Here is a 548,009-nt window from a genome sequence, read left to right as displayed (position 1 = left end):
CTCTGCACTGACAGTGCAGAGCCTGCCTGAGATTCTCATTCTCTCTCTCTCTCTCTCTCTCTCTCTCTCTCTCTCTCTCCCTGCTGTAACACACCCTTTTATTTTTGCCACTTTTCTTTTATCAAAGCATCCGGTGCCATTTTCAAAGAAATAACTGTTCTTTTGCACTCTTAGCCATCGCATCATATTTAATTAAATTGTGGAATTACGGGGCGCCTGGATGGCTCAGCTGGTTAAGCGTCCGACTTCGGCTCAGGTCATGATCTTACGGTTCGTGAGTCTGAGCCCCACATCGGGCTTGTGCTGACAGCTCAGAGTCTGGAGCCTCCTTCGGATTCTGTGTCTCCCTCTCTTTCTGCCCCTCTCCTGCTCACACCCTGTCTCTCTCTGTCTCTCAAAAATTAATAAATGAAAAAAAAATTCATTAAAAAAATTTTTAAATAAATTATGGAATGACTATAAAAAGTACAACTGGCACAAACAAGTCTGGGAACAGTGACAATTGATTCGTTATAAACATGCAACTTGATTCGGTAGCAGCAAAAACATATGGGCATCACAGAGAGCAGCCCCTTATTAGCCTTCGGAACCCTGGGGACTGTGGGCACCTTCATGTTTTGCAGAGAAAATATACGGAATCCATTAACATGGCTAGTTGGTTAAGTGGAAGTCAAGTGAGAGCTTCCGTGTATAGGACAGCACACACCATGCACACTGAACCTTATGACCAATTTTCAGGGTGATTAAGGGATTTTCAAAGGTAATTTGGACTACGTATAACCTTTACCTTAATAAATGTGGACCCCCGCCCCCACATTAGATACAACTCCACTAATGAGGATGTTTGGGTAGAGGGTGATAATATGGAAGGCAGTCTACAAACTGGAGTCAGATTTGAAAGGAAGGCTTTGAACCACAAAAGGCATGTCCTCCCTGGTGGCATGTTTATTCTAGACCCAGGAGATGTCTCATTGTAATCTTTAATTCCAAAATTCTTCCTCATTCATTTCTTTTTTTTTTATGATTTTTTTTTCCTTTTTTTTTTAATGTTTATTTTTGAGAGAGACAGAGTGTGAGTGGGGAAGGGGCAGAGAGAGAGAGGGAGACACAGTATCTGAAGCAGGCTCCAGGCTCCGAGCTGTGAGCTGTCAGCACAGACATGGGGCTTGAACCCATGAGCCGGGAGATCATGACCTGACCCAAAGTCGGCCACTTAACCAACTGAGTCACCCAGGTGCCCCATTCCTCATTCATTTCTAATCCCAGACTAGCTTCTCCCCAACCATAGCTGGTGAGTGGGGAATTTGGCTGTCTCCAGCCCCATTATCAAAAACAATGCCTCCCCCCCAACCCCCGCTCAAAAAATGAGAGAGGCAAATCTGGTAAGAAGAAAGGAAGGAGGGGAAGGGAAGGTGTTTTCCAAAGCCAAGGAGACATGGTGTGAGGCCACATACTGGCTCAGATTATACATAGTTCTCCTTTCTCCTGAGAAAAGATCATCTCACCTGGAAAATGTCAGAACTCAGTGGAGTTTCTTTTCTTGAAGCTCCCAGAGTGACTAAATGGGAAAAGCACTTGGGTTGGGGAGGTTAGCTAAAGAGAGCACAGGGTTGGCAGACCTGGGTTCCCAGAAATTTCAGCTTAAACTTGAACTTGAGCTCAACATTTACCAGCTTCCACGACCTCATCCATGGACTTCTGCCTCTTCCAACATCAGACTCATCGAATGAAGTGTAGGGAAACGACCCTTCGGACAGAGGTGCTCTCCGGAGATGTCCCCCCCCCCGCCCCAGCCAGCCCCCTATCCCAACTTCTCTCTCCGGAACTCTCAGAGCTACAAGTTTTTCTTTCTTTTTTTTTTTTTTTTAATGTTTATTTATTTTTGAGAGACACAGAGACAGAATGAGAGTGGGTTAGGGGCAGAGAGAGAGGGAGACAGAATGGGAAGCAGGCTCCAGGCTCTGAGCTGTCAGCACAGAGCCTGACACGAGGCTTGAACCCACGAGCTGTGAGATCATGACCTGAGCCGAAGTCGGATGCTCAACCGACTGAGCCACCCAGGTGCCCCAGAGCTACAAGTTTTTCGACTTCCTGACCAGACTGACGACGAACTTTGGCAATGGGGCTTGGCTGCAGTCAACAGGTGCAGAATGCAGCTGATCTCTTTCTTCTCGGCATCCTAGTTTCTGGAAGGGAAGAAGGCACTGAAGCAGCAGGCTCCGGAGGCTATGGGTTGTGAAGGGTGTTCTGTTAAGGTGCGGTGCAGGAAGTTAAGGGGGAGATGAGACTCGGGTGGCCTGGGGAATCCGCTCTGGGTCGACTCCAGCACACCTAAGACGGGCTGCCCCCACCAGTACCTCATGGTTCCCAGCACCTACTGCACCCACCCTTCTCGAATGCCGGCCCCGATGGGCTCAAGGAAATCCAGGAGACCCTGTCACTTCCCACTAAGGGGCTGTTGGGGCTCAGAAGCCAAAAGTGACACAGGGATGGAAACAGAAATAGCTGGTGTTTGGCTCCCTCCCCTCCCAACATTGACCATCCAAGCCAACCAGGCTCTTTGGGTTGGGGTTTTATTGCCACTCAGGCAGAGCTTCAGCCAGGGCGGGGTGACCCCAGATGACACTGGGGTCAAAGCCCAAAGAACACCAGCCGTTGCCCTGGAGGGATGCAGTGACGCCCCCAGCTTGATCCCTCTGGAATCTGCTGCCCCGGAGCTGGGCTGCGTGGATATGGGCCCTGTCTAGTGCCAGCCCGACTCTGCACTGAACAGGAAGGTTCCTCCTCTTGACCTTCGTTACACATGGGGCTGCAGGGCTCTGGGGGTGGGCTGGCTGCACCTCCCCTCTGCTCCAACTGCCCTCAGCAGCATGGCTTTGAGGGGTTGGGAGCAGCTCCTATGGGGCCCAGATGCAGTGGCTGATGAACAGGGTCCTGCTTTACACCTATCGTCCCTGATGTGATTATTAGCAATGCTCCCTCTCGTTTTGTTTCTTTCTTTTTAATGTTTCTTTATTTTGACAGAGAGAGAGAGAGCAAGAATCCGAAGCAGGCTCCTCACTGTCAGTGCAGAGCCCCACGTGGGGCTCCGCCCCATGAACGGTGAGATCGTGACCTGAGCCAAAATCAAGAGTCAGACACTTAACCGACTTCCCTCTCACTTTGTTTCCTAATCATCTGGTCCCCGCACTCCTACTGATGAGTCATAACCTGACAGCCAGGCAGGGCCCAGCCTTCAGTCCCTCCTACACTTGGGGCCTTAGACCACCGTGCTGAAGGTCTGGGAGAATGGAAGGGAACATCTCCTGGACACGAGCCGTGATTGGGGACTGGGGGGTTGGCATGGAGGAACCAGTGAGTCCGGTTCCGTGACCACAGATTCAGAGGGAAGCTCTTCCCGCTTATTGCTGTCTCAGACTCAGTGTCCTGACACTTGAGGGTCTGTGCTGTCCTCAGTCCGGTCCTCCCTACCATGGGCTCTGGGACACACACATGTCTGCAGGACACTGCTCTGCCTGGACTGTTCTGATGGAGCAGTTGCCTGAAAGAACAAGAAACACATACTCCTCATATAGGGCCTTCCTTATACAAGGGAAGATCCTATACAAAGGATCTTCCCCTATACGGAGATCCTACCCCGTCTCAACTCTTACTCCCCCAGACTGACCAATAGTTCGTGATACTGGGTAGAAACTTGGGGGAAATCCGTGCCGGTTCTAGGTTGTCTTCAGGAATCTTGCCGGTCAGCATAGTTGATGTAGCAGAAAACCCAGGCCTTGGACATGGGAACAAAGGAAACTGGGTTCAAGTTAGGGTCGCCGGATAAAGCACAAACCAAAATTTGCACGGGATATGTTTATCCCACACCACATAATTTGTTGTGATCTGAACTTCAAAGTGAACTGGGCATCCTCTATTTTTATTTGCTGCCGCAAATCCTAACCCACACCAGATGTGGGTGCTCCTCCAAAACTTCTGGAACCTGGGTGTCCTTTTCGAGAAAATGGGGGATGCCGAAAGCGGCTCTGTACGCCTCCCCCCACCCCCACCGAAAGGTGTGTGGGTGTCAGAAGGGAGATTACATGAGGACTGAATTTGTAAACCGTAACACCGCTCGACACATGCAAGGGATTAGTCCTGCTATTGTCCAAGGATAAAGTGACACTTAGGTGGGATCCACTAAGAGCTTCTGGGTTCAGGCACAGTTCGGGCTCAATCCGTCCCGATTTCCAATCCCTTGATAAAAACGTGCTCTACCTGCCTCAGGACTCATCCTAGCTGGAAATCGCATCAGTAGAAAACTTCTGAATCGTAGAGATTTGGTGGGGGTGGAGGGGTCATCCCGGGCCCTTCAGAGCCTGTCATTCACCCTGGAAAACACTCAGATTAGGACCCGTTGAGCAAAGTTTTGTAGGGTTGTGGTAAAGTGCTGAAGAGCTACAAGGAACACCACAGGACCCAAAGCGAAGAGCAGCCATGACCACCCGAGGCCTGAACGGGCAAGAGGAGAGGAGGAAGTTACTGGAACCCGCAGAGAAGGCTGGATGGAGAGGGAGATGTCACACGGGGCCAGTCGGGAGTCAGAGAAGCACCATCTCCCACACCGGGCCTGGCTCGCCTTCCGTCCTCGGGTCCCCTGTCTGGGCTCCTGATGGTCCAGATTCAGCGGGAAGTCAGAGGGCACCGGGGTGCAGCCCATGAGGGCCAACCTCCCCCGGGGGCCAGGAAGGTCACGTGGGTGCCGGCAGGCCCACAGCAGTGCTTACGTGTGTGTCTTCTGATGTTGACGTCCCCATAGAGTTCCACTCTTACTCTCTTCTGGATGTTGATAGAGTGAAATTAGGCCCCGAGAGGCTCGCTGGGAGCCTCCACCAGAATAGGTGGGATTTTCTGGTGTATTCGAGAATTTGAAAGGTCTTTGACTTTCTGTTGCCTGCAATCTCCTGTGCCATCTAGAGCCGCAGGACAATGACAGCAGCTGACCTTTGTTGTCGACCACATACCACACCCAGCACTGTGCGGAAGGCCTTTGCTGCACCTAGTCAATCCTCAGGGCGGCCCGTGATCAGGAATTTCACCTCCTCCCATTTACCAGAGAAGGACTCATAGACACAGAAAGGTGAGGGGACCTGCGGGGTAAGTGCCAGAGCCAGAAGTGGACCCCAGGCCTGCCTGGCCTCACTGCCCCCCCTTCCCTTTTAACCACCAAGCAACCTGCTGGAGTTCAGATAATGCTGGGTGTCTGGGGAGGCCTCCACATTCTGGGCGGGCGCAGGCCAGGCGAGAAACATTGTTTCCGGATAACAGTGGCCGCAGGGGTGGACGAACGTTTTCCCTAAAGGGCCAGATGGTAAATATTTCGGGCTTTTCGGGGTACATGGAGCCTGTTCTAGTAAGGAAGCGGCCCAAGATGATACATGAATGAATGTGAGGCTGTGTTCCAATCAAGTTTTCTTTATGGACACTGAAATTTGAATTTTATAAATTTTTTAAATTTATTTTTGAGAGAGAGAGACAGCGAGACAGAGTGCGAGTTGGGGGAGGATAATAGAGAGAGAGGGAGACACAGAATCCGAAGCGGGATCGAGGCTCTGAGCTGTCAGCACAGAGCCCAACGTGGGGCTTGAATGCATGAACTGCGAGATCATGACCTGAGACGAAGTCGGATGGCCAATCGACTGAGCCACCCAGGCGCCCCTGAAATTCAAATTTTATATAATTTTCACATGTAATGTGATATCATTCTGGTTTTTAGTCTTTCTGAATCATTTAAATATGTAAAAATCCGGGGCGCCTGGGTGGCTCAGTCTAACTTCATGAGTTTGAGCCCCGCGTCGGGCTCTTGGCTTCTGTGTCTCCCTCTCTCTCTCTGCCCCTCCCCCTCCCTCTCAAAAATAAATAAACACACCTGGAGCCTCAGAATGTAACCTTATTTGGAAGTAGGGTCTTTGCAGATATAATTAGTTAAGATGAGGTCATACTGGAATAGGGCGGGCCCTAAACCCAATGACTGATGTCCTTTAAGAAGAGGAGAGGACACGGGGAGACACAGAGAGAGAAGACCATGTGAACACAGACGCAGAGTTCAGAGTGGTGCATCTGTTAGCCAAGGGACACCACGGACTACAGGGGCCACCAGAAGCTGAAAGAGGGAAGGAACGAGCCTCCCCTAGAGCCTTCAGAGGGAGTGTGGTCCTGCGACACGTTGATTTTGGACTTCCAGCCACCAGAACGGGAGAGAATTAAATTTTGTTGGTCTCTGCCACCCAGTCTGCTGCAGTCTGTTATGACAGCCCTGGGGAACGAATAATAAGCCCTCCTGGGAGCTCCAGTGTGTGTGTGTGTGTGTGTGTGTGTGTGTGTGTGTTAATTTTTTTAAGGTTTATTTATTATTGAGAGAGAGAGAGACAGAGCATGAGCATGGGACGGGCAGAGACAGGAGGAGATGCAGAATCCAAAGCAGGCTCCAGGCTCTGAGCTGTCAGCACACAGCCCGACGCAAGGCTCGAACTCACCAACTGCAAGATCATGACCTGAGCTGAGTTTGGACGCTCCACCGACTGAACCGCCCAGGCGCCCTCCAGTGTGTGTGTTTTATCTTGGAGGGTTTAGATTGAGTAGACTCGCACAGGCTGACAGTGTCCCAGGACCAGGCACCTCCAGGACCTCGGGCCTCCCTTCTGCTGCCGCCCCCAGCTGCCTTAGCTTTCTGCAGAAAAGTGCCAGCCAGCCCCGAATTAAATTGGCAACCCTGGGATGCTCGTTTTCCTGTTTCTCCCCAACCTCCCCACTTCTTAAATTGTTTCCACCTCTCAGTAAGAGCCAAATAACAGTCATTCCCTGAGGTCAGGAAAAACCCTCACCCGCCACCAACCTGCAAGATATTAATCACGGATGCCGATGACCAGTACTCCGGGGGCCTCTTACCCTCTGGCCATTGCTGGGTAAGGGCAGAGGGAGCGGCAGGACCTGCCTGCTTTTTGGGGCCTGGCACGGTGCCTGGTATGTAGGGAGACCGCACACCCTCACAAGGCAAGGCGCCACTGTCCCCAACTTCTGCTGGGACACAGCAGTACATCCCTAGATGGAAGAAACCCACACGCAGTCAGGGACACGGGTACATATGAAAGACAGTTCACACTTAGCCCAACACTTTCCCAGGCGCTTTGCATAAATTAACAAATTCTTACAAAGGCAGGAGCTGAAACATAGAGAGGCCAGGTAACCTGCCCAAAGTGACAGGGCCGGGGCCCCCAGTGGTATCCCCAATGCCTAGGACTGCACCAGCCAAAACACCATGTGCTCCAGCATGAAGAGAGCTCCTCGGGGTGAAGGGAGCTGCCCACACTCCTGCATGAGACCCAGAGCTGGAGCCTGTTCCCCGACTCCCAGGCCTGGACGACTTCCATTCCACTGGCTCTTCCTCAGAGAAAATGATTGCTCTGGTTCAAGGCTCCTGGGATGACACTGAAATACAGCTGGCAACCTTGTCATTGTTTACTCTAGTGGCATGTATTGTAAAGGGATTTGGTCAATAGCAGGGAAGATCCGGAAGGCTCTAGAAAAAGGATGGAAATGGTAGGAAGTCAGAGAAGCCACCTCAGAAGTAGCCCCCGGTTGTCATTTCTTGGAAGGAAACCGGTGGGGGCGGGGCCGACGGAAAGTGACCACATCTGTTTGCGGTTTTCCAGCTCGCCTCTCTCCACCTCTCCTCACCCAGCCCTCTGTAATCAGCCAGCTGTCTGTGCTTGTTCGGCCTCATCCTCCTGCCTAGACCCGTCCTGCAGACACCGGGCCCTGAATCACAGGCGGGCTCCTTTCTGTGGCCTCTTGTCAGCTCTTGGGGTGAGGAGTGAGTGGAGTTGTTTCTCTCATGACGCCATGACTTCACCTGGGGGTAGGGGGAGTTGCTGGGGTCCTGCCCCAGGGAGCTTCCTCTGCACTGCCTGGACTTGGGGGAGGGGGAGGGAACACCCTCGGCGGCCCCGGGAGCGGGTAGCAAGGACATTCAGGAGAGAAGCAGGCTGAGTGTTAAGGGACACACAACTATGCACAGTGACAAGATGACAACTGACACTCGACCTCTGAGGAGAGAGACTCAGGAAGTGGGTCAGCTCAGAGTCTGCTGCCTCCCAAAAGGGGCAGCTCTCCCTGACTGCTACGACTGGACTGGAAAGGGGTGAGGTGGGGAGAGAGACCTGTACTCCAGGCTCTTTGGATTCTTCAAGAACCAGAAATCCCAATTTTATGTGAATCTCCTTATGCTTAAATACTCTAGATATAGTAAGCGTCGTTGTGGTGTTGTGGCCAGTCATACCTTCCCAAAATGATTGCAACAGAGCTCCCATCTCACGCACTCCCCTTATAATGTAACTTCGGCATCCCTCCACCAACGGTGGAGCCAGTGTTCCCTCCCCTTAATCCTGGGTGGGAAGGAAATGTGATTCTAGCAGAAGGGAGGCAAAGTGACTTTCAAGATCATTGTTACAGGATGAACCGCGCCACCCCAAAAGATATCCCCAGGGCCTACCCTCCAGGACCTGTGGATATGACCTTTAAAAAATAGAGTCTTCACAGATGATCAGGTTAAGATGACGTGGGTTCTAATCCAAGATGATCGGCATCCTTATAAAAGGGGGAAACGGACAGATGTGCATGGAAGGAACATGGCGTAGAGATGTAGGAAGAGGGCCAGGGAAAGACAGAGGATTAGGGTGATGGATCTACAAGCCGAGGGATGCCCGAGTCCACCAGAAGCTAAGAGACAACATGGAACAGCTTCTCCCTTACAGCCTCAGAAGGAACCAGCCCTGCTGATGGCTTGATTTTGAAATTCTAGCCTCCAGAAATATGAGAGTGAATTTCTATTAAGTCATCACTCTGCAGTAGTTTGTTATGACAGCCCTCGGAGACCAATACAGTCATAAAAGATCATATGGTTTCTGTCTGGTTCTCTTGGGATCCATGATCTTGGCACTTGGCCGCCATCTTGTGAGGAAGCCCAAACCATCCCACGTGGAGAAGCCATACATAGGTGCTCTCGCTGATAGCCAGCATTAACCACCAGGGTGAAGGTGGTCCAGTCTGATGCCAGCCCCCAGCCACTGAGTCACACCGCCCATACCCCCTTCCTACCCTGCCTTCAATCTTCCCAGCTTCGACCTCTTACATCATGAAACAGAAACTAGCCATTCCTTCTGTGCTGGTTCTAAATTCTCGAGACCCACAGAATCCAGAAGCATAACGAATGGCTGCTTACAAGGACTCTGTTTTGCAGTAGAAGGAACTGGAACAGCTGTGCATGCCAAACAGAATATATCTTCAGGCTGCATCCAACCCACAGGCCACCAGGTTGCCTTTGGATAAGATCACAAGGCTGCCTGTGGGCTCTGCGAGGCCAACAAGCTGCCTAACCTGGAGCCATGCCTTCTCCACACCCTTGGGGAAAGGGGCAGTGACACGACATGAAAAGGGTAGGAAAGAATGGGGATGAGCTGGGCTGCTGGGACAGTACCACTCAGGCAGGGATGGGGTATGTGTGCAAGAAGTCACCCTCCACTAGCAAAGATCCCGCATCAAGATCCCAGGTTCCAAGACACACTGCTTGTCAGAATGTGTAGACAAGAGATCTCTGGGAAATGCCTGCAGCCCCACAGATGTATAGTCTTATAGGGCTTTCTGGAGATCCAACGAGTTAATATATGCAAACCCCCCGGAAGGAGTGCCTGGAATCTTACAGAAACTGACCCGTCCTGAGGTCTACCTGTCGTTATGATTGCTGGTGTAATTTTTCAGTATCCTGAAGCCTCAAGCAGTAGAGCAGGTGGGGCGCTGGGAGGCTCATCCCACTTCAAGTTCAGTAGGACCACCCTGATCTGCTTTGTATCTTGCCCGGTTTCACTTGAGGGGTAGAGAGGAGACTTCCTGCTTACAAAAAATAACATCGTTGAAAACCACCCAAGCAGCAAAACCAGCGCTGGCCCGGTTCTGGTAGTAGCAAGCTGTGTGACCTTGGAAAATCACTCCACCTCTCTGGATTTTATTTCCCGCCCTGTAAAGTGAGTGGCCTGGGTGACGGCCAACATCCTGTCATCCGCCCTAAAGCAGCCAAACCACGTGCTCAGGCAGAAAGGGAAAATACTCTCTTGTGCAAATTTCCACGCGATTAATTTATTTAATTACAAGGCCCGTATGCCTTCTCACGCAGCTCTTTCTTTTACCCTCTGATGGCCTTGCCGGAGCGAAGTTTGCTTGGCCGGAGGAATCCCTGGATGTCGCTCAGCCAGGATTTCATTTGCTACCCAGAAACGCCTCTGGTCCAGGCCTGGGGCAGCCTGCTGCCTGAAGCCGAGTCCCCACTGCTGGCTTACCCTAACAGGTTCCACTGTCTTCAACCACAACTGGCTTGTGAAGGTGACAGAGGGCTTGGGGAGAGGAGAAAGCTAGCGTCCTGCATCATCAAGCCATCAAGCTGGGAAGTGTAAATTAGCCTTGACATCGGGCTGGGACGAATTACTGTTATGACTCGAAGGCTTTGCCGACCCGAGGAAGGACACACACGTGCACGCCCACACGGACACACGTGCACGCGGACATGACAACACTTACGGGAAACAATACTCTGGAGAAAACCAACGCTGTGGCCACAGCGAGGGGCTTTGATAATTACAGTGTGCCATAAACACGTTTTCTGGCACCTCTGCCTCGTTCTCCCCACAAGGAGAAGAGACGCAGTGATTCCAGACCCTTTTCCACTCTTGCCAGCTCCTTGGCAGCCATTGGCCCAAGACACAATCACACTGGCTTGAATGTGGGGACAGATTCAAGAGGGCAAGACAGAGGTCCCTTAAAGCCTGTTTCTTCCAGAGGATCTTCCTTCTGTGTGTCCTGGGCCGGTGGGCGCGGGGGTGGGGGGAGGGCGGCTAGGAGAGTGTAGGGAAAGCCTGGAGTCAGACAGAAGTACACAAGCATCAGGTCAACCCAGGGACCTGGGATCTGGGGGGCTCAGTGCAGAGGGAGGGAAGGAAGTAGAGTGCTCCAATGAAAGGTACAGGCACAAGGACCTCCTGCTTTGAGGGAGCTGTCCCTTTAAGGGCTTCGAACATGTGGGGTGATGTGTCACATCACATTGGGTCAGTGAGGATCTAAGTGATGCCTTCGGCTCTCGTCATCTTTTCTTCAGCCCTGGGCCAGGCACTGAGCTCCAGGAAGGGATTTAATTGGGGTCTTTGGTGTGGATGTGGGCTGGTGGTGACAGAAAAGGCGGATACAGCTGGGGCCTCCCAAGAACTGTCTTGAGTCAGTCCTTGAGACAAGGAAGAACCTTCCGGGGGGGGGGGGGAGAAGGAGCGTGCCTCCTTGGTGAACATGGCACCCATTCCCCTTCCCTTGCCTGCTGTGGCCAAGTGCAGTCAGCGAGCTCACTCACACTTCGGCTGGAATCTGCTTCCTTTCCTGCTGTCTTGTGGTTTTGCGGCTGGAACCGTGGGTTTCAGAGCTCGACTGCTTGGGGTCCTTTTCAGTCTAGGATCTGGACTCACTAGCAATGGAATCTCGGGCCGGTTACTTAGCCTTCTCTGATTTTAATCTCGAAAATGGAAGTACGGGCAGCCACTTCTTGGACCGAGATCTAGAATTCTTAACTCAGAGTAAAGTACTCAACAGGTGACAGCGACCTTGCCTTTTCTAAGGGCCTCTTTTAGGCCACATTTGCCTCTGATTTGGGCTGTTGGGGAGCAGACAAGCCTTTTCTGAGCGCAGACGAAAGCTCTTTTCTCACCCCAGTTGCTTTTCTTTCCATCTTTTCAGGGGCGCAGGAGGGTTTCTGGTTATCAGGGGCTGCCCTCCAGCAGAGCTGGGTCTCTGCCCACCCCTCCCCAGAGAGGATGACAGAGAGCCCTGGGCGAACCCCTCCGCCCCCACCCAAGCCTGAGAGACTCCTTTATCAGAAGTCTAGGACTGCCTCTTGCAGATAATGCTAATTCTTTTTTTTTTTTCTTTCTTTCTTTTTTTTCTGTTAGCTCAATTCTGGGAAACACTAACAAGAATGGGCCCACTCTGTGCCCAAGGGGGGGGGACGCTCAGGAACAGACTTGTTCCACAAAGTCTAACTCGAGCCCTTTATTTTGAGACCGGCCAGCGTCCACATCATGGGCCCTTGTGTGGCCCCAGCCTGACGGTGAACTCTGGCTTGAAGTTTCTACCAGCCTCACGCTAACTCCTTGAGGTGGGTCACCACGTGCCTCCACTTACAGATGAGCAAACTGAGCCCAAGTGACTTCTTTCCGGTCATACAGTGACAGTGGGGATCTGAACCCCGATAGTCTGGCCTCAGGGATCTGCGTTCCCAATCCGGACCTGCAGGGCCTTACAGCACCAAGAGGAGGCCTCTGCGGACAGGCAAGGCTGGGCTTTCTTGCCCGTCCTGGGGGTCACTGGTAGTCGAAGCTCTGGACTTCAGAAATCTGGGGACCACACAAAACATTCTTTCCAGGGTCCCCGCTTCTGAGACTCGCTATCTTTAGCTGAAGTCTATGCTGATTTTCTGAGGAACCCAGAACCCTGACTGTATCTTTCTTGCCCATCCTTTTCTCCCTCCCAGATAAACAAGATATTCAGTATCATCAACCCCCTTCATGGAAATGTTCCAGCTCAGTGGTCAGGGGAAGTGTGTTAATAACACGATGATGCACAGTGACAGACAGGACCCCTAAGTGGGGTGGGGCAGGGGGGCCTGTGCTGTCTTTTTCCCTGGCAGAAGGATAGAGGAGGGGACCACGGTACCCAGAAGCCTAAAGTCTGATTTAGCAACAATAATAGAAACCAGGGTCCCTTACGTTGGACTTGACAGTTCACAAAGCAAGGTCACATGTTTGTCTCCTGATTGTTACCGTGCCCTCCCTACAGATGGGACTCAAAGAGACTAAGTGACCCCTCCGAGGTCACACAACCCAGATGTTCTGACCCCACATCTGGGCTCATTTCCAGTAAATTCCATGGCCCCTCTGCTCTGTCTCCACCCCTTGACCCACCTCATCACCTTCTTCAGGTCCAGCTCAACCCTGCTGTCGCCTCCTGCTTCTGGGCTCACCTAGCCTGGTGAGCAGTACATCTCCCTCGCCAAGGAAGGCCAGGGCGCCTCTGAGACACAGCGTCTCCCTCAGCCCCTGAGCCCTGGGAACTACTGTCCTGGGAGGACGCCTGACCCTGTGGATGGCCCAGCAAGGGCCCACTGAGGGGCTCACCGAACAGAGCTCGGTTTGAGGCTGGGGTTGCAAGCGGGGGAAGGGAGGGGTACAGGGCTCTGGACTCTCTTCATTCATTCATGGCCAGTGTACTGCATGCCAACCCACACGGGACAACCACCACCAGTCGGACACCAGCCCGCCCCCAGGAGCCTGCGGGAATGAACTGCTGTTTTACTCTCTGGGATTCCTGGCTGCTCCAAAGCCCTGATGTGGGTTAAATCCCTCAGAAGGGGGTTCATGCACCTGGAGCCTGGGGCAAAAGAGCCCCCACCCCAAAGGCAGACTTTTCCCCACAGTGGTAGAGGGCCTGACCCTGACTGCAGGCTCTCTGCCAATAGCCTGGTATCCTGGAGATTTTCCCAGGCTGCACAGCAGAGGTTCCCCGGGGCCCTGTGAAAGGGCTCCAGGTGGTTCCCTAGAGCAGGGAACCAAGGCAAGAAAGAGCCCCTGCCTAGCAGGGTGGGCATGAATAGCCAAGGGTGGGCAGGGCCTCAGATCACCAAGGCTCCATCCCAAGCTGTACTGACATCAGGCCCTGGTGACACCCAGAGGTGCCCACCCGGACCATCTTGGCTAACCTCAGTGGGGGGAAAATGATGAGGGGACTCAGGATAGAGCTGGGAAACCATCGATCATTCTGGAAAGTTAAATGACCGGCCCAGAGTCATACTTTATGGCAAAGCTGACTAGGTGACCTCTCTACAAGGAACTAGGATTAACCCACCTAATGTAACGAACCCTCAAGGCCGGGGCAAAATAATATGAACTAAGATGCCCAGAGCCCAGCGTCAACAAAGCAGGGAGGTGTGAGTTTGGGATGGGTAGGCACACTGGGGAGCAGGGGTAGGGCAGGCCCACGCAGCTTAAGGATCACGTATGCCCAACCCCCAGGGCAGGCCCCAGCAGTTCCCACAGGCAGAAACACGCGCCTGGGGCCTAAAGGCTTATAGGTCAAGTTATACCAAAGGTGCAGTTAAGACCTCAAATCCCTCTCCAAAGTCAGGGGCTTAGAGCTCGCCAGAAATGTCAAGGTAGATGTTCAAGCTTCAAGTTTCTCATTTTGCTAATTTCCTCTGGTTATCCATAGGCCGCCATAGTCTGAAAGGTTAGAGCAAAACTTAGCCTCAGTAGATACTTAGGAGGTAAAGGTCCCTAGAAATTCACAGGGAAAATTAACACTGTCTTTCAGTCAAGCCTCCCCACCAGGTAGGGTTCTAGCAAGGCAATTGAGATCACAGTCTAGAAGCACTCAGCTCCTTCCAGGGACCGCCTACATCCGCTGTGGGCATCCTGAAGGCAGGGTTGGGTTTTACATATCTTTGCCCCCAAGGCAAACCGCTGGATTGTTCAAAGTTCGAGGAAAGAGCCTCCCTTGCAGAGCACTGAATTTGGATAAGGAGGGGCAGAATTACAAAAGGGTGAGGACTTTGTCCTAGAGGTATGCTTAATTGATGTGTAATCTAACTGGGAAGGCCAAACCCCCAGACACCTGTAAAAAGGAGAACGAATTACTAAACAGCTAGCCCTAAAAGACAAAATAATGTGTTAAAATTGCAGGGAAGAAGGGGGCAGGGTGCTGGGACTCAGCGAACCAGGTTAAGTTTTCTCTGGACAGATAAGGTTAAACTGTGGTTTACATCACCTTTGCCTGACTCGCTTTAATTTTTCTATCTTTACTTTTTTTCTTTTCTTTAAGATTTTTATTTGTAAGTAATCTCTTCACCCACCTTGGGTCTCAAACTTACAACCCCGAGATCAAGAGTGGCAGGTTCCACCGAATGAGCCAGCCAGGCGCCCCTCGCCTGACTTCCTTTAAAACCCAGGGAGCTGCTAACAGCAAGGGAATTCTCAGTTTGTGCCCCGTCCCCTTTCCTGTGGAATATCTCACCATTGGCGTTTATTACTTTGGTAAGGATCATTTACAAACGGAAGCCGTTTCTCAAAGAAGGAGCCCAAGGCCTGCTTCTCTGGGACTCAGGAGTTGGTCGTCCTCGAGGTCCGTCTGCAGCAGAACTTAGCCTCCGCGGATACCCGGGAGGCAAAGGGCACAAACCTTGGGAAAGCGAGCCGATCGAAGCCAGGTCACCCCGCCCAAACCCCTCTGACACCCTCTACGGGGCTGGCGGGCCGCCTCCTTCCCGCCCCTCTCGTTTCCAGTTAGGGTCGGGGACGAATCCACGGCCCGGGGGACGCAGACCCCGGGTTCCCTTCTCCCGTCGGGGCCGGGCCCGGAAGGTTGGGGGCGGGGTGGGGGTGGGTACTGGTTCCTGGTCACCACTGGGGCCCTCGGGACCCCACCGGCCCGGGCCGCCCCACCTGGAGGAGCCCCGACAGCCTCAGACTCGCAGATTTGAACCGAGGAGGCCGAGCGGCCGGGCGAGAGTTCCCAGCCGCCATTGGTTGAGGCGGCGCCGTGACTTCAGCGCCGAGGGCGCGGGAGGGAGGGCGCGGGAGGAGCCTGGAAGGGGAGTGTCCGAGCGGCTCGCCGCCCAGCGAGCCCGAGGGCCGGAGGGAAACGGACGCCGGCGCTGACATGGGCCTCCAGCCCCGGCGCCGCGCAGAACCCACGGAGGGGACAGCGCAGCCGCGCCGGTCCGGCGCTCGCGTCTGTGGGGACCCAGGTAGGCGACCAGCAGCCCGCGCCCTGCGAGGCCTGGGTGGGTTCGGTCTGGGGGCGGGGGGTGGCTCGAGGCCCCCGGTGGGGGCGGAGAGCGTGGAAGACGCCGCGACAGGGGGCCGAGGGGCGGGGAGGAGGGCTCAGAGACCCCCACTCCTGCGCCCGGCCCCGGGTGGAAGGGCCGGGCCGGGGCGCGCGCGGGGCGGCCCGGGTGCTTGGGACCCGGAGCCGCGCACCCCGTGTCCGAGCCGAGCGGGCTTTGGGGAGGAGGGGGTGGCCGAGAGCCGGGAAAACCGCGTTCGGCCTCGATTTTCTCTCTCCAGACCGGGATTCGGCGTCCGGGCCAGGGCGCTGCTGGGGCGGGTGGGACCGGGGCGGGGGTCGTCCCCGTCTTTAAAGGTCCACCCGCTGGCCCGGGAATAGGGCGTGCGCCGGGATGGGCAGGGGCACAACAATCGCGGCGAGCCGCCCGCCGTCTCCGCGAGGGGGGCGTGTGTGCGCACGGAGTTCTCCGTGAATAGAAACCGAATTCTTCGCGTGTAGTGGCGGAGGCGTGCACACACGCGCTCGCTCTCGTACACACGCTGCAGCACACGCCACCCAGTGTCACCCGGCGAGGGAGGAAAGAAGGAAGGAGCTGCCTGGAAGGGAACGGCCGAGGAAACAAATACAACCTCCTTCCAGCCGCCGCCGCCCCCCCCCCCCCCCCCAAAGCCGGGCTCCGGCCCCGCCCGCCTCCTCGGGAGACCTGGAGGCAGAGGCGGGAGAGGCCGAGGCGGGAGCGGACGCGGTGCCTCCCGGCGGGGTGGGGCGCAGCAGCCGAGCTGGCGGCCCTGGGAGGGGGCCACGCGCGGGATCGGCGCGCCGGGTGCGCCTGGGGCAGAGCGCTCCTGGCGTGGCCGCCGGCCGCGAGCGGTCGGTTAATGATTTAATCGCCCGCTTGGGGCGGTGGAGCTGCGGTCGGCCGTCTCTGGCTCCGCCCCCTCCCTGGAGCGCCCCCAGCCGGGGGTACAAAACTGCCCCTGCCCCGGGTGCGTCCTCCACCAGCTGTCCTGCGGGCCGGGCCGCCGCCGGTGAGTGTCCGACGGGGAGAGCCGGATGGGAACCGGGAGCCGGGGCTGGAGGGCTGCGGCTGGGCGGGCTTCCTGGGAGAGGACTGAGCCGTGTGTGTGTGTGTGTGTGTGTGTGTGTGTGTGTGTGTGTGTGTGTGTGTGTCTGTCTGGGGGAGGGGTGCTCTCTGTTAACTCAAACCAGATTCCTGGTGTTTCCCGTAGAGATACTGCAGCCTGGGCTTTGGAAGTTTTCTTTCTCTCCCTGAGAGAATGGAGGGGAAATACAATGCTTTTTCTTTTCTGTTCACCCTTTGCAATCTGACTGGCTCCCACGCCCTCAGCTGCATCCTCGGCGCCTATTCTTTGCTCGTGTGTATCCGAGCAGTTGAATGGGGACAGGGTCCCCTAGCTGCTGAAGCCTGCTGGCTCTTCTCTAGAGGGTGCGTGGTGCTGGAGGGATGATCTCCGTCTTCCTTACCCCAGCAGCCATCTGGACCAGAGAAAGCTTTCCCCGTGCAGCCGGCGTAAACAATGAGGGGCCCAGTTACAGGAGGGCCTCCTGCAATGCAACTTCTTCGAACAGTCTGGGTTTCTAATAACTCCCCGCCGCCTCCGCCCCCTTTCTGAGGCTGGGGTGGAGGAGGGGACCACCAGCAGGATGGACTGAATTTTAAGAGAACAAAGGGCACAAAGGAAGGGGGAACTGAGCTGTGGATTTTCCCCAGGAATGGGGAGTTTTCTGGACCCAGGCTGGGCCCATCCAGGCCTCTAGGTGGCTCCAAGGCTCCCAGAGCAATAATGGGGTGTCCTGGGGAGTGTGGTGAGGCTCCGGCCCTGTGTGGTAGCTAGGAGCCTGCCAGGAGTGGGGGGGTGCCATGTGGGCTCCACCTTTTATCAGCTGCCCTGTGTGAGCTGCCCATGTGACTACTGATTAGTGTGGTTCATCTCCTCCAAATGTGGACTTTGGCCCACCACTCCTGGAGGACAGCTGCTCCTTCCCACAATTGGGGCTTCAGTGAACCTTGGGAGATATCCCAGTGGGTTCTGGTCTTCCCAGGGGTTCTGGTGACCCACACAGGGACAGGGAGAGGGCTGGTGTGATCAAGGGAGTCTGCACCCAAGACGTGATGGTTTGGGGTGAATCTCAACCCCTCTGATGTCCCCCTGAGCTCACAGACCCCCGTTAAACTGCTTCGCTCAGGCCTCTACTTGGAACATTCCGTCCTTTATTGGGGTCCTTTATCTGCCTTTTCCTCTCTCGACCCTTCTTTTTTTCCCTTCCTTTCTCCCTTACACATGCCCACCCACTGATGCTTATCCCAAGTGGATGTGCAAACCCGGATCTACTTCTGTCCTCCTGCCTCTTGGAGACTGAATGTCCAGCCCTCACAAGACGGGAGCCCAGGGAGCCCCAAGCAAATGAGAGCCTTATCTACAAAAGTGGGGTGGGAGGATTTCTCCGCCCCAACAGATGTCGTCCTGGGAGAGGAATCTTAGACCCTTCTTGACAAGTCAGGCGCTTTCCCAGCAGGGCCTCAGATTGGCTCTGGTTCAGGGATTCCAACCCCCTCCGCCTTTGGAGTGGTTGATTGATTTCTGTGGCCAGGACAGGCCGTGCCCAGGTGTGGCCAGCAAGGTGTTTGATATTGGCCAGGCTTGCTTGTTTTCTGTCTCCTCTCTTTCCCTCTCTCTCCCTCTCACCCCCTCTCTCGCCCTCTCACCCCGTCTCTCGCCCTCTCACCCCCTCTCTCGCAGTCACTCTCCCCTTCTCTGGGGTGGGAATAGAGAGCTGAGAATTTCTGCCTGTCTCCAGCTTCCTTTGCCCTAGGTGGGGAGGGTGGAGTCTGTCCCTTGGAGGAACAGGATCCGGGTTGATGCCAGAGATAAGGCTTGGGGGCGGAGGAACAGGGGTTGTGCAATCTTGCCCTGGAAGCTGAGAGAGGGCTGACCCCAGCTTAGGTCTTCTGACCTAAGTACTGAAGGCTTTTCCTCAACCTTGGGAAAAGGAACCAAACCTTGGAGCCAGCTGGCAGAGGGTCCTGCAGGGCTTGCTCTGGGGAGACTTCTGGGATGTTCCGCAGGAGACAGACCCATGCCAGCCCTCTCTGGAGGAACTGGATGGTCACACCTGGAGGGACGTGTGGGTGTGTGTGGGTGCGGGTGTGTGGCTGGATGTGGTCCTTCCTCGCTCGCTCGCAGAGTATCGCGAAGGAAGTCTAAGCTATTAGTTTCCCACATTCCCACTCAGTGTGTCCTCGAAGCTCCGGCTGAAAATACGCCTCTTGTGGAGCCTTGGGCTTCCTTCCAGAAACGTACATCAGAGTCTCCCCCAGGCACTGCCGGCTTGCAGCTCGGGGCTCCATGCCAGGGTGGCAAGCACTGGCATCCAGACCCCTCCTTTTCCAGGAACAGGGGCACCGGAAGTCTCCACTCCGCCTCCCGAGCTGGGGAAGGGTCTCCCTTCGGGGTCAGGCAAGGGCAGTGTGGGGCACATTCGTGAAGGAAGGCTTCCACAGAGACTGAGCTGCCCTGCTGGCATTTCCCCCTCTTTCCTTCAGCCCAGGAGCGGGGGCCTCTGAAAGGCAGCAGTTCCAGGGCAAGAAACACCCCTGAGTGTATACTCAGGGACAGCGTCTCGCGCGGCCAGGTCTGCTCAGAACCATGCCATTTTTGCAGTGGCCAAATGTGGGCTGCAGACCCCAGCTTCCAGATCTTCCCAGGGTGACCACGGAAGCTCTGTGTCCCGGCTTCTGTTCCCTGCCCCTCCTTTGTCTGTTCCCCCAGGGGCCCACTCCCTGCAAGCCTTCTTTATGCCTTAGAATATCGCCCTTGAGCATCAAAGGGGGACTAGCGCCCCTGGCTGGGAGAACACAAAAGGAGGCTTCTCTGGGCTCCACTATAGCTTCTATACCTTAGTGAGAGTTGGATTAGGTCCGGAGAACCAGGGAGCATTTTATTGGGGGGTGGAGCGTGTGGAGGTTTTGTGCATTATTTGTCGCTGGCACCCACAGTGCCCCAGATTCCTCAGTTATCCGGCCCTCATCCTAGAGAGGAGCGGCAGGCGTTTCTTTTATCCCACCTTCGCCTCACACCCCCACCCCCGTATCAGGCTGAAATCAGCAAGAGTTTAAGTCTGGTCCCAGAGAAGCCAGACTCTTCATCCTGGATCGTGAAAGGTCAGGAAGGGAGGAAGCCAGAGGGCGAGCGGAGCCAAGTCTTGGATGGCTCGATCCACGGCCTGTGGGGACTGCAGTCTATCTCTGGGCTTCAGAAGCTGGGAGGACCCCTCCCCCTGCAACACTTCATCCTGGGGACCCCCCCCCCCCCCGCCAAGGACTTGAAAAGGGTCAGCTCTGGAGCCTTTTGGATTGGGTATCATCAGGTGGCTCCGGAGGTGGATGTCTTTGAACTTGGCCAGAGTGTCACTGGGGATGCTGGAATTTTCCTGCTACCTTTCGAGGCGTGGGCATAGGGCATCCACTGAGAGAGCACATTACAGCATCTTCACAGCAAATACGTGAGTGCTCGCCTCTTGTTGCGCTGAGGGCCTTGCTTACACGAGCTTATTTAATCCTTATGGCAATGCTAGGAAGTACATAATGGCACCAATCCCTTTGAAAGCGTGCGGGGAAACTGAGGCACGTGTAACGTGCCCGGTGTGGCCGGGCTGCGGTGGGGAGTCTGGCTCCAGGGTCCGTGCTCTCCGCCTCCACCCTGCGTGCTCCAGCAGGGCCAAGACGGAGATTTGCCAGCTCGCTCTGGAGTGAGTCCAGATCCACCCTCTGGAGAGCCTCGAGTGTCTTTCGATCCCCACTCCTCGGCTGAGCAGTGGACTCTCAGGAGAAGGGAAGTGAAACCAAACAGGGCCTGGCAGATCTGATTTCAAGCCCAGCCGCTTCTTTGTGAGGCGCCTGGGCTGGAGGGCGGAGCATTAGGGCCGCTCCCAGGTTCGGGGAGACCTGCCCTGGGTGCTCAGGCAGAGGGGGTCCCCACCAGGCACCTCTTCCTTCTCTCCTGGCTCTTCCCCCTGTGATGGCAGCCGCTGCTTGTGTCCCGAGGCAGGCTGGGGGGAAACACAAGCTTCCAGGAAGAGTCCCGTAAACAAGCAAAGTTGCTGATATCCTGGAGTCACTGGCTCTTGACTCCTTCAACTCCTGAGCGGCTTTGCAGCTTCCTGGCTTCCCGTCGTCGTCGTTGGGTCACAGGGCACGCCTTCCCTTTCTTACCCCGGAGCTGTTTTCACCCCCAGGTTGGGGGCGGGTGGGGGGGCCTTCTCCTTCCTCCTCCCACTTGCCTTCGCTGCCTCCCTCTCCTGGCCCAGAGCACACGGTTCTGGGATCGGGAAGGAGGTGGATGCAGAGACCAAGGTGAAGGAGCCCGGTGGAGAGGATGGCCGGTTGCCCCTGTATTTCCCAGGATTTATCTGTACTTGTCGCTGGGGTGGTGGAGAATGGAGTGGCCAGGCTGGGAATATTTTAACCTGGAATTCTATGTAAAACTGTGTATCCTGTGCGTGTGCATGCATCCAGAACCTTCAGATCTCAGAGGCCGGGGCCCCAGCAATACTTAGGACCCTCCCCTGCACACCTTACGGTGGAGTGGGAAGAACCACAGTGGGAAGAACCTCAGAACCAGGCGGATCCTGAGACTCTTCTCTCAGCCCTGTTCTTCGCAAGTACGTGACTTGGTGGAGCATTGGTGTCTCTTAGCCTCAGCTTTCTTATCTGTAAGATGGGGATGATAAGTCCCTTGGATGGTGGGAAAGAACACAGGACAGTGGTAGTACTTGTTTTGTTGTTAAAAAAAAAAAAAAACAGGGGCGCCTGGGTGGCTCAGTCAGTTAAATGTCCAACTTCAGCTGAGGTCATGATCTCACGGCTCGTGAGTTCAAGCACCGCGTCCTGCTCTGTGCTGACAGCTCAGAGCCTGAAGCCTGTCTTCGGATTCTGTGTCTCCCTCTCTCTCTGCCCCTTCCCTGCTCGCACTCTCTTTCTCTCAAAAATAAAGAAAACATTTAAAAAAGTGGGGGGAAAAAAGCAGTTTAGCCAAGATAGAGCAGCTGCTTGGTGCAGAGGAAGAGCTCAGTGAATGTGAGTTCCCTTTCTCATACTTCCGGTGACACGTGGGCCACCTGAGATCCACAGGTGGGAGCTGGGATAGCACTTCCCAGAGTGGGGTCCTCAGCCCCAGCCTTAGAGCCCAGGCTCTGCTACAGTTCTGTCACAAGCCTAGACAGCTGCTTCTGTGTTTTCCAGCAGTCAAAGGGTAGATTTTCTAAGCTATAGTGTGTTTTCCCTACTGCACCTTCACCTGGCTAAGTTACTGGCTTCATTTTCTTATAAACTGTAAGAAACTATCAGTTCTCTGAAATGAACGAGAATGTCTGAATCCAGTGGTGAGCCTAATGCATGATCAGTGGAGATCCCTCTAGATCAGCACTGCCAATAGAGAGAGGTACCGTGCCAGCCACATACGTAATTTTCAGTTTTCCAGTAGGCACAGTTTAAAAAACTAAAGACAGGCATCTGGGTGGCTCAATCGGTTAAGCGTCCGACTTCAGCTCAAGGCATGATCTCATGGTTCGAGGGGTTCAAGCCCCGCATCAGGCTCTGTGCTGACAGCTCAGAGCCTGGAGCCTGCTTCGGATTCTGTGTCTCCCTCTCTCTCTGCTCCTGTCCCACTCATGCTCTATCTCTGTCTCCCAAAAAATAAATAAATGTTAAAAAAAATTTTTTTTTTACTAAAGACAGGTGGAATTAATTTTAATGTTTTGTTTAACCTGAGTGTACACATCAAAAAGATATCATTTCACCACATAATCATAAAAAATTAAGACATTTTGCATTACTTAATCACACAAAGTCTTTGAAATCCAGTGTGTTTTTAACACCTATGGCACATCTTTATTTGGATGCGAAATTGTAGAAATTCTTCATTCGAATTTGAATTTCCTACAACTTAGGGTTGAAAAGGTGGGTTTGTATATAGTCAAGTGTGTTTAGCAGCGTGGACATTAAATATATATAAATTAAAAAAGAAAAGACTAGCGTCCCCATTTAGCAGCTATAATAGTCAGAAAATACAGCTAGGTAAAGGGGGGAGGAGCATAATCCACTCACAATGACAAGAGGGCACAGAATGACCTGGGATAAACACCACAAGGAATGTGTATGACTTAGAACATTTAATAAAGGAGATTATCCAAAAGATTTGAATAAATGGCTATGAAGCTTTGATGTTGTGATAAAGTCCATTCTTCCCAAGTTCATTTCTTCTGTCCTTTCAATTCCAACATAATCCCAGTAGGATTTCTTTTGGGACTTACCATTTTTAAAGTCCATCTGGAAGAGGAACAACGTTAGGAACAAAAAATGCAAGGAAATTTTAGGGAAAAAATTAAAGTAGGGATATTCCCCTATTAGATGCTCAAAATGTTTTACAAAGTGGCAGTGTAGACCTGTTTAGAAATCAGCAGACCAGCAAACAAAAAGGGGAGTCCCGGGGCACCTGGGTGGCTCAGTCGGTTAAGCGTCCGACTTCGGCTCAGGTCATGATCTCGCGGTCCGTGAGTTCGAGCCCCGCGTCGGGCTCTGTGCTGATGGCTCAGAGCCTGGGGCCTGTTTCAGATTCTGTGTCTCCCTCTCTCTCTGACCCTCACCCATTCATGCTCTGTCTCTCTCTGTCTCAAAAATAAATAAACGTTAAAAAAGTTAAAAAAAAAAAAAAAAAGACAAAAAGGGGAGTCCCAAGATAGATTCATGAGTGGAAGGGTATCTGTAAATAAAGAATTTAATATCTGGTGAAGGTAACTTTTAATGCCTTACCCACATTTTATAACAATCCTATAAGGAATCAGTAACGTGCATACAACATTGTTGTATTTTAATCGTTTTTCTATTTTAAACAACCCACAATTTTATAAGCCACAGGCAGCTTTACTTTGTTGTATTTCCTTCCAGTATTTTTCTCTCTGAGTAGTTGCTCATTATTATACTACCTGGTGTTGTAGAGGAAGTGGATATTTTCATAAACTGAAAAGTGGAGAAGGTCTTTGCTTCATAGTGTTAAAGCCAAAAACCACGCAACAAATTTGACTATATAAAAATGAATGAGCACTCTGTGGAAAAGAAGACAAAATCACCCAGCTGCAAACGGGTGCGTGATAAACTTACAGAAATATGTAGGATGGTAAGAACATTTTAACTGCTTTAATATTTTAAAAAGTCCTACAAATCCATTGAAAAGGTGAAGCCCCTTCCCCGGAGAATTGGGCGAAAGGCTTCGACAAGCAATTCCCAAGAGAAAGATACAGAGGCCGATGATGCACTTTTTAAATGCTCATCCTCCCTTATAATTAAGGAGATACAAATGACAAGTTTGTGAGTGTGCTGATTGTCTTGTTTTTGTTGTTTCCAACTAAAGACACAGAACCTGGTCTCAGACACTATATTCCTGTGTTGCTGGAACTGCAACTTGGTGTGTAGAACCTTCTGGAGAACGAGTTCACAACAAGACACAGAAGTAATTTAACTTACTTTTCGACCGGAAATAAAGATTGGCGCAAACTTAGCCAGAGGATTTTTGTTACAGAGTTGGGATAAAATGGAAACAACCTAGCATTCGTTAGCGGCCCACTGGATGTAAAATTTTGGAATTTAGTACTTAAATTAAAATAACGCAGACGTTATTTATGAACATGTAAATATTTTCCCCCAAAGGTGAACAGTGGTTGGCTTTATTTATCTACCTACAGTGGAAGGTACTGCCCTTGTCCTAAAGGGAAAATGCCTCAATCAGCACTAGCCAGTAGGAACGGTTTGCGAGTTTCAGATTTCATTTCCATTTTGAATAACTGTATTTTATTATCTTTTTATTTTTTTTTAATGTTTGTTTTTGAGACAGAGCATGAGCAGGGGAGGGGCAGAGAGAGGGGGAGACACAGAATCCGAAGCAGGCTCCAGGCTCTGAGCTGTCAGCACAGAGTCCGATGCGGGGCTGGAACCCACAAACCCTGAGATCATGACCTGAGCCACCGTTGGGGACGCTTAACCCACTGAGCCACCCAGGTGCCCCAATAACTATATTTTAAAAAGTGAAAAGAGATAGGTGATATTAATGTATTATTTAACCCAATATATTCAGAATAGTCTCGTTTTAACATGTAACCAATAGAAAAATAGGATGAGCTATTTTGCATCTTGAAGTCCATTGTCTGTTTTACCCCTTAGCACGTGTGAATTCGGACTCCCCGCGTTTCAGGTGCTCTGTAGCCACGTGAGGCTGGTGCTGCCACACCGAACGGTATAGCTGTAAATAATTTAATAGCCCTAGAGAGGCAGCAGAAGGCAGGAGTCACTGAGAAGTTCTGGTGTGGAGTACGTGGGGTTCGCCTTGTGAGCCCTGCTCCGGCCGAGAGCCTCGCATCCTCATTAGCTGGGCTGGGCTCACCCAGCAGGGAAAGCTGGGAAAGTGCACAGGTAACTTGCATCTCTGGGAAGCAGGTATTGAAACTGGGCCCTTGTTCACTTTCCCTTTCTTCTAGGAAGCAGGAAGTGGGATCTGCCCACATGGGGCTGGGCAGTGGCATCCATGGGCCAGTGAGCCTGGTCTGGATGGGCAGGCAGGCAGGGGTGATGGAGCAAATACAGGGCCCCAGCCTGGGAGGTTTTAGGAAGGGAGCTTGGTTCTGGTCTTCCTTCTTGGCAGCTGGGACTACCAGGAGACACGAGGGGGACTAGAGCGGAGCGGGAGGGAGGGACGTTGGAGGCGGGGCCTTGTGCTGAGCTGCTAAACACGCCAGGGGAGTCCTGGCTCGGGCTTCAGGTTGGTCTCTTCCCCCACCCACCCCTTCCCAGGGAATCAGAACACGGGGAGGTTCCTCTGAGCAGGGAGCAGGAATGAGATCCTGAGTAGGGAAGACCGCATCTGAGCCAGCCCTGAGAGCAGATCTCTGACAGAGAGTCCGTCCCAATGAGTCTTGGTTCCAAGGGTCTTGGATAAGCAGCCTCCCGATGCCGTCCTACCCACCCACCCCTGTCTTCCACGGGCACATTCTCAGCTGGGAACATCTGAATAGGCCAGGAGGCATCACCTCGTACAGAAAACCATGGGTCCAACGCCCATCAGAAGTGGGCTGAAGTCACCATTTAAGTAGATGTGAGAGTGACCTGTTGGGTGAGGCTCACGCCGTCTGAGCCTCAGTTTCCCTTTCTGTAAAACGGGGGGCAATCTTGATACCCTCCTTGCAGGGCGAGGGGCACAAGTGGCCCATGGTTTAGGACAATGCCTGGCATGCGTCAGACACCAGACTCTGTCATTTAGACAGTGTTGCTGTTTCCACACGTGGCTTGGTGGTCCACCGTTTGGGGGGGAGCACTGGGGTGCTGGTTGCCCGGTGTGACCCCAGCCTTTTCTCTGCTCCCGTGCAGCCACCGGAAGAGCTGAGCTTAGGGCTGTAGGAGCAGCAGAAGCAGAACTTTCACCTGCCCCGGGCATCTCGGATAGTGTCCCACTGTGGGATCACCTGTGTGGGAGGCTGGCCTCCAACTTGGAGCTTTAGTGACACTGGAAATTGGCCAGTCTCCGGTGACGGTGATGGTGGGGGGGTGGCGATTGTTACCTTTCATCTCCTGCTCAGTTGAAGAGGCTCAGGCATCAGGAAGCAGCTGTTGGGGAGCGAGCTCTTTCGGGGGAGTCCTAATCTCCGTGTCTCCCCTGACACCGGGCTGCTGGAGGTCGCCCACTTTCTCCTCCATGACTTTGAATACAATCTGTCTAGCTTGGGGGAGGGGGAGGAGGAAAAAAGAACAGACATCCGCGGGGGATTTTGGCGCAGAGAGAGTGGACCCGAGACCCACCTCACCCAGCCCCAGCTCGGTGCCTTGTATTGGGCCCTGAGAACCAGACAGTTTTAAGCTGGTTTTGAAGTTGTCTTTTCCTTAATCAGCCATTGATGCTTTGGGATTTTTATGACTATTATTTTTTCTTACCTTTTTTTTGTTTGTTTATTTTTCACAGACAGAGAGAGACAGAGACAGAGCATGGGCACGGGAGGGGCGGAGAGAGGGAGACGCAGAATCCAAAGCAGGCTCCAGGCTCCGAGCTGTCAGCACAGAGCCTGATGCGGGGTTCGAACTCACGAGCCTTGAGATCATGACCTGAGCCCAGGACGGAAGCTCAACCAACTGAGCCATCCAGGCGCCCCTATTATTATTATTATTATTATTATTATTATTATTATTAAAACAGCATACCACATCAAAGAAAGCAAAAAAAATTGCCTGTTTTCCACTCAAGCCTAACTTAATTCCTCAGTTTCCCTGTGTGCCCTTTAAGCCTTTCTCCGTGTAGACGTGTGAATGCTGTGTATGAACAAGCCTGAGCTCTGCCTGCTTTCTCCTTCCCCTTAATGCCGTTTGGGAAGCAGCTGCCCGTGTGGCAGCGTGGTTTTCGCAGGTTAATCGTTTGAGTTAATAGGACCTACTCCTCACACCCCTTTCCTTATTCCTGGCCGTTAGGTTGTTTCCAGCCTTTCGTGATTCTAAATAAGGCTTCTATGCATATCTGCGTGTGTGGTTTTTTTTCCTGCTTTGAAATCGTTCCACAGGGCAGTTGCTAAATCATAATCATTTTATTTTTTTAATTTTTTTTTAAATTTTTTTTAATGTTTATTTATTTTTGAGACAGAGAGAGACACAGCATGAATGGGGGAGGGGCAGAGAGAGAGGGAGACACAGAAGCGGAAGCAGGCTCCAGGCTCTGAGCCATCAGCCCAGAGCCCGACGCGGGGCTCGAACTCGCGGACCGCGAGATCGTGACCTGAGCTGAAGTCGGACGCTTAACCGACTGAGCCACCCAGGCGCCCCAGTCATAATCATTTTAGAGCCATTATTTAAAGAAACTGCCATAGTTGCCCCTGCCCCAAGACCACACTTGGGGGCAGTCCCTTCATGTGTCCTTTCATGTGTCCCTTAAGTCCCTTAATGTGGCTTCACCATCTCTGAGAGTATGGTCACTCCATACCCAGGGATTTTAAGGAGATATTTGACACGGATAGGCAAGTGGTACAGGAGTGGGTAACGGTGGTATTTCACGTTTCCATCCCGGGCTTTTTTTTTTTTTGGTCGCTGTTCAGGCCCAGATTATTTTAAGACCGTGCTTCTTCATTTCCTGGTGCAAACAGCACACTTACAAATACGAGGGCTTTTCGCAGTGCGCGTGAAGCAGGTAAAAGATTCCAAATAGTACTAGAGTCGGCTAAAATAACAACATCGCCCCCACCGCCGTTCCTCCTGCATTATGTAAGAATGTGGATCAAAGCGTCCACGGTTCTGTTCATTCACCGAGCAGCCCGTCAGCCCCGTCCCACTGTTGGGAGTTAAACCGTCTCGTGCCTTCGCTGGGATTCCTTATCTTTGCAGGAGAAGGCTGCCGAATGTTCCAGAGGGCACCGAGTCTCTCTCTGGCCTCAAAAGCCAGAGCCTCTAGCCTCTCAGGGAGGGAGAGGAGTGGCCCGTGTTACGAGGAACTTGCACAAGGCCCTTCCATGTGTTGCTCCGGCTGGCAGGGGCTGTGTGGCAGAAGGCCTCCCCTGTTCGGGCAAAGTTAAGTTCTTCCTAGTGGTGGAGTGTTGGCTGCACCCTGGGAGAAAGGTCCGCAGCCCAGCAGGTGAGACCTGCCGGGGGAAAAGGCCTCTGGGGCTTGGCCGGGGCCTGGAGTCTTTGATTCTGCCCTTCCTCTCTTCCCCCATCTGGGCCCTCAGCGACTCCTGGTGTCACTGCCTCCAAACCCTGCCCCGCTTATGCCCTCCTCCGTCTGTCTCCGTAGCCGCATCCGTCTCCTGGCCCCCATCCTCTGCCCCGGGCTCTGCAGCGCCGGCCGTCTTGTGCACCAACCATGTGCTGCTTGGGAACTGCCATCTGTTTCCTTTCCTACCAAGAATGCCATCCAGACTCCTACCTGGTCCTCAGGGGGCTGGGCCTGTGTGACCTGGCCCTTGGCCCCTGGGTTTCCGTTCCGTTCCTCAAGCTCCGCAAGCTTCTTCCCACCCCTGGGGATGTGCTCGTGCTGTTCCCTCCCTGGATTGCTCTTGACCTGCCTGTGTCCTTTCCACCATTCAGTTCTCAGCTCACAGAGCCCCTTCCTCAGAGGGGCCTCCCCCAGGCCCGTGACACCCACACTTGCTCCCCTTTCTTGACGCCAAGCACTTGAGAGACTGTCTTACTTGCGTGTATACAGCGCTGTTCCCCACCCATCCATATTCACTACAGACTTGCCCCTGGGAAGGCGGGGCCTTATCCACCTTGAGATTTCCACTGTCCCGTCTTCGGAGCCTAGACAGGTATGGGAAAATGGGTGGATATGAATGAATGAATGAATGAATGAATGAATGAATGAATGAAATGAACACAGCCTCCTGTCGCCATCCCAAGCCATGACTGAGGTTGTCTTTCACCAAATATCCCCTTGCTTTCCACCGTGATGCTTGGGGCTGGCCCCAGATGGGCGTTAGAACAACTCAGGGGAGTTGATGGAGAGGCGCCTCCGGTGGCAATGGCAGTACGGTGGGCGTAGAAGCATGCGTGCCGTGAAGCAGGGTGAGCTGCGGGTCAGCTGCGAGAGTGGGAGGCCAGCCTTGCCGCCCCAGGAGAACTTGGGTCTCTCGCCTGCCTTGGCCCGGCTGCCAGGAGCCAGCCACCGCTTGGGTGTTTGGAGCGCACTGGTCCAGCCTGTCCTTCTGTCTGTCTGGTTGCTGCTTGACTGGCTGATCTGGGAGGCCAGTGCTCTGTGTGCAACATGCCAGGAAGGATGGGTGAGGGGTCCAGGCAGGCGCTGTCCTCCGGGGTCCCAGAAGAAGAGCTGAGCTGGGAGCGTGATTGGTGTAAACCAACCAGGGGCCTGGCTTTCCAGGGAGGGTCCGTTGCTCCTGCCTTGAAGGAATGTTCTGGGGATGGTGGGGCCAAAGGGTAGAGGCATCTAGATCCATCAGAGGCTGGGGAGAGTGAGGGACAGCCGTGAGTCCCTGCTCCCTTTTCCTTTGCTCTGGCAGGAGAGTGGAATTGTGGCTTCGGGCCAGGGTGGTGGTGCCCCGCCCCGGGCAGGCAGGCTGTGGGGAGTGGCCGCCTTGTCATCAGGCAGCCTATTTAGCCACATCCCCAGAGCTGAGTCATGGCACTTAGCAACACCCCCTGCCAAAGGCACAGCTCTCTTTGGCAGGATCCCCTTCCGGGTGGGAGCGCAGGCCTCCTGACCTGCCGCCCCCAGGACTGGCCCAGGCCACCTGCTTGCCCCTAACCTCAGTGTTCCATCTCCTCACCCCCGCATCGCTCTCTGTTCAGAGCTTAGGGTTCTCACCAGCCCTGAAGCCTGGCCCATCGAGTCTGAGCTCTAGGATCCCAGAGACCCAGACCTTGGCCCCGTCCCAGGATTGCTAGGCAGTGGGATGGCAGGTGACTCCACAGAGACCCCAGCTGTCTCCAGACTCTTTCATGCTGGGTACTGGAGGGATGGTTTGGTGTTTTATAAGACGGAAAGCCTCATTCCCACCCCCAGGGAGCGCGGCTATGAGTAGCACACAGCACCGGCCAGACTTACTTTCTTTCTGGGGGTGTAGGGCCCAGCAGGATGCTGGGGCCCCGGGCCTGGCCTGTGGATTTCCCCGCTGGCCGCTCTTACCTGTTTTTTTTGTTTTACCCTCCAGGATAGAAGGGGGGCTGATGGCATGATGGGACCCTCCTGTCCTGTAGTCTTGGTGGCCAGAATGCCAGATCCCTGTGAGTGGCCACCAGCCACTCCACGGGTTCTGCTGAGCCCTTGGCGGTTGAGTGTGTGGTTCCCCTTTCTCTGTCAGGAGCACTTCCCATCGGGAAACCACAGCGCTTAAAGTTGCCTACTGGGTCTGGGGATTCCTACTGTTACAATGAAACCCTGAACTCTGGAAGTGCGTGTCTTGTGTTCCCACAGTTCTGACCCTTTGTGCCCCCTATCCTGTCTCCCACCCGCCCACCCCCCCTTTTTTTGTTGTTGTTGTTTATCTGGTAAGTAGTATAAGCTTTAGTTTCCTAGCTGTATTCTCAACCTGGGGCATTTTTGCACCCCCCCAGGGGACACTTGGTATGTCCGGAGACATTTTGGTTGTCACACCTGGGGAGGGATGCTGCTGGGATTTAGTGGGTAGAGGCAAGGGTGCTGTGAAACATCCTACCATGTGCAGGATGGCCCCCACCACAAAGAATTATCTGGTTCAAAGTGTTGACACTCTCGGATCGTTCAGGAACTTTCTTGAGGAAGCAGCTAGGCTCCTCCTTTTTCTGGACTCTCCTGGCCCAGACGCAAGGAGAGGTGTCCAATTGGTAAAGGTAGCTGGTGAAGGATGCTACCCACCAAAGGCCAGAGAAAGGTCTGGAGCAGAGCACTGGACCAGGAGGCCAGCTTCTCGCCCAGCTCTGCCGTTTGGGGCAGAAACCTGGATGAGTGACTTTGCTTCAGTGACACCTGTTTTCTGGAGCTGCTCTGGGTGTCCCTTCCCTCCCAGCTCTTTGAGATCCCAAGATTCTGTGACTAGAGGCAGGAGTTCGAATGCAGGCCGTTTGAACACGTGAGCCTTTCCCATTGTTGCCTCAGTGTCCTGGGGGCAGCAGAAGCTCAGGGATTCTCTGGTACCAAGCGTTCATTAGAAACCTGGTTTGATTTCCTTCTGTTCCTAACACGTCTGAGACCAACCCCAGCCTCCCTTTGTCTTTTTTAGCCAAAGAGAGCTTTTCCCCCAAAGGTTTGCCTGGGAGCCCATGGCAGACCCAGAAGGTCACATATGCTGACACTCTCCTGGGCAGTGTGGCGAGGGGATAACCCTGAGGCCAGTGCTTCTCATGTAGTTGGAGTCAGAAAACCGGGGCCCATGGGCCAAATCTGGCCCACAACTTGTCTTTATATATAAAGTTTTATTGGGACACAGCCATACCCTTTGCTTCCATGCAGTATGTTGCTGCTCTCCTACTGGAAAGACAGTATCTTCCCCAAAGCCAGAGATCTTTAGTCTGTGGTCCTTTATAGAAAATGCTGGCCAATCCTTGGCCTCGCTGGTCCGTGTCTGATTGTTTAGAGGTTAGGTCCCAGGGCGTGGGCAGGAGAAGAGGGTTCAGGTTAGGGATGGGGAGAGCTAACTCGCCTGAGGGTTGGTGGGAAGAAGGGGCAGGAAGAGGGAGAGCTGACTGGCGGTAGTGAGAGTCCTCACCTGGCTCTGAGCCCAGCCCAGGTCACCTGTGCCCCGGTGCCTGGCTCCTGCCTCCCGTCCTAGAGAACTTTGTTTGCTGGAGTGACAGTCGCATGACTGCCTGGGGCGGGGTTTGGGGGGTGGCACTTGATGGTTGGGGAGCCGTCAGACTGGGCGTCAGCAGCTGGACAAAGACTGAGAATGCTGTGGGGGGTGTTTGGAGGACACAGGGGTCAGGCCGGCCGGGAACCCTGGAGCCGGCTAGAGGCTGAAGGGAAGCCAGCGCGGCCCCTGGACTGGGAAGCAGAAAGGGAGATGGGGGAGGGCAGGACGGAGGTGTTGCCTTTCAACAGGTCTTTGAAGACCCATTGCTAGATGGGATTCAGTGGTGAGTCGGCCCCGTCGGAACCCTCTGGAAGCTCAGGGTCCAGTGGGCACATTACAGCCCAGCTGGCAGGAATAGAACGATGTAGCCGGTGCCTGCGGGGAGAGGGGACATCCAGAGTGCCGGGAGGCCGGAGGCGAGGTGGCCGAGAGGGTTCACCCTGGCTAAGGACGGTTTCCCGGAAGAAGCGACGTCTCAGCCGGGCCCGGAAGGACGTTGAGTGAGCCAGGTGATAGGGTGTGCCAGCAGGGACCTGCATGTGTCCAGTCCTGGAGTCCAGGAGGCAGAAGCTGAGAGAGGGCTAGGACAGAGAGCAAAGGTAGGGGAGCGGCAAGCAGTGGCGTGGAGGAAGGAGGGAGGCAGGGACGGGTCGCCAGATCGAGGGGTCTGCACCGGTGAGTCCTGGATGGCTTTTGTTTTAGAGAAAAGGTGAAGAATGGTCTGGAGAGGGACAGAAGGGGAAACAGGGATCTGCTGGGCTGGCGTCGGGGGCCAGGTGGGATGTGGCGGCCTAGCTGGGGGTGAGGAAGAAACCGGCGGGACACCCACGGGTCGCGCTTCGCAGTGGGAAGAGTGGTCCCGCCATGAAGTCTTGTTGGCAAGACTACGGCCACCATCACCCCTTACCCACCCGCCTTGTCGGATCCCGTCCGTCTTCCGGCCCTGCTCAGCCCTGCATTGCTGGGTTTAGCCTTTGGGGCAGGTCCCTCCAGAGGGAAAAGGACTGGTTTGTCTCCAACAGTCGACCTCAACTTGGTGCTTGCCAGGAGCTATATGGGTGGTACCTGGAGCTTTCAGATGCCCCAGGCTCTCCGGGGCCCCCCTCGCTGATCTTCAGTTCCGGTTAACTGTCCCCCCGGGGTCGGCAGATCTCGGGGGCCGGGCCGTCTAGTCCCTGCCCTCCTCCTGCACCCTTAATGATTCAAGAGACCAGAATTTTCTAGTCTTCATCCCTAGGAGACACAGGGTGAGTGTCCAGCAAAGAGCTTGGCCCCACGGTGGAGAGGTCGCAGGCGGGGTCCTCGTTTGTGGGACACCCAGTAAGGACTGGAAGGCTGGAGAGCTGGTTTTGTGGGTCCCAGCGGCCCCGCCCCAGTTCTGATTCAGAAAGCGAGTCTGGCCGCCCACAGACGTGGAGGTGCCGGGCAGCGTCTCTCCGGAGCCCATCCTGTTCTCTCCCTCGTCAGAGGACCATGACTCAGGTTGAGGTGTCCACTGCCTCCACGGGGACTGAGGTCAGACCGCAGGAAGAACCTAGAGCGTGTCTCCAGCCCGGCTGTCCGCGGGAGTCCTGTCCTGGACCCAGGCTCTTTCCCAGAATGCCACACGGAACCGCCTGTGCATCTCTACCGCCTTAAACGTGGTTGTGTTCACGCTGGTGGCATCCTGGTCGGGGGACATGCTGTCCTTCAAAAGAAGGATCGTCCTTCTCTCTGGTTCAGGGAAAGCGTGTCTGTGGCTACCTGAACTCTACACGGCTACCTAACCCGAGTGCCTGCGCGTGAAGAATCAGGCAGGCTTAGGCCACCCACCGGTGGCTTCTTTCACAGGATTTCATTCTGGTGGGAGAGCTGAGGTTTGGGCAGCAGCCCCTCCCTGCGGCCAGCCCGGGTTAACCCTTTGCCTGCTGTTCTCTTCTTGCAGCCCTATGATCTCCCCCTTGGCACCTATGCCCGCCGGACTTCACATCTGACCCCCGACCCGCCTGCCGCCTTGGGAGGCCCGCCCCCCCCGCCCCCCTCCCCCCACCGGCAAGATGCCCATCCTCAAGCAGCTGGTGTCGAGCTCGGTTCACTCCAAGCGCCGCTCCCGCGTGGACCTCACGGCCGAGATGATCAGCGCCCCCCTGGGCGACTTCCGGCACACCATGCACGTGGGCCGGGCGGGGGACGCCTTCGGGGACACGTCCTTCCTCAATAGCAAGGCCGGCGAGCTGGACGGCGAGTCCCTGGAGGAGCAGGCCGCCTCCTCGTCCTCCAAACGCGGCCTCCTGTCCCGGAAGTTCCGGGGCAGCAAGCGGTCGCAGTCGGTGACCAGGGGGGACCGGGAGCAGAGGGACATGCTGGGCTCCCTGCGGGACTCGGCTCTGTTCGTCAAGAACGCCATGTCCCTGCCGCAGCTGAACGAGAAGGAGGCCGCCGAGAAGGGCTCCGGCAAGCTGCCCAAGAGCCTGTCGTCCAGCCCCGTGAAGAAGGCGAGCGCCGGGGAGGGCGGCCAGGAGGAGGCGGGCGAGGGGGAGCTGGCGCCCCGGCGGAACGGGGCCACCGCGCCCCACTCCCCCGACCCCCTCCTCGACGAGCAGGCCTTCGGGGACCTGACGGAGCTGCCCGTGGTGCCCAAGGCCAGCCTGGGGCTCAAGCACGCCGAGTCGGTCATGTCGTTCCACATTGACCTGGGCCCCTCCATGCTGGGCGACGTCCTCAGCATCATGGACAAGGAGGAGTGGGACCCCGAGGAGGAGGGCGGCGGTTACCGTGACGGGGACCCCACAGGCAGCACCCTCCGGGCTCCCCCGGCCCTGGCATCGGCGGCCCCTCCACAGGCAAGGCAGCAAGAAGGCGCGTCGGGCCGGGACCTGCCCCAGGACGAGGGCTGGGCGGCGGCCCCCAGCCCCGGCTCGGCCCGCAGCGAGGGCAGCCACACCACGAGGGACAGCAGCTCCCTGTCCAGCTGCACCTCGGGCATCCTGGAGGAGCGCAGCCCCGCCTCGCGGGGGCCCGACAGGGCCCGGGCTGCGCTGCCCCGGCAGCAGGACAAGGAGTTCTCCTTCATGGACGAGGAGGAGGAGGATGAGATCCGGGTGTGAGGGGCACCAGGCGGGAGGGGGGCTCCGTCTCCTCCCTGCCCCCTCCCCCCATCCAGACCACCACCCCCTTCCCTTCCCTGTCCCGTCCCATCCTGTGCAAGGCAGCCGGGAGCCTGGCTTCCACCGCAGACCCTGGACGTCTCCCGTCCTGGACGTGGGGCGCTGGCGAGGCCGGGGCCCCAATGGGGACACAGGGAGGTGGCGTGGGCACCCAGCTGCCTGGCGCACCCAGCCCTCCCGTGTGCTGCGGGCTGGACCGGGTGCTTGCGGCAGGAACCGGTTCTCCCTTCCCTCCAGCCCGGCTTCAGACGGTGACGCATGTCAGCCAAGTCCCCGCCTCGTGGGGCAGCAGCGGCGGGTCAGTCCGGGAGCGGCCCCGGTGCCTCGGCCAAGGACGCTCGGCTCGCCTTTCCTCTCCTGGTGTTTCTGCTGTGACTGGTGGCCGTGTGGCAGGAGGAAAGGTGGTCCCACGCCCCGGCCCCCCGCTCCCGGCTCCTGCACCGCGAGCCTGGAGCCCCTTGGAGCAAAGCCGGACCGAATGTGTGCACTAACGCGGCCCCTTCCAGGGGGGAGAACAGGATGGGGAACGAAAGAAAGGAGGCCCCAGGCTTCCTGAATTTTCTAAAAGGGGCCTTTCCAGGATGACACTAGGAACAGGCTGGGCACTCGCTCGGCCCCTATCGATCTGTTTGTTCTCCTGTCCTGTTTAAATCCTTCCAGAGCATATCTGGAACAGTGTTAACAGCTCTGCTACCAGATGGAAGATCAAATCCTTTTAGAAAACCTTTATACTAAGTGCTTCCAGACTTTATTTAGAACTGTATGGGGTGGGTGTCCGTGCGTGTGTGTCCTTCCCCTCCCGCCCCACTCCATGGCTATTAACAGTTGCAGGCAGCCAGTGTAGAAATTTTCTGGAAAAGGATTTTTTAAAAAATTAATATATCATTTCTTGGAGAGCTAGAAGCTTTTTTGACTGAGTTACTCCCCACCCCCATACACACACACACACACACACACACACACACTCACACACACTGACCACTTCCCCTTCCTTTAGGCCTTTTCTGCCAGCAGAACCCTCTCCCCCACTTCTGAGGCCCCTAAGGATAGAGGATTGCCAGATTTAGCAATAAAACAAAACAAAACCAGAACACGGAGATAAATTAGGATGTCAGGCATACAAAGGATAATTTTTGTAGTATAAGTATGCCCCACACCATGTTTGGGACATACTTATGCTAAAAAAACTATTTGTTGTTCTTCTGAGATTCCAGCGTTTCACTTTGGTCCTGTAACCCTGCCCAAGGAGGTCGAGTGGGAGCTTGGGCATGTGCCCCAGGGTGAACTGATGATTATTTTCCTGTCCTGGGAGCAAGCTGACCCACCTTCTCCTGTCCCCTCGTACGCGGCGGAGGGAGGGGACAGGCCAAGGTTAGCGGGCGTCACTGCTGCAGCCTCTCCCGCTTGTTGCCAGATCCTGATCCAGACAGTTCCTGATTCCGGTGCCCTGTTGGTACTGTTTCCAGTAGTGTGGCTCCCACATAGGGGAGGAGTCAGAAGGGGCCCTACAGCCCCCACCAGCTGCCCTTGAAACCCATGCGAACAGTGGTCAGTTCCAGATTCTAAACTGTATATATTTTTTCATGGCATTGTTAAAACAGTGAGGAAACATTAAAAAAAAAACCAAAAAACGCTGTGGCCCTCCCGGTGTCCGTCTCTGCTTCTGGGGAGGGTTATCGCAGGATGTGGGTGGGTACGGGTGCCGACTGGGGGCCCTGGGGCTGCCTGTGCCCCTGAGGCACTCGGGATCTGGGGTGGCTGCTCTCCCTGTCCTTTTGGGGCCCCTCCCCTCCTGCGCTGCTCTCCGGCCCCTGGAGGGACGAGGCTCGTGTGCCCATCTGCTGGGCAGGTCTTGGGGGCTCTGGGATTTTGGTGGCCCACCCGCCACTTGCCAGTTGGGGGCCTGTGGCCACTAAGTCACTTAGCTGCTCCGTGCCTCCTCCTGCTCCTCTGTGATACGGGAACCCTGCTGCTCTTACAGGGCCGGGTGCAGACACAGTCCCTAGAAAGGAGCCGCCCTCCTTTCTTTCCCGGCTTTTCCCCATCTGACCCGGAGAATGTTACAGGCGGCATGCCCTTCGTCCAGACTCACGGCCTGAGAGCCCGTAAGAAACGGGTCCAGAGGGGCGCCTGGGTGGCGCAGTCGGTTAAGCGTCTGACTTCAACCAGGTCACGATCTCGCGGTCCGTGAGTTCGAGCCCCGCGTCGGGCTCTGGGCTGATGGCTCGGAGCCTGGAGCCTGTTTCCGATTCTGTGTCTCCCTCTCTCTCTGCCCCTCCCCGTTCGTGCTCTGTCTCTCTCTGTCCCAAAAATAAAATTAAAAAAAAAAAAAAAAAAAACAAAAAACGTTGAAAAAAAAAAAAAAAAAAAAGAAACGGGTCCAGACGCCACCTGGCCACCTTCCCCAAGTCACTAAGCAGTAGACTCAGGACAACATGGACCTAAAGCCCTTTCTTTCACCTGGCTGCTCACGGCCTCCCGGGAGCTTCGTTCCTTCAGGAAGTGAGGTTGCGGGTGTGTCTGTCCTGGTTGGGGACCTGGAGACCCGTCCGCCCTGTCAGCCCAGGCAAGGCAGGGTTTGCTAGCTGAAGTCCCTCACACATCCTCCTTTCCACATGGGGGCCAGTGGGGCTGAGTTCCTGGAAACCCTGCCCCTCGCCTCGAGCATCCGCAGAGAAATTTGGACTTGAGCTCATCCTCCCTGGGAAGCAATTAGAAGCATAATAAAAATGTTGCACCGGCCCCTCTGTCCCTAGAGGGGCTCATTCTCAGCTAATGAGGGATGTGGCTGAGGCTGGGAGTGAGAAGCAGGGTGTGGTGGTCCCAAAAGAGGGAGGGGAGAAGACTCTCTCCCCTTTGGTCCCCGAGGCTCGCCTGAGAAGCCCACGGCCCCTGCAGGGCACATCTCGCCTTAACAGATGCCCTGTAGGGCCCCTTCTACCTCCAGCAACCCAAAGCAGGAGCCAGGGGCTGCATCTGGGCAGTAATGTAGTCATGCTAATTCAGGTCAAGGCCAACACTTAACAAAAATGTGCTGCAGAGCTTGCTGCTCCGGGCAGGGCTGTGGCTCTAGCCTAAAGATGCGCGTCAGCACCAGCCCGCCCCGGTCCAGCCTTCGTGTCCCGTCCGCGACCACCGCTGCAGGCCGGGGCTCTGCTCATGCTTCCCCGGGCACATGCTGTCCTGCACCATTACTGTGGTGAAGGCTGGGTGCCAGCCCTTAGGACCGCCATATGCCAGGCACTGCCCTTGGTGCTGGCCTCATTTATTGTCATGACAACTCTGTGAGGCCCTCGCTATTCATATTACCCCCATTCTACGGATGAGGACGCCACGGCAATGGAAGGCCAAGGAACCTGCCCAGCCACACACAGCTGGCAAATGGAGGAGCTGGGGCACGGACCCGGGCACGGCCTCCAAGGCCTTCCTCTCCACCGCTGTCCCAACCTGATGATTTATACTTCGGGACCGGCAGTGGCCAGCAGGGCCAGTGACCCGACTGAGCAGGCCAGTGCAGAGAGAGGCCAAGTTGGGTGGGGCGTTCCCAGCTCACCTGGGCTGTGCGCCCAAGGGGAAGGGGGTACTGCTCGCTGCCAGGCGAGGGGCTGGCGGCTGCTGATTCACGCCATCCAAAGGGCGTGCGAAGGCCCTTCTCGGGGTCACTCAGGGCTGGCCTCTGTCCCTGCCGGGTAGGCCCCTTGCTTGCCTCACAAGCCTGCAGCCTCGGGCCCGTGTTCCTGCTGGTGTCCAGGCTGGTCCCGCAAAGGGCTCGCCTCCGACTCCGTTCTGTCACGCACACAAGCCGTTCTCCCGCTTCACCACGTTCCCAGAAGAAAGTGGACAAAAGAAATAGAGGGGGTCAGGACACATGAAGGAGGGGTTCTTAGCATCTCCAAGTTTTAGGATCCGGTCCACCTCTCCCGGTCCCCCATTTTACAGATGGGCAGACAGAGGCTGGGGGAAGGAAGCCCTGGCCGGGTCGCGTGAGCAGAACAGAGCAGAGGAGACAGGCGGACTGGACTGGCTCTGGCTCCGGCCTGGTGGACGAGGGGCAAGCCCTGCCTGTGGGACGTGGGGGGCACGGGTGCTTGCTTGAGCTGGGAGTGTTAGTTGGGCTGACCGGTGGGGGGCGGGGTTGACCTTTCCAGGTGTATGTAGCTCCCCCTACCCACCCCTGGCTCACCCCCACCCTCACACAACAGCCTTCCAAAGGTCCCCGCCTCTGCATACAGGTCCCCACCCCACCCCACCCCCAACACCGCCCTGGCTGCAGTGACAGTCTACACAGCCTAACCCTGGAGGCCCCGACTGAAAATGTGGGCATGGCAACTTAGGAATAGCAAAGGGAGAGCTTGTCTAGCCCCTTGGCAGCTTGGCAGGAGCCAGATGGGAGACTGGAAAGAATGGGGGAGGGAGAGGTATTTGCAGGCAGATGGGTGTCGGTGGCTTTGCCTCTAAAACCTGTTGCTGCAATCCACGGAATTGCTGTTCTCCAAGAAGGGAGACTCCCAGGAGAGGACAGGAGGAGCCAAGGGTAGCTGCCTTCCCCCGGCAGGACTCTAGCCTTGAAATGACACTTGGCATGTTAAAAAATACCCGCCGAGGCCACGGGGCTCTGCTGAATCTTGTTTTGTTTTTATGGCCTGCTTCGTTGCCAAAGGATTGGAGGCAGCTTAACACACACACACACACACAAAAAGTAAACTACAATAGGATAAAAATAGATCAAAGCAAAAACAGGGCTGGAACACACAGTACAATGAACCAAGAGGTGGCACAGCAGAAATGTTCTCCGCGTGGGCCTCCGCAGTTCTCAAAGATGGGCTGCAACTTGGACTCTGAGCTTCCCGTTAGTTGAAGTGAAAAGGGAAATCCACCTGTTAGGAAACTCATGAAGTCCACAAGGTTAAAAGGATCCCAGAAGCAACTGTGCACGTTCTGAGGTCTGGGAGGGACTCTTGTGAGATCTTTGAAGGAGCCAGGGGTGGGGTCTCAGACAATGTCCTCAACCACAGTCTCCTAACAGAGCCACACAAACCCCATCTTTGCTCAATGTAAATCCAGGGCTCGATGCCAAAGTGCAGATCAATAAAATCAGGTCTATGGAAAAGGCCAGACCTAAGTGATCCAAGTCATTTACCCAAGACGTAGAATTTAGATTCTTCCAAAGCAGGGGTTCTCAACCTCAGCACTTTGACAAGTGGGCCCCCATCATTCTTTGTTATTGGGAACTGTTCTGGAGGAGGTTAAGCGACATCCCTGGTCTCTACCCACTAGATGCCAATAGCATCCCCCGCAACTGGCTAGGTCAATCCAAAACGTCCCCAGAAGGCATTGCCAGATGTCCCATCCGGGGCTGAAAACCACTGCTCCTGTTCTCCTGTTTCAGGAACACCATTTTCCTCCCTCAAACCCCGCCCCCCCATAAGGGCCAATTTAAGACAAAACGGTTTTCAAGTCACATGTTTTTTATTCAAAGCAAAAAAAAAAAAAAAAAAGGCTATGGAGTCCCGCGGGGGGAAATGTGTACATTTGCATCTTAAATTTTACCTACTTTACTGAGAAAGCTGGCACTTCTCTTTAGCCATCAGCATGTTTCTCTGAAGGTGTAATATGAGAAGCACCATAGAGACACAGATTTCTAGTCTCTGCCCCTGGAGCCACACTGAGGAATGCACTGAGAGGGTGGCTGGGGCCGGGCTGCCCTCCGCAGACCTAGGGTGGCGAGTGGACTGTGTCATTTCCCAGGTGACTTGGAAGATGCTGCTTCAGTATCGTGTCTCCCAACCAGGGCTCCCCCCCTGTCCCCGGCGAGTCAAATCATAGCCGCCTGCAAGTTTGAGGCTGTGTTCTCCGAAGACAGAAATGGGCAGCACAGACTCGTTCGTGTGTCCCCGGCAGGTGTTTATTAAGCATCTGCTGTGTGCCCGGCGCTGTGAGAGGCACAGGAACGGTGAGAGAATGTAAGAGAGTGGACAATCGGGCACTTTTTACCGCGTTAGGAAAAGGATGTGTGCTTTAATATTAAATATTAAAACGTTTTCTTTGGCCTAAACGCTCCCATATCGTCTTCTGATTTTAAGGAAATTAAAACATTTTCGTGGGCCTGCAAAAGTGCTGAGGGCCCGGCCCGGGCACTGCACCTGCTGGGCCTGATGGAGAAGCCTCACAGTGGGAACATGGGCTAGGGGTGAGGTGGGCTGGGGGAGCAAACAGAGCACCAGCAAGATAGGAAATATGTGAAACACTGGGCATGGCACTAAGGGCTTCTCAGGGATAAACTGGTGAGTGTTGGGACAGGAAATGACCTGGGTCTCACTTTAATTTTTTTTTTAATGTTTATTCATTTTGAGAGGGAGGGAGAGAGAAAGAGAGAGAGCAGGGGAGGGGCAGAGAGAGAGAGAGAGAGAGAGAGAGAGAGAATCCCAACCAGGCTCTGCACTGTCAGCACAAAGCCTGATGTGGAGCTCGAACTCACAAACCATGAGATCATGACCTGGCTGACATTAAGAGTCAGACGCTTAACCGACTGAGCCACCCAGGTGCCCCTGGGTCTTACTTTAGAGAAGGTAATAGGGAAATGTCCCTGAGAGAGGAGAGTTGGAATCAGACCCACGAATGAGAGAAATCTATGATGCGAAGAGCAGGACCGGCCCATTCGAGGAATCAAGGACATCCCTCGCTTTGGCCCGAGCATCTGGGGTGGTGACATTCCTGAGAGGAGATGGCAGGAGGCACCAACTTCAGGGGAGCTAGGGTGGGTCTCAGACATTTCAAGTAGATACGGCCAGAAGGCAGCTGTGTGGGAAGCGGGTGCCTCGGACTGGACGTCTGTGATCCCCTAAGTTAATACGTTGATGTCCTCCGTCCCTACCCACCCCCCTAGTGTGATGGTATTAGGAGGGGGCCTCACCTCGGGGAGGTGAACAGGTTTAGGTAAGTTCACAAACATGGGACCCCCACAATGGGATTAATGTCCTGTTGGGAGGAGGAAGAGAGACTGGAGGGTCTCTCTCCACCACGTGAGGACACAGCGAGACAGGAAGTGGACTCTCACAGGAACCGAATCTGCCGGCACCCTGATCTTGGACTCCCAGGCTCCAGAAACTGTGAGGAACTAAAACCTACTGTTCAAGCCCCCATCTGTGGTATTGTGTCCCGGCAGCCAGCACTGACTGAGACGGGGGGGGGCAACTCCCCATGTGTCTCTAGCTGCTCATCTCCCTGGAGTCATGGCCCAGAGATGCAATTCAAGCCAAGGAGTAAGACCAAGGACAGCTCCATGGCTGTGATAACCCTCCTCCCTCCCCCCACCCCCACCGCCGACCGGAGGGAAGGTCAGCATTGGTGAGCCTCTCCCCTCTAGCCCCACTAGCTCCCAGAAGCCTGCACATGCAGGCGGGATGGGTTGGGGGGTCGTCCAGGCTGGGAGCCAGGCAGGGCTGCCCTCTGCTTGTCGGCTTCTGCCACTCACACCCACTGGGCTTGGACACAAAATGGGCACAATTGACTTCCCATCAATAGTTGGGGCCTGGAGGGTTTTTCCATCCGTACTCTGTCTGTCCGCCTTGTGACCCGAGAATCATTTAGAAGTAACAGACTGGAGGGCAGTCTGCTGTGATGGAAATGGAGTTTTTCTTCCAGACTCAACTGACCCAAAGGCAGATCAAACTCGTGACCTTGGCCCCCAATCCATCAAAATGAGTGCCCCAGGCCGTGGCTGGGAGAATCAATCATCACACTGTCAACAGCCAGCTGGCGGTGCTGTGTCCTACAGAAACCTTCCGCCCCCCTCCTGCAAGTGGGAGGAAAGGGGTGCGTGTACCCCAGGAGGTGCACAAAGCCATCTCCTGGGATGCAGGAATAGATACAGATATGAGAACCCGGCTAATAATTACTGTGGATCCTGACATTGAATGTTTCTCTCCTTTACAAAGCATAGACAGCTTCAAGGCTGTAGGGAAGACGACCCCCTTTCCTGGGACTGCTGGATTCTGGCTAACGGGCTGCTCCAAGTCCCTCTGGGGGGGGCCTTCCTTGGAGAGCAGCCCCAGGGCTTTGCAGCCGCAGGTTCTTTCTAAAATGCAGGCCGGGGGCATCTGGCTGGCTCCCGTTGGTAGAGCATGAGACTCTGGTCTCCGGGTTGTGAGTTTCAAGGCCCACATTGGGAGTAGAGCTTACTGAATGAATGAATGAATGAATGAATGAATGAATATGAAGGCGTCAGCAAGTCTGCATTTCTTCTGGAGGTACTAGGGGAGAATCTTGCCTCCTCACTTTTTACAGCTCCCGGAGACCTCCTGCCTTCCTTGGCTTATGGCCCTTCCTCCATTTTCAAAACCAGCAGAGTAACGTCTTCAAACCTCTCTCTCTCTCTTCTTTCCTGCCTCCCTCTGGCTCTCCTGCCTCCCACTTTTAAGTCCCCTTGTGATGACATTGGGCCCACCCAGACAATCCAGGGTAACCTCCCCCATCTCAAGATCCTTAACCACACCCACAAAGTCCCCTTTGCCACGTAAGGTAACTTATTCACAGGTTTCAGAGATTAGGACGTGGGCATCTTTGGGGGCCAGTATTCTGCTCCCTAGAACACTGATAAAAGCTGCTTTGTTCGTTCTGTATCCTTCAGCATGAAGAGAAGTTCAACAGTATTTTTGAGTGAGTGCTGAGTGAATGAACGAAAGACTAGCTCCCTAGAGGCTGGGTGGGGGCAGAACCATCAAGGGGACGCCAGAAGGGCTCTGGATAAGGAGGAAGAAACCAGAGTGTCACCTGAGCTGGCCCCATCACGCCTCTTCTGCTAACTCATTTTTGCTGGCGGTCTGGGCCTGTGGCATCCCCCCCAGAGCTGCCGGTGGCAGGGCATAGGAACCCCAGGAGGCTCCAAGCAGCCTCTGCTCCCCCTGGAAGGGCTCTGGGCACAGAAGCTGAGGAGAGGACGGCCTGAGGACCAAGATGCACGGAGGTGGCAACAGTGGGGGAGAAAAGCTATCAGGACCCCCTGAGCCCCACAATGTCCTGTCTCCTTGACTCTCAGACCCAAAGTGCGTGTCACATGACCTCTCAGTGGCCTCAGCACGCTCTCGAGCCTGAGAGGTCAGGCTCCTGCAGACGGAGCCTATGGTCTTTGGGAAGCTCATCTAAGTGCGACACCTACTGGTTCAGGCAGCCCTTCTCACCTCTCAGCCCTGGTTTCTTTGTCTGCAAAATGGGTACGAGCAACTTGAACAGTTGCAAGTCAGGACAGGAGGAGGCCCAGATGAGAAGTGTGGGTGGCTCATTAGTGCCATTACTGAGCCCGCGCCCCTGGGGGAGACGGATGCCTTTCCTAGAGTAGACTTCCTAGAACCACCGGACTCCCAGAGACCAAGCTCTTGGGCAAAGGCAGAGCAGGCCCATCCCAGCTGCTGGACCTCCCTGCCCTGCACTCCAAGTGGCTATTGTGAGGCCAACAGCTGTCCCCGCCAAGTGGCATCTCTGGGGCACAGAGCAGTGGAGAGGGCAGGGCACACTGGCTCATTGTCCTTGGGGCTGAGCTGAACAGCAGCAGCTGTGGGTCACTGGGGGTTCCTCTGACCTCCACTCCATCCCAACACCATGGCTATCCAGCCACCGGGCCCGTCCCTGCTGGACTTAGAGCGGCCCCTCCAGCAGCGCCTGAACAGCATGGAGCCCCCTGTCTCCTAGGGGGGCCCCTGTCTCCTCCTTTATCAGGGGTCCTTAGGAACAGTAAGCTTGAGGAAGGTGGCACCTTGGGCCTGGGGGCAGGACACCGTTCCTCACTCCTTATGGCACATACCTTCTGGGAGGGATGGCTCCCACCCAGCTACTCCCTGATGTCAGGCACCCACATGCCCATATGTACTTCTCACACAGCACCCTGGGTATGGCCACGCCGTGGGTCCCATTTCACAGATGCAGAATCTGGGGTTCAGGGAGGTGATTAAATGACTGGCCCACAATCACGGGCTGGGGCCCCGCAGAGCCCGGATTTGAACCCTGGCCTGCCCAATGCCACAGTCTATACCCGTGGCATGAACTCAGGGTGCCCAAGGTGGGAGGTAGGCAGATAGATGCATAGACACCAGGGAGGAGGGCCTGGCCACACTCGGCCCGGAAAAGCACTGGCTGAGATTGATCCAAGGCCAGGGGGGACGGGCTCGAGGACCTCCCCCAGTTCCTGACAAGAGAATTCTAGAGCTCCCTGCACGCCTGGTTTTCAGAACAGTGCATCTATAGAGGGAAAGGGGCAGGGTGATGCTGATTCAGGAAATCTGCAGCCGGAGTTAAGTGGGTGCCTCATAATGATGGTGATTAAAAATTAACACCACTGTTTGCAGAACGATTTGGGTGTCCACTTTGCAGCCATGAATTAATTAATCGACGAAAACACCAGTGCTGGGGACAGGCTCCGGGGCACAGAGGGAGGACTATGAGGTTCCAGAGGGGGCACCCGGCTCCCCACTCCGGCGCCTTCTCTGGCCTGGGGCTTGCTTTGTGTCTCTGCACAATGGGGTTGCTGGTGCACTTGGGGAGCCTTGACGTGGTAGTATACACGGGGGGGGGGGGGGTGGGCAGCCTCCTGGTTTGAGTGACAAGAGTGCAAAAGGCTTTAGGAGGTGGGAGACCCAGACCTGCCCCCAGTTGACTCCAATTAGCTGTGGGACCTCGGTAGTCACCTACTTCCCTGTGTGTCTATTTGCTCATCTGTAAAAGGGGTGAGGTCTCCTGCAGCTGAATTTCCGAGCGGGCGGATGAATTAGTTTGCTGGGGCCACCATAACAAATTATCACAGAGGCGATGGCTTAAGACAACAGACATGTCCTCCCATCGCAGAGGCCACAGGTCCGAGAGGGCGGTGCAGGCAGGGCGGGCTCCTTGGGGAGAACCGTTGCTGCCTCCGTCGGGGTCTCTGGGGGTAGCCAGCCACCCTGGGTGCTCCCCGGCAGCCGCCAGAATCCCGTCTCCTCCTCCGTCTTCATAGGGCTCCTCTGCGTCTCTTCCGTCGCTGCGTGTCCCAAACTCTCCTCTTGTAAGGCCCCCAGCCATGGAGTTTAGGGCCCACACGAATTCCAGGAGGACCTCACTGAGATCCTTAGTTACATGTGCAAAGATCCAATTTCCAAATCAGGTCACATTCACAGGCACCAGGGGTTAGGACTGGGTCTCCCTCTTTGGGGGAGACCATTCAACCCACCCTAGAAGGCATTTGGGGTAAGCAAAGGCTGCGAATGCCAGCTGCTGTCATTCTGAGGCCAAATCAGTGACTGTGCTCTGGGAGTGGGGAAGTCATCTAGGCAGCATCCTGGGCACGCCCTCGGCCTGGCCAGGCACTCAGAGGTGCGACCGGGAGTCCGGGTCGTGGGCGGGGCCTTGACCGAAAGAGGAGGGGCCGCTGGGGTGGATGGAGGGAGGAGTCTGCACGGGGGCGGGCGGGGCGGGGGGGGGGGGGGGGGGGCTCCTCCAAGCTCGGCTCTTGCCAATGAACCCTTTCCGGCCACCACAGTGCAGGGAAGCATCCCTGGAGATATTTCCAGGCTCTAATTATTATTTTTATCATCCCTTAAATAGCTGCCTGTCCTCTCCTCCTCCATCTACTCTCCAGGGTGCCTACCCCTTCCGGGACGCTCCGCTGGCTTCATGATAGAAAACTAAGCTCTAAGAGACACTCGAGTTTCAAATGCCAATCTTGTCACCCCCACCCCTCTAACAGGAGGACTAACTAAACCCTGACCAACCCCCTCCCCACCACCATGTTGCTTAATTCTCTATGCCCTCATATGGCTGGCCTCCCTTCTGGAACATGCCCATCGCTACCAGACGCTCTTCGGCCGCCCCTCCCTGCCCGTGCTTAGCGCCCCCCCCCGCCCTTACCGTTCATACCCCTGTTAACCTCCCCCTGTTAGCCATTATCGTCCCCCGGGACCAGCGTGTACCTCCCCACTTGGCTGGGCTGTTCCTGGGGGCAGGAACGCAGCACTCTGTTTTGGGGCCCCAGTCCCTTGTACGTAGATGCTCTGTGGATGTTTATGGAAAGAAACCATCGAGAGATCAGGATTTGAATTCCGTGTCACCATCTTCCCAGCTGTGTGCCCTGGGCCTCGCTGAGTCGTGATGTCCTCATTTGCCTGCCTGCCTGCCCTGCCGGGTTGGTGTGTTGACAGATTAATGTGTTCTCGGGACTACTAATCAATGCACGGGAATAGGGTTCCTGCCCCAGGGGCGCCCCTGTGCCCCAGCCTCCCACAGGTCTCGGCTCGGCCCCCTGCCTCCCTGGGAATGAAGTCAGAGGGAGGCCCGGGCTTTTGGAAACTCTTGGATCCCTTCCCCGCCCCTCCCAGCCCCGCCTCAGCTCCAGGTGTCTCTCTCCCCAGCTATTTTCTTTTCTGATCCCGAGTTCAAAAGAACACCACCAAATCGAGGAGGAGCGCGGCGACAGCCACGGGAAAACAAAAGCCAGCAAGCAGGCTCCTTCTTGCAGGCCCGCTCGGGCCTGCAGGGCGCTGCCCACCTCTCCCCGCTCGCTCGGTCCAGGAAGGAGGGCGTCGGGGTTCTGCGGGCTCCAGTGCGACTCTGAAAACACCAGCTCCAGTTGGAGGGAAGGCCAGTTCAGGGCCAGGGCGTGGGGGGAGGGGGGAGCCTGCCCTAGTTAGAGCCCTAAAATGCTCCTTTGAAAGCACTTTCAGATGTCCCCAGCCCTGGGGGCAGGGGTGGTGTAATAATAATAAAACAACATTTGCATAGAGATTTCGTTTACAAAGCACTTTCTCAGGGGTGGGAGGCGCTGGGGTGGCCTGTGGAATCCTGGCTGGGAGGCCTCTGGTTGGTTCCACCCCCAGCCGAGCTCGCGATTGTGTGCGCGTAAACAAAGCGCTATTCATCCAACTATTTCCGATTCCTCTGGATTTCGTTCCTTTTTCCCTCTCCCATGAAGAGCACGCTCAGGGCTTGTCACTCAGGCCAGAAAAGGGATGTCAGGAGTCCCAGAGGGAGGGGTCGGCTGGGACCCGATTAGAGGGAAGCGGGGAGGCGGGGGGGAGGGGGCTCCCTCCCTGCCCCGCCCACCCCCTCACCCTTTGGCCCCCAAGCTCCTGGGAATCAGAACAGCCTCGCTGTGGTCGGTTTGTGCAACTCTGCTCAAGGCTAACCTGTGGCTTTGTCTTCATGTTGAATGAAAGACTGAGCACAGGTTTGGTAATGTCTGCGCATACGCCGTGCGTGCGTACGTGCGGCTTTGCTAATTCTTCCCCAGCGGCGCGCATTGTGAGCGGGGTGTTAGGTACACCGCGCGAGGGCGCGGGGCCCCGGGGCGTCTGCACCTGCACCAGGTGGGAGTAAGAAGACAGCTGTGCCTAGAGAGCAGCCCAGCTGTCACCTGGCCACTGGCATCCGGGGATGAGGGGGGCAGCACCAGACCCTGCCCCCTTAAGGGCCTCTGATGAGCTATATAGGGTGCGCCTGCAGGGGCTTGAGCAGGTTTGGGCGGCCCGGCAGGAGATGGAAGATGCAAGAGATCATTGCTGGGCTAGAGCAGTTCACCTTCACCTTCGAGAAGGATGTAGAGATGCAAAAGGGCACTGGACTCCTGCCTTTCCAGGGCATGGACAGTGAGTGAGGACAGGGTGTCAGCCGTCCCCCTGGGGGACCTCGCGCCGTTCTCTGGGCTTCTCCGCTCAGCCCCTTCACTGCGGCCCGCCAGGGGGACCGAGTTGGGGACTGGGGCCTGCCACCCGTGATTCTCAGCTCAGCACCCCCCTTCTCAGGGGCTGAGGGCTCCCCTCTTACATACTCTCCAGGATTCCAGGAGAATGGAGCTGACTTCCAGGCAGCCCATTTTCCAGACGGGGAAAGCAGAGAGATACAGAAAGGGAATGGTGAGAAGCCAGGAAAGTCCACATTGGCCTCCTGAGTTGCCTTGGGCCCCTCCATCACCTGTGTTTCAGAGTTGGGGGCTTAGGTGTTGAGGTCTTGAGGCTGGTTCTGGAGGCCAGCATCCAAAGAGGCAGGCCCTAGCCCCCAGGCCCAAGCTTTGGGGAGGTTCGGGGTTGCGGCGGTGGGTGGGGGTGGGTAGGGACTTCCTGAGGAGGAAAAACCCCCTGGCAGGTGCAGCCTCTGGTGAAGCTACCTTCTCTCTTTCCTTCTTCCCCTTCTAGAGTCGGGCTCAGCTGTGTGCAACTTTTTCACTAAAGGGCTCTGTGAGAAAGGTGGGTCAGCAGGGGAACCAGGGCGTGGGGGGCTGGGGCCGTCTACACATCTACGCCCTCTTGCAAAGAAATCCAAGTGCTCTGGTGGAAGGTCACACCCAAGCGAGTCATTGGCCGGGTGAGGGTAGGACTATTTACAAAGAACCCCTTCCCGGCAACCCTCACATTCTATCAGAGGGGTGGCCAAGCATGAGGCTGGTCCTGTTTAGGAACTTGGGAACTGGGGCATCCTTCCTGCTGATGGCAGTACCCCCGTAAGAAGGTAACAGAGTCACACAGGACATTTCTACTTCCTTCTAAGTTGTTAGTTACAAAGCCGGCTCTTAGGTCAGCACGTTAGGTCTCCGGGGTCAGGTAACACAACCTTTGAGGGGGGTTTCTGAGACCTGGTTTTAACAGGCCCTTAACAAGCACTATGTGCCAGGGGCCGTGCTGGGTGGGGGTCCCGGGCTGGAGCCACGGCTCTGCTCTCTGGTAGGAGCCCCACCCTGAGCCTGCAGGAGAGGGGGGCTGTGAGGCTGCTGGGAGCTGTCCTGACCCCCTGGGGCTTCCCGGGGTTTGAGAAGCACGAGGGCAGGCCAGGCAGAGAGGAAACTTTGGGCGAAGGTGTGGCAGTGCTAAGACGACAGCCCGTCCTCCGTGTGGCCTCCACCAGGGGTCAGGTGACGGGATGGACGAGGGGCACGCTCCTCGGGAATCCCAGGCAAGCAGGGGGTGGGGGTGCTCCCAGCTGGCTGCTCTGCTGTTCCCAGGGAAGCTCTGTCCTCTCCGGCACAACCGAGGGGAGAAGATGGTGGTGTGTAAGCACTGGCTGCGGGGACTGTGTAAGAAGGGCGACCAGTGCAATTTCTTGCACCAGTACGATGTCACCAGGATGCCCGAGTGCTACTTCTACTCCAAGTTCGGTAACGCCCCTTCCTGGCTCCAGCCCTTACCTAGGGGGATTGGCAGTGGGGACTGGGGAGACAGGAAGACGTGTGACAGGGAAGCCCAAAGGAGACTGTGTATGTCTCCGGTGGCCGACCGGGCCTCTCTGAGCCCCAGGCACCTGCTTTTCCAGCCCCCTGGGAACAGTGGAACTGTACTCTGGGATCCCTGTTTCACTGGCCCACAGGCTCGGGCACACGCGAGTAACCCCCACCCCCACCCCCACGGGAAGGGTGGGGTGAGGCTGGACTCAAAGGCTGAATTGTTTCCCTTTGCAGTCCTGGCTAATCACATACCCGGACCGACTGTCCGGAAATAAGCCTGGAATGGGCCGCGTCTCTGTCCCCGGGGTGGGTCCGGGCCAGCGTTTCCCAAACAGCAGGATTTGAAAGCCACTTTCACGATGCTTGCCAAACACAGAAAGCACCTGTGCCATTGACCTGTGTCACTGTCGATTCTTTCGACTGTCTTGTTTTACAGAGTGTTATTATAGAAGAAAACTTTGCACTGCTTCCGTAAGCGGAAAACTAGCATCTCTTATTGGCAGTGCAGGGTCACTGTAAACATACAGTCATGAGGTTCAGAAGCACAGCCTCTAAAATTATCTTGTGTGGTCGGGTTGGGACCAGTGTCCTCCTTCTCTCTGGCTTTCAGACCTCCTTTTGTCGTGCACAGGGCTGCCCGGGGCAGGAGGCCACAACCACTTGCCACCTCATTTAAGATTGAATCGGCAAGTGTGCCTCAGATCTTGTAAAATATCTTCCCAGTGAAATTCTACAGCTCAGTGCTTTCCAGAGCTGGAAGGAGCCTTAAGGATTATCTAGTCCAGTGCTTTTCAAACTGTGTTCCAAAAGAGTGACCTGGAGGGACAGAGAGCTGCCACAGTCTTCAGGGATGTCTCTGACTGGGGCAGCTTTGGGGTAAGCTGCCCTTAGTGCCAGTGGCGGGGGGGGGGCAGTGGGGGAGGTCCCAGCTATTTGGGAAGAAGGCGAAGCATCCCCAAAGAGCTCCTCCCAGGCCAAAATTCTGTGTCCTGCCTGCTGGGAGTTGAGGTCCCGCGGCCTGCATGTGTTCTTGGAAGGGAAGCACAGAGTTTACCTGAAGCCCAGCTTCCCTTGGTCAGCACCTAAACCTCTTTCATTTAAAAATGCCACTTACCATTAAGCAAAAAAAATTTATAACATTTATTTATTTTTGCTAGAAGGTGACAGAGCACCAGTGGGGGAGAGGCATAAAGTGGGGGGGGGGGCACAGAATCCGAAGCAGGCTCCAGGCTCTGAGCTGTCAACACAGAGCCTGATGCGGGGCTCGAACTCACGGAAACTGAGATCATGACCTGAGTGGAAGTCAGACGCTTAACCGACTGAGCCCCCCGGGCGCCCCAAAGTAATTATCTTTCTTATTGGAAGTAAACTGTTTTATGTAGAACATTATGTTGGGAGGTGTTGGAGTGGGAAGGGGCAGCTGAGGGGGCCCAGGGTCTTGGGCCCTGCAGCTGGCTGCGCTCTTCTAACAGCTACCTGGGGGACTCCGAAAAGGCTGACTGGAGGATGAGGTGCGGGTGCCACCTGCTGTCCGCCAGAGGAATGCAGCGAGGTACATCCAGGCCAGGACAGAAAGGCAGCATTGCACGGCAGGTGACTTCCCGCCACTGCCTCCTAGATCAAATGCTTGCCAGCCCTAGGGGAGGGATGTCACTTCCATTCCTCAAAAGGCGGGAGCCCAGAGGCTGCACTCTGCCCTGGGCTGCACATGGCAGTTCCCCTCTCTGAGCACTGCTGTCCTCGTTTGTGAGACGGGAAGGCCAGGAGGAACGGTGATTTCAAACTGTTCTTAGGCATCAGCGGTGAAACCTGCTTTGCAGAAGGGCGACCTTTAAGTAGATCTCTGGAGAAGTTTGAAAACCAATGGGGCGAACACCATCAAGTCCTTTTGGCTCTGAGAAGCACCGAGTTGTAGACTTTTTTTTTTTTTAACGTTTATTTATTATCGAGAGACAGACACAGAGCATGAGCAGGGGAGGGGCAGAGAGGGGAGGAGACACAGAATCCGAAGCAGGCTCCAGGCTCCGAGCCGGCAGCACAGAGCCCGACACAGGGCTCAAACCCACAGACTATGAGATCATGACCTGAGCCGAAGTCAGTCGCCCAACCGACTGAGCCACCCGGGCGCACCCGTGAGTTGTAGGCTTTTAAGGAGGATGGGATTGGAAGCATCCACCAAGTCTCTACTCACATGAGGTGAAAGATGAACTGACTCCTCCCCACGCTCCTTCAGAGCCCTGGGCTCCTGCAAGAAATCTAAGAGTGTTCTTACAACAATTCTCCAGTGGTCTGTCCCACGAGGCTGGCTCCTTCTAGAGGACCCGAGTCTTGGACTATTACCCACAGCTTATAGCACAGGCATCGTGCAACCACAGGGGTCCCTGTGTAGCATCTAGCATCAGACCACCGCCAGCTTTGGAGCTGGTCTTGTTGGCCTGTCCGCCAGAAAGGACTGTACCCTGGTTCTAGAAGCACCGTAGGTCTCCGTTGCAGAGACGAAGCACAGAGGGCCTTGATTGAAAAGCATCCACACTGTGTCCTCTTGGATCTTTAGGGGCTCGCTCTGGCTCTCCTCTCCCCGCCACTTCTTCGTTCCTTCCTCTCTGGTGGCCTCCAGATGCCTTCCGTTCCAGTCCCTCCCTCTGGATATCTGGCCCTGCCTCTGCTCTTCCAGATGTGTTTATTCTTACCCAAGTCCTACTTAGCAAGTAGTATTGGGATCCATTCTTCCTAGATTGCAAGAAGGATTAGAAAATCCTTGCTGTCTTCTAAAAGCTGCTGCTGATGGAAGGAAGGCAAGTGGAGGCTAGGCAAGGCGGTCAGTCCACTTTGGGGAGGGTGGAAATGAGCGTTAAGATGAGCCCGTTTTTTTTTTTTTTTTTAATTTTTTTTAACGTTTATTTATTTTTGAGACAGAGAGAGACAGAGCATGAACAGGGGAGGGGCAGGGAGAGAGGGAGACACAGAATCCAAAACAGGCTCCAGGCTCTGAGCTGTCAGCACAGGGCCCAATGCGGGGCTTGAACTCACGGACTGTGAGATCATGACCTGAGCTGAAGTCGGACGCTTAACCAACTGAGCCACCCAGGTGCCCCAAGATGAGCCCATTTTTAAAGAATGCTGGACTTTTCAGGTGATTGCAACAACAAGGAATGTCCCTTTCTCCACGTGAAGCCAGCTTTCAAGACCCGGGACTGTCCTTGGTACAACCAAGGTTTCTGCAAGGATGGTGAGGCCCCGATGGAAAGGGAGCACTAGGTGATCACGATGTGGGGGGTGTCCCCAGCAAGGGAAGGATGCATATTCCTGATAAGGCCCCGTGGGGGTGTGCCCCTGGGTTAAAATCCCAACGGAAGGCCTTTCCATAGTTCTCCCCCAGGCTCGCCCTGATGGAAAAGAGCCCTCTGTGTATGGTAACATTCAGCCTGGCATGGCTTCTCCCAGCAGGCTTACTTGGGTTCAGATCCCAGTGACTTCAGAATGTATCAGCTGCGTGACCTTGAACGAATTGCTGAACGCAGTTCCTCACTTATCGAAAGGGGAAACAGCTCCTTCATAGGGTTATTGAGCTGGCAGACACAGGACCTCACAGGAAGCCCTTGGCATCGGGTCTGGTCCAGGGGAGACCGACCACATGCATTCTCTTGTCTATTTCTTTTACCCACCTCGGGGGGGGGGGGTGCTGTCACATAAGCGTGCTCCACCTGCCCCATTAAGAGGCAGGGTCCCCCCAATGGAGTCCCTGTGCTCTGAGTACTGCGCCCTTTACTTTCACTGGTGTTCAGGTGCACTGTTCTGAGTCCTCGGCAGTGTTCCTTTGGGGGCATTTTAGGGGAGGATTAGTAAGCTGTGGTGGGGTTAGCCTTTCCCCAGCTGTAGCTTCTGGAGCTAAGTAAAGGTGACAAATGACAGTCTACGACCACGTAAATCCTCCAAGATGCAGTGTGTCAGGGATGCCTCCGACCCCGCTGCTCAGCACTGGCCAGCTGGCACCCACCCCAGCACATTCCGAGGTGGCCATTCCCCTCTCAGTCACGTGGCTAGGAAGCAGGTGCTTTGGGCAGGAAAGGACAACGTTTATATACCCTGTTAAGTGGAGAGCTATGACTGTCATACCCTCCCGGTGAGATTCGTCATGTGTTTCTGGCTGTTCTCTGCCCGGCAGGTCCCCTGTGCAAACACCGCCATGTCCGTAAGGTAATGTGCGCTAACTACTTCGTGGGCTTCTGCCCCGAGGGACCCAGGTGCCAATTTGCACAGTAAGTAGGACACCTGGATTAGCAACTCTAGTTCGGTGCCTGCTTTCTGGCTTCTGGATCTAGATCCTTCTATACCTTCACTGGTCCAAGGTGGAAAATGAAGTGTCTGGTGAGCATGCCCCCCTCCCCCCTGCAGTGATTTCCTTGCTAGCTCACCCTGCATTGCCTCCCCCCGACCCCCCCCCCCCCAAGGTGCTGTACCAAACTCTACCCCAGGCTGTTCACGTGTATTTGTGCAGGGCTGACAGGCATGTAGCTCTTCCCAAACTGTTCTAGAAATGAGCAGAAACACTTAAAACCCACCCCAACCCTCTGCAGTTCTCCGTCATCCCCCCGCTGGGGCATGGGCTCCTTCCCCAGGGGGCTCAGAAACCGGAAATCTGCAGTAGGCTGGTGAGGAGCACGCTAATGAGCAGGTGATGGAGGGCTGGAGCCAGGCTGTAACTGTCTCTCTCTCTCTCTCTCTGTACTTCCCTCAGTCCCAAGATGAATCTTTTATTCAACCCGAGTTTCACGAAGGTGAGTGTGCAGGCAGGGAGGGGGCAGGGGTGTTTCGTTCCCTTTACCGCACGCGCTCCCTGGAGAGCACTTACTCTGGCACCGCACTACGCCCAGCTGCCCTCACCCTCGCACGATCCGCTCCAAGTACCCGTCCCGGGAGAAGCACCCGCCACGGCCCAGACCCCCTCCCACCTCTGCAGCCTCTGCGGCAGGTAGCGGCCCTGCTCAGCTCATCGGCCCTGGAATTCTCCTTAGTGGGCGGCATGTGTGTGTAAGCAACCTGTGGGGTTCCAACTCACGACCCTGAGATCATGAGTCGCATGTTCCTCCAACTTAGGACAGCCAGGCGCCCGACGTGTGTGGTTTTTTGATAAAGACCAAGGGGCCCAGCTCCGGGCTTGCATCGGGGCCATCCTGGTTGTGCCCGGTCCCTGCGGGAACACATACTCTTCCCACTGCTACCAAGCACTGACGAGCACCCGCATCAGGGGTCAGCAAACTACAGCCTGGGGGCCAGATCGGGCCACTGCCTATTTTTGTACAGCCCCGCACTTGCAGTGGGTTTTTTTTTTTTTTTTTTAAAGATCGTAGGGGAAAGAAACCAGAATATATTGTAACACGTGAAAATGAAAATGTCAGTGCTCGTAGTTTTATTGGAACCGGGCCACGCTCACGTACGCGTCATCTACAGCCGGTCTCGTGCTTAAGAGTGGCTGTGCCGGAGCCCAGACGGCCTGCAAGGCCGGAAATCTTTCCTCTCTGGTCTCCTACAGAAAGTCTTTGCTGACCCCTGGTCCGGAAGACTGAAAGTCGGAAGGCCAGTTAAGTCTGAAGGAGGTCAAAATAGGCGTGGGAACGGGGGGCGGGCGCTTAGCCCCTGTCAATCAGTGGCCCCACATCCGGTCCCTCAGCCAGAGGGAAGGCCGGCGCCGGCTCGGAAGGGCGCCCTCTGCCGCTTCCAGGGGGGAAGCCTCCTCAATGACTGCGGGCGATCCACAAGCCCAAGTCTAAGGCTCGTCGGGAGCCACGCGGTCGGCAATTAACGCCGCAGTAAAGCACCTTGAAACCTGCTTTGCATGTACACGCCTGGCCGGAGCCCCTGCCCTCAGTGCAAAGTCGCCACGTCTGCAGTGTTTTCTCCTGACTTTATCAGCAGCTTGTCAACTGGCCACGGGGTTCAGCCCCTCCTGCTCGTGCCTGGGAGCCTCGCAGGCCCCCTTCCCCGCCGGAGGGACCGCTTCTCCCCGCTCAGAGGCCCCAGCAGCACCTGGTCTCCTACCACCTGGGACTCAGGGCGCCGGAGTCCGGCCCGTGCTACAGGGTGAGTAGCTGCGGTGCGACTCCCTTCGGGTCAGGTAAGACCACCACACTGGGGTCTAGGGGTGTGAATGAGGGCAGTGAGCGGGCACTGGTAACCCCAATGTTACCCTAAGTCTCCACGACCTCATCTGACTTACCTCTCTGGCCAGACAAGACTTTCTTTAAAAGCTACTAAGTTAGACAGCTTTCATCACCTTCTTTGCTGCGTTACCAGTTCTGAGTTGATCTATAATGTCCTCAAGACTTAGGGGGCAGGATTTCCTAAGGGAATGTAGCACTTTGGTTTCCTTTTTTTCCCCCTGGTTTATCAAGAAGAAAAACATCATACATACCTTCACGAGACAAACTCTACGCTGTTCTGTGCTCTTTTTATTTTAGAGATTTTATTTGTAAGTAATCTCTACACCCAATGTGAAGCTCCAACTCCCCACCCTGCGATCAGGAGTCCCACGTTCCACCAACTGAGCCAGCCAGGCGCCCTGACTGTCCTGTGCTTCTGGCCGCTCTACACTGTTAAGAGCAACCTCCACCGGCAGAGGCCAGGGAACGGGGCCCTTGCCTTTCTCATACGTTTGATTTTGGGGGGCCTCTGAACATCCAGAGCCCTGTTCTCTGGGATAGTGATAATGGCTTGAATCTCAAGGTCTCTCAGGCCTGAAACGGAGCTTCATTTAAGATAAAATCCATCAAGGGTACCTGGGTGGCTCCGTCGGTTAAGCGTCCGACGCTTGGTTTCGGCTCGGGTGGGGATCTCCCGGCTTCATGGGTTCAAGCCCTGTCAGCCGTGCTGAGTGCGGAGCCTGCTTGGGAGTCTCTCTGCCCCTCCCCCACTTGTGCTGTCTCGGTTTCTCAAAATAAAGTTAAGAAAAAAAAAAGCTAGTTAGGCAGCTAACTAGCTTTTATGGTTCCTTAGACAGGTTAAGATGTTTCTACTGAGATTTGAATCTATGAAAAGTTACACCCTTAATCTTTTTCTTTTAGTGTCGAAAACCGGGCCATTATGCCAGCAAATGTAGTAAGACTCCAACAGGTAGGAGTTATCAAAAAATAACCCCTGGTCTGTGGGGTAACTGAAGACCTTCTAGTGAAGACACCCAGGGGCCACGCTGTGGGGTCCTCTCTGTTCCCAGTGAACCCTACTGTCCGCCTCAACAGGGTAGGAGATGCAGGAGTAGCGTGCTGCATTCGGGCTTATTTCCTCTCATTCTGTCCGTGAAAGAGCTGCTAGAAACACAACAGGACTGGAGGCACGCAACCTGTGGCAGGACGAGTTAGCCATAAAACGGGGGAGCAGAATGTACCTAAACCCCGAACCCAAGCTAGTGGGAACAGCCGCCCCCGTCTGCGCGTTTCCTGCACCCGCTACAAGACCAGCCTGGGCTGCACGGGGCAGTTCCCGTGCACGTGGCCTCACCTGCTGCTGCAAACTGGTGATTAAACTCAATGGTTTCCTTTGGCATGACAGCTGCTTCCCTGTTACGGCTTACTTAAATTTAAGGCTAGACCCTGTGCACGCCTGATGTGAGGAATTATGGGGAGGGAGACGGTACACACCAGTCTTATCCTGGGGGGGTAGGGGCGTGACCTGGACCATTTAATGCCATTCTATTTACGCGGATGCGGGAGTCAAGGGGGTCTGACCCACTGGGAGAGGAGCGGGGAGGTTAAAGCAGAGACTTTTGGAGACATGGAGAAAACAGTAGAAGGTGTGAGTAGGACGCACCCCCCCACCCCCACCCTCACCAGCCTGTGGCAGATGGAGACGGCCACCCGGCCGCCTGGAGCTAGAAGGTAAGGGGACAGGGTGATCGAAGAACGAGGCCCGCAGGTTCTGGGGGTCTGCACGGCAGCCCCGCGTGGGCTGCTGAGACAAATACCACACAGCCGTGTAGGCAAACTACTCAGCCTCGAGCCTCAGGCTCCTCAGTGTGACAAATAAGCGTAACGGCGCCAGCCTCCCAGGGTGGTCCTAAGGATGGGATGAGAGAATGCAGGTAAAGAACTCTGCACAGCACTTGGCTTTGACAGAGCAGGCCCCGGAGGGTAGCCACGTTTTAGCGGGGATCGTGGCGGGCTTGTTCTCGCTTGGTTCACATTTAGAATCTGAAGTAGCGTGAGGCCACAGGGGGTTCAGGAGAGCCGTTAGAATTTAATTCCTACCACACGTGGGCCCTTGCTGGAATTTACCGACGCAGGGCCTCTAATCCCACCAAGGCTCTGCAAAGTAGGTATAACTGTCCGCGCTTTACAGTCCAGACCTCCAAAGAGGCTCCAGGAAGTCAGACAACTCGCCCCAGGCCACAGCCACCCATCTCAAAGGTGAGGGTCTGGAAGAGGCAAATAACCAGGTGAGAGGAAAATTTTAAAACTACTGTTATGAAGAGTGGTGGAGGAACACAGGGAGCAGGGGAATTAGGATAATCTGCAAATCGGGGTAAAGGACTAAGAACAGCGGCAGCGAGGTTTCCCGGAACAAGTAAAACACCCTGTTGCTAATACACAAATGATTATGTTTAATAACTAAATACTCTGGTATGTATTAGAAGAAAGTACTTTCCCCAGTAAACTCCGTATTTCAGATACAGTCACTCAGGCTTCAATCCCAGGAGCTAAGACCAGGGATAACCCACCCTACACAGACCACGTGGGCACAGCCATGGCCTTTGGGCCTGCCCGGAAGTATTTCCAACCTTCTGGAACGGGACCCTCCCCTGAAGTCTTCTCAAAGGCGGATACGGATCACTCGTATGGATTCTCTGCACGCTGCTGAAGATTCGTTTGGGAATTCGTGCCACTGCCTTGGAAGCAGAACCTAACCAACACTGTTGCTCACCTGGGGGCGGGCTCATCTAGCGGGGCTCCTGCCCGTGCTGTGGGGGGTACGAGGCATCATTTTGGGAGACGACATCAAGGAGGCCGTTTAACACGGAACATCAGGTTAGGAGCATCCCTGGCTTCTTTTTCTCGGCTTTGTGATGAGCAGCTACTCCTGACTCAACGCCTGCAGGTAACAGGGCCTCACTCCTCTACGATCCCAGGTTTGAAAAGAATTTCTCCTCTTTCTGGGTGGAGCCCTGCATCTGCCAGGTCACAGACATGATTAGGATTGGCTGCGCAAATGAACTGATCTTGCAGGGATATTTGCAGATTTGAGCACTAAATGTAGCCTCACGAGCCAAGTTTACATTGCTACTGTAAGCGGAAACTGCTCCTTTGATCAAGCACTTTGTCTGGACCGGAATCTAGGACAAGAATCGACGGCTCTCTGCTGACCTCAACAACTCAGACTGTTTGGAACATTATGAGGAAATCGTTAAAAGACCTGATGAAAGGTCTTCAAGCACCCTCTCACCCCACATGGCAGAAATGCGAGTGGCCAGAAACCAAGGAACTCCAGCATCTGGAGATACTAACGGCTTCTTCAAAGTCTCCCGGACCATTTAAGAATCCACGCTCAGTACTGGGGAGCCTGGGTGGCTGGTTAAGTATCCGACTTCGGCTCAGGTCATGATGTCACAGTTTGTGAGTTCGAGCGCCGCGGTGGGCTGTGCTCATGGCTCAGGGCCTGGAACTTGCTTCAGATTCTGTAGCTCCCTCTCTCTGCCCCTCCCCCACTCGCACTCTCTCTCAAAAATAAACATTAAAAAAAAAAAAAAAAGGAATCCATGCTCAGTATCAAATCCAGAGGCATCAGTTAAGCCCTTTTCTTCTTTCCTACACATGGGTCAGGATTCTTGGTGCTGGCCATGTCAAACTAAAAAATCTTTTTAGTGCAGGATCCCACCTTCATCTTCAACTTGGTAAAATGAAGCAGCTAGCTGTCCCTCTAGGACGGCTGGTTCATTTAGTTTGCTCTTCACATTAAGGAACTTATTTTCAGGGATGTAAAATACCTACTGTGACATAAATTAAGTAGAATGTTTTCACTGTTCTAGCAGTCTGATTCTGACAAATGACACTCTCTTATTTACAGTAGTGGTAATAGGTCTTGGGGCTCCAGCCCCTGGGGACCACCACTGCACCTGTGTTTGGACAGCAGGGGGTGGCACCAGGGCACTAAGGCTCTAGGTCAAGAAAGGCTTCTACTGAAATGTTTCCTAACCCAAACTGTCTTAGAGCAGGGATCCCAAGTTGCCTTACACGTTCCAAACACTCCAAATGCAGGGGCTCGTGGCCTTACCTACTCCAAATGCGGGGGAGGGGGGCGGGAAGGGGGTCCCGCTCCCCCAGGGCAGGGTCAGCACACACTTCCAGCTTTGCAAACCACGTGGTCTCTGCTGTAACTACTCAGCTCTGCCACCAGAGCGGAAAAGCTGCCCCAGACCACGCTTAACAGAAGGAGCAGGGCTGTGCTCCAGGAAGACTTTATTTACAAAACAGGGAGTGGGCTGGATCAGGCCACCACGCAGCTGCTTGAGGGGTTTGGGGCAAGAGGGCGTCACTGGCAGGCAGCATTCTCTTCTACCTTGACTCCCTGACAGTTCCCGACCTGGACTAAGGACAAAGAGGGAAGTGCAGGGAGCATCCCCCACCCAAGTGTCTCCCTTAAAGCACATTTGCAAAGAATGGCCACAAAGCCCTTTCGAAAGGAAAGATCCTGTTTTTGAAATTCCAGTGAAGTCCTCAGTAATACAAATGCTCTTCTCAACCCTGAATTTTTTCCTTTTGGGGAATTCTAGTGTACCTTTTCCCCAACCAGGAGAAACTGATGCGGGATTAAATTACTCCCACTGGGGATAATTAGAAGGGGAGAGAGACAGGGGACCGGGAGGAGAAAAGGCAGATAAAGCAGAAGATAGAGCCAGAATCCAAGTTTTGAGAAGAGAGAAAGAAGAGACGTGCAAATAAATAAATGCTGGCCTCGGAACAGCACACTGCTTTTTCTGTAGTTTTGAAAGAGCTGGGATAAAAGAGACTCACCTCCTGTATTTGGCATGCGAACATCCCAAGCAAAGCTAAAATATACGTGTGTGTGTGTGTGTGTGTGTGTGTGTGTGTGTGTGTAAAACAAACAAGTAGATATAAACACGTCTATGATATATAATCAACCCCCATGTTGGAAAAGGGATTGGAGAAACAGCTCTCTGTACAATCTGGATTACGTTTCCTCTAAGCCTTTTCTATCTGTCAGTAACCAAGTGAGGAAGCCACCAAAGCAGAAGTCACAAACTTAGAAAGACACTGAATATTCTGATGGGGGAAGAGACCCGGAAAACCCAACAACCCTGACAAAGTAAAAGGAACGTCCGGGTGTTTCACTGAAGTTCTCAGGAAGGGATGGGGCGGGATTCTGAAGTTTCCAGGAAGAGATGATAAACAGAAACCATTTGCTGTTATACTCAAGATGTATAAAAAGTGCTTCAACAATTCTGTTTAGTGTGCGATTTCATTTTCATCAGCTTAGATATATTTAAGGATTTTCCACAGACTCACTCTGTATCCCCCTTACTTTGCTTTTATGTTTCTCACACCCGCCAAGGTGTCAAGGACCCCAAAAGGCCTGATGGGAGGCAGAGTTCCTGCCACTTCAGATACTAACCTGTATCAGGGCGTATGTAGCCTGGTATCTCGTAGAGAACAACTGTAAAATGCCAAAGCTTAGAGAATACTTTTAGGGAGAAAGATCTAAAAGTGAGATACTATTGACTGCAAATTAAGAAATAACTCTTTAAAAATTTCAGTGATGACCTCTGTCATCTTCCTGCCTCCCTGACCACCATCAGCCTTAAGGGGCCAACAGACCGAAGGCTTTCAGGAATTCTGTCACTCTGGAGAGCCAGCCGAAGACATGGCCACACAGACGCAGGGCTGTGCACGGTGAAGGGACGGGCTTCCTAATATCATGGTTTCAGAATCCAGTAACTTTATTCTTTTCACGCCCTCTCCCTGCCCCAAATACCAGTCTAAACCGCTCGATCCGCACCGCAGTGGTCTTCGCCGTGCTTCCCGAGTCTCAGAGCTTTCTTACGTGGTGTCCGGGTCACTACTTACGCCAGCGCTGCAGCTCTTTGGATAAACAGAGAGAAGCCGTAAGAAGCCAGGAGGCCACTCCCGAGGACAGTTTCTGTCTCTTGCCTGTGCAGATCACTCCACACATTTAGAAATAAAGTCTTAGGCGCCATCGGGAGCTTCTGCTCCGCTTTCTTCAGAGATCTGAAAAACCACCTCGGGTATCAACCAACTGAGCCCTTTCAGACAGGTAAACCTTTCCGGGGAGGCCTTTTCCCTGGGAAAGCAGCTGAGGGCTGGGGGGGGGTCTCCGCATGCGCAGGGCTGACCAGGAGGAACCTCCTCTTCCCTGTGTGTGACACCCCACCTACCAGCCCCCTACCAGCCCCCCCACCAGCGGGCAGGCGTCCGGCTGCCGCTTGACCTGCTCTCCGGCCTCCTAGGCACTGACTGCGTGAAAACCTCCAATGAGAGTCAAGTGCTGGTATTTTAGAAGTCCTACCGACCATTTGTGAATGCTACTGGGGTTCACGGTCATCTTGTACTTTTACACCCCAAGTTTTCAGAAAGGGTCTGGGCTCTTTTTTAATTGTGGAAAACTGCTGGGCTCTTTGGATATCCTCCTATATAGAATGTCTTTAAAAAGTTTTTACTTATAAAAATGTATTTTTATAAAGCAGTACTGTAAAAAAAAATGAGAGAAGTTAACCTGAACTGAAAAGAGAGGTGGAGTTCAGACGCTGTCCTCCTGGTGAAGGCCTGAGGCAGGCTGAAATCAACTAGAAGGATGCTTGTGTTCTCAATGCGGAAAGTAACGTTAACTAAGACTCCTGTGACCCGCACACACCAGACTGACCGCCGTATTGTTTCTCCTTCTCTCTTGGGGTATAAACTGTTTGGTTTCAATGCTGAAAGGCAGTTCTCAGGTGGGAATTAAGAAGGGCGCCGATCTGGCAGGCAAACAGCTTTAAGGACAAAGCACAAGACCAGCAGATCTCCAGGGAGAACCTAACACGGGAGCACAGGAGCAATCATGTAAAGTCTAGTCCAATCTTATAAAGGTCATTATAACTAAAACCCATAATAAAAAAACCCCCAGAGCCTCAGGCAGTGGCTCAGTCACTGGGCCGTGTCAGATAACGCAAAACTGTAAAACAAAAACAAAAACAAAGTAATTCGGAGAATCCCCCGGAGGTCCCGGTAATGGGACGAGGCCTGTGATTTTAGGCTCAAAGTATCAAAAAGCTTACTCAGATGCCTGAAACTCCAGCTGCACCAGAGGACGAAGTACCCCGCGAAGAGCATGGTGACGCCCCCAGCTCCACTCCTCACGGTGGTGCTGCACCTGACCCAGCCTGTGTGGAGAGAAACACGTCTGGTTGCCATGGTGAACTGGAACTAGGGGGCCGCGACCTGCCGGATATTCAAGTTATCCCAGTCGGCCTGGGCCATGGGATTGAAGTCACAGAATCCTCGCCAACACCACACGGGTATTTTTTTTTAAACAGACGAAAAGGCCCAAAGGTGGAAGACCTCAATTTTAACAAGTTGAGTTACTCTTGTTTTGGGAGTTTGGTCGGAATCTCCAGTGGGCAGGTTAACACGCCCGGTGAACTTGAGGTGTTGAGCCCTCCTGGCTTTGGGACGATCCAGGCGAGCGGGGGAGAAATGGCGGGGGGGGGTGGCCAGGGGAGACATCACAAACAGGAAAGCTGGCCCGTAATGGCAGCCGCTCTCCTACTGGCTTTGACGTCAGACTCCACGGTGAAAACAGACCGACCAAGGGAAGGGGGCCTACACGTTTGTCTCTTTTTCTCTTTTCCTTAGCCTTGCTGTAACCATCAGGGCTAAAGTAAGAGAAACTTCTCCAAATGCTTGGAACCAGCAACAAAACCCAACAGTCAATGACTCCAGCTCACCTTTCTGGACAGCTCCCAAGAGCCTCATCAGAGACAAGCTGGAGGGCGTAAGTCTGGTCGGGGGTCCCAAACTCCTGAGAGCAGTCGAGCTTCTTTCCAACAAAGGAACTACGGTTCCAAACAGAAGTCACTGTGACAGTTCATCTAGATTCGGTCTCTTTCCCGATCCTCAGTGCCCGGGGTTCCCAGGGCCAGGCTGAGGGGAGGGTCTCTAAACAGCCGGATTACTGTGTACGGGGCTGCAGCGAACTAAGTGCTGAAAGTCAAGGCGGTTTATTCCCCGAAAGAGGTTCTGCAAAAGGCTGAGGGAGCCCCTGGGGATCAGAATCTAGCTACATTTTTGGTCTGATGAATATACCCTGCAGCCCTTCCATGTGCATGTGCTTAATGAAATGAACTGTCTACGTTTTCTACCACTTGCAATGTTTTAGCAGAAGGCAGGACTTTCTACCATGATACTAACTATTGCTACTCCTCACTATATCTACTAGGGTCAACACGTGTGCTCTATCGCCCCACTGCTAACAGCAAACAGTTCTGTTCAACATGTGAATAACTCACGTAAAACCAGAAAGGAGGGTTTATGCTCTCCATTTACATCTTTCCTGCACCTGTTTTTCTGTTTAAAGATAGGCGGGGAATCTCTACTATTGCTGGTTCTCTGCTCTTGGGTTGGCTCAGTGGGAGAAAGGGTAAACAAGGGAATATTTACAACAAGTTTAGCAGATGTGGTAAAAGTTGCTGCGGAGGTAAACATACTAACCACATGATCATATTAAGTGAGACAAACCAGACTGGCTTTCAAGAAATTACCCAGAAAATTATTTCACAAGGTAAAGATTAGTCTTTTGAAAGAACAAAGCAGGACACAACCCATTCTTCTTGGAAAAAGTTTGAAAAGAGACGGGAAGAGGCAGTTCTGTGACAACTGCAATTGTAAAACCACTTCCCCTGCCGTGTCAGGAACGGGGCGGCCCCTCCACTCTGTCCCCTCTCCAGCCAGTAGCCCATTTCCTCCACTAAGGATTCGGTCAAACTTGTGTGAATGACATCAGTTCGGGCCCTGGGCTGGGATACAAAAGCAGCCCGAGGTCCAGGAGAGGCCAGCTCAGAACCCACGGAGGTGGTGAAGAGTTTCTTTAGTGTCGTCCTTCCCGTCGTCCAGGGGCCCCGGGTTCTGATCTATACCCCTCTTGGCCTGGCTCCACTGCCATCTCTAGACACTGTCCTGGACCCACTGCCAGTGTAGACATCCTTATTATCCCAAACCCAGTGACAGCGGTTCCACTCTCTAACATAAATGCTGGAACCATCCCTGGTACCTCTAACATTTCCTATCACCCCTCTGACCTGGCTGGAATTCCAGACCTGTGACCTGACTCCCCCCCGCCCCCTCCAGTCTCTGGCTGTTGTCACATGTCCCCTCACATGGCCGCCTCTGGCTATTAGAAGATCTAATCCTGACGTGTCATATTCCTGCTCTGCTCTGATCCTAACTATTCTGAGCCCCTTCGTCACATGTGTCCCATCTCAAACAGGTCACTCGGACACCCTATTGGTGGAAACACTGTTTAAAGATGAGAGAAGAGGCTTACGAAGTTGTTTCTGGGTCTCCGAAAACCCATGACCCTATCAGGTTTCCCTATATTACTTTCTGCTATCCCCACCGGCCAATTTCTAGGAACTGTTTTATTCAAACCTCCTCCTCCCTCCCCCACCATCTGTTTGCCAACACCCCCTACAGGGTCTGAGTGCCCCCCCTCCCCGCTGCCAGTGGCCTTCCCAACACCTGCAGTACTCTTAACTTTGGAAACGTTTGGAAATCTGATTCTTAGATCTGACTTCAGAATCAGTCTTTAGGGATGAGGTCTAAGAATCTTTAATCCTATATGGGATCATCAGGTTGTCGTGATTTGGGCCTAGAGCTCTTCAACTCTCAGTCCCAGAAGCCAAGGCACAGACATCTGGCCAGGGCTCAGCCAAGCACCCCAGTGAAGTGCTCACAAGGCTTTCCTTTGAACAAAGGAAACCAATTCCAGTTTCTTTGCTGAGGACTGTCAGCCACTTGTCCTTGCTCAGTCTCCCGAGATTTGAATCTTGAACTTCTAAAGTCTATTTTCTCTAATGCTGGGAAAACTACTTTTTTGGGGTAGTAAGTCCGTGAAAATCCTTCTCACTAAACCTCACAAGACGGCTCGGCATCTAATGCTGCCGAGCTCCATAAGTAAGCCTACTTCTCGTTCCTGACTTACAGAAACCCGACTCAGCCGCGTCCTCAGAGCCACCAGTCTGCCCAAGCTAGTGACGGTACTGTAGACCGGGACCAATACGAGGGAACAAAACAGCTCCTCACCACTCTTCTGGAGAAACTCTTGTTGACAAAAACCTTGTATTTTTTCCCCCATATTCAATCTCACAAGCAAGCCAGGTGGTCCGATTAGTCACTGTATGTAGCCCTTACCTTATTCTTATCACTATATTCTTGGGACCCACTAAAGTGAGCATGTCAACGGATAACTTACATCAAAACTGACACCGACCACTAACTGCCCCGAACAGTAAGCCCAGTGCACAGTACGAAGACCAGGGGTAGATAAGTCAGATGGATCCAGACTTGAATTCCGACCACCACTCACTGGATGAACATGGGCAAGTCACTTGAGATGTCTGGGGGTCATGGGGCGCCCGGGTGGCTCAGGCCATGATCTCATGGTCGTGAGCTGGAGCCCCACATCAGCCATGCTCAGCGCGGAGCCTGTTTGCGTTTCTCTCTCTCTTTCTCAACGTAATAGATAAATAAATAAAAGATGTCCGGGGCTCAGGTTCTTCGCCCATAAAAGATGGTGGGACGGGGACGTCACTGACAGTCACCTGAGTTGTCATGAGGGTTGAATGAGGTAGTCATGTACCTAGCAGAGGCTGATCCAGTCACCATCTGACCAATGTCAGTCTCCTCCCCTTTCCCTCTAAAATGAGAAGTGGGTGCACCAGAGACTCTCCTCAGCACTGTAAGAGACAGCACGGGAACTAGAGAAGTCCTACTTGCCAGAGAGATTTGCTATGGGCTGTGCGCGTGCCTACGTGATGCCAACCACAAGGCAGTAGAGACAGCTGACCGACCCCCGTGTTTCTGGTTCTGGTGCACTTTCTGCAACACGGTTTGGTGGAAAGGGTGAAACCTGGTCTGAAGAGACTGTGTTCTCCTGGCAGCTCTACCGTTTACAGCAACCTGACCTTGGACAAGTCACATGTTCTCTCTGTGTCTGTTTTATCACCTGCAAAGCAGAGATACAGATCACTGCCCACCTCTCAGAGTGGCGGGGCCATAGTAAGAAAATGGATGGAAGAGGCACTCTGAGATCAACAAACTCAGACGTTAATATCATTTCTGTATTAACATGGAAAAGGGGCTTGCGAGCACAGCTTTGGCCTCGAGACAAGACTACAACTTTGTAGGGAGCGCCTGATGTTAGGCGTGTTTGTACAGCGGGTGGAAGAAAATTGTAGCTTTAGCTAGCACTACGCTTCACTTGATACACTTCCGCTTTGAAACCTTTAGAAAGGAATAATGACCATACAAAAGAAAATGCTTTTTCACACCGGACAACCTGCGGTTTGGTGAATACGTAATAATTTACAAAATACACCAGAGAGGGAAAACACGTGTCTAGGAAGAGGTTACAGGATTTTCAGGTGCAAAGGTATTGACTTGCTACCCAACCTAAAAGCACCAATGAATACTACACACACACACACACACACACACACACACACACACACACACACCCCAGAGATGGATGCTACGTTAAACTAACTGTGCTGCCATGGGCGCCTGGGTGGCTCAATCAGTTGACCATCTGACTCTTGGTTTCGGCTCAGGTCATGATATGGTTTTTGAGTTCGAGCCTCACATCAGGCTTCGAATGGGTGGTGCGGAGCCTGCTTGGGATTCTCTCTCTCCGCCCCTCCCCCTCTCACTCTCTCTCTCTCAAAAACAAATCAACTTAAAAAAATTAAAATAAAAAAATGAACTATGCTTCTAGAAAACCTTGAAAGAAAAAAATCTAAAGCTCTCCGATAAGGAAAATGAAGAAACGTTACATATTGTAATTAGAGAGGCAGTCCAATAACTAAAAGTAAGGTTCTGCAGGAAGAAGTGAGGATCCCCGAAATGCCAGAATTTCCTGGCTCTGTGGGGCCACTTAACCCATTCCGGGCACGGGCAAGGAGCCTCTGGACAGCTTCTGGGGAGACCCCCTCACAGTCCTCTCTCCTTCCCTAACCTCTCACCCAGTCTCTCAAGACAGTTTGAATCCCTGCCCCATATCCACTGGCCATGCCCCCGCCCAGTGGGGAAACTCGAGTCATCAATGCCACCAGCCAGCCTGGCCTAGTCCAACCGTCAACTCTGGGTGCAGGGGAAGGGAGAGTGGTAAAGCACTCTGGAGCAAGAATGAGTGTTTTCAGAACCACGATTGAGTCTGGCATACTGGAACGCCTGGGTACCAGTCAGCTGAGAGAAAGCAGGAGTGTTCTGAACCTGATTAAGGCAAAAGGCACAGAGCTGTTCGGAGGGGCTGGAGGGTCCTTGAAAACGAGCACGCTTACCTTGTGAGAGTCTCTCCCCCTGGGGACTGATGAGCTGAGGCTTCTGGGCCACTGCATTCCAATACTGGGGCTTCCCTGGCAACACCCCCAGTCCAAGATAACCAGGATAGAGCTCTGGAAACCACTCCAGGCCCAGGGAGCTTGAGAGGCCCTCCCTGCCAGCAATGCCCACCTGACTGAAGGGGCTGTCAGAGGCGTGGAGCAGGACTGAATGTGAAGGCTGCTGGCACCCAGGTCGTGACGCCTGGGGCCCACAGCCCGGTCCGTGCGGCAGAGGAGCTCGCTCACTACGCTCTGTGAACACCTTCACATCAGGGACTCGGTGAGGACTGCAGGCTGCTGCTTTCTCTTCTTGAAAAAATCGGACAGCCAGAGAGGCCAGATTTTGATTATACGACTGTGATACAGAAAGTAGCTCACCGCAAGTCGTCTCCCTTGGAGTGAACGAATTTAAATTGGGACCTTCGTCTCGACATTTCTTCTCTGTGGCCGAATCACCACCACTGAAGTTCTTTGCCCGTTCCTGCGTGTCTGTCACAGATACACTTTTCTCTGCACTTCCTGTGCTCCCACGTGCCTCCACTCCAAGGTCAAGTCCTTCTCCTTGGTTCTCCCTGACGTGGATTTCACCTAATGGGCTAACTTTAAAATTTAAAAATTGTGATTCCATTCTCTTTTCTTGAATCTCAGGGTCTCTAACATCACTAGAGACTTCTGAGAGGTGGTCCCTGGCCTTCGACTCTGTCTCATTGCTTGACAAGGACGTTCTTACTCTTTCAATCCCATGATGGAGATTCATGGGAGAACTACGATAATCACCATTAGCTGTACCTACTAACTTTACTAGAAGCTTCTGTCTTGGGGGATCAATTTTGTCCAATCTTAAATCAGGAGAAGTGGTCTGTACATCACTGGGTAAGGCTGAAGGTTTTCGATCTTGATTTGATGAAGAAGGTTCTACTGGACCAAGAGGTAAAGATGCTTTGGTTTCTGAAAGCTTACTTCTACTCTCCCCTGATGGAGGCAAATCTTTGGGAAGTTCTTTGTTAGGAGTGGTATTTTGTGATGCATAAAACTGAGCCTTGGTTTCTCCCTGGAAAGCAACCTTTGGTTCAGTATCTTTTAGCATTTTGAGGGAGCACCGAACTTGATTCTTGAGGTATTCATCTGCCTTTGTGTTACTTGCTCTTTCTAAACCAACGGCCGGTAGTGGAAAAGACTTCACTGTCCGTTCTGGTTTGTCCTTTACCAACTTGGTATTTCTTTTTTCACTCCTGGTCTCTAACTCTCTCTCTATAGTGTTATTTAAATCTGTGATTGGTCTTTTCCTGCTTGTAGCATGTGGACGTGTAGCTAGCTTGGACTGACAAGCTTTGTGATCAGCGGGTACAGTCGGCCTTATCATCTTACAGTGTGGCAAGTGGGATTTTAATCGTTTAAATGGCTTCTTACAGTAAGGACACACTTCCATCCTGGCAGAGTATCACTCTCTTATTCCTGAAAAAGATAAACGGGAGATTATGAGGGGCACATAGTTTGTAAAGTAAATACTAATATTTCATTTACATGTGTACCTTTCATTTGGAAGAACCCAGGTCAAAGGAAATTGTTAAAAAAAATATGTTTTCGGGGAGCCTGGGTGGCTCAGTCGGTTAAGCGGCCGACTTCGGCTCAGGTCATGATCTCGTGGTCCGTGAGTTCGAGCCCCGCGTCGGGCTCTGTGCTGACAGCTCAGAGCCTGGAGCCTGTTTCAGATTCTGTGTCTCCCTCTCTCTGGCCCTCCCCCGTTCATGCTCTGTCTCTGTCTCAAAAATAAATAAACGTTTAAAAAAAAAAATGTTTTCATTTTCTTACAGAAATAGGAAACAGAAAACATAGTTGGTTTTAAGATAAATACTCCTGGCTCCATTTATGCTTGGCATTATACATCTCTTAAAGTCTTCTAGCAACCAATCATCAGTAAAAGACAATCAAAGAGGTTTTACATCCCTAACTAGTAGCTGAGAAAAGCTAAAAGACTTAAACCTAATAAATAACGGTTACTGGAAGAAAAAGTTGTCCAAACTAGCAGTCAGATTAAAATGTTTGCTATTTAAAGTTACAGCAAGTCAACTGGGTATTACACGAGTATAAAAAAATTGTTTGAAGCCCTTAAATATACCACTTAAGGAAAGAATGGTGAATTCAGGCCAAGATCTGAAGGCTGTTGACCAGAGTCATGTTTTCCAAGTGGTATATGGAAGATCCACAGAGGTGCAAGAAGAAAATATTAGAACTTCCAGGCTTTCAGCATGAGAAATGAAGCTGTACTAACACTTCCCATATTAGTAAAACACATGTACACCCATACACATATATATAAAAGTATGTGGGCGTGCCTGGTTCGCTCAGCCGGTTGAGCATCCTACTCTTGATTTCAGCTCAGGTCACGATCCCACGTTTGTGGGACTGAGCCCCATGCTGGGCTTCATGGTGAGCGTGGAGCCTGCTTAAGATTCTCTCTCTCACTCTCTCTGTCCCTCTCCTGCTCACACTCATGTGCACGCACTCTCTCAAAAAAAAGTGTGTGCGATGCACTAATATATAGGTGGAGGGAACATGGTCCCCAGTTTTTCATTCACGGTTTGTAGCGTATGGACTGCCAGCAAATTCATTTAGTTTGAAACCTTTGTGATATTCATACCAGGTGAGAACATGAAAAAGAAGTAATACCATGTATCATTTGTACCTCTTTGAGCACCGTGCTGGGCATATGGTATTTGTTGAATGAATTTTTTCTCTAAACGTCAACATGCAAACGCTATCATAAATCACTGTGACTGAATACCTTCTAACTACTACTTAAGTCAAAGAGTGACACTGAAACCATTTACAAGATAAACAGACATAATCCTGGCCATTTAAGATCCTATGTAAACTCAGGCAAAACAAAACTGTTTCTGATTACAGTAATCATTCTGACTTTGGAGGTACCCCTCTGACAATATAATCAAACTTTTGAGCCGTTGACTTACAAAAATAGCCACAACTGGAGCCAGTCCACGGGCCTTAGGCTAATAACTTCAGAAGAGGCTTGGGACCTCTTAGACGTGTCTGCCCCTACAGTCCTACTCAGTCCGCCACACTCAGTCCTACTGGGAAGATCCTGCACCCTCTCGTGGTAACGTCTTACCGTGGGTGCCTAAATACTTTCTTACAGGCGGTTCCCCAGAAGGATGCTAATTTTGTGGTTGTTTCTTTTGGATCTCCATGCCTCACGATCGCAGCTCCTGGGTCTGGCGAAAGAAACTCGATTTTAATTATCAGCCAGCGCAAGACACAATCGGAAAAGTAACTCGACAGCACACTCAGTGAATGAATGTGGTGCGGCACTGAACCGAGTACAGCCAACTCGCAGCGCAGGTCTCTCTCCGTGTTCCGGAAACCAGACAGTTAAAGTCGCGCACGCCGGTCGGGCGCAGGGCCGGTCGGACTTGTGCCAACCGCCCCCACCCCCACCCCACTCCACCCCTGAGCCGCGGTACCTGGCCCGCCCTCCTCCCAGCTCCGGCACTCTTTCCGGAAGCCGAGCCGCCGCTTCCCGCGGAGTGGGCGGGGGCCGTGGGGAAGCTAGCGGCTTCGGGCCGGCCTCCACTGCAGCCTCAGCCGGAGCCGCAGGGACGCGGAGGAGGTTCATCCTGAGGCCCCGGAAGCCCCCCCACGGCTGGCCCGCCACCCGATCGACTCCCCTCTCTCCTCGGGAAGCCCCCTCCCCTGACCCCCAGACACAGGGCGTGGGCACTAGGACAAAGCCCGACCCGCCGCAATTAGCCCAGAGCAGCGTCCTTACCTAACCAGGTGTGAAAGTCCCGGAAGCCCCCGCGACAAGCCCCCCAGCGCAGCCCTCCAGCAGCTTCCCAACTCCCTGTCGGGGACCCGCCGCAGGCCGTCTGCGCCACTGCCTGATGCTTCTCAGCTATGTTTCTACAAAACTGTTAGCTCATAGGTGCTTAACTTAAGTACCTGTATCGTATTATTATGAAATAATTTAAATTAATTTAAACCTGGCTTGACTTATATGCCGTCACTTTTCGGCTGCGAACAGGCGAAAGCTCGGGCCGCCTTCTCATGAGGTCCTCTCTCCCAGAAGCTCCTAGGCGCTCCTCCCCACTCGGAGCCCGCCTCTTCCCGTGGGCGGGGTTACCGGTCGGCGCGGCCGCCGTCGCGCCACTGCGCAGTCTCGAGAGGGCGGTACCACGGCGGCTGCGACATGGGGGGGCGCGGAGCAGACGCCGGAAGTAGAGGTGGTACGGGTCCCACCGAGGGGTACTCACCGCCGGCAGCGTCCACCCGCGCCGCGGCGAGAGCCAAGGCCCGAGGGGGTGGGCGTGGCGGCCGCCGGAACACAACACCCTCTGTTCCCTCAGCTCGCGGAGCGGCGCCGCGTCGCTCCCCTCCACCGGCTGCCATGAGCGAGCGCCTCCGCCCCAGGTGAGACCGCAGGGACCTCCTTCCTTCCCAGCCCCTCGCTGGGGGCTGAGGCCGAGGGAGCACGCGAAGCGGGGGTCCGAGCAAGCGTGGGCCCTGTGGGTCTCCATCTGGGCGCCCTACGGCCCCGGGGAGGGGAGTGAAGGATGCGCGAGTGGTCGGGTACCTGGTCTCTGAGGTGCTGGAGGAGTGACTCGCCAGGGTCCAAGTGTCCCCCCAACCCCGTCTTTTTCCCTCTTGTATTTCCCTACTTGGAATGCAGTCTGAACGGTCCCGGAAGAGAGACAGTGGCCCTGAAGCTTCCCTGTCCTAAATTTAGGAGGGTGGGGGGATGGGAGGAATGTCTGATCTTTGAGAGGGAGCCCCTAGGACGTCTTTGAGGGACCGAGGCTGGGAGCTGCCGTCTCCCCAAGGTCAGAAAGGATGGGGTTTAGCTCTGCAGTGGGGAAGGGTTGGGATAGATACTAGAATTTGTGCCCCGGACGGTTGTGAACATAGGAGGGCAGATGACCAAAGTGGCTTATAGCATAAACAGGCAGGATTCTAAACTGTTTGGACGCGGAGCCGTTTGACTCCGAAGGCGGGAGGTAGGATTATATGGCGATGCTCTACTTTCCACTGAACCTTGACCTCAGGACCTGGGTTTTGACCTAGGGGTGCTATGCTTGCTTGACGTGTACAGAATAGAGTCCCGATCAAACTGCAATTTCTTTGTCTTTCTTTCCTCCTTCTTACGCCCTGTAAGACAGTTGGGGAGGAGAAAGTTGGGATTGGGAACCCCAGATGAAGCGGAGCAGTTTTCCTTCAGATCAGAAAAACCCCTTTGTGGAAAACCTAGAGATCACCAAGTCCTACACTTTCATTTTTCTGATAAGGAAACCTTCAGGGAGCTCAGCAGGTTTACCCCAGTCTTTCCAGGTTTGCTGCTCTTTTCATTACTTCACAGTACTTTCAGTGAAGCTCTGCTGAGGCCAATAGGATTGCCTCGGTAGGTTATGCTGGATGTTTTCTCGTTCTGTATTTTCATTGGCTCTGATCGTACTGGGCAGTCTTTCCACGAGGATCCTGCTCTGGGGGATGGTCAGTTCAGGGATTAAGATTCTGGAAAGCATCTTGAGGTTGTTTGGTCTAATAGTGAGAATCTAGGGTCGCCCATACTTCTGCACTGGATTGTTGATTTGGGTACACAGTGAGTGGGGCACAAAGCCTGCTTGTATAGAGAACAAGAACGGTCTAAATTTGAAACTAGGGGCCCGATGACCAACTTGCTGTTGGAATTAGAAACATAGGCTCCTGTGATGTCTCATATCTGGAAAAGCCTCAGTATTTCCTGCAGAAAGATTCCCTTTATCCATTGTCGTATGCAGATTTAAATGTGCTTATACTGGTAGCCGATTTCTTTTACCTAGTACACAAATAATCTCAGCCCGTTTATACTGCTGGCTTCGTTGCCATAAAAGAAACCATTTGATTTGGACGGGGGTTTCTTACCTCCTTGTCACCCCATGTTTCATGTACCAATTCTGCCAGCTCCCGCTATCATAATATCTCCCAAGTCCAGTTTCTGGATGAAGCGTTGGTCTGAGATGGTGGTTTTTCAGACTGTTATAAAATACACTGGGATAGCCATTGAGGGTGGATGTAGGTCAAGAAAACCCCCACTTTAACCAAAACAGGTCCTTTGTCTCGTATATATTGAGGTATTTTTGCCAACAGAAAGAAAGGGTTCTGTTACTTAAAAAAAAAAAAAAAAGTTTGAAAAACACTAGTTTCCATACTCAAGATTCCTCCTCCTCCTCCTGCTGCTTCTTCTTTTTAAAGTTTGTTTGTTTATTTTGAGAGAGGGGGAAAGATAGAGAATCTCAAGCAGGCTCTGGACTAGCAGAGCAGAGCCTGAAGTGATGCAGGACTCAGACTCCCCAACTGTGAGATCATGACCTGAGCCGAAATCAAGCCTCAGGCACTTAACCGACTGAGCCACCCAGGCGCCCCTCTTGAGATTTCTTCTCTGCTCAGTCTCTAGGAGATGGCAGAAATGAGATTGGAAAGAAATGAGATGATGGACAGTGGTACAGTCGGCCGTCCTTAGAAGTAACAGATGCTAAACAACAATCTGTAGCTAGATGCCTGGGGAGAATATAATCAATTATATGGTAGCTGCTAAAATTATAACCTGGTCTGTGGCATTAATGTACAAAGCTATAATCTGACTGTGTGGCTAGGGCTGAACATGAAGCTATAATCTTGGCAATTATTAACGATTTTGTTGAAAGAAGACTGTTCCAAGGACGGAATCTGCATGGAGCCTAGAAAAAGGAGAATGAAAAACAGCAGGGCTCATTCTTAATCCAGTATCATCCAGGGGAGAGGGCCCCCGGCACGAGATCGTTCCGTTCTGGTACCTTGAGAAAGCAGCTGATCATGACGCAGGGATATTTTCATGCGACTTTCCCAGAGTTTAGTTGAAATCCGCAAAACCAGCCCATCCTCTTTGTTCCTACGCTCTTTTTGCTTTGCAACCTCCTTGACGTTCGTTTTCTTGTCCCTGGAAAGATACGGTCTGGATTATAAGTGAGGAAATGAGAAAGTTTGGGTCGGGCTCAGAAGTGCTTAGAGTGGCCCAGTCACCTGCTGGCACATTAATAAGAGTTTGGGGACCAGCATACTGTCATTTGGTGAGTTTCCCAGCGGTGTCAACTGGCCTTCCATCAGACCTTGCCCTGTAACTGTAGCTCTTTTCCAGAACAAATTCTCTGGTCATAGCAGGACAAAGATAGTAATTTCTTGGTTCAAATCTATGGTAATAGCACATCCATTTAAATTAGTTTTAAGCCTGCTTTTCACCTCGTTTTTAACCTGCGAATACTTCAAAGTAACATGCAGATAAGATCTAATGTCCTGAGAGAAAGTTAGGGAGCAGGAATGATGGTCTTAGAAGCAGTTGAGTCTGGGAATGAGGTAAATGGTGCAGCCCTTTGCTGGTTGGTTAATGCTTTATCAGCACCACACACTCACAGTTTATCATTCCACGCCTAGATCTGTATTTATTCATAAAGTTAGATGTATTCAGAGTACAGGAATTTTGCAGAATACGGGAACTTGAGCTCGGGGTGGTACCTTAAATTTTCTCCAATATCAAGACTTCAGCTCAAAACCTTAGGATTACGGACGGGCCTGCCATGGTTTGCCGCACTGCCCGCGTGGAAAATGTATGGCCGTACGAGATGCCACGTGCTCAAGTTCAGTACTTGCGCAAAAGCTGTTTTTCCCTCCAGCTATGGGAATGTGAATCTTTAAGAATTTTCATGATAATACATTGTGCCGTTTCGTATCAATGGCCTCTTGCCAACACTGTCCATTGGCATTTTCTGCGGTGATGGGAATGTCCTCTGTCTGTGCTGTCCAGTACAGTGACCGCTAGCTACCTGTGGCCTTTGAACACTGAGAATATAGCTAGTGTGACTAAGGAACTGGATAGTAAATTAAATTTAATTTAACTATATGTTATAATAACGTATAATCATAATATAACGATAGCTAGTGGCTCCTGTCCTGGACAGCACAATTCCAGGCAATTCGACTTAAAATAATACCTCCTTTAATTTATCTCTAACTTCTGCCTTCTAAACTGGGATTTAGAAGTCCTTCTAGAAGCACTTAATTCTTGCATAGAATACATACAAACTTTGTTGCACATCTGAGAACACTGGGGTAAAGGTGTGATTTTTTTCTTTAAACCTGAGAATTTTGAGCAGCCTGGGTTCCAGACTCAAAGTAACAATCTGGTGAAGTAACGTGTCATAATACTAGGGATGCTGTAGAGAGAATAATGGAGTTAATGTGTCCAAGAGCAGCCTTTCTAATGAATGTCGGGAAAAATGATCTAATACTTTAGAGGGCATTGAGCTTTTGTTTCATGTGATGATTGGGGGGATGTCAGGGATGAGAGAAAACTGCACATCAAAGGCTACATGAACCTTTAATGATCCTCCTGCGTAGCACCCCAGTTTTATTAGGATTTTAGGGGTATGTGGGCAACGACAGCCGCTCCTGTCTTCCATGTTGTCCTATGGGAGGAGTAGGATTAGGTAACTTGAAACTGTGATTTCAGGAAACGTCGAAGGACCATAACCTTGATTAGGTGGAATTTGGAAGCTTAGTCATTAGCATCACCCTACTTTTATTTATTCCCAGTAGGCATTTAAAGTTGCCAAACTTCTTTTTAGAAATCAGTTGTACTAATTTAAGCTCACCCCTGCTGCTGCTATTTTGTATTTTTACTCTTTGTGCCCAACGGTAGTGTACTTTCAACTTTTTACTTATTGGGGTAGCATGCGAATTCTGTTTTCTCAGGTGAGAGGGCAGATTTGTTGTGATTTACGATTTTAAGTGTCCAAAAGATCAACTGTCAGATTTTTTTTTTTTCTCATAACTTGATTTCAGGAAAAGGAGAAGGAATGGCAATGAAGAAGACCACCATCTTCCCCCCCAGACCAAAAGGAGTAGTAGAAACCCTGTCTTTCATGAGTCCTGGGACACAGAGGTAGGAAGTGTGGTCAGAGTGTCTGCCGTTTCCATTGCTTGAACAAAGTCTAAATAACCCAGTTTCTTTGTGTGATTAAAATTATTCTTTGAATAAATAAAAGTGATTTTATTTGAGTGTAGTGGTTTCAACTTTTTTTTTTTTTTTTTGAGTCACGGCCCCTTTGAGGAAACCGTGCACCCTTTCTCCGTTGAAGAGTATATATGCACATACTAATATGTTACACAGAGCACAAAATTTGTTACGAGTGTCATAGACCTTTGAAAATTCATCTTTGAGCTGTCTGGTTGATATTTGAGAAACCAACTATTTTCTAAGTTTCTAAGCCATTAATCATCCTTAAGGCAAGTATCTTGCTTTCATTCACATGAAATTCATGTTTAATTTTATTCATGAGAAACTATGTAAGCATTCAGAATATGCCATGTGTGTGTATGCAAAATACTATTTTTAAGTGTTACTACTTTTCTTTAAAGTTTATTTATTTATTTTGAGAGAGAGAAAGAGAGCGGGGAGGGGCAGAGAGAGAGGGGGAGAGAATCCCAAGCAGACTCCGCACTGTCAGCACAGAGCCCGATGCAGGGCTCACGCTCACAAACTGTGAGATCATGATCTGAGCCGAAATCAAGAGTCGGATGCTTAACCGACTGTGGACACTGTGCCACCCAGGCGCCCCTGAGTGTTATTCCTTTTTTATCGTGTTCTAAAAGGACTCCTGTGGGAGGCAGGGTGGTGGGGAGAGAGAGGCGTGAGGGGGAAAGAGCTCCCGAAGTTTTGGTTTCCCAACAAGAGAGCTCCATTCTGCATACCACAGGGAGCATTTTGGTGCAGTTGAAAGGCTGTTCTGCAGAGGGAAAGGAGGGCAGCTAGCATTTAAGTGACGCCTCTGTTAACTTACACACTGGAAAATTGTGACCCTTGAGTTGTCACCCTGACAAGAAGCTCCTCCCCAGCACAGATCCCTAAGCCTTAGCCTTATAACTTAAAGCAGAGCTCTGCATATCACAGTTTTTGTACCACCGAAATAATTTGTACTTTAAACAGTCCTTGATAATAGGATTTGACCTACATCCGGTCCTTACCAGAAATCCAAAGGAGCTCTCCCAAGGGGGGAAAGCCAGTTAACTCTCACATAGGTCCTACACGACTAGGAGCAGTTAGTTCATGAACAAGTGTGGGTGGGATCTTTGTGTATGGGGATGTGAGTTTCTGTGACTTCTCTCCCCCTTTTAAAAATCCTCTGCTATGCTTTCTTTCCTTTTTCTTATGTTTTTAAAAATGATTCGCAGAAAAATAATTGAGCTTTTGTGTAAGGCGATACCTGGAGGGGGCAAGTGAAGCAGAGCTTAGAGAGGCTGCCACGAGCATCCAGTGATGAAACTGTGACAGTTGACTTTCCATCATTCTTTTGGATTAGAAGTCTGTTAAAAGAGCACGCAGTGAATGCTTTCACTGTATCTATCCACTTCAGTGTTTCTTTCCTTGCGTCTGTGTGCACATCCTGCTGAGTGAGGTTTGTTAGCTCAAAGGTACAGTCGGTCTGACTGTATTGATCATTTGCCCTGTATTTACAGTCGTGATGCCTGAGAATAGGAATATAAGTTGTCATTAAAAACAAAAGGAAACGCTCTGATCTCCTATTTTCACTAAGACTCTTAGTATTTTTGTATTGCTTTGTTTTAATTGCTGTTCGTAGAAAATGATCTTTCTTCCCTTTCGAAAACCTGGGCATTGGTATCACGGAGGCAATGTGTTGTTACTCAACCTCTTGGTTCATGTGTCTTGTTCTTACTTGTTCAAAGACATGGAGTGGATAAACTACTCTGTAATCATTGGTCTGAAAGATGGACCAGCTTGCCTTTGTTATAATTAACAGTCAGTACAGGTACTTTTTATTTTTCACGGTAATCTAAGCTCCCTGGTAGACCTCGCATGGAGGGTTCTGACCATTCCTTCCAGCCCTGCCGACCCAGCAGTTACCGGCTCTCTGCGTGGGTGGCCGCTTGTGCTCTGTTTCTCGGGGGGGGGGGGGGGGGGGGGGGAGATTAACAAGTAATGAGGCTGAGTCAACCTAGGGAGGGCTAGAGAAGCAAAAAGCGGGGGGGGGGGGGGGACCTTTAAAATGGAAAGTTAAGCCGTAAATAATTGATTGGATCATCACCACTGGAACAGATTGTTATGTTTATAGCACAAGAATATCAAGTTTAGGGGCACTTGGCTGCTTTTTGACAATCGTGTATAAAAAGGAAAATAAAAAAATGATTCATTAGTGGATTATTTTTGTTATTTCATATAGTCATGTATTAATGAAAATGTTATCTTTTAATTCTAAGGTTGGGCCAGTGAGGTAAGTTTTCTTAAGACTAACTCAGTGAAGAGAAACCGTTTCTTGTGTTTTTCCTGAAATACTTAAGTAATTTTAGAGTTCTTTTTCTTGTGATTTGAAGAGCTTTTATATGGAAGGAGTTTACTTTTTTTTTTAATGTTTGTTTGTTTTGTGAAAGAGCACGAGAGCATGAGTGGGGGAGGGGGAGAGAGAGAGAGAGCGTGCGTGCGTGCATGAGTGAGAGAAAGAACCCAAAGCAGGCTCTACGCTGTCAGCTCAGAGCCTGACGCGAGGCCTGAACTCACGAACCATGAGATCATGACCTGAGCCAAACTCAAGAGTAGGATGCTCATTTAAAAAAAACAAAGAAGGGAAGGAGGAAGGGAGGAAGGGAGGAAGGGTGAGGGGAAAAGAAAAGAAAAAAACGGGCGCCTGGGTGGCTCAGTTGGTTAAGCATCTGACTTGGGCTCAGGTCATGATTTTGTGGTTTGTGGGTTCGAGCCCCATGTCGGGCTCTGTTGTCAGCACGGAGCCTGGAGCCTGCTTTGGATCCTTTGTCCCCCTCTCTCTGCCCACCCCCACCCCCCTTGCGCGTGTACGCTCGCTCGCTCTCTCTCTCTCTCTCTCTCTCTCTCACTCAAAAAAATGAACATTAAAAATATTTTTAAAAAGTCGGATGCTTAGCCAGCTGAGCCACCCAGGCACCTCGGAGTTTGCTTTAATTCTAAGAGAGAATTAAAGTTTTTTATAATTAATTTTCAGAAGTTCTGTTTTTCTCCTAATGTAATCATATTGCCCAGTACCGGGAAATAAGATGTGAGGTGTTTGAATTATGTATGCCAGAAGTAAATCACAGCTACTTCTGTAAAGTAAAGATAGTATACACCTCTCTTCCTAGATACTGTGAAGGTGAAGAATGTGGACTGACTTGCCTGATTAGTTCTGTAAAGAGAAACTTTTAGTCTACTTGTCCATTTTCTTCCTGTCATTTTTGTAGGTGCTCTCTCTGCTTCACAGGTGGGAAAATTGGGGCACAGAAAAAAGAAAGTGGTTTGCCCGGAGATACACAACTAGTAAGAGGCAGGGTCGATGATTCCAGAGCTTGGCTGGTGAGCTCCTTGCTCCTAACCATGGTACGTGCCGTGTCACAGAATACCGGACGGAAGTTCTGAGAGATTTTGCTAAATATATCCAGAGGCAGCTTAGGTCCTAGACTTCTCTCAAATCATAGGAACAAGAAGAATATTTTTCCTCCTCCTGTCTTTTAGCTGGAAAATACTTTTCCAGGTTAATGCTGTGATACAGTATTAGCGTGAAAGCAATTTTAGATCTCTAGTTAGAAAAAGCGAAGAACGGGAATCTACTCCCAAAACCAAGAGCACACTGTATGTTACCAACTTGATGATAAATTATATTAAAAAAGCTAGATCAGATGGACCTACATCATCAACCTGATAATAAATAGCTCTTTCAAAACCTAAAAAAATAAAAAAAAATACTAAAGAAAAAGTGAAGAAATTGGGGTCTAATAGTCTTTTCAAAATTCTAATTGGTGTTTGAAACAAAAACCTTAAATTTTAACTGCAGCGACTTAGATTTAATGACTTGTGGGCCTGAGGATACGATTAAAAAAATTTTTTTTTTTAATCTTTATATTATTTTTGAGAGAGAGCTAGAACGTGAATGGGGGAGGGACAGAGACAGAGGGAGACACAGAATCTGAAACAGGCTCCAGGCTCTGAGCTGTCAGCACAGAGCCCGACGCGGGGCTTAAACCCGCAAACTGTGAGATCATGACCTGAGCCGAAGTCAGAAGCTTAACCAACTGAGCCACCCAGGCGCCCCTTGAGGATACTATTTTAAAATTGATATATAGTTTACTGATATGGGAACAAATTTTTTTGTAACACCATGCTAGATGAATTGTTTTAGTTAATGTAGAAGTCAGGTTCATTTTTCTGTTCATGGAGTGAAAAGTGAAATCATTTGTCAATTTGTGTCTTCCTGTTGGGTCCCGTGGAAAGGCAGTGACATTCCCTGATCTTGGACAATTATTTGGATGGGTAAAAACTAGCTACATTTAAATTTGTTCTCTTAGGGGCTGGCCTTTTTGGTTTGAATTTTATCTTAATTTGTAGTAATGCTTTTTGGTTTCAGTCTCAATATCTTTATTTACAAATTACCTCAGACGTTTCCACATAAATCTGGCTTCGGTTACATAGGATATAAAAGGTGCTGCTACCTGAGTAAAGAGAAGCAGTACATCTTTTAAATGCAAAGACCTAGGTTTGTGGGTTTAAAAAAAAATTTTTCTTTCAATGGTTATCTGAGAGATGGAGAGAGACAGAGCACGAGCAGGGGAGGGGCAGAGAGAGAGGGAGACACAGAATCCGAAGCGGGCTCCGGGCTCTGAGCCGTCAGCACAGAGCCCGATGCGGGGCTCGAATTCACGAACAGTGGGTGAGATCATGACCTGAGCCGAAGTCAGACACCCAACCGAGCCACCCAGGTGCCTCAGTTTGTGGGGTTTTTAAAAAATATCTTTAACTTACCGAGATCCTTTTAATTTTTAGATCACTATAAAGTGTAACAAGCAGAGAGAAAATGTGGAAGAAAAACGAAGTGGCTTACTTTGAGCAGCCTCTGTCCTTTTGCGGGGGGGGTGGGGGGGGTGGGGTCTCTATTAGAAAGGGAAAGTTTTCATGTCATAACTCTAAAATCCCAGGGATGCTCTTGGAGTGCAGAGATGTGACAAAAAGTAACCAGGGGAACCCCTGTGTCATTACAATTAGGATTCTCTCAATCCATTTATCTGAACTGATAAGAATTAGTTGAATATTAGGTTATCTTTTTTAGTAGTGTGAAGTTAGAGGACAGTGGGATTCTTTAGTGTAATTTTTTAAAAAGTATCTGAAGTTTCTTAGTTTTGCCCATTCTCATCTTCAGTCTGTTGTAGGGTAGCAGGTGCACCCTTAGAGATGGAAGGGTTTGGGTGAAACTTAGGTGTGTGTGGTGTTTAAAATCCTGTAGCAAATGAACTCTGAAATGAACTTCTAAGACAGTCCATTTAAAATGGAGTAACAAGCCTTTCAAAAGTTAGTCTGATTTTTAGCATACATTTTAAGACACTTTGCCCCTGGTTTAAGTCCTTGGAGTGTTTGTAATACATCATGTCAGCTCACAGTACAAAAAGCTGCAGCAAGTGGTTTCTTACTGTCATTGAAGGCCAAGTTTGTTAAGTAATGAGACTACATACACACGTTTTTCTATAGGTCAGGATTATTTTTTGGCCTGTTTAAATTTAAACAAAATGAAGTGATAGATTAATGGAACATTTTAGTCAGGAAGGAACTTAAAACATCTGCTGTGGTCCAACTTCATTTTATAAAGGAAACTGAGACACAGAAAGGACATGCTACCTGTTGAGTGGCACAGAAGAGTGACCACCTGCATTTTCTTTCCTTGCATAGTTAGAAAGTGGTTTTAATTAGCCCGCTGAATTCATTTGGAATCTTATGGTCTCGCTGATAGTAGCAGACTTGGAGCTCTCTTAAAACATTGGGCACTTGGGAAACAGAAGTTTCCATTAGATGCTCTGATAGACTTGGCTAGGGTCCCTCCCTCCAGATTCTGCAGTGGAGTTAGAATGCACTCCATCATGACCCAGGAAGGGAGTGTGTGTGCAGTGAGCAGGAGTCCTTTGGTCTTTTGAGGCTCACATAAATGTAAAGGCAGCAGTGAATGGGGAGATGGAGGTGATGGGAAGCTGGGGGCTGAAAGAAAAAAAAAATATGTAGTTAGTCTGCTTTTCTAATTTAGAAGAGAAAGCAGGGTTCGCCTTGGTGGCTTAGTCGGTTAAGCGTCCAGCTTCGGCTTAGGTCATGATCTCCTAGTTTGTGGGTTCAAGCCCGGCAAGGGGCTCTGCACTAACAACGTGGAACCTGCTTGGGATTCTCCCCATCTCTACCCCTGCCCCACTCAAGCTTGCGTTGTCTTTCTCTCGAAAGAAAGAAAGAGAAAGCATGCAGCTCTAAATAATAGATAGGCACAAATATTCTGGTTCTCTCTTTATGAAGCAGAGAGGCTCAGTAATTAATATTCCTGCTGGAGGGCTTTCTAAAGATTATTAGCAGGAACAGTCTTCAGAGTTGTTTTGTTTCTACCATAGGTATACATGGGTGAGCTCTGAAACTGACTTCACCTGCTGGGAAGATGGAACCTAGGGGTAGGACGAGCTGAGGGGCCAAGAGTTCTTGACTCTCCGCTTTATCATTTGCGCCCCGGGGACTGAGAAAATGAGCTTAACATTCCTGTCCTGTGTCAGGATTTATACTCTTCCTTTCTGCAGAGGGAAGTGTCCCTCTGCCTTTCTGTGTCTGCTCTACCTCCTGAAAGCCACCCTCCCGCCCACTATGCCTCCCTTCTCTGCGTCTCTCTAGTGTCGTCTCACCCCCCGTCCTCTCATGAGCCCACGAAGGTGCCTTTCCTTGCAGATCTCCTCGCTGCCCGGCCCATACCCGTACCGCTTCCTTCCCTTTCCCAGCGGCTGTCTGGTACCTTCAGCCCAGCTGGTGCTGTCCCACCTGTCTTCCGTCCTCTTCCGATACAGAAGCTCTGTATCCCGGCTTCTTCCCCGACCCCCTGAAAGTTCTCTCAAGGCTTGCCCGTGCTCTTTCCATTCCACAGACACACACTGAGCACGGTATTTGCCAGCTTGGATGTCTCCTTCATTTCCTCCTTCCATCTCCCTTTGGGCTGTGACACACATTACCTTTCGTTTACATTGCCGCAGTTCTCCTGGGACCTGCTTTCCTGCTTGATGCAGAATCCTCACTCCTGAGGGTAGATCTGGGCAGAATTGGGTGCAGACCTCGGGGCACTGGATCCGCCAGCCATAACCTCTCATGGATGTCTTGTCTGACCGACTGCGCCCGCAGTGGCCCAGCCCCACCACACTATTAGCTTTGCTCCCCGAACACTCCTTCCTTCTCAGTTTGCTCTTACTGTGCTCCCAGTTCGTCACAGCTTGCTTACTAAAACTCTTCCTCCACCTTCCCGGCCCACTTCAGACACCGTTCATTTCAACGAGCCTCTCCTAATTCTTCACCTGCTGCAGGGTTCCCGTTGCCACAGGAGCATGACAGTAGGATCACTATCAGCGGCTGTAGGTGGTTTTCACTTTTTAGTATTACAAACAAGGCCAGGCCAGACATTTGTGTACCTGTCTTTATAAAGTTGGTATAAACCAGGGGCACCCGGTGGCTCAGTCGGTTAATCGTCCAACCTTGGCTCAGGTCATGATCTCACAGTTCGTGGGTTCAAGCCCTGCGTCGGGCTCTGTGCTGACAGCTCAGAGCCTGGAGCCTGCTTCGGATTCTCTGTCTCCCTCTCTCTGTCTGCCCCTCCCTTGCTCATGCTCTGTCTCTCCCTCAAAAATAAACATAAAAAAATAAAGTTGGTATAAACCATGTATTTACGCAAGAGTTTTAAAAGGGATGAGAAATCACAGGTATGTTTGTCTCCCTCACCCTTTTTCAGTATCTGATGTGACCCATTTTAAAGAGCTTTTACTTTTTTGCAGAATAGTGTCACCTTTGCTATTATAGTGTGAAATAAAATTTGAGATGGAAACTTGACTTACTACAAACTGATTCTAGTTCTTGCCTTAATTTTCAGACAGTACCTGTAACGAAAAACAGTAAAGAAAACAGACTAAGAGGAAACAAAGTGTTCTGCGCGGTGGGTTTCTTATCTAGTGTAGTAACTGACTTGTTAAATAGCCATGACCTTACCAGGTGCAGGAGAGCCGCACGTGTGGGCTGCTCCACTCTAGATTAGGAGGGGCCTTAATGTAAGAAAACAATTTTTGGTTTTGAATCGTATTTGACTTCTTAAGTCTTTTAAGTAAATTTAACCAGTGCTGTAGCTAACCGTACCATCTGACTCCATTCAGTCCATTTTATAATGCTTTCATGTTTGTGTTTTTTTGTAGACAGATAGCTCGTCTTCTACTATCTGTCGGCAGTGGGCTATTAACAGTGACCTGTTAAATAGCTCAAGATGACTTCTGGATCATGATGATTCTTGCTTTAAGTGTTATTAATAATGGATATCTTTCATGGACGTTGCATTCTTTGCTGTTCTCAGATATGTTTATGTACATACTGTTAGGTATAACTTTTGATCAAAAATGGATAAACTAGTCTAATTTTGAAAATCACTTTTCAAGTTCTGTCTGGAAACATTATTGAAACATTTATTTTTATAATGAAAATACACAATAACCACATTGCAAGAATGTGATAGTAAAGGGTAGGAAAAAAATAAGCAACTTCAATCCCTCCATCCTAATATAACTACCATGGCCAGTTTTTCTCTAGTCTTTTTTTCTGAGGTGCAGATTTTACATAGCTGTATGCAGACTTTTCAAAACCAAGGACTTTGTGTAAGGGAGCAGGAGTTAGATGTATCAAACGACTAAGAAAAAGCATACACTAGATCATTTTTACAACTCTGTCTTTCTCCTGCGTTGATTCTTTTCAGTACAGTATCGTATTGAGTTGTGAATGGAAGAAGGGTACTGCTAGTCATTTATTTGAAATGCAGTATTTAAATTGTCAAATATCAGAATTCTGAAATGGATTCTTACCATTGACTTCCCTTTTGAGAATCCTAGCTCTTAGGGATCTCTGACTAGCTTCTTCAAGACAAGTAAGACATCAGGTCATGTTCGCTACCTTAAAAAAAAAAGTAGGCACGCTTGTGCATGCTTGTGCACGTTTGCCCACACACATCTGGAGCTGCAGAAATGCTACTGTAACTTAGAAGAAGTATGTTGTAGTCTTTCAGGATGTGTGTTCTGCCTCCAGGGGATACCATTTTGTGTCCATGAGATGATAACCACGAAATTGTCCCAGATTTTTTGAGACTCGTGCCCAGAAGCCATTTTATTTGTTAATGACATCTGTCCCCTGTACCAGTGATTGATACTTTGCCTTGGAAGCTGAACACTTCCTCGTTTGATGATTGGACATTATCGGAATGAACGATAAAATTCGCAGGTAGAGAAGATGTGTAAAGGCACTCGGGTGTAGTGGAGAGGGTTTGCGGTCAGAGGCCTGCACTTGAATCCTGGACCCTGCCGCTTCTGGGAATGTGATGGGGATCTTGGCCCCACTCGGCCTCCCGTGGTGGTCGTGAGGATAGAACGAGGTCTCCTAGGTGACTGTGCTTTGTGAAGCTCTAAAGCCCGCGGTCTGTTTTGATGCTGGCGCTCCTCAAAGCAGATGGCAAGAATACTCTCAAATAGGGTGTTGGGAATGAAACCACGGTGAAGTTCCGAAGAAACAAAACAGCCTAACGGAGCTCCCGTTTCTTTTTCCTCCCAGTCTTCGAGCAGCGATAGCGGCGGCAGCAGCAGCAGCAGCATCAACAGCCCGGACAGGGCAAGCGGGCCGGAGAGCAGCTTGAACCACGTGGGCGCCGGGTCCGGCCCTAACACCCCTCAGCCTGTTCCTGAGCAGTCTGCACTGTGCCAAGGCCCTTACTTCCGCATCAACCAGACCCTGAAGGAGGCCCACTTCCACAGCCTACAGCACCGGGGACGGCCTCCGACATGATGTGCCGGCGGTTTCTTGCCTTCTGTGAAGGGACAGCGCTGTGCAGATTTGATATTTCAACTTACGATGTTTTAAAAAATTGCACAAAAATATGCCTGTTGGCTTTTCAGTCTATATTTGAAAGAGCAGGTTAACAGGCAGTTGTTTACTTGTGGTTTTGCTGCACTATTGCAATTTCAAAGGGGCTTCGAAGCAATTTTTTATAGGATTCTTTTGAGGGTGGGTATCACATCCATGTCGAGGTAACGGTATGAGGAAATCTCATCTGCGTGTTGAATCCATAGTTTGTCCAGTTCAGATTGGTTTCCAAATCTGTCAATTAGAAATTCTACTTCATGTAAAAAGGCCTTTTAACAATGCGGGATCTTCAATTTTTTAAATTCAATAAATCAGCAAAGAGTATCTAGTTTCCATGAAAAAAACCTAAGTTTTTTTTTCCAAAATTTAGAAAGCTTGATTCAGTCTTGCACTGAAATTAACTGCCATACTACCTCTTAGTATGTAGACATCCTGTTGAAAGTACGCTGTCCTTTCTAACAGGAGAACAATCAGATCCAAGTTAGACCGCGGAAGGGAAGCACCCTTGCTAATAACCATCTTCTCTCTTTGTTATATATTTGTATTTCCAGAGAGAATCTCTTTCAGACTTGTATACCCAGATAACTTCTGCTACCGTTACTCCTCCAAAGCCTACATCTCAGACTTAGTAGAAAACACTGCACAGATCTGACAGTCGAGAAGTACGTAACGAATGACCTTTGTCTTACTCACAGACTTGTTCTGCCAGCAGCTTCTGTGATCTCACTGGGAGTCCGCCTTGGGGGTCAAGAATTCAGGCGCTGCTGAACGCTGACCAAGCATAGGCTCTCTGAACTGCTGTCTGAAGTCACAAGTATCGTGAAACTGTCGGACAAGGATTCACTTTATGCTTAAAGCAAAACCCCCAACAGTAATTCGGGGGCCACATTCCACCGCTGAAACTGGAAAGACTGGTGTGGCTTAGAAATAAATGAGCAGAGGCACCGTTAGAAGAAGTGATGTAGTATTTATTTAGAGAGGGATGGCTATGTTCCCATGTTATTTAGTCATACTAGAGAGCCAACCTAGCTTGAATAACGAAGGCGTAGACGCGTCTTCTTCCTCACTGACCAGCTGTCTGAACAAGGAGCCAGGGTGCGTCGGGTCACCTGCTCGGGAGAGTGCCGGGGGGCCAACCTGCCACGCATGTAGAGGAAAGTGCCTTAGAGTCTACCCAGACCCTCCTGCCTGTTCACCCCCCGCCACTGCACTCGGAGTCCACACAGCACACACGAGCAGATCTGAGAAGCACGGAGAGCTCTAGGAAGGGGCCTTTGCTCTTTGTCAAGATTGGCAAAGGCCGTCGGGGACAAAAATGCGATTCTATTATGTGACACAACTAACGCTTCCAGGTGAGAACTTCCTGGGAAAAGGGTAAACATATGTACCTCCTTTCCCTGGTCGGTTCCTCTCCTACGGACAGGACTTACGGTCAGTTACTTGAAGAGACATTCCGAGTTCGGGGGGAAGTTCTGGCACAGGCCCATGCTCGTGGAGGGGATGGTCTGTGCAGGAACTCGTTCTCTTCACTACCATTTCCCACATTTAAAACCAGATGTTTGATGAGAATCTGGGTCTTAATGGGTTTGATGGCGGGGAAGATGGAAAGGATATGTTGCTAATATTTTGTCTCACAAGAAAGCAAACACAACTAAATGCTGAAAGAAGACAAGCTGTTTGGGCTCAAACGCGTGTACACAACACAACTCAGAAATACCCAGGAGGACTCTTGCGGGCTTAATGGATGGCAGTCAACTGAAACAAAACGTGCATTAACAAGAAAATGTCAAACTCAGAGCAAATTCCCTTTAATTTCCCACCCAACTGAAAGAAATGGAAGAGGAAACCACCACCAGAACAGAATGGTTTTTTCCCCCAAACAAGTACAGTCATCACGCTGGGTTAGCACTTAACTCTCTCACCCTACAAGAAATAATCTCCATCCTGTCCTGCCTCTTTTTTACAGCCTTGGCAGTCTGAGAGAACGTTCCTATTATGAGGCTACTTGACAGTGTAAATGGGCATCTTTTAAAACTTCTATCAGCTCGAGCTAGTGAAACCTTGTACTTCTCTATTGCGCCGCCATTAAAAGCAGCATTAGTGCATTTTGTCGTTCGGTTCTTTATCGGTTATTTAAGGGGGAGCTAATTGGGTGGTTTGGTGGGAGGTGGGGACAGGATCAACAGGGGTGAACTCCTCACTGTGCACTAACCTGGGTTTTTGTTTCGATGCTTCTGCTGGTTGATTTGGCCTTTCGGGTACTTGTCATGCTCAGCGGAAGAAGTCCGAACCTCCAAGACAAGGTGAAGGAATTTCAGGGGCATGAACAGGAAGCTTCGGGGCCCGGCTAAAACATCTTTAGAACCATTACCTGATCTGACTCGATGCCAGAGGCAGTATGTTATGGGGTTCTTGGGAGTTGAACGTGTTGCTCCTGGGCGTGAACTGATTCTCTGTACCAGTGACCAATCCAAACAGAACCTGACAGACGAGAAATGGAGCGCAGTAACACCCAAGTCTTTTACTGTCCAGTTGAAAAGAGAAAAACCCCTGGCTAGTAATCAAGCTCTACTTTGTTTCCGTCCAGCCTTTTGGGGAACGTTCTTTTGAGTGTGTTAATGCTTCAAGATTACCTTTTTCACTGCCCACGGGTCAGAACCTTAGAGTCACATGGCTCTTTTATTTCATTCTCTTCCGGAGGCCTTGACCTTGATAAAACCTTAATAATCCTTATCTGCGCCTCCAGGGGTCAGACCGTGGTTGCCTCAGCAGTGAGGTTTTATCTAATCCTCTTTTGGCCCTTACAACTAAACTGTGCAGTTTGGGTCCCGCCCCCCTCCCAGCACCACCTCCAGGGTATGAAGTGCAGAGGCAGGTTTGCGTGGTAACCTGAGCCCGCGTGCTTTCACACGGAGCACGTTTCCCACGTGACTTACAGAGGTTCGCTGCGCCAGCCGCGTGAGGTTGCTGTTGAGGTGTGGTGTGAAGACATCCAGGTCAAACGGGTCAATGAGTGTTTCCAGGGAGTCGGCCACTTTCTCAATTCTGAAAAAAGGATTCTGATTTCCTTTACCCCGTTTTCTAGCTCAGAAACCCCCCTTAGGGGCGATTCGATGCTAAAGAGACCCCGTATTTGGACGTAGTCGTAACTGCTGGCTCGGGACCACCTGTCACTGCCCGTGGTACTTAAGTGATCCCAAGAGCTTCCACCTGCTAAGTAAGATGTCTGAAGTCCATTCCTTCCTCACATTGTTAGGGTCAGCGCCACAGGCTCAAATTCTGCCCAAGAGCTGGTTGGCTGACTCAGAGGAGAGAGGAATGAGATTCCACCTACCACACTTGACCATGGCATTTACCCAGCAGGTGGCCATTCTTTATCTAGCTGGTAATATGAGCACTTCCTGTTTAAAACAAATACAACCAATGCACGACGAGAGGCTGCCTCTTGGGGGCTTTCTGGAACGGGCTGCGTGCACTTGGGAGAGCCGGTGGCGGGAGCCTACCTGGAGTCCTGCTTGCTGCGGCCACTCTTCACCTCCTCACCCCTGGCTGTCAGAATGATGCTGAGATAGCGCAGATCATAAAGCAGCTGCAGGGCCCGATTCTGGGTCATGGGGAACGCACCTTCTTTCTGTAAGTGAATATCCCACCCCCACCTGTTAAGGGAGACTTGTGATATGAGCCAAATAAACAGCTTCATGCTTTGGTTACATGCTTTGAGTTACAGCTTATTCCAGAAGCGGCCGCTTTTATATTCATGAGGGCAGTTCAGTCTCCCAACACCAACAAAAAGAACAGGTTATGTTCGAAAGGTTGTCTTAAACCAAACTAAAAACCTTAAAGGCCTTGGGGGCTGTAGACTGCCCTTTAAAAGGGGAAAAAGCTCCTTGTGTGAAGGAGAGGCATTCTGAGGCTGCTCAGGAGAGGCGACTTCCCTGAATTCTTCCCCAAATCAGGAGGTGGTCCTGTCTTTAAAAAAAAATTTTTTTAATCTTTATTTATTTTTGAGAGAGAGAGAGAGAGAGACAGAGTGCGAGCAGGGGAGGCTCAGAGAGAGAGGGAGACGCAGAAACTGAAGCAGGCTTCAGGCTCCAAGTTGTCAGCACAGAGCCCGATGTGGGGTGCAAACTCACGAACCCAGTGAGATCATGACCTGAGCTGAAGTCAGATGCTTAACTGACTGAGCCACCCAGGCGCCCCGGTGGTCCTGTCTTTAAAATGTCACTAATGAAACCGGGACATCAACCAAGGGCAGAGCGCTCCGGAGAAGGGGAGGGTGGGTGGAGGGCTGGGACACAGGAGCTCCCGGAAGCCGGTGCCTCTGCGTGCCACGTGCTGCGCTGGGCACGGTCCCCCTCCACCCCTCCCAAGCAGCTCTCTGAGTGACCGCACCTGACTCCGGAGAAACGGAGAAAGCGTCACAATTTGCCCAAAGCCGCAGCGTGTACTTGGCAGTGCTGGGGTCGGAAACCAGGCCTTTTTTCTTTCCCACCGAACTGCCTTTTAGTGAACACCTGCTTGATCCTTGAGAAGGGGTGTGATGAACTCGGCGCGGGAAGCCGCCACTGATTAGACAGCCTGCGCGGAGTGTAAACGCTTGGAATCCTTGATGGGAACTGCCCACGCCCCAGAAAAAGCTACGGTTTTTATTTCTGTTTTTAGCGGGGAAAAAATTCAAACACCAACCTTCACCTGTTTTTCTTCTGAAAGTTTCTCATACGCAGCCACCACCTGGACCATACAGCTTTTCAGCATCTCCTGCAGGGTCACTTTTGGCAAAGCGTGGCCTCCAACCCGGTTAATTTCCTGGCAGAGGCTAAACAGGAAGGACTGGACATACCAGGATGGCTAAAAGAACAAAGGAACGTCGAGTCACCAAGTTGCGCCAGTTGGTAAAAGTGGCTCCATTTATCCCTACTAGGCTCACGTGCCGGGACCTTGACCCTCCAGTCAGCCCCTCACAGCAGGCCCGGCAACAGATACAAGCGACAATCGCTGCCATCCCCACGGTGGCCGGGGGCTGGGCCCGGCAGGTGGCACTGTGCTTTACGCTGTTTTCACTTTAGGGTAAACAGCCGTCTAATGAGCAGAGCCTGGGACACACAAGGAAAGGATGTTAACTGACTGACTCCTCGGCCCTCGGTCCACTCTACCCCCATGATGGAAGTTATAAATACCACTTCCGGCTCTTCCTCAGAAGCTGTGTGCTGACTGATTTTCTCGTCTTTTCCCTCTCCGCAGAGTGGGCTGTTTGGCCCTGTCCAGGCCACAGGTGCTCCAATGGGGGCACCTGCTAACCTGTGTAGGGAGTCGGATTGTGGACATGATGCAGCTGCCAGACTCCGCTTCCTCCTGGATTTCTAGTTCATCCCAGCTGGTGGCTGTGGCCAGGATGGAGCCGGCATCGTCTAGAAGTAACGACTGGGTGAATCCGTGAGCCAAAACCTGGTAATAAAAGGCAAATGTCCAATAGGCCCCTTAGCTCCTCCACAGAGCGTTTCAAGCCACCAGGGTAATCTTGAGACCAGCTTCTGCTGCTTAGATCACGTGTGCCCTGCTGAGTGGAAACGTCACTCTTGGGCTGATTCCGTGCGGCAGTAATGGGAGTTTTGTTGTAACTACCCTACAGATGTCAGCGGCCACCCCTTAAGATGCCAGTGGAGACCCCAGAGAACATGATACTCAGGTTGAAGAGCGGGAAATGCAGACCCTTGCCCCGAGAGGTCTTTCTTTTATTCTTATCAGGGGGCAGGAGAAAAAACCGGTGTTTCTGTCTCTAAAACCTAGGCTAAAAATGTGAACGGAGAAATGTGTACGCGAGGGCCATCTCACTATCGCAGAGAAGTAAAAGTAACTGCGTGAAATAAGAATCATTATTCCCTTACCGCGGAAAGCCCTCGCTGAGGCTGGCCAGCCTGGAACGTGACAGGAGGGAGGCAAACGGGGGGTCGCCGCTGAGCACGGGAGGAACCCGCCGACGGGTCGGTCACTCACCTTCACAACCGCCGAGCTCCACACGCGGTAACCCATCACGCTCTGCTGCAGGAGCAGCTCCTTGACTTCCTGCCACTTGGCCTGCGAAGGAAGTACTTCCCGAGTGGTCCCCTTTCCCTGCTTTTTCAGAGCCTTAGGGTCCCTTGCTGGTTTCTCAGAGTTCCTGGACTTTCCTAAGACGCACTGCTTCAGATGGGGACACAGCTCTCCCAGCGACTGGCAGAGTCTGGCCATGAAAAGGACCGCGTGCAGCTGGACGCTGTCGAGGGCATCCCGCTGCCCCTTCACCACCTGCTCCGTGCCGTGCAGCTCTGCCCGGATGCAGGCCGTGATGCGCTCGATGCACGCCACGGACTGCGCCTGCAGCAGCTCCAGCACGGTGCCCGCATCCGCGTACCTGTCGAAGGCACAGCTCTTGGCTTGCACGGGGGAGACGTCCTTGGGCGGTGACGAGTCCGCAGAGGGAAGGTAGGCCAGGAGGTCGTCCAGCTGAACCTGCAGCTTAGCGTCCAGGGCAGAGCAGAAGTCCTGGACGCAGGGGCTGACCGCCTGCGCCTTCATGGAGAGCCCGCCGCCGGCACGCGGCCCCCGGTGCGCCACGCTGACCCAGGCGGCATCGGGAGGCAGGTCCTGGGGACTCTCGGACCAGAGGAAGAGAGACATGTTGTGCTCCAAGTGGATGTGCTTACTCGCAGCGCAGCTGCTGGTGCTGCTCTCGAGCTCCTGCAGGGCGGAAATGAGGAGCTCCTTGCAGCCGGTAGAGATGGAGTCGAAGCCTTCTCTTGTCAGGGTCTGAAAGAGAGCGAGAGGAGCGAGCGTTCCAGTCGTGACCCGTCAGGACATCTCAAAGCCACGGCACCAGCTGGCACGCCGTCCTCGCGCTCCGCACGTCCTCCGGCTCGCTCAGAGAGCTCACGTGGTGTCGGCCGAGAACGGGGTCGTTGCTGACGGCCCCGGACACGTTCCCGACCCCCCGACAGAGGCCGCGTCTCTTTCTGTACCACAGTCTAGATCTCTGCTCGTTTCTATGGTTCGTTACCCAGAAGAGCCACCCCTGAGTCAGTCGGCAGGCAGAGGACAGACTCAGGGAGTGACAGAAGGGACGGTCAAAAGATCACACGAGGACGGGCCGGAAGACAACCGGACCGAGTGATCTCACCTGTAACCGGTCAAGGAACAGCTGCCGCATCAAATCCTCCCAGAACAGGAGTGGCTTCTCCAGAAGCCGCTGACATATCACGTCCCAGCTGTGGTTGGTGGACTCGCTGGTAAGTAATTCCCACATGGCATCCCGGATCCCTGCGAGCCCTCTTATGCTCTTCACGTAAAGAAGCAGGTTGGTGATCCCGTTTTTAATGTCTTCATTGCACCTGCAACAAAGTCGTTTTTCTTGGGCTCTATTAGATTCGTGGTTTTCACACCTTTCTTAAGAAAAAGAGCAGGACTCCAATGGAAAACCTCTTACTCGGGTCCCAATATATAAACGTATATGTATCTCAGAGCATTTATCAATATGCACTAAAGACAGCGTTTCTGGCTAGACTGGGGGATGGGGCCCACCCTTGCCTCCCCGAGGTATCTACCTGGAAGGACGTCTACGGGCCACTAGAATGGCTTCAAAAACCGCCGCACTAAATAAAAGCTTAGGAGTGGCAGAACTCTTGCAATCCTGTAGGTAATATTTTGGAAGGTGAATTCCTTCTTGGTTCTCCTACAGCGGGGGCTGCCCACCCCCCCGAACCCCCCCGAGGGCAGTGACAGGTGGCAGAGTGAGTGACTGGCATGACCCAGAGGGCGGCATGCAGAGCATCACCTAGAAGGGCCGGCTTTCCCCTCATTCCTCAGTGGCCTCACCGGCCCCTCTTGTGGCTACGTGAGTGGGTCCTGCCAGCCTCGGGAAAGTCCTGGCTGCTTACATGGGGATCCATTTCCGCAGCGTGTCTTTCAGGTACTCCTGACTGATGGGCTGTGCCAAGGTTCGGAGAGCCGGCTGGAACTGGACGACGGATGCCGGCAGGTGTCTGGACCAGCTGCACAGTTTCACCTCCTCTTGCAGAACACCGGCGCCCTTCCCTAAGAGAAGGCCAAGTGACAGGTAATCGGGGCCATCCTTTGGAAGGCATATTACAACCTGGACCCAGAAGGAACTTCCAAAAAGCATCTCGCCTTCCTCTGGCCAGGTCAGGCCGCACCCCTGAAACAGGGGGGAAAGGGAAGTACAGAATAGACGTTCCTCAGGGAGCTGGCAGCTTCCCGCCAATATGGGCACCATATTGGTTGAGAAGGTGAAAGGCAGGGAGGAAAGGTGCGGGGTGGGGCAGGGGGAAGGAGCAGTACTGGAGTGCCCTCCGCGTCCTAGAGGCAGAACTTACGTTGTCACAAAATAAAAGGCGATCATTTCCCTTTCCTCACCATCCTCCGACCAACCTGGAAGAGCTAAGAACTGAAGACCACTCATCCTGATGAGTGGCTTGTAGCTCCTTAGAGGTGACCTTTCAAGAAGGACACCAGCATCCGCGGGGCAACTCTGGGAGGCAAACACCCTCCGGAGCTGGAAACACAGGGGTCCTTCTGAGGTCCCTTGTACTTGTTCTCCAAAGCCTTGACAAATTAGCCCATAGGCACCTTTCATGGGAGGGAAAAGGATGAGATGGAAGCACCTAGAGGGAAGCCAAGGCATAAGGAAGTGGCGCCCTAGCTGGAAGAGACTACGTAATACACGTTTCTCTGAAAATGACCAGATGGCTGTCCCCACTTTCTACTTGCTTCCCTCCTACCTTTGGCCGTGTCTCCTCTGCCTGACCTCTGAGTTCTGGAGTCCCCTGAGGCACAGTCCTCTGTCATCCTCTTCCTGTGATGATGTCACCTATCCCCAAGGCCTCAGCCACAGGCACAGATGTGTGTCTCCGGCCAGACCTTTTCCTGCTCTGTTCTGGACCTGTAGCCATCTGCCCAGTGCACACTCCCATTCCAAGGGCTCAACGGTCTCCAAAGCAGTATTTTCAAGAGTGAGCTCATCATCAGCCCTTTCAGACCAGCTCCTTTTCTAATAGACTCGGACACCTCCTTCCCACACCCTCCACAGCCAATCTACCAAATCCCCTGCTAAACAGACGTCCAAGTTGTCCAACTAGCCCCCATCGTCTGCCACTTAGGTCATGATGACAGCCTCCCAAGTGAGCTCTCCACATCCACTCCAGACCCCATGAAGAGCCACTGCCACATAAAAGCCAAATGAGTTTAATTCCAATTAGGATAAATGCGATCAAATAAAAGCACAGGACGTATGGGGACATATAACAGAAGGATGTACAAGCCTGGAAGGTCTTAGAAGGCTCTCCACTGTTCTCTGGATAAGGTCCAAACTCCCTAGCCTGGTCCACGCAGCTCTGCATCACCTGGTCACATCTGACAGACTGGCCACATCTCTTCCCATGCTGCTCTTGACCCTACCCCAAACCCTTAGCCTCACCTGCTTGCTTTTAGTCCCTCAAATATCCTAACATCTTCCTTGCCTCAGGACCTTTGCACATCCCATCCCCTTTGCCTGGAACTCTCTTCCTTGCCTCCCTCATTTGACTAACTCTTACTGAACTTTCAGATTTTAGTTTAAATACCATTCTCCAAGGAGAGCATCGTTGGTGAAGTCCCTCCCAAGTCAACTTGCGCTTGGCCTTTATGACAGTGGCCAATGTGGATATCCAACAGATGTGTGTGTATTTGTGAGTTCGGTATCTGCCTCTACCGCTAGACTGTGACCTCCACGAAGGTGGGGTCCGCATTGGTCCCACGCGCTGCCGTATCCCGAGCTCGGCACCGCAGCAGGCAGATGGCAGATGCTCAGTAGACAACAGGTGAATGACCAGAAAATGAGAAAGGCTGGCCAAGAGCTCACCGGTCGGATGCTGGCCCGTGATGGTCTCTAGAGTTGAGAAGAGCAAGCCGCATGGCAGGGACGGATCTGGCAGCTGGCCTTCTGGTAAAGTGTAGAAAAGAGCATGAGCCTGGTTCAGAGTGGTGGCCAGCAGCTCCACTAACGAGCAGACCTGAGTCTTGATGCCAGTACCTACAAGAAGAAACCACCCTCCTGTAAACAAGTTCCTGTGGTCAAATGGGAAACAGGGAACACCCCAGATGCTTCGGTCTCCCTGAGCTCATGCGTCTCCACTCCGTTGTTTAAGGACCACGTTTTGGAAAGAAGCCAAACCTACTGTGGTGCGGCTGGTTGAGCAGTTTCTGAATAGCTGCCTTTCTGGCCAACAGGAAGTCTGCTAGGGCCTGGCGAGGAGAACTCTCTTCTAAGAGCATTATCGAGCACAGGGCCTCGGCTACAGCCTGGTCAGACACGGCTTGGCATTTGAGCAGCAGCTTGCTTTCGTGCAGAATAGTTGACCTAGAAAGACGATGACAGAGGTCAATGGGGAATTTTTTCCATCTTGGGAAGAAGAACCTTGGTACATCAGGAGAGAAGACCTATTCCACGACCCGGTAGCGGTGGCGCGTGGCCGTGCCCGGAGCCGGTGCCACGCCGGGTCCACTTACCGGAAGTGGCTGGCCGCTGCGACCTGCCGGATGAGTATCGGGAATCGCAAGAGGACGGGGCTGTATCGGGAGCCAGAAGAATCCAGCTGGAGCAGGCTGTGGAGGTGGCAGCAGAGCAGGTACAGCTGTGTGGCATGGAGGTACTGAGAGGCCTCCATGGAGCTCCAGATCTTCTCAGGAATTTCCAAGAGTAGCTTGATCTGGGCAGCCATGCTGTAGAACTTCTCCTGGGATGGCTGCTGGGGCTGCAGGGAAAGGCACGGAAACCACGTCAGAAGAACAAACAGATGCAGGGTCAGCGTTTGGCAGGCTTGGGGGGAAGCGCGGGGGTATCGTAGGGCACAAGCTTTTGTTAAGGCTGATGCCGCTCGGCGAGGCATCAGAGTTTGGGGCAGAGAATCAGCAGAGACAGGAGTCCTGTCCAGCCACACTGGCTTTTCCTCCCGGTTGGGGGCACCTTTGCGCGGTCTCTTGGAGAGGTGGACTTGATCTGGTCCTCCTCTCGCAGTCTAGTGATCAGAGAGCCTCGAGAGGTCTCCACGGCACGGAGCCCTGCGGACCACCATTCGAGTGGGCTTTCTTCTTCCCTTTGCTGATGTTCCGCCTTCCCCCATTTGCTCCTGCTTCTCTGAGTGCTCAATAGATTTCTCTGCCAGCTGTTCTTTTTTTTTTTTTTTTTATTTTTTTTTTTTAATGTTTATTATTTTTGAGAGAGGGAAAGACAGAGACCAAGCAGGGAAGGGGCAGAGAGAGAGGGAGGCACAGAATCGGAAGCAGACTCCAGGCTCTGAGCTGTCAGCACAGAGCTCGATGAGGGGCTCGAACTCACAGACCACGAGATCATGACCTGAGCCGCAGTCGGCCGCCCAACCGACTGAGCCACCCAGGCGCCCCTCTGCCGGCTGTTCTTTACCGCCCCTCCGCGTGGCACAGTCCTCACGCCTCTGCCCACCTCAGTCCACGACCCTACTCCAGGACTCTCTGCCCTGAAGCATCACCTCTAAGCAGACCACCACTACTGCGTCTTTTTCAGCCCTCACCACTCTCCTGCGTCCCAAGGACGCCTCTTCTGCTGCCTGCCTGCTAAGTGTCACTGCCATTCCGTAATCAGTGTGTCCAAGACGAAATTCACTGCCCTCCCCAAAATCTCAGTCATCTGACCTCCAACCATATCTCAGCATACCACCACTCTGCTCCCACGTTCCCAGGAGATTCATGTCCTTCCGGTGGTTCTGCTGAGGTCTCCACTACTAGGTTCCAGGATTCTAATGCAGGTCCTTATCGTCTCCCACTCATTAATCCAAAAACATTTCGCTCGTGCTGCGTTCATTCTCTACCGCCTCCGATCTATCCTTTACCTTTGCCTTCAGATTAATCTCCTTCAAAGGGAGAGCCTTCTAAAAGGCTCCTCGCTGTTTAGTAACTTGGCCTGGTTGTCAAAGATTTCCTGTCCTTCCAAGTACCTTCTTCCAGGGACCCTTCAATCCGTTGGTTCTACTGTGGCGGGGAGGGGAGTGATTTCATCCTCTCAGGAAATATCTGGAAACATTTTCGACTTTCAGAAAGGAGAAGAGGGGTACTACTGGTGTCCAGTGGGTCAAGGCCAGGGATGCTTATAAATATCCCACAATGCACAGGACAGTCTCTAAAACAAAGAATGATCCAGCCCCAAATGTCAGCAGCACCAAGGTTGAGAACCCCTGCTTTAATCAAATTGATTACCGATTTTTAATTGTCTTTTCATACTCCAGATCCATATTCCAAATCTCATCCATCACAACGGCCCCTCCTTACTGAGAAAGACTCAACCCTGAAGTGACTTCCTTCGGAAATATTATGGTAAATGTTAGTAATTATTTTGGAATCAATCACACATTATCCTAAAATGTTTTCTATTGCTACTCTGAAGTATTTACATTTTTCTCATCAACTTTCCATGGACTTAATTCCTTGACTAGATTGGAAGCTCCATCAGAGCAGGAATGGCGGGGTGGGGGCAGGATTCTGTTTCTTTGTGCCTTCAACACAGAGGGCACGCAAATATTTGTGAGTCTGAGAATAAATCAGAAATAATAACTATAAAAAATAAATATATTTCTAAGGTCAGGCACGGTACAAGTTACCTTTTAATAAACCTGAAGCATAACTCCGTTATAGGAAAGGCTGGCCACTAAAAGGAAGCATATATAAATGAACAGAGGAGAGGGATGAGGTTTCTCCTTTCAAAAATTAGCAAAATATTTCTAATCTTCTATGGTTCCGTTGTGTGAGCCCTGGCTACTGACTTGGATTTTTCAAACAGGGTGTATTAAGAAGTTCCAAACTGGAGCTAAATTGTAGTTTTGCAACTTGTTCTAACATGTCGCTCTAAGGTTCCTTCTCCCCACGTCGTTAAGAACAAATTCCATGTTTACTCTTCTGACCCTCCCTACCCCTTCACTTGGTCATCCTTAAGTCAACATTCTTTAGGAACACAAAATGCTGCTCCGATATGAGGATGAATTTAGGGCTGAATCCTTCCACATCAGGCCTAATCATTAGCATTTTGGGGGGAAAACACTTAGGGTAACTTGATTAGAATAACCTTAGCTCCCTAAAATGAAAATGTGCCACTACTGAAAGATGAGAGCTTGATGGCTGGTACTGTCGTGCAACTCCAGCAAAGGGTAGAACAGGTGTTTGGGATCATGGAACTTACTCTTGGGAATGCGGTGGGCTCAAGACCGGGATGAGGAACGACATAAGGGGAAGGGACCAACGTAAGGGAGAGATGTGTTCTAAGAATAACGTCAGGAAACATTATACAGGGATGAGATGAACTGTCGAGCGAGAGACCCTGGCGTTTCATCTAAAGCTGGAAGGGAGAGCCCAGCGAACCCACGAGGGAGGTGAGAGAATCTGGGCCCGGAAGTCAGGGAAGGTTCCTGAGCGGAATGACGGATCAGCAACCAGCGAAGGCAGGACGGCCGTGTTCCCCCCCCCACCAAGAAGGGAGTCCAGAAATGCGGCTGCAGGCTCTTCCCTCGGCAGGTGAGGCTCGCGCGGGGGGGCGGGGACTGGCCCGTGGCCGCCCGAGGGCTGGGGGCGGGTCCGCGGGGGGCGGGACCGAGGGTGCGGGGCTGACCTGCGGGTCCCGCGGCGGCGGGGGGGCGGCCGAGCCGGCTTCGCGGAGACGGGCGCAGTACTGGTCGGTGGCCTTCACGGCGTCCACCAGTCCCTCGGCGCAGCGGCGCATCTGGCCGATGGTGTCGGCCGCCTCGATCAGGTCGCGGTACCGCTCTCCCACCATTTGCCGCAGCTCCTCTTTCTTGTGCTCGATCTCGGCCCGAACCTGGCGCTCCAGCCCGCGGATCTCCTCCGCTCCATGTGTCTCGAAGAGCGCCGCGGGGTCGCGTAGGTCCAGCCGCTTCAGCGCGGGAGAAGTGGCCGCGGCCGCCATGGTAGACGGGTCAGTCGGCCGACGGGTCACTTCCGTCCGGAGGCCCGCCCGGCGGCCATCTTGGATGGGGGCGGAAGCGCTTCCGCCCCGCTGCCCGCCATTCTTCCTAGGGGCTGCTCCGGCGGCCAAGGGGCGGGGCCGGGATGGGTGGTGACTTTTTTTAAAGGGCGACGCGGCGGGTGGGGTAGATCTCTAGGGCCGACCGTCAGTCGGCGCCCCGGCGCAGGTGCACCCTCAACGCGTCCGACCTCTGCACCTACAGCGCGTTTGTACTGTCTGCTCCGGACGCCCGAGCCCCTCGGAAAGCCGCAGCCGCCCGGGGTCCCGGCGCAACTCGACCACTTGGCTCCCTGCGCTGTCTGCGGGCACCGGGGCGTTATCTTATGGGGCCCTTGGCCGAATGCGACGCCCGGAGTGGAGGAGTTGGGATCCGTTTCTGTTCATCCTCGAAAGTAACTTCGCAGTTGTTTGGGACCGGCTCTTCTCTAAGGCGCGCGTCCGCTCGTTTGGCTTCGGTTTTTCTTTTGATGTCGATCAGTTCTTTGCGGCTTTGGTTTTTGTTTCAAGACGGTGTTTAACCACGAAGGATGCACTGGCACTCGCGTGGGGCCGAGGGTGGTGGGCAGAGAGGAAGGGGCGCGGTGCCTGAGAAACAGCGCCTGGCAGTGTGGGCTGGGGGTGCCTAACGCTGAATCGGCAGTGATGAGCTGGGGAGGGGGGGTGGCCTGTTTCTTCTGAGTACTTCCAAGACCCTTCACTTTTAAAAACATTTATTATGGAAGAGTTCATTTTCACACTGACGCAGAGAGGATGGTGTCATGTGCCCACCCGCCAGGTTTTCTGCCGCCTCTGTACCCCTATTCACTTCCTCTCCCACCCACGGCCTCTGTTACTTTAAGACAAATCCCAGACAGCAAAGATTTCAATCTGTAAATGAAACCATTGATCTTTATACCTTACAATAGCCCTACAACGTAGCAAATGTTCTCATTTTACAGATGGGTACCTTGGGACCCCCAGAAACAAATGGACTTACTCAGTAAGAGTCTAATTTTCAAAGCCTGTACACAAACCGAACTAGTTTGATACACACATCAGCCTTGCAAAATATGTAGGGATAACGTTTCTGTTCCATGCATAACCAGAAACCCGGAGAAGTTTATGTGCCCTCCTGCGTTGCACGGCTGATGAGGTATGGAATCTCATCTAGAGTTTTGAATTCCTGGCTTGTGCCTTTTCTGCTTTATTGTGCGCCTTTCCACAAACTCAGAACACTCAGTGATGGTGGGTCTGCAGTTGGCCATCACAGTCCGTTGTGCTCTGTAGGGGACATTTTCTTGACGTTGGCTGCCCAGCATCGGTGCAATGTCTTCTGTGTTGGGGGAAGTCACCTCTGTGGGGCAAGATCTTTTCCAGAGACCCCTTACAGCTGTGGTGAAAGCCTGTGGGCCTGGGATTGGCTCGTCAGACAACTAACTGCTGGGGACTTTAAATGGAGAGCCACTGATGTCAAGAGGCATCAGGGGCACTGGAGATTTCATTCTGGGGGCAGTGAAGGTACCTCTTGGCAACATCCACTCTCCAGGGGCAGCAGGGGCATTGAATCCAGCTGGGGCTCCCAGCTGCCCATGTAGCACTGGTCCTGTTGGCAGTGGTGGGCGACCCCAGTGAGGCCCCTCATCTGAATTGATTGCCTAGACATATGCTTTGATTGGGTTCTGAATGTTCTCGCTTCTCTTTATTCCTGTCTGTCCCCTGAGCCTGATTCTCTAGCTTTCCCGGAGGTTGTATGGGCTGTCCAGTATCTTACTGATAAATTTGATGGCTTTGAAAAATCAAAACCACTTTTGGTCGCTCGCCCTAGAGACCCTGACTGACACACTGTTCTGAGTTTCCAGCTCAGTAAGAGTGTGGCTGGTGTCTCTCTAACAGCAAGGGGGAGGCGTGTTGAGGCATCGGTTATGGTGGGGGACCTGGGGGTTTCTTTGGGCATACACCTGCCATCTCAAGTAGAGGAAAGGCCAGCTGGCCGCAGAAGTCTCCACTGTGGAGCGTGTTGTGAAAGCAGGTTACCCTCTGCTTCCCCGGCCAAGTTCATCTGGCCGTCCTGAAGATGCCACTGTTGCTCTTCTGCCTGCAGAGCTGAGCGCCTGACAGGCTGTTCCTGAACATTCGTGCTCTGGAAACTGGGCACTAGAAACACTCCCGGGGCTGGAGGTAATGTGTCCTTGACTCTTTACCTTCTTTGGTTCCTTTTCCTTTCCCCTCTATGTCAAGGTCCCCCCTCCCCTTCATCTTCTGCCTTTTTTTTTTTTTTTTCTTTTACCATCTTGCCTTCTCAAAATCAGGATGGGGGCCAAGAGCTCAGCTTCAGCAGCTGAACAAGGCAAATGCTGGGCACAGGGGCGGAGATGAAAAACTGGTCTCTTTTGTTTTGCTCAAGGAGGTACATGAGCAAAGGGCACTTCCGAGTTTTCGTGCCATCATTTTGTTTTGGTTACGGAAGTGTGTGTGTGTGGGGGGGGGGAGGGCAGGGGTGTGTTGGTGTCATTTTCTTCTTTTCAGCTTAAATCTTTAGGGGCAGGAAACATCCAGTGTTCCCATTCAAGAGATTACATTTAGATCACCCTGGGTCTCTGAGTTCAAACCCCAGCATTCTGCTAGTTACGAGAGCTGTGATTTTGAGCACCATCCAGACACTTTGCATATGTGATCTCTAATCCCAACAATAACCCTACAGCATTGGTGGCTTTCCACCCATTTGATAGATAAAGCCAGCTTCGGCAGAACCCAAGTAACCTGCCTGAGATTACGCAGCCTGTCTATATGTCCCTGGCAGCCTGACTCGAAAGTCCTTGATCTCCCTACTTTGTCACATTATTAGCTTCAAAGAAAATTTTAGAACATCAAGAGACAGATGGGTCAAACCACTCTGAGCAACATTCAGAGGGTGCCCACACTGCTTCCTGTCTGTTGCCCGGAGGTGGGTCTCTGCCATTGTCTGGCAGTTTGGGACTCGAGCTGGAGTGCTTCTCCGGTGATGTGGGGGCAGGCGGCAGGCGGCTGGTCAGGCCTGGTAGCCAAGTGTTGGTGCCGGAGAGCCCGCTTTCAAAGCTGGGACCACGTTCTGATACGTTTGCTTTCTCTGGACCCGTCGGTGTTCCTGTCTCACTCAGATGGTTGAGGGGGCAGGATCCTCCTTACTTTTTACTTATTTATCTATTTAATGTTTACTTATTTATTTCGAAAGAGAGAAGGAACGCACGTGGGGGAGGAGCAGAGAGAGAGGGAGAGAGAATCCTAGGCAGTCTCAGTGTTGTCAGCGAGGAGCCTGACGCGGCGCTCGATCCCCTGAACCATAAGATCATGACCTGAACTGAAATCAGGAGTCAGATGCTTAACCGACTGAGCCACCCAGGCACCCCGATCCTTACTTTTTAATAGAAATATGGAAAGCAAGGCAGCATCATGTTTAAATTGTAGGGTTCTTCACTGGTCTCCTTCCCTGATGCCACATGTGGTCTAGCATCCAGGAAAGGGGCCCAGAGACCTTGGCTCCCGGGCTAAACAATTGAATAAATATTTGCAAGATGAATGAATAGTGCCATGCACAGTGTCACAGAATCACAAAGTATCTGCTCACTGAATGCATTGGAAAAGGCAAAAGGACCTTCTACCATCAATTGCCTAAGACGGTTCTCACTCATCCCACACCCACCTCACCGACTTGTTTCAGGACCTCTCCTTTGATGAACGGTGCTGGGTGGCCGTGTGTCGGGCATGTCAGTGTTCAGCCTGAAGGGTGAACCTGCAGGATACTGTCCCGCTATGATGGTGTCAGAGAGAGGGCATCCTGTCCCAAGAGTTGGGGTGGGATGCGGGCCGGGCACCCCCGGAGGAGAAAGAACAGGTAGAAGATGGAAGCTTACGTGGGAACATGAAAGTGAGCTTAATTCTGGCTGAGCGAGAAGAGATGGAAAAGGAGAAGGAAAAAAGGAGAGGCACCCTCAGCAGATTAACAGAGAGGGGAGAAAAGCTAGGAGGATTTGATCTGGCGAAGGACACACCGTGTTGATAAAAGGAATGTCAGGGGCTTGGAAGGAAGGCTGGATTCCACACCTGAACCCTGGTGGGATTCAGACGTTTGGTGTTTGTTCTGGGCTGAGATGCCAGTCGGATGGAGAGAGCCTAATGCAGTCGTCCCGCCGGCTTATCTTTATAGCTGTGTTTATCTTTATAGCTGTGTCTGCTAGAGCTGACGTTTGCGGTGGAAGGGTTGGTTGTTTGACTCAACTGTTTGCAGATTCTGGAGACTCCGCCTTCAACAAATAGCCAGGCAGGCTATCACACCTGACGAAAGGAGCCTGGACATCCGGGGTGCACACGTTCTCAGTACCTTGATTAAAACATGGTGATAGGCGATGCAGAGTTCATGCTCCAAATGTTATGTCCTTGATTGGCGTGTAATTGAGTGATTACTGTGTTGTTTGTTTGCTTGTTTGTTCACTTATTTATTTATAGAGAGAGCATGAGTAGGGGAGAGGGGCAGAGGGAGAGAGCGAGAGAATCCCAAGCAGTCTCCGCGCTCAGTGAAGAGCCTGTCAAGGGGCTCAGTCTCACGACCCTGGGATCACGACCTGAGCCAAAATCAAGAGTTGGACACTCAACCGACTGAGCCACTCAGGCGCCCTGAGTGGCTGCTATGTTAACTAGCCCTGTGCTGGATGCTGGAGAGAAGACAAAAGGTATTTGACTAACAGTGACTCTAGGGGCACTGGGTGACTCAGTTGGTTGAGCGCCTGACTCTTGATTTCGGGGCAGGTCAAGATCTCACAGTGCGTGAGATCGAGCCCCAGGTCAGACTCCGAGGTGACAACACACAGCCTGTTTGGGAGTCTCTCTCTCCCCCTCTCTCTCTTCCCCTGCCCTGCTCACAGATGCACTCCCTCTCTCTCTCTCTCATTCTCTCTCTCAAAACAAATAAACGTAAAAATTCAGTGGCTTTGTAGCAAGCTCAAACTTTTCTTTTTTTAAAAAAAATTTTTAATGTTTATTTATTTCTGAGAGAGAGAGAGAGAGAGCAGGGGAGGGGCAGAGAGAGAGAGAGACAGAGAATCCGAAGCAGGCTCCAGGCTCCAAGCTGTCAGCCCAGAGCCCGATGCAGGGCTCGAACCCATAGACCGTGAGATCATGACCTGAGCTGAAGTTAGACGCTCAACTGACTGAGCCACCCAGGCTCCCCTTAGACTTCTTTTCAAGTCCCATACACAGGCTTTTCCCTTCCCCAACCGTTCCACAGCGGATGAGCCTTTCTTGTACGTATTGAGAAAATCAAAGTAATCAGACACGAATGTCCTCATGTTAAATCTGCTGTATCTACCAACCTGCCTGAATAGAAACTTAGACCTCCCACCTTCTCTCTTGTTACGAAGAACAAAGTGTTCCTGCTCCCTTGACCTCTCCACTTGGCCTCTGGATCTCACTCCCCACTTCTCAAAATCTTCACCTCCTTCTCTCTCCCATATAAGGAGAGAGGGTTCTGGATGGCTCAGGAGGATCCTTCCCATGACGGGCATCCTCTGCTTTTTGAAAGTTCGTGTAAGGCCCCTTCACTTTTAAGAAAGACCTCCCTTCATACCGTTTTCGCTAACCAAAAGAAACCCGAGGAGGAGTTTCACTTTTATGATAAACAGGCCGAAAGCGCGAATAGGCCCCTACAGAGGCAGCGCACCTTAGCGGGGATAGGGGTGTCCAGCCCCTTCCAGGGACCACATTCGGCATCCCCGCATCCGGCTGGCCGCCCCAGCTTTGGACTGTGCGAGCGTCCAGGCTGTTATCTGTGCTGGTTTTGTGTGTCCATTAGCAAGATGTGTCCGAAGGTATCAGAAAAGACTACGAGAGGTGACTTTTAGCATCAGTGGTAACTGCTTCCCTGCGCTGCCCCGTGTCGGCCAACGAAAGGCTCTGTAGGAATCTCCACTTTCAGATAGTGGGGCGGGGCGGGCGGGGAACCTGGATCTTAAAAATACCCTCTGGTGTCTCCCATCGTAAGCATCGTGCTCCTTTGCACGCCTTCTGGCAGCCCCCGTCTGCTTCTCGTCTCCTCGTCAGAAGGAGATGTCTCCAGTCACCTCCTGTTGTCCTGCTCCGCTCCACCCATCAGGGCTTCTCACGTCCCCCGCTCCATCCAGTGCAAGGCCCTTCCTGGCCATCTCGCCAGCTCCAGCAGCTTCTCTGTTCCTGGGCCTTTCAGCATAGCTGACCTGCGGCCTGTGGACACTGTTTCCTCTTGGCCTCTGCGACATGCCCCGGGGCCTTTCCTCCTACCGCACGAGGCACTTCTTCTCCATCATTTTTGCTGGCTCTTCTTCCTGTGCTTGACTTCAGGCGTCAGATGGGCCCAGGCTCGAGCCTTAGCACCGGTCCCTTCTTGCCCTGCATTCCCGGACCAAGTGACCTCCTCCTGGCCCTCAGGGTTAGACGGTCACTGTGGCAGGTCATGTGGAAATTGTGCCCGTGGTGGAAATAGAGGGCAGGGAACACGTGTCTGCAGGTGACGCCTGCGTGTGTGACTTCAGCCTGAGCTTTTGCAGGACCCCTCGCTGCCTCCTCAGAATCTCCACTTGGCTGCCTAAGAGACGTCTCAGACTTAACACATCCACACTGATAACTCTCTTCCCGCCCCCCCATCCTACACTCTCCTCCAGGGCACCCCCATCTCAGGAAATGGCACTGCCCAGCCAGGGCTAGAAACCCAGAATCACCCTCCACCCTCTCCTCTCACCATCCACACCCCATCCATTCACGAGCCCTGTGGATTCTTCCTCCAAGATAGGGGTCGATGAGCTTTTGCTAGAAAGAGCCAGCGTCAGTGGGCTTTGCCCGCTCCGTGGTCTCTATCACTATTCAACGAGGCCTCGGTAGCAGGGTTAGGAATAGAGAAGATGTGAATCGGTGGGCATGGCAGTGTTCCAATAGCACTTCAGTTACAAAAGCAGGCAGAGTGGCCACGTCTGGTCCGTGGATCGTGGCTCTCTGATCCCTGATCTACAATAGATTCCTGTCCTTCACCTCCACCCGTCCATCGTAATGCATCCTTTGCTTCAAACCTCCAGTGGCTTTCTGCCCCTGGAGGGCAGAAGGCAAACTCCCATCAAAGACCACCAAGTCCCTGCGGGCCTCACTGGTCCCAGCCCTCTATTCCTCCCTCACCAGCCTTCTGTTTCGTGAACAGGCTGTGGGCCCACTCCTCCCTAAGGACTTCCCTCTGGCCGTTTCTTTTACCAGATCTTCACAGGCTGGTTGCCTCCTCCGAGAAGCCTGCCTGGGCCGCCCTCATCTAAAGTAGGAAGAGTTAGGGGCACCTGGGTGGCTCAGTCCATTCAGCATCCGACTTCGGCCCAGGTCATGATCTCGCGGTCCGTGAGTTCGAGCCCCGCGTCAGGCTCTGTGCTGACAGCTTGGAGCCTGGAGCCTGCTTCGGGTTCTGTGTCTCCCACTCTGCCCCTCCCCATCATGTGGTCTGTGTGTCTCTCTCTCAAATATAAACAGACATTAAAAAAATTAAAAAAAATAAAGTGGGAAGGGTTAACCTTTATGAGGGGCTCACTGTATGCCAGCCACTGTTACGGACTCTGAATATGAACGAACTACCTTACTTCATTCTCCAAATTCATAAAACTCTCTGAACTGGATCCTGTTCTCATGTCTACCTTATTGAGGAGGAAATTGGGGCTGAGGGAGAGTCTATAATTTGCCCCCAATCATTTAGGAATTAGCAGAGCTGAGGCGCAAACCAGACTGTCTGGCTTCGGGGCCTGGGTGCTTAACCATCCTCTTGGCTGTCCGTGTATTTTCATCAGAGCGTCTGTCACTATATTGAGAGTTCACGGTCCTTTATTTGTTGAGTGTCTCCGCTGCAATAAGGAGGGGAGACTTGGTCTGCCTTTCATCTCACTGAATTCCTAGCTTCCAGAATAATGTCTGGCAACATAGTAGACGCTCACTATGTTTTTAGTGCACAGACAATAATTTAACTTTGTAATGATTTATTCGTATGCTGACGTATCGATAAATATTCAAAGTACACCTTACCTTAGAATTCCTACGAAAGAAAGAAGAGAAAGAAAATAATCAGATTTCCTTGAATTTCGGAAACGTAGAAGGAATTCACCTTCTGACCAGCCCTCCCCTCTCCCCGCAAGTTATGAGGTGAACTGTTTGCATTTTTGAACGTCCCTTGTGGAATTAGGAAACAAAAACAAAAACGCCTGTCCATTCTGACCATCTTGTTCTCTCATCTGCTTGGCCCCAGACTGGATTAGATGACAGTTGCTCGGTCTTGAGCCCCGAGGAAATGTGAAATTCGGGTACTTGCAAATGTAGTTGGGGAGCAAATGCAAACAAGTGGTTAAAGTGTACTGAATACCCTGCGTAGGTGGGGGGAGCAGAAGAGCACACTACTTGACGTTCGCATTTGGCAAGTTGTGCGGACGATTTGGTATCTTGCAGAGGGAGACCTTGACGTTGTATTCTGCAACGCGAGTGCCCCACGCAGAATTAAACCTTTGGGAGTTGGCCACCTTGAATACTATGTGGATGGAACTCGGACCCTGGACACCTTTGGCTGCATCGAAGCCATCCAGTGGTTATTTTCTGGAAATCCAGTTTATCCTCTTAGGAATTAGGGAGTGCTCCTAGGGTCCCCAGGGCCCCCTCCCCCCCAGCTGTGTCTGTGCCTAAGGTGGAAGTTTTACCGAACGCCCTTCAGCTATGCCGGTAGACCGTGGGCTGCTTGGAGAGGGCTGGGACCCCACACACTGGAGTGCTGCTGGTTCTCCACGTGCCTCCCACCTGCCATTCCGTCCGTTCTGTGCCCTTCTCTGCTCTGGGCACCGTGGAGGACCTCTGTGGACTGCCTCCCTTGGCTCTCTTGCCCTGTGGCTCTGGTGGAGCTCAGCCACGGGCCGAGATCAAAGGGGTCCACTCTGACCCTGACCCTGGCTGAGTTCCTGTGCAGCTACAGCTCCCGTTGAGTCCCACCTTCCCCCGTGGCTGTGCCTCTCACCGGGCTCTGGTAACAGCATCCCCTCCCTTGTCCCTTCAGCTTGAGGGCTGGTAAAGGCTTCCACCTGTATCTAGTGTCCCGGCGCCTCCTCTGTCCCTGGCTGATTCCCTTACTGCCCACGCCTCTCTGTACGCGGCTCATTCCTTACATTTGCGTCAAAACCCGTTTCCAGCTGGACACAGATGGTTACAGACCCCAGATCAATGGCGTGATCCTCTCCTTCTGGTTAGCACCAGACCCCAGGTGGACCATGGTCTCACCCTGGAGGGAAAACACAGAATTGACTCAGCCATTTGTAACATGCTGTGACCTGCTAAGTTTCTAGAATGTTTCAGTAATATGAGGCTCTGTTTAGGGAGGTGACAAGTTATATTCCTGGTCCGTTCTGAAGGAGACCAAAGTTTAGTTAGGCTTGACTGCCAAGCCTGCACTGCACTGGCAGGAAATCCCCCTCGCCAGAAAGGAACACCCCGTGTAGACAGAAAGCGTGTAGTGCCTTATCAGACAGACACATAATGCATTTACTTTTCTGCCCTGGACTGGCTTTCACCTTGCATCACATGCCCGGCTTTGTTAGTGCCAGCTAAGCTCTCCACTAATGGCAGGATTAGAAGCTATAGTTTAATATTAGCCAGTTTGGAAAATGGTCATTTGTTTAACAACCAAAACGTTTCTGGTCTTTTTTTTTTTTTTTTTTTTTTTTTTTTGCTGTGGTTGAAGGTGAGGGAAACCTAATGTGTACTGGGCACCTCTGTGCGCCTGATAATGTGATAAAGCATTTAAAATACTTGCTTTCATTCAGTCCCTTGCACAACTCTGTGCGGTCCGTGGCGTTATCCCTGCCCTGCAGACAAGGAAGCGTGGGCTCGGGGGTACCCGGCACTGGCTTGGAGGTCGCATATTTTGTTGGCCTGGTGCCGCGAGTTCGCTGTGCCTCAGTTTCCTTGTCTGTCGAGTGGGGGTAACGGTGGTACTCGTGGGGATTAGCTCCTGCGGGAACTGAATGAGACGATGTATACACAGCGCCTAGAACAGAGCTTGTACCTCATGAACACCGCAAACATTGGCTCGCTTTCTTTTCTGGTTTCAGCAGTCTGGTTTGTGGTCAAGACCCTGTTTTAAGCAGCTAGAAATATCCATCATGTTTTGATGTGGAGTAAATGAAAAGGCGATGGGAAGGTGACAAAAAGTTCTCTGACCTAATTTTAAAACACCCGCTATTTCCCTGTAATCACTTTTGCCATCTGCAAGACTTGCCGTGCCCTTACGGCATTTTTGGAGCACCCCCCTTCACCATCTGCTTTACCGTGACTTAAGCCATGCTCTTTAAACTCGGCCAGAATCCCGAAGACATCAGATCCGGTCATTAAGGATCAGTCTGTGGACCGAATGGGACTCGGCCGTGGTGGTCTGGTTTTAAATTTTGTTTTCCTTTTGCTACCGAGTGATTGCTAAGACATCTAGAAAACGTTTTGTAGGCTTTTCATTGGGTTTCGAGTTTTAAAAAAAATTCTGAAATTCTACACTCTCCAGTTCAGCGTTTCAGGAAACATGGAAAGTGCAGGTTATCTCGTGACCTGGGACTGTGGCCCATTTTCCTGAACACGTAGCGTCTTTTTCAGAGGTGGATGGGAGCAGAGGCGAGTTCACACAGGTGGCCTAATGAACAAACTTCAGTCTGAGTCCCGCCCATGGAGACTATGATTTCATGTGAAGGTAGTTTATAGAACAGAACACTTGCGAAGAAAAAAAGCAATACAGTTATTAAAAGCCACGTTTGCTTCTTGCTTTCCAGTATACACAATCAATTAGAACAGCAAAGACAGAGGTAAGTTTATCTGACATACAGAGACACATACAGACTCACAAAGTTAGTTAGAGCTTACTTGAAGGCCAAAGCAGTTTTAGCAAATTCATCTCAATACCGGACATGCAGGAATGACACGCTCACGAGAATAACCACATTCACGGTACCACAAGAATGATAAACATAGCTTGTTCGCATACCTAAGCTTGTCATATTAAAATCATCCATCACACCGTGTCACTGACATGGGTTTTGCAGTTGGACTCCCGAAGGCTTTTTTGGATGTCCCATGTTTCCTTGTGTCCAGAGCATGGAAGGAGAAAGAAAACTCCCATTAAGCCCTCACAGATGGGTAGGAGGGGGCCTGAAGGCTCGAATTCCATGACATCCACCACCTTCGGGAAACAACGATGTCAGCACCGCTCAGAAGAACAGAGGGGGTGAAACGCAGTGTGAGTGCCTGTGTATGAAGTGTGTTCAGTCTCCTCTGATAATGATTGATCCGCTGCTTGTAAAAACCTGCTGTCGTTTAATGGTGAGTGACGGACAGATTACGAAACAGAGAGTAAGTACGCTTTAGGAAACATACCATACATGTGAAACTGTTGTTGAACAATTGTCAAAGTCAACTCCATACCATTGACTGACTGTTTTTTCTTGCTGAGATGGTTCTCAGGCTGTTGGAAACTGGAATGGAGATTTTTTTTTTTTTTTTTTTTCCAGGAGAAAAGGCTTTCACATCATTTGGGAGAGCAGAATTGTCTACCTTTGCCCTGTATTATCATCAGATAGGGTGACCGTGGAGGCCGCTCATGGCATTTGGTTGTGTGGCTGGGCTGGCTGATTTCCTCCTCCAAACAGATGGGAAACCAGCCTTCATTGGCGGGTTGTGCTAAGTAGGAACTCTTTTCTCCTGTTCAGCCGTGTAGCAGACCGCTTCCGTCTGAGGCCATGCCATGACCGGAAGAGGGGAGAGATGGGGAAAGATTGAGGCCTGGCTCTGTACCATCCACCCATAGGATTAAATGCCTCTACTGACTCTTTCCTTCAGAGTCGGTTCTCATTTTCTCATTTTGTGAAAACTAAGGTCTTTCTATTGTTTAAAGGTGGACATTGGGCGAATGAGTGGCTCGGTCGGTTGAACACGTGACTTCAGCTCAGGTAGCGATCTCAGCTCAGGTAGTGAGTTCCAGCCCTGCCTCGGGCTCTACGCTGACAGTGCAGAGCCTGCTTGTGGTTCTCTCTCCCTCTCTCTCTGCCCCTCCCCTGCTCTCTCTCTCTCAAATAAGTAAATGAACTTAAAAAAAAAAAAACAAGGTGGGTATTGTGGAATTCTCAAGGCAGTTTTAAATTTTTCAATATATATACATTTCAATAAATATTAGAGAACACTGTTTTGAAAGACAGATGGAAGAAACAGGATTTCAAAGAGGTACCTGCACCCCCATGTTTATTGCAGCATTATTTATGGTCGCCAAGATGTGGAAACAACATGGGTGGACCTTGAGGGCATTATGCTAAGTGAAATAAGTCAAAGATAAATACTATATGATTTCACTTATATGTGGAACTTAAAACAAAAAACCACACACACACACACACACACACACACACACACAAACACAGCACACACAAAATAAACTAAAGAACAGGAACTCTGATGAGCTAGAAGTTTTAAATGTGAGACTCCCTGATCAAAGGCACCCCCCCCCCCCACTCCCAACGTCTTTCTTAATGCTACCAGAGTACCTGGACCTCGGCTGACCTTGGCATTCTTGAAGGTGAAGCCCAACTCTGACAACAGGCTTTGCTGTCCGCCCCTTCAGTGCCCCACTTTGGTTCTTCTCTGACGATTAGAGTTGACTTCACTGATCCCGGAGGCAGAAAGGAAGCCCTTGAAATTCCAGATCCCCCAAACACCCATTTTCACAATGACCCAACAGCCCAGAATGATGTTGCTGATGACAAACCGGATTTTGTATCTGCTCAGTTGGACTAGAAACGTTCTGTTTAACGGGTGAGGAGGGATGAGTTCCCTCGGCTGCAAAGACCACTCCCAGCAGAGGCCACGTGCTGCGGGGCTGAGAATACGACAAGCCCTGGGAGCTAGGAGAATGCAAAAGGTGGTCGTGTGAAGGCCCAGAGGAAAAGCGAACCATCTGGGATCTGTTGCCTCCTAGAGCAAGCTTGCGACACATACTACCATGCCCATCCACCTGGGAGTTTAGAAGTTTTAGGAGACTTTTAGTCTGCTAAAAAGCATTTAAGGTGAAGCCAAAGTGAGTCTTTATCCAGTCTTTGCTCCAGAAGCGTCTAGATTACAGGTGGGCGTCACAGCTCTCTTTCTCATCACATACTGGCCAGTACTTAACAAGTAAAGAGAAGGAGCTGATGTGGATCTCCCAAACCACGGGAGTGGACTGGAGTGGAACCATGGACAAGGGGAAGACTTCTTTGATATTGGAGAGCCTCTTTCTGGGGGTATGTTCATGCCTGAAGAAGAGACTGCAGTGCATTTTCTTGGTGGCCAAGCCTCTCCACTTCCCCCAAAGTGTTCAACCTGATTTTTATTAAGAAGCATGGGGGCACAAAGCTAGAGTCATCAAAACAGTCTGGTATTAGCATAAAGATAGACCCGTATATCAGTGGACCAGCATAGAGAGCCCACAGATAAACCCACATGTGTGTGGTCATTTAACCTATGACCAAGGAGCCAAGAGTACACAACGGGGGAGGGACAGTCTCTTCAATACATGATGGTGTGCTGGGAAAACTGGACAGCCACATGCAAAAGAATGTGTGTTCTTACAGCACACACAAAAATCAACTCAAAATGGATTATAGACCTAAAAGTAAGACCGGAAACCATAAAACTCCTGGAAGAGAGCATAGGCAGTAAGCTCCTTGACATTGGTCTTGACAATGATTTTTTGAAGTTGACACCCAAAGCAAAGGCAACAAAAGCAAAAATAGACAATTGGGACAATGTGAAGCTAAAAGACTTCTGCAGAGCAAAGGAAACCATCAACAAAACGAAACTTCCGGCAGCCTGCTGAATATGAGGAAACATTTGCAATCGTATATTTGATAAGGGGGTTAGTATCCAAAATATATAAAGAATTCCTACAACTTAATAACAGTAAAAATTTTTGATTAAAAAAATGGGCAGAGGATCTGAATATTTTTCCAAAGAAGACATACAGGGAGCCAGCAGGAACACAAAAAGGTGCCCAATATCACAAATCATCGGGGAAATGCAAATCAAAACCACAATGAGATATCACCTCACACTTGTCAGAATAGCTATTATCCAAAAGCCAAGAAAGGAATGTTTTAGGGAGGAAAGAGAACCCTTCTGCACTGTTGCTAGGAAATGTAGATTGGCACAGTCCCTATGGAAAACAGTATGGAGGTTCCTGAAAAAATTGAAAATAGAGGGCTCCTGGGTGGCTTAGTTGGTTAAGCGTCTGACTCTTGATTTCGGCTCAGGTCATGATCTCAGGGTTCATGAGTTTGAGCCCCACATCGGGCTCAGCACTGACAGAACGGAGCCTGCTTGGGATTCTCTCTCTTCCTCTCTGTCTGCCCTCCCCTGCTTGCTCTCTCAAAAAAAAAAAAAAAAAAAAAAAAATAGAGCTATGATCCAGCCATCTAACTTCTGAGTATCCATCCAAAGGAAATGAAAACAGGATTTCAAAGAGGTACATGTATCCCCATGTTCATTGCAGCATTATTTATGGTTGCCAAGAAACGGAAACAACATGGGTGGGCCTTGAGGGCATTATGCTAAGTGGAATAAATCAGAGAAAGATAAATACTATATGATTTCACTTACATGTGGAATCTAAAAAAAAAAAAAAAAAACCATACACACACAAAAATAAAAATAAGACCAAAAAACACAAAACCAAGCTCATGGATACAGACAACAGATTGGTGGTTGCCAGAGGCAGAAGATGGGGGGGGGGGGGGACGGTGGGGGAAATGAATGAAGGGGTTCAAAAGATACAGATTTCATTATAAATAAGTCAAGGGGATGTAAGGGACGGCATGGCCACTATAGTTAATAATGCTGTATTGCCTATCTGAAAGCTGCTGAGAGTGAATTTTGAAAGTTCTCATCACAAAAAAAAAAAAAAAAAATTCTGTAACTACATGTAGTGATGGATGCTTAGTAGACTCCCGTGGTGATCATTTCACAATATATGCAAATATCAAACCGTCACGTTATATATCTGGAACTATGGTGGTTACCCCTCAGTGAGAAAAAAATTTTTAAAAAGCAGCACGGGAGAAAGAAATATGTGTTAGAATGCTGTCCTCCGTGAGAACCCATTTGAAAATCATTTTGAGTGATTTTTCTGCACAGAGATGGTTATGTTTTTTCTTATGCAAGAGTATTGCTGTTAGCAGGACATGTGCTTTATGTTGTTTAACCAGTGGGGATGTGGTTTTGCTAACTCCTCTACCTTTTTTTGAAATTGATGTGACCATTATTTGCAGGGACAGCAGGCGGTCCTGGCTTGCACTCTATGATCTGGCATGGAGTTGTGTGCGTGAAACATTAGCTTATATGCAATCCTCCGGCCCCCCCCCCCCCCCGCCCCACCATAAAAAAAAAAAAAATGAGTGAATGTCTGTAGACTCCCAATGAGTTAGTCAAATTACAGTTCTCTCCCTCCATTGAAAGCCTCGGAGAATCTCTGCATCGGAAGTCTTGCCCACAAGATCCAGGAGGTGTACTGGGTGTGAGCATGTGTGCGTGCACCACGGTGTGCCTCACATGCATGTGCGTGTGTCCCTCACGCGTGGGACACACGTGTGCTGCATTGTGTTGCCCTGTGCGCTGCATCACAGGGGTACGTGTGTCCGAGGGCACAGAGCTCAGCGAGCCTTAGGAGGCTGTCCCTCTGCACTGAGAAGTAGGACATTAGTGAACGCTGACAAAACAACGAGACCTTGGTTATGTTGTGCAAGAAACAATTGGGTTTCTTGTTAAAAATAACACGCATGACGGGGTGCCTGGGTGGCTCAGTCTGTTAAGCATCGGACTTCGGCTCAGGTCATGATCTCACGGTTCGTGGGTTCCAGCCCCGCGTCGGGCTCTGTGCTGACAGCTCAGACCCTGGAGCCCGCTTCGGATTCTGTATCTCCCTCTCTCTCTGCCCCTCCCCTGCTCATGCTGTGTCTCTCTCACTCAAAAATTAATAAACATTTAAAAAATTAAAAAAAAATAACACCCCATGAGGAAAAATGTCTGCTCTCTCAGTAATGACCACAATCCCTTGCCTGGGCACTAGCCCTCAGTGAGGAAGAGGGAGCATGGCCCAGGAATGGCACTGCTGCACCTTTGAGGTCCCCAGTGGCGGGTCGACAGGTGGTCCAGTAGAGCTGACCGTGGGTCTTCCTCTTTTGAAACTAGGAATTTCCCGGCCATTTTGCGATCTAATCTTCATAAGGACCTAGGACAACTGTGTCTCCTGTGTGCAGGGCTGAGGCGGTCTGATTTGGTTCCACCTTTCCTTCTTTAGTGACTGCCCTTCAAAGGGACTTGCTCTATTGCTGGAGGAATTGGAGGCCCAGTCACTGAAGAACGGAGCAGGAGAGGCCATGGGACGCCACTTCAGAGCAGGCCTCTGTCACACTCCACGGGCTCTCCTACAAGGACAGGGCGATTTGATGTCTGGCCAGTCCTCACAGGCTAAGGGGCAAAGTGAGCCACCTCTCCTCACCAGACACCAGTCTCCTGGCAGAGAGGTCTTCTTCTGCCCTTCCTCTGTCCCTTCAGGAATGCCAGGAAAGAAGAGGGACGAAAAGCTAAAAGTGTCTCCCCTTCTCCACCCACCCGGAGGCTGAGTCTGCGTGATCGGTTCTCACACGGACAGTCTCTGTCCCCTGAACCCAGTGAGCAAGCCACGGCGTTTCATTTAATATTATACTCACTTTTAACCTGGGGAGAATCCATCGTATCCTAGTCGGCGTGGTTAAGTCTTGGTTAATATTGAACTGTGTCGTGTAGCACAGTCTGGGTGCACGCGGCCTCGAAGCGAGAAAACGGAGGCGATCGGCCTGTGTCCAGTCACTGCTGAGTTCACAGAAGCGGAGTGGGCAGCGGGGGCAGGAGGCATGAACACTTGCCCCGGAGTTGCTATTTCCAACCCTGACGGTCTGCCGACTGGAGTAACAGACCCACAGAAGCTTTTCAGCCATAAGTAGAATACAGTCCCTGGTGCCTCCTTTCCAGATGAGCTGCTAGAGGGAAGAATTTGAGACACTGCCTATGGGGATATTCCAAGAAATTCACACATTAGGAGCCGAACAACCACTTAGGTGAAGGTTTGCTCTGATGGGACGGACCTGTGATAGGAAATGTGGTGTTTCAGAATCTGGCAAAACTCGGGATCAGACAGGTGACTGATTACAAGTTGTTAGAAATCTCAAATGCTTGGCTTGCTCGCTGCCTGTGGTGATTTTTATGATGACACACATTCCAGAAACACTAATCGCACCTTCCCAACCGTCTGTGGAGACCTGATGATTCTCTTGCCATCATCCTTCAGCAAGGCCAAAGTTCATCTCTGCCTTCCATCGTAACTTAGCTGTCTTGATTGAACCGTCACATTTGGAGCTGATTAGCAACACGTATCTCGACAGTCACTTCCTTCCTACCTCTCTCAGTGACCACACTGTCCACTTTTCCAGCGAGGTGCTCCTATCTAGGGCAGCTGGGGCTGAAAGGGTCAGCCATCAACACTGGAGATTAAATCTGTGTAAGCAAATAGACTCCAGTTTACTGCCTGCTCTGGAAGCCCCGCCCACCAGCCCGCATTTTCTCCTCTGCATGCCATTTGCGGTAGATAAATAAATCCATGCAAAAATTTTTTTTAAAAGGTACAGTTTTAAGACGAGGCTATAGGAAAGGGAAAAGCTGTTACCCAAAAGTGCGTGCAGTAAAAATCCCATGCTATTGCTTAAGGAAAGGTCGGCTACAAGTTCCACTCAGGATTTCCTAGCAGTTCCAACTAAGGAAGAGTCATGATTTCTCCTCCCCCTCCCCCTTCTCCTCCTCCCACCTCTCCTCCTTCCAAAAACAAAGGAAGGAAATGGAGTGTCCTTCCATCACCCACTGTCCTTCTCCTTGGCCGCCTAGACTGTCCCAAGCTATGGCACGAAATCCACGAAATATTCGCTATTCCTCAACTCCGTGTTACTGAAACACAAGCTAACGTTGTCCAACACAGGCCACAATGTCCTGTTATCTCTCCTGATACCTCTCTCACCAGATCCACTTAGGTTTAACCAGCTCTTAACTACCCATGCGAATGGGTAGGTTAAATAGTAGCTTGCATAATCCAAATGATCAGATGCCCTAAAAATCACTGGAGTGCCTTAATTTTTGTTCTCTCCCAGCATCCAGCAGATTTATATTCATAATTAAATGCTGAGCTGAGGCTAAGCTGACATTTTGGAATTAAAATTATGTTAACATTTAAATTAAAACAGCTATTGATTCCCGCTTTTGGAAGAAAGAAAACCACCAGAGAGCAAGTTATCCTTGAAAGAGAGATTTTGAAAAATGGAGAATTCCTTTTCATCCAGTAGCAACCTGCCTGCTTATTTGGACAGAATTATAGCTTCAATCTTAGAATGATCGCCCTGCTGATGAGCACCGACTATATATCTGGATATGCATTTTGGGTCAAGACTTTAGGCGGCTGCTGTGGGTCCCAGCCCCCTTGGAGGAAGCGTCTGATTGCAGGGGCCTGAGTGCTACAGAGTTTGTCCGTCTTCCCTGAAATTATTTCCACTAATTCTTGGTCCCTTGGAATCGCTTCCCTAAGTAAAAACTCAGCCTTTATTCAAAGACCCGGGAACGTCTCATATTATTAGTATTGGTAAAGCCGGGTTTAAAGCATTTCCTTCCAAATCTTTGCTTGTTTTTATGGTGGAAGAGGAGGAAGACTCACCTTCTATCAGTTGTGGCTGCTAAGAAGTCCTGAGTGGAACTTATAGCCGACCTTTCCTTAAGTAAGAGTGTGGGATTTTACTGCGTGCACTTTTGGGTCACGGCTTTTCCTATAGTCTCATCTTATAATTGTGCCTGTTTTAGTTTTTGCGTGGATTTACTTATCTATCATAATATTACTGAGCACATTTTTCTAGGCCACAGTGAGTCCTTTCAGGAATGAGGTGGCATGAATAATATAGACAGAACGAAGGCGGCGCATTAACAGCAACGCTACAGGTGGGGTTCTTAGTCATTCTGTCAAATGGGCCTTGCTTAGGGAGCCAGAAGAGGAAGGCTCCTTTTTAAATATGGTAAAATCTATATGTGAGACACTCAGGGAGTGAGGCTTTCACAGAAACCCAGAGATGATGGCATCCTTACAAACACCCACGTGTTATATCTTCATACCCTGGAAATTTTGCTCAGTGAAATGGGCATCATCTCGTCTCTTACTGCTTTGTATGTGAGCCCATCTACCATTTCAGGCACAGAAAAATGTCACCGATGGTGTGGAGTGCCTGTCTGTGACCACGCTTGAGGACAGCTCAGAGTCTGTGGCGTTGAAGGTCGATGTTCAATTTGTGTATGGTGGGCGGGGAAGGTGGCACAGGCATACCTGTGAGGGATGGGACTCCCTCCACCACTCCTACCCAGGCACCCCCTACCTGCTACATTTTGGTTGGCTGGCTCCCGTGCCTATGTTTCAGGAATAGCATCCTTGGGTCTTTAGTGTGTCCTGTGGTTTTCTTAGTGCCTAGCTTTGTATCAACTCCTTAAAAAAAAAAAATCAAGGAGTTGTTAGATTATATTTCCATTTTCTTTCATTAGGAAGCCCTGTCTGCCTTTTTTTTAAAAGAAGAATTTCGTGGTTTCTCATCAAGGTGTAATCTTGTTTTATTCTTATTCATTTATTGTCATGGTGGGGGAGGATAAAATGGTTTCCCCACGAGAATTCCAGTCAACTATTTGCCTGTCATGTTGGTGATTTCCTCCACCCTCCCCTTCCATGGCTCCCTAAGAAAGACCAAAGCAAATTAAGAAAGAACAAATGCAATCTTACAACAAAGCGGGCTTTGTCTTGATAAATACAATAATCGACGACCCCCCCCCCCCCCCCCCCCCCCCGCCAAAGCATTTAAGTCCTTTTGGGTAAATGAATGATTCTTTGATTATATCTAAGGAGAGAAAACACATGAATTTATAGTCTGGGTCCTCAAATAACTCCTTTGCCTTTCTCACTCTGATCCAACTTGCTGGAAATTAAATAAAAGCAAATGCCCAGGGGGCAGAGGTGGGTTGGAGAGGCTGGAAGCTTTAAGGAGATGTCTTTAAGAAAAAGAATACAAAAATATCTTCCTTTTACGATTTTTTACGAAAACATGTGGTCATGTGAAAATACTGCCCAAGCATGTGAGATCCCTGAAGCTTAAACTTTATTGGCTTCATGGTAAGTCCACTTCTGTGGGTTCCATATTGTAACAAATGTCCACCTATACTATGCACACTTCAACTCGCTACTCGTGTACTTGAACACAGGGAACGTAGGAATGACTGTACAGGGACTAGAGAGGAATAGAATAGATAAGTATAAACGTTAAGACCACAAGATTACATATTAGGTTTTGACATGCAGACGTACTTTCCTATCTTTGTTGAGTGTCACCATTTCTACAGATCATACCCAGGCGTGATCTCTTCTTGTCCTGACTTGGAATTGTCTGCTTTAAGGGGGAGGTAATCAATTTAATACATTATCATTCACTCAGACAAGCAGACTCAAACACTGTTCTCTGATTGGACTCATGCTGAGCAATTCCCTATTCTAGAAGCCAGGTGTGATGGGCAAGAGGAAGGGAAGGCATGGGGGCAGGGAGCATATTGCCACTTGGCAGAGCTTGGCGTTTTATTCTATTTTTTATTTTTCAGGCAGTTCAGATACTGGTCTGGAGATCCCCATTGAGGAGGGTTCTCTGGGTCTCTGTGGTCTCATTCAGCCGGGATTTGTCCTGCTTACTGTCACTCCGTTCCCCGTCATCTGTGCCGCTCACCTTGACCAAGCAGAGGACATTCTGGAAGCTCTTCTTGAAGTTGTCAGACAAGAAGGCATACAGGATAGGGTTGGCACAGCTGTTAGCATAGGTGAGGACCACCACAAAGTCAAACATGCCTTTAAGCGCTGGGGTGGGATTGATGGCCACAGACACGGAGGAGACATTGAATATGTAGAAGGGGAGCCAGCAGAAAATGAAGACGGCCACCACTATGGACACCATCCGGGTGACCTTCTTCTCAGACTTTTTCCTCTTGGAGGAACCCACGCGGATCCCAGAGGACTTCACCTTGATGATAATGAACAGGTAGCAAAGACAAATGATGGTGAGGGGCACCAGGAACCCCAAGATGAAGGTGTAGATAATGAACCCTGTGTACCATGCCCCAGATTCACCTGGCCAGTTGATGGTACAGCTGCTTCTCCCCCACTGGTTGCTCCGAAGCCCAGCATAGATCATGATGGGCAAGATGACCAGCAGAGACACTCCCCACACAGCCACATTGACCATCTTGGCCGTTCGGGGTCTCCTCCACTTGGCCGACTTGATGGGGTGGACCACAGCCAGGTATCGATCGATGCTCATGACTGTCAAGCAGAAAATGCTGGTGAACTGATTGATGCCATCCACAGTCATGACCACCCGGCAGATGGCCTTGCCAAAGGGCCAATGGACCAGAGCCACCTGCATGGCCAGGAAGGGCAGACCCAGCATGAAGAGCTCGTCCGCGATGGCCAGGTTGAGGATGTAAATGTTGGTGATGGTCTTCATCTTGGCATAGCGGAGGATGACGTAAATGACAAGCGTATTGCCACACAATCCAATGATGCAGACTACAAAATATATGAACGTGAGGACTGCGTTGCTGGTCAGATCATAGTATGGCTCTGTCTGGTTGGAGCCATTGGCCGCCACCACAGAGCCATTGAGGTCAAAGGGAGGGGAAAGCCACGGGCGGCTCTCGTTGAGTAGCTCGTACTCCATGTCCATGGCTGCCTTACACTCCTCTAGGCCGGTTCCAGCCAGCCAGAGATCTTACTCTCACCTTAAGGTGTCCTGGGGGCAAAGGATCCACTGTGACATCTGCAAGGGAAAAAGGAAGACGGGTCCACCAGTCAGAGGCTTACACTCGCGCCAGCTTTCCGGGTCTCCGGTTTACCCTCTCAGACATGCCCTGCAGTCGAAAAGCGTGTTCTCTTTCTGCATCAGCGCTAGAGCTACTGACCCATTCTTATCAGTGTGCAGACTCTTTGAGTTGTTTTTCCACCGGGGGTGGGGGGGGAGTAGGGAGATGGGGGGAAGGGTTTGTTTGGGTCGGGTCATCATGGTTGACCTTGTCATCTTTGGTGACGCATGTGTGGGACATGGCTGAGGCTGCAAAAAAAAAAAAAAAAAGGACTTTGATTCCTAAGAAGTTGACTGGTCCAGACTGTAAAAAGGCAGAGCATGAAGTCCCGCCACTGACTCTGAGGGGTCTGACACGGGCATTCTTGGCCTTTTCCCTGTGAGGACATCTCCACGGACTTGCCGACTGCTTTGGAGTCTTTCCATTCTAAAAATCCCAAGTGGAAAAATCCCAGAGTTTAGAGGTAAAGCAGAAGGGTTCCACCATGAAGCCTGTGTGACCTCGTGCCACACGACCACTCTCACTCTCTCTCATTTGTGAAAATGGGGGCGTCATGGGGCACCTGGGCGGCTCAGTTAAGCGTCCAACTCTTGATTTCGGCTCAGGTCATGATCTCACGGTTTATGGGATTGAGCCCCACATGGGGCTCTGTGCTGACAGCATGGGACCTGCTTGGGATTCTCTCTCTCTCTCTCTCTCTCTCTCTCTCTCTCCCTCTCTCTCTCTGCCCCTCCCCTGCCTCTCTCAAAATATTTTTAAAAATGGGGGCATCATGGAGGTTAAGGGATGAAATGTATGTGGAAATGCCTGGCATTGTGCTGAGCTCATAATCAGAACTAAAAAAAAAAAAAAAATCTTCTTTCCCCCTTTTTTCCTCTGCCATCTGAGTTAGCTCTAATTTATTGAAATCTACTCACATAATGAATAAATTTATAGTCTTAAATATCAAAAATAAAAATCTGGCTTGCTTTTATATTTAAAATGCATGTTTTAGTTTAGTTTGTTTCTTCTGTTTTCGTTTCTCCAATACCCAGTGCTTGACCTTCGCATGCTTCACAGAGTCCCTGGGGGGGGAGGGTTACTCCCTGGGGGCGGGGGGGGGGGGGGCGGTTTACTGCTCCGGAATGCTCATCTTCTAACACTCCAGCGGATTTGCCTGGGATCCCCTGGTTAAGGAGGAAAACAGGAGCCAGGTGTGAGGGAGGCAGGCTCATTCACAGAAGTGCATTCCCAACACTACCTGGTTCATTCACGACTCTATCCCCTTGATCTTCACCATCCTATGAAGTGGGATAACTGTCCCCGTTTTACAGATGAGAAACCGAGGCTTAGGGAGTTGAAGTAATTTGCTCCCATTCCCTTGTATGTAACTGGTGGAGCTGGGATTTAAACACAAGACGCTCGACTCTCCTGCGTTTTTCACAGCATCATATCTGCTGCTAGGTGGACTGGAAAACTAGTGGCTGATAATTGGGCTTTGGTTTAAAACAGCTGACTCCTGTTTTACGTTAGCTCTCAGAGAATAATTGTAACTCTGCTGGCTTGGCCCAAGTCATAAAACAAAAGCCCATCACATAATTAGGTGATTTATCTACTGTCATGAAAAAAAAAAAAAAAAAACAGTGCTGGGGGGGTGGGTGGGCAGATTCTTTGTTCTGCACACCAGGGATATAGGAATGAACAGGGCATGTCTGGTGCCCTCTGGGAGGTGGTAATTTAGGAGGGGGGGCAGGCAAGGAAGCCAACTCCTATTGGGTGTGAATTGCATGGAGAAATGAACAAAGGGCTTAAGAATGCCTTCCTCTCCTGAAGGATTCAGAGGAGGCTTCATAAGAGGAATGCGTAGGCTGGGTCTTGAATATATGAAGAATAAAGCAGGAAGGGCAGGAAGGAGGTCATTCCAGGAAGAGAGAAGATGGTAAAAGGCCGGTGTGCTCAGCACACAGTGGGAATAATTCACTTGGTGGACACATCTCTCCCAAGCAGGGCACTTTCCCTGGTGCCTGAGTGAAGATTGGAGATCGCTCCTTTATGTTTGGAGAGACTGCTAGTGAGCTATAGGGGACTTAGCCACCAACAAGTTCTAGAGAATCCTTGCCCACCTTTGCCTCTGATTCATTCTGCACTGCCAGGCACAATTGTTTACCCTCTCTATGCTAATTTCCCTACCGGGCAACTATCTGTAAAGTGGGGTCTGGGCTCTGTGGCTGACCTTTCTGCAAAGTACTTTGGGGACCCAGGATTTAATGTCTTCGTTGGGTAAAAAGCATAAACTGGCAGCTCTTAGAAACCGAAATTATAAAGAAACCATTTTGGGTATCCCTGGATTAATTTGGGTTGTTTCCACTATTATTCTAACCGTCTTATTGGTCCTTTAATTCTACAGACCCAGAATCCTGTTGAAGCCGCCTGCACTGGGGTGTGTATTCATCACTAGCATTTCCAAGGTCCCGTCTACGTAACATGCAAGGTCACACTTCAGTGTCTGGGTGAGCCTGAACACCTCTGGGGGACAGAGCGCTGTCTAGAGCTTTGGAGATAGAGATGATGACGGTGGAGGACAGTGAGGGAGGGTCACATGCTGATCTCCAGCCCTAACTCTGCCTTTTTGGCTGGGGTCTCCCTCAGTGGGATGGAATTGCCTAAGGTGATTGTTTTTCTGAAATAGGCTGTGAAGCAGCAGCACATAGCGTTCAGGGCTTGGTGAGGGTGACAGAGGTGGTAAGCTGGCGAGCCAGTCCAGAGTGGGAGCCCTCTCCAAGGAAGAAATGAGTTTAAGTCACAGTGACTCTTATTATTTGGTCAACAATGAAGTCAGCTGCCTAAGGTCTCCGAGTGACCTTCTGCTTCATCTGGGTCCCGGGGTAAGTGGAGTCCCATGCCAGGCAATCAATGCCTGTTGGATTGGGGTTAAGTTAGACGCACAAGGAAGCTTGGCTAGAATTCTGCTTGCTTTATTTTTCCAGCCTAAGAGTTAGTCACTGGCAACGGCTAGTTTTTGATCTCCTCTGAGACTGAGTCTGGGCTATGTTGGAGAGGAGGGTGAGAATGGTCTGGGGTATCCCTTGCCCTTCCGGGAGCCTGTGAATCGAGTGTGGGCATTGGGACTGGGCATCAGGAGCGGTCCTAAATCCTGTTGGGCTCCAGCTTTTCCCTTCTTCCCAACATTCCACCCCAAGCCCCCCATTCATTCCTCACCACCACTTCCCCAGTGGCCAGCTAAACAAACCCAAGTGGGTCTCCGGCCAGCCATAGCTCAGCCCTGCTGGTGGAAGACACAATAGTCAGGTGCTAGCCACCGCGGCAATACAGCGTCTGAGGAAAGCCCAGGCCGCCTGGCCAAAGGGCATGGGGGAGAGGTGAGACTGGGGACAGTCCATTTGGTTCCCCAGGCTGGCACAGAAAATCCTCATCACTCAATTCCACGGCCCTCAGGTCCAAGGGTTTCTTAAAGAATCCTCTGCTATTTCCAGGAGGATGATGGGGGAGATTAAAGACTGTCGTGCCAGCACTCCCCGTCGCTAAACGCAGAGGTGGTGGCCGAGGCATCAGGGTGGCCCGGAGCTGTTAACAGCCGCTTGGGGGCTTGCCCGGGGGCTCCCGGGCGCGGGCCACCTCAGGGGTTGGGCCTTTCCAAACATAGGCGAACTGTCCTCTCCTCCCCGGTGCTGGGGAAGGAGTCCCTAGACCTCTCGGGATCTGTCTCCCAGGCGGGGAAAGGAAAAACAGAGGAGAAGCCACCCTTTTCCTCTGCTCCACCGCCTGCCCCTTACAGGCTTGGATCTCGAATGCACGCCCCGCAGGAGCCCCCAGCAGTGACACCCTCCACCCCCGTCCCAGCCGGCTTCGCTCTCCTCGCGTGGGGGCTCTTTTGCAGGCGGCCGGGAGAGAAGTTGTCCCCCGTCGCAGCTACCACCTGGACGAGCCGGCTGGGGGACGAGGACTGGACAAGGGCGCATGCCACGCACACCAGCCTGCGGTGGTGCGGACGCGTCCGATCCCGCATACACGATCCACAGCCCTCACTCACTCCAGGGCACCCGCCGTCGTTCCTTGCCACCAAAATCGCCGCCCAAAAGGCACAGGGGCGGAGAACCACGCTCCGGGACCTACTCTCGGGCACACCGAGGCGCGCACCACCATGCAGCGCAGATGCACCCAGGTGCCCAAGTGCGTCTCTCTGTCTCTCTCTCTCTCTCTCTCTCTCTCGCACACGCACACACGCCTCACCTTTGCTTTTCCGCTGCAATCGGCTAGCTCGGCTCGTCGGCACCCAGCGACCGTCCCCAACCCCGCCGGGCGCCCAGGCGCGCAGCAGCTTGGCCGGCGCCTGGCGCTCGGCGGCCCGCGCTGCCGGCTCCCGCTCGCCCCTCGCGCCGCCCGGAGCCCAAAGGGCCCGCAGACCCCCGGCGCCGAGCGCGGACTGAGGCTCGGGCGCGGGTGGCCGAGCGAGCGCGTGCGCGCGGGTGGCTGCGTCGCCGGGACTGGTCCCGCGGAGCCCGGGCCCCTCGGCACATTTCCCCACGCGCCTCCCCCCCCGCCCGGTTACGTCACGGCAGCTTCGCTCCGCCCGCTGGTCCGTAGGAGGACGGGGCTGAGCCGCGTGGAGAACCCGCCGGGGGCTGCGGGGCCGAGCTCACCGGGGCGGGGGCGTGAAGGGCCGAGCGATCCCGGCCTCCCGGACGCTCGTGGCGGCGACACGCGCTGCGTTCCGTCTTACCGCTTGCACAGGATCGGGTGTGTTTCGGCCAGCATATTCCGTGCGGCTGGAGTGGCGGCCCGGGGGACCCGGACCCGCGCCGGGACCTCCGCGCCGGGACCTCCGCCATCTCCCGTCAGACAAGTTTGCAGAGCCGGTCGTCCCGGGGCGCAGGGCCGCGGGGACAGCAGGGAGGAAATGGGTGTGGGGGAAAGCACTTCATGCAGTGGCCAGCACCCCTCCGGCCCAGCGTGTGAGCCGGCACATGGGTTCCAGAATTCAGCTCGAGGCTCAGCAGAGGACTCGTGCCCTCTCCCAGCTTTCCGTGCTCGGAGGTGCACAGGCATACAGCCAGTCGCCCGCCTGTAACCCTGTCCGACGGCACCTGTTGGCGGGACCCAGCTCCCGCTCCCCTCCTGCGAGCTGTGCGTGAGCAAGAGGGGACACACAGGAAATGGGAGCTGAATCCCCCGGGGAAAGCGTTTTCTTTTCTTTTCTTTTTTTACTGTTTATTTATTTTTGACAGGCAGAGAGACAGAGCACGAGCAGGGGAGGGGCAGAGAGAGGGAGGCACAGAATCCGAAGCAGGCTCCGGGCTCTGAGCTGTCAGCACAGAGTCCGACGCGGGGCTCGAACTCACAAACTGTGAGATCATGACCTGAGCCGAAGCCCGATGCTTAACCCACTGAGCCACCCAGGCACACACCCCCCCCCCCCCCCCCCGCCTCTTTTTTTTTTTTTTTTTTACAGCGTTTTCATTTTTGACTGTGATGACTCAGCTTCTGTTCCAATAGATTAATAAGTCATAATCGATCCTGCAGCCTCTCCTTATTCACCCTCCTCCAAGCGCAGTGGCAAACTTACCACCCTGGGTACAGTTTTAGAAGACGGGGAACAGAAAGCAAACACTAATTCCAGTTTTGTCTATGGGCTGACAAGTCCAGAGGCTGCGTGCGGAGCGGGTAGCGGGAACCCTGGAGATAGGTGAGTCACCTGGGAAAGAAAGTGCCCGGTTGGGTAGCAGTCAGCGGCAAGTGTCTGTCTGGGCCACACTGTGTCCTGGGGTAGCTGCTGCAGGGGGTGAGGGATCAGGGTTTCCTTGGGTTTCGTCTCTTTCTGAGCTGTTGGTTATGATGGGGCTTGAATCCCTCTTGCTAGGGTCTGGGAGCGAGATGGAAGTTGAGTGAGTGGTTGCCTCATGTTCCAAACCATCCAGGAACCAGCTTCTCTCTCGACTCCTGTGTGCAGGGTAGAGGGGCTGGGGCAGGTGGCTCGCTAGAAGAGGGGTGTCCCTGCTCACTGTTGGCTGGGAGAGATGGGGGTCTTGAGGGTACCAGGAGGGCAGAGTGGGATTGAGCTCAGAACTCTGCATGCTCTGCATGCCCAGGGCACGCAGCTGGTGCAACAACCCCTGTTGCCATCTCCAGTTTAAAACCAGTGACCCGACTGGTTTGTAGAAAAAGGAAGACCCACACAGCGCCCATTCTGCTCTCCTTGCGATCATGCTGTCTTCTTGAAGGTCTTGAACATGTGTCGTTTAAAAAAACAAAGTAACCACAAGTTTTGGGGCGCCTGGGTGGCTCAGTCGGCTAAGCGTCTGGCTCTTGGTTTCGGGTCAGGTCATGATCTCACAGTTCGAGGGTTCGAGCCCCGCGTTGGAGTCCCTGCTTGGGATTTTCTCTTTCTTTCTCTCCCTCTGCTCCTCCCCTTTCTCTCTCTGTTTCTCTCTCTCTCTCTCTCTCTCTCTCTCTCAAAATAAATAAATACACTTTAAAAACATAACCACAGTTTTGTAACCTGCACGAGAAAGAACCCCTGGCTTTCAATGCCTCTATGCACCTGCCCCCGCCCCGACCACAGTGGCCCTGATTGGACGATGCTTGGTTTGTTTTTCTTCCTGTTTTAGTACGAGTACCGAGTACCGTACCAGCAAGAGCAAATTGCTCCCGGAAGATCAGGGTCATCTTCCTTCAAGGCAGCTTGGGTGGTGAGCTGGTACCCTTCTGTGTGCCCGTTGGTTTGCAACCCTGGGAACTCTCTAGTGAAATCTGAGAGTGGCGCTTTACACAGAGGGCAGAGAGAGACTGAGGAAATAGGCAAGCCAGTCCAGATTGGTAGGTGGTGGTTTTAAGAAGCAAGAGAATTGCCTTAGGAGGCTTGCCTTGGGTGCTGCCAGAATCTTAAAAATGTCTATAGAGGCCTTCTAGACCTGATGGTCTCAGTAATACCTTATTCTCTCAAGGCTGCACCCTTGAAGTGAACCCTAGTATGGGAAAAATGGGTGAAACATACATTTCAAGGACAGGGAAGGAGGATAATGGGTGACCCACCTCTTCCCAACAATGTTCCTTTTTATTTAAAAAAATTTTTTAGGTTGATTTTTTTTTTTTTATTTTTTTTTCAACATTTTTTATTTATTTTTGGGACAGAGAGAGACAGAGCATGAACGGGGGAGGGGCAGAGAGAGAGGGAGACACAGAATCGGAAACAGGCTCCAGGCTCTGAGCTGTCAGCACAGAGCCCGACGCGGGGCTCGAACTCACGGACCGCGAGATCGTGACCTGGCTGAAGTCGGACGCTTAACCGACTGCGCCACCCAGGCGCCCCAGGTTGATTTTTTTTTTTTTTTGAGAGAGAGAGAGAGAAAAAAAAAATATGAGCGGGGAGGGGCAGTGAGAAAGGGGGACAGAGGATCCGAAGCAGGCTCTGTGCTGACAGCACAGATGTGGGGCTCGAACTCACGAACCGTGAGATCATGACCTGAGCTGAAGTCTGACACTTAACCGACTGAGCCGCCCAGGCGCCCCTCCAACAATGTTCTTTATCTCAGAGATGGAGTGCAGTGAAATCCCCCTTCCTGCCCTTAACTTGTGAAATCTCTCCTTGCCTAATGTCAGGTTGGAAAAAAATGCTGGTCCAGTCCACCTCAGGTGCACCTGTCTCTTGTGCAGGGCAGAGTGAATGGGGTTGAACAGCATTGACCTTGACAGCAGAAAATGTGTACTCTAGAGCGATTGTTGATTTTGTCTGGATAATGTACGCCTCCCCCTCGTCCCCCTTTGAATGCCTCGAAAGGCATTGACTTTGCTGCCACCTGTACTCAGCAGCCTTCCTGAGGCTCCCTCGTTGACTCCTAATGGCTATTCTTTTGACTGTCCTCTCCACCTGCCCAGTGAAGTCTGCACTGTCACACCTGGGGCTGCCTCGACTTCTTTGCGGCTCAGTTAGTAACCAAGTAACACAACCGTGAGCCGGAGAAAGAGAGCGGGTGGGGAGGAGATAACCCGAGCACTGGCTTGTTTGATATCTTTAAAGCAATTAAATAATCCCCTTCCCCCTTTCAGCACTTATCGGAGAGACAATAGACAACAGGAAATTAAGAACAGAAGCAGGAAAAAAGGGCCAGGGGTGGGAACTCAGCCTGTAACATGGGGTGGGAGGGGCGCTACTCTGTTCGCTGCTTTGGTGAGGAGTTCACAGCCTTAGGAACACGGCTGTGGATACAAATCCCAAGTAGGTCATTATATCTCTTAGCGGTTTAATAAGCTAAATGGGGGGGAATTGTTCCTCTGCAATCAGTTAGTGGACGTTAAGTCTCGCAGCTGAGCCTGAAGGGCAAGTTAGAGATCCCCCAGAGGAGGGTTGGACCTGGTCGGGAGTGGTTCAGGCCAATCCAGGCATCCAGTGTGGTTTTTATTGACTCTGTGGGAATGCCAAGGACAAAGTTTGCCACTTCTATTAATGTGGAAAGAGCAACGCTCCTGTTGTGGAGAACATTCAGATGGACGGAGGAAGAGAAGTTCCCGGCATGATGAGGGTATTTTCTGGACTACCTGGGGGGACACTATTTTCAGCTGTTTTGTCGCTTGTCATCCCTAAACCAACTGCACTTGGCCAAAATTGGGATGTCACCTTCCACATTCTGTCTCTGAGGTTGCATCTTGTACCTGGTGGCACAAAAAATCCTTTCCCACATCGGAGTCCTGACCTTTAGTTTGGAAGATATAGAATATTTAATATTTAAACAATTTCTTTTAAAGATCTGGCCACTTGGCAGAGTGGGTTTAATGGTCTCTTCGGATACAGAAGGGGTTAACGTGAGGACCAGTCTTCGCTTCTCTCTCTCCCCCACCCCGTGACAGACAGGTTTGGCTTGACACTTCACCCCTTTATTCTATTAACATCCTCAATCCGTACAGAATACAATGGCTGAGTGCTCGAGCAGGCCTTAGAACCTTGCTGGAAACCACTGCAAATAAGTCTAGACCCAGGGATCATGGTTAGAAGACACCCAGGCTTAGACATTATTCCTTTTTCTCTCGCCTCCCCCATTCTGGCAGAAATGCACATAAATGGAATCCGGGACCCAGAGGGACCTTAGACATTCTCAAGTTTATAGCCCGCATCCCATCATTATACAGGGAAAGATACCAAAGCTCCAAGAAGCACCGTGCCTTGTCCAGGGTCTCCCCCTCCACCGACAGTGGCAAAGTCAAGGGTCGAATGGGCTCTCCTCCATCACAGACGCTTGCCCCTCCCACAGGCACCCCGCCCCACGTGGTGTGTGGGAGCCCGAGCAGTAGAGGCCCAGCTCTTCCCTTCCATCAGTACATTACTCCTGATGGCCAAGTCCCTGCCGCCCCTGCCCTGGCCAGGCTCCTCTTTTTCGGTCCCTTGGCAACAGGGTGGGGACACATGTGGCCACCCCTGATCTGTGATTTTTTTTTTTTTTTTCCAGAGTGTGCTTCCTGGAGCACTGATTCTGGGAGATGCTGTGTAGAAAAAGAGCCCAGGTCTGTGAAATGCTTCTTCTCTCAAAGACCCACCACGCATATTAATAACACTCATAGGTAACATTTATTAAGTACCCATTATGTGCATGGAGGGCTGAGGGTCTCGTACGTCCATTATCTCACTTAATCCTCTCAACCTTTGACATACATACCATTATTGTTCTTGATGGTATTTTGGGGCACCTGGGGGGCTCAGTCAGTTGAGCGTCTGACTTCAGCGCAGGTCATGATCTCGTGGTTTGTGAGTTCAAGCCCCGCGTCGGGCTCTGTGCTGACAGCTCAGAGCAAAGTATTGTTACTTTGAGCAGAGAAGGAGGCTATTTATCTTAGACATGGTGTTTCCTCAACTTATTTAACCCTGGGATCTTTCCCTGTGAAGAATTTTTAACGCTAAGCGTTTACTGTGTGCCAGGCACCGTACTTTGTACTTTGTACACTTTGTACTTACTCATTTATCCTAACTGAAACCCTGCGAGCACATCACCATATTACCATCCCCATTTGTGAACAAAGCAACCAAGGTACAGAGAGGTTAAGTAACATGCCCAGGGCCACACAGCTACGGAGCAACAGAGCTGAACCACTCTGCCCCTCCAAGTACCAACGCCTGAGGCATGGTTTTGCAGGGCCACACATGTAGGAGAGGGGGCCCCTTCCCACCTGTAATCACTCTCAGGGGCTGATTAAGGTAGGAGAGGGTCTTTCTTTCCCCCATGAATAGCCTGAATTGTTTCAAGCTCTTTTCCCTCCGGTGCTCCCCCCAACCCAGCCTCACCGTGCATGTTGGTGAGTTCTGGATTGCTTCCAAGTCCTCTGAGGCCCTGACAGCCATCCGGTCCTCCCAGGACCCATTTATCCTCCCCCTTCCAGACGGAGCCAGGAGTATCTGGTGCTCTCCTGCTGCACGACCTGCCCCTCCCCCACTCCCCTCCACCCTCCTCCCCACCCCATGTCCAGCTGCCTGATTAGCCTGCTCCCTGGGGAGGCCTCTTCCTGGAAAAGGGGAGCTGCCTTTCGGATTGGATTTATAGACTCACAGAAGCCCAGCGGCACTCAGAGGGCATCTAGTTCAGGGCCTCACAGCCAGGCTGCGCACCAGAATCACCTGGGGCGTCTTCAAAACTAAAGGTGGCCTGGGCCCCGTGCTTAGCGATCCTGATTTAATGGAGCTGGGATGGGGCCCAGATGATTTTTAAAAGCTCCCTAGATACAGGAGTGCTGATGTATATGGGCACTTGTACCCCAATGTTTATAGCAGCACTTTCAACAATAGCCAAATTATGGAAAGAGCCTCAATGTCCATCAACTGACGAATGGATAAAGAAATTGTGGTTTATATACACAATGGAATACTACTTGGCAATGAGAAAGAATGAAATATGGCCTTTGGTAGCAACGGGGATGGAACTGGAGAGTGTTATGCTAAGTGAAATAAGTCATACAGAGAAAGACAGATACCATATGTTTTCACTCTTACGTGGATCCTGAGAAACTTAACAGAAGACCATGGGGGAGGGGAAGGGGAAAAAAAAAGTTAGAGAAGGAGGGAGCCAAACCATAAGAGACTCTTAACTGAGAACAGAGGGTTGATGGGGGGTGGGGGGGGGAGGGGAAAGTGGGTGATGGGCGTTGAGGAGGGCACCTGTTGGGATGAGCGCTGGGTGTTGTATGGAAAAATCTGACAATAAATTTCATATTTAAAAAAAAATAAAATTGGGAGAAAAATTAAAAAAAATAAAAACTCCCTAGATGATTTTAATGTCAGCTAGAGCTGAGAATCACGGATAGTACAACCTTCTCATTTCAGAGGTAGAGGAGCTTTGGCTCGGGGCAGGGGGAGGTGAAAAGTCTGTCCTGGGTCAGACAACAAACCACTCAGTCTCTTTATTCTAGGGCTACCGTGGACTCACAACCCGCACCATGAGCCCAGGAAGTCTGTGACGAGGCTAGAGGGAGCACTGGGCAGGGTTGGTGCAGGCTGGGGCCTGGAGGCTTCCGCTCTGGCGGCAGATGGGACCATGTTGTCCCTCTCATAAGGAAAAGCCCTGTTGAGTGGCAAACACCCCTGTCTCATGGTGACATGTCAGGGTGAGATGGGGGGTGGCAACACCTCAGTTCCCTTTGGCAAGTGCCCACTGCAGATGCTGTCTCTTGTAGGAATGGGTATTTCACAGCTATGAGAGGCAGGCAGCAATTTCATAAATGGGCCAGAACCAGCAAATGGGTCTCAGTGGTTTTGTTTTTATGAAGAGCAGGGAAGATCAGGGCCAGATTTCATCCCCGCCAAAGTGCTTTTAGAATCACTGCACTGGGGATGCCTGGGTGGCTCAGTCGGTTAAGCATCTGACTCTTGACTCCGGCTCAGGTCATGATCTCACGGTTTGTGAGATTGAGCCCCTTGTGGGGTTCTGTGCTTACAGCACTGAGCCTGCTTAGGATTCTTCCTCTCTCTCTCTCTCTCTGCCCCTCCCCTGCTCGCTCTTGCTCTCTCTTCCTCAAAATCAATAAACACTAAAAAAAAAAGAAAAAAGGATCTCTGCACTGAATCACCCTCTTCTTTCTGGCATGTTCTTTCCCAGGGTCTGTGTGAGCATCCTGGGACCTTGGTAAGGAATCCCACTGGGTCCTTTCTTCATGGATAACCCCTCCTCCCGGCCCTAGACATTCTCCCTGTCCTTTTCTCCCTGCTCTAACGGCTAAAATCATCAGTTCATCCTTAACGGGACATGAATATTTACATTTTAAAAGAATTTGGGGGAGGCACAGGCCCCTAGGAGAGGCTCTCCAAGTGGAGACACTGGCCTGATGTTGGCAGAGGGGTCTTCACTCCAAGAGTCTGCGATGGCAGAGGAATAGCACTGTCTCCTAACGTCAGGAATTTCTGCTGCCCAAGGGCCTCTATTCCCCAAGAAGCGAGAGCCGCCCGCCCTGAGTTAATCCAGTAAGGGCAGTTAATAGATTTTAAATCCTGTTTCCAAAGAGGCTGCAGTTCCTCCGCTGGCCTCTGGGTGGGGTGAGCGCACAGAACTCACCACCCATTGGGCCTCTGCGCGGCGTGGGGGGTGGGGGGCAGCAGGTCGGGTAGGATGGGGCCCCAAAGCCCACCTCCCCACTCTTCTTTTCCTTCCCTCCTCCCCTCGCCACCCTCCTCCCATCTGGGGCTGGGATGTAGCCCCGATAGAATCAAAATGACTGCAGTGCCTGGGACTCCTTCGTTTGGCGCAGATTCTGAAGCCTTCCGGGAGAGGAGGACTCTCCCGGTCTCCCCTTTCCCGGATAGGTGTCCCCTCCGGGATCACTGCTGACAAGGACAATCTCCTCTCCCCCTGGCCTCTGTGTGAGATCAGGGTGGCCTGACTGGGAGTGAGGAAGCCACAGCTTCTTGCAGCCTAGGTTGAGCTGGGCTGAGCTGAGGAGGCATTGAGGGCCACTGCGGGTCGTGCGCGGGGAATTTTTGCAGACATGGATCCGGAAAAGGATCTTGGAGAGCTGTCTTGGGAGCTTAGTGCCTGTTCTTGGGCTGCGCGCTGAAGCCCCTAGTGAGGCTGTCACCGAGCGGCGCAAAAGTTTCTGCAAGACAAGCAAGACAGATTTTCCTTCTTTTCCGCAGGAGGCGGCTCCACAAAGACCCGTGGGCATTGGCGGGGTTTCAGTTGCTGCGCCAGGAGGGGCTTCCTTCATTGAGCCAGGTGAAGCCCCGGTGATGAGACTTGGCCGCTTTCCAAAAGTGGGAGTTGACTGATGGCTTCTCCCTTCTCGCGGGGTGGGGAGGCAGGCGGCCTGTTGGTTTTGTCTGCTGGTCCAGCTGTCAGTCCCCAGGCTTCGTGGTGCCTGCCTGCCTGCCTCCCCGGCCGGAGCAGAGCAGATGGCTGGACTGGAGAGGGGGACCGGGGGTTTCCGTGCCCCACAAGGCATCCGTGTGTCCCCCTTCACCCCCACGTCCCCTCAATGGCTGCTTCTCCCCCCTCCCCCCCTTTCTCCTCCTCCCTCCTCCTCCACCTCCTCCCTGCCCTCCCCCACCCTCCCCCACCGCACTTTCCTTCTGCAGCCAGATCTCTTCTCCGACAGATTGTCCCTGTGCATGCCGCCAAAAACTAATTTCTCAGTGCCACTTCAGACACTCAATCTTCTTCCCTGGCAAGACCCTTTTATTAGAGGTTGCGAAGCGTGTCAAGTCCCGGTTTTTGTTGCTAGCCTGCCTGAACACGGAACCCTTTTGAGTAACTGGATCCAGGACTTTGGAGGTGTCTTTGCTTCTAGTGGGGGGGGGGGGGGGTAAGCACGTGGTGGGGCCCTAACACCGGCAGACCAAGCAGGTGACAGGGGAGATGGGACTTGGCTTCACCATAGGGTGCCGAATAAGGGCTCACTTTAGGGTTTTTTCAATAATAAATTCATTTAAACAGAACTTAAGAATTTTTGTTTCCATACGGCTCTTCTATGCATACACAATATATACAAATTTTGAGCTACTTATCAAAATATGGCTGGTTCCAGAAATCAGATCGTCCCTAAAACAGTGATGATTGACCACCAATGAGTCTATTCTGAACATTGTGCTTTGGGCTCCAAGGTGAATTTTCAAAGAAGGGTTCCAAAAAAGACTTGGCAGTGGAGGTATTGAGTGCATGTTTAGTCTTCCAAGAGGAGCACCTCTCAGCGCCATGAGATTGTTAGACCGTGTAGGAATAGGCTCTGATGTGGTTGGCAAAAGAAACAAACCAAAAATGTAAAAAGGCACCGACAACGTGATCGTGCTTCTGAAGGTTACATCTAGAGGCGCCTGGGTGGCTCGGTCAGTTAAGCGTCCAGCTTCGGCTCAGGTTATGATCTCTCGGGTTCGTGAGTTCAAGCCCTGTGTCAGGCTCTGTGCTGACAGCTCAGATCCTGGAGCCTACTGTGGATTCTGTGTCTCCCTCTTTCTCCGTCCCTCTCATGCTCTCTCTCTCTCTCTCTCTCTCTCAAGAATAATAAATAAACATGAAAAAATTTAAAGAAGGTTATATCTGCACGTGAACCTCCTACACAGATACGTACCTTCGTTGACTCGTCCATCCATCCGTTCAGTAAACAAAAGAGCAGATCAGAGAAAAGGGGAGAAAATTTGTTTTCTGAGCTCTGTGATCAAATTTCTGACTGCGTCCTCTCATGGTGAGAGAACTCAAAAGCCCCCACCTCAGGCCATAAATCCTTTTGAGCAAGTGCTCAGAAAGCACGCAGGGCAATCATTGCATTGGATGTGCCTCTGTGGGCCTTTCGGAAATCAGATATTTTTTCATGGTCTCTTGTATCCCACACAGGAGGCAGGCTAAAAGGGTTGTCATCGCTAACACTGTCTTTGTCCCCCGTTCTTGGCATCTTGCCACAAAGCTGGCAGTCCATCAAAAAGCAATTAGTGGTGCATGACTTAAATGTGATGCATTTCTTTAGTGGGGTGGGAGGGCAGCACCAGAGCCCTGAGCTGCCAGAGGCTGCCTAGTGGGCTGGAGTTACTCATCCTGGTTAATTTCTTCCAAAATGATATCATTGTCTATAATTTGAGGTCCAGAGAGTAAAATATATGCTGACAAAATATGCTGATCTTTAGTTCAAGCTGCTAGAAGGATTTGTTCAGCCAGGAAAATGTTATTTTAAATTTAATTTTTTGTCAGATTCTATATGCTACGTGGTCAGAGAGTCAAACACTCCCTGAGGGTGAATACTTTCAATTCTTTTTGCTGTTTTTTTTTTTTTTCCTACTTATGTACCTACATGTTTATAAATGACACGCTTACACTTCTATGTCTTGATTTTTCTGTTTTAGATTCTTTTGACTTCCTGTGAGGAAAGAGCCCCACCTCTCCACTTACACAGTGTTTTTCCCTACCCTCTTCCCTCTTGGTATAGTTATCCTTTTTCGTCAAATCAGGGGTCAGTGTTTGCATTGTTATAACTATGTAAATATTACTTAAGGCTGACCCAAACACTATTCTCTGCTGGTCTCTTCTTTCTTGTAGAGACTGTGTTTTCCATGGAGTTAATGATTACCTCTTTAAAAAAAAAAACTTGCTTACTTTTCTATGTAACTGTCCATATGTGACTCATCTTCAAATTCTGGCAGAATTAGAAGTCGTCTCTCAATGGAGTTAACCCACAGGTTTCATTTTTGGCTTGGAAGCATCCTTCCTGGATCCCTTTGTCCCTTCTGCTAAGTCTGGACCCATTGTCCTCGAAGTCTGCTGCCGAGCTCACATCTCTTCAACATCATCCTGAGGCTTTTCTTTCTTGCTTTCCAACATTAGTTTTCTGTTCCCTCTCCCTCACTCTGTTCCTGGATGGCTTCTTTGTTTCACTGGAGCAGCTCCTTCAGGAGTTTCTTCTTCTTCTTCTCCTCCTCCTCCTCCTCCTCCTCCTCCTCCTCCTCCTCCTCCTTCTTCTTCTTCTTCTTCTTCTTCCTCTCTCTTTTTTTCTCCAAAATTTTATTTAAATTCTAGTTAATGAACATACAGTGTAACATTGGTTTCAGGAGTAGAATCCAGTGATTCATCGCTTATGTACAACACCCAGCGTTCATCCCAACAGGTGCCCCGCTAAGTGCCCACCACCCATCTAGCCCATCTCCACCCACCTCCTTCCATCAACACTGTTTGTTCTCTATCTTTAAGAGTCTCTTATGGGGGCGCCTGGGTGGCGCAGTCGGTTAAGCGTCCGACTTCAGCCAGGTCACGATCTCGCGGTCCGTGAGTTCGAGCCCCGCGTCAGGCTCTGGGCTGATGGCTCAGAGCCTGGAGCCTGATTCCGATTCTGTGTCTCCCTCTCTCTCTGCCCCTCCCCCGTTCATGCTCTGTCTCTCTCTGTCCCAAAAATAAATTAAAAAACGTTGAAAAAAAAATTAAAAAAAAAAAAAAAAAAAAAAAAGAGTCTCTTATGGTTTGTTTCCCTCTCTCTCTTCCCCCCTTCCATATGTTCATTTGTTTTGTTTCCTAAATTCCACATATGAGTGAAATCACGTAGTGTTTTCTTTCCCTGACTGGTTTATTTTGCTTAGCATAATACTCTCTAGCTCCATCCATGTCTTTGCAAATAGCAAGATTTCATTCTTTCTGATGACTGAGTAATATTCCAGTGTGTGTGTGTGTGTGTGTGTGTGTGTGTGTGTGTGTACAAACTATGGAGAGAGCCCAAATGTTCATCAACTGATGTGATATACCTCATCTTCTTTTTCCATTCATCCGTCTGTGGACATTTGGGCTCTCTCCGCAGCTTAGGTATTGTTGATAATGCTGCAATAAACATTGGGGTGCATGTACCCCTTAGAATCTGTATTCTTGTATCTTTGGGGTAAATACCTAGTAGTGCAATTGCTGGATTGGAAGACAATTCTATTTTTAACGTTTTGAGGAGCCTCCACACTGTTCTCCAGAGGGGCTGCACCAGTTTGCATTCCCACCAACAGTGCAAGAGGGTTCCCCTTTCTCCGCATCCTCACCAACACCTGTTGTTTCTTAAGTTGTTAATTGTAGCCATTCTGACAGGTGTGAGGTGGTATCTCATTGTGGTTTTGATTTGTATTTCCCTGATCGTGAGTGATGTTGAGCGTTTTTTCATGTGTCCGTTAGCCTTCCTCCAGGAGCCTCTTGAGAAAGGGCATGTGGTAGTCGGCTTGTAAGACAACCCCCAATAGTCCCCATCTCCCGGTCCCTTCCCACACCGTGCTGGGATTGGTCTATGTGACCAACAGACTATGACAAAAATGATGGTGTGTCACTTCGGAGGTTAGGGGATACAAGACACTATGGCTTCTGTCTCGCTGACTGGCTTACTCTCCCCTCCCTTCTTTTATTCTCCCTCCTCCTTCCCCTCCCCTCCTCCTCCTCCCGCTCTTTCTCCTTCTTTTCTTCCTCTTCCTCTCTCTCTTTCTCTCTGATCATTCTTTCTGAGGAAAGCCAGTTGCCCTGTCATGAGCAGTCCTTTGTGGTGAGAAGCTGGAGCCTCCAGCCAGCAACCAAATGAATGAGCTTAGAAGGGCATCTTCCAAGCCCCAGTCAAGCCTCAGATGACCGTGTGGCTTCCTCGACACCTAAACTCGCCCCCTCATGGGAAGCCCCCAGCCAGTACCACCCAGAGAAGCCTCTCGCAGATCCCCGACTCACAGAAGGTAGGTGATGATAAATGTGTATAGTCTTTTTTTTTTTAATTTTTTTTTTTTCAACGTTTTTTATTTATTTTTGGGACAGAGAGAGACAGAGCATGAACGGGGGAGGGGCAGAGAGAGAGGGAGACACAGAATCGGAAACAGGCCCCAGGCTCCGAGCCATCAGCCCAGAGCCCGACGCGGGGCTCGAACTCACGGACCGCGAGATCGTGACCTGGCTGAAGTCGGACGCTTAACCGACTGCGCCACCCAGGCGCCCCAAATGTGTATAGTCTTAAGCCACTAAAATTTGGGTAACTTGGTTTGCAGCAATAGATATGCCAGCGGTAAATTTTTTGATACGGTGCCTCTCTAAAAATGTCTTTATTCTCACTTTCCACTGATGATTTGACTGTGTGTAGAATTCTGTCCCCTTCTCTCAGAATTTTGAAGCCAGTCATTTATTGTATTGTGGCTTCCCCGGGTGGATGTTGATGTGGCCAACACCTTTCTTTTCCCCATAACTCTTTAAACTTCTCTTCATTGCAGGCATTGGGACATTTTGTGAGGTTATGCTTTGGTGTAAATGACTTTGGTTTTTACTGTTAGTTACATTTGGCCTCAACTCAGTAGGCCTCTTTAATCTGAAAAATCATGTTCCTTATTTTTGAAAGAAGGATGGCCTGGGTGGCTCAGTCGGTTAAGGGTCCGACTTCAGCTCAGGTCATGATCTCACGGTTCGTGGGTTCGAGCCCCGTGCTGGGCTGTCTGCTGACAGCTCAGAGCCTGGAGCCTGCTTCGGATTCTGTGTCTCCCTCTTTCTTTGCCCCTCCCCCGCTCATGCTTTGTCTCTCTCTGTCTCAAAAATAAAATAAACATTAAAAAATTAATAAACTATTAAAAAGAAAGAAAGATGTCGTTACATTGTTTTTTTTTGGAAATTATGCCATTCCTCTTGTCACGGGTCTCCCTTTCTGGAACTTCTGTTATTCAGACACACTGTTCCAATTCTCTTGGCGTTTCTCTATTTTTCATGCCTTTGTTGTTTTTGTTTTACTTTCTGAGTGATCTTTTCTCTTCTAACCCCTCTGTTGAATTTATTTCAGCTATTGTATTTTTAATTGGTAGGAGTGTGTCCTATTCTCTAAACATGCTCTCTTTAGTAGTCTTCTGTTCTTGGTTCGCGGGTACAATATTTTGGTCTCAACTTTCTAAGGATTTTCTTTATTTTTAGTTTCCTTCTACTTCTTGCTTATTTGTTTCCCTCAGATTCCTTTCCTTATTTATTTTTATCTGTATTTCAAGGCTTTCTGAAGACAGTGATTCTTTATCGATTACGTATTTGTGAGAGAAGCCCAAAATGGCTTTTGAAGGCTCTTTCTACACAGGCATGGCTTCAAGTGGTGGATTCATTGTAGATTCTCAGGTGGAGGAGACCAGGTCAGTTGGTTGAGGAAGCCCCCTGATCTGTAGATTGTTTTCGTAAGCCTGCCAGCTTCCTGGGAACACCCCAAGCTGGAACGTAAGGGTTGTATAAGCCTGGCTACCATGCTCTTAGAGCCATGCAGAAAGAGACGGTTGAGGATTTCACCAAGTATTTAGATGCTCGTTAGTTTCCCTGTTGGCAGTATTGCACCACGTCCCCACCTTTCAGTAGACTTGGCGTCCCCAAGTCTAGAGCCTGGCTGTTTCAACCACTTCCCAAAGTAAACTTCGTTAAAAAGAAAAAAAAAACTGGGGTAGAGGAAGGTGTACGGTGTGGGGAAGGGATCTAAGGTTCTGATCACTTTTTTTTTACTTGAAGTATATTGGACATAACATTATATTAGTTTCAGGTATACGGTATAGGGATTCACTGTCTGTAGATACTGCAAAATGACTACCACCTTAAGTCGAGTTAACATCCATCACCGTACATAGCTACAAAAATTTTTTTGTGGGTGATTTCTAAACACTTCTTATGAAGTCATTCAGCCATCCTCGTCTTTCCAACCCTACTTGGAGCCTCTGATTCCTGGATCTTTCTGGAGATCTGCAGCTTGACTTGGCTTTCTTTCTGGTTGGCTTTACCCATTCAAGGTCACGTTTCATTTTTTCTATCCTACAGAGTCAGTTACCTCCCTGGCTGTTTTCCAACTTCTGATTTTTGTTTCTGACATTTTCTCATGTATTGTCATTTCCTCTGTCATTTTCTTTATAAACTTTTGTTTTTGAAAATTTCTTTACTGTCACTGTAGAGGAGTTTGGAAGGGAGAGAAGAAAACTACACGTGTTCAATCTGCCTATTTAACCAGATGTCTTTACTGGTAGTCTGCACTGGAGTTTTTTTCATTCGTTTGGTTTTATTTTGTTTGTTTATCCATGTGAATGTTTTTAGTTTTCATTTGTTTGATTGCTTTTAACCAGCTGTGTATTAGTGACTTGGTTAGCTTTGGACTTGGTTATTGATGTGGTTAGCTAAGTGTTACTGACTGGATTAGCTCACTGCTTGGTCCTCACCCATGGGATGACTTTCTGCCTGCTCTGTTCTGCTTTCATCAATATGTAGTTGTAGGGATGGTGGCCACCGAAACATCCAGCCTAGAGTGGAACTGTTATGGTACCTTTCTCACTCTGGACTGACAGCTTCTGCTGAACATATCCTTTGTTGGGGTTGGTTGGGACTATGACTAACAAAGTGGAGTGGCTCCCTCAGATATGTGTAACTTTGTTCTAGTTAGGATACCTCCACATGGCAGATGGTTGTCAACTGGTCTTCAGGGCCAAAGGACATGGTTGACCACCACCTACTTCTTGAATTCTCTTCCTTGAACCTTCCTTCAAGCTAGCTACCTTCTGTTTTCTTTCCCCTGACCCTTTGGTCCCTCATCTGTCCATCTATTTACTCAACCAAATCTTTTGAGCACGTGCTGTGTGCCAGGTCCTGTCTGAATAAGATACAAACACTTGCATCATGATATTTTTACAGAGGCAATGGTGCCCATGCTATGCACATCATGCTAGGAAGTTTGCATTTTATGCTGAAGGAAATGGTGGGTGGGGGGGGGGTGTTGGGAATTCTACCAGGAGTGTGATGTGATCACTTATTTGTTTCATGGAGATAATTGGGCTGGGTATGGAAGAGTGGATCAAAGGTAGGTAACACTGGTTGGGGAAGGGAGGGGATCTGTTAAAAGTCTGTTGAGGGGATTCAGCACAGAGCTGTTGAGGGCTTGAACTGTAGCAAATGATGTGAAACCAGGGCCACAGATTTGAGAGCATTAAGAGGGAAGACTCTGGAAGGCTAGAAGCTTATGGGGTTTAGGGAAGGAGGGAGTGGGGGTACAGGGGGGAGATGGGGATCCCAGGTTTCTGGCTTCAGTAACTGGATGGACGGTGGTACCTGTTACCAGAAGAGGAATAGAGGGGGAGAACACACTGTAGGCAGAAGAGAGTGAGTTCCATTTTAGTTGTACTGAGTTCGAGATGCCTATGGGACAGCTGAAGGAGGTGCCCAGTACGAAGTTTGATCTGTGAGTCTAGATATCTTGGGAGAAAGAAACTGAGCTGGACATTTATTTGAGAGTTATTCTCTAAGGTGATAGTTGGAAGTGGGGGAGTAAATGAGGTCATCCGGAGAGAATATAGGGATGAGAAGAGAAGAGAATGGGGAATGCCAATATTTAAGAGACAAGTCCTCTAAGAGAGACAGGGAGGGAAGAGATGAGGGAGAGATGGAGAGAAAGAGAGAGAAAGATGAAGAGAGACCCAGAGAGAGAAAAGCAGGAAAGGAGCCTGATCATTGTCTTGGATAGCAAGAAGAATGAGTCTCCCAGGCAGGGAGGGCTGAGGAAGTGGGGTTATGAAGAGGAGAACTGAAAGATGCATGTTGGCTTGAACACCCAGGAAGTCATTGGTGCCTTGGGAGGTGGTGTGGGCAGAAGGCAGATGGCAGCGTGTTGAGGAGGGAGGAGACATGGATGCAGAGGTGGTAGAGATGGCAGGTGTACTCAGTTCTTTCGGCACCTTAGTCGGGAAGAGGAAGGAGACACCAATGGCCAGAGGAAAGCATCTGGCTGAAAAGTGGGTTTTTTAAGGTGGTAAATGTGAGTAGATGTGATTAGATTAGATTAGGAGAGAGAGGGAAGAGGAAGAGGGAGGGGGAGACTGAAGAGTTGAGAGGAAGGATGGACCTGGACAGCAAATGGGACTTCTCTTGTGTTGTGTTTGAAGAAGCTCATACATGCAGAAGTGACCGCAGGCATAGAGTTATGTGGGTGTGGGTGTAGATGCGAGGTGCATCTGGAAAAAACAGGAAGAATATGAGAGGGTTTTTTTGTTGTTGTTGTTGTTCAAGAATCATGCATAATGCATTTTTTTTTGAGGATTTACTCAGTTCCAGACACTGTGTGTCTGGCTGGAGACAGGGAAGTGAAAAACACACCTAGCCTTAGGGAGCTGTCTGGGGGGAGCACACTGATATCAACACACAAGTGTGCAGAATGTTGGGTGAATCCCTCCTGTGGCGTGGGGTCAGGGGAGGGGGGTCAGGGAGCCTTCCCCGGGTGCCTCTGGTGCCTACCCTGGAGTGAGGTCTGAAAAGATGAGAAAGAATTTTCCAGGTGGTTAAAGGGGGGAGGCGCATGCTTGGCCATGCAATTTAGCCACAGATATTTATTAAGCACCTGTACATATTAGGCATTGCACCTGGCCCACCAGGTGTAAGGGAAGTGAGCTGCACTCCCACTGAGCGGTGTATCACATCTGGTGCAAGAGACATGCAGATGATTTCAATGCGGTGTGCCGAGTGTTCCGACGGTAGTGAGTGTCCTTTGGGGGCATAGAGTGCCATTTGCTGTAGAAGGAAAATAGAGAATGGGAGAGGGAAAAGCAGGCAGGGCGAAGGGCGAGGTTTAAAGGGTCTGAGATACTATCCTGTAATGGGTTGGCTCCCTGGATTGACTGCCAGTTGTGGGTCAGAGTTCTATTTTCACCTACGGTCTGGTCATTGTATGTTTGCGTATTCGTTCTCTGACGAGTGAAGATGAGGCCATGAGGGTGGGTCCTAAATCCAACATGACTGGTGCCCTTGCAAGAAGAGACACAGACACACAGACACACAAGGAGAAGGCCACGAGATGAGGGAGGCAGAGATTGGGGTGACGCATTCTGTAAGCCAAGGGAAACCGAGGGTTGTGGGCCACACCAGAAACCAGAAGAGGCAAAGAAGGATCCTTCCCTAGAGCCTTCAGGGGGATCATGTTCCTGCCAACACCTTAATTTCAGACTTGTAGTTTCCAGAGCTGTGAGAAAATACATTTCTTTGTCTTTACGCCACCAGTCTGTGGTATATGTTACAGCAGCCCTAAGAATCTAATATAGGCATCCAATGGGATGTTACCTGGGGATGGGCAGAGTTTCTCATGCATGTGGTCTGTGGGTTACCTGTTTCAGACTTACCAGGGGGCTTCTTGAGAATGCTGATTCCAGGCCCCTTGCACATTCTTTTGGAACTGGAATCTCTGGAGAGGGGGCTGGAGAACCTGGATTCTAGCAAGACTCTCTGGTGATTCTTAGGCTCACTAACGTTCCAGACTGTGTTCGTGGGACACAGTCTGAGAGAAGGGAGTAATGCAATCAGACTGTGCCTAAGAAAGATCATTTATCTTACGGGACAAGCAATCTGTTTCAGCAAATACTCTACAAGGAATACAAGAACAAGATGGAGGGGGAATCTGTAGATTAAAAATGTCTGAAAAGATAGATCAACGAATTTAGTCATTAGTAAGTGACAGAGTCAGGCCTGTCTGTCCCTGAAGCATAGGGGTGCCCACACCCACACCAGTTGTCAGAGAAGCCTTTCTGGCCCCCATGACGGACACGCACACCCTCTTTTGCATGGGGAGCAAAGTTTGCTACTCAATCCCTCACAATAGTCTGCCTCTTGTGTCCTGGGTCTCTCTCCTAGTCCTCAAACATTAGTTTGTGCAAGAATGACCTGAGGACATGGACCCAAACCTAATTTAGTAGATGGGGAGGGGCCCAGGAATCTGTATTTTAAAGTCTTCCCTCGGGGCACCTGCATGGCTCAGTCAGTTGTATCTGACTTGATATCAACTCAGGTCATGTTCTCATGGTTGAGAGATCGAGCCTGCCTCGGGCTCTGGGCTGAGTGTGGAGCCTGCTTGGGATTCTCTCTCTCTCCCTCTTTCTCTCTCTCAAAAAATAAATAAACTTAAAAAAAAAAAACCAGTTTCCCCAAATGGTTTGTCTGCAGTAGGCAGTGGGCACTGGGTGGGTGAGCCATGACTGCGTTGGTTCTTCTCTGTGGGAAGGATGGAAACCTCCGTTCCACGCAGTCCTTCTTCGATCTCTTGCTACCTGTCTTTGTTTGGGCCGTAAGAAAGCACCGCAGCCAGGGGTGGCTTAAACAACAAACACTTGCTTTCTCACAGTTCTGGAGGCTGGACGTCCAAAATCAAGATGCCGGCAGGTTCGGTGTCTGCTGAGGACTCTCCTGGCTCAAAGATGGCTGCCTTCTTGCTGTGTGTCTACAGAGAGAGAGAGAGAGAGAGAGAGAGTCCCATCTTTCTTGTGTCTCCTCTTATAAGGGCACTGGTCCTATTCCTGAGTCTCTCCTCATGACCTAACCACCTCCCAAAGACCCTACCCTCTAATACCATCATGTTGGGGGTTAGGACTTCAATGTGGATTTGAAGGGCACACCAACATTGAGTCCATAGCACCACCCCAAGAGGCATTGAAGTCTCGGGCCATTTTGGGGGTGGGGTGGGGTAGGGAGGGCGGTGGGAAAAACCAGTCTCATGTCTTGTCCCTCATATATATTTCTTTTTTTTTTAATGTTTTATTTATTTTTGAGAGAGCACCAGTGGGGGAGGGGCAGAAAGAGGAGGACAGAGGATCTGAAGCGGGCTCCATGCTGACAGCAGAGAGCCTGATGTAGGGCTCGAACTCACGAACCGTGAGATTATGACCTGAGCTCAAGCCAGATGCTCAGAAGAAGTCGGACACTCAGCCGACTGAGCCACCCAGGCGCCCCTTCATATACATTTTCAAAAGAGACCTTCTAGCTCCTCCTTCCCAGACCCCCGCCCCCACCCATACTCACTTTCCTGTTTCCCTACAGGAGCACATCTCTTCTTAAAACACCACACTATTATTATTTTTGAATTATAGAAGAATCGTGTGCTCCTTGAAGATACCTTGAAAACACAGAAGAGCACAGAGTCAAAGAAACAAACAAAACCGTTGAGGGTCCTCTTACCCAGACCCAACCTCCGCAAAAGTGCCGTGCATGGCCCTCCGGTGTTTCCTGTGCACGGTGTCCCCTCAGACAAGCGCACCCTCTTCCTCCCAGCTCACCCAGCAGCTTGCTCTCCCCGGCACCCCCACACTCTCCTCAGCGCCCCGCTCGCTTCTCCAGAATTCAGACCCATCTGTGCCGGCCTCCAGCTACCTGCTCCCCGGCTGGCTTGGCTCCTTCCATAGGAGTCACTGTCTTTGGGGGACACGTGGCAAGCTGATGGTGCCACCTGCTTTACTGGCAGCACTTAACGCACCGTCTCCCTTTGTCCTGTCCTCCTCCTCCCTGCCCCTGGGCCGGGGAAGGGGGTGACATCTTCCCCATGAATATTGTGAAGTTTCGGCATGGTGAATGAAAAAGGTCAAGGACCTAGATTTTCCCTCTGCTAACTGAGAAGTACACAGCTCTGCAGGGGGGCTCTTTTTGTCCGTCTCTTCCTTCAGCAGAGATGTCCTCTTGAAGTCTATAGCAGGCTCTGTCCAGCCTCCTGTTGAAGGAACAGAGGCTGGGGGCCGCTTCCTGCCATCCCCGCGTCTGAGGTTGCCAAGAGTCTCCCGGTCATAGTGACTGGAGAGAGTTATGGTTTTACGTGGGGGTAATAAACATGAGCTGCTCCGGAACCCAGAACAAATCCTGTTTCCATGCAAATGTAGTTTGTAATAAAAACCTGCCAGGACAGAAGTATGGGGGCTGTTTTCCCCAGCAAACGGCTCCCTTTGACAGAATATTCTTCAAAGTTATCCTGGGAGTAATCAAAGCAGCTGTCGGAAAGGTTCGAGTCTCAGGGATTCCAGCGGCGGCCACTGCTGTTGAATTAAGAAGTGATGGGGCGGGGCGCCTGGGTGGCTCGCTTGATTAAGCGTCTGACTTCGGCTCAGGTCATGATCTCACGGTTTGTGGGTTCGAGCCCCGCGTCAGGCTCTGCGCTGACAGCTCAGAGCCCGCAGCCTGCTTCTATTCTGTGTTTCCCTCTTAGCACCCTCCCCCCACCCACCCCCCAGCTCATGCTCTGTCTCTCTCTCTCTCTCTCTAGAAAAAATAAATAAACATTAAAAAAAAAGTTAAAAAAAAGTGATGGCGAGGCAGGAAGCTGGGCAGTGTGGTTAGGGATTGTAGAATGTGACCATGCTCGTGCTCACAATGGACAGAGAGAGAGAGAGAGAGAGAGAGTCAAGGCTATCCCAGAAGTCCAGGGAGAATGTTACTATCTCAAAGCCCGTGCAAAGGCGCCAGCTCTACCTGGAACCAGACCGGGGTTTTCAGGAAGCAGAGCAGAAAGAGGGTAAGACCCCTCAAGGGCTCTGAGAGGCCAGAGGTGCTTCAGGAGGAGGGCAGTGCCCAGGAGGAGGAGGGTGGAGCTTGGTGGGCTGGCAGCAGACAGATGGCCCAGGCATCATTTCAATTTCATCTTCCTGACCAGCTGTCACTAGGAAAATGCGCCCTGGGCTGGAAAGGGGCCAAATGAGGAGAGGAGAGAAACTCAGGCTTCCAGAACTTCTTTGTTTTTTCATTCGTCTCCCACCCCCCCTGCCAGATGATGGTGGTCTTCATGAGGTGTAGACAGCAGCAAGAGAATCCCGAGTCGACCAGGTGTCGGCTTGCTGGGCTCTGAGGTTTGTGTCTCCAGTCAATGAGTCGCCTGCTCCACCGCCACCCTCACTCCCTGGGGGGGCGGGGGGGGGGGTCATCTCTGGTGGTCCCTGGTGCCAGGCTGCTGTTTGCATATGCAAGGACTGACCGTGCGTCCGGTCAGCAGACGATTGCAGGACTCAAAGGGTCATAGTAACATTGCCAGGCAACACTGGGGGAGTTTCCCGCGGATCAGAATTCAGCTACTAAGCGCCTTGCCCAGTCCCATCTCTGTTCCATGCATGGACAAGACTCTGAAATAACAGCCATTGTTTTGGAAGCTCCTTTTATACAGGTGTCTGTTCAGGGTTTGGCGGGACTTATTTCATTTAATCCGTACAATCTTGTGAGGGAAGAGACCTTAGTACGCTCTTTAAATTTTTTTTAACGTATATTTATTTCTGAGAGAGAGATAGAGACAGAGAGAGACAGAGACAGAGCATGAGCAAGGAAGGGGCAGAGAGAGAAGGAGACACAGAATCCGAAGCAGGCTCCAGGCTCTGCGCTGTCAGCAAGAGCCCGACGCGGGGCTCGAACTCACAAACTGCGAGATCATGACTTGAGCCGAAGCCGGGCATCCGACAGACTGAGCCACCCAGGCGCCCCTGGTATCCTCTTTTAATAATAAATGGAGGAATGGAGGACAGAGACATCGAGGGACTTGCCCAAGGTTGTGGGAGTTTTAGTTCAGGCAGGTTAAACCCAGAGTGTGTGCTCAAAGCCACTGTCCTCGAGCCGAGACTGCTTGTCGCTGGGTGGTGAGGTTGGAGACATTTTTATATTCATCTTGTTGTCTGTTTTTCTTACTTTTAACATGCTCACATTGCTTCCACAATAGGGAACAATATCCCAAAATATATACAAGTAGAAAATGATAAGATAAAAGAATCTGAAGTTTTTGGATCGGGGGGAGGGGTTTAAAAATTCCTAGCCCACTTTCATCCAGCTAGTCTTCGTGTTTCATGGTTTTGGCAGGAGCTTCATCAATTTTAAAAGTTTGCAAAGTTGTCGCAATAACCAACTATGTTTTCTATCTTATCTTGGTATGCATCTCACTTTGTCATATACTTTAATTTCTTTTAAGGAATTGATGGACATAAGTCTGTTTGTGACTTTTTGCTGTACAGAGAGCTGGAAATAACCGATTGGAAATAAACTGGAAGTAAAAACCACTTCTAATGGGCGCCTGGGTGGCCCAGTCTGTTAAGTGTCCAACTTGGGCTCAGGTAATAATCTCGTGGTTTGTGAGTTCGAGTCCCGCGTCAGGCTCTCTGCTGTCAGTGCAGGGCCTGCTTTGGATCCTCTGTCTCCCTCTCTCTCTTCCCCTCCCCTGCTCACACTCTGTCTGTCTGTCTGTCTCTCTCTCTCTCTCAAAAATAAGTAAACATGAAAAAAATTTTTAAGAACTAAAACCCTCAAAATAAGGGAAAAATGGAATTGCAGAAAAAATAAAGTGTTATAATTATAAAACCACTTCAGGGTATTCCAGAGTTGCTAATACTGGGGAAGACATTGGGACAGTAATTTGGATCAGATCGTTATCCTGACAAAATTATATTCAACCAAATTGCACTGAAATGGCTACTCGTTTTTGTGGTTGCCCACTATGAGAACTGTTTTGTTTACGGAAAACTTTCCCAACTTATGAGACAGAGCTCACCTCTGGAATAACCAGTATGGGATTTCCTAGCCTTCATTGGAACTGGGGCACAGGTGCCATGACATGGGAAGTGTTAATCATATGCATCTACGCGTGGCTTTGGATGAGAAGTCAGTGGCCAAAAGAAGCCACTCTTGGTGACCTTGGGGAATCCATCCTTGGTAGGGTAGTAGCAACAGCAGTGATTATACCCAGGTTTTAGAGTGTTCTGGAAATGGGATCCGGGGTTCTTCTGGTGATACAGATGACAGTGTCCAGCCCCGGAGGGTTGCAGCATGGCTGTCCTCACTAGGTTAGTTCTATAGTGTAATTATTGGATTGTACCCGACCGTTTAATCTTTGTCCCTCCTGAGGATTTTGCCGGCGACTCAATAGTCATTTGATAACATTTATTTCTGTGTAAATAAATCAGAGTTAGTTTCTATTACATGCAACTAAAAACTCTGATGGATACACACGTGCTACCATTTTCTTCCATGTATTTTTCAGGCATATCTTTAATCCAATACTTTATACAATAAGATGATAGTGGGGCCAGGAAATACATTAAGGACGAAGAGAGTTTTTCAGAATTTTGGAGCCTTAAAAATTAATGTAAGGTATTTGCATGATTTATAATTTATAAGTGATTTAAGCTTAAGGTTTTATGGAAGTCACCGAAAGGTATTCTAGAGGGATCTTGCTTCTTTTAGGTAATAAATTGGGTCATACATTGAAAGTTTCCAAGGGCCGTGAAGGTTGGAATAAAAACATTACTTATAATGAATCTCATACTTCATCATTTTCCCAAGTGGTGGTGCATTTACATAATAGTGGGAGTTTTGTGATGAGGTCTTTTGATTTTCGATGTTGCGGCAATGCCAGCTCATTTAGTCCAATACTGTATTATTAATAACTCATTTTTGCACACCATTGAAATCTCAGTGTCTGGGGGAATATCCAAGAAAAAGAAACTATTCTTTTTCTACCCATCCTCTCCTTCCCTACAAAAGTATAAAATTACATTTAGGTGTACGTAGGTCAAGGATTTTGTGAAACATTTTGTTTATTACGATTTTATTGGGGTTTTACATGAGGTTCGTGAGGGGAAGAAGTTCACAGGCTAGCATTTGGAATGCAGGGAGTTATTCAGGTATGCAGCAAGCATCCTTTCAACAAACTCCCTGAGTCCTTCTCCAATGCCTCACCACATCCCTGCTGTAAGTGTAGAAGTCATGCTTAACTTATGATTAAGTTCCACTCGAAGTAATAGAAACCCAAAAGAACAAAGGCTTAAATTAGGTAGAAACAGGTAGAAACAGGTCAACAAGCAGTCCAGGGCTGACATTGTGTCTCACAGTAACAGTGGCCCAGTCTCCTCCTGTCATCTTGCTCTGCTGGGTGCTTTCATCCCCAAGGTCCCTTATGGTGCAATAGAGCTGCTCCAGTGACAGCCATTGCATCACATCTCTCCCAGCAGGGAAGAGGAAGCTTCCTCCTTTCAGGACACTTCCTGGTTAAAGCATAGTCACATGAGCTTACATGGCTGCAAGGGGTCCTGGGAAATGTAGTCTTTATCCCAGGGGGCCATGCTCCCAGCTAAGAACTGAGGTTTCTTTTACTGAAGAGAAAGAGGAGAAAGGATTCCTGAAGACAGCTAAGCAATTACAAAGAACAGGATGATTTTTTTCCTAAGGAAGGAAATCAACATGTACGCTTGTTGACTGCCTTGCAGGGTGTTAAACGTGTCAGTAGTGATGTATTCAAAGGGCTATGAGAAGATAAGAAGGGAGAGGCAGCGTGGCATAGCGTGGAGGCCGGTGAAACCTGATCTAGACTTGACCACCTGGGCTCGAATTTGTTTTGCCAACTCCTAGCTGCGTGACCCCAGGCAAGTTCCTCACTCCAACCCCTGCTTCCTTAACGTTGCTACATAAAACACCAGACACCTGGGGTCCTAATACTTGGGACGTGCTTGTGCTAAAAAAAAATTGTTATTTATCTGAAATTTAAATTTCACTGGGAGTCCTGTATTTTTTTTATTTTTTATTTATTTTTTATTTATTTTTTGGGGGGGAGTCCTGTATTTTTATTTGCTATATCTAGCCACCCCACCACCCCTTCCCCGTCTGTAAAATGGGGGTTATTCGACTTCATAAACCAATGTATATTCCCTGGGAATTTACTATATGCTGCATCCCGTTTTAGAGATGGGGATACAACTTATGCAATGGGGTTATCAGAGGATTAGCCAAGAAGGCTCACGTAAAGAGCGAGGCCTGGCCCAGGATCAGAGTTCGTTGACCTCTGCTGCTGCTACACCTGCTCTTTGGCCTGGGGAAGCTCTGGTAGGGGGCAGGCTGAGGTCATCCCAGCAGAACAACTTCTGAAGGGTGATGCCGTGGAACCCGTGACAGAGTAGATGTGTCCTGCCCATCCCAAGATTTAGTCCAGCTTCTCACCTCTAGAAAGCCTTCTGGGGCTACTCTGACTGAAAGCCCTCTCCCCCTGCTTCCGTTTCATGGTACATGTTTATACTTCTCTTTTGGCTATTAAGAAAAAAAGGCCCGGGGGGCGCCTGGGTGGCTCAGTCAGTCGAGCGTCTGACTTTGGCTCAGGTCATGATCTCATGGTTCGTGAGTTCGAGCCCCCCCCCCCCCCCCCCCCACATTGGGCTCTGTGCTGACAGCTCAGAGCCTGGAGTCTACTTTGGATTCCGTGTCTCCCTCTCTCTCTGCCCCTCCCCTGCTCGCATTCTGTCTCTCCCCCTCCCTCTCTCTCTCTCCCACTCTCTCTCAAAAAAAAAAGTCCTCACACCTTTCATTCTGTAAAAGATTTGAGGTGACTTAATTGGCAATTTCTCATTGACTACATTGGCAGTCTCTCTCTCTCTCTCCTCTCTCTCTCTCTCTCTCTCTGCCTCTCTCCTGTCTCTTCCCTCACCCTCTCTCTGAGCTCTTGCATTGTTATTCGATGTTCGGCGGTCTCCCATCCTTGTCTGCAAACTTCCTGAGTCCCAGGGTCATGGACCACAGTCCGTGAGAAACAAGCCCTTCCAGCCCTTCCATGGAGCACAGTCCATGAGAAACAGCTGTTTCTTTGCCTTTCCTAGGAGGTAGACCTTGCCAGTCTTTCAAGAAATTGGGTGAAGAGTAAGTGTCTCCCCCCCTCCCCCACCTCCCTCCTCCCACCTCCATGTCTTTCTCCCTGGGCATCCTCTGGGGAAGCCTGTAGAACTTCTCCTGGTCTGACCACAAAGCTGTCAGCCACTGAATGGCTCTGCCACGAATGACCTCAAAAAGCGCCATGGTGGGCGGAGGGAGCAGAGGGAGGAAGAGAAGATACTTTGCTTTAAGATACTTTGAATATCAGGCCTCTCTGTGACATCTTAATTGAAGAAAGGGTTGCTGGGCTGCATAAAAGGAAACATTAAAGCCTCTGTTCTAGACGAAGGGTTAACAATCTGGCGTCTATCGATGCATTTCAAGGCATTTATATGTAAAATTGGGATGTGTATATATGTTTCCACTGTTCTGGAAAGAACATCCATAATTTTTGTCAGCTTTTCAAAGGACTCCCTACCTAAAGAAGTTTGAGGAATTATTTTTAGGGCCAACTCCTATTTCTTTTTTTTTTAATTTTTTTAATGTTTATTTATTTTTGAGACAGAGAGAGACTGAGCATGAACGGGGGAGAGTCAGAGAGAGGGAGACACAGAATCTGAAACAGGCTCCAGGCTCTGAGCTGTCAGCACAGAGCCTGACGCGGGGCTCGAACTCATGGACCGCGAAATCATGACCTGAGCCGAAGTCGGCCGCTTAACTGACTGAGCCACCCAGGCGCTCCCCAACTCCTATTTCTTATTTGCATTTCAACTTTTGCTGGGCCCTGTGTGGTGCAGCCCATTCCTTTGGAGTTCATCACTTTAGATAATTTCTTTTTCTTTCTTTCTTTCTTTCTTTCTTTCTTTCTTTCTTTCTTTCTTTCAAGTGTATTTATTTATTTTTGAGAAAGAGAGAGAGAGAAAGAGAGGAAGGTGGGGGAGGGGCAGAGAGACAGGAAGAGAGAGAATCCCAAGCAGACTCTGCACTATCAGCACGGAGCCCAACACGGGGCTGGAACTCACAAACCATGAGATCACGACCTGAGTCGAAATCAAGAGTCAGACAGACACTTAACCAACTGAGCCACCCAGGCGCCCCTTTAGATCATTTGTGAGTTCACTGCTGCCTCCCCACTTGGCAATCGGGGGGTGGTGGAGGATGCTCTGGGAGTAGGGATGCATCTTCACATCAGCCGAAGTCACGCATGATGAGCCAGGTAAATCCGCTTGGGGAACGGAGAGAGCTGGGTGACTCCCACTGACATCTGAAGCCAATTCTAAATGTTTTGCGTTATCTGCAGCTTGGGATTTTCTGTGCCATTTTCTGTGGGACTTTGGGTGCACCGTTGGGAGTTGGCTGCACCAGGATGTGGAATAGCAGAGAGGACAAAAGGGAGCAGGGGATTTGTTCGTCTTGGAAAGAAGCATATACCCTCCCCTACCCTGGCATACTGTTTTCTTTCCCTAGAGCAGAGGTCAGCAAACATCTGTAAATGGGCAAAGAGTAAATATTCTCAGCTATGTGGACCATGTTATTGCAACCACTCCACCGTCACGCTTAGCAAAAGCAGCCAGACACAACGTGTAAGTGAGTGACCGTGGCTGCACGTCCCGATAAAACTTTATTTACAAAAACAGGTAGTGCCCAGACTTTGCCTGTGACCTCTAGTATGCCCACCCTTGAACTAAAGTTTATGAGGGCTCAGTTTCACTCTTGCTTCCTCCCTTCCTTTGAAAGTCTCAAATGGTGCCCTTTAGCGTGCCACCATGGCGCCCACTCGGTCCCGCCAGGGTCCCATTGCCCTCTAGGAGAGACCTACTTTGATGCTAAATTGATCCTGACATTTTCTGGGTGGTGTTTTGTGCAGCCGAGTTCTTGGCAAAGAGCACCATAGCTGACTTTTCTTGTTAACAACTCTTGTTTCATAAGCCTGTTTGGATGGTCCCCCTGCAACTCCATCCAAGTATGTAATGCTTTTCCAATCTGTGCTGATGAGTTCCTGGAGGCAGGAGATGGAGCCCAGGCCTCCTCATGGGCATTGCTGTCCAAAGCTTCACCAACCAGGGTGGTCTGCACTCAAAGCTTCGCGGTAGGGTTCTTGTAGGTGTGGCTCCTCCCTGAAAAGCCCACTTATGGAAAAAAAAAAAAGAAAAAGAAAGATATATAATTACGCCTTCATCTATACATGTGTTTATAGCTTTTTAAAATTGTGGTGAAAGGGGCGCCTGGGTGGCACAGTCGGTTAAGCGTCCGACTTCAGCCAGGTCACGATCTCGCGTTCTGTGAGTTCGAGCCCCGCGTCAGGCTCTGGGCTGATGGCTTGGAGCCTGGAGCCTGTTTCCGATTCTGTGTCTCCCTCTCTCTCTGCCCCTCCCCCGTTCATGCTCTGTCTCTCTCTGTCCCAAAAATAAATAAAAAAACGTTGAAAAAAAATATTAAAATTGTGGTGAAAAACATGTAACATCCAATTTACCATCTGTGAGATAATAGAAAATACATAGATTGGTCTCTGTCCCTGGTTCCTGGCGTAGAGCTCCAAAACCCTTGTAAGAACACTAGGATCGTCTCTTGTTCTAATATTTGTCTTTGGCCCTGTCCCTGACACGGGGCTCTTAAATCCCTTGTGAATTCCTAAGTGATAAGCGCTACAAACATCTTTTGTTCTAATGAAGTGACTCTGGGTGGGCTCTACGTGGCTCCTGGACAGGGGCTGGTCATTAGTACTGGGTTTGGAGAGCTTCCAGATGGGGGACCACAGCCTCATACTGGGTGATGCACCCAGCTTCACGGGGACAGAAGCTCCTGCGTTGGGGACCCTCCAAGGCCTTGCCGTATGTGTCTCCTCACCTGGCTGTTCATCCACGTGTATCTTTTCTTATATCCTTTAGCGAACTGGTAAACGTTAAATGTTATTCCTGAGTTCTGTGAGCCACTCTAGCAAGTTAAAGGAAGGCCAAATGGGAGGAGGTCATGGGAACCTCTGATCTGTGGTCAAGTTGGACAGATGTTGTAGGTAACCTGGGGACCCACGACTTGAAGTTGGCGTCTGACGTAGGGTGGGGAGTGGTCTTGTGGGACTAAGCCCTTAACCTGTGGGATCCCATGTTACCTCCAGGGGTAGACGGTACCGGAACTGAGTTAAATTGTGGGACACCCGGCCAGTATTGTGGAGAATTGCTTGGTGGGGAGAAAGCCCACACGCACGTAGTGACAGAAGTGTCAGAAGTGAAGTGTTTTCTGAGAGTGGTAGAGGAGACACACAGGAGTCGCACACTGAGTTTTTCCATTACGCCACGGAAGCCATTTTTAAGCGTACAGCCCGGTAGAGTTGACTGTATGCACGCCATTGTACAACAGACCTCTAGAACTTTTGCTTGCCAAACTGAAACTCTGCCTGTCAAACAACAACCCTCCCTCCCCTTAGCTCCTGGTGTCCATTCTACATTCTGTTTCTAAGAGTTTGACTACTTTAGATACCTCGTGTGAATGCAATCAGTAGAGTGTCTTTTTTGTGACTGGCTTATTTCGCTCAGCACAATGCCTTCAAGGTTCATCCATGCTGTAGCCTTTGTCAGAATTTCCTTCCTTTTAAGACTGAATGGTACTTCCTTGCATGCACGTACTACATTTTCTTTACTCGTTCATCCATCGATGGACATTTGGGTTGCTTCTACCTCTTGGCTATTCTGCATAAAGCGGCAATGAACCTGGGTGTGCAAAAATCTCTTCAAGATCCTGTTTTCAATTCTTTTGGACGTATACCCAGAAGTGGGATTGTTGGATCAACTGGTAATTCTATGTTTATGTTTTTGAGGAACTTCTATTCTGCTTTCCATAGCACCTATGCCATTTTGCATTCCCGGCAACATATTAATAGGTGTTTTTTTTGTTTTTTTTTTGAAAAAGGTAAAAATGGAAGCAGGAGAGTCTATATATTCATTTAATAATATTTACTGAGCCTGCCTTTGGCTAGGCACTGGGGTACTGCAATAGACCAGATAAATTCTTGTCCCTTGGCATTACAGTCTGGTTGTCGAGAGTCAGTAACAAATAGACATATAGTAACACTAGCGAAATTGAAAAAGAGTTTAATTTAGCTATGTTGGGTGGGAAGGGAATGGTGCTGGTGCTTCCGGGATAGACATGGAGGGAGTGGACCCCTTTACGACTCTTCCTTAGGTAAATGCATCTGTAGAAACCTACAGTCGGAGCTTAACTGTGGTGAACTTACTTATCATAGATATTTTATTTTATTTCATTTTTAATATTTATTTATTTTTGAGAGAGAGAAAGAGCATGCATGCACAAGTGGGGGAGGTGCAGAGAGAAAGGGGGGGCGCAGAGGATCCCAGGCAGGCTCTGTGCTGACAGCAGAGAGCCCGATGTGGGGCTTAAACTCGTGACTGTGAGATGGTGACCTGAGCCGAAATCAAGAGTTGGATGCTCAACTCACTGAGCCACCCAGGCGCCCTCATACACTTTTTTTAATGGGAATGAAATTCCTATAACATAAAATTATTCATTCTAAGTGAACAATTCAGTGGCATTTAGAACATTCACAGTGTTGTGCCACTGCCATCTCTGTGTGGTTCCAAAACATTTTCATCGTTCCAAAGCGAGACACTAGACCCAGTAAGTAGTTATTCTCCAGTCCTCTTCCTTCTGGTCCCTGAAAACTACCAGTCTTCTCTCTGTGTCTATGTATTAACCTGTCCTAACCATTCCATTTATCTGAAATATAAATACAAGTGGTCCTTTATGTCTGGCTTCTGTCGCGAACGTCGTATTTTTGAGTTTTGTACACACAGAAGCGTGTATCAGTACTCCGTTCCTTTTAGTGGGTGGAAAATATTCCATTGCATAAATATACCCGTTTTGTTTATCCATTCATCCACTGATGGCTGCTTAGGTTGTTTCCACCTTTTGGCTACTGTGGGTGGTGTGAATTGTTGGCTGCTGTGAACATTTACGCGCAAGGATTTGTCTGAGCGCTGTCTTCGTTTTTTGAGGGCGTGAGGATCATAGATGATTGTGGCTTCTTGATCACTCGGGTGCCGTCTCGTGAGAGGGAGCACAGAAATGGCGTGAGCTGCCCCAGTGAGCTGGTGGGAAGCCCCAGGTCGCACGTGCCGTTACTTCCATTCCTCTCCCTCCTGGCTGGGCCAGCGTTCACTCTCTTCCTCCTGTTCTGAATCTGGAAAAGTCCCTGCCCTCCTCACACAGTCCCCAACTCCCATAAGCCACCTGCCCTCAAAGGGAAGAGCTGGGGCGCCTGGGTGGCTCAGTCGGTCAAGTGTCCAACTTCGGCTCAGGTCACGATCTCACGGTTCGTGAGTTCCAGCCCCACATTGGGCTGTGTGCTGACTGCTTGGAGCCTGGATCCTGCTTCAGATTCTGTCTCCCTCTCTCTCTGCCCCTCCCCCATCCATGCACACTCTCACTCTCTCTCTCTCTCTCTCTCTCAAAAATAAATAAACATTAAAACATTTTTTTAAAAAGGGAAGAGAAATCCACAGTCAGCCATTCTGGAGCCCCAGAAGCTCCTGCCCATTCTGGCTGCCCGGCCCCCCTCTGTGGCCTCTGCAGGGTCCTCTGATGGATATCTCCTGATGCTCTCACTTCCCTCTGTGGTTCCCAAGGGAGCTGGAGGTAGGACCTGCCTGTCCTTGAAGGTGAAGGGGGCTCTGACTTCACCTCTGCCCCAAGTAAGTCCTCTTGTGAGGTGTCCTTTGCTTGGGGGCAGTGAGAGATGCTATGGGCCAGGGGAGGAAATCAGGGACTGTTGTGGGAACCCCTTCCCCAGGAGGAAAGCACACCCTTTAGGCCCTTTAGGTGGATCCTCTGCCCCTAGTGGATCCCCTTGGCAGATTCTCCAGGACAAGGAAAAGCTATTTGTCTTGAGATTGAGGTTCAGAAAATTCTAGGATTCTGTCTCTAATCAGGGCACAGGCAAAGCTTCTCTTTTTAGATGCTTCTAAAAAGTCTGAGCTTCTCTTTTTAGATGCTTCTGTTTCAAGGTGAGTGCTTTGTTAAATTCCAAGAATCACAGTTTGGTGATACCTGGGGATGCCGTCACTGGAAGGATTAAATATAAGCCAGCAGGAGGAAAATGGAGAGTGGGAGAGAGAAGAGCGGAGCATAGCCAGTAGAAGAAGACACACACGCACAAGAGAAGCGTACCGTGGTGGAGAGGGTCGCTTCTGTGGGTTCAGGGGCCCCACTGTCGCTCTGTCTTTGACCTTGAGGGGCTGCCTTTTCTCTAGTGTTTAAGCCTCTCCAGCACTCAGCAAAAAGCCCCGTATGTGGTAAATGCTCAGTAATGAGTCAATTACCATAAATGGGTGACGTCTGCCTTTGGAATGAGGCCAGGATGGGGCACGCAGAGCGCAAGCTGCCGCCCGGCCCAAACCTTTGGGATTTCCTCGCCCCGAGATGGTAAATCACTTGTTGGGCAAGCAAGTTAACGCGGTTACCTCTGCCCCAGACAGCATCAAAATGAAATGTCAGCAAGTAGTTTGGCTTTAATTCTGGAAACACTCGTGTTTCCTGCCCAGGTCAGCCTGCCTTCAGGTCCTCAGTGGTCTGATTGACAAGAGTTTCGAGAACTCTGTATGCACTTATTAGTCTAATGGACAGACTGGAAGGTGGCTGCCCAGGGCAGAGAGCTGCTTTTATGTTCCCCTGTTTACATCCTTGGGCATAACTTGCCACTGGGGAACATCTGCATTATCTAATTTATTCCTTTGAAGCATTTCATTTTTGTTGATTGCTGCTTAAAGGTCATTTCCAAATAAACATGGAACGAAAGGTCACTGCACCCAGTGGAAAAATCGGCTTTGGTCGTATTCGTTTCCAACGCTGACCTCCTCACCGGCCCAATCTGTTCTTTTGGTTGTATGTGGCTAATTGTGTTGCCCTTTCCTTCTCGGCTCTGGATTTGGGGTGGGAGTTAGCAGTTGGACGGCAACAGGTACAAATCTCGCTGCGAATCTTTATTTATGGAAGTGTGGGCAGAAGTGTGTGTGTGTGTTGGGGGGATTAAGTCATTTCCAGAAATCACTAGGGAGTAATACAAGTTCTGGCTGGCAGTTCTGAACAACTGTGCTCCTGGCCTGGAAGAATTGGATGCCTATAGGCTTAGAGGTGAAATTGGGGATTTGCTGAAAAGGATTTTGGGAAAAGCACAAAGAAGAGACATTATGGCAAAAGACCAGGGATGTTCACCTTTGTCTGCGTTTTCCAAATAGTAAAGAAGGAAAAGACTTCAAACCAAGGGCTTGTTGATTTACTGCCCATCCTGGGCTGTGTTCTGAGAACAGATTAACTGCAGGTGGTTTGTGTGCACTGAGAGGAAAGACTTGAGCTACAAAGAGGAAGCTTTTGATGTTATCTGTTTTCTTCATCGGCCAATAGATGTGCTATGGACCTGGGACCATGGACTTTCTTTTAAGTCTATTTATTTGTTTTGAGAGTGAGGGGTTGTGGGGAGAGAAAGGATCCCCAGCAGGCTCCGTGATGTCAGTGCAGAGCCCAATGTGAGCTCTATCCCATGAACCATGGGACCATGACCTGAGCCGAAAGCAAGAGTTGTATGCTCAACAGGCTGAGCCACCCAGGTGCCCCAGGGACCATGGGATTTTAATGGGGCCTTCACCACATGGGCCTGATGCTTGGGCAAGATGGGTGGGCTCGAGAGCTGCCCCACAGGGGCAACATCCCAGGCAGGTGTGGGTGAAAACAAAAGGAAGGGTATCAGCACATAAAGACCGGCTGCCAGGATAAGCAAAAGGAGTTGTGATCAGGAGGGTCAAGAGAATTAAGGAGGAAGATAAACAGGCAAAAACAGAGGGAGCAACAGAAGTGAAATTGGTGGCTGGGGGAGGTGAGAGAGAGAAGTGGCTTGTGTGGAGCAGATAGAATTCCACAGGCTAGCTTCTGTGTAGACAGTGGGGCCAAGGCTCCACACTAAGGACTTGATCTGTGCCGTTTCCACGTCATGACCACTGAGTCCTCCCATGGTATCGATGATGAACTAGGGGCGCCGGTCCCTGAGAGGCAGAGGCGGAGGAGAGAATCTGGCTGTGGGACACCAGGGCTCATGCCCTCTCCTGCTGCGCCACACGCCCCTCGGGGGATACGGCTGGCACGTGGACACGAGGAGGGCCACCGACAGTGGGTGCCCGAATGACGTGCCATCGTTATCTGTTGGATTTGGCAGCCACGACCCCCACAAAAGCGTTTCCACTTGCCGATAACGGAAGTGGAATTTGGAGAACGCTTTCAGAAGTGTAGTTTGGGGGCTTGGGGGTATCTATGAAGAGAAAACATGACAGATCCTATGACCCAGCTTGTTCCTCCAGGAATGGATCCTCAGAAATGTCCTCATCAGCACTGAAAGATAAAGACAGAAGAGTAGTCGTTAGAGGGGCGCCTTGGGTGGCTTGGTCAGTTAAACGGCCGACTCCTGGTTTCCACTCAGGTCATGATCTCACGGTTCGTGAGGTCAAGCCCGCATCAGGCTCTGTGCTCCCAGTGCAGAGCCTGTTTGGGATTCTCTCTCTCTCCTGTCTCTGTCCCTCTTTCCTCTCTCTCTCTCTCTCTCTCAAAATAAATAAATAACCTTAAAAAAAAAGAGTAGTCATTAGAGTGTTGTCTGTACTAGAAAGATTAGAAACATCCTAGAAGTCCTTCAGGAGGGACTGGCCAACTAGAATACAGTTCATCTCAGGGGCGCCTGGGCCGTTCAGTCAGTTAAGCGTCTGACTTTGGCTTAGGTCATGATCTCGTAGTTCGTGAGATTGAGCCCTGACTAGGGCTCTGTGCTGACACCAGAGCCTGCTTGGGATTCTCTCTCTCCCTCTCTTTGTCCCTCCTCTCCCCTCAAAATAAATAAACATTAAAAAAAAAGTATAGGTATGTATGTTTGTATGTATATATATCTGTATAAGTATATAGATGTATGGAAATACGTATGTGGGTATATGTGTGTGTGTGTGTATACAGATAAACATGTACACACACATATATACATAAATGTGAACTTTTGGGGCACGATATAGAGGATGCTCGTGCATTCTGATGTGCTGCACAACTCAACAGATGACCAATGATTTGGTTCAGCCCCTGACTTAGGTAAACTAAGGCAGTCCTCCTCACTGTGCCTCTGCCCTGACACACTAAAGGACTTGTGGCCCCTTCACCCCCAACGGTGTTCCCAGGGCAGTTATTCTCAATTACAGGATCTTGCCAGTCAAGATGCGGCTCAGACACCCTGGTCATTAGCTCGGGGTCATGCCTCAGTCTGTTTATCTGTGAAGTGGCATGGTATCAGAAAGCTGCAGAAGGTGGCTGTGAAGGTCAATTACAGTGCAGCGGGCAGAGCACTTAGAGTGGCACTTTGTGCCTCGTAAAGTGTTAGCTATTGTCTGTAATTTTTAAAAATCCCTGAGGGGAGCCTGGGTGGCCCAGTCGGTTAAGCGTCTGACTCTTGGTTTCAGCTCAGGTCATGATCTCACAGTTTGTGGGTTGGAGCCCTGCATCGAGCTCTGCACTGACAGCGTGGAGCCTGCTTGGGATTCTGTCTCTCCGTCTCTCTCTGTCGCTCCCTGGCCTGCTCTCTCTCAATCTCTCAAAAAAAAAATTGAATAAATAAACATTAAAAATGGAGTTATTATTATAAAAAAGTAGAGTATAAAAGAAATTCCTGAGATGGACGTGCTACATATCCCTGCCCTCTCCACCCCTCCACCCCCTAACCAGTAGAGAATCTCCAGTCTAAGCTAGAAGGAGGTCTTTGAACCAATGGATTCATTGGTGAACTCAGCAAATTTAGTTGTTGAGCACCTACTGGGCAGGTTAATTTCCGTAGGTGCTGGTGATACAAGGCTGAGCGATATCGCTGTTATGTGTGTGCTTGGAGCTTTCGTTCCCACAGGGAAGACACGCACCAATCAAACACAACACAGCAACAACCCTTCCCCCGGCCCCCCACAGGTGAACACGGATAAAGGATCCGTGGCAAGTTATTTAAGTTTTCGTATGCTGATCCCCAGACCCTCACCTTTATCTGTGCCCCCTTCCTTCAATGAATATGTAATGATTGCCTCTAAGGGTTTAAAATCTACTGTGATGTGTGGTGCCATCTGCCCAGCCCCCAACCCTGATGGAGGCCTCAGGTTCCTGAAGTCGATCTTGCAGCTGAACGTTCTAACTCCCTGATGGCCAACGAGAAGGAAGGGGACGCCTCTCTCTCTGGGCCAGGCTTGTTTCCAGAGGCGAGGCCGGTGGGCTCAGGCCTCAGCTGCTCCCTAAGACTCATCCGCCACCAGGCTCATGCCCCAGTTCCCTCTAGGTCTTCTGATCTGGCTATAAAGCAATTCTTTTAGCTTTTAGCCAATTCTTGTCAGATGACCGAGGGACGTCAGAGCTCGCAGAGGCCCTGAGAGAGAAATCGGGTGGAGAGGCTGGAGGCTGAGAGCTGGCAGCATAAATGTCATCGAGAGCTACTTATCGTGCTGATGCGCTAACCGCCCTCTCTGGTTTCATGACTCACCTGGGGACTCTGGGGTCCTGGCTCCGAAAGAAAGGTTTGTTTCTGGTTCTCAGGCCCTCACAGATGCCCTCACTCAGCTCGCCTGGAGGGGCCGGAGCCAGCCTCTGCCAGCGGCAGCCAGCTGTGCTCCAGATGTCTAACTCACTCAGCCTAGCAGCTCACTCCACACTTTGTTACAGACCCTCTATCATTGAGAGGGACCTCGGCTGGTTAGAGGGAACTCAGAGGAAAGCCACGGTGGTCCTGTGAGGCTGGGGAGGTGGAACTGATATAGGATTCAGAGGGAGAGCCCAGCGCAGGATAGGAAAGGTGGGGAAAGGCCCATTAATCATCTTTGAACACGGCATCCATCGTGGCACAGAAGATAGCAACTAACAGCGGTCTAGCCTTGCGGAGGGAGAGGATTAAACTGTCCTCACAAGAGGCTTGGGTCAGACGGAGCAAAGTTAGAGAGCAGGACGCCGCGTCTTACTGAATCTAAGACTCCGTTCACCGAAGGATATGCTATCGTTTGTGAACCACCAAAGAAGAAAAAGCAAAACACACTCTCAAAACCAATACGATTTGCTTATACTTAGAAATTTCAAGTCTTACTTATTAAAAGAACCCTTTGATGCTTGACTTTATCTTATACACACATGTAAAGGAAAATATACCTACATGCGTACCTACACGTAATACATATGTTATGAATACACATGAAGGAATATAATTGCAATTAATTGCTAGGGGACTCACTTCCTGAAACTTCTTCCTGTCTGAGCCTGATGCTTCTCAATGACTTTTCAAGTCAGAACATTTACGTCATGTATTTTTTGTCTCATTATCCAGCATTGTCCCTATCTAGAATGTTGCTGATGTAGCATTTCTTAAAAGAATCCACGAAAGAAATAAAAGCCGCTGGTGCTAATCTCTTGCGCTAAGCCACCTTCGTGGATTTAAGCCAGACGTGTGGAGGAGGGTTGCTTGGAAGGTTGAGCATCGTCAGAATATCCCGAAGTGCTGGTAGAAACACACATTGCTAGACTCTGCTGGCAGAGATTCTGGTTCAAGAGGCCTGGCATGGGGCCTTAGAATTTGCATTTCTAGTAAGATCCCAGGTGATGCTCATGTCGCTGGTCCAGGGATCACACTCTGAGTAGCTCTGTTGTGGGACTGGCCCGGTCTGCCTCCTTCAGGAATGCCACTAAAGACCTCCGATTTCCCACCTCCACGTTCCCTGGTCGTCTATCTCCTAGGGGCCAAAAGAGTCCTCCTCGGTTTCTTCCCAATCTCCAAGGCCCTGCTGAGAGTTTTGTGCCTGTGTTTCCGATGTGGGCGCATGATCGGCCTTTGACGACTGCTTCCCACCTGCCACCTGGCTGCCGGCAAAATGAATCTGATTTCCGAGGTGCCAAATTGGGGGTGGGGTGGTGGTTCACGCATCCTAGAACGAACAAAACGCAGTAGTTAACCTTCTCTACGTGCCTTGAGTGAGAGTGAGACTCCCGCTGGCCTGGTGGTGGCGGTGGGAGTTTCTCCCCTGTCCCCAAGCCTCCTGGGGCTACTCAGATAGTAAACAGCCCCGCCAGGGTACCCTTTATGTTACCAGGGCTGCGGATTGGGCCAGACGGTTCACTCTGGCGATTTGAACAGAAGCTACCCAGTCTTTTCTTTTTTTTTTTTTTCCTGAACAGTGCTGTTAGAAACTCTCCGATATCATTCAACGCGGCACTCCCATAAAAAGGCGAAAAGGCCTTCTTTGCGCTCTGCTGGTTAAATACCAAAGAGCAGCTGTAAGCAGAGGGGCTGGTGACATGAGTTTGTGGCAACAGGCTGCTTGTCTCCATTAGTGTCATCTACAGAGAGCTTCCCCTTAGACTTAGACACGGGTAGGCCCTGAGGCCACCCAGCTGATACCCCCCCCCCCCCCCCCCCCCCCCCCCCCGCCCCAGGAGCCTGCAGGCATCAGCTTGGCCTGTGTTTTTTGAGACTTTAAGGATCTCCCCAGCAGGCACGGTGTCTCCCTGTGCTTCTCGTTGCCCTAAGAGAGCCGCTTCTTTGTCTAAGACGGTGGTTCTCCACCCGAGGGGGGTGACGGGGGCGGTTTCGCCCCTCAGGAGGCATTGGGCGATGACTGGCGACCTTAGTGGCTGTCACGTTGGGAGGGGGTGCCACTGGCATCTCGTGGGTAGAGGCCCAGGATCCTGCTGAGCATCTGACCACGCCCAGGACGGCGTCCGCCACCACAAAGGATGATGCGGCACAAAATGTCCCCAGTGCTGTGGTTGGAAAACGCTGGCCTGATACGGCAACCACGGACTCCAAGAGGTCGTGCCGGACGGTTGCATTCTTCCTTGACGTCTAGAGGAGCGAGTGAAGGGAGGAAACAAGACAGTTCTGTAGGCAGCGTGCTCCGCCGCTTTCCCGCAGTGCGAGGCCGGCATTGCTAATAAAAAGCTATCATCCACCCGGCGCCACTTGGGGACGGTTTCCCCTGCTATTCAAACAGGAAAAGAAACGGCGCATGCGCAGACTCTCGGACCCGTTAAGGAACACATTTTATGCAAAAATCCCATGCTCCTGACACTTGAGTGTATATGGGAACACCCCGGGGGGGCCGTTGAAGCTGTAGGTTCTGGCTCGTCGGGTCCAGACGGGGCTGAGATTCTCCACCTCTACCAGGCTCGCCACCCGAGACCTGCTAGGTGTGTGCCCGGTGCGGCGAGTGCATAGGTCACACGTGACGGGCGCGCCCTAACCTGGCCGGCAGCGTTCCTTCACATGTGTGATGTGATGTGGGGTGACCCACCCATCCTGGTTTGCCTAGAACTGTTCTGCGTAAAACCCAAAGTCTTGCATCGGAGAACCCCCGGATGGTCGGTCACTCTAGGAGCCCCACCGTCTCCCCAGGGGAAGGACAAGGTTGAACCGTCCAAATTTCCTTTAATGAGGAAGGCGCAGAGTCCCATGCAGGGGGGGGGACTCAAGGAGAGCTTTGTCTCTATTTTAGTTTCTCTCCCGTTCTGGGGATAGAAGCGGGTATGATGTCAGGAACCCCAGCTGCCTGCCGCTGGGACACGTCTGGTGTCACCAGGACTGTGCTTCTCACTCTCTCTCTCTGTGAATTATGCTGCTGCAGCCTCCGCTCTTCTCTTCTCCCCATCCCTATTACTCTCTGCTTCCAGATCCTTCCCTACCTCCTCTGGCCAGGCCATTTCCCGGTGCTAAACTTGCAGTATTTCCTGACTGGTATAGTTCTCGAGGGTTTTTGCCCTTAAGGAAGTTGAGTTTTGTGGTGGGTAGAAAGAAAGCGTGAGATGTTTCCAAACTCATAAGTAGCTCATATTCCCAATGGGTAACAAATACACACGGCTTATAAAGGTCTGAGGGGCACCTGGGGGGCTCAATCCATTAAGTGTCTGACTCTTGGTTTCTGCTCAGGTCATGAGCTCACGGTTCGTGAGTTCGAGGCACGAGTTGGGCTCCGCGCTGACCGGGTGGAGCCTGCTTGGGATTCGCTCTCTCCCACTGTCTCTGCCCTCCCCTCCCCACGAAAAAATAAGTAAATAAACTTAAAAACAATGAAAACTTCTGAGATTTGATATAATTAAGGGCTACCATGCTGGCTGGAGTGGAGAGTCTGTGTTGATGTGGATTCGCAGGTGGATGAGGGTAGACTCAGTAAGCACATCATCTAAACTCTCCGCACGATGGTTTGTTCAATTTCTGTGTAGTTGGCCAGACACTCTGGTTAATTCCTGTCTCTGGGCCTTTGCTTAAACTGGTCTCCCCACCATGATTGCCTTCTCCTCTCCTCTCTGCCTACCCCCATCCCTCACTGTTCTATAAGGATCCTGCCTTTACCATGCCCTTCTCTCTCCCAGCCCTTAATGACCTCTGCTCTAGGACTTTGGGCATGAAATGGGGGTGACACTGCTTTCCAACTGATAGTAACCCCAGTCTGGACCAATGAGGGTTCGAGGATGGGAAAGCCTCCAAGAGAAGAGAATGAATTAGCGCTTACAGTGGGGAGATTATCTTAGGGTGAGCTCCTCCCCAAACCCCCCGCCAGCCTTATCCTCTCAAGCCTCATCGGTCCTTGGGACCAGCAGCTGCTCTTACTTCTCTGATTAATCTTGTCCTTGGGGGTTTCTGTGAGATCCTGTTCTGGAAATCTTGCCTGGGGGTATGCACTGTAAAAATTAAGAGTCTTAAAATATTGTATGTCATCCCTCATTTATCTGACAAATATTTATTAAGGGTCTTCTCTGTTCACCAGCGGGATAGCACACATTCATTATAATTCCCTTTGGAGCTGAAAAACCTAATTTGTATATGTGTTAGAACAGCAGTGGACAAGTCACATAGTTAGCTGTTTTGCATGGATGTGTTTACGTTGTTCTCCTGGTTTCTGGATGCCGAGGACCATGTGTTTCATTTATTCTGCAGCTGTGATTCGCAGCTTGGGGTTCCTGAGCTTGAAGGGACTGCCTAGTATCATGTTTATTAATTATTAATATTTCCAAAGGCCAAAACGAGGCAAAGGCAAATTAAAATCCAATTTCTTTGCTTTTGGCTGGAATGACAACCACTTAGCTCTGCAGCTCTGGTATCTTATATTGATCTGAAGCTCTGATTAGTAGTTACATCAGTGTGTCTTGAAGGGATTAAAAATGGGGAAAATAATTAACCCTTGTTTAACATCGCTTGCCTGGCAGAATTCTTTCAAACTATTTTTGGGGGAATGGGGTTAGGAAAATAATAACAGGTGGCTTATAGTTAGCACAGAGGTGGTTACACATGGGACAACCAGTGTTCGTTAAAATGAACACAAAGTAGACTTTGGTATTAAAATGGACCAGAGAGTGCTTCCCCACTGTGGCCATAGAAGGTTCTAGAAGAACTCAGGGTAGGCTTCTCAACCCCAGATGGAGGCATTTCAGGAGACAACATTCTAAAGTCCAACTGCCATGTGGCCCCCTGATGGCAGCTGGGTATGTATTGGGGGCCCTGCAGGAAGCCCCTCTTTTTTGTACTTTTCTGGAGCTGGTGGGAGGAGAACAGGAGAGTCAGTTTTGACCGCTTTGCCCTGTGCTTGTGGGTACTTCCCTGGGAATATCTGGGGAGCATTTGGGATGACCAGAGGAACGGGGTCTCCGGTGGGCAGTGGGAGCTCACCCGTCTGTGGGAGCCTCAGGGCTCAGATGTTCTGTCTGAGCCGTGGCCCCGCCAACCATCTGTCTGTGAAACTGGAAGGCGAGTGTGACAGGCTCGCCTGGTGGTGACAGGCGGTCCCCAGGGGGCTCCGGGAGGAGCAGGAGCGTGTGCATGTGGGAGGGAGGGAAGGAGGGAGGGACCTTCCTTGGGCCTTTGGCTCTCATCACTTAGAGACTACCTCATTCTGCAGCTGGCCTGTTGAAGAGCTAATGAGGTGCAGACAATTCTTGGAAATGATTGATTAAAATAAATCATGGAAAATTTCAAGGGCACCCGGCTTTCCAAAGAGCTGGGTGTTTTAAACATCCAGGTGCCTTTAGATACAAGCACAGAGTCTATTTTATGGACTGATGGTCTTGTGCTGAGGTTTTGTAGTACCTGGATTGGGTGTCTTTACTGGCTTTAGGCATTATGATTTAAGCTCAGTGCAACTTGTTTCCTGTATTCATCTTCTTTTATACCTTACCAAAATATTTTTAAATTATATATATATGTTTTTAAAATTTTTAATTGTTTATTTATCTGTTTTTGGGGGGGGGGCGGGTAGGGGCAGAAAGAGAGGGGGACACAGAATCCAAAAAAGGCTCTGAGCTGTCAACACAGAGCCCGACGTGAGGCTTGAACCCATGAACTGTGAGATCATGAGCTGAGCTGAAGTCGGATGCTTAACCAGCTGAGCCACCCAGGAGCCCCCGCCAAAATATTTTTAAATTATAAAAGGAACATAGCATTATAGAAAGGGGGAAAGCTCTACCTTCTCGTCACCCGATGCTCCAACTAATTTGTATGAATATCCTTCTTAGTCTTCTGTTCCCTGTGTATTTTTTTACTACTGTCATAACAAAATGGCATATTTTTTGTCTATTGCTTTTTTTCACAAAATATGATATCGTAAATACTTCCTATGTTGCTATGATCTTTATCATGTTCACTAACCGCGTAAAACTCCACTGCATTTATGTTCTGTAATTTAACTATCCTTTGGTTGAACATTAAGATGATCCATATCTTTTTCTCCCCATAATTTAAATGGTTTTATTAAGCGCGTTCCTGAGAAATTCTACTGATGGGCCACCCTCATTAGCAGGAGCAGGGGGCACAGGGCAAAATGCAGGGTTCCATCATTCTGTTTAATTAGGCAAATGATTTATTCGAGTGCCTTTCATGTGGAAGGCTTTCTGTCTGTATTGTTATTGTAGGTCTCCACTGAGGTTTTCTGAACATGCGGCCAGACTGTAAAAGCGTTGCCAATTATGATGACTTTAGGTAAAAGGCCAGCGTGAATCTGTGTCAAGTTTCAATTACGTAGTATTTTGAATTTCCGTAGTATCTTACTATGAAAACAACTACAGTATTCTTGATTCGGGGATGTGTTCAGACACGGAATGGGAAAGTCAGCTGTTCACAGAATGCCTGGAAAGTACCTGAACCATTCTTATTAGCTCTGGTATCCTGACCCATGTCCCTGTAGTTTTGCTTCCAATAATCATTTTCCTGGATGAGCTGCGAGGCTGGGACTCTGATCCGACAGCCTAGGATGACTAAGGACTCACAGAGTGTGAAATGTGGGGGAGTTGGGGCCAATGGGAGATGTGGGGGCCAGCCCCGGCTCTGGCACCAACCGGCTGCCGGCCCAGGGTTTGTGCGGCCACCCGGGAAGCCAAGAGGCTTGGACCAGAAGCTCTCGGAGGGGCTTCCCAGCGCTGAATTTTATGGTGTAAGCCACGGTGACGTGCCGCCCTGTGTTAGCCGGAACCACCATAACAAAGCACCACAGACCGAGTGGCTTACACAACAGAAATGTACTCTCTCGCGGTTCTGGCAGCTGGAATTCTGAAATCAAGGTGTCGCAGCGTTGGCTCCTACTGAGGCGCCCGAAGGAAGGATCCACTCAGGCCTTTCTCCTGGGCTTGCAGATGGCCGTCTTGTCCCTGTGGCTCTTCACGTCGTCTTTCTTGTATATGTGTCCCTGTGTCCAGATTTCCTTTCTATAGGGACACCAGTCACATTGGGTTAGAGACCACCCTAATGATCACACCTTGACTTGATCACCTTCGTAAAGACCCCATCTCCAAATAAGGTCCCATTCTGAGGGACTGGGGGTTAGGACTCCAACACGTGAATCTCGGGGGTGGAGGGAGACAGGACATTGGTCAATCGATAAGAGCCCCAACAGTGGAAGTTGAATTGGGAAGTCGGTCTACCTCCCTGTTAGGTTGAGAAAGTCCCCCTTAGCACAAAGAGATGACTTCCTCCCTCCCTCCTTCCCCCTTTTCTTTTCTTTTCTTTTCTTTTTTTTTCTTTTCTTTCTGTTTCTTTCTCCCTTCCCCTACCCCTTCCTTCTTTTTCTTTCTTTCTTTCTTTCTTTCTTTCTTTCTTTCTTTCTTTCTTTCTTTCTTCTTTCTTTCTGGCACAAAAGAACGCCTCAGCTATACTTGGTAAAGTGTTGGTGCCAGTTTTGTGGTCTGGCACTGTTTTGCTTTGGCAGTTTAATCAGAGAATCAACGTTCAGCATAGGAGGGACCTCAGAGGTCACCTGAGGTCCAGCTCTTACACTTGGCAGTTTCAGAGAGGAAAGAGCTGGCCCAAGATTGCCCAGTGAGTTATTGGCAAAAGCAACAACAACAACAAAACAAAACCAAACAAAGAAAAACTTGGAGCTCAAACAGCAGTGCCCCGATTCCTTGGAACCAGCCTGCGTGCTTCCTCCTTGATTTCTTGCGTCACTGCTGACACCCTGTCAGGCCCTCAAGTCCAAGGGCACACCTGGCTTAAATGACAAATACCTCCCTTCATGGCCACACGGATGCTGTGGTGCACAAGCTCACAGAGCCGAAGGAGGGCTTTACTGAACAAGAACTCAGGTGTCTGAGAAGGTTCTTTGGCTGGGGGGTGTTTTATTGGTTTTATTCACCTTTCACAGATGGTTTTTGGGAGAAATTTGAAGTGATGTGTTTAAGGATGAGTTAGGTTTCCCTACAGTGATTTGTCATGGGGGGTGGGGTGGGAGGATTGGCGGGGGGAGGGGCAGGCATGGAAGAGACAGGAATTTTGGCCCATCTGGCAGAAAGGCTAGCGGGAAAATACGGCATGAATTCACTTAGGGATGGATCCTTCAGAAAAATGGAGAGCCTGGTCAGATGTCTGGGGAGCTGGTACTCGTCTGCCCAAGCAGCAAAGGGATGGGGAGGGTGGGGTCATCGTGTGTTTGTGCTAGGGGCAATTCCTGGCGCTTGGGGGCTTTCCCGCCTGCACGTGGTAGAAACGTTTGGACTCAGGGTGTATTGTTCCCTGGTGGCCGAGACAAAAATGCCACAGCCTAGGGGACCTAAAACAACAGAAATGGATTCCCTCACAGTTCCGGAGGCCACAAAACCAGAAAATGGGCTGCAGGGCCACGCTCTCTGAAGGCCCTCGGGGAATCCTTCCTTGCCCCATCCAGCTGGTGGTGGCTCCTGGTCCCCCTTGGCTGTGGCCACATCACTGCGGGCTCTGCCTCCATCTTAACGTGGCTTTCTTGTCCCCGTGTCCTTGTCTTCGTTCCCCCTCTATCTCACGTACGCGTGTCACTGGATGTAGCACCACCTGGTTAATCCAGGGTGACCTCTTCTCCAGACCTGCAAAGACCCTTTTCCCAAATAATGTCACATTCACGGGCACCAGGGGTTAGGATTTAAAGGTATCTTTTGGGGCGCCTGGGTGGCTTAGTCGGTTAAGCATCTGAGTCTTGATTTCAGCTCAGGTCATGATCTCATAGTTTGTAGGGTCGAGCCCCGAGTGGGGCTCCGGGGTGACAGCACAGAGCTTGCTTGGGATTCTCTCCCTCTCTCTCTGCCCCTACCCTGTTCATGCATGCATTTGCATGCTTTCTTCCTCTCTAAATAAATAAATTTTTAAAAATTTTAAACGTTATCTTTGGGGGCAACCATTCAATGCACTACATGGGGCTTCTCGGATGACTCTGCACAGCACCCATGCATTTCCAGCCCCGGCCTTGCCCCCCCCGCCCCCCAATCCGGTCTGATGGGACCTGGAGAGACTTGGAGGTCTGCTCCTCTCTCTGACTACGGACAGCTGAGAGACCACCTCCCCACCTTCTTGCCTTCTGCACGCGAGGGGGGTTCCCTTCCCACCATCCCATCTACTGTGGCTCCTGATTGGCTGGTCCTGTTGACAGTTTGACAGTAGGAAACCACCGTCCTCTCTGGAAAGTTTCGTCCACCCCTATCCTCGGGCCTCTATGAGCCTCAGCTAGTGAGATGACTTTAGTTTCTGCTCCTGCTTGGAGAGAGGAATAACGTTTATTGCAACCCTGCCTCCCTCCCCATTCCCTGGGGCCTCTTAGGGTCTTTGCAAGCCCCCAGAGAACTCCTGCGTTTTGGGGTCTCATCCCACATTGCACTGAGCATATATTAAAATGCTCCCACAATCCATATTAAGTATGTTCTTTCCCCCATAAAATAATCAGGAAGATTTTTATAATTTTGCCTTGGAAATCATTTGGCTCCAGGCTGATTTAATTTATGATCGGCTGTGATTTCTTGGCCATTATTGTGCATACTTAGAAATTCTCCTGAAGTGAGAAAAGCTAACCTCTGATTGTTATTTGAATGTAATTAAATTTTTATGAACACCAAAGTCAACAATTAACAAGGTTTTATAGACATTTAAACACTTATTAATTTAAATTTCCAGGTTTTTTTTTCTTATTGAGCTAAAAATCCACATTTTTTTCAATGCTTACCCATTTCATGGGCTGCTGGAAAACTTGGGGACCCCAGATACCGGTCCACTAGCTTCTGATGGCTAAGATGGCCCTGCTCTTCCCTTGGCCTCGCCTCATCCTTCCTGGAGTTTCTCCTTCCCAAGTCCCAGGCTTCTCCAGCAGGGTGTCCAGCCCCTCTCTGCAGTCTCCTGGGACTGCCCGTGTCCCCTCCCCAAGCCGCCTGACACGAGCACCTTGGACTGTCACTTATGTTTTCCCTCTGCCCTGAACGTCCTGGTTCCCAATCTCTCTGGGGACTTCTGTTTTTTGGATAACCCACCCTGGCCCAATTTCCTAATTTTGACATCATGACCTTCTTCAGTCTGGCCCCACCATCCCAGTGCCTGTGACAGGGCCAGCTTCATGGGCGTGAGACCGATTTGGGAGTGCAGGGTCTCGTGCTCAGAAAGGCTCTGCACTTGGTTTAATGCCCTGCTGTCACCATCTTGAGATTTCCTGATAATTTTATCTCCGAACTTGGGTTTTGTAAGCAAAATCTGCTGGGACCCTGGAGTCCTCAGTGAGCAGAGAGATGCAGAAGAAAAGAAGGGCTTTATTAGTTAGTCTTTTTTTTAATGTTTATTTTGGGGGGGGGGGCAGAAAGAGAGGGAGACAGAGGATCCAAAGCAGGCTCTGCGCTGACAGCTGCGAGCCTGATGCGGGGCTCGATGTGGGCTTGATGTGGGGCTTGAACTCAGGAACCGTGAGATCATGACCTGAGCTGATGTCAGATGCTTAACTGACTGAGTCACCCAGGTGCCCCTTAATTAGTACTTTTTTTTTTAAGCTTATTTATTTTATTTTGAGAGAGAGAGAGAGAGACAGTGCAAGATGGGGAGGGGCAGAGAGAGGGAGGCACAGAATCCCATGCAGGCTCCAAGCTGCTAGTGCAGAGCCTGACACAGGTGCTTGATCCCATGAAGCCCTGAGATCATGACCTGAGCCAAAGCCAAGAGTCTGACACTTAACTGACAGAGCTACCCAGGTGCCCCTTAATGAGTATTTTAACGGCACTCTTCCGCCGACCTTTTGAATAAGTGGTCCCCTGTTTGCATTTTGTGCCAGGCCCTACAAATTGTGTAGTCTGTCCTGCCTAGTCATGACGGTGGGCAGGGGCCGAGTGCGGGTCCTGGTGGTTCACGGTGTCACCGGAGAAAGGCACCGGTGAAATCAGATGCTTCCAGGCAAACCCAAGTGTGTTAGTTTCCTTGGGCTGCAGAAACAGAGTAAGGAAATCCTTGTCGTTTGAACCACCACAGATTTCTCATCTTACAATTCTGGATGTCAGAAGGGCCAACAGAAGGGCTAAGATCAAGGTACTGGCGGGGGCTGTGCTCCTTCCGGGGACTCTGGGGGCCAATCCACTTCCTTGCCTCTCTGGCTTCTCGAGGCCGCTGGCATCCCTTTGCCCTGACCTCTGTTCACATCCTCATGCCTCCTACCCTCCTTTGACTTTGCTGCCTCCGTCCTTTCCCTTGTGGGGACCCTTGTGATGACGCTCGGCCCACCCAGAGAACCCAGGGTAATCTCCCCACCTCGAGCTCCTTTGCTCAACCGCAGCTGCAAATACCCTTTTTCAGTGGGAGGTCCCCATTCATGGGTTTCAGGGACGAGGAGGACGTGGGCCTCTTCTGCCTACCAGAGGAAGCTATTCGTTTTCCAGCCTAAATCTCTAAATATGCACCCAGGGCACATTAGGTTTTGTGGGTTCTGAAGTTTATGCAATTTTAAGGGTCCTCTTTAAGAAAAAAAATTAGAAATTTTGATATTAAAATGAATGTTACTTTAGTCTGAGGAAGAAATCACAAGACCTTAGCTTGAGGCCCTTTTCTTCTGAGGCTTCTGGGCAGTTATCAGCAACGACATGGGCCCTGGTCTGCTAGGTGGTAAACCTAGAACATTCTCCACTTCCTGCAACGTAGGTGCTCAGTTGATCTTGGAGTACCGGGGTCCCACAGAGTGCCTAGCATGGATCAGAGGCTTGTGAAATAGGCATTGAGTAAAGGCAGGCAGGCAGGCAGGAAAGAAGGAAGGAAGGAAAGAAGGAAGGAAGGAAGGAAGGAAGGAAGGAAGGAAGGAAGGAAAGAAAGAAAGAAGGGGAGGAGGAAGGAAGAAGGGAAGGAAGGAAAGAAGGAAGTTAGGAAAGGAAAGAAGGAAGTTAGGAAAGGAAGGAAGGAAAGAAAGAAGGAAGGAAGGAAAGAAGGAAGGAAAGAAAGAAGGAAGGGGAGGAGGAAGGAAGAAGGGAAGGAAGGAAGGAAGGAAAGAAGGAAGTTAGGAAAGGAAAGAAGGAAGTTAGGAAAGGAAGGAAGGAAAGAAAGAAGGAAGGGGGGGAGGAAGGAAGAAGGGAAGGAAAGAAAGAAGGAAGTTAGGAAAGGAAGGAAGGAAAGAGGGAAGGAAAGAAGGAAGAAGGAAGAAGGAAGGAGGGAAGGAAGGGAGGAAGGAGAGACAGCCAAGAGATAACCATTCAGGCTGCCATGATGGGTGTTGGGCTAGACGTTGGGTGATTCACTCCGGTCACTGTCTTAGGATGGGGAGCCTGAGGCTGGGGGGGCTTGGGAGGCGCTGGGGAATTTGTCCAAGGAAACTCACGTGCCAGGCTGAGATTCCTCTTGGCTGTCAGCTCTATGACCTCCTAAGAGAAATCAAGATCTCGGACAGCGAGGGAGGGAGAAGGGGGAGCGGGAAGAAGGGGTAGAGAAGGAAAGACCCAGGACCGCCTGGGCTGGATCCTTTGTGCCCATCTCGTAGCTCTTCTCCACGTCCCCCAACCCGTGGTGTTCGGCTGCAGACACTGCCGCTATCCCCACCCCCACCTCCACTCTGCCCCCATGCTGCGAGGGGGAGGCCCTGCCAGCTTGCTTCCCCAGGTCAAGCCACAGTAAAGGGCCACCATTCTGCTGCCCTGAGGCGCCTTTGCTGACTGCCAGCATCACTTAGTTTTATGGCCTTTTGAGCCTGCCGAACACCCCGCCTCTCATTAGTGCCTGCTAGTGTGTGTGTGTGTGTGTGTGTGTGTGTGTTTACGGTTCACTGGGGGAAATTCTGAGATTTGTTTCTTGGGGGTCGGCCACCCAGCCTGAGGTCAGCCCGAGGCTCTGCTGACCGGGGTGTTGAGTTCGTCCTGGGAACCCTGTATGTCCGATGCAGGAAGAGTGCCCTCTCTGGAGTCAGCTGGGCTTGGATTCCCACACTACCCTGTCAACCTGGGGTACCGACAGAGCTTTCCTGAGACTCAGTCTCCTTATCTGTTAAATGGAGTGTCACAGCCCATTTGGGCTGCTGTCACCAACCACCACAGACTGGGTGGCTGATCCCCAAGAGAAACTGATCAGTCACAGATCTGGAAGCTGGAAATCCCAGATCAGGGGGTGCCAGCATGATGGGGCTGAGGGACCTGTTCTGGGTCGCGGACTCCTCATGTGTCTCCACACGGCAGAAGGGGGTGAGGGAGCTCTCTAGGGTCCTCTTTGTAAGGACACTAATCCCACACAGGAAGGCTCCACTCATGAAATTCCTATGTCTAACCACCAATATGACTGCATTTGGAGATAGAGCATTTTGGAGGTAAGTAAGCTTAAATGAAGCCATAAGGGTGGGGGTCCTCATGCGATAGGATTGGTGGCCTTATAAGAAGAGGAAGGGAGAGAGAGAGATTTCTCTTCCTCCACAAGAGGACAGTGAGAAGGCAGCTGTCTGCAAGCCGGGAAGATAGCTGTTACCAAGAACCAAATCTGCACCTTGATCTTGGACCGATCCTAGACTTCCTGTTTCTAGAACTGTGAGGCAAGAAATGGCAGCTGTTGAAGCCAGCCCCCGCCCCCCGCCCCCCGCCCCGGCCCTTCCCGATCAGTGATATTTTCTTGAGTAAGACACCTGGTCTGGTTCTCTGTTGGGTCTGAGAATCTCCTGAGGGCAGAGAGCCCCTACAGTCACCAGGCCATCTCATTTCCTGACACGGTGCGCGAATGTGGTGCCACCCTCAATGTGGATGACAGCTTTTTACTGGACAAAAGATGCCAGCTCCTATTAAATCCTCTGGTGTGTGGCACTGTAGTTATGAACAGTTTTTCTGACCTGGTCATCCTCTGGTAGGTTCCTGAGACAAAACATAGGACACGCAGTTAAATCAGAATTTCTGGTAAACAACGAAGGTGAAATATGTTTTTAGCATAAGTATGTCCCAAATGTTGCACAGGACACACGCTAAAACACGATTTGTCTTTTACTATTTATTTATTTATTTATTTATTTTTTAACGTTTATTTATTTTTGAGACAGAGAGAGACAGAGCATGAACAGGGAGGGGCAGAGAGAGAGGGAGACACAGAATCTGAAACAGGCTCCAGGCCCCGAGCTGTCAGCACAGAGTCTGACGCGGGGCTCGAACCCACGGACCGTGAGATCGTGACCTGAGCCGAAGTCGGACGCTTAACCGACTGAGCCACCCAGGCGCCCCTATTTTTAAAAATGTTTAATTAAAAAATAATTTTTTTAACGTTTATTTATTTTTGACAGAGAGAGAGAGAGAGAGAGAGACAGAGACAGAGACAGAGCATGAGCTGGGGAGGGGCAGAGAGGGAGACCCAGAATCCAAAGCAAGCTCCAGGCCCCCAGCCATCAGCACAGAGCCCAACGTGGGGCTCGAACTCACAGACCGCGAGATCATGACCTGAGCCAAAGTCGGACACTTAACCGACTGAGCCACCCAGGCGCCCCCACGATTTGTCTTTTAACTGAAATTCACATTTAACTGGGCATCCTGTTTTTTTGTTTTGTTTTGTTTTTGTTTGTTTGTTTGAGAGAGCACAAGCAGGGAAGAGGGGCAGAGGGAGAGGGAGAGAGAATCCCAAGCAGGCTCCATGTTCGTTGCAGAGCTCGAGCCCACGACCCCTGGGATCATAACCTGAGCTGAAGTCAGGAGTCGGATGCTCAACTGACTGAGCCCCCCAGGAGCCCCCCCCACCCCCCCGCTGGTCTTTTCATAGAAGGCCTGGGAAGCAAAGCCCTTGACCTAGAGCAATGGTTCTCAAAGCGTGGTCCCAGGACCAGCGCATCAACAAATCTTAGTTCAGAACAGAAAATCTCGGTCCCCGCTCAGACTGGCAGAGCCAGAACCTCTGCAGGGTGCCTGCATTCTGTGTTTTGACATTTTCCCTGGTGATTCTGATGGGAGCTATAGATTGAGGGCCACTGATTCAGAGAACGATGTTAATACCAGGAGGTTCCTCCCCCCCCCACACACACATCCGTTCACTCAGCTGCCAAGTGTAGTGACATAAATGATATCAGGGACGTTACAAGGCGCTCTCTCCCCGTGGTTTCTGCGGCTTCATAGGAGACCGCAGAGGCTTGTACAAGCAGAATGTTCTCCTCTTGGCCTCGGGGCTCTGTTCCACCCGCCCCATCTGCTCCCGAGCCTGCGGAGGGCTGTGAACCAGAGAATTGATTCTTCAGGCGGGATCTGCCAGTCGCAGCCGGCGGGGAGGGGCCTGGCGGCTGGAGGGACACGTGTGCCGGGAGGGAAGCAGGAAGTGACTTCGGGAGAGGAGCCGGCCGAGCCAGCGGCAGCGGGGCTGATGGAAGTGGAGTGGGGGCTTGAGAGGGCACCGTAGTGAGTCAGCTCTTTCTCCCTTCAGCGCCTCGGTTGGGCCGGAGGCCCGGGGTCTGGGGCCCTCAGGAGAGTGTGGGACCTGGAAGGGCAAAATGGAGTTTGGAAGGCGGTGCCCTCCGGGGAGAGGAGGGGGTCGGGGGGAGAAGCCGGATGGCTGTGGCAGGTGGCAGAGGAGGGGAGGGGTGCCCGGAGCCCCCTCTTCCCCCTGGCCGGGTCGGCTGGAGGGTGTTGACCTGCCTTCCTTTGACAGTGGTTCACCAAATCCTCTTTGTTCGGCGGTTCGTGGTGGGCGTGCGGCTGTGTGTGTGGGGGGTGTCCCTGGGGCCCTGGGGGGGGGGGGAGCAGAGGCGGGGCAGTCTGCGTCCCCTCCCACTCATCCTGGGGAGCAGCACGGCCTTTTGGACCTGACTGGACATTTGGTGACGGTGCAGCCGGCCTGAGCATGTGCATTTGGAACCCTTCCCCGGGGTCACTGGCCCCCAGACCACACTTGGAGCAGTGAGGTATCAGAGAACTTTCCACAGTCCCATCGCCCAAGCCTGAATCCCGTTGCTGGATTCAACTCGTGGAGCCAGTGTGTGTGTGTGTGTGTGTGTGTGCAGTTTTATTAAATGTTCCCACCTCTCCAACATCATCAATACCTTGAGGCCGGCTCTGGGAGGCAGGGCAACAGGTTAGCGAGGGAGAGAAAAGAAATCCTGTATCAGTCAGGGAGCCTCCTGTGCCGCTGGAGAAGAATGTGTGCACACATCTTTAAAGTTGGGGAGGGCAGAGAATAATCCTCCCTCTTGCACATTAATCCACGTTTATGTATTAACATCCGGCCCACAAGGAAGTCTGAGCCCCATCGCGGGCGGTGCTGGGACTGGCGCCCCTGTTCCCAAGGTGCTACTTACTGGCCGACCTATTGGAGAAAACTTTTCGTTCACTTGGGACTCTGTGCCAGTCTTGCCGGTCCCTCCCTCGCAGGGCAGGGCAAGTCACTTTCAAGGCTCTGGGCCTCCTAGAAGCGCCAGGGTTAGAGCAATGCTTTCCATTTTAATGGGTGTGAGACTCCCTCACAGCACTTGATAAAATGCAGAGTCTTGTTTCAGCAAGTCCCGGTGGGGCCCAACATCCTGCATTTCTAACTGGCTCCCGAGGGGGACCACCCTTCGAGCAGTGAGGATTTAAAACAGCACCTGGAAGAAACTTCCAGGGCCACCGGGTTTGCATTTTCAATGGTAAATGCTGTGATTCTTGGGACGGAAAGGGCGTGCTTGGCCTTGCTGATCCTTTCCCTTCTATCTTGGGTGCTCAGGTAGATGCAGACAGGCTGGGGTAGTGCTGTCCCTCAAACCAGGCCCTCCCGCCCCCGGAACACCCAGAGCTCTCTTGGTGGCGAACCCACAAAGTCCACGTTGACTTTGGCCTGTTGGCAAATGTATGTGGTTTCCTCTTCTCTGTAGCTGTTAAAAGGCACATTCAGTACTGAAAAAAAAAATTGTGTTTATTTTTTTGTTTGTTTGTTATGACCTGTGTTAGATGATAAGTACTAAGGGGTGACAGCTGTGTGCCTTTCTTTGCAAACGCTGTTTTAAATTTTATCCACAAGCAGCCAGAAATAGAAGGTTGGGGGGGGGTAATGATCCAGATGTCTTGGTTGACAGAGAAACACAAACCACTCATTTTAGGGGGACCTAACATGATGAAGTATGTAAATGGGTGGGTTTTTTAAAAAATATATTATTTTTTCTTTCTTGGGGGCACTCCCTTTCCTGAGTTTTTATTTAGACACAGTCTGAATCCATAGAGGCTGTTTCTCTTAGAGGTTTCCTGGCAAGGGAGCTGGGCTTGGGCTCATCTGGGCTCACCTGGGGACCCACAGCCTTCCCAGGTTGGAGTCCTATCCACGTTGCTGAGCCCCTTGGCATAAGGGCCCCGTCCACCCTCTGCCACGGTTTCCTTACGGGGTTAACAGAGTCAGCGTCTTTAGCTCTTGGTCCGGCTCACAGAGCTCCGGGACCTGGCTGGGCTGAGCCCCGTGGGGTCGTGTCCAGCCCTGTGGGAGCTGGAAGACCGGTGGGCAGTTGAATGAGCCCTTTGAGATGAGGCTCTGAGCCCTGATGTTTGTGTACCGGAACATGGGGCTTTTCAACAAATGGGTTTCTCTGCCTTGTAACTTTCCACAGCAAGACTCTGATCCCCTATCGTGTCAGAGCTAGAATTTAAAACGTGTTCAAGTCTAGAGGAGGTCCGCTGAGCGGAAACAAGAAGGAATGGTACTTCCCTTTCTTTCCTTGGTGGGCAGTAGTGTGAGTTCCGTTTCATTGGCGGTGTGCTCAGTTGACAGGGAAATGCTCCCTCTTCTACCTCCCTCTCCTTGTCCTTGCTGAGCGTCCCATCAAGGTAAGCTGGCCCCTTTCTTTTTTTTTTAATTTTTTTTTTTCTTAATGTTTTTTATTTATTTTTGAGACAGAGAGAGACAGAGCATGAGCAGGGAAGGGGCAGAGAGAGAGAGGGAGACACAGAATCGGAAGCAGGCTGCAGGCTCTGAGCCATCAGCACAGACCCCGATGCGGGGCTCGAACTCACAGACCGTGAGATCATGACCTGAGCCAAAGTCGGACGCTCAACTGACTGAGCCACCCAGGCGCCCCATAAGCTGGCCCTTTTCAATACGAGTGTTTTTTGGATGCCAGGAAGCCCCATTTCATAGGGGTGCCAGGTGTGAAAAGGTATCATCCCTGTTCTTAAGCAACTAATGATGTAAAAGATATAGGAGGTGAGTCCATACAAAGAAAGCACCGCAGGTGTGCATGGAGACAGGCGTGGAGAGGGGTCGAAGTTGGCGTTAGAAGGTGCTCTGGGTCTGCTGGCTGGAACGAGGGAAGGAAGGGATTCTGGGAGGGAACCCGATGAAGAGTGACTTGGAGGCAGGACCATCTGGGACTAGCCACAAATGGACCATCTGGGACCATCTGGGACTAGCCACAACCAGGACCATCTGGGACTAGCCACAAATGACTAGTTGAGTGGGAGTTTGGGGTGGGGTGGGGGGTAGTGGTAAAAGAGTCGGTGGGGTATGCTCTTGGCAGGCCATGGGGAGCCATTGAAGGTTTGGTCAGGACTTAGGTGGGAGAGCTTCAAGAGGGAATCTGAGTCACCTGTATTTGGAGGAGACAGAACCGATGCTGGGCAAGGGCAGCCGGAGTAGGCAGGATGTGCCAGAAGGCTGTAATCAGACCCTCCTCGTGCTCTCTTCCTCCCCGCTGAATAATCCACATTTTATGAACTTCTTCTCTTTGGAACTATCTCCCCAATGTCCTAAGCTCTTCCGTGGGCTCCTCTGGCGTCTCCCTAGGTGTCCCCAGGTCTGTGCGTGCAGGGTTAGATGACTTCTGATACGTGTGGGGCTGGACGAAGAGGCCGGGTCTGTGCCGGGTCGTTGAGGCCGCTGAGGGATGGCGGGGCGGAAAGGTGCATAGCGCCAAGCCAGATTGTGGGCCGGCTCAGGTCGAGGGTGTCAGACACCTTAGCACGTGCAGGTGTCCCTGAAAGGCGCTGCCGGCGGCTGACCCCCCTCTTGCTCCTCTGCACACAGCTGGATCCAGCATGCTCCAAGGCCACAACTCTGTGCTCCAGGCGTTGCTGGGGACCTTCTTCACCTGGGGGCTGACGGCAGCTGGGGCAGCTCTCGTGTTCATATTCTCTAGCGGACAGGTGAGTTGGCATCGCTTGGGTTCTGAAGTTTGCAGGGGGCGGGGCTCTTGGCAAGCTCTGAAACCACACAGGGCAGGTTTCCCCGGGGAAGGCCACTGGCCACGCCTCCTCACCCCTGTGGTCTTTCTAGGTCCTGTTTTTCCCTCCTCCTCTCCCTACCCGGCTTCCGCTCCCCTCCTGGTGTGAAGGGAGGACGAAGGGAGCCCAGTTACTAAGCCTCCTTTAGCTCCTGCCTGGTTTCTAGCTTCCGGCTCGTTTCCTTCGGTCCTGGTGCAGGTGGTCAGTTTGGCGGGTTAGCCGTCCCGCCCTGTGTCCTTGAGCTAGCTGGGATGATTGAAGAGCCCTGGGGAAAGGAAGGGTATCTGTTCCCCTTCTCACTGATGCCATCTTTTCATTCTCTCCCCGACCCTCTCTGGGATGGAGACACACAGACTTGTCTCCCCCTGCCCCCACAGACCCCCACCCCACCCCTCACCCCTGTGCATCCTCTACCCCTGCCCCCAGCAACCTCACTCACCCTGGTGCCTCCACACCCCACCCCCACGCACCCCGTGCACCCCTGTACCCCCCACCCCCCACATTCTCCCACCCCCATACCCTACACTCCTCCTACATACCCCACACAGACTCCCCTACCCCCGCCCCTCCATGTGCACGCCCACAATCCTCCCAGCCCACACCTTATCTCTCCATGTGCCCCCACCCCATACATCCCATATACCCTCACCTACCCCACATGTATCACACAGCCCCCCTACTCCCACTCACCCCCCCTGACACACACCACATACCCCTCCCTACTCCACAACCCCAGCCCACCTCATATACCTGAGATTCCCTCCCCTTCCCCAGCCCTTGACCCCCTCGGTCCATAGGCCTGGAGCGGTCAACCCATCTTTATCTTGAGGAACTGTCAAGTCCCCGCACCCTTCAGCAGGCTGCCTTAGAAACTGTAGGCGTGATAAGCGAGGGAGTGATTTAAGATCCATTTAAACATGCCGTGAGCCGGATCTGGAAAGGCAAACACAGCCTAGGAAGTTGGCAAGCCAGACGCTCTTGTGTTAGAGACCAGTAAGACGGGTGTTTGCTGGCAGGTAAGCTCTGACTTCCCCACCGCCCTCCCCCTCCTCTCCTCAGTGGGAGGTTTGGAGCTTATGAGACTTATACCACCGGCATCCCAGCTTGCCCTTGGCAGGTAGTGAAACCTTTCAAAACCCAGTCCCTGAATGAGAGACACCCAGGTGGCAGAGGAGAGGGCCCAGGTCACCTCCTCCTCCTTCACGACAGTCACGCCAGGTTTTCTGGGGTCCCGTCTCTGTGCCCTTCTAGGGCAGGGCAGCCCGTGGTTGTATCTTCCGTAGTTACCCTGCCGAGGGCTGAGTGAACGGCAGCACGACGGTGGATGGGGCCCCAGAGCCCCGTGTGGCCCGGGCCAACGCTCTGGGGGCACTTTGGGAGGAAACAGGTGACTTCCCTTCTTCACCGAGGTGCCCCCTTCTGCTGTGGAGCCTCAGAGCCCCTAATTGGTCTCGTGTTACTATAATCACCGAGGTCAGTAGGAGAAATTGCTGAAGACTTCTGTGTGGAGGCACGTTCCCCATGAACGTCACCACGTTTGGTGATTCACTAGAAGGACCCACAGCACCCAGAATATAGTTGTACTCATGGCTAAGGTTTAACATTGAAAGGATCAGCAGGAGAAGGATATAGGCGGAGTCTGGGGACATCCGGGCACAGGCCTTTGATGCTCCCTGCCTCCTGTGAGGGGCCCAACGAGGGCGTTCCTTCCCCCAGCAAGGAAAACGCAGTTAACACACGCGTGATGTGTCCGCCCGGGGCACCCTGTGGAGCCTCAGCCCCAAGGATTGTACCAGGGGTGCTCATGAAGGCAGTGCATGCTGCCGAAATTCCAGACTTGCAGAAGGAAAGCAGGTGTCCTGCATCCACGACCTTGTCTGGAAACCAGCATAGGCACCTTGACCCACCCTTACCAGGGAATGGAGGGGGCAGTTCAAGCACCACGTTCCCAGAAGCCAGCCAAGGAGCAGCCTTGCAAGCAGGACCTTGCAAAGGTAGCAGGCGTGGGTGGGCTACAGGCACCCTTTCTGCACAGGCAGATTGCATGAAAAGTGGAGGGAGGCACGGCGTTGGGAGGCAAAGGTGGCCAGAGACAGGAGTTCACAGAGATGTGCTCCTGGTCCCCGCAGCACACCTCAGCTTCCATTCGGCTAAGATGGGGGCCGCAGTGAGGGTCACCTGGGATAGTAGACACGCGGACGCTGCCCTCCTCAGTTGCTCTCAAACGTCTCTTCCCTCAAGGGCGCCTGGATGGCTCAGTTGGTTAAATGTCCGACTTTGGCTCAGGTCGTGATCTCACGGTTCGTGAGTTCAAGCCCCGCGTTGGGCACTGTGCCGGCATCTCGGAACCCGGGGCCTGCTTCAAATTCTGTGTCTCCCTCTCTCTCTGCTCTTCCCCCTCTCATGCTCTCTTTCTCTTTCGAAAATAGATAGACATTAAAAAAAATTAAAAAAAAAGTTTCGCTCAAAATTTGTTTTCTTGCTTTAAAATATATTTTAATTGTAGGAAACTCGTAACGTATGAAAAAGCTTAAAGAAATAATAAAAAAGGTGCTTCTCAGAAAAAAAAAAACTCCAAGCCCTGAACCTGTTCATCCAGAGTTCAGTTATATTCGCGTATACATTAACTTACCCGTATCTGTTTCTTTACATGACAGGGATCAAATTTTATGCAATATTTTACAACTAGTTTTCCTCACTTGGTATCATAAACATTCTTCCTACATCCCTAAATGCTTTTTTGATTATTTTGATCACTTCGGTTACTTAACTGGGCGTGTAATATTCTGTTGTCAGGATGGTCTGCAGTTTATGTAGCCCTTCCCCAACTGTTACGTCTTTTCTCCTAATGTCTTTAGAAATACTTTTGTGATGAACATAAACCTTTGAGCACCTAGCTGATTAGTTCCTTGAAGTAAATGTCTGAAAGTGGAAAAACTTAAGAAGTATAATTTTTCTCCTTTCAGGATCCAGATGAATGCTGATAGAATAATTTTTTTACCTGACTTCTTTATTAGATCTGTCTGGTTTCATTAAATTATTTGGTTGGCCAACTTTGCTTATGTCATGGCACGCCTAGAGGAAAATGTCATTTGTATGGCTTCCTGGGGTCAAAACTTTCCGTCCACCTCCAGCCGCTCAGAGGTGGGAGAGGGCTGAGCAGTTGGGGTAATCACCTCAACCAGGCTGTAACGTATTCACGGGGCTATAGATTCTGTTCCTAACTTAGACTACAAAGTTAAACAAGTATTTTTAAATGGAAATATAAAATGCATATAGAAAATGCACATTTTATTTTTTTAACATTTATTTTTGAGAGAGAGAGAGCGAGCACGCACGCGTGCAAGTGGGGAGGGGCAGAGAGGAGGACAGAGGATCCAAAGCAGGCTCTGTGCTGACAGCAGCGAGCCCGATGTGGGGCTTGAACTCACGAACCATGAGAACCTGAGCCGAAGTCGACGTTCCACCGATTGAGCCTCCCAGGTGCCTCAAAAAGCGCCCATTTTATAAGTGTGCAGCTTGGTGATTTTTCACGATCGCCTATAAAACTAGTATCCAGGTCAAGAACTAGAACAGCACCAGCCCCACAGCAGCCTTTCAGGATCCTTTCTAATCCCTACCCTCCATCCCCAGCCTCCACTGCCAAGAGCAATCCCTCTCCTAGCCTGTGCCCGCAGAGATTAGTTTTCTCTGTTTCCGTACATTATATAAATGGAGTAATCATATGGTATGCACTCTTCTGCGTCTGGCTGATTCCACTCTGCTTATTTTCCAGTTTCCCCATGCCCCTGCCTGATGATGGGCTCCATTCATGCATATGTCGTGTGTGTTCTCATTGCCGTGTGGTATTCTGTTGTGTGAATACATCCTAATTGTTGCATCCATGCTACTGTTGGTGGGGCGTTCGGGTAGTTTCTAGTTTTGGCTCTCACAAGTACTGCTGCTGAGAGCTGCTCTGGACATGTGTTCGGTGAGTCCAAGTAGGCGTTCCTGTTAGGTGATGATTTCACTACTCATGGGTAGCACTGCTGGGTCGTAGGGTATGTTTATTTCCAGTTCGCTCGATGCTGCCAGTTCGTTTTCCAAAGTGGCTGTGCCATTTTGTCCCTCCACCTGCAGCGTGGGAGAGTTTTGCTTGGTCCCCATGGTCCCTACCAACACTTATCAATTTCCATCTTTTAGGCCAGCTACTTACTAAAGGTTTACAGTTATCATTCACAGGAGAGCCAGGTAAAAGACAACACGTGGGTCAATGGAAGCCAAGCACCACTGAAAAAAAAACTCTGATTGGCTGTGGGATGGATGGAAGGCTAAAAAAAAAACAAACAAAAAAACTTCCCCCTGGTTCTTGGCCTATTTGATAAAGGTTCCAATCCAGGCTTCTAGCTGGACAGGTTGACAAACTTAGGCACGGGCCAATCTTTATTCGTGCGGCTCTCTTAGATCATATGGTTTCCTCTTATCCCCAGACTCATCCCTCAGACTCTGAAACATCTTGTTTATATTTTCAGAGGCGGATCTTGGATGGAAGTCTTGGCTTTGCTGCAGGGGTAAGTAGTGTGTCAGTAGGAGCGATGTAAAACGGAGACATGCTTATTCTAACATTTCTGTGCCAAGGGGGTATTTCCAGTCTCTCTTCCTGCCACCTAGATGCATCTCTCTGGTCTCCAGGTGCTAATGGCCCCTTCGTATCTCTGCCCCTACTTACCATTTCAGCTTACTGAAATGCTCCCACCTCTCAGGGAGAGAGGCCTGCTTGTAGGGCAGCTGTCTCAGGACTTGTGAAATGAGGTGGTTTTTAGGAAGGGCCTCCACGGCGCTAGTTAAATATCTTTTCTCTCTTTTCCTTCCCTTTAAAAGCCCTTTTTTTATTGACATCTCCAAACATGTTAAAAAAAGTGGAGAGAATCCCAGGTAGCCATCATTCAGCTTCAAGCATTACTGATGTTTTGCTAATTACATTTCTGCTGACTTCCCCCAACCTTCTTGAGAGGTTGGAATATTTTGTTAAAGCGAATCCAAGACATCGTGTAAGTTCACCCGAAAGTTAAATCCCCATCTCTAACCGGATGGCTTGTTTCGTTTTGTTTTTTTTACAACATAATCCCCTCATCACACTTACCCAAATTAGCAACTCCTTGCTGTAAGTAACCTAACAGCAGATTTTCTCCCATTTTTTTCTTAAAAAAAATTTTTTTTTTTGATGTTTTTATTTTATTTTTGAGACACAGAGCACGAGCTGGGGATGGGCAGAGAGGGGGAGACGGGAAACAAAGCGCGCTCTGGCGCTCACAGCAGAGAGCCTGAACCCACTTGCCTTAACATCATGACCCAAGCCAAAGTCGGACGCCTGGCCCACCGAGCCACCCAGGCGCCCCTCCTCCAGTTTTTCAAAGGGGTCATGGGATCAGCAGCTGAGCAAGATTTTCATATCGATTATATCTTTTAAGTGCCTTTTATTCTTAACAACCCTTTTTTTTTTTTCTCACTCCAGTAATTTGTTGGAGACACTGGGTCTTTTATATCCGTAGAGTGTCCCACATGGTGAATTTGGCTGATGGCTTCCTCGGTGGGGGGCTGTGTACCTTGCTCCCCGGTTCCCCGATCTGCTGTGAGCCGGGCGTTAGAGCCTGGGGTTTGGGGAGTTCAGGGCCCGCTTCCCAGGCACGCATATACCGTGGTGGGATGTTCCGGTTGTGTTCGTCACACCGGAAGTCCCGTACCACGTGGTTTTCTCTTCCGGGTGATCAGGATTTGGTTCCTTTGCCGCCTTTTTACTGGGATCTGCAAAAACTGGCCTGGGGGTGGGGTCTCCCAGAGGTCGCTTAAGTCAGCAGCCGTCAGACTGGGGTCCGGGTACCTTCCAGGGCACACAGAGGCCCTCCCGGTGGTGCACAGAGGCACGGAGAGTGTTCATGAAATCCGTTTCCAGGTCCTCAGCGGCCACAGGCTGTCTTTCCTGAAACCCACTCTGGTGAGGACACCCTGGCAGGCTGAGGTGCTCCTTGCCCGAGTCCCCTTCCGCATTTGCCCTCTCCCACTTTACAAGATAGACGCACTCTTGCCATACTACCCTGTCCCTAGGTGGCCAAATCTCCATGCGTAAATGGGGGAACGCTTGCGATGTTGGTGCTGGAGTGGAGAAAGTGAGGCCTCTAATCACCGATCCCTGGGCATAAATCCTTAAGTGGTTCAGACATGTCTCGCCCTTTGACTGTGGATCTAATCAAATTGTTTGCAGAGCGATGCTTAAAAACCATTTTGGGATTTGGGGCCTGTAACTTGGATAAAATTCAGAGAACAAAATGACATTATTGTAACAAAGTATCTATTTTCTCCATCCTTTTCTTTATGCGAACACATTTCCTCTTTGCTTATGTTTAAAAAAGAAAGAAAAAGGCAAGAAAAATAGAAACAAAATTGATTCCCAACTCTTAATCTAGTGATGATCACTTAATATTTGTCCATGGATGTATGAGTGAATGGAAGAAACAAGGCGGGGGGGCTCATCCATGAAAATACACATTTCCAAAAAAACTTTATTTTTTAGTGTTTAGTCATTGTAAAACAGTGTATTACATTTTTGTTGTTAGAAATCTGTTCTCTACCACTAATCATTTTAATGGTAACTCAATCTGGGAAATTGTTACTTAAGCAGTTAGAGCCCTAAGTTCACGTGAATTTTCCTAAAAATTAAATTAAAATGTATATAGACATTTATATTACAAAGAAGTAGGATAAATAAATCATTAACAGACTTTCTAGCGTAAAACAGAAGTTGCTTTAGGGTAAAATTCTGTGGGGAAAGAGAATTGAAATTTTAGCCTGGGAGAAAAAGTAATGATGTAAGTTTTGGGACTTTTCAAGAAGAGTTCGCTTTTTTGTGTGTTTAGGATGTAGCCTGTGAACAGAAGAGTACGTAAAACATGAACATACAGTTTATATATACATGTTTATATATATATTTTAAGAGGATAAAATATTTGTCCCTGGCTATAGGAATGAGTCACTAGAGTAAGAGTGGGAATCAAATCCCTATGCTGTTTAGATCCCAGTGGATATAATTAATTGACTGATGAAACAGAAATCAATATTTATATGCCGGAAATGTCTTTGCACCTCTTGAAATTCAAGATGAAAACCTTTTAAATGTTAACTTTAAAAGGAGTGAGGGGGTACCTAGTTTTTCAGAAATTCTTCTAGGGGTTACATAGATACAGAATTTGAAGAACTCTGTTCTGTACTGTCTTTCTGCTTTTGACTAGGCATTTGTGTCTCCTGTTCTAGGTGGCTCTTTTAGGGCAAAAGCCACTGTAAGGTTTATATAGCAAAAAGCAAAAAACAAAATGAAACAAGAAAGGGAACAAACAAGGAAAAGCAGAGAATAATAGTCTTCAGGACATGTAAGAATAAATTTGGGAGCATAATGAAACATGAAAATTTTAGATGTAATTTCCCCTCCCCCCCCGAAAAAAAATCATCAGGCCACTCTTGTGGTCATTTAAGTATGAGGATCTAAAATAAAATAGTTTTACTTCCGTTTTTTAATGTAGTTGTTAAAAAAAAAAGAGAGATTCTAAAAATTATTTACGTGTGTGTGCTTTTTTCTTTTATTTTTAAAGAAAATAGGATTTACTTTTCTGAAATTGACCTTGAGCTAGTTCCACAGAAGGAACTTCTGGAAAGTCACCAGATGCATGGAGGAAAGTAAAAGTGTGCTGTGGGAGACCGTTGAGACTCAAAACTCAGGAAATACCAGTGGCCTTGGTGACTAGTAGTGGGTTCTCATAAATGCTTCCCCAAACTAGGGAGAAGGCAGTAGAGCCCAGGTGGCCTGAGCTGTAATAACCACTTGTACTAATCATAGGAATAATTTGTATTTAACACAGCCATTCTGTTGGCTAGGACAGTAGTTCTCAACTGGGGGGCGGTTTTACCCCCCGCTGCAGGGGGACATTTGGCATGTTCAGTTGTGACAACTGATATCTAGCGGGTAGGGGCTAGGGATGTTGCTAAACACCTTCCAGTGCACAGGACAGCCCCCCTCTTCCCCCCCCCCCCCCCCGAAGAATTACCCAGCCCAAAACGTCCGTGGTGCCACAGCAAGAAATCCCGGTCCAGAGCATTTTGATGTATCCTCTCTGGTCACAGAGTGGAATGTATAAAAATACAGATGTATTAGAAGTTAAAAAAAGAAGAAGAAGAAAATCATCCTGCCCCCCCCCCCCCCCTTGCTTCTCAGAGGTCACTGCTGTTAACCATGAGCAGCTCCTTGGAGAACTGTTTATTATGCACGTACAAAGTATCGGCATAAACATGCCACAGGGCTTGCTAGCCTTCAGCACTGCTCTGAGATGCTTTGAGTAAATACCTTGAAAAGGGAAAGCCAGCCATCAGTCGGTTGACTGGGGTCCCATTGTACTTTGCACAGATGTAACATGTTTTCAGATCAGCGGGATACATTTATGCATGTGCTCTATGTTCATTGACACCCGTCTCTGCTTTAATGCTGCAGTGATGTATCTATACAATATATAATGGTGCACCGAGAAAGGAGATTCCTGGGACAAAGGACGTGGTGTTTTAAATGTGCTTAGCGGTGTATTTCACAGGTGGTTTTTTCCCTCATTAGCAGGGCCTTGGAAGCATTAATCAGTTCTCCTTAAATGACTCTTCAGAGAATCCCATTTGCCTTCTGCCGCCGCCCCCCCCCCCCCACTCCTGACTCCTAAAAAAGGTTTAGACTCTTTTAAGTCTTTCATAATCGTTGTCTTTTTCTTAGTACCCATGTCAGCCGTCACGTTTTGCCTGAGGTGTGAACTTAATGGGGAGAAATTTTACCGTTAAAAAAAAAAAAAAGGCAGAAAAAGAAACCTAGAGCATTACAGCATTAAAGCCGGAAGAGTTTTACAACTTAAAAAAAAATTTTTTTTTAATGTTTATCTATTTTTGAGAGAGACAGAGAGAGATAGGGTGAGCGGGGGAGGGACAGAAAGAGAGGGAGACACAGAACCTGAAACAGGCTCCAGGCTCCGAGATGTCAGCACAGAGCCCGATGGGGGCTCGAACTCTCGAACTGTGAGGTCATGACCTGAGCCGAAGTCGGGATGCTTAACCGACTGAGCCTCTCAGGCGCCCCAAAGCTGGGAGAGATTGTAGATGGTTATAATAGCTAATATTTATTGCACCTTTGTTGTTTACAAGGTGCTCTGCTGAGCACTTTGTGTCGACCATCTAATTTAATTTTCATAACGACTCCATGAGGTATGTAGCGTCTACTATTATTTACTGCCACTTTACAGCTGAGGAAATAGGCATAGCAAGTGTAAATGAATTGTTCCGGATCTCCCACGGTGAGCAGAGGCAGGATTTGAACACACAGTCTGACTCCAGAGCTTTCCCTCTTAAACCACAGTGCCTCCCGGCTGATGTCTGGTCCAATTGCCCCCCATGTAGAGGCAGGAAACAAATGCAGAGAGAAGAAATGACTTCTCTAGAATCGGAAATCACTAGGTAGGGGCAGAGCTAGGACCAAACTCAGCTGAGAAGTCAGGAGCTGCTGACATTTAGCTGTGTGACCTTGGGCAAGCTCCTTAGTGTTCCCGGACCTCAGTTGACTCTGCTCAGTTGACTGACATTGGGCTTGATGGTTTGTTAAGGGCTTCTTGGTTCTGTCCAGTTAAAGAGGCAGGTTCTAGCATGGGTTAGTGTATATCCTTTTGTCGTAAGGCAATTGGGAAGCGTTCGTTCCACTTCACCTGTTCACTCACTCACTCACTTGTTCGATGGCGAATTTACACATGCAGTTGAATATCTTTTCATCCGAATTGAGATGAGCAGTCATCGTCCCGAAAGGTAAACGTTTGGGGGAATTCGAAGAGGCCAAAACATCAAGGGTCACCATTCAGCATTTTAATTTTCTTTGCTCTGGTTTTGATGTCTCTTTGGTGAGGTTGATACTCACTAGTAATCTTTGAATCAGTGTACATCCTCTCTCAAGGAAGACGCGCTTGTGTGGAATAAACAGGACCAGGAACCTGCAGAAGAGAAAGGCAGCCTACCAATCAAGAAGCTTGCTTGTAGGCATGAAGAGGCAATTTAATATGTATTCTTTAATCCCATGGGGAGCTGGGTTCTCATGAAGGGCACGGTTTTCTTAAGGAGGGTTTGGCTGAGTCTGTTTTTGTGCAGAATATGGTGAGTAATATTTTCTCCAAATAACTGGCTCCCTGTTGGAAGTTAGTGATGCTCTCCGGTGATGGCCTCAGAGTCTGGAGGGACGAGGGTGACCAGCTGTTCTCCATTTCCATGGTGAAATGGATGAGCAGAATGGACTCAGTAGCATGAGGGACTCAGGGAGATTTCAGCCAGAGGCAGTGGAAAAGTGACCCGAGCCACAGTCAGACGCTTGACCGACTGCACCACCCCGGTGGTGATGATGTTTGTCCGTTTGAGGGCTGAGACTGTCCTCAGCCAAGAAGTGACGAGGTGTACTGGGTTGGCTTGATGGGACTTGGAGCCGTCTGCCCCGGGGGTCTCATGTGACCGGCTAACTGTGGCATGGTGTGTGGAGAAAAGGGGGGGGGGGGCAGGGCGCCTGTCTAAGCAGGACCATTCACAGCCTCCCTCCAGGTTCTGTCACGATTGACAAGGGGCCACCTGCCGCTTCTTGCCTCCTCTGCCTCTTGCACGGGAATGCTGCGGGACACTGGCGCTCAATCTCGCAACCGAGGGCTTTGGACCCTTAAGGTTTGCGTGAAAAGCATTTTATTTGTAAAGGTCTCCCATGGCCAGTTTACAACGGGAAGACTTCTCTGTCTCTGCCGAATGTTTTCAAACCTTGCGAGGCTCGAGCAGCAGACGCTGAATGCACCGTGGGGGGCAAGCCTGACTTCCGGCTCGGCGCTCCTGGACCCCAAACCGTAGCGGTTCTGCTGGGCACGAGAGCGATGTGGTGACAGCTGTGTCCCCTGGCCCTCCCCTCATCTTCCGTGACATGTGCCGGCAGGATCAGGGCCTTCCTTCCCGACACATCCGGACCCTGACTCCAGGGGTGGCCAGGTGAGAGAGGAAGAAAGGAGAAAAGGGAAGAAGAACACCCAGGAAGGAGACAGACCATCACTATTATTATTCGTGTGTCTTTCCTTTTCAATTTCATGCTTCAGATCTCCAGTGTCGTTATAAACAGTGTGGGGGAGGAAATGATACACGTTACCTCCCATCTGCACTGACATCTAGGTGGAAGAACCCACGTGTATTGTCTCGTCCTGCTAAGCAGCTGGCCCGTGTGGCTGTGGGGCCTGCCCAGAGTCGCCTGGATGGTTACCTCGCTTCCCTGCCTCGCCCGTCCTCTCTCCCTGCCTTTCCCGGGTGCTCAGGCTGTCTGTCCTCTCGTGGCCTGGGCACCTCTGCTTCCCCCTTGTTTCCTCTTCCTTTCCTTGCAGGCCTGGGCCCTGCAGGGATTGGGGCCAGGGCGTTCTCCTTGGGGAATACCTGCTCCTCTTTGTCTGGGGCATCCTTCCCTGTTCCGTGAAGGGGAGGGGGGAGGGTATGCAAGTGACCAGCAGCTTAAAAAAGGGCTTTGAGATTCCGTTTCAGTAGTCAGATGTGAGCGCTCCAAAGGCAGTAGCTCTTACACATCTCCCTGCAGGAGCAGGTAAACGTGTGATAGATATTCCTTAAGATGACTGGCTCAGTTTCACTCATTCAGTCATTCATGCATTCATTCATTCAGCATTTATGGAGGATCTGTTGTATTTCCAGGCACTGTGCCGGGTGCTAAGGATTTGAAGGGGTGATAGGAGGTGGTCTCTGTCTTTAAGGAGGTTACGATCTAGTTCTAGTGGAGAGGTGGGCACCCTGCCTGTTTCTGTCGGCAGAGATTTATTGGCACCCACCACGCCTGTCTCTTCGCCTACTGTCTGCGGGGCTCGTGCATCATAATGCAGAGTGAGGAATTGCTCAAGGACCATATCGCCTGCAAACCCTGAAGTATTCACCGTCTGGCCCTTTGCAGAAGTTTGCCGACCCCTGATTTAGTGTTTACGGTGGGGTTTTCTGAGGCCTGTTGCAGTACAAACAGCCCGAGCAGGCGTCCGCAGCTCTGTGCTGTGAGGGGCTAGGGCTGGTGGTCTCAGAACGTCCCTGGAATGTCTGGTGTTCCTGAGCAGGTGATTTCCTGGAGGAGCTAGGTTTTGCGGGGCGGCGGTGGGGGGTGGGGGTGGGGGGAGTTCCTCCCCAAGGAGTCCTGGCCTTGGCTCATGAAATCGATGCTGCTGCTGCCCCTTTGCTGGGGTGGGCCTTTGAAGAATCTTCAGGGGATAGCTTTGCAGGGCAGCACGGTGAATTATGTGGACCACTTTGCTCTCATCTTGTCACATAAAGCACACTGTGTTAGGACAGATGGCCAAGGACAAAAATGTGCCCTTTGAGATTGTGAACGAAAACTAGGTTTCCCAGCTCAAATCAACCTCAAGCTGGCAACCGTCCTCAGCACCCGTGGTCTAGCAGAGTGAGCTCAGTTGGCCTCACATCCTCGGCAATTTAGTCCCAAGGAGCTTCTCTCTGGCTTTGGAGAAATTCCCTTCGTTCTGATGCAGCGGTTCTACTCAGGCTGCATGATAGAACCCTCTGGAAAGATTTAAAAAGCCCAGTGGCCTGGACACACCCTGGACTAACTACGTCTAAATCTCTGGGGCTGGGATAAGGCTTCAGTGGTTTCTCAAGCTCCCCGGGTGATCACAGCAGTGAGGACCCAGTCCGAATGGGGATGACGGTTTAATGAAGGATGGGCTGGTGTTTGGAAACAGCAGACTCCCTCCAGAGGCTCCAGGTAGCTGTGGGGCTAAGAGTCTGGCTGAGCCCACGTGTGGGGCTGGGGCCGTGGTTACAGGGGCGCTGGGTGTGGAGGATGGGGCCTCGGAACCCGGACCAGGGGGCCCAGGGGGAGGCTGCTGCCTGGCGGTCCACTGTGTGCCTGGCGGGTTGACTTTGATACCAGCCTGAGTTGGGAGGGGACAGATGTACTCAAACGTAGGTTTCCCAGTTGGTTAGGTGATACTGGTGTCCCAGCTGCCGGAATGAGAACTCTGGGCTCCCCGACACATGCAAAAGAAAGACGAGAGGCAGGATCTTTGCGGCTTGGAGAACTTGAATGTGAGCTTAAATTCTCACCCGACGCACAGTCTTTGTTGGATCGCATGCTGTGTCTGAAAAAATCTCAGTATGGGCAGGGCCTTCCGGGAGTCATCCAAGGCATCCCTGTGCCATCAGACAGGGCAATGTTTTGCCTAATCCAGACAGATGGTGGGGATGGGGCTTGTTCCCAAAGACTTTTATGAAGCAAGTCTCTGCTTTTTTTTTTTTTTTTTTTTTTTGTAACCTAATTGAGTGTTTAGCTAGCTTGTTAGAAACTTACCTAATCTAAATGTCTTCTGCAATTTAAATAAGAGAGAGTAGCTGACATCATCTTTCTTTGGCATCTTAGCACAAATCACATTACAAAGCATTTGCTTAGGGTCAGTTCTTTTGCAAGCTACTCCAAGTACAAGGGGTCAAAGTCAATCTTGGTTAAGTCTTGTCCTGTGGCCTTAGCGTGCCAAGACCAAATCTCTACACGTATTATTAACACCAGTGCTTTGTGCAAGGCCTGCCTTTGTGCAAGGATTGCTGCTGATTGCTTTTTAGTGGTGGCTCACTCACAGGAGGGGAGAAGAGCCGGTCATCAAAGCTTTGCCAAGAGCCTGTGCAGTTTTAGCGATGGCTCAGACATGTGTTCTGTTTGCAGAAGAACTATTTATTTTCTTCCTTCCTTAGGGAGTGGCTGCCCGGAAGGTGGGAGCAGGGAGAGGATGGGCCTCAGGCCAATCCATCCACCATTTAGTGAGCACCTACTGTGTGGAAGGCATTGTGGGGGTACGTCAAGAAGCAAGATATAATCCCTCCCTGCAAGAGGCTAAGGCCGGCTGGGTTCCTGCAACCACGAGACAGGTCGGCATGTGGTTGTAGGAGGGTAATGTGTGCAAGGTGACAGGAAGCCTGGGGACAGGGAGGAATTAGGGAGGACTGCTTCAAGGATGAAAATGAAACTGGAAGAATAGGTAGTTTGAGGATGGGCACGGAACGGGGAGGAAATGAATTCTGGGCAGAAAGAAGAGCATACTGGAAGCACGGGCATGGAAAACACAGGACTGTTTGGCGAAGGAATGGCGATTGGTTTGGCTGGAAGCTGGTGGCCGCAAGGTAGGTTGGGCCTGGATGTAAACAACCTGGGGCCCCGCGGAGGAGGGTTTGCGCTCTGTTCTCTAGATTGGTGGGGAGACCCTGGAGCTTTGGGGGAGGGGAGGTGACCAGAGTTGTAATTTCAGGAAGTGGGTTCTCTTGGAAGCAGATAGCACGGCCCATAGGGAGCAGATAGCACGGCCCATAGGGAGCAGATAGCACGGCAGCGGGAGGCAGGTTGGAGGCTCTTATGTTACTTTAGGTGGACTCCTGGACTCCTTAGAGGTCTTGAATCAGGCAGAGGCAGGGGAGTTGGGAAGGGAGAGACAAAGGCCGGGCCTGCCGGAGAACTGGGGACTTGGCGGTCCTTCGATTGCGAAGGTAGCCAAAGAAGTTCAGGCCCATCACAGGTACCGTGTTCCTGGGGCTCCTTCCCCTGGGGCAATCAGGGAATTTGGTATCACCTCCTGGCTTATGGGCTGAGGAGGGGGGGGCTCCACCAGAAACAGGGAGGTGGAGTTTATATCAGGCTTTTCTCTTTTGAGTGGGTTTGTACTTTGGAATCTGTGTGGCAGGATGGTCTCCATGGCAACCAGCCACCTACACCTAGCTGTACTGATGGTGATGCTTCCTTCTGCTCACCGTGCTTTTGACTGAGAGTCACTGAGACACCCCCCCCCCCCCCCCCCAATAGTGGCTTAAACAAGAAAGACTCCTCTCATGAAGAAGAAATCCAGAGACTGTGGCTGGGAAGGTAGATCCATGGAGTCCCGAGGGATCCAGGCTCCTTTTCTACTTGGTGCTTTGCCCCAGAGGGAGGCATTTGCCTTTCTGGCCCAAGGTGGCTGCTGGAGCTCAGGGCATCACAGCTGCCTCCAGGCAGCAAAATGTCAGCCGGGAGGGAGATTCCCTGTAAGTCTTGCCTGACAGCTCCACTTGTAACTCATTAGCCAGAACTTACCGGAAGACCCCATCTGCCTGCAAGGAAGGCCAGGACACCCGGTCTTTCAGCCATGCTGCAGTGTGGCCAGCTAAACAGTGGGATTGTGTTCCTAAAGGAGGTGGGAGAATGGAAACTGCAGCAGGCAATTAGCACCCTCGGCCACACAGCCCATCATGGAGAGAACGTTGAGCATTGATGCTATTATTGATTTGCCTTCCCTGTGTTCATTTTGTATGTGGTTGTTCTTTCAAGTGAACTGGGTTATTTTTTTCTTTAGTTTCTTTCAAAACGGGGGAGTAAAAACATGAACTTGGCAAGAAATTCAAGTAGCTCAAAGGGCATGCAGTAAAACATAAGTCCCTCCATGTCTGTCATCAGCCAGGGCTTTGGAGGCCACGAATGACGGAAAACCTAACTCAGTCTGGCAAAGGACTGATGAAGGAAATGTGTTGGCCCGTGCATTTAAAATACCAGGCACAGAACTGACCTTGGATAATACTGCCAGACTCTTTAGATCCAAGGACATCACTGGGGTCTGGGTTTCTCCGTCTCCTGGTCCTGTTTTTCCCTGTGTCTCCACTTTTGGGTAATGTATTGACATCCTCTCAGACTCACGTCTGTGGGGAGGAGGAGCCCTTCTCCCCCAGCTTTAATGGTCCTTGGAATTGAGTTTCATGGGCAGGAAGTGACAGGCCTCACTTGGGTTGTGTCCTCTTCCCCGGGCCCTAATTCCTGTTGCCATGGGGATGCGGTGTGTTAATTGGCCAGGCCTGGGCCACATGCCCACACCTACTGGCCTCTTCCTCTTCCCAGTAGGTAAAATGCAGAGACTAAAATTGATGAACAAGGAGGGGAGAGATGGTTCTTCTGAAGCAGAATGGAGGTATCCTTGCCCAAGTAGGTGTGATGGAGATTGGGTGGTCAACGTGCAGCAAACGTGCCCACGTTCTTCAAGATACAGCAAGCATCACCCACACTTCTTGTGCCAGTTAGAAACCACCCGAAAACATGGTGGCTTAAGTCAACAGCACTTTATCACTTCTTATGCTTCTGGATCGACTGGACTCAGCTGGGTGGTTCTTCTGGTCTTTCCTGGTGTCACTCATGGGGTCGGGGCATCTGGTGGCTCGGTGGGGCTGCGGGGTATAGGAGGACTTCACTCACAGGTCTGTGGAGACTCACAGACCTGTCGTCTGGTCTCTGTCACGCACAGTGGCTCATGGGTCAGTGGTGCAGGTGGAAACTGTAAGGCCTGTGGAGGCCTGGCCTCAGGAACGTACACAAAATCACTGGTCGTGTTTTATTGGCCAAAGCAAGTTGCAAGGCCGCCCAGATCCAGGGGGTGGGGAAATACTCCCTGGTCCTTGGTGACCACAACCTGCAAAGTATCATGGCTCTGTGCTACTCTCTACCTCCTCGCTTTGCAGAGGTGATGCCTGTCGACAGTCTACCCTTCCAGGATCCATAGTCCCTTTTTGTTGCCGGGTGCCATCTTGTCATTTCTAGAAGTCCCGAGACCTCTCTCCTGGGTCTCCCTTTGTCCTGTTTTCTCCATCCTGCTTCTCAGCTTCTCTTTGGGTGTCACTCTCACCCAGTGGGAGGAAATTCTGTCTTTCTAGGGTTCCATTCCATTCACAAACGAACACGCAAGGAAGGAGTCTGAAGACCCAGTGAAACTTGATTCATGCTCTGGGGGCAGGAGAGAAACAGAGCTTTTACAGGCCCAGATTAGTCATAGGTGTTCTGGTCTCCTGAGAAGAAGGAATTTGGGCTAAATTCTTAGGACAAGAGCCCCACTGTTCTGGAAGCAAGAATTAGCCGTTGGGTGAGGTGACATTCTGTGGCTAACAGTAATGTAATCGGTCTGGAATCTTTTCATATGGGGGACACATGACCTTTTGAGAGTGGGTGTGTGTCCACACTGTGGAATTGGAAGGAGCCGGGAGAAATACCAGTTCTTACATTCCATGCTTCAGCATTGTTTGGTTTCGTTAACCTGTATGACTTTGATTTTTTTTTAAAGTTTATTAATTTTGAGAAAAGGGAGGAGGGGCAGAGAGAGGGCGTGGGACAGGGGGCTGAGAGAGAGAATCCCAAGCAGGCTCCTCACTGCCAGCCAGGAGCCTGATGTGGGGCTCGAACCTACGAACCACAAGATCATGACCTGAGCTAGAGTCTGACACTTAACTGACTAAGCCACCCAGGCGCCCCTGATTTTTTTTTCTTTAAAAAAAAAATTTTTTTTTTTAACATTTATTTATTTCTGAGACAGAGAGAGACAGAGCATGAACAGGGGAAGGTCAGAGAGAGAGGGAGACAAAAAATCCGAAACAGGCTCCAGGCTCCGAGCTGTCAGTACAGAGCCCGATGCGGGGCTCGAACTCACGAACCGTGAGATCATGACCCGAAGTTGGACACCTAACCGACTGAACCACCCAGGCGCCTCTTTTTTCCTTTTTTTTTAAAGGTCAAAAACTTCCCTTTCAAATTCAGGCATCAGTCTTATTCCCTCTTTGCAGGGGAATCTCTGCGTCATTTTGTGAACATAATTTAAAATATATAGAGCATATTGCTGAGGGCAGGGTGGTGGAGTGAACGAACGTCCATCCTGGTGTTTCTCTGATGGGCGTGCGGGCTGAGCGGCAGGACAGTTGCCGAACTGTGGATTTATCCCTCTTCTCACTCCCCCACTGCCCCCAAGCGTGGTGAGTGCAAGGAGACCAGAGAAGCTATAATCAGAGGCTGAGGACGCTCACTCCTGCCTTCTCCCAGGGCCCCTTGGAGAGGTTTGTCAGCCTCTGGCTCTCCTTCCACGATGCCTCCCATCCCAAGGAATCGGACCTCAGGAGTGCCTCCGTCATACCTCCGCTTTCCGAGGTGAGAGGAGCCTTCTTGGGCAGCTGATCCTGCTTGGTGATAAACAGTGCTGGGCTCACACAGGGAGTCGGGAGCCCTGGGTCGCTTTTCTAGCTGAGCTGTTTACAGTCCCTGTGATTAGCAGCAAGTCTTGTAACCTCTGGGCATCTCATGGCTCCACCGAGACTGAAATCCTTCCCCTCCTACCTCGTGCAGAGAGTGGAAGGGAAAATCAGGGCATGATGGTTTAATGCCTCTGTGCCCTCTGGAGCAAAGCGAGAACAAACTACCAGAGAGGCAGCCGCCTTACTAGCTTGCTGGTGGATGCTGCTCTTTGCTGTCCGGGTGCCCTGGCTTTTAATCCCACATCTGACTTTGGCTCGGGGCCACGATGAGCTGTTTCTCCACGCTTCGCTGAGCGGCGGTGGGAATAGAACCGTCAGGCCCGATGGAGAGTCAGCTCCAGGAGGATTGTGCGTTTGACAAGCCAGTGAAGGGAAATGGAAGCCTTCACACTCACCTGTGCAGATTTTTTTTCTTTTTTTCTTTTTTTCTTTTGGGAGCGTTTCTTTGGAAACGTCTTAACTTTCTGAAGCCCTGGTCTTCTTGTGAAGAAATCAACCACGACAGCCCTGGGGCTAAGTGAGTTAGTGTTCCAGGAGGATAGAAGGGAAAACAAAAACAAAAACGTATCTATTAAACGCATAAGCGAGGGGAAAATGGGTTAGTATTGTATCGAAGAAGGAGGAAGGGACCCGGAATCGTTGCCTGTGCAAAAGCGTTAAGTAGATTACCCGTCTGAATTTGCGGAACCCTCTGTAATTATGCATGGAGAGGTCTGTGGGGTGGGGTGTGTCCGTGAGCTGACTGCGGGGAGCACTTACATCTTACGGGCTCGTGAGTCCCAAATATTACCATCTGACAATGGTTTATTGCTTTATGCTTTTCAAAGCATTTCCCCATCCATTACCTCATCCGACCCTCATAATAATCCTGTAGCTGTAGGCTTTCTTTTTTGCAAATAATAGATGAAGGGTGTGCCGTATCTCACGCTGGACTTTTCCGTGTGACCTGTTCCTGGGGTGCTGGGGGCAGTGGGGAAGAGAAGGGAGCCTCCGGTACCCCCCTGAGATCCCGCCAAGGTGCGCCAAGCACTGGGGGTAAAACAGAAAACAAAGCAACCCCAAATTCCTGCTCTCATGGGACTGCCGTTCTGGCAGAGAGAGTCACAGGCTACACTCTACGCTAAAACATATGGGATGTCAGACAGAGGTGAGTGTGAATGAGAACAATAAAGGAAAGGAGGAGGATGGATACTGGGAGTCATGACTATTGCAGTTTTAAAAAGAATCCACCAGTGAAGATGCTAAGGAGGTGTTCCCGATGTGTGGAAGGCTCTCAGTCAATTCTTTTGACGTATTGAACAAATAAACAAAGGCTCAAATGGATGGATGGATGGGTAGGCGGGTGGATGGATGCACAGATTGTGGGTGGATGGGTGAGTGGATGATGGATGGATAGACAGAAGAGGAAGGATGGGTCCTACCGCCGCCTGCCCCCGCCCCCCACCCCCTGCCTCCAGAGACCTGTGCTTCCTTCAGGAGCCTTACTGTGCCTAACTATTTTTATATTCCCTTGCCCCATTTCATGCATCGATGTGGTGCACCCTAAGTGGGACCTCGCCTCATGTAAGACCCTGGTGAGGATGAGCCCCTCCCTGCTGGAGAGAACCAGCATCCCACTGGTTAGGAACAGGAGGGCTCCTGGTTCTGTGCGGGTTGGGTTGGGAGGTAAATTGTTGCCAACTGGTCAAGGGAGAATTTGCCTCTCGTTTACTCCAAGTCAGCCTTGTCATCATGGACCTCATGTCCTAAGTCCTGGGAGCTTGCCTGCTCTGTCTTTCTGGGAGCCTGGTCTCTTCCACATCCTTGGCATGGAGACTTTGCTCCTCGAGGAATTGAGTGTCTCATTTTCCCCTTCTTAATTTCCTAACCCCTATCCAAGATGGCACTTAGTGCTCCTTGGCAAGCGTTTGTAGCTCTCTGCTTATTCTGTACGGTCCTTATCTCTAGATCCTAACTACTTGTTCATTTCTCTTTCCTTAGTCCCAGACTGGAGGCACCTGGAAGGCAGGGGCTGTCCTTTTCACTGTTGAAACTTTGTCCCTAGTACAGAAACTCCAACATGGTTGGCACTCAAAAAAATATGTTTTTTTAGTGTATATTATTTTTGAGAGAGAGAGAGAGAGAGAGGGAGAGTGCGCGAATGGGGGAGATGCAGAGAGAGGGGACAGAGGATCCAAAGCAGGTTTTGTGCTGACAGCGGAGAGCCAGATGCAGGGCTCAAAGTTATGAACCCTGAGATCGTGACCTGAGCCGAAGTCAGATGCTCAAACGACTGACCCACCCAGGCTCTCCAGCACTCAAAAATATTTTTAATATAAGCACTGAATGAGTGTGGTGAGTGCATTAAAGGTTTTCCTTGGGGTTGGCTGCCTTTAGGGCCAGCCCACTTTCTCCAGACCTTCTGTGTGCACTGATGTACATCTCTGGAACATCAGGATGAAATCTCAAAATAGACGAGAAACCCTACCCTCTGGGTCTATAAGGAAATCGGTCTTTCTGATCCTTCCAACGAAGGAAGAAATTAATTGAATGTAAACTCATTACATCTCTGAAGCACTTTGAAAATTTCCCCATAATTTAATTACAGTGAACTTCTCAGGATGTAGTCATGCCAGGAAATGTCTCAAACTGTCAGTGGCGTGGGGTGAGGTAAGGGCAGGGGGCATTGGGTACTGCGGGTGGGGCCTTATTTCTAGAGGACATGTGCTTTGGTATTATAATGAGCTATGGAGTCACCCTGGTTCAGTTTGATCCTGGTTTCTCTAATTAGTTGTGTGAGCTGGGACTTTGTAAGCCTCAATTTCCTCATCTGTAAAACAGGTTATAACAGTGCTGTCTCCTTTACGGGGTTGTTGCACACACGAAATGAGTCAAAATATTTGAAGCTCTTAGCACAGTGATGGTCACGTAGTAAATCTTGATTCGTATTATTCTCTGTCAGGGGAAACGGGTGGAGGACACACATGGAATGTGAAGTTAGTAGAAGTTAGTGAACTTGGATATCAAGGTTTGGATCAGCTTTCTTTCAATATGTGACTCTCACATTACTGAGCATCCCTTAATCGCCCGCAGTTGATTATCTTACCTGTGCACACTCCTTCCTCCTTTCTTCCTGGCAGCACCGTCTTGGATGCTTTCTTTGTGCACGTATAACTTAAAAAAAAAAAAAAAAAAAAAAAAGGGATCATACCGGACATAATGTTTAAAAGCATGTTCTAGGGTGCTTGGGTGGCTCAGTCGGTTAAGCGTCCGACTTTGGCTCAGGTCATGATCTCACAGTTAATGGTTTTCAGCCCCGCATCGGGCTCTGTGCTGATGGCTCAGAGCCTGGAACCTGCTTCAAGTTCTGTGTCTCTCTCTCTCTCATTCTCTCTTTGCCCCTCTCTGCCCCCTCAGAAATAAAATAAAAAAAACATTAAAGTTTTTTTTAAAGCACGTTCTTTCACTTCATATATCCTGAACTTTTTTCATATTCTCTTGGATCACAAGAACTGCCCATGTTTGTTTTCACTTTTGATTGAGGTGTGATGAAAACACACCCAACTGCACGCAGTGACTGGGACATTTTTAACCAATGACCTGTTGCTCATTGCAGTTGGACTTGAGGCTTTGAATCGTTGTTTACTTTTATCAGGGCAATAGATGTACGCGACTAGGAAGAGCAAATGTTCGTAAAAGGCTTATAAAGAAAAGGACAGCGTTCCCTCCCCTGCCTCCACGGCCCCTTCTCTTTCCTAAAAGTGACCGCTTTTGTCTGTTTCTTGAGAAATTTTCCCTCATATTTCTAAACAAATCTATTCTGCAATTTTTTTTTTTTTTTTTTTTTTTGATTGGGAAACCGGTACCCTTCAGTCTGGTCATTGTTCTTTTTAGGTATCTTTAATAGTTTCCCCTGCTGGCCCTGTGTTCTCTCTCAATTAATCTTACTAGTTGGCCGTGGGGCCTCCTGGATGAACCTCTCGTTTTCCTCTCTTCTCTATTTTATAATCTCTCTGCTGTTTTGTTCTGCACGGTGGGAAGTTTCATGGACCTTCAACTCCATAAAAGGAGCACGTTTTTTGTTGGTGTTTTCATAGTTTCGGTTTCTGAAAACTTTCTTGTTCTCCTTGTTTTTGTTTTTGTTTTGTTTGTTTTTTCTTTTCCTTCCGGCGCCCTGTCCTTTTCAATGTTGTCTCCTTGAATTCCCAGGGTTCTCTCTAAAAGCCTTCTTTCTTCCTGTTTGGTTCCTGGGGTCGCCCGCGGGAGCACTGGGGGCATGCATTTAAAGGCTGCCTCCAGGGGCTCCTGGCTGGCTCAGTAGGTGGAGCCTGTGACTCTTGATCTCGGGGTTGTGAGTTCGAGCCCCACATTGGGCATAGAGCTTACTTAATAAAAAAATAAGAATAAAATCAGTTTCCAGCTGGGTAAAGAAACCGTGCCTCGTAGTAGTACCAGCCAACATTTCGAGTGCCTCTCAGTAGTCCTTGCAACAGCCGGATGAGCGAGGGGCTGCTACTCCAGTCTTGCAGATGACAAGGCTGGGGCTTACGGAGGGGGATGGGACATGCCCAGGCCCTGTTGGGATTTGCCCTCAAGTCTGTGTGATTCTCGAGTCCTTGCCCTAAGCCTGGCGATACACGTTTCCCTGAGTTTTCTTTGATTACAGGGGAGGTCGAACATCTCATTAGTTCCTTGCACCCTTGGGCATTTCTTTGGTGACGAGCCAGTGATTTACAGCCCTTGCCCCGTTTATGTCTCTAAGTTGTTATTTGCACTGGGGCTTCTGCAATCAGGCTTGAGTCTCCCCCCCGATGCTAGTCCTCTCTGCACCTGCCACCCGTATACAGCAGCTTCCACCCCAGCCCAGGCCACCGGATGCCACTGTGGGCTCGTCGCGGTCTCCTTGTCTGGGACATGCACTGATCCGCCCCTGCAGGTCTCTAGCCGGTCACCTGATGGGCACCTCGCACTTGACAAGTTCAACCCAGGGCTCTCGACCGCCTTATTTCACTTCCTTCCCCATCCTGTGTTCCACATGTGCTCTCCCCTAGGTCTCCCCTCTCGGTCAAGGGCACCACCTTCCGTGAAGCTGCAGGGGCCCCAAACCGGGATGTCGCCTTGATTCCCATCTGCGCTAGGTTGCATGGTGTCCCCCTGCCCCCTCTCCGTCCCAGTCTCTGTCCGCCTAGAACCTGTGGGTGTGGCTTTATTAGGAAATAGGGTCTTTGCAAATGTAATCAAGTTGAGATCATGCTGAATTAGGGTAAGCCCCAAATCCCATGTGACTGGTGTCCTTACGGGAAGAGACAAATATGGACACGGGCTTAGAGACCCATGGGAGAAGATGGCCATGTGATGGGAATGATTGTCTACAACCCAAGGCATGCCGAGGATGGCTCACAGCCCCAGAGGCCAGAAGAGGCAAGGAAGGTGTCTTCTCTAGGGGCTTCAGAGGGACCATGGCCTCGCAGAGTCTTTGATTTTGGATCCATAGGCTCCAGAACCACGAGAGAATACAGCTCTGTTGTTTCCAAGCCCCTTGGTTTGTGGCGTGTGGCTAGGCAGCCGCAGGAGACCCCTACGCTCTCTGTCACATGACCCTGCCTCATCCATTCCACCGACAAGCCCTGTCTCTCCCTCCAGAATACAGCCCGGACGTGCCCATCATTCTTCACCATCTGGTCTGCACTGTGGTCATCTCACAGGTGTGCCAGAGTGGCCTCTCTGGCTCTCTGCCACTGCTCCCGCCTCCCCGCCACCCTGTGTCTACACCCCTTCATCCACTGCAGCCTGTGTGAGCTTCTGTAAATGCACATTTCAGCTCCATTGCATCTGCCGCAGAGTTAAATCCTAGCTGCCCCACGATCTGCGAGGACCCTGCCCTTCTCTCTCTTCTCTGGTACCCCTCCCTGCCTCGGTCACTATGCCTGAGTCTTCTTTTCTGTCCTTAAACTTGTTCTGATCTCAGGAACGTGTTCCCTTTACTTGGAATTGAATATCGGCCCCTCTGATCATTCAGATCTCGTCTCAAATGTCCCCTCCCCAAAGAAGCCTTCCCTGACCACCCACGCAAAATAACTCCTCCCCGTCAGTGTCTGTCTCAGGGCAATGTTTTATTTCCTCTGTGTCATCCACTGTTCTCCGAATCTCTTATTTGTTTTCTTGGGTATTGTTTGTTGGCTCTTCCCAGAGAGGAAGCTCCTCCTGGGCAGAGTGTGCCTATCTTGTGTATTACAGCCCTCAGTGCCCGACTCGTTAACTGTTCCCTGAATTAATTAATGCTGCCCCCAGAATTGTCTTCCTAAATCATATTTGAGATCCTTTCCCCTGCCCCTGAAGTTCTCCATGGTTTCCTGTTTCTTACTGAATAAAGTTTAAACGTCTTGGCACGGTATTCCCGGCTCTCCTGGCCTGTTCCATTCTCCTTCCCGTGCTTCTCCCTATATGTGTGCTCTGCCCTGACCTTTGCTGTTGCCTGAACCTGGCCTACCACTCCTGGAATGCTGAGTTTCTGCTCTGATTTCCCAGCCCCAACCCGGCTTTTCGGGTTGCACGCACCCTGTGGTGCAGTGCTCTTTGTAGCCGGTCTTCCCGGGATCCCTCCGTGTGGACCTCCTTGGGTGCAATGCCTTTGGCCTCATGGTGTGTCGTCTTCTGCCAGATCCTTCTCTCCCAGCTCCCTGCTCACTGTCTCCCACCAATGCGAGGCACAGTTCTTTGTGCACACAGGCCCGTGAGCGCAAACGGACGCATCTCCATGTGTTATTGAAGTGGATTAAAACTTCGTGGGGCACCTGGGTGGCTCAGTCGGTTGAGCGACCGACTTCGGCTCAGGTCGTGATCTCGCGGGCTGTGAGCTCGAGCCCCGCGTCGGGCTCTGGGCGACAGCTTGGAGCCTGGAGCCTGCTTCGGATTCTGTGTCTCCCTCTCTCTCTGCCCCTCCCCCACTCATGCTCTTTCTCTCTCTCTCTCTCTATCAAAAATAAATAAACGTTTAAAAAAAATAAAAAACAACTTCGTGATCTGGTGGTAAGGTTGAGGCTACTCTGGCTGCTGTGGACACCTCCCCTTTGTCATGTGTTTTACATATGGGTACACAGCACATGCTTCGTGCTTACACGTGTTGTATTATGCACCTGCAGACATGTGTCTATGCAGTTTTCAGGATGGGTAAATTGGGCTTCTGTCCCTAGGAACTCCAGAGTTTAGATCATAAGGCTTTGATTTAAACTCTTCTCTCAAATCCTTTGCTCTCAAAATAGTAAAAATGGAGTCATATAATGAGCATTCTAACGCTTAGTATTTATAGAGTTTTTAGGCCAGTTTTTGTGCTAAGCATTTAACATGCATTATTGCATTAATCCTTGTAGCAGTTATAGGAGATAAGCCCCACCTCAGGGACGGTGTTATGCTCTAGAGCAGGGACTCAAGAGCCACAGTGACTGGATTTGAATCTTGGCTCTGCCAGTTACTAACTGCATGCCCTTGTCAATTACTTAAGTGCTCCGTGCCTCAGTTTCCCCAAATGTGGAATAGGGATAATAATAGCACCTAAATTTTTAAATGTTTTTTTTTAATGTTTATTTCTGAGAGAGAGAGACAGACAGACAAAGTGCAAGTGGGGGATGGGCAGAGAGAGGGAGACACAGAATCTGAAGTAGGCTCCAGCTTCTGAGCTGTCAGCACAGAGCCCGATGCGGGGCTCGAACTCACAAACCGCAAGATCATGACCTGAGCCAAAGTCGGACACTTAACAGACTGAGCCACCCAGGTGCCCCCTAAATTTTTAAAAGAATATATTCATTTGTTTATTTTTGAGAGGGAGGGGACGGGCAGAGGGAGAGGGGAGACAGAATCCCAGGGAGGCTCCATCCTGTCAGCACAGAGCCCATTGCGGGGCTCGATCCCACAAACTGTGAGATTATGTCCTAAGCTGAAATCAAGAGTCAGTTGCTTAACTGACTGAGCCACCCAGGTGCCCCCCAATAGTATCTAACTTTAAAAAAATTGTTTTATATGTTTATTTTTTTTGAGAGAGAGAGAACATGAGCAGGGGAGGGGCAGAGAGAGAGGGAGACACAGAATCCAAGCAGGTTCCAGGCTCTGAGCTGTTAAGACTATTAACTTTTTAAAAATTTTTTTTTAAAAATGTTTTTATTTATTTTTGAGACAGAGAGAGACAGAGCATGAGCAGGGGAGGGGCAGAGAGAGGGGGAGACAGAATCTGAAGCAGGCTCTAGGCTCTGAGCTGTCAGCACAGAGCCCGACGCGGGGCTCGAACCCACAGACTGAGATCATGACCTGAGCCTAAGTCAGACCCTTAACAGACTGAGCCCCCCAGGTGCCATTATGGTCCCTAACTTTTCACCTGAGGAGGATTACAAAGGTTCCTGGGGCGGAGTCAGTCTATCTATAAATGTTGTTATGATCGATTCCATTTTACGTATGAGGGTCACTATTCCACTATTATTTCTGTTTTCTGTGTGAAGACATAGGAGCCCTGGAGAGATGAATCTCTTCCCCAGGTCTCCCAGGCTGGGAGCTTAGGTTTGAATCAGGAAGTCCGACTCCACAGTCATGCCTTCTGTCCATTATGCTGCACTGCCTTTCACCAAGAGGGAGGAAGAGGGGAAAAGAATGGGCCGGTGGGGCTAGCCAAGGTTGCCAGACCACATACACATCCCTACGTGAATTTGAATACCAGATAAATAAGAATTCTTTCATATGAGTGTGTCCCAAATGAAAAAAAAAATTCACTGTTTACCTGAAACTCAGATTTGCCTGGGTACCCCATATTTTGGTTTGCTAAATCAGGCAACCTAATGGGGGGGCTCTTTCATTCTTCAGTCCCTTCCTTAAGATTGTGTCCCATCATTCCTGACCTGCTCTCCATTTCCCCAGGGTCGCTGCCACCATACTGATGGGGGGGGGTCCTTTGCACCCCCCAAGTGAGTTAGGGCAGGAAACGCAGAGAACCTATGTCGGCCTGAGTGGTAAAAATGAAATGTGATCTTGTTTGCAATAAACCCTGGCATCTTTCCTTCTTGACCATGAAGATTGTGTCCCTAAGCCTCGCTGCTAATTTTCTTTGAGTCAGGAGAGGGGCACAGAGCCAGTGGCATAGTGGTTTCTTGCCACCGGTGAGGGAGAATAGTGAAGTCGAAGAAAATCTTCAACCAGATCTTTGAGTTTTTCTCGGTGGGACCTCACAGCGTACTCTTCACTCCTCCGAACGTTGGCAGGGACTGCTTCCTCCGCAGCCAGACCTGGGACAGATTGGATCAGTGTGAGTGAGTGGTGGTGTCGGGGTAGGGGAGGCTTGACCAACTGGTGCAGTTGTCCATCAACAGGCCGAAGGGAAGAGGGTGCTGATAAATTGGTGGCTGGGTGCCACGGAGAGGTTGCTTTGGGCAACGTCATGTTCTCGCTCTCTTGGTGACCAGCTGGTGAAGAGGTCCAGTAAGGATGCCCTCCCCCCTTTTTTAGTGTATTTGGCATTAATATTTTGGCAGGCCGAAGGATTCTGGGAGTCCTCCCTCATCTGGCTAGACTGAATCTGCTTTGAACGGGCTGAGATAATTAACATGCCTGCACCTGTCCATTATTCAGAATAAGGGGTCTGTGGAAGAGGAATGGCAAGCTCAAACCAAAAGTCTAAATATTATTTGACTTTGGAACCTCGTGGTCCTGTCTTGGGTGCGGCTGAGGTCATTGCCAGTAGGTGCCCCAGTCCCGGGGGGCATCTGACACAACGCAGTTGCTTGGTAAATATTTGTTGAGCTGAGTTGTACTTGGAATAGGAACAGGAACGTAGGTTTGGAGCGGAACTGGGCTGGGGGGCTGACTTTTTCGGCTCTTTTCCCTCTGTTTGGGCAGGGCAAGTTAGAATTGGGTCGTTGGCCAGTGAATTGGAAGCCCAGATGTGCCTTGGGTGATTATTTTTGCTTTGCCCTCACCACGGAGACCTGTGGTCACTGAGAATGGATACTGAGAGGTCCTTTCGGGCATGATTAACGTATTTGCCTAATACTGCTGGCACTTCGTGTTTGATAATGGCCTGATTCCTAGCTCTGGGCATAGGCCTTGTCGGGTACTTGGTGATTGTGTTGGTCTATCCCCAGAGGGACCATGTTAGGGTGGACCCTAGACCCTGGAGACCCCATATACTGTTCATGGCACAAATGTGGCTCATCAAAATATGGGGGAGCCTCCCTAAGAGTCTTTAAAAAAGGAATATATGTCCAGATCTTACGGCATCAGCCCAATGAGTTTTGACGGTTATATACACCTGTATAACCACCACCCAAAGGGAGGTTGAGAACATTTCTGTCACTCCAGGGAGAGTTTCTATTACCTACGCTAATTCTTCCTCTCTTCCCAGGCAATTACTTTATAATTTCCATCACCATATGGTTTTGCATATTCTTGAACTTAAGTGGTTGCATTTAAAAAATGCACAAGGAAAAAAAAAAAAAAAAAAACAGGGGCGCCTGGGTGGCCCAGTCGGTGGGGCATCAGACTCTTGATTTCTGCTCAAGTCATGATCCCAGGCTTGTGGGATCGAGCCCTGCATTGGGCTCTGCGTTGAGCATGGAGCCTGCTTGGGATCCTCTCTCCCTCTGTCTCTGCCCCTTCCTAGCTCGTGTTCTCTCTCTCTCTCTCTCTCTCTCTCTCTCTCTCTCAAAACAAACACAAATAAAATGAACAAGGCTATATATACAGTGTTGTCAGGTGTCCTTCATTCAGCGTAATGATCTTGAGATTCATACATGTTGTGATATCAGCGGTTTCCCCCCTTTTTATTGCTAAGGAATGTTTCATTTTATAAGTGTAGCGTTAAGAATGTATATCTATTCTCCCACTGATGGACATTGGGTTCTTTCCAGGTTTGGCCTACGAATAAAGCTGCTGTGAACATTCTTGTGTAAGTCTTTGTGTGGATGTATGTTTTCATTTTTCTTGGGACAGCTATCCAGGAGAGGAATTACCGGGTCGTAGGGTAGTTTTTTTTTTTTTTTTAAGCTCGTATGTTGTCTCCTACTTTGGAGCATGCGTGCAAACTTGTAGGCCAAGACCTTGCCCATCATTTTCACCGAGTGGGTGTGGCTAACAAGAGTCAGGCCATTCAAGCCGGTCTGCATCAACTAATAACTGTAATTGAAGCGAAGTGTAAATTATTATAATTCTGAGTTGTTAGATTGAAGTCTGTAAAATCATATGAAGCTGGTACATTATGAGGGCTTTCTGATAAAAGAAAATTAAGTACAGATATGGCCCCTGTATCAATTTGATTCATGCTTGAGTCATGAGGACTAACCGGCTTGTCAAATTTGAGAGCTGACTCAATGCAGAATTCATGTGGCCACCCATCGTGGGGTCCTGGGGGGGGTGACTCAGTAGTCAGTGGGCCCGGCCAACCTCATTCTGGAGGGTTCTGATCCCACAACCCTGGGATCGTGACCTGAGCCGAAATCAAGAGTCAGACACTCAACCGACGGAACTACCCAGGTACCTCTTCCCTTTTTCGTTAAGAGGGAAATTTTGTTCTGTGGCTTGGATTTTCTTCCAGTCTTCAAACTGTCTTTGCTATCATAAAATAAATGCTTAACTGCACTCATCATGCCAGACTATTCTGATCCTTAAGGAACTCTTCACAAATTCATTTATATGATTTCCAGAGCAGAAATCGTCTCAAAATGGGCACTTAAGCAGAAATGAAAAGGTTTGCCTGCTGTGGGCTAGGTGTTTAGCTGATTGTTTTTGATTATTCTATGCTGGTACCTCTGACACCAGAGGGAAATTAATAGCATTGCAAAGTATGGATCCCTGTGGCATTTTACACCATATTTTGAGAAAAAAAAAAAAAAAAGCATCATATGGGTTTTGCTAGCTTTTGGAAACTGCAGAAGGGAAGTGGGTGATGTTAGTCTCCAGCAATGTGAGAAAGAGCTTGCAAACACATCTGCTGATTTTTAAATGTCTCCTGCAGTCCCTTTTGGCTCCCTGGTGTCCAGGCTGTGATTAGGAACCTTTGACAAAATCATGCCGTCTGGGGCAGGGGGTGTCTCATTATCATGCAGAAACATTTCTGGAAATTGAGTTTTTGTCCATAGGATCCTTTTCTCCCAGTGGCTTTTTTTTTTTTTCACTGTGACAGCAGGCTCTTCTATTATTAAAACGTTTAAAAATTGTATTATATATTTATTCATCACATTTACTTACATATTTAAGTATTTTAAAATTACATTGTCAATTTATTTTAAGATTGTCCCCCAAAGATATGTGCGTGTGTAGTTTGAAAAGTCAAACTCTTGGGGCGCCTGGGTGGCTCAGTCGGTTGGGCTTCTGACTTCGGCTCAGGTGATGATCTCACAGTCCGTGGGTTTGAGCCCCGCATTGGGCTCTGGGCTGACAGCTCAGAGCCTGGAGCCTGCCTCGAATTCTGTGTCTCCCTCTCTCTCTGCCCCTCCCTCGCTTGCGCTCTGTCTCTCTCTGTCTCAAAAATAATAAAAACATTTTAAAAAAATTAAAAAAAAAGGCAAGTTCTTCTACAGGGTTGATTAACAAAAAGCAGCAATCTGCAGACCCTCCTCCCTCTTTCCTACGTCTCAGGGATGAGTATCAGCGTTTATTTGCTTCCAGATTTCTCAGCTGCACACCTACTCGGCCACTGCTTGGCTTTTTCAGCCTCAAATGTAGCCAGTGACTTCCAGGTGTGGAAGATGAGAACCCGGTTCTCTTATCTCCACCTGCATCCAATGCTGTAGATGTGTTGTATTTTTGGGGGGTTAGTTCAATAATCACAGCTTAATCATGGAATATTATTGAGCCATAAAAAGAATATAATTCTGACCCACACTGCAACATGGAGGAACCTCAAAAGCATTATGCTAAGTGAAATAATCCAGATGCAAAGGGAGAGATTGCACGTTTCCACTAACATGGAACACGTACGATAGGCAAATTCGTAGAGACGGAGAGTGGATTAGAGGTTATCAGGGGGCAGGGTGGGGGAAGAGGACGGGAGAGTGAGGAGTTACTGCTCAGTGTTTACAGAGTTTCTGTTTGGGGTGGAAAGTTTTAGAAACAGCCGTGATGGTTGCACAACACTGTGAATGTAATTAATACGGCTGAATCGTATAGACCTTTAACGTGGTAACTTTTATGTTACGTATATTTTATCACAACAAATAAGCAAATCACTTAATAAACAATATTAGTCAGTTTACATTAAGACTGTAAATATTCTTGGGGCGCCCGAATGACTCAGTCGGTTGAGCGTCCGACTTGGGCTCAGGTCATGATCTCACGGTTCCTGGGTTTGAGCCCCGCGTCAGGCTCTGTGCCGACAGCTTGGAGCCTGGAGCCTGCTTGGGATTCTGTGTCTCCCTCTCTCTCTGCCCCTCCCCAACTCACGCTCTGTCTCTCAAAAATGAATAAACATTAAAAAAAAAAAAGTAAAGACTGTAAATATTCTTCATGAATTTCCTTTCTTGTGCAGCTGTGTTTTCCAGCATTAGTAAAGGTCTTTTTTTCCCCTTTACTGGACACCAGGCTCCTGCCTAGAATCATAAGTCTGTCTTCCAGACATTAGCCAGGAGGTCTATGATTTTGCTCTTGCCTGGGAATCTTCTAGCCCCTCTTCTCCTTTGGGCTCTTGGCCCTGGGCCTGCTGAACTGTAGCTCCTGACACAGGGTGCCAGGACGTAAAGTCTTCAGCTGGCTTCCCCCCTGACCTGTGCAGGGAATCTGGGGAGGCAGAGTGCTCTGGAGAAGCTGCCCAGGGGGCAGGAGGTGGCCGGGGCCGGGGCAGGAGGGGGGCTGGAACGTGGGAGCACACTGGGCACTCCTGTTCCATACACGGGCTTTCACTTTCTCCTGTTTTCGGTGCAGTCCAGCCCCTAGCTGGGTGTGGAGTGGGGGTGGGGGTGTCCCCGAGTGTCTGGCAGGCCAGTTGCTTGGCCATGTGAAGTTCAGGAAGAATCTGGGATCTGATGGCTTTCCAGCCTTTCCACCAGTCTTCTTTGCCACCCCATCTGCACCCCCATTTTGGATGGGTCTGGGCCCCTCCATCCCTGGGCTGCTCTGGGTTCTGTGGGGGGAACCACCTTAGGTCAGCCTTCTCAGGGTCTCTGTCAGTCCTTACCTGCCCCTCCTTTCCCTCTCCTTTCCTTTTTTGTGATCAAGATCCTTCCCGTCCCTATACTTTAAGTCCAGAGGGAATTCAGGAGCCAGCAGTCTGTGTTCGATCAGCCACCTGTAACCGAAAGTTCCACAATTTCAATTTCACGGTATTCCCAAATGGGCTAGGATTGACACACAGCAGCACGGTAAACATTGCTGTTTTAAACACAGTCAACACTGACAGTTATATTTAGGGGGAAATCGTTCTCTGCTTAGACGTACTGAATAGGTGACATTGTGAATGTTACTGTTTCTGAGGAATTTCAAACATCTAGGGGATGGAATGGAGCTTTGGCGTTAAGAGCGTGGCCTGGGTTTTAGATCCCAGCTCTGTGACTTCCTGCTGGGTGTCCTTGGGTGACTTACCCTCTCTGAGCCCCAAGGAGGGAGGCCGTGGTTTCCCAGAAGTGAAGCTTGTGAGGGACACAGTCCCCTCCGGCTACCACGCATAGTGCCGCCCCAGGCCAGTCACTTTGCTGACCCCACAAAGCAAACCGCGGGCCCTCTTGGCTTCGAGTCTTTGCTCGCACAGTTTACGATCCTTGGCTGCAGTGATCCCCCTCAGTCTTCTTTCAGGCCTTGGTAACTGTTATTATTAATTTTTAATAAACTCTTTGGAAGTATTTTAGATTTTGAGAGAACATTCAAAAATAGCACAGGGAATTTCCACAGACCCTTATCCAGTTTCCCCTAAACATCTTACATAACCACAGCCCATTTGTCTAGGCCAAGAAATTAACACTGGTACGTTACTCTTCCCTACAGCCCAGACGTTCAGTTGGATTTCACTGTTTTTCCCCCGCTGATGACCTTCCTCTGTTCCCAGGATCCAGTCTGGGATGTATGTTGCATTTAGAGAGTCCTTGTTTTAAAGCGTGGTCTGTAAGGGAGGAAGGTGTGCCTCTCATTCAGAGCCCTACACGGAAAGCATAATGTACGTGGGCTTTGTTTTGAAACCGCCAGCTTTAGCTATGCTGCTAGGGGGGACATTATCTTCTTGTTTGCCTCCCTCTAAGGCAGTCATGGGCTAAGGGTTTCAGTTTTTAAGGTTTATTTCGGTTTGTAAGGTCTGATGAATCTTGCAGAGAAAAATGTTCCACAAGATCATTTCTCCTGTTGATGAGTTGCCAAAGATTTCCCAGTGCTGCGTTTTCTTGGAGCAGCTTATATCCCAATGGTGGGGAATGGCCATGGGATCGATTACATTTGATTATTGCTAAAACCGATTCATCCCAGGCTGTCATCGTGGGATGTCTTGCCTGGGAATGAGGGAGGCACTAACTTTACCTTTGTCTTTACTCGGTAGCCCTTAGAATTTCTTAAAAGACCCCCAGGGGTAGGTGGAGGTGGGGGAGGGGTGGGGCTGACCTGATGTGGGAGGGTGCAGTCAGTTTTGGATTACATCAGCTTGCGCTGGGGCTTTGGGAAAGCCACTGGATCCCTTCAGGTCTCTGTTTTCCCACCTGTCAAACGAAGCGCTTGGACTGGGCAGCCTCCCGAAACCCCTTTCAACTCTAAGAGTGCAATTCTATCAGGAGATTGTATTCAATGGATTACCTGTGATGCTCTGAAAATTCTATACAATCTTCTTTCCACACCTAAGAAAAACTCCATTACTTTAAACAGTGACTCATCCAGTGTTTGTCTAAGAACTGAAGACATTTGAGTACGAGCCTATATGGTACTTAATTTGGAAGGTAATTTAGGTAGCAGACTAAAAAATGAGTGTTGAATCACTTCCCGATGACGCCTTCTTTTGATTCCCCCCCCCCATCGCTCCCCTTCACTAGCAGGGATAACAGAGGATTCATTTGGGCCATCCTGTATTGAAGAGCTGCTCTGCCCAGGACTGCCCAGGTCTGTGGTGCTAGGATACAGAGATGCTCACAGCGTGGCCCTAATCCTAGTCCCAGGGGAATATGGATACAAATAATGACTCCAGTGTGTTGGAAAGGGGCCACCCTGGAGGAGGGGTAGGCAGCGAGATGGGGCCAAGCAGGGGAGCCTGCTGAGTGCAGGCAGACTCAGAGAAGAATCCGGCAACACCACTTTGACACTTAACTTCCTGCCAGGAACTAGGTTGGTGTGGTATATGCATCGGCTGGTGGAATTCTTTGAGACAATCTTGTTACGTAGTAGCATTGGTTTGCTCAGAACTGTGCTGCAGAGAGCTTAGGTTGCTTGCTGAGGCTACCTAACTACCAAATGGCGGAGCCGACGTTCAAATTTGAACCTGATTCTAAATCCTGTGTTTTCCTGTCCATTGTATATGTGGACCCAGATAAAGGGTTTTGGATGCTTGAAGAAAGGGCCATGAGAGGTAGGTAGGTCTTGGTGTTTTGGCATTTTCGCCGATGAAAGTGCTTGGACCAAGGCAAGTTGGCTGGGGGTCTCAGCTCATAACCAGGGGCTGTAGGGCAAGATCATTGCACTAATGATCTAATGGTTAGGGCAAGCCCAACTGTTTTTGTTTTTGTTTTTTTTTTTAATTGAGACCAAATTTACATATCGTTAATCATTTTATAGTGTGCCCAAGTCAGTGGCATTTAGTATGTTCACAATGTTGTGCAACCACCACCTCTGTCTAGTTCCAAATATTTTCATCACCCCCAAGGATGGTCCTGTACCCATGAAACAGTTGCCTCACCCCCCCGCCCCGCCACCCCTCTGCCCATTTCCTGTCCCCACCACCCCCTGTCCATCACTGATCTGTTTTGTGTTGAGGATTTACCTGTTCTGGATACTTTGTGTAAATGGAATCATATATACTATGCGACCTTTCCTGTCTGGCCTCTTGCACTTTGCATAATTAATATTTTCAAAGTTTACCGATACCATAGTATGGACCCAGCGCTCCATTCCTTTCCAGGGCTGAAAAGCAGTCCGTCATCTCTTAAGGGACATTTGGGGCTGTTTCCATCTTTTGTCAGTGATGAACAAGATGAACATCCACTTTTTTTTTTTTTTAACGTTTATTTATTTTTGGGACAGAGAGAGACAGAGCATGAACGGGGGAGGGGCAGAGAGAGAGGGAGACACAGAATTGGAAGCAGGCTCCAGGCTCCGAGCCATCAGCCCAGAGCCCGATGCGGGGCTCGAACTTACGGACCGCGAGATTGTGACCTGAGCTGAAGTCAGACGCTTAACCGACTGAGCCACCCAGGCGCCCCGAACATCCACTTTTTAAAATCAAGTCTTGTCATCCATTCATTCATTCGCCCCTCTGTAGGGATCATGTTGAGGTCAGGATGGGGCTGAGACACCACGGGAGGCATGTCAAGAAGAGAGCCAGGGCGGGGCCACCCTTAGTGGTGGGAAGAAGGGCAGAGTACACACATTAAAAAATAAATAAATAAATAAATAAATAAAAATAAAATAAAATACATTCAAAAGAATGTAGGGGCTCCTGGGTGGCTCAGTCGGTTAAGCGTCTGACTTCAGCTCAGGTCATGATCTCACAGTCCGTGAGTTCGAGCCCCACGTCAGGCTCTGTGCCGATAGCTCAGAGCCTGGAGCCTGCTTCGGACTCTGTGACTCCCTCTCTCTCAGCCCCTCCGCTGCCCACACTCTGTCTCTCTCTCTCTGTGTCTCTCAAAAAATAGATAAATGTTAAAATACATTAAAAAGAATGTATTTCCTCCTTAGCTCTTTTTTTGCAGGAGTTGTTATTATTGAAATGCTCACTTCCTTGAGCTGCTTTGATCATTTAGCACAAAACTGGGCCACTTTGGCTGGTTTAGCAACCTCTGGCTTGGAGGATGGACTTCACAAAAGCTTTCCCATAGCGCGTTTGATCGATTGGGTTTTATGTTTTCTTTTTGGCGGTAAAGAGGCAAACAAGGACTTTGGGGAACAGCGAGGTCCCTGCCGTGTACCCCAGAACCTGATTATGCATGCCTTTCATAGACAAAGGTGGGAAGAGGAAGGTACCCACTGTCTGCTCCTCAGGCTTCTATCCAGTGTCTTCAGGGCTGGTGCTGCTGGACCAGTTTTTGCCTTTATAAGCAGGTTTGCATCAGTGGGAAGGCTTTCGGGATCTGTCATCTGGGGTCATAAAGGGACCGGCTGGCAAGGACTTTCCTGTGGAGCCCGTTACCTGAAATCTTGAGCCCTCTCCTTGGTAACCTATCCCCTCCAGGCTCTGCTCCTTAAGGATGAGAGTCCATCGGCACACGACTTCCTGCCTCTCTACAGCTAGTCAGTGTCACTACGTCCACATCAAAAAATGCTTAACATTTAAAGGAGCTTTTCTAGTATCGAGAGTTTCAGGCCAGCCAGCTACGTTGGGGGAATTACTAAATAGGACTTACCATACAGTCCAGCAGTGGCACTCCTCGGTATTTACCTGAACGAGCTGAAAAGTTCCATCTACGCACAAACCTGCACGTGATGCTTAGAGCAGCTCTATTCATCATCGCCAAGACTTGGAAACAACGAAGATACCCCTCTGCAGATGAATGCAGAAATAAACGGTGTCCGTCCAGGCAATGGAATATTGTTCAGAGCCCAAAAGAAATGAGCTAGCAAGCCATGAAAAGACGTAGTGGGGGCGGGCGCCTGGGTGGCTGAGTCAGTTGAGGGTCCGACTCTCGATTTCAGCTCAGGTCACAATTTCACCATTTGTGAGTTCCAGCCCCGCGTTGGGGTCCGCGCGGGCAGTGCGGAGCCTGCTTGGGATTCTCTGTCTCTCTCCTCGCCTGCTTGAATGCGCATATGCTTGCCCTTTCTCTCTTTCAAAATAAATAAGCTTTTTTTTTTTTTTTTTTAAAGAAGACACAGAGGCATCTTAAAAGCATATCACTAAGTGAAAGCAGCCAATCCAAAAAGGCTACACACTGTAGCGATTGATTCTGTCTGTATGACATTCTGGAAAAGGCAAAACTATGGAGATGGTAAAAGGATCAGGGGTCTCCAGGGGCTAGGAGGAGGGAAGGATGGATAGAGCACAAGGGAGTTTTAGGGTCGTGAAACTACTCTCTCTGATACTGGAGGAGTGGATACTTGTCTTTATGTGTTTGTACAAACCCACAGAACGTACAGCTCCAAGACTGGTCTCAAATGTAAACTATGGGCTTTGGACAGTAATGGTGTATCAATATGGTGTAACAACTATGCCACTGAGGGGTGGGAGGTTGATAGTGGGGAGGTTGTGGGCGGGAGGTTGATAGTGGGGAGGTTGTGCAAGATGGCGGGGCAGGGGCGGGGGCTTCTCTGTAATTTCTGCTCTATTTTTCTGTGAACCTGTAACTGCTCTAAAAAAATTGTGATGCATGCCTTCATATGCTGTATTAGTTTCTTGTTGCTGCTGTAAGAAGCTACACAAATGTAGTGCCTTAAAGCAACACAGACATGCTATCCGAAAGTGCTAGAGGTCAGAGGTCAGGAGTCCAAAATGGATACAGTCAAGGTGTTCTCCGGGGTGCCTTCCTTCTGGAGGCTCTAGGGGAGAATCTGTTGCCTTGTCTTTTCCACTTTCTGGAGGCCGCCTGTATTTCTTGGTTCACGACCTTTTTCTCCATCATCAAGCCAGCCCGACAGCATCTTCCAGTCCCTTACTGACCGTGACCTCTGCTCTTGTCATTACATTTTTCCTGTGACGCTTATTTTTTACAATTATTTTGTAATGTTGATGTATTTTTGAGACAGAGAGAGAAAGAGCGTGAATGGGGGAGGGGCAGAGAGAGAGGGAGACACAGAACCTGAAACAGGCTCCAGGCGCTGAGCTGTCAGCACAGAGCCCGAGGCGGGGCTTGAACTCACAAACTGTGACATCATGACCTGAGCCGAAGTCGGACACTTAGCCGACTGAGCCACTCAGGCAACCCTGTGACTCCTCTCGTTGTCTCATGGAAACCCTGTGATCCCATTGGCTCCGTCCAGATCATCCAGCATAACCTCCCCATATCAAGATCCTTAACTTGATCACAAGTACAGAGTCCCCTTTGCCATGTAAGGTGACATATTCACAGGTTTTGGGGATTGGGATGTGGCTGTCTTTGGCGGGGTGGGGGGGAAGTCACCACATCTTCGTCTACCACATCTGCCCTTTAAATAACTTTTCTTTGGGCCTTGTGGTCGCTTGGGACAGGCAACCCAATACTACCTCATGACTGTTCTCTGGTCTTTTTTCTAGTTTATGTGGGTGGCAGGGATGGTGAGGAAAAGAAATGAAGGAAATCCAGTTGGGTCCAGTTGGGTATCTGGAAGGATGAAGAATAGTGATTCTCAAGGAGGGGTCCACCCGAATCATCTGGGCTGCTTTTCTGTTTAAAGCACCCCAGATTCTGGCATACCCCTGCCTTGAGGGGCACATCTCTTTTGCCCTGTACCTCGTGTCACTTGTCCACGGGAACATTTTGTATTTCTCATCTGGAGGGGCAGAGGAAAGGTTGGCACACAGGGATGCTGAGGGACGGAAAGGAGCTGGGGCAGAGGGAGACGCACTTGGTGTGCAAGACGGGATGGGGAACCGAGGCTGAGGAAGTGCCCCCGACCCATGGCATCGACAAGGATAGGGTGCCGGGAGGGATTGAAGGATGAGATGAATGGCTTTCCTGGATGGTACCATTTTAGAGTTGCTGATGGTGGGGCTGTATGGAAGGCCCTGGAACGTGCAGGGAAAGAGGTTGCTGGACAGGTGCGTGCAGATCCTCCTTGGTGTGGAGTTCACCACGAACAGCAGCTCTCAAAGGCTGTTGAATTCTAAAGCCAGTGAGACAACAGTCTGGGACGTGTTGGGCTGTGTCACGGAGAAGGGGCCCACAGGCTTCCTTGGATGATCTCGTGAAACTGAACTGATGAGACATTTTCTTTCTTTCTGGAAGTTTCTGAGGCAGATACAATTTTCCGGGGGGTGGCCCTAAGACTTTTGCTAGGAGAATCGGGCCCAGAGCAATTGATCATGTGTGGATGATTGTTGGCAGAAGAGAAATTACTTTCTGCATGGGTTTATTCTTTATTGTTGCTTTTGTAATGCCTGGTTCTGTCACTCTGAGTGTTATTTTGGAGATGGGTGATGCAGATTTTTTTTTTTTTTTAAAGGCAAGGCATAATTAAATCATTTTTAGAAACCCATTCAACACTTTGCATGTCAGTGACGACTGTCATATGGTTACGATGGGTAGTGGGTGTATCTGCCAAGGAGATGTCACAGCATCTGTAAGAGTAAACAGCTATCGACGAGCGTTTACTTCGGTAAACACTGGAAAGTTTTATCAAATTGACCTCACTGAGGTTTTTTTGGGTTCAGCTTCATTTTTCTCTTTCCTTTCATGTTTCTGCCCTCATCGAGGTGATTAGGTCCTACTTGTTCAGTTCAGGATCTACCATTTATTGGCTGTGCGCCCTCGTGAAAATTCTTACTACTTCTAGATTCAATTTCTTTCTCTACAGATAGTAATAGAAAACAGCATCTGCCTCCCAGGTTGTGGCAATGATAGAATAAGGTATCAAAGATACATTTCCCTGGAAATAGCAGGCGGTCCGTGAGCATTAGTTCCCTTCTTTCCTTTGAGAGATAACAAAGTTGGCAAGACTGAGCTGATATTGATCAGTGGTTGTCCTCAAATATTTCAAAGGGTGCCACGTGTCAAAGAGGAAGGATACCTTCTTTGGTGCCTCAGAGAGCAGACCTCGAAAGCTAACAGGTAAAAATGGAAGGGAGACAGGCACGTGTGACACACATCTACTGTGACAACCAAAACTGCCTCTAGACATGGCCAAACGTCCCCTGGAAGGTACAGTTGCCCATGGGTGAGAACCACTGGATTAGAGGCTGGATGACAGCATCTAGGACTCCATTCTCCCAAGGTCAGCTCTAGTCTGCCCCGTGTTTTGTTCCTACGGCACTCGTTCCAGGCATTCTGGCGGTGGCCTTTCGGTTTGAGATAGTACCTACCGTGGAAGACTGAAGGCCTAGCACATGTGTTGGGTTCAGTTCAAGGGCAACTAAAGTCTGCACTTGAAACACCTTCTGTGTGGTTGGTTCAATGGCTTATTGTTCACTGTGGTTTTTACAGGTCATGTTAGCGGCTTCTTACTGGTCTCTCCTGGCCCCGGCAGTGGAGATGGCCACGTCCTCTGGGGGTTTTGGTGCCTTTGCCTTCTTCCCTGTGGCCATCGGCTTCACTCTCGGAGCTGCATTTGTCTACCTGGCTGACCTCCTGATGCCTCACCTGGTGAGTACCACTCTTCACACTTGACGTAGCCATTCATGTCTCTGTTGAGCAGCCAGTGATATTGAAATAGATATTTTAAGGCATTTAGGGCTTTTACCTAGAGGCACTGAATTGTGACTGGTTTTTTTTCCCCCTAAAAGAAAACAAGCTCTTGGTAATATGACTAATCGTTCCCTTAGTTACATTTTGGTGAGTTCAGATTTTAAATGTCAGATTTCATTATAAATATAGAGTATAGCTGATGTCGTACTCTGTGGCACTGTGTATATGAGCGGACCTAGAAACCGGGAGAAGTGAGTGAATATGATCATGGTCTTGACCCTTAAGGAGCGTTCACTGTCATCAGGGAGATGACGACATACCCAACTCTAGCCTAAGACCATTGGCCAAGCGTCACATGGACGGGAGCTTATTTATAGGAGGATGAAGTGGGGACATTGGGTAGCAGGGCTCTGAGTTTGAATTCACTTCTGCCATTTGCTGGTTGTGTGTCCCTCAGCTCCATTTTTCCTTCCTATAGCTTGAGGATAACTCCCTTCAGGGGCTGCAAAGTAAAAATTTAAAAATCTAGGGGCACCTGGGTGACTCAGTCGGTTAAGCAGCCGACTTTAGCTCAGGTCATGATCTCATGGTCTGTGAGTTCAAGCCCCGAGTCGGGCTCTGGGCTGACAGCTCAGAGCCTGGAGCCTGCTTCAGATTCTGTGTCTCCCTTTCTCTCTGCTCCCCCTCTGTTCGTGCTCTGTCTCTCTCTGTCTCAAAAATAAATAAACATTAAAAAAATGTTAAAAAAATGTTTTTTAAATCTAAAAAGGCACCAGAATTGGGGGGTTGGGGGTAGCCAGAGATGTTAGGCCTTTTTGGTAAACTAGGGCTGGTGGGTTGGGTTTGGGGGATGAGCGTCTACTTACTCATGCAGTAGCATGGTACGAACCACAGCCCGCCATCTGGCTGTGATCACTGACAGAGAGAGCCAAGGTCAAGCCACGAGCTTGTAACTGAATGCCATTGGTTAAAATCAGGTAGTCTGCATATACTGTTGTCAGTGGAGAAAGGTCAGTGTCCGTAAGAACCCAGTACGGGAACATACAGCCTCACCAGATGCTGTGTCCCAAGCAGCCCTAGAGGCAGGCAGAAGTCCTCCGTGAGATCTGAGCTCGTGCTTGAATTCTCTGCTCACCCAGAAAGGGAAGAGGAGGAGGAAGGACCCTATCGGGGAGAATGAGGTTGAAGGTTATTGCTTCTGTTGGATTCTGATGAGCTGGGATCAGGTCAGGCTCACAGGAGTCAGCTGGACATCTATCCCAAGAGGTACTCTGACATTGTCTTCCCTGCCTTCCTGTCCTCTTTCTTGCCTTAAATTCCTGACCGGAGAGGGGTGCCTGGGTGGCTCAGTCGGCTAAGCGGCCGACTTCGGCTCAGGTCACGATCTCACGGTCAGTGAGTTCAAGCCCCGCATCGGGCTCTGTGCTGACAGCTCAGAGCCTGGAGCCTGTTTCAGATTCTGTGTCTCCCTCTCTCTGACCCTCCCCCGTTCATGCTCTGTCTCTGTCTCAAAAATAAATAAACGTTAAAAAAAAATTAAAAAAAAAAAAATTCCTGACCGGAGAGAGAGAAGGACGGGTTCTTGGGAACCTGGCCCTGGGGCTGGTGAGAAGCTGATTACTCATGTCCCAGAAGGACCAGCCTCTGGACCAGAGAGCTGGATGTGATGGTTGGGTGGAGAGGCATGATATTGTCTTGGAGGAAAGACCATGTATCTTTTTTTTTTTTTTTTTTTTTTTATCGAGAGCTTGAATGTCAGTGTCACTTTCATACACAAATGTCAAGGCCCCTGGACCCTTGGCTTCCTTGCTGTTCATTATGTTGCGTGATAATGACTTTGAGAGGTCTCCCGTGTGGGCTGCCATATTCTGCTCTCAAATCCACCCTAGTAATGTGTGGACTTGCTGTTGGGATGTATTCTACTGGCCCTGGCAGGAAGATCTGACAGCCAATGGCCTTAACTCTTGCAACAGCAGTCCAGGGGCTGGCTCAGCAGCTCTGCACAGCCCCCGCTGGGTCTCATTCTGCCCTTCCTACCTAGTCCCCACTGGGCTTCTAAGACAGTCTCTTGTAGAGGGCTCTTTGCACTCATGATGGGCCACTGCTCACTGGTACTGGGGGCGGGCAGGAGGTCCCCAGCTATATTTGATCAGCTGTCTGAACGTGGGGACTTTCTCTGGGCAGTGTAAATAGTCATTGGCTAATTTGCACCAGGCAGCAGCACATTTTTTTAACCTTTTGCTTGATGTCTATTCTAATATATGCTTTGAATATGGAGAAGATCCCAGGGAAAAGTCTTGGACAGACTGTACAGAAAATTAGGAATGGCTTGGGAGTGGCGGCTGAGCATCCAGGGAGAGAACTTGAAGGGGCTTGAGAAAGGACATAATAACCGTTAATGCTCAGAAGCTCGCTAATCAACAGAAAGATCAGCCTGAGAGTAAACGTCTGTTCTAGGACAATAAATAAAAAAAATTTTTTTTAATGTTTATTTATTTTTGAGGGAGAGGAGCAAGTGAGAGAGACAGAGCATGAATGGAGGAGGGGCAGAGAAGGAGACATAGAGTCTGAAGCAGGCTCCAGGCTCTGAGCCGTCAGCACGGAGCCCGACGTGGGGTTCGAACCCACGAACCGTGAGATCATGACCTGAGCTGAAGTCGGACACTTAACTGACTGAGCCACCCAGGCAGGTGCCTGTGTTCTAGGATATTTTAAAAGAAATTAATTCTGGCCATTGATATGAGAAGGGGAATTTGCCCTGGAAGGTCTTATAAAAGGATAAGAATGATTTATAATTGCTATAGTCACCGAATACAGATGCTGCCATTGACGAGTGGTGCTTTGAAGCCCGACCCGCCATCGCTCTGAGACAGGACGAGGTTTCCTGGGTTTCACTGCTAATTTGCTTTCCAGACCCAGAAAGGGCAGCAGCTTGGATCTGTCGAAGATGCTTTCTGGAGTCTGAGTTCATGGGTTTTGACCTGGAGTCCTGGTGGTGGTCCCGCACTGATTGAGCGCCCCCAGGGAAGGTAGTGGTCTCAGGCAGCTGAGAAGGCAGTTTGGGAGCCCAGACTCTTGGGTTTATGGGAAGGAGAGGGTTAGCAACCCACTCCGTTTCTGTTCATGCCGCCTTTCACATTTATCTGTTGCCCTTTTGCAGCCCAAGCAAAATATTGCTCATGAAAAGGGTTTTACTCCTAACAGCCTGTCAGGTTAACCCTGTTGTGGCTTTGTTAACTTCAGATACATCAAATCGCTCCCTGAACTGGATATTTGTTTTCTTTTCTTTATCGGGGAGTAAAACAGAGAAAGCTCAGGCAGTAACTGTTCATGGGCAATGAGCTCACAGAGGCTTACGGAGATTTTGCCAAATGGTGTCTTTTTTTTTTTTTAATTAAATTTGTCTATTTTTGAGAGAGAGAGAGAGCGAGAACGCGAGCACAGGGCGGAGAGAGAGGGAGACAGAGAATCCCAAGCAGGCTCCGCACCGTCAGCACAGAGCCCGACAAGGGACTAGACCTCATGAACTGTGAGATCGTGACCTGAGCTGAACTCAAGAGTCAGACACTTAATTCATCGCCTGAGCCACCCAGGTGCCCCTGCCAAATGGTGTCTTAATGGGAGAGGGGAGGAGGCTGGGGGTAGGCACACAGGTGCCACCTCCTAGACCTCAGGAAGAAGGCTGGCCAGAGGGGGCTGATACATGTGACTGGGACCAGCCCAAGCCCAGGGCTCCCTTTGGAGGCCCCAGGGAGAGACAAAATGGATATTAAAGAGCTGTTTGGAGACATTGGCATTTTTATGATCTTTGCAGTTTTATTTCTATATGAAGGTAAGGATAGCAGCAGGTGGGAAGCCTTCACCCTGAATTTAAAGCAATGATTTTCTACTGGTGGGTAGAAGGGTAGGGTTGGGAAGGATGGTAGGGTGTGTGTTTCCAAGGCCTCCTGTCTTTCTTTTTAATCCCATTACTATTACACCAATACAACACAGAAATCTCACCATAAAAACTAAAAAACAACAACAACAAAACCTTACGTGAAATTCCCTTCGTGCTATAGACTGCGTCCCCCTCAAATTCATGTGGCGAAATCCTGACCCCCAATGCGATGGTTTTAGGAGGCGGGGCCTTCTGGAGGCGATCAGGTCACGAGTGTGGTGCCCTTACAGTGGGCTCAGTGCCCTTATAAAGAGGTTCCCAAGAGCTCCTTGCCCCCCTGGCAGGTGAGGACACACGGGGACACACGGACACAGTCTATGAACAAGAAACCAGACCCTGATTCTTCCAGCGCTTTGATGTGGGACTTCCCAGCCTCCAGAACTGCGAGAAATCCGTTTTTGTCGCACATAAGCCACTCTGCTTATAGTCATTTTTAAATAGGTTTTATTTTTTTAAGTAATGTCTACACCCAGCATGGGGCTTGAACCCACAACCCTGAGATCAAGAGCCATGCGCTCCACCGACTGAGCCAGCTGGGAGCTGCTCTCGTCATTTTTTTATAGCAGCCTGAGTGGACTATGACATTTCCATCTTCCTGTCCTTTCCCAGACCAACCGTTGTTATTAGTTTAGGGGGTATCCTTCCAGATTTTTTTTTCTCTCTTCTTCCTGCAAGAAAATGAATTATGTTGTGTGTTTTAAACAGTGAAATAGAAACACGTTCCCCCTTTGCTTGTATCGCCCGAGTGTGCTTTCAATCCGCTCTAGAGCAGTCCCAGCTCTGCCTCATTTAGAGCTCCCTTCTCTCGTGAATGTGTGTGCATGCAGTTTTATACCATTGGAAACTGTGCATTCTCTTGTGTGTTATTTAAAAAATTTTTTTTTAATGTTTATTTATTTTTGAGAGAGAGAGACAGAGTGTGAACGGGGGAGGAGCAGAGAGAGAGGGAGACACAGAATCTGAAGGAGGCTCCAGGCTCTGAGCTGTCAGCACAGAGCCTGACGTGGGGCAGGAACTCATAGACCGCGAGATCGTGACCTGAGCTGAAGTCGGCCGCTTAACCGACTGAGCCACCCAGGCGCCCCTCTTGTGTGTTATTTTTAAATTTGAAATGACTTTTATCTGCAGTCATTTTAATACCTATGCAGCACCCCACCACCTAACTTGTATGTATGTGGTTTGCCGGGTGATTTCCCCATCATTGAGTAGCTAGATCCCTCCGTGCTATTACGTATGTATACATGTACATCTGGAAATGTAATTTTGTTTTGTGTTTTCTGAAAAACAAATGGTAACATACTGTCTGTGTTGTTGCTACTTGCTTTTTTCAGCTTGCTTTCTGTCTTGGCAGCCTTCTCCCTGGGAGCTGTGTGCTCCCCACCCCCTCCCTCCTCTCTCTTGAGGAGGCTGCCCGAAGACTGCAGGGGGAAGGGGAGCTGGTGGGAATCTGATTCCATCTGAGATCTCTCATCTGAGAGAGCTGGCTGGTGGTCCTGCCCAGACAGGCTCTGGGGGGGCAGGTCAAGTTCATAAGCAGTGGGGGTCCTACCTTCTTCACTGCCCCCTCTTTATCTCTGCCCCCAATTTCTCTGTGTCCCCAGTCCCGTTAAGTGTCTCTTCGTGTTCTCTGTAACGGCAAGAAGATGGCTCTGCTGAAAACTTGAACGAGCAGTGTGTGCACATACTTGTAACACGTGTCCAACTTTTGCCGACGTCCATGCATGTTGGTTGGAGGGAGTTGCTATGAGGGACCACCTATTACAAGTGTCTGGAAGTGACAGATGTTGCAGGAGGCGATTATTCCGTTCCCCTCCCCCCCCCCCCCCCCCCCGCCGGGAGGGTTCAGATGCTTTTCTTCTCCTTCACGGATTCTCTCCATCTTTAGCATTCCGATTCTACCTCACTAAAGAAAGAACACCTTACAGAGAGAAGATGGGGGTGGGGCGGGGATGGCAAGACTCTCTTACAGAAAAAGGGGAACTGCCATAGGAACCACCTGGGAGTCTGTAGCACAAGCCTGGCATCGCCTGATGAGCCCAACTAGCTCCGTAGCAAAGGTTGGCTCTCTGCCTCAGTTGCCAGTGCTTCCTTCTTTCTCCTACTTGGTTGGGCCGTGGCAGATGCAATTCTGTTTGACACTGGAAGGCTCATCCTGTTTGATCGGTTGTTGGCATCTTGGCTGGGCTGGGGAGAGCCCCCGGTGCAGGGGCCGGGGCGCGGGGTGGATTGGGCACCTCCAGTGTCTACAGAATCAGGTCAAAGAGGAAGGAGGATTTGCACACGGGCATATTGCTTAACTTTCTGCGCTTCTGTGTCCATTTCCTAAGTCTGCCAGAACATAGTAGTGCAGACCAGGTGGCTTAGACGACAGAAATGTATCTGCTTCCAACAGAAATGTATCTGCTTCCAACAGAAATGTATCTGCTTCCAGTTCTGGGGGCTGGAACTCCGGGATCAGGGTGTCTGCAGCCTGGGTTTCTTCTGTGTCTTCTCTCCTTGGCTCGGAGATGCTGTCTTGTTGCCGTGCCCTCACGTGGTCTCTCTTCTGCGCAGCTGTGTCCTTGGCATCTCCCTGTGTGTCCAAATTTCCTCTTATATGGACACCAGTCGGATCGGATCAGGGCCCATCCTAACGGTCTTGTTTCTTTCTTAACGACCTCTTTCAAGACCCTGTCTCCAATTACAGTCCCATTGTGAGGCACAGGCTTTAAGGCTTCAACGTAAGGATTTTAGGGGACGCAGTTCAGCCCATAACAAAGTTCCCTCAGTTTCTTTTGGTACTTAACGGTACTAAGATTGAGAGGTGACTCGGGTAGGTAGACAGAGAGCTCATCCGTGGATGTCAGTGGAGGCCATCCGTTTAGGGACTGGGTGTCTTGAACAAGAACCCGCTGCAGTCCTGCACTGGAATAGGCAGGCTGACTGAGTACGTACCCTGAGCAGCCAAGCCCACTAACCGGTACGTGGCACTAATGAATACTTTAGTTCCTGGTGGAGCAGACCCATAAGGTAGCCAGCAACAGAAGCAACAGCGTGTGAGCCCTGGCTGGAGAGCACTGTGGAAAGGTGGTCTTTCGGAGGGCTTCCCTAACAGGGGTTTTGAGTCTTTTAAGGAACGGGCAGGAGATTGCATCGCCCTGGGGAGCTCTTGACGCACTGAAGCTGGAGGCCCTCCGGCACGCGGTATCTGGAGAGAGTGGCATTCAGGCCCCCCTGGGTCCCAAGGTGCAAGTGGGAGCCATACTTGGGCCTACGATGCATTCTGCAGCCTCCTGCGACTTTCAGGAAGATGCTCGGGTGTCGATTTCGGTCCTGCCGGCGTGCACAGGGGCTACAAGGGGCGTTGCAGCAGTCTAGCCTGGGGTGGTTGCTGCTGCTTGGAGAAAACCGCGGGCGTCACCAGTGCGCAGTCTCGCGGTGCACGATTGGCCGTGGATACACGTACCGCCTACTCCCTCTCTTCCCCTCCGCTTGCCCCCCTTGCTTTCTGGGGTGGGTGGTGAATGCTGCAGAAAAATGCCTGCAGCTTTGCAGCCAGTGGCCCAGAGCACCGGGGACTGTGTGTTCCGGATTTTGACCAGAGGGCTCGGGGCCGACCTCTGTCAAGGCTGTGTCTTCCCAGAGGACCCTCGGTGGGTCTGGCATGAAAACATGCACGTATGCGTGCATGGGGGCACACGTAAGCTGTCGCTCTGGTAGAGGCCATAGAGCACCGTGAAAGCAAGCGCTAAACGCTTCTCATTTTTATAATAAACTGGAAGGGATTAAAAAAAATTTCTTTTAATGTTTTATTATTATTATTATTATTATTATTATTATTATTATTATTTTGAGCGAGAGACACAGTGTGAGCCGGGGAGGGGCAGAGAGAGAGGGGGTCACAGAATCCGAAGCAGGCTCCAGGCTCTGAGCTGTCAGCACAGAGCCCGATGCAGGGCTCGAACCCACGAACTGCGAGATCTTGACCTGAGCCAAAGTCGGACGCCCAACCGACTGAGCCACCCGGGCGCCCCATAAACTGGCACGGATTGATTCTTAAATGCAAACCCTTCTAGAACTTGGCATTTGCTCTCCGTGCTTAGATTCCCTATTTTTCCCATGAACTTGTGACTGAATACGTGTGTAGTCTAGCTGTTGAGTCCAGCTTATGGCACAGGGGATGGTGGCAGAGGGTTACAGGGCCGGAATTGGGTGCACGTCTCTGTTAGCTCCTTCCTCCCACGGGTGTCAGCCTGTGCGTCTGTCACTCGCAGTGACATCCCTGGCGAGGCGCCGGGTGTGCCCTTCCCCAGCTTGGCAATCCGGCCACACCCGTGTTGTCCGGCTCCTCCCGGATGGGATCCGGGTGCCGATGGTAGGCCCCAAGGCTGGGGAGAGTCGAGCCCCAGGGCAGTCAGGGTTCTGGTGTCCGAGAAGAACAGAGGAGGGAACTGTGGGCACAGAGGTGTGGTCTGGCCAGTTCCTAGGACAGAGTTGGATGACAGCTACCCCCTGTGGAGCCCCGGGGAGAAACGACAATGTATTTCTGTGGTAGCGGTGGTGTGGTGTTATACAGAAATGGTCTGTGCTGTGTGAAGTCTGCAGTTCCTTTCTCTGTCCTGTGTTTCAGGGGTGGCCGGAGGGGAAGGGACTTCATCCCTGTGTTGCAGGAGCACACCGGGGCTCCAGAATCACAGCCAATCCCCCCTGGAGCGCTCTTTTTCCAATCAGAGGACTTTCCTCACCTTGACCCGAGTAAGACAGAAGTGTTCCAACTCTAGCACAGAAGCTAAGTGACCATTACGAACCCAGTGGCGATGGCAAACAGCTCAGAACACTGTTCTCTCCTGCTTACCCCACGGGATGCCCTTTGTGTGTTCCTCTTCCGCGAAGCTTCCCTGACCACCCCGCGTCTTGGTTCCACTTGGCACCTTCTCCCGTGTGGCCCTCGTCTTCCCTGTGCTGTGCTCACCTGTGGACCCGATCCCTTGGGGGCCTGAAGGCAGGAGCGTGGGTAAGGATAAGTCTGCTCTGGCCCCCGCTGTGTCCTCCACACCAGTCAGCACAGTGCCTGGCACATAGTAGGTCTCCAGGAGGCGTCTGATGGATGAGCAAATGAAGGTGTAGGGAAGATCGCAGGGGATCGTCTTTGTGAAAACTCCCTACAGCTTCCTAGTTTTAAAGGACTTTGTGCCCGTGAGTTAAAGCGGATCCGTGCCCTCTGTGACTGGCCGCTTTCTTGGAAGAAAACAAACATGAGGCAGAGATAATTAAACGTGCAGGTGAAAAAACCAAAAACCGAATCTGAAATTTGAATCCGTTATACAGGTTTCCATGGCCGTACTTTCTTGGTGATGTTTGCCTAAGAAGGGGTATGATCAGGAAGTGTGTTAGAAGGGAGGTGGGAGGGGCGGTGGGAAGGAGCAGGGAAGTCGTCTTTGGTGCTTTAGAAAAAGACTAACACCTGAGCCTCCCTCTGGAGCCTCTGATCTAGATGCCTAAAGCAACACATCCCCACAGAGGCTCCGATGTGCAGCCGATGTGGTGACGGCCGACTGAAGGCAACTCATAACTTGTTTTTTGTTCAGGTGTTTTTGACAAATTCACTGCCCTTCAAATACCTTTCTCTTTCCCTTCTAAGCCAAGTTTTCCTATTGCAAAAGCCTCCGAAAAGAGGGACAGAAGGACTTTCTGCCGGTGACGAAGGGACAGTGTCAGGATGAAAGGGGAGAGGATCCGGTTCTCTGAGTTGCACATTTCCAGGCTCTCCAGAATCACCTGGGAGACCTTTTGGCACACGCTCCCCTTTACCACTGCCCTTACCACCTCCCCCTTACCACTACCCCCTTACCACCTCCCCCGATTCTCCCAGCAGCCTTTTGCGAAAGCGATCGCCTTGCTTCGTCTGACGCCCTGATCCTGACTCTGCTCACCACCCCGTCCATTTTGTCAGAAGCTGCTTGAATATCAAGTTTCCATATGGCGGTGCCATTGCAGTTGGTGGCGTCCCAGGAGACCGGCTCGCTGAAGATGCCCGGAAGCGATTTAAGGCAGGACCTGTACATAATGAGCCTGGGGACGCGCCAGCTAAAGCTAGGTTTTCTTGCTGAGAGAGTGCTAGTTCAACATCACAGTTGGGGATAAAGGTGGGTTATTTATATTATATAATGATACTATATTTTGTGAAGGCATATTATATGCTGACGTAGAAGGATACTCCTCCATAATGGCATTAGGTAATAATATTGCCATTATATGTATTGTATCTTAATTCTATCTAACACCGCCATGCTCCCCACCCTAGTCTTCGTTTCTAGGTGGGTATAAAGATTCTTTAGAGGCAACATGTTGTAGTGGAACAGGCATGGGCGTTGAACCAAATCGCCCTGGATTCATAGGGCCGCCTGTCTTGCGACAGCTACTTATCTCTCTGAGCCTCAGTATCCTTATCTGTAGAATGGATAGAATCCTACCTGAGATGGTGGCAATAATGCTTACAGAGTACCTACCGCACAGGTTGGCTGGCATACAGTAGGTGTTTAATAAATGTCAGTTCCCTTACATCAGGAAATGTGGAAGCTGTTGGGGATCCAGGCTTAGTAAAACATACGTGTGTGTGTGTGTGTGTGTGTGTGTGTGTGTGTGTGTGTTGGGGGAGATGTGTCTATGTGTTTGTGTATGCTTGCCGTCTTCAAAGGAGGAGGGTTTCATTGTGATGTTCATTGGTCTTGCCTCTGGGTTCTAGAAAGTGACATGTTCTCTCATAGATGTTTGGATATCCTATAAGCAGATGGCCCCTCCTTTCTACTATTCCCAAGGGAATGGGTTGAAAAGTTCTGCCCATAAAACCGGACCCTTAGGACCACAGCCCATCTTTGCCACTCCTGCTGCGGTATCTTTCTCTCAGATGGATTATTCAGAGGAAGAATGACCAGTGGCCACTCAGAGGCCAAAGTGATTTGAGTAGGTGAGGCGGAAACCTTCAACTTGCCCGATGCCTTCACTTTCCGTAACTAGATTTACCATACTCATGTGACAGGTTGCTAGTAGGTTGTGCCCCCGGTTTGACGTCTGGGTTGTTGCCAGGACTGAATTAGGCATTCCCCCCGGCCCCCAATGTATGAACCCCTAAACCCCAGGGTGATGGTATTCGGAGTGAGGTCTTTGGGAGATAATTAGGTTCAGATGAGGCCTCAAGGGTGGGGCCCTCAGTGGTGGGATTAGTGCTCTTCCGAGAAGCGGCACCAGAGAGCTCTCTCTCTCTGCCACGTGGGGACGCGGGGTGGCTGCCTACCCCCCAGGAAGAAGGCTCCGTGGTGTGTGTCTTCTCCATGCTGCCAAGCGGTTCTCCAACACCCGCTGGGTACCCTACAATTCAACTCAGTTCTGACGCTATCTCCCTGGAGGTATCTGTCTACCTGCCAGTGTCCTGATCGTCGAGCAGCCATAGATCGAGGTTCCCAATCCCCCCTCCTCGGATTTGATTAGTCGGCTGAAGCAGCTCACAGAACTCAGGAAAACAGTTTGCACTTGACCCTTGAACAAAGCAGATGTTAGTGGTGCCAACGTCTCCCCCACATACATGCAGGCCCCATGTAACTTAAAAAAAGTTTTTTTTTAATGTTTTTTATTTTTGAGAGAGAGAGACACACACTCACAGAGAGAGAGAGAGAGAGGGTGGGCAGGAGCAGGGGATAGGCAGAGAGAGGGGGAGAGACAGAATCCGAAGCAGCCTCCAGGCCCTGAGCTGTCAGCACAGAGCCCGATGTGGCGCTCGAACTTGTGAACTTTGAAGTCATGGCCTGAGCAAAGTCGGAAGCTCAACAACGAAGCCACCCAGGTGGCCTTCCGTGTAACTTGTGAATCCTCCAAAACTTAACTGGTAATAGCACGCCTTCAGTGTTGACTGAAAGAAAGCCTTATTGATAATGCAAGCAGTTGATTAACCCGTACTTTGGATGCTGTATGTATTATGTACTGCATTCTTCTAGTAAAGTAAGCTAGAGGGAAAAAAAATATTAAGAAAACCATAAGGATGGGACCCCTGGGCGGCTCCCGTCGGTTGAGCGTCCGACTTCGGCTCAGGTCATGATCTCACAGTTCAGGGGTTCGAACCCCGTGTTGGGCTCTGTGCTGACAGCTCAGAGCCTGGAGCCTGCTTTGGATTTTGTGTCTCCTCTTTCTGCTCCTACCCCGCTCTCTCTCTCTCTTTCTCTCTCTCTCTCTCAAAAATAACTAAACGTTAAAAAAAATTAGAAAAGAAGAGAAAATCATAAGGAAGAAAAAATGCATTTACAGTGCCGTGCTCTGTCCGTGGAAAAAAATCTGCCTATCATTGGACCCACACAACCCATGTTGTCCAAGGGTCAGCTGTACTTGTGAGATCCCTGGTCTGTTGAAAAAAGATAAAACTCACAGCCAGGTGGTACAGCAGCGCAGGGAAGGTACGGGAAGGTGCGGGGAGCTCCCCACACGTCAGCCCTCCGCGTCTCCCTGCCACCCTGGAAGCTCTCTGCATCTTGTGCCTTTGGGGTTTTATGGAGATCTCATTACAAGGGCACGGTTGATTAGGTCACCCATTCAGCCTCCAGTCCCTGGCTGCTTCCCAGAGGTCAGGGGATGGGGCTGAAAGTTCCAGCCCTCTCTAGGTAGGTTCCCCTGGCAACCAGGTGCTTTCTAAAGGTCACCTCATTCACATAAACTCAGGTGTGTTGGAAAGAGGTTTGCCATGAATATCAAGACACCTTAATCCACTCTTACAGCTTAGGACTTCCCAAGGGTATTTTTTTTAAGAGCTCCTGTGCCAGAAACAGGGACGAAGACCAAACACCGATTTCTTCTTACAAATCCCAATATCACAAGGATCCTTGTCAGCACCCAATTCCGCGGGCACCCTGAGCTTGGACTCTCAGCCTCCAGAGCTCTGAGCAATAAATGTCTGTTGTTCAAGCCCCACAGTGTGTGTGTGGGGGGGTTTGTTAGGGCAACGAAGACAGTGGTGGAGGCGATTGTCAGAGGCCTGGGGTGACCCGGCCCTTCTTCGCCCCTCGCAGGGGTCAGGGCCAGTCCCTGCAGCCGCCTCAGCCCTGGCTCAGAGGTCCTGGCACCACCATGTGTGTAGGACTCACCCCTTGAGATGAGGAGTCTGAGACCTTAAAATCATTGACTGATTGATCGATTGATTGATTATGTTTTTAGGGTCTCTGAGACCTTAAATCTTCACTTGAGGGTAAATTTTGATTCCTTCTCATTTTCATTTCTCTCCTCTCTGGCGGCAAAAGAGCTACTCAACTCACACTGGCTTTCCTTAAGGCTAGGGTTCTGTGTCACTCAGGGTCCAGTCTGGGAGAGAAACCACACTCGTCATTTGAACACAGAGACTTCACTATAAAGAACTGCCAACTGGGTACAGAGTCGTTAGCCAGGGTAAAAAGAGGGCTCCAAGGCCTCAAAGGTGGTAGTGCTTTTACCCCTGGGGCTGAGGAAATCGAGGAAGAAGGCAGCATCATTAAAACTTAGAGGGGGGGTGGCCCTCAGCATCCAAGGAGGACGTGCCGGCAGGCTGGTGTTGATGTCGTGGGCTGGGGCCCGGTGAAGCTCGTTCCACAAGTACCGGGAAAAGTCCGGGTTGGATTCGGCCGACAGTACTGGAAGGAGTTGCCACTGCCGTGGCGGAGACGAGCTGCGGGAGGGGCAGCGGCCAGCAGACAGGAAGGAGCACGGCCCCTCTCAAGCCCTGTGAGGTTCCCTTTAGTCCCCTCACTGGCAGAAGCCACCAAAAGAACGACTGGCGGGACCAAAACATAGTTTGCAAGGCCTCAGCCCGAGGATTACAGAGGTGTAGAAGCAGATGCTCGGGCCGGTGGGGATTTCAGCCGGTGGCCGTTGGCCCGGGAACCCTGGGATCCCGTGTCTAAAAAGGACCAGGCCCATGGGTCAGGGTTCTGGGTTGTAAGCAACGGACACTGCTTCTGGCTGGCTGAACGGAAGTGGAGCTTGTAAGAGGCTACTGTGCCACTCCCAGAATGTCAGCAAGAGAGGAGGGAAGCTGGAGAACGAGGCTCAGGGCTCAGATTTCGAGAGCACCACCCAAAACCAAGTCACCGCACTGCTCTGATGAGCAACGCACCGCTGGCCCCGGGGCAGCCCATGCCTCTACTCTGCCCCACGCCCGAGTCTTGGCCAGATACACGACTTGATTACAGTGGCCACTACTTTTGCATCAGCCGACACCAGAAGGACAGAGGAGGCGTGGGGGGAGGGGGGAGATCCCCACCTGATTTCACTGCCTTCTCAGGCAGCCCAGCGTGGGTGCTTTTGACTGGCGGAGCTAAGTCACGTGGCTGTGTCCCAGCTGCAGCTACGCCATCGTAAAACTGGGTGTCTGTAGGTTTTCAGGTCCTGTTATGGGAAGAGGTCTTCATTCTGTATCAACTGTCAGAAAGCGGGCAGTTCTCTACATACCACGGGGTTCAGATACAGCAGAACCAAAATAAAAGAAATCCATCCACGGTCATGGGCAGTGTTCACCACAGTAGGGAGTGGGCTCCTGACTTCCAGTGGATTCTTTGAGAAGTGTACAATCCCCGACATGCTGAAATGGCTGAGAATTACCTCCTAGAAAGTGCTCATCACACATGTATCAACTTCCCTCTAAATGTAAGAGCTCGGGGCACCCGGCTGGCTCGGTCAGTTAAACGTCCGACTTCAGCTCAGGTCATGATCTCATGGTTTGTGAGTTCGAGCCCCGCGTCTGGCTCTCTGCAGACAGCTCAGAGCCTGGAGCCTGCTTCCGATTCTGTGTCTCCCTTTCTCTCAGCCCCTACCCCACTCATGCTCTGACTCTCTGTCTCAAAAATAAATAAACATTTAAAAAAATAAAAAAAATAAGCATTAAAATATTTAAAAAGTATATGAAAAAGATAAATATAAGGGCTCAATAAAGCCTTGGTAATGAGAACCCTTTGATGGTTGAGGTTTCAAGGTGTTCAGCAGGTTTATCAATAATTAGCAGCCCAAGAGGGTCTTACCCGGCTGAGTGCTAAACACTACGAGATTCCTGGCTGGAAAGGGTCTCTTTGAGCCCTGCCTGGCTTTGATTCATTTCCCGGCAGGCTTGCGGAGTGGGAAGATCAGCTGTTCTTGCATTCCCGACAAAGGCAGGGCTGGGAGATGAGTACATTTTTGAGGATGGCAGGAGGCAATGAGAGACAGAAGGTGAGGAATGAAATTTGGATGATTGATCGCTCCAGAAGGGGACACCCACGTTGTCATGAGGACCGTCGAATTCTCTTCCCTTGGCAGTATGCATCCTGGGATGCCAGGGCTCCAGCCGTTGGCCAGTGGCCTCCCCGAGGGAGATAGGGCTGTACTCGTGTTTGCAGACCTGTGCCTTCTATGAGTCACTATTGCCATTTTATCATCTTGTCTTTCTCTGCGAGACCCCGAGCCACTTCTAGCTCATGCCCCATTCCCACTGCACGTGGCAGAAAATGCTGCCTACCAGCTCTTGAAAAAATTGCTACTCTTCTCTAATTAACCCTTCACTGTGGTCATCGTCACAGAAATGTCATCAGTTCCTTTCTATCTCAGAGTCTGCGAATCCTGTGCAGGCTGGCTCTCCTTGCCTCTTCACTGAGATGCTTCAGCAGGGACCTCCCTGACCCTGACTTTCGCTTCCCTTCCCCACTCTGTTCCGTGCTCGATGGGATCGTACGAGTTTTTATCCGGGGGGGGGGGGGGCGGCTAATACCCCATCGCAGTCACATGTGTCAGGATCACACGTCGATGGCGTCTGGACTGGCAGACTTTTGCCCGTGTTTGTGGTCTTCCTTCCCGGGCCGTGACCTGGGCCGTGACTCTTCTTCCCCCACTTTTGTCCCTACCCCTGACGGCCCTGTTCCCACCAGACCTTTTTCTTCTGTGATTCATTTAGCGCCAAATTTTGGAGCCAGGCATTTTGCTAGTGCCAGGGATCAAAAGCCTTATAATTATGCAAACAAGCAATTACAGTGCAGTAATTACTATAATGGGAAAGAGTATAAGGCGAGAGCACTGAGAGTGACTCAGTCTGCTTGAGGGATTCACAGAAGGCTTCCTGGAGTTGGTACTTGTGTTTAGACTTGAGGATGAGGTTGGGATTTGTCAGGTAGATGGCCTTGATAGGAAGTGGGGTATGCATTGCAGACACAGGTTCTGTGGGGTCGCCTGGGGGGCTCAGTCAGTTAAGCATCCGACTTCGGCTCAGGCCATGATCTCGCGGTTTGTGAGTTCGAGCCCCGCACCAGGCTCACTCGTGTCAGCCTGTCAGCGTGCAGAGCCTGCTTCGGATCCTCTGTCCCCCTCTCTCTGCCCCTCCCCTGCTTGCGCTCTCCCCCAAATAAATAAACCTTGAAAAAAAAATAACAATACACTGTAGCAGGCTCTTTGTTGCTGTGGTCCAAAGTGTACAGGAGCGTGAAACCTCAGCGCATACATACAACAGTCAATAAGGACTGATTTCCTCGCTGTCAGCAAAGTGTCTAAGTGGCAAGTCTGTAGACGGGTGGGGTGGCTCTGCTCCAAAGGCCTGTTGTCTGCCTTCGCTCTGAGCCAGTCACCAGGCAGGGTGCAAAGTTGAGGGGCGGCTGTACTGGGTTGAATAGGAAACCCCAAATTCGTGTCTTTCCTAGAAACTCAGAATGTCACTCTCCTCGGAAATAGGGTCTCTTTGCAGATGTAATCACTTAAGTAGAAGTCATGCTGGAGTAGGGTGGGCCCTGAGTCCAGTATGACTGATGTCCTTATAAGAAGAGGAAGAGACGGGTGCCTGGGTGGCTCAGTCAGTTAAGCGTCCGACTTTGGCTCAGGTCACGATCTCGCAGTTCGTGGGTTCGAGCCCCACGTCGGGCTCTGTGCTGAAGGCTTAGAGCCTGGAGCCCGCTTTAGATTCTGTGTCTCCTTCTCTCTCTGTTCCTCCCCTGTTCACTCTCTCAAAATTAAATAAAGATTTTAAAAAATTTAAAAAAAAAAAAAAAAAAAGAAGAGGAAGAGAGACACAGGAACAAAAAGATGGATGCAAGACGGCCATGTGCCGGTGGGGCAGAGATTGGAGCTCTGCTACGACAAACCAAGGAACTGCAGGTTGCCCAGAACCATCAGGAACTGGCGGAGGCAAGGAAGATTCCTTCCCTTACAGGTGTCAGTAGGAACATGGCCCCGGAGCGCCTGGGGGGCTCAGTCGGTTAAGCGGCCGACTTCGGCTCAGGTCATGATCTCACAGTTAGAGGGTTCAAGCCCTGTGTTGGGTTCTGTGCTGACAGCTCAGAGCCTGGAGCCTGCTTCAGATTCTGTGTCTCCTTCTCTCTCTGTTCCTCCCCTGTTCACTCTCTCAAAATTAAATAAAGATTTTAAAAAATTAAAAAAAAAAAAAAAAAAAAGAAGAGGAAGAGAGACACAGGAACAAAAAGATGGATGCAAGACGGCCATGTGCCGGTGGGGCAGAGATTGGAGCTCTGCTACGACAAACCAAGGAACTGCAGGTTGCCCAGAACCATCAGGAACTGGCGGAGGCAAGGAAGATTCCTTCCCTTACAGGTGTCAGTAGGAACATGGCCCCGGAGCGCCTGGGGGGCTCAGTCGGTTAAGCGGCCGACTTCGGCTCAGGTCATGATCTCACAGTTAGAGGGTTCAAGCCCTGTGTTGGGTTCTGTGCTGACAGCTCAGAGCCTGGAGCCTGCTTCAGATTCTGTGTCTCCCTCTCTCTCTGCCCTTCCCCTGCTCATGCTCTGTCTCTCTCTCCTTGAAAAAAAAAAAAAATAGCACAGCCCTGCCAACACCTCCGTTTTAGACTTGTGACTCCCAGAAGTTGGGGAGAATAAATTTCTGTTGTTTTAGACCCCCCCAGTTTAAAAACTTCTTCAGGTTTTTCTAATGAGTAACCAAGGAATGATCAAAGGAGGCATTTAATGGGGTGCCTGGGTGGCTCAATCGGTTAGGCGTTCGACTTTGGCCCAGGTCATGATCTCGCGGGCTGTGAGCTCGAGCCCCTTGTCGGGCTCTGTGCTGCAAGCTCGGAGCCTGGCACCTGCTTCGGATTCTGTGTCTCCCTCTCTCTCTGCCCCTCCCCTACTCATGCTCTGTCTCCCTCTGTCTCTCAAAAATAAATAAACATTGAAAAAAAAAATTTAAAAAGAAGCATTTAAAATTTGATAACATTAAAAAAAAATTCTCTGTGACAAAAGATACCACTGAGTTATTAAAAAAATTTTTTTAATGTTTATTTTTGAGAGAGAGAGAGAGAGAGGAACGACTGGGGGAGGGGCAGAGAGAGAGGGAGACACAGAATCTGAAGCAGGCTCCAGGCTCTGAGCGGTCAGCACAGAGCCTGATGTGGGGCTCGGACCCATGAACTGTGAGATGATGACCTGAGCTGAAGTTGGACACTTAGCCGACTTAGCTATCCAGGCACCCTGAGATACCATCAGCTGAAAGCCGGTGAGATGTTTACGGTGCATATAACTGACAAAGTATTGGTGTCTAGCTTATATAAAAATCTCCTGCAAATCGACAAGAAAAGGACAACCCATACTCAATAAAAAATGAACCAACTATTAGATTAGGAATTCAGAGAAGGAAGCCCTAAAGGACCAACAAATACATGAAAAGATGCTCCACATCCCTGGTAATTAGGGGAATGCAACTTACATCCACAATCATTATATTTAACAAAAAATGAAAAAAAGTTGGACAGAACCAAGTGTTAACCGAGGAAGATCTGGGCACATGGGAACTTGCATGTGCTGTTGGTAGGAGTGCAAATTGATTACAGCCATCACAGTGAGTAGTTTGGAAATATCTAGTAAATATTCGAAGATGCACACATCCTGTGACCAGATAATTCCCATTTCAGGTCTGTGCTCTCTAAACGTTCTCACAAAGGTACACGAGGAGCCATAGGAAGTTTCATTGCAGCATGTCTCATGATGGTGAAAAATTGGAAATAAAACACTAGTCATCTGAAGAATGGATAATGAAATTGCGGTAAATTCACAAAATGGGATGCTAAACAGCAGTTAAAATGCATGAGCCGCATCTATATATTGACATGGCTAAATGTCTCATGTTGAGCAGAAACCAAAAGTAAGTTGCAGAATGCTACATAAAGTGAAATAGTGCTTAAAATTTGAAATTATAGGGGTGCCTGGGTGGCTCAGTCAGCTAAGTGACCTACTTCGGCTCAGATCACGATCTCACGGTTCGTGGGTTCGAGCCCCGCGACGGGCTCTGTGCTGACAGCTCGGAGCCTGGATCCCGCTTCGGAGTCTGGGTCTCCCTCTCTCTCTCTGCCCCTCCTCTACTCATGCTCTCTCTCTCTCTTTGTCTCTCAGAAATAAATAAATGTTAAAAAAATTTAATGTTTGAAATTATATAAAATAACATTGTATATTTTTGTGGGCCTATAGGAATGTATAGGTGTGTCTATTATTTTTTTTTTAATTTTTTTTAACATTTTATTTATTTTTGAGACAGGGAGAGACAGAGCGTGAACAGGGGAGGGTCAGAGAGAGGTAGACCCAGAATCCGAAGCAGGCTCCAGGCTCCGAGCTGTCAGCACAGAGCCCGACGCGGGGCTCGAACTCACGGACTGCGAGATCATGACCTGAGCCGAAGTCGGCCGCTTAACCGACTGAGCCACCCAGGCGCCCCTAGGTGTGTCTATTAAAAGTGTAAAAACGTGACTGAAAGGTACTCATGAGCTTGTCCAGAAATTTAATGCCTCTTAGTTGGGGGTGGTGGTGGAGGCAGCTCCAATTCTTTCTGCAAAATTTTATTTTAAAAATCTGAATCAACAGGGGCGCCGGGGTGGCTCAGTCAGTTAAGCGTCCAACTCTTGATTTTGGCTCAGGTTATGATCTCATGGTTTGTGAGATCGAGCACCACATTGGGCTCTATACTGACGGTACAGAGTCTGCTTGGGATTCTCTCTCTCCTTCCTTCTCTGCCCCTCCCCCGCTCATGCTCACACTTTCTCAAAAAGAAATAAACTTAAAAAAAAATTTGAATCAACTATAGTAAAAGGTTTACCTTTGTGAAATTAAGGTAGGGAGTGCATGGATTTCAATCTTGTTATTCTCTGTGCTTTTCTGTATCTCTGAAATAGTTCTTTAAGGAGCAGTGTTAAAACCTAAAGACAACATTGTAAATCACAAGAATAAATGACACTGAAGCGAAGGGGGAAACATCGTGTTCGACAGTGGATCAGTGGGCTTCATGTTTTTACGTAATCTTTACCAACACGTCTCTCCCACGTTTTGTAGTAATGGTCCCTGGCCTTTGGCGGTCATGTAATTCAAGTACTCTAAGTTTTTGTGTGTAGGCTACAGAAAAATCTGCCAGATTTTGGTGTGAGAGAGAGTGCATGCGTGTGTCTGCAGGCATGCGTGTGTGTGTGTCCGTGTGCACGTACGTGTGTGCAGGTGCACGTCAGGGGAGGCGGAGGGTAATTACAAAATCCCGATATTAAAAGGAAGTAGAAAATGTCTACCTTGAATATATTCACACCATTGTACTGTATCTCCTGTATTTTCTTCCTGGTCAGTTTTAGTGACAATGATTACATTTCTAATTTTGATAACTACCGAGAATCAAGTTGCCCAAATTTGGGCAGGCTTTGAGTTTATAAAGTTTATTACCAATTGTAGTAATTTATCTGCAGTAGTCATCAAGGTCCTGCATGAATGTGAATTTCAATGTTCTAACTTTGGAACCAAGGAGGACACGAGGGTAGCACACAGCATCAGTTCTTATCTTGTTTAATTAAGTTTTCAGCTTCCTGCTTGCCTTGAGATGGGATATTTGTGATGTTACACTTGTCATGTAATGAGACGGATAAGCCATTTACAGCGTCATCTGCAAATAGTCTGATAATACGTGCGGCATTATCCATTTTTATGCTGGGTGATTTAGGATGAGTTCTCATCAAAAGAGAAAATTGCTCTGGTGATGAAGACAAAAGAAAATCCTGGAGAACCTCTTAGAAGAACATTCATTGTCTCTTAGGTGACAGTAATGTCCCCCAAATAATTAAGTTTTATGATAATCCATATGTGAAGCCCTTTGCTGGAAGACCGGTATCCCAGGACTGGAATGCTGATGGATAGTCTATTGCGATGGTCTGTGTTTAATTTTCAAGGTGGGAATTCATTACTTTTCTCTTAATAAATGTGAAAGTCTACATCTTGAAACCGTGGAATAAGAAAAAGCTATCTTCACTCGTAGATATAGGTATCTACGATACCTATACTGGCTTGAGCAAGTATAGGAGGTCAGGACGCATGGCAGACTGTCATTTTACGTTAACATACTTCCCAAGTACAGTGGTAATTTCCCAGAACAGTAGATGCCCTTTAAACATTCTCTTAAAAGGCAAAAACAAAGATACCAGTCTGGATTGCTGAAAGGTAATCTATATCCTTAAGACATATCTCGCATATTCTTGTAAGCAGAATGATTTGACATAAATGGAATATTTATATGCTTGCTATTACCGAGTTAAAAGGCATGATAGTTCCTCCAAGCAATTTAAGAGAAGCTTGTACTGCCTGCTCCTTGTTCCTTGTTATCCCCGTAAAAATCACTTCATGGCAAATAAAAGGATTCAACAATTAGAGGAAAGGCAATACCAGAGTAAGGAAAACACTGTAAAAAGGAGCCAAGATCCGGCTGTGCTGTGGAACGCCAGCCTCTAGCAGTTAGTGATCACGGTCTGCTGTTCTCTTTGTTGTCGTTGCTTTGTTTTTCTTTTTGTTTATTGTGGTAAAAAAAACCAACAACACATCACGTGAAATTGCCCATCTTATTTTTAGGGTACGGTACGGTAGCATGCAGTATGCTCACCTTATCGTGAAACTGATCTGCAGACCTTTTTCATCTTCCAGCTCTGAAACTGTGCATTTAGCAGCACCTCCCCGTTCTCTCCCTCCCCCCACCTCCAGCCCCCGGTAACCACCCTCCTACTTCCTATTTCTATGAATGTGGCTACTTTAGATCTCCCGTAAGTGTGGAACCACGTATAGCATTTGTCTGGCTTATTTCATTTAGGATAATGTCCTCAAGGTTCATCCAGGTTGTAGCTGGTGTCGGAATTCTCTTCCTCTTTCAGGCCGAGTAATGTTCCACTGTATGGATGTGCCACATTTAGTTTACCCTCCCATCTGCTGATGAATGTTTGGGCTGTTTCCACCTCTTCGCTATTGCGAGTAGTGCTGTTGTGAACGCGAGAGTGTTATTGACATCGAAGGGAAGGGGGAAACGATGCCTTTGGCAGTGGATCAGCGGGCTCTCCTTGAGACCCTACTTTGAATTCTTTTGAAACTCACAAAAGGTATTTCTGGATCACATGGTGGTAGTTTTGTTTTTAATTCTTTAAGGAATTGCCATGCTATTTTTCATAGCAATGGTGCCATTTTACAGTCTCACCAACGGTGCGCAAGATTTCCATTTTCTCCATAGCCTCACCAGCACTGCCATTTTCTGTTTTGTTTTGTTTTATTTTGTTTTTGGTGGTAGCCGTCCTCAGTGTGAGATGACATATCCTTGTGGTTTTGTATTCCTCCGATGATTAGTGATGTTGAGCATCTTTTCCTCTGCTTGTTGGCCATTTGTATGTCATCTTTGGAGAAACGTGTATTCAGTTCAAATGTGTATTTGATTTTTTTCACTGGCTGTTTTCCTCTCTAGGCTTTTCAATGTAACTGACTTGGGGGAGACATTTTTTTTCCAATATGGCACTTCCATTTTTAAAAGCGAAAATCATTGACGAGGTAGAATCTCCTGTTTAAAAAAAAAAAAAAAAATGATGGTTATAGTTAATCTTAAAAAAAGGCTTTGATTTCCTAAAATGAAAAATAGCTCTTGTTGCAAAATGAACACTTGGCTATTTAAAACAAAACATAGGTCTGGGGACTTTTTCATTTGTTTTAAGTCTGCTCAGCTAACAAAGAAACAGATCAGAAACTGGCTGCTGCTTTTCATGGGAATCTCTTCTGGTTTAGGGACGCCCCCTTTTTAAAGCAGAAAGCTGTAGTCATTGCAGTTGGGGATAGTAAATAGGTCATCCCTTAGTTTTTATCTGGGGCTAGATAGCACTTGCCACGTGATTAGATACTAGGCACTGTTCTAAGGCCTGCCTGTGTGTTAACTCATTCAGTCCTTAATCCTATGAGCAAGGTTCTGTATTATTCCCATTTTACAGGTCGATGGAATCCCAGGGTTGAGGGGCCCTGGGAAAGTTCCGTGGGCCAGTGCCTGGCGGGTGGCATCTCATACCTGACCCTTGGATATTCCGATTTAGGAGGCCTGAGGTGGGGCTCAGATGCTCCTACTTCCAAAAAGCTTCACGGGGGCTCTTCGGACTGGGTCTGGGCCAGGTTTGAGAACCGGCCAAATGAGTCCACCTCCCCAACGACAGTTTGGATCACTGCCCCAGCATCCCCTGCTAAAGGTTGTGCAGACACTGGATAGGTTCCACTTTCAGAGGTGGCTCCCAGGCCATCCTGCCTTCGGGGAACCTGGGGTCTCGCTGGAGGGAACGTTAGTTCCTAGGTCTGCTTCGACATACTGGCACACGTTGAGTGGTTTAGACAACCAAAATTTATCATTTCTGTAAGTTCTGGAGGCTAAAAGATGAGATTGAGGTGTTGGCACGGCCATCCTCCTCCTGAAGGCTCTAGTGAAGGATATGTTGCAGCCTTCTTGCCTGCTTTCTGTCAGTTCTTTGGGTTCTGATCGCATAACTGCCTTCTTCCCATGGCATTCCCCCTGTGTGCCCGTCTCTATTTCTGTATCCACATTTCCCCTTTTTTTTTTATTTTTTATTTTTATTTTTTATTTTTTATTTTTTTAAATTTTTTTTTCAACGTTTTTTATTTATTTTTGGGACAGAGAGAGAGCATGAACGGGGGAGGGGCAGAGAGAGAGGGAGACACAGGATCAGAAACAGGCTCCAGGCTCCGAGCCATCAGCCCAGAGCCCGACGCGGGGCTCGAACTCACGGACCGCGAGATCGTGACCTGGCTGAAGTCGGACGCTTAACCGACTGTGCCACCCAGGCGCCCCCACATTTCCCCTTTTAACAAGGACACAGTCATATCGGATCAGGGCCCACCCCAATGATCACATCTTAACTTGATCATCTGCAAAGACCCTATTTCCAAATCAGGTCAAATTCACATGTACTGAGGGTTGGGACGATGATATCTCTTTTGGAGGACACTGTTCAACCCATAACAGGGAGGCAGGGCATACACAGCTAGAGGCTTAGCAAATGCAGTGTTAAATGTCAGACATTGGTGTTGGCTGGGGCAAGTGCAGGGGGTGGTATGGAAATAAGAAGGGTTTGGATGGAAGTGAACATCTCAGATAAATACCACTTGACCAAGGGGTTAGAGCATCAGTCCTGTCAGCAGAGATGGGGACAGACTTCAGGGAGCGATGCTGTGACTCGTCCCTCCCTCCATGGGCACCTCTGCCTTTTCCTGTCCAGTCCCGGTGTGGCTCTCCCTCGAGGGCCCCATCAGCTCCAGCCGATCATGCCTGGTCCCCGGCGCCTGGTGGAGGGGCATCGACCACGCTGAGTTGGGTGAACTCCTTAGAAGGACTGCAGCCCCACATGAGTTACTGTGCTTGTACCCAATCCCAGCCTGGGCCTCCCAGCAGCACCGTGATGCACTAATCAATGCAGGCAATGTTAGAGGCAGAGACTTCTTTGTTCCTGACCAGAGAAAATCGATGCTAGAAGAGGGTTCTTGCTCCTGTGCACCATTTGCTGGAGTTACTGGTCGGCAGAATCATTAGCTTGAGAAGCAAGTGAAATAGACTACGTTTCAGATAAATAATCATCCTCCTCCTTATTTATTTAGGATTCTGTTTCGACGGGGAAGGTGGTGGATGAGTCAGGGGTCCATGAAAACACTTCGTGGCACAAAAGAGAAGCCACCAGATGCTGTGTGACTGTGCTTTCCTTGGCTCCCACAAAGGGCTTCGCCTCTCTGTGGTGGTGGTCTTCACGCTTTAGCTTCTGGGTCACCTGGATTACGGGCCCACCCCCAAGGTGCCTGGTTCCGGAGGTCTGGAAGGGGACCTGAGAATTTGCATTTCTGCCAAGTTCCTAGGTGTTGCTAGTGCTGGCCTAGGGACCCCACTCTGAAAATAGCTGCCTTCCTGAATAAAATCCAGGCTCTGTTCGTTGGCCCGGACTTAGTGGGGTTGTTTGAGTGACAGATGCTCTGAGTTTCTGTTCCGTGTAACACTTTGAATGCCTGTTGTCAGCTCACCCCGCGTCACTTGTGTGTTAGTGCAAGTATTTATGCCAGTTACAGTTGTTGTAATCATTTCATTTAACCAAATATCACACAAACTGATGAAATAGGAGGTAAGAAGGAAAAGAAGTTTGGATGACAGTTCAGTCGACTGCTGCGAACAGGTTTGCTAATGTTGAATCACAGAATTTCCATTAAATAAGCACAGAAGAGACAGCTGTCAAAGACTGGGCAATGGTCCAAAATATTGAGAACAACTCTGTTTTAAGATTTCTTCCCATGTGTTAAGTCCTTCCACCACTTTAAGGAAACCAGATATGAAGACTGTAAATGAAGTATTTTGGGTAAGGTGTTTGCAGAATAGAGAAAGCCGAACTCAATCCATTAAGCTACATACACTAAAATGGCCTCTTGGGGCGCCTGGGTGGCTCAGTCGGTTGAGTGTCCGACTTCAGCTCAGGTCACGATCTCACGGTTCGTGAGTTCGAGCCCCGCGTCAGGCTCTGGGCTGATGGCTCAGAGCCTGGAGCCTGCTTCCGATTCTGTGTCTCCCTCTCTGTCTGCCCCTCCCCCATTCATGCTCTGTCTCTCTCTGTCTCAAAAATAAATAAACATTAAAAAAAAATAATAATAATAAAAATGGCCTCTGTGCTACATCATAGGGTGAACAGGTTAATGCACATTTATTTGCTTGAAATTAGAAGTTATTTTTGGGGGAAAGTCTTTCCTTTGTCCGCTTTAAAAATCAACCCACTAATAACCAGTTTTGGCTGCATGGGAAGAGAGAATATCTACCAAGTACGTTTAGGTCCACGTGAAGAGGTCAGTGGTATAAGTTCCTGAGAATAGGATTACACAATGTTTTCTGAATTTTCCATCTTTATAGGAATTCTCAAGTTGCTCTCCGTGGAGCCTGACCCGATTTACACTTTTACCAGCAATGTTTGAGAATGACTTTCCCCCACACCCTCATCATATGGGGTTTTTGCCTGCTTTTTGTTGATACGGGTAGGTGAAAAGGGTACCTCGTGGAGTCCGAATGGGTATTTTTCTTCTTGTGAGTTAGCTTGAGCATCTTGCCGTATGTTCCAAAGACATTTCTATTTCCTTTTCTGTGAACTGTATCCTTCTCTTGTTTTTCTGTGCATTGTTCGTCTCATTTTGGAGTTGCTTATATACTGAGGAAATTATCTGTCATTGTTTCAATTATTTTCTCTGTTCATCTCTTACGACTCTGTTTATGGTACTTCTATGTAGATTTTCATTTAATTTGTACTTGTTTGAATTTACCAGTTTTTCTTGAGGAGTGCCGAGTGAAGTTTTCCTCATTCCAGGATGATTAAAAAGATCATCTTTTCTATCGATTTTATTTCACTTTTTACGTTTAAATAGTTGACCCATCCAGAATCCATTTTGACGTAAGAAGTGGGGTAGTATTTAAGATACTTGTATTTCCAGACGACTGCTAGAAGTCCTGATGCCTAATTTGTTGAATAAAACACACCTTTTCTCCATTGATGTGAAATGCCAACTCTTTTGTTTATCAAATTAGAGAATATACTTACTGATTAATTTCTGGATGTTTTAGTTGTAAAGTGGATAACATACTAGTCATTAGCCTTGTGTAGCTACTTAGCACTTGAAACGTGGCCAGTCCAAATTGAGATGTGTTGCAAATGTAAAAGACGCACCAGATCTTGCAGATTTACTAAAGAATGTATAACATTTCAGTGATTTTCATATTGCTTACATGTCGGAGTGATAACATTTTGCTGTTTCGTGTTTGTTCTGGCTACTAGAAAGTTTAAAATTGCATCTGTGGCTCAGATTATATTTTTATGGTGGAGCACTGCTTTAGTCTTTCCTGTTCTATTTGTGTTCTGTGCTATTTCAATTATTGGAACTTTGTTTTATTACCTGTTAGATCCCCTACAGCTCCATCCCTTTCCAGAGATTCTTTGTTGTTCTTCTAGCCCGTTTTTCCATGTCAACTTCAGAGTCAGCCTTTTAGTTTCAAAAACATCCTCTAGGTATTTCTGTGGAGTTTGTTTCAAATTTATAGATTAATTTGAGCAGAAGTGGCAGCTTTAGGATGATGAGAGTTTCTGTCTAAGAACAAGGTGTGCCACTCCATTTGTTCAAAACATCGATTATGTCCCTTGGTAGTGCATTTTCTTTTGTTTCTATGGTAAATGAGATCTTTTCTTTCGTAATACATTCTGTCTGGCTACTGTTGCATAGGAAAAGTATTGATTTTTCCAAGCTGTTTGTACTAAACCACCAAACTGAATACTGTTATTGGTACAGTTGTTCCTTGATAATTCTCTGTTATGTATGTATGTATTATATGTTAATATATACATTATATATATTAATATATCTATAAATAGTGATGGCTTACTCCCCCCCCCCAATTTTTTTTTTTAAATTTTTTTTTAACGTTTATTTATTTTTGAGACAGAGAGAGACAGAGCATGAATGGGGGAGGGTCAGAGAGAGGGAGACACAGAATCTGAAACAGGCTCCAGGCTCTGAGCGGTCAGCACAGAGCCCGACGCGGGGCTCGAACTCACAGACTGTGAGATCATGACCTGAGCCAAAGTCGGACGCTTAACCGACTGAGCCACCCAGGCGCCCCCCCCCCCCCAAATTTTTATACCTTTTATGTCTCATTTCTTTCCATCTCTCTTCTCTCTTGTCTTATTACACCGATAACCCAGCTTTTAATTATCAGCTCTATTGTGCTGTTCCATTGGTTTATTTCTATCCTTTTTCTGCACTGCTATGCAGTGAAGGGTTTACATTTTATATTTAATGTTCGTGCTGTTCTTTGTGCCTCCTTCCTGAAGCATTAACCTGAATGATGGGGTTGCGTGCCCGTGAACAGCAAAAAGCCTATGCATACATTGAAATTCTGGAAAATAGCCCAGTAATTCAGATTATTTGACACTGAAATTAGGGCGGAATGTGGGGAAGTTCATTAGCACAAGACACAAGACTTTTTTTTTTTTTTTTTTTTTTTTAAGAATGAGATTGGTTTTATATTTGAGCAGCTCCCACATGAGCACTAATGTTCTTGTTGCTATATTGTTCTAAGAACATGCGGTCTAGCGGTTATGGCCGTTTCACCAGAAAGTCAAACTTGGAGAAGTAAGGGACTGTCTCCTCTGTGGGTTTACCTTTCGTCCCCGGGCAGGGTAGAGAAGTAGAGGAGAGAGGGAAAATCCGAGTTCTCATGGAAGGTACAGACTCTCCGAGGAGACAAAAAACCTTGTACCCAGAGGGTGAGAGGGCAGTTGGTGGCCTTAAACAAGCCAGAGGGAGGGGGGGTTGTGTGCATCGCACATGCGTGTGTTGTGTGTTTGGTCATCTTTGAGCAGAGAAGGGGGGTGATGATGGCCAGGGGGCCAGGAAGAAGCACAAGTCTGGGGTGCCAAGAGGAAGAAAGGACTGGCCGGGTCTGGGGAGCGGTTCTCTTGAAGGAGAGGCGGCCTCCATGTGGGTGGGCCGGCCAGTTGAGGGCAGGGTTGGGGGGGTGGCGCCTCCTAGTGGCCAAGGCAAGAAAGGCACATCATGGGGGCATGGAACGTGAGACCTGTCTCTTTTTGCTCTCACTGCAGCTGGAGGCCAGTATCAGTTATTAAGGGGGGAGCGGTGGTGAGATCCTATACTCTTAGAACCAGAAGGGCCCCTGGAGTCTCTGCTGCTGTTCTCAATCCGTCCAGAAGCCTTCTTAACAGCATCCTTGGCAGGGGCCCTTCAGCCTCTCTCTGAATGATGATGGAGAGCTGACCCCTCCTACCCACCCCTCCCGCCCCCGCCACGAGGTAACCGTTTCTCATGCAGTTCAGATTGTCAGAAAATTACCTTTTTACCCCAAAGTTGAGCATCCTGTGAGCCAACAGTTTGGAAATCAGGTAATGTCAGACGAGATACCTGATTTTTGATCTCTCTGACTTTTTGGCAACTTTGAGGCCGGCGTCTAGCCTGGCAGCGGTCGGCCGGAAGTGGGTGGCGCCGCCCCGTCCCAGGTGAGATCTGAAGTCATCTCCCGCCCCCTCCCCTCCCCCCAGCTCTCAGCTCACAGGTGTGCCTGGTAGGGCTTCTCACCTGGGCCCTGCCAGGCATTTGAGCTGTGACCCCCGGTTTTGATTTTGGGGGATGAATTCTATGCAGTGCTTGGAAGCGGAGAGCCTCCAGAATCTAATTTACCGTCTTTTTTCAAAAAGATCAGACGGTCTTTTATTACTTGCGAACCCAGCTGGCTTTTCCTTTCCAACCTGTGTTGTGCGGTGCCATTTTCATGCCATTGCTCGTTTGATTTCTTCTGTCCCTGGACTCCTTCTGTGGCAGTCCTCTTTCTCTGACACCCAGCTTAAGCCACACTTCCAGAAAACCTCCAGTGACCTCGTCTTCTGAACCTCCAATAGCATTTTTGGTTTTGTCCCCATCACGCGGCACTTTTCAGATACCGCTTTTGTTTTGTGCTCATTTGCATGCACGGGCTGCAGAGGGTGTTTTTTTTGTAATGCCTCTTTGTCTCCCCTACAACTGCAGTTTGGTGCTTTCAGAATACTGGCTATTCAGCAGATATCTGATTATTGATTGGAAGCTCAAGGGGAGAAGACAAGGTTTGGAGCAGCTGCGGTGGGGACACGAAGTTGAAGGCTGGATGAAGAATTGCCAAGACGTGTCTGGCGTCACTTGCTGAGCTTAGGGGACTCAGATCTCTCTGGGTGTGTTATTTTGTCCAGGAGCAACCTTTGGACTAGCAGGAGGCGCAGAGAAAGAGTGCACGGAGGGATGACGGGAGGGGGGAAGAATGCACATTTTTAATGGATGCCCTTTGTGGCCAAGTGTGGCCAAACGCACAGGCGATTTTATTTAAACCTCAGAACCATGAGCAATATTCTCTCCTATTTTGCAATCACCGAAGCCTCAATTTGGAGAGGTTAATAACGTACCCAAGGCTGAACAGCTAGAATGTGATGGGGCTGTGCATCGATCCCAGTGCTCTTTGACTCCAAAACCCCGAATCCTGCTTTCTCAGGACAGTGGGGACAATTGAGGGCTCATATCGGCGAGGCCAGCTTTGCAGAAGGCTGGGTGGCCGTGAGTCTAGCACAGCAGTGCAAGAGGAGTGCTGAGAATGCCCTGTGTGGGGAGGGAGTCAGTGCAGATAACGTGAGGCCCAAGGACGAAGCTTAAAGGTAAAAATGACCCCCCCCCCCCCCACAAAAAAAAAGGTAAAAATGACCCAGTGGCCCCCTGGTCGAACATTCTACCCAGTACGGAAATCTTGGCTTCATGTTAACAGATGGCCATCTTGCCCTCTGCTCTGGACAGTTCTGTGAACTGAAACCTACTCTTTCACAAGAGAGAATATTCTATATGGGGGCAATTTTAAGATGAAGGTAGTCTCTTAATTTCTCTGTTAGAATGAGACCAAGCACTGGGACAAAGGGAGAAGGTGAGCAATAGATTCTGGAAAACTCTTTGGCTTCAGCGAGTAGGTTTTTCTTATGAGGCAAAGCCACATAAAAACTCTGTAACTTTTCCTAGGCCCCGTGCTTACCCTCAGAGAGCTCTTTAGAGCTCTTTAATCACCAGATTCCCAAACAGGGATGCAGCCTTGAGTTGTGTTTCTGCTGAACATCCCAGTCTTGGTGGTGGAGGACCACTGGGAGGTCAGAGGAAATCTGATGCTCCGGAGAAATAATTCTCTTTTCCTTTTCAATTCACGTGGGATCTTCTCTACAAGAAACACAAAAGAGACCTCCCAGCATCCTGTTTCTGTCCATGCTGCTGGCTTCAAGCTCTGTGGCTAAAGGTGGTACTCCATGTACTTACTGAGAAATAGAGGTTTGTAAGTACTTTGCCTCTTCGATTTGTTTCCCACCCCCTGGAGGTTCTCCTGACTTGGGCAGTAACCTTTTTTACCACAGGCTTTCTGAGTCACTTGAGGGACAGAAGGCATTTTGCCAGTGGGAAAACATAGCTCAGGATGTGTCCATTGGAGACCTTCAAGGGTTTATAGCAGACTCATTAAAGCATTTGCAGAGAAAAAAGCCAAGAATGCAAAAGCATCCCAAATGCCAACCAGACTAAAGCCTCCTTGAGCTCAAGTGAATATGCTTGACCAATAAATCAGCCATTCGGCATGATTTTCTTTGACTCATCCTGGGCTTGATTATCAAGGGAGCAGTGGCACAGCCACTTTTGGAGTCCCCGGTTTTGTTTTCTTTTGTTTTGTTTTTTTTAATTCTTGGATTCTTTTGGCAAAGACTCACCGGATTGCAACTTTGGAAAGGGAAAATAAGTCAAAAATGGGTTGTCAGATGCCCAGTGTGGGCAGAAAGGGATTTATTTAGTGCTGGTTCATATAGTGAAGGCGGACTTCTGAGATGATGGGTCTCAAAGCCTCAGTGAGGCGACGCTCCAGAAGCCTGTGCCGGGGACATTATCGCACCTGTACATCAAGAAGAGAGAGCTGTGCCTTATACCTCAAGGGCTGCCCAGGAAACAAGCTCATCAAAAACTCTTTTGGGATGGCCGTTGCTGAGATCACTAGGGATTCCTGGAGCAAACCCTTCTTTGAGGGCCCCCGGCAACATTGGTGGTCATCTCTTCTTCCCGACACAGTGGCGGCCTCTCCCACCCGTTTCCTGTTGCTTCAGGGTTAATGTTGGAGCCACAATCATGAGACTTACAGCCTCTTTTGTGGAGGGAGGTGGCGTGGTTGATGGTTATAGGAGTAGAGGTCTGGAATCAGATTGCTTGCTTTTGTTTCCCAGCTCCTCCACGCTTTGCTGAGGGTCCAGCCCCCTGAGTCTGAGTTTCCCTATTGGAAAAATGAGGATAGAAACACAACTTGTGAGACCTGGGTGGTTTCATCGGTTTGAGAGTCTGACTTCAGCTCAGGTCGTGATCTCACAGTTTGTTGGTTCGAGCCCCGTGTCGGGCTCTGCGCTGACATCTCGGAGCCTGGAGCCAGTTTCCGATTCTGTGTCTTCCTCTTTCTCTCTGCCCCTCCCCTACTTGTGCTCTCTCTCTCAAAAAAGAAAGGAAGGAAGGGAGGGAGGGAAGGAGGAAGGGAAGGGAAGGAAGGAAGGAAGGAAAGAAGGAAAGAAGGAAAAAAGGAAGAAAAAGTGCCTTATGTTCAGTTAGTCTTAGCTGGTGTTATCTCAGTGAGACTCTTCTAAGAAAAAAGACTGGCTTCTGATGTAAGCAGAGCTCTGTGTCCTGAGGTTTCAGGTTGCTAGCACTTAACAAAATCCAACCCTTTCCTGATCTTTACTTTTTAATTAATATCACTCTCCCTTTAACCTAAAGTATGGACCCGAATACCTGATTCTTCTTTGCTAAGATAGCTTGACATTTGAAAGGAATTTAACTATTCAGAGGACAACAGAGAAACAAATGAAAACCTAACAGCACCTAGCTTGCAGAGTGGGGTCCGTTCCCTCCAGCCACTGTGGAAAACAATATGGCGGTTCCTCAACAAGTTAAAAATGGAACTGCCCTATGATCCAGTAGTTGCACTACGATGTACTTACCCGTAAGTTACAAAAATACTGATCCGAAGGGGCCCATGCACCCCAGTGTTTGCAGCAACATTGTGTACAACAGGCAGATTATGAAAAGAGCCCAAGTGTCCATGGACGGAGGAATGGGTAAAGAAGATGTGGTATATATACACAATGGAATATTACTTGGCCTTCAAAGAGAATGAAATCTTGCCATTTGCAACGACTTGGATGGAGCGAGGGCGTACAATGTAAAGCGAAAGAAGTCAGAGAAAGACAAATACCACATGATTTCACTCAAATGTGGAATTTGAGAAGCAAAACAAATGAACGTAGGGAGAAAAAAGGAGAGAGAGAGAGAGAGAGAGGGAGAGAAGCCAAGAAACAGACTTACTCTAGAGAACACATTGATGGTTACCAGAGGGAAGGTAGGTAGGGAGATGGGTGAAATAGAGGATGGGGATTAAGGAATACACTTGTGATGAGCAGCGGGCGTATGGGAGTATTGAATGACTGTATTGTACACCTGAAACTAGTATTAAACAGGAATTTAAAGAAAAACTTAAAAAAAAAAAGAGGTCCAGCCCCAGGACCTTGGGACCTACATTCTTGCAGATGGCCTGTGTGATATCTATGATCTGGTCCCAGAGCGGTAGCACAACCTTTCAGGCATTTTGCCTCTATTTTTTTCTTCCTCGCTCCAGCTTTTCTCTCTGCAGGGGCCAATCAAGCTGCGGGACCCCAGAGCGTGAGGAACCCCCAGGGCACTTTCTCGGCCTGAGGATTCTCCTTCAGGTGCCAGACCTCAGAAGGCGTGGGTGCTGTTTGATGATAGAACGCGGCCCTCCCTTACACCTTTGTATTTCTTCCTGCTTAGCTACCAAAAGACACTCGTGACCCCACAGTAGGAAGCCTCAAACTGGCGCATTTACAGTTCTTCTAGAATTCTCCAGGTCCTCTGATGTGTTCAGTCTCTGCTCAGGGGGGTAGCCCCTGGTCCCTCCAGGTACGCTGGCTGCCATTTGCTCTCGTGTGGCACTCCGGATGCACTCTGGCCGGGAGCCCAGTTAGGCGACAGCAGGACAGAGAAGGGGCTTCAGTTCCTAATGTGCTTTCTGGCCCTGCGTCTCCTTAGGGGTAGGAATACTTTGACAAGCAGGTGGTTCCATCCCTCGCTCATCTTTAGACACGAGGCAGGCAGTTGAGTTGAGTAACTGTTATCACTAGGGGTGTCCTCAGGCTCTTCCAGCTCTCCCAGGGGTGCGTTTTGCTGTTGACACACTCATGTTGCCTGGCGGGTTCTTCCGGCCAGCCGACGTTGGCTCAGGTGACGGTGACTTGAGCATTTCCCTGGGGTGAACCCCAGCGCCGTGATCACTCTGCCCAGAGCCCGGGGCCTCCTTCCGGGCCTGTAAGGTTTTCACTTTGAACGTCTCCGGAGACCCAGGTGCTGGGGGAGCAGGTCCCGGGAAGCGGGCCTCCTCATCTTACCTTTAGTTATCACGTGTCTGGTGCGATGGCCGCCCGCCCGAGGGCAAGAGCCAGACCCGACACCCCCTTGTGTGCCAGGGCTGAGGGCAGCGCCTTGTCCAGAGTCTGTGCGCAGTGAGCGTGGACGAGAGTGAAGATGAATTGTCACATGCAAGTGCCACTGGCTCTGTTCCCAAGAGGGCTGTTGAATCCATTCACTCCTTTCCATCTCCATTTCCAACATCCTAAGCCATCATTAGCTCCTTCCAGGGAGCCCCCTTGCAAACGCCTCCCTGTAGGTCTCCCTGCTTCCACGGCCTGTGCCCCTGCTTAGTCTCTTCTCTGTAAAGCAACCAGAAGACTCTATAACACACGTAGATTGGCATGCCCCCAGCCCCGCCCCCGCCTAGAGCCCTCTGACTACCTTCCTTTGCGCTTAATACTAAGGACAGATGTGGGGCGTCTGGGGGGCTCAGTCGGTTGAGCGTCTGACTTTTGATTCCAGCTCAGGTCATGATCCCAGGGTGGTGGAATGGAGCCCCACATCGGGCTCCGCACTGAGGACAGGCACCTGTCAGTGTGCTCTTAGCCCAATTATCAGCCCCCAGCAGAGGGACTGACGACGGTAAATGCTCAGCGAATCTGATGATGGAAGGAAGGGCAGGTCAGATGCGTGTTGTTCCTATGGTTTACAGTTGGAGGCCCAGGCCCCAGGATCTGAGGCTCAGCCGGGGTCTCTATGTGGTTTTGCCCACGCCGCAGGCCAGAGGACGGCCTAGAAGCCTCCCAATGGGCCATTCCAGCCAGGAAGCCAGTGATGTTGGAGAACCCTGGGGACCGACACTCTGTTAGCTTTTCTCTGGTGGCCCCATGACTCACTGCTCATTTTCATTCCCACAGTTTTGCGGGTGGGGAGGCTCCCGGGGGCAAATGCTGATGGAGTCTATTTCCTGGGCACCTCTGCTCTCCGACACAGCTGGCTGGCCGATGGAGTTTTCCAGGGCGTCTCAGTTTATTGCTTTATTGAATGAAGGCATTCGTTCACTTGGGGAGCTGTTGCCCTTTGGATATTGCCACTAATGTGACTCTCGTTTCCCCAAACTCGTTGCTGTGTAGGTTTCTATGACGGCTGTTTATTTTGTGTACATTATATAAGGGGCTAGTGCCTCACGGTTATTTTCCACACGTCTTCCTGAGTCCCTTTCTCTGGGCACTGTGGGGCGCCGCCCTTTGCCTCTTTGTGTTCTCTGATGCTTTTGCAGATGGTTAATCTAACCCTCGTTACTGGTTTGTCTCACGGGGCAAGGGGACGATTTCCTGCTGCCTCGTGATCTCCTAGGTGGACTTTGTCCTGCAGGGACTAGGCCCCTAGGCCACACCTCTTTCCCTGCTGTTAGCTTTCTCTTGCCTGTCTAACGAATGGCCACAAACTTGGTGGCTTTAGGCAGCACCCATTTGTTAGCTCAGGGTTCTGTAGGTCTGAAGTCCAGGCCCACATGGCTGGGTTCTCTGCTGGTGTCCCATGGGCTAAAATCAAGATGGCGGCCAGCTGTGTTGTTATCTGGAGCCTGGAGTGCTCCTTCAAGCTCATTCCTGCGGGCGGAAGAGTGGGGTCTCCATTCCCTTGCTGGCCTTTGGCCGGGGGCTGCTTTCAGTTCCTTAAGGCCGCTCAAGTTCCTCCTCACATGGCCTCCCACCTTCAGACCCGCCTTGGCACCTCACCTCCTTCTCACCTTTGGATCTCTCCGACATCACCCCAGAAAGCTCTCTGTTCTGAGGGCTCGTGTGTCTAGAGGAGGCCCTTCAGGTCATCTCTCTTCTTCAGGAAAACTGGGCCATACACCTTACCACAGGCATGGGACTGAGAGCTTGTCTTAGGGGGATTAGGGCAGGACATCTTTGGGGGCCATTTTAGAAAATCTGCCTGCCACACCTGGCCCAGGAGTCGAAATGTATCATCCAGGGACCTAATAGAGAAACTTGCTTGCCTTCCTGCGAATTAAGACCTTCTCCCCGCCATGTAGTTTTCTCAGCAGTGGTTGCCAACACATGACTTTTGCTTCCTCCAACATGCCAGTTACTACTTTATAAAAGATTTTTTAAGTGGACAATTGGGATAGGAGGTGAATGCTTGCTCGACCCAGAGGTCAAGTTACCACCTGTGGTGTCCAGACTCTTGTGTTCATTTATAAGGGAGCTGTGACCTTAAAGCGAGGTCCTCTAAGTATGGTATGAGCACTCTGGGGACTCCTGGAAGTTCCTTGAGATCCTTTCAGGGGAAATGAGAGGTTAAAATAGCCATCATCATCATCATTATCAGGGGAAATGAGAGGTAATAATAATAATAATAATAATAAATAATAATAATAATAATAATAAATTGAGTCATGAAAAAGCAAGTTAACTTTTATAACAATACGAAGACTTTGCATTTGTTTCACTCTGATTCCCCTCAAAGAAGTCCTTGCTGATACCCGCTCTATTCTCCATACCTACCCTAGATTGACTGCCAGGACCTTTTCCCAAGAAATAATCTATTGTCCTTTATCCATTCTTAATTTTCTCTCCTTGTTACAGCAGCTGAATGGATTCTTTGCCAAACATCCACTTACCCTATCTTCCTTTATAACGGAACTCCAATTTTGTTTGACCTCGTGATGAGCCGAGCTATAAAGCCTCAATCTGGCAGCCTTCCGTGGGGCTAGACCCAGGTGATGGGGTTGGCAGAAGTCTTTTGGGAGGGCTTGCTTTCTCCTCTTCTCCTCACCCCTTCTCCTTCAACAATAGGGTAGCACCTGGAGATGCAGGACACATGGCTAAGGGCACCAGGGCGGGAAGCCAGAAGGAGCCTGGTTCTTCCGGGCAGTGTGGGAACCACTCAACTGGCTGGATTGTTGACCCCCAGCCTTCTTGCAGTGAGACAAGTAAGCCCTTTATCTGTTTAAGTCCCTGCGATAGTGTTTTCTGTTTCTTCTTTTTTTAAAAAAAAAACTTTTTTGAGGGACACCTGGGTGGCGGTTAAGCATCTGACTTTGGAGGTGTCCGTGGTGGGGCACAAAGAGCTTAGTTGGAACCCTGTGTGGTCGCTCTCCAGGAAGGAGCCAGGTTGAAGGTGCTGGCCATCGTGTCTAGCAACCCACAGCATCCTCCTCCTTCCTGCCCGACCTCCCACAGAGCCTGCCATTGACGTTTTGAGTTCCGGACAAAGAAAAAGAATGTCCAACAGGAGGTCTGTCCAAAACCTGACCCTGGCAGAGAATGGGGGGGTGGGTAGGAAGCCAGGCAACCAAATGTGATGGCTAGTGTGGTTGCCCTGGCTCGAACAGCATCCTGGTTCTGAAGTCAGTGCCACGTGGCCCCACACCGACTGTCTGTGGTTGATACGGTCTGGGAAGGGAGCCTCACGGACCCCAGAGAATAATCTGTATTTGGCAAATAGAGGAGAACAAACTCAGACACAGCGACCTTTTCTTTTGAAGCTTCTCCGAGTGAGGTAACGATGGAAAATAATTATTAAGTCTCTGTTGGCCCAGGGCCCCGAATGGAAACGGGTGAGGGTATCGATTAGCTCAATGGCTCTTTAAAGAGCTGGCGATATTTGCCCTCATGCCTCATAAGCAGGCAGCCTCTTTTCTGTCTCCATACTTATTGGATTTTAGATGGCAACGCACACAGAATCCTGCTTTCACTGGGTAAATATTAGGCTTCTGGTCGGGTGGGGAGACTGCAGAGGGAATCTGTCAAATGGAAGGGTTGCGGGGAGCTGTCTCTATTGTAGTGCCCAAACCCAGGCCTGCTGTGAACCCTCCCCCGCCTCCTTCTGTCCCCTGAGCCTCACCCTCACTTTCCTTAAGTGACAGGCCACCACGGCCGTCATCCACGGTGAAAGGAGAAAGCAGTGGCAGTAAGCACCACGAAATGTCTTTTTCTCTTCTACCGCGGGACACGCTCTTACACGCTCACTTAGATCTGAGTGAGATTTTGTCACAGCTACGCTGAGTATGTCTTCTTTCCCCTTCCTTGTGGTTTCCACCCCTAGGGCAGCCCCAGTCACAGTATTCCGTGTAATAATGAGGATGATGATAATCATAGCTGGTGGTAATCAGGGGCTTATTGCGTGCCACAGGTCCTGCTAAGTTCGTTACACAAATGTCTTTATTCTCCTTCTGGAAGAGAAGCTCCAGTCCCAGCAGGTTGGTTGAAAGCAGAACTTGGACCTGTGCACACTTGGCCCAAAGTCAGGATTTCAGCCCCTTTTTGCGAAACGTAGGTGCTTTGTAGATACGATCTCGACTCCCCAAACGGCTACCCTGGAGGTCTGCACAGCTTTTCTTCTTTAATTAAACAAATGACACCAGTTAGGTCTTGTGTGCCCAGTTATACCGGGTTGGGGGAGCCCCTTGAGGGAGCCCTGGGCTCCTGACCAGCAGCCCGTCTGGAGAGGTCCTCCTTCTGGGGAAGGAGGGGTCTGGCCCACGGGCGCGGTGCTCATGCTCTGCCCCAGCCTAGGTTGCACGGGAGCTGCTCAGACACTCTGCTCGAGTCGCAGCCAAACCTTCCGGAACAGCTACTGATCACGAGGGCCGATGGAGGCCTCGCTCTTGTGATTTTAATGCCTGCTCTCCATCTGGATGGAAAATATATTTGCAGTCAGGAGGGGTTTGGGAATAAAGGGTGAGATTTTCATTAAAATTGGGGACGTTATGCCATTTCCTGTGGGAGACAGCACTGAACAGTCAACCCAAAGCTGCTTTCTGGCCACCTGAGAGAGAAACTGATTTTCAGAGATAGGGAGGGGAAACGTGTGTGCGTATGTGTGTGTGTGTGCGTGCGTGTGTGTGTTGGGCCAGGGGTGGTGAATGCACACCTTGATTGTGTCTACCTCTGTAAGAGGCAATTGGCTTCTGAAAGTCTCATTTTATTTATTTGTATTTAAAAATTTTTTTAATGTTTTTTTTTTCATTTATTTTGAGAGACAGGGAGGGAGGGAGACAACAAGTGGGGGTGGGACAGAGAAAGAGAATCCGAAACGGGCCTCCCAAGCAGGCGTCACACTGTCAACACACAGCCTGATGTGGGGCTCGATCCCACAAACCATGAGATCGTGACCCGAGCCGAAATCAAGAGTCAGACGCTTAACCCAACTGAGCCACCCAGGCGCTCCCGAAAGTCTCATTTTAACTCAGGCTCCCAGCTGTGCCCAAACCTGTTGTACACAATGGCCATAGTAAGCGGGAGCTACGGATCTCTGTTTTTCCGTCTCCCCCCCCTCCTGCCCCTCATGCTTTGGTAAGCAGAGATTGACGGAAAAGCATGAAATTCAAGAAACGAGAGGTCTGGGTGATTCAGAGGCAGGATACTCAGCCTCTTGGTGATGGCATCCAGCAGCACAGGGGAGTCACTGAGTCCCGAGTCCCGCAGAGGTGGAGTGGGTGAGGAGACACAGTGGTGGGCCTGCTGGGCCCTGTGAGGAGAGCTTGAGGGAGTCCTTTCAGGAGAAATGACTTTCCACTGTGCTTTTTTTTTTTTTAATGTTTATTTATTTTTTCGGGGCGGGGGGGGAGGAGCAGAGAGAGGGAGACAGAGGATCCGAAGCAGGCTCTGTGCTGTCAGTACAGAGCCCTATGGTAGGGCTCAAACTCATGAACTGCGAGATCATGACCTGAGCCAAAGTCAGACCCTTAACCGACTGAGCCACCCAGGCGCCCCTCTGCTCTGCTTTTGTTGGAGAGCCTTCCTCTTACCCTCTGGTGAGGTTAGGAGCCCAACATGACCCCAGGACTCACGGTCCTTTGATTCTGGCCCCCCTGGATTGCCATCCTCCCGGTTAATCCTCTGATTGCCTTTTTAATAGGCATAAAATGAGAGCCTTCTGGGGCAAATCCTGGTGTATTACAGTGGACCGAATTCTGTCCGTTGAGTTTTGCCCTCAGCAAGATGTCAAGGCTTGACTTTTCATGTAAATATTAAGTTGATGGGGCTGTTATATATTTTCTTTTATTAGCGGCTTCTCTTCCCTGCCGCTCTGGCAATTCAGCTGCGTATACTCAGGATTCTCTTTGTTTGGGGCATAAAAGAGAAATCCTGTATTAGCATGGTGCGGCTGGTTCCTGAATGCACAGCTTCTGATGAAGGGCTTGTCGCCTGTAATAAACTCATGCTTCCTAGCCCAGATAAACGGTATTGGAAATGTAAAGGTAAGACAGTTGCAGCCACAGGAAGCAGAAAGTCAGCAAGCTGGGCAGCAGCGTGTGGGGAACAGAGAATGTAGTCTGTTGGCATTTTTTCTCTAACCCCACAAAGGACTCTGACTTATTCAGTGATTCTTCTTATTTTTTTTTTTAAGAAGCTGGCCTTTTAACTGTTGAGAGTGTAAAGGTCAAATGGTTGGGGACTTAAACAAATTTTTTTGGGGGGGAGGACGCCTGGGTGGCTCAGGCCTGCATCTGACTTCTGCTTAGGTCATGATCTCACATGAGTTCGAGCCCCACGTAGGGCTCTGTGCTGACAGCTGGGAGCCTGCTTCAGATTCTGTCTGTCTGTCTGTCTCTCTTTTTCTGCCTCTACCCTGCTCGCACTCCATCTCTCTCAAAAATAAATAAACATTAAAAAATTTTTTCTCTCTTTCCGCCTCTACCCCGCTTGCACTCTGTCTGTCTCTCTCTCTCTCAAAAATAAATAAACACTAAAAAAATTAAAAAGAAAAAGTAAACCATTGGCGCCCAAATGGTTTGGGACTTTTAAAAATTATTTGAGCGAAAGATAAGTGCTCTGTGGATCCTGGGGAGCCCTGGCTCAAGTGTAGTAAGCTGGTGGTGCCGGGCACCCCTGGGGATCAGGCCCCAGGCTCTGGCAGGATCCATCCTTTTTAGGAGGAGGAGCCCCAGCAGCTGGAATGCCAGGCTTGGGGAGAATGTGCTAGAGCCCATGGTATTCTGGGATGAACTCACCTCACTGTGGCCTCCCCGTGTCACACATGCCCTGTGCGCTTCACGATCTTTACAAAATATTAAAGATTAGACCAACATCTGTTGCCTTTGATCACAAGCTATTCTCGGGATCCTCATTTCCCCAGAAACCGAGGGAGATGGGTTTGGTGCGGCTCCTTTTGGATAGTTCTTTCTGTATATTTACACGCATCTTTAAAATACCCATAGAAAATATAGTGTGTGTGTGTGTGTGTGTGTGTGTGTGTGTGTGTGTGTCTGTCTGAGAGAAGGAGAGAGAGGGAGAGGGTTACACACACACACACAGGGAGGGGGTAGTGGAAGAAACGGAGGAAGGAAGAGGGAGAGAGCCAATGAGAGCACAAATGGCGAATTGCGCAGGCTCATACGCTCATGGTTCCCTGGCCGGAGCTCTGGAGCTCTGGAGATGCCCTGTTTTTTGCCCCAGGGGTTTGTTTTAGTAGACAGTTGCCACGGCCCATATCTTCTGTTAGTCTCACCCCGTCTCCCTCTCCCACATTGGACCCTCTAAGAAGTTAGAGCCCTCCCTGGGAAGCTCCTCCTCTGTGAGGCTGGATCCTGGTGGCCGCAACTGAAATGAGTTTGGTTGTGTCCTCCCTGGAAGCCGCTGGTTTTCCCATCCTTCCCTGAGGCCCCGCCCTGGTGTGGGGCTCCCTTAACACATCTAACCCTGAAACTTCCCTGTGGTCCGGCTCCCTGCGATAGGGTGCTTCCATAAACTGGGGGAATGTGTCCCAGGCATAAGAAGAGCCGCCAGGAGGACTCTTCCGCCTACTCCTTGGTGGCCCTGGCGTCCTGTGCTGACGCACAGGCTGTGCATTTCAGGTGGGGCAGTCAAGGTCTCTGGATTTGATCCCCTGCTCCTGCACGGGGCTGCTGGAGGCCAGAACAACCCTGGCTTGGGAGGTCCGCCCCTCCAAAATATAATAAATAAAAGGTTTTTTTTTTCCTTTTAGTTAGCCCTCTGGGAGGCCCAAGGTAGAATAATCCACCGTGGAGACTGGTTACATCCTGCTCGAAGGGAAGGGAAGTGCTTGCAGAGCTGGTAGGGAGGGCTCAGGCACCAACAGCACAGGCTTGTGTGGTAGGCGGGGCCTCTGTGGATGTCACTTGTCCCACCCACCTGCACCCAAGGGCCGAGGCAGGTGGGCTGGTGGCAGGCGGGTGGATTTGACTTCCGGTTAGTGGGTTCTCTCCATGTGACCTTAAGCACTGCCAGTAGCCCTTCAGACCCTCACCTAGTTCCTTCCACACGATTGTCCCCGACTTAGAAATGGGAGGGAAAGGGAACGTCAAGTAACCAGCGTGCAAGGAGTCCGTCCAAACGGTTTCCTGCTCTGAGCCTTGCGCGGTCCGTGTTTACCTCCGCGGGGACACATTAATCAAGTCCCTCTTAATCAGTGCCCTCTTAATTCAATCGTGGACACATTCCCTCCCGGCTTGCCCCCTTAGCTCATGGGATTTGGGGGCAACAGCTAATATTCCAGATAAGCATTTGCTTCTACTCCTACTGGCAAATCCCAACTCTGCTCTCCAGGTCCCCGGGGGAACACGTTAATCTTGTCCTCTTGCGCCGCGCAGGTATGCAGGATGCGGTTCCAGATCAGATGAGGGAGGAGGCGGGGGGAGGAGGCAGAGGGCAGGGAGAGGGGCCTGAATCATAGTAGCTGCGCCCGGAGAAAAGCAGCAACAACGGAGGGAAAAGAACAGAGCAGGCAGAGGAGATCACTCCCTTTAGTCCAGGGGCCAGGACAGAGTTAACCCTGCATATTGACCCCTCTCCTTGATCCCACACTGCCTGATGAGGTCTGTCCCACCAGCCCTCACTCGATGAAGCTGAGGCCGATTTGCCGGCCTCCTGCACCCACTCCGAGGGTGTGTGGTGGGAATAGCTCACACATCGTTCAACCTGCAGATACGTGTTGGAGAAACGCAGTCAGCCCCTTTTGCCTCTTGATGCGTTTGTGTGGTTTTTTTGTTTGTTTGTTTTTGGCAGACGGTTCTTTCCCCTGGCTGTCGGAGCTCTCCATGATGGATTGTTTTTCTAGTTTGGGAAGAGACATCTTGTGATTTTTCTCTTAAATTAGTCTACCTCTCCCAGGCACCTGTGGACATACCAACCCTTTGGTCTCCGTCCCGGGACGGCGCTCTGATGTGGAGGCCAATTTCTGACTTCTGCCTCCATATATTTGTTATCTGGGTCTTCCTGATAACAGGGACACCCACGTGCTCTCTCTCTCTCTCTCTCTCTCTCCCCACACACACACACACACACACCCCACTTTCTCACCTGTGCTTATTCATCTCAGCAGGGTGCTTTCTCTATAACAACAAGGTATGGTATCCCACTATAGCAGGTCTGTGACCTTCTGAAAATGGCTGTCACCATCAGAACATCCGTATCTGTCACCTGTGGTTATTTGCTCAGATTCCCTGTGTGGTAGGGAGGGCGTTGTTGCCCACAGATAATCCTCATGGGAGAAACGCCCCCTGCCTGAAAGCTCGTTGGGCTAGCTTGTGTGGGCATCCCGTCTTTCTCAGCCTGGAAGCCCAGGGAACCCATCCTCGGAAGGGCTGGGCATTCTACCTCTTGCCAGCCCTGTGGGTGTGGTGTTCCCGTGAGGAGACTCCGCCTGAGAAGAGACAGAAAGGCTATACCCTGTGCCGCTAGACCTGGCAGCCGCTGTCACCCTTGATGCCCTTTCGGATGTAAAGTCACTCCATTGTTGCCCTCTGCTGGGCTTGTCACCCCGATCTAGCTGGGATCCTCCTTGCAGCCAAGGGCTTCTTCCTCAAGAGGCACCTATATATAAGTGGCTTGGAAAATTATGGGGCGGTGTGGGTGGAGAGATTATCTGTTCCATGGAGTGAGAGTAGATGTCTTTGTCTGGAATTAGACACTTGTAGGTTTACCGAAGGTTGGGTGTAGAACAAGCCTTTGGCGTCATCCACTGCCAAGCCCCCTTGTTTCACAAGCAAGAGTTGATGTGTGTTGTTATCAGCAGTGCTTTCTTTCTGCTCAGGCTCCACAGCTCTTGGGGCGGCAATGACCGTGCCTCTCTCTGCAGCTTTCTGTGGTTGTCCGTCCTGGGTTCCGCCCTATACTTTTATCTTGATATCAACTTTTGTCGACCCTCGCTGGGATTTCTGTACGCCCTTCATCCTCATGCCTAAGTGTCTCGTGCTGATGCTTAACTCTGAACATTGAACACACACACAATTCCTGCTTTCTCTTTTTCGTTTTAATAGGTTAATGATCTTATTGACGTTGTTAATGACGAAGAGTTTTATGCCCTTTTGCTGGTGTCCGAGGAGGGTTTGAATGGCTTCAGTTCTATCCTTACCTCCCCCTGGAGGCCACTGGCTCCCAGCTGTGAGGTAGTTGATGGGAATTAGGAGTCCAGCATGACCATGGACTCAAGCAAAACCAAGTGGCTCATCCCAGGACCAAACATGGCCTTATGAGCCCTGAGTTTATAACTTGAGGCTGATTTGTTCCCCTCAAACTAATAAGCATATCAGCACTGCCCTGCAGTGGCCCGGGACTGTCCTGGTTTGTCACTTAGCACTCAATTCGCTTCGTCCAAAGGTCAGCATTGTAGGGCTGACCCACAGGCTTGACTCACTCCTCTTCCCCGGACAAGCTCCGTTGCCCTTTGAAATCACTGCAGAGCTGTGCTAGGAAAACCAGCGTGCACCTCGAAGAGGCACCACTATCCGGCTTGCCTTTGGACTTTCACGAGCCCCCCTTCCTCCACCGAAAAAAAAAACAAACTAAAAGTTGTGTTTTCCAGCTGTGTTGGTAGAAAGGTGAATAGAATGCAGGGTGGGTTCATTATTACACATTCATTATCCCTCATTTTTTTCCTTCTGATTTTAAAAGAAATTAGAACATTTTCAGGGGCCCCTAAAAGTGGGCCACTGGGCACGGCACTTCCTGTGCCTAGTGGGTCAGTTGACCCTGGGGGACGCTACAGATTTCTTCCCCTTCACGGCCAAGCCGAAGCCTCTGCCTCACAGAACCTCCGGAACATGCCGTCTTGCCATGGCTTACTGAGTCTGAAGACTGTTCTGTGAGGTTGGGCTTTGATGGGAAGTTTGTGTTGCAGAGAATTGGTGGAACATTAGATCTTGCTCGTAACACATGGCTCCCGATTCAGGCATCGAAGGAGAAATTTAGACTCTAGAAATGTCAGGTTGAACCTCTGAGGTGGTCCGTAAGGGCTGTGGGCTCTTATGGTATGCACTCTGTAGAATCCCCTCCCCTCTTTGGGATTTCATCCCTTTAGGTTCCTGCTCTGGTTATCCATCAGATAATTTTGATTTCATCAAAAGGGAGGTCACTCTGGGTGGGCCTGACCTAATCAGGTGAGCCCTTACAGGCGAGACGAGGCCCTGTCTGAGGTCAGAGGGATTATTGCCGGCCTTGAAGGAGTACGGCCATGCTGTGAATGGCCTGAGGTGGGGGCCGCACGGCAAACACGTGAGGGTGGCATTGAGTCCCTGAGAGCGGCCCCCAGGTGGCAGCCAGCAAGTGAAAGGGGGACCTCAGTCCTTCATCAACCGGGAACTGAATTCTGCCAACAACCGGCACACTCGGAGGAGGGCCCCGAGCCTCAGATGAGATCATGGTTTTGATTTCCGCCCGGTGAGAGAGACCCTGAGCAGAGGACCCGGTTTGAACCGTGGATACTGAGATAGGAAATGATGGTTGCTTTCAGCCCCCGGATGTGCGGTGATTTGTACAGCCGTGGCAGCCTCACACACGCAGGCTGTGTGTCTGCCCTTGGTTGTTTGCTTTGGAAAAGAAAGACAAGGGAAGATGTGGGTCTCCACGTCCCCATAGCAGGAAGCAGAAAATCATTCCCTACAAGCAGGCTGCTTCAGAACCTTTTCAGCTGCCAAGTTTTCATCCAGCCCAGATACGTTGAATAATTAATTCCGCTCCAAGCAGAGTGATGCCTTGGATAAAGGCTGTTAAAAAAAAAAATCAAGTCTGTTCTTCAAAGGCAGAGCTTCTGTTTTGAAGTGGTTTGCGTGCCATTTGCACGCTATTTCCTTAGCACCGAAACGCACGGGGATTTCCATCCTCACGCGGAGAGCCCCCCTTCCCTCTCTGCCATCCTCGGAGTCACTAACCGCCTCCCGGATTCCACCCTTTCCAGCCTTTTCAGCCGGCTTCCTCTGGGCCGTAAACTCTGGTCCCAGTTCCGTCCGGGAAGCCGTGTGTCTCAGCCCTGGAGACACAATCATCAGGAGGCAGACTGTTTTCAGAAACAGTTGGCGGCTTCAGACCCTGGTGGTCAAGCCCCCTGGGGGCCAGGTGCTGCTGAGCTGGTGGTGGTGCCTTCCCACACCCAGGGCCCCCGCCGTCGCCCTGTCCCCGCCTCTCCTACCAGGCCGCTCCCTGGCAGGCCGTGAGGAAATCGTGCTTTGCCCAAGTGGCTCCGGGGACAAACGCTGAAGCCGTGTTGAGGCCTCAACCCCGTTGCTTCCCTCCTGGTCTGTTGAAGCTGGTGCTTGTCTGTCCGATCCCCTGGACCGGTGGCTGACGGTTCAGTGGCCCCTGGCATGGTGCTGAGGGCACCCTTGTCCCTTCTGATGACCACCTCTGTGTCCTGCTTTCCATTTGAGGCCATCTTTACCAGCAATGAGATTTCTAGGATTTTTCTCTTGTTGCCTGGAGACGCGGTTTTCAGGTGGGGCCCTTACCCCGTAGAATCTCACGTTAGTTTCCATCCATCTACACCCGTGAAGTGAGTTTTCATGGGCCGTTGCATGTAGGTTCGTGGTTCCATAGCTCTGGGATTCTACCAGGTCTGGAGAGAGAGCAGCACCAGTCGCCCCTGCGTGAACACCACGCTCAGACAGCTCTCCCTGCTGGATGTGGCAGCAGAGAATTGGCACCTAGTGTGTGTGTGTGTGTGTGTGTGTGTGTTCACACACGTCCCATCCTTTGGGTCGATATTGGTGGAGTCACTTTTTTTTTTAATGTTTATTTTATTTTTGAGAGAGAGAGAGAGAGAGAGAGAGACAGAGACAGAGCATGAGCAGGGGAGGGGCAGAGAGAGGGAGACACAGAATCCGAAGCAGGTTCCAGGCTCCGAGCTATCAGCACAGAGCCGGATGCAGGGCTCGAACTCGCGAACCGCGAGGTCATGATCTGAGCTGAGGTCGGACGCTTAACTGACCGAAGCACCCAGGTGCCCCTTGGTGGGGTCACTTCTTGAAGTGTAGGTTGCCTTTAGTACATTCCTGGTTGACCGCAGCCTGGTGTTTGGGAGGACTAGCGAGATTTGGAGTCAGAAGTTCTGGGTGCAAATCCCACACGTGCCTGTGACTCACTGTGACGTTAGGTAAGTTATTAGCTTTTATGACTTAGTTTCCTCAAATGTAAAATGGGGGGTGCGTCAGTCAGCGTGGTACAAAGTACCACAAAGCAGCACAGACCGGGTAGCTTAAACAAAAGAAATCTATTGCCTCACAGTTCTGGGAGCTAGAAGTCCAAGGTGTTGGCCAGGTTGGTTCCTTCTGGGGGTCTCCAGGGAGGATCCATTCCAGGCCTGTCTCCATGGCATGTAGGTGGCTGTCTTGTCCCTGTCTTCACATTGTCTTCTCTGCGGGCGTGTCTGCGTCCAGATTCCCTCCTCTTGTAAGAACACCAGTCAGATTAGATTACAGCCCATCCTAATAACTTCATTTTAATTTAATTACCTCTACAAAGATCTTATCTTCAAATAGGGTTCCATTCTGGGGTGCTGGGGGTTAGGATTTCCACACAGGAATTTTAGGGGTGAAGTTCAGCCCCTCACGGGGGTAATGATGCTGTCGGTCTACATCACAAGAAGATACCGAGGATCCCATGTGATAATATAAGAGGGCATGTTAGGGACGCCCGAGTGGCTCAGTCGGGTAAGCATCTAACTTCGGCTCAGGTCATGATCTCGTGGCCCGTGGGTTCGAGCCCCGCGTCGGGCTCTGTGCTGTCAGTGCTGAGCCCGCTTCAGATCTTCCACCCGCTTCTTTCTCTGCCCCTCTCCTGCTCGCACGCACGCTCGCTCTCTCCCTCTCTCAAAAATAAAGAAAGAAACATTAAAAAAAGGGACATGTTAGAAGCTGAGCATGGTGTAGATAAGAGGCTTTGCACAAACAGAGTTGCTTTCTCTGACATTGGTTCCGGCGAGTCTGTCCCAGCAAGAGGTGCTGGATGGAGTCAGCTTTCCGGCTGCTATTCTAGAACTAGAAGCCTCTATCATCTGTACAGGGCTCCATGAAGTCATTTGGTCTGAGCTTGGCTCCCATGTGTAATCCGTCCGTTGAACCTGTGCTCAGCAATTAGCCCTCAACAGCCAGCTCAGCACTGCCGGGCACCCACTCCATCGTCAACACGAACGCAGCCCCAGGCGCTGAAATCGAGCAGTAGGTTATAAAAGAGTCACCCTGGTGATTCAGATTGTTGGCATTATTTGTTTCTGTAGATTATCATCTAAACGAAAATACAAAATTAAAAATTTTTATTTTTTATTTTTTATTTTTTTTACATTTATTTATTTTTGAGAGGCAGAGAGAGAGCACAAGTAGGGGAGGGTCAGAGAGAGAAGGAGACACCGAATCCGAAGCAGGCTCCAGGCTCCCGGCCGTCAGCACAGAGCCCCACGCGGGGCTCGAACTCACAGACCGTGAGATCGGGACCTGAGCCGAAGTCGGACGCTTAACTGACTGAGCCACCCAGGCGCCCCCAAAATTAAAAAACTTTCATATTAAACTTTCGGGCCTCCGAGAACGTGTCCTTGGGTCCCCACCGGAGAAGCGCTGTTTTGTGCGAACAAGACCGAATTGTGGGTTTAATCCAGAGCAGTTGTGTATAGGCTAGGTCCATGGAGGGCTGCGTGCCAATTCACGGGCTCCCTGATGTTGGGTGCAACATTTTATGTGTCTGTGCACATGTGCTGTGGTAGATTGTGAAAATGGCCACAGAGTCCTCCCCCGCTGAACATCCATACTCTGGCAACATGACACTGGACCTTCCAGTAAGAGCTACGGTCGATTTGTCCACGCCTCCGCTGGTCACTGACTTGCTGTGGTCAATGGGGTGGTAGCAGATGGAATCCAGGCAGAGACTTGCATAGCACTTGACGTTGGATGTCACCTTATCTTGCTGAAATCCTGAATTCACTGTATGAACGGGCCCAGTGTAGGCTGCCAGAGGATGACAGGCCACGTGGAGAAGAGCCCTGGTTTCCCAGCCAAGAGTCAGACGACTGCTGGCCGGCAGGCTGTGGACTGCCGGATGCACGTGCCGTCCTGGGCCATTCAACCCCTGGGCGAGCTGTGAGTCCCGGCGATACTGACTGAGCCTAGGCCGTTGACCGTAGACTTACAAGCAATAATAACTGTTGTTTTAAGCCGCTGAGTTTTGGGGTGTTTTGTTATCTAGCAATAAATGTCTGATACACATGCACTTTTTCTTTTTTTTTTTCTGGGAAGAGTAATCTTGTCTTTTAGCAGATTTCTGGAGGGATCTGATATCCTTCTAAAGGAGAACATAGGTAAGAAAAAGTTGTATGAGAAAACCCAGCTGGGGGTTCTCAAACTGTTGGACAGCGAGAAAAGGCTCCTGTGTGTATTTGGGTGTATTTTAATGGGTGTATTTTCGTGAATTCTACGACTAAACCTAGAAGTAGGTTAAGAGTGATGGATATTCACTGAGGATTAGAAAGAAAATACCTCATTATACGTAGGTACTTGTATTCCTTTAGAATCATATTATCATTTTAAGGAGAAGTTCTATTTCGAGTTATAAGAAAACGCATCCCAGTTTGGAAAACTCCTCCAACCCCCCCCCCCCCCCCCCTCGGTCAACCATGCTAGCAAAAGACCCAGCTCTTTGGAGCACAACCATACCGTCGCTTACCTGGGACAGCTATTGGAGGGCTCTCTTTGCAGGCTCTTGTAGAGTTGTGTCTGTGCAAAGCCGTGTGTTGCTTTAAAATCTGTTTTATATGATTAAATAGGCTTGATTACGAATAGTAATTTGGCATCAGAAATAGGAGAAGGTTTCGTCCCTAAAAAGATAGTGAGTAATAGCATACTTGCGTAGCTTAAATATAGCCAGAGGTCCGCAGTTAACTTCTGCCATCATGAAGCTCCGGGCTGAGGTCGTGGAGGAGAGAGGGAGAACGGCGGAAGGCGTGGCCTTGGATGGGTCATGGGCTTCAGAGTGGAAAGGTCTCCCCTTCGAGGCAAGAGAGCTGGGCTGCCCCGCTCTGAGCGTTCCTGCCAGGAAGAGGAATGGATTAGCCTTTGGGTGGCGGGTCCCAGGCCAGACGGCTGCACATCCTCACGTGGCCTCGGGGCTGATATCGAAGACCTCATGCAGTCATCAAGAGGGCAGATGGGGGGGGGGGGTTGGGAAGCCCTGCTTCGTGCTCTTAGCTAGAATGTCCTGAGTGCTCTTTAGCCTTTTCTCTCCCATTCTTCACGAATCCTTCCCCCTTCCCTTCTTTCCCACGGCCTCAGCATTTTGTGGTCACCTGGGTCTTTGTGTTGCATGTTATGCAACATTTCCCCCGCCCCCCCTCCTTGGAGATTTCATAGTGTTGTTCATCCCTTCCTGGAAATTAATGGAGTTAGTGAACACTGACACTGTCCTGTCTCTCACAGAAGAGCCAGAAGACACAGCTCCTGCTCTGAGAATCCTGTGGCTTTGACATAGCCAAGGACACCGAAAGTGACCGTGCGCAGTTTGGTAACTGTTGTGACACAAGCATGTGTGGGATGTCAGGGGAGCGCAGGGAGGGAGGCGTAGTGAATCCAAACTAGACTGGGCCTATCTAGGAAGGCTTCGTGGAGGAGGGGGCTCAGTCTTCTTCAGCCAAGATTTTAAAAGTATTAAGTATCGAGTAATCAGAAGCTTGAAAACCTCCTCGCTGGCCACTGATTGGATGCCGTGCTGTTGCCATGGGGAGAGGGGACACAGGCTGAGTTAGAGGTGCAATCCTAGCGTGCTCGGGCAAGGTAAACCAGGAGGGACCAAGTCCTTCGAGCTGTGATTCTCCTTGTCTTTAAGGCTCCTGGTTATGACCCATGATCCCTGAACACATTGGCAAACTGAGGTAAGAAAGATGACAGCGTCCTGCCTGAAAGAGACTGAGCGTCTACCCCACCCTGTGTCCCCGTGTCCCTGTTTGCTTGGAGGCCAGCCACTTGTCGCCCTAAGCCAGCCAGCCCTAGGCAGCCAGGCTGCTGCCGGGCTCCCTGGGAGAGAAGGTCATCTATTATGTAAGTGTCATCCATATTCTGGCTAGTGATCAGGGGTGACATTTAATTTTTTTTCCATTATGTGGAATAATTTAAGATTGTGTTACGAGTGTCATTATTATTGCAATTTCCCGGTAATAAAAACAGCATCAATTATTTAATGTCACCTTGCGCGTCTGGGTTAAGTGGGGATGATGGGAGCAGAGGCTGGGCGGGGGAGGAGGCCCAGCCCACGTGGGCTCCAGCTACCTTCCGAAACAGCTTGCCGTGAGTGCCGGTGGGGAGGGAGTGTGGCCCCTCTTGCGAGCCTCATCCCCCTTCTCCGCTGGGGCTGGGTGGCTGGCAGGGGCACCAGTTAATCCTCTGACCTTTCCCTCCACCCTTCATTAGAGAGCACTGACCCGCGGGCAAACCTCAATTCAAGACACTGCACTCCATGGGGCTGGGGTGGCTTAGAGTCAGGACTCCCCCAGCCTGAAAGAACATGTCAGGCAGCGCGCCCAGGAGAGTCAGAGGTTGGTCTGCTTTGCCCTCCCTGACGGTTATTAGTAGCAATGACATCCTAGTGGGAGAAGAACCAGGGACAGGTGGGCACGTTGAAGTTGGCCATTGGAACTTGGAGCAAACCCATGAAGCTTCTTACAGTGAGCTTTGGGGCTTGCAGACCTTTGGCCCCCCATGGCACGTATCCGTATTTGTGCCCTGCCCGGGGGCTGCTGTTTGCTGTTGCGGACTTTTTTGTCTGGATGTGACTACATGCTCTTGGCTACACTCTAGGCTTTTCCTTGTGGGACTGATTTCTCTGGGGCTCTAGAAACTTCAGGCTCGTGCCTGGGGCAGCAAACCCTGATGAGTAGTCCCTGGATGGTATTTCTTAGAGGAGATATATGTATGATTTCTTGAAACCTGTGTGTTTTCTTTTTATTTGAGAGAACTTGAGCAGGGGAGGGGGGGAGAGAGAGAGAGAGAGAGAGAGAGAGAGAGAGAGAGAGAGAGAGAGAGAATCCTAAGCAGGTTCCATGATCAGTGCAGAGCCTGATGCAGGCTTGATCTTACAACCGTGAGATCATGACCTAGACAAAATCAAGAGTTGGACGCTTAACTGACTGAGCCACCCAGGCGCCCCAAAGCCTTTATGTTTCCATGTAAGGCATATCGTGGGGCTGCTTCCTTTCTCCCTCCCCCACTTTTATTTCGTCCTTTCCTTTTCTCTGCATTCCTTCTCTTTTGCTTCTGGGAAGTGCTAATTATTCTCCAGGTCCTGCCCCTTTTGCACAGCCTTTCCAGAGTGAGTGGAAATTGTTGTGTTTGTTCTGAACCGGACACTCGCTCTGAGCCATTAACAACAACATTAGTAATAACAATAATAATTCTGTCACAAGAAGACAGTGATCTCAAGTTCCACGGCCCTTGATGGTGTTGCCTGGTGCCTCCCAGCAGCACCCACCCCTGCTTTCGGGACGAAACTGGATTTGGAGGGGCGTGTAGGGGTCGGGGAGGAGGGCAGGAGGAGGGCTTGGGGGAGGGGGTGGTGCAGAAGAAAATCAAGACTGGTGGCTTGGGAAGGGGCCTGTGTGTCTGGCAGCTTGACATTTGGGAGCTGCAGGGTGACAGGGCAACCCTGAAGGGCCTGGAGTGCCAGGAGCCCGGCTGCAGCTGTCAGGGAGAGCAGGGGGACCCATCCCCGTCTGATGGACGGCTGAGCCGGCTGTCAGGGCTGCAGTGGAGAGCTGAGCAGCTTGCATTAGTCAAATGTCTGCCCTGGAAAGGATCATGCTCTCACCTTCCTGTCCTCGCGGGACCCTCAAGGATTGAGTAGGAAGCACAATTGGAAAAGCTTTGCAGAAGATTTAAGAAAGAAAGAAAGAAAGAAAGAAAGAAAGAAAGAAAGAAAGAGAAAGAAAAGGGAAGGAAGGAGAGAAAGAAGGAAAGAAAGAAAAGAAGGAAGGAAAGAAAGAAAGAAAGAAAGAAGGAAAGAAAGAAAGAAAAGGGAAGGAAGGAGAGAAAGAAAGAGAAAGAAAGAAAGAAAGAAAGAAAGAAAGAAAGAAAAGGGAAGGAAGGAGAGAAAGAAAGAAAGAAAGAAAGAAAAGGGAAGGAAGGAGAGAAAGAAAGAAAGATTAAGAAAGAAAGAAAAGAAGGAAGGAAAGAAAGAAAGAAAAGGGAAGGAAGGAGAGAAAGAAGGAAAGAAAAGAAGGAAGGAAGGAAAGAAAGAAATAAAGAAAGAAAGAAAAAGAAAGAAAAGGGAAGGAAGGAGAGAAAGGAAGAAAGAAAAGAAGGAAAGAAAGAAAGAAAGAAAGAAAGAAAGAAAGAAAGAAAGAAAAGGAAAGCCCCAGAAATGTAAGGACATGCTAACATCAAGTAAAGAAGGCTGTGCTCCCATCAGCAAAGCAAGAGGAGGATGCAGAGAAGGAATTTCTCACTGGGGTCACTCACATGCAGGCCAAGGCCTTCTGTGTTTAAGGCAGTGCTCCCTCCACCTGCCGTGTGAGTGCTCCAGGAGCAGACGAGGCTCTGAGGAGCGTGGGGGTGGGGGTGGGGGGCTGGCAGTGTCAGCCCTGCGGGACGGTCCCACAGATGCTTCCTGGCTTTCCCCCCACCTTCAGGGGCATTATGATAAAGCCACCAGAGCAGGGTCACCATCCCCCACTGGGACCATTCCTGGAAATTTCAAGGGATGTGTTTCTATTTCTGTTTTCCTCATCGGCGGTTGAGAGTGGAGGGCAGGGACATTGAGAATCCCAGAAGGGAGTCTGGAAGGAGCCCCGGGAGGCCGGCCGGTGCCTGGGCTCAGAGGCATGTGGAGAGTGCTGCCGGGGCGTGGGTGTAGACGTCGTCCTTGGCTTCGCCCCGGATGCCCCCCGCAGCTGTCTGCTGCATGGCTCACCCCAGGCCTTCGGAGGCGAGGTGTGGGATGGGGCGCACCGGAGGAGGCTGGGGACAGGTGGAATATGCTGGGTCCTTGTCTCGCTTTTAGAAGGACAGCTTCTAAGTGAAGTTGGAGGGGGGATAAAATGGTAAACGCAGATGGCGGGGAAAGGGGACGCTTGCCTTGCCGTGTCTGGCCTGAAACACGGTCTCCAGAAATCCTGGCGGCTTCTTGCCTTAGTTTGAAGTCTTTGCACAAACGCCACGGTCTCGGAGAGGCCTCCCTCAGCATCTTGCCTGGAGGAGCACGCCGTCTATAACAGTTCGCGACCAGCTGGCACACCTTCAGTTGCTGGGACAGAGCCCGGCTCACGCCGGGAACCCAGCGAGGACTCCGCTGTGCTAGGAACGCCGTGGGAATGGTTGGGCCTCCTCTTTCTCCTTGCATTATCGCTTCCTGGCGCTCTGTTTTATATCCGGTATTAGTTTATTGTCTGTCTCCGGAAGGAGAGTGCCAAGATTCAGGAGCCCAGGGGGCTGGGCTACTTGGACCAGAACCTGGCACAGTTCTGGTATACAGTTGATGCTTAATAAGAGTTTGCCAGATGCAGGAAGGCGAGTGGCCTTCCAAGACAAAGTGGCAGAAGTCTTCCCTTCGCAGTGAAAAAGAGGGCCTGTGAGTTTCCAGCACCACGAACAACATGGGGAGCTTTGGGGCCCTGCCCGTCCTAAGTTGTTCTTTTTTTTTTTTTTTTAATTTATTTATTTATTTTAACGTTTATTTATTTTTGAGACAGAGAGAGACCGAGCACGAATGGGGGAGGGTCAGAGAGAGAGGGAGACACAGAATCTGAAACAGGCTCCAGGCTCTGAGCGGTCAGCACAGAGCCCGACGCAGGGCTCGAACTCACGGACCGCGAGATCATGACCTGAGCTGAAGTCGGCCGCTCAACCGACTGAGCCACCCAGGCGCCCCCCCTGTCCTAAGTTCTAAAGCGTTCCCCAGCCTCCGCCTGTTGACGCTCGGCTGGATCACTCTTTGTTGGGGGGGCTGTCCTGGGCGGCACCCCCCTGGCTGCTGTCCGTTAGATGCCGGTGCCACTCCTGTCCCCCACCCCACGCACACAGAGAAGAGCCCACTGCCAGTGTGCCCTGCCTGGGGGGCAAAATCACCGCGGTTGAAAACCACTGTTGTCGGCTACACCCAGCTCTGCCCAAGCTGCACCTTGCTAAATGGGCCAAGTAACCAGCCTCGAGCATCTGAACGCTGTGGCATTTCTGCGCAACGAAGCGGCTCTCTTTTCATCTGCTTTCCCCAGGTGCGCGTCAATCACGTTGTAAAAAGAAGGAAGACCAAGGCAGGAGAATCAGCCGACACAAGCTCGTAGCGACACGCGTCTTTTAGGGCTGCGGTGGTTCCTCGATGTCAGGGTGAGGTGTAGAATTGGAAATAATTAAAGCGTAGAAACAAAGAGCTGTGACGATATGGCCCACGGCACAAGCACAGACACCAGCTGTCCCTCGGGGGTGCTGACGGGGGGTTTCAGCAGGGGGCGGGACTGGCCCTCTCGAAGTCCCTTCTGTCCCCATGATTCTGTCCATCTGTAGTGCCAGCCTTGACTGTGATATGCTGTGACAGGCTGCCTTGCTTTGTGCTTCTCCCAGTGACAGAGCCGGTGAGATCCTGTAGCCCCTAGGACTCCATAAAGGGACCCGAGGACTCTAATGAGGGAAGCTCAGACACAGCCACGAGGCATCTTTGTTTCCCCTTTTAGAACAAGTTTTAAAAAAAAAAGGTGGGGGGCATCTGGGTGGTTCAGTCCGTTAAGCATCAAACTTAGGCTCAGGTCATGATCTCACGGTTTCTGAGTTCGAGCCCCGCATCGGGCTCTGTGCTGACAGCTCAGAGCCTGGAGCCTGCTTCGGATTCTGTGTTTCCCCTCTTATCTCTGCCTCTCCCCTGCTCACGCTCTGTTTCTCCCTCTCTCTTTCTCTCTCACTCTCAAAAATAAACATTAAAAAAATAAAAAAGTCCAGGGGCATCTGGGTGGCTAGGTCTGTTAAACATCCAACTTTGGCTCAGGTCATGATCTCATGGCTCGTGAGTTCCAGCCCCGCATCAGACTGTGTGCTGACAGCTTGCAGCCTGGAGCCTGCTTCAGATTCTGTGTCTCCCTCTTTCTCTGACCCTCCCCCACTTATGCTCTGTGTGTCTCTCTCTCTCAAAAATGAACATTAATAAAATAAAATAAAATAAAATAAAATAAAATAAAATAAAATAAAACAAGGTTTAACGACTGTCGGCACCCTTATTAACGTGTATCATAGAGGGTGTTGTAAATAAAATGATTAGAATAATATCGCTGTATTGGACAAGTGGGAGGACATGAGGGAGGGATTATGTTTTCATTTGCAACCATTAATTATAAAGAAATAATTGAATAAGCAATCTGAATTATTAGATTCTCTTTCTGATTCCTGATCCACAGAAAACAGGAAGGTGCGTTTGTGTGTGTGTGTGTGTGTGCACACGCGTATGCATGCATGTGTGTGAGACACAGTCAGCCATAACTTTGGTGAGATTCCTTCATGAAAGAAGCTTAAGCAAGAATTTTAGCAGTTGCTTGTAAATGGATGCATTTCACTGGATCATCAGCCTTCTCTCCCATATTAGAGACACATATTTTAAATGGAAACTTCTGTTTGGAACTACGTTTGCCTGGGTTTCAAAAAATATCTGTGTTTTTTTTTGTTTTTTTGGTTTTTTTTTTGCCCATTGCGATGATTCTACTCCCCTTCCCTTAGCAACTAGTATCAACATGTTTGGATGAAAGTGGAGGATGAAAGCCATTTTGGGGGGGACTTACCCATCTTCCTCATTCCCGTCGAGATCTTACACATTGTAAACTGTCAGCAGGGTGGGGGGGGGGTTCCGTGGATGGCTTTGGAAGAGAAGGTTGGCCCCATTATGGATTCATTTATCTGTTCCTACTCGAATATAGCCTCCATGAAAAGCTGTGACTTTGTCTTGTTCCCCAAGTCTGCACGAAGTTGGCGGTAAATAAGGTTTTGTTACATAAACAGGGGGCTCAAAATCCAGACTTTGCCTGGTTGATGTAAAAACTGTCACATTAACTAGTTACAAAGCACAAGGGTGACATGGCTGTCTTAGGGTCTGTCTGGACTTCACACCAGATATGTTGGGTCCCCAGGACTGTCCCTGTTTCCTTCTTTTGAGGTGCTTTTGTTTGGCTCTCTTCCCCTTTTGATCTCATGAGAAATGTGAAGGTGGTCAGTTACCAAGAATGTTGACCTTGTTCCAGAGCGAGGCTGCCGTCTGAGACAACCTGCCATATTAGCTTCTTTCGACAGTTCAGGAACGGAGCCCCTTGTGCCGTTGCCTTGCAGTGATGAAGCGTGGGATGGGGCCCCATCTTTCCCAGTACGTGTTTTTCCCATTTCTAGGATCAGCATCGATCCTCGGACCCCAGAGTTTTTGTCACCCCGAAAGTCCCACGCCCAGAAAGTGAGTTGTCTTCCTTGTGAGCCGGCCTGGCCAGACATCTGGGTCTGGTGCTTTTGGTAGAGACCGGCCAGCTGCGTGGGCAGCTCTGAGCTGGAGGAGTCTGGGGGATGAAGGTCGTGGGGGTGTTACAGTGACATCACTGCTTCTTGTTTCAGGGTGCCGCAGAAGACCCCCCAACGGCCCTGGCACTGAACTTCGCCCCTGCGTTGATGAAGAAGTCTGACGCTGAGGGTCCCAGGCTGCTCTTCCCCGAGAGTGAACTTTCCATCCGGATAGGTAGAGCTGGGCTTCTTTCAGGCAAGCTCCCTGCAGACCCGGGGCTGAGTCAGGCAGGATAGGTGGGAAACGGCAGGTGTTCTGTCCATCCGAATTCCTCACCCCGCAGTTGGACGGCGCTGAACGGGTGTCTGGCCCCATGCCTTCCTTTCTTGTCGTTCTCCAAACCACCTGCTTCCCTCACAGGAGCTCACAGTGCCTTTCCATCGTCTTTCCAGCTTGGCTGAGTGGGCAGGGACCCCTCTGATGGGGCAGGGCTGGTCTGGGTCACAGCATCTGGCGTTTGTCCCTCCGTCTCCCCATCCCTGACAGACCCTAAATGCTCCTTTCCACTCGTGTGACTTTCATTTTTTTTTTTTTTGATTCATCTGGGAAACTGTGGATGTTTCTCTCACTGATTCAGTTTGGAGCCAGAAAACTCTTAAGGTAGAGGGAGTACGCTCCCCGAGAGGGATCTCATCACAGTTCATAAATCCCCAGGGGGGAGGTGTGGAAGGGGCTGGTGCCCACTGACAAGGAGTGGAAGGTGCACGGGCAGGAGTACATTGGTTTCTGGTGTCGGGGTAAGACTGCCCCTCCTTGCCCCTTCCTTGCTCACTCAGTCAAGGCATTTGGCCATTTAAGGGTCCATTAGCATGAGGAGAGGTGGATGCCTTTCTTTCTCTGGCCCCTGCCCTTCCCACTTCCTCTGTAGGCCACAGACGTGCAAAAGATATTGAGAACAGACACCTCCTCCCCTGCACAGAGTTCTCTCTCTCTCTCTCTCTCTCTCTCTCTTTTTTTAATTTTTACTTTTTTTTGGGGGGGGGGCGGTGGACAGAGAGAGAATCCCAAGCAGGCTCTGTACTGTCAGCACAGAGTCTGATGCGGGTCTTGATCTCATGAACTGTGAGATCATGACCTGAGCTGAAATCAGGAGTCGGATGCTTAACCGATTGAGCCACCCAGGCGCCCCCTGACGGAGTTCTCTCTTGAGTGAATTGGGCAGAAGCAGACTGGCTTGGTGATTCAAGGGAAAAAAGCCCTTTCACACTTCCGTGCTGGTATTTTAATTCAATCTTTTTGCCATGTGTAGGCTACGACGAATCTCTAGACCTCAGGGGGAGTAAATGTTAGAGCGATGCTGGTTCTCCGATCTGTGTTCAGACTGTGCCCTGCATGAATTATTCATGGAGAACTCGAATATCTTCCCCACTCGGGTTGATCCTCTCTGCCTCTTACAGCTTCCTAGGGGGATGTAACCGGGAAGTGGAAACTCATCTAACATCAGCTCACGTACTAGAGGGCTTAGCACGGAAAAATCTGCCCCCTGCCTCCCATCACACGTGCCATTCGTACTCCAATCAGAGCGACTCAGGTGTTGTCCACTGTTTCTTTTCTATCGGGGAGTCACGAACTGTCCTCCAGGAAAGCTTGTCACTTTTTGTGCCGAACCGTGGGAACACGTGTCAACTCTTACTGGCCATACCGGGCTAGCACTCCTGTGGACCCCTCTGAAGACTTTACAAAAGTCCTGATTCTGAGCCTTCTCTAGGATGAAAAAGTTGACCAGATTTTATTCTATCCCATTTTTTTGGTTTTGTTTTGTCTTCAAGGCCACACTGGGGAAGGTTCAGAGCGTGTCATTGAAAACAGTGTCAGTCCCCTGTGCTAGACCTTGTCCAGTGGGGCCGTGAGAACATAGAGCCAGTGGGAGTAGGCCGTGCAGGGGGGCCTCCTGGGACCGTGGGGTCTTCTTGGCAACCCAGGGTGAAGCGGTGAGTGGGGGTGGAGGCTGTGGGGGAGGGAGATGAAGTCCTATCCTCTGCTCAGGAACGCCGAGGCCTGTTACCAGGCTACCTCCAGTCGCCATTGCTAACTGGTCAGACGCAAAGGCAAAGATCCCTTGCGGGGAGCACAAAGATGATTCGCCGAGACTGAGGGATGCCAGCCATCTCCAGAAAGGTCTCTCTGCTGCTCACTTGGACACGCCTGTGGATGTCAGGCAGTTGACAACCCTAAAACCGATAATGGCTATTTGCTGACTGGCCTCACGCAGATCAAGCCCGAATATGCATTATTTGTGCCATCTGGATGTGCCCTTAAGCTGGCTGTAAGTGCAACGTGGAGATCGGCTTAATGGGTGTTTAGTGAATAACATTAGCCTTTAAAAAATAATATTGGTGCCGCTGTTATAATGTCCCATAATTGGTTCAGCAAGAGGAAAAGCCAGAGAAGCCACACTGTGGGAGAGAAGATTCAGCTATTCTGAGTGGTGGTGGCAACCCCACGGAGCCGGGGAAAGCATTTATGAGATACTTTTCCTATTTAGCTCCTGGTGCCTAATGTTTCACGATGGCAACTCTTCTCAAGGCTGGGGATATTTTGGGATTAGCTAGACCAGAAGTTCTTTTAAAACCATCAGTCAATCTCTCTCTCTTTCAATTCAGCTGTTTATTTCTCTCTCTCTCCAACTGGCTTTCTTTTAATTAAAAAAGTAATCACATGGATTAAAAACGGAGAAGTAATTTTTCTTCCAACCTCAACTCTTTTACGGTCCAGGCATCCATCTCAGACACACACACACACTCTTTCTTGTGGGTCCTTTCAGAAATGGTACGTTCATACGGTCGTGCTTGGCTCATGGTTTCGAACCTTGTGTTTTTCACTAAGCAATACATTTTAGCCTTAGTTTCCTGGGATGCTCATAGATCCATGCCATTCATGTTATTGGCTATCATCTTACTTACTTAGTCCCCTCTTGATGGCCCTATAGGTTGTTTTCAGTCTTTTGCTTTTATAAAGAATGTGGCAGAGAGCATTCCTATACGTATACCTCTGTGGGCAGTTATGTTGTTGAGTAAATTCTAGATATTAGGTTAGAGGTTCTGTATATCGGGGGTCCATGAATGGGCACCAAAGGGTTCATGTATCTCTTGACATTTCATACATAATAATAGGTGTTTTTAGAAGGCAAAACTCCAAAACATCCATCTTTCTTCAGATGGTGCCATGACCCCGATGTTCATCTAGATCTTGGGTTTTTTCTGCCTCAACCTTACCCATTCAGCTGCCCAGTGGGATTTTTATTATTATTATTTTTATTGGCACTCCTTTTAGGCTAAAGAAGGGTAGTAAAAAGTGAATCAGTCCCTTCTTTTACTAATTGGTAGCTATCCATTTCAGTCTGTTGTTTGTTCTGAGGATGTTGAAACTCTTCAAGAGTGAGGTTTTTTGTTTGCTCGTTTGTTTTTCATTGATCCATTAACATAGCAGATGGAGAATTGTCTGTAATTCTGTGTTATCTGTGGAAGGAGCAGGAATGGGTATTATTTTCCAGTAGAGAAAGAGACGGATTAAATTTGGGAAATTATTTAGTTATGACGTGGCACTTACTTTATTTTCTGTAAACCTTTCCAAAGCTTATTGGAGGGGTAAGTGAATGGGGACTTGAGTCAGGCACGCATAAGCTGTAAGAAACTCCAGTTAGAAACAGATTTTCCTTTAGTGTCCTGTTCTTTCATAATGGGAGAAATCACCAGGCAGGAATAATTCTACCTAGACAGCCTGGCAGATTCGAAGGCATGTTTTACAAAGCGAAACCAATGCAAACCTAACGTCAAGCGGGTTATAGGCTTGCCTGAGCTACCGTCACCAGCCCACCGGCAGCCTTTATTTGTTTGTATTTTAGTCTAAAATGTCAAATTCCTTCTCGGTTATGCTACTGACTTGCTAGGTAGTACCCTCCTGTGGAGACAGAACTGATCTTGGGAGAGAGAATTTGCCCCTTCTGACTCAAGGTTCCCAAGTGCCTGATGCCCAGATTAGCACCTACCCGGCTGTCCGTTCACAACCGGGATGGAGTTCAGGTGTTCCCTGGTGTCATTCTCCCTCCTCAGGAACCCTCATTTGTCCACTGGATATCATGCTGTCCTCTTTTAATCTTGAACTCTCCCGTTTTCCCTGTTAAGCATCATCCCTTAGATGCCTCTGGGAAAACACTGGACAACACCGCGGAACACGGAGCTGTCCGGCAACCGACAGTGTTTTATTCCTGCTCAAGTATTTGCATTTTTTTTTTTTTAACGTTTATTTATTTTTGAGAGAGAGAGAGACAGAGCATGAACGGGGGAGGGTCAGAGAGAGAGGGAGACACAGAATCTGAAACAGGCTCCAGGCTCTGAGCTGTCAGCACAGAGCCTGACGTGGGGCTCGAACTCACGGACCGCGAGATCATGACCTGAGCTGAAGTCGGACGCTCAACCAACTGAGCTACCCAGACGCCCCTCAAGTGTTTGCATTTTAACTGGGGACAGTTTCTCCAGCTGGATGATGAACCTGTTCGTTGGATTTCCACACTGGTTGGCCTTTGGAGGATTATACTTTTAGGTAGCTGTGGGGTACTAGGGGAGGGCTCTATTCTCTTCCCCCTGTGCAGGGAGAAATCCCCTCTCGGAAGACAACTGCCTGTTCTCTCTGTGAGTCCATCCATGTGTATTCAACTCCCAGCTGCTAGATGTCCTTGGCAATGAAATTCCTTGTAGTAGCCTAATCCTAGGGAAGCAAAGAGGGCTTACTTAAACAGCTCCCAAGCTCCTGTGACAATCGCTTTTTTCTTTATTCCATATCTTCTGACTTTGAGTCTTCTTCAAAGGAGACGCTCCCTCTGTCACCAATACTTATAGGCAAATTCAGTAAACTGAAATCTATCAAGAGTCCAATGTAGCTCCTAGGAGAAATTCTGAGTGTTTCTTTGTAGTTAGGTCTCCAAAATAGCGTGGTTAGGGAAATCTCTGAGATGTTTATTAGTAGTTTTGACTTTTTATCAGTAAGATCTCTAAAGCTGCAAGAATAACTTCACAGTTTTTCCCGTAAGTTTAATGTCCTGGCATGTGGTTTTAGCAGTTAGACACCTCACCTCCCCTGTAATTGGTTGATTAGGGGACACGTTAAAGTCTTTTCCTGGCCTAATTGAGAGTTGTCAGGGGCCTGGAAAATAGGCTGGCCCTGGCATTGTTACCTGCTTTCTGGACCGGGGCCTGCAACCTGGGTTTCTTCGTTAAAAGGTTGGGAATGAACCAAACTTGTCAGCACATGGCAATAGCAATGTGCCACATCTTAATACAGGAAAATATGAAAATATTTTGCAGAACGATGAAGAGCAAAGCATTCAACAAAAATAATTACCAGGAGCTCTCTGGCATCCTGGACGTTGAAGGAAATACGGAAGTAATACAGAAATACCCTCTTGGAGGGGCGCCTGGGTGGCTCAGTCAGTTAAGTGTCTGGCTTCGGCTCAGGTCATGATCTCACGGTTCGGGGGTTCGATCCCCGCATCGGGGGTCTGTGCTGACAGCTCAGAGCCTGGAGCTGCTTCGGATTCTGTGTCTCCCTCTCTCTCTGCCCCTTCCCTGCTCATGCTCTGTCTCTCTCCCTCTCTCTCTCTCTCTCAAAATAATAAATATTAAAAAAAAAAAAAAAAAGAAATACCCTGTTGGACAGGGCTCTGCGTGGGGGTATGAGTGACTGTTAGCATGTCCCAGCTCCTGGAGGCATTACTGGGTGGGTCCATTTTATAGATTCTTTTGCTTCTGAAGACGTTACGTTTCACCTGATAGTTAACACTCAAGTGTTGCTTAGCCTGTGTGTGCGCCTTCTTCTAAGGGAGGCAGTCAGTTTGGGGAGCGCATTTTCACGAGGCTTAGAAGCAATAATGGCACTTGCTTACACTTGTATAAATCTGCTCGGGCTGCCATAACAAAGGACCACAGACTGGGTGGCTTCAACAGCAGAAGTTTATTTTCTCCCTGTTCTGGAGACTGGAAGCCTGGGGTCAGGGTGTCTGCAGGACTGGTTTCCTCTGAGCCCTCTCTCCTTGGTTCGTAGGTGGCCGCTTTCTCCCCTGAGTCCTTCCCTCTCTGTGTGAGGTGTCCTTATCTCTTCCACCTAAATTGGATGAGAGCCCACCCTAATGACCTCATTTTAACCTAATTACCTCTTGAAAGATCCTGTCTCCGAATACAGTTACCTGCTGGGGTACACAGGTTAAGGCTTCAACAAAGGAATTTGAGGGGCACACGCTCAGCCCAAGGCGGCGCTTAACAATTTTTTTTTTTTTTTAAAGTCGTCTTCCCGTGGATGGTAACCAGTCTAAAGGAATACCAGGTGGCAAACGTTTCTTTCTGTCTTTTAGATTCTTTCACGGTATTTCTGTCTCCTCATCTGTTAGACTCATAGCCGGATGGGCTGGGAACATAGAGAAAAGGGTACAAAAAAGAACTGAATGAATTTGAAAAGTTACTAGGAGTCAGCACCAAGAAAGAAAGTTAGGGGATTTTAAGTTTGATCTTTTTTTTTGTATTTTTTGAATGTTTATTTTATTTTTGAGAAAGAGAGTCAGAGAGAGAGAGAGAGCACACAAGCGGTGGAGAGGCAGAGAGAGCTCCAGGCTCCGAGCTGTCAGCGCAGAACCTGATGCAGAGCTCGAACCCACGAACCGTGAGATCATGACCTGAGCTGAAGTCAGGCACTTGACCCACTGAGCCACGCGGGCGCCCCTAAGTCTGATCTAAGGCTGCTGGCAGGTGTGGCCATCTATGCCAATGAAGCTAAAGGGGTGGAATGCAGCTACCCGCTGCCGTCATCCCACGAAATGAGAGATGGCTTTGGGGGAGATCAATATTAATACACAAGTAGACATGCAAACATGCTCTCCTGACAGTATTCACCTGCTAGGGCCGCATACCGCAGACTGGGTAGCTTAAACAACAGAAATTTATACTCTCCTGGCTCCGGAGACCAGAAGTCTGAAATTCGTGTCATCGGCACCACACCCTCTCCGGAGGCTCTGAGGGAAGATCCTTCCTTGGCTCTCGTAACTTCTGGCGGCACTGGCGTTCCTTGGCTTGTGGCCGCACCGCACCAGTCTCTGCTGCCGTTGGCACCCGGCCTCGTTCCTCGTGTGTCTGCGTCTGATTCTCCATCTCCCGTAAAGACCCCGGTTGCTGGCTTTAGGACCCACACTAATCCAGTATGGCCGCCTCTTAATTACATCTGTACTCACGCCTCTGTTTCCAAGGAAGGTCCCTTTCTGAGGTTCTGGGTGGACGTGAGTTTTGGGGGGACACTTTTCAACCCAGTGCACTGACCAGTCCCCCTTCGTGATCAGTCCGTGACCAGGCTCTGGGAACTCAATTAGCATGGAGGGGCTTGTTTGTCAAGCAGAAGTGAGGGAGAGGGGAGAACACGAGAGGAGACGGGAGGAGGCTAATCCTGGCAGTAATAAAAACCCATTTAATTCATCAGGAGCCTTTGGAGCAGCTGCTGGGGCTCTTTGTTTGAAATATTCATGAAGTGTCTACCGAGGAGTTAGGGATACAGTCTCCTTATGCAAAATTTAACATTTGCTGGGCTAGCAGGTTCTATCATATTTATAAGAGTTCTGACACATTCATTTCAGCTCATAAGTCTATTAAACTGGGAAATGCGTTTTTAATATGCTTTTGGGAAACAGACAAGTGGCTTGGGCAGTGCCAGCCCCCATTAGCATAGTCCTGCCAGGCTTTTATTACCCAGAGATGTAGGGGGCTGATGCCAAAGCCAGGCGACCTGGGCTCTCTCCATGTCTTTTTGTGTTTTGGTTTTCAGATGTTATTTTTTGCAGAAGCCCCTTAAGCTGGAGAAAGAAGCACAGGGTGACAGCATCGTTTGTTTATTTATCGTTTTTCTTTTTGCCTGTTAGGGGAAGTGCCCGAGAAGGAATGGAAGCTGGTTGTGAGCCCATAGAACTGGGAAGTGCCACTCACTGAGACAGGCAGCCTTAGAGAAGGCAGGGGCTGATAGGGGAGCATCAGGAGTAGGGTTTGAATCCATGTAAATCAACAACAGCGAGGCTAGCATCTGGGATGGGGTCAGTGCAATCTTGCCTTAAAGAAAAGGAGTCTGTGATGAGCTCCATTCGACCTGGGCGTCCTTTGTTAGCACGCAGGGTCTGACCTCCTCTTTTTCAGGGGGTGCACACTGCAGTTCTGTTCTCCTTTCCTCTGTCTAGTGCATTTCCCTTCCGAGGGCCAGAGAAAGTAAATAGCGCCAAGTGTCTTAAAACTAATTCAGTTTGTCTCAACGAAACATGATTTCAAGGGTTGTGGCATTTTGGAGCTAGAGATACTAAGGGACGTGCCACTGTCTTCCAGTTGACGATCCCAGACAGAACTAACTCTCAGGACTCCTGGACTCCTTGATAATCCTCAACTAATTAATCATCAGCCGGTAGGGGAGGCAGAGGTGTTCACTGGAGATGGCAGGAGAGGTTGTATAAGATGTCTTTTGCAGCTCTTAGACACGGTGGGTCAGACATCTGCTGTCTTTCCTAGCAGATGAGGCTCCCCTGGTGATTTTAAGGCACCGATCTTCAACAAACCTCAGTAAAGTTTGCTCAAGTCAGCCTTATTAGTAAACATTGATTATGTTCTTTCCAGTAGTGAAGCTCCTGTTGTACATATAGAAACAATTAGGAGGGACACCTGGGTGGCTCATTGGTTGAGCGTCCGACTCTTGATTTCGGCTCAGGTCATGATCTCACAGTTTGTGGGATCGAGCCCCACATCAGGCTCTGTGCTCATGTTGCGGAACCTGCTTAGGATTCTCTATCTCCCTCCCTCTCTCTGCCCCCCACTCCCCACAACTTGCACTCGCTCTTTCAAAATAAGTAAACAAACATTAAAAAAACAATTAGGAGGCACAAACCCTCAAGGAGATTCAAATCTTCTTGGAAGACAAATAGGCCATTTTATATAGTTCAACAAAACATACGCAAGCTTCTGACAATCCCGTAAGTGGGTCTTGAATATGTCCTTGGTGCTCCCCCGCAGCACCCTTTGTTTTGAGTTATTTATTTTTATTTTTATTTTATTTTATTAAAAAAAATTTTTTTTTAACGTTTTTATTTATTTTTGGGACAGAGAGAGACAGAGCATGAGCGGGGGAGGGGCAGAGAGAGAGGGAGACACAGAATTGGAAGCAGGCTCCCGGCTCTGAGCCATCAGCCCAGAGCCTGATGTGGGGCTCGAACTCACGGACCGCGAGATCGTGACCTGAGCCGAAGTCGGATGCTTAACCGACTGAGCCACGCAGGCGCCCCGAGTTATTTATTTTTAGATAAGGAGTGGGGTACAGTTTGAGGTTCAGCTTCTTTCATATAGATGTTCAATTGTTGCAGCACTATGCGTGGGAAAGACCGACCTTTCCCTATTGAATAGACGTTGTGCTTTTGTAAAAAATTAATTGACCATATTGGTATGGGTCTGCGTTTGGACTCTGAGTTCTGCTTTAGTTTATGTGCCTATCCTTTTACCAGTATCACACTCTTTTAATTATGGTAGATTTATCATAAGTCTTGAAATCAGACATTATGCATCCTCCCACTTTGTTCTTTTTCAAAGTTGTTTTGGTTATTCTAGCTCCTTTGCCTTTATATAATTTCAGAATCAGTTTGTTAAAATGTACAAAGAAATCCTGATGGGCTTTAGGCTGGGATTGCATTGACTCTGTAAATCAATATGGGGAAAATTGACACCTTAATAATCTTAGTCTTCTATTTCATGAACATGGTATATCTCTCCATTTACTTACATTGTCTTTGACTTCTTTGGTCAGTGTTTTGTGGTTTTCAGCATGTATATCCTATACATATTTGGTTAGATTTATACCTAAATATTCCTTTTATGGTGCTATTACAAATGATACTGTATTTGAAATTTTGACTTCTAATTGTTCATTGCTAGCTCAGAAATATAATAGATGTTGTGTGTTAGTCTTGTTCCTGTAATCTGGCTGAACTCATTTATTAGTTCTGAGAGTTTTTTTGGTAGATTCCTTGGGATTTTCTCTGTCCTGTCTGTGAATAGTGACTGTTTCATTAACTTCCAGCCAATCTGTATGCCTTTTATTTCTTTTTCTTGACTTACTTGCACTGGCTAAGGCTCTTAGTACGTTGTTGAATAGGAGTCATGAGAGGAGGTATTCTTGCCTTATTCCTAATCTTAGGGAGAAAGCATTCAGTCTTTCACTATTAAGTATGGTGTTGTCTATGGGTTTATGGTAGCTGAAAGGCATACATATTTGAAAAGCCACCAGGTTCCTAAGAGATGTCAGAATACAGAAATGGTATAGAGCAGTCCAGAAAATAGGTTATATGGTACAACTTGGCTTGGATTCTGACTCAGCCCTTGGGCAGCTACAAGACCTTGGGCAACCTTCATAACCTCCTTTTTACCCTCAGCTTCTCTATCTAAAATGGGGATCATAGTAATTACCGCATGGAGCTGCTATGTAGATGGACGTGGATGATGCGTGTAAATGCTTAGGACAGCACTCAGTGCTTTGTATGCCCTCAATGAATATTAGTCATCATTATTCTATCTGGAAGGCAGGAAAAATGGCCCCAGAGCTCAGGGTGCCTGGATGTGGGATTTTTTTTGGCACAGACTATGGAGATTTTGCTGCCCCTATTAAAAAGTACAGAAACGGGAGCCTGGGTGACTCTGTCAGTTAGACATCTGCCTTCGGCTCAGGTCATGATCTTGTGATTCATGGGTTTGAGCCCCATGTCAGGCTCTGTGCTGACAGCTCAGAGCCTGGAGCCGACTTGAGATTCTGTGTCTCCCTGTCTCTCTGCCCCTCTCCTGCTTGTTCTCACTCTGTCTCTCTCTGTCTCTCTCTCTCAAAAACCAAATAAAAACATTAATTTTTTTTTTAAAGTACAGAAAGCTGTCGGGTTTGTATGTGGATTCTCCAGTCATTGAGCACATTTGGGTCTGTAATACTCTCAAGGTGCTCAGACAGATGTACAACATTTACATTTGGTCCAGTTTAGGGACAGAGGAGCCACCCCGGAAAAGAACAGGTGATCCTTAAGCTGGAAGAAGAGGTTTCTCATGGGGAAAAGAAATCCCTAAAGAAATTAAGGAAGCATAAATGTATCGTTAATGAAAAATATACCATAAGATAGATGTGAAACATTATAGAGAACCAGAAGGTGAGGAGGAGAGAACGTGTGTGTGTGTGTGTGTGTGTGTGTGTAGTGAAGAGCAAGGGGCTAGAGTCAGGGTGCATGGTAGGTGTGGGAGTAACCTGGGCTCACGGTTCACTAGCATCAGAATGGACTTTGTCCATCTTTACTTTTTCTCTGCCCAGGACATAGAACAAGGTCTTAGATCAGAGAACGAAAGTTGATGGGATAAGCTTTGGAATTGTACAGAAGGCTGAGCTGCCCATCACTGGAAGGATTCAAGCACAGGCTAGGGGGCTAGTGGTCAGGGAAGTTATAGAGGGGCTTCATGGGCAGTGTGAAAGTTTGGGCTGAGTAACTTGCTGAGGCCCCCTTGCTGCTCCAGGATTGCTGGACCCTGAGCCTACCAAGAACAGCTGGGGGAGGCCTCCTCTGCCTGTCTGCCTCAGTGGACCTGAAAGTCTGGGACAACGGCTTCTGGTCTGAGATCCTGGAGTTTGCGAGTGGGAGCTTTGGCACTGGCTAACGGAAGCAGCATGGGTGTGGCCATGGGGGGCTGCAGGTGCCTTCTCTGGGCTCAGCTATGGGACCTGCTGGGTGTTGCCATGGCAACCTCTCCCCTCCTTTCCCCGCTGTCGACCAGTACCTCTGAGTGTGGTGAATCCCTGACCCCTTGTGTGGTTTCATCTCATCCCGTCTCTTCCCTTGGTCTCTCCATCTCTCCTGGTGTCTCTCACTCACCTCTCTGCGTCTCACCGTCAGAACCTCTCTTTTTGCACCCACACCCCTTCCCATCCCATCTGTCAGGGGATCTGCGTGCCTGCCTTCCCTCCTCTCTCTCTGAGACAGCAGTGAATCTGCTAGCTTCTCCCTTGCTCCAACTGTGGGCAGCCTTCGGAGAAGCCTCTCGGTCTCTGTTGGGCCCGGTGGTGCCCCCGTGGCCCCAGAGTAGCGGTTCCGGGGTGCTGCAGCAGTCGGAAAAGCTCTTCAGGGACCCTTGCTTCCCTGTGTGTCTGGAGATCCATGCGGGCAGATTCCACCCGCCCCTCTTTCTGGAGACTCTGATCTGGGTGAAGTTCTCCCCCAGGCCTTTGCTTTGGGTTGGCTTTGCAGAGCAAGAACCCATCAGCTACACTGCTAATTAAACTCATCCGGGCGATCTGTTGTCAGGGTCCCTGCCTGCCATGCATTTGGGGCGGAGCCCCATGAGAGTCTAGACACCCTTCAAGTTTATTATGGAGAACCAACCTCTCCTTGGAGGCATCATCTTTCTTAGCGTCTGTCTTGGTAATGATGCCTCAACCCGTCCATCATCCAGCCCAACTTGATTAGAGTTATTAACCACTTAGTGTCAAAATATCCTTGCTTCCTGTCTGCCTGCCACAGCCAGGGGATAAAGCTTTGCCATGTTAATTTTCTTTTTTTTGCAGAGTCTTCTGATCCAACATTACTCCACCTGAGGAGTCTAATTGAACCATGCGTCTCCCCTTGGCGCTCTCCCCCTGTCTCGGCCTAGAAAAAAGCAGTTAGGAATGAGGGTAGATAGACTCTGTCCTGGCATCTAACGGGATCCTATTATCTGACCAAGACTTCAGGGCCGATTTTTGCTAGTGATTGGATTTCACAGTCCTGTCGCTCAGCCAGTTTTCATCACTGGGCGAAGGGAGGGAAGCCTTCGAGGATGCGCCGTTTAACAACAAAGGGAGGGGACCGGAAAGACTGCAACCAGGACGAGATTGAAACGGCTCTCCCAGAACTAACGAGCTGCTTCTGGCCTCCCCGCTGGCCTGCTGATGGGAAGCCGTGGGCTCTAAAAGCTTGTTTAAGATTCTGAATGCAGAAGGCTGGACCGAGGCAAGTTTTGATCATACGACCTGACCAGCAGAACAGGACATTTTAACTGCAAACCTGTGCTCTGAAAGTCTGGTTAGGAGAGGGTAGCATGGGGCTGTGGGGCTCTTGCTTTCCTTCCACCCTCTCTCCCCTTTTGTTCGGTGTGCAAAGGCAGAGGCATTTCAATATGCCATTGCATTGGGCACAGGGACACAGACAGCCCACACTGCTTCACCTGGAAAGGGACTCTTCACCACCATGCATCGAACACGCTGATGTGTCTTATCTTCTCTGCACAATGTCTTCCTTGAACCGATTGGCAATTATCTTCTTTTCTTTTTTCCTAATGTTTATTTATTTTTGAGGGAGAGAGAGAGAGAGAGAGAGAGGGGAAGGGAGGGAGGGAGAACCCTGAGATCATGACTTGAGCCAAAGTCAGGCGCCCTGAGCGACCCAGACACCCTGGCAGTTATCTTCTTTGATCTGTAGGGAGCTTAACAGAAGTGAAATCCACAGTTTCCAAGGATTCCAAGACCCCTGGGACACCGCCGGAGGGGTTAGGAGGGGAAGTGAGTCGCCTGCTAGGACCAGCAAAGGGGACTGATGCCTGTTTTCCTACCCTTCAGAAACAGATACGCCTCTTAAAATGTCAAATTTCAATATTTGAAAAATTGTAAATTAAATAGAAATGTTGGCTCAAAAGCAGGTAGCAATTCTTCTGAGGTTTCCGTGATGTCTGTCTAGATGCTCTGAAGTAGCTACTTACCTCTTATGTGGTGACCCTCGTATGGTGACCCCTTCCCCCACCCTAACCCATCTTCCTCAGAACATCTGTCTTGACTGTTTTGTGGGGAGGAGACCGCCCAAGCACCTGATGAAAACCATACACTGTTGGGTTATTGGCATTTGGGGGTGGGATGGCTCTTTGTGGTACCACATTACATGTTGCTTTGTGCCCTGGTCCCCAGCCGCTCTAAACCTGGAGTACCCGCTAGTCTGTGTGACAGTGGGGCAGAAGTGCCCCAGACATTTCCAAAGGCTCCCTGCAGCACTGTCCCCAAGGGAGCAGAAAAAATAGGACAGGGTGGGTCTCGCACAAGCCTGCCAACTCAAAGAGTTTGAACTGCAGCCCAACTTCTGTTGCTGGAGGTGTCAGCCTGGGTCCAGGCTGGGGCTGCCCAGAAGAAGGGGCGCCTTCCGAATGTACCGAGTGCTCTGTGGGCCACCTGCCGTCCTGCCCTCGCCCCTGATGAAGAACCCCTGCTGGAGACCCTCTCCCCAGAAAAAGCACACCTATATGGGTTCTCACACATTTTTACCTTCGATTTCTAGCACTTGGGGACTGGCCCAGCACGGTGCCTGGCACACACCGGGAGCTAAAGGCATGTCTGTCGACTGAGCAAAATAAAACCCATTTATGGTTCTATCTGGGGCCCAAAGACCCTTGGTGATGAGCCCCAGATGCATGCACTTCCCTTCCTTTGTATCACCTCCGTCTCCAGGGCATCGTGGTCTTGTAGTCATGCTTGACGTGCAGACGGTGGGAAGTGGCGAAACGTCTAAGGACGTTCGGGCCGCGAGACTGTATCGGACAGATGCAAAGAGGAGAGACACTGAAATCCAGCAGATAGGGAAGCTCAGTTTTTCCCCTTCGCAGCCACACCCTAGACTTTTTGGATGTAACAACTATACTCTCTGCTTTCCCCCACCCACTGCCCTGTTTGGGCTCCTCTTTTCTTCCATCCCATTCTCATCTCCTATCCACACTTCTTAATGGGATGTTTTGGAATTGTGTGCTATTCTAGGAGCTTGGAGTAAGACTTCCTATTATTGTTTGTTTCTTTTTTTCTTTTTTATTTTTTTTAATGTTTATTTTTGAGAGAGAGAGAGAGTGTGTGAGCAGGGGAAGGGCAGAGAGAGAGGGAGACACAGAATCGGAAGCAGGCTCCAGGCTCCGAGCTGGCAGCTCAGAGCCTGACGCGGGGCTCCAACCCGTGAGCTGCGAGATCATGACCTGAGCTGAAGTCGGACGCTTAACCAGCTGGGCCACCCAGGCACCCCTGTTTCTTTATTTTCCCACCAGGTTTCTGATGGGGTAGGACTGGTCTTGGTATTATAAAGATCCGTTGTTTTCTTTTTCTTTCATAAGGCATTTGCATGTTTTTTTTTTCCCCCATTAGTTCATTAAATTCATTCATTCCATGAAGCCAGCCACTCTGGCTAAGTCTAAGCCAGGAACTTGGTCTCTGCCTTCAAAGATTGTGGGAGAGGCAGATGCCTAAAAACAAGCCATTACACAGTAATTACAAATAGTCATACTGCAATTTTGATGCTTGATTTCTTTCATAGTCTCCGGAGGGTGGTTACATTGTCTAGGAAAGAACCCGATCATTAGACCTGGGATCCTTTTCTTTGCAGGAATTTTATCATTGTTTTTGGATCAATGATTGTTCAGGAGTACATCAAATTCAACCTTCCTGAGAATCACATGGTTTCTTCCTTTATCCACCCATGTTCTTTGGACCAAGGCGTATGGTCCAGGATGATATTGCAAATACTTCCTTTCATTGATATTCTCTCTGTGTGTGTATAAAGGGGGAATGAGGGCTCCCCCGTGAGTGTGTGTGTGTGTGTGTGTGTGCGCACACACACGTTTGCATGCATATGTGTGCATGTTGACATATTTACTTCCTGATAGAATCAAATATTGCTTCATGTAAGTGATGAAATTGCCTATTGATTTCATAGACTATTTAGACTCAATATACTTTGTTTCCTGAAACCTGATAGGAAAAGGAAAGGTAACTGCTCACCAGATGCATACTAACATGCTTGTGGAAAGGGGAACGCGGTTGCCGTGAGGGATTGACATTCCCACTGGTTCTTGGCAATGAATGCTCACTTAAGAAATATGTGTGCTACTTTCTGTAAAGCTTTAAAATCACCAGGTTTTTTTTTTTAATTTTTTTTTTTAACGTTTTTATTTTTGAGACAGAGACAGAGCATGAACGGGGGAGGGGCAGAGAGAGAGACACACACAGACTCAGAAGCAGGCTCCAGGCTCCGAGCCATCAGCCCAGAGCCCGACGCGGGGCTCGAACTCACGGACCGCGAGATCGTGACCTGAGCTGAAGTCGGACGCTTAACCGACTGAGCCACCCAGGCGCCCCAGGTTTTTTTTTTTAAACGGTGTTTCTGAAACTCATGGGCTGCCTTCCATCATCTTTAATGAACATCACTAAGAGCCTCTTTAGAATGTGTGTTGAGACGTGTGTATACGAGAACACGGTGACAGGCTTGGGAATGTTTCAGCGAACACTGGTTCAGATCGGGGGTAGGGGCACCAGATAATGTCACCTGCAGGAAGCTTTTCATTCAGGGCTCTCTGTGTGTTGGTTGCTGTTCAAATTGGGAAAAATGGTCCCTTCCATCCAGTGACTCGCATGCTGGCTCCCATGGGGCATTTCTTTGCTACCAGAAGACTTTGAGGCTACTCTTCACTCCAGCCCCGTCTGCAGGGGCCCCCCCGGGGAGCTGCGTCAGGAGCAAAATGAACCACTAGGGCCCGCGTGCCCCTGAGTGCCATTCTGAGGTGCTCAGTAGTCCCCTTTTGGGTCGAAAGTAACAACTGATTACAAAGCAATAAAACCAATATGTGAACAAACACTATAGAACTCCTCTGAAGGGGAGAGTTTGGCCCCCTCCCCTCCGGAAGTGATCCCCAATTGATCCCAATTTGGGATGATGGCGTTTCTCCAAAGGCTCTTGGGAGTTCTTAGGAGGCTTCTCTGGGTTGATTTACAACCCAAATTAAACAAAACAAAACAAAATGCTCCCTCCCCCCAAATCAGCCTGGTTTTGTTTTGGTTGGGCATGATTTTAGCAAAAAGGGCCTTCTCCAAACCGTTTCCTTCCCCCCAGGACATTTAAAGTAATGATCCCAAAGTCAGAGGGGTTTGCGCTCCCTTGTCCCTGATGCTCTGCAGGGCTCCCAGGGGGGCAGCGTTCACTCGTGCCGGGTTTGCAGGACATTTTCTCATGTCTGTTCGGCCTTTGTGGCGTTAGCTGGCCTCCTCCTGGTCTCTGGAGTTGTCGAGGTTGGTGAGAAGAGACAGAAGGACAAGTTCTAGGTATGGTTTCTTGTCCAAAACATGGCTGGTTAAAAAAAAAAAAGTAGATTAAAAAAAAAATCATGGTTTGAACTCTTGTTTTCAGTATTATTAAGTTTCACCGCTCGATGACTCACAGAGATGAGGGCATCTGCTGAAAATTTGAAGAAGCATTTGTCTAGAGCAAACCGTGCTCTGGCCTCCTTCCCGGGGAAGATGAGGACATAAAGACCCGCGGGCCCACATGTGACCCCAGGCACATTCCTAGCGTGAGATTTGTGTACTGACCAGACTTCTAGCATCGGCTTCAGCTCTCTGAGTGTAATAGGCTGTACCTATTCGGCTCCGCCTTGTACCAAGCAGCTCTCCAACCTCAGAGGCTTGCAACCACAAAGGTGTATTTTGCTCCCAGGTTACGTGCAGGCTGCAGGTTGGCTCTTCTCCTTCTGGGTCCCCGCTGAGGAAGCGTCCCCTGTCAGGACATGCCTGGTGTCATGGTGGAGGGGAAGAGTAGGAGAGCTAGTGGAAACCTGCCGTGCCTCGTAAGAATTCTCCTTAAGTGGTTTCATCTCCACTCACGCCCGTTGCCCAGCAAATCACATGGGAATGCCTGTCCTTGTGCAGGGAGGTGTACTTGACCTTTAGGGAGGCACCGCCAGTCCAGGTGGGATGGAAAAATCCTCTGTACGGAAGAGAGGCATGACTAATTGTGCAGGTAATACCCTTTGCCACAGTCCTCCCTCTCGGTCACAGATAATCACTTTTGTTCGTCCTATACACAAAATAAATTCACTTCTTTTTTTTTTTTTTTTTAATTTTTTTTTTTTTAAGTTTATTTATTTTTGAGACAGAGAGAGACAGAGCATGAACAGGGGAGGGTCAGAGAGAGCGGGAGACAGAATCGGAAGCAGGCTCCAGGCTCTGAGCCATCAGCCCAGAGCCCGACGCGGGGCTCGAACTCACGGACCGCGGGATCGTGACCTGAGCCGAAGTCGGACGCTTAACCGACTGAGCCACCCAGGCGCCCCAAAATAAATTCACTTCTGACCCAACGAAATGTGCCTTAAAATTCTCATCCAGTCATGGAATTGGCTGTGAATTGCAGGACCTTATGGTAAATTTCGGACACCTTCGTCAGGTCTGGATCTAGCCGCTCTTGATCTGGAGAGGCACCAACTGAAAACAGTTTCCTGTCCTCATGTCTGACATGGTGGAACGGGAGCAGGTTGAAGCCTCCTGCTCGGAAGGAGGAAGGATGGAGGCCACATAGCCATCACTGCAACATGTCAGTTCTGAAGTCCCACCAGACAGACATGTGAGGGTTCCCTACCCGGGGCATGGGGCATACTCCATGAGTGGGTCTGTTTCTGCGCCCTGCAGGAAGCTCCAGTGTTCTCCAAGGCCCTGGACTTTTCACTTCAGGAGATCCTTCCTTCTTGACGATTCCCTTTGGGCACATCCAAAAAGAAAAAAAAAAAAATAGTAGAGCGTATCCCTTCCTTGGGGACTAAGCAGCTTCCCTAGCCTGCTTCCCGCCTGTAGAATATTTGGGACTCCTAAAGTTGTTTCACGTGTTCAGTGGTCACCGTCTGTTCTGTGCCTGGGTAGTGGCCCTTTTGGTGGCATAGCTCATTCTAAATCATTTTCAGTTTTCATTTTCACTTGATCTCAGTTATTCCATGGGCCAGTAGCCACACCCACATTTCTACGTGAGATAATCCTTTCCCAGACACACCCCGTCTCTAGGTTTAATTCTAGGCACTTGGAGCTCATCAAGTTTTGGTGAAACTGTGCCACTAACCACTCTTCCTGCAGACGTTCCATCCAGGTAGAAGGATTTGCCGGATCGGGGAGGGGGGAGTGTATTTTAATCCATTTATAGGTCTTACCGTCGTGTCCTTGGTTTTGTGTGTGTCCTGAGGTTAGGTCTTAATCATCTTTCCTTCTGAGAGCATTTTTCTTTTTCTTTTTCTTTTTCTTTTTCTTTGTCTTTTTCTTTTTCTTTTTCTTTGTCTTTTTCTTTTTCCTTTTCTTCTTTTTTTTTTCTTTATTAATATGAGATGAGAAACAGTTGCAACTTCCAACTTTTTAAGTTCCAAGTTTTCTCGATTTTCTTTTCTTCTCTCCACCCTACTGGCAGTCAGCTAATACTTTTCTGACCTCTTCTCTTTCTTGTAGCACTTTGTCAAATGCATAATGACTAAAGCACGTTTTGTAGTGCTCTGTTTTATGACCTTTTCACCCAAAGCCATGCCGTCAACCTTGATGAAGCAGCATGTGTCTCAGTGGCTCACAGCGCGTGTAGGCTGCAGATGGGGTGTGGTTCTGCTCTGCATGAATTCTTTTTTTTTTTTTAATTTTTTTTTAGCGTTTAATTATTTTTGAGAGAGAGCAACAGAGCGTGAGTGGGAGAGGGGCAGAGAGAGGTGGAGACACAGAATCCAAAGCAGGCTCCAGGCTCCGAGCTGTCAGCACAGAGCCCGACGTGGGGCTCGAACTCAGGAACCGAGATCATGACCTGAGCCGAAGTCGGACGCTTAATGGACTGAGCCACCCAGGTGCCCCACTCTGCATGAATTGTTATTCTGAAACTCAGGTGTGAGGGGCAGTCCCTGTTGGTCACACCTGGCGATCCCTCTTACACCGTCTGCCTGGATGCTGTGTACTTCACATCCAGTCCTGTTACCCAGGCAGCTCACATGGCCAGCCCTGATGATGGGGGAGGAAGGGAAGCGGAGACAGTCTATAACTTCACATCACATGGCATTGAGCGGGGCTGTATAATTCTCCCTCAGCAAAGGGGAGGATTGAGTAATTGTGAATAAAAATTACAGTCTATGACGAGGCCTATTCTTCGTTCATTATAAAACAAGAAGAAAGGTGAATGATGACACCAGAGCTTACGATGAAGTTATACCCATCTCACCAAATAAGCAAGATTTGGGAGAGGGGGCAGTTTTGTGTTTTCTTGGAGAGATTTCTTTCTGGTGATGATTTTACTCACTGAGTTCCTAAAAACTCCTCGAGGGAGTGGCAGCATATTCATGGTGTTTTCATTCAGTGCAATGGGTGTTTTTTTCTTAAGACCTCTGTCTCCTCACCCTGGACAGTGCACTGCCCCACCCGACCTTCCAAGACTTTCCTTTATAAATTCTTTGGTAATAGGTCTGTGTTTTAAGACTGACAAGGCATCAAACACCTTTCGTCTCTAACTCCCCTTTCCAACACAGAACTCTGTGTGCTCCCGATCGTGAAATCCCACTTAAATGGTTGTTTGTGGAAGTGAGAGGCGGCTGTAAAGTTGATGGGGAAAGAGACAGTCGGTGGAATAATACGTGTGAAACTCTGCTCTGGACATTTGGAGATTTGTTGGAACCATTGCTCCTGATGCAAAGCCAGGTGCTTCTGTAGGTCCTTTGATACCCAAATGATTACTTCTCCGTGTCACCCGGTGCCGTCGATCACAGGCCATTCGTGTCCTGCACGTCCTTATAAGATGTCCTGTCTCTGTTGGGAGGTGGCAGGCTGCCCTGAGGGGCTCTCGGACACACCTAGATTTGAATTCTTGCAATTCTGGTGGTGCCTTTGTTACAGCAAATACTCAGGGCCCAGGAAGAGACAAGCCACGTGCACCCGGGGAATCCGAAAAGACTGTTTATCGCGCACCGGTGCCGGCTCAGCAGAGTCACCTCCAAAAGCTGAACCCCAAACCTTGGCAGTGGCCTCCTTTTATGGCTGGGAGGGTAGGGGGCTGAGGGACAAAAGGAAAAGGGAAGGGGCCCCTTATCGGTGGTGCTCTCCGGGCAGTTGGTGGACACAGAAGGCAAACAAGATTGCAGAAGCCAAAAGTCTGCAGGGGAGTATCCAGCCTCGGGTATCCGGCTGGCCCCTTTTATCTCGTTTTTGCTAACTTTGCTTCTCTTTACTTATGGGAATAATATGTGTTGCACTGGGACGTAGGTAAAAATGTAATAGGACTGGTGGTGGTGTTTGACGTACTCCGTGGTTTCCAGATTCGGAGACTCACTCTTTACTTGGAGCATCTCTGCAATTAGTATTTCTCTTCCACAACCAATGGCAGGTCAGAGTGGAACTGACCTGCCGCATAAAATAAAGGTGTGTGTTCAAGTTGTCGTGTCCTAAGATTTGGTGAAATGCGGAAATAAGCACTTGATAAAGATTTAGTTCTTCTTCTTTTTTTTTTTTTTTTTTAAGTTGATTTATTTATTTCGAGAGAGACAGAGACAGCGTGAGCAGGGGAGAACGGAGAGAGAGGAGAGGGAGACAGAATTCCAGGCAGGCTCTGCATCGGTAGCACAGAGCCCGACGCGGGGCTCAAACTCGTGAAACCAGGAGATCACGACCTGAGCTGACATCAAGAGTTGGACGCTTCACCCACTGAGCCACCCTTAGGTCTTAATAAAGAACGAAAAAGAAGTACAGATGTATACGGAGGCCTCCTAAGTCATAGCGAGACGCTGGCTTTTGTGCTGAGGGTTCGAACAGGGTCTGACTGAAGTTTTAAGGGATCGTCCTGGCTGTCCTGTTTGCTCTCAAGCTGGTCTACCCCCTCCTACCCCCACTGTTTTCCTACCTACGTACGTCTAAAATGGTTCCGGCGCTGTTTGGTGGGCAGAGAAATCATAAGTTGATAAAACGATCCGTGAGAACTTGAAAATTGCCGTGCAGGCCAAATTTATTACTGCTGCTGTCACTACCAAAATAGAAAATAACCCAAGCTCTGGCGTGTGGCCCATTTCTGGCCAGCATCATTCGGTACGGTGAAAATCTACAGCAGCGCAAACATTTGAAGAGATCCTTGAAATTCATCGCGGCCAGATTTGTCCTTGTCAACTGAGCCCTCCGAAACCGAGTTTCAGCCAGACCTTGCATTCCCAGCAGGGCTCTGGGGTGAACCCCAGTGTCACAGACGCGGCCCTGGCCCCCAGTCACCCCTGAGGCTCGGTCTCCACCTCACACGGGGTCCTCATGGTCAGAGGACTCTGAACTTCTCTCCCTTAGGGTTGTCAGTTGCCGACCTTATGTTGGTTTCTGGAAAGAAGATCCCCTTCTGGGTCCCTGGTGCGGCTTCTCATGGTTGCTGTGGACAGTGCACGTGTCTGCCTCTGTCTTTCTCCATTTTTATGCTCATGGTAAAGTGGTTTGCTCTTTATTTTTGTTTTTCCAGATAGCTTCCCCATTTTCTGCCGTTTTCTGTTCTACGCTGCGCCCCCTCCTTGTAAGAGTAAGAAGAGACTTCCTCTCCCTGCATTCCTCTCTTCCTTTTCATTTCTAGAGCGTAGAGCCTGGCACCTTGGGGAATGTGGAAACAGGCTGGGATGCGTGACATGGGGAAGGAGAGTCTGTGGAACCAGGTCTGGAGGCAGGAACTGGGGTCTGAGCGCGCTTTATAAGGCTGGCCTGTCGTTGGGTCCGGGCCACTCCATAAGGTGACTGTGGCTGGATTATGAGCACATCACCGATATTGAATCTGTTTGCCACCGTGCAGTGCATGCCAAGGGCAGACTTTGAGGGAAGTTGAGCTGAGTTGAGGGGGATGTTTCTTCCCTGATGCCAGTTGTTATCAACTCGCCGAAGTTCTTCCCATGCACGTTTCCTGGGAGTGCCGTGGAGCCCTGGGGCTCTGGCTGAGGGTGGGGGATGCAGTGTGGCCCACGTGACCAACAGTGAGCCCGGGGGTCCTGGAGCCTGAGAACCGGTAACCTGTAGCCTCGGGCACACCAGGGTTCCCGTTTTGGCCTCACCACCCGGTGCTAAGTGGCTTTGGTAAGATAGTGTCTCTGGTCCTTGGTTTTCTCATCTGTAAGGTGGGTATGATAACATCCCCTTGCATGTTCACTGAGGATTAATTAAAGTGATGCGATACTGAACGGCTGCCCAGCGTTCGGTCCTCTGTTCGGCTGTAGCACAGATGATATGAGGAAGCAGAGGAAGAGGGACCTGGGGGACATTTGCATTTGGACCGCCTGATGGCCCCTTGCCCCACAGCGGAACCGAGGCCGGGATGGCCTGTGGGTTTTGCCTTTGCGGCTTCTCTCCCTAGTTGTCTAAAGCAGCGCCTGCTGGGTTGGTGAATAAGTGAGGCACTGGGCCAGGTGTACAATTAGACAAAAAAAAATTTTTTTTAACGTTTATTTATTTTTGAGACAGAGAGAGACAGAGCACGAACGGGGGAGAGGCAGGGAGCAAGGGAGACACAGAATCGGAAGCAGTCTCCAGGCTCTGAGCCGTCAGCCCAGAGCCTGACGCGGGGCTCGAACTCACAGACCGTGAGATCGTGACCTGAGCTGAAGTCGGACGCTGAACCGACTGAGCCACCCAAGCGTCCCCCAAAATTTTTTGTAATGCAATATTTTTGAAACTCCGAATGAATGCAAAAAGTCCACAATGAACAGAACGTCAAAATTTTAAATACAGATAGAGTTCGATAGTGTTAGAATTGGGGAGCTGAGTAAGGCAGGGCTATGTAAGTGCAGCGTCGGGTCCAGCTTTTTTAAAAAAGAAATTTTTTTCATGTTTATTTATTTTTGGGAGACAGAGCACCAGTGGGGGAGGGGCAGAGAACGATGGAGACACAGAAGCCACAACAGGCTCCAGGCTCTGAGCCGTCAGCACAGAGCCTGATGTGGGGCTCGAACCCACAGAGGTGAGATCAGGACCTGAGCCCAAGTCGGACGCTCAGCTGACTGAGCCACCCAGGCGCCCTGGGTCCAGCTTTTATTTTCAAACTTTTGGTATTTTTTTTTCTATCATGGATTTAGAGAAATTTCTTTTAATTTAATTTATTTTCTTAAATTATTATTATTTAAAAAAATTTCTTTAATGTGTATTTATTTTGACAGAAAGAGAGACGGTGGGGGGGAACTGACTGGGGGAGGGGCAGAGAGAGAGGAGAGAGAGAATCTCAAGCGGGCTCTGGACTGTCAACTCCGAGTCCGATGCGGGGCTCGATCTCATGAACAGTGAGATCATGATCTGAGCCGAATTCTAGAGTCGGGCATCAGTGCCTTAACCCACTGAGCCACCCAGGTGCCCCAAGCGACGAGTCTTCTTAGATCCGTAAGGGAAGTGAGGTCACAGGCCAACCGCTGCCTCCCAAACCGTGGACAGAGGGACAGAGAGTCTAGGGAACCTCCGATCACGGGACTAGAAACCCACGAGCTGAGCCACTGCGGGAACCAGCGCCTGCGTTCTCCAGCAGCCTCCCCGTGAAAGCAGAAGGTAGAATTTTCCGCGTGTGACAAGTGTGAAGGGAACGTTGAATGTGATCACAATGCAGATGGGGGTCTTTTGTTTTAACCGAAAAAAGTGTATTGGCTGCCAGATCAGGGGCACTTGGGGTTCAAAATGATCAGTCACCCGGCTTAACGCTTTCACGTTGTGAGGTGAGCACACTGAGTCCCTCTAGGAGAAACGTCTGGCCCCAGATCTGGCCCTGGTGTATCTGAGTTCAGCCCATCAGGTCTCCAGTCTTTTTCATCCACAGCGGGCCAGGTGATGGCGCTGTCGAGGCCAGGCCTGTGGATCCGGTTCCTTGGTGGCTTCCCCACTCCCACCCTCGTCAGGAGCATTGGTGGGTGGTAGTCGTAGGTGAGAAGGAAGGAGCGGCTGGAAGAAGAACATCTACGCGAGAACATAGCCCAGATCTCTCACTTGTTAATCCTCATCCACCAAGGAGAACTCGTGGCACCCTTAGTGTCTCAGATTCCCGTCTTGGTGATTCATGCACACTTTTATTTTGTACCTAGCCCAGTAAAGAGCAGCGGGTGGCTCTTAGCGATGCCCACCTGCCACCGGGGCTCTGGCAAAATCGTAAGGCAGATTAAACTTTATTTTGGAATATGCCTCGCCTCCCTCTTTGTAACCACCTCTCCCCATTCCCAGATTTTCCAGGGCCCCCAGCTTTCCCTTTGGCTGTGCCAGCCTCTCCATAGTGAGATGCTCCGTTGAAAACTGGTAAATGTTTTTGGGGCTTAATCCAGGAAACAGGGAAGATGGGTTACCTCTCTGCTTTTTTTTAATTTTTTAATTTTTTAAAAAATATTTACTTAGAGAGAGAGAGGGAGACACAGAATCCGAAGCAGGCTCCAGACTCTGAGCTGTCAGCACAGAGCCAGACGTGGAGCTCGAACTCACAAGCTATGAGATCATGACCAGAGCTAAAGTCGGATGTTTAACTGCCTGAGCCACCCAGGCGCCCCTAACTCTTTGCTTTTTAAGTTCTCGAACATCTTTAGTTGTCAGCCTGTGGGAAACGTCAGGTCCCTCCTGGCAGCTTTATATTGTCATGCAGTGGCTGGGCATCACAGTGGGGACACAGAGCTACTCTCCCCTTTAAGGTGACAGTTTCCAAAGGCAGGAACCGCCTTCATTCTGGTTACTGAGGTTCGAGGAGGCGGCCCTTGGCGAGTGATGACATTTATCCTCGTCCCCTTTCTTTCTTTACTCTTCCCACTGTCCTCAGACCCCTCTTTATTTTGCAAAGGTTCTAAGACACATGCAATCCCATCACAGGTTTAATGAAATATAAAGTCTCCCCGTGTGTGTGGAGTGTGTGTGTGTATTCCTAGCTTGAGCTTGGGCTGTGTCTGCTCTTCTAGTACTGGGCAGCCTCCCTGGGCACGTGTGATACACTGACCTGGGAGGGGCAGAGGGGATGGGGAGCCTCCCGGGAGAACGCGTCAGGCGCTCACGGACCTGGGGAAGACAGCCGCAGTGGCCAGCGGAAGGTAGGCTCTGTCCCTGGAACTTGGCTCCCAGTGCAGTTCAGACGGTTGCATCCTGCCCAAGTGCTAAGGCGACAGAGAGAGGACTAGAGGAGGTATGTGAAATACGAGTGACATCCTGAGAAGTGGCAATGGTGCCTGGCTGAGCTGCCGCCGTGGTGACAGCATGGCGTGGCCGGCTCTTGTTCAGGAGGCCCAGAGAGGAGCCCTGGGAAGGAAAGGGAAGTGAGGTGCTTGCCTGGTGCATAGCGATGGGACCCCAGCGCAGCTCCGAGGTCTGGCCTGGGGACCTCCAGATTCCCCTGTACGAGCCTGGAGGCGTGCCTTAGCCAGTGTGGCAAGAGTTAGTGACATGTGGTTATGTTTATGTTTAAGGGGATCAAATAGTGTTTTAAGGGCTTTTTTCTCCCCTTCTGTTCTAAGGTTTCGTGTGTGTGTGTGTGTGTGTGTGTGTGTGTGTGCATATTTCACTACTGTGGGTGCAATTTACAACATGTCATTTCTTGGAGATTAAATGTAGTGTTGAGATTAATGGGGCATTCAAATGCAATTAACTTCAGTGCTTGCTAATTGACTGAGCAGAAATTCCCATTGTTGCAGAGGATAGAGTGGCTCCCCACAGGATCCCCTTTGGAAAAAACAAAAGGCCAGAACTTCGGGTGTGCGCGTATTCCTGGGTGAGGCCAGACGTGTGCATGCGGCTTTCTGTCGGTGGCACTAGACTTCGGCATATGGCGATGTGGGTGTAGGTGGCTGGTTTGTGTTTGTGCAAAGAGACAGCGGAGGTTTCTGAAAAATGTCTGCTTAGCAGACTTAGGAAAAAAAAAAATGAATTCAGGGCATTTTAGTTAAAACAGTCACAGAGGTGTGAATAGGAGCGGGCTTTAGTGTGAGCAGCTCCAGGCCGCTGGTTCTCGGGACCATCTGGCACATGGCTGCTTGTCGCACGGGCTCAGCTTTTGTCCGGTGCCAGGATGAACAAGGTGCTGGCATGTGAGTTAGTTGTGCGGTGATGTGGCATGGGATGGCAGAGGGGCTGGCTGGAGAAAGGCTAATGTGGGCCGGGGTGGGGAGTGGGGTGTCTCGTCTGTACTGGTGGGATTTTAATTTACGGAGGTGACTGAGTGATGGCACTCTCTGTGTTCCTCCCTCCCAGAGCCAAGTTCCTTTTCATGGCATATGAGGCCCTGTGTACTCTGGGCCTAAGCTACCTGTCCGGCCTCAGCTTACACCCGCTCCCCTCCACTCACTATGCTGCAGCCACAGGGCCTTTGCACGTGCTGTGCCCTCTGTTTCCAATGTCCCTCTGCTCTTCTCATGGCTGGCTCCTCTTCCTTCTTCACACGTTAGCTCATATATCACATGCCACCTCTCTAAACACATTCACCTGCTTCTTTCTCAGGACTTATTCTCTTGAAACAATCTTGGTTATTTACTTACTGACTTTCTGTCCACCTCCCCTATTAGAATGTAAGTTCCCTGAGGGTCTGGGTCTTGTCTGTCCACCTTTTATTTTTTTACATCATATCCTGGTGCCTGGAACAGTGCTTGACACATAGTAGGCGCTCAGGGAGTTTTTGTTCAGTGATGGAGTATAAGACCCGAAGGCCACTGTGGTTTATTCACTGTCTTTTCTGTACAATATCTAACGCGATATCAGTTCTTCCCAGAACATGGCAAGTCACAGAGGTACAAGGTGACAGCACGGGATGTGTACCAGGAGAGTGTTTGAGTAGTGAAGTTTTTAAAAACTGCTCAATTTCCAAATCTATAGGGTGGGGGGGAAGTGATATTCTATTTTGCATGTGTGGGGAAGATTGATTGCTAACGGCGTCATTGCCGCGTTACCTCTTTCATACGTGGGTTTTAATACCGTGAAGCGAGAGAGAAGAATCTGGATCGAGTTTCCAGTGAAAGTCCCACAGAGACACGGCGGGAGGCATGGTGCTGTGGCTGGTAGGATGTGATGCAACCCGCGTTTTAGAAACCGGGAGACCCGGGTTCTAGTCTGACCTCCAGCAACTGCCAGAGAAACTGGATCCGTGGACCTCAGTTTCCTGATTTGCAGGTGAGGAGTCCGTCCTAGGTCAGCAGCTCTTCGCCTCTGCCATTTCGGCCGTGCGGGGGACTCTCTGGATGCTGAGGACCCTCTCCCCTAAAAAATACCCGGATATACGATTCTGTCCCCTTAGGCTTTTGGACGGTTACAGAAACTCTGCAGCCCAGCTAATGAACCCTTGCATGAGCTCTTCCTAAAGACCAAGTTGGTCTCCCCAGAGTGTATTCCATGGAGACCCTTCTGTTGGATGTCAGTGGATAATGAGTGAAGAGAACTCTTGACTCAAATAAACTCGGAAAGTGTGATTCAAGTTAAACAGGTTTCTGAAGTGATGGCCTTCTTTCTTTCTTTTTAAATTTTTTTTAATGTTTATTTATTTTTGAGAGAGAGAGATAGAGTGTGAGCAGGGGAGGGGCAGAGAGAGAGGGAGACAGAATCCGAAGCGGGCGCCAGGCTCCGAGCCATCAGCACAGAGCCCGACGCGGGGCCCGAACCCTCAGACCGTGAGATCATGACCTGAGCCGAAGTCGGGCGCTCAACCGACTGAGCCACCCAGGTGCCCCTGAAGTTACGGCTTTCTAAAGACCCTCCTTGGGATAGTGTTTCTCCTTGCCTCCCTCACTGTAGAAGCCTCCTTTGCCAGCATGGTCCACATGACTAGCTAGAACTTTCCAGAAGAGAAACGGTTCTCTGAGATTAGTTTCAGTTGTCTGAGAGGTATAGTTTCGAGACACCTCATTTCGGCTCCGGGGTCCCACATATGTGGTGGATGAGATGGCCCGACTGGTCTCCCGTGGCTTGGAGAATGTGAAAACGTTCCCGGTCATGGTTTAAAGTTTGGAGACTTCTCTGGTCAGCGTCCTTTCTTGCCTGAGTAGGTATGGTCATGGGTTGGCATAGGGGCAGCTAGAAGTCTCTGCTACCCATCAAACTGAAATTCGCCCTGTTCTGGGCCGCGTGCTTTTGTCCCCCCATATTGAAACCCTGATCCCCATTGTGGTGGTATGGGCAGGCCAGGCCTTTGGGAGGAAACTAGATCATGAGGGGAAAGCCCTCACAATGGGATTAATGCTCTTGTAAGAAGAGACGGGAGAGAGCTCGGCTTTCTGTTTGCCCTCCGCCACGTGAGGGTTTGATGAGAATGTCCGCAAATCAGGAAGAGGGCCCTCCCCGAGAACCAGATCTGCCAGCACCTTGATCTTGGACTTCCAGTCTCCAGAAGCGTGAGAGAAAAGTATCTGTTCTTTCAGCCACCCTGTGGTAATTTGTTATAGCAGCCTGAGCTGACTAAGGCTGACAGGCCAACACTTTGGGATTCGGATCTCACCTGTATGCTGAAGGCCGCCATCTTGGGGCCCCCTTACCCTCTGGTATGTGGCTCCCACCTGGTGTCGTCCTATGGCATCCCCTTCTCTCTTGCTCGAGGTCATTCCCATCACATGGTGGTTCATTCGCGTCACATGCGGAAGCTTCTTGAGCGCCCTCCTTCAGAGACCTGTCTACCTTGATGATCTGCGTGTATCCACTTTCATTGAGAACAAGCCAAGGGGCTCTGGATAATTCTGCGCTTGGCAGAGGCCGTGCGGCAGTGTCATACAGCTAATCATCAAGTATCTTGCTCAGATGTAACCACCACGTTGTTTAGGTTCTAAGGCGTTGAGTCTGGCCCTGTCCTTGTGGGAGGCAGGTCGCAGTAGTGGTTTGAAGGGGGCTCTAAGACCCTGCCCCCGACATCTCCCTCTCGTGATGCCTTCTGCCTCCGGAAGACTACTACTAAAATGTTCCTGTTTGAGAAGGGATGGGGGCTCCTAGGCTCCTCCCACTCACACCTGTGGATTTGTTAGGCTGGATAGTCAATATCCCAGGAGGTAGAAGGCGCCTGTCCCGGGGGTCTGGCCGCAGAAGCCTCGGGTTTCAAGGAAACAGTCACGGCAGGGGCAAGCCCGGAGGCCGGAGGACAGCCTGGGGTCTCGCCCGTGGCAGATCCAGGAGAAAGGGACTTTGAGGGAGAAAGAGAGAAAAGACAGAAGGCAGGTTCCTGCACCAACGACAGTGCTTTCAAGGGCTAGCCTTCCCGGAGGTCTTGCCAGGAACATCATGGAGTGCTCGGAGTGCTTTTTGGAGCAGGTGAGAGCCGAGCTTTCTGCTGCCCAGTGTTGGGGGCCACATGTAGCCTGTGGTTGTCGTCTCTATCTGCAGAGGACGCCGCACCTGGACCCGCATAGGGGGAGCAGCCCCGGAGCACCTGAGTGGAGGTGGGTTGGGAGCAGCTGAATCCGTTCGCTATGTTCGGGGAGGAGGGGAGAAAGGACAGCTATTTTAGAACGTGTGTGCGAGGCAGGAAGACCAGCGCCACTCTCCACTTGGGTTGTGCCGGCTCCGCGTGGGCAGGGGGTCTAATGCCATCCTCCTGAGTCATTCTCTTTCGACAGCATTTTCCTTCCACACCCCTAGCAGGACCCCGAGCAGGACCGGGAGAAGCGAGCAGGACAGGCCCGCCGAACGGAAACCCGGGAAATATCACTGCTTCCGAAATGCCAGCTCCCCGCTTCTCTCCTCTTGTGAGGGTGGGACTTTAATCAGCCCATCTCAGTTCTTCTGGAAGGCAGCCTCTCACCCTGTGGCTGTCAGAGGTTTTCAGGCAGGAGCAGGTGTTTTGATGAGGCAGCCCCGGCTTTCAGGTGCAGGAGTTGGCTCGGGGGCGTCGCTGGAGGGTGGTCTGGATTTACCCCGTCACGTTTATGTGGTAGGTTTCCAACTAAACAGAGTGAGGAGGAAGAGGAGAAACGCTGTAGTTATGGGAAAGATGGCTGCAGAGGGAAGGATTTTCTGGGACATAACTGGATTTTGATTTTAGGCCCCTAATGAGATTTATTTAAGGAAGCCCAGCCAGTGGATATTATTCTGAGTTGTCCATTAAAGCCATGTTTCAGTAAACAAGGTCTGTTTCAGATGAGTTGCCTTCTGTCATCAATTGCAGTCAGCACGATTCGGTGCATATCTCTCGCAGCACAACAGGCCAACTGAAATACCCTTGGCATGGACGTCCTTCTGGGCACCGGCTTGGGAACTGCCTGGCACCCACCTCCCAGCCCTCCGCTCTGGCAGTTATCCATGTTTTCTTCCTGTGGGCTCAGACTCAGCTGAGCCCTGGGTCTGGGTCCGGTTTTGGGTGGGAAGGAGGTCTAGGAGGTGACCCTGCCTCCAAAGACACAGGTGCCATTCTCACCTGTGATGCCCGTGTGTCCGTCCTAACTTTGTCAGATGCCTTGGCCAGGCTTCCTGGCCGTTCATGGCTCAGACCTCTGGCTGACCCCCTCTCCTCCTCTGGACTCGTAGGCAGGGTTCTGGACACACTCCCCCCAGCCAATTTCCCATCTGCTTGTGTTTGCATCACTGACCTCTTTGGATCTGGTCTCTTTCCCGTGTGACTCACAGGAACCTTTAGGTGTCCCCTTGCCAGGCACCCCCCATTCTGGCCCTTTGCATCTGCTCTATCTAGTTGTAAACTTAAAGCAAGCATTCAGTTCTCACTCTCGATGCCAAGAGTGCTGGTCATGGGTTGGGCTGAGATGAGATGTTAGCACGGAAACCATGTGGCCAGCACAGATGACTGGAAGAGCCCCAGAAGCACCTGTCTTGGAAAAGTGAAACTTAAGAACGGAGCAGACCGGGGTCATCTGGGTGGCTCATTCGGTTGAGTGTCGGACTTCGGCTCAGGTCATGATCTCGTGGTTCGTGAGTTTGAGCCTCCTGTCAGGCTCTGTGCTGACGGCTCGGAGCTTGGAGCCTGCTTTGGATTCTGTCTCTCTCTCTCTCTCTCTCTCTCTGCCCCTCCCCTGCTTGCACTCTGTCTCTCTCTCTCCCTCAAAATAAATAAACATAAAAAAAAAAATAGAGCAGAGCAGACCAGCATCTGCCAGGGTCAGATTAGAAGAAGCCAATCCAAAAAAAAGAACTGAGGGGATTTGGACTTGGGGCCTGGCTTGAGCAATGTGTTTGCCGAGATGCGCCTTTATTATCTGGACCATTGACTCCGAGAAGCATCTCCTGAGGACATGCTTGCTCTGTTCCAGGTCTGTGTTCTTGGTCAAGAGTTGCTCATTGTAGAGAGGACACCTGGAGTATTTGCAGTGCCTTTAAATGGACCGGAACCTAGTGCTGAAATGATTTTCTGATGGGGCACCTGGGTGGCTCAGTTGGTTGAGCATCCAACCTTGGCTCAGGTCATGATCTCGCAGTTCATGAGTTCGAGCCCCGCATCGGGCTCTGTGCTGACAGTTCAGAGTCTGGAACCTGATTTGGATTCTTTCTCTCTGCCCCTCCCCTGCTTGTGCTCTGTCTCTCTCTGTCTCTCAAAAATAAATAAACGTTAAAAAAATGATTTTCGAAGACACATAAAGGGTCAACGTGCCTCTGTATTGAACAAGCACGAGTCATTTTGATGTACAGGCACATGGGTGGCCTGTGACATGGAAAATGCTGGCAGAGCTGGGGCTGGGACTTAGGGCGGTCTAGACCGTCCTTGGGACATGTGAGGGCCAGCCAGCACTGTCTGTTCACTTAGCCTTGGCAGGGTTCCCTCTGTGCAGTCCAGGGGAGTCTCCTTCGTAGTGCAGAGGGGCAGGGCAGACGATGGGAAAGGGGGCTGGTCACACATCCCACTGAGGTTTGTCCCCTCCAGTTGGGGACATTGAGTCCAGTGTGGCATTTGTCCGGAGTCCTGTTCGTCCTAACTTTGGTGTTCTCCGGAGTGACAGATGGGAACGGGGAGCAGAATTCTGGGACAGACACCCCCTACTGACTCCACTCTGGATTGCCAGGCTGTCTGCAGAATGTGCCGGCTGTGGCTTTCTGCACAGGAGGGTAGCATAGTGGCCGAAACTCAAGAACAAGGGGGTAAGAAGCCAGAGCTTGCGGTCAGCCCCCGCCTCCAGCTTTCCTGCGAACCCATGAGCGGCTGTGGCCCAGAGCAGCATCAGCCACTGCTGTCTGTGGCCACCCCTCCCAGCTCGCGGGCTGAGTCATCCAGAGTACGAAGGCCTGAAGACCAGTGACAAAGACTCCCTTCCGCGACCAGACTTGAGTTAGCTTTCATTGAATGCGCTTGGCCTGCTGAGCCCAGTTTGGGCAAGGAATCCCGCTAATTCAGCTTATGGGGAATCCCCACTTCCTCTGTCATCTGCCGACCTCCCACCAGAAAAGGATGTCTTCAGCCGAGTTTTCCCTCTTCTGGTCACTGGATGGGGAAAACCCAGTTGACACAGTAGATATCAGGTTCCCTTGCCTGAAATGCCCTTCCCCGTCTGTCATAGGTCAGGCTGCTGTCACAAAGTACCATAGACTGGGGGGCCGATGAACACCAGAATTTTATGTCTCACAGTTCTGGAGGCTGGCTACCCCAGGTCAAGGTGCTGGTAAATTTGGTATCTGCTGAGAACTGACTTCCTGGTTCACAGACACTGTCTTCTTGCCGTGTCCTCTCACGGCAGAAGGAGCTAGCGGGCTCTCTGGGGTCTCTTTTGTAAGGGCACTACCTCCATTCTTGAGGGTGGAGTCTAATCACCTCCCCAAGGCCCCATCTCCTAACACCGTCACATTGGGAATTAGGTTTCAACTTATGAATTTCGTGGGGACACAAACGGTCTATAGCACCTGTATTCCTGCAAAATCCTTCCGGGGCTTCCCATCCCTGGGCTCACTCATTACCTTGTTTTGATGGAGCTTTCCCCGGTCACGGATTCCTTATCACTATCTTCCCTCTCTCCAGCGAGGCCTGAGCCGTGTGCTCTTCATTTCAGGGTCCCCTCGTGCCGGGCATACGCTGGGTGAGTGACCGGCGTCTGTTGCCACGGCCCACAGCGGCAGGAATCGGGGCTGCCCTGGAGCTCGGGGGCTCCCGTTCTGTATGAGGCAGGGGTGGGAAGGAAGGCGGGGCAGTGGTTTTCGGGAGAGGGCAGCTGAGTTTAGGGGCTATGGGAGGAGGCTGGTTATTGAGACCTCGGGATGTCCCCTATTTTGTCCTCTCTTCCTCCAGGCAGACAAGTCTTTTCAGACAAATAGAAAGAAAAGACTAATAAAGCCCAATTACTTTGAAGAATTTGATCGTTTCCCTCCCTCCATTATCTTGTCTCCCTATTTCCCCCTTCAAACGTAATGGGAAAAAACCCATGAAGATAAATGATCCAGTGCTCCTAGGCCCCAGGAATGCTCGAGTTTGCTGATAACTCTGAGGCTTGGCTGGCCCTTTGCTCTGAGAGGCTGGCTCAGCCTCCTGCGGCCACGGTCCAGCAAACAAAGCCTCTGGAAGGACTCACAATCGCTGGGGTCATTACAAGTGGTCTTGCAGAACAGGAGCAAGCTTCAATTATTTTTCTCATGCCTGACAAGGGGTGTCTTAGAAGCAGGAAATATTACAGATTGGGATGTGCCTAAAAGACACCCTGTGTCAGGGACTGAAATGGGCTTTCGTTGCAGAACGTCCATCCAAAAAGCTAGACCAGCCCTGGCACGTGCGTTCCATCCGTGGCCCCTTCCTGCATATGCCGATGGAGTTTCCTAATGGCCCTCTTCTTCAAACCATTCCTAACTACAATTTATCATCTTTGACCAAGAGGGAAAAACACAAAATGATTCTCTGGTTCCTCTGCCTACTTGTAAGTCCAGATCCACAACCCCGTGGCCACAGGGAGAGAGAGAGCTCGCTCCAGAGAAAGGCCCTGGGTCTTGTGCGTGTCCCTCATGGGCAGAGGGGTACCCGCCAGAAGAGGGTAGCTTTGAAGCTAACACTACACCTTCTCATGTACTTTTACTAGCTATATATTTTTTTTAAGTTTATTCATTTTCTTTTGAGAGAGAGAGAGAGAGGCTGGGAGGGGCAGAGAGAGAGAGAGAGAGAGAGAGAGAGAGAGAAAATCGCAAGCAGGCTCCATACTGTTAGCACAGAGTCTGACGAGGGGCTCGAACTGCAAACCGTATGATCATGACCTGAGCTGAATCAAGAGTCCAGATGCTTAACCGACTGAGCCACCCAGGGGCCCCTGGATGCCAAGTATCTTGCCGGCTTTCAGCGTGTGCACAACTATTCCATCCGCATATGCTTGTTCTTGGCACGCCGGTGGCCCAGCCTTCCCTTCCCTTTGTTCACTTGTTTATTCATTCGCCCTTCCCTGAGCCGCTCTGTTAGTTTCCCAGCGCTGCCATAACTAATTAACCACAAACTTGGCCGTCTTCGAACAACAGGCATTTATAGTCTCATAGTTCTGGAGGCCAGAAGTCTGAAATCAAGCTGTCAGCGGGGCCTTCCTGGCTCTCCTGGCTCCTGGCAACCTTGACGTTCCTTGGCTTAGAGGTGCCTTACCCACCCCTTGCTTCCGTCTTCACATGGCCCTCTTCCCTGTGTGTCTTCTCTTCTTCTCTTCTCATCAGATTTAGGGTCCCCTGTACTCCAGGATGACCTCATCTTCATTACCTTTGCAAAGACCCTGTTTTCCAATAAGGTCACATTTTGAAGTTCCAGACGGACACGAAATTTTGTGGGGGGACCGACTACAGCCGTTAACTCATCAAAAAGCTTAACGTGTGCCAGTCACTACGGCGTCTGCTGGGAATAAGTTAGGGTACAAATGTAGAGGGGGCCCTGCCCTCCTCCCAGGGCTTACGGTCTGGCCGGGAAGACGATGGCTACATCGTCACGCACATCCAGCTGCGAACTGGAGCCTCTCTTCTCCCACCCGCGTTCCCAGCCCTGCCATCCAGGTAGCTGTCTTCCTCCATGCCGCTGCCAGGCCGCTGCTTCCTGTCCACGGAGTCAGTGCACGTCTCATCCTGTCGTCTTTGACCCCAGCCCGAGAGGGCGGGGCTCCTGTTGGCAGCCGCTACCTTCCACGGCAGCTCATGCCTCTGATTGCCTTGGGATTGGACGCCGAGTTGCGCACGGATCACCTTCAGGATGCAGTGGGCCTGCACCCTAGCGGAGGGGATCACCCGGGGTTCTGGCCCACATTGGAGTTCCAGCCCCACACCCACCTCGTTGGCTTCCAACCTTCATTCTTATAAATCTGCAAGGGGGAAATCGTTCTCTCCAGCTGTGCTTGAACCCCGTTTTACCAGTCGTATCAGCATTGCTGTAAATCTGATGGAGTTTCTTTGGTGGCTATGACCTCCTGCAACATAATCCTTCTGGGGGAGAAATGTGCTTTCTCTCTCTAATAGATACAGACACGTGGGTGACATTTTGAAGCTTGCGTTCTGCTTAGGAAAAGGAAGATGCTAAAAATAAGGACCCGCCCACCCCCACCCCTGCACTGTTTCTGGTGGACGCCAGACCCTCTAATTGCTGCTGCTGAATAATTAGTGTCCACTATCCTGGCGGTAACTCAGAAACGCCTGGAAGTATGGATTCTGTTGTTTATTGTTGTTGCATTAACGACCACAGACACTGATAAGGCTCACTAAATAATTGCTCCCAGTTCCTGACCCTCATCTCCTCTGCCCTGGAGGACTGTGTCTGCCTCCTCACTCGCTCTCTGTCCCCACCCTTCCCTCCTACAACCAGTTCTCTGCCCAGCCACCCCGTAAAGATGCAAATCGGATTGCACTTAGCCTTAGACTTCCAGGTCTTTAGCATCGGGCTCCTGGCTGCCCCTCTGGCCTCATCTGCAGTCACCCTGCCCTCCTGTTTTTCTTGCCACCCTCCCCAGGCCATGCAGGTCCTCAAACATGTCAGTGCCTTTCTTCAGAGAGCCATTGAGCTTGCACTTCCCTCCGGCCATCCACGGGGCTGGCTCTTCCCTTACTGATTTCTCTGCTCAGAGGTCCTGATGGAGAGAGGCAAAGGCTCCTCTCAAAGAAAGCTGTCGGCCACGCCCCTCCGCCTCTCTGTCACGCCCCCTCTGCCTCCTGGCCACGCCCCCACCGTGTCCCTTCCCCCCCCCTCCAGCACAGAGGCCTGTTGGACAGTTCTTTGTTGCCAGCTCCCTTCCTGGACTAAATTCCACAGAGCTTGGGATTTCTCTATGTTGCCCAGCACCATAATCCCAGTGCTGAGACCAGCTCATCGTAGGTGGTGACCGTGGGCAAAGGAGGCTGTGGCATTGACGTGAGGAGGGGAATGAGAGAGAAGGGCAAGTCTGTCAGAGCCTGGCCTTTCCGTGAGGACCCGTCCTCCGCTCCTCGAATTAGGATCCAACACAAAGGACACGGGGTTTAAGGAAGACAAAAGGTTAGGTGGTTGTGATTGTTGGGTTTGAGGATGAGAAAGCCGAGCAGGATTCAGGATCTAGTCGGGTTCGGGAGGCCGAATCCGCGGGGACTGTTTGAGCCCAGACACCATTAGGCACGGCACAGCGCTTGTCCTCAGGCGGTCGCCGTGTTTCCCTTTCTCAGGTTTGGGTTTATGAAAAGCCATTGGAGTTCCCGGCAAAGCCAGAGAGAGTGCAGCCCACTTACTGGGGCTGATAGGGTTCAGTAAAGTGGCTTTTACTTAAACAGGTCTGGACGCTCAGCACAGCCCTTCAGCCTGCGCCCCGTGTAATGCATGGAACGTCCCCTCTTGCTCTGGAAGAGACCGTCTCTTGGCAGTAGCTTCCCTGGGCGTTGAACGGATGCTGTGGAGGAGAGCGCTGGGTCTGGAGTCAGATCTGGGTTCTCGACCTGGCTCTGCAGAAGAGGAAAGGGAACAAGGAGGGTGTGTGTGTGTGTGTGTGTGTGTGTGTGTGTGTGTGTGTGTGTATTCCTTGTTTGCTAAGCTCATGAGCCTTTCAGTGAAATGAGAATTCCTGCCTCTAAACCACAGTAGGTTTTCGCTACATTTCTCATTGGGGTTCCTGGGTTTGGTTCGGGTTAGGAGAGAAGCCCAGTAACTTATCCCTTCCCTCTTTTGGGGACCACCTTGAGGCTGTCCTAAAATGTTAGCATGGATGACACAACGTTTCTTCCCTAACAGCGGTGGTATAACGAAGAATGGATTCCCTGGGGATCTGACCTATCCTGATCGTTTCTACGCTCGTGAGATTGGGTGCTTCAGCCCCTCAGAAATTCCCAGTGTATCCCCATTTTTTGGGAGGCTGCCAGTTGAAAACAAACATTTCCGTCGTGCTTGTGTGCTTCGTTGTCTTCCCACCATCCGTCCACTGGAGCTGGTTTCCTAAGGTGACTTCCTAATTGCTGAATGCTATGGACGCTTCTCAGTGCGTTATTAGACTTTCTGCATTTGGTTCGCTGGGCTCCTTATTCTTGTTTATCATAAAATTCTCTGTCCTTGCTCTCCCTCCCTGCTCTGTTTCTCCCAGTGTCCTGTCCTGTCCTGTGCTCCCATCCATACCTTACGTGTTGCCTTCCGCCCTCCCTTTGGCTCCGTCGTCTGCCCTCTTCTCTTGGGGGGTATTTTCCATGCAAGACGCTTCATTTGTTCTCAGTACACGCTCACTTCCGGCTCTGTTGCCAGCCCACGCTTCTCCTTGAGTGTCACACGCACGTTCCACCTGCCTGTCACGCGTCACCAGGACGCCGGACTCTGCCGTCAGACCCAGCTGGTCCAAAGCAGAGCTCATCAGCTCCCCCCAGACCCATCGCTTCCCTGCCATTTCCCCTAATTTGTGCCACCACCTTTCACCTGCTTGCCTCAAGCCAGAAGCTTGGCTCTTCTAGACCAGCCCCGCCCAGTAGAACTCGTGTGTCGATAGACGAGGTCTCTAACCGCACCGTGCAATATGGGAGCCACCGGCCACATGTGGCCGCCGAGCACTTGAATTGTGCCCAGCGTGACTGATTGACATTTAACGTCATTGAATTTTAACAACTTTATATGTAAACAGCTGCGAGCAGCTGGTAGCGCCCATACTGGACCACACAGTGCAGGGGGCTTTCTGTCCCTCGCTCACTCACCTCCCGTCCCGGGATTCCCTCAGTTCGGGCTTCTGCCTTTTTTCCCAGGAAGGATCTAGGACCTTCCAAGATGGTGCCCACGGTCTGATTCTTTCCAAACGTGTGTTCTTGGAGTGGGCTTTCAGGGCTTTAAGCGTCATCTCCCCAGTGAACCCCTTCCTTCTCTTACACCCACGAGCAGACAGCTCTGAGCCCTTTCTCTTCTGTGTCTTTTTTTTCCCCCTACTTCTGTTAGGACAATGAACAAGTGTGTTAGCTGTGCCCTCGCTGTGAACCCTTCAGGAAAGGAGCAGCTTAGTGTATAAACACATCTTCTGGTGTCCTGTGTGGAGTACAGCACTAATAAATGTTTACGGGGCACACGGAGGAGTGATGTGGATTGTCTCCAAATGTGGGCCCTTTGGCTTTGGGTTACATTTTATTCTTCTGATAACGTGTTGTAAAAACTCCATCTATTGAAAAATCATGTAACTTGAAAACTCAGTTTTCGTTGTACCATAAATTGAGTTAGATTCAATGAAGACTGCTGATTTTAAGATACTGAATCGTACATACACCCCCCCCCCCCCCAAATTTTTTTAAATCCCTAATGGGGCTTTGGGATTATGGGTACTTTATTAAGCACAAATAGCACTAATTCTTTTTAAAAAAATAGCAATTTGTGTATGATCTATGTTTGCAATTTTCATTTAACTACAGCATTTGGTTAAATAAAATCCCCCTTTCCAACCATTCTTCACAGAGAATGCGTTTCTTGAACACTCTCAACTGGGTTTTGCTGAAGGTAGTGTTTACATGGAATTTTCTTTCCTCGGACTCAAAGCAGCCACGGTCGGGGGCACTGGCTCAGAAGAACAGAAAATAGCGAAGGAGGGAAGAAAACAGAAGGGGAGGATTTGTTATGGACGGGGGCGTTGGCAGCTGAAACACTTTGCCTCTCTTCAGAGGAAGGATGGAAAAGGGCTTTTCTGGTTGGAAACAGCATGTGTTGAGACAGACTTAGTCCCCGTGGGCAGTTTTCAAACCAGGTCAGGGAGCTTTCTTCCTCCTTGCGCGCTCAGATCTCGGGAATGTGTTTCCAAGCTGGCTTCTCTCCATCCCAAGGGGGTACCCCCCCAGCGTTCCCCGCTGTCCGCCCATCCCTTCACATGCCTACCTCATTCCCAGAAACTGCCAACCGTGTTTGCCTCAAATTAGCCAAAGAAACAGTCTCCCGTTTTTAATCAATTAAGCAAAGATACGGATGTTTGTTCAGGTACAGTGCTGGGTTCCGGGAAGGCGGTGGCCAGCAGGATGGGCATGGTCCCCCGTTCACAGTACTCCCTAGATCCGCCGTCCGTGCTGCTGATCAGATCAAGTCCAAACCCTGGCTTTGTGCCATCTTCTGCAGCCCCGCCCACACGCTCTACTTGGGACGTCCCCTCTGTGCCCATGTTTCCTCCCCCTACCTGGCAATTCCACTCCTCCTTCAAGCCTCAGCTTAAATATCCCTTCTCCATGAGGCTTTTCTGACTCATTGGGGCTGAGGCGTCAGCGCCTTCTAGATTCCCCATTCCCCCCTCCCTATATTATTAGCATTGGTTGTTTTGTATTTTATTTCATGAGTTCACACATCAATCTCTCTCAGTGCTTGGTTCCTCACGTTCAAATCCTGTATCGTATCTGTCTTCATATCCCTGAGACAGTGCCTGGTATGTGGCAGGTATTTGGGAGTATCTCAAAGGAGAACAATATACTCATTGGAGTAGCATGTACCTTGTCACTTAAGAGAGCTCTCTTACCGTCTTTCTGATGAGCAGTGACTTGTCCTGCCATGTTTCCATCTTTTGTCCCTTCTGCTTCCTCGTACCCCGTTAGAATAGCGGCATCAAGGTCCAGAACCACGTCTTTCAATTTAAAATTAATCTCTTCCTAACGATGGTTCCTCTCATGTGTGTGTTGTGGGTTTGGACAGCAAAGTGAAGCTCCCCCTGCCTCCCCACCGCTTTGTACCCATTATCCCTCCAGCATAAGATTTTCAAGCAATCCAGCAGAGATGAGATTTAAAGACCAAATTGTGTAGCAGAGCTAGCCAAGGAATTTACTTCTCAATTGAGCTGCTGTGGTCCACATGCTTTCGTTCAAGAGTATCGGTTGCTTTTTCCTTTATTCTCTTATTTTTGGGGGGGGGGGTGGCGAGGGTGGGGGAGGTGGGTAGAAGGTATTGTTGTGTTAGAACTCTGTATAAATGATCATTTTGACAAAGGAACAAAAGCCCTCATTCCAATTGGCACCATATTTGAAATCAAAGTCACAGCTATCATTATGAAGACCTCATTTCCTGGTGATTGATTTAACATAATTGCTTCTTGGAGAAGTTACCCTGGACAACGCATCGATGCTGGCAAGGAGGGACAAGCCACACTCACTCCTCTCCCTCCCTCGAGCTCATGTCTCTTGGATCTAACGGGGCCATTAGTTGGAGGGAGCAGTTTGGTGAGCAGCGGTGCCCGTGAAATCTCCCCAAACAGTGTCACACTGAGCTCTTAGTAACTCCGGAAATTGGGTGTGAACCAGCCTCGTGCATGGCTTGCAGACCAGTTGCTTTTGGACCACGTCATCTCACCTAGAATCCATGGAAATTTATAGCATCTTTTATCCCCGGGGACTAAGAGATTCAATTTAGTCTGCTGCTCACTTAGACAAGATAGGAAAAAAGCACCCCAAATCAATGGCAAAATCGACGCCTCAATCTGGAAGGAGTGGTGCGATATTATTAAACTATTTCTCTTCCCCCTTCTATTACTACAGGAAGATAAGTATCTCATTTTTTTTCCTCTCCTAAGACTCTGAAGAGAAGGAGATTCTGTATTTTTCTCTGTCATCTATACCGGGCTCCCAGTAATGTTTGTAATTTGAAAAGAAAATTCTAAATGTCTTCCCTCCTATGGTCATGGAAGCTCACTTCCTTCTGTGCAGTCCTTGCTAAAAATCAAGATTCTTGTCTCTGCACTGGTCCTTCGTAGCATTTGTTCAGCAAATCCTTATTGAGCACCTACTGTGTCCCTTCCTGTCCAAGTTGAGGCTCCTTCTCTCCCCTTCTTGCCATGGAGCCAAGAGGCAGGGTTCACGTCACCCTTATTTTGACCTTTAATTAAAAGCCCTTCCTCTCCGGGCACCTGAGTGTCTCAGTCAGTTAAATGTTGGACTCTTGATCTCAGCTCAGGTCTTGATCTCAGGGTCGTGAGTTCGAGCCCTAAGTTGGGCTGCAGCTGGGTGTGGAGCCTACTTAAGAACAAAGCAAAAAGCCTTTCCTCTCTAAAGCTTTGTGTTGTCTGCCTTTAGCATTCTCGTTTCAGTGAGCACAAGCTAACTGCTGTAACAAACAGCCCCAGGGGCCCCAGGAAAGGATTATTTCTTGCTCAAGCAGTAGTCCCATCTGAGTAGGTTGGAAGGGGTGTTTGGCTCCTTCCCTGCCCTGTGATCTTTGCTGTATTCTGGTCCTCAGCCTTCATTCATCTGGAGGCTCCTACCATCTTGAAGGTCTCCCCTAGACCCTCTGCATCGGGCCTGCAGACAAGGAAAGAGCATAATTGAAGAGAATTTTGGGTTTTTAGGTGCCCAAGTCGAGAAATGTTACATATCTCTTCTGCCCTCATTCCATTGGCCAGAACCGAGTCACATGGCCCACCCAACTGCTGGGAATGCCGGCAAGCACATCCCCCTGGATTCCCAAGAGGGAGAGGAGATGGGATTTGGGGACTACGTAGCAGCACCTCCCCACTGCTGTCAGCTTCCACGTGGACAGCTCGCAGTGCTCCCCTCATGGTGCTCCCTGGTGGTCACTGAGCCTTGCTCTCAGCTCAGACGGACACTTCAGTATCCTGTTCTCTGACCTCAGCATCGTGTCTCTCCATGCCCCTGGTCACCTCCCTGCCTCCAAAGACCTCTGTTTGGGACATGTTCTTATGGTCTTTGCCCCTCCCTTCCCTTCTGTGCTCCCTGACTCAGGGGCTGCTGAGAGCGATCACACACAAGCACAGGCATTAGTGCCGTTCCAGATTCCAGGTCGCCCACCTGGCTGGCTTGGCCAGCTCTTTCTGTTGTGCACTTGGTGATTATTGAGAGGTCTGTCACACCCCCGGAGCCCCCGTCTCAACCTTCATCCCCCTAACTCTCAGCCAACAGCTTTGTAATAGACGTAAGGCAAGGGAACCCTCAGCTTCTTGCTGTGCTCGCTCCTGACTTCCCCATTTGTTCCCGGCCCGCTTTTTGTCAGCCCCAGAAGACGAGGTGTCTGCTCCCCCAACTCAGGGTTGGTCCTTTGTTCTTCCCACCGTGTCTTTTTCCTCTTCTTCCTCCTTCCATCAATTACCCTTTTGTTCTCTGTATCCCCTCTTGTCCTGGCTCGTTCAGCCTGTCCAGACACACTGATATGTCTTTTATCTTGACAAATAAGGTCTTCCATCAACCCAGCACCCGCCTCTAGCTGCCACCCACTTTCTTGTCTCATCTTTCAAACAAAACTTCTGCAAGTAGAGATTCACACTAGCTGTTTTCATTTCTTCGCCTCCGATCACCCCCCGACATGCGAATCCTAAACATCAAATCCAACGGGAAAATGTGTCACTTGACTGACGTCCACAGTATGCCGTCTGCAATGGTTAGTCTCTGCTGCTTCTTGAACCTTCCCTCCCCTCGCTTGTGGGACGCGTGTGCCTCCCAGTTCTCAGCCGTCCTTTCCGGCCCTGTCTTCCCAGTCTCCCTTTGGGCGTCTACCCGTGAAATTAGGGTTTCCCTCTTGTATTTCAGCAGCATCCTCTTTCCCTTGTACTCACGTTCTCCCCTGGGGAGCTCACCCAGGCTCAAGGTTCTGCTTAGAACTTGAGTACTGAGTCGCCTTTCTTTCATGGATGCTGGAATCAAATGTCCCCTCTCAGTGAGGATCTTACTTGTTTGTCCTACAGCCACCTAAATGGAGTGGGTCTAAAATGGAATACCCAATGTCCCTTTTCCCTGACCTCAGCCTTCTCTGCCTACTCTGTTCCTCACATTAGGAAGAATATGATGGAACCAAACCTCAGCCTCTCAGGCAAGAAACCTCAGCATCATTGATTTCTTTCCTTTTTTTCTAAGCCCCCAAATCCACTTAGTCACCAAGCCCTGCTGATTAGGCTTCATAAATATTTCTTGAATCCCTTCCTACCATGATGGGTCTCGTCGAATCCCTCATGACAACTTAGGTGGACCATTCCTTAATGCACCTCCCTGCCTCTGGTCTCCCTCCACCTCTCACCCACCTGACCCTGTGCATTTATTTGCTTTCAACCCTTCAGTGGGTCAGAGTCCCTTGCCCTTTACTGGCACTGAATACAACATGCAGTTACCTGGTACAGGTCAAACGTTCTCCTATAGGAGGAGTCAGAACAAAGCAAAACAGCCATCTTGGGGCTGTGCTGTGCAAGTGGGTCCTTGTGGCTCAGGCTAAAATTAGTAGTGACAGCATCATATGTGGGTTATGAAAGAGCCGAATTTTAAATAACCTAGATGAAAGTGAAAAGAACTTTTTTCAACTCTGCTGCTGAAATTGTTTGATGACTCAAGAACCCTGTCTTGTGAATGCAGCCAACACTGGTGTCAAAGACCCAGAGGTGGAATCTGAGAACGCGCAGAAGCAGCATTTCTAAGTTAATGTGTTATTTTCTGTGACACTTTTTAAAAAACGTGCATTTACGACTAAGTTAGTGGATTAAATCGTACAAATGGCCATTTGACTATTCCATCCCCATCTGCGTCTTCAAAAGCTTTATATTCGGTTGGTCAGTTCCTTCCCTTTTCGCTGGGAAAATGGGAGACTTGCCCTATATTCGGAATTAGTGCGCGTCTGGGCAGTATTTATTTTAGTATTTTGTTTGGATTTTGTTTGACTCTTGGGCCGCCTCTTGACTGGGTTTGAGCTTGATAGCACCGGGCCTCTGCGACTATACTCTGCGCTGGTTAGTCCCCAGCGACTCTTGAATGAAACAAGCTTAGGGCTGATGAGGTCGGCAAAGCGATACCGCAGCATGGGACTCTGATTAGATCATGCCTTGTGAGATGTGTAGAAGCTTCTCTGTTTAGGCCAGCAGAGGTTCCAGGAGGCCTTCTGAAAGACCCCTTGTTCCTAAATCCGAGTCAACAAGCAGGCGCCAACCCCCTCTGTTGCCTTTGGGTTCTGGTAGGTGGTTTTGATCATATCTGTGAAAGATGCTGAGTTGAAAATTCACGTGTCAGAAGCCCATACAGCCCTTTTCTTAGCAATGCGGTAAGATACCAAAGAAAGAGAAGGTGCATTTTAGAATCTTTGTGTACCTTATAACCTAATGGAGCCCAAAAATGTAGAAAAAAGTTTAGTCTCAGAGTCTGGAGGTGAGTGTAGAAGTCCTCTGTCCCACACACAGCATTTTCATCTCGATGTCCGTGGAAAAATGATTCAGTCCTGACTCGTATGACTCTGGGAAGAATTTTCCAGTTCTTAAGATGGCTCAGTTAACAAAAATAGGGAAAAAATAAAAAGCCTATTTTTAGAAACCATGACTTCCAAGGCAGGACAGGAGCCATTCAGGGAAGTTTCGTTTCTAAGTCCCCACCGGTAATGATCGAGAGACGGGGGAAAATAAATACTTTTATTTATTTTTCACAAGTATATTCCTATTTGGGGTTTAAGTTTGCATTTAGTCAGGGCTGAAAGACAAATGGGAGCAGAGATCTGCTGAGGAGAGCTGGTATTTTTAATGAGTTCTCCCCCCCTTTTCTATATTTGCTGTCACCCAGGCAAGCATGCCCACAAATAGCCACAATTTGTAAATTGTTCCTGACATATTTTCTGCTCTTTGAATCCCCTGAGTGCCTGCAACATAATTAGAAAGAAGCAATCTTTTCCATCAGTGATAGGAAAAAGGACATGGTTTCGGCATGCAAATAAGATGTTACCTAAACAGAAAATTATACGTGCAACAGCGACCGATCTCATCATGGAGACGGAATGGGAGCTGTTGACGGCAGTGGCCGCGGGGACCGTTCCTCCCTCTGCACGCTGACATTTCTCTCTGCTGCTCACAGCCACCCACTGTGTACACGGGCACAGGGAAGACAATGCAGACGAAAGAGCGGGACACAGAAGCCTCCGGAGAAATGCACGCAGCCTCCGCGGAGGGTTCCTTTGGCGGGTTGGAGGCTCTGGAGTTGAAAACCAGAGTTTTTGATGTGCGTCTTCTGCCCTGTTGCAGAGCCCCACTTCTGCACAAAGCTAAACACAAGAGCTAGACAAACTTCGCAAGCATACACCCTCTCATTTCAGTTGCTGACCAGTGGATGGATTAATTGGTTGATTCATTGATTCATTCATTCATCTACTCACTCGATGAGCATCTATTTGGTGCTATCCTAAACTCTGGGGAAAGAAAGGACTTACATCCAATGGGAGACAGTGGGGGATGGTTTCCTCTGGTTCCACGGGAAGAAAATAAAGCAGACTACTAGGATGGAAGTGTGACTGGGCTGGTTTTTTTCTTATATGAGGTGGTCAGGGAAGGCCTCTCTAAGAAGGTGGCTTTTGAGAAGAAGAGGGCACCTTTAGAGTATCTGTGGAGAGGGTATCCTGGTCAGAGGGAGCATCCTGGTTAAAGAAAGCATCAGTGAGAAGGTCGTGTTGCTGGGAGGTGCTTGATGTCTTTGAGGGACGGCCAGGACACCGGTGTGAATAAGAGGGACACGGAGAACAGGCAGCCAGCACTGTGGACAGGTCTGGGACCACTAGGGTCTTCAGATTTCATTCCAAGTACAACAGAAAGCCATCAGGAGGTTTCAGTCAGAGGCATTGCATGAGTTGGCCCAAGTTCTCCAGAACTGACCTGGTGGCCGTGTGGGATCTGGAAGGACAAAGGTGAAATCCAGGTTACCGGTTGGGAGGGAATGTTTGTAGTGGAGGAGAGGGTCCCTCGGACGGAGGAAATGGGAGGTGTTGATGGATGAGGCTGTGAGGGAAGGAGAAGGACGGAGGCAGACTCTTAGGCTTTTTGGATTGAGTGACTGGGTGAATGGCTGGGGGAAGAACAAGTCTGGGGTGGGGAGAGTCGGGAGTTTTGTATCTGAGATCGTTCTTAAATATCCACATAGCGCAGTTGAACAGGCAGGTGGAGCCATGACTTGGGAGTTCGTAGAGATGTCCGGGCCAGAGATGAACACTTGGGGATGTTGAAAGCCGTGGGGTTGGCTGAGATCATCTCAGAAGCAGGTGTAGGCAGGAGAGAGGGAGGACTAGGACTGAGCACCAGGGACCTCCGTCCCGAAGTCGGCAAGTTTGAGAAGACCCCAGCAGAGGAGGTTGATGGGGAGTGGCTCACGAGGGCATAGTAATGCCAGGAGGGGATCATGTCTCAGAAGCCAAATGAGGAATGTTCGAAAAGGAGGGTTTGGGGGCCACGTGAAATGTCGAGGGGACGAGCAAGATGCAGTCTGGGCAGTGACCGCTGGGTTGGGCCAAACGGAGACCAGTGGTGACCCTGACAAGCGCGGTCTCACTGGAACGGTGGAGCTGAAGGGCTGATAGGAGAGGGTCAGAGAGAAGGAGAGTTTGACAAGTGAAGACAGAATATAGGAGATTCTGCTGAGGAGTTTTTGTTGTAAAAGGGGCAGAGGAATGGAGTGGTGGCCGAGGGGCTGTGACATCGTGGCAGGATTTATTTTTACAAGGGACCTATTATGGAAGGCGTACACTCATAGAAGTAATCCAGCAGAGAGGGAGAAATTGATGACCCAGGAGAATTACAGGAGAATTGCTGGCTACGTGAGAGGGAAGGGGGTAAGAGTGAGGATGTCTGTTGCCTGGGGGCAGAAGGCAGAGCAGATGGTGTGGACACGGGAACACGGGTGCACTTGCTGGGGACACGCTGAGGAATTTTTCTTCTGATGTCTCAAGGAAGTCAGAAATTTAAAAAAAATATCAACTGGGAGGAAGGAGGATTGGAGGACCGAGGAGGAAGAAAGTATATAGTAGATTCCTTTGGAAGTGGTAACATGTCTTCTCGAACAGACTCTAGTAGAAATTCCAGCCAGCCCAGAAAGCTTTCAAACCAGGGCAGACACCGTGCCATTACGTTTTTCCCAGCCCCCTTCAGCTTTCTGGGAGAGATGCGGAGAAGGTGGAGGGATGACATTACTGAGGCATGTGTGCGGGTGTATGCCTAAGAGTAGGTTGTAACACAGGACCACTGCTGGATGAGGAGGGAGGTAAGGACACAAGGTGAGCGTTGGAAGTAAAATGGCGATTGGGCCAATGGAGTAGAGGTACCAGTGAGACCAGAGAATTATTGGATGGAAGGTTCAAAAGAAAGAGCTGGAAATATAGAAGGCGGGTGTGGTTGGCTATCGGGGACGCCTCAAATTGACATTTTGGAGGCAGTTCCTTTATTAGTAATACCCTTGGGGTTAGCGGGCTGAAACAGTGTGTGGGTCAAGTTCATTGAAGGTGTGGATGATAAAGTACCAAATAAGGGACTGAAATCAAGGTGTCAGACGGTGTATCTACATGAGCCAGGAACACTGACATCGTGAATTATGAATTAATGATGGTGCTTATATCTTCAACGAATGGAGGGAGGGTCTAGGTGGGAACTGTGTGATTGCAAGAGGCGACCTTTTAGCCAACAGTATAAGAGGGTGTGAAAAGGGACCAGCACAGTTGGCGGCGGCATTGGAAGAGGTTCACAGCTGCCTGGATGTACCCAGTGCTTGAGTTGAATAAATACGAATCTCGAGCATATTGGAAACACTGGGATTTCAGGCTCCATAATAAGCAGAAGCTAAAGAGTCGCTGGTCTGAAAATGTTGGAAAAATCTAGAAGTCGGTTTGAGAATCTGAAGCTAGCTTCCAGGAAATGATTTCGATAACATACGAGTATCGTCAGAAGTCCTTGAGTCAACTAGATAAGAATTGCCATGTTTGGTTTTTTTTTTTAATTTTTTTTTTTTAACGTTTTATTTATTTTTGAGACGGAGAGAGAGCATGAACGGGGGAGGGGCAGAGAGAGAGGGAGACACAGAATCGGAAGCAGGCTCCAGGCTCTGAGCCATCAGCCCAGAGCCCGATGCGGGGCTCAAACTCACAGACCGCGAGATCGTGACCTGAGCCAAAGTCGGACGTTTAACCAACTGAGCCACCCAGGCGCCCCAAGAATTGCCATGTTTCGAAGGCACTCTAGAAACGTATACACAAAGTCATTCAAGTGCTAATAGTACTTGTCTGCTAGGCTCATTCGGTTGAGAGTCTGATCTCGGCTCAGGTCGTGATCTCACGGTTCGTGAGTTCGAGCCCCGCGTCGGGCTCTGTGCTGACAGCTCAGAGCCTGGAGCCTGCTTCGGAGTCTGTGTCTTCCCCTCTCTCTCTGCCCCTCTCCTGCTGGTACTCTGTGTCTCTTTCTCAAAAATAAATAAACATTAAAAAAATATTTTTAAAGCTTCAGTTTTAATGCCTGAGCATCAATTTTACACCATTTCAATGTCACCCAGGGGCACGCCTCAACTGGCTCAGTCATCAAGAAGGTGCCATTCTGGGTTGTCTCTGATTTTCATCCAAATGTTTGGCAACAGCCCTCTGCAGCTTTAGAGAGGATTCGAAGAGGCTGCCGTATTGAGAACACAGAGCTGGCACAGACAGCTGTGATACCATCCAGGCCTGAAGCTCAAGTGTACCCAGATTTACACCTGTTAATAGTGCACAGAGGGGCAGATAGTTAACAGCAGAGCCCTGGACCACGTTTTACGCGGGTTTCGCTCACATATGCCTCTGCTTCCATGGAGCCAATCTGCCCAAGTGACACGTGGCACAGAGATGGACCCTCCGCGATGAATCCTCTATCCTTAAGTGGATAATTCCACTTAAAAGCGTCTTGTGCCTCAAGCAGCCTGTGAAATCTTTCATCAGGAAAAGCGGTCGACCCTCTCCTGCTGAAGTCAGACATTATTCCTTGCCAGCGATTCCAGCTCCCGATGAAACTCAGACTCCTAGATTAAATGGTTGTAGTAAGTAGCTTGAATGAGTGAAACAGCAGAGCAGGCCAGCTTAATAAAATGGTTTAAAGATATCCCTGTAGAGCTTCAAATCTCAGGGTCAGTCCTGGAGGAGTCAAAGCAAATACAAGCAGAGCAGTAAAACGAGCGATGTGTTCTGGCATCCTCAGAGTTCGGAGATGTCTTTCTGATCGTGGCTCTCAGACTTTCTGGGCTTTTCCCGTCTCCCTCTCACTTGAGTTGTGGGTATATGTATGTAGTGTGTCTTAAAGAAAGAGTTCAGGGCGCCCGGGTGGCTCAGTCGGTTAAGCGTCCGACTTCAGCTCAGGCCATGATCTTGCGGTTCCCGAGCTTGAGCCCCACATCGGGCTCTCTGCTGTCAGCACAGAGCCTGCTTCAGATCCTCTCTCTCTCTCTGCCCTTCCCCCACTTGCACTTTCTGTCTCTCCAAAATAAATAAACATGAAAAAAAAGAAGTCGAAAAAGCGGCTGTTTTGATCACTTCCTTACAACGTCTACTCTGCAGCACTCAGAAAGTTTAGTAGTGTTATTATTGACAATACTCACCACCTCTAGCCAGTGTCTTGGGATGCAGGAATAAAACGGACGAACACATCCTCGCTTCTTCTTCGGTGGGAACTAGAGAAAAAATAAGTAAGATCCGGCGCTGCAGGAGAGAAGCCAGTTCTGCAGCCTGTGAGGCTCAGCGCACACACTCATTTGGGCAGCTCGGATGTTCTCACGTATACCAGAGCAGATTTTATGAAATTAGGGGCCTCTCTTGTTTTGAAGACGACGGAGAAGGCGTCTCCGTACCATTTCCATCGGCCACTTGCACGGTTCTCAATCAACAGCTGATGTGGTCGTATTTCCCAAAGTGATCCGTGCAATACAGCTCCACGAGATACTCATTAAAAAGAATGCAAGGGGGGAAAAAGATTCAGCAGTAGAATAAGTTTGGGAAGTGACATATATTATGTTGTCTTCTGGCGGAAGAGCAATGCCCACTTAGAGGCTCTGGAAATCCTCCGGTAAAGAGACTTATTCGACGTAACTGAACTCAGGCTTTTGCAGACGCTTTCTTTTTCTTTTTTTTTTTTTTTAATTTTTTTTGATGGTTATTTATTTTTGAGAGAGTGGGAGAGACGGAGTGCGAGTGGCGGAGGGGCAGAGAGAAAGGAAGACACAGAATCCGAAGCAGGCCCCAGGCTCTTTGTGTCGGCACAGAGCCCGACGAGGGGCTCGAAGCCACGAACCACAAGATCATGACCCGAGTCGAAGGCGGGATGCTCAGCCGACTGAGCCACCCAGGCGCCCCCTCCAGACACTTTCAACAGCTTTACTGACGTCCACTCACGATAAACAACACGGGTTTAAAGGGCACAATCTGATGAACTTAACGCATCTGGACGCCTGTGAAACCCGCCCCACGATCCACATAGTTCCTTCTGATTTTCTGATTTGTATTTCACGGTGTGGATATGTCAGCGTGTCTGCGCCTTCACTCGCTGACACGCACGTAGGTTGTTTGCAACGTGGGGCCGTTACAGACAAGGCTGCAATGGACGTTCGCGCACAAGTCTTTATATGGACACACGCGCTTTCCTTTCTTTCGGATGCAGACCCGGGAGTGGAATGAATGGCTCCCTCACGTGGGAGGTGTCCGTCTGACTTTTTACGCACCTGCCAGGCTGTTTTTCCAAAGTGGTTCTGCCATTTCCTGTCGCAGTCAACCGTGGGTGAGCTCACCAACACTGAGTATGTTCGGTCTCTCTAACTTTAGCTCCCCAGGTGTGTACTCGTACTTCCTTCTGGTTTTAATTTGCGTTTCCCTGGTGACTAACGGTGTTGAGCATCTTTCCGTGGGCTTACGTGGCGTCAGTGTCCTCCTCAACTCAGGGATTCCGCCAGGCTCTGCCTAAGGTCCCTCTCCTTGCTCTGTATCCTGTGAACTCTCAAGACGGCCAGCCGAGGAGGTCACAGGGCTCACTCTGCTCCCCTCCCTCAGAAGTCACCATCTTTTGTTGCCTGATGCCCACTTGGAAATGGTTGTTTCATGTATTTTGTCTGTTTTTTGTTTTGTTTTCTTTTCTTTTGTTTTAGCTGTTTCAGGTGGGAGAGTCCATCCAATCCCTTTCATCCCATCCTTGCCATAAACAGAGGTGTCTAAACATATCGCTTATGTTTATTTGACCGTGAAAATCAGTTTCTCTTGTCTGCTTTGTAATCCCACGGGACTTTTGTTCAATGGAACGCATATTGGCAGAGATGAGATTATATTCATATCCCTGGTCAGGGAGCCCTATGATTTCAATTAATGTGCCAGATTTATTTTAATTAGAGTCGCAGGAATACTTCCTGACATTTTCATTACATGAAACGTATGTGAATGTACGTTTCGTGTTCCTACACCAGGTTTGAAATGGAGGCAGATGTCATCTTTTCCATTTTAAAAACAGGGAAAGAATGTCGCACACGTTTTTAATGAACATCTCTCAGGCATACTGATCCTTAGCGAATACAGGTCTTTATTCTGTTCATGTTGGAACCTCCATGGGATGTACCTACCACTAGGTTTCGGGACCGACGTGGATTTGGTCTCTCATCCATCATCATACTGCCAGCAATGTGAACTTTGTAAAATGGCAGAATCGATGCAATATGGCTTTTCTATTTAGAAGCTTAACATTTCCAACAGTTGTGGGATAAAGTCCAAGATCCTCAGCATGACATAAAAGCTTTTACTATCTGTGTCTCTTCCATCTTTGTGACATCGTCTCTTATTTTCCCCCTCATGCCCCTTACATTCCAGCCACGCAGGGCTGCTCTTATTCCAAAAAGAGTGCCCCAATCCTCTACATTTTCTTGCCTATGAGAAATGTTCCTTTTGTCTACAGAACCCCGTGCCCTTCAAGATGGTTCAGGCATCTCTTCCAAGCTTAAGGCTTCTTTGACTTTCCAGGCAGGATCAAGCATTACTTTCCCTTGCTAGTCTCGTGCTTTGGCAAACCCAACACCTGTGTTACCGTTTCGTGTGAAAACTGTCTATCCACTGCTCTCCCCTTCCACTTCGTGCACTAGATACTGGGTCTTTTAAAGGCAGCCACCGGGTTTCTGTCCATCCTTCCATCGCCAGCACGCCTTCGACAGTGGCTAGAATGCAGGGACCCTCAAGGATTAAGAGCACCAAGAACATATCTTCTTCCTAGCACAGACCTAGACTGTCGGAGAATCGGCGAATGTAGGCAAAGCCTCCTAAAGTGTCCTGCCAGTGTTAGGTGATGGGGTGAATCACAAAATGTCATCAGGCAAAGTCGATAAGTCTGCTGAGAAGATAGGTTTAGGAGTCTGTGCCTGACGCCGTGATTTTCTGCAGTTCAGGACAGCATCCATCCGGGACCCTCGCTCAGGCAGCATCGCACCTGTTCCACTCTGGGCTGGACGGGGGCCCGGCATGCATCTGTGGGGCATGTGGGGACAGCTGGTCAGTATGACCAAGGCTTCTCAGGGTTGTTCAGAGCCACTCATTCCTACGGGCCACGCGCCTCTCCCTGGACGGTCTGTCCCAGAGGCGATTCAGCTACGTTGGGTTTTATGTCCAAGTTTCTCGATGCCCTCCTAAAATTCTCACAGAATGAGGTGGTAGTTTGGTTGTGGTTAAGATTTGTTCCTCGTTTTGGAAGAGGATGTGCATTTTGGTATTGAAGTTGGTCACTATGATTGTCCAGCACAGAATATTTTGCTCCTGTGTTTAGCTCTAGGATGTGGGGTAAGGATGGGGTCCTACTGGCCCAGGACCCCCTCACACAGCGTCCTCCTGCTTCCCTACTACCTTTGGTCCCTAAGACAGGAGATGACAACCCAGGATTAATTAACAACCATTTGGAGTTGCAAGAAAATTTTGTGTGTATATATTTTCTAAGGGGATGGCTAGTACCTTTCAGCAAATTTTCATTTTCATTTTCTTTTTCTTTCTTTCTTTTTTTTTTTTTTTGAGAGAGAGAGAGAGAGAGAGAGAGAGAGAGAGAGAGAACAGAGGAAGGGCTGAGAGGGAGAAAGAGAATCTTTTTTTTTTTTAAGTTTTATTTTAGTGTTTATTTATTTTTGAGAGAGAGACAGAATGCAAATGGATTAGGGGCAGAGAGAGAGGGAGACACAGAATCCAAAGCAGGCTCCAGGGTCTGAGCAGAAAGAGAATCTTAAGCAGTGTCCACGCTCAGTTTGGAGCCCAACATGGGGAGATCATGAGATCATGACCTGAGTCGAAATCAAGAGTTGGATGCTTAACTGAATGAGCCACCCAGGCGCCCTTTCAGCAAATTTTCAAAGACCCCTGTAATCACAGAGAAAGTTAAAAGTCACTTTTTAGGGATGAGATGTGGGAGCTGTCTGGGGAAAGATGGAAGTTAACATCTATTTGGCACCCTGTTGATATGGTGACAGGCACCAGCAGGTGATCTGCCCTTGCTCTTTGAGACGGTGACATCTAGGAGCCTAGTGATGGGTCAAGGTGATGTCCTCGGGCAGAGCCAAGGGTATAAACACAGAATGATGCCACCACCGGAGGGTTTTTTTTTTTTTAATTTTTTTAACGTTTATTTATTTTTGAGACAGAGAGAGACAGAGCATGAACAGGGGAGGGGCAGAGAGAGAGGGAGACACAGAATCTGAAACGGGCTCCAGGCTCCAAGCTGTCAGCACAGAGCCTGACGCGGGGCTCGAACTCACGGACTGTGAGAACATGACCCGAGCTGAAGTCAGACGCTTAACCGGCTGAGCCACCCAGGCACCGCCGGAGGGTTTTTTTTTTTTTAAAGAGTTCCTATTGCTCAGACTCCGTCCTCCAATCTCAAACTTCTAAGACTGTTGTCAGGTGAAGCTAATCTTGATCTTTTCAAGAATTCACTTTGGAGACAGGAACATCCGGGGCTCCAGAGATTCAGATTGACCGCAGGTACTTCTGACGGACCCAGAACCAAAGCGGAAACTCTTGATAAATAGAACGGGGTTTTCTTTTTTCATCCCGGGACCGTCATGCTTTCTATGATGGATGAAAGAGCTACTCAGACATTGGCATTTCGCACCTCCAGTTTATCTTCCTAATTGAAATGTAAGGAGCAACAGTACAGGCCACTTAAGACGCGCAGAACATTTAGAACAAATTCATTATTAGGGAAGAGTAGGAATTACTTCAAGCCTGTTTCCAGAGGGGGGATGGGGAGCTAACGATGGCAGAAAGGTTTGGAACTGAGAATGGAACGGGAGCCACTAAAACAGGGAGAACAAGAGAGACCCCTACCCTTGTATTACCTCGAAATGCCACTGCTGCTCTGTGTGGGTCCACAGCTCTCAGCTGGGCCATACCTCCATGGACTTTGAAGGAGGATTTCCACGGTCCAGCAGTGGAACCAGTATGATGGCCACTGCCCACCCACCAGCCATTTAGGAACGAGTTTTAGGAGAGAATCAAGAGCTACGAGTCATTCTCCTGTTTATCTACGTGAAACTGTTGGAAAAAGCAGCTCTTGAAGCTACACGTCTGTCCCATCTCCCGAGGAATATGAAAGCATTAATTAGGTGACGGCTTTGCTGCCCTCAAGTTGTCCTGGAGAAAAACCACCAATGAAGCCCTAAAAGTTCAGTCTCTGGATCCAGAGGATATTCTGTCATTTTAGATACATCCGAAAAAAAACGAGACAGGGTCAATCTTGGTGACTTCTTGAACTCCAGCAAATACGTAAGCAGAGAAGCTAATTAGCCTTCTTCTCTCTAGGCTGTCTATTCCAAGAATATGGGTTGCATGTGTCCGGTACATTTCAGTCACCATTCCTGGCCCTGCCCTCAGGGCCTGCAACCCAGTGGTGGAAACAGATATTAAATAAACTCATGGGCATAGCTATCACTTTTGAGGGCCATCATGATGGAAATAAGCAAGGTACTAAGGTCAGGACCAGAAGGAGATCTACTTTGTTTATTTCTTTCCTTATGACTGAATTATTTTCACAAAAATGATGTATGCTCTTTGTAGACATTTAAGCAATATAACAAATCCCAAGAAAAAGTCAAGAAATCTCCTCCAAGTCTCACCTTCCAGGGATGATCAATATAAACGTTTTGTAACCACAATTCTAGACATCTGTCTCTGCGTATTTATAGATAAAAGGATGGATGAATGGAAAGAATTTAATTAACATAGGAAGGGGAGTATGTGCTATTTTAAGTTTTCTTTTTTTCTTATTTTAGAGAGAGAGAGCACACACACATACAAGTTGGGGGGGAGGGGCAGAGGGAGAGAGAGAATCTTAAGCAGACTCCACGCTCAGGTTCGATCCCACGACCCTGGGATCATGACCTGAGCTGAAACCAAGAGTTGGGATGCTCAACTGACCGAGCCACCCAGGCGTCCCTCCCTGCTATTTTAAAATAAGTATTGAATTTCATTAATTTTGAATTTAGCTGAAGCAAAAGAAAGCATAGCTAAAGGAGTCGCTAAACTGCAGATCAATATTTCTTAATAGAAGGTATTCATTCATGGAAAACATATAAAGGTAAGAAAAAACTTGTATGGGAACCACTTGTATATGTTTTTTGACAAATATATTCACTTGCTGTTGGAAAATAGGAGTGGGATTGCTGGGTCAGAGAAGCTGTGTATGTCGTACTGTATAAGAAACTGCCAGACGGTTCTCCCGGGTGGCTGTCCTCTCTGACACATCTACCCAGGTGTGTGGGAGGTCCAGCTGTCCCACACCCTTGCCAGCATTTGGTGTTGCCAGTCTTGGTAGCTTTAGCCATTCTGTATTGTAGTGCGTGTGAAATGGCATCTGGGAGTTATCCTTCTATTTCCCCGATGACCGAGACGTCGAGTACATTGCTATTTGGGTAGATTCCTGTGAATGTCTGTTTAAGTCTTTTCCCATTTTTTTTTTTCTTTAATTGGGTCCTTTGTCTTTTTCTTATCGATTTGTGAACATTCTTCATATATTCTGGATACGAGTCCTTTGTTAGATGTACGGATTGTGAATCTTTTTTTTATTTTTTTATTTTTTATTAATCTGTCTGTGGCTTGTCTTTTCAGTTTTTTACTGGTGCCTTTTGAGGAGAAAGCATTTTAAATTTTGATAAGTTCTTAAATTTTTTTTAATCCAGTTGTTCTTTGGGGATACATGCCTGTTGTATCTTCTCTAAGAAATCTTTGCCTACCCTGCTGCTTCGGATTCTGGGTCTCCTTCTCTCTCTGCCCCTACCCCCTTGTGCTCTGCCTCTCTCCGTCTCTCAACAATAAATAAATGTGAAAAAAAATTAAAAAAAGAAAAGAACTCTTTGCCTATCCTCAGGTTGTGAAGAGATTGTCCTGTATTTTCTTCTAGTTGCTTTATACTTTTAGCCTTACATCTTTAATTTTTGTATATGCTGGGAGATAGGGGTCAAGATATCAGGTGTCTTTCTTTTTCTTTCTTTCTTTCTTTCTTTCTTTCTTTCTTTCTTCCTTTCTTTCCCTCTCTTTCTTTCTCTTTCTTTCTTTGTTCTCTTTCTTTCTTTCTCTTTCTTTCTTTGTTCTTTCTTTCTTTCCCTCTCTTTCTTTCTTTCTCTTTCTTTCTTTGTTCTTTCTTTCTTTCCCTCTCTTTCTTTCTTTGTTCTTTCTTTCTTTCCCTCTCTTTCTTTCTTTCTCTTTCTTTCTTTGTTCTTTCTTTCTTTCCCTCTCTTTCTTTCTCTTTCTTCTTTCTTTCTTTCTTTCTTTCTTTCCCTCTCTTTCTTTCTCTTTCTTTCTTTGTTCTCTTTCTTTCTTTCTTTCCCTCTCTTTCTTTCTTTCTCTTTCTTTCTTTGTTCTTTCTTTCTTTCTTTCTTTCCTTCCCTCTCTTTCTTTCATTCGTTCTTTTTACATATTGAAATCAGTTGCTCCAGCACCATTTTTGGAAAAGATTTCCTTTCCTTTTGTCAAAGATCTACTGGCCGCCTGAACGTGAGGCGGGTAACAGGTTGGATCTGTAGCTCTAGCAGGACTGTGCTGAGGGTCCAGGTCTCTTTGGCAAAGTGCAGGTGGCATGTGCCTCCCTTCCAGGCGGCAGGGCTGTTGCTTAGGAGGGCTCTTAACTACTGCTTGCTTCCTCCCGGCCCACATTCCACCCGTGCTTGGAGATTACAGGGAATGGGGCATACGCAGGCTGGGAGAAATCTCAGGACAGCTCTGAGAGCTCACCACGTTCCACGGTTAGGAGCAGTTGTCTCCAGTGCTCACAAGTGCAGTCAGAATGCCTCCAGCCTGAATTAGGACACCCCCGTTCAGAGAGCTGAGGGGGAGTTCCCTGCCCCCTCCCCTTCTCTACTCTTTGATCATTTCCTCCCTGTGACACCGTGTCCCTTCCTCATTTGTGAACCCCATGAAGAGTGCTCTGTCTTGCTCTCTCAGGCCCTGTACCACCTACTAGTGGGGAGAGGGGTCTGACAGCAGACAGGGATGAGGAAATGAATGAAACCCAGCATCTGCCCAAGCCATTGCTGTGATCGAAACCTGTACTCTGTCTGGGGGCCGGTTTCTGATACTCTTGTTATTCTGGCTGGATTCTCCCAGAGAGAACTCCTGGAAACTGCCTCCCACCCAGAGTCCAGCTCCCGTGCCTACTGTTCATTGGCTGGAGCCCCAACTTCCTGCTCCCCATGGCTCCCTGTGGTGACTGTCACCAACTCCTGGCTGTGCTCTCGGTGCAGGCATTCAGCAGAAAGTCACCATCCCACCATCTCAACTGTCTTGAAAATGGTAGGGTTGATTGGTACAGAGGACAAGCTCTTGCCCACCATCCGTTACGTGCCAGCTGTTCGTGACTGTTAAGGTCCTATTAAATTTCCTCCCACTCTTCTCTTTCCCCTTTTCTACCGGATAAACTGGGAGAAAAGAACCTCAGAGAAATGGTCAGGCACTTGTTTGTCAGCTGCCCCTGGCTGATGATCAGCGGAGACACTTTTAACGACATACGTATTAGATGCCACACAGGAGGAAACGTTTTCGTGGACGGCTCTCTACCGAGTCCCTAAGAATTATGTTACAGACCTGGGCCAGAGGGTTGGATCATCTTCTGTCCGTTAGTTGCAAAGCAGTTTGTTGCTCTTTGGAGTTTAATTCTCCTCCTGACAGTTACCTGGAGAAATCTTATCACCGCTGATTTTATCACCGTTGTTGTTATTTTGAAGATTTCTCCTTTTGACTAGATCTGCCAGAATGAAGCCGAGGTACCCAGAGGCATTTGTTACAAACATTCAGAACTAGTGAAACGGGAAACAAAGGGAGAGGCACTGACTAAGCACGAATCACCATTTCTGATGATGCCCGTTCTCTGCAAAGGCTGCTATAGCAGGTTCATGCTGAATCCTAGACTGCGGGGAGCATGAATATTCTTGGGATTTCCAGACCGGGATTTCTGCTCAGCGGTGAGCCTTTAGAGAGGCACAGCCTCACTGCCTTTGGGTGGGTCCCAGCACCATCTCTGCTGAGTTTCTGTGGAGGCGGGGCAGTGGGGCGCAGCGGCCAGGAGCGGGCACCACGGCCAGGAGGCAAGCCCTGGATTCCTGTGTGACTCTGGCAGGAAGGCAGATGCAAAGCAGGACTTGATAAGGGGGGGACAGTGACATTTGTTCCTTTGTTGGATGTCCCAGGGATAAGAGGACGGTTGTAGGTAGTTGTAGGTTTTTTTTTTTTTAATTTTTTAATGTTTATTTATTTTTGAGAGAGAGAGACAGGGCATGAGCAGGGGAGGAGCAGACAGAAAGGGAGACACAGAATCCACAGAAGGCTCCAGGCTCTGAGCCGTCAGCACAGAGCCCGACGTGGGGCTCGAACTCACAAACCACGAGATCATGACCTGAGCCGAAGTCAGATGCTTGACAGACTGGGCCACCCAGGCGCCCCATAGGTATTTCTTTTTTAATTGAAAATAAGACTGTGCAAAATATAGCACCCTTACACCATCCTCTCCAATCTTTCCCTTCCCCTATGCTAATTCTAGCTTTTAGTTTTTTTAATGGAGAATTCATGGCACCATTTGCCACCATCGTGGGAGGTTTTGCGATTGACCCCTTTCCTTAACCTGATCTTTGCCCTATCTTCCGGTCCTTTCTTTGCGTCCTGCGTCATCTGTCTCATTTGTTTCTCAACCCACCCATCAACCAAAGAGGTCGGAATTCAAGGTCAGCTCCGGAGCATGGTCTGTATTTTTCTTGTAATTGGTTGTACACCTTACACAGGTTATTATTTAAGGGGACAAGGGGCCCTTACCGCCACGCCTGCTGGGGTGGAGCCAGCCAGTGACATAAAGTCTAGACCTCAGCTGGACTTCACATGTGGATCTCCAGGGCCAGAAGCTGTCCTTGGTTTTCAGTCCGTTCAAGGGAGGTTTTTAATAACTTGTGAATTGGGAATACCTTCTGAATGCTTTCTGAAGCCACTGAGAGTCATGAATACCTTCTGATCCCATGATAATAGTTTTTAGAGATATTTTGCCTCTTTGAAACAGACTTTGAAATCCATTCCTAAAGACTTTTTCAGATCCTGGCATTTGAGGAACTTGTGCTTTTTGTTTTCTGACCACTCCTGAGATTGTGTTATCCCTTCTTTTCTCTGCATTGAGACTTAATTCTTCCCCCCCCGCCCCCCCCCCCCCGGGAGGTTTTATGTATAACGTTCTTCCTTCATTTATAAATGCTCCTGGTGCAAAGGAGAAGCTCTCCCATCTGTAGTGATGATCTGTAGTGATGATTAATACCTGATCCCGTTTCAACAATACAGGTTTTAAAGTTCGTTCGTTCTTTGATTTATTCAGTAATTATTCATTGAGCATCTATGGGTCAGGTACTGGGGATACGGCCTAAACAGATTGACAAAGCGCCCTGCCCTCCGAGCTTGTGTTTATCATGGGGAGCACATGTGATAAAGAGGTAGGACATGTAGGAGCTAGACTGCATGAGTGCTGTTTGAAGAAAAAAGAAGGCAGGAAAGAGGGTGCTGGGGCGTGCTGATGTCATAAGTGGATATTGAGATTGCTCCCTACAAAGATGGCCTGTGAGTAAGGGCCTGCAGGAAGTAAGGGGACGAGCCAGAGGGATGTCTGGAGCAGGAGAATACCAGATCGAGACAGAAAAGCAGAAGCCAAGGCCCTGAGGTCAGAGCAAGCTTGGCATGTTCAAGCTTGGGGGGGGGAGTGTGTAGGCTGGGGAGCCAAGAAAATATACTAATGGGCTACCATTTTCCTGAGACTTACAAGAGAAGAGAGTGTCAAGAACTCCTTCCACGGTAGGGGCAAAAGCCGGCAGTGTGGGTGTGATGGAGCGGAAGTGTCTCCAAGAGTGTCATTCATTGCCACGGAGGAGCCCCGGTTCTGGAGAGGAGGGATCGCCTTGTGCCATTTTCAAGATGAAGACGGTCCAGCCACTTGCCCTTGGGGTGCAAACACGAGTCTGCCACGAAGCTGGAATAAAGTGTGGACTCTGTCCACATCCATCCTGACTCCACTGAGTGCATCTGATGGGCTCCCAGTAGGGGATCTGAGTCCCCGGGGCTAGAAAAACCCCTCTCATCGAAAATTACCTGCGGTCTTTTCCTCCTGCCCAGCTGCAGAGTTTTTTGCATTCCAATTATCTCTCGTGGATAAGTGTGGGGGAAAAAAAAATAATTGATGCATTTCACTTGGGCGTCTCAAGCCTGTCACAAAGGAAAGGTCTGGACCTCTTTTTTCCCATTTCAGTGTGACGCTAACAAGAGTGAAAAGCATTGTATTTGAGGGTCTAATTGGCTGCCCTTCAAAGGAATCAGGGAAATGGGCCCGGTTGTAAAGCCACCCAGATTTTTGCCTTGTGAGTTACCGTTCAAAGACTCAGCGGGACAGGTGGTCAGGAAGCGACACTCGGAGGGGCCGAGGGGGAATGGAAGCAGGCCTGGAAGAGAGGGCGAGAGCAAGGTGGTCCGATGTGAAAGGCACAGATGATTGATCTCAAAGCCTTTTTCGGCATTTTCCTTCAAAAGCACACCCTTGACACGCCCCGGCTTTCCTCCATAAAACTCAAGACTGGAATGTCTTTCTCAGATGCGTACAACGGTCTTTGAAAGTGTGCGAGTGGCTGTTCTCCCTTATCGAGACGGGGATGCTTTTCAATCTTTTAGTGAGACGGTACTTAATTAGGTTTTTTTCCTAAACCAGGTGCAGCATTAACTCACATTATGCGTTTTCTCTTAGCTCACCTCCTCACCAAGGTCCTGAACGTGCTGGGGGCCCTGCCGGGGCCTGGGGGCTTATTTCATGGCTGTGGGTGCAGGGACATTGAAAAGGTTTCTGTAGCCTCTAGCTTTCTGTGATTGTGGCCTCATTAGCACTATATTCTAACAAACACAGTCAAACGTGTAGAACTTAATAATGTGCTCCCTCAGCCCTTCTCTCTCTTTTTTTTTTTTAATTTTTTTTAACATTTATTTGTTTTTGAGACAGAGAGAGACAGAGCATGAACGGGGGAGGGGCAGAGAGAGAGGGAGACACAGAATCGGAAGCAGGCTCCAGGCTCTGAGCCGTCAGCCCAGAGCCCGACGCGGGGCTCGAACTCACGGACCACGAGATCGTGACCTGAGCCGAAGTCGGACGCTTTAACCGACTGAGCCACCCAGGCGCCCCAGCCCTTCTCTACTTGACTTCGGTTTGGAGGCTGGGGGAAGTCAGCCCCCGAGAGGAAGCCCAGGGCTCCTGCCCCCTCCCCTCCATGAGCATTCCACAGTTGCTCTTCATTTATTCTCTTCTCGACCATCATAATCCAGCCTTTATATCCACCCAGTGACCTGGACATTTTGGGCCACGACAGAGCATGAGATGATGTCTCAAGAGAACAAAGAGGAAAAACGTCCAAGTTTAACTTTGACCCCCACAGGACGAGGTGCTAATACAGTAAGCGTGGGAAGTGCTCTAAGGAGAAGGGAGGACAGGAGTTAGGGAAGAAGCCCTGACTGCAGGATGATCATTAATAAAGTAACATGCACAGACTGGGTAATCCTCCAGAGCGGCATGAATGTAGGACGATGGACACGTGCATGGCGGTGAGTGTGGATGTGTATGTGTGTGTGCACACGCATGCGTGCATAGTCTAGTTGGAAGGTGAGCAAAGGAAAGGTGGACGGATCGTAGAGCATTTGCCATCACTGGGTTCGAATAGCTTTTCCATAGATCTCTATCTTGCTTTGCAAGTTCATTGGCACAGAGCCTCAGGGGCGGGGCGGGGCAGGGCGGGGTGGGGCGCTCCAGGATCCCTCTGCCCGCCCATGAATCCCTCAGGAGGGCGGAGGCTGTGTCCAGAAAGGTGGACCGTTATGAAACTGCATCTTTCTCCGTCTGGCAGCTCTCCGGAACATGAAAAATGCTCCACTTTGCCTGGGTGTAATTAAACTTAGGGCTGAAGTTTTACCCTGCAGCATTGCTGGTAAATTCAATAATGATGAATTAAGTGGAATATTTACAGCATTAATGTGAACAGGATTTAAAATCATATATACAGTTCACTTAATTACATTCCTTGTGACTTCCCTCCACCCTCAAAATGTTATTTCAGCATCCAGCCTGATTGCAGCAGCTTTTCTGTCTCAAAATAGCTCCTGTCTCTTCTTTTCCTCTCTCCACACTGATTTGCTCTCTGTGTTTGTCTACGATCCTGTTGGAGATATATTTGCCTGCCTGGGTTTTTTGGTTGTGAGGTTCCCTTTTTTTCCCCCAGTGTATTCAATCTGCAGCCACTATAACATTTCTCAGCTTTATTTGGGGGTATAAGATGATTAGGCCATGTTTTCAGCGGCCATAATTAGAAATGACGGGGTCCTGAACTCTCCAATCTGTGTCCTCCTTTGCCTTGTTCACAATTGGTCGGAGACCCTGGCTGGGTTCTTTCTCCTGGGGAGGGGCCAGGGTGGGACCCTCGAGAATACAGACAGTGCCCCTGGTGGCCACTGTGCCCTCTCACCCGTCAGGAACGCGTCTGCGCATCTGCCATCTGGACTCTCTTTCCTCTCAGACTTGTCCCTGGTGGTTTCTTTGGGAGCAAAGGTGAAGCTGGTCAATTTTCTGTCCAGACTGGTAACTTCCGGCTCCTATCTCAGCCACTTCACCGGCACAATGGGAGGGATTTATAGGACCTTGAATTACCGGGAAGCAGTCTTTTCCCCTTTCCCCCGGTGCCTGAGCTTTGCTCAGCATCCCTGTGACAAATAGGTGCCCAGGTCCCATCCTCTGCGTAGCCAGCCTTGCCGAGGGGGGAGCTCTTCCCGGCACTTAGGCAACCACATCGCAAGAGGGAGCTGCTTGGGTCTGGGGTGGGGGACCGTGAGAAGTGGCCCAGCACCCAGCAGGGCACGCACAATGGACTCTGGACACGTCTCTCTGCTTTGGAGCGAATAATCGTCCGTGCTCCCTGGTCCCAGAGGCTTGCTTTCCCCGGGCAAACGTTTCAGTGGTTATTTCTGACCTGCTGTTCTCTGGTTCCACGGACAGCTGCCAGAACTTTATCACAACCGCGGCTTTTGTCTTGATCCGGGCAGCAGCCTGTGGTTGAAGGGGAGGGGAACCCACTTCATACTAGCTGGAGGAGGAGGAGAGAGTGCATCTTAAGGGCACAGAATCCAGGGGTGGGGAGATGCCCCGGGCCTCTGGGGAACACTGGGATTAGGAAGTGGGAAGCTGACGGCAGGCAGGCGGTGTCTATTCATTCCTCTCTGCCTCCCGGCCCAGGCCTATCCTTTCTGCTTGTCATTTGCATCCTGCAACCTGCAGGCCCGTTTTCTAGCTAGAGCTGTGCCCACCCCACCGCCCACCCTGGCTCCCAGTCACTGTGCCCACAGTTCAAGAGAACAGTCCGAGAATCTGGCAGAGTGGGTGAGTTGTACCTGCCTGGTCCCCTTGACTGTCCCTGGGGAGCAGAGTAGAGCACGCCTTACCCCAGGCTCTCCCTCTGGGGGTGCCTGTGGGATGTGGGTCTCGGCTTCTAGCTCCCTTCGCTTTAGGACTCTTCTGCTGGGTGGGACCACCGGCCTCCCCCAGCGCTGGGACAGGAGCGAAAACACTGATCTGGGGCATCGCTTTCCCTCTCCCCCCTGCAGATCTCCCAGGGACGGGCATCATCGCTGCAGCCAGGGAAGGGGGATCGCCGAGGATTTTGAGAGATAATTAGGTGATGGACATCATAGGCTCATTAGCAGGCCAAACTTTTCCCATTAAAAGACAGGTGGGGCTGCAGATCGGGGCTTTGGGCCCAGCAGCAATGTTCTCTTTGGAGCCACTGAACGGTCAGCCAAAAATCTGCCGGGGAGTGCAGCCACGGGAGTAGGGGGAGGGGGTTCTCTGTGCATCTGGAGAGCATCTGGGGCCATGGGGGACCATTCTCTCCCCTCCCTTTGCTTGGGCCTGGAGCCAAGATTGAAAGTGGGTGAGTGGTGACTTGGGGGTCTACTCGGGATGCTTTGCAGATGAACGAATCGCCTCTGGGCACACCGTTCTCAGAAGTAAAGCCAGGAATCATTTCCTGCCTAAACTTGCGCCACCCCCCCCCCCCCCCCCCCCCTGCTCCAATGGCAATTATCCTGAGACCCTTGCAGGTGGCTAACCCGAGTCTGGATGGGAATATTTACCCAGTTGTCCTGTGACAGGATGCACCCGGATATTGTGTAAAGGCAGGGTGTTCAGAGGTATTCTGCGGTCCTGCCTGTTAGGGAGGCATGGAGGGCATTTCTGAGACCTCTTCAGGGATGGACACCACAACCAGAGAGAGTTTCACATGAATACACCTGTCTTCCAGGACCCAATTCTGAGTGTGGTCTGCTCACTGCACCCCCCCCCCCCCCACCCTCATTGGAATTACTTTTAGTCCCGATTGAAAGATGTGATCCCTTCCCTCCTTTCAACCTATTTAGGTAAACAGGGGAGGTGTTTTAAATGCAGATGCAGGGGGCGCCTGGATGGCTCAGTCGGTTGGGCGTCCGACTTCAGCCAGGTCACGATCTCGCGGTCCGTGAGTTCGAGCCCCGCGTCAGGCTCTGGGCTGATGGCTCGGAGCCTGGAGCCTGTTTCCAATTCTGTGTCTCCCTCTCTCTCTGCCCCTCCCCCGTTCATGCTCTGTCTCTCTCTGTCCCAAAAATAAATAAAAAACGTTGAAAAAAAAAAAAACATTTAAATGCAGATGCAGAAAAATCTACAGGTTATGTTAAACAAAAAAAGCCAACTACAAAGCTGGAAACAATATAATTCCTTTTGAGTTAGAAAAAAAAAAAAGGAACTATTGGAAAGGATGAATGTCCTGGAATTAATGTGATATGTGATATTTTTTTCTGGAAGAATGCCTCAGAAGCTTGATCACTGGTTACCTTGGAAAGAGACACTTGGCGGGGGGTGGGGGGGGAGGGAAACTCCTGGTTTTCATTTCAACCTTTTCTGTTTGCATTTCTTTTTTTTTTTTTTTTTTAATTTTTTTCAACGTTTTTTATTTTTATTTTTGGGACAGAGAGAGACAGAGCATGAACGGGGGAGGGGCAGAGAGAGAGGGAGACACAGAATTGGAAGCAGGCTCCAGGCTCTGAGCCATCAGCCCAGAGCCCGACGCGGGGCTCGAACTCACGGACCGCGAGATCGTGACCTGGCTGAAGTCGGACGCTTAACCGACTGCGCCACCCAGGCGCCCCTCTGTTTGCATTTCTAACCACATACCTCTGTTATTTTCATGCTTTTAAATGCCATCAGGGATTATCTGGGCAGTGGGATTACACACCCATTTTCTTTTCTTCTCTCTGCTCTTTTCGTGTTAAGAAAACCAATTTTTAAAAACGCACTTCAAGAAGGTGAACCTGCCACCTGCTGACAGTAGTGGATTCCCCAGGGAGGGAGCCCAGGGTTGCATGTTTAACACGCACTCCAATATCCCAGGATGCGGCAGATCAGAGATTGCCACCCCAAAACGTGCCACTGGCATATCGATTATTTGGAGCAGACGCTTGAGGAACAGCAGAGGCAGGAAGGACTCTCTGACCTCTCCCTTCCTACCTAAACACATGACATAGGGGCGCCGGGGTGGCTCAGTTGGTTAAGCGTCCCGACTTTGGCTCAGGTCACGATCTCGTGGTTTGCGGGTTCGAGCCCCGCGTCGGGCTCTGTGCTGACAGCTCAGAGCCTGGAGCCCGCTTCCGATTCTGTCTCCCTCTCTCTCTCTGCCCCTCCCCTGCTCACTCTGTCTCTCTCAAAAATAAATAAACATTGAAAAAAGAATAATAAAAAACCAAAACATGACATATAATTTCCTGTGAGGAAGGTACCCTCCTTGTACCAGGAAGGGCAGAAGTTGTGTGCATCACGAGAGATGCTTGTCATCCTGGAGAAGTGCCCACGAGGTGCCCAGTGAAAACAACCCTTGTCTCCTGTCGGTTCCTCCGTGTATTTATTTACCCTCCCACAGTCTGTCATCCTTCAAGCCCAGTTCCCCTTGCTTTTGTCTCGTTACTTCTCTACAAATCTGTTGCTCTTTGTTTAGATCCTCCATAAGCCCCAAATTCTAATCACCCCTTTGAGTTACTCATCACCCAGCTTCACCCACGTATGTATGTGCTGCCCACGTTAATAAACTCTGTTTTTCTCTTGTCAGTCTGCCCTTTGTCTGTTGAATCTCCAGGCCCCAGCTGCAGAACCTAGAAGGGTGGAGGACAGGTTTTCCTTTCTCTCCTGTAAGAACCTGATGCTTCCCAGATCCTTGCAAATGGACATTTTGACAAACAGCAGAGCAAACGTTGTCTGGTGATTTTCTTGTCCCTTTCACTGCTACCACCTGGGGATGGCGACGCTGGGGCTCATTGCTTTGGGGGTGCCTACGTGCGATGCACGTTTCTGAGCCTAGCCCCAGAGAAATTGTTGGCGTCCTATTCAGGAACCAGCTGGAGAAAACTCTTTCAAAGAGCTCATGGGATGAGGCCAGGCTACCTGGCTGATCTCCCTATTTCAAGGTCAATTTTTTGTAATCATGGGAGTGAAATCCATTGTATACACAGTCCCAGGGATTATGCAAAATGTGCACACAAGTGGGGAAGGGGGACCTTTGGGTGCTATCTTTAGAATTCGTGCTATCTTTAGAATTCATCTACCTATGAAAGATATCTTTTGATAGATACTAAAGATAGTCTCTTTTTATCCACAGTCATTTTGCATCTATGTTCTTTTTTTAAATATTTATTTATTTTTGAGAGAGAGAGAAACAGATATAGTGTGAGTGAGGTTGGGGCAGAGAGAGAGGTTGGGGCAGACACAGAATCTGAAACAGGCTCCAGCCTCTGAGCTGTCAGTACAGAGCCTGATGTGAGGCTCGAACCATAAGCCGTAGATCATGACCTGAGCCGAAGTTGGACGCTTAACCAACTGGAGCCACCCAGGCACCCCTGCATCTATGTTCATAAGTGAGTGTGGCTTAAAATTTTTATTTATGTTTTGTTTCTCTGGTGTGAATATTAAGGTTACACCAACATCATCCAGGGTTGAGTTCTTGTCTTTCTTCCCCTCCCTCCCAACCATTCATCCTCTGGAATTATTATTCTTTGATAATTTGATAGTGTAGAGGAGGGGAAAAAAACCCAAAAAACACTTTACCTCTACTCTCTTACGTTCAGTGCCTGGGACCTGTGAATTAAACTGACAAAAGACAGACTAACAGGAGAAACACAATAAAATTTTATCGTTAATTTTATGTGCATGAGGGCTCCACAGAAAAGACCTGAAAACCCAAAGCAGTGTTTAGGATTGAGAACTTATATACCATTTTGACATGGGGTCAAATTACTAGGCAAATTACTAGACAAAGAAAAAAAAATCTGAGCTTCTGGGACCACACATTGTGGGGGAAAAATATATGGGGGAAACTAATGGTGGGTAAGGATTATTTGGTAAGGTTTGTGATGCAAACCAGTTATCTCTGGTGTGTTCTCTTTCTGGTACAGGGAGGGGCAGGCACCATTAGGAATGGTGATTTATATCCTGCCCTTAGGCAGAAGGGGAGAAGGCAGAGAGTTCTTCCTGAATCCACTGTTGCTGAATTGCCTTAAGCTAAAAATAATCCTTACGCCCAAACGGTGTATTTGGGATCCCCTTCAGTAGTCTCTCAGTACTGCCATTTTGCTTCTAATATGTGTGTGTGTGTGTGTGTGTGTGTGTGTGTGTGTGCACATCACACTGCACACCAGAAGCTGTGCACCTTGGAGACGTGTTGGGGATGGTGGTATGACGTTACCCAAGACGGATAGCGCTTCTCCCTCTTTTGTGTTGTTCTTTCTGTTTACCACCTATTTTCTCCCCTCTTTTGGACTTTATTGGGTGTATTTACCTTTCTACACGACTTTCTCCTTTTTTTCCCCCACGCTTTATTTGTTTGAACGTTTTAAATTCACTTTCGGGTTTGTGGCTACCATTGACGTTTTAACAGGGATAGTAGACTTAATGATGTTCGAAATTAATGAGTATCTCTCTCCCCTCCTCCCTAGCAATCTTTCAGGGCCCTGGATGCTGTAACTTGGTTTACCCCGGCATCGTCCATATTAGTTTTCTAACATTTTAGTTCTACCTTTTTTTTTTTCTGATACCTCCAAGTTAGTTACTAGTATTGTTATTGTTTTATTTTTTTTAACCGTAGATTTTATTTTTTCAGAGCAAGTTTAGGTTCACAGCAAAATTGGGCTGAAGGTTCAGAGATCCTTCATATACTCCCCGCCCTCTCTCATGCACAGCCTCCCCCATGGTCAGCACCCCCGGACCAGAGAGGTACGTTTGTGACTTCTAAAGAACCTTTGTGGACGTATCATTAGCACCCAGGGTCCACAGTTTACATTAGGGTTCACTCTTGGTCTTGTACATTCTTTGGTTTTAAACAAATGTATAATGCCACGTATCTACCATTACAGTATCATGCAGAGTATTTTCACTGCCCTAAAAATCCTCTGTGCTCCTCCTATCCCCCCTCCCCACCGACAACCACTCCTCTCTTGACTGTCCGTAGTTTGCTTTTCCGGAATGCCATACGGTTGAACACATACAGTCTATGTTCACGTACAGCCTTTTCATTATTGCTTTCTTTCACTAAGTAATAGGCATTTGAGGCTCATTCATGTCTTTTCATGGCTTGATAGCTCATTTCTTTTCAGTGTTGAATAGTATTCCCTTGTCTGGATGTGCTAACATCTGGATGTTTATCCATTCACCTGCTCAGGGGCATCTCGGTTGCTCCTAAGTTTTGGCAGTTATGAATAAAGCTGCTATAAACATCCATGTGCAAGATGTTGTGAGGACGTAAGTTTTCAATTTCTTTGGGTGAATACTAAGGGGCATGATTACTGGATCATCTGGTAAAAGTATGTTTGGTTTTATTTTTTTTTTAATTTTAGAGAGAGAGAAAGAGAGAGAGAGAGAGTGGGAGAGGGGCAGAGAGAGAGAGAGAGAGAGAGAGAGAGAGACAGAATCCCAAGCAGGCTCCACACTCACGTGGAGCCCAGTTCGGGGCTCAATCTCACTGCTTTAAGACCTGAGCTGAAATCGAGGGTCAGATTCTCAACCAACTGAGCCACCCAGGTGCCCCTATTATATATATATTTTTAATTTTTTTAATGGTTATTTATTTTTGAGACAGAGAGAGACAGAGCATGAACGGGGAGGGTCAGAGAGAGAGGAAGACACAGAATCGGAAGCAGGCTCCAGGCTCTGAGCCATCAGCCCAGAGCCCGACGCGGGGCTCAAACTCACAGACCATGATATCATGACCTGAGCCGAAGTCGGATGCTTAACCGACTGAGCCACCCAGGCGCCCCACCCAGGTGCCCCTATATTAGCTATAATTCTATCCTGTATAAGTTTGTCATTTATAAGCCACACTTTCTTGATAACTGTAGCTTTAACATAAATCTTCTGATTTCAAATAATGATTAAAAAGCTTTGAATAAGCATTTTGATAACAGTTTAATAAGCATAAGTGAGTCCTTAATTTAGGATCCTCTAGTGATTCAGGATGTTGTAATGCTTTGGAGCCATTATCTCATTTATTCAGCCAACACATGTTTAATAATTTCTTGACATTTACCAGACATTGATTATTTTTATTGTATAAGACCACGAATGGAGATAGAAGGAATCAGAATAAACCTAGATTGGGGGTCTATATTTTTCTTCTGAAAACTTCTATTAAAAAATAGAAAATAGACCTTTAAAATAGACCTTAAAAATATTATTATCATTTTAGAAAGAGGGGAGAGGCAGAGAGAGAAAAGAAGAGAGAGAATCCCAAGCAGCTCTTTGCTGTCAGTGAAGAGCCTGATATGGGGCTTGATCTCATGACACTGGGATCGTGACCCGAGCCAAAATCAAGAGTCGGGTGCTTAACCGACTGCGTCACCCAGACGCCCTCCCCCTGCCCAACTTTAAAATTTTAATGACATCCTGCTTATCAATTCTTGTTATTGCTTTATATGATCAGCAGTTGCATGTATTTTCCATCAATTCTGCCCATTTCTTTGTTCGCCATCGTTCCATGCTTCACACCCCTTTCCCTTTTCTTTCTTCCTTTATTATTTCCTTACTCAGGATCCAGAAGGATAAACATCTCTTCTCTCATCTAAAAATACCTCTATTTTGCTCTGACTCTTGAAGGAAAAACTGAGTTGCATCTAAATGCCTCGGTTGACAGAAAAGTTTTATTTCCTCTGGCACGTTGACAACGTCATTCCGCAGTATTACTGCACTTCGACCGCAAGAGTTGTGTTACATGTCGCAGTCTCTGTGAGCGTCACAAAGATGTATCCAGCAGCGGCCTCCTCTCTGTTTTCTGTCTTTCCCTCTGGTATCGTTTTCATTTGTCTTGGTGTTTCTCGGTTTCAGCATGGTGGGGTGTTGTATGTGTACGTGTGTGTGCGGGTGCTGTTCTGCGTAAGACTTGGAGAGCTCTTCTTTTCTTATCACTCAAAGACTTACCTCTTTATTTAGTTACGCATTTATTTATTTATTTTTGCTGTTGCTTTTATTTTTAATTTTCTTTTTCTGTTTTCTTTTCTTTATTTTTATTTCTTTTAAATTTTATTTAAATCCGAGCTAGTGAACATCCAGTGTGATGATGGTTTCAGGAGTAGAATTTAGAGATTCATCCCCTACACGTAACACCCAGTGCTCATCCCAACAAGTGCCCTCCTTAGTGCCCATCCCTCATTTAGCCCATCCCCCCACCCAACACCCCACCAGCAACCCTCGGTTTGTTCTCTGTATTTAAGAGTCTCTTATGGTGCCTGGGTGGCTCAGTCGGTTGAACGTCCGACTTCGGCTCAGGTCATGATCTCGTGGTTCGTGAATTCGAGACCCACGTCGGGCTCTGTGCTGACAGCTCGGAGCCTGGAGCCTGCTTCCCATTCTGTGTCTCCCTCTCCTTCTGCCCCTTGCCCACTAGCACTCTGTCTCTCCCTCTCTCTCTCTCTTAAAAATAAATAAACATTTGTATAAAAAAAAAGAGAGTCCCTTATGGTTTGCCTCCCTCTCTATTTTTATCTTATTTAAGCTGAATACTCATTATTATTATTATTATTATTATTATTATTAATTTCTGGGAAGTTTTTAGCAATTATCTCTTCTTAGCAATTATCTCTTCAAATTTACCTCTTCCTCATTCTTCATTGTCTTCTGCAGCACTTAATAGATGTTTATTCTATGCTCTTATATATCTGCCCCACGTGTTATACTTTCCTTGATGTTCTCTATCCCTTTATCTCTCTGTGGGCTCTTCTCTGGTTCATGGATTAGACACTGAGCTGATTGTCACCCACTTTTTAAGTTGACTGTTGAGTTTTTTATTTTTTATTTTTTTTAATGTTTATTTATTTTTGAGACCGAGAAAGAGCGTGAACGGGGGAGTGTCAGAGAGAGGAAGACACAGAATCTGAAGCAGGCTCCAGGCTCCGAGCTGTCAGCACAGAGGCCGATGTGGGGGTTGAACTCATGGGAGTGTGAGATCATGACCTGAGCTGAAGTCAGATGCTTAACCGACTGAGTCACCCAGGCGCCCCAGACTGTTGAGTTTTTAATTGCAATGACTAGTTTTTATTTTTGAATTGTCTCTGGGTTCTTTTTACTGTGTCTGCTTCCCCTTGTTACAGCTCGTTCTTTTCTTACAGATTTGATTTCTTCTTTTATGTGTTTCGTGTCTTTAATGCCAGGTTAGGCATATTTTATATTTTAAAGCCATGTTTCTCCTTGGTGCATCATGGACTCCATTTGTCGGTGTGTTGTTTTCTCGTAGGCTTTGTAACTTTTTATTTTTAATATTTTATTTATTTTTGAGAGAGAGAGAGTGTGAGTGAGGAGAAGGGCAGAGAGAGAGGGAGACACAGAATCCAAAGCAGGCTCCAGGCTCTGAGCTGTCAGCACAGAGCCTGACACAGGGCTTGAACCCACGAAGTGCGAGATCATGACCTGAGCCGAAGTCAGACACTGAACCGACTGAGCCACCCAGTGCCCTGGCTTTGTAACTTTTTAGATCAGTACTTCTCTAGTGGGGTGTGCTTTCGCTCGAAGGATTCCCAAGGCCCTGGATCATGGGACGACCTTCAACATGGTTTTGCACTTGCTTCTGTAAGACCCTTTTATAGTGATGTTAGCCCGGAACTGATTTTTACAGTGACGTCCAAGTCGGGGTTTTCCCAGCCCAGCAGACACTAGAGACTCAGAACCCTGAACGATTAAGGTGAAAGCCCATGGTTCTTGTTCTTCAAACAGTTTTTCCTCCAGGAACCAGGCAGAAACATGTAATCATTCTTTTGTCTCTCTGTGCAGCTGGATGGATCTTTTTGTCCTACTTTCCTGCCCCCTTCCACATAGGGACAGAATTTCGTGAGCCTTGCATTTATAGACTCTCACCACCTGCCTCGTGTGGCACAAGGCCTCACCTTTGCTGCATGAGGACAGTAACACTCAGAACCCGTTAATGGGGCCTCGGTAATCCCTAGGCAACATCTGAACCTGAACCGGTTTTGGTATTTAGGCTCTGGTTTATAGCTTCCTTGTCATCAGTGATCCCTTTTCTTTGTTGCAAGCTCAGATGTGCATTTAAAACCCTTTTGTTTATTGCATCCGTCATTTCTAGGCATTGTGGAGGGAGATTTTGGTTGTATCTTAATGTTTAAATCTTGCTGGAAACAGACCTGTCTCTAGGAGAAATGTAAATTTGCACAGCCGTTGTACCGTGTCCTGTCTTGAGTTGTTCACGAGGTCCGAGGTGTCCCAGGCTCTGCCAGGCAGTAGGCAGTGCCCCTTACATACGTGTCACCTCCCGGAGCTTCACGATGCGTATCTTTTTTAAGACTTGTGACTTGACATTTCCGTAATGTTGACAATGAAATGAAAATGCCAATCCACGTTCAAATTCGACAGGACTGATGTAAGTGGCAGGTCAGGACTTCTGTTAGGCTGTTCGGCAGGGAGGGAGGTTTTGAGTGGGGACCCTTTTATACGTGGGGAGTACATCTGTAACTATTTTGGGGTTGTGGGCATGCTTGCTTTCCCAGTTCACCTTGCAGCTGCAGGTGTTTTCCATATGCATCCACCATACTCAGAACCAGGAGGGAGACAACTCAGCATTGCAGTAGTGGGGGGGGGGGGTGGTGGGGGGTTGGAAAAATCTCGTGTTAACCCTTTCACGCCCCATGGCTAGTTTGGTGGGCAACCGTAGCTGAGCTCAGCCTGCCCTATAAGGGACAGATCTAAGAGAAGCCCAGAGCTGTGGTCCACATTCCTCTTCTTTCTGGGGCACTAGAGAAAAAAGTGCAGGTACTCCTGCTCTGCTCCTGATTTGCTTAAATCAACTCTCTTGGGAATCGGTTGGGGCATCTGCCTGGTGAAGTTCCCCAGGTGATCCTCGGTCATACTGCCGGGTGAGAACATTTGTCCTGGGTGCCCAGGGAGGTGGTGATGGTGAGGCCAACGCATTCCTGAGAATCTTTTTGGCAATCAGTTTCCTTTGAGATGGATAGGCTACTAACAGGAAGGAGTAACGGGATCTTAGGCTCTGCTTGAGTGTGGTGCTTGAGGGGGAAAGGAGATTCTGCTCAGTGGTTTATCAGAAGTCTTATCTCGGTGCATGATTTTCTTTTTAGGGGGAAGGGGATACTTTAAAGCCACTTGGTGACATGAACAGACAGAGGAGAAAGAGGAGAAAATCTAGGATGAGCATTAACTTCCTTGGGGCTTATGCTAAAGTGTCGCCCGGGTTTCAATTAGCAGAGCACCTCCTTCCCCATTCCTGGCGGATCAGCGGTTACCATGGCAGCAGGCACACTGCTCTCTGTATAGCCCACCCTGTGGCACGCCAGGTCCTGTTTGCTGAGCCCAGACGTGACTTCTCCGCATGCTCGGGGTTCTACTGGCATCGAGTGGGACAGATTTTGATGGGGGGGGGTGGTTTATTGTTTTGAGATGTGCCCGGCAGCTCTGTCTCGGTCGGATATTCTGTTCCTGCTCCCGTGCTTCTGACTGGAACCTTACACGCAAAGGCATCACAGGCTGTCCCGTGGGCAAGCACACCTCCTTGCCACTTCCCTTGGACCCTCACCTGGTGTCTCTCCATGGGTTTCCTTTGGTTGGGTCCTCCTGGAACAGGGTTTCTCAGAATGGGTTCCGTGGGCTTTCTGCCCAGGCGCTTGTTCCCACGTTCCTGGTTTGGCGAATGAGGAAGATTGTGGAATCTGTCATTCTAATAGAAATTACGAGAGGAGGGGATACACCCCTAAGGGGATAAATCTATCCCATTTGGTGCAAGGTGAACAAAACTGGTAAGAGTCCTAAGTAGGATTCCTAGTAAACACTTGTCAGGGAATCTGGGCTGGACATAACAGCCAGGGAGTCCATTCTCAATGGGCTTCTTTTGTGTTTTTCTGGATCCCTCTTTCTCCTCTAAACTATGTTCCCTCGGGTGCCTGTCACACCTTCAAACTCCGGAGCCCTGCCCAGTTCTCCCAGAAGTTCCAAGCAACTGCACTGAAGAAAAAAACTTTTTTTTTTTAATTAATGTTTGTTTATTTTTTGAGAGAGAGACAGAGTGCGAGCCAGGGGAGGGGCAGAGAGAGAGGGATTCACAGAATCCGAAGCAGGCTCCAGGCTCCGAGCTGTCAGCACAGAGCCTGTCATGGGGCTTGAACTCACGAACTATGAGATCATGACCGAGGCTGAAGTTGGATGCTTCACTGACTGAGCCACCCAGGCGCCCTGAAAAAAACTTAGTATGATTTTCGTGGAAGTTATTTAAGTGATGCTTCTTTTTAAAATGTTGTTTTATTATAACCTGAGACCTACCTTCTTAACAAATTTTGAAGGGTACACACACACGTTATCGTTGACTTTGGTACAGTGTTATATGGGAGATCTCCAATGGCTTATTCATCTTGCTTAACAGATATTATGCCCACTGATTAGTAACTCCGTCTTCCGAAAATACAGAATGCTTTCACCCATTTGGGTGTCATCTTTGGACACGGGCCAGGCTTACCTTCTTGGCTTCTCTTCAATTTTAGTATATGCGCTACTGAAACGAGCAGGTTGGTTGATTTGTTTGCTTGCATACGTATGTACGTACATATGTGTTTTTGCAAGTTCAAGTTTGAGAACCACTGCAGAAGACTCTGCTTGGCCTGGCCTCAGTTAGGTTCTTGTACCATCCAGTGGTTCCCAGCCTGTGAGAGTCACACACACACGCACACACACACACACACACACACACACACACACACACGCACACGGCTTCAGCCCTGCACCTCTCTTTGTGGTGAGAGCTCCCGTGTCATTTGACATAATTGACATTACATTTTCCAGCCCTGTTTCATGGTGGTCCTCTTTTTTTTTTCTTAGGGCCTGAGGGGCAAAGAGAGAGGGAGACAGAATCCCAAGCAGGCACCATGCTGCCAGCACAGAGCCTAGCGCGGGTCTTGAACTCATAAACCGTGAGATCTTGACCTGAGCTGAAATCAAGAGTCGGGCATTTAACCGACCAAGCCACCCAGGTGCCACCACATTGGTCCTCTTTCACATTCGTGGCCCGTCGTAATCCAGACATCGCCTAGAGAGGATGTCCTTCTGACGCCTTCGTTTTCAGCAAGGCGTTTATTTTCTGCTTTTGGCGGAAGCTGAAGGAGTACGGAGCTCTCAGCAGCCACGTCTCTCCCTTTCTCCGAACCCCCGCTGGATGGCATTTCCTTTCCCACTAGGAACCAAGCCATTCCTCACGGTCCCCTGTGGTCACATGAGAAGGTCTCTTCCCAGCCTGGCAAACATTTCTGCTCTGCCCCATTAAATCCTATTCGTTTCACCAAGCAGGGTCTGCCCTTGAACATGAGGGCCGCCTCACTTGTCCCCACACTGACCGTACTGGTAAGCCCCACTCCACGTGACTTCCGATGGTTTTTATTCCTGCTGTCTCACAACCAGGTTTTGTTTTGGTTTGTGTTTTTTTGCTTTGTGCTTTAGCTTCAAGCGACCTCGGGTCAGTACAGATAGCTCTCTCTGTCAGTCTTCTCCTGTCGGACCCAGCCCTTCTGCCTCAGAAAGCAGAGGGCTCAAGAACTAAGCTTCCCACACTGGGGTCCACGCGGGGCGTCCTCCACGGCATCTGGGCTTCTTGGCATAGTGCCTGCCTGGTGTCCTTACACAGAGACAGATGCCCTCTGAAGATTTAGGGTAGCCCCTAAATCTTAACCAAAAATGGTAGAGAAAGAGAATGTGTTTCCCTCCTGGGAGCTACATTTGTTTCCAGAGACCAATTTTCCTCCTGGCCCTTCCCCTTCCTACTTACGTTGATGGGAAATCTGGGGAGTAAGGAATAGTTCTCATTCTTCTCGGAAATTAGCTGTTGGGTGCTATTTCAACGATCCAGTTTCCAAGGTGAATTTCTAAAAATTATATGTATACATTTTTTAAAAACATTAAATTTTAAAATGGAAATTTAATGGCCTAAAGAAATATCATTGAGTATATGATATAGTACATAGATCATGTATGTATTTATGCACATGTGTGCACATGTAAACTTTATCTGCCTATCCATCCATCTGTCTATCTATCTATCACAGTTTTCTCTGGATAATAAACAACCACCCAGCACACTTTAGGGATGCTAGTGACCTACTTTTTCCCCATCTCTCTGGTTGTAACATTTTTTAGGAAGTGCAAACTGGTATTAATGTTAGTCTAAGTAAACGACATTAGATGAAAAATCTGCTATTCAAAAAAGAAAGAAGGAAGGAAGGAAAAAGAAAGAAAGAAAAGAGGACAAAATTACTTTGTAGTCCAAAGCAGAATAGACAGTCTTAAAGGGCACCAAGCCCTCTCCGAGTATTGATGGAAAGTCTCTATTACCTTTAGCAGCTGGTGACCCTTCCTGAAAGTTGAAAATGTTGACATGACCATGAATCTTAAAAGGCTCTCACTTTGTAGCCAAGACTGGGCTCAACTCTGCCAGCACAGAGTATTGGGATCTGAAGGTATTTGAAAACTCTGCACCAAATCCTATCGTGATCCATTTTTTTCTGCCCCAACATGGCCTTCTGCCTTCTTGGGCTTAAGTTAAGAACGGATTAAGTGTGCTAGGCACATCATTAGCCTTCCTTTCTTCTTCTTCTTCTTCTTTTTTTTTTTAGTGTTTATTTATTTTGAGAGAGAGAGAAAGAGATAGAGGGACAAAGAGAGAGGGAGAGAGAGAATCCCAAGCAGGCTCCCCACCATCGGTGCAGATGGGGCTGGAACTCACCAACCGTGAGATCATGACCTGAGCTGAAACCAAGAGTTGGGTGTTTAACCAACCGAGCCACCGAAGTGCCCCAGCCTTTCTTTTTATATTTTTATAAATGCGATACAGGTTCATTTTGGGAACTGCTAAAATGTGGTTTGTGTAGCACTCGATGTGTGCCAGCCAGGGAGGCCCCACGCCCACTCTCACCTACCCCCTACCACGGCCCTTTGGGGCGGGTAATGTTAGGCATCTGGCAAATATGGAAACTGAGGCACGGGGGTATCAGGTGACATCTCCAAAGACGCATATGCAGAAAGCGGTAGAGCTGGGGATATGACCTGGCAGAGAAGCCATGGGTAGTGCAGGTTCTCAATTCCCCAGAACCACTCTTTCCTGTTCCTGTTCATGTAAAGCCACGGAGAGTCCTCTGTCACTGCCTTGGGAAAAAAGGGAAAGAGAAAAGCCTGAAGAGGTAAGAAAACAGAAACGTGCCAGAGAGATTGCTGTGGACTTTCCCCTCATGTCCGCGGTGTGTGCCCTCAGGATCCCCTCAGCCGGCCTGCCAGCCTCTTAGGCCGTGTCTGTCTTACTCCTCCCTGCCCACACCATCCATCCACCTTTGATTGACAGCCCCCAGGGGAAGTTTGGGAGAAACTACCAGACCACCTCAAATCAAATAAATTGGTGATAATCTGCATGTGGGCACACATGTGCATATTCTCTCTCTCTCTCTCTCTCATTCTCTCTCTCTCTCTCTCTCTCTCTCTCTCTCTCACACACACACACACACACACACACACACACCTGCACATCCTGAAAAGGTGAATAAGAGGAACACTTCTGGGCTCACAGCCATTGTAGCTTTCTTCCCCATTGATCCTGGCAAGGGAAACAGGTGGCTTCTGTGTCCGAATCACTTTTCCCCATCTGGTGAATGGGGACGTGACGGAAAAAGTAGCAGATTGGTACAAGAGCTGCTGGGCTTGTTGGCCACGTGCCCATCTGGTGGCACCAGCAGATTTTTCTGTTCACAGTCCACTCCCCACCCGCAAGTCCGACCTTGGCGGAAGTTTACCCAAATACGATGTGACTTTGTGTTCTTTGTACGATGTGTTCTTTGTGGAGAGGACCCATGAGTCTGGAAGTGTGGATTTTCTTTGTTAGTTGGGACTCATTCTTGTAGAGCTGGGTTCTTCTTTAACACAGTGGGTAGCTGTGCTGAAGTTTACCTTTGCACTCTCCTAAATGTTTCTTGAACAGATTAATGGCAGGATAATATTGCCAGTGAAATAGTTAGCTAATTAAGACAAGAAACTTTTGGAGACAAACATTTAGCTGCATTTACATAATGTGTAAAGTATTTGCATCTCGATGTGCTCATTGCTCTTTGCTTAGAAGCCCAGGCTGATTGGAAATGAGCCCACCGGACCCATGAGTGTCCTCGACATTGGCTTCACCTTAGGGCCGCGCTGACAACAGATTCATCGCTACCTATCAGAATACAGGTGCTTCTGCCCATCGCAGGTTCTGTCTTAGAATAGACTTGGTCCCGACCACGTCCTGTCCCCCAGAAAAGGGACTTTCTTTGCTGACCCTTGTGGAACGCAGTTCCCTTTGCTCCCACCCTTGATCCGCTGGAACGTCTTCCTGGCAAGCGCTTCTGCTGAGGTGCAAGTTGTCCACTGGTCCCACCTCCACATAAGCCCTTGTTGTTCTTCATGTCGCTTTCGTGGAATCTGATCAGTGTCTGGAGGCTTCAGTCTCGGTGCGGGAGGCCGTCCTTGTGGCAAAGGAGAGGAAGGCACAGGAGGACACCTGTGCCTACCTGGACACCCTGCCCTCCTCCTAGCTTCCCTCAGGCTCCTCCCTTCCCGAACCTGCTCGGCTCTGGATAGGCTTTCGGAATGGGGTGAGACGAGGGTGGCCAAGGACCAGAACCAGCTGGATTGAGGAGACTGGCTGCTTCTATGGGCTGAGTGGTTAATGAGGCCAGAACTCATGGCCAGGAGACCGTGCAGGGAACCGGGGATTTGCATGGGCAGCGAGCACTGGGTGGGAAGGCGGACCCGAGTCTGAGCCCGCAGGCCAAGTTCAAGTCCTCTTGGCCTGCGAATGTCTGTTCTGTTTGCAGCCCGGGGTGACGTGTACAGAGCCAACAGTCACCCGAAGCGGGCCGGTTACTTTGCAATTACGGGGTTCTTACAGACACCAGGGTTCAGCAAGGCTAGGAAAATACAAGGTGCCCGAAGAGCGGAGACTGTCACGCGTGCTCGGACGTGGGTGATCTTGGAAGGGACCAGCCTGGCAGCACGGGCTGATGAAGTGGGGCATTCTCAGAGCCCGTTGCCGGGAAAGACACTGATGTCATGTGATCCAGCGGTTCTCCTATGCCGGCCGGCTCGTGGGCCGGCAGCAGCAGCAGCCCCACCTCAGAGCCCACAGAGATGCCCGTGGGCAGGCTCCTCCCTTGGGACACGCGGACCCACTAGGTCTGCTGCCGAGACTGGGAATCTGGATTTTTAAAGCTTTTCAGATAATTCTGATCAAGGCCTCTTTTCAGAAGCACCAGTCCAGTCCTTTCAGGAGACTTCCACGGCAACAAAGCTCCTAGAGCAGGCGTATCCTCCCTAAAACCTCCTGCTGTCCCCACTTGGGAGTGAGCACAGAGGATCCGTGGCCGCAGTGCGTGGTGGTCAGATGCGTCCTCAGGCGTCTGCGTGGTAGAAGGAGGTGTTCGTGCCCCTGGTGCTTTAGAGAATTGACGGGTCGGGGGTCTTTGGGTTTTGGTGGAGGTGGAGGCTCCCCTGGCAGGGAAAGCTTGTGGCGGTGCGATGCCAGGAGCGGGGGGGGCGGGGATCAGCCCCAAACTAGCAGTCAGGAGCCTGGGGCTTGACTCTCGGTCCTGCTGTGAACTGGCAGTGTTACCCTAGCGGGATCACCCTGTAGCCGAGGTTTTCTTATTTCAGTCAGACCTCTTCTGATTGCTGGCGACAGGAATCAACTCATCCAGCTGAAGCCGAATCAACTTTTATTTGCTCACTCGTGGGGAGAGGTACTGAAAGCTCGCGGAATCAAGGGGAGCTTCAGGAACAGGCCTCGGGCGCTGAACAGCGAGGGCAGTACCATCAAGACAGCCTCTGCACCCGGCGCATTTCCTTGTTCCTGCCCCGCGTGGCTGGGCTTCAGCCCACGGGGGCGGTGTCCACGGGGCAATATCCGTAGGCCACTGGCTCAGATCATACGTTCACCCCTGAACTGACCACTGTGCCCTGCAGACTAGACGAGGCTTAGGGTCGGGGACTGGGGTTGGAGAGGCCTCCTGCCGAACACCTCCGTCTTCCCTGTCCGAGCTCTGAATCAACTTTAAGAGGCGAAGGAGGCGGAGGGAAATAAAAATTCCACGCTCAATACCAAAAGATTGGCTTAGAGGCAATGGCTGTGATGTGCATCAGAATGGGATTCGTGATGGTGGACTGTGGAATTAGGCCAATTTACTCACCAACTCACAGACACGCTGGGGAATCCCGTGAACCTTGCAGCATGGAGGCCTAGACTGGAAGTCAGGCTGCCTGTGGGCACCCTGGCACTCAGGGCAAGGGGGGAAGCTAACCCCAAATTCATCTCTCAAGAAACTCACTCTGTCCCCATGGGGAGGTATTAAGGGTGGCACAAAAGACCAGGAGTGTTTAGGGCAAAGTCCCTCCTCGTGGAAACAGAAGTAGGGGCAGCAGAATTTCATACCCCACCAAACCAGGGGTGGACCAACCAGTTAGTTCCATGAAGGAGGCAGAGTTGGGAATAATGGCTGGGCGGCTGGTTGAAAGGATGTTAGGGTAGGCCACTGAGGTTTATCAAGCCCAGGCAGGTCCGGATGGGCCACGCAAAGCACGGAGTGTTGGGGGAAAGGACAGACAATGCTTGCAAATGTCAAGGCAAACCTTTGCATGGACACCACAAGGTGTCCATAGGACGCAGCATTCTGTCATGGTACTCACTCTCTGGACTGTTCTTTCGAGTTAGTCAAGCTGACCAGTGACCTCCATTATGATTCACACATGGCTGAATTATCCACACCAGCCGCTGGGTGGGCCCAGGCCATAAACTTCTTTGGGGAACATAAAGGCTTAGGAATAATTCTCATGAGGGCTACTGATGACTAAGAGAATTGAATCTTAAAGAAATCCTAAAAACCCTACTTTTTTTAAAAAAAATCTTAAGTTTATTTATTTATGTTGAGAGAGACAGAGATAGCATGAGTGTGGGAAGGGCAGCTAGAGAGAGAGAGAGGGAGAATCCCAAGCAGGCTCTGTGCTGCCAGCGGAGCCCGAGGTGGGGCTCGAACCCATGAAGCTGTGAGATCATGACCTGAGCTGAAACCAAGAGTCGGACGCTTAACCAACAGAGCCACCCAGGTGCCCCATTAAAAACCCTGCTTTTAGTAGCCTGGATCAGGGGCCAGCAAAGTACAGTCTGCTGGCCAGATCTGGCCTGTTTTTGTAAAAAAGAGTTTTATTGGAACGCAGACAAACCAACTCATTTGCCTGTTGCCTTTGCGCTACAAAGGCAGAGTTGAGTAGTTTTCCAGGAAGCTGGAATGACCCACAAAGTCTAAAATATTTATTATCTGGACCTTTACCCAAACATTTGCTGACCCTTGTGATGGATGTCCATATGGAAGTCATTTGCATAAATAAATGTTGGTTGGTCAATCAGTAGGATGTTTCGGAACGAGGGTCTTAACTTTTAATAAAACCATAGACTCTCTGAAAACATGTGCAAAATGTTCTGTGTTGTAGATGTGCACGCACACTTTTCTGGGGAAGAGCGTGCTTGGCTTCCATTATTCATTCCACAAATATTTAAGGACCTCCTCCGTGCTAAGCGCTGTGCCATCGTGAGCATAAGGACTCAGCCCTTTGCGCTGCTCGGGCATCAGAGGTGGTGGCCCTGTGCACAGACCAAAGATGCACTGGAAAGCGGTTAAATATTACGGAATTTAGGCTGTAGAAGACCCCCCTCCCCCGCTACACACACACACCATACACATGTTCTTTCTACTACACCATTTAAATTGAGCCTGAAAAACGAAGGGCTCAGAAACCACCCTGAAGGTAACATTTATATCACAGAAATCCCAGAACAGTAATAAATATTGACCCTTCCAAGTTCAGCCAACATTTAGCCAATTGTAAAGTGCCCGTTTATAATTCCTGTCCAGATGACTTTTAGTACTCTAAACACCAAAGCTCACTAGAGGCCTGGAAGGTAACTGGTTGACCCAGACTTTGAAATGGTTTGGACAATTAACACATCTTCTCTTCTGACAAGAAAAAAATCTCGAGTATATATTGTTAGTTCTCTGTTTGACTACTGGAAACTCTGCCTTGTTCCTTCTTGACCTCCAGTAGGTGATGGAGATTTGGCTGAGAACCACTGACTCGGGGGGATTATTATGTTACGATATGGAGTATGTTCACACCTTACCACTACGTGAAGTCATGTTTCAGAACTGTATGATTCACCTAAAAACGTGTGTGTGTGTGTGTGTGTATGTATATCTATACAGATACAGCATAAATATGAAAAAGACTGTCAGGATTTGTTCAAGGTGGTCCCCTCTGGGTGGTGAATGATTTTTAGTTTCCCTGTGCCCTTATCAGTATTTTCTCTATTTCCTGTAATGTCTGGGAATGTTTGTATTGTCAGAAAATATCATAATACATTTAAAGGGAATATAATGCTTTTCGTCTTAGGGCAGAAAGAGATGCCGATTCCTCTGGGCAAACAAATTTGCTCCTCGTTCAGTGGACGTTCTTACTTTCTGAACAGTGAATGTGCCGTCTCTGAAGCTCATCTTGGGGCATTTCTTAGTCTAGAACAGAGTTGGATGAACACTGACATTGGAAATAGCCTCTCTCTCCTACTTGTCTGGGATGAACGACCATGTAGGCCAGCGGTGGCAGAGCGTAGAATTCGCGCTGGAAGGGGCCCCGAAGTCTACCTAGTTCAGCTTATTTGTAGTTGGAAGAAGCTGAGACCTTCAGAGGTTGGGACTTGCACAGGGTTGTGTATAGAAGACTAGGGATAGAGTTGACCTGAGATTTCTATGCCATGGTTTCATTCATTTATTTGTGGCTTTCTAAGGACAGCAGGAAACCAGGTGCAATTGTGTAAAAAAATTTTTTAATGTTTATTTATTTTCGAGAGACAGGGAGAGACAGAGCATGACTGTGGGAGGGGCAGAGAGAGAGAGGGAGACACAGAGTCCGAAGCAGGCTCCAGGCTCTGAGCTGTCAGCAGAGCCCGACACGGGGCCCGAACCCACAAACCGTAAGACCGTGACCTGAGCTGAAGTCGGACGCTTAACTGACTGAGCCACCCAGATGCCCCGACCTGGTGCAAATTTAATATAGACAAGTATATCAAAGCCATGGATGTCCAAGGACATGAATAAAGCTTCCCTATGGTAGTTAGTCTTCCCTAGTCCTTCCTTCCCCCTCTCCCTCCTTCTCCCCCTGTAATGGCTTATCTTCCAAACTTCTTGACTGTGCTTGGTATTTCCTTTCCCCCCACCTTGGAGTCCCGGTGGAAGATGGAGCCTGTCTCCCAGGGTAGACATTGGACTTCCGGCCTCTCTTGCAGCTAGAGCTGACCATGGCTTGGCCAGTGGGACGGACCTGGTAGCAAAGTTATCCCAGCAGAAGTGGCCAGGACTCAGTGCCAGTGACCTGAGCTGGGGCATTTGGCGTCCAGCCTTGAGGACAGAGGTGCTGCCACATGGGTGTATGGTGGCATTTTGGTGGAGCAGGAGTCCTGGTCTCCCTTGGCTCTGTTGGGGTTCCAGGGTGGGTTCTGTGGCCTTCCTGGGTTAATTCCACGAGCCCCTCAGTTTTCTTCTGATGACTGACTTGGCTTCTATTGCCCTTCCCTGAGGCCCGTGCCCCGTAAATTCTCCCCGCTGAACCTGCCGTGGGCAAAAATTCTCCCTTGCCTCCAGGTAAAGCTCCCTTACCTTCTTGTAACCAAGACAACCAACAAACCACACATCTTCAGGCCTGTGCTCATCTTTTCCTTCCTTCCTTGTTATCTCCAGCCACTAACTGTGTTCCCGTGTCAACTGTGTGTATCCTGAAAAGCAAGAAAATCCCCGGACCAAGAAACGTTTGTGGAATTTTAGATCCATGTGAACCTTTCCAGCACCGAGGTTTCCATTCAGTCACGTGCCCCTAGGCAAAAGGAAGGTTTTGTTTCCCAGCGCCCTTTGCAGACCGTAATGCTGTTGGTTAATACTGGCCATGTGTGCGCTCTCGTGATTGTGGCACCTAACGGTGTCATTGATAGTGTCGTGTTGGGATTCCTGGTGGCCAAGCCCTAGGACAAGAGAGGAAATGCGAGATAGAAATAGAGGGAGAGTTTAGGTCGACCTAGACCCTTCATAGACTCTCTGTAGACACAGGGGAGATAAGAGAATGCCTTGTTTGGGGGGTGGGGGGGGGAATTGATTTTTCTCTCAATTCTTCTGCTGTCGGCTGCCTTTCCTGGTGATGGTCCGTATTCTCTAAAAGAAGAAAAAAAAGGATTTTCATCTGATGTAAGGAGACCATGGTTTCTGTCAGGATGGTACAATTACTTTTTACCTTCTGGTCTTAAATTCCTTTGCCTTCCCCCCCGCTCCGTCCCCCGCCGTGCGTTTGGCAGTCATGTGTGTCCTTAGGTGCCCACGTAGAACTAAGAATCAGGTGACTGAGCCACCTAGGTGCCCCTGGACTGACGTAAATTTAGAGACTAAGGAAGTACTTGGATTAAGTAGCACTGAAGTGGTCTAAAATATTAATTTTCAAAATCCAGAATGTATCAGAATTACCTTGGGGGTGAGGGTGGGAGACAGCATGTGGCGGATTCCCGGGCCCCAGAATCCACGATGTGCCCTCGCCCACAGGTTCTAACCCAGTAGCTCCAGGACGGGCTCCAGGAGTTGGTGTTTTACGAGCTCCCACCGTGACCCAGCAACGGATGGACTTTTACTCCACACTTGGGAGATATAGTGGTCTAGGCTATTGATCTTTATTCTCAGAATTAGAGAGGACAGCAGAACAGCATTATGTCATAGGGGAAAGTGAACCAATGACAATTAAGTTAATATTTGCTGTTGGACAAGAGCCCCGAAGTGGGTGCTGTTCTCCTGGGTGCCTCCTCCCTGACCTGGTAATTGACAACCATGTAGGTTAAGCACATGCCTTCCCTCCTCTCCCCCCCGCCCCTCCATCTTTCTGGGGTCGACCGAGAGTCCTTTGCAAAGCTCTTATAAGCACTGGTATTTTTCAGGATGCCCTTTGTCTCTCTCCGATGAGTGTGCTAGGAGTTTTTTGAAACAAATGTCTTTTGCGGCTGGACTCCCCCAAAGCTAGAATGATCTCTTTCCCATGGGAGCATCTGTGCTGAACACACACATGCAGGGTAGACAGCTCTGGAGCCCACCTGGGATTTATTTTTAGACCACATTCAATTCATCAGGAATGAGTTCATGTTGATTAATTGGTTGTTTGTACCTTTGCAGCAGAAGAACTGACCTGGTAGGTAATGTTATTGGATATTTTGGCTCCCTTGGCTGAGAATATAAATTATTACCTTAGATAGTTGGAAAAAGGCATGTTTTAGTGGGTGGTTTGCTTAATGGATGAGAAACCTCTCGCTAAGAGTGAGCCCATCTCTTCGGAGGTACATTTAATTTTTTACCAGTTATGCAGATCCATTTGTGTCTGTGTTGTCGCTAAGCAGTTGCTTATTTGTAAGCATCAATAGGCGAGGCATGGGTTACTTACGGGTCCTGGGAAATATGGGCTGAAAAGACAAGGGAATCGCCAGCCACCCTACCCAGGCAGCATTTGACCCTCTGATAATCGTGTGGCTCATGATGTTTAGAATGATAAGTGAAGACATCTATTCTAGTTACAGAGATTATAAATCAGGTTTTTTGGGAAATGTTTATTTTTGAGAGAGAGAGAGAAAGAGAGCATGCACGCGCCAGTCGGGGAGGGGCAGAGGGAGCGGGAGAGAGGATCCAAAGCAGGCTCTGTGCTGACAGCAGAGAGCCCGACGTGGATCTCAAACTCACGAGCCGTAAGATCATGACCTGAGCTGACGTCGGATACTTAACCGACTGAGCTACCCAGGTAACCCCTGTAAATAAGTTTTGCATCATATTTCTTAAACTCCAGATGCTTCTCTGCTCAAGGGTTAGTAATTAAGCATAGTAAATACTTCAGTTATCTTTCCATGAAGTTTCCTTCATCTCCAGTGGAATCTTTTCCTGCCCTGGATTACATGTGACCCATGCAGCGTCTCCTTAGACACTTTTGCACTGAGAAGAGTGTGTGGCTGCTTTCAGAGTAGAATGCGGTTTGCGCATTCTCTCCCCACCTGAGAACTGAGACGCTAAATGGGGCAACAAGTAGGACGGTCAGATAAAATACAGGGTATCCGGGTAAGTTTCAGGGTCAAATAAGAATGAATGCTTTTTACGATAAGTATATCCCAGGCAATATTTGGGATATACTTATCCTAAAAAGTTTCATTTTATCTGAAATTTGGTTACAACTGAGCACCCCGTCTTTTTTATTTGCTAAATCTGGAAGCCCCAGCAGGGCTCCTGTTCCACACTAGATTCCTCTCGCCGTATGTAATGTTTGTGGAACTGCTGTTACTTACAAGAGTCCCAGGGTCATTGGGTAGCAAGAAGACTAGGGAAGGAAGAGAAGCTGGTCATGTATCCTGCTTTTGAAAAAAAGTAGAGTTTCAATATTGAGAGAGAAACACAGCTTTGGGGACCATACCAGCCAGCAGCATAAGTGAAGCGGATGACCCCTCTCCCCCTACTTTTTTTAAAAGGCAGTACACTGTCTTGAGGAATGTCAAAGGGGATTTTTTTAAATGTTTATTTAATTTTGAGAGAGAGAGGCAGAGAGACAGAGGACCCGAAGCAGGCTGAGAGCGGAGAGCCCGATGCGGGGCTCAAACCCACGAACCGCGAGATCATGACCTGAGCAGAAGTTGGATGCTCAACCGACTCAGCCACCCAGGCGCCCTGAGGAACTTTTTAAAGGGAGGCTGGAATCCCAGGTTGGCCAGGTGGATACACCTGTCTGATGTGTGAGAACACCCGCCGCTCCCAGCCGGGTCTCAGGTACCATCGACAAGCACAGAGCCTCACAGGAAAATTACCCGTGTCCCTAAGGAGTCAGTTAATCATATATCATTAAAGAGGCCTTGTTCGGACAGAGGACCCTTCACAAAAGGGGAAATAAATACACCTGAAACTCTGAAAAATGTTCAACTTCACCTGTAGTCAAAGAAATACAAATGAAGGGAAATGTCATTTCCTTCATAAGCGGATACATTTATTTTTAAATGAAAAATACCCATGCTGACTAAGAAATGCCATGGTGAGAACTCGTGAACTTTCCTCATGGAAATGGAAATGGCATGGCCTTTCTGGAAATTAATTAGCCAAACGCACCACCGCCCTTTCATCAACACTTCAGCTCTGGGAATTTTGTTCAAATTTCTGCTTGTTAATACAGGTGAAAGGTTTTGCAGTGATATTTATAGAAAAAAAAAAATTAGAAATGGCCTAAATGCCCAACACTATGAGAATGTAAATAATAATTTCTATTGCTGGAAATGCTTCTAAGAGTTTTCAGTCATATGGGGGAAATGCTTATGTTTAGCGAGAATAAAAAGCAGTCTTCAGTTGTATAATATGCTATCCCGGTTACGTAAAACCAGGCAAAACACGGAAGGAAGTATACCAAACTCCAAATATATATGTTTTTAGGTGATGTGTTTATGTGTGATTTAAATTTTCTTCTGTCTATTTTTAGAGTTTCCAAGGTTGCTTTGATATGTACTTATATCTTTATAGTAGGAATGCAGTTACTATACCAGCAGGAGTATTTACCAGCAGGGGTATTTTATTTGGGGCACCTGCCCAATGGTGGAGAGGTGGGTCGAATGGCTGGCCAGCCCCCCCCTTGACTACTGGAGCCCATAAAACTTATGGAATGGGCAACATTTAAATGAATGCCATGCTGTTGGCTTTATGCCAGGACTTCACATTTGCAGCATATATGTTGGCATTTCCAAGGGGTTGTGGAGGATCTAAGGACACTCATGGGTGAGTAGCCTCGTAGGGCTCAGGGAAGCTGAGGAACTTCTCTCGGGTGAGGGTGCCACGAGCATCATCTTGGCTGCCCGGTTTTGCATCGAGAGATGGATTGCACTCAATTGCCAGCCTCAGCGACTCACACCTTCCCATTTCCTAACACAAGTGCCCAGTGGGTTCTAAAGACAGCATTTAAGGCAAAAATGTTGAAGAGTCAAAATCACCCCCCTGAACATCCTTTTTCTCCCTTAAACCGCCAAGACTTGCCCCTCACCCAGAACCTCCAAAGCCAAGAATTCATTTTTCTTACCATTTCAACGAACACCTCTCTCTTTCTGGGCGATTGAAGCCAAAATTTCTTTGAAAGGATAGTGATGGAAAGGAGAAAGGGAGGAGTGGATAAATGGAGTTTTCTCATGTTTGTTTTCAACGGCACATACCTGAATTTGCAAAATGTGCCTGTGATACAGCTCCACTGTGGTTCAATGTTAGGAAAGCAGTTGTTGGCTAACTAGGAGTTACAAGTAAGCCCGGGGAAGATTTAAGAATCATTGCACAAAGTTTCTCTCTCTGCATTAGGAGCTTTTCCTCACGTGCGGGGGTGTGTTTCCTGGGGTAGGTCAGCCCTCTGCTCCCATGGTATATGTGAACCATGAAGCCATAAAACAAAGAATTAGTGCCTGAGGTCAAGAAGGTACTTTTCCTGGGTGGGTGCCCCTCCTAGGTGGGAGGGAGCCGAAAGAGTATGCCCCCATGTGGCAAGACGAGGCACCGCAGCTTTTAGCGTCTAGAAAACTGAATTAAACTTGAATAAAAAGAAATGGTTTTGCAAATGATGGGCTCAGAACTAAGCAAAATTCCCTTAAGGCATTAAAAACTAGAGTCACAGAGGCTAAGAAATGTAGAAAATATTTCTGGAGTTTTAAGTGAAACAAGTGGAATATGAAACTGTACATTAAGATGTATAATCAAGGGGCACCTGGGTGGCTCAGTCGGTTAAGTGTCCGACTTCGGCTCAGGTCATGATCTTACGGTCTGTGACTTCAAGCCCTGCATCAGGCTCTGTGCTGACAGCTCGGAGCCTGGAGCTTGCATCAGATTCTGTCTCCCTCCCTCTCTGCCCCTCCCCCACTTGTGCCCTGTCTCTCTCTCAAAAAAAAAAAAAAAAAAAAAACAAAACCATTTTAGTACAAAGGCACTGAGGCACAGATATAGCATTTCTCTGAAGCCTTATGGCTAATGATTGACAGAGCCAAAGTCCCATGGTTAACAAAGCCATGATCCCCTGGTAGGCAGTGTGATCCCACATCTATTCTCTTTACCATTTGCACTGACCACAAATATGCACACACACACACACACACACAAAAGCATGAACTGGACAAGGGTAGGAACAAATGACGGTCATCAGGATAGGGACACCGGAGACTTTTTCTTTAATGTAGTTATGCTTACAGCTTTACAAAAAGGAAGCAGTCTGCGTGTGGAGAGGTTTAGAGACAGTTATAGGCTTTAGTTTTGGGTATATTTGAACTGGAGGGTCATCTGCCAAGACTGTGAGAATGACCTGGCTCTTTCTTAAATTTCCATGTGACTGTCAGGAAGGGCCTCCATGGGCCTTGATCTCTTCACGTGCCAGGGTGGATACTCACCCATGTTGAGTCATTATTTCATGCTCAAATTTGGCATTAATTACATAAAGGAAGCATAATAATCCCATAAATGATTAAAGAAACAGAACCAAATTCTTAGCAAGCATTGTCACACTCATGTTGATAATTGAATTTCTTCCCCCAACTCATTCTGATTTCCTGGGAAACCAACAGGAAGGAAACATAATAAGTAAATAGATTATCCTCTCTCCCTGCTTCGGACTGGCCTTTTGATTTTGTTTGTGCATATGTAGTACGTAGTGAATATATATATCACTGACTACTCTTCATTATATGTTTTGTAAATGGGGTTTAGAAGGAAGGTATTTTTCCAGTGGGTTGAAGTTTTCTGCACTTAGCAGATGAGGATTTGCCTATTTGTGTTAACTCAACCAGATCATTTCCAATGATATGTTGGGGATATTTTTAAAGCTCTTGTGGCTGGTGATTTATTAATTAGTGTTGCCGCATTCGCTGGGCGCTGAGGTTTCATCCCTGGGCCCTGTTAGATTTGGCCGGTTACATCATCAGAGGGACACCAGACATCCCGTGGGCCCCATCCCGGGCCCCTGGGTTATGAAAACAAAGGTTAACGTGGTTTTCATTTTGCACGATGTTCTCGGTCTGAGGTCCCTGAATCCATGAGGATTCAAAAATTATTTCAAGTTGTCTTTGTTTTTTATTAATTAATTTTTAATTTTTATTTATTTATTTGCTGAAGAGAGGATTATAGCTTTCACTGTACTTTAAAAAGCAGTCGCTGGGGCGCCCGGGTGGCTCAGTCAATTAGGCAGCCAACTTTAGCTCAGGTCATGATCTCACGGTTCCTGGGTTCAAGCCCTGTGTTGGGCTTTGCGCTGACAGCTCAGAATGTAGAGCCTGCTCTGGATTCTGTGTCTTCCTCTCTCTCCCTCTCTCTCTCCCTCCCCGGCTTGTGCTCTCTCTCTCTCTCTCTCTCACAAATAAATAAATAAATAAACATTAAAACAAATTTTTTTTTTCAAAAGCAGTTGCTGATTCAAAATGGTTTAGAGCCACTGATACAGAGACTTCACCTTTTGCTTCACTGTCAAACCCCGAGGGGGACAGGGCCTACCCAGGCATCAGGGTTTGCCATGACCCCTGGCTCGTGCCTGCCGGACCAGAGACGGCTTTGCTCTGTGATACGATGCTTTGGGATGAGAATCACATGTGTGATTGTGTGAATGTGTCACAGAAGGTCGCCCCACCCTTCAGTGGGAGAGATGAGCCTTGGCCAGGTCTGTCTGTTCCCCTGTGGTCCTTCTCAAATCCAGCAACGCCGTGCCTCTCCAGGAAAGGAGGACAACAGGCTCAACCCCAGCAGTGGGTCCCTTCTTTGTGTGGATTCTTAGATGCTAACGTCTCAGGTAAAAAAAAAAAAATGCTTTTTTGATAATGGGCAGCTTTGAAGTCTTTTCTTTTACCTTCTGAAAGAATCGTAACCCTGTGTTCCGCGCTAGGTGTTGATAACTATTTTCTACTTGTAGCTGCTTTATCCTTGGACATAGCAGGTCTAAGGGTTTCAGAAGCGTTGTTTTCAGGTTTGTCTATGAGTGGGACTGACTATAGATACGAGACGTCCACCTAGCCTTCTCCACCTCTGGGGTCACTGGTTGCAAGCTCACCAAACCCCCTCTGCACGCTGAATGTATCCAACATAAACATCTGGGATTTCAAGTCCCTGAATGCCACGACAGTGAGAGCAGTAAGCAAAGGAGCAGATCAACAGCCCCCCCTCCCCACCCCTCACACCCCAGCCCAGTCAACAACAGGGTCCTGGTTAAGAGGTGGCCTCTGGAAGCAAAGACCTGGCTTGACTTTGGAATCCATCTGGGACAAGTTGGTGACCTGGGACTGGTTAACTCTACCTCTCTGCTCTTCAAGCTTTTTTTTGTTTTTAATTTTTTTTGTAATGTTTATTTTTAAGAGAGAGAGAGCAGGGGAGGGGCAGAGAGAGAGGGAGACACAGCATCCGAAGCAGGCGCCAGGCTCTGAGCTGTCTGCACAGAGCCCGACGTGGGGCTCGAACTCATGAACCGCGAGATCATGACCTGAGCCGAAGTCAGACACTTAACCGACTGAGCCACCCAGGTGTGCCCCTCAAGCTTTGCATTTGTTAGAGGGAACCTTCTCTGCTTTGTGGGGCTTTTGTGAAGACTGAGGATAAAGTTCCCTATTAGCCAATGTCACTAATGCCATTTTGCGTTTCTGAATCGACATTGCCCGTCCTTCCTCTTTGCCAAATCCTACTGCGAAAGTGCCCAGACCTTTCCCCCCTCAACAGGTTCTTGTCGCTCTGGCACACCTCTTCACCTCACCCCAGGCTTGGCCACTGCCCCCATGAAGTGGTCGTCCTTTGCTCATGGTGCTGGTGTTCTTGGTATGCAGTGGTCTCAATGTCCCTGCCAGGAGAGGCAAGGAGATTCATTGCTCAGGAGGCGTTCATACTCTCTGTAGTGATTAATTTGGACTAATTTTCCTCATTGCAGACCCATTAGAGGCTGTTAGCAAACAGTGGCTTATTTAACATGCACGTGAGCTGTTCACACCATCTCAGGTCCCGTTCGGGCACAGCAGCTTTCGCACACGGGGACCCCGAGGTGGGGCACGGGGACCCCAAGGTGGGGGCACGTGGCTTTACCTCTTTCTGCTTCTCCGTCGCTCCTATTAGACACTAGCACACGGCTGGGATTTGCTAACGGTGCCCCCATCTCTGTTGCTCTCTGTGCAAATTTGCAGCGGATTCAGAGTCTGATGCCTCCGTGGCCCTGACAGAAATAAACACCAGCTTCAGAGTTTATTAGGGAGTATACATTTCTGCCCTCCGATGCAAAGGAATTATTCATATCTTCTCTGTCTCTTCTCTCTTAAATTGTAAAATCCCAAGGGGAAGAGTTCCCCACCCCCCACCGCCATCAACTCCCACTGGAGAGCGAGGTCAGGTCTGTGCGCTCAAAGGAAACCCAAGGAATCCGTGGTGTTTCCTGACTGGTCCGGGAGGAAGGCGGGTGCCCTCTGCCACCATACGGAGACCGCGCCATGAATGTGTGTTTAGCTTTGCCCCGTGCAAATAGTGTCTGGGTAGAGTGGCTTTCCAACAGAGATTGTTGGAGTCCCCAGAGGCCGGTTATATGAGCTGCGGCTGCTGACTGGGTGGGGGCTGGTAACCCTGCGTGTTCTGGAGGATCCGTAGAAGGCCCCTTCTCCCTAAGCGCATTGAGATCCGGCTTTCGTAAGAGAGAGAGAACCGACTGGGACCTGGGGAAGCCTGAGTCTGCCTGCCCTTTGGAACTTGCTTACTCTTCAGGCTTACTTCCTTGATTTGAGTGAACAAACACAGAAGGATTTTCAAAAGAAGATTCCCCCCTTCCCCGCCCCCATTTTGGGAATACAAAGCAATGTTCACTTAGGCACGTTCATCCGAAAAGAGGATAAAGACCCGGTCAAGTTTATGTAGCGAGATTCTGGTTGCTAAGATCAACCCCCTCCTACCTTTGCCTTATACCAAGAAGTAAGGAGAGGGGTGCCTGGGTGGCTCAGTCAGCTAAGCCTCCGACTTTGGCTCAGGTCATGATCTCACAGTTTGTGAGTTCGAGCCCCGCGTCGGGCTCTTTGCTGACAGCCTAGAACCTGGAGCCTGCTTCCAGTTCTGTGTCTCCCTCTCACTCTACCCCTCCACTGCTCACATTCTCTCTCTCTCCCCCTCTCCCAGAAATAAAAAAATAATAATAAAATAAAAAATAAAAAGAAGTAAAGGAGAGCCCCATGGTCAGGGCAAAAGGAGTCCTTATAGTTGCCTGTTGTTTCTTAATTTGACTCTGGGAAAAATTTTCTGCAACTTTCAGCTCAGAGGTGAGAATCCTTTTGCTCGTGGAAAGTTCATAGGGAAGGGAAGGAGCCCACCACAGAGAGTCCCTCCTACCCTTCAAGTTGATGACCATTAACTCCTGCAAGAGACATTCCCCCCCGACACAGTGGAGAATCAGTCAAGCTTCTGCTGTTTCCTGCAGCCAGGGGAGCCACATCGCTTATTGTCCAGACCAGGACACTTTGAGAGTGAAAGGGGACACCAACAATCCCCCCACCCCCGGGGTGGCGAGCCCAAACTGGGATGTATGGTTGCCCTATTGTGTCCCGTCCAAGACCACTGAGTTGTGACTTACAGGTTCTTAGGTTCACTCGTGATAGCGAGACCCTCCTTTCCATTTGTGCCACCACGTGCCTGAGATTCACTCCAGACTCTGCTCCCCCAGGAAGCCGCTCCCACAAATGCGTCCCGTGCTGTGCACCGCAGTCTAGACACTGCCTCAGACCCAGGCGATTTGCCTCCATTGAGAGTGAGCAAATGACCCTGGAGACCATGGGTAGTTGGCACAGCCTGGGCCTAGGAAATGACATCCTTCAAATATGTCCCCCAAGAGGAACGTTTGAAAGGGAGGTTGGCTCATGAAGTCCAGTGGCTGGGACCGTAGTCAGCCCGTGGGGCTCAGAATGTCCCGTGACATGCAGGCTGCCATTTGTCTGTCTGTCTGTCTGTCTGTCCGGCTGGCTGGCTGGGTGCATGATTTCCCATGTCTGTGTGCAGCCCCTTCCTTCTGTCATCTGCCAAGCTGCTTCCTTGCTCTCTTCCCTCGTGGGTCGTCAGGCTGCCCTCGCACGACCTTTCGGATTGAGAATCCACACACGTCACCAGTCCCTTGGCCCTGGGGAGGGGATCTCTTTGGCTGGGCCTGGCACGCAGATGGGTTCCCATGAGGCGGTGTGAAGAGGAGAGGAGGGTCACATACCCTGCAATGCTGTAGGGAAAGAGGAAACACAGGACAGCCAGCACTGTCCACACCTACGCACTTAGCCCTTGCATGGAGCCTCTCATTTAAGCCTCACGAACCTCTGTGGGTTGGGTCCTCTTAGTGTCCCATTTTGTGACTCCGGAAACCAGGGCACAGAGACGGTAACCAGCTTGTGTAATGCCACACAGCTGCTATGTGCACAAGTCAGGGGTGAGTCGGGGAGCCTGGCTCCAGGCTCTCAGCTCCTGGCCACTCCTCAGTATTGTTTCTTTTAAATAGGTGTTGTTAGGGTGGCCCCAGTTCCATCTTTTTTTATCCCTTCCAGTACCTGTACTTTGGGCGCCGTCCATTCAGCGAATGTTTGCTAAAATGAATCAAGTGAAGGAAGGAAGGAGGAACAGGAAAAGAAACAGAATCCGCGGTCCCCTGGGAAGTCAGGAAGTGGACCATTTCCCGGGGTTGAAAGCGGCTTCCCGCTGCTGCTTGCCAAGGACCAGCGTGCACATTTTCAAAGTGCTCTCTCTCCCTGTCCCTCTCTGTTTGCTCAGACAAGAGTGAGAACGGGGAGGCCTATCAGCGGAAGAAGGCGGTGGCCGCGGGTCTTCCCGAGGGCCCTGCTGTCCCGCCGCCTCCTCCAGGGAACCTGGCGCAGCCCCTTGGCGGCAGCTGGAGGAGGATCGCGCTGCTCATCTTGGCCATCACCATACACAACATTCCAGGTGAGGTCTTGCCCCCGAGAGGTCCAGCCACCTGCCCGAAGGTAAAGTCACGCCGTCAGCTCAGCTGCTCGGCTGGAACAGTCGTGACGTGGGTCCTTTTTTGACGGGGGTGGGGGACAGAATGCAAATCTTCCTTGGCTTTATTTGTAACTTGCGTTATTGCTGTGGGGAGCACCTTTTATAAGCCCGGGATGTCTCCGGTTCCGCTTGATGCTGTTTTATTATTTTTTTTTTAAGTTTATTTATTTTGAGAGACAGTGAGAGAGAGAGTGAGGGAGGGGCAGAAAGAGAAGGAGAGGGAGAATCCCAAGCAAGCTCTGTGCTGTCAGCGCACAGCCTGGTGCAGGGGCTTGAACTCTCGGACCGTGAGATCACGATTTGCTTGAGCTGAAATCAAGATGGGACGCGTAACCGACTGAACTGGCCAGGCGCCCCTGCTTAACGCCCTTTTAAAATACTGACTTCTGTATAGCTTAGCACTGATAGTTGCCTTACGTGCCTTCTTGCTGTGGGACACCTGTCTGAAATGTCCTTGCGAGGCCTATCCTTTTTAGCATTCGGCAGTAATTCGTGCTGTGTCTTTGGATTTATTTTAATTGAAAAAAATGTGCTGGCATTCTATTTCAAAAATAATATCACGTTTCATTTAGAGTAACTAGAGAATGTAGATAACCATGAAAAAGAATAAAGAGATTATAAAAAAAAAAATAAATTGAAGGAAGCTGAGGCAGTCCTTGGGTCGGTCACATCTTGGAATTCACCAGTTAGTATATCTGGACAAATGACTCGAGCTCTCTGAGCCTTGGTTTTCTCATCTGTGAAATGGGCATTTGCTACCACTGAGATCACTGGGGTATTATTTACAAAATGAATTGATTTATTTTGATACTTAAATAAGATGCTATAATTGCACACACACACGTACGTTCACAGATTTTGGTACCGTACTTGGGCCACATGAGCAATTGGAAAATGGTCGCGGTTGTTAGCATTAATAATACTCCTGTCCTCCTTCCCAGCTGTGGCTTCCTCAGTCTTGAGTTCTTCAGCATCCAGATCCATCTTCCTTGGGCCAGAACTCGAGTTTGAGGAATAACCTTGCTGAGGGAGTGTCCCCGGGTGATATATTATCTGAGCCCTTGCCCAGTTCATAATGCCAACCCGTTACCCTGTTACACAGCCATGACTCGACTGGACCAGGCTTGCTAGAGGCACATTCTTCTCCTCGAAGCTGGTGTAGACGTTGTTCTATTGCCCTCTGGCTTCAATGTTGTGGGAGAAAAGGCCACAGCCAATGTGTTCCTCTCTGGGTAACTTGATATAACTTCTGCTTGCCCAGAAGTCATTTTTAACTTTTACAACATTTATAACTTCTGCTTTGTCATTTTTAAAGAATGAAAATTTCAATGTTCTATATTCCCATATATACTAAACCTGTCTAGAACACTATGTGTCCAATTACTTTTTTTTTATTTGAGAGAGAGAGAGAGAGAGAGAGAGAGAGGACATGCGTGCTCACGTGCGCACACGAGTGGGGGAGGGGCAGACAGAGAGGGAGACAGAATTCCAAGCGGGTTCCTTGCTGTTAGCGCAGAGCCCCATGAGGGACTTGAACTCACAAACCGTGAGATCGTGGCCTGAGCTGAAATCAAGAGTCGAATACTTAACTGACTGAGCCACCCAGGCGCCCCAATCACTTTTTTTTTTTTAATTTTTTTTAACGTTTTTTATTTATTTTTGAGACAGAGAGAGACAGAGCATGAACGGGGGAGGGGCAGAGAGAGAGGGAGACACAGAATCAGAAGCAGGCTCCAGGCTCTGAGCCATCAGCCCAGAGCCCGACGCGGGGCTCAAACTCACAGACCGCGAGATCGTGACCTGAGCTGAAGTCGGACGCTTAACCGACTGAGCCACCCAGGCGCCCCCCCCAATCACTTTTTAAACTTAGGTCTTCCCCTAGATGAGAAGCACTTTCCTTATCATTTCTGTCCTGGTCTTAGGAATTTCTATCATAGGATCATATAGGCTGGTTGCCTTCCAGTTTTTCTTCACAATCTCATTTCCCTCTTGGCTCTTTCCCTTTTGGCCATAGGCACACTCTCTGCTTTTTCTAGAGCTTACTATTCAGTATTCCTTTGGAGGAAGTCTTATGTGGGACCCCAAAGCACCAAGCTGACCCGAGTAGATTTGCCCTGGTGGATGGGTCTGGCCACATTCACCCCCAAAGTTTTAGCGAGCTCATTGGAAGACCAAAGACTTGGCAGAGGGCGGCTTGAAAAACCTCCACAGTCACCCTCAACCTATTAAATTCTAATCAGTAGAAAAGAGAAGGTACTTACCCTGCCTCTTCCGTCGTAATAGTTAATTGCTATCTTGCTGCCACTCAAGGCTCCTTCTCTAACCAGTTGAAAATGAATAAAGATCAGCCCAGTGGGTTTACAGCCAAATAAGGTAACTATACTGGCTTGAGGTATCCCGTGGTGATTTTCTGTCTCCCAGAAGAACACAAAAGCGATCTAAAAATCCAGATTTCATAGGACTGGGCTTTGAGAAGCTAGGCATAAGCTTTCCTCTGGCGGAGCCCTTCCCGTCTCCCACCTGCCACTACCCTCTGTGTTCCCGTGTGCTCAACTGGGACTGTTTCTGGGCTCATTTTAACAGAAGATCAGGGAGAGTCAGAGTTCACATATTTACGTGTTCATTGACTTCCGTAAGAGCTTGGATTAAGGCCAGAAGCAAAAATGTGTTAGCAGGAGGAGGTGTGGGTGGACACTGACATTTGAGGATTCGTAACCAGCACAGATTCAAAAGTTACTTCTTTCCTGACAACAGACCTTCTTCTGGATCTTTGGCGTTCCCAAGTTCAAGTTCAACCTGTGTCCCTTTTATGGTGAATTGGAAGTACCTTTTGCCTGTATGGAGGATTGAGTGGCTCATAGGAACCTCAACTAGTTGGTTCATCAGAAGCATCACGTTAACAGTTCATGACCTGGGGAGCGGCTGGCTTGCTTAGATCAAGAGGTTCAAGGGGAACTTTCTCCTCTTTTCCTGCCTTTTATTAATTGCATTTTATGTATGTATGTATGTATGTATGTGTTTAAGCTTATTTATTTATTTTTGAGAGAGAGAGAGAGAGCATGCACAAGCTGGGGAAGGGCAGAGAGAGAGACAGACAGACACACAGACAGAATCGGAAGCAGGCTCCAGGCTCTGAGTGGTCAGCACAGAGCCCTACACGGGCCTCAAACCCACAAACTGTGAGATCATGATGTGAACCAAAGCCAGATGCTTAGCTGACTGAGCCACCCAGGCACCCCAGAAAGGAGTTGCAATTTTAAATAGAGCGGTCAGAGTGAGTCTCACTGAGACCTTGCATTTGAGTCTGACACGCAGCTCTCTGGGGCAGAGTGAATGTTCCAGGCAGAGGGAGCAGCCAGTGCAAGAATCCTGAGGCAGGAGCACGTGAGGACCTATGAGGAGTAGTCAGGAGTCCACTGTGGCCGGAACAGGGTGAGTGGGAGGCACAAAGGAAGGACAGAGAGGTCGGCCCTGCCCCAGTTGGAACTTGTAAGGATTTTCATTTTCACTCTGTGGGACTTTTGAACAGAGAAGCACGTGATCTGAGTTGTGTTGTAAAAGATTCTCTGTCGGTGCTGAGTTCAGACTGGACTCAGGAAGGGGAGGGCGGCTGTGGAGAGACCGGGCAGAGAGGCCACTCACTGCAGGAACGCAGGTAACAGACGAAGGTGGCTCAGACCAGGGTGGTGGTGCCAGAGATGCTGAGCAGGGGTCCCATTCTGGCTTCTGTTGAAGGTGGAGAGGGGGGATTTGCTGGTGCAGTAGACGTGGGGTGAGAGACAAAGGCAGGAGCCAGGAAGGACCCCGAGGTTTCAGGGCTGACCGGCTAAGCGTGGAATCGCCTTCGACTGGGATGGGGATGGCCCAGCGGGGGCAGGCTTCAGAAGGGCATGTCAAGAACTCCGTTTTGGACTGCGAGGTTTGGTTGTCGGCAGACATTCGAGTGGAGATACCCATCAGGCAGTCGGATGTTCGAATCTGGAGATGGGAGCAGAGTCTGGGCCGCAGAGATCAATCTGGGCCGCCTGTGAATCATTGGCACGTAGATGTGGTTGAACCCCCCGGCACCAGATGACATCACCAGGGTCTAAATACAAACAGACGAGTCTCCCAAGGCCCCACTGGGACGCATCCCTGGAGCCTCAGTCTGCTAACTCCGGTCGGAAGAGAAGTTCACTCGCCCGCAGTTACCCGCGGCAGCTTCCTGCCCTTTGATGGGAACCATTTCAAGAGCTTGTCTGTCGCCAGCTTACCTTTGAAAAGGTCTCTTTTTTACCATTATCCTTTATAGTTTATTAAAAATTTAACTAGAGCTTTCACGTTCCCCGCGACTCTGGGTTTTAAGATAGACTTTTCACAGTGACTAAAAGGATACTTGATTTTTTTGAAGTTTTTTTGTCTTTGCTGGTTCAGTTTTGTATGTCCTGGGGATGATAGGGATGACATTTTGTTAATTTTTTTTTTAATGTGGAAGTAAAAAAAGGAAGCTTGTTAGTGAGTGTCTTGTCCAGTAGAGTTTTCTGGTGTGTGAGGTCACACGTGTAGGCACACGCACACACCCCAGGCCCTGGGTTTACACATGTGTGCAAGGGAGGACGTGTTCTTTCATTTTATTTTATTTTTTTTAATTTTTTTTTAATGTTTATTTTTGAGAGAGAGAGAGTGTGTGTGAGCAGGGGAGGGGCAGAGAGAGAGGGAGACACAGAATCTGAAGCAGGCTCCAGGCTCCGAGCTGTCAGCACAGAGCCTGACATGGGGCTCGAACCCACCGACTGTGAGATCATGACCTGAGCCGAAGTCAGACGCTCAATCGACTGAGCCACCCAGGTGCCCCGGGGCGGACACGTTCTTAAACTTTTGTGGCTCACAGCTGTTCTTAAGAACCTGGGAGGAGCTGGGGACCCCCTCCCACGCAGCACGCAGGCAGCCCCAAGTGTTCATGGACCTCGTGAAGACCATCCACAGCCCTAGAGCGGGGAAGAATCCCCACTTTCGAGAAAAACATGCACAATCGTGCCAACAGTGGACGTGTTTCCGAAAGAAACTGTAATGGCCGAGGAAGACCATCAGACATGAGCCCCTCCGGCCCGTGTGGCAGACCTCAAGTCTCTGCAGGTAGATGTGGCGCCTCCAAGTTCCATGCCCCCTCTCTGGCTTGGCCAGTGTGCGTCGAAGGTGGGATGGGGTGCCTGAGTCCTTTGGAAAATGGTGCCCCGGGGAAATGATGTGTTTTCTGCACAAGCAACTCTGTCGCCTTCTGAGCATTGTCTCTGAAAAGTGATTTTCATGCAGCATCATGCAGGCTGAAGGGCTCTGAGCCTTCCATAGGTCCCCGGGCCTTCGGAAAACAAGCACCCTCTGTGCATCTGAGTGGAATTAAAAATCAACTAGCAAATCGAGTTCCTACTAATCTCTTTTCATGAGCAGCTTATGGTCTCGACAGTGTGCTATAGCATCATTTTGTATGCCAGAAAGATAAATTTAGAGCTTAAAGGGATCTTCCAGAGTTATCTTCTTCAAGCACTACTCTATTTGGTGACTCAGGGTGTGTGTGTGTGTGTGTGTGTTAAATTATCGCTGCGATTCCTTTCAGCCCTGGCATTGGATGATTCTGTGAAAAATAATACAAAGAGTACAATATTCATCTAATGTATTTAATGGTGTAAATCATTCCTTTCTTGGTGATGCCTTGCTATGTCCTGTCTCTGCTTCTGTAGTGATGGTTATCACCTTGAATGGCAGTCATTTAATGGGGTCTCGCTCCCCCCACCCCCACCACAGATGGAGTTTCCTGTAAGAAACCCCATGCTGTCTCCCTTTTAGGACCTCATGTTGCATATTGAAGCTCAGCGTCTATTCCAGCACAAGGAATGACTGGTGCACTTGGTACCTACCGTCCATCCTGGGATGGAGGGCTGTCATCTGAGAGCCAAGGGTCCCAGTTTCCCTTCTCCCTTGGCCACAGGCGGGCTAAGGGATGGCATTCAGCTTCTGTGGGTCTCTGTGACACAGTGGGCTCTCCTTTGTGGTTAAAATTATTTATAAACCCATAGAAGAGGCGAGATGAGTCACACGCTTTTTATTTTCCTCTCATTAAAGTCAAGAGCCAAGTTCACTTTGCTGGTTGTTGCTGTGACATACAGCGAACTAGGGTCACTGCCTGTGTCTCCAGAAACAGCGCAACAATTGATTTTAATTATTTAGCTTGTCTTCACTCAACGGTTCCTGTTAGGCTACATTTTGTGGCTTTACATGAAACGCTTGAGTGGGGCTTTTTTTTTTTTTTTTTTTAAGGAACAGAATCTCACAAATTTATACACTAAAAATATTAACCGTCATTGGTTATTCCTGGGATTGTGGCTGATTTTTATTTTCTTCATGTTCTTGTGAGATTTATCAACTTATCTATCACAAATGACTCGTATGATAAAAAAGATTTTTGGAAGAGGAACCTCTATCGCTTAACTGCCTCAACATCCCTCTGCCCAAAACACACACAAAAGGGTAGAAATAACAGTTATTCCTTTATGGCTGAGATAATCTTGTTTGGGTGGTTTTCATTACAGGCTGGAAACAAAACAAAGGATTTGTATTAGATTGCTTTCTCTTCTGTGTCTAATCTCTGTGCCTCCTTCCTATAAAGATTCTTGGGTTATCTGGTCCACCCATATAACCTACGCTTGGTTATCCTGTCCCTAGATAATCCAGGACCGTCCTGTCTGCAAAGTCTCCTTTGTCATGAACACTGGGATTCCCAGGTTCCAGGTCTTGTCCCTGGCATTCACTTTACCCTTGTGTGTGGTCTCCACGTGCTGGAAGGGCAGCTTCAGAGGTCTGGCAACTTAGAGCTTATAGGAAGGAGCCAAGAGCTAGAAAGAACAGCTTCCTGACTCTTCATTTTCCTGGGACAAAGACCGAATAGAAAATCCTGTTATTAGAAAGGGAGCTTTCCAGGGAAAACACTGAAGCAACAGCCTCTCCTTCGCATTGTTCTGTTTCCAGAAACTGGAGGAGTATTCTGCACAGCCAGGGACCCAGGCTCAGTTAACGTGTAAGCTGAAGACCACTCAAGACTGCAACTCATTGGTAGCAACAAAAGCCACCAGTCATACAGGAGGCTGCCACTTGCCGGGGCCTTTTGTAAGTGTCCTCTGTGTATGAGTTAGGTGTTTGTACCCCCTGTTTTACATTTTCGAAGCTGCCCAGGAAGGCAGAAGATGAAGCTCACAGTTGCATGTGCAGGCATGGGCAGCCTGCCTCTCGCTACGGGGGGCTATGCTTTCTTCCTCCCGACGGATCAGAGTTTTTCAGAGCCAGTTACAGAGAAGTTCAGGAAATGCTTCTCGTGTTTTGAAGCTTGCCACATTAGATGTGAATGTCTGCGGCACCACAATGGCGTGTTGGTGCGATTGTCACTCCAGACGCAGCAGCTCAGATCAGCAGGGAGGTTTCGGCAGGGGAAACGTGGACTATCACCGTGGGCGCTCTGCAGATGCGGGTACAGTGAGCCCCTCGCGGTCCCCATGCACCTGTCGCCATCACCACCACCTCCGCCAAGCGAGGACAATCCAGGACCCAAGCAAATCGTTAGCCCTTTGATGTATCAAGGAGGGAGGTGTGGGGAGAGGGGACCAGCCCAGGATGTAGAATCAGAAAGGCCAGGCCGTGAACCCTGGAGCCACCAAATGCTTTGCCAGCTGGGTGACCTCAGCTAAGACGCTGGGAGTTTCAGGATCCTGGCTGTAAAATGGAAATAATAACCCATCTTGGGGTTCGGTGTTAAGTGAGGAGACAGTGCTGGCCACCAGCAGGGCCACTCATTATGTCATCTGCTGTGACGTGTATATCATGGGGCCTAGAACACCTCGTCCTCTCCCCTCCCCTCTCCCCCCTCTTACTTTGCCTTCACGCCGCTCTGATCCCGAAAGATGGTTTCGTTCTGGCCTTGGGCGTCTCCAGTGGAACATCTCCAACCACTTTAATTCCTATCTCCAGCAGGTGACATTCGAAGATGCTTCCCATTTACCCCAGGAGTTGGGAAACACTGTAATATTCTCCTCTAATTATCTGTGTCTCAGTGGGAAGCCTGACATTATAATTAACTTGGGCTCCTGTCTGGGATGACATTTTGCACAGCATATTGTGTTCCTGGGTGAGCACCGTAGCAGAAGCTGGTAGCGTGCTCCCCGGTGACGCCGTTGGGTTTGAGCAGGAGAACTGGCACAGAGCCCCCGAGGGTGAAATCGTAACTGGGATTCCTGCAGCCCCCCCCCCCCCCACCACCTCCCCAGTGCAACAGGGCAACTTTAAAATTCGCTACCAACTCCTGCCATGGGTTACAGACACCCCTGCCTGTGCCCTACCGACTGGCCGGAACACGTGGGCTATGTTCTGGAGCTGCATGAGGATTGGGGCGCCTGGGTGGTTCAGTCAGCTGAGGGTCCGACTCTTGGCTTCTGCTCTGGTCATGGTCTCGCGGTTTCGGGAGTTCGAGCCCCGCATCGGGATTCTCTGTCTCCCTTTCTGTCTCTGCCCCTCCCCAACTTGGGCTGTCCCTGTCTCTCTCAAAATAAATAAACTTAAAAAAAAATTTAAAGCTGCATGAGGACTAGGGTTAAAATGAAGACTCATTTCCACATCTGCTAGATTATGTCATCCTCCCATCTATTATGTAAATTAAAGGGAAAAATTAAGGCAAGAGAATCTGAACATATTTTTATATGAAGACTCAATGTTTCCGGTAAATTCCAATTGTCTTTCTACTCTGGCCAGGCAGCTATCAGCCACCTCACGGTTTTCCTAAGTCCTCCCAGACCTGCACTGTCCAGGACAGCAGCTAGTAGCTATAGGGACAGACAAGCGTAGGTTCTGGAGTTAGAAAGCCTGAGATCCCAGAGCCACCAAATGCTGTCCTATTTATTTGTCAGATTTAAACACATGTCAAGTGCTGACTAGCCATACACAGCCAGTGGCTACCATATTGGACAGCACAGGTACCGAACAATTCTGTCTTCACAGAAAGTTCTATTGTATGGCACTGCCCTGGACCCTTGGCAAAACAATGTGAACTCCACAGGTTATCTAGAGCCTACCTCAGCTTGCCTTGGGCCTAGTTCTATTTAGGGGAGACATTTTGTTTCCCGAGACAGGTGTTCTTGGTTGTGGGATCGGGCGTCAAACATATTTTACGAATAAAATGCCTTACGTTTCAAAATTTGAAAATAAGTGGATTTTGTTAAAATAAGCTAAGGGGAGGACAGGGTCACCCCTGTGGTGCCATCGTTCTTGTTCCCTTTGGTTCTGATCTGGCTTCTGATTTCTCAGATGGGGTGGGGGGCAGCTTGTGCAGAGAAATCACAGCAGGCTCGTCACCACGTCTAATGTCAAGGAGATGGAAAGAGCCACTCCAAGGATGATCTTGTCATTCTCTGCTCCGGGTGACATACACCTGCCCCCCGAGCAAGCCAGCATACTGGTCTGTGCCAGCTTAGCCCTCTCACAGAACAGATTCTCTTGCCTCAGCTCGGGTTTCGAAGGAAGGACATTAACCGTCACGTGAAAATCACCACAGCATTTACTGTCACTTTTTTTTTTTTTTTTTTTTGCTGGGAACATTGCCTAGTTCATCCCCCAATGCTCCCAAATAAGGTATTTAGTTTAGAATGCACCGCCTGAGAAAGCTTTGCCTCGCTTGTGGAAACGGTATTCATAATTTACTGTGTATGCCTTTTCTTTTTTCCCTCGGCTGCTAAGAACACAGAGCCCCATTGCCATCAAGATAAGAAGGAAGTGCATTCTGATGGTCTCATTATTGGAATTCTTCTCTTCTTGTACAACCTACTACTGTATCGTACTTTAATCCATTTCAAAAGGAGGGAGGTTACTCATTAATTGGCACATGCGATTTTATTCCTTTGTCTCCGGTTTCCTTTGTTTCCTGGGCACAGATTCGATTTCTAATCCAGATACCTGAAAAATACTTTTATCTGGTTTGTGATGGAGACTAGGGGCCAGGTGAGAGGTGGTGCCGGCATCTGTTTATAATGTTCAACCAAACAATTGGCTGATACGTCCTGTGTGTGGATGCTCCTAGATCCCCCATGTCCAACAGGAATACAATGCACTCTGCGTCTCCATTGTTAGCTTCCTAGTAGCCATTTTTTAAAAAAATGTAAAAAGCAAGTGAAACTAATTTTTAATTTTTTTTTAGCGTTTACTTATTTTTGAGAGTGAGAGACAGAGCATGAGCGGGGGAGGGGCAGAGAGAGCGAGGGAGACACAGAATCTCTAGAAGGTTCCAGGCTCTGAGCTGTCAGCACAGAGCCCGACATGGGGCTTGAACTCACAAACCATGAGATCGTGACCTGAGCCGAAGTCGAACGCTCAACCAACTGAGCCACCCAGCCGCCCCGAGACTAATTTTTAATACATATTCTATTTAACCCAAATAGTCAAAATCTTACTATTTCAACAGACTCAATGTAAAAAATTGAGACATTGTACATTCTTTTTTTTTCCACACTAAGTCTTTGAAATGCAGCGTGTATTTTACACTCTGGGCACAACTCAGTTCGGAGGCTAAATTTTTAATGGTTCAAGTGAAATGTAGTCCCCTCAAAACAAAGCTGTGTAGAGTGGAGAAAAAAATATTATATATATTTCTTCAGTTTTCAGATGTAAACTTAAGTTAATTAAAACAAAAACAAATCATTCATTTTCTCAGTCCCACCAGCCAAATCCCAAGTGCTTCGCGGCCACACATAGCTAGTAGCCGCCGTGTCCGATGGCATGGCTCCAGATGCTCTGAGAGCTACAAAACAGGATAAAAAACAGCCCTTGCCTCAGAAGAGCTTCCTGTCTGGCAGACAGGATGACGTTTATACACACACGTATTATGATGCAGTGCAGAACGAATCCATTGTCACCGGAAGTCAAAGCAGTAAGTGCAAGCCTTCGGAGCAAGGGTGTCGTTTCTTTTGGCTCTGTGCGGTTTAAACAATAATATTTACTGCTCGCAGACTTGACATTGAAACCCAGGCCTTGTAGGACTGACTGGGTGCCAGTGATCCCACCCACAGCAGAGAGGATGGAGGAGGCCAGCGGGAATGCCCTGGGCAGCGGCACATGGGAAAGGTCAAGGCCACTGGCTCAATACCAGGCTGTTCTCTTTCTTCCTGCTAGTTAATGAGATTAGTGTCTCGAGCCTCGGCACTGACCTACCTTTGCATGCACCAGGCAGATCATCTTTTGTGTCAGAACTACAGTGTTGCTGCTGTGCTCGGCCCAGGCAGCTCCGCGCTGGGCCAAGGCTGCTATGAGAAATACTTGCAGACCCTTTCCTCCGCCTGGAGAAGCCATCCCGAGGACAGGTTGTTCCTGCATACTGGCCCGCTGCTTCCGTCCCAGAACTCAAAGACATTATGATGTCCAGAGTCCCACGTGACCCATGTTGGCTTTGCAATGATCTTTGCCCAGTGCTTGACTTGTCTTTGCTTCACTGTAAAAAGAATTGTAGCTTCTCTCAAACTTTGATTTATAAAAATACCTGAAGCCTTGGCGGGCAGATTAATCCTCCAAGGAACATCTCATCTGCTGATGTGTCCCCGTTCCCTGTTGGGGTGGCCTCAACTCTTGAGAAGCTATAGCAGATAACAGGACTAATCAGGTGATAATATTTGAGGCACTAACTTTATAATAGTCCCAGCTCATTCATATTCATATATGCTAATTTTAGCACACATTAATTATGTGTTTAATAAGTCCCCTGTTTATTCTATTTTGTCTCCATTCCCTTGATAGCTGTTATGGTGTGGGGTTGAAAATAATTAAAACGTTACTTGTGTTCTGCAAATAACAATTAACCAAGGATGAATTCTGAAATCAAAATCCCATTCTCTTCCCCTCTCTCTGATTAAATACAGTGAGTGAAACAGCAGCCCAGTGTAGGTCTGTTCCCCGCGCAGTTGGTGTGTTTCCCTTTTCAGGGTGGTGCGTGCCAGAGGTGGGTCCTGGCCTGACTCAAACAGCCTCCGTTGCCTCGGGCTCCTATCTTCTTGTGGACCTGGAGACACATTCGGGGGTGGTGAGGTCCCACGGGGCTGTGGGAGACGAGGAGGGAGGCTGTTCTCCACAGAACACACAGGGGGGTGGAAGCTGGCAAGTTCTGTCTGTGGGAAGCCCCCAGGGGGGCTGTGATGGACCCGAGCTTCCTCCCACACCTGGGTCCAAGCCATGTCTAGCCACCCGTCCTTCGGCAGTTCAGCACCTTGGAGAAGAGACAGCCCCCTGGCCTGTGATTTTTGCATGTTACCTGCCCAAAGGGTGGCATCACGACCTCATGCAGGGTCTCGTCCTAGTCAGTCACCCTCTGGCTGCTCTTGCAGTGGCTGGTAGCTATTGGGAATAGACATCGGGCCCCATTTCCTGTTGCCTTGGATCTTGTGCACATCTTGCCCTGCTCCAACGTCCTACAAAATACCAGCACATAGTCACTCTTCCTGCCCCTGAACTCTTTCTTCCCCGACTGCTTCTTTTTCCTAACCCTGGGAGTGGCCCCAAGCTGTCGATCTTTGCAGCCCATGCCCATGACTTAAGCCCCACTGTCAGCTTTGTAGAGCACAGATCCCTCAGCTTGAGCCAAGCAGCTATTATAAACGGGGCTCGAATGAGTGCTTGAAAAGAAATCCATGGCCCTTTTGGTCAGCAATTCTACTCAAGAGAAAATGCACAAGGAGGGGAATCTCAAATAGATCTGTCTTGTTAATGGGCTACCAAAAAAATTAATTGGAAAATAATCCAGGGATGCTTGGGTGGCTCAGTTGGTTAAGCATCTGACTGTTGATTTCAGCACAGGTCATAATCTCGCAGTTAGTTCATCAGTTCGAGCCCTGCATTGGGCTCTGCACTGGCAGCTCGGAGCCTGCTTGGGATTCAGTCTCTCTCTCTCTCTCTCTCTCTCTCTCTCTCTCAAAAATAAATAAGCTTAAAAAAAAAAGAATAAAAAATAAAATAACCCAAAGCTTATGGGATTTGGAATTTGGAAATTGCCTTGGAATGATAGCAATTTAGACTAGCCAAATTCTCCATTTCCACACATAAGTAAGAGCTAGGAATCAGAATCTATAGTTTTTATCTTAATGTGTAAATAACCGTGTGGTTTGTATGTATTACAACTTCAGCAAATTGTGATTTCCAGACTCGTGAAGGTGAGTCAGTGTGGCCCCACCTCCCTGCCTCCCAGGTGACAGGAGGATAAACTTCGATCAGGGACATGAGCCTGCCAGGAGTAAAGGGACCAGAGAGACAGTGGTTTCCCTGACTACCGGATACAGTAGTTAAAAGCACTGTTTGTCTACACCTTCCCTTCCACATCCCCATCTCCTCCGAGCCTCAGAGCAACGAATTCATCATCTCTTGCTCTGATTAAAGTTCAGAGCTGTCATTTCCAGATATTTTGTTCATTTGCTCTTCAGTATATTCTCAGAAATGCTTCCCGGCACAGAGATGTTAGAGAAGAAGCAGGGACGTGCTGGTGGGGGAAAAAAAAAAAAAATCTCTGACTCCCATTTTCAGGTGCAAATTCTTAAATGTCAATACAGCAACATAGCCGTCTTCTCCCGTCTGCTTTTAATCAAATGCTTTTCTCCAGCAGAGCCATTTGTTTGCACAATTAGCAAGTCCCAGAGGCATCTTAGCTTCCCTTTCTGTGCCCTGTTCTCAAGGGGCAGTCTCCCCTTCACACTAGGGCTATGTGGGGCTTTTCTGTCAGGAGTGGGGTACATGATGAACTGAGCCACTGACCCCTCCAGAGGTCAGGGGAAAACGCCCAGGGGAGGAGAGCAGAGAGGTAGAATTTTAGGCCCCAAGGACACGGGGAGATGCTGGGTTGTGTATGGGGTTTGGTGGGGGTATTTGGGGCCGTGCACCTTTCCAAGCTCCTTGGGCTGCGCCCTGGCAGGGACACACTCTGCCCTGATTTGCCCCGTCCTCCCGGGGCTCAGGATAAGCTCTAGGTTTTGCCTCCCGGTGCTTCTGAAGAGTGCCCTGTTGCTTAGAGACAGGGCACGACGCCTGGAGTGAAGATAAGGTTGTCAAGGAAACCAAGCCACAAATTCCCTTGTTTTTCTTCCAGTTGCTGGACAGAAGAGTAAAGGATTTTCGCTCTGACAACTGGGAAGCTATTTTCTTTTCTGTGTGTGTTTTAGACAAACACCAATTTGTTGTCCAAGATACAGCCGAGTTAGTACCTGAGTCGACAAACAGGGTTGAGTTTTGCTTTTTTTTTTTTTTTCTTTTTAACAGCAGTGAGTGCTTTCTGACAGAGACAGAATTAAGCAGCCACTGCAACGTGTGTCTTTTTTTCAGGTGTGTGGACCCCGGGACCCAACCCCCTCTGTGACACCACTGAGCTTTTTTGAATTTTGAGTTTTCACTTATTGCCCCAGCTTTTCTCTTTTGGTGGGATCGTGAGTGTCTTTTTGGAAACTCGCAGCAGCAGCGGCCGCCCTTTCCGTCCTCCGTCTCTGAGTCATTTCCATGTTTCACATGGTAGGAATCAAGGAACGCAGACATCTTCCTCTTAACTCTGCTGTTCATAATTCAGAAAAAAAAAAGGCCTTTTGGGGTCATCCTCAAGGGATTCTTTGTTGAAGCCACAGAAGTTCACATCTGCTCTGTGCTCTTGCGTCAGTCGACTGCAGAGTCGGGGGTCCACATAGTGGCACCCCCAAATGCTCCCTCCACTCTGGGGAGCTTGAGGTACAGGTAAAGGTTTCTTCATTTATCGGTGGTGGCAATTTTAGCTCCTGGTGGCAGCTTGAAGAATCACCTGTGAGCGTGTGTCCCCTAGCTTTCTACAGACTTAAACCTGTTCCTCCTTGTTAAGAAGAAATGCATCCTTGGCCTATCTCCTTTTCTCCCCATCTAATGCCTGTGTATTTCTCTTGAGCAGTGTTACCAGTTGTCTGAGTCCCTCTGATGTGTTTCTCCGTGCCATCCCCTGACCTTATAAGGAACTTCTGCACCGCTCAGTGACATTCCTTAACACACACTTGGTTCTGCCCCTTTCTTGAGTTCTTGGGAACGTTTCAGCGCTCTATGGAGACATTGGAGGGTCACTCAACCAAGTGAGGGGGGTGGTCAAAACACAGTTACTGAGGGGATGATCTGCTCCATTAGTGACCTAGAGAAAGGGCACCAGGAGCAGAGAGGAGGCACCAGTTAACTCTGGGTCGGGGATGCGAGTAGTCTGGGGAGCTGGGGAGGAAGGGCACACTAGGGCAGTTAGACAGTAAAAGATGCATAGGATTTTGATAAATGGAAAGGGGAGAAAGAGAAGGGGCCTGGGTCTCTCTGGACCCCCAGACATGGATTGTCCTTGGCTAAAATATCCCTCCAGTGGTAACACACTATTTTGTCTTGACTTCCAGTGTAGTGCTGAAGCTGTCTTTTCAGGGTTTTGCCCGTGATCCCCTCCTCCCATCCAATGCCCTGGTGCTCCCTTATTCACAACTGACCTTAGCCAATATGCTGCTCGGGTCTGTCCAGAGGCTGCCACAACCCCACCCTTCTCTGCTTCCTCCCCTTCCCTCTGTCCCCCTCCACCATTTCTGGCCCATCTTTTCACCTGGCCAACTTCTACTCAACCTTCAATGCCCAGCTCAAGCATCCTCTCCTTGGGGAACATTACTTGATCCCATCTGCCCAGCATGCCTCGGCGGCCCCTCCTGGTGACCCCAACACTCAGGACTCCCCCCACAGCCTGCATTTCCCATTCTGCTCCACACTGGCTTTAGATTTCTAGACTCTCAAAATCCAGAGAGACCCCTGCAGGTAGTGGCTCACCTTCCTCATTTTTGGGGTTGGTTCTGTTCCCACCTGAAATGGGGAAGGGCCTTATACAGTGAGTCCCTGGTGAGCAGGGAGGTGGGATAGGGAAGGAAGGCATGCAGAGCTGAGGGGGACCCAGGGCTGCTGAGCAAATGACCACAAACTCGGTAGCTTAATGAACAGAAAAGTATTGCCTCACAGTTCTAGAGGCTAGAAGTCCAAAGTCAAGGTGTCAGCAGGGTTGGCTCCTTGTGAGGCTGGGAGGGAAGGATCTGTCCACACCTCTCTCCTCTGCTTACAGATGGCCATCTTGCCCCTGTGGCTCTTGACATCTTCCCTCTGTGCATGTCTATTCCATAAGGACACCAGTCACGTTGGATAAGGGGCCCGACCTACTCCAGGCTGACCTCCTCTTAAGTAATTACATCTGCAACAGTGTATTTCTAAACAAGGTCATGTTCTGATGTACTAGATGTTAGGACCTCAACGTATGAACTGGGGCGGGGGGGGGGGGGCAGTGGGAACCATGACATTATTCCACCCATAGCACCCTCCTTCCAGGAAGACCAGACAAACACGTTCAACCTGCCTCTTCAAGACTTGAACTATGTACATAAGCCACATATCACCTAAATATCATCTAATTAGTCACTCAGACCAGCCTATTGATGGCACGACAATCTGTAGCTGACCTGAAGGGCAGGTAGCCTGCAGGATGATTAAATCATTAAACCAAAAGGTCTCCAAGGCTGGAATTCTGATGCACTGTCACAAGGTGAAGACGGACAGAAACAGGGACCTAAGTACAGTCCCGAAATTAGATTCCTCACCCCCAAACAGGTGAGAAAAGTGTCTTCAGGAGGAAGGAAGTGAATTTGGATTTTAATTCCATAAGAAGCTTAATTGGGGGCGTCTGGGTGGCTCAGTCGGTTGAACGTCTGGCTCTTGATTTCAACTCAGGTCACGATTTCTCAGTTTGTGAGATTGAGCCCTGCGTCGGGCTCTGTGCTGACAGCGTAGAGCCTGCTTGGGGTTCTCTCTCTGCCTCTCTCTCTCTCTCTCAAGATAAATAAATAAACATTAAAAAAAGAGAAGCTTAATCGTGCATTCAATCACGTATTGATTGAAGTGTTTGCTGCTCACCTCCTTTCTGCAAGGTGCGAGGTACCACTGGAGTTGATAAGTGAACCTGGTGAAGCCGTTCCTTCCAGGGCTCATGCTGTGTCTACTGTCACCTGGACAAGGGGAGGTACAAGACAGGGTAACCTCCTCTGAGAATCCAATGACAGAAGAGAGCCCCACAGCCTTGGTCTTGCAGACAAGGACCCCCCAGCATGCTGGGCTAGAAACTGAGACCAGAGTAGCATCCAAGATCACCGGGCCTTTTAGGCCAAAGCAGTGAAAATGGAGGGGGTGTTGGCTGCTTTATGTCTTGGGAGGACCACCATGGGGAGCAGAGCCTGGGTTTGTCCCATGTTCCCTCCCAAGCCAGAAGTAGAACGAACGAGTGAAAGGTATAGGAGAATAGATGTTAGCACAGCATAAGGAATAACTTTTTCACAGTTGGAACTATCTAAAAGTGAACTATTCTGGTTTATCTCGAGAGGTCGTGATGTTGTCATAGCCAACCTGCTCTTTCTGGAGAAAGAGACCCCAGGATCTGTCATAGTCAGCCATTCCTCTATCTGATGTAATATGACTGCCTCTAAAGAACCCTTGAAGTCAGAAAACACTCTCAATCAAGCTAATTGCTTTCTTTCCCAGACCACAGGGTTTGGAAGGAACTAGTTACTTATTTATTAGTGGATTCGAAGTAAATTTTCCTTTTGGAAAAAGAACTCTGTTCTTCATATTCCTCCACATAAGCTCGGCCTGGGCTGTGGTGTATGAAATCTAATCTCCTACCAGGAAATGATTATTTACTTGAACGCTTCCTCCAAATCCATTATGCACTCTGGAGCGTGAGTTTGGGGACGATAGATTTCATAGCCGTGCTGTTGACACTTTGGGTGCATTCTATTCCACACGAGCCCTTCTTCCACGCGTGGCCGGCAGTGAGTGAGGGGATTAGGAAGTCCCCGCTGTGATTGACAGATGCCTCTGCAGATATGGATCGCCTTTTCCACTAGCCTGGGAGTGTGTTCTTTGCCCCTGCTGCTTTCCTTAATACGCTAGCTTTGCGCTTGTGGATAATTTGCGATGTTCTTCAAGTAACTGTGCCACTGCTTTTCAAATGTTTTGCTTCTTCTAATTAAGAAAGGGAATTGGATGTACTCTTGCCTGGCTGATTTTTTTTTTCCTCCTCTGCATGGGATGGGAATGGGAAGGAAGAGCAAAAGAAATAACTAAGAGATGTTTAAGAAAATAACCCTGATGCCACCAATGATCAAAGCTGTGTCTGGGAGTTCATTCCTATGAGAGGTGTAGGGATCCACACAAGTTCAAGTTCAGTCCAAGGAGTGCATTCATGGAGACAGGAATACTCCACAGCTGGGCACCCCCCCCCCCCCAACACACATCCAGAAACTTTTCTCGGCCACGGAAATGCAGGCAGACGATGTCGAATGGAGCACGCAGGGTCCAAAGACCAACGTAAAGAACCTCTCTGCCTTCCCAGTTGGGATGAAGGGTTGGCTGCATACGCAGAAAACCTGAAGCAACAGCATCTGCTCTCATTTAGAAGTCCAGAGACAGGCAGTTCAGCACAGATATGGCGACTACAGAACACATTTAGGGACATAGGTCCCTTTTCATTTTCTGCTTTGCATATGGCTTTGATCTTGAGTTACCTCATAGTCAGGGTAGCCACTGGAACTCCAGTCATTACCCTACTCTACAGGTGGTACAGAGGACAACTCCAAACTCTTGCTTTGTCTTCTGGAAAGTTCGAGCTCACAGTGCTCTCCTGCTAAGGAAAGGGGGGCAAATGGATATTAGAAGGCAGGAATAGTCTCTGCTCTGCCCAGACAGTGGTCTGTCAGAGTCTCAGCACCAGTGATGTGCCTGAGCGAGCTCATGGAAAGGGAACCCCATTCAAGACCACTCCTTGCAGAAGCAGCCACATGGTGGCAAGAGCCCACCTGGGTTTGAATCCTGGCTGACCCACTCACTGCAGTCTTTGGCAAGTTATCGAACTTTTTTGAGCCTCCATTCCCTCTGCGTAAAATGGAGTAATTATCCACGCCACATGGTGTTCCCGTGGCCAGGAGTCTACGTTCCAAAGCTGACAGGTCACCCGTGTCGTTGTTAATTTAGTGCTCTTACCATCACCTCCTCATGGGCTGTTTGCATCCCTGCAGTCCTACCTGGGCTGCACGTTTCTCATACATTCCTTCTAGAACCTTCTAAGTTTGTAGGGCGAATCACAGAACAGCTTTATATTCTGTTTATCGCTGTATCTAACTGCCCTGTTAGTTCTCCCTTACTGCCCCTGGGTGATTTCATGGGCAGACATCTCAATTTCCAGTATGTTTCAGGTGGATAAACACTTTTCCTTATCCTGTTTGATGCTGATGAGCCAGTCTGGTAACTTCAGTCTCTCATTCAGTATAACGAACATCCTTCTCTCCTCATCTGATTAGCCTTGGAAGCCCACAGTGGGGTCAGAGGTGGGTGGTCTGTCTTTTCCTTTTTTTTTTTTTTTTTTTTTTTTTTACCCTTTGATCTTGCTCATCTTGCTGGGGATGGCTCAGCCATGCCAGGGAACTGAAGGAAGACAGAAAGAAAAGGTGGTGGTGGGGTATAGTTGGTGGTATTGGCAAAAGGTCTTCCCTAAAGATGACAGTTATAATTTAGTGTTGTGTACTCAAAGTGGCAGATTTTCAAGTGTGGGCCCTTCGCCTCATGGGTTTCTGAGGGCTTTTCCAAGCCTCCAATGGGAGTATCCACTGGTATAGGTAGGGTACCTTGTGGTGGACCACGTAGGAGTTCCCTCTCATCCCCTGGTGGTCTTCTCTGCATAAATTCCATTAGAAGTGCCATTTGCCCTTGTAGGTGGACCTCTGAGGGGAGAACCTGTAGACGTTGTATCTAGTCACCTTCCAAAATAATCAAGCTGCTCCTTTGTCCTTTGGAAATGCAGGCTACTTCCAGAGTAGCCCCTTCTCCTCAGTCAGCCACTAGAATTCTCCCAGCCACCTTCTCCCCTCGGGACTCTTTCCAGGAAACGGTCAGAGAGCGGTTCTACAGGGAAGTATGCCAAGCCTGGCGAGCTTATTTCTTGGAGTGGACTTTCACTTGGCCTGAGTACAGAAAAAAGTTCCCTCCTCCTCAGGGCATACTCTGATAGCTCTCTCTGAGGGAGAGACCTCATGGTCTTTCCATGGGACCACTGGGAAGCAGCACCATTTTGGAGGGACTCCTCCCCATTAAGACCTGCATAGAGTGTTAAGCACCTTTGTAGATGAGTACTGTCCATAGAATTTTTTATGATGATGGAAATATTCAGTATACGCAGTCTCATATGGTACACTAGCTACCATATTGGATATGTGGGTATGCAATCTTGTTGAATTTTAATTAATTTAAATTTAAGTAGCCACATGTGGCTGCTGTAACAGACAACACCGTTTCAGAATGAGAGGGTGATGCCAGCTATTTTTCTTAGCAAAGTTCTATTCTAGCACTAGATACCTTGCTCTGCTCTTTCAAGAAAGTCATCCTGAAAGCCTCTCCCAACCATAAATAAGGAGCACTGTCAGTAACAAGTTTTAAATGTTGGTTCCCAGAGCCACATTATTAGGGAGGTGGACTTTAGTCTTGTTAATGGGGAGTAGGTGTCTTTCTCTGAGCCTCCCTCTGCCCCACTCTGTCCCGACTGGAGGCATTTTGCTCTTTTGAGAGTAATGGCTGAAGTCTTAGCTCTGGCATATCTTTTGACCGCCTATTAAAAAGAAATTCTTTATTTTCCTGGAATAAGTATTCCTAGCAGTGCCATCATGGGCTTTGGCTGGATGATCAGCTTCTGCTTTCCTCCAGGGAATGCTTGGTAGATTGGATGCTGATAAGGGTTGCCCAGGATCCTGGTGATGCCCATGATCATAGGGAAGGACAGAACTAGTCCCAGAGTTTGATACTTGAATGCAGTTTAGGTCCAGCAGGATAAAGGACCATGCTGCTTTACCAAGTTAATCTAGTACAGTCTACAGTAGCAAAAAAAAAAAATAAATAAAATTATGACTCTCAATGTGCAATAGCTCTGCTTATTCTAGTTAGGGAAAATGTATGTCTTATTAGATTTTTTTTTAATCTAGTTTTGTAGAGTACTTTAAAATGAATTAAGTTTTATTAATTCGGAGAACAAAGTAAGGTCCCACAACGGATCAGGAAAGAGTTCTGTGTCAGTTAGGATTCTTAGTTGCAAGTAACAGAGGTCAGCTCTGGCCAGCTTAATCACACCAAGGAGATTATCAGAAGTATGAGGAATAACTCAGACAATGAAAGGGAAAATGGATTGCCAGGCCTTGGAAGACCATAGCGAGGCATCCCAAGATTTGCAATGATAGATACAAGCTAACGGGTGTCTTTTGAAAGAGCTGACATTACAATGACTCAGGAACAACCATTTTCTGCCTCTGTCATTCAGCTCAAGATTCAATTCTGGAAGAGAAAATCTGATCGACCTAGTCTACTGGGAGGGCTGGGGGTGGGGAGGTCATTCGCAAAGAAAAGCAGAGTGCCGTCTCTAAAGAGAGGAAGTAGGCATTCAAGCGTAGGAAAACGGAGCCCTTCCCAAACACATTGCCTCTTTAAATAGTGTCAAAATCGTTACAGACACCAGAGAGAGTTACAAGAACAGACTTTGCATTTATCTTTGCAATTTTTCTCCATGTATCAGACAACAGTAAAGTTCATCATGTAAAAGAGACTTTGGAAATTATTTCATTTACCCTAATTTGCCCACTTTACAGGTCAAGAAGCCAAATGACTTGTCCAGGATTCCACAGCTGGGTAACGGTAGAGGCAGGACCAGAAGCAGGTCTCCAGAGGGAGTTATGATGTCCCTGCTGCTGTGCCACTCACTCTGCCTCTCCCATCGGCAAACACTTTTCAGTTGCTTGAAAGCACATTGTCTTTACATGAGGCTAACTGTTCCTTTTTCAGTCTCACCCTTGCGTTTCAGTTGCTTAGGCATCTTTGCAATAGATGTATCGAACCCTAGACTCTAGATTCTAAATCACTCAAGTTCATATTACTTTTTGTTGTTGCTCTGACTTCAAATAGCAAGCGAGATGTCTAGGATACAATGGTGACGATTCTCAAAGTTGACTCTGGGGGAAGATCTGCAGAGAGAGAGAGAGGGAGAGGCTGCCAGCCCATCAAATTGACTGTCCAGATACTTTCCCCCTCACAGATGATCTCTGGTTAGAATAAGGTAACCTTGGAGGGTAACTCTCTCTTCAAACATATTATGTGTAGTTTTTCTTGTTTCTGGCCAAAGAGAATACAATGTCATTTCTGCAAAGGCCAAGTTTGGGTTGGGGCGGGGGGAAGGCAATTTATTCAGTGGCCCACTAAGTTGGCTGGTAGAAATAGTAACTCTCTCCAAAGGCTTGTATTATTAGACCACTTTGCTGATGGGCTTTTTATTGTGGATGCAGTTTCATTGCTTTAGATCCAATATATTTTATGGCAAAATAAGATTCTCTCATCTAACAGTGCCTGCCATATTCATCTCACTGCGATTGTTGAGTACAAAAAACAGGGGTGATGTGGTCTCCAACCCTTGAGAGCTTATCTGGTCCGTGATGAGAGGGGAAGAGCAGAGGAATCCCGTGTCTGGGTGAAAAGGAGGGAGGAGATAGAATGTCTTTTGCTTAAGAAAAAAAAAACAATCCCCACTTTTCCCCAGTGGTCAAAGAATTTTGGAATTGGAATGGACCTCCGAGGTAACGTAGGTCACCCCCTGGTTTAAGAGAAACTCAGAGAAAGTGTGACCTGCCCAAGATCCACAGCACTAATAGCAGAACTGGCAGAGCAAGGAGGTTGAACTCTATTTCAGTCAAGCATCTCAGTGACTGAACCGCTGATATGCAAAGATGCCAGCCCCTCCCCTCACTTCTGGGATCCAGGGAGGTTTGGGAAGGCATCACATCCCTTTTTTTTCCTCTCTGAAAATCTTTTCCCACAAAGCTTTAAAATGATAATCAGCGATACTTTATTTTTTCTGCCTTATTTATTTATTAATGTTTATTTATTTTTGAGAGAGAGAGACAGAGTGTGTGCAGGGGAGGGGCAGAGAGAGGGAGAGGCACAGAATCCGAAGCAGGCTCAGGGCTCCGAGCTGTCAGCACAGAGCCCGACGCGGGGCTCCCAACTCATGAACGGCGAGGTCATGACCTGAGCCGAAGTCGGACGCCCAACCGACTGACCCACCCAGGCACCCCTCTTTTTTCTCCTTTTAAAGTCAAGTTATAATGTACGTACAGTAAACACATCTCAAATATACAGCTGAAAGAGTTTTTGTGTATGTACATATCCCTGTAACCACTATTGAGATCGGGATGCAAAACATTTCTAGCCACATAGAAGACTTCCTCATAGCCCTGCATAGGCAGTAACTTCCTCTAAGACATAAGTACTGTTCTAAGTTACTTTCCCCACAGATGGGTTCTCCCCATTCTTGAATATCATTTAATGGAATCATCCTGCATGTTGTCCTCCTTTATCTGGTTTCTTTTGCTCTGAGATTCATCCATGCCTGCGTCGTATTAGTTGATGAATTGAACAATTTTTTTTTTTTTTTTGCTGTGTAATACACTGTTGTATTTATGTGCCACAGCATATCCATTCTGCTGTGGGTAGATACTTGGGTGTTTCCAGTTTGCGGCTACTAGAAGAAAAGCCACGCTGAACATTTTCCACAAGTATTTTTGTGGACATGCATATTCATTTTTCTTGTGTATATCTCTATGGATGGAGCTGCCAGGGAATAGGATAGACATATGTTTGGCTTGAATAGATTAACCAGTACGATTTTAGAATCAGGAAAGACATTTTCTTACCATAGTATTCTGTGATGATTATTACCGGTGGGTTTTTTTTTCATTTAAATACAAAAACAATAAAACAGAGGCTTAGAATTAAGCTGGCTTCCTTTAAACATGGCAGATTTAGCACATGCACTTCTGCTTCTTCCCCAAACCCCACTAAAATGATAGTAAGGACTTAAAAATGGGTACCTAGAAGGACAGAGATCTGGAGTGGTGAACAGATGTTGGGAAATGGAAAACAGAAGAAAAAGTACTAATTGACTGGCTTCAAATGGAGAAGGACCTAAGTACCTGCAGAATGGAAGCCTCCAAGAAGCCAGATGAAATGTGCTAGTTAAATCCTGGGAAGCCTCAACAATCCTGGGAGTAGAATGGGGACGAGATGGGACAGCCAACAGGGTGGTTGGTGGTAATCTGTATCAGGGGTAGTTAGACTTTTTTTTTTAAGTTTTAAAAATATTTATTTATTTTTAAGAAACACAGAGAGAGCATGGGTGTCCAAGGGAAGGGCAGAGGATCCCAAGCAGGCTTCGTGCTGACAGGAGAAAGCCCAATGTGGGGCTTGAACTCATGAACCATGAGATCATGACCTGAGCCGAAGTTGGATGCTTAGCCAACTGAGCCACCCAGGTGCTCCAGGAGTAGTTAGATCTTTGTCCCACACCCAACAAATGGGCAGTCATGTCTCCTGCAGCATGGCAAGAGACACGTTTATTATCTATATAAACGAGGCCAGAGAGGCATCTGGCTTGATAGACCAGGAGAAAATAAAGATGATGATCCAACTTGGTACAGGGAATAATGAAACCAAGAGCACAGCATCCAGGGAGGAAAGGGGAGGACTCTTTGCTGGGGAAACTGAAGAGTCTTAGGCAAATGGTCTCCAGACACTGATACTGGGGAGTCTACCTACCAAAAAGATGTGACCACACAGCCCCCTGGGATTTCATCCAACGCCCGACAAGTCCCATCCATCCTGGGCCTCCAGTGAGCTTTTTAACGCCTTGCGTGAAATATGGCTTGGACGGCCAGAGTTACTCAGACTTCTGAGGAATGCCTTCCTTCTGAAAGATAAAGTCCAAAAGCTAATTTGGAGATAACAGAAACAAGGCATCGATCACAAGAAAACATGAAAACAAAACAAAATGATTAATATCCTCAGAGAAGAAGAGGACATAATCCCTAATTAAAAGGGATGATCTGATGAAGAAGGAGCTCTCAGAAATTAAAAACAGGAAACCTAGATTTAAAAAGTGGAAAGGCTAAAAGAGCAATGTTGGAGAACTATCTAAGAAAATAGAATAAAAGGCAGAATGCCACATGACGTGAGAAAGGAAGATAAGACAATGAGCAGGTGAATCCAGTGGGACCAGCTACCAACTAATCACCATTCCCAAAAGAAAGTACAGTGTCAAGAGTGCCAGAGTGGTCAAATGAAAATTTCCCCAGACTGAAGTAGACTAACTTTGCAGACTGGAAAAGAATTCTGAGTGCCGACCCCGTAAATGAGAAAGGGACCCTTGCCAGGAAGCACCATCGTGAGCTTCTAGGGTGCCATCACCAGAGCTTGCAGAAAGGGAGACATAGTTCTGAGTTAGAAGGACATCACACATCCCAATAGCAGTGTTTCAAGCCAGAGGACGATTGAAGGAGGTTTTCAAGTTCCCAAGTTTCAGGCTTTCAAAGGCCTGAGGAATCGGAAACTGGCACAGATCTCTTTCCTCGTTTCCGTGCTTTGAAGGACCATAGGCCAGAGTGGTCCGGTGCAAGTTAGCACTGTGTCACCTCTCCTGGTCCCCACTCTTGGGGTGTCAACTTGACCTGGGAGCCCACCCGACGTTCCCCAGAGCAAGCTGATTAAGGTGATGTGATGAGCAGGCCTTGAGGCTGTGTCTCACTGATCAGGGGAGGAAGGGAACACCAGCCGGGACTTCCACTCTCTTGAGTGTGAACGTGCCGTTCTCAGAGGCCCCACAGCACATATGACAAACAGAACATCAGGCATTTTATGTGGCCAACTCCACGCACCAATGGCAAAGCTGCTGCCACCCAGGTTCACCCGTCAGCCTCCTTTGCACTCAGCCTTTGTGGAGGCCTAGGATGCCTACCAGGCTGGAGCAGTCGGTTAGGACAGGAGAGGGTTCACGTGCGGTCCAGAGGTGGGGGTGGGGTGGGGCTTGTTCACTAGTCCCATCAAGACTGCATGGAATAGAGCTGGGGGTCCTCAAAGAAAGGCAGGGAGCTGCCACCAAAAGTGGGGGGTAAGGATACTGAGTATACAAGAAACGGCTCCCCACCCCAAGCCCCCAAAGCCTCTTCAATTAGTATCAAAACAGTTCCACGTACCAGAGGCTGACTTTGTATTGATCGCTGTAATTTTGTATGATAGAGTAGTAAGGTTCGTCATATAAAAGGGACTTTGGAAATTATTTACTTTCCCCTTAAGATGACCACCTTATAGATCGGGAAATTGCATAACTTCTCCAAGCTTCCACAGCCAGACAGAGTGGCAGAGATGAGTCCAGAAGGAGGTCTATTGATGCATTGTGTTCCTGTCGCTGTACCAACCCCTGGGCGTCACTCATCAGCAAATGCTTTTCAGCTGCTTGAAAGCACGTTATCCTCTTGTGTGATTAACCAGTCCTTTTTCAGTCTTATGGTTGCAATTAAATTGCTCAGGTGTCTTTGTAATAGATTGTTTCTACCTCTAGGCTCCAGATGCTAAGTCTGGCCACACACCCTTGCCTGGGCTGGGCGAGGGGAGAAGGGGGAAGTGGGATGCAGGCTCCCAACAAGGGTGTGTGTCCTCCTGTGGGTCCTTAGGTTGCCAGACCTGTGCAGCCACATCTTTCCAGAACGGTGGCCACTGGGCAGAGCTCTGTGCAGGACTGGAGGGAAAGAATAGGCAATGGTTCCAGATTCTTTGGATTTATACTCAAGTGGGGGCTGTGTGCAGACAAAGTTTACAAAGAAACATAGAAGCAGGTAAAGTGGGGGATGGGGCACCTGGGTGGCTCAGTCGGTTGAGCCTCCAACTCTTGATTTCAGCTCAGGTCGTGATCCCAGGGTTGTGGGATCGAGCCCCCCATCAGGGTCCACCCTGAGTGTGGAGCCTGCTTAAGATTCTCTCTCTCTCTCTCTCTCTCTCTCTGTCTCTCTCTCTCTCTGCCATTCTCCTCTGTGCACATACACAGTCTCTCTCTCTCTCTCTCTCTCAAATTAAAATATCTATATATATAAAGAAACAGGCACCATGGCTCTGTTATGAAATGGAGGCATTTGTCTATAAGAATTCATTTCTCATCTAAAGTTGGTTAAATGGAGTAGGATTGATGACTGGTCTCAGAAGGGCATCTGACCCAGGGGCACAGGATCATCTGGATCCCAGGTGAATCATCTCCATCCAGATGGCTGCCATCAGCCCCCTCCAAAGCCACTACAGGAGAGCAAGTCCCAGAGGGTGAAGTAAGACTCCCTTTCTTCTACCAAATATCAATCAAGGGTCTGCTCTGTGCCAGTGTGGAGATGTAAAGTCGAGAAATCAGATGAGATGTGCCTGGCTGAGGAGGGGGGTCAGCTCTCGGTGGGTCTGTTTCCAAGCTATTGAGAGGCGATCCCGGAAGTAACCTCACACCTCTCTTGTGGGGCTTGCCTCTGCCTTTTAAACCCTTTAAATCCTTCACCCTGTGGAGAAGTGGCATGTGACAACTGCCCAGAGCTCCACAGTCCACGCAGCCCCCCTGTAGCCCCCAAAGTCGCTTCTTTGCACCTCCTGAGTGTGTTGCTTCTTCTCTGCCTGAGAGGTCACGTCCAAGCAGGAGGTGCAGATGCTGGGTGTGTTCGTGGTCCTAAGTTGCTAGTGCAGAGACCCGTGGGGTCACTTGCCAAGCCCTAGGCTGGCTGGAGCCCGGGGCCCTAGCCCAGCCCTGTGGGCCCAGGAGTCGGGAAGCCTTGGAGAATCTCCTTCCAGCCTCCTCCACCAGCGCTCCCCAGCATGAACCTCCCTGCAGAGGCGGCATTAAGCAGTGGTTGTGAGTGTATACCTTGGAGCAAACTGGGTTGGGATGCCGACTCTGCCACCTGCTAGCCTGGGCTGGACATTGACACCTGTAAGGTTCAGTCTCCCGGGTGTTCATCTGGACAGCGAGGGTTGCGTCTCCGGAGTCGGCGCGGAGGACTCGGCGAGGCGGTACGTGCCGAGTACCTGGCACTTACAAAGAGCTCGGTAAATGGGACTGCTGGCGTGACTAGCCTTTGTCCGGCCCTTTCTTTCGATATTCCCTGGAATAAACAGAACCGCACCCTTTCAAGCCCTCTTCGAATGCTACCTTCTTCTTGCCTAATCACCTTGGTGGAAGGAAGGAGGAGGAAGTGTCCTTGACCTGCCAGCGATTGCCTCATTCCTTGTCTTATTCAATACTCCTACAATCCCATTCTACAGATGTGGAAACCGAGCCCTGCAGGGGCTCCCTATTGCCTCCAGCAGTAGACTAGACTGATTGGTATTCCTCAGGGGCATCATTATTATTTATTATCATTCACAGTAATATAGTCCTGTGCGCTGCTTTGAATCACAGATGTTTGTGCCCGTGTGACTGTTCGGTCCTCAACAAGCTCATAAACTCCTGGTGGGCAGATTCTTGTTTTGTACTAGGCTTTTCTGGCAGCAGAGCAGTGTGTGAATGCACACACATCCTTGTACACAGGTACTTCCCAGAAACTCTGTACTCTGGGAGTGATCTCCCCCACGCTCTGCAGAAAGTCAGGAAGTTGCAGCCCCAGCTTCCCTTGGGAACTCTGGGAGACTGCCTTAGCCTGTGGACAGCTCCCTCCTGACAACTCTTGTGTGAATCACTTATTTGGCCTACGGCGTCTGCCATCTTGCATTATATTGTCATTTATCCTTTTTTGCATGTGTGTTGTTTCCCCAAGTGACTGTGAAAATCAAGAACTAGGGGTAATGTCTTTTTATATACTGAGCACTTCCATTATCTTGAACACGGTCAATGCTAAGTCACTGTTGAGTATGATGCGGTGATGCCGTTGGATTTTAATGTGCGTGGTTTGCCCTGGACACACCTGGGTACTCTCCAGGGTCTGGGTTCTGTTCTCCCAGCCTCTCATTTTAATGCGTTCTCCATCCTGCCCTCTCCCTCCCTTGCTGCCACTGTCCGCCTCTGCCTCCTGCCCTCCCTCTCATCTGGCATTTCCCCAGGGGAAGATAGAAAGTTTTGCCTGCAGAGGCCACATCTCAGGCTGCTGCTTAATTGTTGAAGACATCCTGCTCCGTAGAGAGGGCATACTTCCAAGAATCTCGATGCTGGGAGACGAGCAGAGAGACAAGCCCCCATTCGTATAGAGTGACCCAAAGTACAGGAGGCAGGGCACACCCACTGGCTGGCTTCCCTGGGTGCTGTTGCTGGGAACCATTAGATGTGAAGCCCGTTACTCCCAGGAGGATGATGAGGGAAGCCTCGTCTAATAAGCGAGATGTGACTTCCAGGCTCCTCTGTCTCATGTATTGGAAAATAGTTTCCCTGGTGTGGCCAGAGGCCTGCTGAGCCAATCTGAGGAGTTTCCTGCTGCCTGAGGCTGAGCCCAGGGCTCCTTCCTCATGACTCAGAGTGGTTAAGCTGCAATCCAAAGATACGGAGACTGATGGGACGCCTGGGTGGCTCAGTCAGTTGAGCGTCCGACTTCGGCTCAGGTCATGATCTCACGGTCCGTGAGTTTGAGCCCCGCGTTGGGGTCTGTGCTGACAGCTCAGAGCCTGGAGCCTGTTTCAGATTCTGTGTCTTCCTCTCTCTCTGACCCTCCCCTGTTCATGCTCTGTCTCTCTCTGTCTCAAAAATAAATAAACATTAAAAAAAAAAAAAGACAAAGACACGGAGGCTGATTAGCATGGGGCTCTGGATACATTTCATTGCATTCCCTTGCATTGTAGGAAAGGCAAAAGTCGTCCCAATTTTTACTTCTTTCTTATGGTCATTTTCTGTGTCCTACTTCTTTCTCCCCCTTCTTTATTCCCCGTACATGTATCAGTCATTCATTCATTTTTTTTTTCACTCAACCCATAACGTTTTGTTGACCCTCTATTATGTACCAACTGCTGTGCTATTCACCAGAGATGTAACATGCAACTGTCCTTGCCTTCAGGGGTTCTTGAATTTAGAGAGTTAGCGCCCTGCAAATCACACACATAATTAGTTACATGCCCTTGTTATAAGTAGTAAAAAACAGAGTCATGGTGTGCTGTGACCGCCGAGCCATCGAGCAGAGAATTCTGACCTCACGTGTTAGGAGGATGTGGCAGTTTTAATTTTTTTTTTAATGTTTATTTATTTTTGAGAGAGAGACAGAGACAGAGCACGAGCGGGGGAAGAGCAGAGAGAGAGAGGGAGACACAGAATCCGAAACAGGCTCCAGGCTCCGAGCTGTCAGCACAAAGCCCAACAAGGGGCTTGAACAACTCACAAACTGCAAGATCATGACCTGAGCCGAAGCCGGATGCTCAACCGACTGAGCCACCCAGGCGCCCAGATGTGGCAGTTTTACAAACATGTCCATAAATTCTTTGACATTCCTCCCTTTAAGAGGTGGAGGCTAATTCTCCTTCCTTTGGAAGGGAAGTGCCAGATTTAGAGATCTGCTTCTAACCAGATCACTGGGGAAAAGCAGAAGTGATGGTTATGTTACTCTGGAGGCTAGGTCATCGCAAGCCCATATTGTTTCCATCTTGGCCGCCCTGTCGATCTCTTTCCCTCGTGGATCACCTGCTCTGAGAAAAGCCAGCTTTCACGTCATGATCAGCCTTGTGGAGAGACCATGTGGTGCGGAACTGAAGCCAGCTACCTCCAGCCAGTAGCCGTAGGAGGGCACCATCTTGGAAGAAGGTCCCCCAAACCAGTCTGGCCTTTAGATGACCACAGCTCCACTGACATGTTGACTGCAGCCTCATGAGAGGCCATGAACCAGAACCACCCAGCTAAGCTACCCTTAAACTCTTGACCCACAGAGCTGTGAGGTAATACATGCAGTAAGTGGGATAACTTATTAACCAGTAATAGATAATGAATACATAGTGTGACGGAAGTTAATTCTTCAATACTCTACTTATCTGAAAAGTCTTCATTATCCCCCCACTTTGGGCTGATGCCTTGACTGTGTATAGAGTTCCATTCTCTTCCCCCAGAATTTGGAAAGCGTCCATTGTGTCCACTGTGGGTGTTGACGTGTCCAGTGCCTTTCTTTCTCCACCCCCCGACCCACAGAAGTCGTGCGAGGTCATAAGTGTTAATTGTGTATGCTGCTGGACTTTGGGGGTGATTTGTCACACAACGATAGGTAACTGATATAGAGGCAGAGAAAGGAAGGCGTTGATGGTAGGGACGTGCCCAACAAAGTGAAAGCTACACAGAGCCCTGAAGGCAGAGAAGAAATTGACCAGGTGAGGAGGAGGTTGGGGGACAGGCCCAAGGGCACAGCACACAGGAGCCCCACACCATGATGAAATGCTGTAAGAGAAAGTGGGGCTCATTAGCTGGAGTAGAGAAGGATGGGCAGAGAGGAGTGTCTGGCAATGAAATCGGGCACCTAGGGGGAGCACCAGGGCCTCAGGGACCATGCCAAGAATTTAGCATTTCATCTTGTGAGCAATGAGAAGCAAAGGCTTTGGTCAGGAGAGCAGCGTTAGCGGATTTTCTTACCAAACTAGCAAAAGGATTGCCCGGGACTTAAGAGAAAAGGATCCGGTTGTGTGCTAGTCTAGCCTGTCGATAACCAGTGCTGTGGCTGCACCAGCCTTTGTGGTTCTTAAGATCGCAAGACGCCTTTCAGCAGAAACCATGGGGAATCTTTTAGGAAAAATGCTTATTACTTACAAGACCTGGGAATTAGGTAGCACATTGGCAGCCACAGGCGTGGTCATGGGGGGTGGGGGGAGAGAGCAGAGAGCGAGCTGTAGCACAAGAAAGCCAGGCCTTGTGCATTGGGTTCTGCTCTTATTGGGGTTGAAGGTGGGGCCTAGGGCTTTGTGGGCTCACTCTTTATTGGTGAACTTAAAACACGAGAGCAGGAATTGGAAGTGTGGAAAGAGAAAGGCAAGTAGCCCAAATGGCCAGTCATCAACATCAGCTAACATCTTTAAAGCAAAGGAGCCTCCGTGTGGGGGAGGTGGCTTAGCTCTTTATCTGCTTGTGTAGCTGAACGTGTTTATTAGAGACAGACATCTTTGAAGTGGATGCCTTCTTTGAGGCGCATGCTTAGGCTATCAAAGCGTAAGTCGTTCATTTGCATGACAAAAAAAGAAAAAAATCAATAACTGTCGGCCTTACCCTACAGATCCACACTGTGTGGGACCTTATTGCCTGCGCTCACTGGCTTTCTGGGGACTGGTCTGCTCCACTCGGTTCTCCAAGGCATGGCTCCGTTCTCTGGAGTAAGCCCTTTTCCTTATCCTGGGTGATTTGTACTCCCGAGCCCCCTGGCTGTGTTGAGCACGCGCTTCTGATTTTCCCCCTCTAGGTGGGAGGAGATGCCGGGACCCACTGGCGAACAGTCTACGGTGACTGTTCCCAGGTACTGGCAGCTCTCAGGTGCAATCCCATTTCCCCAGGATGGGTGAGGGTGCTCTCGGGACAGCGCCACGAATCCCAGGCACATCTGGATGTTGATAGCAACCCAGATCTTGGCAGGCTGCTATTACCAGCTGGAGGCACGACCGCGGGCCCCTCGGGCTTCCTTCCAGCCCGCAGACTCTGTCTTTTCCCTGTGCGCCCGCCTGTGCAGCTCACCTGGGGATGAGGGTTTGCCGCGTGGGAAGCCGCGAGGTCTGGTTCGTGTCTGCAGAGCAGGACTGTGTTTTTCTCCTGGCCCCGTGTGAAACCGCGGAGGTCCCCCTCAACCCCAGGGGAGCAGAACTTGTTGGCCTTCGCCGTTCCTTCCCTTTCTGTGCGCCCTTCCCATTCATCCAGACAGAGCAATGTGTACGTACGTCAAGGGGCAGTTTCAGGTGTATAACCGAAAATTTCATGTGTCATGTGTCAACTCTTCTTCGATTTAAAAAAAGAGGCATTTTCTGGGGCGCCTGGGTGGCTCAGTCGGTTAAGTGTCTGACTTTGGCTCGGGTCATGATCTCACAGTTCGTGGGTTTGAGCCCCGCGTCGGGCTCTGTGCTGACAGCTCGGAGCCTGGAGCCTGCTTCGGATTCTCTGTCTCCCTCTCTCTCTGCCCCTCCTCTGCTCTCTCTCAAAAATAAATAAACACTAATAAACAAATAAATTAAATTTAAAAGGGCATTTTCCTCTTTAAAAGGAGAAATCTATTACTTGTAATCCTTTTCCTCCCTTACTCACCCATTCCTGTGTTCCACACAATTCGTTCTGTCATCATATCCTATGTATTAAAGAAAAATCTGTCTTGGGGCTCCTGGGTGGCTCAGTTGGTTAACCATCCAACCCTTGGTTTTGGTTCAGGTCATGATCTCATGGTTCGTGGGTTTGAGCCCCGCATCGGGATAATGGCACGGAGCCCGCTTGGGATTCTCTTTCTCTCTCTGCCCCTCCCCCACTCACATGCACTCTCTCTCGCTCTATCGCTCCAAAATAAATAAATAAAAAATAAAATAAAAATAAGTGAATAAATAAACTTAAAAAAAAAAAAGAAAAATCTGTCCGAGGATCACAAATATAGAGCCTCAGTGGACCAGGCAGTTCATGGAAACTAGGCGAACAGCTAGTGAAGACAATAGGGGGGTGTGGGCCTGTGGCCACCAGGAGAGTGCTTGCCCAGCTATGGGACTTTTTAAAGTGTGCCGTCTGTGGCCTGCCTCTGGTCCCTGTTGGGCTGGCACCCTGGGAGTCCGTGGCCCTGCATCTGATCATTGACCAATCACTCCCTCCACAGCCTTTGGTCTGGAAGCCTTACCAGAAACCCACCTTCATGCTAGCTTTGCCCGCACTCTGTCCCCAGAATTGCCTTCCTAAAATGGCAGATGTCCTCATCCATCCCGGGCCAGGGCCTCTGCTGATTCACCAGAGCCCGCAGGGTACATGGCTGGTCTAAACACCTCGGGGGTGAATTTAAGCCCTTTGCAATGTTCTCCTGAAGCTCTCATTTGTATTTTGGTTTCCCCTACTCCGCTGGGAGTTTCTCAGGCCCCATTGTTTTGACATTGCCTTTGAGTCCCTGGCGCCTGGCAGGGTCCTGCCAGAGTCAGTGCTGTTTGCTGGGGAATCGAATGTTTCGTACACGCAGCGGACAGTGTTTGTGCCCTTGCTGATTTGCAGCCGGGTGTGTGGAGGGGTTGAGAAGGAAATGCAGTCGCCACGTGAGGGGGCATGTGACTCAGTGGAGGAAGACCTTTGACCTTGATACCCAAAGCCTCCCTGACGCAGCCGCTGCTTTACCAAGTGTGCGTGGGCCCAAGAGGGACTTGATGCGGTGAAAGGTGATGGGGCCTCTAGAGCAGATGGGCTTGGGTTCAAATCCTGACTCTGTCACCTCCTACCATGTGACTTCGTGTGTGTGTGTTTTAAATTTTTTAAAATATTTATTTTCGAGACAGAGAGACAGAGCATAAGTTGGGGGAGGGCCAGAGAGAGAGGGAGACACAGAATCTGAAGCAGCCTCCAGGGCCCAAGCTGTCAGTGCAGAACCCGACGCAGGGCTCGAACCCACGAACTGCGAGATCGTGACCTGAGCCGAAGTTGGACACGTAACTGACTGAGCCACCCAGGTGTCCCGACCTTGTGTGTTTTAAAGCCGGACATTCTGTGTGCTACCCTGACCTCTCTGAGCCTCAGAGGGCTCCAGACTTCTAGTCTTGAGTTCCCTGCTCTCGTTAGACGTGCTCCCCACTCAGCGGGGTGGGCTTCCCGCCCAGCCAGACCGGCTACAGTCCACCTGGTCCCCAACCTGCCAGCATAGACGTTCCAGCAGGCCGCTCGCATCCTCCATCAGGAATCAAGAGCCACTTCACCCTCTTTCCGTTATGAAGCCTGCCTCCCTCTGTCCCTTCTGGTTCATTCTGTCCCTGAGTACAACCCCCAGTGGCCCTTCATGGCATGCAGTGTCTCCCTCTGCTGGCTGCAGGTGTTAGTGATTAATAAGCTGCTGCAAATCTCATCTGTCCAGTGTCTGGTGTCGTGTGTTTGGCCATCTCGTTCTGTGTAGGGTGCGGAACCCCTCCCTCCCTCACTACCAGGTGAAGAAGAGGTGATCAGAGCACCTTGTAAGAGCAGTCTGACCTCTCCGTGCCTCGGTTTCCTTCTCTGTAAAAGGAGAGGCTATCAAAGTGCCTCCATCATAGGGTCACCATGAGCATTGAGTGAAATAATGTCTATAGAGCACGTAAAACCGCTCCTGGAACACAGGAAGCACTGTGCCTTTGCTATTATAATTTGCTATGATCGACCTGGCGCCTTGGCTCTCAAACTTGGGGCTGCATCAAGATCACCTGGAGGGTTTTGCTGGTCTCCACCCCCAGAGTGTCTCAATCAGTGGGTCTCTGGGAAGGGGCCCAAGAACTTGCACTTCTAACAAGTTCCGAGAATGCTGATGTTGCCCATCTGGGGACTCCACTTTGAGAACCGCTAACTTCATGGGAAGATCTACCAGGCAGGGAGCCAAACTTGTCCTTGACTTGGGCTATGGGACTGTGTAGACTTGGTCTAGCTGTTTCTGTTTCAGCTTCCCTTCTGCCTTCTGCTCAGCATCCCACTAACTTTAAATGTGAATGTGATACGAATCCCAGAAATTCACTGCTTCCTCTGAAAGACGAGTGTTCTTCTTGTGACCTCCCTCCTTGGAAATGCAGCTCCAGAACCTCTCCGTGGTATAAAGAACGTGCCGGCTGGGGAAAACATGCTACTGTCTGCTGTCTCTCTTCCCGCACGTTGTGGTTCTGTTCTGGAAGACTGTCACCTCCTCCCTTGCCAGGTTCTGTGTGTCCAGGTCACTTGGTGGGTATTCCGGATGCTTGTTTGTCAGCGCTGGGCCACGGACAAGCAGCATGGAGTTTTTATCGCAGTCAGGAAACCTCTGGGATTAGCCGAGCCTGGGGTCCTGGATGTACCAGTCTGCTCTCCCGGGGGCACAGGCAGCGTTGACGCCACGTGGTACTCAATGCCCTAGCCTACGGAAAGAGGGAAATAAACAGATATCTGTCCCGGTTGGTTATTGTCAGCTCCCCTCTGTGTAGCCGTGGGTAAGTCGCCTCCCGTGGCTATAGAACAAGCACTTTGTGTTGTAGAATCCTAGACGAGGAATGGACTTGTTTTTTTCATAGCGGCCTGATTTCCCCCAGCTGAATCTTCTGTCCTGCGGGGGATCTCAGAAAACCAAACTAAAGTCAAATTCCCTACCCAGGCATCTCAGTTTGTCAGACCAGACATGGAAGGTGAAGCTTGCCCATGTTTATCAGTGATTTCTTCAGCATGGTGGGAGGCCCTTTACCTATCAACAGATTTCTCCCCCTTCTCCAGTAATGCTTGACCACCGGGCCGTCACTTGTGGATGTCGGTACCTTTACACTGCTTCAGGGAGTGAGGTTCCATAGATGCCCACATAAGGAAAAGTTTCTTTCTTTAAAAAAAAAATTGTTTTTAATGTTTATTTATTTTTGAAAGAGAGAGAGAGAGACAGAGTGCAAGCGGGGGAGGGAGGGGCAGAGAGGGAGACACAGAATCTGAGGCAGGCTCCAGGCTCCGAGCCGTCGGCACAGAGCCTAACACGGGGCTCGAACCCACAAACCATGAAATCATGACCTGAGCCGAAGTCGGACCCCCAACTAGCTAAGCCACCCAGGCGAATTACAACTAATTCAGATGCTTCAGAGAAAGGGTGGGTTTTACTTAGATTGCTGTTTTAGATCATGCCTCTAGACTATCCAGCGTCTGCCATACAGTGGGTGACTGCTCAAGTGAGCAAAAGGGTAGAATTGGAGGACAGGCCATTGTCTTCCAGGCAATAGGCCTACTTCTGGGGTGGTCCTCACCTTGGAGACACTGAACCTACTCCCACATCCAATCCCAAAACCATTCTTCATCTCACACACCCGTTACCCCGACACATTCTTCTTTGACTTGAGCTTCAAGGTGGCTAATCCTCCATTGTTCTCCGTGGCCCCCTGGCACAAGTGCAAAGTTCAATAACAAATAGCGAGAGAGAGTTTGGCATGGGTGGGGTAAAATATCACTCTGCCCGTGAAGTTTTTCTCTCTGTTGGTGACCCCTGAGGATTTGATACTCAGTCACATGAAGATAACAGCATCAGGAGAGACACAAGAAAATATACCAGGGTGAGACAGCTGGCTTTGTCACCCAGCCTTTCACCTGGAGTCCCATTTCAGTTGTGTGGTCTGCGGTGGCTGCCACATTTCACTCTGGCCGTGTCCCGTGCTCCCACCGTCCAACCTTCCCACAGCTTCCTGTCTCAGTGCTTGAGATTGGGTTCTCTGCCTCCGATGTCGTCAGGGACTTCTGCTCAAGCAGGGGCAGCATTAACTTCACTGCACGCCCCTGATGCACGTCCTCTCCACCAGCTTTCCGATGAGGCTGTTGTTTGGCCATTGTAACGATAAATCCTGCCATCTCTCAAAATCATGTGTGTATCATTCTTTTTTTTTTTTAACGTTTATTTATATTTGAGAGACAGAGACAAAGTGTGAGTGGGGAGGGGCAGAGAGAGAGGGAGACACAGAATCGGAAGCAAGCTCCAGGCTCTGAGCCATCAGCACAGAGCCCGACGCGGGGCTCGAACTCACAAACCGTGAGATTGTGACCTGAGCCGAGGTCAGACGCCCAACCGACTGAGCCACCCTGGTGCACCTATCATTCTTATACTCCCCTTTTCTGGGGTCAGGTTACTGAGCATGCCTAATGAAAACGTGGGACTCGAGACAGAGGTACGTCACAAAGAGCTGCAAAATGGAGGGTTAGAAAGCATAAACTGGAGCTGCGTGAAGCTAGCCAACTTCCTTGACTTCTGGTTTTTTTCTCTTCTGCATAGAGGAAAGTGGATAAACACTGATCTTCAGAAACTCTCCAGATGCTCATATGGTATCACACTCAGATGAGAAGATCATTAGAGAAAACTGTTAACCCACCGAAGGAGGGAAAGGATTGATTCAGCCAGAAGTCATGGCAGAGAGCTTTCGGGAGATCCCAATGTAGATTGGATATGAGGGAAGAGGCTAGGTCAAGATGTTTCTGATTGAGGGATCCAGGAGGCGTGGAGGAAATAGCCTGCGGTGCTAGTTTGGGTCTAATCAATGGGGAAAGGACCTCGGTTTCCCAGACCCAGAGGATGCAGGCTAGAGGCTACTTGACTTACAAAATGCTGGGGGAAAAAATGCCAAGTGTTGGGGACGCAGCGGTTAGTAGAATGTGCTGTCCCTGCCCTAATGGAGATTTACAGTCCATGGAGAGGAGGACGCTGATTAAAGAGTCATACAAATAAATGTGAATCTTATGTACCTGCAACAGAGAGGTGCACAGTGCCATGAGGACACATAATAGCAGGATTGGCCCAGAGAAGCATCCAGGGAAAGAGGAGGAGAAGAATCATTGGGGTAGGCAGTGCATCGCAGGAGGGGAACAGAATGTACTAGGGACAAGAGGCATGGTGACTTTGGTTTTGGCAGAAACTTGGCCATGGAGCTGTGTTTAGCTCGAGTTGGGTTTTCTCCATACTTAAAATTACCGCTACCTTAAAATTACCTCTACCCCCAAGATTCAACAGATATTATTGGCTGAGTGGGTGCTAGTCTGAACAGTTAGAAGGAAGGGCTCCAAGAGGAGGGGAAGCCACTGTAAAACCCCAATATTTCAACTTAAAAGAGGAGAATTGCCTTGAAATTTTGGATGGCTACAGCAAAAGTGGCAAATGGTAAACGCCGGAGGTGTGTTATTTCAGGGTCTCTTGAGGCGTGTTTGTCCGAATAAGCTGACACCAGGTCCCCTGCACTCTATCTTAAACATATGGAGGCTGCCTCTAGGACCGTGGTCTGTGGCATCCCTCACTGTCTCCAGTGTCACCATCCCTTAATCTCACTGTCCATCCAGAGGTACATCCCACCTCCTGTCCATACAGAAGGGAGGGGTCTAAGACAAATCAAGACATTGCTATGCATATCCCCCGTCATCAAGGAATATCCTGGGTGTGTTCTAATCTGGAAAAAAATACCCCAGAGTTCATCCTGAAATCTTTTTTTTTTTAATTTTTAATGTTTATTTATTTTTGAGAGAGAGAGAGAGAGAGAATGAGTGGGAGAGGGGCAGAGAGAGAGAGAGAGAGAGAGGGAGACACAGAATACGAAGTAGGCTCCAGGCTCCGAGCTGTCAGCGCAGAGCCCAATGTGGGGCCCGAATTCATGAACCATGAGATCATGACCTGAGCCGAAGTTGGACACTCAACTGACCGAGCCACCCAGGTGTCCCCTAAAATCTTCTGCTCCTGTAACCAATCTAGCATTTTGACGCATGGGGAAGGCGGCTTATTTTGGTAACTAGGACTACTTCCCTATCTTGAAGAAAAGGCAAGATGTGATGTATATAATAAGACGTATATGTGGGAGGGCGTATGGAGCATTTGCCTTTGAAATTGGGTTATTTACAGTAAGACAGGAAGATAAATGTAAAAATTTCACCGGCACAGACTGTGGGTTAATTGTCTGGACGAGCCAGGATCAAAGGCATCTGTAGTTACAGTATTAACTAAGAATAGAACTTTTCATTGGCTGTCCTAGCAGACTCAGACTCTTCACTGCAGCTCCCATATGTTTGTAAATGGGGTAGGGTGATGTTTCTGTCAGATTCTAGCTGGGCGCCCAGGCCCTGACTCCTGGTTTCCCACCCAGTAAGTTCCTAGGATCCAAGTTTGTACCATAAGGCTTCAGCATGTGCGTACTGGCCTTTCAGGGTGTTTTCCACCTCCCTACAGGTTTCTGTTAATTATGATCCATGAATGGGGGGAATATCTTATCCGATGAGGTAAAGAAAATGAATATTCAGTAGCCCGAAGAGTGAGCTTTGGTCCAATCCAATTAAACACTTTTTTTTGGAGCATAAAATTTCATTTCTGGGCCAAGCTAATGTGTGTTCCTGGCTCAAGGTGTTTCTCATACTTAGATGTGAGGTGCATTCAGCACATCTGAGTGACAAGACAAGACCGGAAGATTCAGATACATATGTACAATACCCTTGCAGCTCTTCGGATTCAACTGGGAGCACAAGGGAAACACAGGGAAGAAGGAAAGCCATTTTCCCAGGATTCCTGTACCAGGGACCCAGTGGGCCCCTGACGTCTCCACTGAAGTCCAAATATTGCAACACTGGTTTAGTTTACACACTTGTGGGCTTTCCCGCCATCTTTCCTCAATTCTCTCTCTCTCTCTCTCTCTCTCTCTCTCTCTCTCAAGTTTTGTCACTTACTCTCTTGCCACATCCATTCTCCTTCTCTGTCTTCTTCCCATCAGCCTGCAAGTATCTCTTCCAGACTTAGAGGAAAGAGGGAGGGAGGGAGAGAAGACAGAAGGAAAGTGGAGGAAGACAGAAGGGGAAGGAAGGAGAGCGGATTATCCTCAGTAATAATTGCCCCTCGGGCTCTCATCCTATTTCCTTGCCTCTTTTCATCTCCAGATGTCTCCAAAGTAGCTTGACACCCTCCGACCAAAGCCACCGTGTTGACATTCTGGTGACACATTGTTTTTGCTTTGCCTTGTTTGTTTTCTGAGCACTTCTGAATGCTTCATTCACACCCTTTGCTTTTACTCGCTCCTGGGGGTTACCCCCACAGCTTCCTGTTTCCACCCCACCTGTTTCCACTTTGGAGCCACCCTGCAATCATGAGGCAGCCCTGCCCTGGCTCCTGAAAGCCCCAGAGTTCCACAGAGCCTTTCTCCGCTGGCTGAGGCGGGGCGGGGAGGCACTGAGACTGCCTTGCTTTTTGGAAAGCTGCACTCATGACTGCTTTTTCTGTTCCTACGTCTTCATTCCATCACATTCTGACTCGGCCGTTTATAAACTCTGTTTCCTCTCCCTTCCCGTGGCACATTGTCTTCCACCCGCCGTTTAGAAGTTCATGTTCCATTTGATCTGATCGATCATCCTCTGGATTTATTGTCTCGTTCCTGGGCATTTTTTTACCTGCCGCCGTGGTTTCAGACTACCCGTAGGTTGATGGCTCGCAAATCAATATCTACCATCCAAACTTGTCTCTTCTGCCCCAGGCCGTCCACGTGACTGGGGCAGATTCCCCTGAATGTTCTGTAAGCGTGTTAAAACCTTGCACCTACATCGTTTGCCATAAGCTCAATTTCCATTCTTATCAAAACACTTCATTTCCCCCAAGAAAGAAGCATGCTGTCCTTGATCTGTCTTCCCTCACGTATAATATCTAGTTGAAATTCAGATCCTCTCAATTATACCTTATACGTGCCTGTGAAGTGCATCTCCTACCTCCCATCCGGTCTGCCTCAGTCTGCCTTCAGCTAAAATCAGCTGAGCAGGTGTTTGTTGGGCTCCGCTCTGTGCTTTGCCACAAAAGGCTGGTCGGATGTGTTCCATGTACCGCAAGGAAAGAATCCCTCGGACGGGTTATTTCAAAACGGTGTGATTGCCGTGACCGTGGAGGTGAATACGATCCTATGAAGAGGGCACGGAGGAGGGGTGTGGGGGAGGCCAGAGGAAGTCCCCCTGGAAGTAGGGATGTCTCTGCTGAGTCTAAAGGGGGATGAAAAGTAGAGAAAGAGAGCATCCTGGGGAGGGGATAAACAGCGCTGTCTGCCGGATGTAAGGCAGCTCGGGCTCACAGTGTGGCCGCACACGGTTAGGACTGGCTGAGGGATGGTGTCTGCGGGAAGGTGGGGCCAGGGGGCAGGCCGTGCCCAGCTCCAGAGGGTGTGGGGGCTTTATCCTGTACGCAGTGGGCACCGCCACTCCAGTGCATTTTGTTTAATGTTTATTTTGTTTAATGTTTATTCATTTCTTGAGAGCGAGCGAGCGAGAGAGCGTGCACGTGGGTGTGAGTGGGGGAGGGGCAGAGAGCGAGGGGGAGACACAGAATCCGAAGCAGGCTCCAGGCTCTGAGCTGTCAGCACAGAGCCTGACCCAGGCCTCGAGCCCACGCACCGTGAGATCATGACCTGAGCCAAAGTCGGACGCTCAACCGACTGAGCCACCCAGGTGCCCCTCCCGTGCACCCTTCACACAGGTCGCTAAGGCAGCATCATGGGGAGAAACTGGCCATCTGAAAGGAGGTTGGGACCCTCTGGCCAGCACTTCAGGTGGAAGTTAAACAGCCCCAGTGTGGTTTAGGGTACAGGCTAAGTGGCTGTCCCAGGCCCCTGAAATATGGTGGCTTATGTAAGGTAGAAGTGTGTTTGTGTCTTTGTAGTTTATATACTTTATTCCAGTTACCAGGGAGGCCAGAAATAAAGTCTCTAGCTTGACAGCCCTGTGCTCAGCTAAACTCTGCTCCTGCGGACGGAGGGTAGGGTGGCTGGAGGGGGAATGGACTGTCTCCCACAGTAATGCCATCAGGGGTACGTGCTGGGGAGAGTCCACATGCCCTGGGCTGAGAGGTCGATTGGTATGGGAAACAGGAGAGAGGGCCCCTGTCCCGGGCTCAGGCAATCAGGTGTTGCCCTCAGGAGAGACAGAAAGCAGAGGAGAAGGAGGGAGGGAGGCACAGAGGAAAGACCAGGCGTTCCGGTTGGGATTTATTCACTTTGAGCTTCCTGTTGCTCCTCTGGGGGAGCTGTCCAGCTCTTAAACTTGGTAAGCCCTCCTTGAGCCAACCAGAAGGGAGGTCCTGGCCAGTGCCCTAAGAGCTTGGGCTACGATAATGAGAGTGGGGGGCGTCTGGGTGGCTCAGCTGGTTAAGCGTCTGACTTCGGCTCAGGTCGTGATCTCGCGGTTCATGGGTTCGAGCCCCGCGTCAGGCTCTGTGCTGACAGCTGAGAGCCTGGAGCCTGCTTTGGATTCTGTGTCTCCTCTCTCTCTGCCCCTCCCCTGCTCTCTCTCTCTCTCTCTCTCTCTCTCTCTCAAAAATAAATAAACATTAAAAAAATTTTTTTAACTATAATGAGTGTGGGATAGGGGGAAAGAAATTTAGGAAATGTTTTCAAGAAAAACTGAATGCCAATCTAATATAGGAGGAGATAGAAAGGGCAGTTGAACTCCACGTGGACGGATGAACTTGCAAAGCCCAGGGGCGGCTCTGACATATTTCTGTGCCCCCAGCACCTCTAGGACACGGCAGGGCAGGTGGGGGACATAGCATCAACACCCACCAAGTGAATGTTGCCCCTTTCATCCCAAACATCAGCAATGGAATCAAAATTGAGAAGTTCTTACTAGATCTCTCAGAAAAGCTATATTTATTCATGATGGTTGTGCCCAGCTCAGGGACAGCTGAGCTCAAGTGAGCCCCCAAACCAAGGACAGAAGCCAAGGCAATGAGAGTAGGTCTTGCTTGGGAGGTGTTTATGGAGCAGACCTGGCTGGCTGAGCATTTACCCTGGAGTCATATCAGTTTCTCCTCACTTCTTTCTTACGTGGCCCACTTAGAGCTATTCCTTTCTTTTGCCTTTTTTTTTAAGTTTTTTTTTCTTTTGAGAGAGAGAGAGAGAGAGCGAGCATGAGTGAGGAAGGGACAGAGAGAGGGAAAGAGAATCCCAAGCAGGCTCTGCACTGTCAATGCAGAGCCTGATTCAGGGCTTGAATTCACAAACCGGGAGATCACGACCTGAGCTGAAATCAAGAGTCGGATGCTTAACCGACTGAGCCACCCGGGTGCCCCTCTTTCGCTTTTTAAAAATCTGGCATGCTGGAGTCCACAAAGGGTTTGGGTTGAAACAAAGAAATTAGGGTTTAGCCCTCCTTCACCTTGGGCCCTTGCTAAGCCTGGAGTGCACAGACCAGGAGGAGAGTCACTGCTCAACCACCATGAGAAAGAATTCCATGCTGGCCTTGAACTTAAGCCCAGGGCCTTCGGGAAAGGAATCCCCTGATGCCATATACTCAGAGAAGGAGGTATAGACACCACAGGTAGTTGTGCCTCCTGGGCTCCCTCGACTCCTTGCCCTGTTACGAGGGGAGCAGCTGCAGGATCCCCTAGGAGGAGCCCTCTTATGTGCAGGGCCAAGAGCAGGCTTCATGGCTCTGGTTTAAATGCAGTTCTGGGTTTGGATGCTCCTCACCGTGGATCATGTGAGCAGCTAGGACACAGTCTGGGGACCACGTATATCAGCAGCAATGAGCCAACTGAAGGTAGAGGCCAGAGATGTGAACTTCCCCTTGAACATGAGATGCTGCCACGATGGTGTCAATTGGGTGGGGGGTGAGGGGTGGGGGGGGCATTCTTCCTCAGCGGCCACAACACGTGGAGTAAAAGCATGGTACAATCAGATGAACCGTCTCCTTAGCGCTTATACGAGAAAAGCAGATGGCAGCCAAGAACTTCTTAGAATACCTCTTATGTCCCGGGATGTCTGGGGGGGCTCACGATGCCAGTCCCCCAAATGCCTTCTAAAGGCCATCCCGCCAATGGGAGAAACTGGACATTAAGCGAACATCTGTTTTTCATTCTGGAGCCCAGTGTAACTCATTCCCTGCCCCCAGAAAGTGGGTGCCTATGCAGGGCAGCAAGGTTGGAGGGGGTGGAGATGGTGAAAGTTCTTTCATCATGAGTGCCGCTGGGTAACAGGAAATTAAGGGTAAAGGCCTCCACATTCCAAGAGAGAGATCAGAAAAGTCCCGAAGCAGTGGGTTTGACCCATGAAAGAAGCCGGGTCTCTGCTCAGTTCTAAGAGATTTGGTTACCCGCTTCCTAAACCTTTATCAGATGAGGAAGGAAAAGCACATGACACATGAAAGGGGGAGGTCTTGCTGCATGTGAACCTCCTGAAAACTGCAAGACAGGAAAGCAGATCTCATGACAACGAGCGGGGCATAAAATCGATGACATGTGTCATTCATGCAAATACCACCTCAATGAACAGGCCAGCTGGAGGGTGGCTCGAACGAGGGACCTGATGTCCCCTCCTACCTCCAGATGTCTGAGGCCATCATGTTTCATGGCCTCACACAGTAAGGAAGGTCTCTGAGATGACTCTGGGTCATCGGTGCAGAAATTAAATTTAATTAAGGATGTGGGAAAATGAGGATCATCTTTGAGAACAGCCTCCATCAAAATAAAGGACAGTATCAGTGCTTAAGGGTGGAGGCGCAGCTATAGGAAAACCCGTGTTGATTACTCTGGCTCCTTCGTGGTCTGAGTCCCTGAGTTTCCCTCCATCAGCGTGGGTACTGGTGGCTGGTGGGTGCCAGCCGGGAGGGACAGAGGCGTCCCCTCCACAGCAGGGCGGCCCAGTGGCCAAGACCGAGGTCGGCAGATCAGGCCCTGAGTCCTGCCATCTCTGCAGAGCCATGTGAACTTGGCCAGGTTCCATTGCCTTTCTAAGCCTCACGGTCCTCTCTGCAAAATGCGGTTCTGACACCATATCCCTCATGAGATGAATGAGGAAACGCACCCAGAGCACAGAGCCTGTCCCAGAAACTTCCATTACTGTTTGTATTAGTTTTCTAGGGCTGGCACACCGGGTGGCTTAAAACAAGTTTTATTTCCCCACAGTTCTGAGGCCATGTGAAATCAAGGTGTCCTGGTAGGGCCGTGCTTCTCCTCCTGAAGGCTTGGGGCCGGGGGTGGGGGGTGGGTTGGTTCTTCCTTGGTTCTTCCAGACTCAGGTGGCCGTGGAAAGTCCCTGGCAGGTAGACACATCACTCCAGTCTCTGCCTGTGTTCACATGGCTGGCTTCTCTCAGTGTCTGTGTGTCTTCTCTTATAAGGACATCAGCTACTGGACTCTAGGACCCACCCCAATCCAGTATAACCTCATCTTAACAAATTACCTCTGCAAAGACCCTGTTTCCAAATAAGATCACATTCCGAGGCTCAGGTTGAATATGAATTTGGGGCGGGCAGTATTCACCCCAGTGCAGGATTCCCTGGTGAGACTTAGAGTTTTCTAAGGGGGTCCTGTCAAACATAGAACTCGCTTCCCCTCCCCACTCCAATCCCGTTCACCTCACAGGACACGTGAGACGTGAGGCCTGTTGCTAGAACTTCCTTCATTTGGCTTCCAGATCCATCCCCTATTAAAATGCATGTGGTTCAGTGAGGATGTTGCCCTTGTTGTCTGAAGTCTTTTAAAATACTGAAGCCCAAGTGTGGGTGTGTTCATTTAGGCCTCTTCCCACATACTACTAGTTCACAAAGCAGATTCGTGTCACCTCGGCCAATCCTCTCAGCCTCCTAGAGATGTAGGCAGGACCCATATTGCAGATGAGAAAAGGTGGTTGAGAAAGGTCACGTACCATGAACTGTAAAAGTCGACTTCAGAGCCAGGACCCTTGGCTCTTGGTATCGAGGCAGGTGGTGACCAGGGGAGAGGCGGGATCCTTGCTTTACCAGACAAGCTTGGGGAGGTGATGTCACCTCTCCGAGCCACTGTTATTCCACCTGGAGAATGGGGTGGATTTCATCTTGTCTGAAATGCTGCTGTGAGAATTAGATTAGACATGTGTGTGTAGTATTGGGAATTTCCCGGCGAATGTTTGTTTCCCTTCTCCTCCATCTAGTAGTTATATTAGCAGCAACCCGTCTCTTGGTTTTGCTTGGTGCCTGCCTTGCATGGTCCCAGGAGGGTTTGCGTTCGAGAAGTGGCAAGTGTGGTGGTCAAGGTGTATGGGAAAGGGAAGAACGGAAGCAATGGTTGTAGGTCCCCCCACGATCTTGGCAGCTGTCTGAGGTAGGTGCCAAGTGGACTTCCTGGAGGGGGTGACTCCACTGCCATCTGGCATTTGCAGGCACGTGTCCTGGTCCTACTGTTTGTAATCACATCTCCTCCAAGCAGGGGACCTTGCCCATCTGTATTTCCTAATTCTTCCCAGACCAGCCTGATCCAAGGAGACATAACATGTGGTAGCTCTGTGGGACCTGCCTGGAAAAGAGGGTTTCATAAATAACTTAGAGCCACAGGGTACCTCGGGAAGGGCTGGCAGAGGAGTTCTGTGTGAATATCCCTGGTCTTTCAGAAATAAGCATGGATCCAGTGCCAGCTAGCACCAAGCCCTCCGCAGCAGAAGAGGAGAGCTAAAACCTCATGCCTAATTTCTAGCCCAGCCCTGCTGTGGGTCTTCCCATCATTGGACTCCAGAGAAATGTGCAGAGAAGTGTGTCAGCTTTGTTCTTCAAGGCAGACCAGAAGAAGTGCCTTGAGGCAGAGAATGGCCCTGAGCTCGGGGCAGGGCGCTTCCTGTGTGTTGAGGCTTGAGGGTCAGGCATTGAAATGAGCTGGTACCTTGTAGCCCGGCTCCCTGCAGCTGTGCCCAGGTAATGCCTCCATCTGATTGGTATATGCCCCCATGATCATCTTGCAGGATATAATCCTTTACGAAAGACTGATTCCCGGAGGCTTCCGTTAGCATGTAGATCTTCCTGCTGCACTGGGTGGATATGAGCTCAGAGAGCTCACCTCTCTTACCTTGTCTGGTTCTGCTCTGGACCTGGTTCCCCAAGGCCTCCAATAGACAATGCTAGAATCAACCTGACCTGCTTGCGACAAACACAGCTTCCCTGTCCCTTCCGTGTTTCATGGGACCTGGGTGTGTATTTTTGAGAAGGGCCAGAGATGATTCAGATTCAACCCATCCAAGGACCAGCCAGCTGTCTGCTCCTAGAGTGGTGGCCCGTGGGGCATCTCAGCTGCCTGGATACTGGGCTGCGGGGGTGGGGGGGGAGGGGCTGGGATCTTGAGAGGGGCTCCAGGCTTAGAACCACAGAAGCTCTTACAGAGATGAAGCCGCTGCTTGGAGAAGGCTCCACAGAGCAGGGTCTCAGGGCTGGAAATGGATCTGATGAAAGGGAGCTGAGGAGGGAAGAGTCAGGTAGCAAGAGAAATGGGTGCTCACGTTAGCCAGAGCTGGTTTTTTTTTTTCTTTTTTCTTTCACGTGTAGCCAGGCCCCACTGCTCCCTTGACAACAAGTGCCTGAAAGTTAGACAGGCATGGAAGGAAAGATGGCCCAGCCAGGGTGAAACAGAGCAGAGGGGAGATGTCTCCTGCCTGAGCCTTGTGGAGAGAGAAAGAAGGGAGAAGACAGTAAGAGGGAAGTTCTCTGAACTTCAGCTCACTCTGGGCTCACAGGACATACCCCTGACCTTGGCTTAGAAAGAAGCACAAAGCAATGTGGCATCAATGGCAAATGTATACAGCTGGATCCAGACAGACGGGGGATGTTCAAGCCAGAGGCCACCGTTTCTTTTTCAAAGAAGATTTTTCATTTTTTGAAATAAAGACTGGGACACACAAAATGGCCCATTTGTCAGCTGTCGGTTGGGTCACTGCCTTGACGATTGGATTCTTAAGGCCAACTGACATACCCAATTAACGCGAGGTTCGGAGACCCCCCCTCTAGGCATGACTTCAGATGACTTTGTTTACCTTCATTTAGCGAAAAGCAATGAAAAGCGGTCTTTGCAAGGTCTTAGGTTATCCCAGGGCGATGCCGCCTTGGCCAATTTAATTACATGCTGCTCTGGAGCTACTGTTTTGCAAACGGAGGAGCAGTAACGGAAGACCTGTTATCTGGTTGCTTAGAAACTCTGTACTTTTACTACCTCAAGTCATCACCAAGCCCTTCTGGGGAGTCAGGGCAGGCTGCCACCAGCTCTCCTAAGTCGTAAATTTCTCAAGAGCCAGGCGTAAACCGTGCCGCAAGACGATGGAGATTTTGGTGGCGATTGTCCCATTACAGACCATTTCAGTCCCCGCAGGGAACACGAGCCTCGTCTGGTCCCCGCTTCTGGCTCCGGCCGTCGGTTACACAAGTGCACCCTTGTTCGTTTGCATGTGTGCATTCCGTGGACCAAGTCACCATGCCCCGTGAGGATGGCTACCCCAGAGAGCCAGAAACCAGGAGCGACTCTGTGACCTTTTGCATCCAAAGAGGCACAGGGGCCCAGAGTGCCTAGTTGGGAGCCCAAGCAGCTTTGGCTTCAAACTTGTCCCCACTTACGGCCTTACTAACACCATCCCTTGTTCTTCAGGTTGTAATTACAGTCCGGGCCGATGGGGAGTACAGATGCCTCCCGGGCCAGGCTCCATCTGTGGGTCAGTCTGCTCCTACCACTTCAGAAGCTGGGGGGAAGGTTGGGTGTTTTGACCTGCAGCCAGAACATCCCTCCTTGAAGTGTGTATTTTGTTGATGGTTATGCTTGGAAATCTACAGGTCGGTGATGGTAAAATTGTGCTCACGAGCTCTGGTCAGCCTGGCTCAAGGTCACAACCTGCACTTTTGGTCACACGGCTGTGGACGCCACACCATGATATCCCATGAGTGTGTGTTTCAGCTTGTCTATAGAAGATAACCTTTCAAAGCAGCACACCAGCCTAGGGTGAAAGCATGCCTGATAATCTGATCGTGCCAGGGCATAGCTTCTGCCAACTTATTCTGATCTGAGAATATCTGTGCATCTCTCCTTCATCTTCCCCCTTTTCTCTGTTCTTTTCATTGTTCCTTCCATTCATTTCACTCCTTTGCTTCACTGACTTGTGCACCCGCCATGAGCCAAGCTCTGTGCCGTGGGCAGCAGAACTGTAGTGTGGGTGATGAAACAGGAAGTCTGCACTTACCTTCTCTTTCTGTCTCTCCTCTCAGCTGAGTCCTGCCAAGCGGGTACTGGACTCCCTTATGCATTAACTCTCCCCACCAGAACCACAGATAGCATTTTGTCAAGCAGGATCAGTCATTCTGCACCTGAGTTTTGAACAGTCACTGTGTGGCTTCCAGAGCTGTGGAGATGTAGAAGATGTCCAAGGTGGGATCCCCAAACCCAAGTAGCTTAGAGTACGTATTAAGAATAGAGAAAAATAAAGGGAGAAGGTGTGTGCCATCGTGCTAAGCCTGGGGGTACTGGTGGGCTCGACAGTCCTGGAGGGTCTTGAACTTGGGTGTGGAGGTAAAGGAACAGAGTGCTCAGGTGTAATGAGGAAGGAACAGGTATGGTATAAAGGGTGGGAACCCCAAATACTGCCTTACTGTGGTGGAGGGATAACTGCAGATTCGGGTGGGGGTATCCGGAAGTAAAGTGCAACTCTTTCCAAATGACCAAGTCAGTCTTGCTCAGCCCTGAAGATGAGTTTTGCAGTGAAGGCTTGTTGAATGAGCCCTTATCATCATCCAGTGTTGTTGGAAAGGGATCAAGGGGAGAAGGGAGAGCCCCGGGAAATAGCTTTCCATCTCAGGTGTGTCCCCAGGCCAGGTGAGTGAATGACCAGGAAGAATAAAGAGTGATGTGTCTAGACACTCTTACTTCAGTGAGAGAAGAGGTGGGAAGGAATGAAGGATGTGGCAGGTCGAGACAGAGGAAAGCTCCCGTCTCCACAGGAAAAAGAATGTTGGCTGGTGGAGAGGTGCCCACCCTCTCAAGAGGCGGGGCTGAGGTTCAGGACGGCTCTCTCTGCACCAACACTTTCTCTTTCCCTCCAGGTCTTTGGCACTGGCTCCATTTCTTTCTCCGATGACTAGTTTGTTGCGTTTGAAAAATTAACACTATGTGAGACCTCACATTTTCCTTGATTTGTTTGACATCTAAAAGATAAAACTCGTCCTCTCTGTAAACCGCACGTGGATTTTTCTCATTTCTGTGTTGCAGTTGGCCTCAGCCATGGCTGATGGGCACATCACAGTGCCATCTTGTTTTATTAGGAATCTGAGCCGTGTGCTTTATTATCCATTGTCATGTCTTCTCATTGAAGGCGTCTGGTGTGAAAGCAGAGGCAGCCACGTGAAACTCTAAAGAGAATCCGTCAGACCACAGAGACACTCAACTCAGGCTCTGCCATCCAGGGCGAGGCTGATTCACAGGGAGTGTAGGCAGCCTCCTGCCAGGTGAGCCTGCAGGTGCAATCGTGCTATGACTCCCTATTCCCTCCTCTGGGCTGACTCCTGTAAAGCATGACTCACCAAGCAACTCCCAGCACACATCTGTGCTTCTGTTTTCTCATCCTTCCCTAATGCAGAGTGCTGTTTTCAGGATTTTTTAAAACGAGCCACACATAAAAAGTACAGAACAAATACCTGGCATACAGTAAATGCTAAATGATGTTGGCTATTATTTTCATCATCGTTAATTAGAGCCAAGTTATACACTTCTAGTAATCCCTTACAGTTTGTTCATGTGAAAAATGTGGATGAGAATGCCAGCCTGCCTTGTAAGTGTAGGATACGCACATGCTTGTCATCAGTGGGGCTTAATACACATTTATTGAAGGAATAATGTAGACTTTAAAGTGTTAAGTTCTGAAAAAAAAATTTAGGGCAGCTTTTGCTGTTCTTCCAAATGTATCACGCTAGTTCCAAGGGCATACGTTGGTCTGTAGGGCATTGATTGGGCGTTTCGCTCTTCTGGCCAGTGTGACGGTATATCAGCTCAGGTCCAAGCTGGTGCCAAGAAGGGCTAGATGTGCAAGACATCTGTTGGGAGAAACACATGGAAGGGTAGAGGGAAAGGAGTAAAAAGGTGGAAGGCAGAGCCTTCAGCCTGTGATGCAGGTCTGGCACCTGTGGAAGGAGACAGGGAAGGAAGAGTCTCCACGTGTAGCACAGTTCCAGAGATGTTTCAGTCAAGACAATGTGAGGGGAGGCCCTTCAGCCACAGGAGTCTGCTGAGAAGAGTCCCACATTCTATACTGGTCACCCCACGCTCAGTCACTGGCTGGGAGCAGCTGGGAGAGGGGGAAATGTGGCGGTGGGTTCTGAAAAGCAGCCACTGGGGCCACCAGTCACTATGCTCCCCACAGCAGATCTGAAGGACGCATTTTCATGGCTACCACAGATCGTCAGTGGGACAGGCTGTAAACTCTGAAGGTAGGGGATCAGTTGTCTCTGCTTTTCTTTTTCCCTCTGTGGTTTCTACTATTCTGCATGTGTTTGCCGAGGCTTTTTCAGGAAGAAACAAGAGACTGAGCATGTTCTGGGAGTGGGTAGGGGGTAGTTAGAGGCAAGGCAAGGGGTTATCACCGGATTGGTTGCAGGGCACTGTCCAGCAGCCCTAGTGCTGAATTCTGATAGAAAGACAGCTAGTTATGTGAGGAACCAACTGCTTCCTAGGAGAATTGGCATCCCAGGAAAACACCTAATGCATTGGCCACAACCCTTTGGCAGATAAGGAAACCAAGGCTAAGAACCAGAATGATACATCTTATCTGCCACCACAGTTGCCATTTTCTTAGTGGTCATATCTGAGAATTTGCCTTTGGTTTTTGGCTCCTGGTCCACTATCTCAAGCTCCTGGAGGGTCACTGTAGTTTAGTGGAAGGGTAATTTACCTAGAAATCTGAGTATCTGGACTGGCATCTTGACTTTCAATGAACATGCTGAGTGATTGATTCTATAACATGTCAGTGTGGGAAGCATACTCGGTGCTGTTGGGGATGATGAAGGCATTAGGGGCAGATCCCTGTCCCCAGTGTTCCTACGACTTTCATCACCAGCCTACCTTATCTATAAAGTGATGCTCCACAAAAATGAAGTGTTGGGGGGTAACATATGGAAGTAAAGCAGGTCTGTTTCCTATTTCCTTAGTGGTTTGTTTATCAAAGAATTGCTTTATTTCAAAATGTCAAGTAGTATTACATAGGATGCAAGTTTTACATCTAAGAGGTCATACATGGGGGGGGGGGTTTTCCTGAACCTGATATTTTTTTATTGTGGTAAAATATATATAATACAAAATTTGTCATGTTAACCATTTTAAGTCTACAGTTTTGTGGCATTAAGTACATTCACATGATTGTGCAACCATCACCACCATCCATCTCCAGAATTTTTCCATTTTCACAAACTGAAGCTCTGCACCCATTAGACAATAACTCCCAGCCACTCCTCCCATCCTGCCGCCTACAACCACCATTCTCTTCTCCATCTCTATGAATTTGACTATCCCAGGTGCCTCGTAGACTTGGGAGTCTTGCAATATCTGTCCTTTTATAATTGGCTTATTTCACTTAGTATAATCTCTTCAAGGTTCATCCATATTGTAGCAGGTGTCAGAATTGCCTTCCTTTTCAAGGCCACATAATATTCCAGTGTATGTAACCAATGAGTCTTTAAAGGTTGTGAACCTCTGCTCTGTTGTGTCATAGATGAGAGATACGCTGGAAAGATGAGCACCATGCAGGCCAGAGGGTTGTTGACTATCATGGGCTCTCACCACCTAGTATTAAGGTGCTTTTCTGAGTTCAGAGCCAGTGGCTAATAGTGTGAACTCTGGGCCACTTAGAGGAGGGTGGTGAACAGTGAAGGATGGAGGGGAGAGAAGGGGTGTTTGCAAAGTTAGATCTAGAAGCCAAGCAAGAGTCCTGCTAGCTCACACCCGGTCACCTCTCAGAGGCTGGCTAGGGTCCAGCTGCACTAATGACTATGCCATATGTCAGCGTTAGAGAGGCGAGAAGGGGCACAGAGAATGGAGAGCACAGGCCTGGTGGTGGGCGAGATGGAGAACACTGACCTCAGTTCCTGCCTCAGAGCAGGAAAACTGCTTGGGAGACTGCTCTCTGACTCTTGGGTTCCTTCAGGCTACACTGTGGGCCTAGGGGTGGCCACAGGGACAGAGGGTGCTAGGGCTCTTTGAAGGCAGGGTCATTTCATTTATCTACTTATCCTAATATGTGCAAGGCATTCACCTTGGTGCTGGAGATTCGCATGATGTTGCATGAAACAGACACAGGTACCCCTTGCCGGAGTTCACAGTCTGGTAGGAGTGATGGATGCTTATCTAAGCCACCTCTTCTATGAGGCTGCAGTGTGGTCTCGCTGAAAATAGCTCCCCAAGGAATACTCTTCCCAGCCCTGGATTATTTTTCTTTATGACACCCCTCATTACCTGACCTTATCTTCTGTCTCTTTGTTTATCTGGTCTTCTCTTTCTCCTCTACAAAAGAGTCGATCTCGAAAAGGTGGAGACTATTTTATGTATTGATGTTCCTCATGCACCTAGAGGAAACTCCAGCCTGATGCCGATGCTGAATAAATACTTCCTGAATGAACCAACAAAAGAAATACTTGCAATAAACATGCAATTCAGCGTGTGGTGAAGGACAAGTTGAAGGTGCTATGAGAGCACAGTATGGGTGTGCCTGACCTACTTTGGGGGCCAGGGAAGGTTTCTCTGAGGAAGTTACATGACCACTGAAACCCGAAAGACAAGCAGATGTTAACTAAGTGGGCAAAGTAGAGAGAGGGAGAGACATAGCCAGAAGAAGCAATGGCCCAAAGGCCCTGCAGTTGGAGGAAACATAACTACTTGCAAAGTCCAGGTAACTAGAAAACAGAGAGAACATGAGATTAAGATAGACAAGGCCAGATGTGCAGGTTACCATTTTCACTTCCTTCTAGGTGCAGAGGGGAACCACTGGAGGGTTTAGAGCAGAGGAGAGCAACATTGATCCATGTTTTCTTTCTTTCTTTTTTTTTAATGTTTATTTTTGTTTGTTTGTTTTTGAGAGAGCAAGAGCATGAGCAGGAGGCGGGGAGCAGAGAAAGAGTGAGACAGAGGATCTGAAGCAGGCTCCACACTGTCAACGAAGGGCCCAATGTGGGGCTTGAACTCATGAACCATGAGATCATGACCTGAGCCAAAGTTGGGCACTTAACCCACTGAGCCACCCAGGCACCCTGATCCATGTTTTCAAAAGGTGCCATTGACCCAGTAATTCCCCTCCTAAGAATATACCCAAAAGAATAAAAACACAGGTATTCCAAGACATACTTGCACCTGAATGTTCACAGCAGAACTGTTCATAATAACCAAACGGCGGGAACCAAGCCAAAGGTCCATCGGCAGATGAATGGATAAGCAAAATGTGGTTTGCTGCACAGTGGAATATTGCTCAGCTGTAAAATGAAGTGAGGCACTGCTAAACATGGCAAGATGGATGAACCTGAAAAATATGTGAAGAGGGGCACCTTGGTGGCTCAGTCGGTTAAGCATCCAACTCTTGGATCTTGGCTCAGATCATGATCTCACGGTTTGTGAGTTTGAGCCCCACATCGGGCTCTGCACTGATGGTGCAGAGCCTGCTAGGGATTCTGTCTCTCCTTCTCTCTGCCCCTCACCTGCTTGTGCTGTCTCTCTCTCAACATAAATAAGTAAACTTAAAAAAAAATATTATGCTAAGTGAAAGAAAGCAGACATGAAAGGTTATATCTTACATGATCCCATTTATAAAATGAAATTTCCAGAAGAGGCAAATCCCTAGATCCACAAAGCAGATTGGTAGTGGTCAAGGGTTGGGGTGAAGGGAAGAAAAAGGGGTCACCGTTTGGTTCTCTTTTGGGTTTGGGAGTCACACAGATGTTTCGGAACTAGATAGAAATGGTGGTTGTAAAACATGGTGAATGTACTAAATGCTACTGAAATGTATACTTTACAATGGTGACTTTTATGTTCTATGAAGTTCCTTCAGTAATAAGAAAAGAAGGTTCCATTGGCTTCTGGTTGTTCAGTGTCAAAGGTGGTGCCCACACTGGCCGGCTGTCGAGGAAGTGTTTGCTGATGAGGAGAACTATAGAAGGAGCAGCAAAGACAGCCTCATGTCTTTACCTGCACGGCACAAACACTGCCCTACTTGGGTCCATCCTTGAGTGCCTAGAGACAAAGGGCTGGACGTGCCGTGGCCTTGAATCTATAACATGTGGCCATTGCTGACATATTGATCAGCCCATCTTCACCTTCAGACAGTAAAGGCAATGGAAGAGTACCTTCATTCTGTTCACAGATGGCAAAACCAGGCGCCTGTCTGGGATGCAGGCTGGGGTTGGCTTCTCTGGCCTTTGGTCAATAAGAAGGTAAAAGAACGAGTGATTTCTTTACTCCTCCTTCTAGAAAGTAAGTGAATCCTTGCAAACTGGAAGGTTCAGGGACTGGAAAATAAGACATTTACCTGGAAGACATGTTTAAAATGACTGAATTACTGGGTACCTGGGTGGCTCAGTTGGTTAAGTGTCCAACTTCGGCTCAGGTCATGATGTCACAGTTCATGAGTTCGAGCCTCACATCAGGCTCTGTGCTGACAGCTCGGAGCCTGGAGCCTGCTTCCAATTCTGTGTCTCCTTCCCTGTCTGCCCCTCCTCTGCTCACTCTCTCTCTCTCTCTCTCTCTCTCTCAAAACTAAATAAACATTAAAAAATAAAATAGAATAAAATTGCTGAATTACTAAGTTTTTTTCCAGCCAGGAAGGGATAGGGCTATGATTAGACCCCCTTTGGGCCCTGGGCCCTTCTAGAATAATTGTCTACCTCTAGTGCAGCTGAGCCAGAGATGGAGGTAACAGCCTGTATCCCATCGTGCTTCATAGTTGGAAAACCTTCATATACCCTTTGTCTCCCTGTGGCCTCACTATTTACCTTGGGGGGGTAGGTGCTATCACCGCCCTCCCTGGTCTAGCCCTGAGGTCACTGAGGCCCATTGATAAAAAGTGATTCGCTGAAGGACGCTCAGCTGGTGAATGATCTGAGGCCACTTGGCATCATCCTCATTTTTAAAGTGACATCCCACTTTCCGCCATCAGGCCTCGTGACCTCCTTTGCCAAGAGGAGCTCCCAGCAGCGTGGTGATTCCCATCTGCTCTCTAGCCGCCAGCGGTGGAGGATTCTGGACAGGCTGATGGCCAGAGTCCTGTCTGGGCTCCTGAGGCTGATGAAAAATTTTCCATTATCTCGCGACCAGCACTGGGTCAAGTTCTGAGTCAGACTGTCCTTTGCAAGATGGAAAGAAAAAAAAATCTCTCCTTGGGGAGAACCTTAGAACACAGAGATAAAGATAAAACTGACAAATATGTCATTACCAGATTAAAAAATAGCCAGCTTGTGGTTGACCTGCTTTTAAGAGTTTTCAGCTGCAGGGGAATATTGCTTTTTATTGTGATTTTATTTGAAAGGAAAGCTCCCCAGCCCTGACTGGCTCAGCTCCCAAGAGCTCCTGGGCACGGTTCCCTGTGTGTCAGCGGCAGGTACCCCAGCCAGCCTGACCCGATTCCACCATCACTGGACAGATGACCCTTTGTGGTGGAGCTGCAGGGTTTTGTGCTTGAACCTCTGCTTCACCCCCCCCCCACCCCCCCCACCCCCATCACTTATTTTTCTCTCCTATTTTCTGGGCTACAAATGGCACATGTGTCATACAACTTCCACAAGATGCAGCATCAGACCCAAAGCTCTGGGCCGGGAACGCCGGAGGCTGGCAACATGCCCTCCAGGATTCCCTGGGTTTACGCCTGCCCTCCTCCCCCACTCACCCTGTCCGGCCCCAGCCATCCGTGGGCTGTCCCACCAATGGTGCCACTTAGGTTCTTCTTGTTGTACGAGACAGACCCTGGGGCTACCTCGGGGGAGAGAGGGGCCTTAAAAGGGCATGCGCAGACTGGGAAGCTGTCATTCCTCCTAATGACCCAGTGCCCGTAACCACTCCCGCGGTTACCCACCAGGCTGTCCGCTTCAGTTAGGGTTATGGATGAGCCAAGGGAAAGGTGGGGGTGAGGGAATGTGGCGCCACGCTGTAGAAATCTCCCCTTGCCCTGGGTAGTACAGAAGAGCTGCACCTTTGTTTCTACCACAGCTGCATGGCTGTGAAGGTCCAGTGTTTGCAAACCAGTGCCCCCCTCCCCTGAACTCTCCTTTCTGTGAGTCACACGGTTCCTGAGACCCCGCTTGGGGTGGGAGCACCTCCCCGTAAGGTCAGCCATCATGACAGCCCTTCGCTCTGCTCCATGGAACTCCCTGAGGCAGATACCTGCACGAGCTCAGAGAAAGACAAGAAGACAGAGGGGAAAGGGGTCTGTAGTCGGTGACCCTGGGGTCCCCTACTGGACAATAGCACCACTCCTAAAGGAGATCAGGAGCTGAATCCACCTGAAATCGAATGAACCTTACCTAGGGTAGTTGGGCAAGGACAAAACAGGCAGAAACAATGGAAGCAAATGATGTGTCGCCACATTGCCTGGCAACCTCCAGGCTCTGGCAGATGGGCTCTGAGAATGTACCGAGGTGTGACCGGGTGAAATGGGGCTGCCTCACTGGACGGGGCCCTGGTCATCAGCTTCCTGTCCTGGAGAAATCCACTAAGCCGCAGCTCAGAACTCACATCTCCATTCAGCCCTCACTGACTTCTCTGAGCCATGCTGGCTATTCCACCCGTGAATGCCTTTCCCTTGAGCAGAACACTCATATTCCTGTACGTTCCCAGTTCTGAGCGGACGCTGTGGTGCAGATCAAGCTCTCAGTAAGTCCTTGCACGGTGACTAGGCCGGTATGACACGGATGAGTCAATTTCCTTTTATTCAAATAAAAATGATATGACGGTGGCGAGGGCGGGTTTGCAAAAGGCTCAGAAACCTCTTAATTATTTTTAATTCTCCCAGGCAGTATTTCCCCGAACGAGTCCCACAAAACACAGGTTCTGCAAGATGTAACAGGTGTTATCTAATAAAAGGGTTCTGTTGTCAAATAATGTTTGGAAAACAAAGCTATACAGGTTTCTTTACTGTGGGGAATTATTCTAGCCTTTAAAATGTTAATGTAGATACCAAATGTTCAAGAGCAGAATATTCATGGTTTCCGAAACTCATTATGTTGGACCCAATGAAATTGCTACTTTCTAGTAAAAAAAAAAAAAAAAAGACAGTGGTTAAATTGCAGTAATTTCATAGGATTCAACCCAATATTTGACTATTGAATCTTTAAACATTGTTACTGGTGTTCCATGGAACGCAGTTTGGAAAACATGGATCTAGGACATTGGTTTTCCTTTGGAGGTGAGGAAGAAGATGGGGGATGCGGGGTTCAAGGAGGGAGAATCTTAAATCACATCGAAAGCCTTTTCACAGTGCACATCCCTAGACTCCTGTCCCAGGAGAGTCTGAAGTGCCTTTGGGGTTGTGAGTGGGGGTGAGTCTTAGAGAATTCTCTCCCTAGAGATTCAGGGATGATTGTCCCCACCTCCACCCCATGGTAGCCAACTGAAAACCAGAGATGGAGGTAACAGCCTGTATCCCATCGTGCTTCATAGTTGGAAACCCTTCATATACCTGCTGTCTCCCTGTGTCCTCACTATTTACGTTGGGGGGGTAGGTGCTATCACCGCCCTCCCTGGGCTAGCCCTGAGGTCACTCGGGCTCTCCCTAGGCTGGCCTAGGGAGAGACCCTCTAGAAAGGCCAAAAACTTCTCTGCCAAAGTCAAGGCCTGTTTCCTCGTCCCAAACAAGCAACAGCCTAGCTGGGTCCTAATATTCAGAAGAGCCACAGTGAGAAATAATGAACATGATGATAACCAGTGGGACACGGGTGAGGCTGGAACTTTCTGGGCATTCTGGTTTTCTGTCTGTAGTCGAAGCAGAGGGTCATGCTTGAATAAGGATAGCAGGAAGGGCTTCAGTGGGTCTGAGGAAACAAGGGCATGGCAACACACACTACTCCTTAGGGGAAACCCCAACAACAGCACACCCACAGTCCCCCGGGTCCTTATTGGAAGGCCAGCCCTTGCCAACTCGTCATCTCTGGAATATCCCAGACTCTCCTAAGGCTGGCTCTGTATCTGCTGTCCACATCTACTCATGATTTGCCCCAGAATGGAGCTCTGGTCCTCGATTAACCGTGGATTCCCTGTGTTCTTTCCTCCTCATTGTGGACGTAGCATGGCCCCACCCTTCTCTTGCTTTGACCATGCTCTTGAATGCCTGCTGATCCGAGCACTGCACTGTGCTTGCTTGTAAGAACTTTGCAATCAGCCAACAATTAGAATTCCTCTTTCCTGGGGATGAGTGGTGTTGGCTGGGAATTCTGGACCAAACCCACACTTGGATATTAGACAAATGGAGAAGAGCAGATTGTTGGGGCTTCACAGACACGAGTGGAAAGCCTTATATGACCTGGAGCAAGGTAGTTACCCTCTTGCTCTCATGTCTATAAGTATGTATTTATGTATGTATGTATGTATGTATGTATGTATGTATGTATTTATTTAGAGAGCAAGTGGGGGAGGGGCAGGGAGAGGGAGAGAGAGGATCCCAGGCAGGCTCCACACTGTTAGTGCAGAGCCCGATGCGGAGCTTGAACTTGTGAACCATGAGATCATGACCTGAGCCGAAGCCAGTCACGTAACTGACTGAGCCACCCAGGTGCCCCTGCTTTCTTATCTTTTAAATGCAGACATTGGTCATATGTATCTCCACCCCATGGTCATTGGCAGCATTGTGTTTGAAAATGTGAAATAAAGTGGCTAAGAAACAGCAAGTGCTCAAAAGACATCACCATCCCCTGTTATTACTTCTGAGGTTTGGCATGGCGTTCTGGTTCTTTCACTGAGATGTTTTGGCATGGAGTTGGGAGGCCTGGGGTTGAGCTTGGTTAATATGTTTTATTTTACTTGATTCGGTTGACTGTACCTCGGGCATGTACTCTATAGTTTGCATTGTTTCATAGATTAGGTCAGGACTGAGTATAGGGAAGCAGGTGACACAATGGGGCTGTGTGACAAAGGGGCAGTCGTGGCATTGAAGGGGATTCCAGTAGAAGGAGTGGTCAAGTAAGAAGTTGAATGGGTGCCTTTGCCAGCAAATTATTCTCTAGGGGTTTCCCCAGTGGAAAGGTTGGAAGGCAGATCACAGGGTGACCCTGTGGCATGGGAGGTGGCTTGAGTTCACAGCCACCAAGGGGGGTCATTGATTTGAGTTGCCTACAGAGCTGGTTCTGACGTGGCTGTAGGGTGGGGGCTGTGTTGCTGGCTTCCTTGATCATGAATATTGGATCTCAGTCAAAATGAAAGGATGTATCTTCTGGTGCTCACGTCAACCCTGCTGACATCTCAAGGCATTTTTTACAATGTTTCCAACAGGGGGAGAAGCTTATGCCAAACCAGCCACTTTTTTGCCCTTAGCACTACCAAGAGTATAGTGCATGGGATGTAGGTGGCTGGGATTAGAGATGGAGCCACTCGGTGGCCATAGGACAGCTCAGTGTCCCACATGGAAACCACAGCTGTCTTTCTGCCTTACAGCCCGGGCCCAACTTCATAAACAGGGTCAAGCAGCAGGCTCAGACATTTCCAACACCCTCCTTGCAGAACGCAGACATGGTTTCTCCGATGTCTTTTCTGAAGAGCATATGTTAAAATATGTTCCGTGAAATCCATGTATCCTGGGATCTGCAAAGAAGAAAGCAAAAAAGCATTCCATGGCAAAAGACATTTGCATAATTGCATACTCTGTACTTCTGTGACAGATTCACACAACATGCATACCGATTAGTCTGCTTAAATCCCCATAAATTTATACACATATGTGTGTGCACACGTAAATACACGCACATATATGTGCATATGTGTGTATACAGAAATATATATACATGGCTGTACATGTATTTAGGGTCAAATATATTTGACAGGCACTTCCATGAAATGCTTATAAACATGCACCAAGACCTTACACTCCCCAGAATTCACTTTGGGAAATGCTATCCTAGATCTTTCTCTGTGGATTATAGGTGAGTCAGACTCTTGACTAGAATTCTAGACAGAGCCGGGCTGACTTGAAAATATGTCCCCTATCGGACCTAACCTTAAAGGCACATCCAAAGCAGCATTCCAGAAGGAAAAGCCTGTCGATGTCAGGCAGGTAAATAAATCTGAGACTGGGCTAGATGTGTTTAGGGAGTGGTGACTCCTTCAAGGACTGGAGAGGACACACCCTATCTAAAGGCATTCTGTGTTTAAAGCCTGTGAATCTCCTTGTAGACCAAGCTAAACTCTGCTGTGAACCCAACACAGCCTGCGGAGTGAGGTCTTGCCGTCTTCCCCCTACTTCAGCCGCTATGGGGAGTTTCGGAATAATACAAGTTTAGGGTTGGGACAGATGTCGAATATTTGAATTTCCTGGGGCGATATCAACTGTGATGTCCCCTGAGTTTCTGTTTTGTGCTTCTGCCTAGACATGTCTGTTACACAAAGCCCTGACTCCCAGGGTGCGTGGATCTGTATAAATAGCTCTGATCCCAAGGGGGACCTCCTTGCATGGAGCCAAGAGCTGGCCACCTCTGCCTTCTCTTGGCCAGTTCTGTATACCTAAGTTTGGGATGTTACGCTTTTCTTAGATGCCATATCTGAGCTAAATGTTTTCTCTCATTTTCCACCCTTTGTGATTTCTTTATCGCGTGTCTCTTGAGCATACAGTGTTCTCGATGTCGTGTTCTCTCACAGTTTTTCCTTCTGTGTCCCCACTGAAGTTGTTGATGCTCACACGGAATGGACGGTGGCAACAGCCGAGCCATGTGGCTTAGCTCTTCCCGAGGGGTTGCACGAACCCTTTAACTGACACCCGAGTGTAGTCACTCAGCCAGTCAGGAACGCAGTTCTCCGCACCACGATGCGTTATTTTACCTTGTTCATTTGGTATCACGAGAACCAAAACCTATGATGAAATCCGGATACATTATAATATTGTGTCCTTTGCACCTCCCTGCCCTCCTAGTTACAATGTGCCAAAAGGGTTTTGTACTTCGTTTGAAATAAACTGTTCATGAATGCCCGCTGGTTCCTCTTGACTTCCATTCCTGTTTGTTTGTTTGTTTGTTTGTTTGATGGAGATTTGTGAACCAGACTTGTAATAATCTAGTTTGGGTTCTTTTAGCAGAGGACCACTCACAATTTCTTTGGCCGCCGTCTGCCATATTCCCCCCCTCCCCTCCATCAGCTAACTCTTAGCTCCCTGCTGCTCAGGGAGCGCCCACGTCTGTTTTGGATCTCCCTTATAGAGAAAAACCAGGATTGCACGTGCCAAGTACAAGGGCAGATCCTCCGTGGTCTGACTAAGGAGGACAGCCTGTGTGTGGGGCCTCGTGACAAAGCCAGCTGGGAGGATTCTCCTGGCACCTGCCGCTCTCTCTCCGGAGTATCTTGGATCAAATCTGACATTAATTAAAAGAAGGCCTCAGGATTTGAGCACCTTGCTAGCTGGGTTACATATTTTGTTAGTTTCTGACATTTACGCTGGACTTCGAATTGGGCAAATGTTTCGAAGTGATTTATGAGACTATCTCTACCTCTGCGTGGCTGAGCAGCACCTCGGGCAGCCAGCTGTCACTGACCTGGTGTGGGCATGCAAGGGGACGACTGGGAAATCAGAAAGAATACCTCCAAATTAATACTATAATTGCCATAAAAAATGTTTTTAAGTTAAATGGATAGACTGATAAGAACATTCTAGATGAAAGGCCAACCTGGGAAGTTAAGTAGAAAGCAGTCCTCCAGGTCACAGACACAAAGTCAAAGATGTAAAATGTGAGCAGGGATGCAGAGAAATAATTCTTAAGCTAAAGAAAACACACAACCTTGCAGATTTTTATTTATTTATTTTGAGAGAGAGAGAGCACGAGCAGGGTAGGGGCAGAGAGAGAGAGAATCCCAAGCAAGGCTCAAACTCACCAACCATGAGACCATGACCTCAGCCAAGTTCAAGAGTCAGACACTTAACCAGTATAGCCACCCAGGAGCCCCAACGTTGCAGATTTAAATGACCCACCAAATGCTGAGTATGAATGAACAGAGACCTCCCCCTCAGACAGATCTTGGTGAGATTTTAAAACTCTAAACACGAAGATGAAAAAAATTTAAGAGCTTCCAGAGGGAAAAGTCAGTTCAACTACAAGGAACTGAGAATCAAATTAATACCAGACTTCTCAGCAGCAACACTGGATACCAGAAGGCAGTGGAACAGTGCCTTCAAGATACTGAGGAGAGGTCATTTGGGACCTAGAATTTTCTATCAGACCAAACTATTAAGTCACAGAGCAAAAAGTCAAAATTATTTTTACACATGCAAGGACTCAGAAGTATATCACCATCTATCCCATGGGGTCACGGAGGCCCTCGAACAAAACAAGGAAGGGACACATGGCATCTGAGGGAGGTGGCATCACAAATGCTGTGTGATCTCTCATACGAGCTTCTCTTTTTTTTTTTTTTTAAGTATATTTATTTATTTTTGAGAAAGACAGAGAGAGAAAGAGAGAGAGAGAGAGAGAGACCCCAAGATGGGGCAGGGCAGAGAGAGGAGAGAGAGAATCCCATCCAGGCTCCATGCTGTTGGCACAGAGCCAGATGTAGGGCTTGAGAAACCATGAGATCATGACCTGAGCCGAGATCATAACCGACTGAACCACCCAGGCGCCCCCTCCTATATAAGAGTCTTAGAGGAGTCACATTCATGGAGATAAAGCTGGGATGGTGGCTGATAGAGGCTGGGCTGGAGGGAAAATGGGAGTTAGTGTGTAAGGAGGACCGAGTTTCAATTTTGCAGGATACAAAGAGTTCTGGAAAGACAGTAGTGGTGGGTACCCAACTGTGAATGACCTTAATGCCACTGAGCCTTAACATGGTTAAGATGTTAAATTTTATGTTATGTGTATTTACCGCCATTGAAAGAAACAAGGGGGTATTATGCTAAGTGAAGTAAGTCAGGGAAAGATATCATATGTTTTCACTCATATGTGGAACTTGAGAAACTTAACAGAAGACCATGGGGGAAGGAAAGGGGAAAAAATAGTTACAAACAGAGAAGGAGGGAAGCAAACCATAAGAGACTCTTAAATACAGAGAACAAACTGAGGGTGGATGGGGTGGGGGAGGGCAGGAGAGAGGGGGAAATGGGTGATGGGCATTGAGGAGGGCACTTGTTGGGATGAGCACTGGGTGTTGTATGTAAGTGATGAATCATGGCAATCTACCCCCAAAACTAAGAGCACACTGTATATGCTGTATGTTAGCTAACTTGACAATAAATTATATTTAAAAATAATCATAAAAGAAACAATATAAGAAAGAGAGAAAGAAAGAAAGAGAAGAAAAGAAAAGAGAAAGGGAAGGAGGAAGTGAGGAAGGAAGGAAGGAAGGAAGGAAGGAAGAGAGGGAGGGAGGGAGGAAGGAAGGAAAAAAGAAGGTATCTAATTAAGACCCAGAACATAAGATGAACACCAGAAAGAATCCAGAAAGAATCCAGTGAGACTTGATTCTTGGGACTATTTTCTGCAAATGGGAAGAATTTAAAGGCTTCTTGGGACTATCTTTCCTTCTCTTCATTTAGCAACCTGATTTGTAAAGAATATATGTTAGCACCTCACTATCATAATTTCCATTTTTATTCGGGTTGCCGTTTTCTGAGCTGGTCTGAGAACACACCTTGGGTGGAATATATCTGCAGAACAAGTACCAAATGCGATAGCTTTCATAGAGTCAAGGTGGACAGAAGGCAGAGGTGGGAAGAAAGTGCACTGAATCCCTCAACCTTTCCAAGGGAGGCTCAACAGAGTAAAAAGCAATGGTTCTGTCAACTGACTATCTAAATCAAGACTGTGATACATTAGGGGCACCTGAGTGGCTCAGTCGGTTGAGCGTCCGACTTCGGCTCAGGTCACGATCTCACAGTTCGTGGGTTCGAACCCCACGTCAGGCTCTGTGCTGACAGCTCAGAGCCTGGAGCCTTGCTTCCGATTCTGTGTCTCCCTCTCTCTCTGCCCCTCCCCTGCTCACAGTCTGTCTCTCTCTCTCAAAAATAAATAAACATGAAAAAATTGTTTTAAAAAGGCAAATGTATTAATATTCAAAGTTATGTAAAGTTACAGTGGCACCCACTGGAGAATGAAAAGTTAGAACTTAGAAAACATACGCCGCCTCATAGGAGGGGAACTAGGGAATGGGGATTTAGATGGGGAAATGTATTACTTTAGACTTTTTTGAGCATTTTGAATGTTTTCTTCCATGTGTAGGTGTATTGCTTTGATTAAAAAGTAGTGAGTAGCATGATTTAAAATAACCATTTTTTAGGTTCAAAGTAAGAATATAAAATGAAACATTTTGATGTGCCTAAAGTCTTTTTTTTAACGTTTATTTATTTTTGAGACAGGGAGAGACAGCATGAACGGGGGAGGGTCAGAGAGAGACGGAGATACAGAATCTGAAACAGGCTCCAGGCTCTGAGCTGTCAGCACAGAGCCCGACGTGGGGCTCGAACTCACAGACCGCGAGATCATGACCTGAGCCGAAGTCAGATGCTTAACCCACTGAGCCACCCAGGCGCCCCTGATGTGCCTAAAGTCTTAGGGAAAGTAAAAGGATGTTCAAATATATGGAGATGGTGGCAACAGAAATGGTGATAGTGCTAAGGAGGATTTGAACAGGAGTCGTGGAAGGCAGCAGAGGACCGGTCTCCACGTCTCCAACAGGGCTAAGAGTATACCCATCTTACGGGGTTGTTGAAAGGACCAGATTAAAGACGGTGTCCAAATGGATGCCCTTGCTGACACTGATGCCATTCTCAGCCCTTTGAGTTCCCAGTAGGAGAGGAGGCGTAATGGTCAACTAAATGAAGAAGCCCGTGTGGTGCACTATGAAAAAGAAGGAACGCACAGGCTGAACGGCTCAAGAGGTGTGTGACTTTGGGCATATTGTTTGACCGCTCTGAACCCCGGTTTACCTCTCTGGAAAATACAGTAACAGTATCAATTTGGCAATCGAACTAGGGTTGAATTAGGTCAGTTTAGGTGATGAACATAGTGTACCTGGGACCGACTTTGGCTGAATTATCGAGGCTTTGGGTTGCAAGTTGCAGAGCGAGAACTCAAACGGCTTTAGGAAAATAGTGGGGGGTGGCAAGGACGTTGCCACATCTCACATACTCACAGGAAGGACAGAGCCCCAGCCGTGCTCCAGGCTTCAGGGATAAATGAAAAATAGACACAGACACTTTGCTTTATCCATCGCTGCTTCTCGTCACATGCCGGCTACACCGTCTCCTTCTGTAGACAGCTTCTCCTACGCGATACAGAATGAGGATAATGATGGCTCCTGACCTTCCCTTCCTGTGGCTGCCTGGCCCTCTTCCTGCTCCATGGAAAAATCCCAGCTCTCACTGCGCCCACTTGACCAAGTGCCCAGTCAGCCGTGGCCAGGAGGACAGGTCCGTGCAAGGTGGCCATGACCACAGAGGGCCCACCCTGAGGAGCCCGGAAGCCACCGCTGGGTGCACGGCGATCACAGGACTGGCGCAGAGAGGGCAGACACTGTTTTCCTCCTCTGTTGACATCCTTGTGAAATGCTACTGCTCCCTCTAAGGAAAATACTGCTCCCCACTGCCCCCGCCCCACCTCGCCCAGTACAGTCATTGTATTATAGTGCTGGCCATCAGTGTAGCGAAACACAACAGTGTCTGAGACATCAACAGCTGTTTCTTGCCTGGCTTTTAGAAATACTTTGGTGGTGGAGGGCTTGGGTGATTCAGTTGGTTGAGCATCCAACTCGTGATTTTGGCTCAGGGCATGATCTTACGATTCATGTGTTTGAGCCCCGCATCGGGCTCTGAGCTGACAGTACAGAGCCTACCTTAGATTCTGTCTCCCTTTCTCCCTGCCCCTCCCCATCCCCTTCTCTCTTGAAAATAATAAAAAAAAAAAAAAAAAAAAAAGAAAAAAAAGAAGAAGAAATACTTTGGTGGGAGTTGGGTACGGGGAATGGTAAATTGAACCTGTGCCTTAGGTCTTTCATCATTCTAAGAGAACTGCCAGAGTCTAATTTTGTTCGTAAGTCCTTCAAGGGGGTTAAAAAAAATTCTTTCCTCCCAGTTTCTTTTGGCCCTCAAGTCCACAGGAGTCACAGAACCATGAATCAGTCCCCCTCATACCTCCCAAACCGTCCAGCTTTCAGGCATGTCCCAAAGCTGGCTGTACCCCATGCGTGGGCTGTGTGGGAGGAGGCAGGCAGGTGGACCAGCTCACAGCTGCACTCACAAGACAGCCTGTCCCAGGCTGCCTGTCCCTGCAGCTCGGCAGCTCCGTCCTCCTGGGACCAAGACTGCAGTGACCAGTGACTCTTCATGCTGAACCCCAGGGAGGACCAGCAGCTGTCAGCTACCACCCGAGGGCTTCAAGGTCCCTGGGCAGGGTAATTTCCACGGAGTACAGAATGGGTGACAGCAGCATGCTGCTGGGGGACAGCCGACTCCCTGCTCCCCTGGCTTTGCCTTGTCCCAGGAATCCCGTCTTTTTGTGGAGAAGAGCGTCCTTTTCATGAAGCCTCGAGAAGCTGGGCTGTTAGGGGTGTGTGTGTGTCCACTACAGGCATTTTCAGTGAGGCAGGTTCTCTGGCTGAATTCCTGCTATGGCTTCCTTCCAGTGGTTGGTGAACTATGAGCAGGGACGGTGCCACGGGGTGGCTTTGGCCATGCTTTCCTCTCTTTCCTGGAACTCTGTCCTACCTCAGAGCAGTTTTCACCACCTGGGAGATTGAGATCGGGGGTGGGATGCTTAAGCATGCAGCGTGGTGCCGGGGGGGGGGGCTCCCCATTGCCTGGGGGGGTGGGCGCCACCGAACAGAAATTCCACCTGCAGCCCTGGCTTCAAATAAGCCCATCATCGCAGGGTACACTTGTATTGGGAAAATAATTCTATAGAGGCCACACTTTTGACCGCCTAGGATCCATTGTCCTGCCTCTTCATGGTTGTAGAGCTTCTTGGGTTTTCAATGCTTCCTAAATCTCAAAAGGATTTGTTGGTAAATTATAGAACAGAAAGTTGTGCACTTAAATAGTGTGAATTTGTCAGATTCAAGCACCTGGATGCTCCTCTGCACACCGGGGCCTCTGCAAGTGGGGAGAGGAAGCTCGGTGACCAGGTGATTGGGCAGGGGCTTGGAGAGCAGAGACCATGATGCTTCTCTGGCCCCCTAACACACCTGGTCTGGCCCTCTACTGCACCTGGTCTGACCCGCCCCCCCCAACCACACTTGATCTGTCCCCCCCGCTCCCCCCCCCCCCCCCCCCACACACACACACCTGGCCTGGCCCCTCCACCACACCTGGTCTTGCCCTCTACTAGACCTGGTTTCACACCCCCACTACTGCACCTGGTCTGGCCCCCCTCCCACAACTTTCCTGGCCCCTCTACCACACCTGGTCTGGCCCCCCCACCACACCTGGTCTGGCCCCCCTACCACACCTGATCTGGCCCTCTATGACACCTGGCATGTCCCTGGGTCTGCAAGTTTATCCTTTATCTGGAGGGCAAGCTGCGCTGTGGCCACAGTGGCACATGGTGAAGGGGAGCTGGCTAGAGTCCTGAGCCTGGGCATGAAGCAGGACCTGTGGGCTGGAATTGCCCAGCATCTTCTGTACCAGCAAAGGCATTCCCTTCCTTTTTCTCCACGGGAACACAGGGATCTGATCTTTGTCTGGTTGCTGAAAACTGAAGCAAATTGAAATTGACTCTTGGATGTGGATATTCAACAAGATGCCTTCACTTGTTTAAAGATGTGGCTGAGCCATCCGTCCTCATTTCTACCAACAAGGAGATGCCTCCTTCTCTGCCATCTGCTGGGGTTGGAGGCGGCAAGGACCACAGGACAGTAGTTCCTTTGGGTCCTTCGCTGGAACCCAACTGGAGACAGTAGACTATGCCAAAAAAAGCACACTTGCAAATGTTAATTAGGGAGTGTTTATTTTAATTAGAGGGAGATCCATGATGGAATATCTTTACTTATCAACAACTCTTAATAAGGTCTTAAGACATGCCTATTGACACTGATAAGAATTTGAGCTCAATTCATCTCTCCTGGAACACCTGTCTTTCCCAACTGTTGACTTTACCCAATACAAATAGCAGGGCTAGTAATCCATATTAGAAAGTGTGTCCAAATACTTTTTCAAAAAATAACACTAAGTAGATCATTTTTATCCTTTATGGGGTGTTTGCCAGACCCCACAGGGATTCTGTGGCAATACCTGGCTGGTTGTACCAACATCTCATTTAATATGATCAGAGATCCTGCCTTGCTGCTTTCCCTTCTTGCTGGAAATCTGCATGTGGCCAACGACAGGCCAAGTGGGGGGTTCAGAGTGGAAATAAAGACAGCAGGCGTGTCCATGCCAGATGGGTGAACCCTCCCGACAGCCAAATCAAGTCCTTATGGCCAGGAAATCCCTCCCATAGTATGATGTGATACTGCCTCCTCATCCAGCAGGTCACACCCCTCCCAGCCCAGGGACAGTGCCAAGATGGGCAGGAGCAGGGGAGGAACCAAAACTGGGCTCACCCAGCATCCTTGAAGGCTCCCGTTGCCACTGGGGTTGGGCATGCCCCCTTCCTCACGGCCCCCATTGCCCACACGGTCCCCTCCAGCCACAGATGCCCCAAGATGGTTATATTGCTATTTTTTTTTAAATAAATAACCCATGAAGACCTGGGAACATATAAGTGGCAGCTTGGCCTCGCTCTAGGACTGAGCCCCTATTTAATGTTGAAGCATCATGTGTCCACAAGGGCCAACACAAGGCCACCCTCTCCATTCTTTTCAATCCCGCCTATCACCACATCCATGGTCATCCCTGCCTGGGAAGCAGCTCAGCAGGGGCAAAGGCCACTTTTCTCCCAGGGAAGGAGTATTTTCAACCCCCGTTCAGTGAGGTATGTCATACGTTTCAAGAACCTCCTCCCTCAAGGTAATGTTTCCCCTTTGTCTGAATCCCTCCAGCTGCAATATGAGTCATTTTTCCCTTGTTCGGTCCTCAGTAGAGATGAGAACAAGTAAGTTGTCCTCTTTCACCTCATTTCTCCACCTTTGGGATTTGCTGTTGGTGGTGCTGGTGGCAGCAGCTGTTTGTTTGTTTGTTTTTTTAAGATTTTATTACTTAAAAACATTTTTTAATGTTTTTAATGTTTATTTTTGAGAGAGAGAGAGAGAGAGAGAGAGAGTAGGGGAGGGGCAGAGAGAGAGGGAGACACAGAATCTGAAACGGGCTCCAGGCTCCGAGCTGTCAGTACAGAGCCCCATGCGGGACTCGAACCCATGAATCACAAGATCATGACCTGAGCTGAAGTCGGACGCTTAACTGACTGAGCTACCTAGGCGGCCCTCCAAAAAATTTTTTAATATATTTAAATTCAAGTTAGTTAACATATAGTGTAATATTGGTTTCAGGAGTAGGACTCAGTGATTCATCACTTAACATTTAATACCCAGTGCTCATCCCAACAAGTGCCCTCCTTAATGCCCATCCCCTATTTAGTCCATTCCCCCCACTCCCTCTAGCAACCCTCAGTTTGTTCTCAGTATTTAAGAGTCTCTCATGGTTTGTCTCCCTCTTTCTTTTTATCTTATTTTTCCTTCCCTTCCTTTATGTTCATCTGTTTTGTTTCTTAAATTCCACATATTAATGGAATCATATGATATTTATCTTTCTCTGATTGACATATTTTGCTTGGCATAATACACTCTAGTTCCATCCACATTGTTGCACATGGCAAGATTTCATTCTTTTTGATCGCTGAGTAATATTCCATTGTATGTATGTGTGTGTGTGTATGTATATATATATATATATATATATATATATATATATATATATATACACCACATCTTCTTTATCCATTCATTAGTCGATGGACATTTAGGCTCTTTCCATAATTTGGCTATTGTTGAACTTTTAAAAAAAATATATATTTATTTGAGAGAGAGAGAGAGAGCACACAACCAGGGGAGGGGCACAGAGAGAGGGAGACACAGAATCCAAAGCAGGCTCCAGGCTCTGTGCTGTCAGCACAGAGCCCAACACGGGCTGGAACTCATGAACTATGAGATCATGACCTGAGCCGAAGTCCAGCACTTAACCCAATGAGCCACCCAGGCGCTCCTCTTGTTGAAATTTTTAAGTAGTCTTTACACCCAAGAGATTACTTGGCTAATCTCTTACTTGGGGCTCAAACTCACAACTCTGAGATCAAGAGTCACACACTCTACCGAATGAGCCATCCAGGAGCCCCCGCAGCCATGTTTAATATTAAGCCCCCACAGGCTGTGAGCTGCTGTCTTAAATTTAATACTTTTTGAATCGAGGGGAAAAAGTCATAACATCCCTCATTTCCTTCATGGCCATTGTGTTGACCTTCTCTAAATGGCTTTTGGCTATAATGTCTAGAACCGATAGCAAGGATGCTTAAACCCAGCTAGAGCATTGAAAGCTGAGTAATCAGGAGATCCCATGGCCCCTGCACGACCACCCTGAGATGCAAAGAAGGAACAGCAGAGGCAGTGGCTGGAGAACCGAGGCTTCCCATCAGCGCATTAAGTGACAGACTGAGGGTTTAGTTCACTGCCCCCCAGTGTGAAAGCCACCCAAGAGGAATGTAATCATGAGCTGTGGTGAGAGAGTGGCAGAGCCCAGGACAGGGAGATGAGACCCCCCACAGTCTTTAGCCCTGGCCTGAGTGCCCCAGACACCCAAATCTGTATCTCAGAAGGCTCTGTCTTGCTGAGACCATCTGACAGCCGGGCCCACATGGAGAGGAGCATAACCAGGTAGGGAGAGGAGGGGTGTCCCCACAGCAGCTCAGCTGAACCAGTAACCACATTTCTCCTGACCCCATGCTGGCTTTCCCTCCCATCCCCCATGTGACCTGACACCCGTGAATGTCAGGCAGAGCTGAAATGTCACCTACGTCAACTGTTTTGGAGGCTGGCAAGGTCTCTTGGAGAAGACGTGTGAACTATTCCCCTCCCCCACCATGCCCTTAAAAACAAAGGAACAGTAGGGGCGCCTGGGTGGCTCAGTGCAGCTAAATGTCTGACTCCGGCTCAGGTCGTGATCTCACAATTTGTGGGTTTGAGCCCTGAGTCAGGCTCTCTGCTGACAGCTCAGAGCCTGGCGTCTGCTTCAGATTCTGTGTCTCCCTCTCTCTCTGCCCACTGCCCCCCCACCCCCACTAGCACTCTGTCTCTCAAAAATAAATGTTAAAAAATTAAAAAGAAAACAACAACAAAGAAATGGCTAGCCCTCAATAGAAAAAGAAAATATTAGTTGCTATGGGCCGAACGTTCGTACCCTTCCCCACATTCATACACTGAAATCCTGCCCCCCAAGGTGATGATATCAGGAGGTTGAAGATGGGAACCCAGGGATTAGAGTCTGTTACAGAGGCTTAAGAAAGGTCCCTCGCCCTTCACCACGTCAGGACATGGCAAGAAGGTGCGTCTGTGAACCCGGAAGGAGGCTCTCACCAGACACCCCGTCTGCCAGCATTTTGGCCTCGGACTTTCTGCCTCCAGAACTGTTGAGAAATGGATTCGTGTTAGTTATTAGCCACCCGGGTTATGGTATTTGGTTATAGCAGCCGGAGCAGGCCAAGACACTAGTTTTTAACTGCTCATTTTCCTACCATCTACTTAAACTCTTAGAGCGTTCTAGAATAGTTTCAAAACGCCTCCCCTCGATGGGAAGCCAGTGGTTCTCAACAGGCCACGATATTTCCCCAGGGGACATTAGGCAGTGCCCGGAGACATTTTTGACTAGCACCCCTCATGGGGAGGGGGCGTGGCCAGCATCTAGTGGGCAGAGGCCAGGGATGCGGCTCAACGTCGTAAGATGTCTAGGCCGGCCTCGTACAAGACAGTGTCCGTAGCGAGAAAGCCTTCCCCGGGCACATCATCCTGTACGCGAAGCATCGTTATCCTCCTTCCATTTCTAGAGGAACCTTAAATAACATACCGGACCTGAGCCGTAGCGTTTTTGTTATTCTTCTCCCCGGTGGGGGACAAGATGGGATGGAGACACAGGAGGGTGGGGAGATGGAGGGAGGGACGCACACGCACCTGCCGTCCAACCCCGCAGGAGGGCGGCAGGGGCGGCCCGGGCTTTCTGAGCCTATTCTCCGGCTTGGCTTGTCCTCAGGACTCTGCCTCGCCCACCCTCTATCTGCCAGATGCGCCACTACAGATCTGGGATTTATCTTCTCTCTCTTTGCACCCGAGTTAATGGCAGTGGCTGTGAAAAGAGGCAGCGGCTCACTGATAATATTCCAGTCACTTGGGTTTCTTGTCTTAATTACCTTCCTAATTTGTACTTTTGGTGGAACACCTGGGGTGTGAGCACCAGTCGGCAATTTTTTCCTCTGCTCCTCCACCCAGCGGGTTCTTTCTGCCATCTGTTGATCTTAAATATCTGCCTTAATTCTTTTATTTATGTTCTTTCTACGCATGTAATTTATCTTGGTCTCTCGTTAGCTTCTCTGCCAGGCTCTATTCCACCTTCGGACAAGGTAGCAATTGCATTTCTTTCCCCAGCACCTGCCCTTCGCCTGGCGGTGGGAAACTGCTTGCCCCCCCTCCCCCTCCCAGGACACAGCTTATGCTTTTGGAGCAGAGAGGAGGGACCCGCTTCATGTGCAGATCATCACAGAATGTTCCGCACTATTGGCCCAGGTACAGGGTGGGGGCAGAGGGACTATGCATTCACTGCTCCAAACCCCTTCAGAGTACGGATTCGGATGCCAGCTCTTGCCACCCACACCTGGGAGAAAGCCACAAGTGCAGGTTGGCAAATGGGTGGGGGGGGAGTGGGGGACCTGGCTCAGCTGCTCGGGGCTGCATCCCTTTGGGCAGATGCTATTTTTTCCTGCCTTAACTGGTTACTACCCTGCCCAACCTCCCAGAGCTACTGTGAGTCCAAGTGCTGGGGCTTTTGCTAAATAACCAGAAGGGGTTAGTTCCCTGATTAATATAGGTCCTGTTGCTCTGGGCGGCACTATCGTTTACATTAAAGTGATTAGAGCAAAATCTTTAACAAAAGAGCCAACCAGCTGTTGTTTATACTTTAGAAAAGCACATTTTTTTTTTTTTTCAAAGGAAGGGAGATGCCCCTCTGATGTTATAAAACACGGCTTAGTCCCTCCCCAGCTTTTGACACCTCTCCCCAGTGGGTCAGGGGTCCCTGGTGAAGTTCTTTGCCTTGGAGACCCGCAGTCACCGCTGAGAGCCGGCTGAGGGCTTGGCTGTTTGGGCACAAAACAAGAATGAGGACAGCAGCTTTGGAAACACTGGAGTCTCTGAGGGTAGGGGACTGGTCAAATGGAAGAAGCATCGGAGATGTCCTCCAGCTTTCTGATCTCATGATCGCGGGCACCGGCAGCTTCTGTGATTCAGATTCTGTGTCTCCCTCTCTCTCTCTGCCCCTCCCCTGCTCACAAGAGACCACAGCTCTGTCTCTCTCTGTCCCTCAAAAATGAATAAATGTTAAAAAAAAATTTTCTTTTTTTAAAGGCACCTGGGTGGCTCAGTCGGTTAAGCATCCAACTTCGGCTCTGGTCATGATCACACGGTCCATGAGTTCGAGCCCCGCGTCGGGCTCTGGGCTGACAGCTCGGAGCCTGGAGCCTGCTTCGGATTCTGTGTCTCCCTCTCTGTCGGCCCCTCCCCTGCTCGCACTCTGTCTCTCTCTCTCTCTCTCAAAAATGAATAAATGTAAAAAAAATTTTTTTTAGAATTTACATCAGGAGCCTTAACAATTATATAAAAATAAATCAGTCTTTAAAGCCTCGATCCTGAAACATGCAGTTGCTCTGGTGGTATTGATTGCCTGGCCACTTCAGCTCCAGAGCCTGTTGGACACAGTGTCTTAGGGGCTTCTCTGCAGCCGGCTCTGGAGTGTGCTAGGCATGCTGGGAGGGTGCTGTCTGCCATCTGGTTTTGGAAAAACCTCCCCCCCCCCCGCCCCACCCCCACCCCAACCAAACCGATAACTTCTGAGCCTGGCAGTGGCCCAAGAGTCATGCCATGTGATCTCTGGGGTTTCCTCTACCTCTAAAGTCCTAGGATTCTGTATCCCACCATTGGTCATTATGAGGACTATGGGAAGATATTTGGAGGAGCATGAGGACCCCAAATTCTCAACCAGCAACCTCCAGTTGCCACCCCATAGGGTCCCCACAGGAGATTGAAGCACAAAGGGTAAGGTGAGGGAAGAAAAGAGCCCTTTAGGCCTTAGCAGGCTGTTTGGACTCCAAACCCCATTGTGGTCCCTCGGTGAACCAGACTAGATAATGGGTGAGCTCTTACCCTCTCACATGGGACAAGTGTGAGCAGCTCTTCTGTCTCCAGGTGCCTCCTAGAATCCTAGCATCCTTGGCCCACCCCAACTAAAAAGGACACAAAGGATAAAAAGAGGCGTTTCAAAGAGGCGGTGAATCCCAAAAGAAGACAAGCCCTTCTCAGTGGATTTTTCCCTCTTCCCTCTTTATAACAAAAAAGTTCCTCCTGGCCCCAAAAGCCCTTGGTCTTGATTCTGACCAGTATTGGTAGGTGTCTTTCCTGTTATGACTCAGGGGGTCTTTAAACTGTCCCACAGATACCAGAAAATGTCTTAACATTATGGTTCTACCCCACTGGTCCCAGGCCACTGGACCATTTTTCTGTAACCTTTCCTTCTCCATCAGATACTTGTAGACAAGCAGTGTTCTTCCACATTTGATCAAAGTCAGAGTGTTGGTAGCCTTGGCAGGCTTACTAGTCCCTCTGGAGAGGACTTGGGGAATCATCTTGTCCATCCCCAAGCTTAAGCTAGACTGTAGCCACACCATCTCAGAGTAGACTGTAACAGTCTACCATTTCAAGATGCCCCCTCGAATGTCTGGGAAGACATCATTGGGCCCCTGCACCAATCTCGGACTTCTTGTTGCGCGAGCTAAATAAAACCCTATGTGTTTAGCTTAGGAGCCCGTCATCAAGCTCTTTCAGTAAAGGGCCAGACGGTAAATATTGTAGGTCTTTGGGCCATATGTTCTCTATCACAACTACTCATCTCTGCTGATGTAGCGCAAAAGCAGCCACAGACAACTTGTCAACAAACTAAGCATGGCAGTGTGCCAATAAAACTTTATTTGTGAACACTAAAATTATATAACTTTCATGTGTCATGAAATACTATTCTTTCTTTGATTTTTTTTTTCCAGTTATTTAAAAATGTAAACGTCGTTCTTAGCTTTCAGGCCATACAAAAATAGGCAGTGGGCTGAATTTGGCCCCCAGACCGTTGCCAGCCAACCCCGGGTTTAAACTCCAGTTATGTAGGTTTTCTGTTACTGGCAGCCTAATGCGGTCTCACCTGACCCAGCAATGGTAATGAACCTTGTTCGAAAATTGCTCCTAACCCTTCATACTTTTTTATTCCATTTCAGAGGGTCTTGCTGTTGGCGTCGGATTTGGGGCTGTGGAAAAGACGGCATCCGCCACCTTTGAGAGTGCCAGGTAAGCCAGCACCTGCTCCCTAGAGCCTGGCACCATACCCAGTGGTGCTCTGGAAATGCTTATTACCTCGATGGGCACCCCTGGCCCCAGAGGGCCAAGACTGGTGGAAGTTGGTGGGGGAGGTCAGGTGAAGCTTGCCTGAGAGAGGGTTTCCATCAAACAAGCTGGTTACGCCGTTTGTCATATGAGCTATCTAATGGGTAACCGCTTTGAAAACACAACATGGAAATAATCGTCTGCGTTCTCCAAATCCTTTAAAAGTATAAAGACTAAAGACAAAAAAAAAAAAAAAATTAACAAAGCCAGCAACTGATGCTCTCAACTGCTCCCTCTTTTTGAAGCCGCTCCTTTCTCTTTCCGGACCCTGCGCTCTCCTGGTTTCCCCCCACTTCCTGTTCCTCTACAGATTCTTCTGTGGGCTTCTCGTCCTGCGGCCCTCTCTGAAATGTTGATGTTGCCTGGGATCCATCTCTGGGGCATCGTTTCTTCTCACTTAGTGTACTCTCCTTGGGGAATCTCTCCATTCCCGAGACTTTATTTTCCATCCATTTGCTGGTGATGCCAATGTTGATCTTCAGCCTAGACTGTTTTCTGGAACTTACACCTACGGGTCCAGCTACCTTGCAGACTTCTCCACTCAAATGTTTTTCAGGATCCCCACGCTCAGCATTTCCAAAGTTGAGCTTATTGTCTCCTGCTACCATCCTGCAAAAACCTGTCCCTCCTCCAGGGTTCCCCATCACCCCCTTGCACCCGGTTGCCCAAACCAAACTCACTGCTGTCCTTGACTCCTCATGTCCATAGACAGTCTTTCCGCAGACAGTCTGTGCCTTCTAAGTTCTTCTTCTCTTCTACCTCCCTGGCCCCACACAGGGCCTAGGCAAGGCGATCGTCTCGGGACCACGGAGGCTTATGGCTTATCCTGTAGCCATAATGGAGATGTGTTCTACGTGGTCTCTTGTGCCTACAGGACCGTGAATACTACAGCCTTGGGCTGGAGGAGAGCAGGGAGGACCCTTCCATCCAAGGGTGGCAAACTCAGGTGCCTTCAGAAGACTAAGGGGCAAGAAATTGAGTGGAGACCATCCTGGGGTGGAGACAGTTCGGAACAGTGAGGACAGAGGTGAACCTCAACCGGGCAGCACATGCACTATCTCAAGGCACAATTATTTTAAAAATATGATTCGTGTTCAAGAGATGGTCCTGGGGGCCGCTGGTTTCTGACCCCTGCATCTAGCTCATTTCTCTGCCTTCTGACCGACTTTTTCCCCCTGTGGCGGTGGCCCCGCCTCCTTCAGCGATCAACCTGGTTTCTATTCCCCTGCTTGTCAGGAACTCATTTCTCACAGAGCCCCTTTCCCGCCCTCCCTCAGCTGCTGAACTTATGTGAGGCCTCTTTATGCCCCATCCCCTCCTTTTAGGTCCTCAGCCAACGTGGGACCCCTGTGTGTTAAGTGTAGTCTCTGCTGGTCTTTATTTATTATTATTTTTTTAATTTTGGGGGAGGTCAGAGAGAGAGGGAGAGAGAGAATCCCCAGCAGGCTCCACATTCAGCACGGAGCCCGGCGCAGGGTGCAGGGCTCAGACTCACAACCCTGAGATCATGACTCAAGTTGACGAAGTCAAGAGTCAGACGCTCAACCGACTGAGCCACCCAGGCGCCCCCCTGTAGGGCTTTAAATTCTAATGCTACATGTTAAGGGACATGTGTGCTCCTTGAGGCCCCAGATGTGCATGTGGGCCGGCATGTTCCAAGTCGAAATTTCCCCTGTTCTCAACTTCTTTTTCCCACCTGTCAAACTGGTGGGTTCCTCCAGCATCATCCGTTCATGTGATACCTATTGTGAAAACCAAATGAGCTGGTTGATGGAGGGTGGGGGGAGGGCAGAGGGGACTTCATAATGTAGAAATGTCGCCAAAATCAAGGGTTAATTGTGATTCCTAACGCCCTGCAGGCTGCTCTTCTCACACTGGGAGAGGGGGAGGGGAGAGGGTCGGGGAGTATGGCTTTTTAGCCGTTTTGATCTTGGCCTCGCTTAGACCAGGAGAAACTTCCGAGTCAGCAGGATCCCGGGAGCTGAGCCTGTCAGCATCCACAGGCCGGGTCCTCCTGGAGCTCGGGCGCCGTGCACGTTGCAGGGGGTCGGTGGCTGGCAAGTGACAGCCCTGCCCCCAGCCAGGCTTTAGTCCAGCCACGTCTCCCGCGACATGGGGATGTCCACTCAGACGGCCCTCTATTCTATTACCTGCACTTTCCGCTAATCTTTATAAATATTTCTGAAGAAAGTAGAGCAACAATCTTTCCGACCCAGCCCCTCTCTTCCCTTGAACAGACGCTCTCTGAGTTACATAAACCCTCAACAGGACCTTCCAGTTGGGATTGAGCTGGGGCGGCAGTCTTGGTATTTTCAGCCTCAAAAAACCCCCTGCTAATGGAGCCACTGGGGGGTTCTCACCACCCCCCGCCCTCCACCCACTCTCAGCCACAGCGTGTGGGGCTTTGCTGTTGTCACCACTGTGTCCAGAGTATCTTGGGAGGGAAGGTTCTCCCTCCAACAGGCCCTCCCCATCAGGCCATCCCCCCCATAAATCCACCTACAGTTCGTGATTTGGGTTCTTCCTTTTCAAATGCCCCGGGGGCGGGGGGAGGGGGTGAGGATGGTGATGGATAAGAGCCCCCAGCCAAGGCATGAGGGAGAAGGAGAAAGAACAAGGCTAATGCCGGAGGGCAGGCTGCAAAAGCAAAGTCATCCGATGATTAAACGCATCTTGTACAAGAGACAGGTTTTGCCTTTTGAAATCCCAGCTCCGGGTGATGAACGAGGGGCACGCCTAAGACATGACACAGAAAAGCTTGAAAACAAAGGCGTGAAAAAAGGTGGAAGGTGCACCCTGGCCAAAAAGAAAGCAGGTATTACAGTCTTGGAATCAGACAAACCAGACTTTCGGGCAGAAAGCCACGGAAAGAATGGAGGTCAGTACTTTGCAGGAAGAGGAACAGTGCCCCGGGCTGATGGGCACCTGTACGCTCCTGGCAACCTAAGTCTCACACTGGGGAAGGAAAATGGTCAGAATTTCAAGGGAAGTCAGACAAAACCGTCGTCATGGTGAAGGGTTAGGATTCCCCGCCCGGGCACTGAGAAGGCAGATAAAAAGTTAACACGACATACATCATGGATGTGCGTAGAGCCCCAGCCTGGCGATGAGAAACCTGACATTCTTGTCAAGCCCGCGTGCGCATGGTTCCCAAAATTGATGAGCGCCGTGCCGCAGAGAAAAGTCGGAATGCCCCCCAAATCAATACCACTCAGACCACATTCTGTGACCGCAGTGTGACATAATTGAAAATCAATACCAGAAAAGATGGCCTAAATAATTGGTTAGTGGGCAGTGAAACCAGTAACACCGTAAGAAGGGCACAGCGTAAGCTCCAAGGAAGGGATACAAACCGAGTCACTAAGAAACCAGTGGATGAAGGGCAGGCTCTTCCTTCGTGTCAGGGGCACTTCATAGAACGGTGGTACTTCATCGGGACCGGGGCGGATGGTCAGCTTGAATTGGTGGACGCGATGGAGGCAGGTAATATTGTGAAGAAAGGCCCAGGTAGGTCCCAAGGCATTTTCAGGGCCGGCGGAGAGGTGAAGTCACCGAGATGGAGCTCACACGGTGCTTTCTGGAAGGTGAGCCCGACGGCTAAGAAAGCACATCATGCACCGAGAGGTTGGCAGCTAGGGTGGGTTCTGATATGCAGGGAAAGGAAATGATAAAACCCAAGAGGTGGTTTGAACCGTGATCTGGCTCCCGGGGAATAATTTGAGGCCAGGACATAGATGGACCTGTGTTGACCACCCACAGCTGTGTGCCCTCAGAGCAGGACGAGGGATGTGGGACTGAAGGGAGACCACAAGGAGGGGAGGGAGGAAGAGCTTTGAATGCAGACCCACCAGACGGCATCTGTCGGCTGCGGATTTTGTTGTCCTGCGGAAGGGAGAAGGGGGAATTCAGGTGTGAGCGTAGGGAGACCTAGATAATCACGTAGGGTTCCGGGAGGGCCCCGAGGGCGAGAGGATGCATTTGCATGTACTTGGCAACAAGAGTTACCTGGCCTGTGCCTGGGGCCCACGTGGACCAAGCTAGCTGCTCTTCATTTAGCCTAGGGGTCTCAGCAAACTGTAGCCCCCGGGCCAGGTCCGGCCCCACACCCGGTTCTGGAAACGGCGTTTGCTTCGAACACAGCCGACACTCATTTGTTGACATACTGTCCGTAACTCCTGGTAATAATGGAGGCGGGCAGTTGCCGCAGAACCTCAAGGCCGAAAGCTGAGCGTCTGTAGTCATCTGGCCCTTTGCAGACCAAAGTATGCAGACCTCTAATTCGGCGGAAAACCGTAATTTTACTGCAGATTCATCAGCAAATGCTCTGACACCAACTAACTCTTGTACGATCTCTTTCTTGTGCCCTGTTAATAATGCATCTGGAAGCCACATATCTGCAGCCACCACGGGAGAAAAGAAAGGTATAAAATAAAGACTCCCAAGGAGGCACGATCCTTAATTGAATTTCTCCACAACCAGGACTCAGGCAGGAGGCAGGCATGTAATTTGTGTAGGGCTGCTGCTGCCACCCAGTGTTCAGATGCTGTTACTTCACCTTTATGGCGCCTGTCCCCATGCCTTCCCTCCATCCACCCTCCTTCCTCACTGGATAGCTGGTGTGGCACTGTTTATCCCGAATTCAGTGTCCTCTGAACTACGAAGCATCTCAGGCAGCAAAGGGAAGCCCGTGGTTCAAGGGAAACATAGCTTTCTTCTCTCCAGTCTGGTCCCCTCGCAATTTCTTCTGGTGTCACCACCAAGAAATTCTTCAGACCACATGTCCCTTGGGAGTTTGCTGCTTAAACAGTTTTCCTTTCTGAAGTGGCATTACCTCCAAAGAACATGTTCCCGATGGAGGAAACGTGCCCTCGGCTCTCACTTGACTCAGCGGCAGGCATAATGCAAACCAGCGGGGAGAGCAAGGCTATTTACACTTCACATACAGACCACTTCCTATTTAGGCTTTGACGGAGCACACACGTTGGGTGGCGTTTGTCACCCAAGAACATACCCTGACCGGCAGGTGCAACAGGCTCTGGGTAGCCAAGGAGGCTGGCTGCAGACTCATGGTCTTTGTGGATAATCCACAAAGCACATCCCCAAGATACGCCTCAAATGTGTTTCTTGTGTCCCAACCAGCTAATGCTAACCGACATCTAGATACTTAGGAAGGGATGCCTGGTGGATTAGTCTGCATCTGGACCTAAGGTGGCTCACTAAGTTGCACAGGAGGGACATCAAAATAAATTTTAAAGTGTATGTCTGCCTCCCTTATCAAGGGGTAAATCATAAGTCAGATATATACTTTCCCTGGCTTAAAAACCAACACACGTGTTGGTATATTACCAATCATTTAAGACAGCAGTCATTAGTCAACTAAGCAGCCATTTGTTTAGAAACAAAAATGGTGGGGCACCTGGCTGGCTCAGTTGGTCAAGCATCCGACTTCGGCTCAGGTCATGATCTCACAGTCCGTGAGTTCAAGTCCCACGTCAGGGTCTGTGCTGACAGCTCGGAGTCTGGAGCCTGCTTCGAATTCTGCGTCTCCTTCTCTCTCTATGCCCCTCTCCTGCTCTCGCTCTTGTCTCTCTCTCTCTCTGTCAAAAATAAATAAACATTAAAAAAAATGGCAGTAGACACATTTTCCTGGTCATTAGTCAACCGTAACCAGTCGATATGTCTTTATGTGGAAGACCCATTACCTATGTGCATCTCTCTGTCCAATTAATCCCCCTACTTTGGATCCAGAATATTATTGAAAATAGGTTTGCCAATTAAATGTAGAGAAGGTCAAGAGCAGGCCTCACTGTTGTGGTGGGGAGGGGTCTCGGAGAACTAAGTGTAAACTTCTTCAGCATAGTCCACTCACACATCTACCGTAACTGCCTGCACGGGTCAAGCCGCTCTTACAAAGTCCCTAGATCACCCTGTGGCAGGACCAGCTGCCAGACTTCCAGAGAATTCTCAAGAGACTCTCCATGCCTCAGGCTGCCGCTCTTGACCTCCCCACGTGCCCGCAGCTCTGGGTCTCACCGTTCCAGACCCCAGCCCGGTCTCTCTGGAGACTGGTCTTCAGGCTGAGAAGCGCAGCCCCAGCATGAGGTCAGGAAGGTGCCCGGGAGAGGAGATCCTTTCACCCCTTGACCCAACCACTGCCACCCCTTTCACAGCAGAATAATACACACGCCCTCCCCCGCTCCCCGCACCACAAACCCCACCGCCACACTCTTCAATCACCCCAGAAAGCAAATTCTTGTGCTGTTCTGTATGTGTGACGGCAGACTGTGCTCTCCATTTTATTTTATGCAAACAAGCCCTTCTCCTGAACCCATCAAGCTACCTTGCCCGGGATTCTAGAGTTATCTATCGGCAGCTCTTTCTCTTACATGCTTCTTTTCAGTCCTCCCACACACCGATCCCTTTACCCTGTATTCTGACAGAGAGGAATTTGCAAGTGTGGGCAGGCAGGCAGCAGGTGGTGGACAGTGCCCCCGTGTGGTGGCTGGCCATCATCGATGCCAGGTGACAAAACAATGACAAAGGGACAAAAGCAGTCGAGACACGAGGATGGCTGAAGCAGTGTGGATCTCAGACAGAAGTCACACCTACAAATTTTAAGACCCCGTGTTATATACATACGAGTTCATAAAAATGCTGTGTGCATTTCTCGAAATAGTTACATCTTTATATTCCTGCCATTTTGACCCCAATAGTTCATTGGATTCAGCCCTGACGGTGCTCCGCTGTCGTGTCATTTTCCCGCATCAGCATAACGGCAAGGTTTTTGCATGGTCCCGGCACAGAGAGGAGGGTGGATGTGGAAGGCACCAGAAAAGAGCAGGAAGTCCCTCGGGGCCGTGACTGTCGGCACCAGTAGGAAAGCAGTGGGGTGAACGGGCTTAACTTCAAGACACCCAAAAATTCATTCGATTTTTCTTTATGTTTTATTTTTCTAATGACTTCAAAAAACAGTGTTATGAAAATTAGTATATTCGTCCTGGAAGTAAAGAGGATGGGCCTAAAAGCCTGCTAAACACATGGACAGAGCCAGACTCGGGCCCAGCACTTCCTTGTAGGCAACTGGAGAGCCATTCCCTCCACATAGCTGTTCCCGAGCACGCCCCACAGGGTTTTTTGTTCTGTTTTAATTTTTTTTTAATGTTTATTTATTTTTGAGAGCGAGAGACAGAGCATGAGCAGGGGAGGAGCAGAGAGAGAGGGAGACAGACACAGAATCGGAAGCAGGCTCCAGGCTCCGAGCCATCAGCACAGAACCCGACGCGGGGCTCAAACCCACAAACCGTGAGATCATGACCTGAGCCGAAGGTGGACGCTCAACCGACTGAGCCATCCGGGCGCCCCCTTCTTTTTCCCTCGTCCCCACTGACCCTCAAGAAGTGCCCCTCCCATCCTCAGAACCCCTGGGGGTTCTCCAACAGTCCTCCTGAGAACATTCTGCAGGTGCTTTGCTCCAGGAGGCCTGACTGAAAGGAGCCGGCAGGGCTGGGGGCTGGGAAGCAAGGGCGAGAAAGGAATGGTCTCCGTCCTGTCTCCTTGTCCAAACCCCGGCATTCTTACCGCCTTCCGCCACTCTCTCTCCTGGCTCCTTCTCCCTTCCCGTGGGTTTTTATGCTCCCAGCAAGAGCAGAATGGTACAGGAAACAATGAAAAGAGTTAACAGTATTTTGCCAGTAAGCCCCCTCCACTTCCCGTGTTCTGTCCCCAAGAACCCCCAAGATTTTTCTTGGACTGGGTTATCCTCTCGAGGGGATAGCAGCACCCCCACCCCTTCAGACACTTTGCCTTCCACATCCCCAGGTCTGTGCAGACACACAGATGTCATTGTTACCTGCACACCTGGGGGACTCCCCTGCTGATAACAAAGAGAATCCGGAACCTAATAGCCACTTGCCTGCAAAATATGCCCATCGTGGGGCCTGGTGCCCATTCATTCCCTGCACTGGGTGCACAGATACGTGAACAGATGGAGGAGTGAAAGTCTGTGTACTTATCATTTACCTGCTGCCTGAGATTGTCCACGAGAAACCGTTTAATGTTAGTTTGGCTTCACCCACGAATCTGGCAGACTTTCCATACTTCCCAGGACAGCTGGGATAATTACCATTATTTGAGCACAAAGCCACTAGAAAGGATACAAAGAAAAACCCGATCGGTTTTGGGTGTTCTGGAAGTCAGGGTTCTTCAGACCTTTGCTCGCCTTTCCTGGCACACATCATCAAGTCTAAGGTGACCGTCAGCTATGTCAGAGTGACCTCGTCGGGAGGCCCAGTGACGGTCATTCATCCCTCCCTGCTGGTACTGGAGAGGGGAGCCATGTCTTCCCCTGGCAGATGGTTTCCTTCGAAGGTTGGGGACATTCTCTGGTGTGAACCTTCAGCAGCAGCATTCTGACTCCCACACCCATCCATCCACACACACGATGCTACAGAGACAGAAAAATGCTCGCAAATGTGCTCATTTCAGCACGCGGTCCTTCCAATGGTACCTCTGTGTCAAGCAGAGGGGACCCAGGCTAGCAAGCCCCTGGAAGTCTGACCGTGTCCTTGACTCTTACTATCTAAACCTCAGTTTTTATGTGCATTTCGTGAAGAGAGGCAGGTTGTATCTGTGATTCCGGGACTGTTGGGCTTTGCGGGACAATAAAAATGTCCCCTGTGTATGTGGACGGACGGAGAGCTGTCACCTTCTCTGTTTTGCAAAGTAAAGGCATCGATAGAAAGCTGCGATCATAGGCTCTCCCTGTCAGTCAATTCTTGTATAAGGTATCTCTCGGTTAACAGTGTACTTATCACCAAAAATCAGTTCATAAGGTCAGGGAAAAACAAAATCCGTTCTACTTTTCAGATAGGAGTTTACTTCTCTTTATCTTCCTCTGTCTCTCTCCATTCAAATTCAGAGCAACTTACAACATGAAAAGCTTGTCCAACACCACTCAATACGTAATTATGTTCTTCATACAAATTCGTCAGTTTGAGCCCCCCACCCCCCACCGCCGGGCAATGCAACAAGGTGATCTTGAACATCCCCTGTATTCTACTACTGTGTATCATGCTACCTTGAAAATCTTACTGTATTTTATCTGTGCTGAAAACCAGTTTCCGCAGATCGGGATGATGTACTTGCAAAAGTCATACTGATTTTGTTTCTGCTACTGTGTGGAAATGAGGGATCCAGGACGGGATCATATCATAGGAAAAAAAGATTGGTTTTTAGTGCACGTCTGAGTTATGGGGTGTAAATCTTGATACAAACACACACACACACACACACACACAAACACACCCGGACTGCTTGTTTGCCCCATGTGGGATTCAGGGTGTGATCTGAGAGAAGGCAAGGAACAGTGACACAGTCAACCCCAGACACTTGTGTACCTGTTTTCAAGCCCCGGAACAAAGCAGGTGTCATTCACCGGGAGGGAGATAGGGCGCCCTCTGCCCACAGCCGCTCGCATGCGCGGGGCACAGTGAGACCTGTGAGAACCAGTCATGGGGCCCTGGTGCAGCACCCGCCCCTCCCCAGCCCAGCAAGCCCAAGAACACACAGAATATTGGAGGACCTGGATCCTGGAGCTAGACCACCTGGGTTCAAATCTTGACTCTGCCACTCCCTGGCTGTAGAACCTGAACGGGTTGCCTTTCTTCTGTGCCTCAGTTTCCTAATCTGCAAATTCCCACAGTAATCAGTAGTCATAGAAGTAGTCACAACGATAATAGCGTCTACTTCAACAGACTTAACTGGATTTCTTATACACGAAGAACCTGGAACAGTGCTTGGCATACAGGAAGGCAGTATAGGATGTGGGATATATATATATTTTTTTTTTTGCATTGTAGGTATTGTTTTTTGTTTTGTTTTGTTTTGTTCTGTTTTGTTTTCCTTTGGCCTGCCCATCGCGGGCACTACAGATAGATGCCCGGCCCATTCCTGCCCCTGCCTGGGCTCCAGGATTGGAGCTCCCAACCCCCGGCCTACCCGGAAAGAGAACTGGTTTGGAAGTGGCATCCACAGTCTGCGTGGGACCACGCAGGCCTGGAGGCCCTAGTCCAGCAACGGGGGGGGCTCCAGGCGCGTATAGCTGCTCCCGATGTTGCTTCTGTTGGCCCGAGCCTCGGGCCCCATGCCTAACATCCTTTCCCCGATCCCCCTTTGGGGATTTTGCTGTCATGTCTCAGCACAGATGTGACATTCGTGTTCGTTGACTCTCGCTCCAGAACCGCTCAGTGTCCTCAGCCGTTAGCGCGTACGTACGCTTTACCCCATCCTGTGCCCTCGCCCGGAGCACGGCCTGGGCCACCTCCTCTGCTGTCGCGTGGGACCCAGCACCAGGCTGGGCAGAGTCGGCTCTGCGCCAGGGGGTCGACAGCCTGCCTGGAATTCTGTACGCGGTTCCATAATGGACAGCACCCGCCAAGGGCACTAGCTGCTTCCTCCTGGCCCCGCGAATCCCTGGACTCACTCTCAGACCTTGAGTTGCTTGTCCCAAGCTGTGCAGGAGGACGGACAGGGCGGCGATGGGAACGGAGGAGAGAAAAGTGTGTGTCGTCTCCAGAGCCTGGGAAAGCCACAAAGAAACCACACTGCTGTTCTCAAAGAGCTTTGTAGGGTCCCTGCCTCCCCGCCGCCCCCCCCGCCCCCAAGCCTGCTGCAGGCTAAACAGAGTGCACGTTGTGTAGAGATCCGTCCCCCGTGCCAAGATGTCCAGCCCTGTCGCCGGGGATGTGGGTGGGGGTGGCTGGAGGCGGTGGGGGGGGGGGGCGGAGGGGGCCACGGCACAAATGGCCCCTTGTGCTGCCCACAGGGAGAGGCCGCTGTTCGGCAGACAGGAGGCAGTGCGGCTGCCTCCCTCCTTGTTCAGACAGCGTGACTCGCGTGGGGACGTCGGAGGGGTCCATCGCTGCCCCGTCCGGCCTCCCCCACAGCTTGTTACAAGCAAGGAGAGGCAGAGAGTGATAGTGTTTTCCAGAGCAGACGCTAAGGGATCCGTAGGCACGGCTTGCTTGGGGTGGTGGTCTTCGTGCCACAACCCTTGCTTGGCAAGCTGCAAAAGGCAGCTTGGGTACGTGCGTTCGTTTGCCCTTGTGACACTAGTAGGGACAGCTGTCGTTATGGGCGGTTTACATGCACCACTTAATCCTCGCTGCCATCGCAGTATGGAGAGGAGGACGCAGAGCCTGGGAACTTTCTTGGGGGTCATGCTTCCAGCAAGTGGAAGGCTCAGGGTCTAGCTGAGGTCTGGCCGATGCAGGGGCCCATGCCGAACCGCCTCCCCACCCCTGCTTCCAGCAAGCACGAAAGCTGACGTTTACAGAGTGCTTTCCACGCGCAGACCCTGTGCCCGCTGACCTGTGTATTGGCCGGTCCTCGAAGCCCCCTGCGAAATGACGGACCCCGGTTTACAGCTGCGGGATGCTCCTGCAAGTAAGGGGCAGAGGCCGGATTCGAACCCAGGAAGCCTAGCTCCGGAGCCCGTGCCCTAAACCATTGCCCTCTCCTGCCACCCGGGTCAAGTACCTGCCAGGTCCACAGAGGCTGGAAAAACGCCCCCTAAGGCGGTGCAGAAGATAGTCTCGGCTTAGTTGTAAAAAGGTGTCTGACCCCTTTTGTGGATGCTTTTGTGTTGGCTGTAGGAGGTCTGAGTCCATTGTCAAACCCCTCTTTGACATCCTGTCTCATTGGACATTTTGGGGGTTAGAGGTGGATGTAACTCTCCCCAGTGAGGGACAGACTTTTCCTAGCCGATCTTAGTGGCAGCGAGTATTTCTGTCAAAGGTCTTGCCGAACACCACTCTAGACATCTGCTGCTGTAGTAAGAACCCTAACGCTTGCCTGGTGTCTCCATGCAGCCAGTGGCTGAGGGAAGGAAGGGGGAGAGGAGGAAGATCCAAAGAGAGGGGACAGAGATAGTCTGGATGGCCATTACGTCATGGTCCACTTCCCCACCTCACCTCCCAGAAAGCATGGACAGATAGGCTGGGACGCTGGGAGGATAGGACCAGTTACCTGTCCTGTGAGTGCCCGAACGAGGGGAGGTGGGGGTTGGCTGTGTGGAGGCCCCAGGTTCTTTTGGGCAATGGTGTTGTGGTAGAATTGTGTCCCCCAGAAAGTTGTGTTGACGTCCTAACCTGTGAATGCAACCTTCGTGGGCGATAGGGTCTGTACAGAGGGAATTTGTTAAGACCAGGTCATGCTGCGTGCGGGTGGGTCCTAAATCCAGTATGACCAGTGTCCCTCCAAGATGAGGAGAAAAGACACACACACTCAACGCTCACACAGAGGAGAATGCCCCTGGACAGCACAGAGACACCGAGGGAAGACTTCGGGCACGTGAAGACAGAGGCGGAGATTGGAGTGACGTGGCTACAAGCCGAGAAGCGCTCAGGGGCGGTGACAGCCACCCGGAGCTGGAAGAGCCAGGGGGGCGTCCTTCCCTGGAGGCGTTGGAGGGAGCCCAGCCCTGCTGGCCCCTTGACTCGTAGCATCCTGAACAGTGAGCATAAGTCCCTGTGTTCTGTGTCGGCGGCCATAGGAGCCTAACGCGTAGCGTCTCCACACTCCCCATCTGTACCTTCTCCGTCCCCTGACCCCACTCAGCTCTCTTCACCTCCTCCCACGGAGGACACTTCTGATCCCCATTCTTCTCTATCTGGACGCACGTTTCCCTCACCCCTCCGGGAGCTTTCCTTTTTTTTTTTTTTTTTTTTTTTTTTTAAATTTCAGGAGGAGCTTCTGGTTCTGTTTCATTTTATTCCTGAAGTCTCTCTCAGTTCAGCTTGGACCAAATGGGAGAAAAGCGGTGGTTTTCTTCCTTCGTCCGCAGCCGCCTGCAGACGCGGGCCCATGGGAGAGTCAGGGCTGTCCCCGTATCGGAGCTATTAAACTGTCGTAAGAAAGAGGCCTTTGTCACAGGGAACACGGCACTCGGCTCAGAAACAGAGACAGATTGTGCCAGAAAACAAACAACAACAAAAAAAATGGTTCAACCACAGAATTCTTTGGGACTTCAGTCATCAGCCTATCGCTTGCTCTTAAAAGACAAATTTTGCCCAGACCCAAGGCTGGGGGCCCTCCCCGGACCATCTGCACCTGGCCTGCACCCCGTTCCCTGCTGGTGTGACCCATGCCTGCCTGTCTGCAGGCTGGGGAGTCAGAGCCCCTTGGGGCCTGGCTGCTCAGGGGGCTGGGCAGGAGAATGAGGACCTGAGTTCGCTATTATTCAGGACAGAAAAGGGAGAAGCGCTTGGAGAAGTCAGGGAGGCCAAGTTATAGACGCCTTAGCTCACCAGAGTGAAGATTTGCGTAATTTTGCATTCAATCTGAGAGAGCCTCCTTTTATGCAGGAGAAAAACGGAAGTAACATGGCTTGCCCAAAGCCACACCGTTCACTAATGTCAGACCGTACCTGCCTGCCCAGGACCAGTGGCCAAAGTGCCCCATGTCCCAGCGTGGCACTCGGACCGCCCTGGGCCCCGAACCCCGAGAAAGCTACTCTTGAGTCTGTTGGTCACAGAGCCCCAGCCACACTCCGCTGGCTTTCACCCTTCACCATCTCTGATCACATCAGGGTTAACATCTTGGTGCTACTCAGGTGGCCAGCATGAAGGGCGCTCCCCAGGCCACCGTGCCACAGAGAAAGTGAAGACAGCAGAGGAGGGGCTTTCCCCAGGCCTCAGGGAGGGGTCTGCATCTGGTCACAGAAGCCGGTACACTCGTAAGAATGGTCTCTTTCAGAAAGCAAGGCAAAAAGAGGGGCTCGGCATTCAGAGGAGACAGAGGAAGTGGGGTTTATCGTGTCTTCCTTCTCCAGGACCCAGAGCAGCGCTTCCTGAACCCCGGTTGAGGACCACAGTGTGACCATCACACCCGAGACACGGTTCCACGCCTCTGCTTCCGGGTCGGGTCCCAAAGCAACATGTTCAGCGAGCCCCCAGTGTGCTGTGGAGGAACCGGCACAAGAGCCACAGCTCTAGAAGGAAAGCAAGGGAAGAGGGGCGTAGGGGCCCCACACCCCTGTTTCAGCTGTCCCCCATGAAGGGGGAGATGCTTCCCCAGCCCAGGTCCTTCCTGAGTCAGGGGGAAAGAGAGGCACCATTTCAGAGGACGCAGCCTCTGGCCTGGGGTCAGAGACAAGTGACAACAGCAGAAACACCTGCTTTGTTTTATCCCCAAGACAAATTATTACATAATCTTCAGGACCTTACACAAAATGAAGACCCGGGGTCCCTTGTTCAAATAGCTGGAGGACAAAAAAAAGGCTTTTTTTTTTTCTTCTTCTATGATGTCTCTGTCAACCTGTCATCGTGCTTTATTAAAATCACGTCATCTTAACATTTTTTAATTGCAGTAAAATACACATAACATAAAAACTACCACCGCAGCCGTTTTAAGTGTGCAGTCCGGTGGCATTTAGTGCATTCACACTGTTGCGCAGCTGTCCCCAGCATCCGTCTCTAGAACTCTTCCGTCTTGCAAGAGGGAAACCCTGTCCTCACTAAACAAGGAGCCCCCACCGCCCCCTCCCCTCAGCCCCAGAACCCCCCAATCTACTGTCTTTCTCTGTGAATTGACTACTTACCCTCGGTACCTCCTGTGAGTGAAATCATACAGGATGTGTCTTTTCGTGCCTGGAATGTTTCGCATAGGTGGCAGGTGGCAGAAATTGCTTCCTTTTCAAGGCTGAATAATACTCCCCTGTGTATACATACCACATTTTGTGTATCCATCCGTCCGTTGATGGACACTCGGACTGCTCCCACCTCCTGGCTATTATAAGACCCTGTTTTCAATTCTTTTGGGTATATACCCCGAAGTAGGATTGCTGGGTCACAGGGAAATTGGATTTTTAATTTTCTGAGGAATTTTTCATGGCATTTTTTAAATTTACTATTTAATGTTGGGCTCCCTCAGGCACAGGGCTTCTTCCTGGAGGAATACACACCCTCACAGGCCCCTGGGGCCTGACCCCTTGACCATGACCATGTGCTTGGGGGGCGGGGGGTATGTGCTTCTGACCTGACCTTCCTGGTGCCCAGGCCCCTGAGTGGCTGCACTGTTCTTGTGGCCCTTTATGACAGAGAGCGGAAAGAAACTGGGAAGAGAAAGTGAGAATCAGGGGTTCAATGAGGCCAGGTGGGGTGAGTTTAAATATGTGCATGTAAAGATCTGTGATTCCAGACTTTTCTGTCAGCTCTTTGGCCAAATGAACCTTTCACTGTTGGCCTCATGCCTCCAGCCACGTTTCCTCTTCAGGTAGATTGGAAGCTCCGTGAACCCAGATCTGAACCTGGGGTAGTGACAGGATGGGCACACTGTGGGCTTCAGGTGGTCCCACCTTCCTGCCAGTTTTGGGGGAGCAGCCCCCCCCCCCCCGTGATCTCAAGGGGGGTCTTATTCTCTGGAGTCTAAACACAGTGTTCCCCACCTCAAACTTTCTTCCTGAAGCCTCAGTTTCTGCATCTGTAAAAATAGGGTTGCCTTGGGGGGAATAAATAAAAGTGAAGGTTAAGGTCTTGGGTGGTGCTCTGTGTAGCTGGTACCACTCTCAGCAGCGGGGCCGTGGATGTACAAGGCTGTGACTTCACCTCTTCTTCTTCGGCTGGAGCATGCAAAGGCAGAATGAGGTAGAATCTTCTCCATGGACTAGGAGCTGGAGGAGCACGTCTCTCTGCTCTGACCTCAGGTTCTTCACGGCGTCTGCTTGTTGGTAACACGCCAGCAATCTGTTGTTAAAAAAGGACCATGGGGGCACCTGGGTGGCTCAGTCGGTTGAGCGTCTGACTTTGGTTCAGGTCATGATCTTGTGATTTGTGGGCTCGAGCCCCGCATCGGGCTCACTGTTATCAGCGTGGAGCCCGCTTGGGATCCTCTGTCCCCTCCTCTCTGCCTTTCCCTCCACTTGTGCTTTCTCAAAAATAAATAACATTTAAAAAAAAATGACCATGATGTCATCGCTAGGGCTTGTGTGCCATATAACGTGTGGACATCTCAGTAGCTCCACATGACCAGTTGGGGCTTGTTCCCCAACTGAAGACCAAAATAAAAAGGGACCTGACATAACATGCCCCTCAGTGTGCCAGACAATGGTTTAGAAATTAACATTTATTATAACCACTATAAATATACCTAATAACATTTTTCGGTAACAGCTTTATTGTGATATAATTCACTTACTATATAATTCACCCATTTATAGTGTACAGTTTTTAGTATATTCACAGAGTTGTGCAGCCATCACCACAGTCAATTCCAGAACATTCCATCACCCCAGAAATGCAGTCTATACACATAAGCTGTCACTATCCCCTCTCCCCATTTCCCCTCAACCCTTGGACCCCTGGCACCTGCTAGGCTACTTTCTGTCTCTGTAGAATTTCCTGTTTGGGACATTGCATATATGTGGTCCTCTGCAACTGGCATCTTTAACTTAGTGTCATGTTTCCAAAGTTAATTCATGTTGCAGCTCATATCAGTATTTTACTTCTTTGTGTGGCCAAATAACATTCCATGGAACCGATACACCACATTTTGATGATCCATTCATCAATTGATGGACATTTGGGTTGCTTCTATGTTGGGGCAATCGTGAACAGTGCTGCATCGAACATCTGAGTGCAAGTTTGGACATGGACGTTATTTTCCATCTTCCTGGGCAGATTCCCAGGAGTGGAATTGCTGGGTCGTATCATAAATCTGGTTAACATTTGAGGAACTGCCAACCTGTTTTCCAAAGCAGGTGCACCATTCTCCATTCCCACCACCAGTAAAGGAGGGTTCTAATTTCTCACATCCTCACCAATACTTGTTATTATCTGACTTTTTGATGATAGCCATCCTAGAGGGTAGTGGGAAGCCATTGTGGTTTTCATTTGAATTTTCCTGGTGCTTAATGATGTTGGGCATCTTTCCAGGTGCTTAGTGGCCATTTGTATATCTTCTTTGGAGAAATGTCTATTAAAGCTCTTTGCCCAGTGTTTAAATTGGAGTACACAACTTTATTAGTGAGTGTCAAGAATTCTTTATGCATTTGATATACATACAAGTCCTTTATCAGGTATATGATTTGCATATGTTCTCATATATATGGGTTGCTTTTTCACTTTCTTGATGGTGTTCTCTGAAGTACGAATTTTATTTTTTTAATGTTTATTTATTTTGGGAGAGAGAGAGCATGAGCGGGGGGAGAGGCAGAGAGAGAGGGTGGGGGGGAGAGAGAGAGAGAGAGAGAGAGAGAGAGAGAGAGAGAATATCAGCGGGGGAGGGATTGGTGGGGGGAGAGACAGAAAGAGAAAGAGAGAATCCCAAGCAGGCCCCGTGACGCCAGTGCAGAGCCTGATGTGGGGCTAGAACCCACGAACTGTGAGATCAGGACTTGAGCCAAAATCAAGAGTCAGACCTTAACTGACTGACCCACCCAGGTGCCCCTGAAGTACAAATGTTAAAAATTTTGATGAGTCCAGTTTATCTCTCTCTTTTGTTTGTATTTTTGGTGACATATCTAAGAAACCATTGCTTCATCCTGGGTCACAAGGATTAACTCATTTTCTTCTAAACGTTTTATAGTTTGGGCTGTTAAAGTATTTAATTCATTTTGAGTTAATATTTGTATATGATATGAAATAGAAATTCAGCTTCATTCTTTTGCATGTATAAGTCCAATTGTCCAGCACCATTTATTGAAAATAGTCTTCTTTTCCCTTTGATTTGACCTGGCACCCTTAATGAAAATCAGTTTACTACAAATGGGAGGTGTTTCCCTCCCCCTCCCCCCGCCCCCTGAACTCTCAACTGCATTCCATTGATCTCTATGTCTGCCCTCATGCCAGTACACCACAGGTTTGACTACTGTAGCTTTGTAGTAAAATTTTAATTTAGGAAGTGCTAGTCCTCCAACTTAGTTCTTAACTGTCAAGATTGTATCAGCAATTCGGTGTCCCTGTTGTTTCCTTATGAATTTTAGGACCAGCCTATCAATTACTGCAAAAAATCATTTGAGATTTTGAAAGACTTTGCATTAAATCTGAAGATCAATTCAGGGAGTGTTGACATCTTACCAATACTAAGTCTTCCAATCCATGAACATGGGATATCTTTCCATTTGTTTTGGTCTTCACTTTCAGTAATGTTTTGTAATTTTCAGTGTCTGAGTCTTTTACCTCCTTGGCTAAACTTATTACTGGAGATTTTATTCATTTTGATACTATTATAAGTAGAATTATTTTCTTAATTTTGTTTTCAGATGGCTCATTGTTAGTCTACAGAAATATCTTGTGTGTGTGTGTGTGTGTGTGTGTGTGTGTGTGTGTGTGTGGTATATTTATCTTGTGTCCAGAAGCCTTGCTGAACTCATTTATTATCTCTTGCAATTCTTTCTGGTGAGTTCCTTAGGATTTTCCATATATGAGCTTATGTTGTCTTCAAACAGAGATAATTTTACTTCTTCCTTTCCAATCTAGATGCCTCATTAATTTTTCTTATTTTATTATACTGGTAGGACCTCCAGTATAATGTTGAATTAGAAGTAGTGAGAGTGGACATCTGTGTCTTGTTCATGATCTTAGGGGGAAGGCATTCAGTCTTCTACCTTTCAAGTACAATATGTGATGTTAACTGTGGGGTTTTTTTTTTTTAATGTCTTTTTATTGCCAACACAGGTGAATGACAACCTGAATGGCTAAAGGTCCTGATTTGCACTTTTTTTATTTGAAGGGGGACAGAGGAAGAGGGAGAGAGAGAATCTTCTTCTTTTTTTTTTTTTTTTTCTTTTTGAGAGAGAGAGAGAATCAATCTTAAGCAGGCTTTACGCCCAGCATGGAGCCTGACATGGGATTCAATCCCACAACCGTGAGATCATGACCTGAGCTGAAATAAAGAGTCAAATGCTTAACTGACAGCCACCCAGGTGTCCCAGCTGTGGGTTTAAAACAATTTTTTTAATGTTTATTTATTTAATTTATTTAATTTAGCATTTATTCATTTTTGAAAGACAGAGAGAGACAGAGTGTGAATGGGGGAGGGGCAGAGAAACAGGGAGACACAGAATCTGAAGTAGGCTCCAGGCTCCGAGCTGTCAACACAGAGCCGGACGTGGGGCTCGAACTCATGGACCACGAGATCGTGACCTGAGCCGAAGTCGGCCGCTCAACTGACTGAGCCACCCAGGCGCCCCTCATGTTTATTTATTTTTGAGAGAGAGAGAGAGAGAGAGAGCATGAGTGGAGGAAGGGCAGAGAGAGACGGAGGCACAGAACTCGAAGCAGTCTCCAGGCCCTGAGATGTCAGCACAGAGCCTGACAGGAGGCTTGCACTCACGGACTGCGAGATCGTGACCTGAGCCGAAGTCAGATGCTTAACTGACTGAGCCACTCAGGTGCCACCCCCCAGCTGTGGGTTTTTAATAGGTGATCTATATCACATCAAGAAAGTTCTATTCCTAGTTTGTTGAAGGTTTTTATTATGAAAGCGTGTTGGGATTTTGTCAAATGCTTTTCTTGCATCTATTGAAATGCTTTTTTTCTTTTAGCCTATTGATATGAAATATTGCACTGATTTTCAGATGTTCAAAACCAACCTTACATTCCAGGGATAAATCCCACTTGGTTATGATGTATAATCTTTTTCTATATGTTGCTAGATTTGCTTTGTTAGAACTTGACTGAAGAATTTTACCTCCATATCCGTAGGAGGCATTGGTCTTTAGTTTTATTTTCTTGTGATGTCTTTGTCTGGTTTTGGTGTCAGATAACACAATTAGTCCAATTAGATATTGGGGATAAGAACAACTAGAACTCCTCCCCCCCACACCCCGTCACCCCGCCGATTTTTTGAATTTGCGCAGGTAGGTAAATGTTAGTGCCTCTCACAGATACTGAGATTCCAAGGGAGGAAGAAGGCAATGATGAGTTTGATGATTAAGATCGGGGTACGAGAACAATTTGGGTTTTACCCCTATTGACGTAGCACCTGCTGTTTTCAGAAAACTGGTTCACAACCTCCACTTTCTCCAGTGCAGTTGGTGGGCCTGGCACCTACCCTTGGAAACTCTCCCGTCTATCTACCTTCTGGTCCAAGAATGTGGGCGTAGTTCCTGCTTTATAAGACACCTGTTCAGGACCTATGCGAGATCTGCCATCAGATACCTTACCTATGCTTAACACCTTATTACTCCATTTCTGAGCTGGGCTTCAGGTCTCTGGCTCTGAATTCTTCCAACCTGGATTCTGACCCCATTACCTACCCGGTCTGTGGATACAGAGGTCCTCCCCTCGCATTGCATGGGTGGTGAGCCTCATCACCCCAGGCTCTGATGGTATAATGTGTCTGCTTGAACCTGCTTCTTCTCCTCTAGCTTTCTTTTTACCTGGACTCTTCAGACTGTCTTGTCTGCTTTGAATTTTCAGTTGCTTACCTGCCCTTGCTCATTGGTGCTGCCTGTTACCACTGCCCCCTTCTCTCCAGAATCTTGACATGTGTTTCCCCAACTGGACTTGCCTCTTCTTATATCCCATCCTGATACCAGCTGGCCTCCCCTCTCCCCACACCTCCCACGATGTCTTACCTGTCCATCTTGTTGGTCCTGGATTTCCCTGGCCTGCCCCACGCTGCTGCTGCTCATATCTCAACTGTGACCCCATGGTACTGACTTCCAAGGTAAAAAACCTCAATTCCTTTTCCTCTGTGGGTAAGTTAAATACATGAAAGCATATCCTTTGACCAAGGGTCTTTGTAGATGGAGAAACAAGGAAGTGCTACAGCTTTCCAGGGGAGGATTACCTTTAAGCTCTGTGGAAGGTTCCTCATATCACCCAGCAAAGCCTTGGAAACCTTTCAAAGCAGACTGAAAACTCAAACCTCAGAATCACAAACACTGCTTTCTGGTAGGGTCGTAGCCAAGGTTTTAACTGGACCCAAGCCATCCTGCAAATGTTCTCTCTGGGTTGCCTTTCTATTTAAAAACATGAGAAGGGGAAAACAATAGATTACAATGATATATAGAGTCAATAGTCAGGGTTGGTGGAACAGATCACCTCTTTCTTCTTCCTCCTCCTCCCTCTTCCTCCTCCTCCTTCCTCCTCCTCTTCCTCCTTCCTCCTCTTCCTTCATCCTTTCTCTTCTTCTCTTCTTCTTCCTCCCCCCCCCACGCCCCTTTTTTGCTTCTCCTCCTCCTTCTTCTCCTCTCTCCCTCTGTCATGCACCTACATAGTCACGTACTTCCTTCATTTTTTATGCATAGCTCAGTAAGGCTGTCAGCCTATAATTTCTTTGTCCAACAACCACTGTTCATGGAATACACTTCTCTTTGTCAAATTTTAATTAATTGTAAGAGAAAACATATTTGGCCCCGCTCGTCTGTGTTCCAGAGGGACCTTAAACAACAGGGCGAGGGCCAGTCTACATATCAGTTCACCTTGGACTGGTCTGATACTTCTGGACACTCCAAACAAAAAAGAGCTCAGCTCTTTCCTGGGCGAGGAAATGGGTTTAAAAAGAAAAAAAAAATCTGATTGTCTTAGCCTGGGTTTCTTAGAAAACAGAGCCGAAGGCAAAGTTTACATGCTAAAGCATATTAGGAAGTGAGCTCCCAGAGAAGCAAGAGTGAGGGGGAAAGGAAGCGAATGGCATGAGGAAGGCAAGGAAGTAAATCTGAGACATATCTGTGAGCTGGCCATAGCGTCTCAAAAACTAAAATCTCAGTGCTCGGTCATGGTTATGAAGAACATCTTTATTGAGATGGAGTAGAACTGCTGAGTCTCAGAACTCTGTTGGAAGGCGCAGAGGGGGCGAGAGAAGAAATGCACACGGGATTTATCTCCTAACGCCTTCGCATCCCCTGCTTCGTTGGCCCAAGCCCACTTCCGCCATGCTTCTGACTTGCATTACCCATCCCTCCAGGCAGCTGCTGTGGGTCCAGTCAGGGGGATGTGGGCACTGAACCTGCTGTGGGTCCAGCCACCATGGCAAGAAACTGAGTCTTTCCTTCTGAGCATACCTAGAGCATTCCTGATGTTATGAGGTAACGAGCTGCAGGTGAGACTTCAGGAATGGCATGCTATATTAGTCATGGTTCTCCAGAGAACCAGAACCAATAGAATGTGTATACATAGAGAAAGATTTATTGTAAGGAATTGGCTCATGTCTCATGGAGGCTGACAAGTCCAAACTTGCAGTATGGACTGGCAGTTGTGAGAATCAGTGGTGCCGTTCTAGTCCAAAGGCAGGCTGCTGGAAAAGTTTTTCTTACTCTAGGGAGGGTCTGATTTTTATTTCTTGTCAGTTCCTTCAACTGATTAGATGAGACCCACCCACACAGAGGGCAGTCTGCTTTAGTCTACCAATTAAGATGTTAATTTCATCCAAAAACACCTGCAGAAACAACCAGAATAATATTTGGCCAAATAACTAAGCACTCTGTGGACTAGTCAAGGTAACACATAAAATGAACCATCCCACACATGAGAATTTCTGAGTCTGCTCAAGAAATTCTCTGCCAAGGTCCAGAGTTTGGGCAGGATCACAGAGAGCTAGGGTGGAACAGACTGGTCCCCTACACTGGATGTGGCACACAAAGTGACCAACATGTCTGATACAAGATTATTGCCGTGCGGTTCACTCTTGTTCTACAGAGATTATCGCTGATCATGTGTTTATCTTTAAATTCTGCCGACTTGCCTCTTACTGATGAAAACTTTATCATCTAAACTAGTTTCCTTTGAGGGTATTTTTTTGCCATGCTTGAGAAGAATGGATAAAAAGAATCTTCAAAGTTGAACTTTGTCTTTTGCTAGGAACCTATTAGTCCATGCTGTAGCCTTTGCCTTCCTAATCATGTTTTCTTTGGTGGAAAGAAAATAAACCGTGAATTAAAAGTGATATACCAGGATGGTACACTATGTGAGTGTGGGTGTGCCAAGGGAGGTGATCGGGAGTATAGGTCCATATAAATGGAGATGATGCTGAAGTTGCTTGAAGACATGGAAGTTTGCCTTCTTTCTCTTCCTTGAGTGATTCCTTATAGGTTTCTGACCTGTCCCACAGTACCACCTACACGTTCCTGCCCATACACATACACATATTCTCACCCAGGGCAGGCCCGCTTTGTTTCCGTTGTAATCAGTGTACCAAAATTGTTGATGATGTAGTTGAATATAACAAAATTGTTAACGATGGTGGAGTTTACTTTCTCTGTTTCATGCTAACTCTTGGAAATCTGGGATGCATTTTCCATTTATAGCACATCTCAGTTTGGATTTACCATGTCTCCGGTGCTCAATAGCCACACATGCCTCATGGCTACCATATTGGATAGCACAGCTCTTGAGCAGTGGTTCCCAACCTTGGCTGCATGCTGGAATTTTCTGGGGGCTTTAAAATACTGATACTGAGGTCCTCTCCATAGTGATTCTGATTTAATGGGGCTAAGTTGAGGCCTGGGCCCCTCAGGAGATTTTTATATTGAGGCTTGAGAACCACTGGTCTACAGGGCGCTCTCCCTCAGAAGTTGAGTTCTTTTCTCCCACTCTGGCCAGACCTCTTTTTCCCTGATCCCCATGGGACCCACGTTGTAAACAGAAATTAAGCAAGCTCTAACTTGGGTTGTGGACAGAAGAAAAACAGAAACGGGATGGTATTAAATTCGTCTGACAGACGAGAGTGAACAAGCTGAATGCACTTGTCTTCTCTGGGTCTGTTTACCAACAGGCTCGGTAATTATTTGCTTTTGCCAGGCCCTTTATGCTTGCAGTGTGTTTCCTGATCTCTCTTTGCCAGAGCACTCTCTGAGAATTGAGACTCATTTATGAACCCTACAGATTTGGCAGGATTTCCCCCTACATTGCACTGGGAGCTTCCAAAGGGAACAGAGGCATTCTGTAAAGAATCCTGGTTCCCAGAGACAACTGCAGGAATATATGTGGCGAGAAACCAAGGGTATCGTGACTTCTGCAGAACTTATACTTCTCTGCCTTAGACAAGCAAACTCTCCTTCTCCACAAATAGAAACCAGTCCAGACAAACCACAGAGACTCGGGTTTCCAAACGCATCCAAAAAAGATTGTTTCAGGGAAGTGGACAAATGAGGCATGAGTAATTCGATCAGCAGGAAAACAAACACAGTGACGCCTCACATCTGAAACCCAGGGTGTCGGCGGGCAGCTGTTAGCCAGTTCCAGCAGCTCACAAACACCTGGGGCCCCATCTGCCTGCTTGGGCCCTCACATTCAAATTAGACTTCCCAGGGAAGGCACGGACCTGGAGGCCATGTATCTTGGGAAACAGAAAATTGCTGAGGTCCTTCTGGAGGCTGTGGAACCAGAGAAAATATATATGGAGGATGGGATCATTGGGAGGATCATGAGTTACTTGAGTTTTACTCTGGAGATTCTCAGTCCAGAACTCATAAAGTAAATAACTGGCTCAAGCGAGAGCTTTTTGCTTTAGTGAACACACTGGGGGAGGGTGCATGTAGCTCAGCCTTTGCCACTGAGCTGGCCCGCCCTCCAGCTGCTAGGATGCCAAACCCTTTATGTTGATCTTCAGGTAGAGGAAATGGGCCAACCCATCCACTCTTATCCATCTAACCTGTCACCCAGAGCCTGTAATTGCAAATGCTAGTTGGTAACAAGGGTACAATGTGGCTATGGATAAGAGAGTCAGTACAGCTCAATGAATAACTCACACAGGAACAAATCCCATGAATTTACTAACGACGTTCACAGATAATCACCTTGCCTACCAACATAGTTCACATAAAGTCAATCACATTTCCTGTGCATCCCTAGAGTTTTATATCCTCCTTTCATATAAAGGTGTGGGGAGAGGGAGCAGGATCTTGATGACCAACCTTTCCTCACTCTGTTCCCAACCAGTATAGTGTACTTCTGTGCAACTTTTTTAACAAGATATTTTTAGTGTTCATTTATGTCAACGGTAAGAGACAGAATGACAGTACATATCGTCCTGAGCTAAAAAGAATATTTACTGGGTTTGCAGAGCTAAAAAGTCCAGGGATCCTGGCTTCAAGCACAGTTTGGTCCAGGGGCATAAATTATATCATCAGACCTCTGCTTATTTGTCTGTCACCTCTGCTGTCCTCAATGTTGGCTTGATTCTCAGGTTCTCTGTGGTAGCAAGATAGTCTCCTGCTAACTGCTCCAGCCCTGTGTCCTCCAGGTTCAGGTTCAAGAGAAATAGGCTATCTCCCCCTGGTAGCTCCCTTGAGGTCTCATTAAACCAAATTATATCACATAAATTGAACCAGCTGAACTAATTACCGTGACCAGATGATTGGATTTACTCCTATCATCCAGAGTATGATCTCAGTTTGCTCCCTGGAGCCCAGAATGGAGCCTCAGCTGAATCCTGTGGACTGAGAGGGGACAAGGAGGTTTCCCCAGGGGAACGGCCTGGCCTCTCTAAGAGGCACCTTCATACTCTCGTTCTCTCATGCTTTATTCCATTGGGCCTCCTTGGATAGAACACACACCTGCAGAGGTTACGCTTGGGCGTTATGGGGGGGACAGCGTCCTTGCATGCTTCGAGGCCGCCATCAGACTGAGGGCCTCGCAGGACCCCCCGGAGATCATAAGAAGTGGGCTTCGTAAACTGCCCAGAGCTTCACAAAGTCAAGTCCTCTTTTTACTGCTGTTCCTCAGGACCCGTGGATTTAGCTCCTTCCTTTACTTTAGTCTTAAATGCCTGAAGAATCGGGCTGTTATTCCCCAGAGAGGCAACCTAGCACAGTGTCACGAGCGCGGGCTCCGAAGCCACCCTCCCTGGGTCCAACTCTGGGCTCTGCCACTGACCACCTGGGTGGCCTTGAGTAAGTTACCTCTGTGCCTTGGTTTCCTCATCTGTAAATTGGGTACGATAAGATGATCTCCCTTGTATTAATGAGTGTAATACGTGTCAAACGCTCAGAATAGCATCTGGCATATTTGCAGGTACTCCGTGGTAAAAATCATAGCTTTTACTCTTATTATTTTTTTTAAGTTTATTTTGAGAGAGACAGAGACAGCATGAGTTGAGGAGGGGCAGAGAGAGAGAGAGAGAGAGAGAGAGAGAGAGAGAGAGAGAGATTGAGAGAGAGAGATTGAGAATCCCAAACAGGCTCCGCACTGTCAACACAGAGCCCGATGCGCGGCTCAAACCCACGAAACCATGAGATCGTGACCTGAGCCGAAGCCAAGAGTCGGATGCCTAACCGACTGAGCCACCCAGGTGCCCCAGGTTTTACTCTTATGAAGTGAGTTCCTCTGTCCTGAGCCATGAAACAGAAATTGATTTCTGAGCCTCTCCCAAAGACACACTGCGGTAGAAGGCAGAGCTTTCCAGCGTTCATTCCTGAGTCTATCTTGTTGGCAATGGGATATCACCATTTTTTGAAAAGGATTTAAAAGCTGAATCTGTCTGGGACTCGGTCTGGCCTTTAGCACATCAGAAAAGCAGTTCAGAGGGAGGAACTCTTACCCTGTGTTCTTCACGGGCCTTGGTGTCAAGACCAAGGATGCCGGTGATGTGCCTGGGGCCCCATGAAGCAAAGATGCCTTGAAAACCTGACCCGTAGGTATTGCCCCAACGGGCATTACCTTCACCCTGCGAGAGAATGCCCCTTTAAAGGCGTTCTTCCGCTTGCTGTCTATTCTTATCACAATAGCTCCCCCACCTCTTGCCCCCACGGAACTGCTGTAATTAAAAGGCCATCAGCTCTGCAGATCATGACTTGGCCAGAAAAGTTTCTGCAGGTTGGAGCTTGAGTCTAGAGGGATTTGATTTTGATATGCAGGGTTTATGTTGTCGTCTCTCTCCCTCTGGAAGCACAGACACAACAGGAACACCAGTCCCACAAGAGGGACTTTTCACTGCCTTATGGTTTGGACAGGATCCACTCCTGATGGAAACCCCCTAACATTTCAGGAAAAGCCTATGCAATAAATCCGAGCAGGAGGAGCCAGCGGAAGAACGAATACAGGACGATCCACAGTCTGGTGACGGGGTGATAATGGGGCTCAAGAGATCAAGCAGCCCATTTCAGTCTCCTTTGCTCACTCCAGACTCTCAAACCCACAAGGACAGCTGAAGTCCATTCTCAAAATTCCTTGGAAAAGAGAAATCCACACCCTCTCCCAGGCACGCTTCCTGCTTGTATGCAAACGTGATTGCCAGAACTCGGCACCGTCGATCACTGGGACAGATCATTCTTTGTCGTGGGGACTATCGTGGGCGTTGCCGGTCATTCAGCAGCGTCCCCGGTCTCTACCCACCAGGTATCAGAAGCACTGTTGGATCCCAAACTGTGTCTAGACCCTGTCCAGTGTCCCCTGGGGGGGACCAGATCTCCCTGGTTGAGAACCACCCCCCGAGGTAGTACATACTTCAAACACTGGAAGGCCTACTGTGTGCCAGGCTTCTGCCAGGTGCTGGTTGAATCAAAACCAGTGGGCTCCTGTCCTCGGACTCAGAAGAACAGAGCACTTGCAAATGAATGTAAATGCAGACAGCCTGGATTGGTGCATCTGGGGTAAATCAGTCATATGTTCGTGCCAAGAAACGCCTGTGTTCTGCAAACGGCGTTACTTAACTGTCTTCCGAGCGAGCTCTCGCTGGCCCCAAGGCCTTCCTACTTAGCCAGCCCTCAAAGCCATTCCGCACCCCCTCCCCAGTGCAGAGGGAGCGGCTGCTCCCAGTCTCCTGAAGAACCACACTTCAGAGGCTTGGCCAGCGTCCTCTGCGCCTCCCTCTCTCCAGGCAAAATTCCAGGTCTCTAACCTCCTGGGAGGCATTGTGGGTAATGCCAAAATCGTGCCAAACATCTGGATGAGAACGGCAAGATGTGGCCAGTTCCTGCAAAGTTTCCACGCTGTGCTGTTGGGGTAGAACGTGAAAGCATCTGTCCCCAGCTCCGTGCTGTGACATCCGCGCTCAGTAGAGGGGCCCTGCGTCTCAGCTCCACCTCCCTCTCCACACTTTCTTGGTCTCTGTCAGCTCACCTTGGAGCCTGAAGTGGGGACTGTGCCATGCCGATTCCTTTGGGCCCTTCTCCCCTGCAGTCCCAGCCCCACTTTTGGGCTAGTGTCTCTAGGAGGTACTCAGAAGCCAGTAAATACCTCTAGATGTTTGATGTTATGTATATGAACAGTCATGTGTCCCCCTGGCCTCTTAGGTTTCACTCAGACTGTCCCCAGAGTTAGACAGAGATGACTTTATGATTCTGAAACTTAGCACCCTTCTCCAGCCCGGTTGTTGACCGAAAACTATCAACAAAACCTGAAACGAGGTCCCTGTCCCAATCGAACTCACGAGAACGATCACAGATGCAAAACATGAACTTTAAGTTAAAAAAAGCAGCTGGCCCAAGCCGTGCCCCACTCTCGGCCAAGAAGCCAGCGACATCGTGGAGCCCGGCCTTGGAAGGGCCACAGAGACCTTTGACCTGAAACCGGGGTTTCCACATTCTTGACCTTCCTCTCCCAAGACCTTGTGTTCTTGAAGAAACCCTGTAGCCTAGTTTCTGTGTGGCCTTGGGTAAGATATCGGACGTACAGCCTCAGAGCAGGCTAACTCCCCATCCGGCTTTCTCTGAGGACCGAGTTTTTAGGTGTGGGATGCCACCAACACCCAGATTCTGGAAGTGGCCTCCTGAAGGGTGGACATACGTGGCACACGAGAAACCTGGTCATTCCAGGACTTGGGCAGCCCGTCCCCCCCCCCCCCCCCCGCCACTGAAGATGGGTCATGGGTGGTGCAGTTAACAGAGCACAGAGCAGCACAGAAGGCTTTTGTCCCCTGCTCCCCTAGCTGAGAATGTTCCCAGCACCGGCTGCCCTTGGCAGCCTCCGTCTTGGGGCTGGCTGCTCCCTCCCCAGAGACCTTTTAAAACCAGGATAGATAGTTGCTTGTCCTGAGCGGTCATACCACAGCGCCAAGGCGAAAGGTGGATGGGACCCTCTCTGCAAATGCCTGTCAGCCTCAGGGGGCGGCTGCTGTTGGTGAACGATACGAACGAGCGGTTCCGTCACACATTGTGGGAGCTCTCTGAGGCGTCTCCCTGCTCCGTCCTGCTCCAGAATTCTCAGGAGGGGCAGACTAGATAGATTCCCGAGGGGCCAGAGCTGAGCTGCTCCTTCACCCCCAAAACCCAGCAAAGTCTGCAGGGATTTCATTCCCGCCCCCCCCCCACCCAAAGATCCCCCCCCAAAGGTATCCCTCAGTGCAGACAAAGCCCACCCAGATATTCACACTGGAGGAGTATTTGAATTCTAGGAAATCATATCATTGGAGCCAGGGACACCCCTGCTCCTGTCCGACGCTATTTCCCAGCACCTAGGACAGTACGTGGCACAAATAAATATCTGTTGAATGAATGAATGAGAGGAAAGGAGTTTTAAGGCATTGCCTTTCAGCCAAAGCCCTTTTTCTTTTCCTTTTACCACGGAGTGTTTTAAACAACCATATGGGAAGGAAAACGTTATAATGAATCTCCATATGCCCATCACCAGCTTCAGTAATTATTCAGCCAAACTTGCCTTTTTTTTTTTTTTTGGCTTTTATTATGGAAATGTGTAAACATACATAAAAACAGGAGACTACTATAATAAACCCCATATGTGCATCACCCAGCTTCAACTATTATCAAAATAGCTTTTTTTTCTCTTCTCCCTTTGATCTGAAACCCAGCCAACCCAGCACCCGCCCCACCCCCCCACCCCCAACCTCCCCGCGTAAGGCTGTGCGCATGTAAATGCAGACATGGAGGCATATATGAAAGCACCTCCTCCCCCAGCAGGTCATTATCTGTGTTTATCTTATCAGGATACTCCTAAACCAGGCCCACTTAGAACAAGGCGTCCCCAGTTCCGTTTATAAATCCACCGTCCCAGGCGGAAAACAATCTGAAAGGCAGCATTGTTCCTGGACAAGGCTGTAACTGTGATAACGGAGCTTGTGTGGCTCCTGTCTGCTAATAAATTGTCAGCCCCCGGGGTTGTGGCCGGGGACCTTGGCAGAGCACCGTGCCCTGTGTCTTCTCCTTCCCAGGCCCGTCCCGGACACGTACAGATCAAATCGGACAGAAGAGCATTTACTGAGCTCCTGGAATATAGGGATAGTGGATTCTGCTCTCAGGGGCTCGGTCCCCACCGGGGGACACATCCCTGGCCGTGACTCCGTGTTTCTCAGAGTGTGGGCTCAGCTGGGGAGATGGAATCCGGGGGTCTGCCCTGTGGTGTAATGGGCCCCTTGTTCTGGGTACTTGGCTTTTTGGTTTCCATGAGATGGGTAGATGGCAGGGGGCATTGATGGTGATTATGGAAGTTGAGCGGACCAACGTCTTTCCTGCCTCTTCTTGCAACCCAGCCAGGCTTACCCTGGGCCCTTATTGGCAGCAAATTAAGAGACACCTTCATGTAGGGGTGGTCAGGGAAGGCTTGGCAGTTAAAGGTACATACACAAAAGTACTTTGCAAAACCATAAAAGGCCACGTGAAAGTTGATGTCATTGTTACGAGGAGAAACAAACAAGACTTCTGTGGGTAAAGTGAAGTGGAACATACCGGGCACAGACAGTCATCGCCAGCCCTGGGCCAAGGTCCTGAGTTCCGCGTACAAAATGCAGATGCTTAAATATACCTCACGAGGCTGCGGCAGTAATCAGCTGATACTATACGTGAAGCATCTAGAACAGTACGGGACACGTAGCAGGGCTTGGAAAGGCAGTGGTCACGTAACAATAGTATTATACTATTTATGTGTAATATAATTTGCATTGTGATTATCAAAAGCAAGTTCATGGAGGTGCTGAAAATAGGTGAGTAGGTCTGTGTGGGTGAATTGGAAAACTCTTGATGGGAAACGACAGGAGATTGGAAGAAGTTTTATACGGAAATCGAGGAGTTGGGGGCAATGAGGTTGTACGAGAGAGTATGGGTGTTTTATGGTAGGCAGGGAAGCCCCTGAAGGCTCTCGAGCGAGGCAAGGATGGATGATGAGGAATGCCCACGAAGTCCAGCAGGAAGAGGAGCAGACTTTGGAGTCTGATTGGCTGAACCGTGCACATGTCCTTTAAGCCAGGAGCCTTGGGTCTCTGATGTGTAGAGTGGGAATTAACAGTAGCCACCTTGCATCCCGCCACTCTCCTGGTAGACCTCTTTGAAATGGTGACTATTATTATTTGTGCTCTGGAAAGATCATCTGTCAGCGTGGTGGAGAATGGGGGTGCTTTGAAGGAGGGAGCAACTCGAGGCAGAGGCTAAGGCCGGGACTCAGGGGAGGACCCAGGGGGGAAAATTGGGGGAGGACTCAGGGGAGGACTCTAGGGGAAAAATTAGGGGAGGATCCACGAGAGGACTTTGGGGAAGACTCTGGGGAAGATCCAGGGGAGGACTCATGGGAGGACTCAGGGAAAGATTCAGGGGAGGGCCCGGGGGAAAATCGGGGGAGGACCCAGGGGAGGATTCAGGGGAGGACCCAGGAGGAAAATCAGGGGAGGATTCAGGGGAGGACTAAGGAAAATCAAGGGAGGACCCAGGGGAGGATTCAGGGGAGGACCCAGGGGGAAAATTGGGGGAGGACCCAGGGGAGGATTCAGGGGAGGACCCAGGAGGAAAATCGGGGGAGGACTCAGGGGAGGATTCAGGGGAGGACTAAGGAAAATCAAGGGAGGACCCAGGGGAGGATTCAGGGGAGGACCCAGGGGGAAAATCGGGGGAGGACCCAGGGGAGGATTCAGAGGAGGACTCAGGGGAGGACCCAGGAGGAAAATCAGGGGAGGGTTCAGGGGAGGACTCAGGGGAGGATTCAGGGGAGGACTAAGGAAAATTGGGGGAGGACCCAGGGGAGGATTCAGAGGAGGACCCAGGGGAGGATTCAGGGGAGGACCCAGGAGGAAAATCAGGGGAGGACTCAGGGGAGGATTCAGGGGAGGACTAAGGAAAATCAGGGGAGGACCCAGGGGAGGACCCAGGGGAGGATTCAGGTACAGGCCTAAGCTCTGCCACTCCTTCCCAGCCCCGAGACCTCCGCTGACATGCCAGCTTCTCTGAAAGGCCCTGCCTTCCCGTCCACCCCTACCCCCATTTACTCTTGATCCCACCGGCCAACCTGTTTCCTTCTGAGCCCTTCACAAGCTGTAATTACATATACTTTCCTCTCTACTTAATTACTATCTGTGTCTCCTCACAGACTCTGCCCTGCATCAGGGTCTGTTTCACCACACCCGGCGTCCAGGTGTTACAGATGTCTCCCCCCACCCCCCCCCCCCCCCCCCGCCACCCTCTACCTAGTCTCCTCTGGCTGCCAAAACAAATTACCACAGAGCAGAGGGCTTAAAACAACAGGTTATGTCCCAGCTCTGGAGGCCAGAAGTCTGCAATCAAGATTTCGGCAGGGCCACCCTCCCTCTGCAGGTTCCGGAGGAGAATCTTCCTTTGTCTCTTCTAGACTCTGGTGGCTCCAGGCAACTCTTGGGTTTTGGCGGTGTAAGTCCGGTCTCTGCCTCCGTCCTCATGTGGCTTTCTCCTCTTCTGTGAGCCCTTCCTCTGTTTGTCTCTTCTCCAGACACTTGTCATTGGTTTAGGGCCCTCCCAGATAATCCTGATCCGTATCGTCTCCAGATCCTTAACTTAAATGCATCCACAACGACCCTTTTCCCAAGTGAGGCCATGTTCACAGGTTCTGGGCATGGCGTTCCTCTTTGGGGACCACCATGCAGCCCACGATGCCCTCCTTTGTGCGGCGTTCTCCTGGAATAAAGACGCTTTGAATAATAATGACTTGCCAAGTGCCCATTGGGTACAAGGCACCGTCCCAGGCACAGAACCCAGCCACACGTGACCCAGGACACGTCCGTCTCTCACGACGCTTGCCTTTTTTTTTAGTGGGAAGGGACCAACAATGAACAAATGAGTATAAATGTGCGAGCTGGTGGCAGACATGCCGAGGAGAAAAATCAAGCCAGGAATGAGCCAGAGCACATGAGAGAAGTGGTGGAGACAGACTCTGTTTAGATGGGCACTCAGGAGAGGCCTGCAGGAGAGCAGAGGCGGGGCGGGGGCGGGGGGGAGGTTGAGGCAGAGACCTGAGTCCAGTAAGGAACACAGGCGGACCGGAGGTGTGTATTCCGCATTTCTACCCTTCTTGGCATGCCTGATCTCTGGCCTCTGTTTAGGCCATTCTCTTGATGTCCAAAGAGAACCAAAGGATTCAGTACCAGACCAAGAGAAAGGGCAGATTTCTCTCAAGAGAGGAGAGAACAAAGGACGGGCCAAAGGAGGCCCTACTGCCAACCACAGGGAGGCCAGCCCTGCGCACATCACATGCCTGGCCTTGGCCTGGAAACAGGGAGCAAGAGAGAGGCTTGCATCGGGAGGAAAAATCAGGGTGGGTATCTGCAGAATCCCCACCACCTCTGGGCCACAAAACGAGGGCAGCCGACTCTGCAGGGCAGCCCAGGGACAGCCGGCCGGCTGGCCCCAGCCCCAGGCCTTCCTGCAGGTGGCCCGGGGCTTGTTAAAGAGAAAACACCATTTCAGACCATGCTGGATAGACCCCGACATGACCCCACAGGTTCCCCTCTGTCCGTCTGTGCCCTGTTGATCATCTGCCTGTCGCCGTTCCTCAGCCAGCCACAGATCCGCTGGAGAGGACATAGTGGGAAAGACAGAGCCACCCGGCAAGGGTGGGGTCAGCAGACACCCCTCCGCCCTCACAAAGCACCAGCCACAGCCCCACAGCAGACAGGCGGGTCTGGCGGACGCTCACAAAATGGGGGGAGCCCGTCTTCAGCTGGTTCCGGGTCTGCAGCCCGACAACCTGCCTCTTTCTTGAGGAAATTCAAAGCCAGGTCAACTACCAAACCAGGGGGGCTCCACAGTGATTTGGGCTGTGAAGGGGAGCTCCATGGAGGTGCCCCAGAGACGGCAGGGGCTGTGGTATCTCAGTGACGTCAAAAAGACCATGCCTTTGATGCCCGGGAAACAGGAGCCAGAGCAGGAAGCTGCAAAGGACACCAGAGCTCAGGAAAGTGTCCAGAAGGAGCCAATTCCCACATTTCTGACTACAGTTCAAGTAAGCAAGAAAATTACGCACTCTCCGAACGAAGCGGTGTCTTTAGTCTGAATGTACATGTTCTACAGCCCAGGAATGACCTCACGGTGGATTTTGTGAGGTCGGCCTCGCAGCACCCAGAGAGCCCTGCCTTGCAAGGTCTCAGGGGCCAGCACATCTCGGCGAGTAAGCGGCTGTAGGCAGGGGACCCCCCAATACCACCTCCTTTATTTCTTCTTCTCCCCTTCCCTCAAACTCCCTGAGCGTGGCAGACTGTCCAGATGGACACTGTCCCCTCAAGAGTCAGAACGGGAAAGGGGCACCTGGGTGGTTTAGTTGGTTAAGCGTCCGACTTCGGCTCAGGTCATGATCTCACGGTCGGTGAGTTTGAGCCCCACGTTGGGCTCTGTGCTGACAGCTTGGAGCCTGGAGCCTGCTTCGGATTCTATGTCTCTTCTCTCTATGCCCCTCCCCCGCTTGCGCTCTGTCTCTCAAAAATAAATAAACATTAAAAAAAGTTAACAAAATTCTGACAAAAAGAGAACAGGAAGGAGGGCATGGCAAGCTGACCATCATCTTCCTCCAAAGAGCCAGATAGTAAACATTTTAGGCTTTGTGGCAATTACACAGGTCTGCCCTTTTAGCCCCAAAGCAGCCATAAATAGCATAAATGGATAGGTGTGGCTGGGTGCCACTAAAATTCCGTTACAAAAACAGTACAGGTTAGATTTGGCCCGTGGCCATAGTTTGCCGACCCCTGATGTAGACAGCAGAGAGCTTTGGAGTGTTTTTGAGCAGAGGAATGGTATGGCCAATTCTGTGCACGGGGAAGATGGCTGCGGCAGCCGTGGGGAGGCAGAGACGGGCCCAGGGCAGGGAAGACTGGCGTTCCCTTGGCCTGGGGTCTTGGACTGGGCTCTGTGCCACTGAGCATACAGCAGTTTTCCCGAGATAAGGGAAGGCAAGATCTTGCCTTCGGGAAGGCGAGGTGCTGGGTACTCTGCGACCACCCAAGGAACGGACGGTTTATTGATCTCGTTTTTAAATAAAATATTTTAATAACGTTTATGAGTTCTGGTTACGAGGCCAGGGCCCTCCCGGCATCTGGGCAGCATCTGGTTCAAGGGCTCTGTGCGGGCAGCTCTGCAGGTCTTCACGCCCATCTGTTTGGGTTAAAGATGGGAGGGGCCGAGGGAAGGAAGTCCCCCGGGCCACAAGCGTGCTGGCAGGTCGGTGGTCCACGCAGCTCTGGAGAAGCAGGGCCTGCGGGGAGCCAAGTGTTCACGCACCCTCTTGGGGCTGAGGGCCACCGGAGAGCAGGGTGGGCCCAGGCGAGGGGTGGCCGAGGTACCTGCTGAATTGGGTACCTGGATGGGGGAGGGGTTGCTTTGAATTCTAGTAGTTCCTTGTTTTGTTCCATTTTCGTCTGGGGACTCTCCCTACTTTAAAATTGATCCAGGTGTTTGGTTTATATGAAGATATTTGGCATCTGATGAAGCCCACGGAATGCTGAGTTTAATATTCTTTTAGTGCCGGGTGAACCCAACTTGCGTTACCGCTATCACTTCCTGGCAGACGGGTCTTGCCTGAGAAAGAGGGCGCTGCTGAGGTCAGAGCCCCGTTCAGGCGATGAGGGCAGGTGAGGCAACAGGCTCTTGATCGTTCTCTCCGCTCCCCTTCTCCCCACAGCCCCCATCGGACTGTGGGCATGGTGGCTCGCGGACGCGGAGTAAATGTGTAAATCCTTGCTCTCCTCTCTCCTCACCTCACGCCATCCCATTGCTCTAGGAGTTGAGCAGGTTTACAAGAGTCCACTCAGCACAAATGGCTAGGTGTGCAGTTGAGGCAGGCATGGGGACAGATGGCAACCCACCTGGTCAGGCCAGATCTCGGGGGTTTGGTGGGAGAGGCCTCCTCCCTGTTCCCTGATTCCTCAAGCCCAGGAGTCCTGCCCCCTCTGTAGGCCACTGACCACGTTGTGACAGTGTCATAGCTGGGAGGGCGGTACCTGGTCCAGAAATCCATAGGTCCGCAGGGCCCCGTGCATGTCGCGGGGAAAACTTTGGTGAACAAAGGATATCTGCACGTGGACGTGACTCAAGCGTGAGTCAAATGCAATCAGTGGCTTTATTCATATTTCATTTCTACACGTGAGTAAATCTCAAAAAAAAAAAAAAAAAAGCCACTGGTTCACTCTTGCAATGTTAGTGGAATTGATCCCGAACAGCTGAAGTTATTGAAGGCACTGTTTCAGTTGCAAACAGCTTTTTTGATCCAGTGACTAGAATGTAAGTGTTCTGAGGCCGGAGGCCGGGGGGGGGGGGGGGGGGGGGGGGACACCCAGCTCTTGCATTTCTGGCTAATAAGAAATTCTGGAGTTAATAGTTGTGTCTAAGTCTGATGGTGGAGTGCCTAGTCGTCAGTTTCCAAATGGTTGTGCTAGTTAACCATTTTAAAAATTTTTTACATTTCTTTTTTAAAGTTTATTTATTTTGAGAAAGAGAGAGAGGAGAGGGAGAGTGCGTGAGGGGGGGAGGGGCAGAGAGAGAGTGAGAGAGAGAAGTGCAAGCAGGCTCCACACTGTCCGTACAGGACCTGACGTGGGGCTCGAACCCACGAACCATGAGATTGTGACCTGAACCAAAGTAAAGAGTCAGATACTTAACTGCCTGAGCCACGCAGCTACCCCAACCACTTTGTTCGGAAAGTAAATCTCAGAAAGGCTAACGCCAGGGTCACGTATAGATGTATACAGATGCCTAGAGGATACTCGGGACACAGTGTGGTACATTTTACCCAGAGAGAAGCAGATACAGAGAAGGGAGTGTCTTGCCCAAGGTCACTGCTAGGAGATAAGTGAGCCAGGATATGACCTAAAGGGTTTACTCTGTCTCTTACCCCATGCTCAGGGTCCTCAGCAAGGACTGCACTTCTGGATCACCTGGGAACTTGGTCCCTAGGCTTCATCCCCAGGGAGCTGGCACCTACGTTTTGAAAAAGCTCCCAGATCCTCCCCCATCCCTAGGCTGCCCTTCTGCTTAAAGTCTCCTTTGATAGAATCAATCCTTTGAGATAAGGCTTCAAGAGATCTTGAGACGTGCTGAGAAGAAGAGATCTCACAAAATGGAGTGACCCATTTCCATATTTGCCCCTTCCCACAAAGGGCCTCTCTCCCTTGCATGTTTGGAATGTCTGGTCTGGTTTATCTGCTCTGGAAGTTGCCATGTGACTGCTGCTCCCCAGGGCTGTGTTTTGGGTGGTTCTACTGCACCGACTGCCTGCCTGAAACCCCCCCTGGCCTGTGGGACATAGTTTGGCTATTAGAGGGCCTTGTGAAATCTATCTGTGGACTGCTCCCACCGTAACACTCTCCTCCCATTGCTAGCTGAAGCCCTGCTAAACTCGGGGGGCGGCTAGGGGACATCCAGCGGGGCAGCTAATGTATCCACCTCCACACACACACACACACACACACACACACACACACACTGCCTGGAAGGCAGCCTTCAGAGGGGATACTGGTCTTGGGTGGAGGGCAGCCCAGCTGTGGATGCACTCATGATGGCCTGGCAGCCACCGATTGGCCTGGCCAGGGTTGAAGTGCTTGTCCAGCATGAGGTCATGGCTGCAGAGTTTCCAGTTAGAAAAGTTGCATTGTCTGCCCAGGAAATATTAACATCTTTCCTTTCCTCCAGCAGTGCCTGGCCACTGGGCGCTCCCGCAGCCTGGCAGGGCTTTGACTTCCAACAATGATGATGCTTTGCATTTCCCCTGGGCCCTTCATTCAGGCATCTTAGGGCCTATTCTTGTTCTGCGGGCGCCTGCAAAGCACAGCTTCCTCATTCAGAGGGCGGAAACAGGCCCCAACAGGCCTGGGAGAGATCCGTGGCCTCAATGCATACTTGTCTTCCCTTAAGTTCACAGTTAATCAGCGCAGAGCATTCGGCAACCAGCTCAAGTGGCCTCTAAAGCTGTTGGGCTCTTCCCGACGTGTAGCCAGCTTGGGCCGTTCAAAGGAGTCATGCAATCCTCGCACACAAAGGGCCCTCTGATGTCACTGGTTGTAAGCGGAACATACCCGGGTTCCAACCGGTCGTGGCTCTCCAGGGCGCGTGTGGCCTTGGGTACGTCACTTAGCCTCTCAGAGCCCTCTGTTTCTGCTTGTGTCCATTTGGAATAATTACACCAACTTGGGGAAGATTTGGAGGTTCAACAACAGAGCACGTAGAACTTTGCACGCGGTCTGTGCAAACGCTCGCTCAGTGCCACTATTTTTGTCATCCTTATCATTGTTAGCATGCAGACCTTCTCCTTCCATGCCTCGTCCTCACAGGGGCTTTGGCTCACTGCTGAGTTTCTCTGTAATTTCAGCCACGGTTTCCAAACCCTGTCCCACAGAGATCTAAGGTCTCCACGGTAGAAGTGGGAGCCGGGCTTTGCTCTCTTCTGTTTTAAATATTGCGCTCCTACCCAAGAGCTCATCCGAAGAAAAGGATTCCCCAGCCCGATGAATTTGGAAAGTAGCTATTCTAGAAGGTTCTTGAGAGTTTGTTTATTCCTCTGGCAAGGTTTACTTGCCTGGGCATAAGGCAATGGGACAGATGCTTGGCCACTCCTTTTGTGGCAAGCAGCAGACGGAGGGACCAGCTCGCCTGTAGTGGTCCCATCACGCCCCTGACTCAACGACACTGTCATGTAAACTTCCTTTACTACAACTCAAGCCTGTCAAATAGGGAAATTGGCTGGCTGTCAGTCTGCTTCGAAAGCCCCTTATAAACTCGAAGGTTAGTATCTCAGGTGGACACCCTGGGTAGTTCTATCTTGGGCCAGCGCGGGCATTCACAGCAGCAGCTGGTGAACAAGTGGACAGAAGCCTGGCCTTGGGAGTTGGCCTCCTCCCGGCACAGAAGCCCCCAGGTGTGCATGCTTGGAGGGAGCACCACTTGCCAGGCAGACCCAGGGCATTGTTTGGAGGAAAGGGCCCTCCGAGGTGTGGAGGGGAGGGCCACAGGCGGGAGAGGCTACCGCTGTCTTTACCAGCAAGAGCCAGCCAAGAATAACACATCACGTGGGGGTCCCAGAGGCAGGTGGAGGGTGATGATGGTGGGGTCCAGGATCAAGTATTATTTGAAAGTACGGGCAGACCATAGTCAGCTTTGCGAAGCTTTGTTGCCACGTAGCAGGATTCTAGACACCGGACAATGTCTAGCGGGGCTTCGGCTCTTGGAGGAGGGGCAGGTGACAAAGAGCAAGTAAAATGAGGCACCAAAAAGACCTCAGCGTCAGGCAGTAAAGCATGCCAGCAGTGGAGCTGGGTTGCAGGGGCTTAGACTAAAGGCAGATAACCTATTTGCAGAACTTCAAAGGGGTGTTGGATCTCACATGATTGGACTAGAGGCTCCCACATGTATCTTGTGGTAAAGCAGTAATGGCCCTGGGGGGAGAATCATTCCTACAGGTGGGGATCAAGGGGTCCAGCTGTGGATAGATTTGATGCCGAGGATGGAAATCTGGCTATTTCAAAATCAGAAAGTTGCCCGTGCTCCTCAGTCAGTCCCAGTCCCCAGCTGAGCAGTTCGCCTCTGTAGCTGTGTTACAAGGGAAGCCAGCCAAAAACACCTGAGAGGCCCGGTTCAACCCCGTTGTGAAAACTAACCTTTGCCACCATCCTGACATCGATTCTCTTGGGGCTCATTGCATTTGGAATAAAGTTCAAGTTCACTCCCCCACCGTGTCCCGCCCCCGTCTCTCAGTAGACTCCAGCCACACAGGACCTCTTCAGATTTCTTGAACACACGAAGATCTTGCCCTACAGACAGGCCTTTATTCTTGCCTTGCCCTCTGCATGGAGCATTCATTCTCCCTAAAGTTCACTCTCTAACCTGCTTGTCCCGTCCCGTTCCTTCTTCAGATCTCGGTTTCAATTACATCTCCTCCCAGAGTCCAACTCTGGGCACCCTATCTAAGTGAGGGCCTCCCTGAAATTCCCCGTCGCATCCCACGGCCATGCCCTTCCCAGTCCTGACCACAGTTCCTCTGTGTGGAAGTGTCTGCTTACGTGTTTGCTGTCTGTTCCCTGCTCTTGTGAGAACAAGGAATGAGGCACCTAGGAAGGGCTTGCTAAGTTCTTGCCGGCTAAATGAGTATCTGTTTAGCAGAATTGAATAGAAGCATTTTCCCCGCTCAGCACTGCTTCTAGCCATTGTTTGGTCCACCTGCATCAGTGCAGCTGGAATCAAAGGCCACAGGGCGGTTCAGGAACTTAATGTGTCATCACAGCCCTCAGGTGGCCAGCGACAAGCCTGTGCACAGACATGATGAGAAGTTCCAGCTCCTGGGGGCCCAGGCTACAAAAAGTCAGGTTTACAGTAGCTTTGTACGGTCTGGAGGAAAGTCCTCTGAGTTACCCTTGACCGTTGTTGTGAGGACTGGCCGTGCTGTCCTGCCCCATCCCAGGGTGGTGGCTCTGTCAGCTTCCCTGGTCAGAGAGAAAAGTCTTCTGTCCTGGCTTGTCGGTTCCTTAGCATTTGCTGCTTATTTTTTTATGATGTGCTACCTTGCTCGTAAATTGTCTGCCTATCCCACGAGCTTGGGCAGAGCCTCCAGACCACAAGCCGGACACTTGCACCATTGACTTTACCAGGATGTGGTGCCATTGACGTTCCGCTGACCTCTGGCGTGGTAAGTCCAGATGCTTCCCAGGGGAGGGAGTGGGTCAAGGAACCCAGTCTCTGACTCATGAGCTGTCCGGGGAGCCTGACAAATCCACTTTTGGACACAGCCTGCAGATAACCTTGAGCTAATAGCAGGCCCCGGGAAATAACCCTGTGGCTCCTTGGGGGCCATAACTAGAGCAGAAAATCTCTCTTGTGAGTCACTATAAATATTTACCCTCGAAAGTCTGATTGTGAAATTTGCTAAGCTCTTGGATGGCTCTACTCCTGGGACTCAAAGGGCCCCTGCCAGCAGAGCTTAGATGGGTAGTGCTGAAATGAAAAGGGTGAGGCAGGAAGCTGGGAAGAGCCCCAAGCTGCCAGATCTCCAAGAGGAATCCTGGGGCTCGGGCTTCTCTAGGAAAATGCAAGTGATGGAGTCACAGATACTCTGGGAGCTTTTCCTCTGGTGGCAAATCTATTGGCTGCACTGGTTTCCTGGCTATGTGTTTACCTAAATGGAATCCCCCCCCCCCCCCCGCAAGATCAACCCTCTGCCTCTCAGTAGGAGCTTTTATAGGCCAAGGGCTAGGTGCAGAATCCCCTGCTGACCTGATTCTGTCCTCACCACTATCCAAATCAGCCTTGACAAAATGGAACAGCAAATCCAAAGCAATCATGGCACTGGATGGCTTTCTTCTTTCTTCCACGGGAGTGTCTGTTTTGTGCATTCGTCGGCATATCCTTCCTTCCCGCCAACCAGGACCTAAGGAGATTTAGTTACATGGGAAGATCAGAGAGGGTCTTTTGTCAACGGTTGCTTGTGGTGAATTAGAATGTAGAGGGCACCCAGAAGAAATGCAGGAAGCAAAGCCTTCTTGGGAATCCACCAATAACCTGGCCATGTGGAAGACTTTCCATCTGAGGGTCTGGTGCCCACCCTTTTCCTTTCACTGCTCCCAGTACAGACCAGGAATGGAAACAGCTCCTTGTAAAGACGGTGGGCAAGAGTCCCTTTCATAGATGCCCGTCCCCTGCAGAGTGGCTAGGAGTTCTGGCAGTGGACAGTTTTCATTTGGTTTGGCTTTGCTGACATGTTGTTTTTGTGTCAAAGAAACGGGTGCCTCAAGGTAATGCTGTAGGTCTTAGGTTATTCAGATTTGAACTTTTACCGTGTGCTTGAGATTGACTCATAAATCAGGCAGTTATATAAATAAGGGGGCTGATAAGAAGATAGCTGAGGCTCGGTTTGAGTCAATAGCTTCCTAAAGGGTGGAAATCATCTCCCAGTTGGAGGCAAAGAGCCCAGCTGTACAGCCCCAGTACAGGCAACGGTCTGGAAGTGGAGGTTCCCTCAGACATAATGGGGGCTCCACTCCTGGCTTAAAGAGATGAGGAAGAGCTCTTGGAGGCCTGTGAGTTCCTTACAGTCCAGCTGGGAAGAAGTTAACAGTCAGCTGACATGCCTGTCTTGCCTGGAACGGGCTCTGCCGTTGACTCAGCGGTCACATTGGGCGGTGGTGGAGTGGGGGGATTTCAGCAGGGAAAATGGCGCTTTCTCACTCGTGACGAGATGTCCACAGCTCTGCCAGAAGAACAGCAGGAGCAAAAGATACGTGGAGGGTGGGACTCTCCACTTCTCTCCTTCCTCCTTGCCACCCTCATCTGGTCTCTCCTCCATCCCAGCCACTCCCGCCTCCCTGTGATGCTCTGCCCATGCCAGCCTTAGCGAGTGCATGAAAACACGATTCTAGTAATGTGGCTTCTACCTGGTGGCCCCCAGGTGCTCCGAGACAAGCCCCGAATCCTTACTGTGTGGCTCAGCCATAGTTATGGGCCCCCAGTAATTGAAATGGTGTTCAAACAAAAACTCATACGCCCATGTTCATAGCAACCCTACTCATGATAGCCACCAGGTAGGAACCATCCAAATGCCCATCCGTGAATGAATGGATAAACAAAACGGGTTCTGTCCACACCGGGGAATATTATTCATCCGTAAAAAAAGAATGAAGTACCGATAGACGATACGATATGGATGAACCTTGAGAACATTGTGCTAAGTGAAAGGAACCAGTCACAAAAGGTCACATATTGTATGATTCCATTTATATGCTCCTGAGGCAGAAAGCAGATTAGCTGGTTGCCAGGGCTGGAGAGACAAGGGGATGGAAAATGACAGCCAATGAACACGGGGTTTCCCTTTTGGGGTGATGAAAATGTTCCGGAACCAGGTAGCGGAGACTGTTGCACAATATTGTGAATGTACTAAATGCCACTGAACTCCGCACTTCAAAATGGTCAGGATGGCAAATTTTATTCCATGTGAATTTTACCACAATTAAAAAAAAAATCCTTACTGTGCCCTCCGAGCCCACCTCACATCAGGCCATTGTCCCCTTGCTCACCCCACTCCCCCGTCATGACAAACACCTGCAGCCTCCTGCCACGGGGGTTCCATGTCTGCGCCTGGCCAGCCTCCCTCAGGAAACTCTCCAGAACCCAGATGGCCTGTCTTGGCTGTCCCTCTTCGGTTCCAGCAGCCGTGCCCTTCCTGGAAGCACGAATTCCCCAGGGATTATTGCCCTTTGGAGTTGTCAGGCTGTCTTGTCTGGAGAGAGAGAAGAGGAACTCAGTGGTGGCTGAGGATTGATTAATCCTTGAATCGCTTCATGATCGTGACCCCAGCGGCTGAGGAATGATCTCCTCGGAGTTTCAAATTCCTCCCATCTCCACATTTTGTCTCATTACTCATTTCTCAGTCCTTTCATGTTCCCTTCCCACTGCTCCGAGGGAAGGCCTTTTTCCGTAGAGGAAAAAAGAACCAAACACAAACCATGTTATAAATGGTGATTCAGTTCCTGCCGTCCCCCCATGAGCTTTACGTCAGCCATAAGGTACTCAAATACTTGTAAGCCACTCATGCATGAGTTAAATGGGCTTTTGTGAGCTGAGCTGGGCACCCAACCCGCCATTTGTAGCAGACCTTTGTAGGGAAACCTGCTGGGAGCTTTAAAAAGGTATAAATGTTTTGTATTCCAAAAATGCCATTGGAATGTGGACTCCCTGCCTCTGTTTGTGGGATGTTAGTTGAATGATATGGTTGTCCCTGCTCTGAGATGCGCGGAGGGAGAAGGAGCCCGAATGAGCTTGGAAGTCAGGCTAAGAGGCGAGGGCGGAGGCTTGTAGGTGGTGATGTTGTCTCCGAGATGGCCTTGGTGGTGGCGGGACAGGCCCTCTGTGGGCCTCCTCTGCTCCCTCCCTCCTTACGCGCTGCCCGTGCTCGCTGTGTCCCAGACACCCTCGAGGGAGCATGGCTAAAGACTCCAGAAATTGGAGACACGCTAGCTAGCTTCATTTCCCCCTTATCACTAGCCCCCGCTGATGCTGCACCTGCTATATCCAGAGCTTGCTGTGCAAGGACATGGAGGGGGCTTTCTCATCAACACTGACACTCTGAGGCAGAGGCTCCTGTGTAACGGGGGCCGGCTTGTGTCTTGGGGGATGTTCAGAACCATCCCTGGCTTCTCCACACTAGATATCAGTAGCCCGGCTCCCGCTGCAACACCAAGTCTCTGAACGTCGACAATGTACCCTGGGAGGCCGAGTCACCAGCCTCCCTCCCCTGTTGAAAACCCTTGGTCTGGGGGAACAGGAGGGACTGTCATTTTTATGGATGCCTGCTTCCTTTCTTTACTGGAGCCCAGAGCTCACGCCCACCCCCCCCCAACCCCCCACCACCCCCCCCCCCCCCCCCCCCCGCCCAGCAGCACCAAGACCTGACAGGTGTGATGTGCCCTTGGCTTGAGCTGGGACATCCCAGCTACTGCCTGCATGGTAAAAGGCGCCTGAGACAGGGTGGGTATGTGCATATTGGAAGGCTCTGGAATAGTTCTGTTTCCCCAGAGCTCTGCCAAGATGGCCCCGCTGGGGCTTTTGATGAGCCCACCTCTCCTTCCGAGCCTTTTCTGAGCCCGACTTCCCCACCCAGCTGCTGCCCGCCGGGGGCTGGGGTCGGGGGAGGGTAGATTCATGACATCCTCATTGCCCAGAGCTGCTCGTGCATTTGGGTGCAAACCATTCTTCCCTCTACGCTGCAGAAGCCCATTCGTTCTGATGGTGACAGGTAAATGCATGTCTCTGTGTCAGCAGCTTTCAAAGTGTGGCCCCCAGCAACAGCAGCATCACCTGTTAAAAAGTGTACGTTCTCAGGCCCCACTCCCATCTACTGGATGCCCTGGGTGGACCCAGCAGTCTGTTTTAACAACTCCTCTAGGTGATTCTCATGGGCCCTCAAGTTTGAGAACCACTACTGACTGCCCAAGAATTTAGCCTTCCTTTGCCTGGATGGCAAACGTGTGCCATTTAAAGATAGCCCTGTCACCTCTAGTCTTAAATATGCTCAGCTCGGGTTATAAACACAGGCAATCTGGGATTCCCACCCCCCCCCTTCTCCTCTTCCCTAAAGGAGATCTGAATTCTCAGCATTACCCCTCTCCTCACTGAGGGGAGCATCTGGTGAGGTGCTGTCCTTTCTCCTTGTAGCTTCACTGTGAAGCTACATAGCGCTGTGTTGCACATAGCGCTGGGCACAAAGTAAATGCTCAATGAACGCTGGCTGCTTCTTTCACCACCATGCTGATCAGTAGCCATGTATCAAAAAGAGTTAACACAGCAGGCTTGAAACGGCTCTCCTTAGGGAGGTCTATTTGCAGGGCTGGAAACTTGATAAGGGTGTCTCTCTGTGCCTAAACTGTTCTGTGCAAATCGTATTGTTTTACGCTGAACGCCTGCTTCACTTCCGGGAGTCTGGAATGTGGTAGTGTGTGGTAGTCGGAGGGTGCCTATGTGACCAGCCCCCAGTAGAATCTTTGGGCACGGAGGCTCTAATGGGTGCCCTGGGTAGACAAGAATTTGCGTGCATTGTCACAAATTCACCCCTGGAGGAACTGAGCACACCCTGTGAGCTAGCAAAAAACAGAACTTCTGGAAGCTTGTGCCTGGTTTCCACCAGATTTTGCCCCAAGTATGTCTTTCCTTTGCTGATTTTGCTTTGTATCTCTTCACTGCAATACATCTTATCTGTAGGTACGACTGAATGCTGAGTCCTGTGGGTCCTTACAGTGGCTCATCCAATTGGGGTGGGCTTGGGAGACCTCCGGCGGAAGAAGTAGCAGCAATGACAGTGGCTGACGTCAGGAGGCTGCACCTAAGGGAAGCTGCACACAGCACCCGTCACATCCTAGGGTTATGAGTGGGAGGCAGCCAGGGTCCTGACCTTGGTGGATTGGAAATGGGGACTTAAGGGCTGAGAGGGCCAGGGGACTGGAAGAGGCTCAGTACACAAAGCCCAACATGAGATGGGCTCGTCCCATCTTTTCATGTCAACACTTTTTTTTTAATTTTTAATTTTTTAAAAATTTTTTGTTTATTTGGGGGGGGGGGGTATTTTAAGGAGGAATTTAGTGAAGAAATGGGCAGAAGACATGAAAAGACACTTTTCCAAAGAAGACATCCAGATGGCCAACAGACACATGAAAAGGTGCTCAACATCACTCATCATCAGGGAAATACAAATCAAAACCACACTGAGATATCACCTCACACCAGTCAGAGTGGCTAAAATTAACAACTCAGGCAACAAAAGATGCTGGCGAGGATGTGGAGAAACGGGAACCCTCTTGCGCTGTTGGTGGGAATGCAAACTGGTGCAGCCACTCTGGAAAACAGTGTGGGGGTTCCTCAAAAAATGAAAAATAGATCTACCCTATGACCCAGCAATAGCACTGCTAGGAATTTACCCAAGGGATACAGGAATGCTGATGCATAGGGGCACTTGTACCCCAATGTTTATAGCAGCACTTTCAACAATAGCCAAGTTATGGAAAGAGCCTAAACGTCCATCAACTGATGAATGGATAAAGAAATTGTGGTTTATATACACCATGGAATACTACTTGGCAATGAGAAAGAATGAAATCCTACCATTTGCAGCAACATGGATGGAACTGGAGGGTATTAAGCTAAGTGAAATAAGTCAGTCAGAGAAAGACAGATATCATGTTTTCACTCATATGTGGAACTTGAGAAACTTAGCAGAAGACCATGGGTGGGGGGGAAATAGTTACAGAGAAGGAGGGAAGCAAACCATAAGAGACTCTTAAATATAGAGAACAAACTGAGGGTGGATGGGGTGGGGGAGGGCAGGAGGGAGGGGGAAATGGGTGATGGGCATTGAGGAGGGCACTTGTTGGGATGAGCACTGGGTGTTGTATGTAAGTGACGAATCACGGGAATCTACCCCCAAAACCAAGAGCACACGTCAATGTTTTTTTTTTTTTTAATTTTATTTTTGAGAGAGAGAGAGAGTGTTAGTGGGGAGGAGAGGGGCAAAGAGAGAGGGAGACACAGAATCCGAAGCAGGCTCCAGGCTCTGAGCTGTCAGCACAGAGCCCGACGCAGGGCTCGAACCCCCGAACTGTGAGATCATGACCTGAGCTGAAGTTGGGTGCTCCGCCAGCTGAGCCACCCAGGCACACCCTTGACACATTTACTTATACAGTCACTTTCTGTGTCAGGCAAATAATGTTGTAGTTGGTTCCTCTTACAAAAGTATTACAATTTTATTTAAAAAAAAAGGCATTTGAAGGAAAAAAGGTGGGTTGATCTAAAGTGAGAAATCGTGGTGCACATTGTGAGGGTAGGCGGGAGTGACCAGGCCGGGGGGCCGACCTTTAAGACCTTGGCTGGATGGGATTCCAGGAGACAGGAGACACCCGGCTGGGGGAAGGCAGTCAGAGGAGACCTGAGTGCTCTGGGAGGTTTCCAGGCCTCCTAGGGAGGTGCCCAGCCTGTCGGCATCGACACCCCTCCCAGAGTGGCTTAGCATGTGGAAGCCATGGAGGCAAGGGAGGAGGGCGGGCCATCGAGCATGCTCGCTGTAGCAATGGGGGGAAGCACAATGGCGTGTGGACGACTGACTCACTTTGTGTGTATGTGGAGAGGGAGGGGCTCTTTGTGTGTGTGTGTGTGTGTGTATGTGTGTGTGTGTATAAGACTATTGTTCTCTCCATAGATAGAGAAACATTCACACTCACATAAACACACACGCGTACCTTTCTTCCCCACTGAACCATTTGACATGGCAGGGCTCTTTTTCTGTATGTACTTCAGCTGTATCTTTTAAGGATAAGGACATTCTGATTTGAAAAAGTAGAGGAGGGGCACCTGGGTGGCTCACTCGTTAAGTTTCCAACTCTTGATTTCCGCTAAGGTCCTGATCTCATGGTTTTTGAGTTCGAGCCCCACATCAGGCTCTGGGCTGATAGTACAGAACCTGCTAGGGATTCTGTCTCCCTCTCTCTCTGTCCCTCCCTCACTTGCTCTCTCCCTCTCTCAAAATAAATAAAAATAAACTTTAAAAAAAAGTTAAAAAGGGGCGCCTGGGTGGCTCAGTGGGTTAAGTGTCTGACTCTTGGTTTCAGCTCAGGTCAAGATCTCCTGGTTTGTGGGTTTGAGCCCCGCCTCAGGCTCTGTGCTGATGGCAAGGAGCCTGCTAGGGATTCTGTCTCCCTCTCTCTGCCCCTCCCCTGCTTGCTCTCTCTCCCTCTCTCTCTCTCAAAAATAAATAAGTAGACATTTAAAAGATTTTAAATGAAATAAATTAAAAAATAGAGGAAAGGAAATGAACACTATTCATAAAGAAGGTATAATACGCAGTACCTGGCACATAGACTCTCTAAATATTTGATGAATGGAGGGGGGGGGGGCCCTGGCTGGCTCAGTTAGAAGAGCATGCGACTCTTGATCTCGGGGTCGTGAGTTTTGAGCCCTATTTTGATGGTAGAGATTACTTAAAAAAACTGTAAATATTTGATGAATGACTAAATTTGTATATTAAATTATTTGAGAGGTCTCAGAGCAAAGCAACCTACTTAACTTTGAGGGGAAAAAGGAAGAATAAAGACATTCTCTCACATAACCACGATATGATTTTCCCACCCAGGAAATTCCACACTGGTCTAATGAAATTATCTAGTACGCTGACCCTCTCCAATTTTTGTAATCACTCCCAAATGTCCTTTATAGATGTGTCTGTGACATTTTATGTGTTGGCTTTGGCGTTGCATTTGGTTGTCACATCTCCTTAATCTCCTTTAATGGAAAGCAGTTTCCTGCCTTTCTGTCTTGGATGACACCGATGTTCTTGGACTGGCTGTTTTTGATAGGAAACAGTGGAGAAAGCAACCTTCTCCATAATCTCCTGTTCACATGGGACGGTTCTTTTTTTTTTTTTTTTTTAATGTTTATTTATTTTTGAGAGAGAGAGAGAGAGAGAGCGCACAAGCAGGGGAGGGGTGGAGAGAGAGGGAGACAGAATCCGAAGCAGGCTCCAGGCTTCGAGCTGTCAGCACAGAGCCCGACGCGGGGCTTGAACTCATGAACCGTGAGATCATGACCTGAGCCAAAGTCAGACACTTAACTGACTGAGCCACCCAGGTGCCCCAAGAACATTAATATTTTAAACCAACGGGATATTTTACAATGTTCGTGATAGGCACCCCCTCTCCAACCCCTGCATTGGAAGATTGGTACTGGACAGCTTCATGGTGTGAAATATTGCCCTTAATCACAGGTTACCCGCCCCCCCCCCCATAAACTGAGAGTACAGGAAGATCCACCCTCGCTCTGCAAGGTTTCTGTAGGAGTGGGGGGTGGGGGCAGCACATGGGGGTGAAGTCCTTAAGCTCTGGAATCAGATCTGAGCTGGAATTTCAGCGACTTGGGGGCTCGTGAATTTGGGAGAGATACTTCACCCTCTGTAAGCCTCAGCTTCTACATCTATAAAATGGGTTCATGGCGTTTCTTGTGCCAGAGTAAAATGAGTTGGTTCATCCACAGCACTTGTCTTTGGATCTGGCGCAAGGCGGGATCTTGTTAGTAAGCTGTCTGCTGCTCTTGCTGTGGTTGCCGTTGGCCTGTGATCGGCACCTGCCGCTTCTCACAAAAGCGGCTCTGGTGAGGGTGGCTGCTTCGCCCACCCCCTTGGTGTCATTAGCAGCATGTACACAGCAGCAGACGCAGAACCTTCCAGCTGAGGATTATCCAAAGCCCACCTCACTGGCGTGGGCTTCCTGGACACGCATCTTGCACTCGGCCCCCAGCAGCAAAGCTCAGCGTCCCCAGCTAGCCAGGACGAGGAAGAAAGAGAGTTCTTTCTGGTTAGATTTCTTTCGAGCACCCTGCCTGGTTTTCTTCATGTAAGTCTGCACTCAGAGACAGCGGGCTATGATCTATGGGCCACATGCTTTCAGTGCCGTGAGGCTGGAGAGCCTAAGACAGCGGTCTCACGGATGTCGAGTGTTCTGAGGCTTGGGGAGGTGCTGTTGTTCGGGGCTGAGGGTCCAGGGCTGGGCCAGGACTCCCTGGGTCTTGCTCCTGCCTCTTCACCTGCACCTTCAAGTTCTGTAAAGAAGGACGATGAGGGGTGACCAGACACCCTAACCCCAACGCCTTCACCCATCCTCGTGCACTCCTTGCAAGCCTCCCATGTTGTTTGCGTGGCACTCTGACTCCCGTGCACTGCAACGCTTTGAGTTGCAGCTCGAGGCTCCCCATGCTCCAAGTCGTCTTGGCCATCAAGCCATTGGCATCACCGGCCATGCAGTTGGAAGTGGCTAGAACCCCACATTTCCCTGCACGCCTCTCCCGCACTCCCTGCACTGTGGGTCTTTGCTAGCTGAAGAGAGCGTAGGAAGTTCGGAGCCCCTCAGACGCGTTTCATTTGCAAGGAATATCATTCCTCTTTGTTCCGGGGGGCCCAGGCTGGTTGCCCCACAACAGACTGCGTACTGACAGGCGGCTTTCTCCGCCCAGCTGCGGTTATAGCTGCATGCAAATCGCCCGCGATTTCTCACCAGAGCTCAAAGCTCCCTGTTCGGTTTGCATTAGGCGTGCAGTTCAATTACTCTCCTTGAAGGAGGAGGAGCAGGTGGTGTTCAGCTTTGAACTCCGTCCACATGCCCCAGGGATAAGTGAAGGTATCGTTTGGTCTTAACAAGGGAGTGGGGGGAAGAAAAATGCCTGTTCTCTAAGTTTTGCATTGGCCAAGAGCCAGGCCGAGAGAGCAACGTGACCGAGACGGCAGTCGAAGGCTATTGAGAGCTTATGTTATTCAGCAACAGAGCATCGGGCTTCCAGTTCCGTGCCCAGAAGATTGTTTTGCGGGTGGAAAAGAAAGGAGCCTTTCAGCCCCTCTCATTTGGCCTGCACCGCGGTTTTCGCTGAGCACCCGGTTCGGAGTTTCCTCCTGGAGCGATTGGTTTATGCTGTCCAGATGTGCACAATGCGATGGTTTTTGTGTTTCGGCTTTCCAGATGTGCACGGCCGGGAAAACGGGCTTTGGCAAACACGGAGGCCGGTCTCTGCAGCCCCTGAAATCCGGAGAACCCACAATGCCGCCCTTGTGTAGGAATTACAAAGCTTAGGGTCTGGAAAAGAGCTTATGGGTCGCCCGATTCAGCCTCCTTGCTTTAGAGCTGGGGACACCGCGGCCCAGGGAGCTGTGACATGCTCGCTGCTGATTGATTACCTGCGGCTGGCAGCAGGCGAGACCTCGGCCTTGCTGGAACTCACGGCCCGTCTCTCTGCGCATGCCTGTTTCATGGCCATGTGCACCTGGCCCTCTTCTAGTGTTCACTGGGACACCTAGGTGAACAGAGATTCCTAGCGTGTTTCGATGCCGGGTCAGACACAGGGGAAAGAGTGAATCATTTTTCACCTATGAAAAACAAGTACATTATACAGTAGGTTAGATGGTAGAGATTTCTATCAAAAAAAGAAGGAAGAAGAGAAGAAAATTATGTTTAAAGGGGAATGAGAGCGCTGGATGGTTTGCAATTTTAGATAAGGGGAGGAGGGAGATTTCACTGAGGAGGTGACTACCTTACAACTGCTGAATAACAAAAATAGCTCAAAGTTTGGTGGCTCAAACCAATGAACATTAGCTCATGTTTTTTTGTGGGTTAGGAATTGGAGAGTGGCTTTGCTGAGTGGTCCCTGCTCCGTGTCCCTCTTGAGATTGCAATCAGGAAGCCAGCTGGGGCTGCTCTCATCTGAAGGCTGGACTGGGCTGGAGGACCTGCTTCCAAGATGGCAGACCAACCACATGGCTGCTGGCTGGAGGCCCCCTTGTCACATGCGTGCCTCCATGTGGCTGCTTGAGGGTCCCACGACATGGCAGCTGGCTTCCCCCAGAGCTAGTGATCAAGAGAGACAGATGAAAGCCACAAAGTCTTTTGTGACCTAAGCCTTGGAAAAGTCATATAGCCCAGTCTGGAAAGAGGTGAAGAAGTGAGCCACAGATACCCAAGGAGGAATATTCCAGTAGAAATGCCCAAAGCTGGAGAGAGAGAAGGGCAGAGAGAGAAGAGCAGAGAGAAAGGCTGGACAGTTAGAGTAGAAAGAGCCAGGGAAGAGGAATAGAGGAGGTCAGAGAGAAGACAAAGGGTGGGGACATGTAGGTCATGGCAAGCTAGGAGAAGGGCCTGGGTGCTGCCTCTGGGTGAACTGGGTAGCCACAGCAATTTTGAGCCGAGGAGCAGCATAAGCAGGTGTAGTAGGTGTGGCGAGAACAGACTGGAGGGGTAGGGAGAGAAGCAAGGGGACCAGTTAGAACACTGCCACCGTAAACCACGCAGGAGATGGTGGCAGTTCCCACCTGGGTGCAGCCGTGGAGGAGGGAGGAAGTGCCTGGATCCACATAGGCTTGGAGGATAGATCCTACAGGTTTCTCTATCGGGTTATGGGTGAGGAGTGAGAGTAGCCGAGAATGACATCCAGGTTTGCGGTCTTCGTTCCCTGAAGCCATCACTGGCCACTTTTTCTCCCTGCTTTCTGTGGTTTTATATGAAGAGATGGCTTATGGGAAAGGCTTGGAACCCAGCACCGTTTGCCTTATTGCTGTGACCCGCGCTGTGTTCTTCGGTTTATCGTTCGCCCTTTGTGGGACCTTGGTTATTACTGTCTACAAAATGGAAAATAAACTACTTCTCAAGTGAAAGAAAGAATACATGTTCATAAAGGCACTTAAAGCTCTTTATTTTATTAAAAAAAAAATTTTTTTTTAAGTTTATTTATTTTTGAGACAGAGACAGAGCATGAACGGGGGAGGGTCAGAGAGAGAGGGAGACACAGAATCGGAAGCAGGCTCCAGGCTCTGAGCCATCAGCCCAGAGCCCGACGCGGGGCTCGAACCCACAGACCGCGAGATCGTGACCTGAGCCGAAGTCGGACGCTTAACCGACTGAGCCACCCAGGCGCCCCATTTAAAGCTCTTTAGAAGAAACTACTAAAGTGCTGGAAAATTTTTTAATGGTTTGTAATGGTATTTTTCATGCTGGAGAACAAAATGTTTTTGTGACACGCCCTCCCCTCCAATGTTGATCCTGCAGATGGAATGACTGATGCAGGCAGTGGATAAGAAAATGGGGTGAATCATGGCAGGGGGATAAACTCGGGTGTTCTAGGAAAGGCCTTACACCAAGCTCCAAACCTATGGCCCCGGGGAAGCCAGCTTCATGCCAAGTTTGCAAAGTGTTCATCACACATAACCCTCCCAGGATCCTCCAGTGGGGTCTTGTAGGGCCACCTAAACTATTCACAGAATGTCCCCAAGCAGGCATGACTAGGCTGAGCCATTGGAAGCGAAGACAGTGGCTCCTCATGGGGCCGGAGCAGGGGGAGCAGGGAGCCCGGGGTTGGAGGCTCCTGGGGTGCTCATCATGTTCTGTTTCTTCATCTGGGTGGGGAGTTCGTGATGACCATCAAGTTTCTGAAAATTCATCAAGCAAACACTTATCGTATGTGCTCTTCTCTGCATGTACATCCAGCTGCAATAAATTGTCTTTATTAGAAGGCAGTGAGTGTGGGGGGGGACATCTGGGTGGCTCAGTCAGTTAAGCACCCGACTCTTGGTTTTGGCTCAGGTCATGTTCTCACGGTTCCATGACTTTGAGCCCCACGGCAGGCTCCACGCTAATGGTGTGGAGCCAGCTTGGGATTCTCTCTCTCCCTCTCCTTTTGCCTCTCTCTCACTCTCTCTCAAAATAAATAAATAAGCTTAAAATAAAAAAGGCAGTGAGGAGTTTTCTTGTCCCCACCCGGGACCTGAATTCCTACCTTGAGAGCATCTACATTCTCTACTAAAATGCACTGGCCTTTTTTTTTTTAATGGATTTTATTTTTATTTTTTTAGAGAGCACGAGAGGGAGAGGGTCAGAGAGAGAGAGAGAGAGAGAGAGAGAGAGAGAGAGAATCTCAAGCAGGCTCCATGCTCAGTGCAGAGCCCGACGCACGGCTCGATCGCACGACCCAGGGATCAAGACCTGAGCCAAACTCAAGAGTCGGAAGTTCAACCAGCTGAGCAGCTCAGGCGCCCCCAAATGCACTGTTTTAAAAAATCAATTACTTTAGAGGAGAACCCACCAATAAGTTGTTGCTATTGGCCACTGACACCTCCTATCAATTAGTGGGTAAGAGAAGGCATAGCTGGGCTTTGTCTGTTTGGGGACTCTATGTGATTAGAAGCACACAACATTCACGATTTGTATCTAGTTTTTCTCTTTTTTTCTCACTCAAAATTTTGCCTCTGAGATGCGTCATACTGTTGCACGTGGTTATAGGTCATTCATTCTCGTTGCTGTATGCTATTGCACGGTGTGACCGGAACGCTGTTTCTTTATTCGCTCAGTCTTTGATGGGCGTTTGCTGAGTTTTCGGTTTGGGGCTGTTACTGATAGAACCTAGTAGCCTTTTTATGAATACGTAAGCACATTACTCTTGGGTACATAGCCCCAGGTGCTTTTTAAGTCTCACGAGGCAGCCTTGCACCTGGCCTGTGCATAAAGCTGATTTATTTGCCAGGAGACATGGCAGGTGAAGATCCCCGGGGTGTCCCTGGGGCAGCGAGAGATACCCCGCCCCCCCCCACCCCCCCCCCAAAATCTGGGAGGCTTCTCTGCTTTCCTGCAAAGAGAGGTGCGCAGTGGTGGCCCGAGTCACCCCTGTACGCCTCCCTGCCTTGTGGCTTGCTTCCTGGGGCTCTTCCCCGCCCTCTCTGCGAAGGTCGGCAGACTTTAAGGGAAAGGATGGGTCATCCCGGCTTTCCAGCCTGTGGCAATAAAGCCTCCCAAAACTGTAAGAAGGGGGTGGGGAAGATCCCTTTCGTGCTAAACCAGCTCCACGGAGCGGGTAGGGCCCAGCAGCCCCGCGGGGAGCCTCCAGCCCCTACCCATCTGCAGGCTCATCAAACACCTCAGCCGGCAGCCCGAGTGGGAAGCTGGTGATGTCACCGCCGAGCCTGAACAGTCAGGCCTTTCAGGGCGGGACGATAACAATCAACACGGTGTGTGAGGGCCTGCCACGCAAGAACACACACGCTCACGGCACAGGGGAGGATCTGCAAGAGCCCGGGTGAAGCGGGGCTTGTCAGGAATAAGCTGTTCTTTCATAACCAGCAGCGCAGAGATCCTAGCCTGGAGAGCAGGCTGCCCTCGCACCTGCCAACTCCCAGCGGAACCCGTGACGCTCCCTCCCACCTCCCCGGGGGACCCCTCGCCTCCAACCCCAGCCCTAAACCCGCCACGGAGCCATAATCCGCGCGTGGGGTTCCAGCAGGAATGCCCCGTCACACAACTCCAGAAGGGTGCCGGTCACAGAGCACACGATGGGCACAGCAGGTCCACAATTGTGCGGCTCCGAGGCCCCAAAGCTACTGCCTTAGGGATGCAGGAGCGTCATCGTCCAGTGTCACTTTCACCTTGAATCCCAGGAGTCTGTCCCGCCACAGCTAAGTTCCCTGAAAGACTCAACTCCACTGAACCAAGAAATTTCTCAAATAACATGGATGGGGTCGGATGTTGTCCTTTGCTTGGTCTGAGCAATGTTTTCTGACGTTCAGATACTTGCTGAGGAAGAAACCTAAGCAGTGGTTCTCAAGCAGGGACCACTCAGGCCCCCCCCCCCCCCCCCAAGAAGACGTTCTGCAGAGTCTGGAGACATTTTTGGTTGTCAGGACTGGGAGGGTACGGCTGGAATCTAGTGGGAAGAGGCCGGAGATGCTGTTAAACCTCCCACCATGCCCAGGACAGACCCTACAGCAAAGAGTGACCTGGCCAGAACATGTCCGTAGTGGCGAGGTTAAGAAGAAGCCGTGCCGTGGATGAGACGTTCCAACCCTGTTACCTCTGGGGGTCTCTGGTTAACACCTCTTCCATCAGGTCTGGTGTCCTTGCCTCCAGATCGCCCCAAATCGCAGATCACCACTGAGTGGGCATATGGCATCGCCTGCTCGTCTGCTGGGGACGTGAGCCCAGGTGACCATCTCTCTCCAAGATGGTGTGATGGGTCTGCGTGAGGCTCAGAGGACCCAAAGTATGTGACCACTGTCACTTCGTGGCCAGGTGACCTTGGGGATGGCCGCTCGTGCATCAGTTTCCCCATCTGCAAAATGGGGATAGGAAGGGTAGAAAACACTTCACAAGGTAGTTGAGGTTAATTGTGTTGCTACGTGTAATAAAACACCCACAACCACGCCTCCCATTTTATCACCTTCAATAAATGGCAGGGATGATTGTCATTATCTTTATTCCAGCCAGGGGACCTTAGGCTCCCGTGATGGGCACGGTAAGCGGAGATGAGACGCGAGCTGATTTCGGGGGCGGGCTGTTGCCATGGGGAATGCGCGCCCTGTGCTTAGTGCTGCTGCCCTTGCTGAAAGCTTTCCCCAAGTTCAAGGCCTGAGATAATTAAGTGGCAGGTTTGAGTGGAGACCACCAATACACGAGTTTCGAGGGAACGCCTCCAAAGGTGGGCTGGAGGCCCCTGGGGCGCAACTCCACACCTGGCCTTGGGAAGACTGGGGTGCAGCTGGGCCGGGGCACCGAGCACTCAGCACCGAGCAGACTCAGCAGACTGTGACGCTTTCTCGTGCGCAGGAACGGTACAAGATGGGTGTCTAGGACGCCAGCGCCCGCGTGCCCGCACGTGTGTGTGTGTGTGTTGTAGGCTTTGAACTGGGGAAGGGTTGAGAAAAGAAGGCCTGGATGACCCTGGCCTACCACCTCACTGAGGAAGGGGGGCCCTTCCTACCATCTTTCTTCGTATGTGACCTGAGCTCTCACACGTGGCCGGGGCACAGTGGTGGATTCTGGAGGCGCCCTTGAAAGGGGGCTCCCTGCTGGCCGTCAGTTGCTATTTCTGGCCTTGGTTCCGACCGGGAGGTCACAGAATCAAGACGGTTGAGGAGCGTGAGCCCGAGAAGTTTCACGTGAGGCTGGGAAGGTCACCAGGCGCTGGGGAGCAGCAGAGCCCGAATGCCGCCTTGTTCGGGAACCTCGGGCAATTTGAACAGTAGGACCGTTCGAGGAGCCCCAGCTCTGGGCCGTGTGCTGTGATTGGCACTTCACAGCGATTGTCCACAGAAGAACCCCGAAAATGGGGCATTTGTGCCCCTTTTGTGGAAAAGTGAAGGCCGAGTTTCCTATAGCTTGCGCTGGGTCACAGTGGTGCACCTGGGGGTCCCACCGGGTCTGTCAGGCAAACCTACTATCTGTCACGCCACCTCTCCGTGCCTTGGTTTCTCCCTTAACCATGAAGGTGTTGGACAAGGGACCTCCAAGGGCCTCTGCAGCCAAGTGTTCTCTGGCTTTTACTCTGGGGGCTGAGTGGGAGGAGGACGCAGGAGATGAGAAGGCAGGCCTGGGGTGGGGGGCAATGGGATCAGGCTTCTAAGAAGAAGCAGAAACAGCTGCCCACGGGGATAGCCTTTCTTCCTGTCGCTCACCTCTCAGGATTAGCGGTACCTGAAGATAAGGGCAAGGAGGGCCCTTCTGACAGCAGCCTGGACGGCCAGCGTTGCACCTGACAGGCCCTGGCCCTCCTCCACTTACTCTCTCCTTCCCACCCCTGCTCTCCCCATGGATGTCCTCTCCCTGCCCTTCTCTCCCCTCCCTTGTGAGTCCCAGTCAGACACAGGTGACGGGTCACCGTGGGGCTTGGCTTGACCCTGAGACAAAGGGGTGCCGTCAGGGGACAGCCTGTGGTTTCTTTTCTTAATGAGCCCTTCGTCCCCACCTCCTTCTCCCTGCCGCTAATTTGCTGCAGTCCAGATTAGTGGCGGGGTCTTTGTGCTTCCTCTGGGAAGAACCAAACACAGGACACGGCAGCCTCACGGTCTTGGGAAGGACAAGGTTTGGGTTTCTCCCCTTGCTTTTCAAATCCGTTGGGAATCTTCATAGCCCATCCTGGAAAGGAACCCTCTCATCTGGGCTTTCCCTGCCCAAAGTGGGATGAAGGGGAGATGGTCCCCCAGGCCCTGCTACCTGGAGAGACGGCAGGAAGGGCCCAGGCTTTCATGTGGAGCCAGGGAGAGCACAGTAGGGCTGCAAGAGGAGTGAGCGTCTGGGGTTTCCTTCCTGGCAGACCGCCCTTTCCCCCCTCATTCCTGGGGCTCCATCCTGCTGATCTCGGCCCCCACGGCTAAGGCAGCTCCAAGCTTCTCCACCAAGGGACCAGCCCTGCCAGCCCGAGCCCCTGGTCCCCTTCTCCTCTTTTACCCTGGGCACCTGGGAGCCGCTCTCCTCTGTCACTGCTGTTGCTACTCCTGTCGCCCCAGCAACCCTCCACTTTGATGCTTCTGTTCTCTGTTCTTCCATTCTGAGCCCCTCCAGGACTCCCCCGTTCAGGTTTTATGCACAGGAAGCATCCAGGCTGCTGGCCACCTGGTGCATTCACAAGGAGCCGCTGGTGTCCTCAGCTCCCACGTGGGGCCACCCCTGTGACGCTTCTCAGCTGAGTGTCAGGATAGCAGGAAGGGGTCTCCTGGGCCGGAGGTGGGCGTGGCGACGAGCCTCATCCTCACCCATTTTGGTGATGTCTTAGGTCACGGGTTCGCCACACTGCGGGCGCGTTCTTCAAGTCTGCGGATCTGGAGCCCGACACCATAGCGATCAATCGCGGTCTCCGAGGGTGGGCCCGGGCATCGGCGTTTCGGCCAGGGCTGGGAGCTCTGGATTTTTTAATTCAGTCCTGAGCTGACGCAAATGATGAAGTGGCACTACAGAGGGTGTGGAGGGGACTGAGCCCTTCCATGGGGTCCACCCCACCTAGCTGACATCTTACAGATTCAGGGCATACGGCGGAGCAGGGAACACGGTGGGCTAGCGTGTGTGTGTGTGTGTGTGTGTGTGTGTGTGTGTGCGCGCGCGCACGCGTGTGAAGAACAGAACCAAGTTGGGAAGGGATGTGTATGAAGATGGGAAGGGCAGAGACTCTGTGGTCCGACCCTTGCGGGGGGGTGAAGGGGCCCAGGAGCACTCAGGAGAGATCTGGTGATCTCCCAGCAAGGTGGTGCCCTGCTGAGGACGGCCTGGCAGGTCTCAGAGGGTGTAGCACCTGGTTGGGCTGGGAGCCCCATGTCAGAGTCAGGGCAGGGCGGAGGTGATGTGGCTTGCCAGGGATAGAAGAATGGGGTTTCTGTGCTGCTTATCAGGATGGTGGCTGCTGGACAGGATGTGGAGGAGGCTCCCACAGCCCGCCTGGCGGATGGCTGCAGTCAGTGCTGCGTCATGGTGAGGACTTTGGCCGGGCAGCCCCACCTCTGACTTGCTGGTGACATGGGGCTGGCAGCTCTGGGGTTAGGCTGGGGGTAAGTCGTGTGCCTACTTATGAACGGGGTCAGGGGGGCAGGCGATGCTGTTTCTACGTCAGACAAGGGACTCGAGATCTGGTCAGACACTTTGACCTTCCTCATTGAAAGAAACCTTAGATTCAGGTCAAGAAAGCTGGTTGTATTCACTTATCCATTCGGGGGCGGGGAGGGGATGCTGAAAAGTGTGGGGGGAAGAAGGGACCACCACTTTGAGGGTCTATTTGAGAAGACAGGACAGGGGCTCATGAAATACTGGCAAGATGATATTGGCAAATGAAACCTTAAGGTTCATTTCTTCCACAGAAATATATTTTAAATGTCCCTTGCTCCTGAAGTAGGAGCTCAGGGTCAGTGTGGGCTATGACAGTGATAGCAGAAGCCTCTAGAACCCAGGGCTCTCTGCCCTGATCCAAGATCCAAGAGGTGAGAAGTGAGACTCCTATTTTTTTTTAAGTCTGTCTTTCTTTCTTTCTTTCTTTCTTTCTTTCTTTCTTTCTTTCTTCTTTCTTTCTCCTTCCTTCCTTCCTTCCTTCCTTCCTTCCTTCCTTCCTTCCTTCCTTCCTTCCTTCCTTTCTTTCTTTCTTTCTTTCTTTCTTTCTTTCTTTCTTTCTTTCTTTCTTTCTTTCTTTCTTTCTTTCTTTCTTTCTTTCTGTGGGAGAGGGCAGAAAGAATCCCAAGCAGTCTCTATACTGTCAACACAGAGCCTGATGTGGGGCTCAAACTCACGAACTGTGAGATCATGACCTGTGCTGAAACCAAGTCAGATGCTTAGCTGACTGAGCCACCCAGGCGCCCTGAGAAGTGAGACTCTTGACCCTGATCCCAAGCCCAGCCCCCAAGGCCAGCCTTTTTTCACCCTCTGCAGATAGCAGGACAGTTTGCCCCTGAGCCTGACCAGTGACCACAGCACAGCCCCCCCACCCTGCCGCCACGTGTCCCACAGGAGCAGAGGAGAGAGGATCTCAGTGAGCACCACAGGTGCCCAAAGAAGTATGGTGCCAGTGCCGGACCCACAGAGAGTCGGCGCGGAAGCCAAGCCCAGGAGACATGTGTCCCTGTTGGATTCTATTCGGCACTTCCCCGCCCCATTTCTGAGGTTGCCTCTCAGTAAAATGCGATGTATCTGTCTCCAAGCCAGAAGGGAATGGAGACCCAAAGGTACTGAAAACCTCACATGTGCTGGGAACTGTACAGGCATGAGGTCATTGGGCCACACGGCAGTCGGCCATCCTTCGTAGGAGATGTTACCATCCGCACGCAAGCCCGTCTGTGGTATTCATAAGGCTCTGAGACCTACAAAGTCAAATGATTTGCACAAAGTTATACGGCTGAGTGGCAGAGCGCGGGTCGTCCTAATGTCCAGCCAGCATGCTCTCTGCTTACTGTAGCGCCATAAAGATCCAGTGTCCCTGAGGGCCAGGAGCAGCACCAAGGGGTGGACTGTCTGTATCAGCCCTTTCTCCTTGCATCCTGCACCTGCACCTGCACAAATGCCCTAACCTTGCTCTTTCCTCCACCTGGCACAGGTCTCACCTGGATCTCTGACACCAAAGGACATCGTTGGGCCTAGACGAGGGGGTCCTGCGTGTGTGGGTGCTCAGTTCTAGACGGTTGCCTCCATGTGTCTTCTTGGTCTTTCAGGAATTTAGCCATTGGAATCGGGATCCAGAATTTCCCGGAGGGCCTCGCTGTCAGCCTCCCCCTGCGAGGGGCTGGCTTCTCCCCATGGAGAGCCTTCTGGTAAGTGCTCCGAGAGTGTCAGCTGTCAGAGGCCAGGGTCGTGTCTGACGTAAAGTCAGAGCAGTCCTCTGTATGGGCTTCTTTCTTCAAGAACCATCTCTTCTGTCCCGGAAGTGTCTCTGGAACTTCTGGTCAAACGCCAACAGTTTGAGTCCTGAGCCCTCAAGGGTGGGAGGAAGCTCAAGAAACTCATCTCTTGACCTTCAGCCTTTACATAAACCAGCTCAAATCTCCAGGTTTCTTATTTCAAAATGTTTCCATTGTAGCCACGCCATGCCCATTCAGTGTTAGGGCTCTTTCCCCTCCAGTAGGAAGTAAACCAATGTCCACCCTAAATGTCACATGCCTTTGCTGAGGCCCATCCGACCACAGCCCATCTCCAAGAGTCACACATTAGCCCCTGTCACAACCCTTGTCACTGTGAAGGCCAGGATCGTGTCCATAGGAGATGATGCCCTACTGTACTCAGACTTTGTGTTTTCATGGGCTCCAGAGGCCTTTCTAGTCTCTTCCTTAATTTTACCTTCTCAGTGGCACATAAGGTGAGTCCTCAGTTTTCAGAGGAGAGAACTGTGACCTAGAATGTCAGGTGACTGGTTTCAGTGGTGGTGACTCCAAGACCAGAAGTTTAATCTTCTGTCCCTCAACTCAGGACTCTGAGCCTCAGAATACTTCTCTGTTAAAGCAATCACTGCTCTAGAATGTATGGTGAGGGCATTTAAAAAGACTGCTAATAACAACAATTTAAAAATGCCTTCCATTTTATGGGGCCTTATGACTTACAAGTTCTTACACATACTTAAATTATCTTATTTCCCCCCTCCTGTCTCTTTCTCCGTTGCCGGAGTCTACGAAATAGAGGCCTAGGTGCAGGCAGGGCATGATGGCCTTAGAGATTTGATTCAAATGTGAGTTCTGGGAGCCCAGTAGCTGTGACTGTTTTTTTTTTTCATATGGGAGGGGCCCCCCCCGGACAGGAGGTCAGGGACCCTGAGCTTAAACTTTTTTTCTTCTTGCTCCAGTCTGGGCCTGACGTCCAACTCACTTTTTCCCCAAGTGGCAAAGCCAAGCCAGGAATTGTACCCACAGCACAGAGCTACAAAGTCGGCCGACCCGTGCACATGGCACAGGTCAGGCAGCGGTGGCCCCTTACAGGGCCCTGCAGCGTAGACAATGTTTCCCCCATGCCCACTGTCTGCTCCTGGCCAGAGAGAAGCAGAGAAGCAGGGGGCAGGGCGGGGGTGGAGTTCACAGCCCTGTCCTGTCACTGGGGAGGCACGCTGGGCGGGGAAGTGCCCCAGTGCACTTCTGGGTTTCTTGCCCCCATTTTACAGATGGAGAGATTGAGGCTCACAGGCAGTATATCTTGCCAAGTGCCCACAGCAAGGGATAGTGGGAAAGATATCCCAGCTCCCTTGTCTAGTGGTGTCCAACCCACGTCAGGTGACTTTTGCAGGTGGTGACTTTTGCTCCGCTATGGGGAGCAGGTGCCAGCTCATCTCCGAATTCTCAGCGCTCACCTGGGCTACCGTTTTACTCAGGGCTCATATGATTTCAAGCAACAGAGACCCACTCTCACCAGCTCGAATAAAGGGAATTATTTATATTTTTTATTTTGAAAGAGAGTGTGCGTGTGCACAAGTGGAGGAGGGGCAAAGAGAGAGGGGGAGGGAGAGAATTTCAGGCAGAACCCACCACGGGGCTCGATCCCATGAACCATAAGGTCATGACCTGAGCTGAAATGAAGAGTTGGACGCTTAACCGACTGAGCCACCCAGGTGCCCCAGGGACTTAAAAAAATAATTTTTTTAATGTTTATTTATTTTTGAGAGAGTCAGAGACAAAGACAGAGTGCGAGCAGGGCAGGGGCAGAGAGAGAGAGGAAGACACAGAATCGGAACCAGGCTCCAGGCTCTGAGCTGTCAGCACAGAGCGTGATGCGGGGCTTGAACTCACGGACCTCGAGATCATGACCTGAGCTGAAGTTGGACGCTTAATCCACTGAGCTGCCCAGGCCCGCCCCGCCCCCCCCCTGCCCCCGCCCCCCCCCCCCCCCCCCCCGCCGCCAACCGAGGGATTTTTTTTTTTTAAAGAAGAAATCTCAGCTTAATTCAGGATGGGGGTAGTGGGGACAGGCCGTCAGTATACATCTAGCCAGGTAGGTCCACATCTTCAGCAGAGATGCATGGGTGCAGCTCCTTCAGAAGGGGGCACAGTTGTGACCCAAACATACCAGGCACAACTATGCTAGGGAAGTGTCTATACCACTCCTAATCAGTGTCCTCTCGGTCAAGAGACAAGGCAGACATCAGCTGACCAATGGTTAGCAAGCACGTGGTGGATCTGTCCAATGGGTTATTGCTCGGTCGTCAAAGAAAGGAACGATACGTGTTATGACATGGATGCACCTTGAAAACATTATGTGAGATGAAATAAGCTAGTAAAAAGGACCACGTATTGCTTGAGTCCATTTATACGAAATATCCAGAATAGGCAAATCCATCGAGACAAAAAGCAGATCAGTGGTTGCCAGGAGCTGGGGGAGGGAGGGGTGGGGAGTGGCCGCTGATGGGTGTGGGGTTTCCTTTTGTGGTGATGAGAATGTTCTGGAACTAGATAGGGGTGATGGTTGCACAACCTTGTGACGATACTAAAACCACTGGACTGAACACATTAAATGGGTGTGCCATATGGTATGTGAATTATATCTCAATAATGCTGTTATGGAAGACAGACAGTGTGGAAACCTTAAAACTCTACCAGAAACCCGGGAGGGGTGGGGGAGCCTACTGTGTTAGAGGAGGTCAGGGAAGAAGGAGGTGGCTAAAAACGCAGTGATTTGCACTGCTGTGCGTGGATATGACGTGGAATGAAATGCATCCGTTTTCTGGGGCTGAGTCAGCAGTCTGAGCACAGAGTGCCTGAGCGTGCTGGTGTCTGCTTGACTTTCCTCACGGTGGCACTTGTCTCTGGTCTCTCCTTAGGTACGGGCAGCTAAGTGGCATGGTGGAGCCCCTGGCAGGGGTCTTTGGTGCCTTTGCCGTGGTGCTGGCTGAGCCCCTCCTGCCCTACGCCCTGGCCTTTGCTGCTGGCGCCATGGTCTATGTGGTCATGGACGACATCATCCCCGAGGCTCAGATCAGGTTGAAGAGCATCCCCTCCCCCATTTGTGCTCGTCTGTTTCCCAAGCCCGGGCCCGGCATACAGATCTTGCCTTTCCTCACCTGCTGCTCCTTTCTTTGCTCCCACCCCTTTCTGCCGCTTCCCGAGATTGTCCCCACTCCCTTCTCAACTGTGTTTTCTGAAACTAGAGAGAGGAGTAAGGGGCAGGTGGGTGGGGATGGCCCAGGTGACACCAGGTAATGGCATACAGACACTCTACCTCCCCACCCCCATGACACAGACGATTAGCTTTTGCATATTGTCCCTTTCTCTCCCCACCCTTCTCTTTCTCGATTTTTCTAGGGCTAGAATCTCAGGAGAGGTGAGCTCTGAGAGCCAAAGCTATCCATCCATGTTCTTATTATGTAGCCATAGGCCAGGTGTCCGGGAAGGGGGAGGGGGGGGTGCTTCCTTTCTTTGTTTTATTTATTTATTTATTTATTTATTTATTTATTTATTTTACATATTTATTTATTTCGAGAGAGAGAGAGAAGAAAGAGAGGGAGAGAATCCCAAGTAAGCTCAGTGCCACCAGCACAGAGCCTGACGCAGGGCTCAGTCTCACGAACTGGGAGATCATGACCTGAGCTGAAATTAAGAGTCGGATGCTTAACCGACTGAGCCACCCAGGCACCCCTGTTTCGTTTGGTTTTTGTAGCTAGTTTAAAGGTCAGATTCAATAATATCATCAAGAATTTAATTGCCACTCTTTATCATTCGAGCATTTATTCCAGAGCCATAAGAGGTGTCTTTGGGCAAGTTACTTCTGTATGCCTCAGTTTCCCCACCAGTAACAAGAGAATAACGATAGTACTACTGATCTTGTGTGGTCATCCTTTGGGATTACATGAGTTACTTTGCCTGGCATAAAGTAAGCCCCAGTAAATGTTACATGTCAATATTATTATCCTTACTAATCGTAGTGGTACATTTTTTATTGGAATCGGACATCATAGAGGATGCTTGCAGCTTGGACAGTGTCCCAGAGTACATTAAGGTCTTCCTTTCCTTCCCTCCCAGTGGTAACGGGAAACTGGCATCCTGGACCTCCATCCTGGGATTTGTGGTGATGATGTCACTCGATGTCGGCCTGGGCTAGTGCTGAGATGCCTCAGAGCCCAGGAAAAGCAGCACAAGGAAACTGCAGTGGCGGCTTCTACGGGACCACACGCCTCTTCCTTTACATTAAAACATTTTTCCTTTCTCTCCTTTTCATCTCATTATCCTGATTGACTCTGATCATAACATGACAATTTTTACTTTTCTCTTGAGAGAGATAATAGTTTTATTTAGAATGTCAAGGTGTCACGGAACTACAGATTTTTGTTTCTGGCCACTGAATAGAATCTTTCTTCGGCGGGATTACCAAGGACGCACAGATCAGGGAAATCTCTGCTTTCACACCCTCAGTCTCCCTCACTGGACTCTGTGGCAGCTTGTCAAGTTCACGTAGAGGAGCAAGCTGCTAAGAGAGAAGCTTCCAAGCATTTTTTGCCTCGTGACTCAGAGCAGAATGGTCAGGACCTCTCTCGTCCATCCCTCCTGACCTCTCACCATTGATCATCTACCCGTTAGACCAGAACTGGAACATCATGGACAGAGCAACCAACTTTCCAAGGTTCAGCCAGCCTAAGGAGGAATACGACTTCCTCCTGTGTCCCCCCCGAGGGACGTGCTGGATGGGAAGGGACACAGACAAAGGGAAGAAAATCAGTTTGTCTTTTTCTTTCTTTCTTTTCTCCTTTTTCAAGGCAAAGATTGACACTATTGAAGTTAAGGGAATTAGGGAATTCGGACAGCCACGAACACAGTGAACCCTGTAGAGGCAGAGAGCAGCTTTGCTCAGAGACCTCTGCTCTCTATGGATTCCAAGAGCAAAGTGGTTTGTCATGGTTTCCAGATCCCCTAGACATTTTGTTTTCAATACGTTTATAGCCTCCGGTTTTCTAAGAGACTCGGGGACTCCAGCAGGTGGCTGGAGCCCAAACCCTCCTGGAGTTATGGAGGGAGCCACTGAAGCTAACTTCAGTGAGAGAAAGACATTTGTAATCTGCAATACGCCCTTCCCGGTTGACCATTCCGTAACTTGTAACCTGACCCAGGAGTCTTAAACTGCCGCAGGCTTTGCTGGAGTGTGGCCAGAGAGCGCAGGATGGGAAAGGGAAGAAGGGGTGGGAAGAAAAAGAGAGATTTTCACGTCCCCCTTGTAAAGGAAATCTTGGCCAAGTCACCATTCTGAAATGACCCTAAAGAATGACTTAAAGTAGACGAGAGGCCAATCTGCCCCTTCCTGCCGAGAGCTTCTTCTCCAATAGGGGCCACACACTGTCTGCTTCAAACAGAGCTAAAGCCTGCCGTCCTTGTTGGTCAAAGGAGCATGTGCGACCTTAAATGGGCTCTGCCAACGTGGCCGGCAGCCCGGGAACCAGGTATTCGGGCACTGTGTTGTCAATGCCTGCCCTCTGAGTTTACATGCTGAATTGCTTCCAAGGGTGAAGAGCCTGCTCTGTGAATGCTCTGAGACCCCGAAGGCCAACCTCATGCTGGGTCTATGTATGTTCTTCTGAAGCACTGATGATCAAAATTGAAGATACATTCAGAGGGTTTTGATTGGTTGAAATTAATTGGTTTGGTGGTTGGTGTATGTGTATTTTTTGATGTCTTTGTATGTAGTTCTGCATAACGCAAACTCTCTGATGGACAAGACCTCATAACTGTGATTAATATCAATAAAGGGGATATTGTTGTGGATGAGCTGTGTCCAGTCCTTCTCCAAGTTGCTTCTTTCCAGGGTTGATAATGTAAGAGCTTACTAAAGTTAGTCCTAACATCTCCCCTACCTGAGAAGCAGGTAGCAAAGGAAAGAGCTCCGATGAGATGGGCCACTTAGATTCATGGTTACAAGCCACAAATCCAACTCCAGCTAATTTAGATGGGTATTTAATGGAAGGCTGTTGGGAGCTCTCAAGATCCATAGGAGAAACCATCTCGAAAATGGGTTGGATCCAAGAAGTCTAGAGGTCTGGGACCACGACCCAATCGCATCTCAAAAACAGCTTGGTTTGGGTGCCATGACCCCTGGATACTGAAAACTGCTACTCAAACTGCTCCTCCTTGGTTCTACCACCACCGCCATGGGAATGAACCAGTCTGAACTGACCCTGATCCTTTGTGCCCCGGTTCCACATTCAAAGTTCTGGGCAGTAACATCTAAGCTGGCAGAATTTATATCCTGTGTCCATGAACTAGCTGGTCCTGCCTCCCTACCAAGACTCACAAAATAATGGCTTTTCAGTTTTGGGAATGAGTTCAGATAGTGGAGACCCAAAAGAAGAAAAAAATATGTTTATTACGTTTATTACAGCCTCACTCTCTTGCTGTTCCACATCTCCATACACTCAAACTTCTCTGTTCACCCTTAAACAAAACTTCTGCTAGATAATGGAGCTCTCCATCATGCAATGAAACTTCATACTTTCCCTTTCCAAAGGGAGTTACCCTAAGGGCTGGCTGCCCCAGTATGGAGCATTCCTTTCTTGGATTCAAAAATTCTAAACTGGTGGGGTCCAAAGGTGAAGAGAGTGTGTTATTAGGTAAAATGGAGCAGGCATCATCCCCACACCCCCGTCTTCCAGACCTGATTCGTCTGGCTTTGGGGAGAAACAGCCCCACATATCGATCATTGGTTCTGAACCAGTGTCTTTTTTTTTTTTTTTTTTTTTTTAAAACCAGTGTCTTAAAGGACACTTGTCCTTAAAGGACCACTTGTCTTAAAGGACAGTACCTCAACTTCATTAGATACTGTCTCAGAGCTAGTCCTGAAACCAGATCTTCAATAATTCAAGTCACCATTCAAAACACATTACTGCTCCTGAGTGATAGGCTCAAATCACCAGGATATCTACCCAATGCCTTCCCTCTTTGACTATGAGTGAATTATTTGGTCAGAAGTAGTGTCACATAGAATGCCATAGTGATTGGATAGACAGGGGAGCTACTCCAAACCCACATATACAAGCCTGTTTCAGTGGGGTGATATCTCTGCCTTTTCCATAATGGAAGAGGTCCAAAGCAGTCTTGAACTAAGTAGTCTATGGGTGTCCCTGGAGTATCAGCAGTACCCAGGGTCACAGCCCAGTCCCATATAAACCATTTCCAATTGGTAACGGAACTTTGTGAGTGTGTTAGATGACCCATACATAACGGACGGTCTGGCTCCCACATGGCATGCAATACCTTAGGGAAAATCACCTGGTGTTCTATGTTCCTATGCTTCTCACACTAGCACAGTAAACCCAGAATCTCTCTAGCAACGAGACGTCAATGAATTCAGACTAGAATTATGTTCTTCCCTCCATGGTTGAGTACCCTAAAAATCGATTCCTGCACATCTTTCCCCCAAATTTGTCAATAAAATTAGGAAACTCCTGAAATAGTGTTGGCCTCAAATCCTTATTCTCCCCGGGTTGAGTTTGCCACTGCCCTTCCTTTGGGGGCATGCTGGGATATAACTCATCATTTCTGGAGACAATACAGGGTGTTGGGCGAGGAGAACTGGCTTTCCCTTGCAGGGTGACTCCTTCAGGCAAAGCAAAAACACAGTGAAGTGTTTCAGAAGACTGAAGGAAGGGGGTTGTTTCAGCTGACAAAGGAAGCTCTTTGAGGATTTAGAACTGAGAAAATTCCAAGGTTTTTGAATCCTCCCATATATCTCTGTTTTCCTTTTCTGGGTCCTACTGCTTCCTGACCATTGCTTTCTATGAAAAGGGTATAACTTTACCAGCACGGACATTCAGCCAATCCTGGGGATTGGATTTTGCATTTGCTTTTCTACTTTTCTCAGCCTTATGGATACAAGAGGTAAAAGGATATTTAAGAACTGTCATAACTCTAGGTTTAAATTTTTTTTTTTAATATTTATTTTTGAGACAGAGACAGAGCATGAATGGGGGAGGGTCAGAGAGAGAGGGGAACACAGAATCCAAAGCAGGCTCCAGGCTCTGAGCTGTCAGCACAGAGCCTGACACGGGGCCCAAACTCACAGACCGTGAGATCATGACCTGAACCGAAGTCGGACGCTCAACTGACTGAGCCACCCAGGCGCCCTGATATCTCTAGGTTTTAATCTTTTCCTTGAGCTGGTATTTCAGTACTGGAGTTTGCTAGTGTGTTTTCAAGCTGCTAGCCCTGCCTGATGGGACTGACTCTGTCTTCATATCCTTGACCGTTTGGTGGCAGAATCTTGTTCCCTCAAGGCTTTGCCTTCGATGGACCCTTCATTCCAGAGGACTGTGATGAGAAATTGAGAGATGGGGGTAAGTATCAGCATCTGGCTCTTCTCTGGGGACCTAACAAAGACATTCTCACCCCACTGTTCTAAAAAAGTTTTTTTTTTTTCAATGTTTACTTATTTTTGAGAGAGAGAGAGAGAGAGAGAGAGAGAGAGAGGAAGCATGAGCAAGGGAGGGGCAGAGAGAGAGGGAGACACAGAATCAGAAACAGGCTCCAGGCTGTCAGAACAAAGCCTGATGCGGGGCTCAAACCCACAAACCATGAGATCATGACCTGAGCCAAAGTCAGACACTTAACCAACTGAGCCACCCAGGCGCCCTTCACCCCGCTGTTCTGAGGGAAGGACCAAAGGGCCATCGGGTGAAAACTGTGGGCCAGGCAGGGTGCTATGCGCATCACCTCCTTTACAGCTCTTTGACTTCCACGTTACTGCCCCACTTTGCCAACAAGGAAGGTGAGGTCCAGAAAATCTTCCTCTCTCCAAAGTGGTGACAGGCAGTGGCAGGGTTGGCTCTACTTTGCACTAAGAATGCAGTAAGTGACTTCCCAGACCCTCCTCCTTGGAGCTTTCCAGGCCCGACGTTCTGCACCCCTCCACCCTCTAATAAAATGTTGGTTGAACCTGTGAAAGTTGGAAGCAAATGGGAGCCCAGGGGCTGTTCTTTTCCTCTCTTCCTTTTAAACAAGTATGATTACATATAACAAAGGCACAGATCGTAGGTATGCGGTTCCACGAATTTTTACCTACGCACCCCTGGGCCGAGCCCTGCGGCAGGGTCTAGGGAAGCCACCGGCGTGGGGTTCCCCGGCTCTCAGGTCTCTCCCCCTGGCTGCGTGCCCTGGTCAGCCGCCTGGCCCGCAGGTGCCACCCGCCCTCCCGGCCAGAGGAGGCTGGGCTGCCTGCGCGGGCACACGTTCCCGGGGCGCGGCCCCGGGTCACCGGGAGCCCGACGCGGCGCCGGGGGCGGGTCCCCGGGCGGGCCGCGGTCGGCTGGCGGCTGTTTACCTGCGCGGGGCGGGGCTGCGGCCGCGGGCGGGGGCGGGGCCTGGGGCTAGCGCTGGGCGGGGCCTGCAGCAGAAGGTGCTCCCGGGAAGCGCTGGGGCCCGCCCCTCCCGGCAGCCCCGCCTGCCACGAACGCGCCAACGCCATCAACCCGCTTGGTTCCAAGGAGGGCAGTCCGTCTCCACCGAAGGGAACTCTGGCTTCCTGGGGCTCCCTGCTGTGTGCAGGCTTGTCCCTTGCAGGGGTAGACCCGGATTTGGGGTTTCCGAAGTTTATGCAATTCGAGGAGCACTCTTTGGGGGGGAAATTAAAGGACAAACACACCATTAGTTACCGGACTTTGGAAAGGGCACCTGAGACCAGCGGCCCTGCAGTCGAGGCTTCCCTGGCTTTAAGGTAAGTTCACCTCTGGTCCCCGAGCCGTAATTTACCCTGTCTGACAGTGCTAGGGCATTTTGAGGTTCCAGAACGTCAGGGGTTTTACTGAGCGAGTTCACTTTGTGATCATCTTCCTAGTATAGCCCAGCCCTGCAACTGTGACAGGGGGTGGTAGTGTGTTCACAGGCAGGAGGAATACTACTCAAAATTGTGCTTCTCTGTCCTGGAGCGGGAAGAACTACACCTGCCAGGCCGAGCGTTTCCTCCTTCCGGCCGGAAGCGGGAAGAAGGCTGGCCCCCGGCTGCCAGTGAGCGCTGGGGGAAGCAGAAAGCCTAAGCCTTAGGATCCTACCCAACCCTCTTCCCTTCTAGTTCTCCTCTTGACAGTGTCTGGGCTCCGCCAGCGACTTGATAGCTAAGGGGCCCTGCATGGCCACCGTCTGTCCCCAAGAGCTGTCACTGGACCGCTGCAGCTTCTGATGGGGCTGCTCAGCCTCAAGACCCCCAAGCGGCCTTGGGGCACCTGGCTATGCCCTCTGTTCCAAGACATGGAAGACATAGGCAGATGGCTGAGTGAAAAGAGCAGCTGGATTTTGTTGGCCCAGGGAAAGGCATAGGATTCTTTTCCTACAGGGTAGACCTTGGGACCTGTATCCCAGCAGCCCTTGATTCTTATCCAGATTAAAAGATCAGACCAGAAATTGTGTGCGGTCTCCTCTGATGTAGTCTCTACTCTCTCGCAAACTATGAGCCACAAAGTTAACGAGTGTTTTTGCTGGCCTTGTTGTCTAGCAGTAAGGGGTATGGATCTTGGAGTTGGTGTTTGGAGTTGGTGAGGACCCAGCCCTGGGGTTTAAGGCCAGGCTTAACTCCCTTCACTGATGGCAAGAGCCATGGCCTCCAAGAAGTCCAGGATGTGTCAGAAGAATGAAAAGGTAGCCTGGAGGGAGCATGCAGAGAGAGCCAAACTTTAGCGAAGGTTTGGCTTTGCTTTCTAAGTGCTCAGTAAAGGTGTTGGAAGTATACCCCCTTCTCTGACCTTGCCTTTGAGCTTTAGGGTTGCAGCCCGCATCGGTCACTACCACCCCGTGGAGGGTGTCCCAGAGAAAAGAACAGTCAGCTGTTTTCAGAGTAGTACTTAGGTCTATACTTCATCAAAGTTTCTCCTGAACAGAGTACCTGCTCCATTTCTGCTTTTTCAGTGAACAGTACTGAAAGAACTTACTATGTGAAATTAAGGGGAATATAAAATTGGTCATTCGCTAACAAGTCTATAATATAGGTTAAAAAAAAAAGCCTACTCTTGGCTGTATTCTCTGGGGGCTCTACTGGGGAAGAGTTCACTTCTAAGAGCACCCAGGTGGCTGGCAGAATTCAGTTCTCGGTGGTCGTTGGGACTGGGAGCCCAGCTTCTTGCTGACTGTCGGCTCTGGGCTTTCCTTAGCTCCTAGGGGCCACCTGTGGTTCCACCCGTAGGGGCCGCTCACAGTTTCTTGGCACACGGGCTTTCCCAACATGGCTGCTTACTTCATCGAATCAGCCTCTGGGTGAGTTTGCTAGCAAGAGGGGATCAAAGTAGCAGAATCATAGAAGCGAGAGCCTGTCATCTTTGCCATATTCTCCGGGCTCAGAAACCCAGGTCACATGAGTTGACTTCATACGTTCGCCGTCTTTTTCGTCCATCGTGGCGTATGTGACACAGCCGACTTCGTGTGGGTGTGATATGACTGTTCTCTCTCGCGCACATATGCATCACAGTGGTGCAGTGAGAAAATGGAAGGGTTGAGTGAGTGGGGGGGAGACTGCAGTCACGGATGCCCACCTGGAGAGATGGACTGTGCTGCGTGAGCCCCGTGGATCCTGGTCCATCTGCCTTCCTCGAGGGATGTCTGTGGGCTGATCCCCCAGAACTCTGATCCAGAGTTGTGGCCAACTCTTGGCTTCTTTACGTGACCCAGCGACAGGTGCTGGGATGCTGAGTGCTTGGAGAGGAGCATTTGCAAGTCTTTCCCCCCCTACCCCATCTTCTGTCATTAGCAGAGCAGAGCTAAGTATAAATGCTTCAGAGTCAGGGTGACCATTTCCATGCAGACATGGGATAGGGGCAGTGATGCCTTAATTTTGGACACTGTCTTCAGTTTGGTCTAGAAACTTTTACAGATCAGCTCCTATTACATATTTCATGGCAACGGCCATGTAAGTCTCAGCCATTGGCTGTACTTTGTAGGCAAGAGGGAAGGAAGGGAGACACAGGGACAGCAATAACCAAAAACCAGGCTCCTACCAGACCTGTAAGAGCTTATAGACCTAGAAATCTCCCAAGGATTTATATGCACATACCTGTATGTTCAAAACTTGTATAAATAGACCTGTATAATAAAAACACAACAACAAAAACCTTGTAGGTCGGAATCAAGCGTTAACTTTCTTGGTTTGGAACCGAAACTTTAATGTAAGGGAGATATTAGATGAATAGACTTTTGGGTCCCCGGCAGAGATTAAAACGGGCTATGCCTGGGGCGAGGGGTGGGGGGAAGTAGGTGATGGGCATTGAGGAGGGCACCTGTTGGGATGAGCACTGGGTGGTGGATGGAAAGCAATTTGACAATAAATTTCATATTTAAAAAAAAAAACAAAACAGGCTATGCCCTGGAAACTAGAAAGGTTCACGAACCTATACCATCCAACTTCCTAGAGCTGTTTCTTTATCCACTAGGTTATGTGGCTTGAGGAGGAGGGCTGATATAGGCGTGTGTATTTGTTTAATGCAGAATTGTTGGCAAAGGTAAAATTCTTGGCAAACCTGTCAGGTTGGCAGGTGCTGAAACGCTTTTTCCAAGCCAGCAAACCTCTGCTGCCAGGTTTCCATCATCATCTTCGTGGCGCCACCAGGCAGAGTGCCATCTGTCTTAGCTCTTGGTAGACCCGGGCACCAGCCACACTGACAGCCTCTGGAAGGATGACGCAGCTCTCAGGATCAAAGGGAGGGCCGGGGTTAGAGCTTTTCCTCGATGGGCTCTATCTGGCCAGCTGCGAAAGACAAGGGTGAAAATGGGTAGGTGGTTTATCCTCATCTTAAGGTTTGGGCTGGGGGGTAGGGTTGGGGTAGGAGGGGCAGGGTAAAGAAGAAGGAGAGAGGGATGTTGATGGGGATGCCGGCTGGTACCATTGGCATCACTTGCACCACTGGATGGCAGAGGTCAGGGCTGTGGGAAAAGGTAGGATCCTTCAAGGCAGCTTCTTTAGAATCCACAGCACTGATGGTGTGTCCGTGTAAGATGACATTGCTGATAGTGTGGCAGATTGTGATCAGCCTTGGCAGGGAAGCTCTAAGCAGGGCTTTGTGGTTTGGAAAAGTGCAGCAAACAAGTAAGGCACAGGGCGGCCTCAGAAAGCCAACCCCCTGTGCCCAGGGCTGCCATCACCACCCACACACAGGCTCCTCTCACCGAGAGCCCAGCTTTCGTTTCCTCCCGACTTTCGTTGATGGCGGAGCCTCGTCCCACCTATTTGGCCCTTGGGAATATTACCCATCAGCACCTGGTGCCTCGCTTTTTTCCGCTGGGTCATTGACCCTCTGCATTGCCCATGTCCCACGAATCGGTCAGCACCATTCTTCACTGAGATTTTGTTGCCAGGTATAAAGGGGAGTCGAGCCAGCCCAGGGTATGATATGGCTGCCTAAGTAAAGGAGGGTAGGATCTTACAGTCGGAAGGAGAGAGAGCACCTATGCATGGGGGTGTGGCTGTTACAATTCAGGGAGTGAACTGGTGACTTCTGATATTCTCTCTCTAATCTTTACCTTCACTCGCACCATCCACGAAGAACAAACATAGCAAGAGGAAAAGATTCAGTGCATAACATTAGCTTGGGCAATGCACCAGCCAAAAGTGGAAGTCTCGCAAACATCCTTCAAATGTCATGCTGTGCAGGACGCTCTACCCGGGATGGTTACCAGTGGTTTCGCCGCCATTACAGCTGCCCTTCCTCCTGCCCGTAGAAGTATTGTGACAGTCCCCTTCCGAACCACGACTACAGCTTTGGCCAAACGTGTCCTGTGTTTAGGAACTGCCTCAGTCCATCTGATCTCTGCTGTGATGTAATCTGTGCTACAGCAGGAGGATTTGGGGAGTAAGTGTCACGAGACGTTCCTCTGGAGTCCCACCAAAAACGAGTGGTTTACTGTCCAACACCGGAGCTCACTCAGCTTTTTACTGTCTGGTTAAAAAAAAAAAAAAAACACAGCAAAGCCAAGTCCATTGTAACGACTCTAATTTCAGGGCAAGGCCAGATGCGATCGTTTGCTTTACGACGCATACAGAAGTCTTAGGTGGGCAGATTTATTCTTTCCTCCGTGTTTGGATCTTTAACGTTTGTTTTTGTTCGCATTTTATTAGGGAGAATTTTGAGCCTCCACTTCAAGTGAACAGAATGGTGTCATTGATCCTCTTGGACCCATCACCTAGTTCCAACAACCATTAACCAGTCTGGCCCCCCTCACCTCTCTCTTTCTCATTATTCTGAAAGAAGGTAAAAAGAAAATCCCAGACATTTGTCATTTGATTCATAAGCAGGTTGGTATGTGTCTCAAAAAGAAAAGGATTGCTTTTTTTACATGACCCTGATACCATTATTATACCAAAAAAAAAAAAAAAAAAAAAAAAAGTGACATTATGTAATTTGCTTTAAAAACCCACATACACCTTATTCCCTCTCTTTAAGTTGAGGAGTGGCCTTTGGCCAAACACAGTAAAATCTTAACTGTTTAACTCAAATAGCCTATATTTCTAAGGGAATTTGTGCTTTTTTCAAAACTCATTCATTAGCTCATTTCCTTTCCCTAAATAAGCCTGTGGGGTAAAGCGCAGGGAATGAGACCTGGGCAGCAGGGCCTCAATCAGCACTAATCATAACTCTGAACTTGCCTTGCACCCGTGGCCTAGGCAGCTCGTGCCAATGACCCCACCCTAGAGGGACAGCAGGTCTGGACACCCCCTCCTCACCTGTCCCCTCCGTCTGTGCTGAGTGCCAGGCCCCGGCTGGGCGTCTGCAGCTGCGGAAAAGTTATTTGCCTGAGGAAAACGCTTGTATATTCCTGGCCAGGTGGCTGGCCGCCTTGTGGATGGAGAGTGGGAAGGGAGGGGATAACCGGACAGAATAAGACAGCCTAGGATGGCTTCCAGGACTTGTCAAGAAGCATACTCACCGGGCAGCATCCGCACAGGCTGCGTCCAGATTCTCTTAGACCACAAAGTCCCCCAACATCTGTAGAGCCTGCCACCTCTCTCTGGCTGCCAAGGGCAGGGGCCCACCTTTCTGGTTGCTGTTGAACTTGTAGGGCATCTCATTTGGAAATCCATACTTCCATTTTCCCTCTTCCCAGGCAGGGTTCTGTTTTTTGTGGGTTTTTAAAATTTTTTGTAACGTTTATTTATTTTTGAGAGAGAGAGAGAGAGAGAGAGAGCACGAATGGGGGAGGGGCAGAGAGAGAGGGAGACACAGAATCCGAAGCAGGCTCCAGGTTTCAAGCCGTCAGCACAGAGCCCGACGCGGGGCTCGAACTCACAAACCGCGAGATCATGACCTGAGCTGAAGTCAGACACCCAAGTGACTGAGCCACCCTGGTGCCCCGGCAGGGTTCTGTTTTTTAAACTGCCAGGCACATGAGCTGGGGGTGTGCACCACCTAAGTGCTCATAAAGTAGCTGGAAGATCCCTGTGCCTACGCGGAAAAATGATTTTTTCATGTAGCTCTCTCGGGGCTGGTTTTAAGAAAGGACATGTCAGAGTTTCAGGCGCACCTTATCTGGCCCTGGTTGGCTTCTGGGGATGAGAGCCTAATGCCCCCCCCCCATCCCCCGCCCCTACCCAGGTCCCCACCCCGGGCTTTTAGGTTGACTGACACTTTGCGTGTCAGTGAGAGCTCGTGCTGGAAGCCTGGGGCTTTGCTAGAGAATGTGGATCCTAACTTGCATTGTGTTCATCGAGGGCCCTGACAAGTGCCGATGGATTTGGCTTCCTTGCAAAGCCCGAGCTCTGGGCGGGGACAAAGGGGAGCATTGTTAGGCAGGGCAGGCCTCTGCCTGTGAGCCCACTCATTTGCCTGACGGTGGAGACAGGTGTATCACGCACTCAGCGTGCCAGAGCGACGCTGGGTGATTAAGATCTTGGCTTTGTTCCCCAGGGCCAGGCGTAGAGAAGCAGATGTGCAGAGAGGGACCGCCATGGTCACTCTCCCTGGAAGCTGCCCCTCCCTGCAAGCTCTTCTTCTCTTAGCTTGCCCTTCTGAGTTCTGCTCCTAAAAATGGCATCGTGTGGGGACAGGGAACTCTGGATCCTGCCCTGACTTCTTGCCCTTTGTGGCTCGAGGGGGAGCAGTAGGGCATTGGCCATCTTCATGAGGGAGACACATCTGGATGTTGTTGAACCAAGCTGAGAGAGCGCCTTCTGCCGCCCCACGGTGGCACCCAAAGAGGCCACGTCATGTCTCCCGGAAGGGGGACCCTTCCAGCCTGACCCACCCCAGCTAGGGGCCGTGCATGGATAGGTAGTTTCCTCGCACCTTCTGGGTTGTTGCCGTAAATGTGTAAAACTATCTCTGTCGTTTTTAAAATTAAAATGCTATTTTAGGGGCACCTGGGTGGCTCAGTCGGTTGAGCTTCTGACTTCAGCTGAGGTCGTGATCTCACAGTTTGTGGGTTCGAGCCCCGCGTCGGGCTCTGTGCTGACAGCTCAGAGCCTGGAGCCTGTTTCGGATTCTGTGTCTCCCCCTCTCTCTCTGCCCCTCCCTTGCTCGTGCTCTGTCTCTCTCTGTCTCAAAAATAAATAAAAACATTAAAAAAATCTTTTTAATGCCATTTTGTTAAGTACCAGATACATAGTGCTTCCTAAATCAAGCCGCATAACATGTTTAATGAGTCAGTCATGCCCTGCCCTCTCCTTCCTCAACTGTGAATTTGCTCCCTCTGAACACCTTTTTCAAGTGCAATTATATGTTTCTTTTGATATTTACTTCTGATTTCCCAATACCGTGCTTGTCCTGGCATTTCTCCCCATTTTGGTTTCAGATACTATCTATTGACTTCTTATGTTGGAAAGTGAAAGTTTCCTTACTTGGCCTTATGTTTGGGTTTGTGCAGTAAAAGCCTGCTGTGTCTTAACCAATAAGGGCAGATTTCTCTCAAATTACTTCAAGTGCCGCTGAGGCTCAGTCTGGGATTGGAGCAGTGGTTCCGGGGGGTCACTGGGGACCCTGCCTGCCTCTTGCCATTCTGCTCTGTAATCCTCAGCACCTGCCTGCCTTCCGTCCACTCTTCCCTTTCTGCTAAACAACAAACTCTACCTGCCTGGTACAGTAGACGGACATGTCTGTGTTCTAGTCCCCAGAACCCGTGAGTATCTTAGGTTATAGGCCTGAGGGGAATCAAGGTCGCAGGTGGAATTAAGTTTGCCAGTCTGCTGACCTTGAGATGGGGAGATCACCCGGGGTCATTGGGATGGGACCAGTGTCAGCACAAGGGTCCTCATGCATGAAAGATGCGGAAGGGATGCTAAGGTGATGTGTGGAGAATGACTCTCCTGGCCATTGCAGACTTTTGGGATGGAAGGGGACCATGAACCGAGGAATGCAGGTGGCAGCCTGAAGCTGGAGGGACAGGTAGGTGGATTCTCTCCTGGAGCCTCCAGAAGGACGTCAGCCCTGCTGATGCTCTGTTACCTTCTTAGGTCCCCTGCTGCTGTCACATAGTTTGGCACTATTCAGGTTTCTGGTGTTTTGTGTGACCTTGCTCTCTCCTTTCTTCTGCTCCTTCCCTTCTTGGAAGGTCTTCCTTTCATTTCTAATAGGCTGGAACTTTGTGATCTTGGTGTGGACCTGTTTTCGTTCATCACACTGGGCCCTTGACAGGAAACTTTCAACACTGAAAACGTGTGTCTGTTTTCTTATATTATTTGCCTTCACAGTTTCTCCCCCTCAGATTTCTCTCTTGGAATTGTTATTTGTTGCATCTTGAAACTCCTGGCTCTATCCTCTTTGTTATCTATTCCTCTTGTGTTTACTATGCCTTTTCACTGTCTCTGTCTCTCAACATAATCTTACAATTTTACCACTTCTTCTTTTTTTTCTTTTTTAAAAAATGTTTATTTATTTATTTTGAAAGAAAGAGAGTGAGCGAGCAAGGGAGGTGCAGAGAGAAGGAGAAAGAAAGAATCCCAGGTAGGCTCTGTGCTGTCAGCCCAGAGCCCGATGTGGGGCTTGAACCCACAAACTGTGAAATCATGACCTGAGCTGAAATCAAGGGTCGGACGTCAACGCTCAACTGAGCCACCCAGGTGCCCCTCTTTCTTTTTTTAAATGATTTTATTTTTAATCTCTACACCCAGCGTGGGGCTCAAACTCACAGCCCCAAGATGAAGAGTTGCCTGCTCTACCGACTGAGCCAGCCAGGTGCCCACTACCACTTTCTGATTTTTGTTGTCACATTTTTCATTTTCTGAGAGCTCACGTTGCCGTGATAATCCTTCTTGTGGCCTGCTCTTCTTAGTTCTTGGATGTAGTGCTTTCTTCTGTCTCTCCCAGGTTATAATGAAAGGAGCTAGTAGGTTTTATTATGTTTTTGTTTTCTTCCAGTCCCTGCCTTGGTTTCCCCTGGGTTTCTTTCTTCTTCCCCTACCCCATTTTGTTGTTTGGGTCTCTGTCTGTCCTATTTGGGACTTGCCCCCAATGTCTGGTGATGCCTCATTGAAAGCTCTGTACGCACGGGTGGAGACGACTGGGACCAGACGGCTGGTCGACTCCACTGGTGGGTGTTTGGGCAGAGACTAGACCTTGCACTGTGGAACCTCAGTTACCACTATCTTTTCTCTTGGGGTGACCCGTGTTACCGTAGCGGAATCTGGACGTGTCTTGTCAAGGGGGTCGTAAATTGGTCACTAACGTTCACGGTGCTAGGTGGAGGGGCACATAGGCGCCTTTTGTTATCCCTCCCTCGGCTTCCTGCTTTGCCCCTGCTTCTGCAGTGCCCACGTCTGGACCCTCTGGGTCAGTTTCTCCGGAAACTGAATTGCCAGTCTCCCATGGGGTAGAGGGGGAAGTTGGCCGGCTGCACAGGGTGGGCGTATGCCAGGGATCTGGGGGGGCTCTAACACCCATTCACAGACATCCAGGGAACGTGCCGTTCTCTGCCCACCACACACCCTGCCTTTGGAGGTAACCAGTGTTTCCAACTCCAGTGCCGTTCTGGTATGCCAGGGTGCAGGTTGGCTGCCTGGTGTGGCCTCCTCCTCTGCAGACAGCTGGGCTTCAGTTTTCTTCACGCCATTGAATCCTTTTTTGACTGTCAGAATTCTCTTATGTCCTCTCCTCTCCTGTTCTCTTTGTTTTTCTGACTTTTTTTTTTCCTTGTAAATGCCATTGCTATCATTCCAGTGGTTTCAGGAAGGAGGGGAAGGAATCACACATGCTCAGTCTACCACATTTTACTGGAAGTCTTTCTGATCTTTTTTGGCCTTATCCCAGTACCAAACGCCAGTAACCCGGTGCGACAGATCTCTACACGTCACTGGTAGGAACTGAAACCCAGAGATGTTAAGAGCAGCCACCGACACAGCCAGTGTTTGGTTGGTCATTTTGGGCTCATGGCTAGCAATTAATGGCGTAGGATATGCCACACACTGGAGATATAAATATAAGACAGAGTTGCCATTCTGAGGGGAAAAACAGGGCGCGAGAGAATTATTGAGTCCTTACTGGGGATTCATGCATTATCTTGTGGAGTCCTCAAATCAAGCTTTCAGAGAGGTTGGGTAAAGTTTAGAGATACAAGATAAGCTCCCTGGGTGTCCCTCCTGAAAGTGACCGGGGTCTGGAATTTAAGCTCAGGTCTGTGTGACTCCACAGCAAATGTTCCCCGCTCTGACCCACTCTGCCTTTATTGTTTTGACTCTTTCTAGACCTGACAGCTCATGGCTCTGCTCTCAGAATCGCATCTTAACATGTAGCCTTCAGGTTTTCTGCACTGCCCTTCTCAGCTAGTTTTTGTTCTTGTCCTCATGTCTGCCCATCAGTGTCACAAAATGGCTGCTGCAGCTCCATGAATCACGTCCCCATCTGTAGGTTGAACAGCATTCGCCCAAAATTCATGTGTACCCAGAACCCTAGAATGTGACCGTTTGGGGTCTTTTGCAGATATAGCTAAGGCAAGGATCAGGATGAGATTCTATTGGATGAGAGTGGGACCTAAATCCAATGAGTGGCAGAAAGGAGCACACGAAGACAGAATCAGGCTGCATGAAGCCAGAGGCAGAAATTGGAGTGATATGGCCACAAGCCAGGGGAATGTCAGGAGCCACCAGAAGCTGGAATTGGTAGGGAAGGGTTCTGCCCTGGAGCTTTCAGAAGAGAAGCTGACACCCTGAATTTGAGCTTCTGGCCTCCAGACCATGAGAGAATAAGTGTCTGTTGTATTAAGCTGCCGAGTTGGTGGTCATTTGTTGTGTCTGCGCATGGAACCAGATACACTAATCCGAGGCTGGAAGGAGAAGGGAGGTCTGCACCTGCAGCCTCCTTCCCTTTTGTTAGGAAAGCCAAAGATTCCCTAGAAACAGGCTTCCTGTAACATCTCCTTGTCAGAAATAGGTAACATGGCCAATCCTAGCTGCGAGGAAGTCTAGTAAAACAAGAGTAGGGTTTTGGTTTTCCGTATTTGGAAAGTTCTGAGTTTTGGTGACTGCCCGTGCTCTGGCTGTAAAGAAATGACCAGGACATGCCAAGGAGTCACCTTATTACTTCCCCAGAGCCAGGTGCCTATGGAACGTCTCCTCTCCTCCCTGTGGTCCCCGTTTCCTACGACTTCCTTCCCTCTTGTTTTCTCCTCTTTCTCTAACAGCCTCCGTCCCGTATGTAGCTCAAAGCTGTGCCTTGAATGTTAACTAAGATAATATGCAGTGAACTTGCCCTCTGTGTCGTTGGTGCTCAACACAAGTGCACAGGAAGGAGGCTTACAAAGGTAAGGGTAGATATAAAGTGTGAAAGTTGGGAAGGACTTTGTGAATGCTGAGAAATGTGCCGCCTTAGATGTATCTAAGAATTGAATGAGGGGCCGTGTGCCTTTGTGCCTGCTGCTCTCCTGGAAGCTGGGTCACGATTTGGACCAACACTTCTCACACTCGAATGTGCATTTAAAAATCACCCACAGAAGGGCGCCTGGGTGGCTCAGTCGGTTAAGCGTCCGACTCCTGGTTTCAGTTCAGGTCACGATCTCATGGTTTGTGAGTTCGACCCACATCGGGCTCTATGCTGCACAGCATGGAGCCTGCTTGGGATTCTGTCTCCCTCTCTCTCTGCCCCTCCCCAGCTCTTCTCTCTCTTTCTCCCTCTCTCAAAATAAATAAAAATTAACTTTAAAAAAACCCCAAAAAACAAAAATCACCCACAGAATTTACCAAATGCAGATTCCCAGATTCCTGTGTGCCACCACCCTCTCCCTCCCTACTCCTTGCTCATGGAATTGTCTGGAACAAGGCCTGGGAATCTATGTGTCTACTACGCTCCCCCACCCAGGGTGGTCCATCCACTTCCCACGAGCTTCATTCCGGTCCCACGATTGTGAGCTTCCGGAAGCACGGCCTGAATTGATTTTCAGACGCTTTTTGCAAGAAGCGGGAGGCAGCTCTCTGTTCCTGGCTTTTGGACAGGGATTGGGGCCTAACTGGCCTTCAGTCTTTGAGGAACTTTCCGCAGAGGGGGCTCCGGGAGTTTGTCTGGACCTCCTCGGAGCCGCAGGCACGCGGGGACCGGGGACAGAGCGCACGCGGTGGCCGCGCGCGACGGGAGGGATGAGCCGCAGGGTTCTGTTATCACAGGATCCTGTCAGCCCCTGTGGGCCTACAGACACGTCTGCACAGCCACCTGCTGGAACAGAGGGATAGGAGCTTCCTGCTTTCCGAGCACACGCCTCCAAGGAAGTGGGGGGAGAAAGCTGGTTAGAAACGGAGTTGGCCACTGTCCCCTTTTAGCATTCCAGCCGTGATTCTTCCTCTGCCTTGGCCTTCCCTGGACCTGAAGAGCGTCCCCGTGATGCCGTGTGAATTCCTACATCTCTCCGCTGCCCTTCTGCTCTATCTAATCTCTCCATCCCATAGCACACCTCCTCTCAGATACATCCAGTTCCCTCTGTGACCCGCTCTCAAACTTTCCTTTAGGGGCGCCTGGGTGACTCAGTCGGTTGAACATCCAACTGGCTCAAGTCACGATCTCATGGTTCGTGAGTTCGAGCCCCGCGTCGGGCTCTGTGCTGACAGCTCGGAGCCTGGGGCCTGCTTCGGATTCTGTGTCTCCCTCTCTCTCTGCCCCTCCCTCACTCATGCTCTGTCTCTCTGTCTCTCAAAACTAATAAATAAACGTTAAAAAAAATAAAAAAACCTTCTTTTATCAGCATAAGGCACCAAAGGCAAAGCTCTCAGAACAGCACCCAGCACGGGACGCACTAGGCAAACACCGCCTCTTATGTGTTGTCTGATGCCCCCCGCGCCCCTCCTTGCTGACCCCATGCTCACCCAGGGCTTCCTCGCAGCCCCGCGGCCCCTGCCCCCAACCGTCCACCTTCCTCGCCCACTCTGCGCCCCTGCCGTTCCCAGCGCTGTGGGGTCTGGCCCGGTTTTATTGCCAGCCCATTTCCCGGCTACACAAAGGGGGCCTTTGTTGCAGGCCCTTGCAGATGTTGAGTATTTGGAAAACATTCCAATCAGAAGGTGTTTGTCCTCTGGATGCCCTCGGAAGGGTCCGGGACAGGGGTTCAGGGGTGGCGATCCCAGGCCTCGGGAGCTGGGACTCCCTGAGAAAATGCACCAAGTCATGAGTGCTTTTTGGTGTCATTTCCCGTAACCCTTTCAGTCTGGTCCCAGTCGATTTCCTCCCCACTTATGTGATGTGCCAGCAAGGCCCCGCACCCCGCCTGCCAGTTGACTTCCAGCGAGTGGGTCGCGTGCCTGTCTTATTGGATCCAGCAAAGGAGAGAAGCACAAGGAGCTGTGACTGAATTGTGTCCCTAAAAGTCATGTGTTGAAGCCCTAACCCCCAATGTGACTGTATCCGGAGACAGGGCTTTCAGGGAGGTAACTAAGGCACTGTCTTAATCCAATAAGATTGGTGGCCTTATAAGAAGAGGAAAGAGGGAACTCGCCCTCTCTCTACCATGTGATGACTCAGGGAGAAGGCGGCCATCTGCTGTCACCAGAACCCGACCACACTGGCCCCCTGATCTCGGACCTCCAGCCTCCAGAACCCTGAGAAAAAAATGTCTGTTGTTCAAGCCATTCTGTCCGTGGTGTTTTGTTACAGCAGCCTGAGCTAAGACCCAGGGCGAGAATTGTGATTGACAGCTTCAAGCAGACGGGGGCCTTTTAAATGGCACACACAACCAGGACCTGGTGTTGTGATTCCAAACTCTGTGCTCTCCCATTACAACATGCCCCCTTTGTATTGTTTCTGGAAGAAAAAAACCCAGGAAATATCATCTCTTTTGGAGGCTCAACCTGCAAGGTGGCGATTGGATAATCTATTATGGTGCCTCCTGGCTCTAGGCACCTGCCTCGTTCACCTTTCCCCTGATTCCTGCCAAGTTAGGAAGCTGATTCATAAACAGAAGTCGAGGCCCAGAGAGGTTAGGACAGCTTGCTGCAGGCCACACAGCAGGTCAGCCAGAGAGAGGGCAGGACTGGAATCTGGCTCTAGTGGGTCAGCACAGAGCCCTTTACTGAACGTCTGAAGTTATGGAAGCGAGGGAGGCTCAGCACCAAGGTTCAGCCATTCCCAGCCACGCCTGGCCAACGAGCCGGCCATGGCAAGCTGTGCTGGGTATCCTCTTTCCTGCCTCTTGGGGACTCTGCCTAGTTAGAGGCTAGCTTCTCTGTTTCCATAGGTTGGCTCCCCCCTCTTTCCTGTGTCCACTCTCTGCTCCCCCCTGGCCTGAGAACCCCACCCCACGTTCGTCACCAGCAGGTGCCCCCTTTAACCTCTCTGGACCTCTGTTCCTCTCTTTACAAAGCACCCATGCTCTTCCAGAGGGCCTTTTATAAAGACCAGGGAGCGAGGACCTCAGGAGAGATGGGCTTAGGAGATAGTGGGTGTGGGAGAAGTGGGGCAGTTGGAGACTGTTGCTGGGGAGAGGTTCTCACACTGGCTGTGCGTGTAGCTGCTGAAAAGTTGCTTTTCGCTTTGGAGGAGTGTGGATAGTCACCATCATCCTAGTACCTAGTTGGGGGTTGTTGGGAGGATTAAGAGGGTTGTTGAGGTGGTTAGTCCCCCAAACACATCCTACAGGACTGAGCGATGTCCTGGGATGTGGGACTGTCTGTGCTAAAAGCAGGAAAGTCCCAGGCAAACCAGGATGAGTTAGTCACTCTGCCTGAAACAATGCTCTAAGGGGAAGTTACCCCATGTTTTTCAGGCAAGAACTAAATATGGTGGGTTGCAGAGGGCCTGTCGTAGCTTGGATTATTGTTTTGTTTGTATATACTCCCCCACCCCTTCCCACTAATCCTGCATCATGGCTGTTGGCCTTGGCCATATCACTTCTTTGGCCGATGGAATGTTAGCGGTCCTATCAGGAGCAGAGGCTTTAGGGTTTGGCTTAGTTTGGTTTCCTGTGGTCTATCTCAAGAAGAGCATGTCCCAGATCTCTACTAGCCCTTGAGTCTTGGATCTAGAGGAACACAAGTGGAGTGGATCTGAACCCAACTGTGGTAGATCGTGTCGATAATTAACTCTCTGCCTTGCCCCATCAGACGAATCATGCCAACCTGAATCCGTGCCCCTTTGTACTGGGAGGTTGCTGTTTATGTCTTCAGGAGGGGGATCTATTTCTATTGCCCTCCCCTGCCTTGAACCTGGGCTGGCCACCTTGTGACTTGCTTTGACCAGAAGGTGGCCAAAGTGATATGTGGGGGTTCCAGAGCCCTTAAGAGACCTTGCATACTGGACTGTCACTCTCCTGGACCCCCAAGCCCACCATGTTGTGAAGACATCCTTCTAGATTCCTGAGGAACGAGAGGCCACATGAAAGAGAACCAGTGATCCCCAAAGGATCGCCAGCACCAATTGCTGGACACAGAAGTGAGACCACCTTGGACCCTAGCCACACGAATGAGCCCAGGCAAGATCAGCAGATCTGCCCGGCCAGCTTAAAGAACCATCAGAAAGAGAGAAATCATTGTTTTAAGCCACTGAGTTGGAATAGATGACTGTCCACCCACCGCCTGGGATCCAAGCTCAGCCAGCAGGCAACCTCAAGTCACGTTGCCCTGTTGGGTTCATCCCACACTGGCAGAACCACAGTCAACCAGCAGGCCTGTGAATGTGGTATTCAATGCCTCTCATTGTAAGACAGTAGTGTTCCATTATTTGTCATACTATTGGTATTGAACTTATGTTAACATGGGGAGATTCAACCGAAGCGAGGCTGGCTCCAAAGCCCAGCCTTTAACAGATTACAATCCTGTGCTGTCATCTTACGTCCAAGAAATATTGCCCTGGGTGCCCAGGGACATCCCCAGCCTGCCTGAAGCACCCAGAAACCCTGTGTGCAGCCCGGGTCCCCTTTTATCTTATGGTCCTCATTGTAGAGGGCCTTCCACATTGTTAGAGAAGGGGGTGAGGGTCACATGCCAAAAAGAAATGATGGTTGAGGAACTCTTTTTACAAACTCTGTAAAGCTTTGCAAACAATCAATATAGACTTAAATATACATTAAGACAGCATAGATTATACCCAGGAGTGCTACAGCAGAGAGAGGCATAAAAAGTTGAGGAGCGGAGAAGAAAATCTCAGAAAATCTGGACTTCAGGGTAGGGAAGCAGCAGACTGCATGTCACATAATAACCATTTTGGGGTACCTGGGTGGCTCAGTCGGTTAAGCGTCCGACCTCAGGTCACGATCTAGCCCCGCGTCAGGCTCTGTGCTGATGGCTCAGAGCCTGGAGCCGGCTTTAGATTCTGTGTCTCCCTCTCTCTCTGCCCCTCACCCACTCATGCTCTGTCTGTCTCTCTCTCTCTCTGAAAAATAAATGAACAAGATTATAAAAAAAAAAACATCTTAATGAGGTTCAACCACACAACTAAGCAGCATGTGTGTTAAAACTGCAATGGAAATAAAGGGAATGATAAACGGAATTTGGGGTATTTGTCCCGGAAGAGGAGGAAGGTCTACACAAAGAATGTCAGTGGTCTTCGATCTTCATTAAGCTGGTTGGTGGATTCCAGGTGTTCCTGTGACTATTGCAAAAGAGTAACAACACCCACACAGGAAGCGGCAGGCTATGATGTGTGGACTCTGGGTTTGAACCTCAGTTTGCCACGCACCGGGGTCTTGGGCAAGTGACAACCTCTTTATGCACTAGTCTCCTCATGGGTGAATAGACATTGGTGGCCACAGTACCTACCCCAGAATTATGAGGAAGAAGTGCCATAAAAACTGCCTGTCAGGTACACGCCATGAGTTACGTGTGTTAGTTTGTATATATCAACTCTCCTACGGGAAATGAGATGGAGTTGGGGAGGGTACTCATCTGTGTTCATTCATTAGCACGGATTAAGCGTCTGCTCTGAACCAGACTCAGGGGCTTATACGGATCTGCGGAAATAAACTGGTGAGTTACAGGGGAACGCCATTTATTGATTTGCAAAGCAAGAGCCTGATGCCGTTGTTGCAAAGTCTTGCACGGAGGTGTGTCAGCAGAAGGGTTGGGAGGGGTTTCATGGAGGAGGAAGGGTTTCGCTCAGCTGCTTCGAGCCCCCTCTGGGGCTGGGGCTGAATGTGCTCCCCCAGCCAGTCTGGGATGGCTGTGGATTCCACTTTGGCCTTGAATGGGAGTGATTGTCTTGTGCCTGGGGAGGAGCAGGCTGTGGAGTTCAATAATTAATTTGCCACAATTAAACCAGAGACTTCTGTCTCCAGCAGCAGATAAGCAAGCGGAGAGCTAACAGCGGGAAGGGAGGGGCGGCTTTGACAAACCGGTTGTGAAGGGAAGGCGGGGCTGATTGACTGGTGACAGTGGCAGGTCATTGCTTTATGGTGGTAATAAGTCATCCTCGGGCATCTGAGGGATCTAGGCCCCAGCTGTGGGGATAAGGACGTAAGCCCCTGGCCAGGCTTTCTTGGCAGTCTGATGGACCGTTAGGGAAGGTTTGGGGGCCCTCGAGGTGGAGGTTGGTTATCAGTTTACCTTGGTCCTTCGTGTCTGGGCGGACCAGATGCGCCAGCTGCTATGTGGATGTCGGGCATCTCCACCAAGAGGCAGCTAGAGTCGAGAGAGGACTCTGTCAGGCAGACATGGCGATCAGCCCAGGGGGACTGGCTTTCCCTAGGAAGCAGGGACGGGCGTAGGCAGCAACGGGTTAGACTCCAGGAAGAACTTTCCTCCAGAAGCAGTGATAATCAGAACACTTGGCCTCTCTTGAGTGCTTGCTTCGAGCCCAGCACTAGGTAGTTGACACATAGTCACTAATTCCTGTAACCCACAGGGTAGGTAATTTTACTGTCCCTTTAGAGAGATGAGGAAGTGGAGTCTGGCTGATGTTAAAACACCTTGGAGTTCTTGTAGCTCCAAAGCAGCAGAGACACGAATGGAAGGAACCGACAGGTACTGACGAGCCTTTTCTTGCAGCTTCTAGGCTCCAGGTATCCTGCATCCCCAAAGGTGCCCATCAGAGATGTTTCAGGACAGTCTTATCTCTGGAGTCTTCCTTGGTCCTCTTGTTCTGACACTTACCACCTGTGGCCATACATAAGGTCATCACATACCTGCATAGGCCACACGCACGTATACGACACACACATGCTCGTGCATAGCACATGCGTGCACCCACATCACATAGACACATCACCTGCCCCCCCCCCCCCCCCCCGCCCACACACACACACCTTCGAGGAGCTGGTGTGAGGGCAACAGAATCGTTGGACCGACAGCAGCTGGTTGTCGGCCCCCGGGGCAGCTGGGGCGGATGGTGTCCCTGGAACATGCTGAGGGCTGTGCTAGACCGCCAGCACGTGGTTGCCACAGCCACACTGGAAAACAGATCTCATACTGGCCCTTGAAGTTGTCCACACTTACTGCACACTTGGCCACAGTAATTGGGTCGCGCTTCATCTTTGTAGGAGGTCTGCTGGGAGCCCTTCAAACTCCAGAAAGAGCTCATTAAACTTTGCATTGGTCTTGAGATGGGAACTGGGGACCATCCCTGCCCACGCTGACTTTATTAAATTGAGGCCCAGTGAGGGTGAGGGTCATGTGTGAGATTATTTGGCTCGGGAGCAACAAATTCGGTGGGGACAAAACAACCCTAAAGGCAGCCTCACAAGCCCCCAGAGTGCCACGGTTGGCAGAGACTCAGACAAGGGGATAGGTGGCCACAGCCCATTGGTCCTGAAATGACTTGGGCGCTCTGTTAACCGATCAGGCAGTGACTGAGGGATGCTGGTGTGATGGATGCACCTCCTCTCCTCCTTGGCGGGGGTCGTGTTTGCTCTGTAGTTCCGTTCCCAGAGTTAGTCCAAAGGAGAGTTCTAGGAGTTTGCTCCCTCGTTCGCCGTGGATTGATGGAGCTGTGATGGGCTGCTGGGCTGACTGACTGACCCCATCCACAGAGTTGGAAGTGGCCTCGGCTGGGGACTGGGTTCTGAGATGTCGATTTGCAGTAGGCTTTCTCAGTGTCGTGAGGTCTGAGGCTGGATCGTTCTGTCTCGTGGGAGGCTGTTCTGTGTGGAACGGTGACAACGAAAAATGTCTTAGACGTGCCCAGTGCTCCCTGGGCAAGGAGGGAGAGAATGTCTCCATCGAGAGCTGGTGCTATTGGTACCTTTGAATTAGGGGGTATGACTGTCTTCAGGCCAACAGTCACCCTGCCTCCTGTCCCTTCTCCCTCTCTATCCATCCCTGCCCTCCCCATCCGTCCAGTGGGCGTCATGAAGGCAGAGGACGAAGCCTTTGAATCGCGAGTCGGGAGGAAAGCAAAACTCGTGCCCTACCTCGCACGGCCTTTTGCCACCAGCAAAAGCGAGCCGGGAGTGGGCATGGCAGCTAGGCGAAAT

General features: G+C 49.9%; 7 protein-coding genes and 1 long non-coding RNA gene across 30 annotated transcripts; 5 read left to right on the top strand and 3 right to left on the bottom strand.

Moving 5' to 3' along the window:
• The first annotated feature begins 15,711 nt into the window (after window positions 1-15,711).
• On the top strand, window positions 15,712-36,464 carry CDC42EP4 (CDC42 effector protein 4). 3 transcript variants are annotated; one of them, XM_060645525.3, is made up of 2 exons: window positions 15,712-15,868; window positions 34,157-36,464. In XM_060645525.3, exon 2 carries the CDS (start codon window positions 34,269-34,271, stop codon window positions 35,316-35,318), a length of 1,050 nt encoding a protein of 349 aa, XP_060501508.1. In that variant the 5' UTR covers window positions 15,712-15,868; window positions 34,157-34,268; the 3' UTR covers window positions 35,319-36,464. The 3 variants fall into 3 exon arrangements, with proteins under 3 accessions (XP_060501508.1, XP_060501510.1, XP_060501511.1); XM_060645527.3 differs by lacking the exon at window positions 15,712-15,868 and adding an exon at window positions 16,309-16,937; XM_060645528.3 differs by lacking the exon at window positions 15,712-15,868 and adding an exon at window positions 31,039-32,907.
• A 12,418-nt stretch (window positions 36,465-48,882) lies between these two features.
• CPSF4L (cleavage and polyadenylation specific factor 4 like) lies at window positions 48,883-59,259 on the top strand. Its single transcript, XM_078438229.2, has 8 exons — window positions 48,883-48,985; window positions 49,532-49,582; window positions 50,335-50,487; window positions 53,687-53,782; window positions 54,719-54,812; window positions 55,292-55,331; window positions 56,470-56,634; window positions 57,615-59,259. Exons 1-8 carry the CDS (start codon window positions 48,883-48,885, stop codon window positions 57,705-57,707), a joined length of 795 nt encoding a protein of 264 aa, XP_078294355.2. The 3' UTR covers window positions 57,708-59,259.
• Window positions 59,260-62,473: 3,214 nt separating this feature from the next.
• MTNAP1 (mitochondrial nucleoid associated protein 1) lies at window positions 62,474-73,248 on the bottom strand. Of its 7 annotated transcripts, none has more exons than XR_009614071.3 (7): window positions 73,153-73,248; window positions 72,282-72,384; window positions 69,110-70,606; window positions 64,502-64,609; window positions 63,833-63,937; window positions 63,292-63,590; window positions 62,474-62,639 (listed from the first exon to the last, which is right to left on the bottom strand). XR_009614071.3 is itself a non-coding variant. In XM_060645531.3 (6 exons), exons 3-6 carry the CDS (start codon window positions 70,578-70,580, stop codon window positions 62,617-62,619), a joined length of 1,707 nt encoding a protein of 568 aa, XP_060501514.2. In that variant the 5' UTR covers window positions 70,581-70,606; window positions 72,282-72,384; window positions 72,939-73,112; the 3' UTR covers window positions 62,474-62,616. The 7 variants fall into 7 exon arrangements, 2 of the variants coding, with proteins under 2 accessions (XP_060501514.2, XP_060501515.2); XR_009614070.3 differs by lacking the exon at window positions 73,153-73,248 and adding an exon at window positions 72,939-73,115; XR_009614072.3 differs by lacking the exon at window positions 73,153-73,248 and adding an exon at window positions 72,634-72,742.
• A 10-nt stretch (window positions 73,249-73,258) lies between these two features.
• On the top strand, window positions 73,259-90,247 carry VCF1 (VCP nuclear cofactor family member 1). 8 transcript variants are annotated; one of them, XM_081791104.1, is made up of 5 exons: window positions 73,795-73,989; window positions 78,020-78,119; window positions 81,443-81,578; window positions 86,122-86,184; window positions 87,834-90,247. In XM_081791104.1, exons 2-5 carry the CDS (start codon window positions 78,034-78,036, stop codon window positions 88,062-88,064), a joined length of 516 nt encoding a protein of 171 aa, XP_081647230.1. In that variant the 5' UTR covers window positions 73,795-73,989; window positions 78,020-78,033; the 3' UTR covers window positions 88,065-90,247. The 8 variants fall into 8 exon arrangements, with proteins under 8 accessions (XP_060501526.2, XP_060501528.2, XP_081647231.1 ...); XM_081791102.1 differs by lacking the exon at window positions 73,795-73,989 and adding an exon at window positions 75,646-76,251; XM_081791103.1 differs by lacking the exon at window positions 73,795-73,989 and adding an exon at window positions 77,353-77,602.
• COG1 (component of oligomeric golgi complex 1) lies at window positions 89,090-102,159 on the bottom strand. 2 transcript variants are annotated; one of them, XM_060645530.3, is made up of 14 exons: window positions 101,803-102,159; window positions 98,679-98,923; window positions 98,348-98,529; window positions 98,032-98,202; window positions 96,053-96,209; window positions 95,296-95,506; window positions 94,137-94,928; window positions 93,441-93,587; window positions 92,835-92,990; window positions 91,646-91,773; window positions 91,079-91,187; window positions 90,514-90,623; window positions 90,355-90,433; window positions 89,090-89,279 (listed from the first exon to the last, which is right to left on the bottom strand). In XM_060645530.3, exons 1-14 carry the CDS (start codon window positions 102,115-102,117, stop codon window positions 89,142-89,144), a joined length of 2,940 nt encoding a protein of 979 aa, XP_060501513.3. In that variant the 5' UTR covers window positions 102,118-102,159; the 3' UTR covers window positions 89,090-89,141. The 2 variants fall into 2 exon arrangements, with proteins under 2 accessions (XP_060501513.3, XP_060501512.3); XM_060645529.3 differs by having other exon boundaries at window positions 92,829-92,990; window positions 101,803-102,158.
• SLC39A11 (solute carrier family 39 member 11) lies at window positions 100,430-525,002 on the top strand. 6 transcript variants are annotated; one of them, XM_060645535.3, is made up of 12 exons: window positions 100,430-100,517; window positions 101,486-101,708; window positions 185,167-185,285; window positions 189,875-189,913; window positions 225,689-225,847; window positions 230,114-230,212; window positions 283,878-283,998; window positions 380,603-380,773; window positions 457,770-457,839; window positions 518,991-519,089; window positions 522,074-522,232; window positions 523,272-525,002. In XM_060645535.3, the coding sequence occupies exons 2-12, from the start codon at window positions 101,612-101,614 to the stop codon at window positions 523,348-523,350; spliced, it is 1,212 nt and encodes a 403-aa protein (XP_060501518.1). In that variant the 5' UTR covers window positions 100,430-100,517; window positions 101,486-101,611; the 3' UTR covers window positions 523,351-525,002. The 6 variants fall into 6 exon arrangements, with proteins under 6 accessions (XP_060501518.1, XP_060501517.1, XP_060501524.1 ...); XM_060645534.3 differs by having other exon boundaries at window positions 283,878-284,019; XM_060645537.3 differs by lacking the exons at window positions 100,430-100,517; window positions 101,486-101,708 and adding an exon at window positions 181,460-181,583 and having other exon boundaries at window positions 283,878-284,019.
• SSTR2 (somatostatin receptor 2) lies at window positions 122,931-128,712 on the bottom strand. Of its 2 annotated transcripts, none has more exons than XM_081791100.1 (2): window positions 128,407-128,712; window positions 122,931-124,424 (listed from the first exon to the last, which is right to left on the bottom strand). In XM_081791100.1, exon 2 carries the CDS (start codon window positions 124,038-124,040, stop codon window positions 122,931-122,933), a length of 1,110 nt encoding a protein of 369 aa, XP_081647226.1. In that variant the 5' UTR covers window positions 124,041-124,424; window positions 128,407-128,712. The 2 variants fall into 2 exon arrangements, with proteins under 2 accessions (XP_081647226.1, XP_081647225.1); XM_081791099.1 differs by having other exon boundaries at window positions 122,931-124,133.
• LOC132687390 (uncharacterized) lies at window positions 274,669-279,667 on the top strand. The gene is made up of 2 exons (XR_009614075.3): window positions 274,669-276,819; window positions 277,141-279,667. It is a non-coding gene; the product is annotated as an uncharacterized LOC132687390 (long non-coding RNA).
• Window positions 525,003-548,009: the final 23,007 nt, after the last annotated feature.

This window comes from Panthera onca, chromosome E1 (assembly GCF_046562875.1).
Source record: "Panthera onca isolate mPanOnc1 chromosome E1, mPanOnc1 haplotype 2, whole genome shotgun sequence".
NCBI classification, from domain to species: Eukaryota; Metazoa; Chordata; class Mammalia; order Carnivora; family Felidae; genus Panthera; species Panthera onca.
Note: the sequence above shows the minus strand (reverse complement) of the source record. Positions and strands in the feature narration are given on the sequence as shown.

Bases quoted from the DNA above. Each gene is read 5' to 3' on its own strand.
- SLC39A11 (XM_060645534.3), top strand. From the start codon at position 101,612: ATGACGGATCAGCAACCAGCGAAGGCAGGACGGCCGTGTTCCCCCCCC. The intron at 185,286-189,874 runs GTGAGTTGGCAT...TTATATTTTCAG, and splicing joins TCATATTCTCTAGCGGACAG to AGGCGGATCTTGGATGGAAG. The intron at 380,774-457,769 runs GTGAGGTCTTGC...ATTCCATTTCAG, and splicing joins CACCATACACAACATTCCAG to AGGGTCTTGCTGTTGGCGTC.
- CPSF4L (XM_078438229.2), top strand. From the start codon at position 48,883: ATGCAAGAGATCATTGCTGGGCTAGAGCAGTTCACCTTCACCTTCGAG. The intron at 50,488-53,686 runs GTAACGCCCCTT...TGGACTTTTCAG, and splicing joins CTACTTCTACTCCAAGTTCG to GTGATTGCAACAACAAGGAA. The intron at 55,332-56,469 runs GTGAGTGTGCAG...CTTTATCAGCAG, and splicing joins TCAACCCGAGTTTCACGAAG to CTTGTCAACTGGCCACGGGG.
- COG1 (XM_060645529.3), bottom strand. From the start codon at position 102,117: ATGGCGGCCGCGGCCACTTCTCCCGCGCTGAAGCGGCTGGACCTACGC. The intron at 93,588-94,136 runs GTGAGTGACCGA...TTTTATTACCAG, and splicing joins GGAGCTCGGCGGTTGTGAAG to GTTTTGGCTCACGGATTCAC. The intron at 91,774-92,828 runs GTTGGTGTTTGA...ATTCACTTACAG, and splicing joins CAGAAGAAAAACAGGTGAAG to AAAGAAGGTGCGTTCCCCAT.
- SSTR2 (XM_081791100.1), bottom strand. From the start codon at position 124,040: ATGGACATGGAGTACGAGCTACTCAACGAGAGCCGCCCGTGGCTTTCC.
- CDC42EP4 (XM_060645525.3), top strand. From the start codon at position 34,269: ATGCCCATCCTCAAGCAGCTGGTGTCGAGCTCGGTTCACTCCAAGCGC.
- VCF1 (XM_060645543.3), top strand. From the start codon at position 73,359: ATGGGGGGGCGCGGAGCAGACGCCGGAAGTAGAGGTGGTACGGGTCCC. The intron at 73,580-78,019 runs GTGAGACCGCAG...ACTTGATTTCAG, and splicing joins AGCGAGCGCCTCCGCCCCAG to GAAAAGGAGAAGGAATGGCA. The intron at 86,185-87,833 runs GTGGGTTTCTTA...TTTTCCTCCCAG, and splicing joins GAAACAAAGTGTTCTGCGCG to TCTTCGAGCAGCGATAGCGG.
- MTNAP1 (XM_060645531.3), bottom strand. From the start codon at position 70,580: ATGGAAGTGTGTCCTTACTGTAAGAAGCCATTTAAACGATTAAAATCC. The intron at 63,938-64,501 runs GTGAGCTGGAGT...CTCTCCACACAG, and splicing joins CTTGGGAGCTGTCCAGAAAG to GCTGGGTCAGGTGCAGCACC. The intron at 62,640-63,832 runs GTAAGCTTTTTG...GTTTATCCAAAG, and splicing joins CTGGAGTTTCAGGCATCTGA to AGCTGCAGCGCTGGCGTAAG.